Below are 563,751 nucleotides of genomic sequence, written 5' to 3' on the forward strand. Positions count from 1 at the left end.
TTTTTGTTTCGCCTTTATGGCCACCGACAGTTGAATCATGACATTCTTTAATTATTTCGCTTCGTTTTTCGATTTCCGGAATTTCTACTTCTCCCGTGCAAACCGTGATTTGAAAATTGTTTTTATTGAAATAAGATCGGAAAATTCGTTCAATTACTGACCAAGGTAATTTATCGAAACCGTTTCCTGTTTGAGAAACGCTGAAAGATGTTATCTTTGATAAGTCGAGAGCCTCTTTCAGCGTTTTCACAGCAGTTTCAATGTTTTTAGCAAACACTTTAGAGTCGAATTTCTCTTTGATGTATAAATTAAATACTAACCGACCCCCTTGATTATTTGATGTAACATAACCTGTAATCGCATCTGGAACTTTCAGACTTAAAGGGGTTATGATGGAATGATCTAACAATTCTCGACCCAGTGGAGTAGTGAGAATACCGTCACACGAAACAAAATTTAAAATATTATCTTCTCGCATCCATAATTTATCTTTACTTAATTGGAATAAAGGGGTGAGTATTGAATTTCGTGTCTCTAAATTATTGTATAGAATATTACCCGTATTTTCAGATTGGCTCTTATCTAATCTAAATTTTCTTTTTATAGGTATTTCGTCCTCGTCAGAATTTTCGTCACAGTCCCGTTTTCTCTTTAAATTTCGCAAGGTGTCTCCGAATATTCCGGTCAACCTTGCCATTTCACTTTCACTTATAACATCATCATCAGTCACGTCATTGAAGTCACACGGACTTCCAGAGGCCCTACGAGTTCTGTTGCACACTCGTCGCACTTGTAGCTCTTGATTTAAATCACATTCCGTTTTTCTTTGCTCCTTAGATTCTCCCTTAGAATCACCGCGTGACCAAATTGTTGGTCCACCGGTTTCCCCTTCGTCCACTATTGACAACCCTTCCGTTTCACTTGGGAATTCATCTCTATCAACAAGGGGAACCCGATCAATAGTGCGAGGTGAGTCTCGTGCAAAATTATTGCCGCAGGTGATTGGGTGCTCCTCTAGGCCTTTGAGTGACCCAACCACAACTGTAAATAGGCACAACTTTGCACACGGCTCTGAAACACATGCATCATTGTTTTCTATGACCTCGCAGTCTTGATAGCTCTCCCGTTCGATAAGATTAGGTTTGGGGTTTGAGCACGCTACCTTTGGCCTCTTTTTATCGTCAATTTCAGTCATGGTCACACACATTTCCTTCTTAGACAAATTTTTACAAGGAACTACACTCTTTTCGTCAATTAAATCGTCTTTACTGTTCAAGTTAGTCTCGTCTTTCTTTTCTTCTATTTTATGAATTATAGGATTGCGTGAAAGTGCGTCTGCGTTTGAATTTACTTTTCCCGGCTTGTATACAATTTTATAGTCACACTCGAGTAGTTTAATTTTCCATCTGGCTAATCTAGAACTAACAGTAGGATCCTTTAATTGATCGAGCCAAACTAAAGAACGGTGGTCCGTCACTAGGGTGAATTTTCGACCGAAAATATAGGGTCTAAAGATTTTTACAGCGAAAATTATTGCGAGGAGTTCCTTTTCGGTCGTGTTATAATTCAACTCGGCTTGATTTAATGTACGAGAAGCATATGCTATAGGCAAATCTTTACCGATCTCTCCTTGGCTGAGAATAGCGCCGAGGGCGAAATCAGATGCATCAGTAGTGACAACGAATGGCTTGGAGAAATCAGGATATTGTAATATGGGCTGAGAGCAAAGAATTGTTTTGAGTGTTTGAAAAGAATTTTCGGTTGTTTCCGTCCACTCGAAATTTGAGTCCTTTTTTAATAACATCGTCAATGGTTTTGCAATTTGAGCAAATTTGGGGATGAATCGTCTATAGTAATTTGCCAAGCCTAAGAATTGTTTTATATTTTTTCGGTTTTTGGGTTGAGGAAAATCTTTTACGGCTTCGAGTTTCTTTGGGTCGGGTTTTACGCCGTCTTCAGAGATAATGTGTCCGAGATATCCTATCTCTTTACATAAAAATCTACATTTATCGGGTTGTAAGGTTAGTCGCGCTGTTTTTAACCGACCTAACAATTTTTCTAACTTTTCGTTATGCTCTTTAATAGACCTCGCATAAATTACAATATCGTCCATGTAAACAAACATTTCGACGCCCTGTAAACCGGAGAGAACTCTGTCCATTAACCTTTGAAAAGTGGCAGGGGCAGTTTTTAACCCGAAAGGCATTCGGTTAAATTCGTATAATCCAAATAAAGTGGAGAATGCAGTTTTGTGTCTGTCAGCTGGGTCGATTTCAATCTGGTGGAAACCAGAGGCGAGATCCAACACACTGAAATATTTTGCACCGCCTAATTGATCGAGAATATCGGTAATGTTAGGTAAAGGATAGGCATCTCCAGTCGTTTTCTCATTAAGTGCTCTATAATCAATGACCATTCTCCATCTTTTGTTGCCCTGCGAGTCGGGTTTTTTCGGTACCACCCAAACGGGTGAATTGTAAGAAGAATTTGAGGGAGAAATTGCGTCATAAACCTTCAGAGTGTCGGTTTCCTTTTCTATTACTTCCTTGTGAATCGGTGGATATCTGTAGTTACCCCTGTTTACAGGGATATTGTCTGTCGTGTTAATTTTATGTTGTATAACGTTAGTGCAACTCAATTTATCCCCCTTTAAATGAAATTGATTTTGAAATTTAGCTATAGTTCTTAAGAGACTTTCTTTTTCCTCATCGTTCAAATTTTCTAAATGCAATTCATTTATTAAATTTTTTAACCGCTCGGAAGTAATATTCGACATTTCGGAAGAGACTTTTACAGTGGGTTTTGGACCTGAACTAATTGTTTCTATTTCTTCCAGGTGTACGGGTGGAATCGAGAGTTCAATGTCTCTAGTGGAGGAGTTAATGCAGTAAACAAGAGCCTTTCCGTTTTTTACGGATACTAGAGATTCGCCTAAAAAAACATCAGGACCTGTCTGTATTAAAGGTAAATATCCTTCCGTCAAACGGGAATTAAAAACGGGTAACGATACTAATTGTTTTGTTCTCGCTTTGAGCTTTAAAATAGTTCCTTTTGAAGGGATGCTGAGATTAAAACTACCTGCCTCATGTTGCATTTGTTTTGTTTGTAGATCGATTACGGAGTTGGCAAGGAAGGGCATACCAACCATACCGTGACCATTAATTGGAAAGTCGTTGGGCACTACCTGAAAAAAACAATTTATCCCGTTGACACGGATACGAATTTCACCCAGCGTTTGCACTCCTTCTGTTGTGATGCCGAATAAACTGTATTTATTTCTCGTATTTATTGACTCTAATTTTTGGACCATTCGATGTTTAATTAAATTTAGTTCCGCGCCCGTATCTATTATAAAGTTTCCGTTACCGTTTTTAAAATCATTGCTTTTCAGATTTACGTGAGGTGTGGTTACTGTTTCAGACGATTGGAAAGAAAGAATCGTTCGTCGGATTGGTGCTGTTTTACCCCGAAGCTCGCTATCGCACCAGTCAAAGGAGCTTACTTCTCGTTTAAATCGTCCGTTTTCTGTTCCCGGTTTTCTAAAGCGCGTCGCAAACGATGGTAGCACTTTTCTTCTACATGGCCCATTTTTTTACAGAATTTGCAAACTACTTCGCTTTTGCTTTTACCAGCGTTCTTGACGTGGGGACAATCTCGGGTAGTGTGGTCGGAACTTCTACAAACGAAACATTCGCGTTTTCTTCTCGATGGTTCTTTACAATCGCGAGCAAGATGACCCACCTTGTTACAATTATAACATGATTTTTGGTCATTCACAACACGAATGCAACCTCGTGCCAAGTGTCCCGGTTCCCCACATTTAAAACAAGAATTAGTCGCGGTCATTGAATCGTTTCCGTTCCTTGAATTAGGATTTTTGTGACGATTTCCCCCTTTTCCCCTTTCGCGATGTTCCCCGCGGTGTCCTTCGACTTTTCTTACATTAGCACCTTTGCCTTGCGGTTGAAATCTGTTTTGAGCGTTTTCGCGCCCTTTTCCCCTTTCGCTCCCTGTTGAATTGTTATTAGTTTCGGTTATGTTTTCAGTAGCTTTCCGATCCAATCCGTTCGCGAACTCTACTTCCCATTCGGCTTGTTTAGCAAGGATTATGGCATTCTGTAAAGAATCAGGTTGCCCTACTCTTACCCGCCACACAAGGTCGCTTTTCAACCCCATGACAAAATTTCCACAAGCTGTATTGCGAGCAGAATTTATCATATAGTGAGCAGCTTCGCTTGTATTTTGGTCCTCGATCAAACCAATCATATTACATAAAATCTTACTAACGCGTGAACCATATTCCATAACCCTTTCGTCCTGTTGTTGTGCTACTGTGGCAAGAGCGGAATTTAACTGACTCAAACTGCAATGTTCCGTGAAATTATGTTTGAGGTGTTGTAGAAGTTCCTCTAACGAATTAATATCGCGGTCTTGGAGAGAATTATACGCGTTTCCGGTTAGCCGTGATCGGATCATTAAAAATAAAAGATGTCTCTCGCTCGCAGAAATAGCATCCCTGGCACAAATGCAATCTGCAATGAATCTTTTGACAGGCATTGACTCGCCGTCAAAATTTTTAGGAAGAAATTCGAGAGCTGTTTTAAATGGAATTGGATTTTGGGGTTCGTTTCGCGGAGGCGCAAATATTCCGGAACTAGAAATACTTGTCCCTGAAACGCTGTTTCCACTTTGTTTGGTGGTGTAATTTTGTACGGGGGGAGATGCTTGAGGGGGAGGCAAATTATTTGTTAAAATTTCAGAATCATAATTTTCAATCTCTAAATCACTCAGAATGTCAGAATCGTTTTGATTAATTTCGCGTGCAATTTTTCTCCTTTTATTTTTATTTCCCTTTTCGGTTCCTCCGCGTTTATTAGTGGTTGTTAATTTACTCGTGTCTCTAATTGTTGATTTTCGTTTCCTTTTTGTATTTCTTACTTCGTCGTTCGAAGTGGTTTTTTCGGCCCTATTCGCATTAGTCAAATTACCGTCTCGTCGTCCTCCTCTACTTCTACCTACAGCACTACGAGTGTTCATTTTATAATATATAGAAAAACGGAATTTAGCAACTTAAGGAGAAATACAATAATAAGTTGATTGGCGAACAATTTTACAATAGAAAATTTTTTGGACAATTGACTTACTGCTTTTGAAGTTCTGGATGACAGCTGATTACAATTTCGACACTTTTAACACTAAGATTATCTCTTCCAGAGAAAACTGACTGTATGTAAATATAATAAAAATTTTCAACACAACACACGCGAATCAGCTCTTCGGTTAATTTCCTCTGCTCACAAGTTGTCGACTCGATAAGGGAATTTGCCTGCAGTGGTTAGAGGGATAACTGGCGGATCTCAAAACCACTGTCTGCGACACTGTAGTCCAATTCACCTCTAGGTTTAAAAACCGCCCAAAAACCTTGAGAAGTTATCGTGGCAATATTCCCGCTTCTGTTGTACCTCGTCTTCTTCTTCTGCTACCACTCGATGTCGTCTTCTTCTTCGCCTTTCGCTGGAACTCGTTTTTATTTTCTGCTATTACTCGATGTCGTCTTCTTCTTCGCCTTTCACTGGAACTCGTTTTTATTTTCTGCTATTACTCGATGTCGTCTTCTTCTTCGCCTTTCACTGGAACTCGTTTTATTTTCTGCTACCACTTGAACTTCTTTTCTTTGCTCTCGCGCACTTGATAACCTTTCGTTCTAAGCTACTAAATTCACTTTTACTAAAAAGGCGGCTCGAGAAGCAAAAATGTCTCTTTTCAACCTTATTTTACACTTAACGTTGAAGTTCACTTTTTTAAAAAATTATCTAATTTCAACTGACCGACGTTCTCTCTCGCACATAAGTTCACGATCCCGGATTTCACTTATAGGATTTCAAAAAACGGCGGGTTTGTGAGTATCCCACTTCTGACACCAAAATTTTCCTGTAACGCGCAACTCAGTCTTTAGGCGCGAAACTCTTGGTATTTTCAAATCTTTAAAAATATTGGATTCGTTACACAACAAAGGGTATAGAAACCCAACCCATCGATGAGATCCTCTCGCGTGCAAATCCGGCGGCAACTTTCAAATTAAATTATCTTCAAATTTGATATTTAAAATTTAGAAGAAAATATGAGAAAGGAGTAAAAAGGTCAGTAGAAATAAAATGTAATTAAAATAAAATTATTTTGACTTGTATGGAACAGTTTATTTTTCTGCTGGGAATTAAACTAGCGTTAAAATACAAAAGACTTCGTATGACCGTTCACGACAAGTCCCAAAATCGTACTACCTGTACCGGCTGCCCACGCGGGCCCCGACACTTCCACTTTTTCTACTCTAGGTATGCGCGCGCTGTTCAGGTTGGAAATTTGCCTGGTTCGAGTCGACTCAATGTTTTTGGAATCGTCTCCAATATAATAAGTATATTTATCAATAAGAATATTGAAAAAGAAATTAAGTTTAAACATATTACAATGATTAAAATTAGATTGTTCTTAATATTAATAATAGTAACATTAAATTTATAAAGATTTTTGAATTTGCATCTCTCTATCTATATCTCTATCTTTGTTTCTTCTTGAATTAATAAATGTAAGGAGACCTTCGTGTTTCTTTTAAGAAATCCCTCACTAGCAACAATCATACATCGCACTTGCAACAATCGTTCAATTAAACTCTCATTCTTAATCTAGAATTTCTAGAAGTTTATTATATTTAATTAATCTTGATTTATCTATAGAATTATATGAATTCAATTTATCGCTACGAAATTTTGATTTGATAGAATGATTAAATTTACCAAGTTTGTTTCATTAATGTTGAGTTACATATTAAAAGGTAATTAATTAATATTAAATTTAAGTTAATGAGAAAATGTTAAATGTTGATATTCAAAGGTTCAATTTAAGATTGATGTGATACTCATCGAGTTTCGATAATTAATTGGATAGGTTGCAATTCCCTTTTTTTTAACATTTTATAGTTTTTATTTCTTTTAAGTGACTCTTTAAGCGAAAAGGACTAAGTTCAAGTTTATGACCCAGATGTTTAGGCCTTTGTTCGTAAAAAGGGGCGATCCGAGATTGACCATTGCTGTTATTTTAAGTTTTACTACTTTTACTGCAGGGTTTGGGTTTTTACTCTATTTATTGCTTTCTAGTTCAATTTCAATTTCTATAAAGTTATAAAAAGGATTTGCAACCCGACGATTTCATACCATTCCTTCTAGCTAGCCTAAAATAACAAATTCAAGAGATGAGATAAAAACTGGTTTTCCCCATTTCTGCTTGCACATGTTCTCGCATTTTTCTCTGTTTTAGTTTCTATATAAAAAACGAAAGAGAGAAGGAACATATCTAATAATATTTTATTTTATATTCATTTCTATAGTCAAATTGTCCAACGCGTAATTGTTTGCCAATCAGAATATAAAGGATCATTTTATTATTATTTGTTTCTGTATTCTTTATTTAAACTTTTGCCGCGCTTTCATTCGCCTCGATAGTGCTGTTTTTAACGGCGAATCCGCGAATCTTATGCGCTCGTTACAAAATTAGTTCATTACTGCGCTCTGTTGCATGCTTCATGAACCAGTAAGTAAAGTGATACATACAGATTTCTATACCATTTGCGCTCAGTCGCTTGTGTAGAATTTCAAATTGTCACATTGAAGGGATAAATTACTTCAATCTTTAAATTTTCTTTTATAAAATAAGAAAAACAATTTTTTTATGTTTTCTTACATTTTTACTGTTTGTAATCAAATCGAATTTATTTTTATTTATTTATATTTATTTTTAAGAATTAAAAATACTTTTTCATCTTAAATATTCAAGTTTTTAATTAATAAGTAAATTTTTAGAAATTAATAAATATATTATTGTAAATTAATAAATAAAACAGTAAAATAAATGCACGCTAACGATCGCGTGAATTCTTCTTCATTTTATTAACTAATTATTTAATAAAAAAATAAACGGGGATAAATATCGAAATTTTTTTTTTTATAATTTGTTACCAATATATTTGTTTTAAAAAATTAGCAATTTTACAATCTTTTCAAAATTATTTTTTCATTTTAATTTTTTTATGATTTCATAAAAAAATTTTTAAAAATAATTTCAAAAAGATAAAAATTTGGTTTCTTTTTTCAAAAAGTGAAATTAATAACAATTTACAGCTATATTGAAATTGTTGTAAATTTTTAAGTGAGTTATATTATAAATTAATTATATTTGTTTATTGTAAAATATTTTTTTATTTAATAGGTAATTTAACAATTAGAAGTAATAATTAAATCAACAATTATATAATTATCGAGGTTCAGTTATAAATAATAAATTTAATTATTTGTTTAATTATAAATAATATTGTTATTGGTTTAATTCAGAATAATTATTGTTGCATTATTTATAATACACATAATAAATACATCAGTGCTTAATTAAAAATTTTTAATGACAATCAGACAGCAATAAATTATACTTAATTATAACATAACATTAATTACAGATATGTATGTGAGTAGATAATTAAGAAATAATTTATTGGAAAACTTTAAATTTAAATAATAAAATTTATTAATTAGAATATTCTATTAATCTATTAAGTATTAAAGTTATTGGATCGTTATGGTAATCGGGAGCAGAATCGATAATTGTCACACTTATCAAAAGCTATAAACTTTCGTCAAAAGCTATTAAATTTAAGATATTGTTATCACCAGGTGAACATATATAAGTAAAATTAGCGGAAAATTATATAATATTAATATTATTATCTCTATGATTATTATTTCTCAATAATTAATTTACTTTTTTCATTTTTGTTTCAGGTAAGAATTCAAAATATGTGCTTCCATGTTTGATCTTCTCGGTTAAATCTCACGAGTATTAATTAAAATATTAAATTTACTTGCTGCAATGTGAGTATTTTTCTTATTAATTAAAATAAGTATTAAGAATTTTATTATAATTAAATTTAAATTTAAATTTTTTCGAATCTTCGAATATGTGGTAAAATAAATCAAACATCTTTTTGGTATTTTAGTTTGCTTTTTTGCAATCATGAGAATTATTTATTTAACGAAAAAATTGTCATGAAATTAAATTATGTTATTATGTATAATTTTATTTCGACTTTCACATTTATTTTCACTTTAATAGATTTTTATTTTCCTATTCCCTTTTTAACTTTGACTGAATTTTATTTTAACTTTTATCTTCACTTTCACTTTGATAGATTTTATTTAAACTTTCATTTTCCCCTTCCATAGAATTTTATTTTTCATTTTATTTTCATTTTCACTTTGATAGATTTTATTTACACTTTCATTTCCCCTTTCATAGAAATTTATTTTGAATTTTATTTTTACTTTCATTTTCATGTTCAGAGAGTAAAAATAAAATCAAAAATAAAATTCTATTAAAGTTAAAATGAAAATGAAAGCAAAAATAGGTTTACCTTGAAAAATTTTTATTTTCTCTTTATACTAAAAAGAACATGAAAACGTAACTTAAAAGTGAAACTGAAAGCGAAAATAAAATACTGACAAAGTGAAAGTGAATATGGCTGTAAAAACGAAAGTGAAAATAAAAATCTATGGAAGTGGAAATGAAAGGGAAAATAAAAATTTGCTAAAATGAAAGTGAAAATAAAAAAAAAATTTTATTAAAGTAAAAAAGAAAATGAAAATAAAAATTTGCTAAAATGAAAGTGAAAATGAAAAGGGAAATTAAAATTTGTTAAAGTGAAAGTGAAAATAAAAGTAAAAAATTAAAATCTTTCAAACTGAAAATGACAATGAAAGTCGAAGTAGAAATTAAAGTTACATAATCGGAATCAATTTATTGCTACATTTTTATATTCATTTTGACTTTCACTTTGATAATTTTTTTTCCTTTTATTTTCACTTTCACTTTTACTTTTTTAGAGAGTGATAATAAAAATCTGTCAAAGTGAAAATGAAAGTGAAAATAAAAATGGTAGGTGGTCACTTTTTCTAAAAAATATTTTCTAATTATCCTTTTTGTCTAAAGAAAGCGATTTCTAATGAAATCTGTTTTCTAAAAATGTTTTACTTTCTAAAAATTTATGATTTCTAATATTTATTTTCCTAAAATTTATTAAAATTCAATAATTTTGAATTTTTAATAAAAGTTAGAAAATTCTGTTTGCAGAATTTTATAATTTCTTTATGAAAAAGAAAACAAATTTTTATAAAAATACTATTTCTTATCACAATTTGTTAACAAAATTCTGTTCTTCTCTGAAAAAAAAATAATTAGCAACATTTTTATAGCAAAATTTCCAGAATGAAATTGAAAGAAAGTCCAAGTGAAAGTAAAAATTTACTTTCGTTTCAGAAGTAAAATATGCCAAAGTAGAAATAAAATTGAATATGAAAATCCATCAAAGTGAGAGTGAAAGTGTAAATAGAAATCTGAAAAAGTCGAAAGTGAAAGTGAAAATTCGTCAAATGAAAATAAATTATAAATGAAAGAGAAAATATGAATCTAATCTAATGAAAATAAAAATCTGATAAAATGAAAGTTAATATGAAAGTGAAAATTCGTCAAAATGAAAGTAAAAGTAAAAATGAGAATTTAAAAATTTTAAAAATGAAAATTTACATTTTTACTTTTACTTTCATTTTGACGAATTTTCACTTTTATATATTATTTCATTTTATCAGATTCTTATTTTTATTTTTATTTTGTTAAAAAATTTACATAATTTTTATTTTTTATCATAATTTTTTAACTAAATCTCAAGCAATTTTTTAAAGAAATAAAAAATGTTTGCAAATTTTTTTTTTTTAATCTATTGATCGTTATTACAAAAATTGAATATTGTTAGAAAAAATAATTTTTGATAATTACCTTTATTAGAAAATGAAATTTTTAAAAAATGATCTTTATTAGAAGAAAGAAAATTAGAAAAACACCTACATTAGGAAAAAGTTTTTTAGAAATTCACTTTTATTAAAAGAAAATTTTTAGAAAATAAAAAATTAGAAGATATGTTTTAGAAAAACTGTATTGAAAATGAAAATTTTTCAATATGAGAGTGAAAGTGAAATTGAAAAAAAGTCAAAGTGAAAGTGAAAATTTACTTTCATTTTAGAAATAAAAATATCTCAAAATAAAACTAAAATTGAATATGAAAATCCATCAAAGTGAGAGTGAAAGTGTAAATAGAAATCTAAAGAAGTCGAAAGTGAAAGTGAAAATTCGTCAAATGAAAATAAATTATCAATGAAAGAGAAAATATGAAGCTAATCTAATCTATTATGAGAATGAAAATAAAAATCTGATAAAATGAAAGTGAATATGAAAGTGAAAATTCGTCAAAATGAAAGTTACTTTCATTTTAACGAATTTTCACTTTCGTATTCACTTTCATTTTATCAGCTTGTTTTTATTAAAATAAGTAAAAATTAATTTTCATTTTTACTTTTACTTTAATTTTGACGAATTTTCACTTTCACATTCACTTTCATTTTTATTTCACTATTCATTTCATTTAAAATGAAAGTGAAATTCTCTCTAAATGTAAATAAATATACAAATGAAAGTGAAACGAAAAGTGAGAATGAGAATAAAAAAAAGTGAAAGCAAAGTGAAAGTGAGAATAAATATCAAAATCTTCCAATTTTTTCCAAAATTTTTTTCAATTTCACTTTTGAAAGTGAAAATAAAAATGAAAATTCGTTAAATTAATTAATTAACATTATGGGGCATTCTCCGTCAGATTTTTACTCAAAATTTTTTTTGTATTAAAACAATTTTTTTCGAATTTTATATGAAAAATAAGTAATTACGTGTTTTTTTATTTTTTTATTTGATCAAAATTATAAAAGTTATGATTTTTTTAAATTTAACATCTTCGGAAGCAAAGGATTTTTGAAACACTTTTAACTCCGTTATACCAAAAGATAAAAAATAATGTAATATATATGAAAATGACTTGTTTTTTCTTGAATATTTCAAATATGTAATAAAAAATAACTTTAATAAAGCGAAAACATTAAATAAATTGAAATTTCGTCAAAAATGTGACTTTTCTCAAAAGCGAAGTAATTGATTTTCGATTTTTTTCGTCCATTACAACCACTGATAAATATAGAAATTTTTCCCACTTATGCCAAAGTGGTGTTCTTTAGGGTTCAAATTATATTTAAAATTATGTCAGTAGTTGCACAGAGTTTTATTCGATTTTTACACTTTTTAAAAATTTAACCTTCAAAAACAAAAGAAAACGAATGTTTAGTGGTTAATTTCTTTATTTCCTTCTGTAAAATCTGTGCAACGACTGATATAATTTTAAATATAATTTGATCCCTAAAGAACACCACTTTGGCATAAGTGGGAAAAATTTCTTTATTCATCAGTGGTTGTAATGAAAGAAAGAAATCGAAAATCGATTACTTCGCTTTTGAGAAAAGTCACATGTTAGACGAAATTTCAATTTATTTAATGTTTTCGCTTTATTAAAGTTATTTTTTATTACATATTTGAAATATTCAAGAAAAAACAAGTTATTTTCATATATTACATTATTTTTTATCTTTTGGTATAACGGAGTTAAAAGTGTTTCAAAAATCCTTTGCTTCCGAAGATGTTAAATTTAAAAAAATCATAACTTTTATAATTTTGATCAAATAAAAAAATAAAAAAACACGTAATTACTTATTTTTCATATAGAATTCGAAAAAAATTGTTTTAATACAAAAAAAATTTTGAGTGAAAATCTGACGGGGAACGCCCCTTATAAATTAACAGAGACGGTACTAATTCCAAATGAGAAATGACAAATGTCTATAACGACAAATAAAATAAAATCAACGGTTTAATTGAAAATGAAGGGAAAAATTTTTTATTGAGAGAGAAATGATGTGCGATGGGTAAAGAGGAGGCGATTGGCCACCTTCATACTTCCGACACTCGTGACTCTCCTGAGAAAAGCTGACGTTTTGCTTACGTGTAGAAACTGAAAAGCAGCAGCAGCCCCACCATCACCACTTCTGTATCTTATAATATAGATATAGATATAGATTTATCCCGAACCAACTCTCGCAAGAAATTACTAAAACTTGACCAAAAGTCTGACATGTTTCGCATTCGCAAAAGTTTATAAGAGACGGATTTCATATGTCCTTTTATATTTATGTAATATACGAATCCGTCGCAATTTCTATAGAAGATTCCTCATTATATTTTTGTATCCGGAACGAAAATAAATTTAGTGAGCAGTCCTAATTGAGAAAAAAAAAATTTTGCCGGCTGTCGTACTTTTTATATTTTGTCATGCTTGCCATCGCGGTCAGAAATGTGAAAATGGATTATTTTATTTTGTCTTTCACTTTCAATTTTAAATTCAACTTTGACTTCAACTTTGATTTTCACTTCCACTTAATAGTGAATTTTGATTTGAATTCTGATTTTGGGTTTGAATTTGACTTCCATTTTCACACTCATTTTCTTTTTTACTTACTGTCACTCACTGTCATTTAAATTTTGCAATTTATTTCCAATTTTATTTTCAGTTCGAGTTTAATTATTTTAAATTTCCGTTTTCACTTTCACTTTAATAGATTTTTATTTGCACTTCCATAAATTTTTATTTCCATTTTCACTTCAAAAGATTTTTATTTTTACTTTCATTTTAGCAATTTTTTATTTTCCTTTTCATTTTCACTTTCATAAAATTTTATTTTTATTTTCACTTTCATTTTAGCAAATTTTCATTTCATTTACACTTTCATTTTAGCAAATTTTTATTTTCCCTTTCATTTTCACTTTGATAATATTTTATTTTCATTTTCAGTTTCATTTTAGCAAATTTTTCTCTTCCTTTTTATTTTCACTTTGATAAAATTTTATTTACATTTTTACTTACATTTTCATTTTAGCAAATTTTTTTTCCCTTTCATTTTTACTTTGATAACATTTTATTAACATTTTCACTTTCATTTCATTTTAGCAAATTTTTTGTTCCTTTCATTTGATCTTTGATAAAATTTTATTTTCACTTTCACTTTCATTTTCATTGTAGCAAATTTTCATTTTCCCTTTCATTTTCACTTTAATAGATTCTTAGTTTCACTTTCTATCAAAGTGAAAGTGAAAATAGAAATTTACGAAGCGGAAAATGCAAATAAAATTGAAAGTTTATTAACTTTATTTTTTACTTTTATTTTCACTTTCTCTTTTATTCTCATTTTTAATATCTCTTTGATTTTGACTTTCACTTTCATTTTTACTTTTTTTTATTTTGACTTTGATTTTCATTTTGTTTTCTACTTTAAATTTGAGTTTCCTTTGCATTGTAAATTAAAAGTCGAAGTTAAAATCAAAATTTTTTAATTGCTAATTATTATACACTTTGTATAAAAATATTTGTTTCATTATGGGGTGCGTTCACGTAATTTTCAATTTCACTCAAAAAATTTTTACTTTCAACTTCAGCAAAAACATTTTCACGCAAAAAATTTTCAATTTCAATTACACCTAAAATACTTTTACTTTCAAGTAAAATTTTTTCACTTTTACACAAAAAAAGTTCAATTTAAATTACAACTAAAATACTTTCACTTTCAAACAAAAAATTTTCACCAAAAGACAATTCATTTTCAATCAAAAAATTTTTGGTTCAATTGTAAGTGGTTTCATAGAAATTGAAAGTTAAAATATTTTGTGTGAAAGTGAAAATATTTTTTGTGAAAGTGAAAATATTTTTTGTGAAATTAAAATAGTCAAAATATTTTAAGTGAAATTGTAAATGAAAATTTTTTAATTGACCGTAAAAGAAAACATTTTTTTGGTGAAAGTGAAAATATTTTGGGTGAAATAGAAAATTTTATAATTGAAAATAAGAATTTTTTGAGTGGAGGTGAAAATTTTGTTGAGACAAAATTTTTTTTTTGTTATAGTGGAAATTTTTTGAGTGAAAGTGAAAATTTTTGCATGTAAGTGGAAATTTTTTGTGTGAAATTGAAAATTTTATAATTGAAAGTAAGAATTTTTTGAGTGGAGGTGAAAATTTTGTGGATTAAATTGAAAATTTTATAATTGAATGTAATAATCTTTTAAGTTGAGATGAAAATCTTTTGAGTTAAAGTAAAAATTTTTGCATGAAAGAGAAAATATTTTGGGTGAAATTGAAAATTTTATAATTGAAAATAAAAATTTTTTGAGTGGAGGTGATAATTTTGTTGAAGCAAATATTTTTTTTTATAGTGGAAATTTTTTGAGTGTAAGTGAAAATTTTTGCATGAAAATGAAAATATTTTGGGTTAAACTAAAAATTTTAAAATTGAAAATAAGAATTTTTTGAGTAGAGGTGAAAATGTTGTTAAAATGAAATTTTTTTTTATAGTGGAAATTTTTTGAGTGAAAGTGAAAATTTGTGCATGAAAGTGAAATTTTTTTGTGTGAAATTGAAAATTTTGTAATTGAAAGTAAGAATTTTTTGAGTGGAGGTGAAAATTTTGTTAAAGCGAAAATTTTTTTTTGTTATAGTGGAAATTTTTTCATGAAAGTGAAAATATTTTGGGTTTAACTGAAAATTTTATAACTGAAAATAAGAATTTTTTGAGTCGAGGTGAAAATTTTGTTGAAGCGAAAATTTTTTCTTGTTATAGTGGAAATTTTTTGAGTGAAAATTTTTGCATGGAAGATAACATTTTTTGGGTGAAATTGAAAGTGAAAATTTGTTGAGTGAAGGTGAAAGTTACATGAAGTTTAATTTTTACTTTAAATTCAAAATTTGAATTCAAAACAAAAGTAAAAAAAAACCCTAAATTGTTTTTTATTTACTAATTAAATATAATTCTTTATTAAAGCTTTGTTTTAAAATTAATTTTTAAAATAAAAAAATACAACCTTAGCTATCAAAATAAATCATACCTTTCTTTAAATTTTTAAATCATTTATTAAAATCGATTAATTATTATTCATTTATTTTGAATAATTAAAAAGAACTTGTCAATTCTTCTCGCTATTGATTATTATCTAAGATTCGAGGAAAGACAAAAAAAATACATTTCCATGTCCTTGAAAAATCGCATCTTAAAAATTTAACCTACTCTCGTTGTGTTATTTTACTTCAATAAAGCGGAAGTCGTCAACTTCCCTCTTCTCCAAAAAACCGTTTAACTATAATACACACGCATAAATTTTCTATATCCATAAACTGAAAATTTAATATATCTATTATGTACTTAAAATAAAAATTACAATTTGGAAATAATTTGAGAATTAATCTACCAAAAGTGTATATTTAAGAGAAAGAGAACCCGAAAAAACAAAAAATAGCAAAACTTTCCATAAAGTTTATTTTCATCATTACAGGATTTACATGATATTAAAAGCTTTTAATGTCGCAGTTTTCTCGACTGCGGAGAATATTTTCCCGTGAAAGCATTTCAAGTAGGAAAACTTTCGTGATGACTTTTCCACCTTTAAAAGCATTTCAATTTTAACTTTTCTAATTTCAAAAATTCGTATTTAAATGTTGAAAATCGACATTTGAAAAATGTTAAAGGGAATGCGCGCACTAACAATTTCTAGTAATTATATAGGTACATATTTCACGCAAAATTTTATTTTCAAATTATTCATTCGTATAATTTAATTACAAATTTAATTTAAAAACTTTCAGTGTCAGTAATTAAAAATACAAAGATAGTTTTATTATTTATTTATTGTTCATTTATTAATTTCCCTTTTTTCATCACTATTGTATTTTTGAATACATTTTTGCTTACATAATATTATAATTTTTTCATTTTATAATAAATTCAAAATTTTTATTATTAATTACTTCAAATAAACGTTTATTAATTTAAAAAAATTTACTGTTTTTATTTGTTAATTATTATTTTATTTTATGAAGAAAAAAAAATTTAATTATTTCGAAATTTAATTATTTTCATTAACTTACTATCGTAAAAAAATTTCCCAAAAAAATTCAATTATTTAAAAAAAAATTTTGATAATATTTCTGGGAAACATTCAATAATTTTCAAAAATAATAAAAATTTTCAGGGAAATTCAATTATTTAAATAAATGTTAATAGAAATCTTTACAATAATCAAAATACTCTTAGAATTCAATTATTTTTTAGAAATTTTAATAAAATTCTTTGGAAGAATTAAATTATTTTCACAAATAATAAAACTCGTCAAAGATTTTTAATTATTTTTAATAGAAATTCTAATGAATTCCTCTGAATAATTCTATGTTTTACAAAATATTAATAAAATTCTTCTTGGAAATTCAATTATTTAAAAGAAATTGTCTCAAAAATTAAATTATTTTTATAATTGTAGTAAAATTCTTTGGTAGAATTCAATATTATTTTCACAGATAATAAAGTTTTTACGGAAATTCAATTATTTTAAAATGTTTGTTAAAAATTCTCAAAAAAACAATTATTTTCATATAACTAGTAAAATTCTTTGATGGAATTAAATTATTTTTTAGAAACAATAAAGTTTTTACGGAAATTCAATTATTTTAAAAGATTTTTTAAAAATTATTCTCAAAAAAACAATTATTTTCATATTAATAATCAAAATGCTCTCAGAATTCAATTATTTTTTAGAAACAATAAAGTTTGTACAGAAATTCAATTATTTTAAAAAACTTTTTTAAAATTCTTTACAAAAATTCAATTATTTTCATAACTAGTAAAATTCTTTGGTGGAATTCAATTATTTTCACAAATAATAAAGTTTGTACTGAAATTAAATTATTTAAAAAAATTTGTTTTTAAAAATTCTTCGCAAAAATACAATTATTTTCATAACTAGTAGAATTCTTTGATGGAATTCAATTATTTTCACAAATAATGAAATTTATACGGAAATTCAATTATTTTAAAAGATTTTTTAAACATTCTTCGCAAAAATTCAATTATTTTCATAACTGTAGTAAAATTCTTTGGTGGAATTAACTCAATTATTTCCACAAATAATAAAATTTGTACAGAAATTAAATTATCAAAAATTTTTTATTTTAAATTCTTTGCAAAAATTCAATTATTTTCGCAAATAATAAAATTTCTACTGAAATGTAATTATTTAAAAGAAATTTTTAACAAAATGCCTCGAAAATTGGAATTATTTATAAAAATTTTATTACAATTAGTCGAAAGAATTGAATTATTTTACAAAATTTGAATAAAATTCTTGATATGAATAGTTTCAAGAAATATTAAATTATTCAATAAATTTTTTATTTTTGTATTTTAATAATTGAATTCTCTTAGAACTTTCTAATGATGAATTTATTTAAAAAGGGATTTCAGTTAAAATTTCAGATAATTAAATATTCGAAACGTTATATTATGAATATTAAAAAAAAATTTTTAATTTTAGTTATTGTAATACTTTTTTTTTTATTAGTTGTTGTAAAATTTAATATAGTATTTTAATTTTTATTTTGAAAAATTATTACCTAGTTTATTATTTTTTCAAAAAAATGATTAAAGTTTTGAATAATTTTATTTACAAATTTCAACAAAAAAAACATTATTGAATTGAATATTAGAGTTGTATAATTTTTGGAAGTAATTAAATTTCAAAAAGACTTTACATTGAAATCATTTAAAATATTTTAATTTCTGTGAAAAATAAATAAGTAGGTAGGTATTTAAATATTTAACAAAAATTATTATTCAAGTTTTGAATATGTAATTTAATTTGAAAATTATGAGAAAAATTAGTCGATTAAAAAATTGGAAATTGTAATTTTTTCAAGATTAAAATAATTTTTAAAAGATTAAATTAAATTTCTAATTATTTGTAATTTTTGTCAAATTTAATTGAAATAGATTTAAAGAATTTTATTCAGAATTGAAGTTATTATTAGGATTTGGTTGGATAAGAAAGAGAATAAATGTAATTTTGATGAAAATTGGAACAAAGTCAGGGAAATAAAATAAAAACTCAAATTTTTGTGATTTTTATTTATCGTCTAAAACGAGTTTTTTGGTCGTGAAATTTTTACTTTTTCACTACTTTTTTCAGTCCTGAAGCTACTTTTTGTTACTTTTTTAAAATTGATTATCGAGTGCGAAGTCTGTAAAAATTCAATTTTTATGTTAAAAAATATAGTTCGATATAAAGTTTTTTTTTGTTTATAAGTTTTAAAATGAATTATTTTAATTCATTCGTTTTTTTAAATAATTCTTCGATATTTTATCTATAATTCAAATTTTTTCAAATAACAATAAATCTGTTGAGGTAACAAAAAATTGTGTAACAACAACAAAAATTTGTTAGTTCTATATTAACAATTCTTTTTCCTCTGTGTAATATTTCTACTGACATTTACTTAAAAATAACTGATGCTTCAATAGATTTTTTTAACTAATTCAATTAATTACTTTAAAAAAGTCAAGTTTAACTAATTTCTCAGTTATTTTTTTTTTACTGAAAATCAGTTATTTTTAATTTTAACTGATTCATAAGCAAAAAGTCAGTCACTGATTGTCAGTTTAAACTATGACTTTTAACTGATTCAAATTTAGAGAAAGTAGTTGAAATTTAATATTATTTTCATTGTCAAGAGAAGAAAAAATTTTGCAAACTTGTAAAAATGAAAATAAGGTAAATTTTGAAAATTGGATAAATCTAAAAAAGCTCTAGTGTTAAAATACCACTTCCTTTTTTCAGTGATAAGGCACCCAAAATAAAAATTAAAGTAATAATCACTTGACTGCAGTTTTTTTTCTACCTGATTTTTTTTTTTTTTTGACTGATCTGAATCTTTTCAGTATCAGCAAAATGAAGGTATATTCATGGACAGGTGCAATATACACCGAAGCAATTCAAATAGCACTAGCCCCTATTTCAATCGTCATATATTGTCATGGCGCTACGTGACTAAAGTACGAAATAGCCAATAGATGCCATTCGCGTCATCGAAACTTTTGCCCTGAGGAATTGGCAAGCACTATTTTCGAGAACGGGCAAAAAAAAGACCTCCTCTCGTTTTTACCTTCAAAATATATATTTTATCCAAAAATCGTGTATTTACACTAAACTATAAATTGTTGGTCAATATTTCTTCTCGCAAAAAAATTGAGAGAAAAAAATTTATTACTACTTTGGAACTCCAATTGTATACAAACAATTTTTATACTCAGTTTTTCTAAGTTTATCAAATTGAGACAAAAAACGAATCAAAATTTTTGCGAAGCAAAACTTTTGATTCGTTTTTTGTCTCAATTTGATAAACTTGGAAAAATTGTGACTGACAACTGCGGGGTAATTATGCAATAAATAATTCAGTATTACCTTCTTTTTCCAACTGATAAAAAACTGCAAATCGGATTGAAAATTTGATTCGACTTTTATATTAATGCAGTCAACCAAAAATTATTTTTTTAATTAAACATAATAATTTTGACTTAATACAAAATAAGTTTGATTTAATAAAAATTGCGTTTAATTCAATTATAAAATATGTATAATTCAAATATATTTTTTTCGTTGACTATATTTATTTTTGGATTAAAAAAATATTTTTCTCTCGGTGTTGTAAAATTATTAAAAAAGGGATTTCGAAACACTAACGTTTTTAGATATTAAAACAAAACAAATAAAGATTTATTATTCAAAATTGGTTCTAAATTAATATCAATTTTTGCAGTTTAACAATTTTCTTTTAGAATGAGAACAAAAGTTTGTTTTATGCGCTATAAAACTTGCAAAAGAAAATTAAGACTCTTTACTGGAAATTTCAATTATCTTTTGAAATAATTAAATTCTTCTCCGAAATTCAATTATTTTCAAAGATAATAATAAAGCTCTTGGCAAAATTTCAATAATTTAAACAAAATTTTCCTCAATTGAATAATTTTTAATATCTACTATTTTAATAAAATTTTCCAAAAGAATTCAATTATTTAAAAAAATTTTAATAAAATTCTTCAAACATTTAATTATTTTCAAGAAGAATAAAATTTTTAACAGGAATTCAATTATTTACAAATTTTTTTTAAATTTCGACGCAATAATTCAATTATTTTCATAAATAATAAAATTTTTACAAGGTTTCAATTATTTTCGTAAATAATAAAATTCTTTTTAGGAATTCAATCATTTTCATAAATAATAAAACTCATAGCAAAAGTTTAATTATTTTTAATGCAATTTTAATCAAATTCCTCGAAAAATGTAATTATTCTTAAAAATTTTATTAAAATTCGTCAAACGAATTCAATTATTTAAAAATTTATTGTTAAAATTCTTTATGGAAATTCAATTTTAAGAAACATTTAATTATTAAAGAATTATTTGTTTTTGTATTTAAATAATTGATTTCTAGTAGAATTTTTTAATAAAAATTGATTTAAAAATGAATTTCTGTTAAAATTTTAGATAATAATTGAATATTAAAAGCATTAGGTATGGTGTGGATTTTTAGAAATAATTGAATTTTGAAAAAGTTGCAAATTAAAATCTTTGAAAATCTTAATTTTTCATATTTTTGACAAACAATTTCCGAATAATTGAAATTTTCTAAAATAATTGAATTGTAAACGAATGAATTTGAAAATTCTCAAAGAACTTTTTTAAAAATTATTAAAAATAATAGCTTTATTGAAGAATTTTAGTTAAAAACACTAGAAAAAAATTTAATTTTAGAGAATTTAGAAATTATTGCAGAAATTTAATCATTTTCAAGAGTAATAAAATTCTTCTTAAGGATTAAATTATTTTTACTATATAATAATAAAACTCATGGCAGCGTTTCAATTATTTTTCATACAATTATAATTGAATTCCTTGAAAAAAGTAATTATGTTCAATGCAAGTTTTAATAAAATTCGACAAAAGAATTCAATAATTTAAAACTTTGTTAATAAAATTCTTTATGAGAATTGAATTTTGAGAAACATTCAATTATTCAATAAATTGTTCACTTTTGCATTTAAATAATTAAATTCTTGTAGAATTTTCAAATAAAAATTGATTTTCATTTTATAAAAATGAATTTCAGTTAAAATTTTAGATTATAATTGAATATTTAAAGCAATATAGCGTGAATTTTTAGAAATAATTGAATTTTGAAATTAATTTTTTAAAAATTATTTGAAGTTTTTATTCTTTAATATGCATTTAATTAAAGATTTAGGAATGATTGAAATTTCGTGAAATTGAATATTGTAAACAAATGGATTTGAAAATTACCAAACAACTTTTTCAAAAATTATTACAAATAATAGCTTTATTAAAGAATTTTAGTTAAAAACACGAAAAAAAATTTAGTTTTGGAAAAGTTACAAGTTTTTGCAGAAATTCAATTATTTTCAAGAGTAATATATATAATATTCTTCGCAAAAATTAAATATTGTTCAAAAATAATAAAATTTTTCTTAAGGATTCAATTATTTTCATAAATAATAAAACTAATCGTAGAATTTCAATTATTTTTAATACAATAATTTTAATCGAATTTCTCGAAAAATGTAAATTATTCTTGAAAATTTTATTAAAATTCGTTGAAAGAATTCAATTAATTAAAAAGTTCTTGATAAAATTCTTTATGAGAATTGAATTTTAAGAAGCATTCAATTATTTATTTTTGCATTTAAATAATTGAATTCTAGTAGAAATTTTTAATAAAAATTGATTTTCATTTTATAAAAATGAATTTCAGTTAAAATTTTAGATAATAATTGAATATTAAAAGTAATGTAGCGTGAATTTTTAGAAATATTTGCATTTTGAAATTAATTTTTATGAAAAAGTTTAATTGAATTTTTTTGACATTATTCTAAGTTTTTATTTAAAGAATAAAAGAATTGAAGAATTTACGAATAATTGAAATTTCGTAAAATTTAATATTGTACGTAAAGGAATGAATTTAAAAATTGTCAAAGAAGTTTTTCAAAAATTATTAAAAATAATTGATTTAAAGAAGAATTTTAGGAAAACATTCTTGAAAATAATAATTGAATTGATTTTATCATTCGGTTATCTTTAATGACTATAAAAAATTGAATTTATAGTTTTAAGTAAAATGTTCTTTTATTTGACTCGGACTTGTTATATTTTGGTCAGATTGGTTCGTAAATGGTTCCCAATTTTTCATTTTTGGTCCGTAAAGTCCGTATTTTTAAATACTTTCACTGGTTCGAGCCCTGCAATATGTGACAATAATGCAATTTAGAAATAAATTAAAATAAAAATTGTCATGAGAAAGAAAAGTATTTATGAAATAAACAAAAAAAAGTTTTCATATTTTTAACTTTACCGTGGTTTTGAAACTAAACTTTATTCTCAAAGTAACTTATTATCTGAAACTAAAAGAGAGACGTGTAAAAATTTGCAGATATTATATTTAGAAATGACATCTTTGAAAGGAAAATTGTACTTTACATAGGAGAGAAAAAAAAAAGAAGATGATGATGATTCTCGATCAATCTTTTTCTCTATTTGAAAACTCGCGGAACTAGGACATAAAACTTGGATTTTATAAATCGGACATTTCACCAAGATTCATGTGCCTTTCAACTTGGCTTTTGGAATATTCCTAGATTTTAGATTCGGGATATGCATTTCCTTTGCATTTTGAAGTGAGAGAGAGAAAGAGAGAGCTTGTCGTTGACGCAGGCACGGTCAGCAGCGAGAGTAGAGTGTTGAGAAGCGACCGGAAATAGACCCTGTAATCGGAGAACCTATATCTGGAAATATGGCAGTACACATACTGCCTTATTTTCGACTCGTCCAGGGGGCCAAGTTTCTACACTGTGACCCCCCCCCTTTCCCTACCTCTTTCTCTTTCTCTTCTTCTTCTTCTTCATTTTCTTCTTCGTTTGTAAGAACCACGCGGGAGAACGGCTTGCATACCACATGCTTCCTTTACGCCGGTCAGATCCTCGTCCCGGGGAGACGACGACGACGACGATTTGCAGTAATGGCAGATACAAACCAAGTGTGCATCTATCTATACTTACATTGGCTATTTCTAGCGTCCAGGGTTGCAAAATCTCCACTTTATTCTCTTTCAACATTATATTCGGTCCCCTAAAACAAACACCGTGCAGAATCTCTTTTATGGGATTGTAAACTGTGACTTTGATTTTCAACCTTGGGTTATTGTTTCGATAGAATGTGCAGGGTTGCCACAGGTCAGGTAAGTCAGGGAAATTAAAATTAATCAGTGAAAAGTCAGGAAAAAGTCAGGCATTTTTATTAAAGGTACTGGAAAAAATTTAATTCTTAGAATTTATAAGAAAATTCTCAATTTTTGTGTCTTTTTGGTTTGACTCATAAACTATAAAATTACCACGATTTCTAATACAAAACCTTTTTTTTTAATTTCTCAGCAGGCTTCACAGTCTGTCCCCTATTTCCCTAAAAGTCCCCGTTTTTCAATTTTAGCCCCTAAACGTACCCTATTTTGAAAATTTCCCCTATTTTTCTCGTCGCAGGAAATTTATTTTTTTTCAATAATTTTTAAGTAATTTTGCAAAAGAATTCAATTATCTTGATAACCAACAAAATTCTCCGCATAAAATCAATTATTCTAAGGATTTTAAATGAAATTCTTTACCAAAATTCAATTATTTTGATAAATATCAAAATTCTTCTAAAGAATTCAATTATTTTCAAAAATTTTAATTAAATTCTTAGAAAAATTTCAATTATTTTTATAAATTTTAATGAATATCTCGTCAAGAATTCAATTATTTTTATAAATAGAAAAAATTTTCGCCAAAAATTCAATTATTTTCAAACATTTTAATAAAATTCTTTGCAAAATTTCAATTATTTTCAAAAGTTTTTCGCAATTCAATGTTTTTAAATATTTACTATTTTCATAAAATTTATCAACAAATTTAATTATAAAAAAACTTGATGATACAATTCTACGAAAAGATTCAATTATTTTCATAAATAATAAAATTTCATTTACGAATTTAATTATTTTCATCGTATAATTTCAAATATTTTTAATACAATTTTAAATAAATTCCTTAAAAAATGCAATTATTATTACAAATTTTATTAAAACTTGAGGAAAGAATTCAATTTTAAAAAACATTCAATTATTTAATAAAACAATAAAATTCGTTGCAATAATTCAAATATTTTCATAAATAACATTTAATTCGCCGCAGAAAATCAATTATTTTTAAAAAATTTTAAATAATTTTGCAAAAGAATTCAAGTAGCTTGATAAGCAATAAAATTGCACAAATTCTTCCCATAAAATCAATTATTGTAAGGAATTTTAGTAAAATTCTTTTCCAAAATTCAATTATTTTGATAAATATCAATATTCATCGCAAGAATTTAATTCTTTTGAAAAGTAATAAAATACTTTGCAGAAATTAAATTATTTTCAAAATTTTTTGAAAATTCTCGTCAACAATTAAATTATCTTTATAAATAGATAGGGAAAATCTTCTCAAGAATTAAATTATTGTCAAAAATTTTAATAAAATTCTTTTTATGAATTCAATTATTTTCAAAAATTATTATATAATTCTTCTTAAGAATTCAATTAATTTTAAAAAATTTAATAAAATTCTTCAAAAAGTTTTTAATCATTTTCAAAAATTGTTATAAAATTCTTTAATATAATAAATTTTATTAAAATTTTAATTAAATTCCTGAAAAGAAATTAAATATTTTTAATAGTTATGTTAATACAATTCTTCGTAAACATTAAATTTTAAGAAACATTCAATATTATTTATTTTTGTATTTAAATAATTGATTTCTCGTAAAATTAAATTATTGTTTTTCGTACTTTTAACTAACAATTCTGAAGAATTAGTTTTTTTTTGAAAAAGTTTAATTGAATAATAATTGATATGTTATTGGTTTAAAGTAGAATTTTAGTTAAAAATTCTAGAAAATGTTAATTGAATTGAAATGATACAAATAATTTTGAAGAAATTTTAGTAACAATATATTCTTATAATAAAAAACTAATGACTTTGTCAGTCGGTCATCTTTAATTATTATATAAGTTGTTCAATTTGAAATTTTTGAACATCTTAATTCCAATGAAAAAAAAAAGTTATTATTAAATATTTATTTTAAATAAAACTATTGATGTTCTCGAATAATTTTACTTTTGAAGAAATTTGTAAATAAATTGAATACAAAATTATTTTGAGTATCTAATAATTTTGAGAGTGAATCAGAATATTCTTTAGGATGAGGGAAAAAGTTAAAGTTGTGCTTGGAAATCAGGGAACAGTCAAGGAAAAATAAAATAAAATTTTTGTGGCAACCCTGTATAAATAAATGATATTTTTATCTTTATTTAACCAATTTTTATGGTCCCCTAAAAAGTCCCCTATTTTTTAATTTTTAGTCCCCTATTTCCCCTAAAATACTTTTTAGGGGCACTGTGAAGCCTGTTTCTGACAAAAATTTCTTTTTTAATAACTTAAATCTTGAACAACTATCATAACATAAATAAATTATTTAATAATTTTACTTGAATATTTCAAAATTAATTCACTTTTAAAAGAGTTGCGTTTACAATTTTCATAAATAAATGAACTTCAAACGGTTTCAATTTGAAATTTTAGAAAATTTCAATGTTAAATGAATTTAATTAAAAATTTTAATGAACTTAGATTTTTGAAAAATTTTAATAATTCAAAATCTTCTAAATTTAGGTGAATTTGTTAATAGATATTTAATTAATTATTAAAAATAATGGATTTATAGAAAAATTTTAGTTAAAAACACTAAAAACAATTGAATTTTGAAGAAGTTACAAATAATTACAGAAATCCAATTATTTTCAAAAGTAATAAAATTCTCATTACAAAATTCAATTTTGTTCAAAATTTACCAAAATATCTCGACAAAATCCCAACTATTATCTTTATAAATAAAAAAAGATTCTAAAGTAAGTAATCTTGCTTAAAAATTTCAAAATTAATTTAATTTCAAAAGAGTTGCGTTTACAAATATTCATAAATAGATGAACTACATAGGTTTCAATTTAAAATTTTAGAAAATATCAATTTTTAATGAATTAAAATAGAAATTTTGAGAACAACTAGCGATTACGGAAATTAAATTATTTTCAAAAGTAAAAAACCTCTTCGCATAAATTCAATTATGTTGAAAATTTTTTAAAAATTCTCATTAAAATTTCAATTATTTTTATAATAATAAAATTCTTCTGCAAAATTCAATTATTTAAAAAAAAATGTAATAAAATTTTTGGCAAAATTTCAATCATTTTTAAAAATTCTCCTCATTTCAATGATTTTTAATAATATCTACTATTTTAATAAAATTTTCTAAAAGAATTCAATTATTTAAATAAAATTTTAATAAAAATTTCACAGGAATTCAATTACTTACCAATTTTTTATAAATTTCTTGGCACCAATTCAATTATTTTCAATTTTTTAATGAAGTTTCTCGAAAGAATTCAATTATAGTAAGAGAATTTAAGAAAATAGTTGCATTTTTTCCGAAGAATTTCTATTGAAATTTTTGAAAATAATTGAATTTCTCCGAAGAATTTTACTATTTTCAAAATAATTGAATTCTTTTAAAGAATTCAAAATTTTCAAAATTTTTCGTAAATAATTCAAATTCTGCTAAGAATTTTATTATTTTCAAAGAATTCAATTATTTTCAAAAATTGTGAAAAATTAAGACACATTTCTTTACAAGATTCTAGCATTTAAAAAAGTTTTTACAACAATTTTTACAAAATTTAGTCAATAAAATTGCAATTTTAATAAAATTTTCCGATACAATTCAAACATTTTCAAAACAATTCTTCTTAAGAATTCAATTATTTTCACAAATAATAAATTTTTTATAGGAATTCAATTTTTAAAAAATATTGGAATAAAATTTTTCGAAAGAAATCAATTATTTTAATAAATATATAAATAACATTTTTCTCGATAATTCAATTATTTTCAAAAATTTTGATAAAATGCTTTATAAATTTAAAAAATTATAATAATTTATAATAATAATTTAGAAATGATTGAATTTTGAAAAGGGTTTAAATTAAAATCTTTGAAAATTTGAATTTATATAGTTACAATATTCTTATGATATAAAATAATGATTCTATCACTCAGTCATCTAAAATTTATCATAAAACATGAGGAAATTATTGAATTTCAAAAGGTTTGAATTTGTAAATCTTAATTCCTAGAGAAAAATAATAATGATTAAATATTTATTTAGAAAAGAAGTTATTGATGTTTTCGAATAATTTTACAATTAAAGAACTTCGTAAATTAATGTAATAGAACATTTTTTTGGGTATCTAATAATTTTTGGAGTGAATCAGAATATTCTTCAGGGTCAGAGTGATGAAATTTACTAAAGTTAATAGTGCAACAAAATTTGTTAAATCAGCAGAGAAAAGTAATGTTTCCCATGGACCATTAGTGCTGTAAAATCTGCTAAAATCATCAAGAAGTTACAATACATTGCATTGCACTATTATGTTTACATACATTGAGATCTACTATAGTTTCATAAACATTGTGATCTACTACATAGATTCTCAGACATTATGATCTATATATGATTTTGTATATTATGATTACATGTTCCTAAATATTATGATCTACTATAGTTTCTTAACCCTCCGTCTAACACATGTTCCAATGTCCATCAGATGCTACATTTCTATGATTCATAAAATATTCTTGGAATAGACTTTTTCGACTAGTTGTTTTTTTGTAAATCATTAGTTGCGTAAAGTTTGTGAAATAACCTGACAGCGTGAATTTTTAGTTATTATATAAATATATTTTAATAAAGATGAAAAGCGTAGAGATCTAGCTTAGCTGGATCCTGGTGTCGTATGGAGGGTTAAACATTATGGTCTACTATAGGTTCTTAAACATTATGATCAACTATACATTATCATCAATTATTGTCTACTCTAAATTAATATTCAATATTATAACTTCTTCAGTTGCATGCAGTTTAGTATAGTATAGTTTAGTATAGTTTAGTTCATTACCAGTTTAGGAACAATGTCGATCAAAAAGCATTTGTAGATTTTTCTGTACCTGAAGCAGCAGTACCTCAAGAAGCATTATTTTTGAACCTAAAGCAACAGTACTTTATGCATATTTAAAAAATAACTTTATATACCTGAACAAGCAGTACTTTATGTACCTAAAGAATTAGTACTTTATGTACCTAAAGGAGCAGTACTTTGTGTACCTAAAGAAGCTGTACTTTTTATACCAAAAGGAGCAGTGATTTTTGCATCTAAAGGAGATGTGCTTTTTTACTTGAAGCAACAATTTTTTTGTACCTAAAGAATCATCACTTTTTGCATCTAAGGAAGTAGTTCTTTTTGTACCTACAGCAAAAGTTCTTTTTGTACTTAAAGCATAAATTCTTTTTGTACTTAAAGCAACAGCTTTTTTTGCACCTGAAGTAATAGTTATTTTTGTACCAAAAGCAACAGTTCTTTTTGAATCTACAGCATCAATTATTTTTGTACTTAAAGCATCAGTTCTTTATGTACCTAAAGCAACAGTTCTTTTTGTTCTTAAAGTAACATTTCTTTATGTACCAAAAGCAACAGTTCATTTTTAAATCTAAAGCGTCAATTATTTTTGTACTTAAAGCATCAGATCTTTTTGTGCCTAAAGCAACAGTTCTTTTTGTTCTTAAAGTAACAGTTCTTTATGTACCTAAAGCAACAGTTCTTTTTGTTCATAAAGTAACAGTTCTTTATGTACCTAAAGCAACAGTTCTTTTTGTTCTTAAAGTAACATTTCTTTATCTACCTAAAGACGCAACACTTTTTGTACCTAAAGAAGCAGTACTTTTTTAACCTGAAGGAGCAGTACTTTTTGTACCTAAACAAGCAGTGCTTTATGTGCCCCAAGAATCACTACTTTTTATACCCAAAGAATCATCACTTTTTGTACCTAAACTTTTTTTGTGTATTACTTTTTCTACCTCTAAAAGCAGTCAATGTAGCAACTTAAGAAACACATGACCCACTACTTGTACCGAAGTTTTTTGTACCGCAATTTTCACTAATCGTAAAAATTTTAGAACCATCGTATTCTACAAAATATTCTCAGTTGTAGTGTGAAATACTTTTACCAATTGTCCTTAATTTTCGTTGCTTAATAGAAATTTTATTATACTTTTATTACAAAATAGCATTAAATTCCTGGTATTCTTTTACAATTCTAATCACGTGAGAAATTATAAATTTAAGTTTTCTTGTGGAAGATTTCCGTTATTGTAAATGTTTGGATGATGCTAAATGATAGTAAATGATTGTATATAATCTTCTTATAGTTGGTAATTTTTGTTAAACATTGTTCTTCCTAAACTCTAGATTCTAGAATGATGGTGAAGAATAGAAATTGAAATATTTTTTCTACCGAATGATGTGCCACTTGTCACCAAAAGCGTAGTACCATTTTCTTGTACGACAAAAGCATAGTACCATCTTCTTATACCACAAAAGCATAGCACCATTTTCTTGTACCACAAGAGCATAGCACCATCTTCCTGCACTATAAAAGCGTAGCACCATCTTCTTGTAGCACAAAAACGTAGCACTATCCGCTTCCTTAGCAGACACATTTCTCTTTTCTCTCATCATTTATTCTTGCTGTGTACTTTATTTAAAATCCTAATCATTCAAATTTAATCTACTCTTAAGTCTTGCTTTTCAGTTTTGCTTTTTTTACTTTTAAATGTTTCTGTTAGGTGTTACTTTCAAGTTTTACTAGTACTTTTGAGTGTTACTATTAAATGTTGCCTTTAACTTGTACTTTTAAGTGTTTCTTTTAAGTTTTACTTTTGTGTTTTACTTTTTAGTGTAACTTTTAGGTTTTACTTTTTAGTGTAACTTTTAGGTTTTACTTTTGGGTTTTACTTTTAAGTGTAACTTTTAGTTTTACTTTTGAGTTTTACTTCTAAGTTTGATGTCTAATCACCGATTTATAAACTCTCAACAAAATTTGTATAGAATACGAATACTAAGAATGCAAATACAAGTAGCAAATTGATCTGATTATATTTGGAGGAGTATTGAGAACAGTTTTGCGAAAATTGTGTTTATTGAACAGAGTATGATTTCCAATCCTCTTTAGCGAATGCGCCTATCAAGCGGAGTACTGTTAATCCTCTTCAGCGGAAATATACATACCAATCTTGTTGATCACTCAACGTAAAGCAATAATCCATTCTCATTTGTTCGTGTACGATTTTTGATTTACTTTTTTTTTTTTTGTTGCAGTAGCAGTAGTAGTGGGAGGAGATTTTTTTATTAGCAGAAAAAAATGAACATTCCACTAATAGAGCAGTCGGTCGTAAATTCGAAGCACATTTTTAAATCGAGGATAATCACACTGTATAAAAATTCATGCTGCGTTGATGTGTTGATAAGCCTGAGCGCAGCTCCATACTTCTTTACATTCCATATGTCTCATGCACTATGGGAAGTAAGGAAGCACGGAACAGTCGCCCGGCGCTCCGGATAGTCAAGTTTTACTGGTGCAATACTCCTTTGATGTTTGAAGAAAACTTGAGGATTCTTGGAACTTTTTTTTCTCTTCTTAACTGATGATGATGATCTTCTTCTTCAGTCAAATACTCCTATCTGAACTTTAGGTAGGAGTGTTTGATATTTTCTTGAAGAGCTTTTTGAATCAGTATTATTACTTACATTAACTATCTTTTTTCGTCAAACTAAAATTAATCACCTGAAATAAAACAACAACGACAACAACCTACAGAACGAAAATTTAAACTGAGGTAAAGGACTTTAGGTCTGAGTTTAGGTTTAAGTTTAACTTTAGGTCTAGGTTCAGGTTTAAGTTTAGGTTTCAGTTTAGGTTGAGGCTCAAGTTGAAAATTAAGGCAATTTAAAAATTGGATAAATTGGTAGAAAAGCGAGGAGAAAAATAACAGATGTAGATGAAGGAAAAATAATCGGATGGGAATGAGATGAAACTGAAGAGTTCACACCGAACGAGTATATATATTATTTTTGAAACGGACAAACGGACTGACTGACTGACGGATTCTGAGAGAATTTAAGCTCCTGTTCGGATGATCGTTTAAAACTGAGTGCAAGTGAAGCTGGGTAGAGGTCCTATGACGAGCCCTCTAAAAATGGCCGCACACATCCCATTGGCCTCCTTGTGAGCCGTTCCCTCTGTGTTCCCCCTGCCCCCTCTCTTTTTTGCAGCATGTAAGCTTACACTTGACTAGCGGGAGCCGCGCTATGCTCCCTCATAGCGTCGTCTCGCGCCAAATTTGTCTTTATACGAAAATAGGCGTGCGTCCCACGGCCTGCCATCGTGCGGCAACTATTCCTGGCCCAGACTCACGGAGAGTGATAACTTGGTCGCAACGCGTGCCACCAAGAAGTGCCATACGCTATTAGACGTCGTCGACATTCTATACAAAAAAAAACCGAAAAAGATCAGCTTTTATGGAAGTTGTGATCTTTTTTTCTTCATCATCACACTGATGGCTTTTTTAGATATCAGTGGTACTTGATTTTAAATGCTACTGCTTGATGTCATTTTCAGAGGGAAGTTGAAATCATCAATGCTGTTTTTTTAAGCAATGAGTTTTTTAAGCTACTAAAAATGTTTTTGATTTCAGCTTTAAGAGTCAATTTAAGGTACAAAAGTCAGCCTCGCTAGCCAAGACTTGATTTTTGTACTGTATACTTACATCGAACCATTTTTGCACTACAAAAAGAAGTATCTTAAAAGTGACTGCAAAGTTACTTAAAACATCTTATCTTATATTAAGATTTTTCTGGCCTAAACACCTTAATACAAGATGTTATAAGTAATTTTTTATGTTTTGACTACAAGTTATTTAAAAAGACTTATATTAAGATGTTTAGGCCAGAAACGTCTTAATATAAGATCTGAATATAAGGTCTTAATATGAGTTATATACTTAAAACATCTTATATTAAGATGCTTCTGGCCTAAACATCTTAATAAAAGACGGTAGTAACTTTGTAGTTACTTTTAAAAATACTTCATTTTTACAATGTGACTGAACTTTAACCTTAAGAATATGATTTCAAGACTTAAAATTAACTTAATCTATAGCTTTCTAGCAAAAAAAGGATACTTTTCAATCATTCTGGTTTTTAGATATGTAAAGACTTTCAGACTTAGAATTTATACGTACCCCCATAAAAACATTTTAAAATGACAAATTTAATTATTAAATGAACTCCGATGAATTTAAAATATCTCTTAGCCTTATACCCCTGTTTATATAAACAAATTATATATTCAAAAATATTATTGATGTAGAACTTTGAAAAAATGTCAAAAGTATTAAAATTTGAACATTCAAAATTAATCTTCTCTTACAATTTTTAATATTTTTTAACGAAAATTTTTTTCTAAGTTTCTTTTATAATTTTAAACAACTTCTCGCATGGATTTGCAAAAATATGCAACGAGTTAAAAATAAAAATTCTAACCTTCTTCAAAAATTTAATTTTCAAATTTTTGACCATCCTTTATATTTTTGGGTTAAAAATGGTGCAAGAAAAAAAATATTTAACCTTCTTTGATAATTATAATTTAAAAGGGTCAAAGTTGGGGGGTGGTGCCTCCCCTTAATAAAAAAACTACTAAAATTTGTGCAAATTTACCAGCCCTCTAAATGTGAAATCAATTATTTTTAATAATTTTTGAAAAAGTTCTTTGAAAATTTTCAAATCCATTTGTTTATAATTCAATTTTACGAAATTTGAATTTTTCGGAAATTCTTTAATTAAATATGTATCAGAAAATTAAACCTTCAAAAACTTTAAACAAAAATTCCATTAAACTTTTTCAAAAAAAATTTATTCTACAGAATTGTCAGTTAAAAATACAAAATTCTAATTTCCAAAAAAATTTTAATTTGAAACCTTTTCAAAATTCAATAATTTCTAAAAAAAAAAATCACGATGTAATGCTTTTAATATTTAATTATTATCTAAAATAATATTAACTAAAATTCATTTTTACATAAATTTTTATGAGAAAATTCTATACGAGAATTCAGTTATTTAAATAGAGAAATAGATAATTTATTGAATAGTTAAATGTTTTTAAAAATTAAATTCTTATAAAGAATTTTATCATCAAATTTTTAAAAAATATTGAATTCTTTTGATGAATTTTAATAAAAATTTATAAAAACTTTATAAAAATTACTTTTGAAATTTATTGAATTATTGCGAAGAAATTTATAGAAAAATATGTAAATAATTGAATTCCTGTGAAAGTTTGATAATTTATGAAAATAATTAAATTTTTAGGTAGAATTTTATTTTTATTAAAATAGTAGATATTAAAAATCATTGAATTGAGGAGAATTTTTGAATATAATTGAAATTTTACTAAGAATTTTATTAAAATTTAAAGAAAAAAATTTATTATTTATGAAAATAATTGAATTTTTGCAATCATTTGTAACTTCTCAAAAATTAAATTTTTTTTAGTGTTTTTAACTAATATTCTTCTATAAATCTATTATTTTTAATAATTAATTAAATATACTTTCAAGCATTTAACTAATTTCAGTAGAATTTGAATTATTAAAATTTTTCAAAAATCTAAGTTCTTTAAAATAAAGAATTTTAGTTTTTAAAAAGTGAATTTTAAAGCATTTGTTGTGATCTCTTCAATGACAAAAATCTTTCTTCAAAAAAAAAAATTTTAATCCTTCTTCTTTCAAAAAGTAAATCTTACTTTTTTTCAATTTTTATCCAAAATATATCTTTCTTCACTTTTTATCATTTTTATTACAAAGCTGAGTTTTTTTTAATTAAATTATGTATAGTTTGAAAATAGAACAGCAACGAGTTTTCAAGAAAATAAAAAAAAAAGTTTTTAAAAAGTTGAATTTTTTATTTTCTCGAAAGTATATTGTTGTCCTACTTTCATTTTTAAATATTTTATACCCCAGAAAAACTCTGAGCTAATGAAAGTGATAAGGAAAAAGACAGAGGTAATTTTTGTAAAAGTAAAAAATAAGTTTTATTTTTGAAAAAAGAGCGAGGTTAAAATTTATTTTTTCGAAACAATATTATCTTTTAAAAACACTTGGAAATCACTTTATGGTAAAAAATTTAAATAAATCATTATTTAATTGTGTCACATTCTGTAAAATTTTTAAATTATTTATTATTTTTAATCCCGTAAATTCTCTTTTATTTTTAATGCATTCCGTGAAAATGGACATAATATTGAAATAAATTAATTGTTAAGCCATTGCTACGATGAAATGTGAAATTTTATTCAGGCATCATTGAATAATTTCAAAAGTTATTTTTCTAGAAATTAAAAGCGTCAGAAAAAGTAAATCCAAATAATGTTTTTTACCTCGAATGTTGTTACAACTTTAAAGATTTAATTTAAATTTTTTATTTTACTAAAAATATTTATATTTTTATCAAAAACAATTTGCTATTTAATTTTCTTTAGTTTTTATTTTTTAATTTAAAGTTTAAATACGTAGGTACCTATATAAAATATATTTCTTTTTTGAGAAAAATTGTGTCCTAATTTTTCCCAATTTTTTTTCTCATCTTTAAATTTATTTGATTTCAAACATATCTTTAACAAATTTTATTTGAGTTTTTATGAATAATTAAATTTTTTTGACGAGTTTCTTTAAATTTTTTTGAAAATAATGTTTTTTTTAATAATTTTAATTAAAAATTTGGAAAATAATTAAATTAATCAAAGAATTTTTCTAATTTTTACATTCTCATAAAAAATGAAAAAATCTTGTTTAAAATATAATCTTGTCTGTTAATAATTATAATTAAAAATTTCATTAATTCAATTTTATTAAAATGTATATTGATACTAACTGAATTTCTGCAAAGAATTTTACTATTTATAAAAGTAATTGAATCCTTCCAAAGAATGTTATTATTTATGAAAATAATTAAATATTTGCGTAGAATTTTATTATTAAAATTTTTGAAAATAATTGAATTCTTGTAAAGAATATTTTTTAATAATAACATTCAAAAGAATTTAGTAAATCTGAAGAATTCTACTATTTATGGGAATAATTGAATTCTTGAGAAGAATTCTTTTACAGTTTCTAGAAATAATTGAATTCTTTCGATGAATTTTAATAAAATTTTTAAGAATAAATAATATTCTTAAAATTATAATTACGATGACTAACTTCCCTTAATTATGTTCGAAAAATTTAACTAAAATCCTTTAAGAGAATTCAATTATTTTTAATAGAATGTAAAGAAATTTCAATTATTTCAAAAATTTTCAATTATTTATTTATAAAAATTCAATTACATATCTTGCAATAACAGAATTGAAAAATTTCATAAATCATATTTTTCGTAATTTTCTAAAAGACTGGGAAAATTCAATTTCATTAAGAAATTTTAAGTATTTATCTTTTTTCAAATTAACTATAATAAAAATTTTAATTAATAATCTTCGCACTAAGAAACATGAATACATTAGAATGTGACTCTTTATAAAATTCAATTATTTAGCAATTATTATAAATTAAAATACTTTGTAAATTCGATTTTTTAAAAAGTTTTTAATGAAATTCTTTAACAAATTTAATTAGTATTCCCACTTTTTTTAAAGTTTTAGTCTGAAAAATTACTACAAATAAGTAAAAATTTCTACTAACGTCAATTAGCGACTGAATTTGAACTAATTTAGATTTAGAGAGCAAGAATGATATATTATTTCGTCTGTATAGTATAGAGACAAGTATATATAGTGAAAAATATAATTAAATTTGTAACATGGAAAAAGTATCTGAAAATGGAGTATTTATAGAGTAAATGTTGTAAGGGGGGTTGAAAAACGGTTTGAAAAACAGTTAAAAAGACGAAAAGAAGTGATTCCCCTTCATGCCAGTCATAGCGATTGCTATTTTCGGTCCCACTAACTGTAGACTCTATACCCCACCTCAAGAACATCAACGCCGGAACACTAACGAACCCCATCGCATAGTTTCCTTTCCGTGAATTTTTCTATTAGTCTGTCTTTTTTTAGATCCGTCTTATATTTTAAAAGAAAATACTTTACGACATCAATCTTGAGACATTCTTTAATTTCATGGAAAAATTTGTTTTTAGTATTTTAATTTACAACACAGTAAAACGTGAGGTATTAAAAAGTGTTGCAGATTAAATTAACACCAAAAAAGATTAAAATAATCAATTTTTGTGTTTTTTTTACAATGAATGAAATTTTAGTTCATTAAATTTTTTTATAACTATAAAACATGAAGATATCGATAACACCGAGTCTTCGACTCGGAATCATCGATTTCCTCATATTTTATAATAATTAAAGATGACCAAGTAATAAAATCATTATTTTATATTATACTTCTTCAAAATTATTTTCATTATTTCAATTCAATTTTATTATTTTCAAAAATTTTTAACTGTAATTTTACTTTATATCAATTATTTTTAATAATTTTCCAAAAAGTTCTTTGGCAATTTTCAAATCCATTTGTTTACAATATTCAATTTCACGAAATTTCAATTATTCCTAAATTCTTTAATTAAATGCATATTAGAAAATAAAAACTTCAAATAATACCTATAAAAGAAAATTCAATTAAACTTTTTCAAAAAAATTAATTTCAAAATTCAATTATTTCTGAAAATTCACGCTTCATTGCTTTTAATATTCAATAATAATCTAAAATTTTAACTGAAATTTATTTTCATGAAATGAAAATAAATTTTTATTAGAAAATTCTACAAGAATTTAATTATTTAAATGCAAAAATTAATAATTTATTGAATAATTGAATGTTTCTCAAAATTTAATTCTCACAAAGAATTTTAGTAACAAATTTTTAAATAATTGAATTCTTTTGTCGTGGTTTATTAAAACTTGCATAAACATTACTTTTTTCAAGGAATTCAATTATAATTGTATGAAAAATAATTGAAACGCTGCGATGAGTTTTATTATTAGTACAAATAATTGAATCCTTAAGAAGAATTTTATTACTCTTAAAAATAATTGAATTTCTGCAATAAATTCTAACTTCTCTAAAATTAAATTTTTTCTAGTGTTTTTAACTAAAATTCTTCAATAAAACCATTATTTTTAATAATTTTTAAAAAAAGTTCTTTGAGAATTTTCAAATTCATTCGTTTACAATTCAATTTTACAAAATTTCAATTATTCGGAAATTCTGCAATTAAATATATATTGAAAAATAAAAACTTGAAATAATTTCAATAAAAATCTTATTAAACTTTTAAAAAGAATTAATTCTACAGAATTGTTTGTCAAAAATATTAAAAATTAGGAATTTCAATGATTTTAATTAGAAAATTTTTCAAAATTTAATTATTTCTAAAAATCTACGTTATAATGCTTTTAATATTTAATTATAATCTAAAATTTTAAGTGAAATTCATTTTTGAAACCATTTTTATTAGTAATTTCTACGAGAATTCAATTATTTAAATACAAAAATAAATAATTTATTAATTTCATGTTTCTTGAAATTAAATTGTCATAAAAAATGTTATCAACAAATTTTTTAAATCATTCAATTCTTTGGACGAATTTTAATAAAATTTTTAAGAATAATTACATTTTTCGAGAAATTCGATTAAAATTGCATTAAAAATAATTGAAATTATGCAATGAGTTTTATTATTTATGAAAATAATTGAATTACTAAGAGAATTTTATTATTTAGAAAAATAATTGAATCCCCTGTAAAAAAGTTATTATTTATGAAAACAATTGAATTATTGCGAAAAAATTTATAAAAAAATTTGTAAATAATTGAATTCCTGTAAAAAATTTTTTATTTGTAGAGAGAATTGAAATTTTGACGAGAATTTTTTTTAAATTTTCGAACACAATTGAATTTAGTAAATATTTTACTAAGATAGTATGTAAATTCTTTACAAAAATTCAATTATTTTTAAACATAAAAAAATTCTTCAGAATAATTCAATTATTTTCGTAAATAAAAAAATTTCTAAAATTTCAATTATTCTAGAAAATTTTTAAAAAAAATTATTCCAAGATATACAATTATTTTTAACATTTTTGATAAAATTTTTTACAAGAATTCAATTATTTTCATAAATAAAAAAATTTTTAGAAGAATTTTAATTATTCTAAAAATTTTTTTTTTTAAATTATTCCAAGAAATACAATTATTTTCAACAATTTTCATGAATTTCTTTACAAAAATTCAATTATTTTCAACAATTTTCATGAAATTTGTGACAAAAATTCAATTATTTTCAAAAATTAAAAAATTCATCACAAAAATTCAATTATTTTCATAAATAAAAAAATTTTTAGTAGAATTTCAATTATTCTAGAAAATTTTTAAAACAATTATTCCAAGAAATACAATTATTTTCAACAATTTTTATGAAATTCTTTACAAAAAATCAATTATTTTCAAAAATAAAAATATTTCTAGAAGAATTTTAATTATTCTAAAAAATTTTAAACACAATTATTCCAAGAAATATGTACAATTATTTTCAACAATTTTCATGAAATTCTCGACAAAAATTCAATTATTTTTAAACATAAAAAAATTCTTCACAATAATTCAATTATTTTCATAGATAAAAAAATTTCTAGAAGAATTTCAATTATTCTAGAAAATTTTTAAAACAATTATTCCAAAAAATATGTAAAATTATTTTCAACATTTTTGATAAAATTCTTTACAAGAATTCAATTATTTTCATAAATAAATAATTTTTAGAAGAATTTTAATTATTCTAAAAATTTTTTTTTTAATTATTCCCAGAAATACAATTATTTTCAACAATTTTCATGAATTTCTTTACAAAAATTCAATTATTTTCAACAATTTTCATGAATTCTTGACAAAAATTCAATTATTTTCAAAAATAAAAAAAATTATCACAAAAATTCAATTATTTTCATAAATAAAAAAATTTTTAGTAGAATTTCAATTACTTATTCTAGAAAATTTTGAAAACAATTATTCCAAGAAATACTTATGTAAAATTATTTTCAACGTTTTTTATAAAATTCTTTACAAAAATTTAATTATTTTGAAACATAAGAAGATTCTTCACAATAATTCAATTATTTTCAAAAATAAAAAAAAATTTCTAGAAGAATTTCAATTATTTTATAAAATGTTTTAAGAAAAGGACAATAATTTCATTCAAGGCAACCATTAAAATTTTTATATCTTAATTTTTTTCATTGGATTTATAATTTTTTTGTACTTTTTGACCAGGACAACAAATCCAAAAAAAAAAAAATTAAAGGTTGTTGAATTTCAAAAAGGTTTAAATTTATAATTCTTGAAAATTTTAATTCCTATCTAAAAATAATAATGATTAAATATATTTATATAAAAAGAAGTCATTGATGTTTTTGAATAATTTTACATTTAAAGAAATAAAAATTAGCAAATCAATGTACTAAAACATTTTTTTGATTATTATCTAACCAGTAACCACTTTGAGAGTGAATCATAATATTCTTTAGGAAAAAAAAATATTAAAGAAAAATATTCTTTATGGAAACTCTAAACTTTGTCTGGAAATCAGGGAAAAAATAAATTTTTGTGGCCACCCTAATTATCACGTAACATTACTGCAATGTTACAGTAAATATTAAGTGCTACTTGAGGGATACGAATAAAAAAAATAAACCGTGAATTTAAATTAATTCACTGCTTGAATTTTCGAATTGGTTCCCAAAGTTCATTAAACACTGAAAAGCGCAATCCCCAGAAAGATTCTAAAAATCCGACTGGAATTCGTAATCGCAGAATCTCATTGACTATGTAACACATATATAGAAGGTAATAAAAAATTGCAAGAGATCATTATATTGTAAAAGAACATGTCGCGAAAATGTGAGAAACTATTTTATATTTAACGACTATATCAAAATAAAGCGTCATTTTTTTCATCATTTTTTTTTAAGGGATTTGTACGGTCTGAGTATTTGATAGCTCTTGTTGGCGAGAACTTTTAAAAAATTCGAGAAAGAGGGAAGGGGAAATAAAAAGGAAAAGCTTGCGGTAGGGAAAAAGAGTTCGATCGTTCTCTGCTTTAGAGCGAAACGTGAAATTTATGCGTTCAATACCAACCGCAGCCCTTCTGCCATTTCCCCAAAGCTGAATGAACAAAAAAAATATATTCGCTCCGACGTCTTTTAAAGTTATTGCTCAAAGTCAAGGAAGTTTCAACGGAGATGGAAATGAGTTCAATAAAATATGGCGCGATGGCCGGCTGACTCTTGGTGGGCTTTCCACTCGATTTTCTTTTTTTTTTTTTTATTTTTTAGAGAGAAACTGAGACACTACTGCACTAGGGCGCACTAGGCTTTTCCCGAAAGGAGAAAATGTTTATCTTTCTTACACATTCGGTTGAAAATTGTTACTACTCTTCACTTTAAAGTTTAAATACAAAAAAATATTTTTATCAATGTGCAGGAATATTTCCTTTTTATTTTTTATCAAGTTTTCTTAAATCGATAAAATAAAATTGGATAGAATTTAATTTTGTTTTTCCCTAATTTCCAGACAAAATTTCGACTTTCTCCTTGACCCTAAAGAATATTCTGCGATTCACTCTAAAAATAATTAGCATTCTAGAATTTTTAACTAAAATTCTTCTTTAGATTAGATTAGATTATATTTCTTTATTTTGTTCCAGGAAACCATGAGAACAACCATAAAAATACAATAAATTCAAAAATATACAAATTCATGATACAATTTAATTAAGAGTTGTTTAACAATAATTAAATTGAAATATAAAGTATAATCAAAATAATAAACAAATAATTAAAAAAATATATCTATAAAATATCTTTAAAACAATTATTTTTAATAATTCTTGAAAAGCTTCTATGAAAAATATCAAATCCATTTGTTTACAACTCAATTTTATGTAATTTCGATTATTCGGAAATTCGTTAATTAAATATATATTAGAAATAAAAACTTCAAATAATTTCAAAAAAAAAAAAAAATTCAATTAAACTTTTTTAAAAAAATAATTATACAGTATTTTTAGTTAAAACTATGAAAAATTCAAATTTTCAAAGAAAATTTTGAAACTCAATTATTTATTTTTTTTGAAATTCAATTATTTCTAAAAATTCAAGCCATGTTTTCAATATTCAATTATTATCTAAAATTTTAACTAAACTTCATTTTTAAATCAATTTTTCTTGGAAAATTCCACGAGAATTCATTTATTTAAATACTAAAATAAATAAAATTATATTGAATAATTGAATTCTCATAAAGAATTTTATCAACAAATTTTGAAATAATTAAATTCTTTCGACGAATTTTTTTTCTCGAGGAATTTGATTTAAATTTAAAAAAAAAAATTTTTTTTAATTTTTTTAAATTTTTTTAAATTTTAAATTTTTTTAAATTCTGCGATAAGGATAAAACTCGAAAATTCCTAAAAAGAATTGTATTATTTATAAAAATAATTGAATCACTGCAAAAAATTTTTCTATTTTTAAAAATAATTGAATTATTGCAAAGAAATTTATAAATTTTGAATCTGAAATAATTGAATTCTTATAAAGAAATTTATCTAAATTGTTTAAAATTATTTTCATCATTTTCACAATATTTTTAATTAAAAGTGTATGAAAAAAAATTCTGATTTTTAAAGATTTTAGTTTGAAGCCTTTACAAAATTAAATTCTTTCTAAAAATTGCAATTATTAATAACTTCTCATAAATTTAATTATTGTCTAAAACTCAAATTAATTTTTAAATCAATTTTTATTAGAAAATTCTAAATGAATTCAATTATTTAAATACAAACATAGGTAATTTATTGAATAATTGAATGTTTCTTAAAATTAAATTCCCATACATAAGTTTATCAACAAATTTTTAAATAATTGATTTCTTTCGTCGAATTTTAATAAAATTTTTAAGAATAATTGCATTTTTCGAGGAATTCGATTAAAATAAAATTGTATTAAAAATAATTGAAATTCTGCAATGAGTTTTATTATTATTTATGAAAATAATTGAATTATTGCGAAGAATTTTATAAAAAAGTTGCAAACAATGGATTTTTTTCCAAAACATTTATATGAATTATATTTTTAAATATTGAATTCCATGTGGAATTTTCATTATTTTAGAAAATAATTGAATATTCGTATATATATAGAATTTTATCAAAATTGGTTTTGAATAATATAATTGAATTCATGAAAAAAAAATTTTATTTTTTTGAAAATAATTGAATGATTGTGTAGAATTTTATCAAAATTTTTTTTAAATATTTGAATTCTTTTGGAAAATTTTATTAAATAGTAAAATATTGAAAATCATTGAATTAAGAAAAAATTTCGAATATAATATTGCGAAATTTCAACCGTGAATTTTATTAAAATTTTTGAAAATAATTTAATTACTGCGAAGGATTTAATGCTAAATTTTTAAATATTTGATCTTCTGGAAAAAATTTATGCAAATTCTATTTTAAATAATTGAATTTTTGTGAAATTTTTATTTTTTTTGGAAAATAATTGAATGTTTGTGTAGAATTTTATCAAACTTTTTTTTTAAATAATTGAATTCTTTTGGGAAATTTTATTAAAATAGTCGAATATTAAAAAGCATTGAATTAAAAAAAAATGTAGAAAATAATTTAAATTTTGCCATGAATTTTATTAAAATTTTTAAAAATAATTGAATTCTTGTGATGAAAATAATTGAATTTTGCATTGAATTTTATTAAAATTCTTGAAAATAATTGAATTTTGTCAGAAAATTTTGCTATTCATTTATAAAGATAATTGAACTGTGGACAATTTTTTTTATATTTTTTTGAAAATAATTGAATGTCTGCGAAGAATATTATTAATTTTGAAAATAATTGAATTTTGTCAAAGAATTTTGCTATTCATTTATAAAAATAATTAGAATGATGACATTAAAAAAAAAATTTTCAAATAAGTGAATTTCTCAGAAGAATTTTATTACTTTTGAAAATATAATAGAATTCTTGTGATACATATTAATAATTAAATCTTTGAAATGAATTTTAATATTTTATGAAAATAATTGAATTACTGCGAAGATTTTTAATGCCAAATTTTAAAATATTTGATTTTTTCTAAAAAAAAATGTATGCAAATTCTGTTTTAAATAATTGAATTCTTTTGGGAAATTTTATTAAAGTAGCAGAATATTAAAAATCATTGAATTAAAAAAAAATTTGAAAATAATTTAAATTTTGCCATGAATTTTATTAAAATCCTTGAAAGTAATTGAATTTTGTCGAAGAATTTTGCTATTAGGCAATTTATAAAGATAATTGAAATGTTTAGAAATATTTTTAGATTTTTTGAAAGTAATTGAATTTCTACGAAGTAATTTATTAATTTTGAAAATAATTGAATTTCTGCGAAGAAATTTATTAATTTTGAAAATAATTGAATTTCTGTTGATATTTATTAAGAAAGTTGAAAACTTTCAAAGAATTGCGTTATTAAATTTTTAATTTTGAAATTAATTTCGACAGAGTTGGAATTAAAAATTTTCAAAAATAATACTTCATTAAATAATTTATAAGTAATTACTTTTTGGCAGTTCTTCAATAGAATTAAGTTTTTCAAAATAAATTATTGTGAGAAATAGAAAAAATTGAAACTTAAAAATTGTCTTCAACATTTTTTAAAGAAAAATTTGGATTCTTTGGCCTAAACTACAAAACAAGAATTTATAATTTATATTAAAATCCAAAAACTGACTTTTAACAAAATAAAAATTATATAATATTATAACAGTACTTGCTATACTTGACTAAAAAATATTTCTACAGTAATTATAATTTTCTATCACAGAGAAATGATGTTACTCTATAAATTTAAAGTTTCTTTAAATTTTTTTTTTAAGTACAAATAAATATAAAGAAATAGAGTTTGGCAATGGTCCACTGAGTTTTTCAATGTGTCTCTCATCCTGAATTGGTATTTTTTTCTCATTTACATTATACTGCCTCGTAATTGATATGTTGCCAATATAGATAAGAAAGCATATATCCAACACCAAGGGAAAAATGAATCCGCATTGGATCATTGCCTAAAAATGATATTTTCAAACTTATTTTCTCTTTATTTTTTTCCCCCTCTTTTACTCCTTCACTGTCATTAATAATTGAATATGCTTATCTGGTGAATATAAACTTTAGTTACGATTTTCCTTATCTGAATGAGAAATTTCCACAATGAAGATCGGATTTAATTCCGGATTGTTAATTATACTGCTTAGTCTGATGGCAAATATTTATTTCCTTCACTTTCACAAGGGATTTTAATCTTGACTACGATAATTGACTCTAATCTCTTTGCATTAATTAACCAACGCGCAAAATCAATTATAGTATATAGCTCGGGAATGCTCATTTAGGACAAGATAATTTTTTCTTTATAATGCTCATTAGATATAATATATTTTCAATTTGGGAAAAATAATACTTGAGAAAAGTTGAAAAAAAAATAATTTTGCAAATATCTCTCAAAATCTAAATTAGCTAAAAATAACTATAATAGGTAGTAAAATCTAATGGATGATATTTATGCTTTAGAAATTAGAAAAAATAACTAATTACTAGTAGAAAATAATTAATTATTAATGGAAAATAAATAATTACTTGTATAGAAAACGAAAAATTAATATTAGTAGGTAACTAATAGTATTGTAATTAAATACTAGTGAAAAACTCATTTGAATTAATAATTGAGTAATAGTTTAGTAACTATAAAGTAATTAGTTATTTTCTTCTAATAATTAGTTAGTTTCTACTAGTAACTGGTTATTTTCTATTAATTATTAGTCATTTCATTTCACTACTGATAATTAGTTATTTACTACTGGTATTTAGCTATTTTCTACTAATAACTATTACCTTTTTTTTAGTAAAAATTAGTTTTTAACTACTACTTATTAATTATTTTCTATTAATTATTAGTTATTTCCTACTAGTAATTAGTTATTTTCTACTAATTATTAGTCATTTTCTACTAATAATAAGTGTTTCCTACTAGTTATTAGTTAGTTATCCAGTTTTTCAAGTTGCCTGGCAACCCTGGGCGTAATAACAGTGTAATAGTTGTGTAATAATAACGTAATAACGGTAGTCCACTGAACACTTTCAAAAAATATAAATTCTCCCTCACACAGTAAAACGTGAAGTGTTAACATAACACCAGAATGTATAAAAATAATCTGCAACGCAGTTTAATCCCTCTAGAATTAAATTAACACCAGAAAGGATTAAAATAATCCATTATGGTCGAGATTTTGGAGCTATTTTTGACTAAGAATGAAATTTTACTTTAAATAAAACACCAAAGTCAACGATTTGTAAACATTCAACGAATTTAGCTTCTCCAGGGAGAATAGTAAGTTAGTAAGTTAGTTACTAACTTACTAACTAACTTAGTAACATAGTTACTAAATTCAATTGTGTTCAGAAATTTAAAAAACTTCTGGTAAAAATTTCAATTTTCTTTATAAATAATAAAATTCTTCTCTGATATTCAATTATTTTACAAAATTTTAATCAAATTCTTGTCAAAATTTCAATTATTCTCAAAAGTTTTCTAAAATTCAATGATTTTCAATATCTACCCTATTTCAATAAAATTATCCAAAAGAATTCCATTATTAAAAAAATTTGAATAAAATTCTACGCAAACATTCAATTATTTTCATAAATAACAGAAATCTTTAAGGGGACCCGCACCCGAAATTTCAACTATAATAGAATATAATTAGAAAAATTTTTTATATTTTTTTTCTGACACTATTTTGATTCAGAAATAAGGTTAAAAAATCAAAAAAAAAAATTCATGATTTTTTCGGAAATTAAAATTTTTTTTTTTTAATTTCCTTTTGTAACTTTTTACAAGATTAAAATTTCACAAAATCCATGCACTTAAATATAAAATGGAGTTAAGAAACTCATTAAAACAAAAACCATGAAAAAATAATAAAATTTGTGAAAGAAGAAGCATTTTTTTTGTAAATTTATGGTTTATAATGTTATACCATAAACTTATAAAAAATGCTTCTTCTTTCACAAATTTTATTATTTTTCCATGATTTTTGTTTTAATGAGTTTCTTACACTCCATTTTATAATTAAGGGCATGGATTTTGTGAAATTTTAATTTTGTCAAAAGTTACAAAAAAAAAATTTTTAAATTTTCGAAAAAATCATGAAAATTTTTTTTGTTTTTTTCACCTTATTTCTGAATCAAAATAGTGTCAGGAAAAATATATAAAAAATTTTTCCAATTATATTCTATTATATTTGAAATTTCGGGTGCGGGTACCCTTAAAGAAATTCAATTATTTACAATTTTTTTTTATAAATTTCCTGGCAATAATTCAATTATTTTCATAAATAATAACATTTTTGCAGGGATTTAATTATTTTTATAAATAATAAAATTCTTTTTGTAATTCAATTATTTTCATAAATAATAAAACTCATTGCAGAATTTCAATTATTTTTAATGAAATTTTAATCGAATTCCTCGAAAAATGTAATTATTCTTAAAAATTTTATTAAAATTCGTCCAAAGAATTTAATGATTTAAAAAATTTGTCGATAACATTTTTTATGAGAATTTAATTTCAAGAAACATGAAATTAATAAATTATTTATTTTTGTATAATTGAATTCTCGTAGAATTTACTAATAAAAATGGTTTTAAAAATGAATTTCAGTTAAATTTTCAGATTAAAATTAAATATTAAAAGCATTTATAATGTGGATTTTTAAAAATAATTAAATTTTAAAAAATTTTTATATTAAAATCATTGAAATTCTTAATTTTTCATATTTTTGACAAACAATTCTGTAGAATTAATTCTTTTTAAAAGTTTAGTAAGATTTTTGTTGAAATTATTTCAAGTTCTTATTTTTCAATATATATTTAATTGCAGAATTTCCGAATAATTGAAATTTTGTAAAATTGAATTGTAAACGAATGAATTTGAAAATTCTCAAAGAACTTTTTTAAAAATTATTGAAAATAATGGATTTATTGAAGAATTTTAGTTAAAAACAGTAGAAAAAAATGTAATTTTAGAGAAGTTAGAAATTATTGCAGAAATTCAATCATTTTCAAGAGTAATAAAATTCTTCTTAAGGATTCAATTATTTTTACTAATAATAAAACTCATCGCAGCGTTTCAATTATTTTTCATACAATTATAATTGAATTCCTTGAAAAAAGTAATGTTTATGCAAGTTTTAATAAACCACGACAAAAAAATTCAATTATTTAAAAATTTGTTACTAAAATTCTTTATGAGAATTGAATTTTGAGAAACATTCAATTATTTAATAAATTATTAACTTTTGCATTAAAATAATTAAATTCTTGTAGAATTTTCTAATAAAAATTGATTTTCATTTCATTAAAATAAATTTCAGTTAAAATTTTAGATTAATATTGAATATTAAAAGCAATAAAGCGTGAATTTTTAGAAATAATTGAATATTGAAATTAATTTTTTTGAAAAAGTTTAATTAAATTTTCTTTTATATTATTTGAAGTTTATATTTTCTAATATGCATTTAATTAAAGAATTTAGGAATAATTGAAATTTCTTGAAATTGAATATTGTAAACAAATGGATTTGAAAATTGCCAAAGAACTTTTTCGAAAATTATTAAAAATAATTGATATAAAGTAAAATTTTAGTTAAAGATTTTTGAAAATAATAATTGAATTGAAATAATGAAAATAATTTTGAAGAAGTATAATATTCTTATAATATAAAATAATGATTTTATTACTTGGTCATCTTTAATTATTATAAAACATAAAGAAATCGATCACTACGAGTCGAAGACACGGAGTTATCGATATCTTCATGTTTTATAGTTATAAAAAATTTAATGAACTAAAATTTCATTCATTGTAAAAAATAGAACCAAAATTAATTATTTAAATCTTTTTTGGTGTTAATTTAATCTGCAACACTTTTTAATACCTCACGATTTACTGTGGCAGTAGTAAAGTCAATTTGTAAATCACTTGTCGAAATACTTTCTACATTCTTAATTCTTAACGGAGAACGCTGAGACTAAACCGAGCAAAGAATGAGGAAAAAAAGTAAGTAAGGAAATTTTGAATTATTATAGAAAATTGGCGCGTCGCGAAAGAAGATAAAGAGTTAACTGGTAGTTGTTGGCCACATGGATCCATCAAAAGCCGGGACTTCGTTCCTCTGCCCTCTTGCCGAGCCTCTAAATCGCAGGGAAGGAGTGCCGATAATGCCGCCGGAAATAGCGTCACGTTGTCTACACATAAATGCTTACAACCATATCAACATTCTGAATTCACTGAAAAATTCTCATACGCCTGCCTTCTCTTTCAATAACACGCGCATTGATTCTTTCTCCATTTTTTTCGCGCCCCAACCAAGAACTCTCTATTGTTTCTGAAAAATTTACAGTTCACAGTGCGTATATATACAGAGTCTGTCTGAATGCAACTCGATTTTAAACAATTATTTTCGGCATTCGTCTATAACAATTTTCAGATTTGATCATTTTCAGATTGATAATAGGTACAAAATCGTCATATTGAATCGTACATTTCGAAGTTAGATAATCTAATTTCAGAATCGGTTTCAGCAACCTCAAAAACCCTAGAGTAACAGGTTTCAATCTGATTGGTTCAATTTTTAAAGAAATTGTCCTCCATATTGGATCCACCATTTTGAATTTTGGAAATTTGACATCAAATTTGTACTCCGCAATTCTGAAAACCGCTGAGTATGAAATATTAAGCAAATCCAATTGACTCTTAATTTTACTCCTCCATTTTGAATTTTGAAAATCAAACATCAAATTTGTAATGAACACCTAGTAACTTTAACCAGAGGTTTTATGCGTATTTCGTTTGGAAGTTAATTTTTGAAGAAGGTCAAGCCGGTACCGGTATGAGACCATCATTTTCACCGGCTTAGTGCAAGTGCATTACCGGATGATAATTTCGAACAATTTATTTTTATACTATTTATTATTATTTATCTACTTTTTTAAGAATTATTATCGATATTATTATTAATTTTCTAATTTTAATTTGAAATAGTAAATAAACAGAATGCTGAATCAGAGAAATATACTCTCTAAATTTGAATCAGTTAAAAATAACTGATTCAGAAGCAAAAAGTCAGTCACTAATTTAAATAGTAATATTTCTACTGACAATTAGTTAAAAATAACTGATTGTCAGTTAAAAATAACTGAAGTTTCAGTAAATTTTTTTTTGACTAATTCAATTAGTCAAGTTTAACTATTTTTTCAGTTATTTTTTACTGAAAATTAGTTATTTTTTCACTGATTCAGAAGCAAAAAGTCAGTCACTGATTGTCAGTTAAAACCACGATTTTTAACTGATTCAATTTAAGAGAGTAAACAATTAATAAAAAATCTGAAGACACGAGGAATTGAACTCTAGATACGGCAGCTACAAAGTCAATGCCCTATCCACTTACCTGAACCTGCTTATAAAAAGTAAATCAGGGTTGCTACAAAAATTTAATTGTTTTTCCTAACTTTTCATTTCAATACATTTATTTACGCGCGTTTCTTTAATTTTAAAATTATTCGAAAACATGATCAATAACTTCTTTTTTAAATAAATACTTTATCATTATTACTTACTTTTCATTATTATTTTAAATAATAAGAATGTTGTTACTGTAACTTCTTCAAAATTATTTTCATCACTTTAATTCAATTATTATTTTCTACAACTTTTCCTTAAATAAATTATTGATAATACCTAATTTTTGAAAAAGTTTTTTGAGAATTTTCAAATCCAGTTACTTACATAATTCAATTTTACGAAATTTCGATTATTCGGAAGTTCTTCAATTAAATATATATTCGAAAATAAAAACTTGAAATAATTAATTCTACAAAATTGTTTGTTAAAAGAAAGAAAAATTCAAATTTTCAAAGATTTTGGTTTGAGGCCTTTGAAAATTCAATTATTTTTAAAAATTCACGCTACAATGCTTTTAACATTCAATTCTAATCTAAAATTTTAATTGAAATTCATTTTTAAATCAATTTTTATTATTATAAAGTTTTACGAGAATTCAATTATTTAAATACAAAAAGTAAATAATTTATTGAATATTGAATGCTTCTCGGAATTGAATTTTCATGAAGAATTTTATCAACAAATTTTTAAATAATTGAATTTTTTTGACGAATTTTAATAAAAATTTTAAGAATAATTACATTTTTCGAGTAATATTAGATTAAAATAAATTGTATTAAAAATAATTGAAATTTTGCAATGAATTTTATTATTTATGAAAATAATTGAATTATTGCGAAGAATTTTATAAAAAAGTTTCAAATAATTGATTTTTTTTAAAAATATTTATACGAATTCTATTTTTAAAAATTGAATTCCTCTGACATTTTCATTATTTTAGAAAATAATTGAATATTTGTACAGAATTTTGTCAAAATTCGTTTTAAATAATTGAATTCATTAGGGAAATATATTAAAGTAGTACATACACAAATTATTAAATTAAGACCAATTTTTGAAAATATTTGACATCTTGCCATGAATTTTATTGAAAATTTTTTAAATAATTAAGTTTTATTACTTCTGAAAATAATAATTGAATTTTGTCAAAGAATTTTGCTATTTATTTATAAAGATAATTGAAATGTGGACAATTTTTTTTTATATTTTTTGAAAATAATTGAATGTCTGCGAAGAATTTTTTTAACTTTGAAAATAATTGAATTAATGCGAAAAATTTAATGTCAATTTTATAAATATTTGATTTTTTATAAAAAAGTTTATGCACTTTCTATGTTTTAAATAATTGAATTCCTGTGAAATTTTTATTTTTTCAGAAAATAATTGAATATTTGTGTAGAATTTTATCAAAATTTTGTTTAAATAATTGAATTTTTTCGGGAAATTTTATTAAAATAGTAGATATTGAAAATCATTGAATTGATAGAAATTTTTGAAAATAATTGAAATTTTGCCCAGAATTTTATTAATTTCGCAAAATAATTGAATTTCAAAGAAGAGTTTTATTATTTATAAAAAGATAATTGAAATTTTGACCAGAATTTTTAAAAAATGTTAACATAATTGAATTTCTGCGAAGAATTATTTTATTACTTTGAATTGTAACTTCTTAAAAATTCAATTTTAATAGTGATTTAAACTAAAATTCTTCTATAAATCCACTATTTTTTATAATTAATTAAATATATAATATTAAAAAATTTAACGAATGTCAGAAGAATTTGAATTACCTATTAGCATTTTTCAAAAATCGAAGTTCTTTAAATTTTCTAATTAAATTCTTTGAAAATTGAAATTTTCTAAAATTTCAAATTAAAACCTTTATAGAAATTCTTCTATTTATGCGAAAATTGTAAACGCAACTCTTGTAAAAATTCAAATAATTTTAAAATATTGAAGTAAAATTATTTATTAATTAATTTGTAAATAATAATTTTAGAATAGTTCTTGAAGAATTAAGTTATTTAAAAAGAGATTATTGTCGCAGAAATAGGAAAAATTAAAGGTTTTGTTTTAAAAATTCGTTGTAATTTCATAGTTTATCTGACAACCAAAAAGATATTCAGATATTCTAAAAATTGAGAATTTTCTCATAAATTCTAAAAATTTAATTTTTCCCAGTATATGTGACGCGATCTGAAGAAAGGGACCTTAGAAGCAAAAAATTATAGGTTATGTTTGCAATTTTTTAAATGAAAATACAATAAAAGGATCAACTGTCAATATAAATCATTAAAGTTTAAGTCTTCATTAAAACTAAAATATTTAATAAACACTGATTTTAATTCGAAATAAGTAAAAAGAAACTTTCAAACAAGAAAAAAGTAACTCTAACCCAACCTTAAAATGATTTGCTTCTAAGGTCCCTTTCTTCAGATCGCGTCACATATACTTTCAATAAAAATCCCTGACTTTTCCCTGACCTGTGGCAACCCTGTGAATACAAAGTGAGCTTATAAAGTATAAAGTCAAATTGCGAGGAGATTTTCAAATTTTATCAAACAGAATGAAAATAACTTTTCTAAACGTTTATTAAAATTATAGAATAATGATAATTATTAAATATTTTAGCACTTTTTGGCCGTAGGTATATTATAAGAAAGTTAATCCGTTTCATAGATATAACGAATCGGAATAAAAACAGAATTAAAATTTGGTACCAAATGACCGTTTATTGGTGAGGTATTAAAAAGCGTTGCAAATTAAATTAACACCAGAAAGGATTAAAATAATCCATTTTGATGTTATTTTTTACTATGAATGAAATTTTACTTCAGATCAAGACCAAGACAACGATTACTAACAACTAACTAACAAACTAACTAATTAACTTATAGTTGCGAACTACCTAACTTACTAACTACCTTACTGAATATCTTACTAACCAACATACAAACTTAATTACTAATTAACTTACTAACTAACTTACTTACATAACTTAGTTACTAATTAACTTACTTTATTTTTAAGAGGATTTTTTCCTATACTTATGAGAATATTTCTCTTAAATAGAAAGGAAAATACGTTCCAATAAAGAATTTCCAATTCAAGTATAAAATTTAAAGAGGATTTTGGAAGAGAAATTTTTTTTATAAAATTTAAAGAGAATTTTGGAAGAAGAATTTTTTTTCGGTGAGAATAAAATAAAATAAGCATCTATACCTGAGTTGAGAAGAGGAAATTTTTGAATGAAATACTCATCTCTCCCACGAAGTTATTTGAAGAGTGTTCCTTTTTACCTCCTTGGACATGAGAGTGAACTGTATTTTTTTTTATCTACTCAAAATACCACTGGCCGTGCATACATGTGTCGTTGAGTAAAACATAGAAGCAAATGACACGTGTCCCCCATCCTGTCGGTATCATCTCTCCCACATACATTTGTTCTCTCTCCATTTTCTGTATTCTGGTAAATGGTGCACTCATTTGCACCATATGTTTCGGTATTAGTGTGTCCGAGATTCACAGTATTTTCAACACTCTCTCTCTCTCTCTCTTCCTCACACTAAAATCTTCGACCTAACTCAAACTCACTCTATTACCCCCTCGATGCACACACTAAATTCCCATTAACTAAATTCCGACTTTCGTTCTCGAAATATAATTTACGACAAGGATTTTAATTGAAAATTTATTGCCGAGCCGAATTTCTCAAACTTTTCCGACTTGTTACTTCTTTTTTACTTAATGGAAAGGAAAATAAAATTTTTATTCGCTGTATTTTTAGCGAGGGGGAATTTACTGTTATTTAAAGTTTACAATGTAATTTCATTTCTTTATTGACATTCATTTTTACTTTCACTTTGAAAGATTTTTATTTTCACTTTTATCTTGTCAGACTTTTGACATAAAACAAAAAATTAATTTAAAAATCTAAAAAATTGAAACTAAAAGGGAAAAATTTTTCCCTTTTATTTTCAATTTTTTAATTTAATTTTAACTTTAATAGATTTTTAATTACATTTTCACGTCGATAGATTAAATTAAATTAAATTCCTCACAGAAATTTTGTTACATTGTTTTAAAATAAATTTAAAGTCTCTCGAGAAAATGAATTATGAAATCGTATTGAATGTAACTGAATTCCTTCCAGAAATTTCGTTAAAATTGAATTGAAAATAATTGAATTACTGCGAAAAATTGTATTATTTACTGTAAAAAATAAAAATAGTTAAACTCTTTTGCGAAGAATTTTATTTTCATTTTTTGAATTATTATTCATTATTTTGAATCATTATATATAGAAATTTTGGATATAAGAGTCAAAACGCGTCAACCGTGAATAGTGAATTTTTTGCATTATTTAAGAAAAAAATTAATAACTCATTACTGTTTTGCTAGAAATTAATGGCAATTTTTTTGGTAGTCATTGAATATCCACTCTTTTAAATAAACTTAATTGTGAAAAAAAATTTTGAAAAATTTTTAATTTTTAATAACAATTTTATAAACAATTAGTGTTTTTTATGCTTTCTAGAGCAAGGATTTTAATGAAATTCATAAGTAAGATACATTAAACCGACATCTTTATATTCCCGAAAAAAAAATTTGTATTTCCAATTACAACCGCCGTCATCGCGGCATCCATCGCTGTGATAAATGCCGCGGTAAACGAGCAGACGGCGCACGGCGCAACAAAAAATTCAAAATCACCGGTTGTAATTGGAAATACAAATTTTTTTTTCGGGAATATAAAGATGTCGGTTTAATGTATCTTACTTATAAATTTCATTAAAATCCTTGCTCTAGAAAGCATAAAAAACACTAATTGTTTATAAAATTGTTATTAAAAATTAAAAATTTTTCAAAATTTTTTTTTACAATTAAGTTTATTTAAAAGAGTGGATATTCAATGACTACCAAAAAAATTGACATTAATTTCTAGCAAAACAGTAATGAGTTATTAATTTTTTTCTTAAATAATGCAAAAATTTTTTATTATAAAAAAAGGTATAAATATTTAAAATTTTGAAAAACGGTTAAAAGTGTTTTTTTGGTTTGCTGTGAACTACAGATTTTCATAAATGTTTTGACTTTTCTAAAACTATAAAAAAAATGTATTCACGGTTGACGCGTTTTGACTCATATAATTGAATTATTTTGAAGAATTTCAAAAAAAATTTTAGAAAATAATTGAATTTCTGCACAAAGGATTTTATAAAAGTTTTTGAAAATATTTGACTTTTTTCTAGGAATTTAATTAAAATTCTATTGACAATAATTTAATTCTTATAAAGAGTTTTAGTAAATTTGAATTTCTGCAAAGAAGTTTATTAAAAATGTTAAAAATAATTGAATTCTTTCGAGAAATAGAATTGAATTTTGAAAAATTTTTAATAATTCAAATTTCTCTAAATTTTTAAGTATATATATTTAATAAATTATTAAAAATAAAGGATTTTAAGCAGATATTTAATTAAAATAATAAAAAATTGAATTTGGAAAATTTTAAAATGATTGAAAATTTTTTAAAAAATGTCAAAATTTCAATTATCTTTATAAATAATAAAATTCTTCTCCTAAATTCAATTATTTTCAAAAATTTTAATAAAATTTCTTGGCAAAATTTCAATTATTTTTAAAAATTTCCCTCAATTCAATATGATTTTCAGTATCTAACTATTTTAATAAAATTTTCTAAAAGAATTCAATTATTTAAAAGAAATTTTGATAAAATTCTACGCAAACATTTAATTATTTTCATAAATATTAAAAATTTCGCAGGAATTCAATTATTATTTATAAATTTTTTATAAATTTCTTTGCAATAATTCAATTATTTTCATAAATAATAAAATTCTTTTTAGAAATTCAATTATTTTCATAAGTTTTAAAAATCATCTCCGAAATTTAATTATTTTCAAAAATTTTAATAAAATTTTCCAAAAGAATTCGATTATTCAAAAAAAAAAATTCTACGCTAACATTTAATTATTTTTATAAATAATAAAAATTTTGAAAGGAATTCAATTATTTTCAAATTTTTTATAAATTTCTTCGCAGAAATTCAATTATTTTCATAAATAATAAAATTCTTTTTAAAAATTCAATTATTTTCATAAATTTTAAAATTCCTCTCCGAAATTCAATTATTTTCAAAAATTTTAATAAAATTTCTTATCAAAATTCCAATTATTTATAAAAAATTTCTTTAATTCAATATGATTTTCAATAACTACTATTTTAATAAAATTTTCCAAAAGAATCCAATTATTTAAAAAAAAATTTTGATAAAATTCTACGCAAACATTTAATTATTTTCATAAATAATAAAAATTTCTCAGAAATTCAATTATTTAAAAATTTTTCTAAATTTCTTTGCAATAATTCAATTATTTTCATAAATAATAAAATTCTTTTTAGAAATTCAATAATTATTTTCATAAATTTTAAAATTATTTTTAGGAATTAAATTATTTTTAAATTTTTATTTTCATTTTAATAGATTTTTATTTACACTTTCACTTTGATAAATTTTGATTCGCACTTTCTTCAGTCAAAGTTGAAAAAATTATTTTTTTAAGTTTTTAAAGTAAAAATAAAAGTGAAAGTAAAAACGAAAATGAAAATAAAAATCTATCAAAGTAAAAGGGTGGGTAGTCACTTTTTCCTTAAAAATATTTTCTAATCTTTTTTGTCTAAAATAAAAGCGATTATCAATGAAATCTGTTTTCTAAAAAAGGTTTCTAAAAGGTTTTTCTAACAAGTTTTGATTGCTAAAAAAAAATTTTCTAAAAAATTATGATTTCTAATATTTATTTTCCTAAAATTTGTAAAATTCCATAATTTCAATAAAAATTAAAAAATTGTTAAAAAATTAAGATTAAGAAATAGAAACTATTTTGCATATTTTCTGTTTCTCAATCACAATTCAGTTCACAAAATTATGAGTTTCTTTTTGAAAAAGAAGAAAAAAATTTATGAAATAACGTAAGAATATCACAATTTGTGAACAAAATTCTGTTTTTCTTTTAAGAAAAAATAATAATTTACATAATTTTTTTATCAAAATTTCCAAAATTAATTTATTTACTTGTTTATTTATAAAACGCACTTTTTTAGAAAATTTTAAATATCTTTAGGGAAAAAATCCCTATAATTTCTATTTATTAATAATTACGATTTTTAAATAGATTATTTTTAAATTTTGTTAAAAATTTTACATAATTTCAATTTTTTATTATAATTTTTTAACAAAATCTCAAGTATTTTTTTTTTTAATTAGAAAATTTTCGTAAATTTTATTTTTTAATTTTTAAAAATTTTCTTTACAAAAATTGAATATTGTTAGAAAAAATTTTTTTTGAAAATTACTTTTATAAGAAAAATAAATTTCTAGAAAATTACTTTTATTAGAAGAAATAAAATTAGAAAATCACCTTCATTAGACAAATTTTTTTAGAAATTCACCTTTATTAGAAAAAGAAATTTCTAGAAAATGACTTTTATTAGAAGAAAGAAAATTAGAAAATTTTTTTTTTAGAAATTTGCCTTTATTAGAAAAAAAATTTTTAGAAAATAAAAAATTAGAAAATACGTTTTAGAAAAATTGTACCCCAAACAAGTAAAAGTCTTGGGTCTTTATGAGAATCACTAATTTTATTTTAGTCAACAAAATTTAGTTTTAAGAAGTTGTTGGATATGATTTTTATTTTTATCACAGGATATACCGAAATGATGACGCATAATTAACGTACGAAATTATGTATTCTTGAAAACAAAGTAGATAATATTTTCCATTTTTAATTATTCTCTCTACACTTTACTAATTCCTGAAAAAGACTTTTTGTCAATAATATGAAAAAAATTTAAATATTTCACATTGAAGACATATTTTATAATTGATTTAGACTATATATAAATATCGTATATATTAATATTGACGCACGTGTAAAAGGAAAAAAAAATAATTCAACACAAAATGTTTGCATTGTACTGTAATAAATTTTCATGAAATTAAAAATTCCGATACTGAAAATTTATGAATCGTGCGAGTAAACATGAAAATGTACAGGGGAAGCAGACAAATTTGATGCTACAAATATTATGATAAATAACTTTTGAACGGATATGCACTTCCGGATGTCATTTAATTTATATTGCTGAAGGAAATCGGAGATTTCATTGGAAATCCAATCAAGTGTTATATATATCCATATTTTTAAATCATAAAAAATATTAATTTTCTCTATATTTTTTTTGAAAATTTTCATTTTAATTTTGAATTGATAAAACTTTTAATTAGCAATCTTCTTCTTCCAAAAGAAATCTAATCTAATCGAATTTATTATTAGAAATCTCATTTAACAGAATTTTAATTAGTCGAACTCTTAAATGTCAGAATTTTCATTTCATCGGATTTTTTTTTGTCCGAATTTTCATTTATACAAATTGTTATTTCATGGAATTCATAAAATGATGAAATTTTCATTTCATTTCTTTGTTTATTAAGAGAAATGAAAATTCTGTCAATATATTTCATATTCTTGCATAGAATTTTGTTGAATAGAATATAGAATATTTATAAAGAAATTTATCAAAATTTTCGAAACTATTATTCTTTCGAAGAATTTTATTAAAAATTTTTTTTAATAATTAAATTTCTACGAAGATTTTTGAAATAATTTTTATTGCAAAATTTTAAAAGTAATTGATATTTGCGAAAAATTTCTTTCAAATTTTCACAAAATTTTTATTAAAATTTTTTTGTAAATAATTAAATTCCTCACAGGAATTTTGTTACTACAATGTTTAAAATAAATTAAAGTCTTTCGAGAAATGTAATTCAAATTGAATTGAATGTAATTGAATTCTTTCAAAAAACTTAATCTTCCTGCGAAGAATAATTTTATTATTTATTGTAAAAATAATTGAATTCTTGCGAAGAATATTTTATTTCCATTATTTAAAAATAATTAAATTATTTTGAATAATTTTATTAAAATTTTGGATATATTTGATTTTTATTCTAAAAATTTTATTACAATTTTCGATTTTATACAAATTTTTAAAAAATATTTGACTTTTTTCTAGAAATTTAATTAAAATTCTATTGACAATAATATAATTCCGATAAAGAGTTTTAGCAATATTGAATTTCTGCAAAGAAGTTTATTAAAAATGTCAAAAATATCTAATTGAATTTTTTCGAGAAAAATTGAATTGAATTTTAAAAAATTTTAATAATTTAAATTCCTGTTAATTTTTTCATTGTATATTTAATTAATTATTAAAAATTCTAGATTTATGGATGAATTTTAGTTAAAACACTCAGAAATTGAATTTTGGTGAAACTACAAATGATTGCAGAAATGCAAATATTTTCAAAAGTAAAAAAATTCTTTTCCGAAATTCAATTATTTTAAAAAATTTTAATAAAATTCTTAGCAAAATTTCAATTATTTTCAAAACTTTTCCCCATGTCAATGATTTTCAATATCCAATATTTTAATAAAATTTTACAAAAGAATTCAATTAAATTAAAAAAAATTTTGATAAAATTCTACGCAATCATTTAATTATTTTCAAAAATAATAAAAACTTCACAGAAATTCAATTATTTGCAAACTTTTTATAAATTTCTTCGATATAATTCAATTATTTTCATAAGTACTAAAATTTTCACAGGAATTCAATTATATAAAATACAAAATTTCATAAAATTTTTCGAAAATTATCAATTATTTAAAAAGATTTTTGTAAAATTCGTCGCAAGAATTCAATTATTTTTATAAATAATAAAATTCTTCACCGAAATTCAATTATTTTTATAAACTTAAATAAAATTCTTTGTAAGAATTCAATTATTTTCATAAATAATAAAATTCATTGCAGAATTTCAATTATTTTTAATACAATAATTTTAATCAAATTTCTCGAAAAATGTCATTATTCTTAAAAATTTTATTAAAATTCGTCGAAAGTATTCAATTATTTAAAAATTTGTTGCTAAAATTCTTTATGAAATTTCAATTTTGAGAAATATTCAATTACTTAATAAATTATTATTTTTGTGTTTAAATAATTGAATTCCCTTAGAATTTTCTAAAAAAATTAATTTAAAAATTAATTTCAGCCGAAACTTTAGATAATAATTGAATATTCAAAGCATTATTGCTTGAATTTTTAGAAATAATGGAATTTTGAAAATTCAATTATTTTGAAAAGTAATAAAATTCTTCGCAGAAATTCAATTATGTTCCAAATTTTTTTAATTTCTCTTCAAAATTTCCAGTATTTTCATAAATAGTAAAATTTTTTATTAGGAATTCAATTATTTTCATAAATATAATAAAACTTAATGCAGAATTTCAATTATTTTTAATACAATTTTAATCGAATTCCTCGCAAAATGAAATTATTCTAAAAAATTTTAAATTATAATTTGTTAAAAGAATATTCAATTTTAAAAAATTGTTGATAAAATTCTTTATGAGAATTCAATTTTCAGAAACGTTCCATTGAATAAATTATTTATTTTTGTATTTAAATAATTGAATTAGCGCAGAAAATTCTAATAAAAATTGACTTTTAAAAATGAACTTCAGTCAAACATTTTAGATATAGTAATTGAATATTAAAAGCATTATAGTGTGAATTTTTAGAAATAATTGATTATTGAAAAAGTTGCTAATTTTAAACTTTGAAAGTTTGAATTTTTCACACTTTTAACAAACAATTTTGTAGAATTAATTTTTTTGAAAAAGTTCAGTTAAATTTTTTTTTTGAAATTATTTGAAGTTTTTTAATTTCTAATAGGTATAATATTTAATTGAAGAATTTCCGAATAATCGAAATTTCATAAAATTGAATTGTAACCAAATGGATTTGAAAATTCTCAAAGAAGTTTTTCAAAAATTCTATAGAAAATAATTGATTTAATGAAGAATTTTAGTTAAAAATTCTAGAAAATAATAATTGAATTGAAATGATGAAAATAATTTTGAAGTAGTTACAGTAATAATATTCTTTTAATATAAAATAATGATTAGTTTGTAATTTCTCAAATATCCGTTTTTGTATGATGAGTAATAATTTTTAAAATGTCTTTATACGATTTAAACAATTTATTATTAAATAGTCAGACGACGATTTCTCGATACATTGAATTTCAAACAAGTTTGAGTTTGAAATTTTTGAAAGTTTATTTTAAAAAAGTTATTGATGGTTTCGAATAATTTTACAATTAATGAAATTCATAAATAAAAATAATAAAAACGAAATTAAATTTTAGTCAATTAATAAATTAATTAATTTTTAATTTAAAAAAAATTTTTTTTATTAATTTTTTTTTTAATTTAATTTTTTAAACCTATAATAATTAATTAGCTTATTAGTTAATAAATTACGAATTATATTCTAATATTGAAGATGAAATTGTTCAAAAAATTGAAGTTGACATTTAAAAATAAAAAATATTGGCCAATTTGCATAATAAAGTGTGAAACTGAAAATAAAAGAAAATTGTTCCTTTGTTTCAGTGCAATGAGGGTTTTATTGTCGAAATTGCCCCGACCGTGGATAGTCGATGAGAAAAAGGACGACGGCTACACGGCTCTTCACTTGGCAGCACTCAATAATCACGTGGAGGTGGCTGAACAATTAGCTCGCGCTGGCAAAGCAGACTTGGACTTGCAAAACGTCAACTTGCAAACGGCCCTGCACTTGGCCGTGGAACGTCAACACACACAAATCGTCAAGGTACCATATTCGAACCTCCAATTTCCATATTTCACTAAAATCGCTTTTGACTCATCAGCAGAATTTCACCAATTTACCACTCTTGGCCAAAGCCAGACAATATCCAATGACCCGAATTCCTCTATTTCCAATTCAAGTCAAGTCGACTGGGCAAAATGCAGATTAAAGACTGGATTATTGAAATTTTATCCTTACACTATTTATCATCTATAAATTCGTTTCATTTTAAAAGGAAAATAAATTCCTTTCAACTTTTTTTTGGCTGGTGAATTTCTATTTTCTCATTTGCAATTTTTAAACACGAAAATTTTCAAGCTTCTTTTTGAAAGAATACAATTATTATTTTCTTAAATCGTTATGAAAAATTTCACGAAAGAATTCAATTATTTTCTAAAATTTTAATAATTTCTTCGAAAAAATTCAATTATATTTGTAATTAGTAAAATTCTTTGCAAAAAATTTCTCGGAAAAGACAATTAGTTTTAAAAATATTTATTAAATTCAATTATTTTTAAAAATAATAAAATTCTTCAAAAGAATTCAATGATTTTTCGTGAAATTTTTTTGAAAATAATTGAATTTTTGCAAAGAATTTTACTATATATTTTTATAAATAAGTAAAATAGGTATAGTAAAATAAATAAAGTAAAATTATTTTAAAAATCACATTTATAAATATATAGTAAAATTCTTTGCAAATTTCAATTATTTTCAAAAAAATTTCACGAAAAATAATTGAAAATAATTGAATTTAATAAATATTTTATTAAATAATTGTATTTTTTCGAAAAATTTTACTAAAATTGAATTAAAAATAATTGAATTCTTTTGAAGAATTTTATTATTAATGAAAATAATTGAATTGCTTTGAAGAATTTTATTATTTATGAAAATAATTGAATTGCTTTGAAGAATTTTATTATTTATGAAAATAATTGAATTTTGGTGAAAAATTTTATTAAAATATTAAAATTAAAATTTTTAAAAATCCTAATTAAATTCTTTTGAAGAATTTCTATGAATTTCTATTAAAAAATTTTAATATAAATCTTCGCAAGAATTCAATTATTTTCATAAATAATATAACGAATGGAAGAATTCAATTATTTTCATAAATAATATAACGAATGGAAGAATTCAATTATTTTTATAAATAATAAAATTCTTCGCATGAATTGAATTATTTTCAATACAATTTTAATAAAATTCCGTGCATGAATTCAATTATTTTCTAAAATTGGAATATATCCATTGAAACAATTCAATTATTTTTTTAAATTGTAAAGTCTTTGGAAATATTCAACTATTTTCAATTGTTTTAATTTTTTTCCTTCTCGTTCCCTATTCTGCATATTTAAAATCTTTTTTTTTCTATAAAATTCCTTAATTTTCTTTCAAAAATTCAATTTTGTCGACAATTGTCAGTAAAATTTATTTTAAAAATTCAACTATTTTTAAAGTTTGAAAGAAATTTCTTCTAAAATATTAAATTATATTCTATAAAAATTATAAAATGATACAATTTGTTTATAAAAATTTAATTATGACAATTTTTTAATAAAATTCTTGAGAAATTAAATTTTATTTTATAGAATTTAAAAACTAATTTTTCAGAGTATTATAAATATAATTTCTTTAAGGGCATTTGAACCTTGATGACGTTTCAGTTTGTGCAAAGCATGTGTGACGTCATCAAGGTTCAAATGCCCTTAAAGAATTGAACCAGGTCAATAAATTTGATTAAATTCTTCGCAAAATTTCAATTATTTTCATAAATAATAACATTTTTCGGAAAAATTCAATTCTTTTGAATACAATTATAATAAAATTTCAGGAAAGAATTTAATTAAATTTTTTCCAATTTTTAATACAATTTTTCTAAAGAATTCAATTATTTTCTAAACTTCTAATAAATTCTTAGAATCAATTCAATTCTTTTTAAAAATAGTAAAATTTTTTGCAAGAATTAAATTATTTTTACAAATAACAAAATTATTCATAGGAATTCAATTATTTTCAATTACAAGTGGAATAAACTTCAATAATGAAATATGTAATAATAATTTTTAACAGACACGATTATTTAAAAAAATTTTAATAAAATTCTTCGCAAGAATTCAATTATTTTCATAAATAATAACATTCTCCGTAATAATTCAATTAATTTTATAAATAATAAACTTCTTCAAAGGAATTCAATTATTTTTCTTAATAATAAAATTCTTTGGAGGAATTAAATTATTTTTAATGTCATAAAAATTATATTGAATTCTTGCGAAGAATTTTACAATTTATAAAAATAATTCAATTCTCTTGAAGAATTTTATCACAATTTTAGAAATAATATTGAATTCTCGTGAAGAATTATGTTAAAATTTTTGATAATTCTAATTAAAGTCTTTTTTCAGAATTTCTTTGAATTTTTTTTTAAATAACGGAGTTTTTTTAAAAATTAAAAAAAAATTTAAATAATTAAATTTTATGAACAATTTCTTTAAGTTTTTAAAATAATCGTGTTTGTTTGTAATTGAAATTTCATATTTAATTTTTGACTTTTATTGAAATTTTAGAAAAAATTTGAATTCTTTTAAAAATTTTATATGACGAATTAAGAAAAAAATTGAATTCTTTTGTGCATATTATTTGAAAATAATTTGATTATTATTATTTTTTTTTAAACAATTTTTGCAACGAATTTTACTATTTACCAAATATAATTGAATTTTTTTGAAGAATTGATTAAAATTTTAGAAAATAATTGAATTCTTTCGTGAAATTGTTTTTTAAATAATTGAATTTTTGCAAAAAATTTTACTATTTACAGAAAATAATTGAATTGTTTCAAAGAATTTATTAAAATTTTAGAAATAAATTGTATTAGTTCGTGAAATCTTATTAAAAATAATTAAATTTTTGTAAAATATTTTATTATGTTTATAAAATTAATTGAATTCTTACGAAGAATGTTATTATTTATAAAAATAATTGAATTCTTGCGAAGAAGTATATAAAAATTTTTGAAATTAATTAACAAGAATAATTAATTAGTAAATTAGTTAATAATTAAATTTTTTTTTTAAGTTTGAGTCTGAAATTATTCAAAAATTCATATTTGAAAATAAAAAATTTTGTAATTTGCATAATAATAATAAAATTTTAATAAAATTCTTTTTAAACATTTAATTATTTTTAAAAAATTTTCCTAACATTCTTTGAAAAATATTAATTATTTTCAGAAATAATTGTCCTCAATTCAATGATTATCAATAACTGCTATTTTAATGAAATTTTCTAAGAGAATTCAATTAGAATTAAAAAAAAAATTTCTTTAGCAATAATTCTAATATTTTCAAAAATAATAAATTTTTCTCCAAGAAGTCAATTGTTTTCATAACGAATAAAATTCTTCTCCGAAATTCATTTATTTTCAAAAATTCTAATAAAATTCTTGGCAGAATTTCAATTATTTTCAAAAATAAATTGTTCTCAATTCAATGGTTTCCAATATCTCTTTTTTTTAAACATTTTCCAAAAGAATTAGATTATTTAAGACAAATTTGAATAAAATTCTATGCAAAAATTTAATTATTTCCATAAATAGTAAAAATTTTACAGGAATTCAATTATTTTCAGAAATAATAAAATTCTTTTTAGGAATTCAATTATTTTTATAAACAATAAAACTCATTTCAGAATTTCAATTATTTTTAATGCAATTTTAATCGAATTTCGGGAAAAATATAATTATTCTTACAAATTTTATTAAAATTCTTCAAAAGAATTCAATTATTTTTAAAATTATGATAAAATTCTTCAAAACAATTAAATTATTTTTATAAATTTGCAAACTTCTTCTCATGAATTGAATATGATTTTCATGACATTAATATTTTAAAATTGAAAATATTTAAAAAGAAAAATTATTTAAAAAGTTAGAAAACAAAAAATTACTATTAATATAGTTTAATTATTATAGATTTTCCCCGTGGAAAAAATGGATCCAAAAATAAATTATTTTAATTTTTTTTTTGTTGGTGTAAAATCCTCGTAAAGTTGAGAGGCTGAAGTCCGCAACGTTTTTAAAAACGAAAACGAAAAAATAATGCGACGATTTTTTATTTTTGATTCTAAATCATGTTTTTTTAAACAATTAACAAGCACAGAAATTAGAGATAAATTTAATTTGAAAAAAAATTCTTTTTGGATTTTTCGTTTTTAAAAACGTTGCGGGGACTACAGCTTCATGTAAAGTTTACTGCGCGTAGATACCTAATAATTCAAGTAGATAATTGAAGTAGATAATTGAGTGAAAATTAATAATTTTTCAGCTCCTTGTACGAGAGGGTGCAAATCTGAACGTGGCCGACAAGGATGGCGACACTCCGCTGCACGAGGCCCTGCGCCACCACACGCTCTCGCAACTGCGTCAGCTCCAGGATGTTCAGGATGTTGGTCGACTCTTAATGGGCCTGGGCGCTCAGGGTCAGGACAAGAAAAGCAGTTCCTTTATTGCCTGCTTCCTTGCAGCCCACGGCGCAGATTTGGAGCTCAAGAACAAGAAGGGACAGACTCCCCTCGACCTCTGTCCGGATCCAAATCTTTGTAAAACACTCACCACGTGTTACAAGGATACCGAATCGTTAGTTTCATATTCGTATTCGTTTTTATTTATTTTTCCCATTCTTCTTTGCCCCTAAATCCCTATCAATTTCCGAGATTTTCATTTTAAACTTAAAAGCGAAAGAGGAAATTGGAATAACATAGAATTAGAATCTGTTATTCTTTATTACATTTGCAGGCCTCGGATGGACTTTTTTCGACTATTTTCAAAGCAGAAAACATTTTAGAAAATTTCAATTTTTACTGAATTAATTAAATAATAAAAATTTCACAGCATTTCTATTATTTAGAAATTTTTTATAAATTTCTTCCCGCAATAGTTCAATTATTTTCATAAATGATAAAATTTTTACAAGGATTCAATTATTTCCACGAATTCTTTATCGGTTTTCAATTATTTTCATAAATTACAGAGACTCAATTATTTTTAATACAATTTTAAACTAATTTCTCGAAAAATGAAATTATTCTAAAAAATTTTATTAAAATTCGAATTTTAATTATTTAAAAATTTGTTGATAAAATTCTTAATGAGAGTTCAATTATTTTAAGAAACATTCAATTATTCAATGAATTTTTCTTGTATTTAAATAATGGAATTCTCGCAGAATTTTCTAATAAAAATTGATTTAAATGTGAATTTCAGTTAAAATTTTAGATAATAATTGAATATTAAACTCTCTAAATTTGAATGAGTAAAAATGGTTTGTAATTTGAATTAGTGACTGATTTTTTGCTTTTGAATTAGCAGATTTTACTAATATATATTCGTTTTTACTAATTTAATAGCAAAATTGACTAATTCAAAAGCAAAAATTCAGTCACTAATTCCAATTAGTAAACAATTTTATTAATTCTAATTAAAAGAAAAAGTATTATAGCGTGAATTTTTAGAAATAATTCAATTTTGAAAAGGTCTCAAATTATATAGTTTTTGAAAGTTTGAATTTTTAATACTTTTAACTCAAAATTATGTAGATTTAATTTTTTTTTAAAAAGTTTAATGAAACTTTTTTGAAATTATTTCAAGTTTTTATTTTCTAATATATATTTGATTGAAGAATTTCCAAATAGTCGAAGAAATTTTTTAAAATTGAATTGTAAACAAAAAAATTTGAAAATTTCCAAAGAAATTTTTCAAAAATTATTAAAATTAATTAATTTAATGAAGAATTTTAGTTAAAAATTTTAAAAACTAATTAAATTGAAATGATAAAAATAATTTTTATGAAGTTACAGTAACAATATTCTTATAATATAAAATAATTATTTTATTAGTCGGTCATCTTTAATAATTAATTAATTATTATAAAACATGAAGATATTGATTGCTCCGAGTCGAAGACTCGGAGTGATCGATTTCTTCATGTTTTATAACAATTTTTTTTAAATTGTTTAATTTAAAATTTTTTTTTTTATATTTAAGAAGAAAAATATTCATTATTCTGAGTAATAATTTTTAAACTGAATCAGAATATTCTTTAGAGTGAAGGAAGAGTAATAATTTTGTCTGAAATTCAAGGGAATGTCAGGGAAAAACAAAATTAAATTTTTCTTAGCAACAAATGTAGTTTTTAAAAACCTGAAAAACCCTGAGTAATTTTTTGAGAGGAAATTAATGGTCAGAAAATATTCTGACCATTTTTGGATTTCTATTTTTCTTAAAAATTGATAGATTTTAAAATACAACCGTAATTTTGTAGAATTTTTTTTTTGGTTGAAAATGCTAAAATATACCATTTTTATTTAACTTTTTTATATGGAAATTCACTTGTTTATTTTTTCAACTAATTTCAACTAATAATTTTTTAAAATAACAAATATAGGTAATTATATAGAAAAATTATGATAAAATATAATATTTGAAATCAGTTAGAAAAATAAGCAAGTGAATTTCCATGTAAATAAAATTGACTAACAATGGTATATTTTACCATTTTCAATCTAAAAACAATATTTATTTTTTTCAAAAAAATGCTTCAAAAATAATTTAAAAATAATTTTTTTCATTCTGCAATTTTTTTTTTTTTTGAATAAAAAAACATATTTTCTACAAAATTACAGATGAACTTTAAAATCTATCAATTTTTAAGAAAAATAAAATTGAAAAAAGGTCAGAATATTTTCTGATATTGATTTCCTCTCAAAAAATTACTAAAAAAATAATTTTATGGAAGATTTAAGTCGGTAGGCGGTCACTTTTTCTAAAAAATATTTTCTAATCCTTTTTCTCTGAAAAAAGGCGATTTCTAATGAAATCTTTTTTCCAAAAAAAAGTTTTTTTAACAAGTTTTGATTTCTAAAAAAGGTTTTTCTAAAAACTTATGATTTCTAATATTTACTTCCCTAATATTTGTGAAACTCCGTAATTTTGATAAAAATTAGAAAATGTTGAAAAATTAAGATTAGAAAATAGAAACTATTTTGCATATTTTCTGCTTCTCAATCAGAAATTTTAATTTCACAAAATTATGAGTTTCTTTTTGAAAAAGAAGAAAAATTTTAATAAAATTCCTATTTCTTATCACAATTTTTTAACAAAATTCCGTTCTTCATTGAAAAAAAAAAATAATAATCTGCATCATTTTTATTACCAAAATTTCCAAAATTAATATATTTATAAAACATTTTCTTAGAAAATGTTAAAAATCTTTAGGAAAAAAATCCCTGTAACTTCTATTTAATAATTACGATTTTTAACTAGATTATTTAAAAATTTTGTTCAAAAATTTGTATAATTTCTATTTTTTACAATTTTTTAATGAAATCTCAAATATTTTTTTTTAAGAATTAAAAAAATTTTTTAAATTACAAAAATTAAATATTGGTAGAAAAAAATAAGTTTGAAAATTACCTTTATTAGAAGAAAGAAAATTAGAAAATCACCTTCATTAGAAAAAAGTTTTTTAGATACTCAAAAGAAATTCAAAAAAACATTAAAATATTTTGGAATAATATTGAATTTCATAAAATTAAATTGAAAGGAATTGATTTTTAAATTAAGTAAAATTTTATTAAAATTAATTGAATTCTTAAGAAGAATGTTATTATTTATAAAAATAAAAGAATTCTTGCAAAGAATTTTATAAAAGATTTTGAAATTAATAAACAAGAATAAATAATTAGTAAATTAGTTAATAATAATTGAATTTTTTTTAAAGTTTGAGTCTGAAATATTATTCAAAAATTCATATTTGAAAATAAAAAATTTTGTAATTTGCATAATAATAAGAAAATTTTAATAAAACTCTTTCCAAATATTCAATTATTTTTATAAATTTGTAAGATTCTTCCCAATATGTTTTTCTCGACATTCATTTTAAAATTAAAAATATTTAAAAAGAAAATTAAAAAAAAAAATTAAAAAAGTTAGATAACAAAAAAAATTTTATTAATATAGTTTAATTATTTTAGATATTAATAATATTAATTTTTCCCGTGGAAAAAATGAATCCAAAAATAAATTATTTTAATTTGAGAAACTAAAATTAAAAATTCTAAAAAAACTTAGTTTTTTTTGAAAAATTTTCCTATTATTGAATTGAAAATAAATAATTTAAATGTTGACGAATTTTACGTAAACTTTTCTTTTTTTTATATAATAATGAATTTTCGAACGACTTTTTTAAAAATATTAAAAATAATATTGTTTTAGTGAAGAAAAAATGGAAATTTTTAGAAAATACATTTTAGTTAAAAGTTTTGGAAAATAATTGAATTTTAGAAGAATTACCTACAGTTGAAATGTTTAGAAATAATAAAATTTTTATTACTGAATTAAATTTTATGTTTTACAAAATGTTACAAATTTTTAAAAATAATCTTATTTTTAGAAGAAAAATTTTTAAAAAATATCAAAAAAATGATTTGAAAATAATTGAATATTTCCAAATCTCAGAATTCAAGTTATTATTGTGAGAAGAAAAAAAAGGAAATATTTTTCTAGAAACCAGGAAAAATTTACAGAACTAAAAAATTAAATTTTTGTTACAAATCTGAATGAAGTAAATGCCTTTTTCTATACTTTTTTTGTATTTTTAATTTTGAATGAACTAAAACGACTATTTTCGTCCCTTTAAAGTCAGTCCGTGCGACCTGCACTTGTGATGAAGATTTGTATTTTGCTTTCATCTCGTTGAATTACGAGAAAAGTTGGGAAAATAAAATCTCTAATTCCGAAATTAGAAGTGAAAGATAAAATTTCGAATTTTGTGCGTAAAATATATAGAAATAGATATAAATCTACTTTATTTTCTAATTTAATGGTTTTTCTTTGGTGCTTTTTTTTAAAGAAATTTTTTTGTTGCAGACATGACATCGAACCTGTAAGTACATCAGCAACGATTGACGAGTGTCTGGTGTGTTCGGATGGAAAGCGAGAAGTTCTTTTTGGTCCATGTGGACACGTCGCCTGCTGTAACGCATGTGCTCCTAGAGTGAAGAAGTGTTTGATCTGCCGAGAGAACGTCATGTCCAGAGGAAAAGTAATTAACAGATTTTCTCACTTTCAAGTTTCTAATGATCGAATTCCAATCACGTATCCCATCTATTTGAATTAATTAATCGAACAAGGAAATTCATTATCACCACGCATTCAAATGTTAAATTTACTTCTTCGCTTATTTGTTAATAATATCGCAGGCATTTTATTGTATCACTTTTTCACAAATTTCTTTTCCAAATTTTTTTTTTTTATTTTCCCTTCCAATAAAATATAACTTTTTTTCAACTATTTTATCAAACTAAGACTTTTTTCAAAGTATCTAGATTTTTATTCTCTGAAAAATAATTGCAGCCAAATCTTTCAAAAATTATTGTTTAATAATTTTTTTAACATAATAATTAATCCGTCAGCTCAATTAAATTCTTATAATTAGGTAGAATGATATTAAAAACTTTTACGATTAATTGAAATTTTGCTTAAAGAAATTTTAATTGCAAATTTTGGAAATAATTTGAATAATTGTAAAAAAAATTTTAATGGAAATTTTAACGTTTACGTATTTCGGAAAATTCAAAGATCTACAAAAATGACTTTAAATTGTTAAAAAATCTAATTTTTTAAAATAATTATAAAAAAAATTTTGGAAAAATCTCCCATTTTCAAAATTTTTAATTAAAAGTTTTCAAAAAGTTTTTAAATTGTTCAAAAATTCGACTTTTTTGTAAAATTTTTAAAAAATTCTTTCTCATTTTCAATTTTCTAGAAAAATTAATTCATTTATTTGTGAATTTCTTTAATTGTAAATATCAGTCGAAAATATAAACAGATTTATTTAAAATTAAAATAAATATTTAATAATTATTATTTTTCTATATAGGAATTAAGACTTTCAAAAATTTTGAAATTTAAACCTTTTGAAATTCAATATAAACTTATAACTTTATTATGTAACTTCTTCAAAATTATTTTCATCATTCAATTCAATAAAATTAATATTTTCTAGAATTTTCAAATTAATTTTTGATAAAGTTTGAAACCTTTTTAAAATTCAATTACTTCTAAGAATTGCAAGTATATTTGCAACTACTGAAAAAATCTTTTTTTTTTAGTTTTTTATTAAATTTTTTTTCGAAATCAATTACTTTTAATAATATTTCCTTAAATCAATTATTTTTCACAAATAAATAATTAATAATTAAATATATATTACCTACAAAAATCAATTATGTTCAAAAATTTGTTTAAACTCTCTGAAATTCAATTTATTTTCAAAAATTTTTCTCAATTTAATGATTTTTCAATATCTACTATTTTAATAAAATTTTGGGAAATAATTGAATTATTTGAAAAAAAAATTTAGCAAAATTCTACGAAAACATTTAATTATTTTCATAAAATAATAAAAATTTCATAGAAGTTCTATTATTTTCATAAATAATAAAATTTTTTACTATAAGATTCAATTATTTTCATGGGAAATAAAACTCATTATAAAATTTCAATTAATTTTAATACAATTTTAATCAAATTCATCGAAAAAATTCGTCAAAAGAATTCAATTATTTAAAAATTTATTGATGAAATTCTTCATGAGAATTCAATTTTGAGAAACATTCAATTATTCAATAAATTATTTATTTTTGTATTTTAAATTTTTGAATTCTCGTAGAATTTTCTAATAAAAATTGATTGAAATTTTTTTCCTAAATATTTTAATAATATTTCTTTTTAAATATTTTCAATATTCTAAAATTAATGTAGAATTGAAAAGCATTCAATTCTTGCAAAGAATTTTATCAAAAATTTGTGAATAATTAAAATCTTTCGAAGAATTTTATTATTTATGAAAATAATTGAATTCTTGCGAAGAATTTTATTAAAATTTTTTAAAATCCTAATAAAATTCTTTTGAAGAATTTTTTTGAATTGAAAAAAAATTTAATCTCTTTAATAATTTTAATTGAAAATTTTTAAAGTAAATGAATTTTATGAACAATTTCTTTCAAGTTTTTAAAATAAATGTGTTTCTTAATGATTGAAATTAAACTTTTAATTATTGAATTTTTAAAAAATTTTTAGAAAATAATTGAATTCTTAGCAGAATTTCATTACAATTTTCCAAAATAATGTAATTCATTCAAGGAATTAATTGTAATTATTGATTTTACCTACTTTTAAAATTTTATTTAAATTATTTATAGAAAATAGAATTATTTTAAATAATTTTGATTACAGTTTTAGTAAATAATTAAATTGTTTCGAAGAATTTAAAAAATTTTTTTGAAAATAATGTAGTTTTTTGAATAATTTTAATTGAAAGTTTTGAAAATAATTTAATTCTTTGGAAACATTTCATATAACGAATTAAGAGAATAATTTAATTCTTTCATGGAATTTTTGTTGAAAATAATTGAATTTTTGCAAATATTTTATACTATATTTAAAAAAATAATTGAATTGTTTCGAAGGATTTATTAAAATTTAGTTGAAAATAATTGAATTATTTCGTGAAATTTCAATAAAATTTAGTTGAAAATAATTGAATTTTTTGAAATATATTTACTATTTACAAATATAATTGAATTTTTTTTTGAAGAATTTATTAAAATTTAAGAAAATATTTTAATTCTTTTGAAATTTTTTTTAAAGAATTAGAAAAAAATTGAGTTCTTTCGTGAAATGGTTTTGAAATTTTGAATATAATTGAATTGTTGCAAAGAATTTTACTATCTATAAAAATAAATATAAATGAATGGTTGCATACAATTTAAAAAATTTTTTAAAATAATTAAATTCTTTTGAAATATTTTATATCGAATTAAGAAAATAATTGAGTTCTTTCGTGAAATTTTTTTGAAAATAAATGAATTTTTTCAAAGATTTTATAACGAATTAAGAAAAAATTCAATTCTTGCGTGAAACTTTTTTGAAAATAATTGAATATTTGGATAGGATAAATATAATTGATTTGTTACGAAGGATTTATGAAAATTTTAGAAAATAATTGTATTCTTTCGAAAAATTTTATTCAAAATTGGAAAAAATTTAATTGAATCCTTTCGTGAAATTTTATTACAAATGTATTAAAAATAATTGAATTTTGACAAAAAATTTTACTATTTATGAAAATAATTGAATTCTTTCGAAGAATGTTATTATTTATGAAAATATTTGAATTTTTACGAAGAGTAATATTAACATTTTTGAAAATACAAACAATAATAATTCATTATGTACCTAATAAGTGGATTTTTTAAATTTTGATTAAGAAATTATTCAAAAATTTATATTTGAAAATGAAAAATTTTGTAATTTGCAAGTTATTGAATTTTTCAAAAGGTTTGAATTTGAAATTTTTGAAAATCTGAATTCCTATGAAAAAAAATAATGATTAAATATTTATTTTAAAATGAAGTTATTTGATATTTTCAAATTTCACAATTAAATAAATTCGTAAATAAATATAATAAAACATTTTTCTGAGTGAAATTTTTAATTTTTAAAGTGAATCAGAATATTCTTTAGGGTCAGGGAAAAAATCAAAATTTTTTCTGGAAATTTGGGAAAAGCAAAATTAAATTTTTTTTGGCATGTTGATTTCCTCGACCCTTGACAACCCTGAGGATGAAAAAAATTCTGTAATTTTGATATAACTAATTAAAATTTTTAATTTGAATTATTAAAATTCTGAATATACATCAAGTGAATAAATAGAAAATATAAATGAAAATAATGATTATTCTCGTTTCTTTAGATTGAAGAATGTGTAGTTTGCTCGGATCGTAAAGCTGGTGTCCTATTTCGTCCTTGCGGTCACATGTGTGCCTGTGATGCTTGCGCTGCCTTAATGAAGAAATGCGTTCAATGCCGAGCTCATATTCAACATATGGTACCGATGTCAGTGTGCTGTGGTGGTGGAGGTGACGTCACGTACGTGAAAGGGTGCAATACTACTGCAGGTAAAAATAATAAGAATCCCTCAATATCATTGCCCTACTGAATAATACATATCGAAACTCTCTCAATTTATGTTAAAAAAGAAAAACATCTCTCTTCGATATTTACCTTTTCCATTTTCTACTCCGGGCACTTTATATACTTTCAAAAAGAAAAAAACAGTAAAATAGAAAAAAAGAAGAAACGTCAAGAAATAGATTTTATAACAATTTCAAATTCTTTTTTTATACACTTTTTTGTATCTGTAAAAAAATTTCAAGTATAATTAAATTTAACGTAACTATAAATTTCAAATTCAAAATTTTCATTTTCAAATGAAACTGAAAATTTAAAATTCCAAATTTTCATTTTGAAATGAAAATTTCAAATTTTTATTTTCATTTAAAATGAAAATTTTTATTTCAAACTTTCATATTCATTTAAAATGGAAATTTTTATTTCAAATTTTCACTTTCATTTTCTTTTCGAAATGAAAATATTGAAATTAGAATTTTCATTTCAAAAAACAAAATTTTGAATTTGAAATTTTCATTTCTAAATGGAAATTATGAATATGTAATTTTCATTTCAAATTTTTATTATCAATTTAAAATAAAAAATTTCATTTTGAAATAAAAATTAATATTTCAAATTCAAAATTTTTATTTCGAAAAAAAATGAAAATTTCAAATTTTCATTTTCATTTAAAATGAATTTTTTTTCCAAATCTTCACATTCATTTTCTTTTCGAAATAAAAATTTTGAATTTAAAATATTCATTTTTATTTCAAAATGAAAATTTTGAATTTAAAATTTTCATTTTGAATTTAAAATTTTTATTTCAAATTTTCATTTTCATTTTGAAATGAAAATGAATATTTCAAATTGCAAATTTTCATTTCCAAATGAAAATTTCAAATTCAAAATATTCATTTTTAAATAAAAATGGAAAAAAATATTAAATAATATTTATATTATATATTTATTAATATTTATTATATTAAAAAATTTCAAAATAAAAATTTTCATTTTGAAATAAAAATAAAAATTTCAAATTCAAAATTTTCAGTTTGAAATAAAAATGAAAATTTCAAATTCAAAATTTTCAATACAAATAATGAAAATGAAAATTTCAAATTCAAAATTTTCATTTCAAATTCAAAATGAAAATTTTAAATTTTAAATTTTCATTTAAAAATGAAAATGTAAAGTTGAAAAAAAAAATTTTCATTTTGAAATGAAATTAAAAATTGCAAATTAAAAATTTTTATTTTGAAATGAAAATGAAAATTTCAAATTCAAAATGTTTATTTTGAGATGAAAATGAAAATTTGAAATATAAATTTTCACTTTGAAATGAAAATGAAAATTTGAAATAAAAATTGAAATGGAAAAGTTCATTTAAATTTTATTATTGGATAAGCAGCATTTATTTACTCTTTTATTTATTTGTATATTTAATTAATTTGTTTATCCATTTCCAAATATGTGTACAAAAATGATAAAAAGGAATTTCAGACTTGGAGAGTTGAGAGTAATTTATGTGGAATATTTAATTTTTTTTTGCAGCGGGTTCTTTGACTGACGATAAAGTTGACGAGGAAGAAGAACCAGCTCCAACAAATACTAGTGCTGGTGAAACTATCTTAATGAATAACGGAAGTCGAGATACTTCACACAGTGATATACAAAAACTGCAACAACAGCTGCAAGATATCAAAGAACAGGTAAAAACTTTAATTACTATTTATCAAGAAATATATTTTTGCCATTTACGAAATTTCACTCTTTTTTATTTTATTTTTTTCTCACAGTGTATTAATAATAAATTATGTTATTCTTATTATTATTGTCACCTACTACTATATCTATTATTACTATTATTAATTAAATTAATTTAGTAGTATTCAATTTTATACCATTTTTATTCTATTATAAATAATTTATAAATATTTTAGTAATTTAAAAAAAAAAAAAAAAAAATTTTTTTTTTATTTGAACCAAAAAATACAGCCAGACAAAAAGTTGATCATTATAGGCATTAAAAATTAATTAAATAAATCGAAGTACGTAAAAATAAAAAGAAGAAAGAAAAAATATTTGAAGAAAGAAAACAAATAAATATGGAAAAATTTTATTATCTTTAAAAATGTTTTATAATCTAAATTTGATTAATTTTTAATTTCCGCAAATAAATTTTTATTTTATGTAATTGATTTTATTTTTAAAAATTTTAGTAAAACTTCTTGTAAGAATTCAATTTTTTTTAGAAATTTCAATAAAATTCCTTGAAAGAGTTCAATTATTATTTCATTGATAAAATTCTTCGGAGGGATTCAGTTATTTTGAATACAATTTCAATTAAATTTTTCAAGAGACTTCAATTATTTAAAAAAATTTTAATACAATTCCTTAAAAGAATTCAATTATTTTTAACTAATTTGATAAAATTCTCTGAAGGGATTCAATTATTTTAATACAATTTGTACAAATAAAGGCCACGAAATAAATAAATAAAAAAAATACTTTGAAGGAATTAAAATTAAAATTTTTCGAAACTTTTCAATTGCTGTGAAGAAATGAATAATAATTAAATATTTCCAAAAATTATTTTAAAGAATTCAATTTTCGACATTTTTTAATAGAAATTCTAAAAAATTATTTTTTAAAAATATATTTCAGTTCTATTTTTTAAATATAATTATATTTTTATAAAGAATGAACATAAACTTTTGGAAACAATGTAAATCTTCTAAAATTCAAGGCTTTAAAAATGTTTTAAATTTTACACTTTTAGAAATAATATTGAAAGCAAAAGGTTTAAAATTTAAATAATTAAAAATTTTAGTTTCTGCAAAAAAATAAATATCAATAAATATTTTTCATTTTTTATAAAAATATAATTATATTTAAAAAAAATAAAACTGAAATATTTTAAAAACTAATTTTTCAGAATTTTTATTAAAAATTTTCGAAAAATATTGGAATCTTATTTAAAAAAATGTTTAATTTAATTAATTCTTAGTAAAATTAACTAATTAAGAAAAAATTTATTTTTGTAACTTTTTAAATTTAATAAAATTATTAAAGTTTCAAATAATTTAATTCAGAAATTCTGATTTTTGAAAAATTTTGATTCCATGTTTTTAGGATTATTAAATTTTTTTTTTTTTTTTTTGAAAAACATTAATAAAGATTTTTAAATTAATTGAAATTTATTGAAATTAAATTGAAAAATTAAATTTTATTAAAGGATTTCATTAAAGATTTTTAAGGAATCGAATTTTCAAACTATTTTTATTGAATAATAATTGATAAAAAAATTGAATTTTCAAAAAATCTTCGTTTAAATTATTAAAAATTTGTCTTTTGATAATTATTTTGATAAAATTCTTTGGAGCAATTCAATTATTTTAATACAATTTTAATTATAAATTTCGTCAGAGACTCTAAACATATTTTAAAAATTGTGACAAAATTTCTGTAAAAAAATCAATTCTGAAAAATAAATTATAATTCTATTTTATTAACAATCACAATTGTTTAATATTTTAATAAAATTTCTTGATAGAATTCAATTATTTTCGAAAATTTTAATAAAATTCCTTGAAAGAATATTCAATTATTTTTAACTATTTTCATAAAATTTTTCGGAGAGATTCAATTATTTTTAATACAATTTTAATTAAATTTTTTGAAAGAGTTTATTTATTTTTAAAAAATGTAACAAAATTACTGTGACGAATTCAATTATTTAAAAAATAAATTTAATCACAATTTATATTAACAACTACGATTATTTAATATTTTAATAAAATTTCTTGGTAGAATTCAATTATTTTTAAAAATTTTAATAAAATTCCTTGAAAAAATGCATTTTAAATATTTAAATTTAATTTCAATTCTTTTTTCAAGGATAATTGAATTTTTACAAATAACAAGTAATTTACTATTTTCAATATATTTGAAATTTCCAAAAATTTGATTAATAATACACAATTGAATTTTTTTTCAAAGGTTTCAAGGGGAAAAGATAAAATTCTGTCTGAAATTTAGGAAAAAATATCAGTTTTGTGGCAAACCTTAAATTTATGTTATATTTTATTATATTTTATTATTTATTTTTATTTCTTATTTTATATTTTATACTTTACATTTGGATATAACAAAAGGTTTTATTGTATTAATATTTTCCTAATTTTATTTTTATTAGAAAAATGATTTGTGGCCATAAGAATTAAATTTTTTATTAATTGCTTAATTTAAAAAGAAATTTACATTTTTATTGTTTAAATATTGAATTTTCGAAAAACCTTCTTTTAAATTATTAAAAATTTGTCTTTAAGGGCATTTGAACCTTGATGACGTTTCAGTTTGTGCAAAGCATGTGTGACGTCATCAAGTTTCAAATGCCCTTAAAAATATTTCAATTTAATTTAAAAATAAATATATAGAGAAATATTTATTTTCATTAATTTTATTTTCATTAATACAACAATAGTTAAATAATATTTTTCGAAAAATGTTTATTAAAATTAAAAATTATTTTTTGTTTCAGACAATGTGCCCAGTTTGCTTAGATCGTCTAAAGAATATGATATTCCTTTGTGGACATGGAACGTGTCAAATGTGCGGAGATCGCATGTCCGAATGTCCCATTTGCCGCAAAGCAGTTGACAAGCGAATATTACTCTATTAAATTAATAACTTTCTCTAAGAATTTAATAAATTAACATTAAGCAGTCAATTTTTGTAGAGTGGGGGAAGAGTTTCCAAACTCCCTCCTCTCTTACACTATAAACGAAAGATATTAAATATTAAACAATACCATTGTTTAGAGGAGAAAAATACAATTCAAAATCCTTTATAAGAAGGTGATGCTCGTTTCCGTTCAAACGTTCAAATTTTACTCAATTTTTACAAGAAATTAACAATTCAAAGCAAATATTATGTTTTGAAAATAAAACGTTTTTCTTGAAGAAAAATTTTCTTTCTTCAAAAAAAAAAAAAAATCTCTTCTAAATAATTAAAATATCCCCCCCCCCCACTGCCAGAAACACTGCTGAAGATAAAAAAAAACAAGACTGCCGAATTTAAATTTAATTTTTTTCGAAGAAAATTGAATAAGTGAGATTATCCGTAAGTTAATTAAATTCGAGAATGAAACGATCAAGTGCGTCTTGTTTTATTATATGAAAAAAAAATAATTGAGAGTTTTACTTCTCGCTTTGCAAAAAAACAATGTCCGTTATTCATTTATGTAATTTGTACATTAGTTATTTAATTATTATTAATTAAGCTATATAATTATTGACTAGATTATTGAAATTAAATACCATCTGCGATGGAATTGATCTAAGAATCTCTTCCGTGTTAAACGGAAGTCAGAGATCTCTATTATTAACTCTTTTTATATTTAATCTTCCAAATGAAAAATGGAAACAATTTTTTAAATCCAATTGTTATCGACTGCAAATTAGTGAATACGAAAAAAAAATCTTTTCTTGTCATTAACTGTATGACAAAAGTTTATAGTTTTTAATTTTTTTTGTTGTTGTTAGAGCATTTCGTTTTGTTAACGTAATGAAGATTGTTTAGCTGAAAAATATAGATCTAGAGTCGTTCAATTTTAAATTCTCTAAAGACAATAAATTTTATTGTCTATATTAATTTTCTTCATGATATTAAAATTAAGAAACAATTTTTTAAATCTACTTTTAATTATAATAGAGAAATTCTCAGCAATTTTTAAAATAATTTTAAAAATCAAAATGCAATATTGTAAACATTTAAAAAAAGACATGCGTCAATTTTTTTAAATTGTTAATTATTTTTAATAATATTCGTAATTTTCCAAGTGAATTTGATATAATTGAAAAAAACTTGTTTTTATAAAAATGATATTTTCGCAAGAATAATTTTAGTTTTTCGTAAAATTGATATAATGTTTTTTTTCGACTTTGTAATGTAGGAAAAAAATGATAAATGTAAAACCCTTTCTCAATTTTATAACCGCAAATTTACAAGCAAGCCGTTAGAACATCGTTACCTTTTTAAATATGTATTTACAACGACAAAATATGTATAAATAGTGAACTTTTTAACGCACAAATATTAAATGCAAATTTCTATAGCCATTTTCACTGAGATTGTTGACAAATATTTTCAAATTTAAATACTTAATGTGTATTTAAATTTCCCCTTCTTTGCAACTTTTAGATTTATCTGTTACTTAGGAATACGTTTCATTAATTTTTTGTGTAAATGTAATTGTTATTTTTTATTTTCCTCCTAAATACGAATTTGTAAATCAAACTTACATTGTAAATATTAGCAGGAATTGACGATTCTATTTTGTATATTTTCTTGACGTTCTTCCATTTACTTTAAAACGAAAAAAAACCTTTTTTAGAAACTTTTTCGAAAAATCAGTGAGAATAGCTATTTTTTTCTTATTCTATATTTAAGTGAAAATTATCTTAAATTCAGAAAAAATAAATCCTACAATGAAATAATTAAATAATTTTTATTCCAATGTGATTAAATATATTTTACATATCGACTATGATTTATTTTTGTGATTGAAAATTTATTATTTCGAATCAAATTGCAGGGTGTCTACTAAATGTGAAATCCGGGAATTAAATTTGACAGGGAAATACTGGGAATAAATTAGGAATTTTATGCCAAATCGGGAATTTTTTCACCAAATTAAAAAAATTTTTATTATTTTCATTTGTTTTTAAAAAATCGCTTTATATTTCAATTTTTATGGATATTTATACTCTTCTCTAAATTTGAATTTGTTAAAAATAATTAAATTGATAGTAAAAAATTAGTCACTGACTCAAATATACTATGTAAATAAATTAAAAGAAAATTATCCATAATTAATAAAAATTTTGTGAAAATTAGCTGAAAAAAAATTAAATTTGTTAAAGAATTTCATTAAAAACTTTTTCACTAATCGAATTTTCAAAGTATTTTAATTTAATAATTGACAAATAATTGGATTTTATAAAGAATCACATAAAAAATTTTTTAATTGTGTATATTTTTAAATTAACTAATAGAAATTATTTAAAAAAAACATTATTTTCAAAAAATTTAAAGAAACTCGTTAAAAGAATTTAATTTAATTATTCATAAAAACTCTAATTAAAATTTTTGAAGTCATTTGTAGATTTATTTATAAAAATTTTAATTTAATGAGAAAAAAAACTGGGAAAAATTAGGACAAAGCCGGGAATTTTGTTGAACGAAAATAATAGACACCCTGAATTGACTTGATTATTTTTCGAAAGAAAAGAAAAAATATTTATTTTGAATTTAGGAATTTTTTCACGTCACAGCTTATTCTAAGCTGAAATTTATTTGATATTTAGTAAAATTGTAGGGATAAACAATTTTGCGAGTAGTTATTATTGTAAAAAAAAGACGCAGGCCGATATCCGAAGTTTTCTTTATTCTATTTGACAATTTTTCGGAACTTCAGATACTTGCGCAGGCGCTATTTAAAAAAACAAGTGGTACATGTGGGTTCCACAATCTTTTTTTAATATGATTTATTTAACAAAAATAAAATTCCCATAAAAAAGATTTATGTGTTGTGAAAATTATTGCTTAATATAATTTCTTCCAATGTCCACTTCACTTTCTTATTCCACAATAATTCCAGAACGATAGGCTGAAAGAAGTTTTATAAAAAAAATTGTATTCCTTTTTTTTTTACTTTTTCCTGATTTCTAGACAGAATTTGAACTTTTTTAGAAACAAAAATTCAATTTAAAACTTTAACAATGTCTACCTATATTTTAAAAATATTTAATTAAAAATTAAAATTAAAAATAAAAGTAAATTAAAAAAAAATTTTTTAATTAATTATGTTGAGTTGAACTTCTTTTCATTATTTTCAAAACTTTCTATAAATTACTTTTAAAAAGATTCAATTACTTTTAATCGAATTTTTTGAAATTTCAATTATTTTTAAAATTATTAATTACTTGTTTGTGAAAATTCAATTATTTTTAATAAAAGAATAGAAATATTTTAAAACCCAAATTTTTCAAGATTTTAAATAAAATTTTTCGAAAATTCAATTTTTAAACAAAAATTTAAAATGTATAAATTTTTTTTTAATTATCTAATTGTAACTCCTTCAGAATTACATTATTCACAAACAGATGAATATATTCGATTGGAGACTCTTTGTAAAATTCAATTATTTATCAATTATTTAATTAAAATTTTTTTGAAATTCGTTTTTATTTATTTAATTTTATTCAATTTTTTAAAGATTCCTAAAGTTTGCTAACAATTTTTTAATTAAATTAAAATTTAGTGAAATTGAATTGAAAAAATTAAATATGTTGAAAAATTTCATAAATGATTTTTAAAGTAATTTAATTGAATTAAAATTTAGTGAAATTGAATTGCAAAAATTAAATTTGTTAAAAAAATTCGTAAATTATTTTTAAAGAGATTTAATTTTTTTTTCAATTCAATTTTAGTAAATTTTAATTCAATAATAAAATTTTTAAGAAAATTTAAGAATTTTAAAGAAATTAAATTAAAATTCTTCAAAAACCAGAATATCTAAAATAAATTATTCAAAACTTTAATAAATTTGCTAAATAAATTAATATTTAAACACTTATTAATATTTACTTCTCTACAGAAACTAAAGTTTTTCAAAATTTCAAATCGTTGATTTTTAATTATTTCTAAATGTTTAAAAATTCAATTAGTTTTAAAACCTAGAAATTCGGGAAATTTTCATTATTTCAAAAATTTTCAAATACTTCTTCTTAAGAATTCAACTATATTTATAAAAAAAAAGAATAGAATATTTTAAAAAATTAATTTTTCAGAATTTTTGTTAAATTTTTTCGAAAAATCATTTCTTTAAGTATTTTCAAATAGTGTAATTGAAATTTCTCAGAAAGAGAATTTTTTTATTGACTTTTTCCTGATTTCCAGACAACATTTTTTACTTTTTCCCTGACCCTAAAGAATATTGTGATTCAGTCAAAAAATAATTAAATACTCAAAAAAATGTTCTATTACATTTATTTACTAATTTCTTTAATTATAAAATTATTTTAAAACATAAATCTTCTTTTTAAATAAATATTTAATCATTATTATTATTTTTTCATAGTAATTAAGATTTTCAAAAATTTTAAATTCAAACATTTTGAAATTTAACAACTTATAAGAATATTATTATAGAAAACAAGAAGATATCGACCACACCGAGTCGAAGATTCGGAAGATAAGATCCGTTTCTTCATGTTTAATAATTTAAATTTCGGTAAAATTTTTCCAAAAAAATTAAATTATTTACAAAAATTTTAATAAAATACTTCGCAAGAATTCAATTATTTTTACGAGTAATAACATTTTTCACATGAATTCAATTATTTCAAAAATTGTAATAAAATTTGTTGTAAGAAGTCAATTATTTTCATAATTTACACAATTTTTCATAGTAATTCAATAATTTTTAATACAATTTTAATTCTTCAAAAAATGTAACTGTTTTCAAAAATATTATCAAAATTCTTCGAAAGAATTCAATTATCAATTATTTTTAATAATTTTTTGCAAAAGTAAATAAAAATTCAATTAAACTTTTTTAACAAAATTAATTCTACAGAATTTTCAGTTAAAAGTATGAAAAATTCAATTTTTCAAACATTTTAATTTTTTCAATATTTTTTTTACAGTGAGAACAAAAACCTGTTTTATTCGCTAAAAGGCTTGCAAGTTGCATCAGTTACTCTTTACTTTTTTGTCTTTAGTTATTTTTCACTCTAAAATCGAAATAAGTTGCATTTTATACTAGAAAACTGGTATTTTGTTGTAATTTGTGAAAGAATAGTCGAGAAAGTCGCATTTTATCAAATTAAATAGTAAAAGATCGAAAAAATCTGTAGTCTATCCAAATTCTATTTAATGTCTATATTATAGACCTAATCCACGAAGTAAAAAGAAAAAATTAAAAAACTTATTTTTTATAAATGTTGAAAAGAAAACGTGATTAACGCTTTCTTTATTCGGTTTTAGTTTGTGATTAATAATATTTCTAAAAAAGGTTCCCTTAAAATATACGGTATACATTGACAGTTATGTAAAAAAATGACTTTATTCAAGAAATTATTGTATAATGTTATTTACTATTTTGTATATACAGCCGATTTTTTGTCGAAGTAAACGAACGTGAGAGGCATTAATGTAAAGTTTGATATTGAGCCTCATATCACTTCAATTGCATTACTAATAATTAATCGCAAGAATCAATGCTATCAATATTGCAAAGCATTTGCAACATCGCAAAACATTTCCTTTACAAAAAGCAAAGACGTATTTTATTTGTATTGCAATTGTAGAAAAAATGCTCCAAGTTTAAGATGATATATAAAAGACCAAACTCCAAGCACTGTACTTTATATCGTTACAAAATTCAGCCAAGAGATATGAATTAGCATAATATTTTTACGTCAAATCCATCGTTATTTTAATTCCTCAATAACAATGTTTTGTTCTTCTTTTTTTTTCTCATCATATCATCAAAAACATGTATTAAAATAGATTATACAGCGAGTTACATTTTTCTTTAAAAACTTTTCTTAATATTTTTCATTTATATATATTTTTGTTTCTCCACTTTCGTTTACATTTAATACTAGTTCGTGCCGGTAAGTGAAAAATCATGCCACGACGCTAACAACACAACCTTATTGCAAAACAAATGTATCAAAAACAAGCGATATAAATATTCATATTATTCTATATAAATCAAATGCAAAAATCTCGGGGATATTTTCTTCGTTGCTAAATAAATTATTATCAGCGTACACTTTCAATGTAAAGAAGACATTTTTTTAAAAAAGAAAAAAATCACCATCTTGTCGTCTTTTATCGAAATTCCAATTATAAACAATCGGAGATCGTAATTATCAAAGGTATAAATAATTTAATATTTAAATAATTAAATTATTAAATATAAGGATCGAACAATTGAATTTTGTTAACAACTGACTATATTCAAATGTTTAAATAATTTTAAATAATCTCAATATTTTGATAAATGAACGAGAGTGAATAGAATGAAATAGTAAGGAGCAATCTAAGTTTTAAAAATCATAAAATTGTTTGAAAAAATATCGCTTTATTTCATGAGCCGGTAAAATAATGAAAAATAGTTAGTAAAGTGGTGCAACAAAAGGAGTTATTATTGTCCACTGCGGTTTAACACTGAAAACGATAAATAAATAATTTGTTTTGGATTTAAGTACCACACTAATCTGTAAATCCTTTCATAAAATTGAATTAAAAAAAAAAATTAAAAAAAAAACCTAGGCTTTCTAACTTTTTTTGTCGAGACGTGGTACGTTGATCATCTTTTTTGCACTGACCCTCAATTAATAATTTAAAGAGCGACACGACGATAAATTCGGTCTAGTTAGACTATTAAATTATGCTCAACTTTTCACGGGATTTGAAATCCGCGTGAAGATGATTCGATATACAGCTGTGACACAAAAATTAAGTTGTGCTAGTTCAACACTCAGACGATGAATTTAAATCGGCCGGTGGTATTTTTTTGGTTCTGGTAATGCGATCCAATTCTGCAGCTGCATCGTTTCGCATTGCTGTTTTGTCCACTCCAATTCCATCTGAAAATTTAAAAAAAAAAAGGATCAATTTTTATTTTCGGATGATTGGAGGATGAACTTCTATACCAATAATAGGAAAGTCAATAAAACTGGTGAAATTTTGTCAACAAGGAGAATAAACCGTTGACACGGTTGTCATAAAAATTTGACTTTGTTTTTCCCTGAATTTTTTCTGATTTTTCAAAAAAGCACTTTAACTTATTCTCTGATCCCGATATAATAAATTCAATTTTTACTCTTCGTGAAACTCAATTATTTTTAAATTTTTCAATCAAAATTTACGAAATTAGAATTATTTGAATATTCTTCAAAATAATTATTTTTGAGAATTTAGATATCCAGACTTTGCACTCGATAATTAATTTTAAAAAAGTAGGCTTCAACCTAAAAAAAGTAGTAAAAAAGTAGCTATCGAAAAATTAAACTTGACTTCACAAAACTAACAAAAATTCCATTCCATATTTTTTATTTTCCTAACTTTTTCCTAATTTTCATCAAAAATATTTACTTCTTTCTTATCCTGCTAATAAATTGAATTTCTGCAACGACTTTTATTATTCATCAAAGAATTAAAATATTTATAATATTTGTAATTTAAATAATTGAATTCCTGAGAAATTTTTATTATTCATGAAAATAATTGAATTCTTTAGAAGATTTTTACAAAAAATTTTTTTAATAATTGAATTCTGTTTGGAAATTTTATGAAAATAGTAGATATTGAAAATCATTGAATTGCGAAAAGTTTTAAAAAATAATTAAATTTTACAAAGAAGTCTATTAAAATTTTTGACAATAATTGAATGTATGTGTGGTATTTTATCAATTTTTTTTTAATATAATTGAATTTCTAAAAAGCATTTTATTATTTATGAAAATAATTGAATTCTTGTGACGAATATTGTTGTTTATGAAAATAATTGAATTTTGCAAAGAGTTTTATTAAATTGCCTCAAAATAATTGAATTTTTGGGAATAATTTGGTCATTTATCAACATAATTGAATTCTTTTGAATAATTATTTATGTAAATAATTGAATTCTTGGAAAAAAATTGTATTAAATTCCAAAAGAATAATTGAATTATTTCAAAAAAATTTAATTAAAATTGTATTTAATTTAAAATAATTGTTTTCTTTCGAACAATTTTATTAAAATATTTGAAAATAAATTAATTCCTACGAAAAATTTTAATATTTTTGTAAATTATAGAATTCTTCCAATGAATTGAAAAAAAAATATTTTTTAAATAATTGATATTCTCAAGGAATTGAAATTAAATTTTTAAGAATAATTAAATTTTTCAAGCAATTTTTGTAAAATTGTATTAAAAATAATTGAAATCCTGCGATGAATTTTATCATTTATGAAAATAATAATTATAAATAGTTGCTAAAATTTTTAAAAAATTTTCCAAAATTATTAATTTCCTTAAAAGAATTTTATTATTTATGAAAATAATTAAATTGTAGCGAAAAATTTTATTAAAATGTTTAAAAAGAATTGAATTTCTTGTGAAAATTTTGTTATTTTTTAAAATAATTGAATTCTTCTTCAGGATTTTCTAAACATTGCTTTGAATAATTAATTTTTTCGAATATAATAAATGTTATGGAAATTTTATTTAAAATAATTAAATTCTTGTGGAAATTTTTAATTGTGAAAAAAATTCAATTTTTCTTTTATAAAAATAATTGAATTTTGCAAATAATTTTATTAAAATGCCTCAAATAGAATTTTCGTAATAATTTTGTTATTTATCTTTAATAATTGAATTCTTGGGAAGCATTATTTATGTAAATAATTGAATTCTTGGGAAGAATTATATTAAAATATTTGAAAATAATTGAATTCCTGTGAAAAATTCTAATATTTTTGTAAATAATTGAATTCTTCCAAAAAGCAATTTCTGTAAAATTGTATTAAAAATAATTGAAAGCCTGAGAAGAATTTTATTATTTACGAAAATAATTGAATTATTGCGAAAAATTTTATTAAAGTGTTTAAAAAGAATTGAATTTCTGTGAAAAGTTTTGTTAATTTTGATAGTAATTGTAATTCTTTCTACATAAGAATTTTATAAACATTGTTTTAAATAATTAATTTTTTCGAAATATAGGTATTATTTATTAAAATGATTGAATTCTAGCAAAGAATTTTATTATTTGTGGAAATAATTGGATAAAAAATAACAGAGTTTATTGTCATTTTAAAGAAAATAAATATTTGTATTGACCGAATGTTTTCGTTTTATTTACCTTGTTTTATCAAAAATCTCGGAAGTTAAAGATTAAGTAACTATTAGCGGATTTAAGGTAGTGTAAATTTTCAAGAAGTAGAGAAAGTAAAAGCTAAAAAGTAAAAGTAAAAAGTAAAAAAAAAAAAAAAGTAAAAGTAAAAGTAAAAGCTTTTTAGTGACTCAAATCTTAAAAAAAAGTATCAAAATTTTAAATCCAATGAAAATAATTACAAATATGAAAAGGGGGTGGTTTTTAAAAAATATTTATTATTACCTACATAATTTTTTAATTTTTTATCTATTGTTAAGTAATTTATTGGAAAAAACTCAACTTTTCCAATAAAAAGGATGGAAAAAATGAATTCTCAATTACATTTTTTTACTCCAATATTAAATTCATTTCATATACAATTATGTAAATGTAAAAGAAATATAAGAATTGTATGTCTAATATTGAGAGCAATCAGCTGTAAACACGCAACACACTTTTAATAATAATTGTCCATGATTAAAGGCCAATAACAAAAAATCTATAAGCAATACAATATTGTGCACTTAAGGTACCCTTCGAGTTTTTCGAGTAAATTGTTGGAAATCGTATTAACAAACACTTATCATGAAAGACACTTTAGAAATGAAGAGTTAATCATTTTGAACATGAATTTAATTTAATTCAATCTAATTTCATTTAATTCAATAAAAATAATCCACTAAAAACAGTATTTTCATTTTTTGTTTGGCACTCAAGCAGTCACTTTTTGTCAGTCATAGAAAGTGGTTGTCAAGAATGAAGTTAAGTGAAATATACTTTTTTATTTGTATTTTGTGGAAGGAAATTCTTGCAGAACGTCCAACAATCAGTTTAGAAAAACCTGCAACAACAGATTACTTCGATGGATTGGTAAATTATCTGATCAACGAATCTAAATTGTACCGGGTTGTGTTTATTCTTGAAGATCAATTTGAAAATACAGATCCAATGATGAATTCGCTACTAAAAAATGTCAATCAACATTTTCCATCTTTCATCAGCAACTACGATAAAATTTTAATTTGGCAAAAAAGGTATATAAGTTAAATAATTATCTTGTTAATTTTGAGATAAAAAACATTATGATAAAATTTGCAAAAGACTCTCCTTTTACGTCAAAAATCATAAGATCAAATTTTTCTAAGTAATTAATGATTTTTTACTTCTTTCCTTTGTAGACTCTATGAAGAAATAAATCATTATGGAATGCATTACAGAAGATCGACTCTATTTGTTTTCCAAGTAAACAACAATAACACAATGTATTCAATTGAAAAATACATCAAAAGGATAAAGATTTGGGAAGGTTTGGCACTACCAAGATGTTTAATTATGAATTCTTTTAATTCAACTCATGAATATCTTAACAGTACTTTGTATATCTTCTGGAAATGGAGTTATTTGGACACGACAATCATGACGTACAATGAAAAACACCAAGTTGAACCTTTTTTGAGTTATATAAATCCTTTTATGGAAACTTTCACTGTTCAGGAGATAACACCTAACACTCAATGGTTTCCGAATAAATTAAACGATCTAAAAGGTCAGGAAATTGATTTTAATTTCGTAGCTTATAATCATAATCAAGATCCTGAAAAAGTACTGTGGATGGAAAAAAGGACTATAGAAATTTTTTCTCGAGCAATGAATTCTAAACTTACACAAAAACAAGCATCTTACAATCCACCAGTTTTAAGAGCCGATTTGCAAATCACCTATATAGTCCCTTTTTATGCTCAGGTGTTACGATTGCAAGAAATTGGTACCCTAAAAGCTGTAATTCCAAGAATGGAAAAGATTACAAAAGACGTAGTTGTTTCAACAGAATTTTTACACATGACAATAGTAACACTTTGTACGATTGTCATCATTCTGCTGGTAGCTTTTTTCTTGAATTTTGATAGGACTACATGGCAATTTTTAAACATCAGTCAAATTATAATTGGAATGCCTGCAAATCAAGAACCAAATAACGGGTTAGAAAGAATTGTATTCGGTTCTTTATTGATTGCATGCATTGTTTACACAGGTTTCATCTATTCAGTAATTTTGGACATTAATCTACAGACGGCACCTGAAATTTCGACTTTGGAAGAATTAGCTGAATCGTCTTTAATACTGCCAATGGATCTGTTTACTTGCATTCAAATAAACAAATTAAATAACGATTCTGTTGTTAAAAAGCTATTACCTAAAGCTTCAAGATTCAAAAGAAAGGAATATCTGATGAGTGGGAAACACTGCTTAGAATATTTGTCAAGATTTAAAAACATAAGCTGTATTATTCCTGATGCTGAAAATCAAGTTAATGCATATGCATCATCGAGAGGAGAAGAGTTTAATGTTAAAATATTGTCAGAAATTGTTGCCTATCATTTTTACCTCTGGAAATCGATGACAAATGAACCTTTCACAGATTTTTACAATAAAATAATTCAAAGAGCCACAGATTTTGGATTGTTTAATTCAGCTTATTCTGTAAATAGCGCACTGCCTGGAAAAATATCACCGCCAGAAGAGATTAAAAAGGAAAAACTATTTTTCATAATATCTTATGTATTAGGCATTGGATACTCCATTTCAATAATCAGCTTTCTATTTGAAATATTGACAGGAAATTTTAGTAACAGAGTGTATAACTTATATGCTAGATTCAGATTAGAAAATTGAAGAAACACATTTTTTGTGATTTTTGTGATTAGTGTTTTAGTGAAATTAATTTCTGTAGTATTTTTACAATAACAGAATTTTCACAGGATAGTAAAGTAAGAAAATTTTATCCAAAGTATTAAAAAAGTATCAAATTATTGAAAATTATGTAAGAGAATGATTAGCGTGAGGACTATTTAGAATAGGAAAGGGTCTCAATTACGAACGTCCCGAGTCGAAATTTAAAGTAGATTTAAGACCTAATAAGGAGTATTTAGTTTTGCTTTACTACTATTAAAACCTATAAATTCGACTTAAAGGCTTTTAAGTTGTTCTAAGATCGATTTTAGTAATCTTAGGCACTATGACAAAATTCTTTAAAAATCTGTAGGTTCGTCTTAGTACTTATTACATGGATTTTAATACTCTTAGACACCATGACTCCAAATTACAGTTGCTATAGTCCTAGTTAGGGCCTGCCAAGACCGATCTATTTAATGCCACATATACCAAAAATTGAAAGAAGTTCCCATTAACACCTGATAAGACCTTCTTGTTCAACTTTGAAATATTTGTTTGCTTCATGTCGAACTTAGAAATATTTTCTATTTTTTTGTATTTTTAAAGTAGATGGCCAACACTTCAAATAATTTTAAGAACAAATTTTGTAATACATAAATGTTTTATTTATTAATTTAATTTTATTAATCTAATGTGTCCATAAGAACATATTTAGTTTTATGAATTAAAATGTGATATATTGTATCATTTAATGACTAAAATTTAATATTAAAAAAAAATTTAGCTTTGACATTAAATTAATGAAAGAATAAATTTCATGTATAAAAAATTCTTTGTTAGTAATATAATAATATTTTATTATTATATTTTGAATTTTCAATTGTAACTTATTGTATAAAAGGAATTACTTTTTGTTTAAATAAATTTATAATATTTGACCTGAAGAATTTCCATTGTTATCATTATATTCCTGACCATCCATTTTAATTATGAATTTTCTTTCTGAAATTAAAAAACTCTATAAGTGTATACTTACAGATACAATTTTTAGAAATAATAAATTATTTTTTACCTATTTTTGTATTTAAATAATTGAATTCTCGCACAACTTTTTGATAAGAATTAATTTGAAAAAGAATTTTAATTCAAATTTTAGAAAATATTTCAAGAATTGAACGAATTGCAGTTTTAATCTTCTATATATTAATAATCATTGTATTCCGGAAATCTGTTTGTAGCTCTTGAAGTTAGTTGTTGTTTATCTTTTTTTGTTTCCTAACTTTTTAAATAATTTTTCTTTTCAAAAATTTTCAACTAGCAAAACTATACGCGCGCGTGAAATTTTCATTACCATCGTTACTTTACAATATTTTCTTTTTGAAATTTAATAAAAATTCTTCATTTTTTAAAGAAATATAACTTTTCTAACAGTTTTTCTGTTAAATTTTTATTAAAAAATTGTTTAATTTAATTATTCGAACTACTCTTTTTATAGAAATAGCCAAGATATTTCTAACAACTTACACGTAAGATATTTTTGATTAAAAAATTGAACTTTCAAGTTCCACTGGAACAATCCTGATTAGAAGTTTATTTCTAAATTTTTTTAAAATTCAATTATATTTTCCGAATTTTTAATGAGAATTTTAAAATAATTTTTAAAAGGAAACAAATAAAATTCATTAAAATACAAAATTTATTTAAATGAAATTTAACAAAATTTTCAAATGTTTCAATTATTTTACAATTATTTTTGAGAATTCAAGTATATCTTCAAAAGGTTGTAATTACTATTTTTCAAAAACCTAATTTACTATTCAGAATAATTATTTATAATTTAAATTCTTTTTTAAATTAACTCTTATTATTAGAATTCAAGTATCGAGAATTCAATTATTGAAATAAAAAAATTAATAATTCATAAAATAATTATTTATTTCTAAAAATTGCAACAATAATTCTTTCAAAATTCAATTTGTTTTTTTAAAATTTTTAAATAAAATTATTCAAAACTTGAAAATTTTTTATAGAAAAATAACGTAATTAATAATTTTTTTAAACAAAAATTTTAATATTTTTATTCTCTTCGGTAATTGAATTCTAGTAGAATTTTTTTAATAAAAATTGATTATAAAATGGATTTCAGTTAAAATTTTAGATTATAATTGAATATTAAAAGCGTTAGAGCATTTTAGTTAAAAACACCAAAAAAAAAATTTTAATTAGAAATGAAAAGTTACAAATTTTTGCAGAAATTCAATTATTTTCAAGAGTGGTAATAATATTATTCGCAAAAATTAAATATTGTTTAAAAATAATAAAATTCGTCTTAGGGATTAAATTATTTTCACAAATAATAAAACTCATCGCTGAATTTCAATATCATTTTTAATACAATTTTAATCAAATTTTTCGAAAATTGTAATTATTCTTAAAAATTTTATTAAAATTCGTCGAAAGAATTAAATTATTTAAAAATTTGTTTATAAAATACTTTATGGGAATTGAATTTTAAGAAACATTCAATTATTTAGTTTTACATTTAAATAATTGAATTCTAGTAGAATTTTTTAATAAAAATGATTTTAAAATTGAATTTTAGTTAAAATTTTAGATAATAATTGAATATTAAAAGCAAGTAGCGTGAATTTTTAGAAATAATTGAATTTTGAAATTAATTTTTTTTTAAAATTTTAATTGAATTTTCTATATTATTTTAAATTTTTATTTGAAGAATTTACGAATAATTTAAATTTCGTAAAATTGAATATTGTAAACAAATAGATTTGAAAATTCGCAAAATATTTTTTCGAAAATTATTAAAATTAATCGATTTAATGAAGAATTTTTGTTAAAAATTCTTGAAAATAATAATTGAATTGATTTTAACACTCTGTCTTGTTTTATAGTTATGAAAAATTTAATTTGTTTTAAGTAAAATGTTCTCTTATTTGACTCGGACTGGTTATATTTTTGTCAGTAGTTGGTCCGTAATTTTTCATTTTTGGTCCATAAAGTTCGTATTTTTAAATACTGTCACTGTTTCGAGCCCTGTTCATGTTTTATTAAAATAAATCGTAAAAAATGTATTTTTTGAAAATAAATCTTTCTGCTTGAGGTGCAAGGTTCACTTGATCAAAATGATTTTATCAACATTATCTGAAGAATATTTATGTAAATAAAATGATGAACTTACCGACTTTAATGGGACTGGTACCAGCGTTTCCTGGAGAGCCTGGTGGTGGACCGGGTGAGGAGCCAGTTTTCTTATATAATAAAGAATTAAAGAAACTTGCTAAGACTCCTTCACCCGATGGAGTATTTCCGGCTCCTTTCGAATCCAACTTTTTATTGGGAGAAGCCACCTATATTATTAATACCGAATATATGTAAGATCACGATTTTTTTTAATTTTGGCCATTCCACATAAAATAAAGCATGCTTTCGAATGATGATGAGGATGCTTTCATCTAAAACATTCATCTTTTTTATCTTCATCAAAATTTATCCTTTGTATTATCATTTTTCATTTTTAATCATTTCAAAATAACTCGATTTTCCCGTTTGCCAATGAATCATATATTTTGAATCTAAAGAAATTTGAATTTATTTTTTATTTTAAATAAAAAGTTAAGTTTTCGCTAAATTATTATTATTATATTATTATTATTTTTATTCTTATTATTCTTATTTTTATTCTTATAATTCTTATTATTATTTTATTATTTAGTAATTTCCATAAAATTATTTTTTACAATTTTCTAAGTTTTATATATTTTTTTATCAAAGTTTTTTTGCCATTAAAAACTTTTGAAAATCCATTCGATGGATTATTTGGAATCATGAAAGAAATGTTTAAAAAAATCGACAATGAAAAATAATCAAAATTACAAGGGAAGTTCAAATTATCATTTTTTCAAAAATTCACGTTTTGTTTAAAAAAAGTGTGAAGTGATTAATTGTTTTATAATTTAAATACTTAAAATTGTTAGAAAAGAAATTGATCGCCTAAAATTGATTACTAAAATTTTAAATTGGTTAAAATTTCATTGGTTTCTCTTCTCAAATAATAATAGTAATATTATAAAAATATAAATAATATTAACAAATAATAATAATATTAACAAACAAAATATTAATGAAAATAATATTAAAAAATAAATAACCAGAATCTAATTACATTCTATTTGTAATGTCTTTTTGGTAATTAATCATTTTAACAGTTTTAGAAGAGATTTTCCATTTTCCAGAAAGTATCTGCACCAAAAATTAAATTTTGGTAATAAAACTTTGTATTGTTAGTGGTTAAAAACGTTAAATGTAAATTTTTTTTACATTTGATTAACATTAGTTAATTTTAAATTTATTTTCAGAGATTTTTAACTCCAGTAATTATTCTATTTCAATGCAATTTTATAACTTCAATTTGATTATAAAAGTAAACAAAAATCTGAATGTAAATTAAAAATTTTATTTTCATTTCAGGGTTGCCACAAATATTTAATTTTATTTTTCCCAGACTTTTCCCTGATTTCCAGACAAAATTCTCACTTTTCCCTGACCCTAAAAAATATTCTGATTCACTCTAAAAATTATTAGATACTCAAAAAAATGTTCTATTACATTTATTTACAAATTTCATAAATTGTAAAATTATTCAAAAACATCAATAACTTCTTTTTTAAATAAAATTAATATTTAATCATTATTATTTTTCCGTAGAAATTAAAATTCTTCAAAACATTTAAATTCAAGTCTTTTTAAAATTCAACAATTTATAAGAATGTTATTACAAAATATAAAGAAGGCGATCACTCCCAGTCGAAGACTCGGAGATCACCTTCTTCATGTTTTGTTATAATTTCAATTACCACGAAATTTAAAAAAAAAAATATTTAATTATTTACAAAAATCCTAATAAAATCCTTCGCAAGAATTCAATTATTTTTAAAAGTAGTAAATTTTCTCAAAAAAATTCAATTATTTGAAAAAATTGTAATAAAATTCATTGCAATAATTCAATTATTTTCATAAATAATAAATCGATTATTCGGTAATTCATTTTTTAATTGAATTCTCATAATGAATTTTATCAACAAATTTTTAAATAATTGAATTCTTTTGGCAAATTTTAATAAAATTTTTAAGAATAATTACATTTTTCGAGGAATTGTATCAAAAATTAATTAAAATCCTGCGATAAGTTTTATTATTTATGAAAATAATTAAAAATTTTTACAAAAATGTTATTAAAATTTTTCTAAAATAATTGAATTTCGGTGAAGAATTTTATTATTTATAAAAATAATTGAATACTTGAAAAGAACTTTGTTAAATTTTTTTTAAATAATTGAATTCATGCGACGAATTTTATAAAAATCTTTTTATAAAATTGATATTTTTCGAAAAATTGTATGAAATTTTGTATATTAAATAATTGAACTCATATGTGAAAATTTTATTATTTATGAAAATAATTGAATTATTTCAAAAGAAATTTATTAAAAATTTTTATAAATTATTGAATTTCTGTAAAATTTTAACAAGAATTTTATTCAAGTTTTTAAAAATAATTGAATTTTGAAGAAGAATTTTATTATTTATAAAGATAATTGAAATGCTGACGAGAATTTTTTTTAATTTTTGAATATAATTGAATTTCTGCGAAAAATTTTATGACTTTTGAAAATAATTGAATTTCTGGGATTATTTGTAACTTTTCCAAAATTCAATTTTTTTAGCATTTTTAACTAAAATTCTTTTATTAATCTAGTATTTATGAAAATTGTAAAAATGATTCATTAAATAATTTATAAGTAATAATTTAATGATAGTTCTTGTAAAATTAAGTTATTTAAAAAGAAATTATTGTCTGAAATAGAAAAAATTCAAGGTTTTGTATTAAAATTCGTGGTAATTTAATAGTGTACGAGGCAAACAAAAAAAAACATCAAAATTCAGAGTTTTGTTATGAATTTTTAAAATTCCATTTTTTACAGTACTTTTACTAAAAATCCCTGACCAATTTTACTTTCCCTGACCTGTGACAACTCAGAATTTTAAAAACTTGAATTTCAACTTCAGTTTAGTTATGATTTTATGAGTTTAGAAATGAGACAAAAGTCTTTAAAAAAAACAAACTACCAGGAAATATTGTAAATATGAAACAATTGTTAAACTTGCATTTGCAGAAGGTACTTAAATAATTCTTAATTAAAAAAGCCTTTGAAATTCTCGACAGATAATTAAATTGTAAATAAAAAATGAGCTATTATACGAATGAAGTTAATCTTGCATAAGAACTTGCCATTAGAAACATTAAGGATTTTACAAACATATATATACAAAACACTGAATGAAAACACAATAATGAAGACACATTTTCAGCGGGGGCGGGGGTTTTATAGAGGGGGCTGGAGATTTAATTAAAATTGTAATTAAGGTACCAGACGTTTAAAAGGAGTTTTAGTTACGATTAAAAGGTCGTTAAATATATCACAAGCGGGCTATGGAAAAATGGATATACACGTCATTAGCTTGCCGTACGAGCACAAAAAAACAATTAGACAGCGCCAAATCAAAAACGATGATATTCGTTAGGCACAAATGTCGAAAACATGCTTTAATTATAATGGATATGACCTGAACGATTGGTCCTATGCTTGCCTGGTTCCTCGTCGTTGGCGATCGTGTTGGATCTTTCATTCCAGACAAAGCTGCTTGTTGCTTCGCCAAAAACACTTGTTCATCTTCGGCTTGAATTTCCACCTCTCGCGTTACGCACTGAAAATTAAATTTCACCTTTTTATTAATCTATTTTTATTTTTATTCATGTTTGACACAAAAATTTAATTTTCTTTTCCCCTGATTTTTAGATAAAATTTTCACTTTCTTTAAATCAATTATCTTCTCTATATTAATAAATTAGTTGTTTGCTACTTTGTTTTCTAACTGTTTTTAATAATTCTTCTTTTTAAATCTTTTCAATTTTAAAATTATTGCATTGAAAATCATCAAATTGTTGCAAAGAATTTTATCAAAAAATTTAACAATAATAGAATTCCATCGAAGAATTTTATTATTTAGGAAAATAATTCAATTCTCTTGAAGAATTTTATTAAAGTTTTTTAAATAATTGAATTTTGCAAAGAATTTTATCAAAAAATTTGATAACAATAGAATTTCTTCAAAGAATTTTATTATTTAGGAAAATAATTGAATTCACTTGAAGAATTTTATTAAAGTTTTCGAAAATAATTGAATTGTTTCGTGAAATTTTATTAAAATTGTATTAAAAATAATTGAATTTCTGCAAAGAATTTTACTATTTATAAATAAAATTGAATTGTTTCGAAGGGTTTATTAAAATTTTAGAAAATAATTGAATTTTTTCGAAAAATGTTATTAAAATTTTTTTAAAATATTGAATTCTTCCATGAAATTTTATTAAAATTGTATTAAAAATAATTGAATTTTTTCAAAAAATTTTACTGTTTATAAATATAATTGAATTGTTTCGAAGGATTTATTGAAATTTTAGAAAATAATTGAACTCTACTGAAATATTTTATAACGAATTAAGAAAATAATTGAATTCTTTCCTAAAATGTTTTCAAAAATAATTGAATTTTTGCAAAGAATTTTACTATTTATAAAATTAATTGAATTTTTCGAAAAATATTATTAAAAATTTTTTTTAAATTAAATTTTTTCATGAAATCTTATTAAAATTGTATTTATTAAAAATCATTGAGTTTTTGCAAAGAATTTTTACTAATAAAATTTTTGAAATTAATAAACAAGAATAATTAATTAGTAAATTAGATAATAATTGAATTTAAAGTTCAATTATTTCTAAAAATTCGACACTTTTAATATTCAATTATTATTTAAAATTTTAGCTGAAATTAATTTTTAAATCAATTTTTAATAGAAAATTCTACGAGAATTCAATTATTTAAATACAAAAATAAATAATATTTTATTGAATAATTGAAAGTTTTTTAAAATTGAATTCTGCAATGAGTATAAAACTCGAAAAATTCCTAAAAAGAATTTTATAATTTAGTAAAATGATTGAATCCTTGCAAAAAATTTTTTTATGTATAAAAATAATTGAATTATTGCAAAGAAATTTTTAAAAAATTTGTAAATTTCTTTTATAATTTTGAATCTGAAAGAATTGAATTCTTATAAAGAAATTTATCCAAATTTTTAAAAATAATTCAATTTCTTGCGAAAAATGAAATTTTTTGTAAGTTTATTTAATTACATTCTTTTTAAAGAGATATACTGAAATTTTTCAAAATAAAAAAACTTTTGTAAAGAATTTTCTAAAAATTCTTAAAAATAATTAAATTCCTGTTAAAAATTATATAAATTAAAAAGATAATTTGATTTATGCGAAGAATTTGAATAAAATTTTCGAAAATATTTGAATTTTTCTGTAGGAATTTATTGAAAATTGTATTGAAAATATTTCAATTCTCATAAAGAATTTAATCAAAATTTTTAAAAATAATCTAATTAATGCAAAGAAAATAAAAGAAATTTGTAAATAATTATATTTCTGTGAAATTTTATTTAAAATGGTAGATATTGAAAATTATTGAATTGAGGAAGATTTTTGGAAATATTTGTATATTCTCCAAAATTCAATAATTATCTTTAGTGTATTTAATTAAAAATTCTTCTATAATTCTATTACTTTTAATAATTAATTAAATATATATATTAAAAAATTTAACCAATTTCAGAAAAGTTTGTATTATTAAATTTTTTTAAAAACCTAAGTACTTTAAAATTTTTAATTAAATTCATTGAAAATTGAATTAATTTTTAAATTAAAGCCTTTTGAAGTTGATTTATTTATGGAAATTGTAAACGAAACTCTTTTAAAATTCAATTAATTTTGAAATATTTAAGTATAATTATTCATTAAATAGTTTATAAGTAATAATTTTATGATAGTTTCTCAAGAATTAAGTTATTTTCCTGACCTGTGGTATCCCTGTTATTCTGTATATAATTTTTTAAAAATATATTTAAAAAAGTACAGACTAAACTGAAAATAATTTGTAATGAAATAGAAAAATATACCAAAATTTTTCCCTTTTTCACTTCCTTCAAAACGAAGAATTTTCATTACTAAAAACAACTCTGTACCTCAACATATTAACATATTGAGAAAATATGTAAAGTATTGAAAAGTTTGTCGTACTTTTCTATTTGTAGGTGGTTGTACGATAACATTTCGATAATAATCTTCCGGCTTCATAGACTGCAGATTTTCATGAAGAATACTGATTTTCTTCAAGTTATCCCAACCCGCAGGTCTGCGAAAAGAACAAAATAAATTTGTGTCAGAATTTTTCAAACGGGCAAAAAAAAATTTAATTTTCAACATTCAATAATTTTGCTTGTAGTTTCTAAAAATTAAATTCATTTTAATTTAGATTAAATAATTATTCTACTCTTAATGTGATCAAAATAAATTTCTAAAATTTTTGAATCAAACAAAACTTTTTGTCAAAGTTATTAACATTTAAAAGTTTTTAGTTGGTTAAAAAACAAATTTCTCGAGATCCTGTTGACCAATTTAAAAATAAAAAAGGATTATTTTGTTCTGAAATATATTATAAAAATAATTTTAGTTTTAAAGAATTCTTAATTATTCAGATCAATTTATTTTTGAATATTTTTTAAATATCAACTCTAGTGATTGTAGGTTAGAAAAGAAATTATTTAACATGAAAAATCTTACATAAGCACGGCATCTTTTTCAACGACCAATGCAGGCGTTCTAAATGGTAAGGAGTAGATTCTGTGCGTAAGATATTTGTAAAGTAAATCACAATTTTTGTCTTCCTTCGCTGATGTATAAAATAAACCAGCACCGTATTGCAGACAAAATCTTCTAATCCACTGTTGCATAAAATCAAAATGTTCGTCCCTAGAAAAAGAAGAAAATATTTATTTGTATATTTTGCTAAAATTTTATTAGATTATTATATTTACAGTCATCCGCCTCGGCTTCTAGTCGACAAAAATTATAAAAAATGGCGAAAAAGTCGTTTGATTTATTCAGTGTTGTCACAAAAAAATTAGGTTTGTATTTCCCTGACCTTTCACTAATTTCTAAATTCAATTATTCAAAACTTCAATAATTTTTGTTACATCAATATTTAAATATTTATTATTTATTTTTCCACAGGAATTAAAATTTAATTTATTTGCAAATATTAACAACTCTAACTCTTCCAGAAATTAAATTGTTTTCTAAAATTCTTCCCTGAATCAATCAATCTCTCAATCAATTTTTAATAATTTTTCGAAAGTTCTTCAATAATTAAATTATTTAATGAAAAAGATTAAAATTTTTATAATAATTTTGTTCATGGTTTTTTAAAAAGTTTTTAAGGTAAATTATTGAAAATATGAAACCAATAATATTTAAAATAATAGATTTGTAACAATTTCTTTAAACCAATTTTTTAGAAACATTTCCAAAAAATGAAAATTATTTTAATTTAGTAACTTTTTTAAAAAATAATTGAATTTTTGAAAAATACCTACTAAAAAGTTAATTTTTTGAAGAATTTTAATAAATATTTTAAAAATGATTGATTATTCTCAAAACTTTAATGATAATAATTTTAAAGAATTAGATGTATTGGAAAAATTTTAATTTAAAATTTCTAGCATTTATTTAAATGTTCAAAAATATACAATTGAATATAATTGAATTATAAAAATTATAATGAACAATTTGTAAGAATTTATTTAAAAAAAATTAATGTAATTTTTAAACCTACTTTTCATTAATTTTCAAAACTCCATTTTAACATTTTTAATTAAATTCTTTGAGAACTGAATCGTTTTCAAAATTTGTAATTTAAATTCTTCTAAATTTAGTTTGTGTAAATTTTAATATTATATATATATATATATTTTAAAAAATAAAATATTTATTAATAAAAGTTTACACAATTTCAATTATTTAAAAACTTGTTAATAGTATATTTGAAAAATTTAATTTTTTTAAAAATATTATTCAAAAATAATTTTTGAAAGATTTGATTATAGTTATTATTCTCACTATAAGAAATGGATTAAGTTGCATTTCATATTAAAAAAATTGCATTGTGAAGAAATATATTTAATAAAATATATTTGGAAGAAAAGTCGTATTTTTATAAATAAGTCAATTAAGGTCATATTTTTTGAAAACAGTTGAAAAAGGTCCAAAAAGTCATACTTTCCGATGACTGTATTTAATATTATATTTATTACGTATAGAAAATATTTTGAAGTGAAATCAAATAGCTTTAATTCAAATAACTTAATTTTAAAATTTTTTCTTCCATACGTAGGTATAATAATATGAATAAATTCAATCAATTTTAAAAGATAGTAAAGTAAATAAGACGCTCGCATTTATTTTCTTTTTTTGACATTTTAGAGGCTTCATTCGTCACCACCACCACCATCATCATCATCATCATATCAAAAGACAAAAATGATAAAAATTAATATATTTAAACTGATATTCACCTAATTAAAAATTAGTTACGTAATCATTTACGTACATACTCAGTCTGCAAATATAATAAAATGAACGAATCAAAAATTGAAATTTTTAAATTAAAAGTCGCGAACATGATAATTGTAATTGATTAGACAAAGTGAGTTAGTAGGTGATAATTTTCACATTATATGAACGTAAAGCAGAGTAATTTAAAAAAAATTCAATTAAACTTTTTCAAAAAAAAATTAATTTTACAGAATTGTCAGTTAAAAGTAGGAAAAAATCAAATTTTCAAAGATTTTACAGGGTGTCCAGCGATTCTTTAAAAAAAAAATTCAAGGACTTTTCAAGGTTTTCAAGGTCTATTTTTAGGGTACTAATTTTCAAAATATTTTTTATTTATAATCTAGTATAATAGTGTATTTCAAGTAAATTTTTACTTACTGTCTAAATTTGAATTATTAAAAATGATTACTAATTTGAATTAGCGATTGACTTTTTACTTCTTAATTAGTAATAAATAATCATTTCTATTAATGTTTTTCGTAAAATTTACTAATTAAAAAGTAAAAAGTCAATCACTAATTCAAATTAGTAAACATTTTTACTAATTCAAATTTAGAGAGTACTTATAAACAATTTTATAATTTCTACATACAACAGTTATTCATAAATAACTTTAAATACAATTATTTATTGATAAAATATTAAAAACATAAAGAACATCGTTTTAAGAAACATCAATCAAAATTTTTTTTAAATAATTAAATTCTTTTGAGAATTTCTATTAAAATAATTGATATACAAATTATTGAATTAAGAAAAATTTTTGAAAATAATTGAAATTTTGCAATGAATTTTATTAAAATTTTTGAAAATAATTGAATTTTATTACTATTGAAAATAATTGAATTACAGCGAAGAATTTAATGGCAAATTTTAAAATAATTGATTGATTAAAATCTGATTAAAACAATTTTTGGAAATAATTGAAATTTTGCAATGAATTTTATTAAAATTTTTGAAAATATTTGAATTCTTGTGGTGAATATTGTTATTTATGAAAATAATAAATTGTATTTTGCAAAGAATTTTATTAAAGTTCCTGAATATAATTGAATTTCGGCTAAGAATTTTTATATTTATAAAGATAATTGAAATATTAAAGAGATTTCAACTTAAAACATCAAGGAAATTAATCTCATTTTTAAGAATTTTAATTTTTCAAGGTTTTGTCATAAAATTCAAGGTGTTTTCGAGGTTTTCAAGAAGAAAAAAAAATTCAAGTACTTTTCATGGTTTTTAAGGTTTTCAAGGTAGCTGGACACCCTGTTTTAATTTGAAACCTTTTTAAATTTTAATTATTTCTAAAAATGCATGCAATAATGCTTCTAATATTCAATTATTTATAAATGATCTTAAAATTTAACTAAATTTCATTTTCAAATCAATTTGTTAAGAAAATTCTATACGAGAATTCAATTATTTAAATAAAAAATAATTTATTGAATAATTGAATGTTTCTTAAAATTGAATTCTCATACAGAATTTTATTAACAAATTTTTAAATAATTCAATTCTTTCAACGAATTTTTATAAAAATTTTATAAAATTTCGAGGAATTATTTTTTATTTAAATAATTGAATTCTCGTAGAATTTTCAAAAAAAATTTGATTTAAAAATGAAATTTAGTTAAATTTTAAGATCATTTATAAATAATTGAATATTACAAGCATTATTGTATGCATTTTTAGAAATAATTGAAATTTAAAAAGGTTTTAAAGGTTCAATTGAAATTGAAAAAATTCAATTATTTTCAAAAGTAATAAAATTCTTCGCAGAAATTCAATTATGTTTACAAATTTTTTTAAATTCACGTAAAAATTTCTATTATTTTCAAAAGTAATATTATTCTTCTATGCAATTCAATTATTTTCAAAAATATTAATAAAATTATTTTGTCATATTTTATTAAAATAGTAGATATATTGAAAATCATTGAATTGAGGAAAATTTTTGAAAATAATTAAAATTTTGCCAAGAATTTTATTAAAATTTTTGAAAATAATTGAATTTCATAGAAGAATAATATTACTTTTGAAAATAATTGAAATTTTTACGTGAATTTAAAAAAATTTGTAAACATAATTGAATTTCTGCGAAAAATTTTATTACTTTTGAAAATAATTGAATTTTTTCAATCATTTGTAACTTCTCCAAAATTCAATTTTTTTTAGTGTTTTCAATTAAAATTTTTTTGTAAATCCATTATTTTTAATAATTAATTAAATATTTATTAAAAAAAATGTAACTAATTTCAGAAGAATTTGAATTATTAACAATTTCCAAAACGCCAAATTCTTTAAAATTTCTAATTATAAATTCATTCAAAATTGAAACTTTATTAAATTTAAATTGAAACCGTTGAAGTTGATCTATTTATAAATATTGTAAACGCAATTCTTTTAAAATTCGATTAATTTTGAAATATTTAAGTAAAATTACTCATTAATTTATTTTATGATAGTTGTTCAAGATTTAAGTTATTTAAAATGAAATTATTGTCAGAAATATAAAAAATTGAAGACTTCGTATTAGAATTCGTGGTAATTTCTTAATTACTTTATGAGGCAAACGAAAAAGACGAAAATTCAGAATTTTCTTATAAATTCTAAAAATTTAATTTTTTCCAGTACTTTTAATAAAAACTGACTTTTCTCTGACCAGTTATATTTTCCCTGACTTCATTGACCTGTGTCAATCCTGGTAAGACCGAAAGTAGAATTTTATGAGTGCAACAGATTTTATGTTTATTTACAATAATTTAGTTATTTTTGTAATTATTTCTCAATTCTTTTTTTAAAATAATTTCCGATTCACGAATGAATTACGTTTTTACTTTGAACAGCAGATCAGCTGGAGAATCACTGCAATTGAACTTACAAGCAATGCCAGTTGAATTCCAAATAACGTTTAAAACAACAAACCTGAAGTCATGTTCTTTCTCCAACGTAGACATGTAATCAGTCTTTGTAATGACAACAACAATGTCCAGTCCCAAATTAGTTGTGAGTACTCCTTCGGTAAGAGGTAAATTATCCGCACTTTCGTCGTCTAAATTTCGACTTGTGCGCCTCAGTGGACTTCCAGGATCAAGTTCATCGCCTGGTTCTGTGTATTCCTGCCAGTTTTTAACACCTGGAAGCAAGGAAAAAGAAATAATTAAAATATGTGGAAATGGAAAAGAAAAAATTAACATTAGCATATATTTACTTTGTTGTCTACAATGTTGCCAGACGTCATTCTCCAAATTTAGTTTATCAACATGATCGCCTAATAATTCAGCCCAAGCCTGTAATTGATCTAAAATGGCCCAAGGTGTTGTCATGGCAGCAACTAATATGACAAGAGTATTTGGAAATCGCTCTGCATTTAAAGCAAACCTCAAAAGATTTGCGTGTCCGGGATCTCCGTCCAAAACCCACACGGATAGTCGAGTTTGATCTGGAAAAGAGAACCATTTTATTACAACAGAGTCTCTCAGTTTAATAACAGTTGGGAAGTTAAATTGAATTCTATTCAATTTTCATTTGTTGAACGAAAATTAGAAATATTAGGAATTAAAATCCATCTTACCATCTCTGTAATCATCTCGAACGTCAATATACGCAAATTCTAGGCCTGAACCCTTTTTAGGATCTTCAACTCCTTGAAGTTTAGCGATAAGGGTAGTCTTCCCACTTTCATTGTCACCTGAAAATAAAAAAATTTTCTATTAGATTGTGTTTAAAGGTAGACAAAACTTCTTTTTTTAACTTTATAGCTTGTAGACTCAAATTAATTCAGAAAGTACTGACACAAACATATGTAACATATTTAAGGCACGAATGTCAAGTGTTTTTCTGTGATTGAAGGTAAGATTTTTAAACTCAAATTAGACTATTGAATATTACAGCAACAGAATTGAAATTTCTTTAATTGGAAAATTATTCGAAAACATCAATAACTTCTTTTTTAAATAAATTATTATTATTATCATCATTATTATTATTTTTCCGTAAGAATTAAAATTCTTTAAAACATTCAAATTTAATCCTTTTTGAAATTCAAAAACTTTTAATAATTAAAGATGCCAACTGATAAAATCATTATTCTATTTGAATTTTTCCAGAATTTCATAGTTTTAAATTTATTTTTCAATCATTATTCTACATTATAAGAATATTATTATTATTAATATTATTATTAAGAATATTATTCTTACTGTAACTTCTTCAAAATTATTTTCATCATTTTATTTCGATTATTATTTTCTGGAATTTGTTAACTAAAATTTCTCTTTAAATCAATTATTTTTAATAATTTTTGAAAACTTTCCTTGAAAATTTCCAAATCCGTTTGTTTACAACTCAGTTAATTATGAAATTTTGATTATTCGGAAATTCTTTATTCATCAAATAAAAACTTAAAATAATATAAAAAAATTCAATTAAACTTTTTCAAAAAAATTAATTCTACAGTATTGTTATAGTGAAAACTATGAACAATTAAAAAATTTTCAAAATTCAATTAATTCTAAAAATTTACTCTATAATACTTTTAATATTCAAATTATTATCAAAAATTTTAACTGAAATTCATTTTTAAATCAATTTCTATAAGAAAATTCTACGAGAATTTAATTATTTAAATACAAAAATAAATAATATTATGTTGAATAATTGAATATTTTTAAAATTTAATTTTCATAAAGAATATTATCAACAAATTTTGAAATGATTGACTTCCTTCGACGAATTTAAATAAAAAATTTTGAGAATAATTACATTTTTCGAGAAATTTGATTCAAATTTTATTAAAAATAATTGATATTCTGCAATGAGTATCAAATTCAAAAATTCCTAAAAAGAATTTTATTATTTATGAAAATAATTGAATCCCGGCAAAAAATTTTCTTACTTATAAAAATAATTGAAGTATTGCAAAGAAATTAATAAAAAATTTGTAAAATGTCAGGAAAAAAATTTTTGTCAGGGAAATTAAGAAAATTGAGGATTTTTTCTACTTTTTTTTTTTAAATTGCGACTTTTTCGACTTTTCTTCCAAACATTGCAACAAAATACAAGAACTTTTAGTACTTAAAAAAGTGCAACTTGTTTTGATTTTTATAATTCGAAAAATAACTATAAACAAATCTTTCAAAAATTGTTTGTGCATCATTTTTTAATATAATGAAATTTTTTAATTATTTCAATAATAAAACCTTTTTGAGTAGTTAAACTTTTGTAAAATTTAATTGCAAATATTTTATTTATTTCCAGTACTTATTTAAAATTTTTAAAAATTAATTTTTGAAGAATTTTAATTGCAAATTTTAAAAATAATTGAAATATCAAAAATTCTAATGAAAAATCTTTAAAGATAAATTTAAAAATGAAAATTAATGAAAATTAGCCTCTAATTTTTTAAAATTCAATATTTTGAATATTTTCAATTACATATTTTCGAAAATTCAAATACACACAAAAATAATAAAATTTTGAAAAAAACAAACAAATTCAAAATTTTTAATTAAAATTAAAAAAAAATTAGTTAGTTTTTTTTAAATTATACAATTTTTTTTAAGAAATTCAATTATTTTCGAAAAATTACATTAAAATATTTTTAAAAACTAATTATTAGAATTGTTTTATATAATAACTTTTTAAGATTCAATTATCTTCGAACAATATAAATAAAAATGTATGAAAATTTACTTTTTGGACTTATTAAAATTTTTGAGAAATCATGGTCCTGTTTGTAATTAAAATTCTTCAAAAATTTGATCATTTTTAGTTATATTTTTCAAAAATTCAATTATTTTTAAAAGATTTTATCAAATTTTAATTGTTCGGAATTTTTTCAAAATTGAAAAACTATTATATTTATATAATTACAATTATTATCAAAAATTGAGTTTTTGTATTAAAATAATTGAATTCTAGAAGAACTTTTGGGAAATTATTTAAATTAATTGATTCAGAGGTGAAGTTTAGTTGAAAATTGTAAAATATAGTTGGATTCAGGAAGGGTTATAAAATATTGTAACTTTTAGAAATTATTAAAATTTATAAATTTTACTCATTTTCCGTAATCATTCATATTTTCCTATAAAAAGAATTTTGTCAAGGCAACTAATTTTAATGTTAGTAAATTGTCAGGGAAATGTCAGGGAAATTGATAAACTGAAACTTGTGGCCACCCTGATTGAACTCCTGTGATTCCAATAAAGTTTAATTATAAACCAAATTGTTTTAAAAGTATTTAATTAAATTTTTTTAAAAAGAATTTTATTAAAATTTTTCAAAATAATAATATTTTTGTAAAGAATTTTATTTAAATTTTCGAAAATAATTGAATTTTTTTCTATAAAATTTAATTAAAATTGTAATGAAAATATTTTAATTCTCATAAAGAATTTAATCAAAATTTTCAAAAATAATTTAATTATTATGCAAAGAAATTTATAAAAAATTAGCAAATAATTTCAATTTCTGTGAAATTTTTATTATTTTGGAAAAGAATTAAATATTTGCGTAGAATTTTATTAAAAATTTTTTAAATAATTGTAATCTTTGGTAAAATTTTTTAAAAAATAGATATTAAAAATTATTGAATTGAGGAAAATTTTTTAAAATAATTTAAATTTTGCCAAGAATTTTATTAAAATTTTTGTAAATCATTGAATTTTAGAGAGAAATTTTATTATTTACAAAGATAATTGAAATTTTGACAAGAATTTAAAAAACTTTTTGAACATAATTGAATATTTGCGAAGAATTTTATTATATTTGAAAATAATTGATTTTCTTCAATCATTTCTCCAAAATTCAATTATTTTTAGTGTTTTTAACTAAAAATTCTTCTATAATTCCATTATTTTATTATTATAATTCACCCTTTTTCAGGGTGAATTTTCAGAAACATAACATACGGAATTAGTTGTATACTTATTGCTTTTTCAGATATAGAAAGAAAAGAAATACTTCTCAAACAAAATTATTTAACATAATTAATAAAACTAAAAATTAATCATATTTTTCTTTTGCACTCTGTATTCTAAAAATTTTTGAAATTCTAAAATTATCTAAATTCTAGAAAGTTTCAGTCGAAATGCAAAATAAACAAAGGTGAATGGCATCTCTTTCAGACGGTTCAAAATATTACACTGAAAACTAATTGTATTTTGAGTAGGAAAGCTCAATAAAACGAAAGAGTATTTGTTCGAAATCGAAAAGTGAAAGATTAGTTCGTCTGAGATTGCACTACAGGTAAAACGATACATATCCCTTTTCCGTCCCTTGCACTGAATCATCAATAGTCAGTTCTCTTATGACTTACGAAGAAGGAGGAAGTATTTTATAGTGCTTCAAAAAGCTGTTCACTCACTTTACAGAAAATTACTCAAAAAAAGTCAAAATTCTCGAAGAATTAAACTTTAGTAAAAGAGAAATTACACCTAAAACACATAGTAATTAAAAATGTAAGTAAATTTTAATTTTTAATTATTTTATTTACCTTTATTATAACTGAGGTAATTGTGGCCGAACACGATATTTATATATTTATATCAATATCACAACAGGTTCATTTTACATATACCCCACTCTAATTTTGCAATAGAAGCATTCTATTTCAAACAGTACCATACTAGCAAGAACCTATCATGTGTGAAGCACTTTTTAAATACCATTCATTTGCATAAAACTAATATCGCGTATAAAATGTCATTAACCCTTTGAGGACCAGTGTTGCTTTCAGGCAACATGAACATTTTTTTATTAACTCGGGCATAAATTTCTTAATTTTCAAAACTGAATATTGAAACAATAATTTTTACATAGTCTGGAAAATTTCGTATCACAAACACTGGTCTTTAAGTAAAAAACTTGAATAACTTTCCCTGAAAAGTTTGCTTAAAAATGAAAAATCGCGACTTTTTAAGAAAAAATTTGGTCCTCAAAGGGTTAATACTTTTAAAACACAAGTTCCTCGACTGTGAACTGATAATAAACTACAAAAAAATAAATTTTCCGATATATTCTCTTTTTGAAAACCTGGTTCAAAAACTAGTAATTTCAAATTTAAAAAAAAAATTCAATTTTCCATATTAATTTTACATAATTTGAGGGATTCTCTTTAACTAGAGAAAGTGATTAAAGTTGACGAACTGATGTCGCATATTTATACAATCGTTTTATTGATAGTGGAGAATTAAACTTGACGTATACCAAAAGCAAAAGTAGTGGACAAACAACTTTTCAAAACTCGTTTCTTAAGTTGTAACTCATCTGCACTAATTTTCTTTTTCTTTCAATTGTTGACTAATGTTATTTATTATAAAATTTAAACTGAAAAAAAGTGTTTTAAATAATGGTTTACTTGATTATTAGTGAATATTTATTTGTTTGTCATGTCATTTTTTACCATTTTTCTTAAAAAAAACATTTCGATTATTCGAAAATATTTCAATTACTTTTAAATTTTTAAATTCAACTAATTTCAAAAAAAAAAATTTATTTGGAATTTTCCGAAAAAATTAATTATTTAGAAATTTTTAAATTTCACTGTTTCTATACGTTTCTACTTAAACTCATCAAAAATTCAATATTATTTCCCAGAAGTTTTAAATAGAATTTTCCTCTAAATTCTAATTAACTATTTTTAATAATTTTCAGAATATTTCAAGAATTTAATTATTTTAAAACTTTTAAAGTATTTAGTTCTTTTTTTGGAAGTTTTTATGAGGAAAATAAACATCAAGGAAAATTTAAAAAGAAGTTCACTTAAAATTCGTTCAAATTTTCCATTATTTTTTCAATTCAATATTACGAATTTCAATTATTCGAAAGTTTTTTAATTAAATTATACATATTCAAAAATTCAACTAACTTTAATGAAATTTGAAGTAAAATTTTTCAAAAACCAAATTTTATTTTATTCTTCAAAATTCAATTATTTTTCAGAATTTTTAACTAAAATCATTCAATTTTCAAAACATTTTAAAATAAATATTTAAAATTTAAATATAATTGAACTTTACTATTCATTGAAATTTTGAAAAATTTTCAAAATTCAAACCTTCTTCTTCTGAAATTTAATTATTTCTAAAAAAAAACTTTTACAGTAACTTCTTCAAAATTTAATTATTTTCTAAAATTTTTAACTAAAATTTAATTGTAAATTTTATTTTAGATAAACTTTCTTTTTTTTTTTTGAGTACCTAATTCAATTCCCAAGGAACTTTCTGAAACTCATAAAAAATAATTTTGAACAATTTTAATTAAGTTGTTCAGAATTTTTAATTAAAATTGTTCAAAATTATTTTTAATGATTTTCAGAAAGTTTTTTGGGAATTGAATTAGGTACTCAAAAAAGAAAGAAAAGTTCACCTAAAATAAAATTTTAATTTCAATTTTAAATTCAAATTTAAATTTAAATTTCGATTATTCGAAAATATTTCAATATTACTTTTAAATTTAATGATTCAACTAATTTCAAAAAAAAAATTCCAATTGGAAATTTTCGTAAAAATTAATTTTTTAGAAATTTTTAAATCTCACTGTTTTTATAAATTTCTACTTAAACTCTTCCCAAAATTCAATTATTCTCCAGTATCTTTAAATAGAATTTTTCTCTAAATCAATTATTTTTAATAATTTTCAGAATATTTCAAGAATTTAATTATTTTAATCAGGAAATTAAATTTTTTTTTATAACAATGTTTTGTTTTTAAACAAAACTGGTTTTCTTTAAAATTTGTTATGGGGAAAATAAACAAGGAAAATATAAAAAGAAGTTCACTCAAAAATTTGTCCAAATTTTAATTTAATTTTTTAATTCAATATTACGAAATTTCAATTATTCGCAAGTTTTTAAATTAAATTGTACCTATATTCAAAAATTCAACTAACTTTAATGAAATTTGAAGTAAAATTTTTCAAAAAACTAAATTCTTTAGAATTTTTAATTAAAGTTACTAAAAAATTCAATTTTTCAAAAATTTCATTTTAAAATTTCTTGAAAGTTAATTATTTCTAATAATTTTTACTATAAGTCTTTTAATATTCAATTATTTTTAATAATTTCGAGAAAAAAAATTAAGACACTTTAGAGGTAAAAATTTGTCAATGGTTATTTTTCAAACTTTGAAAATCAAAATATGTAACATTTTCTGTACCAAAAAAAATGATACTTTGTTGAAATATGTTGAAAAAAAAGTCGAAAGAGTCGCATTTTAAAATTATATTAAAATAAGTCGAAAAAGTTCATTTTTTGAGAGTAGTCGAAGAAAGTTCTGACAAAAGAATATTATCTTCGAAGAATTTTTATCATTTTCAAAAAATATTTCTAAAAAGAAAACTAGTTAAATATTTTAATGTCAATAGTAGGCTAATATATATAACGTGGGTTTAAAACAATTTGAATAATAATTCTTACGAAAGAAACGATCGTTAATTTAATCCTTGAATTTACGTAATTTTTTTCTAAATGCGCAAAAATAAAATGTTCATTATAATTTATATATTAATTATTATATATAAATTATTAGATGTATAATATTGTCTATTAATTATTAATTTGTCATTTCAAATAAATAAATAAATTATATTAATTATTTATATATTATTAGTTTTCATATTATTATTATTTACAAATTTTTTCATTATTTACAATTTTGTAATATTTTCGAAGTCAAACATAATATTTGGAGCGAATTGACAAAATCAAAAAGAAGAAAAAAAAGTAAAAAAAAAGAAACTACGAAAAGAGAAATAAGAAAGTCGAGATAAGTGCATCTTATAACTGATAAGAATTCATGGGAGGAATGAAAAAGTCAGGCACAAAATCAATTGAGATTATTCTTCAGCGTGACCTTTAGATACGTTCGTCTCGCATGATTATAACTATTTATTTTTTATCAAGCTTATTACATGACAAATAAAATGAACTATATTTGCCTGTATAAAATCAAAATGTTTCCTAAGTGAAAATGAAACAAAAAAATACAAATTTTACTATTTAAAAAAAAAATGTCTAATATTTGAGAAAGATTTATTTTTTTTCATGGGTTCCAGTAATCTAGTCACGTCATTGCCTTTTAATATCATATAATATATAAGACTTCAAAGTGTTGTTTCATTGAAAATGTAAGTCATTTAGTAGTGACCAGTCAAGCTGAAAAGTTCCAAGTGATCTGTTACAAAACGTCAGATATCACTAAATAAATCATTGTGAAATATAATTTTAAAAACATGTTTACTGTCAGAGAGTTCATGTCACCAGTGAAAATCAGCAATCAAAGTGGAATAATTTAATTAGACAATTAAATTTTCAAAAAATTCGCGAAACAGATTGAAATATTGTCGATCATTGTTCAGTGAGTGTTTGTGCATTATTTTAAAAGACTATTATTTTTTTCTTAATTTCCTTATTTCTTTATACAGAACTGCATTAACTTTGAAACATTGTAATAATTTCGTTCTTATTATTTCAAGGACTTTTTTTTTGTAATTTAATTTTTTCTAAGTTCATTCCCTTTTAACCAAATTCTTATAATGTCTTGAAAAAATCTTTCGATCTTGAAATTTTTACTCTACATTTCTCAAATATTGACTTTATGAAAAATTAAAACAATTATTAATTTAAATAACATTCCAAAACATTTAAATTAATAATTAAATTTAATTAAAATCACTTAAAATTTTTGACAAACAGTCTAATGATCCACATGTTCTGAACGTTCAAAAGAACTTAATTTTTTGTTGATATAAATATTTTCAAAAATTTGTCTATAAAAGCAAAAACGAAATTAAATATTTAAAAAGTTTATAATTTATTCTTTCTACACGTGACAAAATATTATTGCAAATTCAAATTTTGCAAAATGAACTAAAGTTCATTTTATTACACAAAATATTATAAATAAATTATTTTAAATTCAACCGAACAAAAATTATTATCTGAGATCAATATAATTTTATATTTAATTCAAATAATTAATAACCACATTATTTGATTTAAATAAAATTTGTCAGAAATACTAAAAAAATAAATACTAATACTACTGCTACTAATAAAATTTTCATTTAAATTAAAAAAACATATTTGGAAAAAATAAATAAGTTAATAGACTTTGAAACAAATATATCTGTCTTCCAGATGTGGAACATAATTTTTTAATAGTAAAAGATTAGCTATTATTAAAGTTCGTTTACTTTGTTCTAGTAGTTCGCTAGTGAACCAATATATTTGTGACATAAAGTGGGACAAAAATAACTTTTGGTTACAAATCTTAAGTATGGAAAAGAAGTATAAATTGAAAATAAAATAAAAATTGAAAAATTTCTTCTCATGTATCAAAATATACTAAAAATCTTGCGCTCATTTCAGAATATTATTATGCGCTTATATACAACCAGTTGCCAATTATTCTTGTGAATAAAGATGATTAAATTGCTTATATTATTCAAAATGAAAGTTAAAGGCAAAAAATTGCTTTGCATGTTGTACTTGAATTAAACGTCACATGTTACTTTATTCTCATAACTATCCGTATGTTCTGTCTTGTTTTCTCAAGTGTTAAAATTATTAACGTGATCAGAAAAGTGATTTTCGCTCTACAACTAAAAGTAATCGTTATCTGTACGTTTTATCAAATTGTCTAAAAACAATTGAGTGATAAATTCATAATTTTTATTAATTACTAAAATGCTAAATCATCTAACAATAGTTCATGAATCTCAACTTTTCTCCATGTAACAATTTTTTTTCAAAAGTACATTCATTCTATTAATACTTTATTTTAATTTTTACCTTCTTTTCCACATGTGAAATTATTTTAAATTTATTTGCTTCTTACATTGTTTAAATAAATATTAAAGAAATAATTAATATTAATTGTGTGAACTACTTCTGTTGCACATGTTTTTAAGAATTTTAAAATCATTTATTGCTTACAATCTATAGTAATGTAGATAATATTATACTACTTATTCATTCACTTCAATAAACAAATAACTATGAAACACATGACACAATTAAATAAAATTAAAACCGAGTTAAAATAATAATAATAATAAAAATAATAATATATATTGATGTTCATATTTTATCAGCTTATCACTTGGTTGTAGAAATCCTACAAAACAAAAATTGTAAGCCATAAAATTATTATTTTCATTTATTTTTTAATTTTGTTAATTAATTTGCGACGCGCTCCTAAGAAAGGTATCTAAGAAGCAAACGAATTGTTTTGTTTTCTGTTTTGTTGTGTTTGTGTTATATTTGTCGTGATTAAAAGTTTATTTTTAATTATGTATTTAGTTAGTTATTAACATTAAGTTAAATTTATTTATAATAATATAATGATAATTTATTTATTTATTTATAAAAAGCCTCTAAAGGAAAAAAACATACTAATTTTCCTACTAACATATTCCTTCCGTTAAAATTGCCACTGAAGGGCCAAAATCTTACTAAATTTAGTGACAAAACTACTAACTCTTAAATAAATTTTGAGATTATTTATTTAGTCAGGGAAAGTAGCCCATGTAGAAATTTCCCTACTTGTCCCTACCAAATGTTGGATTCTGATTAGAACCATCCTAGAAAATCTAGTCTAGAAAAATCTGACTATAGAACCTGTTTAGATTCTTGTGAGGAAATTCGGACTAGAAATGTCTAGCTAGATTCCGCATAAAATCTAGAGAGATAATTCAGATTAGAAATCACTGGTTAGACCCTCAAAGATGCCCGGAGTCGGACTTAGACTATTTTTTAGTGTTTTTGATTATGTTATTTTTCTAAATATGAGAATAATGTCTAAAAAGACGCAAATATTGTTAAAATGTTTGTATAACAAAATAATCCATTTTGGTGTTATTTTTGACTATGAATAACATTTTACTTCAAATCAAAACCAAGTCAACGAATTTCCCCATTTGTCCCTATCTCTAGTAGGGCTCTCGCTAGATTCTGACTAGAATCTCTAGTCTACAAAAACTAATCGGTTTCCAATCAAATTCTAGTTAAAGAATTATTATTAATTGATATTATTATTTATTATTTTAATAATTTAAATAATTTTATAATTTTATAATTTAAATTATTATTAGATTATAAAGAATTATTATTAATTGAAATTATTAGATAATTCAGACTAGAAAAACTCACTAGGACCTTATTGATTTCCAACTAGACAAACTAGTGTACAAGTAATATACATAAATTGTCTTTCTATAAATAAATATTTTTATGAATTATTGTCAAAAACATTTTAAAGTATAATTGCACTTACATATATTTTCAAATAATTATTTTTACGGATAATATTACAATATTTAGGTAATAAAAATTAATTATACTCACATAATTAATATTTATTTGTGTCTTATTCTTTTAATTTACTTATTAAATAAAAGATTTTTATTTAATAAAATTGTTTTATTGGAATTTTATGTAAGAATGTTCTACAATATTAAAAATTGGGTTTCAAATATGTTAAAAAATGAAATAATTAAATAATATGCAAAATTTTTTAAAAAGTAATGCTGGTAAGAATTATCTAACTAGAATTTGATTGGAACCCGACTAGTTTTTCTAGACTAGAGATTCTAGTTAGAATCTAGCGAGAGCCCTACTAGAGATAGGGGCAAATGGTGAATTGCTGTACGGGATGTAATTTAAGCGGAGGTGCTTCCAAGCTATCACGGCCGGGAGGTATGTGTATCCGACTGGAGTCCCCAAGGTCCAAAGTTTCGATCCCCCATGGGCACGAGATTTTTCAACTCAAGTTTCAGGTTTTTCGTGTACAACATTCATTAATAATGTTAATATGAATGAAGAATTCAATTATAAATAGGTTAAGTTGAAAAATAATAATTTTTAAAAGTCAACTAGAAAATTCTAGTCGGGGCCCTATCAACACACAGCTAGTTTTACTAACTAGTTCCCGACTAGATATATTCTAGTCTGTACCCCATCTGCCGACCGTTATGAAAGTAGTTGGGTTCTAACGATTTTCTCTAATCAGTTCCCCACTACAAATAGGGAATTCTGGCTAGGACACCCCATAAAATTCCAATCTCAATTTCTGCATGGGAGTAGTCTTCGTCAGAAAAAATAGGTAAACAATTTAATGAATAATTTCACTTAAGGTATTTGTCGCGCGACTGGTCACTGTCAAAAGTTTGTATCCGTTGACTGTACTTATGAAACGATTATGAATGCGAGTTTCCGAAAAACTTTTGCGGACGTACAGTTTGACATACAGATGTTCTCAATGTTCTCAATGTATATTCATAACCTCTCGCATGAAAAACGATCGTGGCAACGTCGCAAGTTTGGCGTATGGCCGTCTTTAAAATTTCGCGCCAAAAGTAGCAGACAAGCTGTAGTATTTAACAAGCGCTATTCCCACGTTTACGAATTCACCTGTCATTTACAGTAATTGTTAAAATAATTTTTCAAGTTTGACGTTAAATATCTTTTAAACAAGACGGTGAAAAATTTTAATTTTTTTTATAAAAGTTCATTTTGGTTCAATAAATGAAACTTTAGTTTTTCTAAAAAATCTGACGATTAGTATAAGTGCAAAAATTAAAAATCTGTGGCAGCCCCCTATTGCTTACATATAAACTGTGGTTGCTTAGTGATTATAGTTTGCGTAGTTCCCGCGAACAGCAACAGATGGCGCCGCTCGCGTCCTGCTCTATGAATACATTCAATTCAAATGGGATATTGTTCAAAATCAAATGAATTAATACTTTTAAATATATTAAAAATATAGTATTATTGTTAATATATAACATTTATTTATTTATCTTTTTTTTTAATATTTCCTTTTGTTTCATTTTACCAACCCAACATAACCTTGGAGTGCGGAATTCTAGGTAGGCAGATTTCCCAAAAGTCCCTAAGCAAAAAAAAAATATATATATATTCTTAAATACATTATTATTAATATATTATTATTTAAAATATATTATGTGAAATATATTTATTAATGTATGCAACTACATATTCTGCAATGCAGGATTAAAGAAAATTCAATTTTTAATGTTTAAAATGAAATAATTTATTATTATTATCTTTATTTAGTTAAGCTTACAAAGAAAAGACAGATTTCATTAAATTATTATTAAGCATTAATTTAATTACTTTAAAAAATAAAATCCTCAGTATTGCAATTTCTTTCAATATAATTTTAGTAAAATATCCTAAAAGAATTGAATTCTTTTATTTTAATAAAATCCTCTTCAGAAATTAAATTATTTTTAATACCATTTCAATAAAATTTCTCAAAAAAACTAAATTACTTTCATAAATTAGAAAATTTTTTTATTTTTAATAGGTACCTATTCTGTATTTGAATTAAATTATTTTTGAAAATTTTAATATAAAATTCTTCAAAAAAATTCAATTATTTTAAATACTCTCAAAAAAATTCAATTATTCTTGAAAATTTTTATCAAATATGTATCAGAATTTAATTATTTCCAGAATTACAGAATTTTTGGAAGTTTTTTTGGAAAACTTTTAACTAAAATTCAATTATTTTAAATTTTTCGAAAGAATTCAATTACTTTCGAAAATAAAATTGTTTGTAAAAATTAAATTATTTTCAATACATTTTTTAATAAATTTCTTAAAAGAATTCAATTACTTTCGAAAATAAAATTTAAACAGTTATTCGATTTTTTCAATACAATTTTAATAAAATTTTTAAAAAAATGTATTGTTTTTATATTGTTAATAACATTTTTCCAAAGAATTCAATTATTTTCAAAAATATATCATTTTTGAGTGAGTTTTTCACAAATTACTTGTAAACTTTTGACAACCAAATTGGCACGATAAATGGCTTTTGACATTCCTTCTTTCCCAGTCGGGACTGAAAACATGTGGAATTTTTCCTGTTTTCATGTAATGTTCACAAAAAGATTATACCTAAATCACAATTAAAGAATTAATTTCTTCTCTAATACTACATTGCATAATATGTAGTTGCATACATTAATAAATATATTGTAAATAATTCAGGAATAATGTACTACTCTACTATATTACGCGATTTCTATTTTTTGGACAATATTTCATGTAATAATATATTTTAAATAATAATATATTAATAATAATGTATTTAAGAATATATTAATAATAATACTATATTTTTAATATATTTAAAAGTATTAATTCATTTGATTTTAAACAATATCCCATTTGAATTAAATGTATTCATAGAGCAGGACGCGAGCCGCGCCATCTGTTGCTGTTCGCGGGAACTACGCAAACTATAATCACTAAGCATACCTGAGTCTCTAATGCTAAATCCTGGAAGTACTATAGGGGTGATCTGTGGTTTTCATATGGTTTTCCTATACCTTACATGTTAAAAATCGAAACTTTGATTTCATTTTTTGAGACTTACAGACGGTCAATTTTATTTTAATAGGCCTTATTTTGTAGATAAATATCCAAAGAATAATTATGTGAAATTTAAAAAAAATCTGACGAAAACGAATTTACGCGACAAATACCTTAAATATTTAAAAATTAATTGAATTTAAAAAAAAATTGCGTTTGCAATTCATAAATAGATGAACTTCAAAAGGTTTCAATTTGAAATTTTATAAAGTTTCATAATTTTAAATGAATTTTATTAAAAATTTTAAAGAACTTAGATTGTTGAACAATTTTAATTTTTAATAATACAAATTCTTCTTAAAATCGTAAAATGTTTTAATATATTATATTTAATTAATTATTAAAAATAATGAATTCATAAAAGCATTTTAAATAAAATCACTAAAAAAAAATTGAATTTTGGAGAACTTTTAAATTTTAGTAATTCAATTATTTTCAAAAGTAATAAAATTCTTCGCAAAAATTAAATTATGTTCAAAACTTTTTTTAAATTCTTGTAAAAATGTCAATTATCTTTAAAAATAATAAAATTCATCTCCGAAATTCAATTATTTTCAAAAATTGGAATAAAATTCTCGGCAAAAGAATTCAATTATTTTTCAAAGTTTTTATTAAAATTAAAGTCCAGTAGTAAATCAGATTATTTTCAAAAATGTTATTAAAATTCTTGTCAAGAAAAATCAATTATTTTTCAAATTTTTTATTAAACTTCTTGTTAAAAATTCAATTATTGTAATAAATAACAAAATTCTTCGTCGCTGAAATTCAATTATTTTCATAATTTTGAATAAAATTCTTTGCAAAGATTCAATTATTTTCAATACAATTTTTCAAAAATTTTTTCATAAATAATAAAACTCATTACAGAATTTTAATTATTTTTATTACAATTTTAATGAAATTCCCCAAAAAATGCGATTATTTTTAAAAATTTTATTCAAATTCGTAAAAAGAATAAATTCATTTATTTAAAAATTTGTTGATCATTTCCCTTATGCCGCTCGCCATTTAAAATAGTTGCCTATTGTAATCAAAATAAATATTTAAATATATAAATTTGGTAATTTTATTAATTACAGACTTCGCACTCGATAATTAATTTTAAAAAAGTAGAAAAAATTAGCTTTCAAACTAAATAAAATAGTAAAAAAGTAACTATCGAAAAATAAAACTTGACCAAAGAAACTCGCTTTAAACATTTCACAAAACTGACAAAAATTCTTCTTGCGAAGAATTTAAAAAAAAACTTTTTTTAAATAATTGAATTCTGTTTAGAAATTTTATGAAAATAGTAAATATTGAAAATTATTGAATTAAGAAAAGTTTTTAAAAATAATTCAATTTTACACAGAATTTTATTAAAATTTTCGTCAATAATTGAATGTATGTGTGGTATTTTATTAAATTTTTTTGAAAATAATTGAATTCCTAAAAAGCATTTTATTAGTTATAAAAAAAATTGAATTTTATTCTTGAGAACAATTTTATTAGAAATTTGTAAAATAACTGAGTTTCCAAGAAGAAATTTATTACTTTTAAAAATAATTGAATTCTTGTGATGAATATTTGTTATTTAAGAAAATAATTGAATTTGCAAACAATTTTATTAAAATGCCTCAAAATAATTAAATTTTCGAGAATAATTTTGTTATTTATCTACATAATTGAATACTTTTGAAGAATTATTTATGTAAATAATTGAATTCTGGGGAAAAATTTAATTAAAATCTAAAAGAATAATTGAATTATTTCAAAAAAATTTAATTAAAATTGTATTTAAAATAATTAATTTCATTTCGAAGAATTTTATTAAAATATTTAAAAATAATTGAATTCCTATGAAAAATTCAAATATTTTTGTAAATGATTGAATTCTTCCAAAGAATTAAAAAAAAACATTTTTTAAATAATTGTTTTTTTTCGAGAAATTGAACTTAAATTTTTAAGAATAATTACATTTTTTGAGAAATCCCTGTAAAATTGTATTAAAAATAATTGAAATTCTTCAATGCGTTTTATTATTTATGAAAATAATTGAATAGTTGCAAAGAAATTTATTAAAATTTTCAATAATAATTGAATTCCTGAGAAGAATTTTATTATTTATGAAAATAGTTGAATTATTGCGAAAAATTTTATGAAAATTTCGAAAAATAATTGAATTTCTGTGAAAAATTTTTGTTATTTTTGAAAATAATGCAATTCTTCATAAGAATCTTATAAACATTGTTTTAAATAAATAATTTTTTCGAAATATCATAAATATTATAAAAATTTTATTTGAAATATAATTGAATTCTTGTGGAAAATTTTATTTGTGAAAATAATTGAATTTTTCGATTAATTAAATTGAAATAGTATTAAAAAAATAATTGAAATTCTTCAATGAGTTTTATTATTTATGAAAATAATTGAATAGTTGCAAATAAATTTATTAAAATTTTCAAAAATAATTGAATTTACATGAATAATGTTTTTATTAGTGAAAATAATTGAATTATTGTGAAGAATTGTATTCAAATTTAATAAAATAATTGATTTTTTTGAAAATGCTTTTCTAAATTAATTGAATTTCTGTGAAAATTTTATTATTTATGAAAAGTAATTGAATTTCCGATGATTTTTATCGATTTTTCTTAAATAATAAAATTCTTTTGCGAAATTTTATGAAAATAATTAAATTTTGAATATTTTTTGAAAATAACTGAATTTCGATTATTTTTGAAAATAATTGAATCGTTTTAAAGAATTTGATTATAATTTTTGAGAATAGTTTTTTGATTTCTAGTGTTAGCGAATTTGAAGTAGTGGAAATTGTAAAAAAAAACAGAAATAGTAGCTTTTAGTAGCTGAAATCTGAAAAAAGTACCCAAATAGTAGCATAACGTAAAAAAAGTAGTAAATAGTAGGTTTTAGTAGAGGAGTGCGAAGCCTGTAAATTAAAATCTAATATAATTCAAAATGAAAAAGAATTATTATCTTTTGTTTCAGATCCACAACACTGAGTCGATAATCAAAGATGGAGAATCATTTAAAGAGATCCCGAAGTGACGCGGAGAAAAATGGATTTCAGAATGGAACGCACGAATCCACTACAGACACTGATGACACAAATTATCCGAAATTGAGCAATATACTCGTATTTTACGTGAATGGAGTCGAAGTAAGAGAAACTGCAGTTGAGCCAGAATGGACACTTCTTTATTATTTGCGCAACAAACTTGGATTGTGTGGTACAAAATTAGGATGTGCCGAAGGAGGTTGCGGAGCTTGTACCGTAATGATCTCAAAATTTAATCGTCAAACAGAAAAGCCAATACACTACGCAGCAAATGCTTGCCTGACTCCAGTTTGCGCCGTTCATGGAATGTCAGTCACAACAGTCGAAGGAATCGGAAGTACAAAGACGAGACTTCATCCCGTACAGGAGAGAATTGCAAAAGCTCATGGTTCACAATGCGGATTCTGTACACCAGGAATCGTCATGTCCATGTACGCCCTTCTGAGATCAATGCCAAAGCCACAGATAACGGACTTGGAAATTGCATTCCAGGGCAATTTGTGCAGATGCACTGGTTACAGAGCAATAATTGAAGGTTACAAAACATTCACCGAGGAGTGGGAAAAAGTCCAACGTCTCCCTCAACAGAATGGCCACGTTAAGGGAACCGTTTGCGCAATGGGAGAGAATTGCTGTAAACGAGTCTTCACATCGGAGCCAAATGAACTCTTCGATCCGAAGGCTTTTCGACCCTACGATCCAACGCAAGAACCAATTTTCCCGCCGAAATTGCAAATCTCCGCGAAATACGACGAGGAGTATTTGATTCTCAAGGGGAGGAACATCACCTGGTACCGTCCGCTCGACCTCAAAGAAATTCTATCACTAAAGAAGACTTATCCGAATGCGAAGATAATCGTGGGAAACACGGAAGTTGGCGTGGAAATGAAATTCCGAAATATTCTGTATCCCGTCTTGATTCAACCGACGAAAGTCAAGGAAATGTGTGAAATAACGGAGAGTAAAGAATATCTACAAGTGGGAGCGAGTGTAACTTTAGTTGAAATGGAGGAAAAGTTGAGAGAACAAATAAAAATTAAACCTGAATGCAAAACAAGAATTTTTGCCGGAATCGTAGAGATGTTACACTGGTTTGCTGGAAAACAGATCCGAAATGTAGCAGCGGTAGGAGGGAATATAATGACCGGAAGTCCTATATCAGATCTAAATCCTGTTTTCATGGCCGCTGGTATCAAACTAAATCTATGTAGTCTAAATAACGGTTTCCGATCAGTAACAATGGATCATACTTTCTTTACCGGCTATCGACGAAATATTGTCACTCCTGACGAACTTCTAGTTTCGATCAGCATTCCCTTCTCCCTCGAGAATCAATTCTTTGTTGCCTACAAACAAGCGAAGCGACGCGACGATGATATTGCTATCGTCAACATGGCCCTGAATGTCATCCTCGAGTCCGATGTTTCCGTAAAGAAACTCAACGTAGCTTTCGGAGGTCTCGCGCCAACTACAGTTTTAGCAACAAAAACGAGTGAGAAATTAGTTGGAAAAAAGTGGAACTTTCAAAATCTAGAAATGATTTACGACAGTCTTAATGAAGAATTTCCTTTGGCAGGCAACGCCCCTGGGGGAATGATTCTCTATCGGCGTTCTTTAACCCTAAGTCTCTTCTTCAAAGGTTTTATCAGTGTCGTAAAGTCGATAAGTAATAATTCAATGTTTGAGAGAAATCCACATTTGCAAATTCCGAAAGAATGGGACTCGATTCCAGAAGGTTTTCACTACAAGATGCCTTGCAGTTCGCAGTATTATCAAGTGGCACCAGAAGACCAAAGACCGACGGATCTGATAGGCAGACCTGTCGTTCATGTCAGTGCGATGAAACAAGCAACCGGGGAGGCTATCTATTGCGACGATGTTCCTAAAGTCAGTGGGGAATTGTACGCGGGATTTGTCATCTCAACTCAAGCTCACGCGAACATTTTGAAAGTGGATCCAACAAAGGCTCTTGAAATGGAAGGCGTAATCGCGTTCTTTGACGCCAAAGATGCGCCGAACAATAAAACAGGACCAATCTTCCACGATGAGGAAGTATTCTACTCTACAAAAGTTACGAGTCAAGGACAAGTGATCGGAATCGTGGTAGCCGTCGATCAACTGATCGCTCAACGAGCCGCAAAGAACGTTAAAGTCGACTACGAAATACTGACCCCCATAGTGAGTATCGAGGACGCGATTCTCAAGAAATCGTACTTCGCAGGTTTTCCAATCAGCATAACCAGTGGCGACGCAGATAAAGGTTTAGCAGAATCGGACTATATTCTGACCGGTGAGGCAAGAATGGGAGGTCAGGAGCATTTCTACCTGGAAACGAATGCGTGTGTAGCGATTCCGAGGGAGGAGGACGAAATTGAATTAATTTGCTCCACGCAACATCCGGCGGAAATTCAGAAAGTAGTCGCTGAACTGATGCACCTGACAATGAACAAAGTCGTCATTCGGGCAAAAAGATTAGGCGGCGGATTCGGAGGTAAGGAATCAAGGGCCGCGGTGGTAGCCCTTCCGGTTTCTCTAGCAGCTCATAAATTGCGAAAACCGGTCAGATGCATGTTGGACAGGGACGAAGATATGATGATGAGTGGTACGCGTCATCCGTTCTTACACAAATACAAAGTTGGCTTCAACAAAGACGGTAAAATCCAGGCTCTTGAAATAGTGATCTACGCCAATGCCGGTTACTCCATGGATCTATCGCGAGGTGTCATTGAACGAGCCATGTTCCACTGCGAAAATGCCTACCATATACCAAATACGAAAATTATCGGCTATGTCTGTAAAACAAATCTACCAACCAACACTGCTTTTCGCGGTTTCGGTGGACCGCAAGGTATGTTCGCCGCCGAGAATTTCATCCGTGAAATTGCCGATTTTCTCCATCGCGACCCGGTTGAAATTGCTGGAATTAATCTCTACAGGGAAGGAGACGTAACCCCTTACAAACAAGTACTCACTTACTGCACAATGGAAAGATGTTGGCAGCAGTGTCTGGAAAAATCGAATTTCCATAAACGTCTGGCGGACATTCGGCGATATAATAAAGAGCACAGATTTAAGAAGCGGGGGATTTCGATTCTTCCCACAAAGTTTGGAATCGCTTTCACTGTTTTGTTCCTCAATCAAGGCGGTTCTCTCGTGCATATTTATCAGGATGGGTCCGTTATGATTGCACACGGAGGGGTAGAAATGGGCCAAGGACTGCATACAAAAATGATTCAGGTCGCGAGTAGAACTCTCAAAGTTGATCCAAGCAGGATTCACATTCCAGACACAGCGACCGATAAAGTGCCGAATTCATCGCCAACTGCTGCGAGTGCTAGTTCCGATTTATACGGAATGGCTGTTTTGAAAGCTTGCACCGAAATTATGAATCGCATACAGCCTATCATTGACAAACGACCAGAAGCCACATGGGAAGAATGGATAAGAGAAGCTTATTTAGAGAGAATTAGTCTCTCGTCAACGGGCTTCTATAAAACACCAGACATTGGATATTGTTTTGATACAAATTCGGGTGTTGCGTTCGATTATTTCACCTATGGAGTCGCATGCTCTGAAGTCGAAATTGATTGTCTAACGGGTGATCATCAATTATTGAGAACTGACATTGTTATGGATTTGGGAGAGAGTTTAAATCCTGCTATTGACATTGGTCAAGTGGAAGGAGGATTTGTTCAGGGTTATGGATTATACACTATGGAGGAATTGATGTATTCGCCGACTGGAACACTCTTGAGTCGAGGTCCTGGAGCGTATAAAATTCCTGGATTTGCAGACATTCCACAAGAATTTAATGTTTCGTTATTGAAGGGTGCACCTAATCCAAGAGCAGTTTACTCATCAAAAGCTGTTGGTGAACCACCACTCTTCCTTGCATGTTCAGCGTTTTTTGCCATTAAGGAAGCAATAAGAGCCGCAAGGGAGGATATGAATATTAAAGGGCCATTTAATTTAGAATCACCTGCAACGTCAGCCAGAATTCGCATGGCATGTGTCGATGAATTAACTCTTAAAGTTGGAGAAGGTGACGGTAAACCAGCTTGGAATTTGGTTCCTTAAATCCTTTAGATTTAACTTTTAGAACAAAAAAATTAGGGACAAATGTTTCTATCAGTCTGTAACTGAAAAATATTCAATTTTGTAATTATAATATAGAGAAAAAGTGCGACTAAATTGGTAAATGTTATTTTTTGAACAAATCGGTTTAATTTAAATTCTCCTTAGAATCAAAAATTTTGAAAAACATGACTTTTCTGAAATTTTGTCTTTAAAAGCGTTTGTTTAAATTTCAAACTATCATAACCAATAATAGTTTATCTTTCTAAATCTGAATTAGTTTCACTAATTCTAATTAGTTAAAATTTTCACCAATTTTTAGTAGAATTGAACTTGATTAACTAGTTAAAATTTTTTTTACTAAAACTCAAGTGAAAAAATTATTAAAATAAGTAGAAATTTTTACAAATTTAATTTTTTTGCAAAGTTTTAAGTTTGAAGTGAAAAGTTTTATCTCTGTACAAGAAAGCAAAGTGTTACTCCTTCTATTATAATTCATTATTAATATTAATATAAGGAATTAAATTCATTTCTTTTAATTAAATAAAAAAGTATGGTTCAATATTATGAAGTAATCATATTTTCTTATAGTTTTTCGGCACAAATACATTTCCATAACGAAAGAATCTAACAGAAGAAAAATTATTTTTCTTATAATATTTTTCTTGTAATCAAGCGTCAATTACTGTTAATGCTTCATTTACTGCGACTTTGTAAAAAGTATTATTATCTACTATTTAAGAATATATAACTGTTTCAAAATGTTTTAAAAAATTATTTTCAACTTTAACAAATTATTTATAAATAATGCACAGACCTCAAACCGAATTTAGAAATAAAAAATAATATAAATAAGTTTTTGAGGGATAAAATGGTGATTTAATTTCCTCACCTGCGAACGCCAAGGTCGCCACAAGATGGCAAGGAATTTGATTTTGTCAACTGAACTGCCATCTAGCGGTGACCTTGGCGTTCGCAGGTGGAGCGTAACATCTCCATATTGAATCTCAAAAGTAAAAATGTTCGTCAATATTCATAATTCTATCATTTTTTATAGAATTAATTTCTTTACGCAATAAATTGATATTTAAAACTTCGGTTTATGAAATAGTACTATTAGAGACTTTTTTAAATTCAGGCCTCGGATCGACTTTAAGAAGCAAAAACAGTCACTTTAGTCGATTAAAAATACAAAAAGAGTCGAAAAAGTCGTATATTTAATTCATAAGCATAATGTCAAAAGAATTTTATTTTGTACCTATTCTCCTGATTTTCCCCTTTCACTGATTTCTAAATTCAATTTTTCAAAACTTAAATAATTTTCTTTAATAAATATTTAAATAATTATTATTTGTTTTTCCATGGGAAATAAAATTAGAAAAGTTTCAAATTAAAACTTTCCGAAATTTAATAATTTCTTAAAACTATAATTAATAACCCTTTCAAAATTAAATTATTTTCTACAATTATTAACTGAACTTCATTTCCAAATCAATTATTTTTAATTTTTCTTCCAATTATTTAAATACAAAAATTCAATTTTTCATAATTATTGTAACTGTCAATTTTCAAAATCTTGGCGTTTTCGGTTAAGAATCTATTATACGTTGGGATTAAATTAAAAAAATTTAATAAAGAATAAATTTAATGCACTAATTAAGAAACAGTTGAGTTAATAAATTTGAATTCTCTTAACTAATCTTAATAATTAGAGTATTAACTATGAATAATAAAATATGAGTTTGACTCTATCACTCGGTCGTATTTATAGTTAAAGATTGTTAAAATGAACTATCACTCCGAGACAATGTTAATTAAGAATTTATCTTTTACTTTTCAACAGCACAGCTGCTCTCTTCAGAAACTGCAATAAAATTTTTGAAAATAAATTAACAAAATACATATTTTTTTAAAAATAAATCGAATACTTTTAACAAATGAATTACCGAAAATTAACAAAGTTGGAAACGTTGAAACATAAAAATAAATTCTAATTTACATTGACTCGAAGTGATTGTTCATTTTATCAATTTTCTAACTATAAAAATAATAAAGTAAACAAAAATACTGAAAAAATTTCTTTAATGAAATTTAGATATTTGTAGTTGAATGAACTAATATGTAGAGAAATAATTATGCTCATAAGATATAAATAATATTTTCAAATAAATAAAATTTGATTATAATACATTATTATAATTACATGCCTCGGATCGACTGTAAGGCGCAAAAAAGTCGTTTTACTCGATTAAAAATAAAAAAAAAAAGTCTTTTAATTAATTCAGTGTTGTAACAAAAATTTTATTTTGTATTTTACTGATTTTATCAATTCACTGACATCTAAATTAAATTATTCAAAACTTCAATAATTTTGTTAATTAAATACTTCTTATTTGTTTTTTTACGGGAAATAGAATTAAATAAGTTTCAATAAACCTTCAGAAATCTAACAATTCTAAGAATTAATATTTTAAAATATTGTAATGTAATTTTACGAAAATAATTGAAATTTCTAAAAGAGTTTTTGTATAATTAAAAAAAATTAATATCTTTGAAGAATTTTAATTAAACATTTTGAACATGATTGTTTTCTTCAAAATGTTAAAAATAATTCTAAATTCAAATTTTATAATTTTATAGGTATTTTTAAAAATTTTATTATCTTAAAAAGTTATTTAAAAATAATTTTTAAAAAATGTGCTATAGTTATTTTTTACACTATGAAAATGGAAATAATTTGCATTTTATACTAAAAATGTGGAATTGTTGCAATATTTAAAAAAAGTCATAATATTCGAGGCTTGAACATTTTTCCTAAATATTTTGCAAGCTATTTGCAATTAAACAATTCTGTAACTTTTTTACAATAACATTTATCTCGTAAACTATTGATTAAAGAAAAAGTTTCGTAATTCAAATTTCTAGAAGAAAGAAAATTAAATATTACTCAGAAAAATATAATTTTCAATAATCTGTTTAATTCTTTCTTTTTCTTTACTTAAAATTGTCATAAGATTTTTTTTTGTTTTCTTAATGAAGTCTATTATGTCCTTAATAGATTTTCTAAATAAAAAACTAGTGTTTTTCTATTTTGTTAAAAATTTTCTTTCTTATTTCAGTGTTGCCACAAAAATTTAATGTTTTCCCTGACTTTTTCCTATAATTTCCAAACAAAATTTTGACCGAGTGAAAAAATAATTATTTTTTATTATATAAGAATATTGTTAAGACTGTAACTTTTTCAAAATTATTTCCATCATTTCAATTCAATTATTATTTTCTAGAATTTTGAATGAAAATTTTTCTTTAAATCAATTATTTTCAATCATTTTTGAAAAAGTTCTTTGAGAATTTTTAAATCTATTTGTTTACAATTTAATTTTACCAAAAATATTAAACATATAATATTATTATTTAAATAATTAAAAATTATTATTAAAATAATATTAAACATATTAGATAATAAAAACTTCAAATAATGTCAAAAAAATTCAGTTTACATTTTTCCATAAAATTGATTCTACAGAATTGATAGTTAAAAGTATAAAAAATTCAGATTTTCAAAGATTTTAGTTTGAAACCTTTTCAAAATTTAATTATTTCTAAAAATTCATGCTGTAATGATTCTAATGTTCAATTATTATCTAAAATTTTAACTAAGATTCATTTTTAAATCAATTTTTATTAGAAAATTCTACGAGAATTCAATTATTTAAATACAAAAGTAAATAATTTACTTAATAATTAAATTTTTCTTAAAATTGAATTTTCACGAGGAATTTTATTTACAAATTTTTAAATAATTGAATTCTTTCAAAAAATATTTTATTAAAATTTGTAAGAATAGTTGCATTTTTCACGGAATTCATTTAAAATTGTATTAAAAATAATTGAAATCCTACGATGAGTTTTATTATTTATAAAAATAATTGAATTCTTGCAACAATTATTATTAAAATTTTAAGAAATAATTGAATTCCTGAGAAGAATTTTATTATTTATGAAAATAATTTAATTCTTGCGAAGAATTTTATAAAAATCTATTTAAATAATTGATTTTTTTTTCTAAAAATATTAGGAAAATTCTGTTTTAAATAATTGAATTCATGTGAAATTTTTATAATTTATAAAAATAATTAAATGTTTGCGTAGAATTTTATTAAAATTTTTTTTTAAATTATTTAATTCTTTTCAAAAATTTTATTAAAATAGTAGGTAGATATTGAAAATCATTTAATTGAGGAAACTTTTTGAGAATAATTGAAATTTTGTTAAGAATTTCAGTAAAATTTTGGAAAATAATTGGATTTTGGAGAAGAATTTTATTATTTATAAAGATAATAAAATTTTGAAAATAATTGAATTTCTCCAATCATTTGTAACTTCTCTAAAATTCAATTTTTTTAGTGTTTGTAACTTAAATAAATTGTTCTATAAATCCATTACTTTAATAATAAAATTAAATGTATATTGAAAAATTTAACTAATTTAAGAAGAATTTTAATTATTATTTTATAAAATATTTCAAAACTTTAAGTTTTTAAAATTTCTAATTAAATTCATTAAAAATTGAAATTTTATAAAATTTGAAATTGAAACCTTTTGAAGTTCAAATTGTAATCGCAACTCTTTTAAAATTTAATTAAATTTGAAATATTTAAGTAAATAATTTATTTGTAATAATTTTATGATAGTTCTTCAAGAATTAGGTTATTTGAAAAGAAATTACTGTCAGAAGACGGAAAAATTGAAGGTTTTGTATTAGAATTCGTGGTAATTTCATTGTTTATGTGGCAAACAAAAAAGACACAAAAATCCAGAATTTTCTCATGAATTCTAAAAATTAAATTTTTCCCGTACTTTTAATAAAAATCCCTGACTTTTCCCTGACCTGTGGCAAAGCTGTATTTTTACTGCATTATCCCACCCGCATTATTTTCTTGGCAGCGCAATCAGATTATTCGAACCACCAATACAAATCAATTGTAAATCGAAAATAATAAATCTAGGTCAATAATTTCGTCTTATTCTTATGTAATATTCAAAACAAACAATATTTACCCCGTTAATTTTAATAAACATGCCTCAATATTATTATCTATTTAAATTTGTTCTAGTACTTAAATAAATTTATTTAAAAATAATTGTTTTTAATTAGGAAATTTATATTTCTTTGAGTGAAACTCCTTTTCTATCCCATATTACCACTATATGAAAGAATAAGAATAAAAAGAAATAACATTTAAATATAATAATAAATATTAAAAAAATTAAGAAAACTGTCAATTTCATGAAAATATTTAGTATTAAAGATTATTTACCAGATAAAGTTTTCATTTATATGTCAATGTCGGTATAAATTAACAAAAAAAAAGAATTAGAAATGCGTAATATACAAAGCCACAGCGTAGAAACATAACCTAAAATTTTGCACTTGTTCTAACCTCGCCCACAATTAATAAAGAAATAATACACTTGACACTCGTATCATATTCTCATTATGTATGCAAAAAACATACCTGCCTACACAATGCCATATTAAGCAAAGTGACTAAAAGATAAATGTTATATATATGTATATTGTTTTTATCATTCAAGAAACTTACCTAAAACGAGAACATTCTTGTTCGATGGTAATTTATTGTTCCCACTATTTTGTACTTCTGCTAAAATAGAGGACCTATAGATAACAAATTAGAAAAAAAAGTTATTAATTATTATAACACTTCTCATTTTATATAGTGATTGTTTCACACGAGTTCATTATATATATATAGTACAATGGTTCAATATTTTCCAATTAAAAAATCATATGTTAATGTTCTGATGGAAAAAATGTTTGAAATTATTTTCAATCTTTACCATAAATTGTCTTTATTTTCTGTGTCTTCTTTCTTTTTCATCTGAAATCCATTATTTTGTAACATCGTGTCAATAACCACTGTCGATGCCATTACACATTTGACAGGCTGTGAGCAAAGTGAAGTTTGTCACTATTGGTCATTATCGGAAGCAGGTTCGCCAACCATAAGAAACTAGAAATCCTTTATCCTAGTAACAATTTTTCTACTATGTAAAAATTATGTTCATTTTAATTTTATAATTTAGATTATTTAATCAAAATGCGCTCAGCGCTGTGAAATAAAATCAATTTTACAAGAATAGAAAATATTGTTCTATTGAAAAAACCCTTTTTATAAAATAACGTATAAATATTTTTATTTTGACCAAGAAGACTAGAGACAGGAGGTAAAACTTCGGTAGTGGGGGTATGGCAATGCTGAGTCGCTCAGCTGATGTATGGTCAGGCGTTTACTTTCAAAAAAAGTTTTCGCCGCAATAGACCACACGGACTTCTGCGCAGCTACACACGTAAACACAGGAAAATATATTCTATACAAATACAATATGAAATATAAGTGTTTATATTTTCAAACATCTTTTAGTTATTAAAAAAACGTTTTAAAAACAAAAAAATGTGTAAACTGTAGCATGAAGTGTATTAAAAGTTAACAAAAAGTAATAGTCATAGTGTTGGGTAGGTTTATCTTGCTTCTTGTTACAACTTTTCACACAGCACGTTTTCGGAATTTTTAACTATTTGAATAACACTTAATTTAATAATCACTCACATTATTTCTATATATCCGTTATGACACACATTGTCAATTGTGTCTCGATTGCACTGATTGCACTTTAAAGTTAACCTCAAATTAAAATCATATCATACACATATGTAAAACATATGGTATACAAGAATTTGAATGTGTGAGTGATGTGCAGAAGCACCGCGCCGGCGACTTTTCGAAACGAAAAACGCCTGGTTAATAAAAGGGTTTTGACTCATCCCCACTACCGAAGTTTCGCCTCCTGTCTCTAGCCTTCTTGATTTTGACATTCAAAAAATTTTAAATAGAGAATTTTTTATGGAAATTGTGAATTTGACATAATTTTCATAAGGCTCTTAAAGCTTTTTTCATTTTTTCTATTGAAAATGCATGCGTTCTTTGTGTTTTATCTTCCCCGCCCTGGTTCGTCTGCTATAACGATACAACCCTGGAGTTTGTATTTTGATCACGTGATCTGTCAGTGATTTAGAAACACAGAGAGAAATTGAGACGACTCTGCCTCAGGGATTTTAAATTTGTTAATTGCGTTTTAAATACTACATATTTAGTTAAAATGACAACTCAGCGAGCTTATCCACAAAGTAAAGAAGCTTTGTTAAAGTCTTACATGACAAGGCTTAAAGATGATGTGAAATCTATACTTGTGAATTACGAAGGTAAATTCTAACCTTTATTTTTAAGAAGATTTAATTTATTATTATTAATAAAATCCTGCTATTTTTCCTTCTAAAGTGTATTTTTTATAACTTTTTTCTTAAATAACAATTTCTATAACAATCCTTGTCGCAGTTTTTTAAAAGAGAGTTTTTCTATACAATACAGAAATTATTCTAATTTTTCTCTGTACGATTTTCTTTTTTTAACTTTTTTTGTTTATCAAAAAATTGTTTAATTGTAAATTCTTAGCTAACAAATTCAATTGAAAATGTTTGTTTTATATTTTTATCAATGTGTATAATGAACGCAAACATAACCTCAATGTTTCGGAGTTTTTAACAATTTTCTAAAACTTGCAGAAAACTTTTGTTAAAAAATATTAGTTGTAAATAATTATAAATAAATTTTGTTGTAGAAGAATTTTTGACTTTTTTTCCTAATCTGATAAGAAAATTTCGTTTATTTAAACGTTCAGAACTTGTGAATCAACTTTTGAAGAATTTTAATTGCAAACTTTCAAAATAATTGAATTATTAAAAATTTTAATGAAAAATCTGTAAATGTAAAGTTAAAAATGAAAATTAATAAAAATTAGTTTCTAATATTTTTCGAAAAAATTCAATTATTTAAAATGGTTTTTAAAAACTTTTTCGCAAGAATTCGATTATTTTTATTAATAATAAAATTCTTCTCAGGAATTTAATTATTTCTTAAAATTTTAATAATAATTATTGCAAGAATTAAATAACTTATATAAATTTAAAACTCATCGCAGGATTTCCATTATTTTTAATACAACTTTAAATAAATTCCGCGAAAAATGTAACTATTCTTAAAAATTTTAATAAAAGTTTTTAAAAGAATTCAATTATTTTCATAAAAATAATATACAATTTTCAAAGAAATCCAATTATTTAAAACACAATTTTCATAAAATTTTTCAAAAAAAATAATTTCTTTAAAAAGATTTTTTTTAATTTTTTTCAAGAATGCAATTATTTTAATAAATTTAATAATGTTCGGTGACAAAAATTTTGATTATTTTCATAAATAATAAAACTCATCGCAGGATTTCAATTATTTTTAATATAATTTTAAATTAATTCCGCTAAAAACCCAATTATTCTTAAAAATTTGAATAACATTCTTGGAAAAAATTCAATTATTTAAAAAAATTTGTTATAATTTGTTTCTTAAAGTGTAATAATTATTGTTGATTCATTTTTAATTACATTTCTTGAATGAATTTAATTATTATTAAAAATGTTAATGAAATTCTTCGTAAAAATTTAATTATTTTAAAAAATGTTGATAAAGTTCATTAAATAAGAATTCAAATTTCAGAAATATTCAATTATTTAATAAATTATTTATTTTTGTATTTGAATAATTGAATTCTGCTATAGAAATTTCTAATAAAAATTGATTTAGAATTGAATAAAATAAAATGATTAAAGTTTTGAATAATTTTATTTATAAATTTCAAGAAGAAAAAATGATTGAATTTTGAAAGAATTACTATTTTAATGTAATTAAGAAATTATAAAAAAAAATTGAGTCGTCAAGTTTAATTTTTCGATAGCTACTTTTTTACTACTTTTTTCTGTCTTTATGCTACTTTTTTAAAATTAATTATCGAGTACGAAGCCTGATAGAAGAATTTTTGTCTTCTTTTTTTGAAATTTGCGCTTCATTTAATAATGAAGCGCAAATAAATTTCACAGGAAATGATTAAAATATGATCCACAAGTTCAAAATATTGAAATAAACGAATTTTTTTATTGTATTTAAAATAAAATTTTAATTTGTGAAGAAATAAATAAATTTCGTTGATAACTTTAAGAACTAATTAAAATATTTTTGGAATATCGCATCAATTTTAATGAAACTTTTTGAATATAAATATTCGTTTCAAATGTTTAAACATAAAATAAAAAATTCAAATTAAGTACACATATTTTTGTTAATCTAAAAATCTTTTTATTAAATGTTATTTATTAAAACGAAATATTTTTAATTTTTTTTTAGAAATTCACGTAATGTGAAAATTATGAATATTATTGTTGAGAATATTAAATAATAGACCCACGCTTTTTTTTTATAATGCTAAATAAAAAACAAATAATGTTTATATCTTTATTTACAGAAATTGTAAAACTCGCCAAAACAGATAATGAAACACAATTGTCACGAATGACGCAATGCGAACAGGACACATTTGAAATGCACGTGAGAGCGGCAAATATTGTCAGAGCCGGTGAATCCTTGATGAAATTAGTATCGGACATAAAGCAATATTTAATTCTCAATGATTTTCCTTCAGTGAATGAAGCAATAACACAAAACAGTAAACTCTTTAGAACAAAGCAACAGGAATGTGATCAAAAATTGGCTTCTCTGAGAGACGATATGGCTGCTGATTTATATGATTTAGAAGAAGAGTATTATACCTCTATATATAAATAATAATTTAGGAAGTTAAAGAAAAAACATTAAGATTTATTTAAAAAACTACAAGTAATTTCTTACTCAATTGTACATTGTCTAGTATTATAAGGATTAAAAATAAGATATTGTTATAAGAATAAATATATAGTCATTTTTCCAAGGTATTCAGTATTTATCTTAAATATATTTCTAAAAAAAAGAAATAATTGTCAATTTTTTCAAATTTAGACTTTCCATCTTATAAATATAAATATTTTAATCTTTGAATTTTTCAACTTTGGCAAAGCAGACAAAAATAACTTATTTTATTTAAATAATATTTTCCCTGAATTTTATTATCTAATATTATAATTATTCTTGAATATAATTGATACAATAGTGTCTATAAATAACATTTTAATGCATTTTTTTGCTACAAAGAAAATTCTAATTGGTACAAAAAAATTTAATATATTTTTAAGATTGAATAAAACAAAATTGTTTCGAATTAAAAATCGTAATTTAAATTGTAAATTTAATTTTGCATTCAAAAAAATAAAAATAGTTTACCTTAAAATTATTGTAGAAAAACTATTTTTTATTAATGCAAAATACATTTAATGTTATTTATTTTACAAAATAATTGGATTTTATTTTTTTTCTAATTCTTCATAGAACACTATGTAAAATTAGAAAAATAATTTATTTTAGAAATTTTTGAACACTTGTTCTAATTAGATAAAATTTTTACTAATTTAAATTTAGAGAATAAGTAAAAGATTTAAATTTTTTAAAAATGTTATGATTTGCATCTAAAAACATTAAATTAATTGGAAGAATTCTATTAAATTTTTGGAAAATAATTGAATATTGGTTCGGAAAATTTTAATAATTGAAAATAATTTACATTATTTTGAGGAATGCAATTCAAATTTTATTGAAATAATTGAATTCTTATAAAGAATATATTTTGTTATCTTTGTATTAAAAATAATTCAATTTCTGCGAATAATAGGATTATTTTAATAATTGGATTATTACAAAGAGTATTATTCAAATTTTTGAAAATTGATTTCTTTCGAAAATTTTTATTGGATTTAGTGAAAATAATAATTGAATTTTTTTGAAGAGTTTTATTAAATTTTTGTAAATAATTGAACTATTTCGAGAAATTTAATTAAAATTATATTGAAATAATTGGATTATTAAAAAGAATTTTAATAAAATTTTTAAAAATAATCGAATTCTTTAAAGAAATTTTATTAAAATTATGGAAAATAATTGAATTTTTCGAAGAATTCTATTAAATTTTTAGAAATTGAATGAATTCATTTGAGAAGTTTTATTAAAATTATTGAAAATAATTGAATTTTTCGAAGAATTTGTTTAAAATTTTATTGAAATAATTAAATTCTTAGAAAGAATTTTTTTTAATATTGTATTAAAAATAATTCAATTTCTGCGAAAAATTTTATTATCTAAGAAAAGAATAAAAATTTAATTCTTGCGATGAATTTTATTGAAATTTTTGAAAATAATTTAATATCTGTAAATAATTTTTCAAAATAATTGAATTCCTCACAAAAATTTTATTACTTATGAATATAATTGAATTGTTGCTAAAAGCTTTATTAAAATTTTTAAAAATTGAATTCTTTTAAAAAGTTTTATTGAAATTATTGAACATAATTGAATTCTTCTGAAGAATTTTATTAAAATTTTTAAAAATTGAATGCATTTGAATTTTATTAAATTTTTGAAAATATTTGAATTCTTTCGAAGAATTTTATTATTTGAAATTTATTTAATTCTGTTCAATTACAATTACATTGAAATAATTGAATTACTATAAAGAATTTTTTAAAAAATTTTTAAAACTAATGGAAAATTTTCGTTCTTTTGTAAAATTTTATTAAAATAATTGAATTCCTTTGAAGAATTTTATTATTTAAATAAAAATAATTTAATTCTTCGATGACCTTTATTAAAATTTTTGAAAAAATAATAGAATTTCTGAGAATAATTAAAACTTTCGAAAAAATTTAATAAAAACTGAATTGAAAATAATTAAATTATTTAATTTATAAAATAAATATAAGCAAAAAAAAATTTGTTTATGAAAAAAAATTTTTAAATAATTGATTTCTTTTGAATAATAATTTTCATAAAAATTGTATTTTAAATAATTAAAATCCTGCGAAAAGTTTATTATTTATGAAAATAATAGAATTTCTGCGAGTAATTTTATTAAAATTGTATTGAAAATAAAAACAAAATTAAAGAATTTTGTTTTTTATAAAAATTTAATTTTTGCTTGAATTTTATTAAAAAATTTTTTTAAATAATTGAATTCTTTCAAGAAATTTATTAAAATTATATTTAAAATGGTTGAACTCCTGCGTGTGAATTTTATTATTTATGAATAAAATTGTCAAATTTTTAATCTGAAATTATTCAAAATTTGAATTTGATATTTAAAAATAAAAAATTTTATTTTCAGGATAATGAGAAATCGAATAAAGCGTTTGGCGTGTAATATTTACTAGTAAAAATAATAATAATGATTAATTATTAGATATTATAAAAATAATTTTCAAAAAATTAATTAAATTAATTAAATTATTAATTTAATTTATTTGGAATTTTTAAAAAAAAATTCTACTTACTAAACTCTACTTAAAATAAACTAAAATTAAAATGTCTGGAGAAATTTAAAATTTAATCAAACTGATGAATTTCATTACTTAAATATCCTAACATATTTTATAAAATTGTTGTTTAGCAAAAAATTTATGCTACAGGTGCCTAAGTAGGATAAAATAAAAATATAAACTACAGAAAATTGTATGGAAATTTTCAAATCAAAAATAGAAAGTCAAGAATATGTTGTACGTAGTGATTTTTTTTATTTATTCAGTATTTCATAACACACAGACGATACAACATTCAATATTTCTAACTGGTAAGAATATTTAATATGATATTATGATTCCAAGCTTTGAATATTAACCCTTTATTATAGATTAATATTATATTTCTTTTCAAATCTATCGTTTATTTGGATTGTGGTTCACCAGTTTTCGCGAAAAAAAAATACACAGTCAAGTCTCCTTGACACTGGACAATAATAATTTATACAAAAGAAAAATTAATCACTCCTTGCGATAAAAAGCAAAGAGATCGTAGAAGAAATTACAACGAAACAAGTAAAAAAAATAACTTCAAAATCCAATTTATCCAATTGCTTACAAAAAAAACAAAAAAATAATTAATATTTACTCAGCAATTTTCAGGATTTTTTTCAAACTACTTTTTCGAGGAATGTTTCGCTTCACATTGCGTTATATTTGAAAAATTATTTTAAAAAAAAAAATATCACAATTAAGATGCTAACGCTGTGAGTCTGATTTACTGACTACATATCGAACAAAGAAAAAAAAGAAAAAAAAATAGAAACTGGTTTCAACGAAAACAGTACATCACAATGACTAAGACCCGTCGAACCGATTATACGTGGAAATACATTTTTTTTTCAAAGAATCCAATTAAATACACACGAAGAAAAAATACAAAAAAACGAATCTTCACACTCGTTGGTCCCGGTTCGGGATCTTTCAATAAATTACAAATACGTTTATTATTATATAGATTGATTCAATCACACTTTAAATACTAATTTATGAATACATTTTGTTTCGTCTTCCGACCAAAACCCAGACGTACAGAGTGAAAAATAAAAATACACACACAAGTCCCTTTTTTCTTTTTAAAACCTCGCTAAATTAAGCAAAGCACTGTTTTAGTTTTCGACTTTGTAAATAATAATAATAATAATCATAATAATAGCAATAATAATTTAATATATACAAATTAGATTCACTTAAAATTAATCAATTTAATACGCGATGAACTTTAAAAGCTCATTTTTCTCATTATTTTCAAATGTATATAAATATATATAATTCATGGATAATAATTTTAACACAATTAGTAAACCGGTTTTGGAGTAATTAAAGAGCTGGGCAATACTCTGGCAACGAGTAATTAATTTCTCATCATTTTATTCTTAATTTCTTTTTTTTTCAAATAATATTTTCAATTTATTTGAATATTATTTATTTGAAAGTGATTTTCAAAAAATTTTCTCAATACTATAACAATTGATAATTTAAAGATTTTTTATATTTTTTTATTTCTTTTTTTTCTTAAATTTAAACTTTCTAATAGTTTAACTTGTCTATCGTTTTTTCTCTCATTCATTAATTTTATTCTTGTTTACATTAGTTAACAAATTTTTTCGACATGGGTACCATTTTGGAAATGTTTATTTTTTAACTAAAAAATTTTTCACTTTCACTTTCATTCAAAATCTTTACTTTTCACTTTTGAGTTCACCCACAAATTCTCACTGTCATTCAAAAAAATTTCACTTTCACTTCAAAATTCCAAAATTTTTCAAGTAAAAGTGAAAATAATTTGGGTCAAAGTGAACATTATTTGAGTGAAAGTGAGAAGTTTTTATGTAAAAATAACAATATTTGAATAAAAGTGAAAATTTTGTGAGTGAATGTGACAATTTTTTAGGGAATGTAGAATCTTTTTATTAATAAATATGAAAATTTTTTAAGTGAAAATGAAAATGGTAAATTATTGAATGAAAGTAAAATTTTTTTAGTGAAAGTGATAATTTTTTGAGTAAAACAGAATTTTTTTTAATGAAAGTAAAAATTTTTTCATCAAAATTGAGAATATTTTAGGGAAAATAAATTTTTTTGTGTGAAAGTGAGAACTTTTTTTAATAAATTTAAACATTATTTTAAGTGAATGTGAAAGTGGAATGTTTTTGAATAAAAGTAAAAGAAAGAATTTTTCAAAGAAAGTTATAATTTTTGAGTGAAACTAAACTTTTTTTGAGTAAAATTCAACATTTTTCTAGTGAAGGTCAAAATTTTTTTTTTAGTAAAAGTGAGAACTTTTTTAATATATGTGACAATTTTTTGAGTGAAAGTGAAAATAAGAATTTTTTGATTAAAAGTCAAAATTTTTTTAATGAAAGTGACAATTTTTTTAATAAAAGCGAAAAAACTTGTCACTTTTAATAAAAAAATTTTGACTTTATCCAAAAAAGTTCGTTTTCACTCAAAAAGTTGTCTCCCAAATTTTCTCAAAAAATGTTCACATTCCTTAAAAAAATTCCCACTTTCACTAAAAACAATTTGGCATCACTCAAAAAATATTTACAAACACTCAAAAAATGTTATTTTACATAAAAAATTTTCAATTTTATTTAAAAAATTCTCATTTTTTCTAAAATTCTTCACTTTCACTCAGAAAATTTTCACATTCATTAAAAACCCAAATTCTCACTTTCACTAAAACATTTTTGACCTACACTAAAAAAATTTCGACTTCACTTAAACAATTTTTACTTTCCCTAAAAAATATTCACCTTCACTCAACAAATTTTTACTTTTACTCACAAAATTTTCACTTTCACTTCAAAATTCAAAATTTTTCAAGTGGAAGTGAACATATTTTTTTAAGTGACAGTCTTTTTGGGTTCAATTGAAAGTAAAAATATTTTTTAATGAACTTAAAAAATTTTAAAGAAAATTAAAAGTGAAAATTTTTTAGTGAAAGTGAAAGTTACGTGAACGCATCCCAGATTATTAAAAATTTTTCCAAAGAAGCAATTTTTGAGAAAATTGACCAAAAAAACGTTTTTCGGTTCGTTTCTCAGTTATTGCTGAAGAAATATTGCAAATCGTTAGTGTAACGAATATAAAATTATTGGAATTTGAAAAGAACGTTATTTTCATTAAGACGATGTATTATTGGTATTTTTTTGGTTTTTGGTTTAAACTAAAAGTTTTTCTGAAATTAACGCGCATTTATTTCTTCTAATAAGTCATATAAAAAATTTTTCTAAATACTTTTATAATTGTATGTAAAAAATAATTTCAAAAAATAGGTTTTTTATTTATTTTTTATTTATTATTCTATTTGTTCAATTTCCTTTACACGGAAATCAGGAAGTTAAGAAAAAATAATATTTTTTAAAATTATTTTTCACGTATAAAAATATTTTTTAAAAATTCTGAAATTTACGCGCAATTTTTGCTTCTTTATTAAAAGCAAAAAATGCGCGTAAATTTTAGAAAAACTTTTAAAAATCCCTTTCTTTATTTTCAGCAATGATAAACCAAAAATATTCATATAAGCAAGTCATCAAGAAAAATAACGTTCTTTTCAAATCCTAACAATTTTACATTCGTTCCACTTGCCATTTTCGATATTTCCTGAAAAAAGAACCAAAAAACGGGTTTTCTTTTGTCAATCAAAAATATTTCTTTGAAAAAATTCTTGGTGCATTTTCGTTTTCACCGAATTAGTTTAGAAAAAAATTAGCCTAAAAATACATTTCGACGATTGTCCCCAACATGAAGAAAACATTTGTAAACTAATGTCATTAATGTTTTCATTAAAGTTTTATTAATGCCCAGCTCCAACGATTCTTCTTCTTTTTTTTCATTTTTGTTCACCGTGAATGGGAGACACTTTGGCATAACGCGCTTGGAATAAAATTTTCAATTTTCGCATTTACAATTCTTATATAATTTTCAATGTGGTCAAAAAGATTTTATTCTTTTTATACTGTCGTTAAATTGTGTATATTTTATAAATACTAGTCTTACGCCCTATTTTGGCAAAAAATTTTACAAATTCCTTTACTATTATGTTTCTGTTTTAATCCTTTTTTTAAATGTTTAATTTGAAAATTACCTATTATAGAAAATTGTTTTAATTTGTCTAAAAAAGTTTTCATTATTTTTTTATGCATAAAACTGCAGTTTTGGTTTATATATATATAGAGTAATCTCAAAAAGTTTTTCTAAATTACTAAGATGATCCGCTTGGTCCGGAAAATTCGCCAAATGAAAATGAAATGATATGCGTTCCCTTTTTTTTCATTTTGGAAGATTAATTAGTGGCTTTTTCGTGTGATAATTTATCCTACAGTATACATTATAAAGTCTTAATTACTGGCAGTTTTTTTTTCTCTTCCTTTTATCGCATTACGTAAAAAGGATTTACGTGTTTCGCAATATAAAAAAAAAACGAAATTAAGTAAATGCAGATTTGGAATGATATCGTTTTTCCTTATCTATCTAATAAACTTTTGCGTATAACATTACGTCAAAGCCTCTAATTTAAACGCATTTTCAAAGTGAGTCCTCTGGAAAATTAAATGTATTTCCTAAAACACTGAGATTATGGAATAATTTTGTTGTATTTGAAATTTTGAAAAACTTCTTTTCTTTAAAAAAGAAAGAAATATTTTTTTATATTCTCTAATGAAAATAAATACAAAAATAGAATATTTTTTGCACAAAAAAATATTTTTTCAATTGTTTTTTTCTGGTTGAATCGAATTTTCTTTTTGAGAATTTAAATTAAATTTATTTATTTTTACTGTTTAATTTTTTAATTAACAAATTTTTTTTTTATTCAAAATTTTACCTTTTAGAAAATTTTAAATAGACGAATAAATATTTAAATATGTAACAAATAAAAAAAATATATAATAAACTATTAAATTATTTAAAAATAATATATTTACACTGAAAAAATATTTATTTGATTCAAATGAATTTTTGCTCGTCTATTATCAAATAAATATTTACTTGTATCAGATAATTTTTATTTGAGTCAATTAAATTGTACCTATTTGCTTCAAATACCAAAATTATTGGTTCAAATATGTTTAATTTTAATTAAATAAAAATCATTGGAATCGAGTAAATATTTATTTGATTACAGACAAATGAACGGTTATTTGAATCAGATAAATTTTGTTTTCGCTGTAAATTCGAATTTACGTTTGAATGAAAAGTTAAATTAAAAAGAAAAATGGAATCTTATTTGTGAGAATTTTTCTCATTGGCTTTTCCGTTAATTTTCCAAAGAACCCATTCCAGTCGTTGTTTCACGATGAATTTTGTCGCCTCCCTGTGGAATTTCTTTACTTTAATATGTATGATGTGACTCTCTAAATGTTACTATATCGACATTCGTTTTATGTATATGCTTTAAAGGCATTAACTTAAAGAAGTTTAGTGAGCAAGAAGTAAGGCTTCTTTATTCAGAAGTAATATTTTTTTTTTTTCTCTCAAACAATATCCTTAGAATGCCTTTTTAGTTCATGAAAGAGGAGCCTGATTGGAATTGTCAGAATAACATATCCGCAGTTGTTTCAGAGCCCCAGGCTCCAGCATCTTGAGCTGGCTTCAGATAATCCTCTTCGGTGAGACTATCGGGTTGCACCGTCGTAGCCATCGAAGGAAGTGTTGAAACAGTCGCTCTAGTCACTCCTAATTCAAATCCTTCGGAAGTTAAATCAACCTTGCTCGGTGTATAGGTTGCAAGTCCTCCCACTCCACCCACGCCTGCTCCTGTGAAATAAAAAATTTCCTTTTAGACAAATTGGATTGGGAAAATCATTCATTGAAAAAAAAAAATAATTCGAAAATATTTTTTCTATATTTGTAAAATATATATATGCGGACCTTGGATATTAACAGGCTTTGGACTTATTTCGACTATTTTCAAAAAAAGACGACTTTTTTGGATTATTTTCAAAAAAAGACGACTTTGCCGGATTATTTTCAAAAACTGCGACTTTTTCGACTCTTCTTCCATATATTGCAAAAAAATACCACTTTTTTGGTATGCAACTTATTTCCAATATTTCTGTGTGTGAAAATAACTAATCAAATTTTACAAAAATTATTTTTGAAGATTTTAAAAATGATAAAATTTTTGAAATATATAGATAATAATAATATATAGATTAATATTTTTGACAAACATTCACTTTTTTAGAATTATTATTAAAATTTTGTAAAAATCAATAATTTATAAAAATTTTAATATAAAATCTTCAAAAAAAAAAAAAAAAAAAAAAACTGATTATTTTTTTAAATTGACAAAAATTCTTTTAAGAAATTCAATTATTTTCGAAAAATAACAATATAACAATATAAAAAAATTGATTATTTTTGGAATATTACGAAAATTCTTTCAAGAAATTAAATTATTTACTGAAATTTTTTATAAAATTTCTTTAAAAAAATTGATTAATTTTTTAAATTGACAAAAGTTCTTTTAACAAATTCAATTATTTTCGAAAAATAGCAAAATTTTATAAAATCTAATTTTTAGAAATTTTTATAACAGAATTGTCTTAAAATACAGTAAATTAATATTTTTGAAAAATCCACTTTTTTAGAGTTATTATTAAAGTTTTGGAAAAATCAATAATTTATGAAAATTTTCATATAAATTCTTCAAAAAAAATTGATTATTTTTTTTAATTGACAAAAGTTCATTAAAGAAATTTAGTTATTTTCGAAAAGTAACAATATTTTTTAAAATCTAATTTTTAGAAATTTTCAAAACACAATTATCTTAAAATATAGAAAATTATTTTTGAAAAATTCACATTTTTAGAATTATTAGTAAAATTTTGGAAAAATCAATCATTTTTGAAATTTTTAATAAAAGTTTTAAAGAAATTGATTATTTTTTGAAAATGACGAAAATTCTTCAAGAAATTTAATTATTTTCGAAAAATGACAATATGCTTTTTTATAATGATTATTCAAATTTTAAAAAATCAATTATTTTCGAAAAATGACAGTATTTTTAAAAAATTTAATTTTTAGAATTAATTTATTATAATTTTTTTAAAATAGAATTATATCTTCAAATAAAGTAGATTATTATTTATAAAAATCAACTTTTTTTTAGAATCATTATTAAAATTTTGGAAAAATCAATAATTTATGAAAATTGTAATATAAATTCTTCAAAAAAATTCTTTAGTTTTTTAAATTGACAAAAGTTCTTTTAAGAAATTCAATTATTTTCGAAAAATAACAATATTTTTTAAAATCTAATTTTCAGAAATTTTTAAAACAGAATTACCGTAAAATTTAGTAAATTAATATTGGGGAAAAATACACATTTTTAGAATCATTATTAAAATTTTATAGAAATCAATAATTTACGAAAATATTAATATAAATTCTTGAAAAGAATTGAATCAGTTTTTTAAATTGATAAAAGTTCTTTTAAGAAATTCGATTTTTTTTTAAAATAACAATATTTTTTAAAATCTAATTTTTACAATTATTTTTTATAATTTTTTTAAAATAGAATTTTATATCTTCAAATTAGATTATTATTTTTAAAAATGTACTTTTTTAGAATTATTATTATAATTTTGAAAAAATCAATAATTTCTGAAATTTTTTATAACAATTCTTGAAAAAAATTGATTAATTTTGTAAATTGACAAAAGCTCTTTTAAGAAATGTAATTATTTTCGAAAAATAACAATATTTTTTCAAATCTAAATTTTAGAATTGTTTTATTATAGTCTTTTAGAAAATAATTATCTTCAAATAAAGTAGGCACCTAATTAAAAATTCAAGACCTCATTTTTTTTTTATGAAAAATATAGAAAGTTTTTGAATAATTTAATTACTGCGGAATTTTAATGAAAATAATTGATTTTTTCATGTGATTCATTAAAATTTTTGCAAAAATAAAATTTTGAAGAATTTTAATGGCAAATATTGAAAATAATATTAAATTCTCAAAATTTAAAAAAAAATCTACAAAATGAAAAATTAAAATTAATGAAAATTAGCTTCAAAAAATTATATTAAAAATAAAAATATTTTTTTAAAAAGTAAGAGGCCAGTTTAAAGGCAATTTGAAGAAAATAAATCGGTGAGTAAATTTTTAGCAAAAATTAACCAAATAATCCCGTTTAACAATAATTCTTAAAACTTTTTTATTGTAATTTTTAAAAAATTTGATTATTTTCAATTATTTTTCAAAAAATTATATTACAATAAATTGTTAAAAAACTATCTTAGAATTTTAAAAAATTTTTTTCTATAAACTACTTTAAGAGTTTTTGTACGAATGGGCATCTGAAGTCCGTGTATTTTTAACTAAAAAAATTAAATTTTTAAAATTCAATTCGAAAAAACTAATTAACAATTCAATTATTTTTATTACAATTTCAATAAAATTTCTTTTTACAGAATTCATTTATCTTAAACAATTTTAAAAAAATTCCTTTGAATTATTTTTGAAAGTTTTTAATAAAATTCTTTAAAACTATTCAATTATTTTCAAAAATGTTAATAAAATTTGTTGCAAGAATTGAATATGTATTTTGATAAGTTACAAAATTCTTTAGAAGAATTCAACTGTTTTCAATGAAATTTTAATAAAATTTCTTTTTACAGACTTCAATTAATTAATTAAACTTTTTTTAGCCTTAAAGTCGATCCAAAGTCTGTATATATATTTCGAAAGGTTGACAATTATTCTTTAATATTTTACACACATCATAAATATTTAATTTTAAGTTTTTCAATATATTTTTTCAAAAATATTTCAAAAATATAAATTTTTTCAAAAAATACCTTCTAAACAACATTTCTAAACACTCATTTTTAAGGGTCAGACGACAAAATTTAACGATACCTATAATATAAACACTAATACATTTAGTACAGAATTGAATCGACAAAATAATGTTTAAAAAATGTAGTTTCATAAAAGAAATCAAATTACTTTGAAAAAATGATTATTTCAACCATTTTATAATTGTTATACATATATTTTTTGAAAAATTTTTTTTAATTGCAAAAATTGAGGGTTGATTCACTGAAAAAAATTCATTTGAGTCCAGCTTCAAATACTGAAGTTATTGGTTCAAATACCATTTAACTGCGATTTAAACAAAAATTATTAAAAATCGACTTAGACACAACTGTCGCAAATACGAATATTCGCTGAATTCACGGACATTACATAAATTTACATAAAGCAAAAAAGAAACGACAAGAAATTAATCATAAATATTATGCATCAATTTAAAGACAAAACTCTAATTTAAGATCGATTTCACCATTACATAAATTCAGTATCAACCTTTCTTTTCGAAGATTATTACCCAACTCCCGATCATAAAGGAAACGTACTATTCTATATTATTTATTTTTAATATAGGTAATATTTTTTTTTACTATTGAAAATTATTGTCAAGAACTCTAGAGTGCATTTTTTTCTTCTTGGAAAATTCCTTTAATTATTGTTAAGTGCTGTCGATATAAAAGTTAATTAAGGAGTGAGTTTGAAAACTAGTTAAAAAGAAAATTAGTGAGAGTCCAAGAAACAAGCTTGTGACTAAGGATATAAAGCAAATGCAATAAAAAGAAGAAAAAAAAATACTAGAATTGCTATATAGTTTTCTAGCTAGAAATTTTAGAAATCTTGCGAAATTACAGAAAGTCGAGAGATGTGACCAAGCAGTTAGACCAATGATTCCTTTACAGGATCAAACTCAACGAAAGCTCGAGGTATTTTGGCACTTTTTAGAGAGCGATATTTTAGAGACACTTCTGTAAAAAATTTCAATATTGAGAAAGAAAAGAATTATAATTTATTATTGTGGAAAAATAAAAATAGTGATGCGGTGAAAAAGAATCATAAAAACAAAATTTGTCTATACTTAAATGTAGCTTAATAGTCACTTGATCAATGCAATGGTTAATTTGTCGAATACTCTTAGTAACTTGTAAATTATTTTCACAATAGTAAATAAAGTCTAAAAAAACGATTAAAAAAGGGAGTGACGGACAAAAATGTAATATTTTTTAAATTCAATATTGTAAAATACTTGAAAATTATGAGAAAACCCGAACAGTGAAGTTACATTTAACCCAATTTAACCTCATTTTCTAAAATCAATTCTCAAGTGTTTTCTAAAAAATAATATAAAAACAGGTTTGCCACAGAAATTTAATTTTGTTTTTCCCTGATTTTTTCCTAATTTCCAAACAAAATTTTGACTTTTTCCCTGACCCTAAAGAATATTCTGATTCACTCTAAAAATAATTAGATATACTCAAAAAATGTTCTATTACATTTATTTACGAATTTCTTTAATTCAATTTTATTTAACTAGTAAACTGGTTTACAAAAAAATAAATTTCTTCAATTAATTTTAAATTCAAATTTTAAACCCCTCGAAATTAAATAATTTATAATAATTAAAGACGGCCGAGTGATGAAATCATTATTTTATATTATAAGAATATCGTTACTGTTACTTCAACGAAATTATTTTCATCAATTCAATTCAATTATTATTTTCTACAATTTTTAACTAAAATTCTCCTCTAAATCAATTATTTTTAATAATTTTTTAAAAAGTTCTTTTTAAGAATTTTCAAATCCATTTGTTTACAATTATTCAATTTTACGTGTTTCGACTATTTGAAAGTTCTTCAATATTAAATTTATTTTAGAAAATAAGAACTTCAAATAATTTAAAAAAAATTCAGTTAAAGTTTTTGAAAAAAATTAATTCTACAGAATTGTTAGTTAAAAGTATGAAAAATTCTGATTTTCAAAGATTTGAATTTGAAACTTTTTCAAAATTCAATTATTTCTAAAAATTCACGCTATGTTTTTAATATTCAATTATTATCTAAAATTTTAACTGTAATTCATTTTAAAATCAATTTTTATTGGAAAATTCTACGAGAATCCAATTATTTAAATATAAAAATAAATAATTTATTGAACAATGTTGAATGTTTCTTAAAATTCAATTCTCATAAAAGTAAAAATCATAATTTATTATAATTTAATTGGTAAAATTTTGAACTGAAAATAATTGAATTCCTGGGAAGAGTTTTGTTATGTATGAAGATAACTGAATTATTTTTGCGACAAAGTTTGTTAAAATTTTTGAAAAATAATTGAATTTTTCAGAAGAATTTAATTAAGATTTTTGATAATAATTGAATTTCTGCGTTGAATTATATTAAAATTTTTGAATAAATTCAATTCTTTAAATAAATTTGGTTAAAATTGAAAATGATTTAATTCGTTTTAAACAAATTTTTATTAAAGTCTTTTTAAAGTATAATTGAATTGTTTTTAAGAATTTCATAAAAAAATTTTAAAATATTTGAATCTTGTTGAGAAATTTTATGAAAATTATATTGAAAATAATTGACTTTTTGCAAAGAATTTTACTAAAAATTATGATAATAATTGAATTCCAGCGAAGAATTTTGTTATTTATTAAAATAATTGAATTTTTGACAAGAATTTTAATAAAAATTTTTGAAAATAATTGAATTTCTGCGCTGAATTATATTAAAATTTTAGAAAATAATTCAATTAATTACTGGAATTTAGTGAAAATTATTCTGAAACTATTTGCATTATTCATAAAGAATTTTATAAAAGTTTTTGAAAATAATACATTATTGAATTATTCTATTGGAGAATTTTATTAAATTTCTTTTAAATAATTGAATCTTGGCGAGAAATTTTATTATAGTTGAATATTGAAAAAATTTAATTCCCTAGAAGAATTTGTTATTTATAAAAATAATTGAATTTTTGTAAAGAATTTGATTGAAATTTCTGGAAATAATTGAAATTTTGTCCAGAATTTTATTAAATTTTTTGAAAATACTTTTTTTGGGAAAAATTTTATTATTTATAAAAATAATTCAAGTTTTGACGAGAATGTTTTCTCGTCAAATTTTGGAACATAATTGAATTTCTGCGAAGAATTTTATTACTTTTGAAAATAATTTAATTTCTGCAATTATTTGTACTTCTCAAAAATTATTTAAATTTTTCAGAAATCTAAGTTCTTTAAAATTTCTAATTAAATTTATTCAAAATTGGAATTTTCTAAAATTTCAAATTAAAACCTTTTCATCTATTTATGATAATAATTATGAACGCAACTCTTTTAAAATTGAATTAATTTTGAAATATTTTAGTAAAATTATTCATTAAATAATTTATTTATTTTATTATAGTTGTTCAAGATTTAAGTTATTTAAAAAGAAATTATTGTCAGAAATAGAAAAAATTGAAGGTTTTGTATTAGAATTCGTGGTAATTTTATAGTTTATGAGGCAAACAAAAAAGACACAAAAATTCAGAATTTTCTTATAAATTTTAAATATTTAATTTTTTCCAGTACTTTTAATAAAAATCTTTAACTTTTCCCTGATTTCCCTGATCAACTTTAACATTTTTTTTTCGTAAAATGACAACTTAATTTATTTTATATTTTACGAAAATACTCGATTAATTACATTGCAGCAATCATGTACATGACTTTTTTGACCACATACTCTTATCGTTTAGTTTAGACAATTTATAATTAACATTACATCTGATAAATTATTTTTTACTAAAAAGGGCGATTTTCTGAAACTTTATACCAATAAATAGAATAATACCAAGTTTCATTAATAGTCAGGATGCTTCGAAAGAATATAAATTTATCGTGTAATAAAAATAAAATAAATAATAAAAAATAAAATAAAAAAAAAACAAGAATATTGTTCTTTTAACCAAAATTTAAAAAATTTAGTTTAAATTAAAAAAAAATATATGTGGAGTTTTAAAATTATTACCCCAGTAAGAAGCGAAGAATTGGAAAAGAGTTTACGATTTGAATTATTTTGAATGAGGGAATTTACCTCGTGATTCTATTGCACGATGAGGTGAAAAAAAATTTTTAAATCTATATTCTTTTCAAATGACCTGGTAGAAATTTCAAACACGCATTCAAAAGAATGAGTAGTAAAACAAATTAGTTAAATTTCTATTCTCCCGAATTGATTTACCACCAAATAACGATTTTGACGAATTAGAAATAATAACATTTTCAATGTAATTTAATTTTTGAAATCTATCTGCACTGTCATTCAATAAATTAAGATAAGTAACGCCTTAAAACGTTTACTGAAGTTAAAGGTTAAAGCTTGAGAAGTAGACATTATGGATTCGTTTTCGTCATCGTCATCATTTTCAGGTTCCTTTTCTATTAAAAAAAAAGAAAAAAAATATCGTCGCTTTTAAGCAAATTTTCTAGTAATTTAATTATTCTCTATTCCTCGCTTCTTACCGGGATACGAAAAAATATAAAAGTAACTTTAACCACCTCCAAAGTAAAACCTAACTCATCTGTAATTTTTGTCAGCTTTTCTCTAAAATGTTTATTAATTTGAATTAGTGATTGACTTTTGGCCTTTTAAATTAGAAAATTTTATTAATAAATAATAATGTCTACTAATTTATTAGTAAAAGTTACTAATTCAAAAGCAAAAAGTCAGTCACTAATTCAAATTAGTAAACATTTTTTACTAATTCAAATTAGTTACTATTATTAGTTACTATATCTGAAGTAAATTTCAGTAATAATTATTTAAATTTATTGTAGACATAGTAAAATTTAATAGTCCAATAGAAAATAGTAAAATTTAGCAGAAAATTAAAAAACTAGGTTTTACTATAAAAGTATAGGAAGAAACAAGTTTTTAGTGAATACTTTTAAAGTATATAAATTATAGAAATGAAGTAATAATAGAATGTGTGAGAATAATCTGGAAATGGTAACTTGCCTAGTAATGAAGGTAAACTAGTTGATGGTCTAGTGTTGTTGCTCGAAAACTGTTCACCGGAACCGGAAGTTTCACCATCTACACTGGACCCATCGCCCTCAAGCTCAAGCATTGAAACTTCACTTGGATATTCGAAGGTCCTAGTGGCCTCGTCATTAAACTGAATTCGATGCTGAAACAAAAAAAGAACCATAATTAACATTACAGAAATCGTCCGGAGTCAAGAAATGAGTGGAGCAATTCTAGGTCAAATTATCAAAAAATATTAATATAATTAAATAATAATAATAAATAATATAATAATAATAATAATATATAATAATATATAATTATATAATAATATAATAATAATTATATAATTAATATTTAATATTATTTTTTACAAATAATAATAATAATAAGTGCCACAAAAATTTAATTTTCTTTTTCTCTGATTTTTCCCTGATTTCCAGACCAAATTTTGACTTTTTCCCTGATCCTAATAAAGAATATTCTAATTCATTCTAAAAATTATTAGATGCTTAAAAAATGTTCTATTACATTTATTTACGAATTTTTTTAATTGTAAAATTATTCGAAAATATCAATAACTTCTTTGTTTAAATAAATATTTAATTATTATTATTTTTCAATAGAAATTCAGATTTTCAAAAATTTCAAATTCAAACCTCTTTGAAATTCAACAACCTATAATAATTAAAAATGACCGATGAGTAGGAATAAAATCATTATTAATTATGGGAAAATTCAAATTCATATTATTTTATTTTATAAGAATATTGTTACTGTAACTTCTTCAAAATTATTTATCATTTCAATTTAATTATTATTTTCTACAATTTTTAACTAACTTTTTTTTTTCTTTAAATTAAATTAAAATTTAAATTATTTTTAATATAATTTTTTAAAAAGTTCTTTGAGAATTTTTATATCCTGCTTCTTTAGAATTCAATTTTAAGAAATTTCAATTATTCCGAAATTCTTCAATTAAATATAAATTAAAAAATAATAACTTGAAATAATTATACAAAAAAAAATCAATAAAACTTTCGCAAAAAAATTATTTCTACACAATTGTTACTTAAAAAGTATGAAAAATTCAAATTTTCAAAGATTTTAATTTGAAATCTTTTCTAAATTAAATTATTTCTAAAAATTCACGCTATAATGCTTTTAAATATTCAATTACAATTCAAATGTTAACTGATATTCATTTTTGAATCAACTTTTGTTATGGAAATTCTACGAAAATTCAATTATTTAAATCCAAAAATAAATAATTTATTGAATAATTGAATGTTTCTTGAAATTGAATTCTCATACAGAATTTTATCAAAAAATTTTTAAATAATTGAATTTCTTTGACGGATTTTATTACTTTTGAAAATAACTAAATATCTGCAATTATTTCTAATTTCTCAAAAATTCAATTTTTTTTTAGTGTTTTTAACAAAAATTATTGTTTGCATTCATTATTTTTAATACTTTTTGATAAAGTTCTTTGAGAATTTTCAAATCCATTATTGTTTACAATTCAATTTTACAAAGTTTCGATTATTCGGAAATTCTTATTAAATATATATAATTATATATATATTTGAAAATAAAAACTTGAAATAATTTTTAAAAAAAATTCAAGTAAACTTTTTCAAAAAAAATTCGATCTGCAAAATTGTTAGTTAAAAGTATAAAAAAATTCAAATTTTCAAAGATTTATTTAATAATTGAATGTTTCTCAAAATTTAATTCTCAGAAAGAATTTTATCAACAAATTTTTAAATAATTACATCCTTTCAAAGAATTTTAATAGAATTTTGAAGAATAATTGAATTCTTTTGAAGAATTCAATTTAAATTGTACTGAAAATAATTGTAATTCTATGGTGCGTTTTAATATTTATGAAAATAATTGAAATCCTTAGAATAATTGTATTATTTATGAAAATAATTAAATCTTTGAAAAGAATTTTTCTGTATCCCTTTGCCGAAAGTACTGTCTTCCCGGTCTGATTTGGCTCCGGGAATAGCGACTTTTGTGGCCGGCTCGACAGACCCAACGAGCGCTCTGATTGGTTACAAGAATTTCAACACACGTACATGTTAGCATAGCAACCACACAAACACGTTACTTACAGAGCTCACGTTTTGAAAACAACTGACAGTCATCAAAATAATGCATGAAATTTCTTATTTTCTTTTATTTATTATTATTATATTTTGTATATTATTAAATATTTATTTGTAAAAGAAAATTTCTTGTTTACTATTTTTTAAATTTTACTTCCAATTATTTTTTACTTATAATTTTTTTTCATGCCCGCCCCGACCAGCTAAGTCTTGGCTTCGCCTCGACTTTGCAAAAGTCGGGCGGGCAACTTATTCAGCTATTTTATTATTCAAACAATAATTATTTAACGTACTTTCGGCTGGGGATACAGAAAAATTGTATACGACACACGGCCAGAAATTTGGATAACCTAGCGAGCGTGATATATAAAGCCTCGGCTTCGCCTCGGCCTTATATATCACGCCGGCCAGGAAATCCAACTTTCTGGCCTAGTATCGTAATATACTATTAATAGAGATGTGCAAAAAGCTCGAAAAGTCGAGCCGAGCCGAGCCGAAATTTTTTCGGGCCGAGCCGAGCCGAGCCCGAGCCGGCTCGATGTATCGAGTACTCGAAATTTTCGAGTACTCGAGTGACTTCGAGTACTCGAAAAATTCGAGTACTCGGGTAAATTCGAGTACTCGATTAAATTCGAGCACTCGAGTGAATTCGAGTACTCGAATTTTTCGAGTACTCGAATGGATTCGAGCTTTTGACTTACTAAAAAAACTATTAATAAGTAAAAAATTTCGAATTTTTTTGAATTACTGAATCAATATTTCTATTTGCTAAATATAATAAATGCGAAAATTCTATGAATTTTCTCTAGAACTCGAATTTACTCAGAGCTCGAAAAAATTCGAGTACTCGAATTCCCTCGAGTGCTCGAAAAATTCGAGTACTCGAATTAACTCGAGTACTCGAAACTATTCGAGCTTTTTACACAGCTCGGCTCGGCTCGAACTCGGCTCGAGCTCGAACTGATTAGGCTCGGCTCGGCTCGGCCCGAAAAATGAAAAGCTCGAAAAAGCTCGCTCGAGCCTCGAGCCTCGAGCTTTTTGCACAACTCTAACTATTAATATTTATCAAAATAATTGAATTATAGCGGGAAGAATTTAAAAAAAAAAAATTTTAAACAATATTTTTTTCAAAAAAAATGTATGCAAATTCTATTTTTAACAATACCTAATTGAATTCCAGTGAAATTTTTTTTATTTTAGAAAATAATTGAATGTTCGTACAGAATTTTATCAAAAATTTTTTTAAATAATTATTACTTTGGGAAATTTGATTAAAATAGTAGATATTTATAATTTATAATCATTGAACTGAGAAAAAGTTTTGAAAATAATTGAACTTTTCCAATGAATTTGATTATAATTTTTGAAAATACTTCAATTTCGGCGAAGAATTTTTCAATTTATATATAAAGATAATTGAAATCTAGATGAAAATTTAAAAAATTTTTTTTTGAAAATAATTGAATTTCTGCAAACAATTTTATTACTTTTGAAAATAATAGAATTCTTGTAATGAATACACGGAGAGAGAATATATATATTAAATTTTGTAAAAATATTTTCAAATTGGGGAAAAAGTGCGACAAAGCGAAATTTTGATATCAAAAAATACTAAACTTTAAAAAAACTTATATGAAATTTAGTAAAGTTATATTAGAATTTAATTAATATTCTTGATATTTGATATAATTATACTAAATTTCACATAAGTTTTTTTAAAGTTTAGTATTTTTTGATATCAAAATTTCGCTTTGTCGCACTTTTTCCCCAATTTGAAAATATTTTTACAAAATTTAATATATATTCTCTCTCCGTGTATTATTATTTATGAAAATAATTGAATTATTGCGAAGATATTTTTAAAAATTTTTTAAATAAATTGAATTCCTTTGGAATTTTTATTATTTATGGAAATAATTAAATCTTTGCGTAGAATTTCATCAAAAAATTTTATTAAATAATTGAATTCTTTTGGAAAATTCTATTTAGATAATTGAAATGTTGCCAAGAATTTTATTAAAATTCGTGAAAATAATTAAATTTCAGAGAAGAATTTCATTAGTTATAACAATAATTTAAATTTTGACGAAAATTTAAAAAAAAAATTTGAAAATAATAGAATTTCTGCGAAGAATTTTATTACTTCTGAAAATAATTGAATTCTTGTAATGAATATTATTATTTATGAAAATAATTGAATTCTTGTAATGAATATTATTATTTATGAAAATAATTTAATTATTGCGGAGAAATTAATAAAAAATTTATAAATAAATTGAATTCCTTTGAAATTTGTATTATTTATGAAAATAATTGAATGTTTGCTTTGCATTTTATCAAACAAATTTTTAAATAATCGAATTCTTTTGTAAAATTTTATTAAAATATAGTAGATATTATAAATCATTGAATTAAAAAATTTTTTAAATATAATCGAAATTTTTGCCAAGAATTTTACTAAAATTTTTGAAAATAATTGAATTTCAGAGAAGAATTTTATTATTTATAACAATAATTTAAATTTTGACGAAAATTAAAAAAAAATTTGAATATAATTGAATTTCTGCGAACAATTTTATTACTTTTGAAAATAATTCAATTCTTGTAATAATTGAAATTTGGACGAAAATTTTTAAAACTTTTTGAATATAATTGAATTTTTGCGAAGAATTTTATTGTTTTTGAAAATAATTGAATTTCTGCAATCATTTGTAACTTCTCCAAAATTCAATTTTCTTTTAGTATTTTTAACTAAAATTCTTCTATAAATCTATTATTTTTAATAATTATAGTTTAAATATTAAGAAATTTATTTTAATATATTAAAGAATTTAACTAATTTCAGAAGAATTTGAATTACTAAAATAAAATTTTTCAAAGTTCTTTAAAATTTTTAATTAAATTCATTCAAAATTGAAAGTTTCTAAGTTTTCAAATTAAAACATTTTGAAGTTCATCTATTTATGAAAATTGTAAACGCAACTCTTTGAAAATTGAATTAATTTTGAAATATTTAAGAAAAATTATTCATTAAATAATTTCTAAGTAATAATGTTTTCTTAATTCTTCAAGAATTAAGTTACTATTTAAAAAGAAATTATTGTCAGAAATAGCAAAAATTGAAGGTTTTGTATTGGAATTCGTGGTAATTTCATAGTTTACAAAGCAAATAAAAAAGACACAAAAATTCAGAATTTTCTTACGAATTCTAAAAATTTAATTAATTTTAATAAAAATCCCTGACTTTTCCTATTTTTTGCCTTAACACTGGTTGAAATACCAAAATTGACACATATGTAACAAAAATGTAAAAAAAATGAAAATAAAGAAATTTATTGTATTCCCCTTAACAGATTATGAATAAGCGCGAAAATGCGATGAAAATGGGAGTGAGAGAGGAAACAACTGTACGGTATGTAACCCCGAATAACAGTAACTGGTCACACTCGATGATTTTTTGGCTATGCTACGTCATTATACAATATACACTTCGCACAAATTAAAAGGAAGTTCAACACTTATTTCGCATATACTTATAACCACACTACACTTTTTTTTACCAGAAAACAATAAAAATTAAACAATCTTCTTTTATTACCTACGCACGTATTTTGAAACTTCTAATCACTCTCCATGCCTTTCCCTCGTGATAATGTGCTCTCGAAAGAACTAAATTTTCAAGGAACAAGTCATTATAAAAAAACCTCCATTTAATTATAATTATATAATTTTTCTAAATTGTTTCCTAACATGTAAGAACAATGCCCAGAGTTATTTGTTTCCTCCCCTCAAAAAAAAAAAAAAAAAGATTAGTGGTATTTAAAATTGCTTTATTATTGATGTTATACGCGGAGAAAAAAATTACTTTCTTTATAGTTAACTTTAAACTAACCTACACTGTGAAAAAAAAGTCTTGAAGTACTTAACGCGATTTTTCTTCACTTCAACTCATTTTTGAGTTTAAAATAAAAGAAAGACAATTCTACGTCTTAAAATCAGATTCCTAATCTAAAATTTAGTCAATATTTGGAATAGGCTCATGATCGAAAAAATTACATAAATATAGCTCAATTTTGGTAATAATTTCACTTTGAAGATCCGTAAGATAAAAATCAACACTTTTTTCTTTCTTTGTTGATAGAAATAAAACCTGTCTAATTTAATAATCATGTCGCACAGAGAAAATGTACGTTTTTATGACAAAACGCTCATAAAAATAAAAACGCTAAAAATAAATGATTGTTAGTTAGATTAACAGTTTCTGAAAGACAATGATGATTAGACTAATAATATAACAGTACAAACAATTATTTCAAGTAGGGGTTGACTGCACTCGTTCATTCACTGAAAAATTGTCTAGCATTCTTTTTTTTTTCTTCTGCTACAGTGTTTATTTGTTCACAATGTTGGTAATATTTTTAAGGCAGAAAAAACAACTCAAATATTAAGAGAAAATAACCGAGTTCTCAAGTTCTAGATTCTTTAATAGTTTCCTAATTACAGAAGTATGAGTTTCTGTTTTAAGAGTAAATTTTCGGTTGCACGAAATGACTAAAATTTTAAAACACCCTTACACCTCGTCGCTTTTTGTGTTTTATTAATTAAAGCTCACTATAATAAATTTTTAGATGTTAAAATATATCAGTAGCAAAAAGGAGCTTCCAAACTAAAAAAAGTAGTAAAAAAGTAGCTATCGAAAAATTAAACTTGACGAACAAAAAAACACGTTTTAGACATTTCACAAAACTGACAAAAATTCCATTCCATATTTTTTATTTTCATAACTTTTTCTTAATTTTCATCAAAAATATTTACTTCTTTCTTATCCTGCTAATAAATTGAATTCCTTCAATGAATTTTATTATTCGTGAAAGAATTTAAATATTTATGAAAATAATTTAATTCTTGCGAAGAATTTTATGAAAATTTTTAAATAATTCATTTCTTTCGACTAATTTTACGCAAATTCGAATTTAAATAATTGAATTTCTGAGTAATTTTTATTATTAAAAAAAAAATAATTAAATTCTTACCAAGATTGTTACAAAAACTTTTTTAAATAATTGAATTCTGTTTGGAAATTTTATGAAAATAGTAGATATTAAAAATCATTGAATTGCGAAAAGTTTTTTAAAATATTTTACATTTTACAAAGGATTCTATTAAAATTTTTGAAAATAATTGAATGTCTATGTGGTATTTAATTAAATTTTTTTGAAAATATTGAAATTCCATAAAAAGAATTTTATTATTTTTGAAAATAATTGAATTTCCATGAAGACATTTATTAACTTTTAAAAATAATTGAATTTTTGTGATGAATATTGTTATTTTTGAAAATAATTTAATTTTGCAAAGAATTTTACTAAAATGCCTCAAAATAATTGAATTTTCGGAAACAATTTTGTTATTTATCAACATAATTGAATTCTTTCGAAGAATTATTTATGTAAATAATTAAATTCTTGAGAAGAATTTTATAAACATTGTTTTAAATAATTAATTTTTTCGAAATATAATAAATATTATGAAAATTTTATTTTAAATAATTGAATTCTTGGGGAAAACTATATTTATGAAAATAATTGAATTTTGCAAAGAATTTAATTAAAAAAAATTGAAATCCTGTGATGAATTTTATTATTTATGAAAATAATTAAGTAATTGCTAAGAATTTTATTTAAATTTTCAAATATAATTGAATTCTTCCTGAGAAGAAGTTTATTATTTATGAAAATAATTGAATTATTGCGAAAAATGTTATTAAAATGTTTTAAAAAAATTGAATTCTTTCAAAGAATTGATTTTTTCGAAGCATTAAAATTAAATTTTTAAGAATCATTACATCTTTTGAGCAATTCCTGTAAAACTGTATTAAAAATGATTGAAATCCTGCGATTTTATTATTTATGATAATAATTGAATAGTTACTAAGAATTTTATTAAAATTTTCAAAAATAATTGAATTCCTGAGAAGAATTTTATTATTTATGAAAATAATTTAATTTTATTAAATTGTTTAAAAAGAATTGAATTTCTGTGAAAAAAATTTGTTATTTTTGAAAATAATTGAATTTTTCATATGAATTTCATAAACATTGTTTTAAATAATTAATTTTTTCGAAATATAATAAATATTATGAAAATTTTATTTTAAATAATTGAATTCTCGTGGAAAACTTTTTTTGTGAAAATAATTGAATTTTTCGATTAATTAATTGAGGATCTAGATGCTATAAGGTGTAACGTGAACGTGTAATTATTGAACTCCTAGGGAAATTTTATCATTTATGATAATAATTGAATTTTGGATGAATTTTATTAATTTTTTTTTAAATAATTGGAATTCTTTTGCGAAGTTTTATGAAAATACTGGATATTGAAAATAATTGAATTTCGATTATTTTTTAAAAGAATTGAATCGTTTTAAAGAATTTGATTATAATTTTTGAGAACAGTTGTTTGATTTCTAGTATTAGAGAATTTAAATTAGTGGAAATTTAAAAAAAAAACAGAAATAGTAGCTTTTAGTGGCTAAAATCTAAAAAAATTACGCAAATAGTAGCATAACTTAAAAAAAGTATAGTAAATAGTAGATTTTAGTAGATGAGTGCGAAGCCTGATATATTCTTTATCATGAAGCTGACAACTGTTTGTTGTCAGCACCCACTTACTTTTAGAAATTAAGTTTTAAAAGAAAATATTTTTTGTTTAAAACCAACACAGTAAAAATCTTACTTTCAACCCACTTTTGACTAAAACCGTTTACAAGAACAACGTTTAATCATTTTTAAGCCTAAAAATTAAAATACTCTGTACTTTTCAACCAATTTGTTTTTAAGGTATAATCTGTTTCAAACTTTGTTTATTCTGTTGTAAACATACAATTTCGAAAAATTAAGTGGGTGCCAGTTCCAGCCTAATTTTTTCAATTATTAAGAATACAAGAAGATGACATGTAATTGCCCTGTATTTAATTATAATTCTTTTTTGTAAATACAGTAATATATTTTCAAGCACGCTACAAATTCCCTCAAAAATAACGGTACATGGAATGAAAAAAGTTTGTGACGTTATTAAAAGAGTTGAGAAGCTGGTTGACACGACTTGTGGTAAACTAGAGTTTAGAAGAAGTTTCATTATATAAGTACAGGGACATAGGAGGTGGCGAGTAGTCTGACAACTATACTATACGGGATTGGTTATGGGAGTGTTTTCTTTTTCCCTTTTTCTGTCTTTTTCTCTTCCGTCATGTCACATGGAGAAACCGCGACATTCTACATCTACTGAATAGTGCGGTCGGGTGAATTTTACTTTGCAACGTTCATGGAATTAAGGGGATGTCATCAGCCTAGAATGACATTTTTCTATCCTTCACATTATAAAAGCCTCTCTCAACGATGATGATCAACAGACCTTAGCAGAAAGAAGATTCTATTACACTCTTTGGGGCTTATATCCCTGGGAATTTGTTTTTAAATTACATTTTTTATCACAGAGTTTCAAAACTTTCAAACTCAAACCTTTTTGAAATTCAACAATTTATAAAAATATTAATATTAGGGTAAGGCACTCCAAGGTGGGCACCCATATTTTGAACGACTGTAATTCCTAAAAGGTACTATATAACATAATTCATAATATATGCCCTGAAACTGTAACTTTTTAGCAAAATAATTTTTTTATTTTACTAAGGAAAATATAACTTAGGCGACTTTGGAAAAAACAGCTGAAATTTTGCTTTAAAAAAAAGGCCCCAAGGTGGCCCCATTCAAAAATTGACTGAAAAATTTAAAAAATAGTTGCAAAAATCAATTATTTTATTATTCATTATAAAATTTTCCAAATCGATAAAATTTACATTTTCCATAATATATTTTGATAAATATTATATCGTAAAAAAATTCAAAAGCGATTTTTTTTACCGGAATTTAACGATGTCTCTGTTAGAAACAATTTTCAAAAATTTCAAATTTAAACCTTTTCTAAATTTAACAACTTAAAAAAGAATATTAATATTATACTACATAAAAATATACTATTATAAGAACATTATTATAAAACATGAAGATATCGATCACTCCGAGTCTTCGACGCGGAGCAATCGATATCTTCATGTTTTATATAATAATTTAAAGTGGAGTGATAAAATCATTATTTTACATTATAACAATATTGTTACTGCAACTTATTAAAAATTATTTTCATCATTTCACTTCAATTATTATTTTCTATATGATTCTTAAATAAAATTTTTCTTTATCAATTATTTTTAATAATTTTTGACAGAGGTAAAGTTTTTTTTTTGAGAATTTTTAAATTCATTTGTTTAGAATTCACTTTTACGAAATTTCAATTATTCGGAAATTCTTCAATTATTAAATATACATTAGAAAATAGAAACTTGAAATAATTTTAAAAAATTGCGATTAAGCTTTTTTGAAAAAATTAGTTCCATATAATTTTTAATCAAAAGTATGAAAAATTCACATATTTTCAAAGATTTTAATTTAAAACCTTTACAAAATTCAATTAGTTCTAAAAAAAATTCAAGCTACATTACTTTTAATATTCAATTACTATCTAACATTTTAACTGAAATTCACTTTTAAATCACTTTTTATTAGGAAATTTTACGATAATTCAATTATTTAAATACAAAAACAAAATATTAAATAATTGAATGTTTCTTAAAATTCAATTTCCATAAAGAATTTTATCAACAAAATTTTAAATAATTGAATTCCCGCGAAATTTTTATTATTTATGAAAATAATTAAAAGTTTGCGTAGAATTTTATCAAACATTTTTTAAATAATTGATTTCTTTTGGGAAATTTTATTAAAGTAGTAGATATTGAAAATCATTGAATTAAAAAAAAAATTTTTAAATAATTCAATTTTGGCGAAGAATTTTATTATTTATAAAGAAAATCGAAATTTAGACGTGAATTTTTTAAAAAAAATTTTTAACATAATTGAATTTCTGCAAAGAATTTTTTTATTCTTGAAAATGATTGACTTTCTGTGAAGTTTTTATTATTTATAAAAATAATTAAATGTTTGCGTAGAATTTTTAAAAATTTCGTTTTTAAATAATTGAATTTTTTTGAAAAATTTTATGAAAATAGTAGATATAAAAAATTATTGAATTGCGGACAATTTTTGAAAATAATTGGAATTTTTATAAGAATTTTATCAAAATTCTTGAAAATAATTGAATTTCAGTGAAGAATTTTATTATTTATAAAGATATAATTGAAATTTTTACGAGAATTGTTTAAAATTTTTGAATATAATTAAATTTCTGCGAAGAATTTTACCACTATTGAAAATAATTGAATTTCTGCAATCGGTCATTAAGAATTTTATCAACAAGTTTGTAAATAATTGAATTCTTTTGACGAATTTTAATGTAATTTTTAAGAATAATTACATTTTTCGATTTTGATAAAAATTTTATTAAAAATAATTGAAATTCTGCAATGACATTAATAATATTTAAGAAAATAATTGAATTATTGCAAAGAATTTTATAACAAAATTACAAACAATTGATTTTTTTTCTAAAAAATTATGCGAATTCTGTTTTTAAAAATTGAATTCCTGTGAAATTTTCATTATTTTAGAAAATAATTGAATATACGAGTAGAATTTTGTCAAAATTGTTTTTAAATAATTGAATTCTTTGAGGAAAATTAAAATAGTAGATATACAAATTATTAAATTAAGAACAATTTTGGAGAATAATTGGAATTTAATTTTAATTTAATTTAATTTAATTTAATTTTTAATTTAATTTAATTTTTTAATTTTATTAAAATTTTTGAAAATAATTAAATTTTTTTACATCTGAAAATAATTGAATTCTTGTAATGAATATTGTTATTTATGGAAATAATTGAACTATTCCAATGAATTTAATTAAAATTCCTGAAAATTATTGAATTTTCTTAAAAAGTTTGCTATTCATTTATAAAGATAATTTATATATAATAATAATAAAAAAAAATAATTATAAATAATAATAATTATAATTTATAATTATCATTATAAATTATAAAGATAATTTATAAAGATAATTGAAATGTTGAAAATTTAAAAAAAAAAAATTTTTTTATTATTATTATGATAATTTATTATTATTATTATGATTATTTATTATCTTTATAATTATTTATATATAATTTGACAGTGTAAATAAATCAACAGTATAAATTTAACAAAAAATAAAAACTCTTTCCAAGTGCGTAGTGACATGTGTTATTACTAGATATCGATATTTGATTTTTACTATAGTAAAAATCAAACGATATCTTTATATCTATCAGATCTTACAAGTTTCGAACAAAGTGTTATAGATAAGTATAAATACATAATTATATAATTATCTCTTTCAACTGCGACAAAAATTTAAAGCAGATTTTTTTTTTTTTATTTTTATTTTATCGAGAATTTTTGATACCTATGAATAAATATCTCAAGTTCAAATTATTTAGTTTAGAAAATATAAATTTCTTAATTAATTTATTCAAATGTTTTTTTTAACTCAATAACAGATTCAAAAGAAAAGAGAGTTTTATTGTTAAACAGTGAAGGTTATATCAGTCACGCTCTATGAATTAGGAAATTAAAATTTGCTTCAAGATATATACAATCTACAACTTTTTTTTCGAAATTTGTAGTCTTTCGTTATGTTTATCAATTAAGAGATAAATAAGATTAAAATTGCAATACTAAAACTTGTATCATAAAGTACATTTAATTTTATCTTTAGTATCATTTTAAAAGGCAATATGTACTATTTGAAAAGATTCAATCTCTGCTGATTGCTTCCATCTTCAATCTTAAGTTGTAAATTACACACAAAAGCCTGACAATAATTATATATATTTAATTTTTATTTTTTTTCTCGATAATTTTTAATTTAATTTCAAAGTAATCATTTTGTACAATGTCATCGAATTCAAAATTACATTATTAATTTAAAACTTTTTTGGGTTTTATTCTTTTTGGGTCCCTTTTTTTGCAACCAAAAATTGAACTATAAATTAATAGATAAAAATCAAATAATTTGCCAAGTAGTATAAATTTTGCGAAATAAAAATTCTTCAGTATAAAGTGAATCGTGAACGACATTATTTGAGTATTTGTAAATAGATTAGAGTCAAACACACATAAGGGTTTCAATTTATTGCGAAGCTTCAATCTTGGCCACGTTCTTGTGAAGGTTTAGTTTACGACGTCATTTTTACAACGGGAATCATCATCATGAAGATCCTTAGCTATAACGGTACTAGAAATTCTGCTTTTTTTTAAGTGCATTCTATGGTTGTTTTAAATATGAAGCAAAGTCTTTAATTTTATTTATTAACAGGAAATATAATTTACCTGAATGTATACTTAATAAAAAAATTCCGAGAACGAAAAGAATAGGAAAATTCTTTCCAAACAGCAATCAATGAAAACACCTATTCGTTTATTTTATACACAAAAATAACGAATCACTAACATCCAAATAATAATAAATCTACACTTTTTCTCATAAAACGTGAAATATTACCTTCTGTTAATATGATAATAATTCAATTTCTTTCACTATGATAATGATGTTACTTCGTCTCATATAATTAATTAAAAATTTATAATAGGATGTACAGTTTAAATCATGCTAAACAAAATTTAACACATCAATTACTTTTCGTAAAAATATTTTCTTCTTGTGATTAAAATTAGTATTATTTATGTATATTGGTTATTTTAGCAATTTTCTAAATATTTAAAAAGTTTTAAATTATTAAAAACAATTTTCAATAATTTTCAATAATTTTTAAAAACTTTTAAATTATTAAAAACAATTTTCAATCATTTAAAATAATTTCTAAAAAGTTTTAAATTATTAAAAACAATTTTCAATAATTTTTAAAAAGTTTTAAATTATTAAAAACAATTTTCAATAGTTTTCAATAATTTTAAAAAGTTTTAAATAATTTTCTTATCTGAAGAGGCCTAACGTTGTCGGGCGAAAGCTAATGTATTTTTAAACAATTATTTTAACAATTATTTTAACAATTTATTTTAAAATGTAATGTATTTTTTTCTAAATTTTAATAAAAATTTAGAAAGGAAATGTTTTTTAGCCATTTTTTTATAACAATGCACTGTTCAAATCAATTTGTGCCATTATCGCTTTTTATTTTAAGTTCATAAATATTATTGTCGATATTTATACACTGCAAACATTTCACTTGCTACCGATATCAATCCCAGGCTTATTACGATAATTTTTTCCATTCATCGTATCTCGAATCATATCATTTCAGAGAAAAGTATGTAGAAAATTGTATTTATAATTATATTAATCGAAACAATAAAAACCGATTTTTAAAATTACTTTGAAAAATCACAAATCGGACTCTTTTTAATAAAATAATTTTTTTGTTCATTTCATAATAAAGCTTTTTTCTTGTTTCTCCTTTTTTATTTATGATTTAATAATTTATAATAAATAATAAATAATAAATAATAAAATTCTTCTCCGAAATTCAATTATTTTCAAAAATTTTTCTTCAATTCAATGATTTTAAATATCTACTATTTTAATAAAATTTTACAAAAGAATTTAATTATTTAAAAAAAAAATTTAATAAAATTCTACGCAAACCTTTAATTATTTTCATAAAATAATAAAAATTTCACAGAAATTCAATATTATTTACAAATTTTTTTTATAAATTTCTTCGCAATCATTCAATTATTTTCATAAATGATAAAATTTCTACAGGGATTCAATTATTGTTGAAAAATAATAAAATTCTTCTTAGAGATTCAATTATTTTCACAAATAAATAAAACTCAACGCAGAATTTCAATTATATTTAATACAATTTTAATCAAATATCTCGAAAAATGTAATTATTCTTAAAATTTTTATTAAAATTCATCAAAAGAATTCAATTATTTTAAAAAAATTTGCATACAATTTGTTTGAATTTAACAATTATTTTCAATACATTTTTAATTAAATTTTTTGAAAGAATTTAATTGTTTTCAAAAATTTTAATGAAATTCGTCGCAAAAATTAAATTATTTTATAAGTGACAAAATCCTTCGGAAAAATTCAATTATTTTCAATACAAATTAAATCTTGATGGAAATTAATTTTTTTTAAAGTTTAACAAAATTTGTTGATAGAATTAATTTAATTTCAATTATTTTTATTACAATGTTTAATGAATAATTCTTCAAAAAATGAAATTATTTTTGAAAATTTTATTCAAATTCACGGAAAGAATTTAATTATTTTTGAAAATTTTAACTGAATTCTTGATGAGAATTCAATTTTAAGAAATATTCAATTACTCTATAAATTATTTGTTTTTTGTGTTCATATAATTATTGAATTCTCGTAGAACTTTCTAATAAGAATTGATTTAAAATTGAATTTTAGTTAGAATTTTATATAAAAATTGAATATTGGATGCGTTATAGTGTGAATTTTTTAGAAATAATTAAGGAGGAATGGTATAGAAATTCAAAACATTCAGAATCTTTTGATATTTTGGGAAATGATTTGCTTTTATATAATAAAGTTACCCACCAAATTTCAGAATTTTTCACTAAATAGTTTACAAGTTAAAAATTATTTAATTTAACATTACCTCTTATGGGGAAAGCACGAATTTGCATGTTTATCATTAAAAATTTAATACTTAAAACATTCAGAATTTTTTGTAAAAATTGTATCTTGAAGGTCAAGATTTAAGCTTCATTAATCACGAAGGTTCTTTTTTATTCACTAATTAGTTTAAAAGTAATTAACTAGTTTCTGGAAGAAAACTAATTTTATGACAGACAAACAGAGAAAACGTGGCAACACTGTATATAAAGTCTCACATGTGACAGCTGTTTAGTGGTACATAGAACCAAGAGATGGCGCCAAAGGTACCAAAAATGACAAATTTTCATTATTTTTAACCACACAAATGCAAATCATAACACTTGACACTGTTACCAACGATCAAAAAACAAACTATTTGCATTGCGAGGTTGTCACGATTAAACGCTCATTACAAATTGTTATTTGACAATGTTTATAATTAATAACATTAATATTACAGCATAATAAGACACATATATACGTAATAATAGCATTTTTTCAAAGTTTGCAATGGAATACTCGATAAATCCGAAAATAATTTTTAGAAAATTTCAGTAACTTTTATTTTCTTAGGTTTTAAATTCGTACAGACAGTAACAAAAATTATTTTCTGCTTTTATAAAAAAAATTAATTTCATTAATTTATTATCTTTTCCTTATTTAATATATACTTTTTAATATTCATTGATGTCTACTTTTATGATTTCAATAAGAAAAACTGCTATATGTAGCTTAAATAACAAAATTACAAATTCCCCTAAGTGTCACAAACTTTTGGCCCGATTAGGTATACCATTCCTCCTTAAATTTCAAAAAGTTTTTAAATTGAACTGTTTGAAAATTTTAATTGTTGTAAAATAGTAATAATATGTATTTTTATTTTTAAATAAAATGATGAAAGTTGTAAATAATTTCTTTTAAAAATTTTAACAAAAAAAAAATGATTGAATTTTGGAAGAATTACAGTTGTATTTTTAAAGAATAGTTCAATTTAAAAAAGGCTTTGCATTGAAATCATTTAAAATATTAAAATCTTTGCAAATCTGAATTTTTCATATTTTTACTTAACAATTCTGTGGATTTAATTTTTTTTAAGAAAGTTTAATTGCTGATTTTTTTAAAAAATTATTTAAAGTTTTTATTTTCTAATATATATTTAATATTGAAGAATTTACGAATAATTGAAATTTTGTAAAATTGAATTGTAAACAAATGAATTTGAAAATTTTCAAAGACCTTTTTTATAAATTATTAAAAATAATGCATTTATAGAAGAATTTTAGTTAAAAACACGAAAAATAAATTTAATTTTGGAAAAGTTACAAATTATTGCAGAAATTCAATTATTTTTCAGGGGTAATAATATTCTTCGCAAAAATTAAATATTGTTCAAAAATAATAAAATTCTTCTTAGGGATTCAAATATTTTGACAAATAATAAAACTCATCGCAGAATTTCAATTATTTTTAATACAATTTTAATCGAATTTCTCGAGAAATGTAATTATTCTTAAAAATTACATTAAAATTCGTCAAAAGAATTCAATTATTTACAAACTTGTTGATAAAATTCTTTAGGGGAATTGAATTTTAAGAAACATTCAATTATTCAATAAATTATTTATTTTTGTATTTAAAGAATTGAATTCTAGTAGAATTTTCTAATAAAAATTGGTTTCAAAATGAATTTCAGTTAAAATTTTAGATAATAAATTAATTTTTATGAAAAAGTTTAATTGAATTTTTTTGATATTATTTTAAGTTTTTATTTGAAGAATAAAAGAATTGAAGAATTTACGAATAATTGAAATTTCCTAAAATTGAATATTGTAAAGAAATGGATTTGAAAATTCTCAAAAAACTTTTTCGAAAATTATTAATTTTTTTTTTTTTTTTATTAAAGTTGCGGTTCTAACCTAGGAGGCAAAAATTTTTAGTTTTTATGTTTGTAATATTTTCAAATTGAAAATACGCAGAAAAAAATCAAGATTCTTAGGCTTCTTCGAACAGAACAGAAAGACCTGACACTTAATAAATGCACGACTGATATAAGTATTTAGAACAAAATTTCGCAAAAAAAAAAAAAAAAAAAAAATTGGTGTAAATTATCAGTCGAATGATTCAATTACAATGAAAACATGTGATTATTATCATGAAAGTAGCAGCTCAAATTGAACAAAGACAATGGGTGAGCAGTGGAGTCATCGACACAATAGTCGTATAATTTAATTTCTCAAAAGTCTGGAAAAATAATGCATTTAATTTTATTACGTAGTCTTTGAAATTATGTAAGGCTCACAATCAGTGCTACGACCTCGATCTCTCACCATTCTGTCAACATTTTTCAAGAAGATACTTTCATTTACTTCGCTTATTCTTTGTTATTTCATTGTTTTCAATATCATCATTGTTTTCAAGATACATGATTATGTTAAAAACAATACAAAATTTTATTTGAAAATATCGAAATGGCAAATGACAGGTTTCAAACTTGTCGCATTTGAAAATCTAATTTTTTATATTCCAAATAGCAGAACTATTATGGTGGACAATTTAAAAAAGTTTATCAAAACTTTTTTATTCCCTTAAAATTTGTTACTCAGGGCTTTTATAGAAATTCAGCAAATTTTTCTAATGACAAAGGAATATTAACTCAAAATTTAAATAAAAGAATATTTTATCAAAATCGATTTTTTCAAGTATAAAAGTAAGAGAAATACCATAAAGAATTCTGAAATTAATTTAGATTTTTTTTTGGGGAAACAATAAATTTCAGGGTTGCAATAAAAATTTAATTTTTCTCCCTGACTTTTCCATGATTTCCAGAGAAAATTTTGACTTTTTCCCTGACCCTAAAGAATATTCTGATTCACTCTCAAAAGGATCATCAGATACTAAAAACAATGTTCTATTACAATTTTTTTACAAATTTCTTTAATTGTAAAATTATTCGAAAACATCAATAACTTTTTTTTAAATAATTATTTAATCATTATTATTTTTCCATAGAAATTGAGATTTTTAAAAATTTTAAATTCAAAGCTTTTTGAAATTCAACTTATAATATTGTTACTGAAATTTCTTCAAAATTATTTTTTCATTTCAATTCAATTATAACTTTCTAGAATTTTTAATAATTCTAGAAAAAGTTCTTTGAGAATTTTCAAATCTATTTGTTTACAATTCAATTATTTGAAATTTCATAGATTTTTCGGAAATTCTTTAATAAAATATTTATTAAAAAGTATAAACTTCAAATAAGGATAATTGTTAGTTAAAAATATGAAAAATTCAGATTTTCAAAGATTTTAATTTGAAACCTTTTCAAAATTCAATTATTTATAAAAATTCATGTTGTAATGCTTTTAATATTCAATTTTTATATAAAATTTGAACTAAAATTCATTTTTAAATCCATTTTTATTAGAAAATTCTACGAGAATTCAATTATTAAAATACAAAAATAAATAATTTATTGAATAATTGAATTTTTCTTGAAATTGAATTCTTATAAAGAATTTTATCAACAAATTTTTAAATAATAGAATTCTTTTGATGAATTTTAATAACAGTTTTAAGAATATAATTACATTTTTTGAGAAATTTAATTAAAATCATATTAAAAATAATTAAAATTTTGCAATGAGTTTTATTATTTATGAAAATAATTGAATTCCTATGAAATTTTTATTATTTAAGAAAATAGTTAATTGCATAGAATTTTATTAAATTTCTTTTAAATGATTGAATTCTATTGGAAAATTTAATTACAATAATAGATATTTAAAATCATTTAATTGAAAATTTTTGAAAATAATTGAATTCAAGAGAAGAATTTTTTTATTTTTATCAAGGTAATTGAAATGTTGACGAGAATTTTATTAAAATATTTTAAAGTAATTGAATTCAGGAGAAGAATTTCATTATTTTTATTAAGATAATTAAAATTTTTGAAAATAATTGAATTTCTGCGCGAAGAATTTTATTACTTTTGATAATATTTGAATTTCTACAATTATTTGTAACTTCTCCAAAGTTCAATTTTTTAAAAATGTTTTTAAGGACTTTTGAACCGTTATGACGTCACAGTTTAATTTATTATTTATGAAAATAATTGAATTCCTAAAAAGAGTATAATTACTTATGAAAATAATTAAATCCCTGTGAAAAATGTTATTATTTATGAAAATAAATGAATTATTGCGAAGAATTTGAAAAAAATTTTGTAAATAATTGAATTTCTTCGAAATTCTTATTATTTATGAAAATAATTGAATTTCTTTGAAATTTTTAATATTTATGAAAATAATTGAATTTCTTTGAAATTCTTATTATTTATGAAAATAATTGAATTTTTTTGGAAATTCTCATTATTTATGAAAATAATTCAATTTTCTTGGAAAACTTTATTAAAATAGTAGATATATAACACATCATTAAATTGAGGAAAATTTTTGAGAATAATTGAAATTTTGCCAAGAATTTTATTTACATTTTTGAAAAAAATTGAATTTCTGCGAAGAATTTTATTTTTTTTTTGAAAATAATTAAATTTCTAAAAAGAATTTGATTGTTTATGAAAATAATTGAATTTTTGAAAAAATTTTATTATATTTAGAAAAATTATTAAATTTTTGCGAAGAAATTTAGAAAAAAATTTTTAAATAATTAAAGTCTTTTGAAATCTTTATTATTTACGAAAATAATAGCGAATGTTTGCGTGGAATTCTTTTCAAGAATTCAATTAAAATTGTAGGTACTGAAAATAATTGAAATTCTATTATGCGTTTTATTATTTATGAAAATAATTGAATTCCTTAGAATAATTGTATTATTTATGAAAATAATTGAATTTTTTTGGAAATTCTCATTATTTATGAAAATAATTCAATTTTCTTGGAAAACTTTATTAAAATAGTAGATATATAACACATCATTAAATTGAGGAAAATTTTTGAGAATAATTGAAATTTTGCCAAGAATTTTATTTACATTTTTGAAAAAAATTGAATTTCTTCGAAGAATTTTATTTTTTTTTTTGAAAATTATTAAATTTCTAAAAAGAATTTGATTGTTTATGAAAATAATTAAATTTTTGAAAAAATGTTATTATATTTAGAAAAATTATTAAATTTTTGCGAAGAAATTTAGAAAAAAAATTTTAAATAATTAAAGTCTTTTGAAATCTTTATTATTTACGAAAATAATAGCGAATGTTTGCGTAGAATTCTTTTCAATAGAATTCAATTAAAATTGTAGGTACTGAAAATAATTGAAATTCTATTATGCGTTTTATTATTTATGAAAATAATTGAATTCCTTAGAATAATTGTATTATTTATGAAAATAATTAAATCTTTGAAAAGAATTTTAATATTTATCAAAATAATTGAATTATAGCGAAGAATTTTATAAAAAGAAGTTTTAAACAATATTTTTTTTAAAAAAATTTATGCAAATTCTATTTTTAATAATACCCAATTGAATTCCAGTGAAATTTTTATTATTTTAGAAAATAATTGAATTTTCGTGTAGAATTTTATCAAAATTTTTTTTAATATTAGAAATCTTTTAAAAAATTTTATTAAAATAGTAGATATTGATAATCATTGAAATTAAGAAAAAGTTTTGAAAATAATTGAAATTTTCCAATGAATTTTATTATAATTTTTGAAAATACTTGAATTTCGGCGAGGAATTCTTCTTTTTATAAAGAGAATTTATTAAAATCTAGATGAAAATTAAAAAATAAATTTGAAAATAATAGAATTTTTGCGAAGAATTTTATTACTTTTGAAAATAATTAAATTCTTGTAATGAATATTATTAATTTATGAAAATAATTGAATTATTGCGAAGAAATTTATAAAAAATTTATAAATAAATTGAATTTCTCTGAAATTTTTATTATTTATGAAAATAATTAAATGTTTGCTTTGAATTTTATTAAAGTTTTAAATAATTGAATTCATTTGAAAAATTTTATTAACTAATCTTCAAAGGCAGCTAGCCGACAGCAGCTTCTAATAACCGGTCTCTTAATTAGATGTTAAACTATTGTTAGGTGTAAAAATATTTCTGACAGTCGAGCATCGACAAAACACTTGTATGGCACCGGAATAGATGACTTAGCGTAATCAATCAAAAACTCACAATTGGAAATTTTTTCCCTGAAACAAAACTTCCTTCGAGGAAACAATATTTAAAAATATCCTCTTGAAGTGTTATTCACATGTAGGTTTACTTCAGAAAGATACAATGCAACGCAACAACGGTAAATTGTTACCTCTTATTTGTGCAACGAAACGTGAAAAGTAGCTGGAAAAATAAAGTACATAATACACTCTAAAAGAAAAATAATGATGCGTTGAACTGAAACATATATCGAGTATTATGTCGTGTTGAGAAAGAAACCTCAAAGAAAGACGAACATTATATTAGCATTTTAGTACTAAAATAATTTTAGTACCACTGTCAAACTTAATATTAAATTTTTCCAGCTATTTATAGTGTCTAAAGTTTTTTTGTTCAAAAACTTTTTTTACATTCAGATTCTCCTCACATGAGAATTGATATTTTAAGTATAAAATTGATATATTAAATAAGTTTACACATTGTGTAAATTAAATTAGTTCAATTAAAAATCGTGCGTAAAACACGAAAACAAATTAATAAAGTTAATGATGATAAGTTACAACTACTTAGCGAATGAAAGAAATGAAAATTCTAGTTCAAAGATTGATTTCACTGTCTGGTCGATTACAGGAAGGCAAAGCCTCCCACGTGTCGTTATGAGATTTTCTGCTAATGAGCATCTTGTTCACCGGTGCTAATTTAATTGAAAGAGAAAAAAAAATTCACTCAGTCCACAATGAACGATGTTAGTCGGTCGTGTCTCCTGCGTCACGAAGTATGGAGAGTTCACGCTCGGGAACTATTTTCTCTATACAAAATTCGAACCTTATTACTTTTAAAATTTATTTTTCTTTACCTAAAGAATCATTGCAATGTTTTTTGTTTTAACTTCAATTTCAGATTATTTATGGGTCCTAAAAAATTCCAGACAATAAAAATTAAAATACGAGATTTTTGATAAAAATCAAAGTAACATTGTATAGATGTTTTTTTTTGAAGAAGATTAACAACTCTAAATTTTTGGGTGTAAGGTGTACTAAATTATCCCTGACTGGAGTTTCGACAAGTGGGAGAAACTATCCTATTCGATTTCTATCTAGAATCATTAACTCACAAGGTACATTCATATGCGGCACGTGCTTCAAGAATTAACATATACAATAGGAGGGTTGCACCTAAAACAATGTACGATCATTTAGAGAAAATAACGTATTTTTGAAGACAGGTGGAAACAAAATTGAAAGTATTTGCGTTACAGACGAATATATAACTAATATTAAAGATATTGTGACATGCTATTAGGGTTTCTTTTTTGTTTTTAACCATAGAATCGTACTTTTGAAATTAATTCCAAAAGTACGATTATTCTTTTGGGCTCAAAAGAATCTTTTGGGTCTTTTTTTGGGCTCTTTCCATTTTAAAAGAGTGACTTTTTCCAAAAAATTGGTACTGAATGTTTCTTATCAATTTCTTTGTTCTCTTTCAGAATCTCCAAAAAAATTTAAATTTCAACTGCACGGAAAAAAAAAGTACGTGAATCCTTCCTTGAAAGTGCTTGACTTTTGGATAGAACACAAAGTACAAGGCTGTATCATATACTTTTTATTAGAAAATATAGAAAAGTCCTAGAGTTATTTTAGTACTAGTATGGGCAACAGTGTTTTTTAAATTTTAACGAAAAGTCATTTGTTCAGTTTTATAAAGTACGTGAAAGATTAGTTGACTGCGCTTGAAAATTCTGTAGAGCATGCGCAGTGTGCGTTGCGCGTTTCTACCCAAGGTAAATGCCAGCTGATCGTCTGTTTCCATTTGTGTTAATTTCAGATGTGAATATACTATTATTTTATGAAAAACAAATAGTGTTAATATATATTTGTCTTCAAGAATTGACTTTCAAAAAAATATTTTTTGTTTTGTGTTTCTCACAAAACAGAATGTTATGTAAGTCTCAGTTTTCAGTGAAATAGCATGTCTCAGAAGTCGTGAAAAATTTCACCATGTGGTATATAAGAACAATTCGATACGTACTTTTAAGTGTTAAGTGTGTGTTTATATTTAAGTTATACGCGAATATATGTGTGTGTTATAGGTTAGTTCATAAGTGTTGACGAACGTCGAAAAGTGATACAATAATTGTTCTTTGTTTGTGTGATTAATTATCCAAATATGTGAATGAATGAGTGAATTTCAGAAAAACGGTGTGAACAAGTGGAAATTATTTTTTTTATTTTACAGTTTTTTTGAAAGTCAATGAAATTCTCAAGCAAGGTACTAGAAATTTTCATTGACTGCTTTTGAAACTCTCATGCAAAAGTACTAGACTGTTTTTAGTATTTTGTGTCGTATCCAAAAGTCAAGTACCGAGTCAATGAAAAATTCACGTACTTTTTTTTTCCGTGTGAGAGAAAAAATGTTATGATTGCGTTTCACCGAAATAAAGCCATAATTTTTCGTGTTTTTATTGTTTTGAATTAGATTTTCGAATCGAAATTAGAATAAATCCATAACAACAAAATATTGCTAGGATTTTTAGATAGACATGATGAGAGATAATAATTTTTACAAAATTCAAAATGGCGCAATAAAAAAATGTCATAATTTTAATTCTTAAAAATAGCATAATACAGATTTTAAGTTACTTTTTCGAACATCAAATCAGACTTCGTACTCGATAATTAATTTTAAAAAAAGTAGCAAAAAGTAGCTTTCAAACTAAAGAAAGTAGTAAAAAAGTAGCTATCGAAAAATCAAACTTGACGACCAAAAAAACTCGTTTCTAGAAACTTCACAAAGTTGACAAAAATTCCATTCTATATTTTATTTTCCTGACTTTTCCTAATTTTCATTAAAAAAAAAATTACTTCTTTCTTATCTTGCTAATAAATTGAATTCCTGCAATAAATTTTATTATTTATGAAAAAAATTTAAATATTTATAAAAATAATTTAATTTTTTCGAAGAATTTTATAAAAATTTTTAAATAATTCATTTCTTTCGACTAATTTTATGCAAATTCTAATTTAAATCATTAAATTTCTGATAAATTTTTACCATTCATGAAAAGAATTGAATTCTTACAGAGATTTTTCCAAAAAATGTTTCAAATAATTTAATTCTGTTTGGAAATTTTATGAAAATAGTCGATATTGAAAATCATTAAATTGCGAAAAGATTTTAAAAATAAATATATTTTACAAAGAATTACTATTAAAATTTTTGAGAATAATTGAATTCTTGCGAACGATTTTGTAAGAATTTTTTAAAATAATTGAATTCCTAAAAAGCATTTTCTTATTTATGATTATTATTTTTTAAAAAAATTGAATTTCATTGGAGAAGAATTTTATTACATTTAAAAATAATTGAATTTTGCAAAGAATTTTATTAAAATCTAAAAAAAAATTTAATTAACATTTTATTTAAAATAATTCATTTCTTTCGAACAATTTTATTTAAATATTTGAAAATAATTATTGAATTGAAATTCTTGAGAAAAATTTAATTATTCATGAAAATAATTGAATTATAGCGAAAAATGTTATTAAAATGTTTACAAAAATTGAATTTCTGTGGAAAATTTTGTTATTTTTAAAAATAATTGAAGTCTTTATATGGATTTTATAAACATTGTTTTAAATAATTAATTTTTTCGAAAAATAGGTAATAAATAGTACGAAAATTTTATTTTAAATAATTGAATTCTTGTTAAAACATTATTTTTGAAAATAATTGAATTCTTGAGAACGATTTTATTAGAATTTTTTAAAATAACTGAATTTCTAAAAAAAAAATTGATTACTCTTAAAAATAATTGAATTTTTGTCATGAATATTGTTATTTATGAAAATATTATTGAATTTTGCAGGAATTTTATTAAAATACATCAAAATAATTGAATTTTTGAAATAATTTTGTTATTTATCGACATAATTGAATTCTGTCGTAGAATTTTATTTAAATATTTGCAAATAATTGAATTCTTAAATGAATTTAAAAAATAACCTATTTTTAAATAATTGAATTTTTTGAGGAATTGAAATTAAATTTTTAAGAATAATCACATTTTTTGAGCAAATTTCTGTAAAATTGTATTAAAAATAATTGAAATCCTACGATGAATTTTATTATTTATGAAAATAATTGAATCCCTAAGAAGAATTTCATTAAAATTTTCAAAAATAATTGAATTCCTGAGAAGAATTTTATTATTTATGAAAATAATTAATTTCCTCGAAATATAATAAATATTATGAAAATTTTATTTTAAATAATTGAATTCTTGTGGAAAACTTTTTTTGTGAAAATAATTGAATTTTTCGATTAATTAATTAAAAATATTATTAAAAATAATTGAAATTCTTTGATGAGCTTTATTATTTAAGGAAATCATTAAATTCTTGCTTAGAATTTTTTGAAAAATTTTTTTAAAAAAGTTGAATTCTTTCAAGACAATTAATTAGAAATGAATAGAAAAATAATATTAAAATCTAATAAAAAATTACACGTAAAATTTTTTTAAATAATTGAATTCCTATAGAAATTTTATTATTTATGAAAATAATTGCATTTTAGATGAATTTCATCAATTCTTTTTAATAATTGAATTCTTTTGCGAAATTTTGTAAAAATACTAGATATTGATAATAATTGAATTTCGATTATTTTTTGAAAATAATTGAATTGTTTTAAAGAATTTGATTATAATTTTTGAGAATATTTTTTTGATTTCTAGTATTAGGGAATTTAAACTAGTGTAAATGCTAAAAAAAACAGAAATAGTAGCTTTTAGTGGCTGAAATCTAAAAAAATACCCAAATAGTAGCATAACGTAGAAAAGTAGTAAATATTAGGTTTTAGTAGATGAGTTCTATGGGCTTTAAAGCGTTACAACTGAATTCGCATATAATTTTTATCCGAAAAGGCATTTTGTAAAATATAAACGTATTTGAATTTTTCACAAAAGATCAAGCGGGAAAATAATTTTAGTCTCGAAAAATCAAGTTATTTTGTTTATTTGCAAATTTGTTTAAAATTTCTTACTGTTACTGCTGTAAGTTCGTACACATGAATAGTAAACATTTTTTCCTTGAAATACTCATACCCCTATAATTAACCACTTCAAAGTATATATCATTTGTGTCAACTAATACACAACGTGTCAACCGCACCTATTTTCTCCTAAACGAAGAAAATTTAAATTGTACCTTCAATATTCCTATAAAATCAGTTGAAAACTTAATGAGCCACGAGAATGTGATAATGATGAAACAGTCTAACGTCAAACTTGACATACATAATACTAAAGTCTCTGTCATTTTGTCTGGTTTCCGTTGTATGCACTATATAGTAGGTGATTATTTTGTTCACTGCACTTTAGAGTTTCTTCACACACAATGAACGGATGTCTTTGCCTGAGGGTTACAGAAAAAAAAATAAAATAAAACAAGTCGCGTTGGTATTTGAAAAAGATTCCTTTTTTTTCCCTTAAATTTCAAGACAAATCACTGTCTTCTAAAAGTTCTTTGCTTTCACAAGAAATCTTTTTTTACAACCCAAAGCGCTGTCAGCTGCTGCGTAACACACAATTTGTATTTTACGATCCACTTTTGTAAATGTGCATTTGTAAAGTTTCACCTCTCACAAAACAATCGAACAATCAAACAATCGCTAATTTTCTATTCTGTGAAAATAATCATGCGAAATAAGCAACAAATCAATTCTTTTCACGCATTTCATTCAATGTACTTATATAGAAGATAGATTGTGAAGAACAGCGAAAAATTGTCGATGACAAGCACTTTATAACAATTTTATCATTTCATCGGACATTGTTTTATGGTTGAAATGTCTGTAAGGATAGTTTGACCGTTTTTCTGCCATTTTTCACGGCTCTTTATGAAATTGGTTTAAATTTTAATATAGATGGTAGATAAATTTAACAACCGCAAATGTTTATTAATTTCCTTCCTGTGGTAAATTTTTACACAAGGAAGAAAGCTATTCTTTTAATTAATTAATACTATTCTTTTAATTTTTATTGTTGTTTAACAATATATTTTAACAAATTAGTTAAAATTTAAAACAAAAAACCAAAAACTAAACTATTTAACTGAATTTATGCAATAGCTAAAATAATTATGGATTTTTTTTAAACTCTTACAAATTTTTAAAAATTAGTTTCAGAAAGTACAATGTTTTTTCAAACATTATATGCATTTTAAAACATTTTTAAACCTCAATTTTATACATGACAAAATGTTTAAACTTTATCTTCAGTTTTAGGTAAAAAAATTAGTTCACGATGATTAATGATATTTTAATCAATTGAAAACATATCCTAAACAACATTTTAATGAAAATTAAAATAATCATATTTCATTTATTGGCTCGAGTAACATTTCGATTTCATCTTCAATTAAATATGCAAGTAAACTTAATAAAATATTTTCATGATAATATAAATTTTGAATTTTTTTTATTATAAAGTGGTTTTTTTAATAAAAAAAAACTGGTTATTTTTTTTGTTTAAAAAAAAAATTCAATTCAATTTCAAATTCTTTCTATTTTTAACATTAATTGAACTTTACAGATTTGAAATTGAATTTGTTTTAAACAATTTTGCGAATAATTTTATTTAAAAACTCAAAAAATAGTTGAATTTTATAAAAGTTGCGCTTTTAATATTTATAAATAATATATGAATAACTAGAAAAACTTGCTATATTTAATTTATTATAATTTATGTAAATTATAAAATTTTTCATTTTCAAAAATCATCTTTAATTTTTAATTAATTTCAGATAAAACATTTTAAAAAATTCAACTTTAATAAAATTTTTTAAAAGAATTGAATTATTTTTAAAAAATTTAATAAAATTCTTCGCACGAGATACAATTATTATTTTCAATACAATTTTAATTGAATTCATCCAAAAGAATTTAAACTATTTTCACAAAATTGACATAAGTTTCCTTCAAATTAAATTATTTTCAAAAGTTTCAATAAAATTCTAAGCGAAAAATAAATGTCAGATATTTCAGATTCAAAATAATAAAAAGTTACAAAAATTACAAAAAGTAATATAAAAATTAATCATAAATGTTATTAAAAATGTTAAATTTTAAAATAGAAACAATTTTACATTCAAAATAGTAAAAAATAAATTGGTTGATAAATTTTTTTGTAATAATATTATCACAAAACTTATTCTCTAAATTTAAATTAGTAAACATTTGAAATTTTGAACTAATTAGAATAAAAGTGATACGAAATTTCGAAAAATTAATTTTTTAATTCTGAATAGAACAAGACATTAAAATAAATAAAATTTTATTTTTCTTACAAAATAAATTTTTGAAAAATTTTTTTCTACAATAATTTATAAGTAACTATTTTTATATTTTAGAATGTTAAATTACTTAAATTATACTATTAATATAGATTGAATTTAACAAAATTTTAAATTAAAGTTTTAGAAAAGTTGGATTTTAAAAAATTGTAATTAAAAATTCTGAATTAGTTTTTTGAAACATTTTTATTCCCTTTTTTTGGAAATAAAGTTAATATTTAATTGGAAATTTTTTAAATTATTCTAAATTTCATGAAATTGTCTTGTAAATAAGTGGATTTTAGAAATATTTTATTTTGAGGTGAACTTTTTTTGAAATTTCTAGAAAATAATTGAATTGAAATTTTGAATCAAATAAAAATTAATAAAATGGAGCAATAAAATCAATCTTCTTCAAAGAAGAAAAAGCTCTAATATTTTTAACAATTAATTTTGCGTAACTTAAATTCTTACTCTCAAGTATGAAATAAAATAGTTTCAATAGAAAAAATCCTATAATTTAAAAAAAAAATTTTAATCGAAATTCAAAAATAACATTTTTAGAAAATCACCCATACATATTTGTTTATTAATGGGACATATTTAAATTATTTTTATTACTTTATCATTAAGCAAAATAGGGAAAACACTAAAATAATTATAATTGTATACAATATTTTAATTTGAATGAAAAATAATAAAATGTCAAGCTCAGAAGACACAATTAGCAGGAAATGAATATGTAATAATATTGTTAACGCCTCATCACGCGATGTTAATCGATTTCTAGAATAAAGCATATAATTATATTTATCTTTTAGAGAATTGAATATTAAAAATTTAATTTAAAAGAGTGAGAAAGAAATCTGTGTTCCCGATTAAGAACAGATTGATGGGACTTTTGTTTACATCGATTTTATTAAACCGTTATTCCATTAATGACAAAGTGATTTATTTTTTCTATTTCGTGAGATTAGAAATTTGTTTCTTTTTATTAAATCTACAAATGATTAAATACATTTCAAATTTTTTGACTAGATTGACCCTCTTTTTTTTAGAATAATATTTTTAAAATATTGAGAAATATTATAAGTACTTAATAATGTGGTTTTTGAGAATTTTTAGTCACTGCTTTTTTCTCGTTTGTGAAATTTTAAATAACCAAATACTACGAATTAGAATTTTTTATTTTTATTAATATGATGATTTCTTACATAGTAAGATACAAGTTGTTGAAGTTGTTCCACTACTATAGAAATATTCACAAATTTAAAGACTATACTACTAAAGTTGAAAATAGAATTTGAAAAAATTTTAAAATAAACATTTTTCAATATAAGTATTTTTTATGCCATTTCTATAAAACCAATCTGTTAGTTTTAAAATTCGCGACAATATTTTTATGTCAAATAAAATTTTTGTCAATTTGACTTTTATGTAAAATGAAATTTAATCATTTCTAAAAAATAACAACTATAATTCTTCCAAAATTGAAACCATTTTTGTTGAAATTTTGAAATACAACTTTTGAAAACTTTGATCATTTTTTAAGAAAATAATAAATTAATAATTTTTCAAAATAAAAATTTAAATATTATTTCAGTTTTACAGCTACTAATTAAAATTTTCAAAAAATTAAATTTAAAAATCTTTTGATATTTAAAAATTATTTTTAAAAATTTTAACCTACTGTAACGCCTGTAATATTTAACTACATATTTTCAAAAAATTTTAATAAAATACCACACAGACATTAAATTATTGTAAAAAAATTTAATTGAATTATTTATAAAATTTTATTATTTTTAAAAACTTTTCGTAATTCAATGATTTTCAATATCTACTATTTTCATAAAATTTCCAAACAGAGTTCAATTGTTTAAAAAAATTTTTTGTAAAAATCTTCGTAAAAATTCAATTCTTTTGATGAATAATAAAAATTTCTCAGGAATTCAATTATTTTGAGGCATTTTAATAAAATTGTTTGCAAATTCAATTATTTTCTTAAATAACATATATTCATCACAAGAATTTAATTATTTTTAAAAGTAATAAATTTCTTCTTGCAAATTCAATTATTTAAAAAAATTTAATAAAATCGTTCGCAAGAATTTAATTACTTTTAAAAATAATAAAATTCTTCTCAGGAATTGAATTGAACGGAAAATTTTTTTAAAATCAATTCATATTAAAAAGTTTTGCGAAAATTGAATTATTTGAATACAAAAATAAATAATTTGTTAAATAATAAAATATTTTTTAAAATTAAATTCTGGCGCTGAAAAAAATTTATTTTATTCAAATATGAAATTACTTGTCTATTATTAATACAATATTTACTTGAATCAAATAAATAAAATAAATTTGATATAATAGACAAGTAATCGGTTTTTTGAACTAAATCAATTTTTTTAGTGTTGAAAGAACTTTATTAACATTTTTTTCAAATAATTGAATTCCTACAACAAATTTTGTAAAATTTTTTCAAAAATAATTAAATTTTAAGAAAAATATTATTTTTTTAAATAATAAAAATTTTGAGAAAAATATTATTTTTCTTGAAAATAATTAAATTTTTGCAACTAATTTAACAATAAAATTCATTGCAGGATTTCAATTATTTTTAGTACAATTATACAGGAATTGCTCAAAGCATGTAATTATTCTTAAAAAATTTATTTTAAATCCACGAAAAAATCAATTGTTTAAAAATATGTTTTTTTAAATTCTTTGGAAGAATTTAATTATTTTCAAAAATATTAGAATTTTTCACACGAATTCAATTATTTTCAAATATTTTAAGAAAATTCTTCGAAAGAAATCAATTATTTTAAATACAATTTTAATTAAATTTTTTTAAAATAATTCAATTATTCTTTTAGATTTTAATAAAATTATTTCCAAGAATTACCGATAACTCAATTATTTTGACGCATTTTAATAAAATTCTTTGCAAAATTCAATTATTTTCATAAATACCTAACAATATTCATCACAAAAATTCAATTATTTTAAAAACTAATAAATTTCTTCTTGGAAATTCAATTATTTTTAAAAATTCTAATAAAATCGTTCGCAATAATTTAATTATTGTCACAAATTTTAATTGAATTCTTTGTAAAATTTAATTATTTTTAATAACTTTTCGCAATTCAATGATTTTCAATTTCTACTATTTTCATAAAATTTCCAAACAGAATTCAATTATTTATAACATTTTTTCTACAAATCTCTGTAAAAATTCAATTCTTTTCATAAATAATAAAAATTTCTCAGGAATTCAATTATTTAAATTAGAATTTGCATAAAATTAATAGAAAGAAATGAATTATTTAAAAATTTTTTAAAAAATTCTCCGCAAGAATTAAATTATTTTTGTAAATATTTAAATTCTTTCATGAATAACAAAATTCATTGCTGGAATTCAATTTATTAGCAGGATAAGAAAGAAGTAAATATTTTTGATGAAAATTAGGAAAAAGTCAAGAAAATAAAATATAGAATGGAATTTTTGTCAGTTTTGTGTCTAAAACGTGTTTTTTTGTCGTCAAGTTTAATTTTTCGATAGCTACTTTTTTACTATACTTTTTTTAGTTTGAAAGCTACTTTTTGCTACTGTTTTAAAATTAATTGTCGAGTGCGAAGTTTGAATATTGTTTTAAAAGGGGTTCTTAACATTTTTTGAACTTTCTCCTTGTTTGAAATCGGAAACAGTTTGATATTTGAAATCTTTCTTAAAGTTTCGCTAAATTTATTTTTGAAATAGTACTGATTTGACCTTTTTATATAGTTTCTAGTTCATTCCCCCCTCTTTTCCGTAATTATTTTGCTACACCATTTTAATGCATTATTTGCGCTTCTCAATGTGGCCTTTTTTTCTCACAATTGCCTTTCTCACGTTTTGATGAATTCTCTTTGCAATTGAGAAGAGAGAATTCAGAAACATCTCTACTCGTGGCTGATCATGCGTTTCTCGTGTCCGAGTTCTGGGTAAATCTCTCTCCCTCTCTCTCTCTATATATATAAGTATTGGCTCAACAATTTTCACTCATCATTAACTCCATTACAAGTCATTGCAGATGCTCAACATTTGCAAGTAAAAGTTGCATGGTCCAACACAACACAATCATCGATTCTTGAACTTTTGAAACAGAGATAAGTCTGTCGATCAATATTCCACTTGATGGAAAATCTATTAGCATTTTATATTTTTCCTGCAAATTTTATAAGAGAGATCAATCGCCAATTTTCTCAATTTTCACACGGAATATTTGTGTATATACCAGAATTTCAATTTATCGTTTATGTTAAATTCAGAATAGATTTGTTATGCATCAGTCATTATTATCGTTTTATGATATTTTCAAGATGAAATTCCTATTGTTGTGTGTTTCTTATTTTTGTTCAAATGATTCGTTTAGCACAAAAACCAGGGTGTCTACTGAAAATATGACTTAAAATTCCAGGACATTTTCAGGACATTCCAGAACAGATTTTTTATATTTCCAGGAAATTTATATGTGCAACAGGGTTGCCACAAGTCAAGGAATTCAGGGAAAAGTCAGGGATTTTTACTAAAAGTACGAGAAAAATTTTAATTTTTAGAATTTATAGGAAAATTCTGAATTTTTGTTTATTTTTTGTTTGCCTTATAAACTATTAAATTGCCAACAACTCTAATACAAACCCTTCAATTTTTTCTATTTTTCACAATAATTTCTTTTTAAATAACTTTTAATTAACTTCGCATAAATTCAATTATGTTCAAAATTTTTTTTAAATTCTCGTCAAAATTTCAATTATCTTTATAAATAATAAAATTCTTCTCCAAAATTCAATTATTTCCAAAAAATTTAATAAAATTCTTGGCAAAATTTCAATTATTTTCAAAAATTTTCCTCATTTCGATTATTTTTGATATCTACTATTTTAATAAAATTTTCCAAAATAATTCTATTATTTAAACAAAATTCTAATAAAAATTTAACAGGAATTCAATTACTTACCAATTTCTTTTATAAATTTCTTCGCATCAATTCAGTTATTTTAAATTTTTTAATGAAGTTTCTCAAAAGAATTCAAATATATAAGGAAAATTGAAAAAAATAGTCTGAGAAATTCAATTATTTCGAAAAATTTAAATAAAATTCTTTTAATAATTATATTATTTAAAAAAATGTTGACAAAATTCTTTGCAAGATTTAGTTCATTAAATTGCTGCAATTTTAATAAAATTTTCGTATACAATTAAATTGTTTTTAATATATTTCTTCTTAAGAATTCAATTATTTTCACAAATAATACATTTTTTATGGGAATTCAATTATTTAAAGGAATTTGAATAAAATTCTTCCCTAGAAATCAATTATTTTCTTTCTTGAGAATTCAATTATTTAAAAAAATTTTGATAAAATGCTTTATAAATTTGAAAAATTATAATAAAATCGGTCATAGAATACAATTTATTATTTTCGTAAAATACATTTTTCTACAAATACAATTATTGTCAAAAATGTTTGTAAAACTCTTCGAAACAATTCAATTATTTTCGTAAAAAATAAAATTCTTCTAAGCAATTCAATTATTTAGGAAATTTTTAATAAAATTCTTCCCAAGAATTCAATTTTTTTCAAAAATAAACATTTTCACAGGAATTAAATTATTTAAAAAAGTTTTTTTAATTCTTTGTCAGATTTTAATTATTTTCAATTTTTTAATGAAATTTAATTATTTTTAAAAAGTTTTTAAAAATTCTGAAAAATTCAATTATTTAAAAAAATTTGAATAAAATTCTTCACAAGAAATTAATTATTTTCATAAATAATAATATTTTTCTCTGGAATTCAATTATTTTTACAAATAAAATTCTTCACAGGAATTCAATTCTTTAAAAAGATTTTTAATAAAATTCGTTGCAAAAATTCAATTATTTTTATAAATATCAAAACTTATCGCAGAATTTCAATTATTCTTATAAAATTTTAAATAAAATGATAGAAACTTGCATTTATTCTTAAAATTTTTTTTAAATTCGCCGAAAGAATTCAATTGTTATTAAAAATTTTGATACAATTCTTCATAAAAATTCAATTTTAAAAAACATGCAATTACTGAATAAATTATTTATTTTTGTATTTAAATAACTGAATTCTCGGGAAAGTTTCTAATAAAAATTGATTTAAAAATGAATTTCACTTAAAATTTGAAATTATAATTGAATATTAAAAACATTATAGCGTGAATTGTTAGAAATAATTGAATTTTGAAAAGGGTTCAATTTAAAATCTTTGAAAATTTGAATTTTTAATTACAACTTATGAAATAAAATAATGATTTTATTACTTTGTCATTTTAAATTTATTTTTTAGATGTGTGACACTAAGAACTCCTTTTTTCTTGAAAAATAAATTAAAACAGTTTTAATTTATTTTTTTACAGTGACTGTGAAAAATGTGGGACTAAATTTGCTGAGGATCAAAACCCTCATTGTTTTTTTTTTGACTTTTTTCTTTTTAAATTTGCACTATACTTTAAATTTTGTAATTTTTTGCTAAAATAAAATAATTATTCCAAAAAAATTGTAATAAAATTTTTAGAAACAATTCAAAGAATAGGTGTATTGTTTTAAATATTTTTGAATTTTTAAACGATTTAATTATTTTCAAAAATTTTTCGAAATTCAATTATTTTTAGTGTCTACTATTTTAATAAAATTTCTTTAAAAAATCAATTATTGAAAGAAAATTTAATAAAATTTTTTGCAAGAATTCAATTAGGTATTTCCATGCATAATATTTAATTATTTATGGAAATAATTAAATAGTTGCTAAGAATTTTATTAAAATTTTCAAAAATAGGTATTAAATAATTGAATTTCTGAGAAGAATTTTATTATTTATGAAAATCATTAAATTATTGGGAAGAATTTTATTAAAATGTTTAAAAAGAATTGAATTTCTGTGAAAAATTTTGTTACTTTTAAAAATAATTGAATTTTTATAATAATTAATATATGTATTAAAAATAATTGAAATTCTAAGATAAGTTTTATTATTTCGGAAAATATTGACAATTGAATTCTTGATTAGAATTTTTACGAAAATTTTTTTAGAAAATGGAATTTCCATGAAAAATTTTATTATATTAGTGAAAGTAATTGAATTATTGTGAAGAATTGTATAAAAATTTTGTTAAATAATTGATTTTTTGAAATTTATTTGAAGATGCTTTTCTAAATTAATTGAATTTATGTGGAAATTTTATTATTTATGAAAGTAATTGAATTTTGGATGAATTTTATCAATTTTTTTTTAAATAATTGAATTCTTTTGCGAAATTTTATGAAAATGCTAAATATTGAAAATAATTGAATAGTTTTAAAGAATTTGATTATAATTTTTGAGAATAGTTTTTTTATTTCTAATATTAGCGAATTTAAAGTAGTGGAAATTGTTAAAAAAACAGAAATACCAGCTTTTATTGGCTGAAATCTAAAAAAATTACCCAAATAATAATTCAATTATTTAATAAAAAACAAAATTCTGGAGATGAAATCGAATTAATAAAAATATCGAAAATTTCACTTTCAGAAGAATCACCCATCAATAAAATCTTTTATAAATATATAATTGTGTATGTAAATATACTCATGAAATTAATTTCATAATTCATAAAAACCAGTAATTTTCACCTAACTAAACATGTAATAAATTAAAAAGAAAAAACTTTTACCCGATTCCGAGTTAGAAAAAAGAGGTTTTAATCACAAACTAAAAACTGTTTTTATTGTGAGAAATGTAAATTATCTCTAAGGAAATAATTACTATACTCGAAAGCACTTCTAGAGAGGAAATATTCACCTTTAAAAAAGAACTTCTTAAAAAAATATTATAATTAATTCTTTAGAAAAGTAGTATGACTACTGAACTTACCCAATTAAATGCGTAATTGTATACTTTATAAGTTTACGATATATATTTATAGATGCAACGTCTACTTGAGTAAATTAATTAATTATGTAGGAATTAATCAATATATTTCCAAATATTGAATATACCATAAATGATTTTACTTATTTTTTATTTGTAAATCAGAGAAAATTGTCTTCGAAATTCTTCCTTGTTTATTTAGGTTATTATTGTACGTTTTATATTCTTGTTTCTTGAAAATAAATCGAAAGAAAAGGTTTAATGACATTTAATGATCCAACCCACTTTCTTTAGTAGCATACAATGAATATCTTTTTTAATACAAACAACCTGCATCAATGAAAGTAAGACTGACATCGCGCGGTGTTGTTCTCGATTTAGTGGCTATGAATTAAAATCTGTTACTACTCACTCTGTTCACTAATTTGAATCAGTTGAAAATAACTGATTTTTAATCAGGGTTGCCACAAAAATTTAATTTTCTTTTTCCCTGATTTCCAAATAAACTTTTGACTATTTTACTGACCCTAAAGTATATTCTGATTCACTCTAAAAATGATTAGATACTCAAAAAAAAAATTTCTATTATAAATTTATTTACGAATTTCTTTAGATGTAAAATTATTCGAGAACATTAATAATTTTATTTCAAATTTTAAATCCAAACCTTTATGAAATTCAACAATTTATAAGAATATTATTAATATACTTTAACATTCTTCGATTTAACGTCCTTTTGTGGTCCTCTTATTTTCAATTATAAGAATAAAAGAAAATAATTATGAAACTTATAAAAAATGTAATTTATTCAAAATTATTTTCATTATTTCAATTCAATTAATATTTTCTAGAATTTTTTTAAACTGAAATTCTTCTAAATCAATTATTCTTAATAATTTTTGATAAAGTTCTTTTGAGAATTTCCAAATTCAATTGTTTATAATTCAATTTTATGAAATCTCGATTCTTCAATTAAATATACATTAGAAAAAAAAAACTTTAAATAATTTTAAAAAATTTCGATTAAGCTTTTTGAAAAAAATTAGTTCCATATAATTTTTAATTCAAAGTATGGAAAATTCACATATTTTGAGAGATTTTAATTTGAAACCTTTACAAAATTCAATTATTTTAAAAATAATTCACACTATAATGCTTTAAATATTCAATTGTTATCAAAAATTTTAACTGAAATTCATTTTTAAACAAATTTTTATCAGAAAATACTATGATAATTCAAATATTTGAATAAAAAAATGAATAATTTAATGTTTCTTAAAATTCAATTCCCATAAAGAATTTTATCAACAAATTTTTAAATAATTGAATTATTTTGACAAATTTTAATAAAATTTTTAAGAATAATTATATTTTTCGAATAAAATTGTATTAAAAACAATTGAAATTCTGCTATGAGTTTTATTATTTATGAAAATAATTGAATAGTTGCTAAAAAAATTAATTAAATTTTTTTTTAATAGGTAATTAAATTATTTGGAAAACTTTATTAAAATAGTAGATATTGAAAATCATAGAATTGAGAAAAATTTTTTGAAAATAATTGAATTTTGCAATGAATTTTATTAAAATTGGTGAAAATAATTGAATTTCGACGAAGAATTTTGCTATTTCTAAGATAACTGAAATCTTGACAATATTTTTTTTTTAATTTTTGAAAATAATTGAATTCTTGTGATGAATATTGTTATTTACGCAAATAACTGAATTATTGAGAAGAAATTTATAAATAATCTAATTCTCTGTAAACAATTATATTATTTATGAAAATAATTGGAATTTTTCCGAGAGTTTAGTTTAAATTGTTGAAAATAATTGAATTAGGAAGAAGAAATTTAATTTTTATTAAAATAATTAAAATTTTGTAGAGAATTTAAAAAAAATTTTTAACTTAATTGAATTTTTGTGGAGAATTTATTTATTTATTATTTACGAAAATAATTGAATCCTTGTAAAAAAATGTTATTATTTATATCAAAATAATTGATTTATTGTGAAGAAATTTATAAACAATTTATAAATATAATTGAATTTCTCTCAGATTTTTATTATTTATGAAAATAATTAAATTTTAGTGTAAAATTTTATTAAAATTTTTTTAAATAATTGAATTCTTTTGAAAAGTTTTATTAAAAAAGTAGATATTGAAAATCATGGAATTGAAGAAAATTTTTGAAAATAATTGAATTTTGTCAAAAATTTTTATTAAATTTTTTGAAAATAATTGAATTATGGAGAAGAATTTTATTATTTATAAAGATAATTGAAATTTTGAAGTGAGTTTTTAAAAATTTTTCAACATAATTGAATTTTGCAATGAATTTTATTAAAATTCCTGAAAATAATTCAATTTCCACGAAGAATTTTGCTATTTATAAAGTTAATTGAAATCTTGACAATAATTTTTTTTTAATTTTTGAAAATAATTGAATTTTGTTATGAATTTTATTAAAATTCCTGAAAATAATTGAATTAGAAAGAAGAATTTTATTATTTATTAAGATAATTGAAATTTTGAAGAGAATTTTTAAAAATTTTGGAACATAATTGAATTTTTGTGAAGAATTTATTTATTTGTAAATAATTGATATAATGCAAAGAAATTTATACACCCAAAATTTTGTAAATATAATTGAATTTCTGTAAAATTTTTATTATTTATCAAAATAATTAAATTTTTATAAATAATTGAATTCTTTTGGGTAATTTTTTTGAAATAGTACATATTGAAAATCATTTGAGAAAACTTTTTGAAAATAATTGAAATTTTGCGAAGAGTTTTATTAAAATTTTTGAAAATAATTGAATTTTTGAAAAAATTCAAAGTAAATAATGTCAAGAAATCAAATTTAAAAAATTTTGGTATTACAATACTTTCTCTATAAGGAAGCAAAATTGATTGGATTGACTTGAAATTCGAAAAAAAGTTTGTAATAATTAAAATTCAATTATTTTTTAGTTCTTCGGTTTTAAATTTACCATCAATTAATTATAATTCCAACAAATATAATAATAAATCAGATAAATTGTTATTTGTCTATATAAATATTCATAAAAATTCTAATTCCATGTGATGAACATTCGAATAAATTATAATTCAAAATAAATCTTTTCTGTTAAATATTCAATCAATTTTTTAAAAATTCGCCATATTGGATCCGCCATTTTAAATTTTAAAACTCTGACTTCAGATTTGCAATCAAGGACCTCCTCAGTTATCTATAAGGTCAAGTTTGAATAAAAAGTGATTTTGTTTTGTTGATTATAATGCACTTAAAATTATCTGCATTTATTTAATACCGATTTAATGAATGTAAAAAGTGATATATAGAAAATTAAGTATAAACTTTATGTAAATAAAAAATTTCTTTCTCCTTTTTTGCGAGACTTTTTGATTTAATATAAATTGTTAGTTAATGAATATTCTGCACGTGAGCATACCAGAGATTATCTGTCAGCTTTTAGCGGTTCGAATATCTCTGGTTAATGAATATTCTGTACTGTACTATATACATATATATCTGTATAAGAAAATGTAAACAAGCGTTTTACGAATTTATTAGTCTTCGAAACAATTATTTAAGTTTAACGGGTAGAACTTGCAAAAATAATATTTTACTACACCGCAAAGTGTACAATTATGAACTAGTTTTACTGGCTCAATAAAACTTTCTTTGAACAAGAAATTAAGTATCCTATGTTTACTAAAAACCGTTTTTCTTTGTCAACAAAAACATAATTTTCGTGACAGTAAAAGTTGTGTAACATTTTATACTCTCAAAATATATTAAGTCACTATTTTGTATGACAATTAAACAATGTTTCTCTTGAATATAAAAATAAAAATAATACCAGAAATCACAGTGATTTTTTCATATGATATAAATAAAGGGATTTACCTAATAATTTTCAATGCCACAAAAATTTAATTTTGTTTTTCCCTAATTTTCAGACAAAATTTTGTCGCTTTCCCTGACCCTAAAGAATATTCTGATTCACTAAATAAAATAAATATTTAATCATTATTATTTTTCCATGGGAACTAAGATTTTTAAAATTTCTAATTCTAATAATTAAAAGTGACAGAGTGATAAAATCATTATTTTATATTATAAGAATATCGTTATTGCAACTTCTTCAAAATTATATCCATCATTTCAATTCAATTACCTATTATTTTCTTTTTTTTCTTTTTTTAAACAATTATTTTTAATAATTTTTGACGGGTTTCTTTGAGAATTTTTAAATTCATTTGAAAATGAAAACTAGAAATAATTTCAAAAAATTTCGATTAAGCTTTTTTAAAAAAAATTAGTTCCATAAAATTTTTAATTAAAAGCATAAAAAATTCAAATTTTCAAAGATTTTGATTTGAAACATTTACAAAATTCAATTATTTCTAGAAACTGTAATTATTAGTAACTTTTCTAAAATTCAATTATTATCAAAAATTTTAATTGAAATTCATTTTTAAATAAATTTTTATTAGAAAATTCTACGAGAATTCAATTATTTAAATACAAACATAGATAATAATTTATTGAATAATTAAATGTTTCTTAATATTGAATTCTTATACATAATTTTATCCAGAAATTTTTAAATAATTGAATTTTTTTGAGGAATCCTAATAAAATTTTTAAGAATAATTACATTTTTCGAGGAATTTGAGTTTTATTGTTTATAAAAATAATTGAATTATTGCAAAGAAATTTATAAAAAAAATTTGTAAATAATTGAATTTCTGTGAAATTTTAATTATTTTATAAAAATAATTAAATGTTTGCGTAGAAATTTATTTAAATTTTTTGTAAATAATTGAAATCTTTTGGAAAGTTTTATTAAAATAGTAGATATTTAAAATCATGGAATTGAGGAAATTTTTTGAAAATAATTGAATTATGTAAAAAAATTGAATTATGGAGAAGAATATTTTATAATTTATAAAGATAATTGAAATTTTGAAGCGAGTTTTTAAAAATTTGTCAACATATTTGAATTTCTGCGATGAATTATATTATACTTTTGAAAATAATTGCATTTTGTAATTAATTTTATTAAAATTCCTAAACATAATTCAATTTCGACGAAGAATTATTTATTATTTATTGTACTTTTAAAAATAATTTAATTATTGAGAAGAAATTTATAAATAATTGAATCCCCTGTAAACCATTATATTATTTATGAAAATAATTGAATTGAGGAAAATTTTTGAAAATAATTGGAATTTTTCAGGGAATTTTGTTAAAATTGTTGAAAATAATTGAATTAGAAAGAAGAATTTATATATTTATTAGGTATTTATTTATTGTTAATTCGATAAAAATTGTATTAAAAATAATTGAAATTCTGCAATGAGTTTTATTATTTATGAAAATAATTGAATTATTGCGAATATTTTTATAAAAAAGTATCAAACAATTGAATTTCTTCGAAAAAATTTATGCAAATTCTATTTTGAATAATTGAATTCCAGGGAAATTTTCCTTATTTTTGAGAAAATAATTGAATATTTACGTAGAACTTTGTCAAAATTGTTTTTAAATAATTGAATTCTTTTGGGAAATACTACTAAAATGATAAATATACAAATTATTGAAACAAGAAATTTTTTTGAAAATAATTGAAATTTTGCAATGAATTTTAATAAAATTTTTGAAAATATGTAATTGAATTTGATTATCTTTTAAAAATAATTGAATTCTTCTGATGAATATTGTTATTTATGAAAATAATTGACTTCCTCCGAATAATTTTATTATTTATGTAAATAATTAAATCCCTAAAATGACTTTTAAAATTTACGAAAATAATTAAATTACTGCAAAGAATTTAATGCCAAATTTTAAAACATTTTGCTTTTTTGAAATAATTTATGCAATTTCTAATTTCAACAATTGAATTCCTGTGAAATTTTTATTTTTTTGGAAAAATAATTGAAAGTTCGAGTAGAATATTATCAAAATTTTTGTTTAATAATTGAATTCTTTCGGGAAATTTTATTAAAATAGTAGAATATTGAAAATCATTGAATTAAGAAATTTTTTTGAAAATAATTAAATTTCTGAGAAGAATTTTATTAATTTTGAAAATAATTGAATTTTTCAGATGAATATTGTTATCTATGAAAATAATTGAATTTTACAATGAATTTTATAAAAATTTCTGAATATAATTGAATTTTGGAGAAGAATTTTGCTATTTTTAAAGATAATTAAAATGCTGACGAATATTTTGTTTTAATTTTTGAAAATAATTTATTTTCTGGAAAAAATTTAAATATTTTTTAAGATAGTTGAATTTTTTCAAAGAATTATGTTAAAATTTTTTAAAATTAAAACTAATTTCAAGAGAATTGAAATTAAAATTTTTCAAAAAAAATTATCCTGACCTGTGGCAACTCTGATAAAAGGGATTTTTATTTTTTAAAAAGGGGATTTAGTTTAACAGCCTTAATTTTGCAACGGTTTTATTATTGATATTTTTATTATTATTATTATTAAAGCAGAAATAGTAATAAATATAATAAAAAGCAGCAATAAAGATAATAATAGTAATAAAAAATAATAAAAGTAATAATAGTAATAATAGTAAACCAGATAATTAATCAAAAGCTGAGGTGATAAATGCAATAAACCAGTTGAACTCAGATTTTTGTTTTAAACAGAATTAATTACCATTTATAATTAAATATAGTGTGTATATTATAATTAACAATTTATTAATTAATTAAGTGACAGAAATGTAATTATAACTTAGTTATAACGGAGAATATATATTCTCAATAAATAATAATTTTTTTTTCCCGCCTGAATATTAAAAGAAAAAAAACAAAAACTACAATTTGACAATAATTTAGACACTAATCGTTATTAGTGTCTTAATTATTAATGATATGTCTCTTAAAGCAAATAGTTAGCGAAGTTAATAACATTTTCAATGAAGTTATTGAGAATATAAAAAACTGTGTTAATGATTCAATAACACGGAAAAAATCGATAAAAATTAACGAAGTGTGTCTAAAGAGTTACGAATTGTGGCTAATGAACTATAAGAGGTGTTCATGAGTCTCTTCAAAGGAATTGTCAGTTCCGCTCCCAAAAGCATGTAATTCATATTTTTTTCAAAAATATACACTTGCTTTTCATAATTTTATTATTATTCAATTAAAACAATAATTTTTTTATAGTTCACAAAAAAAATGGTAAAAGTTTCTTAAATATATTGTAATAAATAAACAGATAAAGATTGTCGGTTTCTTTATAAATTCGATTGGGATTTATGTAAATTTTTCAAATAACAAATTTCATTATACGTGAGTTCTCTTATCAAAAAATCTGAATTTTGCAAAAAAAAAAGAAATTTCAACTTCTCTCATTGCGCCGATTACAATATAAGAAAAGTTTCGTACAGACATGTGAGATTTATTTTCTGTGCTATGTTCCAAGAGTCGTCTTTCCGTTCTCACGGACTTTAAAGACCTTGGAGAATTTTTTTTTCCTTTTAATTTATAATAGTTGCTGGTCTTAAATTCTCGATATTAAAAATACAATTCTGATAAGATTAGAATTTAGAAGTGAGAATTTTGTCGCAAAAAAAGCAATTCCCCCCACAATGGTAATAATTGCTAATAAATTATTATATTACTATCAGGTTTACTGCATTTTAAAATTATTAAAATTTTATGCTCATTTTGTTTATTTAGGCCTCAAATTGGCTGGAAAGAGCAAAAAAAGTTGATTTGGTCGATTTAAAATTTTAAAGTACAGAATTATCGAAAAAGTCTTTATATTCAGAGTTGGCATAAAAATTTCATTTAACTTATCCCTGATTTTCAGAAAATTATGTAACTACTTTTCATATTCAGATAATAACTTCAATTTTTAATTTTTGTGAATTTCAATTTTCAAATGAATTAGTTTTCATATTTTTCATATTTTTCTTTAAAAACAGGCGATTATATTCAAAAGCTGTAAAAATATTCTTTAAAATATAAAATTTATTTTAATAAAATTTGACGAAATTTCCAGTTGTTTGAAAATTCTTTCTTTAAATTATAAATTCAATTAAATATAATTTTAAATTCTATTAGGTATTAAAATATTATTAAAATAATAGACAAATTATTTTTGGGAATTTAATTACTTTCAAAAAATTCTTGACTACAATTTTTTAAAAATCTAATTTTCTCAGAACTTCTAAATTAAATTATTCAAAACTTAAACAATTTTTGTTAAACAAATATTTAAACATTTAAGTACCTAATTATTATTTGTTTTTTCACAGAAGTTTAAATTTAAACAAAAAATTTGATTTTCAACCTTCTGCAAAATTCAATTATTTCTAAAAATCCAATTATTTTTCTAACATTTCTAATTGAAATTATTTAAAATTTTAATAATCTTTTTAAAATAAGAATGAAATATTAGGTTCTCAATTTTCATAACAATTTAAATTTTCAAAAATTTTTTTATGTAATACCTTCATAAATTTAATAAATCTAATTATATCTAAAAATTGCTATTGTAACTACTCAAAAATTTAGTATTTTCTAAACTTTGTAAAAAAATTCGTCTCTAAATCAAATGTTTTTGTTAAATTTAAGAAAGTTCTTAGAGAGTTTAACTATTCAAAAAAAGTTCACTTAAAAATCGTCTAAAATTCATTTGTTATTAATTAAATTTTACGAAATTTTGATTATTAGAAAGTTTTTCAATTAAATAGTTATATACAAAAGTTCCACTAATTTTGTAAAGAATTTGAATTTAAATTTTTAAAAAAAATAAGGTTCTTCAGAATTTTTAATTAAAATGATTCAAAATTAAAATTTTCAATAATTTCAATTTTTAAACCTTGAGAAATTAAACTATTTCTAAAAATTACTACTACAATTTTTTCAAAATTCAATTATTTTCTTGAATTTTTAACTAAAATTCTTCTCTAAATTAATTATTTTAAACAATTTCTTCGAGAATTCAGTTATTTAATTATAAAAATATAATTTTTAATAAAAATTGCAACTGTAAATTTTCAAGGTTATTTAAAAAGTTTTTAAGAAAAAGTGATAAAGAAATTCAAGAACAATATTTAAGTTTTCTAAAGGACAACAAAAATTATAATTTTTATAAAATTTCTAATGTGTTTTTAATACTTTTTGTCCGCTAAACACGATTTCGGAAGCTCAAAATTGCCTGACACACCAGGATTTTGAAAAAAGTGTGGATTATGGAGAAAAAATATTAAAAACCCCAAAAAATAATTTTTTTTCGACTTTATCCCCACTTTTCTCAAAATCCTGACGTGCTAGGCAATTTTGAAATCCAGGATCGGGTTCAGCGGATCAAAATACATTGGAAACCACTCCCATATCAAAAATTTAAAAAAAAATTTTTTTTGGTTGTTTACCCCCACTTTTTTCAAAATTTTATATTATTTTTTCGTCATGTTCATATGGGTTTTGAAGTGTACCTTTCAAGCTTTAATTGCAAACCTCATGAAAGTCTCTATCACGTCTATAGTTAAAGAGAACAAATATCTTGAAAAACCCCAAAAACGCGTTTTTTTGGGGGTCTTTACCCCCACTTACTCAATTTGTCACTTTTGCGAAAAGTCATTTTTGCAAATGGTCATTTTTACGAAATGACAATTCGCAACAGTGACATTTCGTAAAAATGACAATTCGTAAAAATGAATTTTCGCAAAAGTGACAATTCGTAAAAATGACAATTCGCAACAGTGACATTTCGTAAAAATCACAATTCGAAAAAATGACACTTCGCATAAATGACATTTCGGAACAAAAACGATTCGCATAAATGACAATTCGTAAAAATGACAATTCGTAAAAATGATATTTCGCAAAAGTGGCAATTCGTAAAAATGTCGATTCGCAAAAGTGACATTTCGTTAAAATAAGAGTTCGGATAAATGCAATTCGGTAAAATGACAGTTCAGTCAAATGACATTTGGGGAATAATCATGCGCCTCTTAGTTGCAATATATGGAAGAAAAATCGGAAAAGTTAAATCTTGTTTTAAAAGTAGAAAAAAGAGGAAAATTGTGTTACTTAATATCCGAGGCCTGTATATTAATTCATACAAAAGAAATTAGAAAAAAGTAAATTAATGTATTTTGAAAAATGTATTTACCTTATGATTTCGAGGCTGTCTCGATAAATTACTACGACCGTTGATGAGAATGTTGTCATTTAAGAAGGACACATCACAAGGAGATGGTGGACCTCCAGAAATTTCCCAATCGGATTCATCAGTTGTCGAAGCATCCAAAGTGGCATCTAATACTATAATTCCTCCCTCAGTAACCTTGAAAGAAACAAATTTTTCATTAATTTTTAAACCCAAAAAGTAGGTTTTAATAAAAATTAAATACTTCGTCTTTATGAGGAAGCAAAATTTTGACTAAAACTACAAATTTTAACCGAAAATAATTTTAACTATTTTTATTTTACATTTTTCACTATGAAGCTAAAAGTGTCACCCCACTTAATTTTGGAGATTAAATTTCGAAGCTAAATATTTTTTCTCTTTAAAACCAACAAAATTAAAAAAAAAATGAAGTAGGTCCTGATAAGTTACAGCTTCATAGAAAAATATTTAACTTTAAAATTTATTTACCAAAATTAAGCGGGTGCTAAGTTTCAGCTTCATTTTTCAATTACATGTTAAATCGTTTTTTGCTTTCCGAACAATTTTCATTTTATTACCGAAAAATAATCTTTTCGGGTTAAATGATACATGGACATCAAGTTATCATTCAAGATTATTTTTCGGTTCTAAAATGAATCATCAAATTCGATCACTAGGCACAATTTGAAAAAAAAAACTAAAAAAATGTTTTTTGATTGATACAGAAAAAAAGTGTGATTCCTTTGAAAATTCTTCTCGAGAGTGTTTTGTTAATTCCAAAGAGAAATTTTATGAACTCAACACCGAGCGCTTTGGCTATGTATATAGTACATAAAGTATTTTATACACAGACAACGTTCCCAACTACAGTTATTATAAAGACCTACATATTCATTAAATTTCAATGATCAGATCTCAAGACTTTTCCTCAAGGTCGTCGTCGAAAGAATTCGCGCACATATAATAATACGACATCGAGCTTTCTTCAACAACGTAAATAGAAATAGCAATAATGTTTCTGAGACTGACTATCATCGCTTAAAACATGTATAAAGTACTTGATTTATCATCATGTACATTGTGCACTCAATGAATGCCTACACTTCTACATATATGCATTTGTAAAAAAAGAAAAGTAAATACGACGAATTTATAAGCGAGTAAATTTCTTTGTTCTGTTTATGATCAACCAAATGGTAGATTAACTATTTTTTAATGCAATAAAAGTAGACAATTAAAAAACAAATGAAAAATTCGTATTTGGTGCTTTATACCAAAATTAATTTTTTTTAAACAAGACATAAAATTGTTGTAATAAAATTCTGCTAGTGCTTTGAAGAAGAAATAAATAAATTTCGTTGAGAATTTTATGGATATAACTTTAAAGAGCTGTATTAAAAATCATGATTTAAAAAAAAATCAAATTTTTTTTATTTAAATCAAAATTTATCTGCAGCTTGGATTTTTAGTAATGATAATAAAAAATTAATTTTATAATAGAAGCTATAAAAAACAGGGTTGCCACAAAAGTTTAATTTTGTTTTTCCCTGAATCTAAAGAATATTCTGATTCACTCTAAAAATTATTAGATACTAAAGAAAAAGGATCTATTACATTTATTTACGAGTTTCATTAATTGTATAATTATTCGAAAACATCAATAACTTTCTTTTTAAATAAAAATATTCAATCATCATTATTTTTCTATAGAAATTAAAATTTTCAGAAATTTAAAATTCAAACCTTTTTTAAATTGAACAACTTATAAGAATATTATTGTAAAACTTTTCAAAATTCAATTATTTCTAAAAATTTATGCTACAATGCTTTTAATAGTTAATTATAATCTACAATTTTTACTTAAAATTCATTTTTAAATAAATTTTCATTAGAAAATTCTACGAGAATTCAATTATATACCTAAATACAAAAATAAATCATATATTAAATAATTGAATGTTTCTTGAATTATTGAATTCTCCTAAAGAAATTATATTTTAAAAAATTGAAATTCTGCGATGAGTTTCATTATTTATGAAAATATAATTGAATTCCTTAAAAGAATTTTATTAATTAGGAAAATAATTAAATACCTTTAAAAAATTTTATTATTTATGAAAATAATTGAATTTTATTGGACAGAAATTTATAGAAAAAATTGTAAATAATTGAATTCCTCGAAAATTTTTATCAATTTATGAAAATAATTAAATGTTTGTGTAAAATTTTATTAAATTTTTTTTAAATAATTGAAGTCTTTTGGAAAATTTTATTAAAATATTAGATATTAAAAATCATTGAATTAAGGGAAATTTTTCAAAATAATTGAAATTTTGCCAAAAATTTTATTAAAATTTTGAGAAATAATTGAATTATGGAGAACAATTTGATTATTTATAAAAATAATTGATATTTTGGCGAGAATTTGTTTAAATTTTTTAACATAATTGAATTTCTGCGAAAAATTTTATTACTTTTGAAAATAATTGAAATTCTACGATGAGTTTTATTACTTATAACTGAATATTTCGTAAAATTAAATTCGGATAAAGAATTTAATTAACAAATTTTCAAATAATTGAATTCTTTTGACGAATTTTAATAAAATTTTCAAGAATAATTACATTTTTCGAGGAATTCGGTTAAAATTGTATTAAAAATAATTGAAATTCTGCAGTAAGTTTTATTATTTATGAAAATAATTGAATTCCTAAAAAGAATTTTATTATTTAGAAAAATAATTGAATCCCTGTTAAAAAATTTATTATCTATAAAAATAATTGCATTATTGTGCTGACATTTATAAAAAAAAATTGTAAATAATTGAATTTCTGTGAAAATTTAATTATTTATCAAAATAAATTAAATTTAGTCAAAAATTTGATTAATTTTTGAAAATAATTGAATTTCGGAGAAATTTATTATTTATAAAGATAATTGAAATTTTGATGAGAAATTAAAAAAAGTTTTGAACATAATTTAATTTCTGCGAAGAATTTTATTATTTTTTGAAAATAATTGAATTTTTGCAATTATTCGCAACTTCACCAAAATTTAATTTTTTTTGTGTTTGCAAATAAAATACTTCTATACTATACATCCATTATTTTTAATAATTATTTGAAGACCTATTAAAAAATGTAACTAATTTCAAAAAAAGTTGAATTATTAAAATTTTTCAAAAATCTAAGTTCTTTAAAATTTCTAATTTAATTCATTCAAAATTGAAATTTTATAAAATTATTAATGAAAATCTTTTAAAGTTCATCTATTCATGAAAATTATAAGAGCAACTCTTTTAAAATTTAATGAATTTTGGAAATATTTAAGTAAAATTATTCATTAAATAAATATTTTCTAAGTAATAATTTTACTATATAGTTGTTCAAGAATTAAGTTATTTAAAATGAAATTATTGTCAGAAATATAGAAAAAAAATCGAAGGTTTTGTTATGTTGTCTTAATAATTGAAAAAAGAATGAGAATATGATACTTTTGGAATGTAGCAGAAAGATACTATTATAGTGTTATATATTTAGATACTTTATTTTAAAAGTAACTACTAAAGCATTTTATAAGTTACTGCCGAGGCATTTTAAAAGTTAGTACCGCAGCATTTTAGAAGTTGATACCAAAACATCTTAAATTAAGATGTTTCTTTTTGCACTGTAATGGAGTTTTAGTTTTTAGAATACATTTTCCAGAAATTCTGAGGACATTCTTATGGAACACTCTTAAGAAATTTAAAGAACAGTTACATTTTCAAAGCATACAAATTTAATACTTCAAAAGGATCTTCCACCGAACAATGTTTTCTTTCCCGTGTGGAAAAATATTGTGGCAGTCTAGAGTCCAATGATTTCCCGATTAGCAATCATCAAGTCCGTCTAATTCTAGACGGTCCATCAAGTCCCGAATCAGTGACTTAACAGATGGGCTTATTAGAAAAAATCTAAGTCAAATATGTCCGTCTAATACGGTATTATTAAGACCGTCTAGATTTGGTCTATGATGTTATATGCGCATGCGTCGATGTATGCCCAGCTGTTAAGTAACATGGCGCCTAATGGCGTCGCGTCGTTTGGCGTCATTAGATCAGTCAGCGTATGGTACATTTTCTTTGTGAATTTTAGAATTCGTTGTGGTTTCTGTTTTATGTGAATGTTGAATTTTATGTGCTATGTTGTTGCTGTTTTCTGTATAATTTAATTTTAAATGTGCACTGAAAAAATAGATTTTGATGTGTATCTATGTGTTTTGATTAGTCGGCTGAAGCTAGCAGTCGTACTCAGCATCAATGTTTAGGCGTCATCTACAAATATGCCTCTCCTTCAAATTTTGTAATACTTAATGATTTAAAAAACCATCGAGTATTGTTATTTGTGAATCAATATCCACTAAATAGCAAATTTAGTAAGTTTTTATTTATTAATTTCATTAATTAGTGGTTGACGCCTAAAGATTGGTGCTAAGTACGACTGCTAGTTTCATCCGGCTGTTTTGATTAGCAGTAAATTTTATTTTACAAAAAGACTACTATCTCCAATGCCAAAGATTGGGAGGGACACAAAGCCTTACGCTTAAAGAAAGTTGAAGTGAAAAATACAGAAAGTTAAAATATTTTTTTATACTTTTTATGTAAAAAAAAGTCATTAAAATTATTTCAAATATAATTAAGTCTTATCATTCTAAGAATAGTTGTCGTAACATATAAAGGGAAATTTGGAATAGACGTATATTAGAATTTACTAGCACTGCTGATCAGACCAGAAACGCTGGTCTATTCTAGACGATAGCGTGGAAGTTTCGTTTCAGTTCTGAACAGCCGCTCGACAAGACCGTCTGCCCTGGGTCTAGAAAGACGTTAGACAGTCTATTAAGCGCTTGGTCAGCGCCCTAAAATTTTTCCACACGGGTTATTTTAAGAAAATATTATCTTATCAAACAAACCCAGAAGCATTTTTTTAATACATCTTATAATTTAGCTCCTCTATTTTTCAAATTTAGAAAAGATTTATAAATTTTTTGCCATTTTTTTACAATATAAATTTTTATATAGTTCATTGAACTATATATAAAAATTTGTAGGCACCTATTGTAAAAAAATGGCAAAAAATTTATAAATCTTTTCCAACTTTGAAAAATCAACGATCATTCATATCTCAAAAATATTTTACTGAAAATTTTAAGTTTAAAAAAAGGAATTTTCCATCTTCTTTTTATTCGAAAAAAAATTTATCAATATGTTACTGACTTGAAAACGAATTGTAGTGCTTTCGAAAGATAAGAATTTTTTTAAACTATAACAGAAATTATGTAACGACTTACATGTGACGATGATATCTATATTCATAGATAAATAATTCCATACGAAATTGAAAATTGACATTTTTCTGAGAAATAAATTTCTATTTAATTGTAAGAGCAAACATTTTTCTAATAATAAAAAATTGGAATTGTTTTTCTCTTATAGAAAGAATGAAATAAAACAATACATTTTGCTCCATTGCAGTGTAAACCAGACCAATATAATGAAACTAATCTAATACGAACAAGAAAGAATGGAAATAAACTTTGCTTTTGATTGAGAAATAATATTACAGCAATATTTTTATTATTACCGTTTCCTAACATAACAATAGAAAAGATTGTATACGTAGCTTACCTACTAATAAGCAGTTTACTTATCATATCTAAACGAAGGATAAAAATGGTTTAATAAATAAAATTTTTATTGGATAAGAGGAACTTGGTTCTGTATCTAAATAGTAATTCGAGTAGTAATTATCGGTTACAGTAATAACAAGTAAAATTTAATACGATTTCAGGCTTTGCACTCATCTACTAAAACCTACTATTACCACTTTTTTTAAGTTATGTTACTATTTGAGTATTTTTTAGATTTCAGCCACTGAAAGCTACTATTTCTGTATTTTTTACAATTTCCACTACTTTAAATTCGCTAATACTAGAAATGAAAAAAAATATTTTCAAAAATTATAATCAAATTCTTTAAAACGATTCAATTATTTTCCAAAAATATTCGAAATTCAATTATTTTCAATATCGAGTATTTTCATAAAAACTCGCAAAAGAATTCAATTATTTTTTTAAAAAATTGATAAAATTCATTCAAAATTCAATTATTTTCATAAATAATAAAATTTTCACAAGAATTCAATTTATTAATTTAGAATAGCATTTTCAAAAAATTTTTGAAAAATCAATTATTTAACAAAATTTTTATACAATTCTTCACAATAATTCAATTACTTTGACTAACAATGTTCTTCATGCAAATTCAATTATTTTCATAAATAATAAAATTTTTTTTTAGGAATTCAATTATTTTCATAAATAATGAAACTCATCAAAAGAATTTCAATTATTTTAAATACAATTGTTTTTAATTGATTTAAAATATTAAATCAATTAATCGAATAATTCAATTATTTTCACAAGTAAAAAGTTTTCCACAAAAATTCAATTATTTAAAATAAAATTTTCATAATATATTATTTATTACATTTCGAAAAAATTAATTATTTAAAACAATGTTTATATAATTCTTATGAAGAATTCAATTATTTTCAAAAATAACAAAATTTTTCACAGAAATTCAATTCTTTTTAAAACATTTTAATACAATTTTTCGCATTAATTCAATTATTTTCATAAATAATAAAATTCATCGCAGGATTTCAATTATGTTTAATACAATTTTGCAGAAATTGGCTTGAAAGATGTAATTATTCTTAAAAATTTAATTTCAATTCCTCGAAAAAATCAATTATTTAAAAAAATAACTGTTTTTACTTTCTTTAGATTTCAGCCAATAAAAGCTCCTATTTATATTTCTTTTAGAATTTCCACTACTTTTAATTTGCAAATACTGGAAATCAAAAAATTATTCTCAAAAATTATAATGAAATTATATTTTTCTTCAATTTTTTATTTCAATAAAATTATTTTCAAAAAATATTAAAAAATTTCCATTTTCTTCATGGAAACTCAATTATTTAAAAAAATGTTTGATATAAAATTCAAAGCAAGAATTCAATTATTTTCGTATTAAACAATAAAACTCATCGAAGAATTTCAATTATTTTTTGTAATTTTTTTTAATTAATTAATAGAAAGATTCAATTATTTTCAAAAATAACAAATTTTTTCACAGAAATCCAATTCTTTTTAAAACATTTTAATACAATTTTTCGCATATAAGTAATTGAATTATTTTCATAAATAATCAAATTCTCCTCATGAAAATTTCGGTTTTTGAAAATAATTGAATTTACGAGAAGAATATTATTATTTATAAAGATAATTGAATTGAATTAATTCATTGAATTGAGGAAAATTTTTGGAAATAATTGAAATTTTGCCGAGAATTTTATTAAAATTTTTGAAAACAATTGGAATTTTGCCAAGAATTTTAATAAAATTTTTGAAAATAATTGAATTTTAGAGAAGAATTTTATTATTTATAAAGATAATTGAATTGAATCATTGATTTAAGGAGAATTTTTGAAAATAATTGTCGAGAAAATTTTATTATTTATAAAGATAATTGAATTTATTGAATAATGATTCAAGAATGATTTAAGAAAAAAATAAAATAATAAAATAATAATAATAATAAAATAATGATTTAAGAAGAATTTTTTAAAATAATTTTGGAGAAAATTTTATTTTTTATAAAGATAATTGAAACTTGGATAAGAATTTTTTTCAATTCTTTTTAAACATTTTAATAACATTTTTCGCAATAATTTAATTATTATCATAAATAATTAAATTCTTTTCAGGAATTTTATTATTTTTGAAAATTTGAATGAAATTCTTAGCAAAAATTCAATTATTTTCATTAATAATAAAGTTCATCACAGGATTTCAATTATTTTTAATACAATTTTACAGGAATTGATCAAAAAATGTAATTATTCTTAAAAATTTAATTTTAATTCCTCGAAAAAATCAATTATTTAAAAATATGTTTTTTTTAAATTGTTTGGAAGAATTCAATTATTTACAAAAATATTAAAATTTTTCACAGGAATTCAATTATTTTCAAATATTTCAATAAAATTTTGCTCAAAAAAGATCAATTTTTTTAAATACAATTTTAATGAATTTTTTTTAAATAATTCAATTATTGCTTTCGATTCTTATAACATTCTTCCCAAGAATTCAATTATTTTTTACATAAATAATTCTTCGAATGAATTCAATCATGTCGATAAATAACAAAATTATTCCTGAAAATTCAATTATTTTGAGGCATTTTAATAAAATTCTTTGCAAAATTCAATTGTTTTCATAAATAAACAATATTCATCACAAGAATTCAATTATTTTTAAAAGTAATAAATTTCTTCTTGGAAATTCAATTATTTTAGAAAATTCTAATAAAATTGTTCGCAAGAAATCAAATATTTTCATAAATAATAAAATTCTTCTCAGGAATTCAATTATTTTCGAAAATTTGGATAAAATTCTCAGCAACCATTCAATTATTTTTAAATATTTTATTAAAATTGTTCGAAAGAAATCAATTTGACAATTATTTTAAATACAATTTTAATTACATTTTTTTGAAATATTTCAATTAGAAATCTAAATCTTTTAGATTTAAAAAAAAATTAAAATTCTTCCGAAAAATTCTATTATTTACATAAATAATTCTTCGAATAAATTCAATTATTAAAGATAAATAACAAATTTATTCCCGAAAATTCAATTATTTTGAGACATTTTAATAAAATTCTTTGCAAAATCAATTATTTTCATAAATAACAATATTCATTACAAGAATTCAATTATTTTTAAAAGTAATTAATTTCTGCTTGGAAATTTAATTGTTTTAAAAAATTCTAATAAAATCGTTCACAAGAATTCAATTATTTTCATAAATAATAAAATATTTTTAGGAATTTCATTATTTTGAAAAAAATTTAATAAAATACCACATAAACATTCAATTATTGTCAAAATTTTAATAGAATTCTTTGTAAAATTTAATTATTTCTAAAAACTTTTCGCAATTCAATGACTTTCAATATCTACTATTTTCATAAAATTTCCAAACAGAATTTGATTATTTAAAAAATTTTTGTAAAAATCTTCGTATGAATTCAATTCTTTTCATGAATAATACAAATTTCTCAGGAATTCAATATTTAAATTAGAATTTTCATAAAATTAGTCAATAGAAATGAATTATTTAAAAGCTTTTATAAAATTCTTCGCAAGAATTAAATTATTTTTCTAATTATTTAAATTCTTTCACGAATAATAAAATTGGTTGCAGGAATTCAATTTATTAGCAGAAGATAAGAAATAATAAAAAGTAAATATTTTTTTATGGAAATTAGGAAAAAGTCAGGAAAATAAAATATAGAATGGAATTTTTGTCAGTTTTGTGAAGTTTCTAAAACGTGTTTTTTTTTTGTCGTCAAGTTTAATTTTTCGATAGCTATTTTTTTTACTACTTTCTTTAGTTTGAAAGCTACTTTTTACTACTTTTTTAAAATTAATTATCTAGTGCAAAGTCTGCGATCTTAATTTCTCATTCGACTCCTAAAATATCTTGGAATATTTCCAATATTACAGGACATTAAATTTTGCAGCACGTATATTGTATTGTATTTGCACCAACTATATTGTAAAATAAAAATAAAAATGAGAGACATTGAAAAGAATGCGCAATGAACCCGAGAAACTTTTGCAAAGCATATGTATATAATTATATCAAAGAGAATGTGAAATAGCATCGTAAACGAACGGAAAAGGGAAACGAGCCTTGACTTTTACACGTGGAAAACGATAGACACCACTACTCATCAGAATTTTTTCAGCTTCAAATTGCATGGAGAATATATTATACATTTAACGACCATTGCCGATAATATTTCTTAAAACATAAATGCTAAAAGTGTAACGAAAAGTATAAGTGAGTGCGCGCGTTACCTTTCTTCATTTACTTTTAAATTCTATATAATAACTACAATAATTTTATAATTTCATTTCTAAACAAATTTATAATTTTACAAGTGAAAACAGGAAACGATTTTATATATAATCGATAATTTTTTTTTAATATTTGCCGTGTAACTAGAAAAATTATAAATTTCACTTAATACAACTCTCTAAATTTGAATTATTAAAAATGTTTATTAATTTAAATTAGTGACTTACTTTCTGCTTTTAAATAAGTAAATTTTACTAAAAAATTATTTATTACTAAAATTTACTAATTTATAAGCAAAAAGTCATTGACTAATTGAAAATTGAAAATTTTTACTAATTTAAATTTAGAGTATACAGGGTTGTTACAAAAAATTATTTTTGTCTTTCCCTGACTTTTCCCAGAATTACAGAAAGAATTTGAACTTTTTTCCGGTCTTTAACAAATATTCTGATTCACTCTAAAAATTATTAGATATTAAAAAAAATGCGCTAATAATTTTATTAACGAATTTCATTAATTGTAAAATTATTCGAAAACATTAATAACTTATTTTTTAAATAAACATTTAATTATTATTATTTTTCCACATGAATTAAGATTTACAAAAATTTTTAATTTCAAACCATTAAAAATTTGATAATTTCCAAAAATTACTAAGTACTTCTTCAAAATCATTTTTATGATTCAATTATTAGTTAAAAGTATGAAAAATTACAATTTTCAAAGATTCAAATTTAATACGTTTTCAAATTTAATTATTTCTAAAAATTCACTTTGTAAAGAATGTAAATACTACATTATTCTCTAAAATTTTAACTAACATTCATTTTTGAATCAATTTTTATTAAAAAATTCTACGAGAATTCAATTCATGAAATGTTTGCGAACCATTTTATTAACATTTTTTTCAGAATTGAATTCTTTTGGAAAATTTTATTAAAATAGTATCAAGATATTGAAAATCATTGAATTGAGAAAAATTTTTGAAAATAATTGAAATTTAGCAAAGAATTTTATTGCGATTTTTGAAAATAATTGAATTTAAGAAAAGAATTCTATTATATTTAGAAAGATTGAATTAATTCATTGAACTGAGGAAAAATTTTGAAAATAATTGAAATTTTGCCTAGAATTTTATTAAAATTTTTGAAAATAATTGGAATTTTGCCAATAATTTTAATAAAATTTTTGAAAATTGAATTTTAGAGAAGAATTTTATTATTTATAAAGATAATTGAATTGAATCAATGAATTGAGGAGAATTCTTTTCAATTTTTGAAGATAATTGAATTTCTGCGAAGAATTTTATTACCTTTGAAAATAATTGAATTTCTGGAATCATTTGTAACTTCTCCAAAATTAAATATTTTTTAGTGTTTTTAACTAAAATAAATTCTTTTATAAAACCATTATTTATAATTAATGAAAAATATATTATAAACTTTTAACTAATTTCAGAAGAATTTAAATTATTAAAATTTTTCAAAAATAGAAGTTATATAAAATTTCTAATTAAATTCTTAAAAAATTTTAAATTTTATAAAATTTAAAATTAAAATTGAATATAATATTGAAAATAATTAAAATCTGACGAAGAATTTTATTATATATTTTTCTTTAAATAATTGAATTGCTGTGAAAAAATTTATTTTTGAAAAGAATTGAATTCTCGGAAAGAATTTTATTAAAATTTCTTAAATAATTGAATTGCTTCGAAGAATTTTATTTTTTGCGAAAATAATTGAATTGTTTTTAAGTTTTCTACAAACATTTTTGACAATAATTATATTCCTAGGAAGAATGATAATATTCTTACAAAAATAATTATATTATTCTATAATCAATTTTATTATAATTTTTCAAATTTATAAAACATTTTATCAAATTTTTTAAAAATAATTGAATTCTCGAAAAAAATTTTATTATTTATGAAAATAATTGATTATTTTTAAATAAATTTATTCAAATTTTTTTTAAATAATTCAAATCCCATAAAAAATGTATTATTTGTGAAAAGAATGGAAATCTTCAGAAGAATTGTACTGAAAATAATTAAATTGTATAGGAAACTTTTATTAAAATTGCAATTTTATTAAATAAATCCTGTAAAGGATTTTGACAAAAATTTTTTAAATAATAGAATTTTTAAAAGAATTTTATTTAAATTTTGCAAAATAATTGAATTTCTCAGAAATATTTTTTTCAATTCTCTGAATATACTTGAATTCTTTCGAGAAATCTCATTAATAAATCAAAAATAATTCAATTGGTACGAACAAATTTATAAAAAATTTGTTAAGTAATTGAATTCCTGGGAAATTTTTATTAAAATTTTGTTTAAAAATAATTAAATTCTTTTGGAAAATTTTATTAAAAAGACATTAAAAATAATTGAAATGAGAAAAATTTTTGAAAATAATTGAAATTTACCAAGAATTTTATTAAATTTTTTGAAAATAATAGAATTTCGGAGAAGAATTTTATTATTTATAAAGAGAATTAAAATTTTGACGAGAATTTTTTTAAATTTTTTAACATAATTTTTGCGATGAATTTCATTAAAATTTTTTTCTTTAAATAATTAAATTCTATTGGAAAATTTCATTGAAATAGTAGATATTGAAAATAATTGAATTTGAATAAATTTTCGAAATTAATATATTTATTAATAATAAATTTTTCTTTCCAAGAAGAATTTTATTAAAATTTTTTGAAAATAATTGAATAATTTTTGCGAAGAATTTCATTAAAATTTTTTTAAATAATTGAATTCTTTCAAGAAATTTAATTTAAAAAGTATTGAAATTATTATTAAATTCTAATAAACAAATTGTATCAAAATTTTTTTTAAATAATTAAATTCTTTTGAAGAATATTAATACAATTTTTTTAAATAATCGCATTTTTTGAGGAATTTATTTAAAATTGCATTAAAAATAATTGAAATCTTGCAATGAGTTTTATTAGTTATGAAAATAATTTAATGTTTGTAACGTATTTTATTAAATTTTTTTTTGAATAATTGAATTCCTGAGGAGAGTTTTATTATTTATAAAAAAAATTTAAATAATTTAATTCTTGTGAAAAAATGTTTTTAAATAATTAATTTTTTCGAAAAATATTGTGAACATTATTGTGTTTCAAATAATTGAATTCCTGTAAAAATTTTATTATTTATTAAAATAATTGAATGAATACTAGAGATTACGAATGTAATAAAAAATTAGATTTCAGGTTAGTATGTTGTATTAACAATAAGGTATTATCTATATTATTTAATACGATAAATAAACAAAATGAGAGCTAACATATTACGAACCTAAAAATGAAAATTGAAGATAACAACCATAGCAGTAAGATCACCATGAAGTACAGACACCAATAAATCAATTTTATATCTTTCAAAGTAATTTATCCTTTCTTTCTGTCCGGTCGTAAAAATAAAGTGGAAAAATCGTAACTACAATTTTCCACCAATAGAAATTTATTATTAACTTTCTTTCTATTATTGATACTCGAGAATTTTATTGTGCAAAAAAATTTATTGAAACTAAAGTTTATCGACTTGAAGAATGACTGTATACTCTATATATAAAGCACTAAAGCATAAAATAATAAACAATATCAAAAATAATAGAAAACTAACAGTTACGAACGAATAAAAATGTAATAATAATAATAAAATGAACTTATATTCATTACGCTTTAAATTTTATTCAATAAACAACGGGTATAGAAATTATATAGTTACGATACAGATTTATGTGCTTCCTGTGAATTCACCATCTTCTTTTTATTTTAACCATTGATTAAAGACAAAAGTATATATGAGTTAAAAAAAATTGATATATGGCTGAAGAAGGATATAATAAACCCCTTTTGAATTCTTCTTCGCAATAATCAATTCTTACAACATATGTTTATTACGTTGGTTATTTGTTTCACGGTAGTAATAGTGGTAGTAGTATTAGCAGCACTATTTTTAGTAGTTACTTAAATATATAGAGGTTTAAAGAAGAAATCAAAATTGTTGTACTTTCTTTTTATCAAATTGACTAATGACAATGTATTATTGCTGAAGGAAGTAAAACTAAGACGTAACAGAACACAGTTCTATTAACAGAAAACATTTCATTTTTTGTGATCTAATATATTATAACAATCGACGATTTGTTTTGGTAAAAAAATAGTGAGTCTACTTTAGTAAATAAAATGGTGAATCTATTATTAGTAAATAAAGCAGAAAAATCTATTTTTAGTAAATAAAATAGTAAATTTAATTTAACATAGGTATTAAATGAACGGTAAAATATTTTAAATAAAAATATACTTGTGAAAATTATTGGTTCAAATACCATTTAATTGACTTCAATAAATATTATTTGATTCAAGTAAATATTTAATTGATAATAGTCAATTAATCGGTTATTTGAATCAATTAAATTTTTTTTTCAGTGTAAAGTAATTTTTTCAAAATTATTTTCAAGATTTCAATTAAATTATTTTCTGGAATTTTTAACTAAACAACTTGTTCATAATTTAATTTTACCGAATTTCAATTATTCGAAAATTTTTCAATCAAATATATATTTTTATAATTTTACTAATTTCAACAAAATTTAAAGAAAAATTTTTTTAAATTAAACTAAATTCTTTAAAAAATTATAATTGAAATTATTTAAAATATAAAATTCAAATTTCTAAAAATTAAATTTGAATTTTTTTGAAATTCAATTGTTTATAAAAATTGTAATTTTTAAGAAAATTATTCCCATATAAAATATAAATTTTCTAAAATTTCCTTTAAAACATTTTGAAGCTTAATTATTTATAAAAATTGTAAACGCAACTCTTAAAAAATCCAATCAATTATATAAATTGTAAACGACACTCTTGTGAAATTCAATTATTTTTGGAATTTTTAAGAAAATTATGCATAAAATACAAACTTTCTAAAATTTCAATTGAAACACTTTCAAAATTAAATTATTTGAAAAAATTGTAAATGCAACTCTAGTAAAATTCAATTATTTTTGAAATTTTTAAGAAAATTTTACATGAAATAAAAATTTTCTAAAATTTCAATTGAAACATTTTCAAAATTCAATTATTTAAAAATAATTATAAACGCAACTCTTGTAAAATTCAATTATTTTTAAAATTTTTAAGAAAATTTTACATAAAATACAAAGTTTTTAAAATTTCAATTGAAACATTTTGAAAATCAATTATTATTTATAAAAATTGTGAACGCAACTCTTCAAAAATTCAATTATTTTTCTAATTTTTAAGTATTGTAATTTTTTCTAAAATTTCCACTAAAACATTTTAAAGTTCAATTATTTAAAAAATTGTGAACGAAACTCTTAAAAAATCCATTAATTCATAAAAATTGTAAATGTAACTCTTGTAAAATTTAATTATTTTTGGAATTTTTAAGTGAAATCGTATAAAATACAAAGTTTATAAAAATCAAATTTGAATTCTTTTGAAATTTAATTGTTTATAAAAATTGTAAACGCAACTCTTGTAAAATTCAATTATTCTTGAAATTTTTAACTGAAATCGTATAAAATACAAAGTTTTAAAAATTGTAATTTGAATTTTCTTGGAATTCAATGATTTATAAATATTATAAACACAACCCTATAAAAATTTTCAAGTACTTTTCGACTTTTTAAGTAAAATTATTCGCTAATTAATTTTTAAGTTTAATAATTTTATGTTCGTTCTTCAAGAATTAAATTATTTAAAATAAATTGAATTTCGTATTCTGCACATGTTTAATAAATTATTGACAGAAACAGATAAAATATTAGACTTTGTATTAAAATTTGTAGTAATTTGAATGTTTATAAGGCAAAAAAAAAAATTAAACAAGAAACATATTTTCAAATATTTTTAACATTAAAGTCCATAATTTTTTATGAATTCTAGAAATTTGAGAAAGAATCTGACGGACAGTCAAATCAAAAATTAGTCCAATGTCATAATTTCGTAATTTAAAAGAAAAACACAAAATAAATTTTAAATCCATCTTGGTGGAAAGGCAAAGAATTTACTTTAGAATATTTAAAACGATTAAAAGTTACATTTGGATAAAAATTACAATTTTCTGTCAATAAGAAGCAGTTGTTAAATTTTAGGTTATGTAACTTAAATCATTTATTATTGACAAAAAAATATAATTTTTATTCAAATATAACTTTAAAATGTTTAAAATGTAGAAAATTAAATCCCTTACACTTCTACCAAAAGGAATTTAAAATTTAATTTGACTTTTTTTTTAAAAATACGAAATTATGACATTGGACTAACTTCACAGGTTTACAAATTACAAACTTTTTTTTGACAATCGAACAAAACATTTTTTTCTCGAATAGTAGGTGTTTTTTGAGTAAGAAAATCATAGTTTCAATTTTTTTCCCTCGTGCAGTTTTTCTGTAGCTTCAAATTTTGCATTTTCGAGGTGCGACGCCACTTAAACTTACCTGTAGGAAAATTAGCTTGTCAAAATATAATAAATGAGGTATCATTGGAAAGGTTATTAAATTACCTTTCGATCCATAGGTCACAGAATAAAATTCAACAAAAATTGAGAGAGTTACAGTCGATTAAAGATGAAATTTCATGCCAATTTTGATGATTTTTAGACCTTTGAGTAACTTCTACTATTTTTTTCTACATCAAACAGGAAAGAATGTTTAGGTTTTAATTTTTTTATTGATAGACTATATCATTACACAAATTTTGAGTCCTTGTGGACCTTGATTGAATTAAAAATGACAATTCTACACTAAATTTAGTGAACGAAACTACATTCTTCATTTTTAGTATCCCTTAAACATTTGCAGCAAAAATTTAAGTAATAAAATTTAGTTAAGCTCTAAAGTTACTAAAATCACTAATCAAGGATTTCTAAAATCGTAGATTTCGAATGCAATGTTAGTTTTGCAAATTTCAAAATGGCGGATCCAATATGGCGGACAAGTTTTTAAAAATCGGTTAAATTCGTCTTAAATTCGTGACTCGGGGGTTTTCGGGGTCGCTGATTATGAATCCGATGTCGGATTTCGAAAATTAAAAATGATTGATTCATAATGGTGAACGAGTTTTTTAAAATCTATCGAATTTTGCACCTATTGGATTCGCCATTTTTAATTTTTGAAATCTGACTCGTAATCAGCGACCCCGAAAACCCCCGAGTAACGAATTTGAGACGAATTTCATCGACTTTTAAAAATCTGTCCGCCATATTGGATCCGCCATTTTGAAATTTGCAAAACTAACATTGCATTCGAAATCTACGACTTCAGAAATCCTTGATTAGTGATTTTAGTTACTTTAGAGCTTAACTAAATTTTATTACTTCAATTTTTGCTGCAAATGTTTAAGGGATACTAAAAATGAAGAATGTAGTTTCGTTCACTAATTTTAGATTTTTCATTAAAATTTTTGAGAAATCAATTATTTTCAAAATTAGCAATTAAAATTCTTTTAAAGTTTATTTTCAAAAATTTTTATCAAACACTTTGAAAAAAATCAATTATTTTCAATTAAATTTTACAAAATTTCAATTATTGAATCCCTTTTTTATTGTAAATTTTGAAAATTTATTTAGTAATTTATAAAAATAGTTGAATTGTTTCGAAGAAATTATGAAAAATTTTAGGAAATAATTGAATTTTATGGAAATATTTGAATTCTTCTGAGAAATTCAATTAAATATGTTTTGAAAATAATTTAATTCCTGCAAAGAATTTTACTATTTATAAAAATAATTGAATTCTTGCGAAGAATTTTACCATTTATAGAAATAATTGAATTGTTTCGAAGGATTTATTAAGATTTTAGAAAATAATTAAATTTATTCGAAATATATTAAAAATTGTTTTAAAAATTAAATTCTTCAGAGGAATTTAATTTCAATTATTTTCAAAATTTGCAATTAAAATTCTTCAAATGTTGATTTTCAAAAATTTAAAAAAAAAACACTTAAAAAAACAATTATTTTCAATTAAATTTTACAAAATTTCAATATTTATTTAAACTCTTTTCAATTGTAAATTTCGAAAATAAGTTGCATTTTATACTAAAAATTATTGTAATATTCGGAAGAAAAGTCGAAAAAGTCGTAATTTTTGAAAATAAGTCGCAAAAAAGTCGAAAATGTTATAGTATCCGAGGGCTGCTTCAACCAAATAAAATTTATTTGAAACAAATAAAAAGCCTAGTTGGCTCTGAGTCAAATATATCTTTTTTCTGGGTGTATTAATTGGGTCATTCATTTCAGTGACAGCTTGAACAGAATCCTCAACCACAGGTTAGTTATTAAGCAGAAAATAATATTAGTAATTAATAAACAAGTATTGTTAATTGAATGGTGTGCATGATGCCTGAAAGCCAAAGGGATTAAAAGACGTATTGATAAATTCAGCAAGGATACGAAGGTTCTTATATTTGTTAAATGGAAGAAAGACGCTATAAGCACTTCCGTTGCCATGACAGTTGGGCATGGGCTCACAGCCAGTCATTATAAAAAATACCGCCTTTCAATTCCGTCCTCCGGAATGAAACATCCTGCCATGCCGGTTAAAATGTAACCATACTACCGACTCAAAAAGTATAAGCCTCTCATTGTAAAAGCTTATAACTCAGGTAATGTCAAAAAAATATATTTTACGACTCGAAATTACGAAAGCAAAACAGAAATACATTCTTTGAGTCAGCTTCTTTTAAGACTTTCTGCAAGGTACAACTCTGCGGATTTTTAGCAGAAGAGAAACGGAGAATCTGTCTTTAAGTTTCTAGTCTTTAAGTATTTAACACTGAAAAAGTGCATTTTACTTTCAGCCCACTTTTGACTAAAACCGTTTACATTAGAACCATTTTTCATTGAATTAAAATACAGCCTTAAGAGTATGATTTTAAGTCCTAAAATTGATTTAATCTAGTTTTAAGCATAAAAATTATACTACAATCAATTACAACAAAAATGAGTTTTTTTTGTGAGCTCCAATTTTGTAAATTGTAATGCGTTGAAACTTATTACGAACATTTTTAAGTTTAACAAGAATATTTTGCAGAATATGAGCAAAAAGTATGGAAAAATTACCTCATTACGACGAGAAGTTTAAAAAAAGAGTATTAAAATTAATATCAAAAATACTTGATCAGATTCAAGACACTTTTATTCGTCAACTTCAATATAATAAGTGATTTTGCGACTTTGAGGATAAAAAACAAACCAGTCTTAAAATACTTTTCAATTAGTCAACTTCTTCCTTATTAAAGAAGATGACTGGTCTTTACCGTTAAATACCGCAAGATATGTCATAATTATCAGAAATTTTTAGCGATCCATTGGGGGTTTCAGGAGCGTTGATAAAGAATCTGTAACCTGATTTTAAAAATTAAAAATAAAACTTGTAAGACTTCAAATAAAATTATTATCAAAAAATTGGATAAAAATAAATATTATTAACCGATAAATGCCATACTTGCAAGGCTCGAACCAGTGAAAGTATTTAAAAATACGGACTTTACGGAACAAAAATGAAAAATTACGGACTAATTACTAACAAAAATATAATCCGAGTCAAATAAAAGAACATTTTACATACTTAAAACTATAAATTAGATTATTATAACTTTAAAACATGAAGATAACCGAATGAAAAATCTAAAAATCGTTATCAATTCAATTATTATTTTCAAGAATGTTTAACTAAAATTCTTCTTTAAATCAATTATTTTTAATAATTTTCGAAAAAGTTCTTTGACAATTTTCAAATTCATTTCTTTACAATATTCAATTTTACGAAATTTCAGTTATTCGTAAATTCTTCAATTCTTTTATTTTTCAAATAACAACTTAAAATAATATTAAAAAAATTCAATTAAACTTCTTCAAAAAAATTAATTTCAAAATTCAATTATTTCAAAAAAATTCACGCTACTTGCTTTTAATATTCAATAAAATTATTATCTAAAATTTTAACTGAAATTCAATTTTAAATAAATTTTTATTAGAAAATTCTATACTAGAATTCAAATTATTGAAAAACAAAAATAAATAAATTTATTGAATATAATTAAATGTTTCTTAAATTAAATTCAATTATCATAAAGAATTTTTTATTCATAAATTTTAAAAAAATTGAATTCTTTCGACGAATTTTAATAAAATTTTTAAAAATAATTACATTTTTCGAGAAATTTGATTAAAATTGTATTAAAAATCAATGAAATTCTGCGATAAGTTTTATTATTTGTCAAAATAATTGAATCCTTAAGAAGAATTTTATTATTTTTCAACAATATTTAATTTTTGCGAAGAATATTATTACTCTTGAAAATAATTGAATTTCTGCAATAATTTCTAATTTTTCCAAAATTAAATTTTTTTACGTGTATTTATCTAAAATTCTTCTATAAATGCATAATTTTTTATAATTTATGAAAAAGGCCTTTGAAAATTTTCAAATTCATTTGTTTACAATTCAATTTTACAAAATTACAATTATTCATAAATTCTTCAATATTAAATATATATTAGAAAATAAAAACTTTAAATAATTTGAAAAAAATCAGTAATAATTAAAGTATCTCAAAAAAATTAATTCCACAGAATTGTTAGATAAAAATATGGAAAATTCAGATTAACAAAGATTTTAATTTGAAACATTTTCAAAATATTCAATAATTATAATCTAAAATTTTTAAATTTTAACTGAAATCCATTTTGAAATCAATTGTCATTACAAAATTCGACAAGAATTTAATTATTTAAATATACAAAAAAACAATTTATTGAATAATTGAAGGTTTACGTAGATTTTTTTAAATAATTGAATTCTTTTGAATATTTTTATGAAAACTAGGGGAGAGTGGGGCAAAATGGGGTACCTTTTTGAAATTGGCTGTTTACAGAGAACCAAACGAATAAATCGATTCAGCTAAACTTCAGAATTCTTCTTTGTACACTTAGCTTTGAGGAAATTATGATAATAGCGGAGAAAAAAATTTTTGAAAGAACTTATATCGTATTTTCTAAGAAAGTGCTAAAATCCCATTTTGCCCCACCCGTGGGGCAAAATGGGGTGGCATCAAATAACTATACAAAACATTGAGTATTTTTTCAAAATTTATTAAATTCTTGTTGTATGAGATTATAAATACAAACAAAAAGTAGGATTCTTTATTACTATGAAAAAACAAGTAATATTTATTAGAATTTAACAAAAAAAACATGGATATTGCAAAATATCGATATATCGATAATGAAACATCGATAGTATAAATGCCTCGAAGCAAAAATATCGATTCTTCTGCAGGAAACCTTTAAATATGCATAATATAATGTTTTTAAATAGTTTTAATGAAACGGCGTAGCTTCCTGCATGCCCCACACTTAGGTACCCCATTCTGCCCCACACTGCATATTAAAACAAAATGCAATGTTTACAAGTTATTGTAAACAATTAAACAATCTATTCTATTGGAAATTACTCTAGAATAAGTACTGAAAAAGATCCCACACTTGCCAAATTAAATGCATTATCCCAAAAAGTTTGGAGAGCACTTTAATTTTGAAAAAAATTCATATTTTTTTTGCTTAAAACTTAAAAGTTGTATAACTTTCAAAAAAAAATTTTCTTTGGAGTGTCTTCATAATTAATAACAGTTTCTTATCAACATGAATGATATATGTCGAGGGAAAAAAAATTAAAAGTACCTATCATGGAAAAACAGAGGTACCCCATTTGACCCGCCTACCCCATTTTGCCCCACTCTCCCCTATATAGATATTAAAAATCATTGAATTGATGAAAATGTGTTTGAAAATAATTGAAATTTTGCCAAGAATTTTAATAAAATTTTCGAAAATAATTGAATTCTGAAGAAAAATTTGTATTATTCATGAAAATAATTGAATTATTGCGAAGAAATTTATTGAATTTTCTGAAAATAATTCAATTTCGAATAAAAAATGTCATTTTTTATGAAAATAATTGAATTATTGACAAGAATTTATTATTCATGAAAACAATTGAATTATCGCGAAGAAATTTATAAAAAAAATTGTAAATAATTGAATTTCTGTAAAACTGTTATTATTTATGAAAATAATTAAATGTTAGTTTAGAATTTTATTAAATTTTTTTTTAAATAAATGAATTCTCTTTTTTAAATTTTCTATTAATATAGTATAGATATTGAAAATATTTGAATTATTGGAAGAAATTTATTAAAATTTTCGAAAATAATTGAATTTTGAAGAAAAAATGTTTTTTTTTTATGAAAATAATTGAATTATTGCGAAAAAATTTCTTAAAATTTTCGAAAATAATTGAATTTTGAAGACAAAAATGTCATTATTTTTAAAAATAATTGAATTATTGCGAAGAAATTGATAGAAAAACAAACAAACAATTATTCAATTATTTAAATACAAAAAACAATTTATTTAATAATTGAGGCCTTGGATCCAATAACTCGCCCGACGCTTGGAGGAACGCGCAACTGCCAGTCAGTGAGCAGTGAGCGCCTCTGGGCCACTCACTGCTACCCGACTGGTATTAGCGCGTGCCTTCGAGCGTCGGGCGAGTTATTGGATCCAAGGCCTCAATTGCATGTTTCTTAAAATTGAATTTTCATAATGAATTCTATTAATAAATTAAAGAAAATTATTTCTTTTGACGAAGAAATCTATAAAAATTTTATAAATAATTGAATTTCGGAGAAGAATTTTATTATTTATAAAAATAATTGAAATTTTGATGAGAATTTTCAAAAATTTTTGAACGTAATTGAATTTCTGCGAAGAGCTTTATAATTTTTGAAAATAATTGAATTTCTGCAATGATTTATAATTTCTATAAAATTCTCCAAATTATATCGTACAATTTAAGAACTTTTCGCCTTTTCTCAATCAAGTTACGGACTTTACGGACCTTTTTTTAAAAAAATATGACTTTTACCGACTTCAAGCAAAGTTACGAAGTTGAAGTCCACAACGTTTATCAACGAAAAAAATTTATTTAATACATTCAAGTATTATTTTTAATTTAAAATTTAATTGTAAAATAATTATTATCAAAATATAAACATCAATATTGTCAATATTGCTGCGTATTTTTAATTAATTTAGGAAGTAAACAATTTTTTTTCGTTGATCAACGTTGTGGACTTCGACTTGGTGCAAAGTTGCGGACTTTTACGGGATTTACGGACCTAGTTCGAGCCCTGCACTTGAGAAATTCTGTGTATAAATTTTTCGAAAACAGGTCTCGTTTGGCTGGATATCAACTGACACCAAAATACAGGACATGATTTTTGGAGATGGAGAATATAATTGACAATATAATTGACGCAACTCAACGTCAGAAAGCAAGAATACTTGAAATACAAAAGTTAAAGCCATGCTGGCTTTAACGAATATGTAAGTCGGGTGGCAATGACCTTGCCAATGGGGTTTCTGACTTCATGAGAAGTTCTCATGCTATTTTTTACCACTATCCATCCACCTAGTAGTATCACTAGCTATATGGACCTTGAACTCCAGTGTGAGTCGACAGTTGTACAATAATTGCACATGCACGCGACCAGAACCTCTCCACGTGTGAATACGAAAGAATATAGAGAAGAACAACCTCACCTTCAACAGTACAATCACCATTCAATTTCTCTGTTCTCTCTCACACACAATGTTGCATTTATGTACATGCGAGTGTAAGTGTATGTTTCCTTTCAGGTTTTGCCATGGTCGAGTGACCGGATGCTACTTTTTCCTAAATTAGACCTCAACAATGTCTTCTTATAAGAGAGATGATTATTGTCTTTGAATAAAGAAGTGAATCGAAGTTAAAAGGAAGTTTTTCTTTTTGTTCGCAATCGAGAGAAAAGAAAGGAACCTACACACAAAGTATCATTTCGATTTTCTCTAAAAAGATTGAAACGATTTTTTGTTAGTTAGTCATCTCTCGCACTTTGTATAAAAAGAGGACAACTACTTGTTGTATAAGATATTACATATATATTGTAACTTTTCTGTTGTTTCCATATAAGGTATAATCTTAAAAATGTTGCAATCGAGAATCTTTCCTTTCATAAAAGAAAAAAGGCGCAGAACCTTGCATATTTATTTGTTCTCCATGTATTTTTTACGAGATTCTCATTTCTTCCGAACCTTTCCGAGCGATTTCTCGCTCGAATGCATTTAAAATAAATTAGTCTTTAAAATGTAAATAAAAGAAAGAAGTTTTAGACGTCTCAAAAGTGACTGTTGTTTCTTTTTGCAAGTGAGAAAATGAAGCTCAACTCCACAACGTTTTCAAAAACGAAAGCGAAAATTTACATATATACATTTATTTATTTATATATTAATTATTAATATATTTTATCTTGACAACAAAAAAATATTCAAGGGCATAAAGGAAAAGTTGCCTGAAGAAAGAGTTAATTTCTTAAAAATTTGTGACCATAAAAAATTAGAGATGAATTTGAAGAACTTAAAAACTATTGTGACCTTAAAAATTCTAGAACAAGTCTCGCATCGACTTTAAGGCGCGAAGAAAGTTATTCTTGTCGTTCAAATTAAATAAATGTTTATCTAATTCAGTGTTGTCACAAAAATTCCATTTAGTATTTCCCTGACCTTTCACTATAATTTCTAAATTTATTTATTCAAAACTTCAATAAAATTTTGGTACATTTAAATAAGTTATTATTTATTTTTCCACATAACAGAAATTAAAATTTAAAATTCTAATTTTCACAATCTAATTTCACCTTTTTATTAAATTAAAAATTTAATTATTCCTAAAAATTATAGCTGTAAGCTTTCCAACAATTCAAATTATTTTCTAAAATTGTTTACTAAACTTTTTCCTTGAATTAAGTAATAAATTATTTTTAATCAAAAGTTTATCCAGAATTCAAATTTTTAAAATATTTAATTATTTTTTCGTAATAATTGCAACTATCACTCTTCATGGTTTTTTTTATTAAAAGTTATTAAGGTGAACTCTTAAAAATATGGAACCAAAAATATTGAAAATAATTTACTTTTAAAAAATTATAAAAAAATTCTTTAAATGGGGCCATTCACATATTACGTGATACATTTAGGGGTGGGAGGGGGGTCAGCTAAGTATCACGCTTTAACAAATTTTCTATACTAAACTCACATAAAAAAAGTATCACGCAGGGGGGGAGGGGGTCTAAAATACCTAAAATATTTATCACGTAATATGTGAATGACCCCAAATGATGTTTTTTCAAAATATTTAAAAATAATAGATTTTTAAATTATTATTATTATAATTAAAAAACTCCCAAAAAAATAAAAATTTAGTAACATTTTAGAAAAAAATTCTGTAAAACTAAAATTAGTTTTTATTAATTGTTCTAAACGAAAAAAGTCTTAAATATGAGTGATCTATATTGAGAGTTGATTCCTCTTGTATATTTTCATCTCAAAAATTGCAAACATAACCTAAAATTTTTTGCTTCTTAAGTGCCTTTCTTTGCAGCGTGTCACAATTAAATTTTTGTATAAAATAGTAAAAAATAATTATGTTTTTAAAGGATATTTAACAAATATGATGATTTTTTCAAAAGTTTAATAACTCAAAAAAAAAAAAAAAAGATTTTAAAAAAATGTTAAATTACATTTTTTGATGAAAATTGAATTTTAAAAAGAGACGATAAAAAATATCTGTGAATCAGTATTTTACTAATATTTAAATGTAATTTTTCGAAAGTAAATTAATTTCGTCAAAGAATTTTTTTGACAATTCAAAAAATTAATCAACTTTTGAAGATTCTTAATTAAAATTTTTGAAAAAGATTAATTACTCCAAATTTTTAATTATAATCTTAAAAAAGTAGATTTTATATAAGAATTTTATGTAATTATTTTTTATAGTTTTATTTTAATTTTTAGATATACGTTATTAATAATTGAATTTCGTTTTATTTTAATGAAAATAATGAATTGTAAAAGAATATAATAAAAAAAAATCTAATAATGACTTTTTTAAAAATATTTTAATATAATTTTTTTGAAGTTAATTTTCATTAATTTTCATTTGAAAATAAATATTTTATTAAAATTTTTGAGATTTATGTTCTAAATATTTTTCAAAAATCAATTATTTTCAATAAAATTTTATGAAATTTTAATTATTTCATAGTATATTTCGTAACGAGTGCGAGCAGTTGTCAATTTTTGAATGAGCACTTTTTTTTTTTTTTTTTTTTTTGCTTCGCTTCGCCTACAGTTTGTTCCAAAAAAAGTGCTCGTTCAAAAATTGGCAACTGCTAGCACTAGTTACGAACGATATTTTTCATAACAAGGTGCAAAAAAGTGCCCTTTTTTGCACCGCGTTATGAAAAAATTTTTTAATTACTTCAACAATTTCCTTCTAAATATTGGAAACGAAATACCACTTCTTTGGTATATAATTCAAGTTATTAAGGTTTTTATTAGTGCAAAAAATAACTGCAGTTAAATCTTTAGAAAATGATACAAAATAAGTTTTGATAAAATAAGATAATTATTTTTAAAAATTATTTTAAAAAAATTTTTGAAAGATTTAACTATTATTCTATTTTTTGCACTATAAACATCAAAAGAAGTTGCATTTGATTTTATACTCAAAAAGTATAGTTGCAAAATTTTTTTAAAAATCCCTAGTAAGCCATATTGAATTTTAAAAATTGTGACCGAATTCGTAATCGGCGAATCCTAAACCCTTCAAGTAACCTATTTCATAAGAATCCCATATATTTTTTTTTATTCATGGAATTATTTTGTATTAAATGAACAATTTGTTCATACATATATTTTTAACAATTTTGTTAATTTTAACAATTGGTTTTTTATTTTTTTAACTTCTGACACAAAATTTTTATGATTTTAAAAACAATCTTTAATTTTAAAAAAAGTTTTTTTCTAAGAAATATATGCAGAAAATTTTAGAAAATTGATTTGTTTAAAGATTCTAAATGTTGACAAAATTTTTTTTAAAATTCAGCTACAAAGATCTCTTATAAATTTTTATACAGATTTAACAGAAAAATTTATCAAAATTAGTCGAAAATTGTAGTTTGTAGGGGGGTTTTGAGATAACTAATGTCATTTGACCCCATTATGAGGAGTCAACAAAATTATTGTTTTTTCCAAATTAAATTATTTCTCTATTTTTAATAGCATTTTCCTACAATGATTTTAAGTTTTCTATCTTGTTGCGTACGTCCAGTATGAAAAATAGTTACATAAATGAGTATGTACAAGCTATATGTGACAGAAATAATTGAGTTGATAATAATTTATGAGAATTCTTGAATTCCTTTGCGGAAAAAACGAAAACTGGAAATTTAGCATAAATACCTAGATGTTAACACTTAACATATTTCCTTTTTAACATAAAAACAGATATTCAATTTTGATATCGCAAGTGTTAACATCTGGAACTTAATTTTTAATATTTAAATACAATTAAATAATAATTATAATAATTAATTGCTAATATCTAGATTTTAAGTCGTTAATTATAAAAAATGTAATTTTTAATATTTAACTTATTATTTTTTTTACTATTTTAATGGTAATCATTAATATCCAGCATTTTCCAAGTAACTTTTATACTATTTATAGAAAGTACAAACTGAAAGGCCTCTAAAAATTAGTGTTGACGCTCAGCATCAACAATTTATTTGCGGGGGTTTTTAGTGTAAAAAATATAACCTATTTCACAGCTTCAGGACCGTTAAAAAATACATACTTAACTTTAGGAACCTAATTTACATTATCTGCACTTTCTGTATATTTTCTTTAGTGATAATTTTAACTATTTTCTCTCTAAATTTAAGCAAAAAGTAGTAAAATTTTAGCAAGAATACATAGTAAAATTTACTCATTATCTAATATAGTAAAAATTAACAGAGATTTGCATAGATTCTACAGAATTAATTTAGATTTTACGATAAATATTTAGTAAAATTCACTCTATTCGTTGTTTTCCGTGTTGACAAAAAAAAATTTATTTTCAAAGCATTTTGAAGAAAGTGTATTTAGATAATGGTCAAATTGTACTTGGTATAGACTATAGAGAATGCATAATCTTTTTTTTGTGCAATATAACCATAAAAAAGCCTTATGCATCTGAAGAAGATCGTGTGATAAAAGAAAACATCTGCAAACAATGTGCGAGAAAATATTTTTTATGGCAAATCTTTGTCGAGTTATGACAGAGTTTGTAAAGTTCCGGACTTTGTGTTATAATTGTAATACGTATAGATGCGCAGTACTTTTAACACATTGTTTTAGAAATTGTTGTATTTTTCCCAAAACAAAGAATAAAACTGGATTTAAAATGAGTATAGGTGTGTGAAGTAAAAAAAATGATATATTACAATATTATAACTTTAACTCAATTTCAGTTTTAGGCAACAAACTTGAAAAAAATCAAAATGAGTCTCATCATTTAAATCATTACATTCATAGAAAAAACCAGAACTCATTTTTGCTGTTTATCGTTTTGAGTTCTGTATCAAAATGAATTAACAGTAAACTTCAAGTTGTTCAAAATGAACCTGTTTTGTATGAAATGTCAACACAGAAAAAACAAAGTCTCAAACCGTTTACATCTTAAAATCAAAATTTCTTAAAAGTAGCCTAATTTTTATGCTTAAAAAATAGTGATGCATGACGAGACTCTGTCCTTTAATAAAAGAACAGAGAAAAATATAAAATTTAATTTTCATACAAAATATTTACTTGTTTTTTATCCTGCTAATAAATTGAATTCTTGCGAACGATTTTCTTAGAATTTTTTAAAATAATTGAATTTCCAAGAAGAAATTTATGTAAATAATAGAATTCTTCGGAAGAATTTTAATTTTTTTTAAATCTAAAAGATTAATTGAAATATTTCAAAAAAATTTAACTAAAATTGTATTTAAAATAATTGTCAAATTGATTTATTTCGAACAATTTTAATAAAATATTTAAAAATAATTGAATGGTTGCTAAGAATTTTATCCAAATTTTCGAAAATAATTGAATTCCTGAGAAGAATTTTATTATTTGTGAAAATATTTTATTTCTTGCGAACAATTTTATTAGAATTTTCTAAAATAATTGAATTTCCAAGAAGAAATTTATTACTTTTCAAAATAATTGAATTCTTGTGATGAATATTGTTATTTATAAAAATAATTGAACTTTGCGAAGAATTTTATTTAAATACCTCAAAATAATTGAATTTTCGGGAATAAATTTGTTATTCATCGACATAATTGAATTCAATCGAAGAATTATTTATGAAAATAATAAAATTCTTCGGAAGAATTTTATTAAAATCTGGAAGAGTAATTGAATTATTTCCAAAAAATTTAATTAAAATTGTATTTAAAATAATTGACTTCTTTCGAACAATTTTATTAAAATATTTAAAAATAATTGAATTCCTGTGAAAAATTCAAATATTTTTGTAAATAATTGAATTCTTCCAAAGAATTAAAAAAAAAACATTTTTTAAAATAATTTATTTTTTCGAGAAATCGAAATTAAAATCTTAAAAAATAATTACATTTCTTGAACAATTTCTGTAAAATTTAATTAAAAATAATTGAAATCCTGCGATGAATTTTATTATTTATGAAAATAATTGAATAGTTGCTAAGAATTTTATTCAAATATTCAAAAATAATTGAATTCCTGAGAAGAATTTGATTGTTTATGAAAATAATTGAATTATTGCGGAAAATTTTATTAAAATGTTTAAAAAGAATTGAATTTCGGTGGAAAATTTTGTTATTTTTGAAAATAATTGAATTCTTCATAAGAATTTTATAAACATTGTTTTAAATAATTAATGTCTTCGAAATATAATAAATATTATGAAAATTTTACTTTAAATAATTGAATTCTTGTGGAAAACTTTCTTTGCGAAAATAATTGAATTTTTCAATTAATGAATTAATTTAAAACAGTATTAAAAATAATTAAAATTCTTCGATGAGTTTTATTTTTTATTATGGAAATAATTAAATTTTTGCTATGAATTCTATCAAAAATTTTTTAAAAAAATTAAATTTTCATGAAAAATGTTATAGTATTAGTGAGAGTAATTGAATTATTGTGAAGAATTGTATAAAAATTTGGTTAAATAATTGATTTTTTATCCCACATGCACAAAAACGGCGCTTTCTGATAGCAGCCGACAGGGAGGAAAGTCATTCATTTCTTCGACCGTATGAAAATGGCGGCCGTGTTCTCCCAAGGGCAAGAAAATTAGCTGTTCACATGCATTTTTCTTGCCCAAGGGAGAAATCGGCCGCCATTTTCATACAAATCGAACAAGTGAATGACTTTTACTCCCTGTCGTCTGCTAACTGAAATCGCCGCTTTTGTGCATTAGGAATAAAAAATATCGTAAGTAACACGAGAATAAAGGCAGCCAATTTCTTTACGATGATTTTTGTGACACGAGTTCCGGTCTCGGGGCGCCTACGGCGCCCTCGACCTCCACTCGTGTCACAAAAATCACCGAAAAGAAATGGCTGCCTTTCTCCTCTTGTTGCTTAATATACTATTTTCGAAATTTGTTTGAAAATGCTATTCTAAATTAATTGAATTCCTGTGCAAATTTTATTATTTATGAAAATAATTGAATTTTTGATGAATTTTATCAATTTTTTTTTTAAATAATTGAACTGTTTTGCGAAATTTCATGCAAATACTAGATATTGAAAATAATTGAATTTCGAATATTTTTTTAAAATAATTGAATCATTTTAAAGAGTTTGATGGGGCCGTCCATAAACTACGTTACGCCTTAGAGGGGGGGGTGGAATTCATTTTTTGTGACGTTCTGTAGAAAAAATGGCGCTAAAGAATGTAAAATTTGTGACGTGGGTAGGGGGGGGGGGTGGAAAAATTAGGCAAAATAGTGTGACGTAGTTTATGAACGGCCCCTGATTATAATTTTAAAAAAATAGTTTTTTGATTTCTATTATTATCGAATTTAAAGTACTGCAAATATTTTTAAAAATATTTTAAAGTTAATTTTAAACTTGAATTATAATTATCGTGACAATTTCTGATTGGACAAATTTAAAATTCGCGCGAAAACATTTTAGTCGATTGCTTGTTTGGACAAATGTAAATTCGACCTTTTAGAGACTTTATCAAATAACAATTTTTTCAAACAAAAATTCAGGCAAATCAAAATTTCTCCAAATAGAAATTCAGGCATTTACAAATACTATTCTAAATTTTGTTTAGTGAGAATTTTGCAAAAATTAATTCTGCGATAATATTAAAATTGTGTTGAATAAAAAATGAGTTAAATACACATTTAATATTTAAAAATAATATTTTTTAATCTATATATGGATTAAAAAATACAATTCTTATTTTTAACTATATAGTTAAAAATAAGAATTGTATAATTTTACTGAATGTTAAAAAAAATTGGTTTCTACCTTAAAATTTTGTTAAACTTTTTTTGCAATAAATTATTTCGTTTAACACTTCTCTTATAATTTTACAAAATCTTTTTTTTGTATTTAACAAAGAACGCAGAATTATACGGCCCTGAAACATGTTGGTATAGTGTGGTATATAGAAACCCTTCGAGAAGACAGGTTTTTTGAAGCCTTTAATTTAAGTGAAGGGGAATCGGTAGAAGACAGAATTTATACAGCGATTTTTTGTTCTTCAAAACTCAAGTTAAACTAATACTATACCAATATTTTTACGTATTTTTTCGTGCAGACAAATTAATTAAATTTTATCCAAATTATATTTTTTCCGAATTTATTGAATTCTAATTATAATAAGAATTAGTTTAAAAATTTTTTTTTTATTATTCACCGATAAATTTCTACTAAATTTAACAATATTCTTAATAATAAATAACTAACTAATTGTTAATATAAATTAAATATAGTAAATAACTTTATTTACTATATAATAATAATTATATAATAATAATTATATAATAATAATAATAATTGTTAAATTAAAAATATTCTTAATTTAAAAAAAATTCTTAATTTAAAAAATTAAATAATTTAATTAATTTTCTTTAAAAAAAATTCTTAATTTAAAAAAATGTTTTTTTCTCTCGCTACAAAAACTTATGTTCTGGAGTAAATGACAATTTATTGTACGTAAACAGAGTATTCTTTTAGCTGACTCATTTCATTCAAGGAAAAATGTTCCCCACTTTACAGTTTTTAACGTTCTAGATAAAAAAAATATTTATTTTATAGTTTAAACAAATATTGGAAATTGAAACGTTTTCTAGTCTTATCAAAAATTACATGTAGTCTAGAATTTTAATATAACTGTAAAATTATTTATTATTTTCAATTCTTTTAGAAAATATTTCAAAATTAATTTTTTTACTTTTAATATTTTCGTTTATTTTTGTATTATTTGTATATTTTATTTTCAAAATTCACAAATCACAAATTAGTAATAAAGTCTGAAAAAAGAAGATATAAAAATATTTTTAAAAAATTGTTATAATTATATAGAGTTTTAAATTTAGAATTCAAATTTACTTCTCTCATTATTACACACTGAAAAAAAATTTATTTGTTTCCGGTAAACGGCTACTTGTCTTATATTTAAATAAATATTTATTTTTACCAAATAATTTTTATTTAAACGAAATAAATTCTATTTTCTTCAAATAATTATAATAAATTATTAATTATTATAAAATAATTGGTTCAAATACATTTTGTTGAAATAAAATAAATTTAATAAAAATTATTTCTTTCAACTAAATATTTATTTGATAATAGATAAATAATCAATTACTTGAATCAAATGAAATTTTTTTCAGTATTTTTTTTTGTTTTAGTTTCTTTTTTCGTTTTTAATTAAAAAAGTATGTAATTTTTTGACAATTTTATAAATTTTTTTTCGTTTTTAATTTAAAAAGTACATAATTTTGCCAATTTTATAATTTTTGAAAAGCAATTGAAAATAAAAGTAAATCTCAGTGAAATTATATGAAAAGGCATATATACCTATCTAATCAAAAAAGGCTATTTAGTTGGTGAGAATTTATCTTATGAGGCCATCTATTTTATTGATTAAAAATAACTTTCACGCCTTGTGAATAAGATTTTATTTCTGTGATTATGAAACATTTTTTTTTTACAAAGAAACGCGATGTATAGAGAAGAGAAAAAAAGAATAAACGAGAAGAACTGCTCCATATACTGAAAATTCAAAAATCAGGGACAAAGAGATGCTATAAGTAAACGTATAATTAACTCGGCCGTCGAAGACTAAAAAAAGGACTGTAAATTTACCGCTTCATTGCAAAATATTTTAGAGTTGAAGGTATAATTCTCCTTAAATGGTAGAAAAAAAAATCTCCTTCGAAATTGGTATAAAACTTGAATGGCCTCTTCTAAAATCTTACGCAAAATCCAATTATCATTAAATGTCGATAAATTTCAAAATAAATATATAAGATTTTTTTTTTACAAAATATTCGAATCTAAATATAAAATTTACAACAAAAATTACATAGGTCAATAGTAGACTTTATCAAAATACTAAAAATTGTGCACTAAAATTTTTTTTAACAATAAAAAATTTAAATAAATTCAAATTTTCAACGATTTTAATTTGCACCCGTTTCAAAATTCAATTATTTCTAAACATTCAATCTATAATGCTTTTAATATTCAATTATAATCTAAAATTTTAACTGAAATACATTTTTAAATCAATTTTTATGAGAAAATTCTACCAGAATTCAATTATTTAAATACAAAAACAAAAATAAATAATTTATTAAATAATTAAATATTTCTTAAAATTGAATTTTAATGGAGAATTTTATCAAAATTTTTAAAAATAATGAATTCTTTCGGCGAATTTAAAAAAAAAATTTAAGAATAAATGCAATTTTCTATCATTGTATTTAAAATTGTATAAAAAATAATTGAAATTCTGCAATAAGTTTTGTTATTTATGAAAATAATTAAATATTCTTGCAACGAATTTTATTCAAAACTTTTGTAAAGAATTGAATTCCTGTGAAGAATTTTATTTGTAAAAATAAATGAATTCAGGAGAAAAATATTATTATTTATGAAAATAATTTCTTGTGAAGAATTTTATTCAATTTTTTTCAAATAATTGAATTTCTCAGAATTTTTTAGAACTTTTTGAAAATAATTAAATTTTATGGAGAAATTTCATTAAAAAATTGAAAATAATTGAAATTTGATGAAGAATTTTATTAATTTTTTTTTAAATAATTGAATGTTATATTTTTTACGAAAATAATTATATGCTATGATAAATTTTATTATAATTTTTCAAATTTATAAAGCATTTTATCAAAATTTTTTTAAATAATTGAATTTTCGAGAAAAATTTTATTATTTATGTAAATAATTGATTTTTTGCGAAGAAATTTATTAAAATTTATTTAAATAATTCAATTCCCATAAAAAATGTATTATTTGTGAAAATAATTAAATTCTTAAGAATTGTATTGAAAATAATTGGATTGTATAGAAAAATTTTATTAAAGTTGAAATTTTATGAACTAAATCCTGTAAAGAATTTTGTCAACATTTTTTTAAATAATAGAATTTAAAAATTTTTCAAAATAATTAAATTTCTCAGAATTATTTTTTTCAATTCTCTGAATATACTTAAATTCTTTCGAAAAACTTCATTAAAAAATTAAAAGTAATTGAATTGGTTCGAAGAAATTTATAAAAAATTGGTAAGTAATTGAATTGATGTGAAATTTTTATTATAATTTTGTTTAAATAATTGAATTCTTTTGGAAAATTTTATTAAAATAGTAGATAATTGAAATGAGGAAAATTTTTGAAAATAATTGAAATTCAAATTTTTAAAGATTTTAACTTGAAACCTTTTCAAAATTCAATTATTTCTATAAATTCAAGCTATAATACTTTTAATATTCAATAATTATTATCTATCATTTGAACTGAATTTCATTTTCAAAACAATTTTTATTAGAAAATTCTACTAGAATTCAATTATTTAAATGCAAAAAAACAATTAATTGAATAATTGCATGTTTCTTAAAATTCAATTCCCATAAAGAATTTTATCAACAGATTTTTTAATAATTGAATTCTTTCGACGAATTTTTATTTAATAAAATTTTTAAGAATAATTAGGTACATTTCTGGTGAAATTCGATTAAAATTGTATTAAAAATAATTGAAATTCGTCAATGAGTTTCATTATTTATGAAAATAATTGAATTTCTTAAAAGAATTTGATTATTTACGAAAATAATTGAATTATTGTAAAGAAAAATTTATTAAAATTTTCGAAAATAATTGAAATTTGAAGAAAAATGTTATTATTTATGAAAACAATTAAATTATTGCGAAGAAATTTATAAAAAATTTGTAAATAATTAAATTTCTGGAAAGTTTTTATTATTTATGAAAGTAATTAAATGTTTGTGTAAAATTTTATTAAACATTTTTTTAAATAATTGAATTCTTTTGGAAAATTATTGCAAATAATTGAAATTTTGACAAGAATTTTATTAGAATTTTTACAAAGTAATTGAATTTCGGAGAAGAATTTTTTATTATTTATATAAGGAAGATTTAAATTTTGAAAAGGATTTTTTAAAAATTTTGAACAGATTCTAAAATTTTAACTGAAGTTAATTTTGAAATCAATTTTTATTAGAAAATTCTACGAGAATTTAATTATTTTAATATACAAAAATGAATAATTTGTTGAATTTATGAAAAATAATGGAATCATTGCGAAGAAATTTATAAAAAATTTGTAAATAATTGAATTTCTGTGAAATTTTTATTATTTATGAAAATAATTAAATGTTTCCGCAGAATTTTCTTCAAATTCTATTTAGATAATTGAAATGTTGCCAAGAGTTTTATTAAAATTTTTGAAAATAATTGAATTTTGGAGAATAATTTTATTACTTTTCAAAATAATTGAAATTTTTCCGAGAATTTATAAAAATTTGGAACATAATTGAATTTCTGCATAGAATTTTATTACTTTTCAGAATAATTGAATTTCTGCAATCATATATAATTTCTCCAAAATTCAATTTTTTTAGCTATTTAAAAAGAAATTATTGACAGAAATATAGAAAAATTTGAAGGTTTCTTATTAGATTTCAAAAATAAACACAATAACTTTAAAAAAACAACAATTTTCTATGATTCCGATCAAAATTCCCTGACTTTTCTAGGTTTTTTCAAGGTTTATAAAATTCCTTGACATTTCCAGGTTTTTCAATTTTCCAGTTTTCCAGATTGCGTGGCAACTCTGTATCGTGATAAATAAACAATTTATTCTTTTACTGGTGCAAAACTACTCTATTTATTGAAAAATTTGAAAATAGAAAAAAAGCTTGAAATGTGTGATATATAAAGCTCATTTACTTGTTTGCTATACACGCGCTTGACCTTTTGAAATTGACCTATTGCTCAAGTTTATAAACATATAAGAAATCTCAAGAAAAGGTGCAGCGCTGTCCAATTCATTTGTGTAAATTAAAACGGATACGCAGCATCCACATTACGGCTCTTTATAAGTGCACTTGTAACAAGCAAGATATATGCATGTTATTCTAGCAGCAATAAAGAGCGTCCTCGTGTATGCCACCACTCATCTTCTTGGAAAGGGAACAACAATAATAATCCTCATCATCAGCTCTACGAAAAAAAATTCTAGCAAGCATTTAGAAAATAGCAAATTGAAAATATTTCTATATGCTGAAGAAAAGATTAAAACCTTAACATTCATGTATACTTATCGGTTTTATTCGTCAATGCAAATTTTGAACAAGAATTTAAGATTATGTTCTCATTGACCCAAACTTCGAAGTTTTGTTTGTCTTTGCGCTAAAATTAAACAAATAGAATTAAAAGTTTTTAAACTATATCCTACAATTGACCTCAAGTTCAAATTTTGAACACATGTTGACTTCATTTTTATGGTTATTATAATTTAGTATAAAAGCGAATGCTGATCATTTCGAAGTGATGTTTCTTTCTTGACCTAAAATTTGAAATTTTACCCTACCATTGATTTGAATTTTTAAATTTTGGTTCTTTAAATACATTTTATGATTATGTTAACCATGAATTAGTGGCCTAAATTTAAGGTTATGTTCGATTTGACTTCTGATTTTTAAACTATTTAAGGGCCAGCACCAAATCCGATTAAAAGTTAATCAATGATTAAAGTAATTTTAACCGCCCATGATTGGTCGGTTAAGGATTTAATCCTTGACTAACTCTTAATCGGAGTTGGTGAAACTGGCCCTAAGTTTAACATTATTTTTGTTTATTTATTTATTCATTTATTTATATAGATTTATATAAATATGTGCAATTACAATTTTAAGACACTTTGTTCTCTCAACTAAAAATTTGATAAAACATTGTTATGCAGCATCGCACTTATAATAAAGAATAGTATTTCGACTTGAATAAATAGCCAAGAATGTGAAAAGTTATGCAAACATTCATAAAGCTACTTTGAAGTTATAAAAATATTTATACTAAAGAATTTATATATAATCAGCATATATTTCTATGTGGAAATATGGTTTTTATCTAATTTTCAAAATATGGTAATGGTCACATAAAATCTATATTAGATATGAAAAAAAGACGAACTTTCACGAAAGAAAATGTATACATGTTACGAGTGTGCAAGATCGCCAACGTCAATATTTTCCCACACAAAAAATGTTTATATATATGAATTCTTGAAAAAATTGTTCATTCTGTGCTTTATGTAAAAAAAATTATATTTTTTTTTTGATTTATATAAACTTATTTACATCGAATGATATAATATTTGCAAGGCTCGAACTAGTGAAAGTATTAAAAAACACGGACTTTACGAACCAAAAGTGAAAAATTAGGCACCATTTACAGACCAATCTGACAAAAATATAACCAGTCCAAGTAAAATAAGAGAACATTTTACTTAAAATTATAAATTAAATTATTTCTTAACTATAAAACATAAAGAAAACGATAACTCCGAGTCTTCGACTCGGAGTTATCGATTTCTTCATGTTTTATAATAATTAAAGATGACCGAGTGATAAAATCATCAATTCAATTATTATTTTCAAGATTTAACTAAAATTCTTCTTCAAATCAATTATTTTTAATAATTTTCGAAAAAGTTCTTTGAGAATTTTCAAATCCATTTCTTTACAATATTCAATTTCAAGAAATTTCAATTATTCGTAAATTCGTCTATTAAATATATTTTAGAAAATAGAAACTTCAAATAATATAAAAAATTCAATTTAACTTTTTCAATAAAATTAATTTCAAAATTCAATTATTTCTAAAAATTCAAGCTACATTGCTTTTAATATTCAATTATTATCTAAAATTTTAACTAAAATTCAATTTTAAATAATTTTTATTAGAAAATTCAACTAGAATTCAATTATTTAAATATAAAAATAAATAATTATTAAATAATTGAATGTTTCTTAAAATTCAATTCCTGTAAAGAATTTTATGAACAAATTTTTAAATAATTGAATTCTTTCGACGAATTTTAATAAAATTTTTAAGAATAATTACATTTTTCGAGAAATTCGATTAAAATTGTATAAAAAATAATTGAAATGCTGCGATAATTTCTATTATTTGTAAAAATAATTGAAATTCTACGATAATTTCTATTATTTGTAAAAATAATTGAATCCTTAATGAAGAATTTGATTATTTTTTACCAATATTTAATTTTTGCGAAAAATATTATTACTCTTGAAAATAATTGAATTTCTGCAATATTTTGTAACTTTTTTCAAAAATTAAATTTTTTTTCGTCTTTTTAACTAAAATTCTTCTAATGCATTATTCTTAATAATTTATGAAAAAGGTCTTTGATATTTTTCAAATTCATTTGTTTACAATTCAATTTCAAGAAATTTCAATTATTCGTAAATTCTTCAATTCTTTTATTCTTCAAATAAAAACTTAAAATAATAATTAAAAAATTCAATTAAACTTTTTCAAAAAAATTAATTTCAAAATTCAATTATTTCTAAAAAAATCGCGTTACACTGTTTTTAATATTCAATTACTATCTAAAATTTTAACTGGAATTCATTTTTAAATCAATTCTCATTAGAAAATTCAACTAGAATTTAATTATTTAAAATACAAAAATAAATCATTTATTGAATAATTGAATGTTTATCAAAATTCAATTTCCATAAAGAATTTTATCATCAAATTTTTAAATACGAAAGGGCACTGCCCGTAAATTTGTAAAATAAATAAATAATTAATTGAATACTTTCGACGAATTTTAATAAAAGTTTTAAGAATAATTACATTTTTCGAGAAATTCGATTAAAATTGTATTAAAAATAATTGAAATTCTGCTATGAGTTTTATTATTTATGAAAATAATTGAATGATTGCGAAGAAATTTATAAAAATTTTTTTTTTTATTATTTTATGAAAATAATTAAAGGTTTGCGTAGAATTTTATTAAATTTGTTTTAAATAATTGAATTCATTTGGAAAATCTTATTAAAATAGTAGATATTTAAAATCATTGAATTGAAGAAAATTTTTTGAAAATAATTGAAATTTTGCCAAGAATTTTATTAATTTTTGAAAATAATGGAATTTCAGAGAAGAATTTTATTATTTATAAAGATAATTGAAATTTTCATGATAATTTAAAAATTTTTTTTGAACGTTACGGGATTTACAAACCTAGTTCGAGCCCTGCATTTGGTGCAAAATCAAAATTTTCTGATTGTAATAATCAAGCCTAAATTCTCTAGAATTTCTGCGTCATTTTTGAAAAAAAATTTTTTTATATTTTGGAGTAAAGTTTGTTATATCCGAACTAACTTTATTATTGAAATTTATTTCAAAAATAGTTAAATTTACTCTGCAAATGGTAAAAATGATCAAAAATACGCATAAACTCTAGTTAAGATTTTACTTTAAGCATTTAATCAAACCGGAACTGTCTATTTGCATGTAAATAGTGAAGTTTTTATTCTCTTCTCCCGCATGTGTGCGGTAAAACCGGTAAAACTTTGACGGATGAAAGTTGCATTTAAAAATGCAGAGTTCAAGGAAAGGAATACTTTTCCAAGAGAATGATAAGAGGTTTTGAAAAATAGGATGCTTTGATATCAGTGATGAGTTTATTGAAACAGGATGTGACAGTGTTCCATCCGGATGTGAATGTTACTCGACTTCCACCGACCAGCCAATCGGACATTTAAATTTCTTTAACTTCCTAATTATGTTTTACTTCCCGGCTGTAAAACAGAAATTGACGTCAATGATTTAGAAACTAGGCCGATAATCCACTCAAAGATTAAATTCTCTACAGAATGTAGAATTCTTTTTTTTGTAGGTTCTTATTATAACATATTAGCTTTGTAATAAAGTAAAATAAACGAATGAAACTAACTGGAAAGATATAAAAAAAAGTTAATAACTATGTCGTTGTTAATATCGCTATCTATCCTGACCAGCGAAAAATTTAAAAATTGTTATTTTCGAATATTAAAATACTAAAAAATTCTTCGCAAACATTCAATTATTTCCATAAATAAAAAAATTTTCACAGGAATTAAATTATTTGAAACAGAATTTTCCTAATATTTTTCGAAAAAAATTAATTATTTAAATAGATTTTTATAAAATTCTTCGCAAGAATTCAATTATTTTTATAAATAATAAAATCTTCTCAGGAATTCAATTATTTTTTAAAATCTTAATAATAATCGTTGTAAGAAGTCAATTATTTTTATAAATATTAAAACTCATCGCAGGATTTCAATTATTTTTAATATAATAATTTTATATTAATTCCGCGAAGAATGCAACTATTTTTTAAAATTTTAATAAAATTCTTGGAAACAATTCAATTAATTAAAAAAATTTTAATAAAATTCTTTATAATAATTGAATTTCAATAATAATAATAATTTGAATTTCAATTATTTTCAAAAATAATAAACAATTTTCAAAGAAATTCAATTATTCATAACATTTTTGAAAAACATCACTTCTTTAAAAAGATTTTTCTAAAATTCTTCTTAAGAATGCAATTATTTTAAAAACTTTATTAAAGTTCGGTGACAATAATTCAACTACATATTTTCATAAAATAAAACTCATCGTAGAATTTCAATTATTTTTAATATAATTTTAAATTAATTCAGCTAAAAACGCAAATATTCTTAAAAATTTGATTAAAATTCTTGGAAAAAATTCAGTTATTTTCAAAAATTTTAATAATTATTATCAAAAATTTTCATCAATTCAATGATTTTCAATATCTACTATTTTAATAAAATTTTCCAAAAGAATTCAATTATTTAAAAAAAAATTTAATAAAATTCTAAACAAACGTTTAATTATTTTCATAAATAATAAAAATTTTACAGGAATTCAATTAATTTTGAAAATTTTAATAAATTTCTTTACAATAATTCAATTATTTTCATAAATAATGAAATTCTTTCTTTAAAATGCAATTACTTTCAAAAATTTGAATAAAATTCTTGGCAAAATTTCAATTATTTTCATCAATTTAATTATTTTCAAAATCTATAAAACTTTTCGAAAGAATTCAATTATTTAAAAAAAATTTTAATAAAATTTTGCGAAAACATTTAATTATTTTCATAAATAATAACAATTTTACAGGAATTCAATTAATTTCGAAAATTTAAATAAATTTCATCGAAAAAATTTAATTATTTTCGCAAAGTTTATTAAATTTCTTCGCAATAATTCAATTATTTTCATAAATGATAAAAATTTTTCTTCAAAATTAAATTATTTTGGAAAATTTTAATAAAATTCTTGGCAAAAATTCAATTAATCAATTTTCATCAATTTAATCATTTTCAATATCTAGGGGAGAGCCTCCAGTTGTGAGACAGTAAATTTTTTTTAACATGCAATATTAAAAGGCCGATTGGTTTATATAAAAACATTTCTTTTTATATGAGCCAACTTTTTCGTGTACGCCGAAGCGGATATATAAACTGTTTTTGTTAAATACCAACACTGTGTGTGATAATCGACTAAAAAGTGTTTTTTCAATAAATGCAAAGTACTTTTTTTCCAAGTTAATTAATTGGAAAAGGTAAATGTAATGCATTTTCTTTCAGTGTTTTCCTTATATTTCGTGATGCAATATTGCATTGTTCCAATCTACGGTTGAAAATAATTTAATTTTCCTTTTTCAAAATAGCGCCAATTTCTGGGTGTGAGACACAGCATATCACCAGTTGTGAGACGGTGTCAACACCCATCTGGGCAGCATAAAAAATACTACTTTGCAGGCATACTATTTAAATGTTGTTTTGATTCTTTTTTCTAGTATTTTTGGGCATGTCAAGTGGAAAAAAGTCAATTGATTCAGAAGACATCAATTTTAATGCTCTTGTTGAAGCTATTAAATTGTGTTTATTTGATAGTCATATTTTGGCGAATAAATATTATTATTTAGTATATAATAATATATATTATTAATATATTTAATTATTTCTACTAAACATAACGTTTTATGTCAAACTTATTAAATTTTAGCAATTTTTAATGAGTGTCTCACAACTGGAGACATTTTTTTTTTTTTGAAAAAAGCGATGTGCTCGGAAAATGTATCGTAAAATTTTTTGTGTTCATCGAAGCACTATACTTTCTTTTAATAAAAGTTGCGTATTTCTGTTACCTTTCGAACGGTGTATTTTATTTACAATTTCGTTTACCCGTTTACAATTTACGGGTCAAAAATAAAACCCGTCTCACAACTGGAGACTCTTCCCTACTATTTTAATAAAATTTTCCAAAAGAATTCAATAATTTAAAAAAAAAATTAATAAATTTCTAAACAAACATTTAATTATTTTCATTAATAATAAAAATTTCCCAGGAATTCAATTATTTATAATTTTTTTTTATAAATTTCTTCGCAATAATTCAATTATTTTCATAAATAATAAATTTTTTATGAGAATTGAATTTTAAGAAAAATTTAATTATTCAATAAATTATTTATTTTTGTATTTAAATAATTGTATTCTCGTAGAATTTTCTAATAAGAATTGATTAAGAATTGAATAAAACAAATTGATTAAAGTTTTGAATAATTTTATTTATAAATTTAAAAAAAATGATTGAATTTTGAATGAATGACTTTCGTAATTTTTAGAAATAGTTAAATCCTAAAAATTGCGTTACATTGAATTCATTTGAAATATTTTTATTGCTGCAGACAAAATAAATATGTATTTAAATATTTATTTAAAAAAATTATTCTATTTTTGAATGTAGGTAATTAAGAAATTATAAAAAATTGAGTAAAGTTTGTTTTTTTCTGTGTCATATCACTTATAAGGGAAGAAATTAAAGTTTAATTATATAAAACAATATAAATATAAAACGTGGTTAATTTCTAACATTCTTGAGTTACTAATATGATATACTTACATATTACGTACAAATGCATATAAGCAGTTATTTGCAAATTCTATAGTTTCTTATGATACTTTTTGTTTTAATATTTCTTCAAGGTGATGGAACTTAATACTGTACTTTTAAATCTCAACCCTTAAACGCTGTTAAGTCTGAAATTTCGTTTCAAAAAATCATCCACAACAATTAATTTACAAAATTTGAATCATAATTTTGCCATTTTCTAAAAACTAACATTAAATTTGAATTCCGCAATGATGCTAAAATTTGAATAATTTCGGAACTTTGAAAACATTCAACAAATTTTGCCGAAACATTTATTTCCCTCATAATTTTCATTTAATTGTTACACTGACAAAGTGATATGTAAATAAATTAAATTGAGAAGAATATAAATAAAAGGAGATCTAATTATATAATGCAATATTGATATGTCAATTAATTGCCTCTTTCTGCAGTTATAACGATCAAAGAATGTATCGAATTTCATCAGAGATTTCAAAAGCGAAAGTGATTTCTATTTCTAGAGTTTGCCTTTATCATTTATTAATATAATCTGTTGCTCTTTTTATAACTTTGATTATACAGATAATAATTTATTCAATAAATAATTCATCTTAATTCACATTTGAATAATTTAAGAAAGAGATAGAGAGAGAGGAAAAATTTTCAGAAAAAGATCAAGATCATCTGTACCTAGTGATTTAAGAGAAGACTATTGACCCACATGTTGAGAAAATTGTTTACAGTGTTAAATTAAAATGACTTGGTAAAATAAAAAATAGATACAAATTTATTTAATGTCCGTGAATGTTAAACACATCAATGTGATTTGAATATTAATTAGCAATAAATATTCGAGTCATGTCTATAGTAATCTCAAACACTTCGGTCCCGTATACACATATTATATCGTTCTATTAAAATAATTGAAAGTAGAGTGAGAACAAAAGAAAGCGAAGAGTCATGAACAATTTTTACGCTACCAGATCTATTTCAGATTTATTCAGCCATCTATACACAATAAGATCTCCCACGAGCTCTTGTAACTCTTCTACAAACAATAACCTCGTACTTTTGTTTATCATTATAACTATCATTATTATTAATATTATCATTATTTTTATTATTATTACTACTATCAATGCTATTTTTACTATTAATTTTGTTAGCATTTCTTCAAATAATATTTTGTATATTAAAAAATAGCAATTAATAACAGGTAATAAGAAAATTTGAAACTTAAAAGGCAAACATTTTCGTCAAGAATCACAACGCTCAATCTATAATTTAAATTCAATAATTCAATAGACGAATGTACTATCAAAATTTAGGACAAATTAAAAAAATTATTATAAAAGTTATTGAAAAAATTGAATTGAAATTTAGGTTAACGTACTTCATGTTTAGGTTGGGATGAGAAATTATTTCAAATAATTAGCAAACCTAACTTCAAAATTTAGGCCAAAACAATTCAGATAACAAGATAATTATTCTCAAAATAATCTCATAAATCATATATTAAAATTATTAAAATAAGTAAAAAAAATAGGGTCATTTGGGGTAAATGTAAACAGTAGATGTTTCAGATAAATTTACCAATTTAAAAATAAGTACGACGTCAATATTTTTACCTCAGCTCACCTACAAGATGTTCTGAGTATTGCCAATATTTTATTTTGACAATTGGCAACGCCATAGTGTAAGTTATCTTTTAATGCAAAAAAGATTGAAAATCAAAGTTTTACTGTTTCAGTATTTTGTCTCGCGCATTTGCATAAAAATAAATTAAAAAATCAAACAAAAATATGTATAATTCTTCCTTATTAATGCCCTAACAAAAATTGACTTTGATTTTTGATTTTCGTCAATTTACTTAATAAATAATTAAGTGTTTACATTTACCCCGAGAATTCTAAAACTCTGTTTAAATGTAAACAGAACTTGAACTACATTTTAAAAGAAAATAATTGAATAAATTTGCTTTTATTTCACAATTTCATTAATTTGGCAATGTAAAATTACATAGAAAAGGAAATTAGGTCCTCTTTAAAAAAAAAATTTGATAAAAAAAAAATTTTTTTTTTGAAAATTTGATCAATTTTTAAAAATATTTTTAGGTTTATCCGCCATTTTGAAAATTTAAAATTTGACTTCAAATTCGTATTCAGCGACCTCAAAAACCCCCGAGTAGCCAGATTCAAGCAAATTTGATCAATTTTTAAAAATATTATTTTTAGGTTCATCCGCCATATTGGATCCACCATTTTGAAATTTAAAAATTCGATTTTAGATTCTTATTGAGCAACCTTAAAAACTTCTTTTTACCAAGTTGAATGAAAATCTATTGAAATTTGTTCAAGATATTCAAGTTTTTACATTACTAATTTTGTAATGGTTGATATTGTTTATTTATATGATACATTATCAGTCAACTGGTTGATTTACTACACATCTACGAAGAATTTTTTTTCAGTTTTTCCATCCCTTAAAACAGTAGTATACTTGAAGTAACTTGTTTCTTAAACCTCGCTTAACTACAGTGGTGTTTACATTTACCCCGAATTTTAGGAAAATTTCAAAATCTCGGGGTAAATGTAAACAGTCAGTTTTAGGCGATTCAGGTGCATCAATATTTTTTTGTACCTCATAAAATTTTTATAGGGAACTCTAGTAACAAGTTCATGCAAAAGAAATCCGTCCGTTTTACCTTTTAACAAAAAAAAACTAATGTTTTTCGTGAAAAATAGATATTCCGTTTACATTTACCCCAATTGACCCTATAACAAATTTTCTTTGTCTGTATATTAAGAAAACTTTATTTAGTACTTTAGAGTAAAATAATAATAGATAATAATAGTAAACTAAATGCGAATTTAATTCGAAGAAATTAGTAGATTTTTACACTTTTGTGAAATAACCTTTCCACTTTTTCGATGTTTAATAATTATTTTCTCGTTGCCAATGACAATAAAAATAAAAACATCTGAATAACTTTGTAGGCAATATATTAAACTATTATTTACAACAAGAACCAAATTAAAATAATTTACCACAAAAATTTTACATAAAAAAGAATTACGCGTTCCATATTTACCTCTGATGTTCCATAATTACCCCTGTTGACGGTAATTGAATATCTCAGAATTTTTTAGAACTTTTTGAAAATAATTCAATTTCATGAAGAAATTTCATTAAAAAATTGAAAATAATTGAAATTTAACGAAGAATTTCATTAAAATATCTTAAATGATTGAATGGCTTCGAAGAATTTTATTTTTTACGAAAATAATTGAATTGTTTCGAATATTTTTAAAAACATTTTTAACAATAATTGTATTCCTAGGCAGAATGTTATATTTTACTAAAATAATTATATTCTATGATAAATTTTATTATAATTTTTCAAATTTATAAATCATTTTATCAAAATTTTTTTAAATAATTGAATTTTCGAGAAAAATTTTATTATTTATGTTTAAATAATTAATTTGGGAGCGTTCACAAATGATGTCACGCTTTTTGGGGTAGGGGGGGGGTCCTTACTAAACGTGACACAATGTATTTTTCTCATATGAAATTGCAAAAATTGCGTGACAGGGGGGAAGGGGCGGGGGGGGGGGTTGAAAATTTCCAAAAATTGCCTGACATCATTTGTGAACGCTCCCTTTTTGCGAAGAAATGTATATAAAATGTACATAAAAAAATGTATTATTTGTGAAAATAATTGAATTTCTCAGAACTATTTTTTTCAATTTTCTGAATTGTACTTGTATTCTTTCGAGAAACTTCATTAAAAAAATTTAAAATAATCCAATTGGTTTGAACAAATTTATAAAAAATTGGTAAATAATTAAATTCCTGTGAAATTTTTATTAAAATTTTGTTTAAATAATTGAATACTTTTGGAAAATCTTATTAAAATGGTAGATATTAAAAATAATTGAAATAAGGAAAATTTTTGAATTAATTGAAATTCAAATTTTCAAAGATTTTAATTTTAAACCTTTTTAAAATTCAATTATTTCTATAAATTCACGCTATAATACTTTTAACATTCAATTATTATCTAACATTTTAACTGAAATTCATTTTTAAAACAATTTTTATTAGAAAATATTCTACTAGAATTCAATTATTTAAATGCAAAAAAAACCAGAACGAATCCCAGTTGATGGTAATAATAATTATTGTTTCCCAAAGTTATCTCTCTTAACATGAAGATAATAAAAAATAAAATAAAACTACTTACTATTGGTTTATCACGTTTCCTTTTGATATTCATGCCATCGTTCTCAATGTAGTCTGGAACATCCTTTCTGCCACTGAAGTTGAACACCATTGTATTATTTTGCTGATTCCAAGGCTTCGTATCCCAAAGACCACCTCCAGAATCTGCTTTTTTCGCCTGTATTTCCTCAGCACTTTTTAAACTAACAACAACCTTTGTCGGTTGCTCTATACTTTTAACTCGATTTATCAGATTTTTTTCAAGTTCCCTATTACTTAAATTCTGCTGTGGCAATTGTGTTTTCGTTGAGACCAAAGGTCGAATGATTCCAATTTGTTTTTGCGGCGGTGAAATTGTCTCAGATTTATGATACCTTATCGTCTTTGATTCATTACATTGTGGATAAGTTGTCATTGTCACTGTTCTTATTAATCCCAAACTTGAAATTGCTCCCACCGAACCTCGATTTTCCATATTCGCTTCTTCAATCAGGGATTTCTCACTCTTTTCCGGACTGAGTCTCTCTTGAATTCGCGCTCTATTTATTAGATCATCACTACTTGCCGTTAAAAGTGTTTTATTCTCAAATTCAATATTTTCTGTTTGTCCGTTTAATTTTGGTAAATGACTCTTATCAGTGAGACTTTTATTGTTGAAATTAAACTGCAAGGTTGTTCCGGCTTTACTTATGTTATCTAGAGCCAACCTTGATACCGTCCTTGGTCCATCTACGCACTCGGATTCTTCCAATTTCTCTTCATCGGGGGTCTTAGGATCGATTTCTTGTTCCACTGGTTCGGGTTCTTCTAATTTCTTATTATCTCTTAGTTCTATTTGATCTTCTTTCCAATGTTCTTTTAGTTCTTTGTAATCGATGTTTGGTTCACTTTCTCCGGGAGGTTTCTTGGTATCGACGATGGGCTTGACGTTTTCCTTTTCCATTTGATGCCAAAATTTCGGAGGATCTGGTGAGGAGATTTGTTTGACGAATTCTCGACTAGGACTGGTGGGTAGTTTGTGAACTGGACTGGAATTTTGGCGGATAAGATCCTTTTTGGGCGATGATGGTGAGGTTATTCTTGGGGACAGAATGGGAGTTAAAGGTGGAGACTTGATTTCGAGGGAGGATTTTAATTTATTGAGCGAGGGTTCAGGACTCGGGACGGGTGAGAATTTGATTTTGAATGAGGGTTCAGGAGATGGCGAGGGGGAGAGGGATTTTTCGATTTGCTGGAATTTGGAGACGACTGAGGATACGGATTGTATGATGGGTTCGGTGATGACGCCCTCATTTCGATGTTCGTCAAGTGGGTCTTGTTTTTCGGTCGGTAGTTTTTGGGAGAGGATAATTTTCTTCGGCGATGAGGAAGTTCGGTTGTTGCCATTGAGGAAGGGTTTGGGTTGAAGCGGTGGTTTGGGAATAATTTTCTTCTGATTTTTTGCTTTGTAGGTGTCGTTAATTGTCTTGAAGGTAGCGACTTTAGCAGCGACATCGCCCTTTGGCTTGAGCTTCTTTGCGGAACCCTCGAAGATTCTCATGGTGGTCTTGACTAGATCCGGTGGTGGTCTCTCAGTTTCCGCCAGGACAGGTTTGATCCTCAGGGGTTTGTTGACAGCCTTCGGTCTCTCCTCAACGAGGCGACTCTCGATCTTCACGGACGATCTGTCGATAAGGATAATATGATCGTTGACGGGTTCTTGTTTAAAAATGGAGCCAAACCGGTTTGAGGTTGGTTCCTCTGGTGCTGAATTGTACCTCATGAGAGTCTCCACGCTCCTTGCTCTTTTCATCGAGTCATTACCCCTCGCAGAGTTTCTGTAACGTTCCGCCTTTGTGACAACATTTTTCTTGGTGAATCTTTTGATTGTCTTCTCTGGAGGATCGTCCTCGCAATCGAGGAGGTCCTCGAGACTTGCCGCGCGTCTGAATCTTTGCACTGAGCCTCGATTTTTATTCGTCTCCCTCAGTGTTAGATTGAGGTACTTGCTCTTCAATTTGTTGACAATTCCTGGTCCGTACTGTAATTCCTCGGAACTGTCACTTTCACACTCTTCCGACACTTTATTTATCTCGCGAGTCATGTCAAGTCGTTGCGTTGTTTTCGAGAGTTCCATTAATTGAAAAATGTCACTCTTCCTCTCAACTTTTCTCGCTCGATACAAGTCACAATTTTCCGATTTGCTTTTATCAAGATTAATTTCCGGTGTTCGTCCGGCGGGCGCTGAATTGAGAACGTCCTCCGAGTCGGAACAAAGCGAGACATCCGCTTCGAGACGCATGTTGCCCGCGACTGGCGAACTTTCGAAAGAAGCGGTCACGACTGCAGCGCCACAGGTTGTTTCCCTCGAGGAAGATGCGGAACCTCCACCACCGTTGCTGGTGATCACCTTGCCTTGTCTGCGTCGAATGAGATCCCGCTTCCACTGCGGCACATTGTTGTCACTGTCAAAGCTGCTGGAAGCCATGTTCCAATGGCAAACGCTGTCACAACACAAACAACAAAATTTCCTTTTTCTTCACCCTTTCTTTTGTTGTAAAAACCCATTCAAATTATCACTCACTCCAAACGAATTCCGCTTTTCTCCAGACAACAACAAAAAAAATTTCAAATAAAATACCATTGTAGGATCAAATGTTTCAATTATTCCCTTTCTTGTTGTATTGTAAACAAAAAAATAAATAACAAACAAAAAAATCGATTAAACTGTCACTAAAAATTGAAAAATTAAACATATGCAAAAAATTAAAATTCAATCCCAAACAAAATTGATTCTTTACCAAGATTATTAAATGAGTTGAAACAAAACAAAATAATTATATCAGGGTTGCCACAAAAATTTAATTTTTGTTTCTTTCTGACTTTTTCCTGGATTTTCATATAAACTTTTGACTTTTTCCTTGATCCTAAAGAATTACTCTAAAAATTTAATTTAAATTCCTAAAGATTTACTCTAAAAATTATTAGATACTCAAAAAAATGTGCTATTACATTTATTTACAAATTTCTTCAAAAGTAAAATTTTCAAAAATCAACTTGGTTTATAAACTTCTTTGAGAATTTTCAAATCCATTTTTGTTCACAATTGAATTTTACGAAAATTGGATTATTTGGAAATTTTTCAGTTAAATATAATATTAGAAAATAAAAACTTCAAATAATTTCAAAGAAAAATTAAATTTAACTTTTTCAAAAAAAATTAATTCTACAGAATTATTAGCTGAAAATACGAAAAATTAAATTATTTCTTAAAATTAATGCTATAAAGCCTTTAATATTCAATTTATTATCTACAACTTTAACGAAAATTCATTTTTAAATCAACTTTTATTAAAAAATTATACGAGAATTTAATTATTTAAATACAAAAATAAATAATTTGTTGAATAATTGAATCTTTCTTAAAATTGAATTCTCATACAAAATTTTATAAACGAAGTTTTAAATAATTTAATTCTTTTGACGATTTTTAATTTTATTAAAATTTTCGAAATTAATTGAATTTTAAAGAAAAAATTAATTATTTATGAAAATAATTGAATTATTGCGAAGAAATTTATAAAAAAAATTGTAAATAATTCAATTCCTGTGAAATTTTTATTTATGAAAATAATTAAATGCTTGTTTAGAATTTTCTTAAAATTTTTCTTAAATAATAATTGAATTCTTATTGAAAGTTTTATTAAAATATAGTATTGATATGGAAAATCATTGAATTGACGAAAATATTTGAAAAAAATTGGATTTTTGCCAAGAATTTTATTAAAATATACAAAAATAATTAAATTTTGAAGAAAAAAATGTATTAATTATGAAAATAATTTAAATTTTGTCAAGAATTTTATTAAAATTTTCGAAGAAAATGGAATTTTGAAGAAAAAAATTATTACTTATGAAAATAATTGAATTATTACGAAGAAATTTATTAAAATTTTCAAAAATAATTGAATTACTGCGAAGAAATTTATAAAAAAAAATTGTAAATAATTGAATTCCTCTAAAATTTTTATTATTTATGAAAATAATTAAATGTTTGTATAAAATTTTATTAAAATATTTTTTGTTAAATAAATTGTATTCTTTCGGGAAATTTTTTGAAAATAGTAGTTGAAAATCGTTAAATTGATGAAAATTTTTGAAAAGAATTGAAATTTTGCCAAAAATTTTTGAAAATAATTGAATTATAAAGAAATAAATTGTATTATTTATGAAAATAATTGAATTTCGAAGAAAAAATATTATTTTTTATGAAAATAATTGAATTATTGTGAAGAAATTTATTAAAATTTTCGAAAATAATTGAATTTTGAAGAAAAAATGTTATTATTTATAAAAATAATTGAATTATTACGATGAAATTTATGGAAAAACTGTAAATAATTGAATTTCTGAGAAATTTTTATTGTTTATGAAAATAATTGAATTCTTTTGGAAATTTTTGAAAATAATTGAAATTTTGCAAAGATTTTTATTAAAATTTTCGAAAATATTTTAATTTCAAAGAAGAATTTTATTATTTACAAAGATAATTGAAATTTTGACAAGAATATTTAAAAATTTTCTTCTGAATTTCCTGACCTGTGGCAACCCTAAAAATGTTTAATTTTCATTTTTTGCAACTTGTCAAATTAAGTCATTATTACTTTTTCATAATTATTTTACCAATACTACATTCCTTTTTAGTCATTTATACTCATATTTATAATACCAAACGTAGAATAGAATGTTTAAAAAATTTCAAAGAAAATAAGAAAAATTATTTTATTTAAGGTTATGTTTTGGAAAAATTGTCACATTTTTCAAAATTTTAAGAAGGTATCGTAAAATTTACACGCAAATTGTACTTTCAAATGATTAAAAAATTATAATTAAAAAACGGAATGTGAGTTCAACTTCTTTATAACCAAAAATGATAAAATGATTTTTAAATATTTCCAAAATTGTTAATTTATGAATGAACTAACCTGCATTTTCTTTGTTTAACTCAAATTCTGATTAAAACTAAAAAATAAAATTTTTAATTTTCTAAATACACATATATTTCACAGCACTTTGAGGTTATAAACGTTTGTTTATACGGTTTCTATATACATACATTATTTGTACGATACAATAACATGGATTCCAACATCCCACAATAATATAGAAAAGGAAAATTTCAAAAACATAACTTGCACAACTGTATAAAAATTCAATAATTTAATCTTATTCCCAGAGGAATGTAGAGAATTTCTATACACATATGCACAATTCACTGCACTCCTGCACTTTAAGAATGTAGAAACAAAATCAAATCTTCCAAGAAAAACGGAATTCACTTTTGGAGTTTGAAATTGACATTAAAAAAATCAACCCAATTTCTTACCGGGTTTAACACTCGTGCCGGTCCTAAATCTTCTGCTTCTTAACACTGTCGCCGCCACGTTTTTGTTTTTCTTTCTCCTTGTCAGAAAATTCCAATGATTTTTTTTCTTTACAGACGAAAAATTAAAGTGGCATTACCTTGAAAAGGGTTAGGTTTAGAAGCACCCTGGTGCCACTATTCGACTGGTGTGCTTTCATTTTCATATCTACTACTCCGACTCTATTGTTTCACTTTGACTATTGTATGTCAGTATGTATTTAACTTATTGTATATGTTGTTGAATTAAAACGAAAAAAAAGCGAAACTGACCGTTCACTACCGGCAACTGGAATTATTCGAGTTGACTGGCCTGGGTTCTGGACGTTAAATTTAAGGGGGGGGGGATTAGATTATTTAATGCATTCTAGATCAGAAAGAAGAGCGAATAGAAAAGACACACACACACATACTCGAAGATAAAAAAGAAAATAGTATAAAGGAAGAGAATTAATCTTCTGCACTTATAATTTTATTTGATTATAGTCGCGAAATGTTTTTTTGTAATAAAAAAACCCTGAAAGTCAAACCCTCGAGAAGTGGGTAATGTTTGTCTCTTTTGTTGAGGCTCGGAATTCTCAAACGACTCGATACGCTCCTGACGAAGCCCCTCCTTTGTCCGAGCAACCGAGTTTCAAACACATATATACACATGCACGCGACGCCGGGAAATCGAAACTTGGCGGGTTGCTTCTTGCCTTTTGGTATGAGAGTCTGATTCGCGGAATAATCTCAACTCTCAAAAAGGGAAGAAAATCAATCGTTATACTGGAACGTCTCTCTCTTTCTTTTTCTCTCTCTGTCTCTACAAGTTCCCCACATGAAAGCGTGTCTTTTAAACTATAAAAACCCCAAGTATAAGGACTGTTTAGCAAGGGTCGGAACTAATTGTGCTCTAAATATTCTAAGAAATTGCGATAAATTTATTGCATCTTGTTGATTGCGATCAACAAAGAAAACTGTTTTTTTAAAAACAGTGAAAGAAAATGTTTTTAAAAACTACTGAAATAAAGGCAAAATGCATTTTTTAAATTCCTGAGGGCTAATCTACATATTTTGCTAAAACGTAAATAGGGATTTTAAAGATTAGACTGATTTTGCGAAAGTTATTTATTATGAAACAGCTTAAATATTTTTTAGTAAAAAAATTCTTTACGATTTTAAAAAACATTGAATTTCTAGTAGATCAATTAAGTAAAATAGAAATTAGGAATAAAATTTCGCAGTGTTTTTTAAAAAAGCGATATATAAGAAAACAGTTTGTAAATAATAAACTTTGACAGATCGCCATTATTCATGACAAAAGTAAACATAACCTTGCTTAGTAACTTTTATCGTTTCTTCTCAAACGATAATTTTATTTTCATAAAAAGCTTTTATTTAAAAAAAAATACGATTCTTTATTTGAGAAAAAGAACTAAACAGTAAATCAGTAAATAGAAAAAAAATTCAATAAAATAAAAAATTTTAAAAGACGGGATAAAGGTGAAGTCACACCTCTAGCCTCTTGCATTCCTATAGTTAGTGTTACGTGCGGAGTTACGTTATTTACGCGCAGGCGTAAAATCCGCGATTTGATTCGATGTTCAATCTTGGTTTAATCCTTTGAAAAGGAAGGCGGAAATATTCAAATAAAACAAGTTAATTTCCGTTAAAACGGAGGGAAAAACCTCACGAATAAGAAGGATCAATTAATAATTAATAATATTAATTAATCATTAATCCAACTAAATTCGCGAGTAAACCCAATACATTTATTAAAGTCAAAACATTACACAAGTCGAAGTTATTCTAAAAGCTATTTTGGGACTACTCTGAAGTACATTACGAAAGAACTCCAAAGTAGAACTGAATTCGTGAGGGAGCATTTAGCCCTTGGTCCATGGCAAAATCTTTGCGCATGCCCTGTTATAGAGTTTGTAAAGTCTATGGAGTGTTCAGAATCACAACACCAACACTGCACTGCACTAATACACGTATAAACATACTCTACGTATTGAAAACATGTATCACAACAAGTGAACATAACCCTTTTTCATTCACACTAATTACACAATTATTAATTATTTACATCATATCTAGTAACAATAAATCTCTTATACTGCACTCATCATATTTAAATATAAATAACAATTATAACGATAACCAATTTGATAATATATCATAATATAATATTATTATCATATTAATACGTTACAAATATATATTTATATTCAATACCATAATATTACAACACTCAATTAGATGAAGTTTACTAATAATATCATTTTCAAATAATACATTCATATTGCATAATTAGCAACAATATAATATTGTTGTCAATTGTTCATAATGTTCATATTATACAATTGATAATTAAAGTTCGTCGCATAATGAAAGTCTATGTGTACGTGACTTTTCGAAGCCATTTCTGTGGTCACAAGTATGGTAAACACATGTTGCATTGTCCTATGGAAAAGGACACTTGAGATATTTTTTATATTCTTTCGAGGGTTTCTCGGTTTTATGACTCTAAAGAAACTAGAGATTACATTTTCTTTCGCTATTCTACTTGATTTATGGCAATTCTAAGAAATGTTGATTTTCAAATACATATTCAGAATTTGGAAACTATTAAACCGTGAAGTATTATATTTTACAATAGTCAAACTTTCTTGTTTAGTCTCGTCAATAATTGTCTAAAGTCGTGAGAAAATACTAAAAATAATTAAGTTTATTAACGAAATGTTATAATTCGCGCTTCGATAACTCGTAAATCGATATATCGAAAGTTAACGAGCGAGATGGTAGTCGCTCGTAACATTAGGTTGCCAATGCAACTTATATGAGCGAGAGAGACAGCAAATTGAAACAAAATTCATTTTCTTTCTTCCTCTTGCTGTTACCATGACAACGAGTCAGTCGAGAATGATTCAGTTTTTGCCCACGTCCCAATATTCGTCCACTTTTATATGATTTTGAGTAAATGAACGAAAATATATTGTTTTACTTGATTTAACTATTTTTATCATAATCTACAATATCTGGAATTATTTTTCAGCAGTTTTATTTTTTAATTTTATTATTAAAATCTTAACGAAAGAAATTTAAAAAGTTTGCCAAGAAATTTATAAAAATAATTATAAATAATTGAATTCCTGTGAAATTTTTATAATATTTATGAAAATAATTAAATGTTTGTTTAGAATTTTATTAAAATTTTTTTTAAATACTTGCATTCTTTTGGCAAGTTTTTTTTAAAATATAATAAAAATCATTGAATTGATGAAAATTTTAGAAAATAATTGAAATTTTTTTGAAAATAATTGAGTTTTAAAGAAGAAATTTTATTATTTATAAAAATAATTGAATTATTGCGAAGAAATTTATTAAAATTTTCGAAAATAATTGGATAAAAATTGTCCAGAATGGAGAATCTATATTGGAGTAAGAGAGACAGGCTATCTATCTATCTATCTATCTCTCTTACTCCAATGTGGATTTTCCGTTCTGGACAATTTTTACCGTCTAACGGTGTGCAAGCGCCTTTATTATGCTCCTTTCATTTCAAAGTGAACGCATATTTTTCCCCCTCCCATGTGTCGCATTTCCGATGCTGCACTATTAAAAATAATTTCTCAACCCTCCTGCTTCCAATGTCCCCAAAAATTCGATAGGACTGTTGGCAGCATTGTTTAAAATGGCTTCGTATTAATTCGAGACGCGTACAGACCGTACAGACGCGTACGAACCTGTTATAAGTATAACCTATGTAAATTTTTTTTAACAAAGTTTAGATCATACTTTAATTATACTTTGTTAACAAGTTATACATTAGAAAAAATCGAATAAGAAGTAAAACACGAAGAAATGGAGGCAATTAGTCAAGGAGGTCAAATAATTGGTCTTCTGCAAGCAGGTGGGATACATTTTTATTTTAATATTTAAATGCCATACTTTCTGTTTCAAACAAATATTTGCAAATTTCAAAATAAATAGCATTCTTATTATATTTTTAAAAACGTTAATAATATTTTTTAATTATTTCGAAAGGATATTTAATTTTCTATTTTTTTGAGTCTGTTTCGTATTTTATTCCAAATCTAAATATTTCCTAACCTATTTTAAGTATATACTGCATTGCGTATAATACTTGTTTACTTTATTTTTTTTTAATTTTGTAAAAATTATTGGTTTAATTAAATGTTTGAAGGAAAAAGCAATATGTTGATTGCTACTTTAGACAGAATCTGATTATAAATACAGAATTGGAGATTTTTTAAATTATCACATGTGAAGAATTAAACCAACTGTAAGAGAATCTAAATAATATAATGGGAATTGGAAATTAAAAATTAAAAATCGTTTTTAAATATTAAAATAAATAGGAAAAGTTAGAATAAAAATGTCTTATTTGTAAAAAAAGTTATTAATTTTATCTTGTAGAGATTAGCAATAAATTTGGTCAGTAAATTGCCTATATCAAAAAATGCAAATAATTCTTTAAAATGTCTAAAAAACTTTTACTTACACTAATTTCTTTATACGTTTGAAAATTTAGTTAATTTTTTGTTTTTGGTTAATTTTTTTTACAGGATTGCCACAGGTCAGGGAACTCAGGGAAAAGTCAAAGATTTTTATTAAAAGTATTGGAAAAAAATTCAGTTTTTTTAATTTAGAAAAAAATTCTAAATTTTTGTGTCATTTTTGGTTTGTCTCATAAGCTATGAAATTACCACGAATTCTAATACAAAACCTTCCATTTTTTTTATTTCTGACAATAATTTCTTTTTAAATGACTTAATTCTTGAAAAACTATTATAAAATTATTACTTATATAAATATTAATTATTAAATAAATAATTTATTTTTGTATTTAAATAATTGAATTCTCGTAGAAAAGGTTTCAAACAAAAATCTTTGAAAGTTGGAAGTTTTCATACTTTTAATTAACAGTTCTGTAGAATTAATTTTTTTGGAAGAATTTTAGTTAAAAATTTGTCAAATTTTCAATTATCTTTATAAATAATAAAATTCTTCTCCGAACTTCAATTATTTTCAAAAATTTTAATAAAAATCTTGGTAAAATTTCAATTATTTTCGAAAATTTTCCAAAATAATTCAATTATTTATTTAGAAAAATTTTAATAATATTCTACACAAACATTCAATTATTTTCATAAACAATAAACATTTCTCTGAAATTCAATTATTTACAGTTTTTTAATCGCAATAATTTAATTATTTTCATAAATAATGACATTATTTCTTCGAAATTCAATTATTTTCGAAAATTTTAATACAAATCTTGTAAAAATTTCAATTAATTTAATAAAAAATAACATTTTTCCTTTGAAACTCAATTATTTTCGAAAATTTTAATAAATTTCTTCCTAATAATTCAAATATTTTCATAAATAATAAAATTTTTTCTTCAAAATTTAATTATTTTCGAAAATTTTAATAAAATTCTTGGCAAAATTTCAATTATTTTCAAGAAATTTCATCAATTCAATGATTTTTCAATACCTACTATTTTCATAAAACTTTCCAAAAAAATTCGATTGTCTAAAAAAAATTTTAATTAAATTCTAAACAAACTTTCATTATTTTCATAAATAATACAAATTTTAGAGAAATTCAATTAATTTCGAAAATTTTAATAAATTTCTTCGCAGAAATTCAATTATTTTTATAAATAATAAAATTTTTTCTTCAAAATTCAATTACTTTCGAAAATTTTTATAAAATTCTTGGCAAAGATTTAATTAATCAATTGTCATCAATTTAATCATTTTCAATATCTACTATTTTAAAAAAAAATTTCAAAAGAATTCAATTATTTAAAAAAAATTTAATAACATTTTAAACAAACATTTAATTATTTTCATTAATAATAAAAATTTCACAGAAATTCAATTATTTATAATTTTTTTAAGTAAATTTCATCGCAATAATTCAATTATTTTCTTAAATAATAAAATGTTTCTTCAAAATCCAAGTAATTTCGAAAATTTTAATAAAATTAAAAATCACTAAAAGAATTCAATTATTTAAAAAATTTGTTTATAAGATTTTTTATGAGAATTAAATTTTTAGAAAAATTTAATTTTTCAAAAATTATTTATTTCTGTATTTAAATAATTAAATTCTCCAAGAAGTTTCTAATAAAAGATGATTTAAAAATTAATTTTCGTTTAAATGATCGATAATAATTGAATATTAAAGGTTTTATAGCATGAATTTTTAGAAATAATTGAATTTTAAAAGCTTTTAAGTTAAAATCTTTGACAATTTGAAATTTTCATATTTTCAACTAATAATTTTTTTAGAATTAATTTTTTTTTTGAAAAAGTTAAATTTAATTTTTCTTTGAAATTATTTGAAATTTTTATTTTCTAATATTATATTTAACTAAAGAATTTCCAAATAATTCAATTTTCGTAAAATTCAATTGTGGACAAAAATGGATATGAAAATTGTCAAAGAAATTTTGCAAATATTATTATAAAAATAATTGATTTAAAGAAGAATTTTAGTTAAAAATTGTAGAAAATAATAATTGAATTGAAAGGATGAAAATAATTATGAAGAAGTTTTTGTAACAATATTCTTATAATAGAAAATGATGATTTTATCACTCAGTCATTTTGAATTATGATAAAACATGAAGATATCAATATTATAAGTTGTTACATTTCAAAAGGGTTTTGAATTTAAAATTTTTTAAAATCTTGACTCCTTTTTCAAAAGGGTTTTGAGATCAAAATTTTTGAAAATCTTAATTCCTATGGAAAAATAATAATGATTAATTATTGGTTTAAAGAAGAAGTTATTGATGTTTTCGAATAATTTTACAATTAAAGAAATTCGTAAATAAATATAATAGAACATTTTTTTAAGTATCTAATAATTTTTAGAGTGAATCATAATATTCTTTAGAGTCAGGAAAATAATGAAAATTTTGTCTAGAAATCAGGGGAAAAAATTAATTTTGATGGCAACCCTGTTATTACTAAATAAGGTTACAATTAAAGAAAAATAATTATTTAATTTTTACATTATTTTTATTGTATAATATGTATATATAAACTAAAAGTGTGATTCTTTTTTTAGTGGAAATTGTTCCTGACTTGGAAATAAAACTCGAACAAGATGCATACGAGCAGGTGGCTGAAAATGGATTCCCCGATTACGATCCAACAAAGAGAATTCCCTCAACAAATGATGTTGGTGCTTTAAATTTATGGACCAGAGAAGCAACGTCTTGCCTTATTTCACAATACAAAAAATACCGACAGTCCGTTGGTCAAACGACAAAAATTCGCAGTCTACGTGAAATGTTTGAAATGATATCATTCGAAATGCAAAAATTTGGATTTTACTTTAGCGCGCAAAAATGTGAAAACAAATGGCGCGTCTTGGAGCGGAAGTACAATAATTTAGTATTTCGTGAGCGACTAAAGAAACCCGGTAAAATGAGGCATTATGGTTATTGGGAACATAGACGGGCATTAGATGAGATATTTAATGAAAAAAAGAGGCACATGTATCTTGATGAGAGTGATTTTCCACCGCCGAGTGGTTCGGCTAAAATAGCAATGTTGGCAAAAGCGGCGGAGGAAAAGAATGCGAGTAATTCTGGCAAGGCAACGAATAACGATTCAACTGGAAATGCTCAGAAAAATTCTGATAATTCAGATAATCAAGTAGGTGCAGTGAAATCATTACTCGAACAATTTCTAGCTGATATGAAGCAACAATTTATCATGATTGAGAAAAATAATGAAAGGAGACACAAAGAGGAGATGATGATTCGTCAAACTGAATTAGAAGTGCAGAAAAGAATTCTTAAATTAAAGGAGCAAAAACTAGAATTAAAAAAGTCACAGATAATTGCAGCGGTACAAAAACTGGGTATTGACATGAAACAACTCGAATGATTTTTTTTTACCTTTTTTATTTTTTCCCCTCTAAATATTAATTTTCCATGTCATTTTTTGTTTGCAAGATATGTTAATTTTCCATTTTACATATTTGTCACTTTGTAATTTTTTACATTTATAAACCATTTTTTTACGTTATTAGAATGGACTATAACAAAAATTTTGTATTAGGCATTTATTTGCTGTATAATTATAACTTTTCCTATACCTACGTTGACTTGTTAACATTGCAGTAAAAATAGTGAAAAAAAACAATTTATACTTAAATATTAAAGTATTAGTTTAAAGGCATATTTAATGTAAATTTTTGTATAAAAATAAGTTTAAAATGTAGTATTAGTGAAACTGTCCTAATTGTTCCATGAAACATTAAACTTGATTTAATTTTTTCTTAATAAATTCAGTTTTATTTTTTTGAAAGTCTTTTTGTTTATATAATTAGAAAGCATTTTTAAAAAGTTAATTTTCTTTTAAAAACTTTCCAAATTCCTTAATTTATTTTTGTGAGGCAAAATATTTTTCTTTCTAAATATTTAATACTTTTGTCATAGACCAAAAGGAAATTATAAAAAAAACACAAGCAGTACATTCCAGTTAAACTGGAATTAATTTCTATATAATATGTATAAAATAGAATATACTTGTAAATATTTAATTTTAATATTAAAATATTTATATAGTTTACGTGTGTCCGCTCTGTAGATTTATACATACTGTAAAAAAAAATGTGTTGCTGAAATGTATATTTTTTTCAAGAAACTGTAATTACTATAGTGTTGTTGAAAAAGAAATTTTTCTTCTCATCTTTGAAAAGAAAATCGAGAAGTTGGTAAGTCGAATTGTAGTTTTCAGGCGATTTGAAAATAAATTTTATGAACACTGAACAAATTTTAAGTATTATTAAAAAATTATAATTTGGGAAAGTTTTATATTTTAATTTCTTTACTTTTTTTAAAAATCCAACCTTCACAAAAAAATTTTATGTTATTATGTTTATGATCGTTTTACATACATTAGCGAAGGTATTTTTAATTTTATAAAATGAAAAATAATTTGTAATGAATATTCTGGATGTAATCGGGATTAAAATATATCATTTTAGAGAAATTACAAATGATTGACGAAATTCAATTATTTTCAAAAGTTAAAATTCTTCGCAAAGATTCAATTACGTTCAAAAATTAGAAAAAAATTCTGATTAAAATTTCAATTATCTTTATAAATAATAAAATCCTTTTCCGAAATTCAATTATTTTCAAAAATTAATAAAATTCTTGTCCAAATTTCAGTTATTTTCAAAAATTTCCTTAATTCACTGATTTTTAATAACTACTATTTTAATAAAATTTTCCAAAAGAATTCAATTATTTAAAGAAAATTTTAATAAAATTCTACGCAAACCTTTAATTATTTCCATGAAATAATAAAAATTTCACATAAATTCAATTATTTACAAATATTTTCATAAATAATAAAATTTTTACAGGGATTCAATTATTTTCGTAACTAATAAAATTCTTTTTAGGAATTTAATTATTTTCATAAATAATGAAACTCATTGCAGAATTTCAATTATTTTCAATACAAATTCTAATTAAATTCCTCGAAAAATGTAATTATTCTTAAAAATTTTATTGAAATTCGTCAAAAGAATTCAATTTTTTTAAATTTATTAACAAAATTCTTTGTATGAATTCATCTTTAAGAAACATGCAATTATTCAATAAGTTGTTTTTTTTTATTTAAATAATTGAATTCTAGTAGAATTTTCTCACAAACATTGATTTAAAAATGGATTTTAGTTAAAACTTTAGATTATAATTGAATATTATAAAAGCATTAGAGTGTGAATTTTTAGAAATAATTGAATTTTGAAAATGTTTCAAATTAAAATCTTTGCAAATATGAATTTTCCATATATTTTTAACTAATAATTCTGTGAAATTAATTTTGTTGAGAAAGTTTAATTGCCGATTTTTTTTAAAAATTATTTGAAGGTTCTATTTTCTAATATATATTTAAATTTGAAGAATTTACGAATAATAATTGAAATTTTTTAAAATTGAATTGTAAAGAAATGAATTGGAAAATTCTCAAAGACCTTTTTCATAAATTATTAAAAATAATGCACCTATAGAAAAATTTTAGTTAAAAACACGAAAAAAAAATTTAATTTTGGAAAAGTTACAAATTATTGCAGAAATTCAATTATTTTCAAGTGTAATAATATTCTTCGCAAAAATTAAATATTGTTCAAAAATAATAAAATTCTTCATAGGGATTCAATTATTTTCACGAACAATAAAACTTATTGCAGAATTTCAATTATTTTGAATACAATTTTAATCGAATTCTTCAAACGAATTCAATTATTCTTAAAAATGTTATTAAAATTTGTTAAAAGAATTCAATTATTTAAAAATTTATTGATACTATTCTTTATGGGATTTAAATTTTAAGAAACATTCAATTATTGAATAAATTATTTATTTTTGTATTTAAATAATTCAATTCTAGTAGAATTTGCTAATGAAAATTGATTTAAAAATGAATTTCAGTTAAAATTTTAGATTATAATTGAATATTAAAAGTATTGGAGCATGAATCTTTAGAAATAATTAAATTTTGAAAAAGTTACAAATGTTTGCAAAAATTCAAATACATACAAAAAATAACGCTACAATTTTTTAGAATCATTTTTCACATTTTGGAGAAAATAATCATATTCAAAATTTTTAATTAAAATTTAAAATTCTTCGAAAAATTAATTAGTTTTTTTAAATTATACAAAAATTCTTTTTAGAAATTCAATTAATTTTCCAAAAATTACATTACAATATTTTTAAAAAACTAATTCTTCGAATTGTTTTATCATAATTCTTTATAAGATTTAATTACCTTCGAACAAAAGAAATCAAAATTATTTAAAATTTACTTTTTTAGACTTATTAAAATTTCGAAGAAATCATTTATAATTGAGGCCTTGGATCCAATAACTCGCCCGACGCTCGAAGGCACGCGCTAATACCAGTCGGGTAGCAGTGAGTGGCCCAGAGGCGCTCACTGCTCACTTGAAATTCTTCAAAAAATTGATTATTTTTTTATATTTTTTAAAAAATTAATTATTTTGAAAAAAATTTATCAAATTTCAATTATTTTTTAAATATTTGAACAAATTTCAATTTTTTGGACTTATTTTAATTGCATGTAATTGTAAAAATGGTCTTTCAAAAATTATTTAGAAATATTTAAAAAAAATTAATTTTAAGAATTTTTTTATTAAAATTTTTAAAAATATTCTACCTTAATAATCTTTAAAAAGAAAAATGGACAGTCTCAATTATTACAAAAAATTAAATATTTTTGTATTAAAATAATTGCATTCTCGAAGAATCAAGGAAATTCAAAATAAAATTTTTTGTGACAACGCTGAATTAAAGAAACAACTTCTTTGACTTTTTTTTCTATTTTTAATCGAATAAAGCGACTTTTTTTGGCTCGTCAAGGAAATGTTTATTATATTTCAATTAAATACATTTTTTTCATTGCAGACTAAAAAAACACTTTTAAAAATGGTCAAAAGTAACAGATTTTGCATCTTCTTAATTTTAATTTTATTCATTTCATTAAATTGTAATTTCGCATTTATTTACAATATAACTGAAGGTGAAAAAAAATCTTTTTTTTATTGAGAACTATCATGTTTGTCACTAACTAATAGAAACAGATATTTTTTCACCTTCAGTTATTTTAAATAAATGATTTGTTTACAAGAATTGTTTAAACTTTATCGAAAACTGTTAAGAATAAAATTGGAGTTTCAAGATATATTAACTCTATAGAAAAAAGGATATTGAAAGAAAAAGGATTTTTTTATATTATTACTGTTTATATTGTTTATCACAACAATTGTTAATAATTTATTATTATTTCTTAAGTCAAAAGTTAAATTATCTTGCTGATTCTGAAAGAGGTTTAAAAAATACATAAGAAACACCATGTGTAAATTTGTTTAGCCCATCATCTTTGAAAGTGGTAAGTACAAATGTAATGGGAAAATCAAGATTAATCTACATAACATTAAGTAACACATTTCTTTAAGAAATCATATGATTAAATATAAACTTAAAGTGCAGTTGTATTACTTTAGAGATAACCGAGTTGACGATGTGATCAGTAAACAGATTAGAAATCAGTGCGATAATTTGTTTAAAAATTCAATACTGCATAATGCGTCACAACGAAGTCTTATTTTTCCACTATACTCAGCAGTTAATTTCGATTTTTATTGTGTACACATTTTTTCTAAGGATATCAAATTGAGACAAAAATCGTATCAAAACGTTGAATCGTAACAATTTTGATACGTTTTTTGTCTCAATTTTATATCTTTAAAAAAAACTGTGTAAATTAATTTGATATATAATTTTCATTACTAAATTAATATTGTTGTAACATATTATTATTAGTGGAACTAAGAATATTAAGAAATTATTAGATTATAGTTTAAATTCAAAATGAATCGGAATGGTATCAAATTGAGTAGCACAAACTACTAATTTTGATATCAGATTTTTAATGTTCAGAAATCATCATGTGGGAGGAGAAGGAGAGAAGTATTGAGAAGAGAAAGTACTTCGAATGCAAGCAATTGCAACATCGCGTTTAGCGACGTTTCTGCAAAAAGAAACATTACCTACTCCAATAAAATTCGAGAAAATATTGTTCTATATAATACGAAACGAAGAGGTGGCATTATAGTCAAGATAGAAGATAAGATTTCCATATAAGATGTTAAAGTTTTGTGAGGTCCAAAAGGAACGTTGATATAAGTATAGCCATTAAGTACAAGATGCTAAGACAAAGCATATAATGAAGAAGAAGAAGAAGAAGAAGATTTTGTAGAATAATCCCTCGTAGAAATTTATACGAGGGATTATGTTTGGATGGAAGAAGCTTGCCAGGATCGACGAGTTGGGAGAAACAGGTTCCATGCGCAAAAGTTATCATGAACGTTACTCTAGAGTCTCAGAAAAGAAGTAGAAGCCCTAGTAGTTCAGAGGTGACGAAGGTGAGTGGAAAAAAAGGAGGAAGAGCATCAAAAGAAGCCTGGAAGCAAGGCACCGCAGAAACCGAAGCCAGATCAAACCAGTATATGGAGAAAAGGGAAACGTCAAAGATAAGATGTACTTCAACGTCTTGTGGGAACTGCATAAGGAAGCGAAGTCAAAGGATTCGCCAAAAATCAAGAGTCTTACCTTTGCGGCGTATTTTACTGTAGCTTACCTCTTTTAATATTTATTTAAGAACATAACATTGAAAATAATTACTAAACTTTTTGGGATAGAAAACTGAAATTTAATATTTCTTCCTACGATAATAAAAATTATTCAAATTGTTTTATACTCAGTCTGAAATCTTAATTTTTCTCCATGATCAATTCATCGTTTACTTTAATCAGTCACTGTATTAATCATCAAAGTTTTACCTTGGGTTCGAGTAATTGATCAACGATTAAACAGCAATTTCAATCATATAAACTTTCAACCGTTAGTCTGTCAATTTTTTACCAATTAGTAGACAGCTTCCGAATCTGATTTACTGGTATCAACTCTTCAAATATTTCGAAAAAACTAAGCTACTAAGTGAAACCCTTTTTTATTCATATCTAGCATTTGTTCGAAGCCTTGCGCTTTGCAAATAAATCAAGCAAATAATTAAAATACCAGAACTGGTCTCCTTCTGAAACGAAACACTTCCCTTAAAAAGAGGAAGTCTAAAGTAGAACTATAATAATTTGTTTAAATAATCAATATTTCACTTCAAAATTAAAGAGAACTCTAATTGTTTATCTAGGAAGTGAAGTTAAATAAAAAATTACTTACATTACATTACATTTTTAAAGACAAACAGTTTTTCGATGTTTTTTCGGTTTCACCAAAATGTGACTTAACCAAGTTTTATGCGGGCTTTTAGTTTTAGTTTAGTAGAAACCCCCCCCCCATGCCAGCACAAATGTGACATTAAATGTTCCCGTAAATAATTAAAGAAATTTTCAGATTTGAATTATTTATTGAAATTTTGAATATTTTATCTGCAAAAATGTATTAAAAAGGAAAAAAATTGATGTGTTGTGTAAATTCTAGCAAGCTTATAAGCTTGACTCGAACCTATTCGTTAAATTAATGAAATTATTAAAGGACCTTGATAGGTGTTTGTGTAAAATGTATAATAATTTTTCAATTTTTATTTCTAATGAGAGGAAAAAGAAAGTATAATACTCACAAAATACTCTCGTCGACACTTTTACATAATAAAGTAATAAATAGATTCTGCCCGCCAATGGTTGTCCACTACCGAACATCATCGGTGTCTTCGATGTGCTGGGAATAGTGGATACTTAGGGTGCAGTCCCATGGTGAGCAGAAAAGAGAATGCAAAGCAGAATTTCGTGAGTGCAAGAGAGATAGTCAGATATCACTATCCTTTCCACTCTCACGAAATTCTGCTTTGCATTGTGTTTTCTGCTCAACATGGGACTGTACCCTTATTTACTGCCAGACATGATTGATATCATGGATATGTTCGGTAGACCTTGGGGTCCGTTCATAAACTACGTCACACTATTTTGCATAATTTTTTCACCCCCCCCCTACCCACGTCACGAATTTTACATGCTTTAGCGCCATTTTTTCTACAGAACGTCACAAAAAATGAATTCCACCCTCCCCCTCTAAGGCGTGACGTAGTTTATGGACGGCCCCTTGCCGTGGTGGCGGTGACCAGTGGCCCAAGGATGCAGGAGGGCAACAACGCTTTGGTAGTACCAAGAATTGTCTTGGACTGAGTAGATAGACGAGGAAGTGCGAGCAGTGTGGCGAGTCAAGCAAGCTGCGTTTCTGTCTTTAGCAACGCGTCTGCTCTTGACATCGCAAGCTGCAACGAGGATAGAGACAGATGTATTCAGCGTGCATTGATGTAATTGCTTAGGAGGTCAGCAAGATGCTTAAGACCTGCAAGATCCAGAAGAATGTTAGCATAACAATTAATGAGTGACTAGAATGTCTAAAATCGCTCATTCAGGAGGTGAGAGAAAGGCACGACAAAGCGAAGAGGACGGATGAACGTCTCTATCAAGGATTGGTCTGGTCAGAGGAGGCTCGACAGGACCGTAGACTCAGAAGAGATAGATTTAATGCAATTGCATTAAAAAACGTTGCTATGGTTTTCCAAAAAAGAAGATTAAGCAGAAGAAGAAGATGGAGATGAAACCTCCCAAACTATCTGCACGTAAGGTTGACAGACATTCTAACGAAAACCAAGACAGTAAAGTACCTAGGTAGATGGCGGATCGAAAGGTCACACTAGAGATCCTTGACCTGGACTGCCTTACTGACAACGCCAAAGTTCAGGAAGCCTTGGTGCAGATTTTGGGAGCACCATCATCCTGTAGAAAGGTGACGGTCCCTGAGCCCAACAACCGTGGCTTAAAGCTTACTGTTGTGGACACAAGCTTAGAAGAAGCTGCAAGGCTTAAAAAGTAAAGACTAAAGAAAGGTGCGCTTTATGTCGTGTCCAATCAGAAAAAGATGTATGGTCGTCAGGTGCAATAGGAGCCTGAGATACGGCCACATAGGAAGAGGTTGTAAGGCAGTAGACAGATCGGAAGAAAAACGGCACGGAAGGGTTGCGTGAGCGACATAATGGGACCTTCACCCCACGAAGTTCGAAGCGAATAGGTAGTTCCGTGGGTTGAAGAGTAGTCCAGATTAAGACGGGAGTGGTTTTTAGTGGGTCGACCAGAACAAGAGCGGTCATCCCCACATAACCAAGGATCCTTTACATAGGTATCTGAATTCACAGATTTTCCACTTCCGACTACAAAAAAAAATAAATAGATTCACTAATTTACCATTGTTTTCGGATGTAGTGTGACTGATGGTTTAGAAGCTATTTATGATTTTATTTGGAATTTCTCATTATTTTTAACAAAATTTTAGAAAATGATTGAGTTTTTCGGTAAACTACGTCATAAAAAACGTGTTTACTTCGGGTTTTTTGTTTTGAACGTCAAAGTACAATTTCTTGGGAAGAAAATAAGCCGGTGCCAATCAAAATTGAACTGAAAATATCTGGATTAGCTGTAGTGACTTTAAAAGTTTTTGATTTTTTAACGTTGTATCCAGAACAAAGTTGTGTGGAGTTTCGAAATAATATTGTTTTACATTTGTTTGGGTTGATCCTAAGATTCCAAATTATATAATAGTTATTAATTTTATCCGTTAGAGATTGAACATTTTTTTGAAAGTGTGTTACAGTATTGCCAGCTACGTAGGCAATTTGGTTATCAGCATATATAATTGAATAAGTACCGTTGTTCTTGTTCAGATCAAACAACATATGGATATCACTAGTTTTTTTATTAGGGTGCAGTCCCATGCTGAGCAGAAAACAGAATGCAAAGCAGAATTTTATCTTATCTTATCTTTCCACTCTCACGAAATTCTGCTTTGCATTGTGTTTTCTGCTCATCATGGGACCGTACCCTGAAGTGTAATTTTTTTTGGAAGAGTTTATAAATCAATCCGTTCAATCAAACAGAGTCGAAGGCGTTGCAAGCGGGTATCGTAGAATGTTTTCTTTGAAATAACCAAACTGGTTATCTGGTATAATGTTATTTGTGTTGCAAAAATTTGTGATGGAATTATTAACTACAATCATAAGCCTTGCTTATACTTGGTATAAGGCTAATTGGACGATAGTCTGTAGGGTCAATCAAATTTTTTTCCTTCTTTGGTATCTTTGGTATCGGTACAATTTTAGCCGTTTTCCAAAGTTCTGGGTAGTATTTATGATTTAGTGCGTTTTGAAGAGTATAGTATATTGTTGTTATTCCTCATAATATTTCGTTCGATATGTATTTTTCAACTGTATTGTCGACCAATTTTTTTAATCTTGTGTTTTCGTTAAGAAATCTCAGGTAATTAATTGTTTCATAATGAGCACCTATGATGTTAAGTTTGTTTTGACTGTCAGAAATGATAACTTTATTATTGTACAGGATATGTTTCAGCGTGTCCAAATTTGTTTTCTCAAGAAGTTAAGTATCTGGGTCAATATGTAGTTCTTTGATTTGTATCGGATTACGTTCCCTAAAATCTTTATTTATAATTGGAAAAATTCTTCGGAGTCGTGAATGTTTATTTTCTTCATAAGATTCTCCCATAAGGTGTTTGTTGATTTAAAATATTGATATTTTAATTTAGTATTTAGATTTTTTATTTCATTTTTTAGTTGATTAAGTACTAAATGGTCGACAAATGTATTACTTTTCTTTAAATTTCGAAGTTTAGTTAATAACAGTTATTATCTGTTATCAGTCGCGTGTACATGTTTTGATTCCGAAAGCTGATTTTATTCTGACAATTTGCGAAAATGGAAGATATTTCAAAGTAAGAAGTTAAGTTTTTTAGGTGGGAGAATTTTGGAAACGCCCAAGAAATACACCCTAAACATGTGGGGTTGCAAGTGGAGAAAACACTTAAGATGCGAAATAATTACATGTCTAATGACTCGAGTACCTCTATAAACCGTAGAATCTCGGTAATCCTGTCCCTCAATAAACGTAACAATAGTCTATTATGGTTAGGTTTCATATTCATTTTGCACGACTTGACAATTTTATATTTTTGCTTCTTAAGTTTATAAGTGTATGTTTTCCCCCTTTTTTATTACGGTAAAACCCCACGAAGAAATTTGTCGAATTCAAAAGATCTTAAATTACAAACTGAAATTTGTATTTATTTCCTATTTTATGAATTTAATTCTAGAAAGAAATTTGCTTGTGTATTTTAAGCCTTACACTATTAATAATTTGAAATATTAACTGTTCACTTAACAAAGACTGACAGTTTTTCGTTTAGTAGAGACCCCCCGCCACCAAAAGCGTGAAATCATTCGTGAACTTTCAAAAAAAAAAATTTCAGATTTAATTTGTTTATTGAAATTTTGAACATTTTATCTGCAAAAATGTATCAAAAAGGAAAAAAATTGGCTCGTGGGGGGATCGAACCCGCGACCTTCGCGTTATTAGCACGACGCTCTAACCAACTGAGCTAACGAGCCTTGCAGAATCGAAAAAGATATCAATTTCTTGAAGAAAAAATAAATTTCTCTGAAATAACAAAATAATGCTTAGTGACATTTTAAAAAAATTTATTTATTTCACATTAAATCTTATTGTCACATTTATTAAAGTTTATTTGCAACATAATTAACATTGGTTAAGTTGGAATTAAGAGAGTTTGATTGTAATTCTGGCACGTCCCTATCATGTGGCTATACAATCAATCGTGGGGTCAACTATTCTTATCATAATGCAATACTCTAAATGGTCACCTATATGAATTTTCGATTCGTTCTTTCACGAAATTTAATCTTTTTCTTGAAATAATGGGGATGTCGCTCGAAAAATAGAATTTTTTTGCTTCTATAAATCACACTGTTCTACGGGAAAAGTCAGTCTTGTTCTAGTCTCGTGCAGTCCATCAGTCTGAAATTCGTCGACAACCTTTAAAGTCGGTCGTCAGTTCGTGTCAGTTCTTTCGTTATCAGTGCTAGGACCAGTCTCAGTCAAAATCTACAAGAGAATTTGCCCTGCTAACTATCGACGCCAAATTCTAGTCTATTTGAAGCAAGCTTCAATCTAGTACCAGTCTAGTCTGAATAATGTTCCAATCTAGCACCAGTCTAGTCTAAAGGAAGTACCAGTCTAGTCTGAAACAAGTTCCAATCTAGTACCAGTCTAGTCTAGTCTGAATAAAGTTCCAATCTAGCACCAGTCTAGTCTGAAACAAGTTCCAATCTAGTACCAGTCTAGTCTGAATAAAGTTCTAATCTAGCACCAGTCTAGTCTGAATAAAATTCCAATCTAGCACCAGTCTAGTCTAGTCTTAATAAAGTTCCAATCTAGCACCAGTCTAGTCTAGTCTGAATAAAGTTCCAATCTAGCACCAGTCTAGTCTGAAACAAGTTCCAATCTAGTACCAGTCTAGTCTGAATAAAGTTCTAATCTAGCACCAGTCTAGTCTGAATAAAATTCCAATCTAGCACCAGTCTAGTCTAGTCTGAATAAAGTTCCAATCTAGCACCAGTCTAGTCTGAAACAAGTTCCAATCTAGTACCAGTCTAGTCTGAATAAAGTTCTAATCTAGCACCAGTCTAGTCTGAAACAAGTTCCAATCTAGTACCAGTCTAGTCTGAATAAAGTTCTAATCTAGCACCAGTCTAGTCTGAATAAAATTCCAATCTAGCACCAGTCTAGTCTAGTCTGAATAAAGTTCCAATCTAGCACCAGTCTAGTCTAGTCTGAATAAAGTTCCAATCTAGCACCAGTCTATTCTGAATAAAGTTCTAATCTAGCACCAGTCTAGTCTGAATAAAGTTCCAATCTAGCACCAGTCTAGTCTAGTCTGAATAAAGTTCCAATCTAGCACCAGTCTAGTCTGAAACAAGTTCCAATCTAGTACCAGTCTAGTCTGAATAAAGTTCTAATCTAGCACCAGTCTAGTCTGAAACAAGTTCCAATCTAGTACCAGTCTAGTCTGAATAAAGTTCTAATCTAGCACCAGTCTAGTCTGAAACAAGTTCCAATCTAGTACCAGTCTAGTCTAGTCTGAATAAAGTTCCAATCTAGCACCAGTCTAGTCTGAAACAAGTTCTAATCTAGTACCAGTCTAGTCTAGTCTGAATAAAGTTCCAAACTAGCACCAGTCTAGTCTGAAACAAGTTCCAATCTAGTACCAGTCTAGTCTAGTCTGAATAAAGTTCCAATCTAGTACCAGTCTAGTCTGAAAAAAGTTCTAATCTAGCACCAGTCTAGTCTAGTCTGAATAAAGTTCCAATCTAGCATCAGTCTAGTCTGAACAAGTTCCAATGTAGCACTAGTCTAGTTTGAAGAAAGTTCCAATCTAGTACCAGTCTAGTCTGAATAAAGTTCCAATCTAGCACCAGTCTAGTCTTAAAATTTATTAATGGCTTGTTTCTACTTACAGTGAAAAAAACAGATCAATTCACGAAAGAAGACCTGCTAATTTTCAAGAAAAGAGGGTTGCCCTTTCATTGTGACAAATAATCAATAAAAGAATTCTTGACCCAAGACCTGTTCATTGATTTTCTTTACCTGTTCTCTTAGTTAGAAGTCTTCCGCTCTGTAAATAAAACAAGAAATGGATCATTCAAGCAGTAATTAATTATTTTTTAGCACAATTTAACAAAAATTGTTAATTTAAATAAAAATAACAAACATAACCTTAGAAGAATTTGCTTCTAAGGTACCTTTCTCCAGAGTGTGTTGCATTTATTAAAATAAAGTAAATATATTATTTCGATTATAAATTATATTAAATTTTTAAATTTATACCAAACTTTTTCACTAATAAAGTAGTATAATTTAGTTGTTTTAACAATATACATTAAACTTTTTCATTTAGTGAATTAATTCGATTTTCCCAAAATGAATTAATTCACTATTTCATTGATTAAATGAAGGCCTCATTGATTAAATCAGGATTCCATTATAGAAAAGAAATCATTCTTCTAATTAAATAAATGAAAGTCAAAGAAAAAGTTTTTTAAAACAACAGAATCTTTTTTCTCAGCGTATATGAGACAATAAGAAAACTGTAAAAACCAGGTCTTAAGAAAGAATCCAACAAACAATCAATCGGAATTAACAAAAGTTAGTTCAATTACATTTTGCATTTTAAATGAATAAAAGAAACTTCATTTCAAATTTGTTTTAGTTGAAAATTAAAAAATTTAATTTTCATCATTTTAAAGAATTAAATATTGTATTTTAATGAAAACTATAATTATAACATTTTTATAATACAAAATGGTTTAGGTTAACATTAACGATATTATAAGGACATGTTACTTAGTGGTCACGTGTTTCCATAGTAATAATGGTATATATGGGGTACGTGACCACTAAATAACATGACCTTAAAATCAGTTTTCTCTTCTATAATGGAACCGACATGTGGACTACCGTCTGTAATCTTAATGAAAGGAAATTTTGAACTATTTTATTAGAAAATACTTTTTATCTAAATAAATTTATTATTGTTTCCTAACGTCTGATTAAAAATAATAGTAAGAGTTAAAACTTAAGGAAATTCGACCAGTAAATTTAAAATTAATTAAATATGTACATAATTACTTTTGCAACCAACCGTAGCAAAGGGGCAAGTTGTAACAGCTGCTTTTATTAGCAAAACATCTTTTATGGGCAAATGACTTTCTTTTTAATATTTTTGTTATTCTCATTTATTTATAAAAAAAGGATTGATTTATCAATATAACTTTGTTTTATGTGCGAAGAAATTGATGTCTAATACAGGGGTTGCAGCCGAAGAGGTAGTTTCAGGTTTGAATGATCATGAGGTAATTATGTACTTATTTAAAATAATATTATCGTATGGGTTTTCGAGGAAAGTCTTTTTTTATTTTAATCTACCTCTACAAAAAGTAATCCAATGAAATTGCATGTAATACCAGAGGGTCAAATTTTCTCAAAAAAATCAAAGTTGGTCATGGGTCTTTCAATTTTTGTGAAACTTGGTATAAAGGTAGTGTTTTATGACAGAAAAATTTAATAAAAAAAGATTTGTAAAAATTTTCAAAATTGTGGATTTTACCGGGCATTAAACATTAAAGTACATTTTTTTGAGAAACAAATAACTTTTATCCATTTAGTTAGATTTTGTTTATATTTTAGGTAAATAATAGTTGATTATCTAACAATTTAAAGTGCAATATTAAAAAAAAATGCAAAATTTGCCCGGGAAAAATGTCAAAAAAAATTTTAATTTCATTTTTTCGGGCATAAGCACCCCTTTGATTTTTTTGGAACTATAATATTTGGATTCGTTATTTACTCTAGAATTTTTAGCAAAAAAATCCCTGGAGACTTTAAAACTAGCCGAAAAATCGAATTTTTTGTCTTGAGGTGCACAGATATTGATCTCGCGTAAAAATTTTAATATCAATATCAAGCGTGATACACGAATAAGGTGTTGAATATTTTATTTAAACAATCGTTGCAAATAACAGGAATACATATTTTTTTAAAAGTAGAATTGTATAAACATTTGTTTAAAAAAAGAACTAACACTTTATCTTTATTTTTATAAATGATATTCATTTGTTAATTAATTTTTATAAATATTTATTTATAAGGCGTCAATTTATCCAAAATACTTCATATTGGGCTCGTTGGATGCGGATTTTGTAATGCTTTACAGTAGTTACTTCAGAATTGCGTTAACTTTATTTTGTTGTAAAAAATTTCAATTTTTATTAATTAATTAATTAATAATTCAAAAACAAGAAAAACAGCATTTTTTCGTTTCACATATTGAAAGTACACATCTTAAGCTTTCTTTTGGTACAAAAAAAGAAAAAAAGAGACCTTTTTTAAAAAAAATCAATATACACTTTTTGAGATTGAAAATTGTTTAAAAACAAATTTATAATTGCAAAACTTGATTTTTAAACCTTCCTTTTTTACTAAAAATTAACAATAAAAAATTAGAATGCGAAAATTCATGCTTAAGAACGTTTGGTGCATATCTCAGGCGTGTTTACGCGAGATCGATATCTGTGCACCTCGAGACAAAAAATTCGATATTTCGGTTAGTTTTAAAGTCTCCAGGGATTTTTTTTGCTGAAAATTCTAGAGAAGATAACGAATCAAAATATTATAGTTATAAAAAAATCAAAGGGGTGCTCATGCCCGAAAAAATAAAATAAAAATTTTTTTTGACTTTTTTTCCGAGCAAATTTTGCATTTTTTTTTTAATATTTCACTTTAAATTCTTAGATAATCAACTATTATTTACCTAAGATATAAACAAAATCTAACTAAATGTATAAAAGTTATTCGTTTTTTAAAAAAATGTACTTTAATGTTTAATGCCCGGTAAAATCCACAATTTTGAAAATTTTTAAAATAATTTTTTTCCTAAAATCTTCTGTCATAAAACACTACATTTATACCAAGTTTTACAAAAATTGAAAGACCCATGACCAACTTTGATTTTTTTGAGAAAATTTGACCCCACAGTAAATCTTGAGGTGTTAAAATAACACCGGAATGGATTAAAATAATCTGCAACAGTTTAATCCCTCTATTAAATTAACACTAGAAATCTTCGACTCGGAGCAATCGATGTCTTCATGTTTTATAATAATTAAAGATAACCGAGTGATAAAATCATTAATTAATATTATAAGACTTTATCAAAAAAAAAATTTTTATCCAAATAATTGAATTATTAGGAAGAAATTTATAAAACATTAATAAGTAATTGAATTTTGTAGAAGAATGTTGATATTTTCAAAGATAATTGAAATTTTAAAGAGAATTTAAAAAAAAAAAAATTTGAAAATAATTGAATTTCTGCGAAGAATTTTATTACTTTTGAAAATAATTGAATTTTTGTGGAAAATTTTATTAAAAATTATGAAAATAATTGAATTCTTACAAAAATTTTTATTAATAATTAAAAAAAAAATTTATTTCCCGTCAAAAATTGAATTAAATTTTTACGAAGAATTTTATTAAAATTCCTTAAAATAATTAAACTTCGGCGAAGAAAATTTTGTTAATTATAAAAATAATTGAAATCTTGTAGAGAATTGATTTAAAATTTTTGAAAGTAATTCAATTTTTTCAATGAAATTTAATTAAAATTTTGTATTAAAAATAATTCAATTCTTATCATTAATTTAATCAAAATTTTTCAAAATAATTGAATTTCTTGAGAAGAATTTTAGTAATAATTGAAAATAATTGAATTTCTACGATGAATTTTATTATTTGTAAAGATAATTGAAATTTTGACAAGAATTTTATTAAAATTCTTTGCAAATAATTGAATTTCAGAGAAGAATTTTCTTATTCACAAATAGATAATTGAAATCTTTAACAGATTTTTTTTTAAATGTTTAAAAGTAATTGAATTTTGATATTTATAAACATAATTGAAATTTTGAGGAGAATTTAAAAAAAAAATTTTGAAAATAATTGAATTTCTGTAAAGAATTTTCTTAGTTTTGAAGATAATTGAATTTTGCAAAGAATTTTATCAGAACTTTTGAAAACAATTACATTTTTATGATGAATTTTATTATTTATAAAATTTTGAGGAAAAATTTAAAAAAGTTTTTGAAAATAATTGAATTTCTGCGAAGAATTTTAGTAAATTTTTTTTTTAAATAATTGAATTTCAAAGAAGAATTTCATTATTTTTAAAAATTATTGACATTTTAAAGAGAATTTAAAAAAAAATGTTAAAAAAACTAATTAAAATTTTGCTATATGAATTTTATTTAATTTTTTTAAATTTTATATCGGATTGTTTGATATTAATGTATCTGTTGTTGAGAAATGTGATTTTTTTTACAATGTTGACAATTTCGTGTTTCCTTTTTGTCGTTTTTTCTAAAATTTCATGCGACTTTTTTTTGGAAATTTTATGCAACTCTTTTTGTGACTTTTGTTGTAAATTTATGCGACTAAAGCGACTTTTTTCAGTCTTAAAGACGATCCTAGCCCTGAAAATATCATTTTTCCAATGTTTATTTTGAAAAGAAAATTACTTTTAAAAAATTTTATATATTCGTTTAAATTTGCAATTTATAAAAAAATCTTGACCTGATAGAGCACTCCTGTATAAAACTCACTTTCGGAGTAGACTTATTAACTATGAAAAATCTTACACCCAATGCTATTTTAACCCCTAAATTTTTTACCCTCTTTTAATTTTAAACCCAAAAATTCACCTTTTTTTTACCATCGCAAAATAAAGCTCACCTTTGGTCTTAATTTAAGATTTTCCTCATTTCAATGATTCTCTCTCGACAAGCATAAACTAACACACTGGGACCCTGAATCGGCTGACACGGCAATGAGCAAGACAGCTCCGCCGTGTGGAGGTGGGCTGTCTATCCAGTCGAGCCGCGAACATTGAACGGAGTGCACATACATTTTGTCTCGAGCTTTGCTTTCATTTTTATTTTGTAAAAAAAAATGGATTTTCAACTCATAAAAAAAGTCAATATTCAAATCCGATCCCGGACCGTTTTGTCAATATTAATAAAAAATAAATAAAAAAAGAAACATTAAAAATCCCTTGGAAATAAAATTTCTATTTTTCTAAAAAGCACGTGTTGTCACATATATATTTAAATTGTTGAATTTATCATTGAAAAAAGAATATTTTGGAATTATTTTCTATTTGTGTGAAAATTATACAGTGAGTTGTCACTCATGTGTTTTTGAAAATAATGAAAAAATAGAAGAGGGGGGGGGGATAAATATGTAAATAGAAAGAAAATTAGATTTTTTTGGAATGGAAAATAATTTTTTTTTTTTTAAATTGAAAATATTGTTGATTGAAAGTGTATGGGGGATTCGTTGGACCAATTTGCGTTTCCGCTACCGGGACCAGTTGCCCGTGAAGCCAGGTTCGAGGGAAACAGAGTGGATGATTTTCGCTAGCTATATATGCAACTCCATTCTCTAAGGTCTGTCTGCATCCACAAGTCGGTGGGCCCCCGAAGGCTTCGTCAAGTAACAGTACATTGCGTTTGCTAGTGTATAATCCCGTCTCTACTCTCTTTTTCTCTCTCTCTCTTTCTCATTTTCTCTCTTTCTCTCTCACTTCCTCCCACCTTCGTCTGTCCGTCCGACTGTCCGAAGAACGGGACCAATACTCCACGAGTCTATATATTTCTTCCATCTCTGTCTTTCTCACACCAACATTTTAAAGTCTTCTTCGAAACCAGTTCAATTCCCTGGACCTCAAACACTTTACATCCTGTCTCTAATGCCGGCAGGATTCAGGACTACCAATTTGTTTTTTTTTACTTGAAAAAAGCAAAAATATTTCATCAGTTGAATTCTGTTCATTTTTCCTCATTTCAATAATAATTCTATTTTGGACCATTTTTCTTTTTGGTGCAAACAATTGTCCTGGAACCGGAATGAAAAGCACGTGTTGAGCGAGAACCGCGGGAAGAATGATGATGCGCGCATGTGTATTATATGAGATAAAATCTCATAATTTGATTTTCTATTTCAAAATATTCCTAATATATATATGAAATCTAAATTTCAAGAAATTAAGCTTGATTCAATCTTGATAAAGATTTTATTCCTAATAGAAAAAAATCCTATGCGGAAAGTGTGAATAATTTTTGAATATATTTTTTCTTGCTAATACTGAACATTATAGTGAGAAATATTCTAAACAAGAAAACAGCATGTCGATGCTATATTTTTCGATATATTGTCAAATGAGACAATTCCTTTGCTACTGATGTCTATATCTTGTTATAACTGAAAGTATTGTATATTGTAATAAATATCAAGATAATGAAAAGTGATGACTAATCAAGTGTTTATCGGCTGGCAAAAGATTTTGTGAGCAAGGAGAGCGATTTCAGTTTCTGTTGTACAGTTGAATAGGGACGAGTTCTCTATTTAATTTTTGACTTTATATTATTAAAATTATTTGCAAAATTGTGTTTTTGTGTTTAGTGAAGAGTGCTTTTACTTTTTTTTAAATATCAAATGGATAAATTATAGCGGAAAATTTCTTTCAAGATCGACGAAATGAAGACCACACTACGAGCTTTAAGGTAAATTTTCTATTTTGAAGAAATTAATTTATATTCTAAAGTTTAGCGTCGACAAAATACAAAAATACAAAATACAAAATCCAAAAATAAATACAAAAAATTAAAAAATACAAAATAAATCAAATTGAGGCAAAAAAAAAGGAACAAAATGCTGCTTCGCAACCCTTTTGATATGTTTCATGTCTCAATTTGATGTCCTTAGAAAAACTGTGATCAAAAAACAAAATTCTTTTTCAAAGATCATTAGTGGAAAATTTTAGAATTCCACGTGAATGAAAATAGAAAAATAAGAGTCATTTTTATCACTAACAACTCCAAAAAGTTCAATTTAAAAAACGAATCTTTCTTTAGTCCCCTTTTGATTAAATATAATCGTTTACATTTGAAATATTTTTTACTGAATCTTAGCCTTGAATGGTTTCAGGGAATTTTGATCGAAATCCTGGAAAATTGTTGTTTTCTAAAGTTATTGTGCGTTTATTTTTGAAATCTAATTTTATTTTACTTTTTAAATATTTCAAAATTAATTCAATTTTAAAATTAAATTATAATTAATTTAATATTTAATTAATTATGAAATATAATGAATTTATAGAAGGATTTTGGTTAAAAACACTAAAAGAAATTGGATTTTGAAGCAATTATATATGATTGCAAAAATGCAATTATTTTCAAAAGTAATAAAATTCTTCTAAAAAATTCAATTATTTTCAAAAATTTTAATAAAATTCTTGTCAAAATTTTAATTATTTTCAAAAACTTTCCTCAATTCAATAATTTTTAATATCTACTACTTTAATAAAAAAAATTTTTTTTTTTAATTTTACGCAAACATTTAATTAGTTTCGTATGTAAATAATGAAAATTTTACGAGAATTCAATTATTTACAAATTTTTTATAAAATTCTTCTCAAGAATTCAATTATTTTCATAAATAATAAAATTCTTCTCGAAAATTCAATTATTTTTTAAAAAATTGAGAAATTCTTTTTTTAATTCTTCACAAGAATAATTGAATTTTTTTCCCAAATAATAAAATTTCTTACGAGAATTCAATTATTTAAAAAAAATTAAATAAAATTCTTCTCAGAAATTCAATTACTTTTTAAAAAATTTATAAATTTTTTCTTTAATTCTTCAAAATTATTCAATTATTTTCCCAAATATTAAAATTTTTTACGAGAATTCAATTTATTATTCAAAAAGAATTGAATTAGATTCTACGCAATCATTTAATTAGTTTCATAAATAATACAATTCTTCGCGGAAATTCAATTAGTTTGAAAAAAATTGATAAATTCTTTCTTTAATTATTCACAAGAATTCAATTATTTTCACAAATAATAAAATTTTTCACAAGAATTTAATTATTTAAAAAAAAATTAAATAAAGTTTTTCTCAAAAATACAATTATTTTTTTAAAAATTTAAAAATTTTTGAATTCTTTCTTTAATTCTTCACAATTATTCAATTATTTTTCGAAATAATAAAATTTCTCACGAAAATTCAATTATTCAAAAAGAATTGAATAAAATTCTACGCAATTATTTAATTAGTTTCATCAATAATAACAATTTTACAGGAATTTAATTGTTTACAAATTTTTTTATAAAATTCTTCGCAAGTATTCAATTATTTTCATAAATAATAAAATTCTTCTCGAAAATTCAATTATTTTTTAAAAAATTGATAAATTCTTTCTTTAATTATTCACAAGAATTCAATTATTTTCCTTATTGGGCATTTTGAACCATGATGACGTCACACTTTAGAACACATGCTTTGCAAAACTTTGACGTCATAATGGTCCAAATGCCCTTAACGAGAATTCAATTATTTAAAAAAAGCTAAATATAATTCTTTTCAGAAATTTAATAAAAATTTAACTGAAATATAATTATTTACAAATTATTTTCATAAATTATTATTGAATCATTTTCATAAAGAATAACATTTTTTATATAGGGATTCAATTATTATTTTCATAAATACATAATAAAACTTATCGCAGACTTTCAATTATTTTAAAACCCTTTGTTCCAATTTATTTATTACAATTTAAGTATTATTTTAAAAACATTTTTAATTGAATTTCTTCAAAGAATTAAATTATTTTCAAAAATTTTAATGAAATTCTTTGTAACAATTCAATTTTCTTTAAAATAATTTTAATACATATTTCTTCGTAGAAATTAATTTCAAAAATTTGTCTAAATTCAATTATTTTCAATGTCTACTATTTCAATAAAATATCACAGAAGAATTCAATTGTTTAAAAATTTTTTGATAAAATTCTTTATGAAAATTCAATTTTAAGGAACATTCAATTATTTAATAAAATATTTATTTTTATAGTTAAATAATTAAATTCTTCTAGAATTTTCTAATTAATATTTATAACGTGGATTTTTAGAAATAATTGATTTTTCAAAAGATTTCAAATTCAAATCTTTAAAAATTTGAACTTTTCATACTTTTAATTAAGAATTCTATAGAATTAAGTTTTTGCAAAAAGTTTAATAGAATTTTTTTTAATTCTTTGTAGTTTTGAATTTCTAATATATTTAATTGAAAAATGTCAGAATAATCGAAATTTCGTAAAATTAAATTGTAAACCAAAGGATTTTGAAAATTCTCAATTAACTTTTTAAAAAATTGACTTAAAAAAGAGTTTTATTTGGAAATTCTAGAAATGAATAATCATAATGATGAAAATAATTTTTGAAGACGTTTTAGTAACAAAGTACCAAGTTTTAATTATTATATATAAATCGATATCTTCATGTTTTATAAATTAAAATTTAAATCTCTCTAAATTGAAATCTGTTAAAATAAATATTTTCTAATTATTTTTTCGTTTTCTTTTTTAAAACTGCGAAAACGTTGCGGATTTTAAACATATAAATTTATTTTAAAAAAAGTTTTCATTATAGGCATCAATCTTAATCAGAGCTGTTAAAAATCATGATTCTTTTTATTTAAATTGGATTTTGTTTTGATTTAAATAAAATTTTTTCTGGAACTTGGTTTTTTAGTAATGATAATAAAATTTTAATTTTAAAATAGAAGCAGCAAAGAATAGCTACTTTTACTTTTCTTGAGAAACTATTTAACCGAACATGTTGAAAAAATAGATGACTCTTCTGTTTAATTACCTAAGTCTTTATATTTAATGAAGCGATAAATTTGTTTTTCTTAAAAATATTTTATTTTTTTTAATTTAAAACTTTAAATAAGAGTACCTACTAATTAGAAGGATAAAGAATTTAATTTCTAAAATTTGAAGAATTAAAAGTTGCATATAAATCAAAATTACAATTTTTTATTTTTTTGTGAATAAGTAATATTTGTTAAATATTAGTTTAAAGTCTTATTTTTAAAAATTTTGTTAAAAAATGTAAGAATTATTTTTAAAGTCGTATAACTAATTTGCAGAGTCTTGAAAATCGCTTCGAATGACCTATTTTTCTACCTAATACGACCAGAAATTATACGAAATTATTGATGATCTAAAGGCGAAAAATTGTAAAAAATATTCTCTTATCTTTTTGTTTAAAAACTTTTATATAAATTATTTGTATTATTATTAACAAAAGCAAAAATTCCGCCAAGTTCAACAATATATTCTCTATAATAAATATTTGTTATAAGTAATAAAATTTTAAAGATTATAAACGAGTACAAATTATATCAAAGAAATAGAAAAAATTAAAAAATTTTATTGGTACCCGTGTAGAAATCACCATGCTATGCCTAAAATGATTATTGGCCCTAGCTTGGACCTAACTTGGCAACCCCTTTTTATATATCCTGGGCTGGTCCTAACTTGGTACTAGCTAGGAGATCCAGTTATGACTTAGAAAAATTTTTAGGAAAATAAAGTGTCAAAATTAATACATGAAAAACATGTAAAAATTGATAAATATTCTCAATTAATATTTATAAAATTAATTGATAATCATATTTGTTTAAACAATTTATTGTTTGACATAAATCAGAAAATTATACAAATACTATAAAATAAAGTTAATTTATTAATTTATTAATTCAGCAATTTTTTAAACAAATAATTGTTATTTACTAAATTTTTACACAATCAACCTAGAAACTAGCAGTTTTTTCTAATTTTGCAATAAGTAAATACTCAGATTAGTTAATTGCAAAATTTTAAAAGACTACAAGTGTCTAGACGCTTTATTGTCTTAAGAATTAATAAATAACAACAATTTTTTGTTTAAACAAATGCTGAATTGTTAAAATTATAAATTATCTTCATATTTCACTACTCAAGTGTAATAATCGCGAAGTTAGATAAAAAACTGCAAATTTTTAAGTAATTTGTTACAAAAGTTAATAAAACAGCAAAATTTATTTATTTATTTAAACAGATACAGACTGCAATATAATTATCATTAGTAAAATATATTTCTAATTTCGTTCGCTGATTTTAAGTTTCGTTTAAGTTGGTGCTAAACACTAAGAGATATTGCAATTCGAATGTGGGCTGACCCACCCAGGTCCAACCCAGGACCTACCTGGGCTTCCTAGTTTCATTAGCAAAAATTTCTAAGTCCAAGTCTAAAAAATTTTTTGCAACAAAAAATTAATGCCTAAAATGATTTAGAACAATGAAAAACGTGTTTTTAACATAAATTTTTTTGACATTTTTTTAAAAAGTGGATCACCCGCTTAATTAATTAGGAAAAATTTCCAAGTCCAAAAGACGAAAATTTTTTTTAGACCAAGAAATTAATGTTAAAAATGATTGAGAACAATGAAAAACCTGTTTTTAACGAAAATGTATAGATATTTTTTTTCTTGATATAATATAAAAATATTAATTTTTGAATTTTTATATTTGTATATTATTTTATTATTATTGTTGTTGTTAAACTATTTTTTTTATTTATTATCGTGTAGTAGTGTCAATAATTACTATATTGAATCATCAAAAGCAAGTCCACAAGTCACTGACAATAAAAATTTTCATCTCAACTAGTTTCATTAGCATAGTGGTTAGGGCGTTAGTCTCGTAGTCCGTAGGTCGTAGGTTCGATTCCCGCGTGCGTTAGATTTTATTTACTTCTTAGGTTTGCGTTTATTCCGATTTTTCTGCATTGTATTCGTATAAGTATGCAATTTAATGATTATATAGACTGTAAAATAATTTAATTAACAAATTTCTAATTTTTTTTTAATTTTTAATGTATATATTAGAGGAATATATATTAATCTCTACATATACTAACATTATTTATGAATTCGCTTTTGGTCATCATTTAATTGAAAAAAATAATAATTAATTAAAACTAATACTTATTATTAATAATTTAGGTTATTTCTTTAGCAAATATTATAAACTAATCAAAATTATAATAAAGTATATAAATAAACTGGTCATAACTAGGCTCCCAAGTTAGGACCAGGCTAGAATCGCATCACCAGCCATTGTTGGTCCAACCTACACTGCCAACCTAGGACCAAGCTATTAACAGGGCAAAATAGGTAGGACCTGGCTAGGACCAATTTTCATTTTCCACACGGGTAAGAACTATAAATTCATATTTTGTAATTCTTAGCTTATTAGTTTTTTATTCAAGTTTATAAAAAGATGGTTTACCTTCTCCGTAATCTTTAATTAATATACAAATATAAGAAATGGACACTTGGGCAAATATATTAAAATTACTTTATTAAATGATAAAAATAACAAGAATCCAGGAGGGGTGGGGGGGAATTTTTTGCTGCCCAAAATAAATAAATTATTTTAATAGGGATTTTAAAGTGTATGGTACCTTAATAATAAAACAATAATAATAATGATAATGATAATAATTTTTTGTTTCCTAACTTTTTTTAATAATTTTTCTTTTCAAATATATTTTTAATTTTAAAATTAATGTATTGAAAATAATTGAATTCTTGCAAAGAATTTTGTCAAAAAATTTGAGAATAATTGTATTTTTTCGAAGAATTTTATTATTATTATGAAAGTAATTGAATTTTATTAAAATTTTTCAAAATCATAATATTAAATTCTTTTGAAGAGTTTCTTTGAATTTTTTTTTAAATAATAGAGTTTTTGTAAATAATTTTAATTGAAAAATTTGAAAATAATTCAATAATTTTGTGAACAATTTCAATTTCAATGTTATTAGAAGTTTGGAAAATAATTAAATTCTTTTGAAGAATTTCTTTGTGTTCTTTTTAAATAATGTAGTTTTTTTGATTAATTTTAATTAGAAATTTTGAAAATATATAAATTAGACAAAGAATTTTCTTTAATTCTTTCGATTAATTTCACTACTTCTAAAAAAATTGAATTGTTTCTTATAGGATTTATTAAAATGTTAGAAACAATTGAATTTTTTTTATAAAATTTTAGAACAAATTAAGAAAAAAATTGAATTCTTTCGTGAAATTTTATTCAAAATAATAGAATTTTTGCATACACTTTACTATTTTAAAAAATAATTGAATTGTTAGAATGAATTTATTAAAATTTTAGATATAATAATTGAATTCTTTCGTAAAATTATATAAAAATTTTGTTGAAAATAATAGAATTTTTTTAAAAAAAATCTTATAACGAATTAAGATTAATTCTTAATAATTATTAATTCTTAATTATTCAATTAATTAAATTGAATTCTTTCGTGAAATTCCATTCAAAATAATTTAATTTTTGTATTGACTTTACTATCTTAAAAAATAATTGAATTGTTACAATGGATTTATTAAAATTTTAGATTTAATAATTGAATTTTTTCGTGAAATAATATCCAAATGTTGTTGAAAATAATTGAATTTTTTTTTCAATTTTATAACGAATTGAGAAAAAAAAATGAATTCTTTCGTGAAATTATATCAAAATTTTGTTGAAAATAATTGAATTCTTCTGTAGAATGTATTTTTTTCTTCTGTAGAATTATTTATGAAAATAATTGAATTCTTGCGAAGGATTATATTAAAATTTTTAAAAATATAAACAATAACAATTAATTTCATACTTAAAAATAAATTTTTTAATTTTTCAAATTAAAAAAATTTTTTTTTTTAAATTGAAATATTTGTAAATGAAAAATTTTGTAATTTGTATGATAATAATAATAATAATAAATTAAATGTCACGTTCCGCGCGCGTAACATTTGCTTGTAATAATAATAAAAAAAATAATAATAAATAGTAATAAATATTGATAGTGAATAATAATGATAATAATAATAAATGTCGTAATAATATAAAACGGAAAGAATTGAAATGTTTCGTGTCTGAAAAATGCTTTTATAAACAACACGAAACAATAATTTATACGCACGGTTATATAGATTATCGAACATCTGCTGCTGCAGAAGGTATATTTAAAATGACTCATCACACTGCCTTATACAAACTTCGGTGAATGAACTACATTTTAGTAAAAAGGTATATATAGTGGAATAAAATGTATTCGTAAATTATTTTCATTATCGAAAGTCCTCCAGAGCGAGTAATTATTACATGTCCAATAGAAATTCCAGCTTCTAATAAATCTATAGTTCTATATACATCATCTAGAAAGGAATTCGCGTGACTTTCAATAATCGCCACTTTGTTAATAATTAAAAAAGAAATTATACACTATAGGTATATTTATACTCTTTCTCTATTGAGTTATCATAAAAATAAATTTTTGTTTATTTCCATACTCTCTATACCTATTTTAAACCGCTGTGAGGTCACTATGTATAGTAGAAATCTAATGAACCTCTTAGTGTGACCGTTATGAAACTATTTCCAAGTATGACCGAAACGGTGAGAATATGAATCAATATTTACATTTTTATAGCTTGTGTTATGCATTTTTAGAGCAATAGTGTATAAGACTGTGGTCTATAAAAAAAATAGGATGGAAATAAAGGGTTTTATATTATTATATTGACCATAATATTTGCATAGTATTATAATAGTATTTTAATATTTACGCGAAATAGTATTTTTCACAATATTGAAGAAACGTTGCGTTATTATGTTAACTATATATTGAAGCAATATTTAGGCAATATATTTTTGATTTGTAAAATATTTATAAATATACAAATTAATGTATGCAGTATTGCCACAACATTGTATGAGCATTGATGGACAATATTAATTATATAGGTAATACTTTAATTACAACTGTCTAATATTTTAATTATAAATGTATATTTTAACTATATAATGTATACTCTTTAATTATATAATGTACTCTTTAAATTTGAATTATGTTCCAAATAACTAAGTTGATTACTGCAAAGTTATTGATTAAAATGGGTAATACACGGAGAAATTGAATAAACGTACATTTTTTGTAAAAATTAGTAAAATGTACTTCGACGGTATATAGCAAAATTTACTTTATAATAAAGCTCATATGGCACCCACTTTTTTAGCAAATTAAATTGTAAAGTTTAATATTTTTTTAAATTGTATAAAACAAACATAAAATTCTTAAAAATTAAGTGATTACTGATAACTGCGAATGCAACTTTCAGCTACATAAAAAATATTTAACTTTAAAATTAAATTTCCTGGGTGCTGATAACTGGATGCCAATTTAACATATTTAACAATTGTTTAATATGGACGAGAATTTTTATACAAATCATCAAAATATTTTCAAATTTCATTAAAATTGCTTCAAAATTGTTACTCGGAAGTTTTTGGGGTCGTTGATTACGAAACCTGTTCTTAGTTTTTCAAAATTCAAAATGGCGGATCCAATATGGCAGACAATATTTTCAAAAATTGCTTCAATTTTCTTCAAAATTGCTACTCGGGGGTTTTCGGGATCGCTAATTACGAATCCGATGTCAAATTTTAAAAATTCAAAATGGCCACATCGGATTCGCTATTTTAAATTTTATAAATTTTGATAATCTGACATATAGCAATTTTGAAGGAAATTATAAAAAAAATTATAAAATTCTTCGCAGAAATGCAATTATGCAATTATCTTCAAAAATTAATAAATTTCTTGGCAAAATTACAAATATTTTTCAAAAATTTTCTTCAATTCAATGATTTTTAACATTTACTATTTTAAAAAAATTTTCCAAAAGAATTCAATTACTTAAAAAATATTTTTGATAAAATTCTACGCAAAGATTTAATTATTTTCTTAAATAATAAAAATTTCACAGAAATTCAATTATTTACGAATTTTATTAAAAATTTTTGCAGGGATTCAATTATTTTCATAAATAATAAAACTTATTGCAGATTTTCAATTATTTTTAGTACAATTTTAATCGAATTCCTCGAAAAATGTATTATAATAAATGTATTTATTCTTAAAATTTTTATTTAAATTCGTCAAAGGAATTTCATTATTTAAAAATTTATTAACAAAATTCTATACGAGAATTGAATTTTAAGAATCATTCAATTATTCAATAAATTACTTATTTTTATATTTAAATAATTGAATTCTAGTAAAATTTTCTAATCAAAATTGATGTGAAAATGAATTTCAGTTAAAATTTTAGATAATAATTGAATATTAAAAGCAATGTAGCGTGAATTTTTAGAAACAATTGAATTTTGAAATTAATTTTTTTGAAAAAGTTTAATGAAAATTTTTTATATTTTTTTAAGTTTTTATTTAAACAATAAAAGAGTTAAAGAATTTACGAATAATTGAAATTTCGTAAAATTGAATATAATGTAATCAAATGGATTTAAAAAATTTTAAAGAACTTTTTCAAAATATGATTAAAAATAATTGATTAAAAGAAGAATTTTAGTCATAAATACTAAAACAAATTGAAATTTGGAGATGTTACAAATGATTGCAAAAATTCAATTGTATTCAAAAATTAAAACAAATTCTCGTCAAAATTCTAATTAGCTTTATAAATAATAGAATTCTTCTCCAAAGTTCAATTATTTTTGAAATATTGAATAAAATTCTTGTCAAAAATTAAATTACTTTCAAAGATTTTCATCAATTTAATGATTTTGATTATGTATACGATTTTAACAGAATTTTCTAATAAAAATTAATTTAAAAATTATTATAAAATATGAAGAAATCGATGACTCCGAGTCGAAGACTCGGAGTTATCGCGATATCTTCATGTTTTATAGTTATGCAAAATTTAATTTATAGTTTTAAGTATAAAATGTTCTTTTATTTCACTCCGACTGGTTATATTTTTGTCGCAGATTGGTCCATAAATGGTCCGTAATTTTTTATTTTTGGTTCGTAAAGTCAGTGTTTTTTAATACTTTCACTGGTTCGAGCCCTGGCTTCAAGCGATTATAATTAATTTCTAAACCTTTTAGTAGACATATTATATCCACCATTTTGAATTTTGAAAATCTGATATCAGATTCTTAATCAGCGACCCAAAAACTCTCCAATTAACGATTTTTATGCAAATTCATTATTTTTTAATTTTGACGTCAAATACGTAATTATTGAATGTGACAAAAAATTTTAAATTCTGTTTTTAATAACAAGAAACTATTTTAATTTATTTATTTTCTATTTTATTTTTTTATTTTTAAAATTATTTGATTTGTTTTTTTTTTGTTATATAGAATTTTTACTCCAAATTCATGTTGAAAGCGTATGTATTTTTTCTTGTATGAAAGTTATTCTCTGAGTAATACAAATATTTCACTAAAATGATGATGATAATATCGCACTAACTCCAATTAGCGTTAATGCTCATACACACAGTGGTCAGTGAAATGTTGCTAATTTTACGCAGATATTTAGAGAGTATCAGCGATTTTAAAAGGGATGAAATGCATTGTCTGCATTTTACTAAAGAAAGTTTTTCCAGGCTCACACCACGTGTGCAATTGAGTTTAGTTTCACAATGTTAAAACGGGTTCACACATTAATTAGGTCTTCTGGTTCGTAATTGAATGTTGCCATCTTCGTCAAGTGCAACTTGTACATACGAAGAATAACCGTTGCAGTTTCCTTTTCTTTCAACTATCGTAAAATATAATAATACAATAGCATTCTTATTGATTGAAAAGAAAAAACAATTTTAAGCAGAAATTATCCTCATCTGCATTTATTTCTATTCTTATTAGTCCAAAAGTACTTTTTAGAATCAATTTAGTCTCAATTTTATTTCATCGTAATTACACTGATGAACTGAAATATTATTAACTAACATTTTTCCCCCACTTTTCCATACGATATACGATATATTTATTAAATGATTATAATCATTTAATAAATATTAAATAATAATAATAATAATAATAATAATAATAATAATAAAAAAAATAAAAAAATTATAATAATAATAATAATTAAAACACAGATAAAAGAAACTAAATGTTTTTATTTGCAACACAATAAAATAATGAATGTTACAGATAATTTTTTAAATCTATAAATTTAGAAAATAATTTTTAAAAAACCATTGGAAGGAAAATATTATTCTTCGCGGCATGGCACTATTATAAAACAGAGGACAGAATATATCCAGATCCCGGTGTATTTTGTATTTAAGTTTATACTGTTAGCAGAAAGTGAAAGGGGGATACTTAAAGTAGAATTCGTCTGACAACGATTCTACCTAAAGTGGGAGCAAATCAGTGTTGTAAATATTATGTATACTATATTAGTTTATGGTTGGCAAAAAATATTATTGAAAATTGAGGAAGCAGAATTTTCACTTTTTTATAGGATTCGCATAAAACAGTATTTCTTTTTTTAATAATAGTAGTGTTATGTGTCTCGATTTGCAAATTAAATTTTATACCCAAAAGAAGATTAAAATAATTCATTTTTGGAATATAATTTTTCCTATTATTAAGTAAAAAATTTTTTTTTTATTTCTGAAAAGAATGGAAGCGAAGAATTTTTATAGAAAATTTTTGTAAATAATTAAAGTTCTGTGAAATTTTTATTATTTATAAAAATAACTGATAATTTTTCCGTAGAATTTTATCAAAATTTTGTTCAAATAATTGAATTCTTTTGACAAATTTTATCAAAATAGTAGATATTGAAAATCATTGAATTGGGGGGAAATTTTTGAAAATAATTGAAATTTTGATAAGGATTTTTATTAAATTTTTTCAAAATAATTGAACTTTGGAGAAGAATTGTATTATTTATAAAGCTAATTAAAATTTTGACGAAAATTTTAAAAAAATTTTCAAAATAATATTGAATTTCTCTGCAATCATTTGTAACTTCTCCGAAATTAAATTTTTTTTTAGTATTTTCAACTAAAATTCTTCTTTTAATCGATTATTTTTAATAATTTTTAAAAAAGTTCTTTAAAAATTTTCAAATCCATTTTTTTACAATTCAATTTTACGAAATTTCAATTATTCGGTAATTTTTCAATTAAAAATTGAAAATAGAAAATTGAAAATTAGAAAATAAAAACTTCAAATAATTTTTAAAAAATTCAATTATACTTGCTTTTTCAAATAAATTAATTCTACAAAATTTTCAGTTAAAAGTATAAAAAATTCAGATTTTCAAATATTTAACTTGAAACCTTTTAAAAATTCAATTATTTCTAAAAATTCATGCTATACCTAAATAATAATGTTTTTAATATTCAATTATTATTATCAAAAATTTTAACTGAAATTCATTTTTAAATTAATTTTTATTAGAAAATTCTACGAGGATTCAATTATTTAAATAAAAAAATAAATAATTTTTATCAATTGAGTAAGTAAATGTTTCTTAAAATTGAATTCTCATAAAAAATTTTATCAACAAATTTTTAAATAATTAAATTCTTTTGACGAATTTTTAATGAAATTTTTAAGCATAAATTCATTTTTCGAGGATTTATGAAAATAATTGAATAAAAACAATTTTATTATTTATGAAAATAATTTTATTGAATTATTGCAAAGAAATTTTTAAGAAAAATTGTAAATAATTGAATTTCTGTAAAATTTCTATTATTTAAGAAAATAATTAAATTTTTGCGTAGAATTTTATCAAAAATTTTTTTTAAAAAATTGAATTTTTTTTTTAGAAAATTCTGTTAAAATTGTAGATAATTGTAAAATTAATTTTACCTTTTCTACGAGAATTCAATTATTTAAATAGGTACAAAAATGAATTATTTATTGAATAATTGAATGGTTCTTAAAATTGAATTTTTGTTATTAATTTCTACGATAATTCAATTATTGAAATAAAAAAATAAATAATTTATTGAATAATTGCATGTTTCTTAAAATTGAATTCTCATAAAGAATTTTATTAATAAATTTTTAAAAAATTGAATTCTTTTGGCGAATTTTAATAAAATTTTTAAGAATAATTACTTTTTTCAAGAAATTCGATTAAAATTGTATTAAAATAAATTTAAATTCTGCGATGAGTTTTATAATATTTATGATAATAATTGAATCTCTGTAAAATTTTTGACAAGAATCTTATTAATCAAAATCATTGAATTGAGAAAAATTTTTGAAAATAATTTAATTTTTAGCCAAGAATTTTATATTCTATTATTTTTCTACTTTTCTACTTCAGAAATTGCTTTCTTTGTACTTTTCCAAATTTTATTTCTTATTTTACGATATTTTTCTACTTTTGCAAAATAATATTTTAAAATCTGCTTACTTATTTTTTTTACTTTTGCAAATTTTATTTTATTTTTTCTATTATTTTTCTACTTTGGCAAATTTTATTTTAAAATATGCTTTCTATTTATTTTATACTTTTGCAAATTTTATTTTATATTTTCTATTATTTTTCAACTTTAGCAAATTTCATTTTAAAATCTGATTATTTTTTCTACTTTGAAATTTTTTTTTGAAAATCTGCTTATTTTTTTTACTTTTGCAAATTTTATTTTAAAATCTGTTTATTTCTTTTATTATTTTTCTAATTTTGCAAATTTTATTTCACAATCTGCTAATTTTTTATTTTTTATTTATTTTCTTATTTATCAAAAATGTTTTTTAAATAATTGAATTTTTTTGGAAAATTCTGTTAAAATTGTAGATAATCAAAATCATTGAATTGAGAAAAATTTTTAAAAATAATTTAATTTTTGCCAAGAATTTTATTCAAATTTTTGAAAATAATTGAAATTTGGAGAAGAATTGTATTATTTATAAAGATAATTAAAATTTTAATAATTTTAATTCAAAATTTAAAGAGGGAAGAATATTTGGGTGGCATTATTTATTTCTAATTTTTATTGTTATCAAAATTCGTCACTTCTATCAATTTTCTAAACATTTCAATTTTTATAATTAAGAAAAAAAAAATCAAAATCTCAATAAACGCAAATTAATTATTTTGCACATAATTTTATTTTATATAATTTTTTTTTCTCTCGCACCTATTTTTAGAAAATAATTCACCTTTTTATCTATTCCAAAAAGGTAGGTACTGTGAGTCCTAATTTCTCAATATTATAATTATGAGGAATATTTGAGTTTTGCGAAAACTTTTAATGAGCTATAGCATTGAAAATTAATTGCAAATTTACGTGTGCTACCAATATCAAAAGTTTATGGTAAATTTAAAGTTTCATTTGAAAGTTAACAAAATGATTTCATAAAATTTTCCTTTCTTTCACTCGAGACAACTTTTACTGCAGCAGAAAACGACTCCACTAATTAGTCGCTTATTTTTAATATTGTTCTAATTGTATTGAAGAAATGGTTATTCTCGTCCTCATATATACAAAATTAATTAATGGCACGATTGAAATGCAAATTTGTTTCTGTAAAGGAGGTCAATTGCGTGAATTTATTCCATGGAAAAATTCACTGAGTGAATGAGAATCAGGAAGACTTTCTTCATCTGTTAAACAATATAAATATGATATGAGACTCACATAACAATATAGATGCTCAATTAACACAATTTCTGCATATATGCATATAAGTTTTTCTAGTTTAAACTTCATACATATATAATGAACTTCTTCTTCTTCTTCCTATTTTAAAAGATTGCACATTTTATTTAATAAAAATTGCTTATTTTTTCAATTTTTTTTTATTTTTCCATTTTTGCGCATTTCATTTCAAAATCTGCTTAATTCTTCTATTTTCATTTAATAATTTTTCCACCTTTGCAATTTTAATTTTAATTTTATATTATTTTTCTACTTTTGCAAATTTTATTTCAAAATTTGTTAGTAGAGAAATCTCTACTTTTAAAAATTTTATTTTTTATTTTCTGATCATTTTCTAGGAGAAGACGAGAAGATTTTAAAATCTACTTACTTATTTTTCCTCCTTTTGCAAATTTTATTTTTTTCTATTTTTCTATTTTTGCAAAGTTTATTTTTTATTTTCTCTTATTTTTCTACTTTTGCAAATTTTATTTCAAAATTTGTTAGTAAAGAAATCTCTACTTTTAAAAATTTTATTTTTTATTTTCTGATCATTTTCTAGGAGAAGACGAGAAGATTTTAAAATCTACTTACTTATTTTTCCTCCTTTTGCAAATTTTATTTTTTTCTATTTTTCTATTTTTGCAAAGTTTATTTTTTATTTTCTCTTATTTTTCTACATCTGCAAAATTTTATTTCAAAATCTGCTTGTTTTTTCTATTTTTGCAAAGTTTATTTTAAAATCTGCTTATTTTTTCTATTTCCTATTATTTTTCTACTTTTTCAAATTTTATTTCAAAATCTGCCTTTTTTCTACTTTTTCAAATTTTATTTCAAAATCTGCCTTTTTTCTACTTTTTCAAATTTTATTTTAAAATTTGCATGTTTTTTCTATTTTCTATTATTTTCTACTTTTTTCAAATTATATATCAAAATGCGATTATTTTTTTCTACTTTTGCTAATTTTATTTTAAATATTGCTTTTTTATTTTTTATTATTCTTCTATTTTAACAAATTTTATTTCAAAATCTGCTTGTTTTTTATATTCTCTATTATTTATCCTACTTTTGCAAATTTTTTTTAATTTTCTATTGTTTTTCTACAGATGCAAATTTATTTATATATCAAAATGTAATTATTTTTTCTACTTTTCATTATTTTTTTACTTTTGTAAATTAATTTTGTTTTAAAATCTGCTTATTTTTTCTATTTCCTACTATTTTTTTACTTTTACAAATTTCATTTAAAAATCTGCTTGTTTTTTCTATTTTTGCAAATTTTATTTATTATTTTCTTTTATTTTTCTACTTTTTCCGAAGTTTATTTTTTATTTTCTCTTATTTTTTTAATTCTGCAAATTTTATTCAAAAATCAGCTGGTTTTTTGTTATTTTTTACTAATTTTCATATAAAATCTACTTATTTTTTCTATTTTCTGTTATTTTTCTACTTTTACAAATTTTATTTCAAAATCTTAGTTATTTTTTCTAATTTTGGCAATTTTGTTTTTAAAACTGCTTATTTTTTATTTTATATTATTTTTTCTACTTTTGCAAATTTTGTTCTTTATTTTCTATTGTTTTTCAACTTTTGCAATTTTTATTTAAAAATTTGCTTATTTTTCTACTTTATTTTTCTTTATTTTTTTATTTAAAATGGTTTACTTTTTCTATTTCCTATTATTTTTTTTCTTTTACAAATTTTATTTAAAAATTTGCTTGTTTTTTCTACTTTTGCAATTTTTTTTTTTTTAATTTGATAATTTTTTCTATTTTCTATTATTTTTCTACTTTTGCAAATTATATTTCAAAATCTGCTTACTTATTTTTTCTACTTTTGCAAATTTTTTTTATTTATGTTCTATTACTTTTCTACTATTGCAAACTTTATTTTGTCTTATTTTTCTACTTTTTTTGCAAATTTTATTTCAAAATTACTTGTTTTCTCTATTTTTGCAATTTTTATTTTTTCTATTTTACACTTTTTTTCTATTATCTATTATTACTATTTTTCATTATTTTTCCACTTTTGCAAATTTTGTTTTAAACAGCTTACTTCTTCTTTTTTCTATTATTTTTCTACTTTTGCTGATTTTATTTTAAAAACTCTTTCTACTATTTTCTCCTATTTTTCTACTTTCGTAAATTTTATTTTAAAATATACTTATTTTCTCCATTTTCTATTACATATTTTTCTACTTTTACAAATTCTATTTCAAAATCTGCTTTTTTTCTACTTTTTCAATTTTTATTTAAAAATTTGCATGTTTTTTCTATTTTCTACTATTTTTCTATTTTTTCAAATTTTATTTCAAAATGTGAATATTTTTTCTACTTTTCATTATTCTTCTACTTTTGCAAATTTTATTTTAAAAATTGCTTATTTTTCTATTTTTTATTATTTTTCTACTTTTGCAAATTTTATTTCAAAATGTTCTTTTTTTCTTTTTCATTATTCTTCTACTTTTGCAATTTTTTTGTTTTAAAAGCAGTTTATTTTTATTTTATTTTAGATAATTTTTTTAATTTTGCAAATTTTTTTTTTAAACTGCTTATTTTTGCTATTTTCTATTATTTTTCTATACTTTATTTGGACATTTTATTTAAAAATTTGCTTATTTTTTCAATTTTCTTTCATTTTTCTATACTTTTGAAAATTTTGTTTCAAATACTGTCTTATGTTTCATATTTTCTATTAGGTACTTTTCTACTTTTGCAAATTTTATTTATAAATCTGATTATTTTTCCTCTTTGGAATATTTTATTTCAAAATCTACTTATTTTTTCTAATTTTTCTAATTTTATTTTAAATACTGCTTATTTTTTTTTTTTATATATTCTATTATTTTTCAACTTTTGCAAAGTTTATTTTAAAATCTGCATGATTATTATTTCTATTTTCTACTATTTTTCTACTTTTTGAAATTTTATTTAAAAATCTGCTTATTTTTTGTATTTTCCATTATTTTTCTACGTTTGCAAATTTTATTTTATAAACTGCTTATTTTTTAAAAATATTTTCAATATACATAAAATTGCAGCAAGCTTTTGTGCTACTTGGAGTAATAAAAAATTTTTTTTCTTTTAAAAATTTTAATATGAAACTAAAAACGATTTATGTTGTTGAAATTAGTCATGCATTGCCAAAGAACTCATATACCTTCAGTTGTGATAATAATTTATTTATGTACACAACCTTGAATTTAAGTGATTAAACCGATATAATCGATTGGAACATTTTCGTTAGAACGTTACAAATATGAAAAGTTAATTTATGAAAAAAATAATAGGAATAATTTTTTATTTTCATAATAATAGAGAAATAGAAAAAAAGAGTTAATTCCCGTATAGTAGTTTTATAAGGAGAGTCGAAATAGATGATTTCAGACGATAACGGTCATTTTGAGTAGATAGCGGGTTAAATTTGTAGGAAGTACAATGCGCAGGTGAAGCATAGTCTTTGTAACAAGCAAGTATAGAACAGCTTTCTTATTACTCCACGAAAGCATTCAGCAAGCAAATTTCAAATCATAGGGCGAGTAGCGTCAGCGTCTACGTATATTGTTGTTGTCTGAAAGCTGTTGAAAATTTCATAACGGTTACTTGTAACGCTCCGTGGAAGCGTAGGATTTTCGACTGGGAACGTTTAATATTCCCACCTGCCAAATATTACACACCTTACTTATTTTTAGTTTTGCACTGTATAACATTTATCGTTTAAAGGATACAACTAGCAACAAATCGCGCGGCTAACTTCTTACTACCTTTTTTAAATAAAATTAGCAATTTTAAAAATAATAAAATTTGAAAATTTGAAAATTTAAATTCTTGTTGAAAATACTAAAAAAGTTCAATTTTGTAGAATTTAAAAATAATTGCAAAAATTGTTAAAAAAAAAATAAAATTCTTCTTATTAAATTCAACTATGTTCAAATCTTGAAAAAAATTCTCGTCAAAATCCCAATTATTTTTATAAATAACAAAATTCTTCTCCAAAGTTCAATTATTTTCAGAATTTTTTCTAATTTTAATGATTTTCAATATCTATGATTTTAATAAAATATTTCCCAAAACGAATTCAATTATTTAAAAGAAATTTTAATTTGAAATTTTAGAAAATGACAATTTTGAATGAATGAATTAAATAATAAAAATTTCAGAGGAATTCTATTATTTACAAATTTTTTATAAATTTCTTCGCAATAATTCAATTATTTTCATGAAGAATAACATTTTTTTAACCAGGAATTCAATTATTTTCATAAAAAATAAAATTCTATAGGTATGTAGGTTTTCAATTATTTTCATAAATAATAAAAATCATCGCAGAATTTCAATTATTTTTGGTACAATGTTAATGGAATTTCTCGAAAAATGTAATTATTCTTAAAATTTTTCTTTAAAATTAATTTTCAAAGATTTTAATGAAATAATTTTTAACAATTCGATTTTTTTTCAAAATAATTTGAATTAAATTTTTCGTAGAATTAAATTAATTTCAATAATATCAAAATTTAATTATTTTTAATATCTACTATTTCAATAAAAAATAAATCACAAAAGAATTCAATTATTTAAAAAGAAATATATTATTTAAATTCATCGCAAGAATTAAAGAATTTTCATAAATAATAAAATTCTTCTCAGATATTCAATTATTTTCAATACAATTATTAAAAAATTCGATTTTATTCAATAAATTAAAGAAATTTTTCAAAAAAATTCAATTATTTTCCAAAAATTTTTAATAAAATTCAAGAATTAAATGCTTAATTTCAATTATTAAGAAAGAGGATTACCTATTATAAAAACTTGAAAGAAATTATTCATATAGAATTCAATTACTTTGAAAACTTGTAATTAAAATGATTAAAAAAGTCCATTATTTTAAAGAAACTCAAAGAAATTTTTCAAAAGAATTTAATTAAGATTATGTAAAATTTTAATAAAATTCTTCCTAAATTCAATTATTTTCATAAACAATAAAATTCTTCGAAGAAATTGAATTATTATTTATTTATTTATTTATTTGGTAGATAAACGGGTGAAAAATACCCTTTACATAATATAATATACATATGTATAAGTAAAATCTAGAAACTAAAAATTAAACATCGGCCAGAACAGAAAATTGTAATTAAAAATTTTCATTATAAAATTTTTTGATAAAATTCTTTGCAAGAATTCAATCATTTGAAAATGTTTTATATTTTTCTTCGCAATAATTCAATTATTTAACAAAAAAATTAATAAAAGTTCTTCATAAGAATTCAATTATTTTTGAAAATTTTAATAAAATTCGTTGCAAAAATTCAATTATTTTAAAAGAGTTTGATAAAATTCTTCGAATCAATTCAATTATTTTAAAAAATTTTGAAAAAATTCTCGGCAAAAATTTCAATTATTTTTAAAAATTTTCTTCAATTCAATGATTTTTATAATATCTACTAAAATTTTTCAAAAGAATTGAATTAGAAAAAATTTTATTGAAATTCTGCGCAAACATTTAATTATATTCATAAAATAATTAAAATTTCACAAGGAATTCAATTATTTTCATAAATAATAAAATTTTTTAAGAAATTCAATTATTATTTTCATAAAAAATAATTTAAAATTCTAGAAAATAATCTTCACGTTTTATAAACAATACTTTTATAAGTTATTTAATTTAAAAAAGGTTTGAATTTTGAATTTTTGAATGTCTTAATTCCTGTGGAAAATCCTGTTCCAAAAATAAGATTAAAATAGGAATATTGTGCAAATATTTTTCTTCTTTTTCTAAAACAAAATAATAATTCTATTTTGATAAATAATATGAACCACAGACATATAATTAATAGGAAAAGATTGACCACTTAAAATTCTGAAAGATAAAAAAAAAAGAGTCATATTGACGAAACTTCCAAAGAATCTGCACGAATAGAAATAATAGCATAGAAAAAATTCATTTCTTAACGTAAGTCGATTTGTTTTTAAAATACATAGTTTTTTTTTTAATTTTCATTTTATATTCATCATTTCTAACGTTGGTGACGTTTACAACAATTTAGTAGAAAAAATAATTTTTTATTAAAACTTTTGTCTAAAAGGGAACCCGCACCTGAATTTTCAACTATATCAGAATATAATTAAAAACACTATAACTTTTGATAAAATTAAAATTTCATAAAACAAATGCCCTTAAATATATAAAAGAGAGTGTAAGAAACTCAATGAAACAAGAACCATAAAAAAATATTTAAATTTGTGAAAGAAGAAGCATTTTTTGTAAATAATTAGTAAAACATCGTACACTTAATATACATAAAGCTTCAATATAATTAAGTAACCTTTCATTTCTTATAATTATAATTTTAATGCTTTACATACATATTTTAATTTTATCAAAAGTAACAGTTTCAAAATTAAAGAAAAAATCTTAAAATTTTTTTTCCTTTTGACTGAAAATAGTTTCATAAATAATAAAATTTTGTCTTCAAAATTCAATTATTTTTGAAAATTTTAATAAAATTCTTGACAAAATTTCAATTATTTTCAAAAATTGTCATCAATTCAATTATTTCCAATATCTATAGGTACTATTTTAATAAAACTTTCCAAAAGAATTCAATTATTGTTTGAACAAAATTTTGATAAAATTCTATACAAACAGAAATTCAATTATTTACAATTTTTTTTCGCTATAATTCAATTATATTCATAAAAAATTACATTTTTTCTTCAAAATTCAATAAATTTCGAAAATTTTTATAAATTTCTTCGAAATACTTCAATTATTTTCATAAATTAAATATAATAAAATTTTTTTTTCAAAATTCAATTATTTTCGAAAAATTTAATAAAATTTTTTGCAAAATTTCAATTATTTTCAAAAATTTCCCAGGATTTCAATTATTTACAAAATTTTTTATAAATTTCTTCACAATAATTCCATTCTTTTTATAAATTACAAAATTTTTTACAGGGATTCAATTATTTTCATAAATAATAATAAAATTATTTTTAGGAATTCAATTATTTTCATAAATAATAAAACGTTTCGGAGGAATTCAATTATTTTCAATACAATTTTAATAAAATTTCTCGAAATAATACAAATATTTCTAAAAATATTATTTAAATTCAATTATTTTCAACAATTCTGATAAAATTCTCCGAAACAATAATTCAATTATTTTTATAAATTATAAAATTCTTGGCAAAAATTCAACTATTTTTGTAAATAATAAAATTCTTCTGAGAAATTAAATTATTTACAAAAACTCTAATAAAGTTGTTTAAAAAAATTAAACTTTCTAGGAATAATTTTAATATAATTTAATAGGAAAATTATTTAATTACAATTAATAGTAAACACAATTATGTTTAAAACTTAAAGAAAAATCATCATAAAATTCAATTACTTTCAATATTTTCAGTAAAAATTATTTTAAAAAATTCGATTATTTTCAAGAAAATTGAAATAAATTCAAAAAATTCAAAAAAAAAAAAACAATTCAATTATTTTAAAGAATTTTAATAAAAATCTTGCCAAGAATTAAATTATTTTCAATACAATAATTTTAATCACATTTTCTCGAAAGAATTCAATTATTTGAAAAAATGTTGAAAATTTCTTGAAATGAATTCAATTATATTCAATTCTTTTATAAATGCTTTACGAGAATTCAATAATTTTCAGTACATCGTAAATTTCATTATTTCTGAAAATAATTGAATTCTTAAATATAATGTTATTATAAAACTTTTTTAAATATTTGAATCCCTGCGAAAAAATTTATTATTTCTACTAATAAATGAAGTTTTGCAAAATTTTAAAAAAGTAAGTGAAATTTTGAAAAAAATTTTATGAGAATTGTATTCAAAATAATTGAATATTTGGGAAAAATGTACTATTTATTGATATAATAAATTGAATTCTCACGAAGAATTTAAAAATAATGTAATTTTCTTGGAATTGAATTAAAATTGTATTTAAAATAATAATTGAATCACAGCGAAAATTTACTATTTATTGATATAATTGAATTCTTACGATAAATTTAAAAATAATATAATTTTCTTGGAATTCAATTAAAATTGCATTTAAAATAATAATTGAATCAAAGCGAAAATTTTATTATTTATGAAAATAATAATTGAATTTTTGAATTGAATTTTATTAAAAGTTTTTTTAAATAATTAAACTTTTGTAAAAAATTAAATTATTTTTTAAAATAATTTGAATTTTCTCGAAGAATTTTTACAAGATTTTTAAAAATAATTCAAATTTTCGAAGAAATCAATTAAAATTGTATTGAAATTTGAAAATAAATAAAATTCTGAAAAAATAATTGAATTCTAATAGAATTCTCTAATAAAAATTGATTTAAAAATGAATTTCTGTTAAAATTTTAGATAGGTAATAATTGAACATTATAAAGGCAAAATAGCGTGAATTTTTAGAAATATCTAATTAAATTTTGAAATTAATTTTTTTGAAAAAGTTTAATTGCGATTTTTTTTTAAATTATTTAAAGTTTTTATTTTCTTATATATATTTAATTGAAGAATTTAAGAATAATTGAAATTTCGTAAAATCGTATATTGTAAACAAATGGATTTGAAAATTCAGCCAAAGAACTTTTTCGAAAATTATTAAAAATATTTGATAAAAGAAGAATAAATTATAGTGAAAAATTATTAAAAATAATAATTGAATTGAAATGATGAAAATAATTTTGAAGAAGTACAATATTCTTATAATTTAAAATAATGATTTTATCACTGGGCCATCTTTAATTATTATAAAACATGAAGAAATTGATCACTCCAAGTCGAAGACTCGGAGTGATCCACTTCTTCATGTTTCATAGTTATGAAAGATTTAATTTATAGTTTTAAGTAAAACAATTGTAAATTTTTCTTTTATTAAATTTTTAAATTTTTTAAAAATTTTAAAAAATTGTTTAAAAAAATTTTTCTTTTTTAATTTTTTTAGTAAATTGTTCTTTTCTTTGATTCGGACTCGTTATATTTTTGTCCGATTGATCCGTAAATGGTCCGCAATTTTTCATTTTTGGTCCGTAAAGTCCGTATTTTTAAATACTTTCATTTTGGTTTGAGCCTTGTTATCTAAAAATAACCTTTAATTTTTTCATTTTTAGTAAAAGTCTCATATTTTTTTACCTCCTTCGCCTTCTTAATTTTTTTAATGACTTGAAAAAGAATTTAATAGTTCGAACAATTATTTTTTTTAATAATATTAAAAATATAATTTACTTTACTATTGAAAACGCTGCATGTAGATTTGCTGGTGCAGAAACTAGGTTTGAACAAGGAGGTAACATGCCAGTAAGATTCGTTGCTTCGTTGAGCGGAAAATTCGTGAAAAATTACAGCTCGTTAAAAAAGAACAGTAGATGTAAAAAAAACAACTGATTCGTGAGTTCGTCTAACGGCTCGAAGCTAAACTCGAGTTTGAGATCAAGTTTCGAGATAGTTCGTGGGGAAAATCTTTCCTTGATCAAGTCAATAAAGAGGTTTTATTAAGACTATAGACAAAATTCAGTTGATGATATTCTGTTTCTTCTCACTCAATGACCATTTAAAAAAAAGAAAATATCGCAGAAACCTTACAATTTTTAAAAATTGAACTCATTATTAAATTTTTTAATAGAATAACAACTCTAAGTCTTCTTTGTTTAGAAATTTGTCTCTAAGGAAAATTTCTAAACCAATTAGAAGAAATATTTGAAAATTTAATTGTCCAACAACATGCAGAACAAATTTAAACGTAATGTACTTTATTTTAATTTTTAAATAAGTTAACTAAATGGAAAACAATAGTTAAATTGCTGACGTGAATGCAGTTCGTGTTTTCTTATCACCAACCAAACAAAAATGAGGAAACAATAAAGTCTCAGCGATAAAATTTGTTTTCTGAAAGAGTAGTATTTCTGCAAATTTTTCACTTTTATTTCCTCATTCTCGTCAATATTTTCCATAGTATTATAAAAAATTAAAACATAAATTTTAAGGGTATGTAATGAGATTTAACATATAAAATTATTTTTTGCAATGATGTGAGGAAAATTTTGCATATTTTTAATTTCAAATATTTTTAAAAAATTATTAAAAATCTTTACACTAGAGCAAGCTATAGTTGTTTATAAAATTTTAATTTTAAGTATTTAACGAGAAAACGTAAGGTCGTAAGCTTAATATTGTTGATGTAATCTATCAGTTACACAATTATTTGTTTTTTTGTTAAATAATATACCTATACGAAGAAAAAAACACTATGATAATCGCTGTTATGGAAAATTATCCTAAAATTCTCATTATTATTATTTTCAAATATTTTTAATACAATTTTAAAAAAATTCCTTGAAAAATGCAATTATTATTAAAAATTTTATTAAAACTTGAGGAAAGAATTCAATATTTTAAGAAACATTCAATTATTATTCAATAAAACAATAAAATTCGATGCAATTCTTCCCATAAAATCAATTATTCTAAGGAATTTTAATAAAATTCTTGTCCAAAATTCAATCATTTTGATAAATATCAATATTCATCACAAGAATTCAATTATTTTAATAATTAATCAAATTCTTCGCAGAAATTCAATTATTTTTAAAATATCTAAAAAAAAAATTTTTGGCAACATTTCAATTATCTTTATAAATAAATAGCAAAATTCTTCGACAAAATTCAATTATTTTGAGAAATTTTAATAAAATTCATTGCAAAATTCAATTATTTTCGTAAATAACAATATTCATCACAAGAATTCAATTATTTTAAAAAAATAAAAAAAAAAATTGTTGTCAACATTTTAATTATTCTTTATAAATAAATAGCAAAATTCTTTTTAAAAAATTCAATTATTTTGAGGAATTTTAATAAAATTCATTGCAAAAATTCAATTATTTTCATAAATAATAGTATTCATCATAAGAATTCAATTATTTTCAAAAATTTTAATAAAAATCATGGCAAAATTTCAATTATTTTCAAAAAATTTTCTTACTTCAATGGTTTTCAATATTCTACTATGTATTTTAATAAAATTTCCTAAAAGAATTTAATTATTAAACAAAAGAAACATTCAGTTATTCAATAGATCAATAAAATTCGTTGCAATAATTTAAATATTTTCATAAAGAACATTTAATTCGTTGCAGAAAATCAATTATTTAAAAAAATTTTTAAGTAATTTTGCAAAAGAATTCAATTATCTTGAAAAACAACAAAATCGCATAAATTCTTCCCATAAAATCAATTATTTTAAGGAATTTTAATAAAATTCTTTTCCAAAATTAAATTATTTTGATAAATATCAAAATTCATCACAAGAATTCAATTCTTTTGAAAAATAATAAAATACTTTGTAGAAATTAACTTATTTTCAAATTTTTTTTTAAATTCTTGTCAAGAATTAAATTATCTTTATAAATAGATAGGGAAATTCTTCTCAAAAATTAAATTATTGTCAACAATTTTTTTTAAATTCTTCTGAAGAAGTCAATTATTTTCAAAAATTTTATTAAAATTCTTCTCATGAATTCAATTGTTTACAAAAATTATTATTTAAATTCTTCTTAGGAATTCAATTATTTTTAAAAAATTTAATAAAATTCTTCAAAAAGTTTTTAATTATGTATTTTCAAAAGTTGTTATTACAATTCTTCGTAAAAATTAAATTTTAAGAAACATTCAATATTATTTATTTTTGTATTTAAATAATTGATTTCTCGTAGAATTAAATTATTGTTTTTCGTACTTTTAACTAACAATTCTGTAGAATTAATTTTTTTGAAAAAGTTTGGAAATCAGGGAAAAGTCAGGGAAAAATAAAGTTAAATTTTTGTGGCAACCCTGTATAAATAAATTATATTTTTATCTTTATTTAACCAATTCCTATGGTCCCCTAAGAGTCCCCTATTTCCCCTAAAATACTTTTTAGGGGCACTGTGAAGCCTGTAATTAATACTACGCTTCAAGGTCAATGCCTCAACTTAATAATACAAGAAAAAAGGTAAAATCTAAAGAAAGTGGTTGAACTTCAAAACAACTTAAGTTAGGAAAGTAAACTAGTTTTTAGTGAAAGTGAAAACAAACTCGATACGAAAAATTAAACTTGATGTTTAATTTATAGTATCAAAATGCTATTTTTACTTCAATATTATTTATAGTATAGTTATTTGAATGCTAATTATAAATTATCGATTATTTACTTGAATATACCAAATCGCATTTTATGAAATATTCAATATGCTGACCTAATATTACTATGCGTCTTTTTGAAAATTCGTTGAATTTGAAATTTCTTGCTCAGGGATTTTTGGGATTATGATGATGAAGAATCTATAAATCTTAACTTGGATTTATATTATTTTCTATACGTATATAGTAAAATTAATTATTCATTGATATTTTTGTTTTAGGTAAGATTTCGCTGAACGTGCTTCTACATCAGTTTTCTTATATTAAACTTTACAACTATTTATCAAATCTTCATTTGAGCACATATCTGTACGTGAGTATATTTCTTATATGTATGTGTGGTTTAGCGTTATTATTATTATTTTAAATTGTTACAATACAGTTAAAATCTTAAAATAAATATTATCTACACTCAAGTTATAAATTTTCTTATAATACTAAAAACAGTTTTGTTAACTTCCTTTGTTTGATACAATATATGACAATATAATTAACAACAAAAATAATAATAATAAACAGCGATATTCATTTAAATTAATATAAAATCCACTGAAACACCTCTAATATCATAAATTTCTTCCTCTTTAAAAATTTTTTTTTAAATTCTTCGTAAGATGGCCCAGTGATAAAATCATTATTTTATATTATAAGAATATTGTACTTCTTCAAAATTATTTTCATAATTTCAATTAAATTATTATTTTCAAGAATTTTTAACTAAAATTTATATTCTTCTTTCATCAAATATTTTTAATAATTTTCGAAAAAGTTCTTTGGCAATTTTCAAATCTATTTGTTTACAATATACGATTTTACGAAATTTCAATTATTCTTAAATTCTTCAATTAAATATATATAAGAAAATAAAAACTTTAAATAATTTCAAAAAACATCAGCAATTAAACTTTTACAAAAAAATTAATTTCAAAATTTAATTATTTAATTTTAATTTAATTTAATTTTTATTTCTAAAAATTCACTCTATATTGCCTTTAATATTCAATTATTATCTAAAATTTTAAATGAAATTCATTTTTATGAAATGAAAAACAAATTTTTATTAGAAAATTCTACTATTAGAATTCAATTATTTTTTCAGGATTTTATTTATTTTCAATACAATTTTAATTGATTTCTTCGAAAATTTGAATTATTTTTAAAAATCTTGTAAAAATTCTCCGAGAAAATTCAACTTATTTTAAAAAATAATTTAATTTTTCACAAAAGTTTAAATTATTAAAAAAAAATTTTAATAAAATTCAATTTAAGAATTCAATTATTTTCATAAGTAATAAAATTTTCGCTGTGATTCAATTATTTTAAATACAATTTTAATTGAATTCCAGGAAAATTCGAGGGAAAATTACATTATTTTTAAATTCTTCGTAAGAATTCAATAATATATATAAATAAATAGTAAATTTTTCCCAAATATTCAATTATTTTAAATACAATTTTCATAAAATTCTTTTCAAAATTTCACTTACTTTTTAAATTTTTACAAAAATAATACATTTTTTCGCAGGGATTCAATTATTTAAAAAAGTTTTAATAAAATTATATTTAAGAATTGCAATTATTTTCAGAAATAATTAAATTTACGATGTACTGAAAATCATTGAATTCTCGTAAAGCTTTTATAATAAAAATTGAATATAATTCAATTCATTTTAAGAAATTTTTAACATTTTTTCAAATAATTGAATTCTTTCGAGAAAATGTGATTAAAATTGTATTGAAAGTAATATTTGATTCTTGGCAAGATTTTTATTAAAATTCTTTAAAATAATTGAATTGTTTTGAAGAATTTATTTCAATTTTCTTGAAAATAATCGAGTTTTTTTTTAAAATAATTTTTACTGAAAATTTTGAAAGTAAATTAATTTTGTGTTGATTTTCTTTAAAGTTTTTAAAATAATCGTGTTTATTATTAATTGTAATTATTAATAATTTTCCTATTAAATTATATTAAAATTATTTATAGAAAATTAAATTCTTTTAAACAATTTTATTAGAGTTTTTGTAAATAATTACAATTTTAAAGAACTTCATTAAATCTCGTAAAAATAATGTAATTTTTTTAAAATTATTTTAATTAAAAATTTATAAAATAATTGAAATTTACAAAGAATTTTATTAAAAACTTTTGAGAACAATTATTCAATTGTTTAGAAAAATTTTATTACAATTTTTTTAAAATAATTGAACCTGTTAGAGAAATTTTATTAAAATTATCTCAAATATGATTGAATTTTTTCCTAGAAATTTTATTACAACTGTGTTGAAATTAATTGAATTCTTGACAACAATTTTGTAATTTATAAAAATAATTGAATTTTTATTAAAACTGTTGAAAATAATTGAATTTAATAATATATTTAAATATAATTGTATTCTTTTGAGAAATTTTATTAAAAATTGTATTGAAAATAATTGGATTTTTTTGTGACGAACTTTATTATTTATGTGCGAAAATAATTGGATTTTTTTGACGAATTTTATTATTTATGAAAATATTTTAATTCTTGCAAAGAATTTTTCTTATTTATAAAAATTATTGAATTCTTACTGAGGATTTCACAATTCATAAAAATAATTGAATATTGTTTCGAAGAATTTTATCTGAATTTTTGAAGAAATTTTATTAAAAATTTTTAAAATAATGTTTTTTTTTTAAATCATCAAAATTGTCGAAGTAATTGAAATTTACAAAGAATTTTATTAAAAACTTTTGAGAAAAATAATTTAATTGTTTAGAAAAATTTTATTACAATTTTTAAAAAATAATTGAACATGTAAGAGGAATCTCATTAAAATTATCTTGAATGTAATTGAATTTTTACCTTATAAAAATTTTATAAAAATTGTATGGAAAATAATTGAATTTCTCACAAGAATTTTATTATTTTCAAAAATAATTAAATTCTTGCCAAGAATTTTACAATTTATAAATAAAATTAAATTGTTTCAAAGAATTTCATCAGAATTGTTGAAAATAATTGAATTTTTCTTTTTATATTATTTTCTCAGAATTTTTAAATTTAGAAATTTTTTATACAATGTAAACCCTTTTTAAAAATGTAATTATTGAAACAACTAAAAATTTTGCTAAAATAATGAAATACGCAGACGTTTTAGGAAAAAGTTTTTTTTCATGAATTATATTAATTATATAACTTTAAAATATATTTATAATAAATAAATAAATAACTTCAGTTATTATCCTAAATATATTTGAAATAATTAATATTATTAATAATTAACAATTCCAATAATAATTAGCTATATTAATTAACATAATAAATTACAGTTTTGTCAGAAATGAAGATTTGATAAACAGAATTTCCATCATTTAAAAGTTCCCTTCAAATATTCATCGAAATTCACTTATTAAACAAGAATAATAATTGCTAAATGAAAATAACTGTTAATTGAAAATTCGCAGTTCAATTAGAATCCGTATAAATGAAAATTAGGTTAAAATGTAAAAAAATTCCCTTCGACGAAAATTTAATTTATTTAAATGTAATTAATTAGTTAATTACGATAAATATCGACAAAGAAATAATACGAAAGAATGCATTAATTTATTGCTTTTCAAGTTAGTTGAATGTAAAAAGTTTCAAAGAGAGTATTATATAGGAGCAGATGGTAAAAATGGAAAAGAGCAGAGAGGAAGTCGTACAACTGACGTAAATCAATTAATTGAGTAAAGTGAGGTCGTAACAATTTTTTAACAAGTGTGCAAGGAAAAGTATATATGAAAAATTTGCCATTTTTTAAAAAAACTTCTCTCCTTTATCATATTCTTGTTATTAATTTTAAATTATAATTTATTATCAAGAAAAAATGACTAAAAAAATTATTTCATTACTATTGTAAAGTATATGTTCAAGACTATCAAGAGTTAAATTATTGTTCAGGGTTGCCACGTTTTTGCTCTCTTCAAATTTCCTGACTTTTCCAGGTTAAAAAACGAAATTTTTCCAGGTTTTTAAAATTACATTTATATTTTACAAAAATTAAATAATTTCAATAAATTTTTACAAATACATGGAACTTTCATATAATACTGTATTCCGCATTTATTTATCTTTTTTAAATATAAATATTTATTTATTATTTTTTCATAGGAATTAAAATTCTTCAAAAGATTCAAATTCAAACCTTTTTGAAATTAAACAACTTATAAAAAATTTTTATAAAACATGAAGAAATCGATCACTCCGAGTCTTCGACTCGGAGCAATCAAAAAAAAAAAAAAATAAAAATAACACAGTGATAAAATTATTATTTTATGAAAAAAATATTGTTACTCTAACTTCTTTGAAAGAATTTTCATCACTTCAATTTAATTATTGTTTTCCAAAATATTTAACTAAAATTCTTCTTGAAATTAATTATTTTAAATAACTTTTGAAACATTTCTTTGAAAATTTTTAATTAACTTAACAAAAATTTAATTCAACTTTTTAAAAAAAATTAAATCTACACAATTTTTAGATGAAAGTATGAAAAATTCAAACATTCAAAGATTATGATTTAAAATCTTTTCAAAATTCTATTAGTAGAAACGACTATTTATTAGTAAAATCTGCTAATTCAAAAGCAAAAATTCAGTCACTAATTCAAATTAGAAAACATTTTTACTAATTCAAATTTAGAAAGTTTAATATTAAATTATTATCTAAAATTTGAACTGAAATTCATATTTAAATAAATTTTTATTAGAAAATTCTACTAGAATTCAATTATTTAAATACAAAAGTAAATAATTTATTGAACAAATGAATGTATCTTAAAATTCAATTTCCATAAATAATTTTATCAACAAATTTTTAAATAATTTAATTCTTTTGACAATTTTCAAATTCATTTCTTTACAATTCAATTTTACAAAATTTCAATTATTCAAAAATTCTTCAATTAAATATATTACAAGAAAATAAAAACTTTAAATATTTTTAAAATAATCCGCAATTAAACTCAAAAAAAATTAATTCCACGGAATTGTTAGTAAAAATGTAAAAAATTCAAATTCTTAAGAATTTTAAATTGAAAACTTTTCAAAATTCAATTATTTCTAAAAATTTACTCTCTAATGCTTTTATTATTCAATTTTAATCTAAAATGTTGAGTGAACTAAATTTTGAAATTAATTTTTATTAGAAAATTCTACTAGAATTAAATTATTTAAATACAAAAATAAAATACAAAAATAACAATTTATTGATTAATTGCATGTTTCTTAAAATTGAATACTCATCAAGAATTTTATCTATAAACTTTCAGATAACTGAATTCTTTTGGCGAATTTTAATAAAATTTTTAAAAAATTTTCCGAGGAATTGGATTAAAATTGTATTAAAAATAATTGAAATTCTACAATAAGTTTTATTATTTATGAAAATAATTGAAATTCCTAAAAAGAATTTTATTATTTACGAAAATAATTGAATCCCTGTAAAAATTTTATTATTTATGAAAATAATTGAATGATTGCGTTGAAATTTATAAAAAAAAATGGTAAATAATGAAATTCCTGTGAAATTTTTTTTTTAATAATTAAACGTTTGTGTAGAATTGTATTAAATTATTTTTAAATAATTGAATTCTTTTGGAAAATTTAATTAAAATTGTAGATATTGAAAATCATTAAATAAATTGAGGAAAACTTTTTAAAAATAATTGAAATTTTGCAAAGAATTTTACTAAAATTTTTGAAAATAATTTAATTTTAGAGAAGAATTTTATTATTTTTAAAGATAGTTGAAATTTTCACGAGAATTCTATTATTTTGAACAATATTTAATTTTTGCAAAGAATATTACTACTCTTGAAAATAATTGAATTTCTGCAATAATTTGTAACTTTTCCAAATAAATTTTTTTTTTCGTGTTTTTAACTAAAATTCTTTCGTAAATGCATTCGACGCCTCCCGTTCATATAATGCTTATTGAAAAACAAACGCAAGATCATTCTTATTCAGTTTTTAGTGCAAGACAATTCTTATTCGATTTTCCGTGCAATAAAATGCTTATTCAAAATTCTATGCTAAAAAGTACAATCTGAAATTAGCTTACACTATGAGTTTTATAAAAATTTCAATTGAATATAATTTTTAATTACAATTGCTTAAACAATATTTCTTAATACGTAAGAGATAATCAAGTATTAAATTTTCTAATAACAATAGATACGCACTGAAATTCTCAGATATTTAATTGCAATTTAATATTAAAAAGATTATTTAGGGTTACATTTATTGTTCTGTCAGTGGCAATTGTTTTGCACACAATTTTGAATAAGCATTTTATTGCACGGAAAATCGAATAAGAATTGTCTTGCACTAAAAACTGAATAAGAATGATCTTGCATTTGTTCTTCAATAAGCATTATATGAACGGGAGGCGTCGCATTATTTTTAATAAATTTTGAAAAAGTTCTATGAAAATTTTCAAATTCATTTGTTTACAATTAAATTTTACAAAATTCCAATTATTTGTTAATTCTTCAACTAAATAATATATTATATTAGGAAATAAAAACTTGACAAAATTTTAAAATAAAATCCGCAATTAAACTTTCTCAAAAAAATTAATTCCACAGAATTGTTAGTTTAAAATATGGAAAATTCAGATTTTCAAAGATTTTAATTTGGAACCTTTTCAAAATGCAATTATTTCTAAAAATTCGCGCCCTGATACTTTTAATATTCAATTATAATCTACAATTTTAAATCAATTTTTATTAAAAAATTCTACTAGAATTCAATCATTTAAATACAAAACAAATATTTATTGAATAATTGCATATTTTTGAAATTGAATTCTCATAAAGAATTTTATAAATATATTTTTAAATAATTGAATTCTTTTGACGAATTTTAATAAAATTTTTAATAATTACATTTTTTGAGGAATGCGATTAAAATTGTATTAAAAAATAATTGAAATTCTGCAATGAGTTTTATTTTTATTATTTATGAAAATTATTGAATTCCTAAAATGAATTTGATTATTTACGAAAATAATTGAATCCCTGTAAAAATTTTATTATTTATATAAAAATAATTGAATTTCAGAGAAGAGTTTAATTATTTCTAAAGATATAATTGAAATTTTGACAAGAACATTAGAATTCAAATTATTCAAATAGAAAAATAAATAATTTATTGAACAATTAAATGTTTTTTAAAATTGAACTCTCATTTAGAGAATTTTATCAACATATTTTTAAATAATTGAATTCTTTTGACGAATTTAAATAAAATTTTTAAGAATATTTTACATTTTTCGAGAAATTCGATTAAAATTGTAGGTATTAAATATAATTGAATCTCTGTAAAAAAAATTTGATTGAGTTGAGAAAAGTTTTTGAAAATAATTGAAATTTTGGCAAGAATTTTATATAATTTTTGAAAATAATTGAATTTTGAAGAATAATTACATTTTTCGAGAAATTCCATCAAAATTTGTATTAAAAAAAAATTGAGATTTCCTCGATGAGTTTTATTATTTATGAAAATAATTGAAAACCTATAAAGTTCATTATTATTTATGAAAATAATTGAAAACCTATAAAGTTTTTTATTATTTATGAAAATAATTGAATCTCTGTAAAAATTTTGATTATTTATGAAAATAATTGAATTATTGCGATAAGAAATTTGTAAATAATAGAAAGAATTCCTGGGAAAATTTTTATTATTTATGAAAATAATTTAATGTTTGCGTAGAATTTTATTCAAATTTTTTTTTTTAATAATAAATGTAATTCTTTTGGAAAATTAAATTATTGCGAAGAAAAATTGTAAACGCAACTCTTTTAAAATTTAATTAATTTTGAGATATTTATAAGAAAAATTAGATTTCAAAAATAAGCACAATAATTTTAGAAAACAATAATTTTCCAGGATTCTGATCAAAATTCCCTGACATTTCCAGGTTGTCCAGGTTTCCAGGCTGCGTGGCAACCCTGTTGTTTAAATTTTGCTGCAGATTATAAATTATACTATGAAACTTTATCTGTTATTATATTAATTTTTATTAAAACTATGCATCTACTATGTTTGCATACTTAATGATACAGTTTTATACGCTTCGGGATATTTCCAAGATTTAATTTTCTTTAATTCGAGTTGCTGTTCTCTCTGTATTCTTTTTACTTATATTTGTAGTAAAAAGTATTAGAGGAAAGTACTTTGTAATGGTCGTGGTAACTTGGTATCGAAAATGAGGCTAGTTTCTCTTATATACCCTTTTTAAAATATAGAGTAGGTAATAAAGAGAGGTTTTCACTAGAAACAAAAATTGTACTATTTTTACATGGATTAACTTCTTTCTCGTCTCCTTAACTTCTCCTTTTCTCGGCTAATGCAGCATTGCCATTAGTCAGAACTCAGAACAGAACACGTTCTGGCAGTGCTTGGCATTTGCTGAGGAAAAGGTGAACGTATGGCGATGTTAGTATGTTTAAATTGGTATCATCAGAGAAGGGACAGGAAATACATAAGAAATAAGTGTGGAGGGAGAGAGTGAGAGAGAGAGAGAGAGAGAGACAAAAAAACTTATATATACAGAGTAGGTGCAATTTAATGCAATCGAAAGGAGAGACGTTTAATCCAAGTCTGACTTGATTATTTCGTAAAGCGAAGGACGATAAAGGTCGTTTTAGATATAGATACCATTGTGGGTATGATAAACATTTCAAGAAACTATTACATATTAAATCACCTAGAAGCTGAGAAAGCAAATAGTTTTATAGTTAAAAAGCAAATATTCTGTACTGATATAAATTTACTACACAAAAAAAATTTAAAGAAACTATTTTTTAAGCACTAAATTTAAAAATACATATCTGTAGGCAAAAAAACATTTTCGTTCCAAAAATTTTTTCAGAACACGAAAAAAAATTTTATTCCAAAATTTAAAAGATTACAGGGCTCGAACTAGATTCGTAAATCCTATAAAAGTCCATAAAAGTCCGTTTTTTTGAAAAAAAAACCGTAAAAGGAAAAAGGAAAAGGATAAAAAGTTCGTAAATTGTACGATACAATTTGGAGCATTTTAGAGAAATTACAAATGATTGCAGAAATTCAATTATTTTCGAAAGTAATAAAAGTCTTCACAGAAATTCAATTATTTTCAAAAATTGATTACAAATTCTCGTCAAAATTTCAATTATAAATCTTCAATTAATTCTTTAAAAATAATAAAATTCTTCTCTAAAATTAAATTATTTTCAAAAATTTTATTAAAATTCTTTGCAAAATTTCAATTATTTTCAATAAGTTTTCCTCACTTCAATGATTTTCAATATCTACAATTTTAATTAAATTTCCCAAAAGAATTCAATTATTTAAAAATAATTTAATACAATTCTACACAAACGTTTAATTATTAAAAAAAAAAATTTCACAGGAATTTCATTATTTACAATTTTTTTTTATAAATTTCAACGCAATCATTCAATTATTTTCATAAATAATAAAATTTTTACAGGGATTCAATTATTTTCGTAAATAATAAAATTCTTTTTAGGAATTTCAATTATTTTCATAAATAGGTGGATTCCACGTCAATTCAACACACTTATTTTCATGACTCCACCAAATATTTTTTCAAAATTTTAAAAATTACCAAAAATATAGCATTTTCAAAATTTTTGTCTTTTTTTTTAAAGTGCTATAACTTTGGTTCTAATTAACCGATTTTGGATTTTAAAAAAAGGATTTCTTTGGTTTTAAGTATATTTTAAGTTAAAATTAAAATAAAAAAAAAAAAATTCAAAAAAATTTTTTTTTTGAAATTTTGAAAGATTAAAAATCCGTTTTTGAAAAAACATCATCTTCGATTTTTTTCAAAATTTAACTAAATGTTAGGGCAAATGTGCTTTACATGTCCTGTAAGTTTCATCTTGGGATCTCAAAGGGATTCGGAGTAAAAAAATAAAACGTAACCACAAATTACGAACATATGGGGCAAAATTCCGCAACTGCCCAGGTAAAAAAATGAATTTTCTCTAAACTTTTCTAAAATGTTACTATTATTAGTAGAAGTGTAAATATTAATTTTTTTTGAATTTGATAAAATATTTTTTGAATTATGGAGTTTCAAAATTTTGATTTTTTTGGAAATATCTTTTTTTCGATTTAATATATTGATAAGTAAATTAATCAAATTTAAAGTATGAATAGTGATTTTTAAAGGGGTTTTCACGGGCTATAAGCTGGTGATGAAAAAAAAAGTTGTTTTCTGTAAATTTGACCTTGAAATTCAAGGTCAAATTCTTAATTTCAATATACAGTAGAACCCGGTTAATACGATCCCGTTTAATACGATTTCCCGCTTAAGACGCTCATTTATGGTGGTCCCTGCAATTAAAGACATACATTTTATATCCCACCTAATACGTTTTCCCGCATAAGACGCATTCTTAGTGCGGTCCCTACAGAATCGTATTAACCAAGTTCTACTGTATATCAAAATCGGTGTTTTTTATTTTTTCGTAACCTATTCCAATCGAAAGCTTACCTTTTTCCATATGAGCCATTTAAAAATCAGAGTGGGACATTCGGAAAAAAATGACATTCGGTAAATTAGATTCAGTAATTATAATGCATTCGGTAAATTGGATTCGGTAAAAGTGCATTAGATAAAACGGCAAATTAAAATCTTTGAAAATCTGAATTTTTCATATTTTTAATTAACAATTCTGTGGAGTTAATTTTTTTGAGAAAGTTTAATTGATCATTTTTTTAAAAATTATTTCAAGTTTTTATTTTTTAATATATATTTAATACTGAAAAATTTACGAATAATTGAAATTTTGTAAAATTGAATTGTAAACAAATGAATTTGAAAATTTTTAAATATTTTTTTCATAAATTATTAAAAATAATGCATTTTTTATAGAAGAATTTTAGTTAAAAACACAAAAAAAAAATTTAATTTTGGAGAAGTTACAAATTATTGCAGAAATTCAATTATTTTCAAAGTAATAATATTCTTCGCAAAAATTAAATATTGTTCAAAAATAATAAAATTCTTCTTATAGAGATTCAATTATTTTCACAAATAATAAAACTCATCGCAGAATTTCAATTATTTTTAATACAATTTTAATCGAATTTCTCGAAAAATGTAATTATTCTTAAAAATTTTATTACAATTCGTCAAAAGAATTCAATTATTTAAAAATTTGTTGATAAGATTCTTTATGGCAATCGAATTTTAAGAAATATTCAATTATTCAATAAATTATTTATTTTTGTATTTAAATAAATAAATTCTGGTAGAATTTCCTAATAAAAATTGATTTAAAAATGAATTTCAGTTAAAATTTTAGATAATAATTGAATATTAAAAGCAATATAGCGAGAATTTTTAGAAATAATTGAATTTTGAAATTGATTTTTTTGAAAAAGTTTAATTGAATTTTTTTATATTAAGTTTTTATTTTTTAATATATTTAATTGAAGAATTTATGAATAATTAAAATTTCGTAAAATTGCATATTTTAAAGAAATGGATTTAAAAATATTGTCAACTTATAAATAAGAAAGTAGAACAGTATTAGTTAGTAGTATCTACAGATGTAGTCAACCGATTTAAAATATTATTTTTTAAAAAGAAATTTTTTTTAAATTATTAAATTTCCTATAAACCGTGTAAACAACAATTTCCAATCAAATTGACGAATTAGAATCTTTTTACAAATTTCCTTGAATTTTTGCCTAGTTTTTAACCTCGTTTTTATTAAAATTAAAAACATGATGGACGTTTGTTTCAAATTGCATGACGTAAAACATGTTTACTTACGGTTTTTTTCTGGTACAAGGATGGCAACCGAAATCGATATAACCGAAAAAATAGAAATTTAAATAAAAAACGAAAACCAGTAATCGATACCAAAAAAAAAATTATCTGAAACCGTAACCCGTATTATAAAAATTTAAAACCCTTTATTTCAAAACCTAAATTTCGTTTTTTCGGTTTTTAATATAAAAGTAAAACTGAGTAGAACTAAAAATTGGCTATTATTACATAGCAAATTCTCTCAAAATAAATTATGAGTAATTAATATACACATATTTTTTCGTTCTAAATAATTAAAATGCACACAAATATTTTCATTTATATATTGTACTGGAAAAACAAAAGAAAAAACCGAAACCTATAACTCAAGAAACCGAAATTTTTAGAAACCAAAAACAAGAAACCATAACCGAAATTTTTCACATTGAAAACCAAAATCCAAATACAGGAACCCTAAGACTTCGAAAAAGAACCGTAACAGAAATTTCGAAACCGAATTTTTTTTTTAGAAGAATACAGAAAAGTGGAAACCGAAACAATTTCGCTTGCCATCCCTGCTATTAAAAAAATTATTTAAAATGATCATTATTTCATGCCACTGACGACCTCTAACTTATTCTTTAAAAAAATGAATGTCATTGAAAAAATCAAAGACAACAAATCTCAGAGAATTGCTATATAAATATTATTAACTTGAAAGCTTGGAAATTTGAAAAGAAATGGTCTGCGTAAATTAAAGAACAAGATGGGACAAAACAGGACAGGATAAGAGGGCTTCGAACCAGATGGAGTCCAACTATATAAGTCCTGAACGGCCTTGCAGCTTTTTCAATGCAAGGACGACATTCACTTGATCGCACTGATATTGATATATATGCATTTACATGTGTGCAACTTGACTTTTAACCAAGTTTTCTATAAAAAAAAGAAAGAACATCATATATAAATTTTATTTCATTTAAATTCAATCAGCAAAAAATTACGGTTACAATTTTTTAAAAAACCGTACATAGTTATCAATTGCTAGATGCGAAAATTATTCATATATTGGGTAAAAGAGGAATAATTTTATTTTTCTTATAACGGATTCTTTGTTTTAAATGTAAATTTGAACAAAATTGCACAATGTTGACATATGGGATTTGAAATATAAGCACACGTTAAACTTCGTTATGTTATGTAAACTAGAATTTCAAATTAGTATCTTTGTTTATATATGTAGGGGAGATTCAAAGCTGTTGTTCTGAATTAAAAGGGATTTTTAGTGCTTGTGTGTGTATATGTGACATCAATACAGAAACATGTAATGCCACACATGAAGGAAAATACATTGGCGATCGAATACACGGGAGACTATGAAACCGAATAGCTAAGCCAGAGAGATAGAATCAGATTTCTTGCATAATTAATCGTATGTTGAGGTAGAGGGTGAGAGCTAAAAAAAGACTAACTTTTCCATTTTTTCTCTCCGTCGTCCTATACTTTTTTTATTCAACTTTCCTTTCTTTTATGTATCCTTTATCTTGAATTTCAATTTTATTTTAAAACACAAGAAGCTCAAGTTTTAATTAGATATCGGAGAGATGTAATAATTATACCTAAAGTTAAATATTTGCTTCAAAAGATAGCTGATAGAACATTGTATTAAAAAATGAGAGAATCAGGGAAAAATGCGCGTTTCCGATACTTTGATAATTTAAACTTTTTCTTATGCCAAACAGTTATCCAATAATCCTTGCAAAGTTTTAAGATGGGCATATGCCCCAATTAAAAAATATGAAAGGTCGTAAGTTAATCATGTCCAATCAAAAAAATGTAACAAGCTTACAATTATATGCAACTGTTTTGGTTGACTTTTTGGATAATTTTGCAGAAATTGTTGGGAAATCAAAAGTAACCATTTGACATAAAAAATTTTTGGTAAGATTTTATAAGGATGTCCCAAAAACACCCTAAAGACAATCCATCTCCCGTACCTACTAAGAATAATCGAATTTTGAAATTTAGGCTACAATCAGGTGACTAGAACTTTTGTTTCGGATTGACAAAGCAGCTTCTACAGAGTTGCCACAAGTCAGGGAATTCAGGGAAAAGTCAGGAAAATTAGAATTGGTCAGGAAAATCAGGGAAAAATCAAGAATTTTTATTAAAAGTGGTGGAAAAAATTAAATTTTCAGAGTTTATAAGAAAATTAATGTGGTTTTTTTTTGTTTGCCTCACAAACTATAAAATTGTCAAGAATTGATCACAAACCCTTCAAACCCTTCAATTTTTTCTATTTCTGACAATAATTTCTCTCTAAATAACTTAATTCTTGAAGAACTATCATAAAATTATTATTTAAAAATTACTTCATGAATAATTTTACTTAAAAATTTCAAAATTAATTAGATTTTAAAAGAGTTGCGTTTACAATCTTCATAAATAGACAAACTTCAAAGGTTTCAATTAAAAATTTTAGAAAATATCAATTTTTAATGAAATTAAATAGAAATTTTAAAAACGACTGATTACAGAAATTCAATTATTTTCAAAAGTGATAAACTTTTTCGCATAAATTATGTTCAAAAATTTTTCAAAATTCTCGTCAAAATTTCAATTATTTTTATAAATAATAAAATTCTTCTCCAAAATTCAATTATTTTCAAAAAATTTAATAAAATTCTTGGCAAAATTTCAATTATTTTCAAAAATTTTCCTCATTTCAATTATTTTTCATATCTACTATTTCAATAACATTTTCTAAAAGAATTCTATTCTTTAAACAAAATTTTAATAAAAATTTCACAGGATTTCAATTACTTACCAATTTTTTATAAATTTCTTCACACCAATTCAATTATTTTCAATTTTTTAATAAAGTTTCTCGAAAGAATTCAAATATATTCAGAGAATTGAATAAAAATAGTTCTAAGAAATTCAATTATTTCGAAAAATTAGAAGAAAATTCTTTTAAAAATTATATTATTTAAAAAAAAGTTGACAAAATTCTTTTTAAAATTTAGTCAATAAAAATGCAATTTTAATAAAATTTTCCTATACAATTTAATTATTTTCAATAAAATTCTTCTTAAGAATTCAATTATTTTCACAAATAATACATTTTTTATGAGAATTCAATTATTTAAAAAAATTTGAATAAAATTCTTCCCAAGAATTCAATTCTTTTCAGAAATAAACATTTTCACAGGAATGCAATTATTAAAAAAAAAATTTTTAATTCTTTGTCAGATTTCAATTATTTTCAATTTTGTAATGAAATTTTTCGATAGAATTTAATTATTTTTAAAAAGTTTTAAAAAAATTCTAAAAAATTGAATTATTTTTAATTTTTTAATAAAGTTTCTACGAAGAATTTAAATATATTCAGAAAATTGAAAAAAATAGTTCTAAGAAATTCAATTATTTCGTAAAATTAGTAGAAAATTCTTTTAAATATTATATTATTAAAAAAAAAAAAAGAAAGAAGAATAAAAAAGAAAAGAAAAGAAGAATTAAGAATTTAATTATTTAAGAAATTTTAATAAAATTCTTCCCGAGAATTCAATTCCTTTCAATAATAAACATTTTCTCAGGAATTCGATTATTAAAAAAAAAATTTTGTAATTCTTTGTCACATTTCAATTATTTTTCATTTTTTAATGAAATTTCTTGATGGACTTTAATTGTTTTCAAAAAGTTTTAGAAAATTCTGTAAAATTCAATTATTTAAAAAAATTTGAATAAAATTCTTCCCAAGAATTCAATTCTTTTCAGAAATAAACATTTTCACAGGAATGCAATTATTAAAAAAAAAAAATTTTAATTCTTTGTCAGATTTCAATTAGTTTTAATTTTGTAATGAAATTTTTCAATAGAATTTCATTATTTTCAAAAAGTTTTAAAAAATTTTTTAAAAAATTGAATTATTTTTAATTTTTTAATAAAGTTTCTCCGAAGAATTTAAATATATTCAGAGAATTGAAAAAAAATAGTTCTAAGAAATTCAATTATTTCGTAAAATTAGTAGAAAATTCTTTTAAAAATATTATATTATTTAAAAAAATTTTAACAAAATTTTTTACAAGATTTAGTTAATAAAATTGCAATTTTAATAAAATTTTCCTATATACAATTCAATGATTTTCAATATAATTCTTCTTAAAAATTCAATTATTTAAGAAATTTTTTTAAAATTCGCCGAAAGAATTCAATTCTTTTCAAAAAATAAACATTATCACAGTAATTCAATTATTAAAAAAAAATTTTTTTAATTCTTTGTCAGATTCCAATTATTTTCCATTTTTTTAAATGAAAACTTGAATTATTTTCAAAAAGTTTTAAAAAATTCTGAAAAATTCAATTATTTATTTATTTATTTATTTAATGAGATCAAGTTCCTAGGGCTTGAAGCCCACTAAGAAACTACATACAAGAATTTACAATTATATGTATTAATAGTATAATTCTTAAAATTAAACAACATATTTTATAACTTATAACTAATATAATATAACAAAAAAAAAATAATCCAAAAACAATTCTAACTTCTGATAAACATATTTAAAAAAATTTGAATGAAATTTTTCACAAGAAATTAATTATTTTCAGAAATAATAATATTTTTCTCCACATTCAATTCTTTAAAAAAATTTCTAATAAAATTTGTTGCAAGAATTCAATTATTTTAATTATTCAATTATTATTAATTATTCAATTATATCAATTATTTTTATAAATAACAAAAATTATCTCAGCATTTCAATTATTTTTTTATAGAATTTTAAATAATATGATAGAAAATTGCATTAATTTAAGAAATTTTTTTAAAATTCGCCGAAAGAATTTCAATTATTTTTTTAAATTTTGATAAAATTCTTCATAAAAATTCAATTTTAGGAAATATTTAATTATTTAATAAATTATTTATTTCTGTATTTAAATAATTGAATTGTCGAAAAATTTTCTAAAAAAAAATTGATTAAAAAATGAATTTCATTTAAAAATTTTAAATTATAATTGAATATTAAAAGCATTATAAAGTGAATTTTTTGAAAATAATTGAATTTTGGAAAAGGGTTCAAATTAAAATCTTTGGAAATTTGAAATTTTTGGTACATTATTCTTATGATGTAAAATAATTATTTTATCACTCTGGCATCTTAAATTTTTTATAAAACATGAGGAAAGCAATAACTCCGAGTCGAAGACTCCTCATGTTTTATAATAATATTCTCATAAGTTATTGAATTTGAGAATCTCAATTCCTATAGAAAAATAATAATGATTAGGTAAATATTTATTTAAAAAAAGAGTTATTAATGTTCCTTCAGGGTCAGGGAAAAAGTGAAATTTTTGTCTGGAAATCGGGGAAAAGTCAAGGAAAGACAAAATTAAAGTTTTGTTTTTGTAGAACCCTGTTCTAGTAAGAAATCATTTCATTCTTTTCTAAAAAGAACCATTAATAATGATAGTGAAACCAGGTCGTTTGAATTTCACACTCCTACCAATATTCTATTTTGCCATATTCTAATTTCCTGGATATTATCTAATAACAATTCTCATATATTCTTTCTCTTCGTAATTCTGCTCACTCGGACACCTGCTGTGAAAAAAGTATAGAAAGATACACTTCGCTATTGGTTTAAATTTTTTAAATAAGATACCCTCATTTTTCAAAATCTTCGTATGTCTTCATATTCTTTTCATTCAACCTCCTGCTGAGATATTATGGAGATTGAGGAGAGTGGGAACGACTGAGTCAGTACTATTCGCTATTGGGTCATATTTTTAATCAGATATATATATTTTGCAAAATTTTCTTTTCAACCCGAGAAAGATACACTTAAGTGCTAACGGTTTTTTTTGCAACCTATTTAGCCTGAGGGAAGATAGTTATTTTAGATAGGAGTTTCTTTATCTCTATTATGAGTATACGGATTCATTATTATAGTCTTGATTGTTTTCACTTTCAGTTTATAAGAACTGCGAGGTAATATTTTTTTTATAACTTTAGGTATCGACACTGTGATGTATCCTTTTAGTTTAGATACGTAGACGACACTATTCTTTGTATAGGATAAAAATTTTGATAATCTAGTAGTCAAAGTTTTTAACACTCGCTATAAAAAGTGACATTTTACATATGAAATTGAAATCGATAAAGAAATAAATTTTCTAGACCTAACACTTATAAGAAAAAGCAACTCTTAATCACTGATTGGTATAAAGAACCTATACAGCTTCGGGTAGACTACTTAACTTTTGTCTAATCATCCTATTAATCGAAAACAAAATATTGTTCTCAATTTAGTGGACAGAGCTATCTCTGTCCTTTCTCTCTCTTTCACATAAGAGTTTTCACAAAAAAAATATTGAACTTACTATCAATTTACTTACTAATAAATATCCAACTATCGAAATCATTTAGATTTTGAAATGTTGGAGTAAGAATATAGAAATTTGTGGGTTTAAAATATTTTTGTCATTAGCCATATGGTACTGGCAAATTTTGATCACAGTTTAAATTGGTATATAATTTTTCAGGTTTTACAATAATATGTATCATATATTTTTACAATGTGCAGGCTTCTCATTCATTTATTAAAATCTACTATTTACTACCTTTTTTACGTTATGCTACTATTTGGCTACTTTTTTTAGATTTCAGCCACTAAAAGCTACTATTTCTGTTTTTTTTAGAATTTCCACTACTTTAAATTCGCTAATACTGGAAATCAAAAAAATATTCTCAAAAATTATAATCAAATTCTTTAAAACGATTCAATTATTTTCAAAAAATACACAAAATTCAATTATTTTCAATGTCTAATATTTTCATCAAATTTCGCAAAAGAATTCCAATTATTCAAAAAAAAAAAATTGATGAAATTCATCCAAAATTCAATAATTTTCATAAATAATAAAATTTCCACAGGAATTCAATTAATTTAGAATATCATTTTCAAAAAAATTTCGAAAATATCAATTATTTAACAATATTTTTATACAATTCTTCACAATAATTCAATTAATTTCACTAATAATAACATTTTTCATGGAAATTTAATTTTTAAAAACAAATTTTGATAAAATTCTAAGCAAGAATTCAATTATTTTCATAAATAATAAAATTCATCAAAGAATTTCAATTATTTTGAATACTATTTTAAAACAATTAATCGAAAAATTCAATTATTTTCCCAAAAAAAATTTTCCAAAATAATTCAATTATATTTATAATAAAATTTTTATAATATTTATTATATTTCGAAACAATTAATTATTTAAAACAATTTTTATAAAATTCTTATAAATAATTTAACTAGTTTTAAAAATATAACAACATTTTTCACAGAAATTCAATTCTTTTTAAACATTTTAATAACATTTTTCGCAATAATTCAACTATTTTCAAACATACATAGTAAAATTTTTCTCAGGAATTCAATTATTTTTGAAAATTTTAATAAAATTCTTTGCAGCTATTCAATTACTTTCATAATTAATAAAATTTATCGCAGGATTTCGATTATTCTTTATACAATTTTACAGGAATTGAAGGGAAATGTAATTATTCTTAAAAATTGTTAATTCTTTGGAAGTATTGAATTATTTTCAAAAATATTATAATCTTCCACAGGAATTCAATTATTTTTAAATATTTTAATAAAATTGTTCGAAAGAAATCAATTATTTTAAATAGAATTTAAATTAAATTTTTTTGATATAATTCAATAAATTATTCTTTTAGATTTTAATAAAATTCTTCACAAAAATTCAATTATTTACATAAATAATTCTTTGAAAGAATTCAATTATTAAAGATAAATAAGAAAATTATTCCCGAAAATTTAATTATTTTGAGGCGATTTAATAAAATTCTTTGCAAAATGTAATGATTTTCATAAATAACAATATTCAACATAAGAATTCAATTATTTTCAAAAGTAATAAAATTCTTCGAAAAAATTCAATTATTTAAAAAAATTCTAATAAAATGGTTCACAATAATTAAATTATTTTCATAAATAATAAAATTCTTCTCGGGAATTCAATTATTTTTGAAAAAGTAAATAAAATTCGTGGCAACTATTCAATTATTTTCATAAATCATAAAATTCATCGCAGGATTTCAATTATTTTTAATACAATTTTACAGGAATTGCTCAAAAATGTAATTATTCTTAAAAATTTAATTTCAATTCCTCAAATAAATCAATTATTTAAAAAAAATGTTTTTTTTAAATTCTTTGAATGAAATCACTTATTTACAAAAATATTAGAATTTTTCACAAGAATTCAATTATTTTCAAATACTTTCATAAAATTGTTCGAAAAAAATCAATTATTTTAAATACAATTTTAATTAAACTTTTTTGAAATAATTCAATTATTCTTTTAGATTTTAATAAAATTCGTTCCAAGAATTCAATTATTTACATAATTAATTCTTTGAAAGAATTCAATTATTAAAGATAAATAACAAAATTATTCCCGAAAATTCAATTATTTTGATGCATTTTAATCAACTTCTTTGCCAAATTCAATTATTTTTATAAATAACAATATTTATCACAAGAATTTAATTTTTTTTAAAAGTAATAAATTTCTTCTTGGAAATTCAATTATTTAAAAAAATTCTAATAAAATCGTTCGCAAGAATTCAATTATTTTCATAAATAATAAAATGCTTTTTAAGAATTCAATTATTTATAAAAAATGTAATAAAATACCACACAGACATTTAGGGTGTCTACTGGTCCTTGAAGTCCTGGAATTTATGTAAATGTCCTGGAATTTGAAAAAATCTCCTGAAATGTTCTTAAATGTCCTTGATTTTTCCATATTTTGCTTTTAAATATTCAATAATTTAAAAATTTTACTCTAATTTAAACTGGTATCTACAATTTAGATTTTTAACTCTTTTTATAATAAAATAAATATTTTTGTTCAAGAATCGAATGGTCCTGGAATGTCCTGAAAATGTCCTGGAATTTTTAGTCATATTTTTAGTAGTCACCCTGACATTCAATTATTGTCAAATATTCGATCAAAAATTTTAATAGAATTCTTTGTAAAATTTTATTATTTTTAAAAACTTTTCGCATTTCAATGATTTTTAATATCTACTATTTTCTTAAAATTTTCAAACCGAATTCAATTATTTAAACATTTTTTGTAAAAATATTCGTAAGAATTCAATTCTTTCCATGAATAATAAAAATTTTTTAAGACATCAATTATTTCAAATTATAGAATTTGCATGAAATTAGTCGAAAAAAATCAATTATTTAAAAATTTTTTATAAAATTGACTATGGTCACAATTGAACCAATTGATGCAATAACCAAACAAAGATCATTGAAATTAAATGGGCTGCGTCTGGTTCTTGCATTAAGGGGTTCAATTTAAGATACCATGGCGAACGACAAAAATATTTAAAAACCTGAAAATTGAAATATTTTGATGGTTAAAATCTAGCGAACCATATGGATAACGACAAAAATATTTTGTAGTATGGGAAACGAGTTGTATAAATTTCCTTTAAATCTTTCGGATTTTATTTTAATTATAGTGGTCACCGACCTTGAAAACAGTTTCAAGAAAAAGGGTTTCAAAGTTTTACAAAGTTTATATACACTCGATTTATGTGGAGAAATACTAATTATTTAATTACTCACACTGGGTCATCTATTCCTGAGACATATGATAAGGCTTATACCGAGGTTCGACTGTCACAAACAAAGTGACGCCTAACAATGGTCTAGCGTCTATAATTATGAGACGGGTTATTAGAAGCTGATGTTGGCTAGCTGCCTTCGAGGGTCAGAGAGTTCTTCACTAATTGTAGTTTATATCGCAAACTATTCATTACATTATCTTGAAATTTTCAGGAAACATTTTCGAGGCATACTACTTTCAGAAAATGCAACAAAAATTATCGATTTTTGAAAAATTCTGACTGCCCCCAATTCCTTTAACAAAAGGGGTATCCCTAAAATCAAAAGTTTTTCCTTCCGCAACAATACAGATAGATATAAAACAGAATAAAGAATAAACTCAATAAAGAAGAAAAGTATTTGAGAAATTATATAATTGATAGAAAGACTATAGAGTGAATCTTCATCCTATACGAATTTTAAAACGAATAACCAGTTTTGAAGTGATACGAATAGGAAGTTTCTTACAGACTTTCGTTATGCATAGTCTTTACCATATATGCGCATAAATTAAAGGTTCAAATTAAGTAAAATGGATAACTATCGAGATTGTAAATTTTCATATGCTTTTTCTGCACTATAAGGTGGTTCATCCTCTTTTTTTTACTCCTCCATGGAGTCTGGTCGTCTAGAAAGCTAGAGTCAAGGGCGCCAGACGAGAAGGCGCCGGGGGTTGGCTCCTCGGTGCACACATAATCAATATAGCCACTAAAGTTCATGGCGCACAGCCACATTGCTACTATCGCAACTCTACCCGTACAACACACAACCTTTATCCGCTAGCTCTGGTCTCCTTCTTCCAAGTCTTTTCAAATCATTGTATTTCCACTCGTGCCAGTCTAAATGCATTGTTTATTCATGAGCCAGGCACCGGAAAACCGCAATAAAATCATATACGTTTTCTTAAGCTTTCCTTCAATTTCCTTTTTACTTTATTTTATTTTCTTCGCTTTTCTTACACAAACAACATTTATGGATAATCAAATTTCACGAAGGTCGCTTCTTTTTTTAAATTTTATATTATTATCATTTCATGTTTACTCTTTAGGTATTTTTATAAATTTTTAGTCTGCAGTTGAACAATGTAAATATTTCCCGCATACTTTGAAAAATAAAAGACATTTTTATAAAAAAGTTGAAACATTTCCGAAAAATTGATTCTAGCCTTTTCCCATACTTCTCATACTTTCTCTTTCCATTTACTTTAAAAAATGAAAAAAATTTGAGAAAAAGAAAAATTGTTCTAAAATTGATTCTATCATTTTCCCATACTTTGAAAAATGAAAAAAACTGAAAAAATGGGTTCTATCCGTTGCACCTACTTTTCTAGACTCTTCCCATATTACTTTGGAAAATGAAAAAAAAATTTGAATAAAAGAGACTGAAAAAGTTGAGAAAAATTAATTGTAGTTTTTTTCCCCATACTTTTCCAGACGCTTCCCATACTCTTAAAAAAATGAAGAAAAGAAAAATTTTCCCAAAAGTGATTCTAGCCTTTTTCCATACGTTTCTAGATTCTTACCATACTTTGAAAAATTTCAGAAAAATGATAAAAAAAATGAAAAATTTCAGGAAAATTGTACGATATTATTTGGAGAATTTTAGAGAAATTACAAATGATATTGCAGAAATTCAATTATATTTCCAACAGATATAAAATTCTTCGCAGAAATTCCAATTACGTCCAAAATTTTTTTAAAAATTCTCATCAAAATTTCAATTCTCTTTATAAATTTAATGAAATTCTTCTCTGAAATTCAATTATTTTCAAAAATTAATAAAAACTCTTGGCAAAATTTGAATTATGTTCAAAAATTTGCATCAATTCAATGATTTTCACTATATCTACTATTTTAATAAAACTTTTCGAAAGAATTCAATAATTTAAAAGAAAATTTAATAAAATTCTAAACAAACATTTAATTATTTTCATAAATAATAACAATTTTACAGGAATTCAATTAATTTCGAAAATTTTAATAAAATTAAAAATCGCCAAAAGAATTCAATTATTTCAAAATTTGTTTATAAAATTTTTTATGAGAATTGAATTTTATGAAAAATTCAATTATTCAATAAATGATTTATTTTGTATTTAAATAATATTGTATTCTCGTAGAACTAATTTAAATTATTTTCAAAAATTTTCTTCAATTCAATGATTTCTAATATTTGCTATTTTAATAAAATTGGCCAAAAGAATTCAATTAGAAAAAAAAGAATTAATAATTTTAAAAAATTTCACAGAAATTCAATTATTTACAAATTTTTTATATATTTCTTCGCAATCATTCAATTATTTTCATAAAATAATAAAATTTTTGCAGAGATTTAATTATTTTCGTAAATAATAACATTCTTTTTAGAAATTCAATTATTTTTGCAAATAATAAAACTCATCCAGAATTTCAATTATTTTTAATACAATTTAAATCGAATTTCTCGATAAATGTAATTATTCTTAAAAATTTTATTAAAATTTGTTGCAAGAATTCAATTATTTAAAAATTTGTCGATAAAATTTTTTATGGGAATTGAATTTAAAAAAAAAATTTAATTATTCAATAAATTATTTATTTTTGTATTTAAATAATTGAATTCTAGTAGAACTTTTCTAATAAAAATTGATTTCAAAATGGACTACAGTTGAAATTTTAGATTATAATTGAATATTAAAAGCATTAGAGCGTGAATTTTTAGAAATTATTGAATTTTGAAAATATTTCAAATTAAAATCTTTGCAAATCTGAATTTTTCAAATTTTTAACTAACAATTCTGTGGAGTTAATTTTTTTGAGAAAGTTTAATTGATGATTTTTTAAAAAATTATTTCAAGTTTTTATTTTTTAATATATATTTAATATTGAAAAATTTACGAATAATTGAAATTTTGTAAAAATGAATTGTAAACAAATGAATTTGAAAATTCTCAAAGACCTTTTTCATAAATTATTAAAAATAATTGATTTAATGAAGAATTTTAGTTAAAAACACGAAAAAAAATTTAATTTTGGAAAAGTTACAAATTATTGCAGAAATTCAATTATTTTCAAGAGTAAGTAATATTCTTCGCAAATATTAAATATTAATAAAAAAATAAAATTCTTCTTAAAGATTCAATTATTTTCACAAATAATAAAACTCATCGCAGAATTTCAATTATTTTTAATACAATTTGAATAGAATTTCACGAAAAATTTAATTATTCTTAAAAATATTATGAATATTCGTCAAAAAATTATATATTTTTGTATTTAAATAATTGAATTTTATTAGAATTTTCTAATAAAAATTGATTTAAAAATGAATATTGTAGTTAAAATTTTAGATAATAATTGAATATTAAAAGCAATATAGCGTGGATTTTTAGAAATAATTGAATTTTGAAATTAAATTTTTTAGAAAAAGTTTAATTCAATTTTTTTTACATTATTTTAAGTTATTTTATTTGAAGAATAAAAGAGTTGAAGAATTTACGAATAATTGAAATTTCGTAAAATTTAATATTATTGTAAAGAAAAAATGTATTTGAAAAAATTGTCAAAGAACTTTTTCGAAAATTATTTTTAAAAATTGATTTAAAGAAGAATTTTAGTGTAAAAATTCTTGTAAAGAATAATTGTATTGTAAATGATTTTATCACTCGGTCATCATTCATTATCATAAAACATGAAGAAATCGATCACTCCGAGTTTTCGACTCGGAGTTATCGATATCTTCATGTTTTATAGTTATGCAAAATTTTAATTTATATAGTTTTAAGTAAAACGTTTTTTTATTTCACTCGGGCTGATTATATTTTTTTATTAATTAGTCCATAAAGTTCATATTTTTAAATACTTTCACTGATTCGAGCCCTGCTCTTCCCATATCCTTTGGCAAATGAAAAAAAAAATTGAAATAGAGATTGAAAAAGTTGAGAAAAATTGATTCTATCCTTTCCTCGCCTCATATATATACTTTTTGAGACTCTTCCCATATTTTGTAAAATGGAAAAAAAAAAAATTTTTCACAAAATCGATTCTATTTTTTTCTTATACTTTTCTAGACTCTTTCCGCATACTTTTAGAAATGAAAAAAAATATAAAAAATTTCAGAAAATTTGGTTCCATCCTTTGCCTATACTTTGTCCGACTCTTACAATACTTTGGAAAATGAAGACAATTTGATAAACAAAGTTAAAAATTTTCGTAAAATTGATGCCTGCTTTTGCAGACAGTTAGTTTACTAGTTAATTAATAAGTTAGTAAGTTACTTAGTAATATTAAGTTTGTTTAGAACCAATGAATGTGCGTGGCTAATTATAGCTATAGTCAAACTTTATATTTTAAGTTTTAAACTATTTTTGTCGTTTGCTAAATTTTGTTTATGGTAACAAAAATAAAAATTTTTAGGGTTTTAAATATTTTTGTCACTGACCATGGTTCGCTAGTTTTTGACGACAGTCAAATTATAGAAATTTTATGAGTTTAAAATATTTTTGTCATTAGCCATATGTGACTGTCCACGAGAAAACAGGGCTTAGCTTTCACAGGACTAGTGATTGAAAGAAGCAGAACGAAGGAATGCATACAATATAACATCTTTAAAACGTTGTATTGTCAAAAGTAATTGACAATTTACAACTTTTGATTTTTGCATTTGAAAAAGCAATATAAAATCTATCGATTAGCATAAAAAACTCAAAATGATTTTTTAGAGCTAAGCCCTGTTTTCTCGTGGACAGTCACATATGATATTAACAGATTTTAACCATAGTCAAAACACAAAAATTTTCATATTTAAACTACTTTTCCCGTTGGCCATGGTTTGCCAGACTGTCGCACATTATCAAAATATGTGTACTTTTAGGGCACATGGTTGGCTATATTTTGGACTTAGCTAAAAATTTAAAGAATTTTGTGTTTAAAAATATTTTTGTTTTTGCCTATACGATTTTCTATATATTTTGTTCATAGTTGAAAATTGTAAATTTTGAATATTTAAAAGTATTTATATGTCTTCGGTCATATATATATGTTTTGCCAGATTGATACATTAAAATTTTTAAATTCTCTCGCCATATTGAATTCTCCATTTTGATTTTTTAAATTCCCACCGCATTGATTTATATATAATACGCACTATATTCGCTATACTCCTTTTTTTCTATTTAAATAGAGAACATTTTATTTAATTTTTAAATTTAATAGCTCTTGGCGAGGTGAAAAAAAAAGGTTATACATTGTTTCGAGGATTGTGTGTATATAGTTTAACTGTGTGAATCTCTTTGTTGAGAAAGACCACCATGCATGAATATCTGGCTAAAATATGAATAGAAGCAGGCTGCTACTCGTGGAACTAGCCATTAATTTAACGCTCGAACGACAATTCGAATCCTCTGTTGAAGTCGCTAAGCTGTCGAATACAATGGCGAACCATGTACGAGTATGAGATTGGCGTGTAAAAATTTCAACCACAATAAGCCTTGTTCCACTATATATATGTATATAAAACAGCAATGCAAAAAAACATTTATGTTTACTAAAAAGAAAAAATAATTTTGATTTTTCAGATTTATAATCAGTTCGCCATCTTTAATTTAATATTCTCTACTATGAGACAATTGTCAAATCTAGAGAAAATTAAAAGCTTTGCGGGGATTTTGAATAGTGAGAAATTGATTTTTTTATTTCCATTACGGGACACGTGAAATTTTAATGGAAAATTTTTTGTTGAGTGTTAATTTAGTCATTATCGTTATTTTTAACTCAATCGACAAGGCAAAATATAGTTTAAATTTAAATTTAAAGTTGTTACTTGACATGCAATGGCTTTCACTTTTATAACTCTTCACCCACTCGCGGTAGTTGCAGCAGCAAGCAGCAACTGCTTTCAGGACCACGAACACCACCAGCTGCCGTTGTGGCTTCTATTTTTTTTTTCTTCTTCTTCTTAACTCATATTTTTTTACTGTTGCTTTACTCGTTTTACTCGATACTCACTCGCCACAATAAGGTTACCGCAGGCTTTGTCCTTCGACTTCTCGCCTCGTCTTTTAAAAGTCTCTTCATGTTACCTGAAGTCAATTTAATATTTCCGTTTTCAACCTTTTTGGAATCGATTTACTTTCTACAGTCCAGATATATTTTGTATCATGAATTTTAATTTTTATATTCAAAGTTTTTCAGGAATCATTATTATTCATCATAATTATATTGTTTTGTTTATAATTCTTAGTCATGTCTTACAACAGGGTTGCCACAGGTCAGGAAAGTCAGGGAAAAGTCAGGGATTTTTAGTAAAAGTACTGGAAAAAATTAAATTTTTAAAATTCACGAGAAAACTCTGAATTTTCATGTTTTTTTGTTTGCCTCGTAAACTATCAAATTACTACGAATTTTAGCACAAAAAACTTTCAATTTCTTCTATAAATTACAATAATTTCTTTTCAAAATAACTTAATTTTTCAAGAACTATCATAAAATTATGACTTATAAATTATTTAATAAATAATTTTGTACAATTTTCATAAATACTAAATTGATAGAAGAATTTTAGTTACAAATAGGTACTTAAAAAAATTGAATTTTGAAAATGTTACAAATGATTCCAGAAATTCAATTATTTTCAAAAGTTATAAAAATTCTTTGCAGAATTTCACTTATGTTCAAAAATTTAATAAAATCTCTGGTCAAAATTTCAAATATCTTTATAAATATAATAAAATTCTTCTTAGAAATTCAATTATTTCAAAATTTTTTAATAAAATTCTTGGCAAAATTTCACAGGAATTCAATTATTTATAAAATTTTTAACAAATTTCTTCGAAATAATTCAATTATTTTCATAAATAATAAAATTTTCACAGAAATTCAATTATTTAAAATACAAAGTTTCATAAAATTTTTCGTCAAATATCAATTAATTAAAAAAATTTAAAAAGTTTTTTTATAAAATTTGTCGCAAGAATTCAATTATTTAAAAAAAATGTAACAAAGTTCTTTTGAAGAATTCAATTATTTTTATAAATCGTCGGCTTAGTGGAAAACTGTACCATTTCAGGTATTCGTTATAAACTGTACCATTTCGGTAAATTATTTTAAAACATACCATTTCGAGAAAAAAAGTTTTTTGATTTTTTTCCAAGTTTGTCAACTCTGCTGCTAGACATAAAATAAGGTTATGCTTTTTTAAAAAACGGTATCTTAAATATACTCTTGTTCATCTTTTCAATGTATTAATTCAAAATTTCTAATATAATTTAAATTAATTGCTTGTTAATCATTAGAAATTCTTTAGTGCATCGCTTTTATAGATCTTCATCGAAATGGTATGTTTTATAACAAACTTTTGAAATGGTATAGTTTATAACGAATACCTGAAATGGTTCAGTTTTCCACTAAGCCGACGAAATAATAAAATTCATCGCCGAAATTAAATTATTTTTATAAACTTGAATAAAATTCGTTGCAATTATTTAAAATACAAAGTTTCATAAAATTTTTCGTCAAATATCAATTAATTAAAAAGATTTAAAAAGATTTTTATAAAATTTGTCGCAAGATTCAATTATTTTTATTCAATTATTTTTATAAATAATAATATTCTTTAACGAAATTAAATTATTTTTATAAACTTGAATAAAATTCGTTGCAAGAATTCAATTATTTATATAAATTATAAAATTCTTCATCGAAATTCAATTATTTTTAAAAATTTTAATAAAATTCTTGGCAAAATTTCACAGAAATTCAATTATTTTCATAAGTAATAAAATTTGCACAATTTTTTTCAATTATTTAAAATACAAAATTCATAAAAATTTTCGAAAAATACCGATTATTTAAAAAGATTTTTATAAAATTCGTCGAAAGGATTCAATTATTTAAAAAAATTTCATAATGTTCTTTAAGAATATGTAAATCCTATGTAAATAATAGAATTCTTCACCGAAATTCAATTATTTTTATAAACTTGAATAAAATTCGTTGTGAGAATTCAATTATTTTGAAAAGTAATAAAATTCTTCGCAGAAATTTAATTATGTCCAAAAATTAAAAAAAAATTTCGTCAAAATTTCAAATATCATTATAAATAATAAAATTCTTCTTCAAAATTCAATTATTTTTAAAAATTTTACTAAAATTCTTGGCAAAAATTTACAGGAATTCAATTATTTACAAAATTTTTAATAAATTTCTTTGAAATAATTCAATTATTATTTTCATTAGTAATAAAAGTTTTACAGGAATTCAATTATTTAAACACAACATTTCATAAAATTTTTCGAAAAATATCAATTATTTAAAAAGATTTTTACAAAATGCGTCGCAAGGATTCAAAAATTTAAAAAAATCCTCATCACAATTATCAAATTCGAAAAATGTAATTATTTTTAAAAATTTTATTAAAATTTGTCAAAATTCAATAAATTATTCATTTTTTAATTTAAATAATTGAATTCTTCTAGAATTTTCTAATAAAAATTGATTTAAAAATGAATTAACGAATAATCTAATTATTATTTATGAAGATAATTAAATTCTCGCCACAAAGTTTATTTCATTTTTTTTAAATAATTGAATTTATTTAAGAAATTTTACTACTTGAAAAAATAATTGAATTCTTGCGAAGAATTTTATTAGGATTTTTGTAAATAATTGATTTTTTTTTTGAAAAATTTTATGGTAATTTAAATTATTACAAAACATGAAGAAGGTGATCACTCCGAGTCTTCGACTCGGATAATAATATTCTTATAAGTTGTTGAATTTCAAAAAGGTTTGAATTCGAATGTTTTGAAGAATTCTAATTCCTATGGAAAAATCGTATTGATTAAATATTTATTTCAAAAAGAAGTTATTATCATGTTTTCGAATAAATTTATTTTTGAAGAGATTTGTAAATAAATGTAATAGAACTTTTTTTTGAAAAAAAATTATTATATCTAATAATTTTTAAAGTGAATTAGAATATTCTTTAGGGTAAGGAAAAAAGTGAATTAATTTTTTCTGGAAATCAGGGAAGAGTGAGGGAAAAAGAAAATGATTTTTTTGCGGCAACCCTGTACGACATCTGAAGGAATATTATAAATAGACCGAAGATCTTCTAATCTTCATATATCGGGGAATTAGAACCAAAGCTGGATAATAAATCAGTCACAGATTCGGTAATTATTTTACATTAGGCGGAAGAAAACATCAAAGAAGCTGTCAAACGATGAGAAGAAGCTCCCCGGTAATCCAGAGAATGCTGACAAAGTTGAAGCAAAAAAAAGACACTTCTACTCGGAGAGACTATAATAATTTTTTGACAGTCACGCACCAAAAGTTTTATAGCAGCATCAGAGGTATAGTTTCGTAGCTTACCGCCAGAATGGACAGCATATCGAAAGTATTCTACAGACCAAAACACGTCTTGTCTCTCGCAGTGTAGGAAAGAGGGAAACGCTTCTGAAAAAGATGAAAACAATGATAGGACCAACAATAGTGATCAGAGTCGCTGCATGGAATTCAATCCAAGAAAGTCAATCCAGACGTCAGGAGAAGATGTCGTGTATAGAAGCTAGACCTACAAAAAAAAGAAAGATCTGATTAAAATCGGAAACGAATTGAACAAGAAGGCTTTCACCGTAGAAGTTACCACAGCAGTCGAAAGTATCGATAATATGCAGTATGCAGTCACTCTTCATATCCGTGACTTAGATTTCCTTAAAGAGGTTCATCAAGTGCTCGTCGAAAAACCAAGAAACAAGTTGAATGATGTTCCTAAAACCAGAATGTTCCTTGAACCTAACCAAGAACCTAACCAAGAACCTTACCAAGAGAAAAACCACAAATGACCAATTTTTCAACATTATGAAGATATTTCCATTAGAACGAAAGAAATCTGCTCTCTAGGGCAACAAATGAGTATTTGTTCCCCTATTTTAGCAAACAAAAATGAGTCCAAGTTCTCCCTATGAACATAAAGTGGCACATCCCTAAACAAGTATACTTTTTCCTTTGTTAAAAGCCTCTCTACTTAAATATATCTGTATGGGATCTAACTGCGAACTTGAGGCACGAATGCAATGAGAAAAATGTATGTAATAAATTTCCCCGGGTTGTCATTCGTTGTGGTGTGAGACATTATTTTGCAAGGTTACCACCACCTCGTGACTTCCGCCAACATTTATTTCGACGTGACAAAAAAAATACGTCCTTCTCGTGGGTGAAGTGAAAGCAGCGTCATTCCAATTACGATACACGATCGCTTACTTACAAACTTCTTTTACTAACTCAACATTTTTGTCGTGTCAATTTATTTTTAGCTACACATTAGTGTATATAGAAAAAGTTCGTGTATAAAAATAAATATATATTCATTTGTGCAAAAGAAATGCAACAACTTAAGGTGATTTTAAGTTATGAAACATAAATCCAATTTGGGGTGGTAAAGGTATAAAGTGTGGGCTATGATCATCGAATCCCGTGCTTTGCAAAAGCATTGACATCAAACAATATGGGTAAAGACTCACGGTAAATCGTGAGGTGTTAAAATAACAGCAGAATTGATTAAAATAATCTGAAACAGTTTAATCCCTATGGGATTAAATTAACACCAAAAAAGGATTAAAATAATCCATTTTGGTGTTACATATGACTATGCATGAAATTTTGCTTTAAATCAAAAACATTAAATCAACGGTTTGCCAAAATTCGACGAATCTAGCTTCATCAGGGACTTTCCAACTGACTTATTAACTAACTAACTAACTTACTTACTAACTAACTTACTTAACTTAGTTACTAACTAACTAACTTTCTAACAAACTTACAAACTTAATTACTAATTAACTTACTAATTAATTTACTAACTAACTTAGTAAGGTAGTAAATAACTAAGTTAACTAGTTTGTTAGTTAGCAACTAAGTTCAGTAAATAAATAAGTAAGTTATTAAGTTAATTACTAATTAAGTTTGTAAGTTAGTAAGTTAGTTAATTAATTAGTCAATTAATTAATTAGTAAATTAAATAGTAAGTTAGTTAGTAAATTAGTTAGTAAGTTAGTTAGTTAGTCAGTACGTTAGTTAGTATGGTAGTTAGTTATTCAATACGTTAGTCAGTATGGAAGTTAGTAAGTTAGTTAGTTAGTTCGTAACTAAGTTAATTAGTTAGTTTGCTAATAGTTAGTTAGTAATCGTTGACTTGGTTTTGATTTGAAGTAAAATTTCAGTCATAGTAAAAAATAACACCAAAATGAATTATTTTAATCCTTTTTGGTGTTAATTTAATTTGGAACGCTTTTTAATACCTCACAATTTACTGTGAGATTTTGGAAATGGTCAAAATTAAAAAAATGTTTTTTTTTTAAATATTCTTGGTTTTTACCACGGTTTTCAAGATTTTTAACTTAGTTCAAAATTTTTTTATTTGAAAATTTTTGTTTTCTTTGGCTATAAGCAAAATGGCTGCTCATATATGCGAAAGACCCAAAAAATAGAGGAATTTGAGAAAAATGGAGATAAATTATCCCAAAATAAAATACTGGGGTTAAAGACCCCAAAAAAAGGGTTTTTACTTTTTACGAATCCTTAACTCAATTTTAATCAAAATCCTCTAATTTTTTTTATTTTACGCATATATTGATTATAAATTACATGTGTATATATTATGTATGTAAAAAGTGCCCAAAATAATAGGTAAAAATTGATTTTAAAACTTTAAAATTTTAAACCTATATGAAATATCAAAAATCACTATATTTTAATTACATTTTTTTAAAAAGTTTGTAAATATTTAATAATAATTTATAACTATTTACTATTAAAAACTCACGTTATTCAGATTTAAAAAATCGTATTCTAAAAACTTTTTAAATTATTGCATATTAATTTGATTTATATTTTAAAATAAGTTAAAATCTTTTAAATTTGTTTTAGACATGAAAATGACACTGATTTTACTTCTTTCATTCATTAATTTTCATTAATTTTTTCAATTTTTGCAAAAAGAAATTGTTTTCGATGCTAACTTTAGGGACCTATATAATATTCTCAGTATATTATTCTCTTTGTAATGCATCCAATTTAAAACACTACATTCAATATAAGAAGAGAAAATTTTTCAAAATTTCCTATTAAAAATTCTCTTTTAATCGGAATAATTGAATGTTTTTGGGTTATGAATAATGAATTAAAAATAGTGGAATATTTCTGAAAAAAGAGATCATAAATTTTTATATTCAGAACACGAAATCCAAGTAACGAGTTTCAAAAAAATTCTTAACAACTTTTGAAGTTTCAAGTAAATTGTAGAATATTTTCAAAATTCTCCGACCATATTGAAGCCGACATTAAAAATTTTTAAATTCTGAGCATGAAAAAATTGTTTTAAGTGACTCTAAAAACTCTCAAGTAATTCCAAATAGCACTGTCAAATTCTTAGTAAAATTTTAATTCTTAGTCAAATTCTTAGTAAAATTCTAATTCTTAGTCCAAGTCTTAGTCAAAGTCAAATTCTTAGTAAAATTCTAATTCTTAGTCAAATTCTTAGTAAAATTCTAATTCTTAGTCCAAGTCTTAGTCAAAGTCAAATTCTTAGTAAAATTCTAATTCATAGTCAAATTCTTAGTAAAATTCTAATTCATAGTCAAATTCTTAGTAAAAGTTCTAGTCTTAGTCTAATTTTTAGTCAAAGTCCAAGTCTTGGCCAAAGTCCAAATCAAAGTCTGAGCCATAGTCTGAGTCAAAGTCTTAGTCACAGTCTAATTCTTAGTCAAAGTCCAAGCCTTGGTCAAACTCCTAGTCTGAGTTAAAGTCTGAGTCAAAGTCTGAGTCAAATTCTAATTCTTAGTCCAAATCAAAGTCTTAGTCAAAGTCTAATTCTTAGTCAAAGTCCAAGCCTTGGTCAAACTCCTAGTCTAAGTCAAAGTCTGAGTCAAAGTCTGAGTCAAATTCTAATTCTTAGTCCAAATCAAAGTCTTAGTCAAAGTTCTAGTCTTAGTCTAATTTTTAGTCAAAGTCCAAGTCTTGGCCAAAGTCCAAATCAAAGTCTGAGCCATAGTCTGAGTCAAAGTCTTAGTCTAAGTCTAATTCTTAGTCAAAGTCTAATTCTTAGTCGAAGTCTTTGTCGAAGTCTTTGTCAAAGTCAAAGTCATAATTTCAGTCTTAGTCAAAGACTAAGACTTTGGCTTAGACTTTGACTATAACTTAGACTTAGACTTAGGTTGACCGTAGCTAATGTTAAACTTAGATTCACTTTGATTTTCTTTGACAAATCGTTGACTTGGTTTTGAATTGAAATAAAATTTTATTCATAGTAAAAAATAACACCAAAATGGATTATTTTAATCCTTTCTGATGTTAATTTTATCCTAGAGGGATGAAACTGCTGCAGATTATTTTAATCCGTTCTGATGTTATTTTAACACCTCACGATTTACTGTGTGTTTTTTAATGTTTAAAGTAAAATACTGAAATACTGAAAAACAGTGAACATTTAAAGAATTACTTCAAGTTTCATGGACGTTGCTACTAAAGATTCCGAAGGTGTCAATCAAGTTAATTTTAACGATTTAGACTTTTAGAAAAGATTTTAAAAATTCGAGTTTAAAAAAAAATTCGCATATTTTTCAAGAAAGAGGTGAATTTGAGCGAATTTTCATAAATCTTCGGTCATATTTGGAACCGCAATTTCGAATTTTTTACTTTTGATCATGAATTTGTTTATACATTAAAAACAATAGAGTGGTATGTTTAGTTTTCAAAATTAATGCATTACTTTCAATTTTCTTATAAAAAGAAAATACTAAAATTTGCGATTTATTCAAACTACTAGTTATTTGCCTTTTCGCATGGAATGACCCATAAATAATGTTAAATTTTGTAGAAATAAAATTTATTGTTTTTAAATAAAAATAAAATATCGAGAGAGGAGGATTTATGAAAAACTTATCAATCAAATTGATATTTTATCAGTGCATTTAATTAAAGGAATACCTATAAATTGTAGCCTCTTGTCTCAAGTTCGTGGGAAAGAGATGCAGTTTCATATTGTATATAGCAAGAGAGTTTCATCTTTCAAGCAGGTAAGGGGGAAAAATCACCCACGCGCACTTGTATGGTTGCTAGTTATTATCATATCTTTTAAAAGCAGCAGCAACTTTTTAGCCAAAGTAGCATCTTTTTATGTCCGTCACAATTTTTACTGTATTTCCCAACAAGTTTAGTTATTCTTTTTTTTATCTTTAATTTTCGAACAGACAAATTTTCAATTTAAAAATAGATTCAATTTTTTACAATTTATTTTATGAGTTGAAGCTTATTAGAAGCTTATTAGCAGTCATCAGAAAAGAAGACATCTATTTTTAGAATTTCCCTACAAATAAGAATTTTTAATAATATTCTCGCGAACCTAAAGTTTTAGAGCATTGATAAAAAAAACCTTGTTGTCAATCGATGGAAAATTCTCTTTGTCGTAATCAAATGCGTGTTAATTCCCCTAACAGGTAGACAATAAAATTTTTTATTTTCATTATTGGCACTCCTATACTTTAACAAAAGAGAAAAATAATTTCCTCCTCCAGATTATTTTATTCACTTGCGTACAATTCTCGATGTAAATAATCGCGACTTAATGTATGTTTGAAGACATTGTTTTTTTTCGAGTGGGTTGATAAAAAAAAAAAAAAAATGTTTGAAAAAATTATATAATTTTCTTTTAAAATTGTTGTTAAAAGGATCGAAAATTGATGAAAGAGAAATAAAAAAAAGAAATTTTTCGAAGGTAATTGTGGTAATAAGGCTTTTACATGACAAGTAGTTCTTGTTATTGAGGACTCGTCTCGGCGAATATAATGAATATAATGCTTGTTGTTGGGCGGAAAGTGTTGACATTTTTTGCTCGAGTGCCCTTATACTTTCTTGTACAGCAAATGTATTCGTAAAACAGACAGGAGTCATGAATCACGATCGAACTTACAATCGATCAAGATTGTTGACGCAATATACGCGCGTGCGGACTCACTATGCGAATTCTACGCACGTTCTTGTCGGAGTATATAAAAAAAAATGTTAGCCCACATCAACGTAAACAGGACGTTCACATCTCTCATGAAAACTTTCGCGTGGAACCAACAAAGCAATAATAATAACAACAACATTCGTCACTATAACAAGAAATCAATATTTACAATTGTCGATTATGATAAACTTATTGTCATTTTTTATTTTAAATGAATCATCATTTTTTTTTACAATATGTGCAACAAGTGTTTAATTCGAAAAATCTTTTTTAACCTAATTCTCTTTTATTCCTCAAACGGAGTCTAAGTCTTAGTCAAAGTCTTATTCAAAGTCTTAGTTAAAGACTAAGTCCAAGTATTAGTCAAAGTCATAGTCAGACTTAGTATTAGACTAAGACTAAGACTTGGACTTTGACTAATACTTTGACTAAGACTTAGACCCAGGCTAAGACTTAGTATTTGACTGAGACTTAGACTAAGACTTTGACTAAGGCTTAGACTAAGACTTTGACTAAGGCTTAGACTTTGATTATGACTTGGACCCAGACTAAGACCATGACAATGACTTTGACTAAAGCTTAGACTTTGACACAGACTAAGACCATGACTAAGACTTTGACTAAGACTATGACTTTGACCCGGACTAAGACTAAGACTTTGACTACAGCTTAGACTTTGACTAAAACTTAGACCCTGACTATCCCTAGTAGAAATTTGTCGTGGCATGACTAGATTTATTCAAGTTACTGTACAGTTTTAGTCATGGAAGTTTAATCTAGCTTAACTGGCGAATTACTAGACAGCTACTGCATAACACTGTTAAAGAAAATATAAAGTTGAACTTGATTATTACTGCATAGAAGTCCTGTACAGTTATTTTCATGGCACTGTCGAGGCGTTCCGAGAAATGATGTTCCAAAGTTTGTCGTGGCGTTAGCGCTACCGCCAGTTTCAGTAACTAAACAGTTGTGTATTGACATTTTCGAAATATTTTCTATAAAATAAATCTTTTGGTTTTACAGTTTATAGTTTTTATAATTTTAATTTTGTTCTTTTATTTTACTGTTGACAACTAAATAACAAATTTTTTAAATTATTTAATATTAAAATTTTGATTTAATAATAAAAATTTCTTTTCAATCAAAATTTATTTTTAATGAAAATTCCTTTAGAAAAAAAATTTTTTTTTAAAATTCGCTTCAATTAATTGAGTTAATTAAAATAACTAATTTTTTAAATTCAGAAGACAATTTCTTTTCAAGATTATATACTCTTATTATATGTACCTATAAATATTAATTTAACAAACCTGTTACATACAAAAAGTTAGAATTGGTCCAATAAAGTGAGGTTATGTTTTACATTGATGAATTGACGTTGACATATGTATAGCTCTCCGATCTGAATAACAGAACTGTCTATAATTAATGACAGTAGACAGTAACAATTTATTACTAATTCCTTACGGAAAAAATAGACATAATTCTAGTTACACCCGCGAATTATTTCTTTCAGTGTATACTCTGATGTATTTATGGAAAATGTCTACACAACACTGTTCAGTTGCTGGACTGACGGTAGCGCTAACGCCACGACAAACTTTGAAACATAATTTCACGGAACGCCTAGACAGTACCATGAGAATAACTGGACAGACAGAACTTCTATACAGTAATAATCAATAAGTTCAACTTTAGAGTGTTATGCAGTAGCTGTCCAGTAATTCGCCAGTTGAGCTAGAAAAGATGAAAAAGGGAACTGCTTTACCTGCCGGTAGAGTATGGTTCTTATTTTTCCGGAATCGTCCATCGACTAGAACGGCCGTGATGCGTAAAGCGTGCGTTTAGGTATTTCGTCCCAGTGTGACCCGAGTTCGCTCCCCGAAACCGCTAGATATTTTTCGTTTGAACTGAATTAATTCTTCATATTAGGGTTTACTTATAAGTTTGTAGTGTGATAAAATAATAATATTTATATTTCAGTGTTGTGCTTAATTAAAGGAAAAAGTGAATGTTGTTTAATGTAAAAAAATGACATGTGTTCAAGAATCAGTAATTTTTATATTTTTTTTTAATTATGTAGTTATTTAAAAATAATTTTACAGATAATTTATTATAAATCATTTATTATACGGAACAATAGATACACCAACAGTAAAAATATAGTTTCGTAAAATTTTAATTTATTTAATTTGTTGACAAAAAAATTTAACGTTATATTTTCAAATTTGTACGTGTTTAATACGTAACGTCAATATAAAGAAAGTTTTGACATTTCCAAGTGAATTATTTTGTATAGTTTTTCTACAGGACTGATGATCAGAAACTGTAAAATTTGACTGGACAATAACTTGAAGAAATTAGCGTGACATCACTTTATAGTTTTTAGCCAGTTTAACTGTAAAGTGCCTCGAAATTTTCCAGTGGAACTGTCCAGTGCCCTTAAAGATACTATGACAAATTTCTACTAGGGTAAGACTTTGATCCAGACTAAGACCATGATTATTACTTTGACTAAGACTTTGACCCAGGCTAAGACTTAGTATTTAACTAAGACTTAGACTAAGGCTTAGACTTTCATTATGACTTGGACCCAGACTAAGACCATGACAATGACTTTTACTAAGGCTCATACTTTGACCAAGATTTTAACCCAGACTAAGACCATGACTAAGACTTGGACCCAGACTAAGATCATGACTATGACTTTGACTAAGGCTTAGACTTTGACACAGACTAAGACCATGCCTTAGACTTTGACCCAGACTAAGACTATGACTTTGACCCGGACTAAGACTAAGACTTTGACTACAGCTTAGACTTTGACTAAGACTTTGACCCAGACTAAGACCATGACTAAGACTTTGACCCAGACTAAGACCATGACTAAGACTTGGACCCAGACTAAGACTATGACTTAGACTAAGGCTTAGACTTTGACACAGACTAAGACCATGACTAAGACTTTGACCCAGACTAAGACCATGACTATAACTTTGCCCGGACTAAGACTAAGACTTTGACTACAGCTTAGGCTTTGACTAAGACTTAGACCCTGACTAAGACTTTGACCCAGACTAAGACCATGACTAAGACTAAGACTTTGACTACAGCTTAGACTTTGACTAAGACTTTGACCCAGACTAAGACTTGGACCCAGACTAAGACTATGACTTTGACTAAGGCTTAGACTTTGACACAGACTAAGACCATGACTATAACTTTGCCCGGACTAAGACTAAGACTTTGACTACAGCTTAGGCTTTGACTAAGACTTAGACCCTGACTAAGACTTTGACCCAGACTAAGACCATGACTATGACTTTTACTAAGACTAAGACTATGACTTACTTTGACTTTTTTTGTCTTTCTTTGACAAATCGTTAGCTTGGTTTTGATTTGAAGTCAAATTATTAGGGATTTAATTTAATTAGAGATTCTAATTTTCCATTTTTTCAGAACTGACAAAATCATGTAAAATTATTTTGGTAATTGAATTAAGTATAATGTATTATCTCAGTGTGCTACTTACAAAGTAAAACCCAAACTGCGTTGGGAATTTCTCTCAACTTGAACTATTTCTAGATTAAACTTTACTATATAAGTTGAAAGTATATTTTGCTAATTTTTATTAAAGTTTATTTTGTACATTATAAAGTTTAGTCTAAAAATATAGATTTTTAGTAGAAAATTAAACTATTTCCACAGTTAATTTTTGTATTAAAATTTCTTTAATTTTCTTCGAAAATTCGCAATTTGTCACTAAATTGTAAAAGAAATTTTATAAAAATTATTATTTTCAAAGTAAATTTACTAATTTTAAAGTAAATTTATTTACTCTTTCTAAAGAGATTCTCTTCAAAAATTCTTGTAAAAGTTATTCTAAAAATAACAACATTTATTATTAAACTTTCCTATTTTTGGACTAAATTCTATCCTAGTCCAAAGTAAATTTTAATATTTTTGACTAAAATTTACTTCAAATATAGTAAAATTCACGAAATTTTAAACCAAAAGTCTAATAAAAAGTTTGATTCAAAATTTTCAAAACAGCCCTAGGAACTTTTATATTTTAACTGTAAATAAACAAATGAATTAATGACAGAAAAAATTGAACAAAAAAGTGATGTAAAATAGCTACAATTAGGAGATGAAGCATATAGCACAACTTAACACTTAACATTAGAAATATTTCAAAATTCTTTAATCATAGGTAACTTTGCGTATGAATATAAAAATTTGATAATAGAGATAAGATTAATAACAATCATAAAAGAAGCAGATTAACAATTAAAAAAATTGGAAATTCAATCTAAAGATAAAATTGTAGTTGGCAAAGACAATTAAAAGCTCACGGTTATTACCCACACTGGGTGAGAAATATTCTATTGATTGTAAAGCGTCTGCAATTTTAAAACCGTTCCTTTAATATAAAGATTCATTTTTATCACAAAGTAATTGATTTTTATAATTACAAGATGAGTATAGTCTATTATTAAAAATTGCTCTACTTCGTTACTAGTTTTAAAAAATTTACATATTTAACAATGCGCTATTCTTTTTCTTTTTTTTTGTGTTTTGGCTACCTGCTATGCAACAGGCCATGTACAAAAAAAATTCTTTTATGTTTGACGTAATTGATTATTGGACAAAAGTTTTGTATTTAAAATAAAATTAGTTGACTTTGAAATAAAAGTATCTAATGACAAGAGGATTTCTTTGAAAATATATATTGTCACCTTAATCTGTAAATCTCGTAATTCCATTTGGGTAACTGAATCTCTCAAAATTGTGTCAACTTGCACCTCAATTAGGTCCTAATTGATGACAGATGATCACAGTACTCTTCGGAAAAAAATTACTCGAGTTAACTAGATACAGGAATTCTTTAATTCCAAAGAAGTTAATTACAGACGAACATGTACTGTTCTTGAAAATTTTAAATAGTAACAGTTCCAGGTACATCATTTGTTCGACTTTATCTGAAACAGCGATAAAAAGAAGATTCAGTTGTAATAATTGAATAGATGATAGAAACTTTTTCAGATTTACTGTAATTTGAATACTTTATGAATGAAATTTGACTTCAAATCAAAACCAAGACAACGAATTGTCAAAGAAAGTCAAAGCGAGTCTAAGTGAAAATCTTAGCCAAAGTCTAGATCTAAGTCTTAGTCTAAGTTTGAGTCCAAATATTAGCCTTATCCAAAGTCAAAGTCTGAGTCCAAATCTTAGTCTTACACTAAGTCAATGTCTATGTCAACGTCTATGTCTAAGTATTAGTACAAGTCTTAGTCTGAGTCTTGGTCCAAGTCTGAGTTTAAAGCTTAGTCCAAATCTAAGTCTTAGTCTAAGGCTTAGTCTATGTCCTACTCCTAGTCTGAGTTCAAGTCTTAGTCTCAGGCCAAGTCAGAGTCTTAGTCTAAGGCTTTTTTTTTTTTTTGCTTAGGGACTTTTGGGAAATCTGCCTACAGATACCTTGGATTCCGCACTCCAAGGTTATGTGGGGTTGGTATGATAAAAAAAACAAAAAGAAATATAAAAAAAAGAAAAATAAATAAATGTTATAATAAATTTAACAAACTGGCGACCTACTACCAGCCCGACCCACTAAAACCCACTAACCCGGCCAAGTCAGAGTCTTAGTCTAAGGCTTAGTTTTAGTCCAAATCTTAGTCTTAGTCGAAAGCTTCCCGAATAAAATTTAAAGTCGCCTGTACATAGATTGTACCTGAAGTGGCCTATCTGGCGACATAGGCTTTTGACTCAAAACTGACATACTGAAGACATACGAATGTAACGCTTGGCTATGTAAACTGTACGTAAAATCAACGTTGTAGGACCTATGCAGAAGTTGTACTGTAAGTTGCATATAGGCCAACCTATGTATATTCTACATACAAATGTAACGGTCGGCTACATACATTTTACGTAAAACGAAGGTGATAGGACTTATATAGGAGTTATGCTTTACGTTTTACGTAGGCCAACAAGCTAGAACCTACATATCAGTATTACTGTAGGTCGTACATAGGCCACATTTTGTAGGATCTACAAACGTTTGGTTACATCTACTCTATGTATGGCAGAATATGTAGAGCCCACGTAGCAGAAGTGCATATGTTCTACGTAGGCCACGCTATATAGAATCTACGTAGTATTTTTCTGTAATATTTACATAGGCCTGACTATGTAGAATGTAAATAGAAATTTTGAATGTAGTCTATGTAGGCCAATTGTTATAAGATCTATGTAGTGCTTATAAGTACTTTCTACATAGATTTATAATCACACAAGATATATATAAATAAATTTGAAATTCTATAATTTTATTAGATAGTAATTGTTGACAAAAAATTCTAAACTGCAATGTTTTCTTTGCAAAAAGTAGGAAATTATATTCTTATGAATTTATCACTTGGTAAAAATTACACAATTTAAATTAAAAGGAAATGAATTAGGGATTTATATTTAATCTAGTTTTGGTTTTCACATTACATGTGGGAATTTAATTAATGTAGTTCTAATAAACAAACAAACTACGGAATAAAATTAAGACATGATATTCAATTATATAAGTATATTTAGATTTATTCAGTTTCAGTTATTCAGTTTACTATTCCTTTACAATTGTAATTATAAATTAAATAAGTAGTTATTATATTCAATTCAATTATAATTATTTCATACACATAAATTTTCTTAATTTATTGAATAAAAGAAATTAATAATTTCCACAAAATATAATTAAAATATATATCAGTCCTTTAAAACTTTTTATCACACAAGAACACTTAAATAATTCACTTTACTATTCACTTTACAATTCACTTTTCACATATCCATTTTAATGCGAAAAAAATTCACTTCACAAAAAAATATTAACTTCAAAATAATATTGTCACACACGGTTTTAGACTCTTTGTGACGAATGCTAAAGAGCAACTGACGCTCGAAAGACCTTCGGAAAAAGATTTTACAGAAAATATTCGAAGTTCCTGAACATTTGCCCTGTATATTTCTATCTGAAAAATTTCTAAGTTTTTGTCTAAATAAATCTATAAGAAAAAAAGAGAAGTAGAAAAGCTATAAAAAGACCCTCTTACAATGAGGAACCTTTAGAGATGGTCAACCAAAACAAACCAGATGTGACAAACACTTGAAAATAAGAAAATACTTTAAATATTTTGCGTTTAGAGAAGAAATATTTACCATTTACAATAAAATTAACAAATGTAATTTTTTAATTGTTTACAATATAATTGTTATTATTCAGGATTACGGGTATAAAATAAAATAAGAAACAATATTATATTTTAACTTCTGCTTTTATTAAATACGCACTTGGAAGATGCATGTAATCTTTACTCTTTGCCTGATCGATTAAGACTAAAATGGAAATCACAGAACCAGAGAAAACTGACTCACATAAGCCTAATACTTCTGCAATAGTCTTTGTTCAAAAATGGTTTACAAAATTTGATAGCCGTCCGCCATCCTGTCGTCTCAATATATAAACAGTTTAAAAGAAAAACTTATACGATCTTATATTACATTTCTAAGAAAGAATGGTTTTTGATAAATAATTATTTTATAAAAACTAACAGTTATTTTTAAATAAATTGAAATTTTTAGAATAAAACTGCTGATCTAGTTATAAAAAAATTTCTAACTTTTTGACAGTCAAAATTTTGTAATAAAATGTAAGATAAAAATATTTTTCATTAACAGACAAATAGCTTGTTTTATTTTATTTTCAATCATTATTTTCATTAAATTGTCTTTGTATATCCTATATAAACATTACATCTGTAGACCTATATAGAAAGGCATGCTCATAACTTATCTCGATATTACGTCGACTGTCCTGTATATTTCCTACATATGAATGCAGATGAAGATCCTACCTAGATTTAAAAATTAAATGCCTACATAGAAAAGCCTATTCGAAACTTACCTCGCCATTACGTTAGATGGCCTATATCTTTCCTATGTACAAATACTAATGTAGATCCTACATAAATTTCATGTATATGGACCTACATAGAAAGACCTACCAATAACTTACCTCAATACTACGTTGGGTAGCCTATATCTTTCCTATGTACAAATTCTAATGTAGATCCTACATAAATTTCATGTTATGGGCCTACATAGAAAGACCTACCAATAACTTACCTCAATACTACGTTGGGTAGCCTATATCTTTCCTATGTACAAATTCTAATGTAGATCCTACATAAATTTCATGTTATGGGCCTACATAGAAAGTCCTACCAAAAACTTACGTCAATACTACGTTGGGTGGCCTATATCTGTCAGACATAAGAATACCGATGTAGATCCTACATAAATACAACAATTATAGGCCTACATAGAAAGACCTACCCAAATATCACCTCAATACTACGTTGGGCGACCTATATCTGTTAGACATAGAAATGTCGATGTAGATCCTACCTAGATTCAGAAACTGCAGGCCTACATAGATATGTCTACACAAAACCTATGTCGACACTACATTGTGAGTCCTACATCAATTGACTATAGAAAGGCCTACGTATATCCTACATAGATACTACATCTTATAGGCCTTCATAGGAAAATCTACGTACACTCTACATAGAATGTACATAACTTGGCCTACATAGAAGGCCTATTTTAATCCTACACAAACACTACGTAGTAAATACATAGGCCGTACTATTTTTTTACTCGGGTTCGTCTTAGCTAACTTCCAAGTCTAAGTCTTAGTACAAGCCTGAGTCCAAATCTTAGTCTTAGTCCAAGTTCTACTTTAAGTCTGAATCCAAACCTTAGTCTAAGTCTGAATCCAAGTCTTAGTCGAAGTCTTAGTCTCAGACCAAGTCTGAGTCTTAGGCTTAGTTTTAGTCCAAGTCTGAGTCCAAAGCTTAGTCTTAGTCTAAAGCTTAGTCTTAGTCAACGTCCAAGTCTCAGTCTAAGTCTTGGTTAAAGTCTAGGTCTTAGTCCAAGTCTGAGTCCAAATCTTAGCCTTAGTCCAAGTTCTACTCTAAGTCCGAATCCAAGTCTTAGTCTTAGTCTCAGGCCAAGTCTGAGTCTTAGTTCTAGTCAAAGTCTAAGTCTTAGTCTCAATCTTAGTCTTAGTCAGAGTCCAACTCTTAGTCATAGTCTAAGTCTAAGTCCAAATCTTAGTCTTAGTATTAGTATTAGGCTTTCACTATGGCTTTGAATTTATATTTGGATAAGACTGTGACTAAGACTTTGAATATGACTTAGACTGTGACTTACACTCACTTTGACCATAGTTAACCTTAAACTTAGATTCACTTTCACTTTCTTTGACAAATCGTTGACTTGGTTTTGATTTGAAGTAAAATTTTATTCATAGTCAAATTAAAAGAAAAACATAGCAAATCCAATTCAAATTGATTGAAACATAATATTTCTCGAAAAATGAAAAATTTCAAAGGAAGTGGTCACCAGTTCAATTTTAGAAATTGGCAATTACGAATTGTGATTTAAGGAGTATTTTTACTAGTAAATATTGAGAAAAATACAGCAAACCGGATTCAGATTGATTAAAATGCAATTTTTTTCGAAAAATGAAGAATTTTGAATAAAGTGGTCACTGGCATTAAATTTTTTAATTTTAAAAATTGACAATTGCGAATTGTGGTTTTTGGTGTATTTTTACGAGTGGATTTTGAAAAAAACACAGCAGTCTGCGATATTTGAAGAATTTGAAAAAATATCGTAAAAACTTGAAGATTTTTTGAAATTTAAAAAAATTTTAAATTCAAATCATTTGAAATTCAATAACTTATAAGAATATTATTATAAAAACATGAAGAAATCGATCACTCCGAGTCTTTAACCTAGTTAACACAGTGAATTAATAATAAAATAAAATTAATTCCTTCTCAGAATTGTCAGTTAAAAGTACGAAAAATTCTAATTTTCAAAAATTTGAATTCGAAACCTTTTCAAAATTGAAGATTTTCGCTATCTATTTATAAAAAAAGAAATAAATTTTTTAAAAAATTTGAAAATAATTTAATTTTTGGAAAGTATTTTATTAATTTTCAAAAGAATTGAATTTTTTATGATGAATTTTGATATTTATCGAAATAATTGAATTTTTAAAAAGAATTTTATTAAAATTCCTTAAAATAATTGGATTTTATGGGGAATTCTTTGTTGTTTATCAAGATAATTGAATTCTTTTGCAGAATTACTTAAAAATTTTGAAAAATAATTAATTTCTCGCGTCGAATGAAAAGTTATTTTTGAAAATAATTGAATTATTGCAACTAATTTTATTATTTTATTGAATAATGTAATGTTTCTTAAATTTGAATTTATTTAAAATTGTATGAAAAATATTGGAAAAGTCTGCAATGAAAATAATTGAATTTCTAAAATGAAAATTGAATTTCTAAAATGAAATTTTATCATTTATGAAAATAATAATTGAATGTTTACATAGAATTTTGTATTAACAATTTTTTTCAATAATTAAATTATTTGATAAATTTTTTGAAAATAGTAAATATTGAAAATAATTGAATTGCGAAAAACTTTTGAAAATAATTGAAATTTTGCAAAGAATTTTATTTACATTTTTTGAAAATAATTGAATTTTTGGCGAAAAATTTTGCTATTCATAAAGATAATTAAATTCTTGACGAGATATTAGTTCAAATTTTTAAAAATAATTGAATTTCTTCGAAGAATTTTATTACCTTTGAAAAGAATTGAATTCTTGTGATGAATATTGTTATTTATGAAAATAATTGAATTTGGTAAAGAATTTTTTTTAAATTCCTAAAAATAATTGAATTTTTGTAAAGAATTTTGTTATTTATCAAGATAATTGCATTAAAACTTTTGAAAAACCGCTGCCAAGTTGTATATTTTTTTAATAATTTTGGTGCTCATTTCATGAACACTTTACTTCCACATAGAGATAATAATAATAATAGGAAAATATATGAATAACTTTTTATAAATATGGTAAAAGTGATTGAATCTTGGGTCAATCAATGTATTTTTAAATACTCTACAATATAGTTATAATAGTTTAATAGTTAAACAAAAATTTTCAAACAAAAAAGTTGAGAAAATGTCATTTCCACAATTTTTGGTTTTTAAAATACCAATAATTTCGAAATTTATTATCGAATTAGGTTCAAAAATAGGTCAATCGAAGCGTTTTTTAATGCTCTACAAGTCGGTAACGATAATTTTACGATTACTTCTACATTTTTCAACAAAATTTTCAAAAAAGTCTTATTTTCCAAAATTTTTAATTTTTAAAAGTTTAATATCTCCGGTTAATATGGACGAAAAATGTTCAATTAGGGCTCAAAAGATGCGTCTAAGAAAACTCTACAAAATTATGGAAAAACATTTATAGGTGTCCTAACATTTTTTTAAAGTTACCCAATGGGAAATTTACAACTGGCGTAGTACTGCGCCAGCACTGGCAGCACTGGCGGCAAGGCTGAGAGCCAGCACTGGCATGGCACTGGGATGATAACGCCGTCTGGCGCTGCCGAAGTACTGTCTGTCAGTGCTGCCAGACAGCGCTGGCGCAGCACTGGACCAGTGCTGGCTGAGAATATTGCCGCAATGAATGCCGTATTGTTATTAATTAGTCGTAAATTCATAATTATAAATAATTTAACAACAAAATGGTAAATAATATTATTAATTAGTTATTATTCATAAAATATTTCTCTTCTTAAAGATATTGTATTAAAGATGGAGACTAACAATAAATATAGTAAATGAAGTAGAAAAAAATTGTTTATAACATTTAAAAATTAAATAATAAACAATTACAGTAAGTGTGCATTAGATTTTCATATTTTAGTACCTAACGATTGGAATCTAGAAATATCGCAAACCTATGAAAATAAACAAAACTGCTGACGAGGGGAATCGAACCTACAACCTACGGACTAACAGACTAACGCTCTAACCACTATGCTAACGACACATGTGTACAGTAAAGTATTAATATCTCAGTATCATTCATACATAAAATTATTGAGTCAAAGATGAGATAAAATAGGGATACGTTAGAAATAATATATTAAAATAAAACAAATTAAACTAAATTTTTAATAATAAGAAGTATAATAGTATTTTAATAGGAACCAAATTATTATTGAGATTAAAGTTTAAATTTTGTTTATAATTTTAATTTGTTTAAATAATTTATTATTTACAAAATTAGACAATTGTGTTAAATTGTTATTATTAAATTTAATAAGAATAAAAAATGAACAACCAAAAAGTAAAATATTAATTTTTTGAATAAATTTATATTTATAAACATTCATAAACTTTTTTTATAATTTTTTTCAAGTTTATGTCAAAAAAGCAATGTTGGCAAAGAGCGTTGTGAACAATTTTTCTATACTCAGCCAGCACTTGCCGCCGTGGCTTGTCCAAGCTTTGGCGAAACAAAAATTCTGTACTGCGCCAGCACTAATTGTCGAGGCTCGGCTATAATACGCCGAACAATCGTCTGAGTACTAAACCAGTGGTGAACATCGGCACTACACTGGCATTTCCCATTGGGTATGGGCAAAAAACGTTTTTTTGCAAAATTAAAAATCGAAAAAAAATTTAGTTCAACTTTATTAATATATCAGAAAGTACTCTCACTTTATGTCCGCAGGTGAGATCTACAATTTAAAAAAAAATCAACCCAAAAGCTCTTCATGATTTCGAGATATTTATGAAAATGTGATGTTTACACACACACACACACACATACGGAATGACATTTTTTAAAAATGTCATTTTTGAACTCCTGAGGTCAAATAACATAAAGATATGTCAAAAAATCGAACTCGAAAAATTTCGGTATTACAATACTTCCTCTATGAGGAAGTAATAATTAAATAATATTAAAAAATTCGTTCTTGTTAGAATATGAAAAAAATTTTGTTATCACAATTCGTGGTAGTTTCATAGTTCATGAGGCAAAGAAAAAAGACACAAAAATTCAGAGTTTTGTTATGAATTCTACAAATTTAATTTTTTTCAGTACTTTTAATAAAATTCCTTGACTTTTCCCTGTCTGAATTCACTGATTTCCCTGACCTGTGGCAACCCTGATAAATAATAATATTTTTTGAGAGAATCAAATAATTTTCAATACAAATTTTAATTTTCGGATAAAAACTTTGCAAGAATTTAGTAATTTTCAGTGGATTAATTTTAAAATTCAAAACATTGAAAATTGTTTGTGAAATTTAATTTAATTCATCATACTTTGGAAAAAATTATAACCAAAATCTGAAGAAATTTTTTTCACTAAAGATTTCTGAAGATAAATAAGAAAAATTTGAAGACTAAACGTTGAATGAATTCTGTAGTCATCTTAAAAATAACTATACCTGAGAATGAGCATAAAATAAGAATTAGAATTAATTAATTACGTATTTAATTATTATTCATATTACTCTCCCTTTTTTCGAATAAATAAATGCGTGGATTAACTTTACAATCAAACGAATATCTTATCACTACAAAATGAGAACATAATGAATAGAAGATTTTCTCATTACGAGGACAACGAACAAATGAAGCGAGCTTTTAGCAAGCGAATAAAAGGAAGTTGTCCCGGAACCAATTGAGGAACTGGTTTGACGACAACAAGGATGGTTCTTCAAAAAGAAATTCCTATAAATAGTTAATTCCTTATTAATGAGTACTTTGAACAACTTCTCTTACTTACTTACCCTTCTTCTTTTGATGGTGACAAAAAAGAATGCGATCGCATACTTGCAATGAAAATATTGTTTTATTTAAGTGATCGTTATTTTCATGCTTTATTTTTTTTTTAATATTTATGTTCTTAAGACTGCAAACTGTTGATTTTATTCGATCATTGAACCTTCGAAAAAATGTATATTGGATAAAAAAAGTCACTATATTGCAACTTGTTGCTTTTATATACGTGAGCAGTTGACCCTTCAAGAAAATGTATCGATCCAAAAATTCACGGTCATCTTGATGCATGAAATATATACTTACCCCAGTTTCTAACATCTTAGAATTTCTATTTCACACTCAGAAGAAAATTATGTGTTCGAATCAAATACTTTATTTTGTTGTAGAAATTTTATTTTTCGTTGTTCTAAATAAAGTTTGTTTTGACTGTCAAACCAACTATCAACTTGTATAAAAGTGATTTATTTTTGATAAAAATGACTCTAAAAGGGTTTTCGGGGTCGCTGATTACGAATATGAACTCAAATTGACAATTTGACAATTGACAACTGTCAAAAAAATTGTCAACACTTGTAAAAGTGATTTATTTTTTAAAAAATGACCCAAAAGGGTTTTTTGAGTCGCAGAATACGAATTTAAACTCAAATTAACAATTTAACAGTTGACAGCTGTCAAAGTAACTGTCAACTGTCATAAAGTGATTTATTTTTTATTAAAGCGATTTGTATTTAAGAAAGGCACTCAGCCGCGCGCTGAATGACCCTTAAAAGCTTTTTACAGCAATTTTAATCAAAAGTAAAATTGACAGACGGTTTGACAACTGTCAAATTGTCAATTGGACATGAAATTCAAAATCAGCAACTGTAGAAACCTTTTTATGAATACTTTTGCATAAACGAAATCACTTCTTATAAAAGTTGACAGTTGGCTTGACAGCTCTCAACTGTCAAATTGACAATTGGACACCACATTCGAAATCAGCAACTATAAAAACCCTTTTAGTCAAACCAACTGTCAACTTTTATAAGAATTTATGTTTCATAAAAGTGTCCATAAAAGGATTTTCGGGGTCGCTGATTACGAATTTAGTGTTACAAACACAATTTGACAGTTGACAGCAGTCAAAATGACTGTCCACTTTTATAAGAAGTGATTTTGTTTTTGATTACAATTACCGTGAAAGGCTTTTTTTGGATGCTGATTATGGATTTAGTGTCATGAAGACAATTTGACAATTGACAGCTATCAACTGTCAAATTGTGATTCTGACACTAGATTTGTAATCAGAGATCCCAAAATCCCTTTCACGGTCACTTTTAATAAAAAATAAATTACTTTTATAAAAGTTGACATTTTCTTTGACAGCTGTCAACTGTCAAATTGTGTTTATAACAATAAATTCGTAATCAGTGACCCCAAAAACCCTTTTATGGACAATTTTATCAAAAATAAATCCTCATTAAAGTTGACAGTTGGTTTGACAGCTGTCAACAGTCAAATTGTGTTTATAACACTAAATTCGTAATCAGTGACCCCAAAAACCCTTTTTTGAACACTTTTATAGAAACAAAATTAATTTTATAAAAGTTGACAGTTTCTTTCACAGCTGTCAACTGCCAAATTTCGTTTATAACACTAAATTCGTAATCAGCGAACCTGAAACTCCTTTTATGGACAGTTTTATCAAAAATAAATCACATTTATAAAAGTTGACAGTTGGTTTGACAGCTGTCAACTTTCAAATTGTAAATTGGACACTAAATTCGAAATCAGAAACTATAAAAACCCTTTTTTGAACACTTTTATACAAACAAAATTACTTTTATACAAGTTGACAGTTGCTTTGACAGATGTCAACTGTCGAATTGTCAATTTGAGTTCAAATTCGTAATCACTGACCCCAAAAACCTTTCTAGAGTCATTTTTATCAAAAATAAATCACATTTATAAAAGTTGACAGTTGGTTTGACAGCTGTCAACTGTCAAATTGTAAATTGGACACCAAATTCAAAATCAGAAACTGTAAAAACCTTTTTTTGAACACTTTTATATAAACAACATTACTTTTATAAAACTTGACAGTTTCTTTGACAGTTGTCAACTGTCAAATTGTTAATTTGAGTTCAAATTCTTAACCAGCGACCCCGAAACCCAGGGAATGGTGTCTAATTGGTTTATACTTCTTCTATGCTTCGCTCGGGTGTTAAATAGTTAAAAATAAATTAAAGATAGTTTTTAGTATTTCCAGGTTTTTGATATTTTGGTTTTTTTTTACTTTTTTCGATTATTGCAGTTATTTAAAAAAAATTTTTGACTTTTTCAGCTATTCTTCCAAATATTGCAACAAAATATTTCTTTTTTGGTATAAATTGACAATTTTCTTTGATTTTTATAGTGTAAAAATAACTTATCTGGACAAATATTTCAAAATTTATTTTTTAAGAATTTTTCCATAAGATAATTAAATTTTCGAAATATATAATTAAAATTTTATTAAATCATTGATTTTTTGTGAAATTTTATTGAAAATATTTTATCCTTTTTAAATGTTATTTCATTACAAATTTTTTGTAAATCAAATTTTGAAAAATTTTAATCGTAAACTTTTAAAATAATTGAATTCTTAGAAATTGTGATGAAAAAATCAAAAATGGAAATTGGTTTTAAAATATAAGGAATATTAGGAAATTATTTCAAAAAAATAAATCTTAGAATTTTTTATATCATAATTTTTTAAAGTCCAAGTACTTTAATTATTCTTAAATATGTCAAGCCATGTATTTTTTGAAAACCATTGTTGTGGGACCATCTGTTTGAGTCATCTTTCTGTACTCATTAAATCGTCTAGAGATCCTGTTCTATTTTACAATATTTGTTCAATGTTGACGTGCTACTTGTTTACAATTTAATTTGTTGAAAATTATACAATTTGTTAAACTATTCAATTTAATTTGTTGAAAAATTACAATTTGTTAAATTATACAATTTAATTTGTTGAAAAATTTACAATTCAATTACAACTTGTTAAACTATAATTCAATTTGTTGAAATATTAATCTAAACAATTATTATTGTAATTATAATTACTTTGATTGTTGTTATTAAAAATACGTCACGATAACAGAACAAAAACATATTTCCGAAAATTCAAAATATCTACAAAAAATAATTAGGTAAATTAAAATTTTTTGTTCATATTTGCAATTAAAATTCTTTAAAAACTTCATTATTTTTAATGTTTTCAAAAAGTTTTAAAAAATTAAATTATTGTCAAAATATTTTATTAAATTTCAATTGCTTGGAAATCTTTTAATTAAACGTAATTAAAAAATCTATTATCATTCAAATTCCCTTAAAAACTGATTAAATATTAAATATTTTTGGTTACATATTTTTAATAATTCACCTTTATAACTTTAAAGAGAAATCATGAGGTTTTGCAGTTGCACTTATTTAAAAATTTGAACTTTTGTTTATTTAACTTTTATTTAAATTATTTATTTAACTTTTTATTTAAAAATAATTGATTTTTCGAAAAACTTGCTGAAACTTATTAAAAATAATGGATTCAGAAAAGAAGGTTAGTTAAAAGTTCTTGTAAATAAATTAATTTTAGAAAAATTTCACAGTTTTCATTTTTTTAAAATTTTTTTTTTAACTTTCAGAATGTTTAAGATTGAAATTTTTAAAATTATTTAAATTTCCAGTAAAGAAATTAGGAAATGATTATTTAAATTATTTATATAGCAAAACTAGGTATTAATTTTTGAATAACTGAATTTAGAAATGATCGGAAGGCCAAGGAAATGCATAAAATGAAATTTTTTTAACAATGCTGAATAAAATAAACGATTTTTTTCTAACTTTTTTGAATCTTCAATCGACTAAAGCAACTTTTTTTGCACCTTAAAGTCGATTCAAGGCCTGAAATAAATTCTACATACAATATTCACTAAAAGTTATTTAGAATAGAATAGAATTAGAATAGAATTTTTCTAGTAAAATTCTATGGAATTTTTTCCACTGCGGGCCTTTTCTAAATTTTTTATTGAATAGTCGATTATTAATATTGACTAGTGAATGTAGTTATCTCTTATAGTGATGTCACAAAATGAATGCGATTTTGAACCGATAGTTTCTAAATAATTCGTATAATTGTATCATACTATTATTCTAGCATATCGCCTTTGCGTTCTGGAAACGGGATTATTGAGTCGTAAATATTAATTTTAAAGTTGGCAGTGTGCACACAAAGACACTTTAAATATTATACATCTACGAGCATCAAAAAAAAAAAAATAGTGGAAGAAACGAGTATAAGAGAATTTAATCTAAGAGATGAATATTTATAGCAGTTAAATTTCTTGGCAAATAGTATAAATTACGAATGGTAGAACGTAATCCTGTCGTAAGCTAACAAAAAGCTTGCCACAAGCTTTTGAAATGCCGCACCGTAAAGCATATTGTAAGCTTATGCTAATAGTTTATTGTAAGCTATTTTTGCAAGCTTTCGCGCCAAAAGTTTACAGGAGTAAGCAAAACCTTTTTTTTAAAAGGAAAATCTTAATTTAAGATCAGTCTTAAATTCAACACTATCTGCTTACAGGTAAAAATTTATTAAAATCCATTGCATAAATTCATCATTGACTGCTTTAAAAATGTTATATCTTAATTTAAGATTTCTTTTCTGTTTAAAATAAGATTTATTTTTACTGCATGTTCAGAAATTGTTGTCCCAGTTTGTTTTGCTTAAAGTAGGGCTTCGGTCGGGGTGTTCAATAGATTTTAAAGCCAGAAGGGTTGGGCTTCACTAATTTTCCTCGTTGAAAAGTAGAAGGACTGCTGTATAGGTGACATTGTAGTTTTAGCTGATTCCTATGTATGTTTACAAAACAGTAACTGCGACTTAAGAGACAATGTCACTAGTTTTTAAATTGTAGCTAGCAAATTATATAAATAAATTTTTAAAAGTTATTATTTGTAAAAAAGTCATCAATAATAATAGATGTAAAGGTTTTTTTTTGGATTTTCTTAAAGTATATGTTTTTAATCTTTGGTTCTGGATTTTACTGTTTGAATATTAATAACTTAAGGAATGTGTAATCTTCTCGTATGTGCAGTCTTTTGAAGAACGTTTAAGTATAGTGTAATGACAATGTTGGTCCGTAAGCCTAATATACTTTAGCGTTAGTTCAAGTACCATGTGTAAGTAGGTTAAGGTCACTAGACCACAACCGCGTAGGCGTCATCTCGATCTTCTTAAATATTTATGAAATTATTAATGATCTTTGAATTCAGAGTGCTAAAGTAAAATTAGACCTTACGACGTGTACAAATATTTTTGACATCACAGTAAGATCACCGTAACATTTATTTTATAATATTCCGTATAATCATATTTTTTATAATCCATTTTTTGTGTGATTTTTTCCCTAACAGCAATGGATATTCTATGATATCCCTATATCCCTAGGATGTCCGTGGGATATAAAAAAATATTCTGATGTTATTAGAGTCCTCATTTTCTTTCTTGTCATTGTCATCTTATGTTTATATTGTAAATTTACTTTTGTTTTTATAGATTAAATAAATTTAATATTGATAATGTATAACATTCGTCTATTCACACGTGTATTCAAAACGACTTGTTACAAGTACATTTCTCGGTACTTTTAACATTTTTTTACATTTGCTTTTTTATTCTATATTCAACAACTTTTTTGAATATTATACTGGATTCGTTATTTTCTATTGTGACTTCTGATTTTTAATGAGCGACTCCCTTATTCCTTTAGGCTTTAATGCCCATAGTGGTACATACGCTGTATACCACAAACGCATTAAAGTCCATCATAACTTTGAAACTAATGCACATTACTCAAATATTCAAATTCCCAGCTCTGGTCAAACTCTTCCCACAGCTAATAAAAGAGAAACAAAAATAGAAAAAAATAATAAACAAATAAAATAATAATAAATAATAAAAGTGTCAAGATACATTTTCTCCTATGGCGGACGAAAGAATTAAAAAAACATAAGATATTTACCTGTAACTTGTTACTCGGGAGTTTTTGGGTCTCTGAATTCAAACTTGAAGTCAAAATTCAAAATGGTTTTTTAATAATTTAGAAGAAATTGTGACATTAAGGGGTGATTATTTGATACCCAGCTGAAAAAGTTCTATAGAATCATTCTATATGAATTCTAGTAAATATTCTATAGAATTTCACTAGAACGATTCTATAAAATTTCTACATTAGTTCTACTAAATTTTATGGATTTTTAATTCGAAAGAATATAAATTTCGTGAAAAAATTTTTTTAACATTATATTAGTGTATGGTTACTACAGGGCTCGAACTAGATCCGTAAATACCGTAAAGGCCCGTAAAGTCCGTAATTTGATTAAAAAAGGACGAAAAGTTCGTAAATTGTACGATATAATTTGGAAAATTTTAGAGAAATTACAAATTATTGCAGAAATTCAATTATTTTCAAAAGTAATAAAATTCTTGTCAGAAATTCAATTATTAGAGGTGTGCAAAAAGCTCGAATAGCATGGTCGAGCTCGAGCCGGGCTCGATACTCGAGCCAGGCTCGAGTTTTAGTTACTCAAAAATATTTGAGTGCTCGAAAAATTCAAGTGCTCAAAATTATTTTAGGTTTAATACTGCACGTGTCGGATGGAATTTGGTTCAAGTTCGGATTGATTCTGCTCAGCTCTGCTAGAAAAACGAAAAGCTTGAAATACTCGATCGAGCTTTTTGCACAACTCTACCCAGTAAAAAAAAACTAATTCAAATGAATTGAAACGAATTAACATTTTTGGTAGGCTCCAATTCGTATTTGTCACAAAGCGGGATTCACTCAAGCTCTTTGTATATTCAATTGAATTTAATTCAATATGTACCAATTTGTCCAAACGAATTCGCATTCGAAAGAAATGGCCAAGGAATGCATTGAATTCGTGCTAACGAATTGAAAAAAATTAAAGGCTCAAAACTTGTCCAGTGAATTGGTACGGATAGAAGGTTCGGAAGTTCAATACAGTTTCACGAATTCAGGAAAATTGCATCATGGCTCCAATTCGTATTTGTCACAAAGCGGGATTCACGAAAGCTCTTTGTGAATTCTTTTTAATTCATTTCAATTAGTTTTCGTTTACTGGGTATCAATTATATTTAAAAATTTTTTAAATTCTTGTCAAAATTTCAATAATCTTTATAAGTAATAAATTTCTTTTCCGAAATTCAATTATTTTAAAAACTTTTAATAAAATTCTTTGCAAAATTTCAATTATTTTCAAAAATTTAATGATTTTCAATATATCTATTATTTTAATAAAATTTTCCAAAAGAATTCAATTATTTAAAAAATTTTTAATAACATTCTACACAAATAATTAATTATTTTTATAAAATAATAAAAATTTTACAAAAATTCAATTATTTAAAAATTTTCTATAAGTTTCTTCGCAATATAATTCAATTATTTTTTAAAAAAATAAAATTATTACAGGAATTCAATTATTTTTATAAAAAATAAAATTATTACAGGAATTCAATTATTTTTCTAAATAATAAAATTCTTTTTAAAAATTCAATTATTTTCATAAATAATAAAACTCATCGCAGAATTTCAATTATTTTTTATAAAATTTTAATCGAATTCCTCGATAAATGTAATTGTTATTAAAAATTTTATTAAAATTCGTCAACCAAATTCAATTATTTAAAAGTTTGATGATAAAATTCTTTATGAGAATACAAATTTTAAGAAACATTCAAATATTCAATAAATTATTTTTTTGTATTTAAATAATTGAATTCTAGTAGAATTTTCTAATAATAATTTATGTAAAAATGAATTTCAGTTAAAAACAAATGAATTTGAAAATTCTCAAAAAACTTTTTTAAAAATTCTTAAAAATAATGGATTTATATAGAAAAATTTTAGTTTACACTAAAAAAAAATTTTATTTTGGAGAAGTTACAAATAATTGCAGAAATTCAATTGTTTTCAAGAGAAATATAATCCTTCGCAAAAATTTAATTATGTTAAAAAATAGTAAAATTCTTCTTAGGAATTCAATTATTTTCAGAAATAATAAAATTTTGTTACCTTGAATTCAATTATTTAAATAATAAAATTTTAATAAAATTCTTGGAGAGAATTGAATTATTTTTCATAAATATTACAATTCTTTTCAAGGATTCAATTATGTTCATAAGAAATAAAATTCTTCTAATAGGAATTCAATTTTTTTCATAGATAATGAAATTCGTGGCTGAATTTCAATTATTTTTAATACAATTTTAAATAAATTCCTCAAAATATGCAATTATTCTTATAAATTTTATTCAAATTCTTCGAACAAATTCAATTATTTTTAAAAATTTGTTGATAAAATTTGTTTAAAAAATATAATTTTTTAAGAAATATTTAGATAAATTCAAATTTACTCAAATAAGTAAATTTAATCAAATTTTGCAAAAGAATTCAATTATTTAAAAAGAAGCTTAATAAAATTCTACGCAAACAAATTATTTTCATAAATAATAACATTTTTTACAAGAATTCAATTATTTGCATAAATAATAAAACTCTATAGGTTTTCAATTATTTTCATAAATATTAAAATTAATTGTAGAATTTTAATTATTTTTAATACAATTTTAATCAAATTTCTCGGAAAATGTAATTATTCTTAAAAAATTTATTAAAAATCGTCGAAAAAATTCAATTATTTAAAAATATAATGATAAAAATCTTTGTGAGAATTGCATTTTAAGAAAAATTCAATAAATTATTTATTTTTGTATTTAAATAATTAAATATTCTAGTAGAATTTTCTAATAAAAAATGATTTGAAAATGAATCTCAGTTAAAATTTTAGATAATAATTGAATATTAAAAGCAATATAGCGTAAATTTTTAGAAATAATTGGATTTTGAAATTAATTTTTTTAAAAAAGTTTAACTGAATTTTCTTTTATATTATTTGAAGTTTTTATTTTCTAATATGCATTGAATTAAAGAATTTACGAATAATTGAAATTTGTAAAATATAATGTTGTAAATAAATTGATTTTGACAATTTTCGAAGAACTTTTTCAAAAATTAATTCATTTAAAGAAACTTTATAAAAATTTTTTTTTAAATTATAGTGAAAAATTATTAAAAATAATAATTAAATTGAAATGATGAAAATAATTTTGAAGAAGTACAATATTCTTATAATAATATAAAATAATGATTTTATCAATTTTCCATCTTTAATTATTATAAAACATGAAGAAATCGATCACTCCGAGTCGAAGACTCGGAGTGATCGTTATCTTCATGTTTTATAGTTATGAAAAAAAAGTTCTATAGAATTTCACTAGAATTATTCTATAGAATCATTCTATATGAATTCTAGTGAATATTCAATAGAATTTCACTAGAACGATTCTATAAAATTTCTACATAAATTCTACTAAATTTTAAGAATTTTTAATTAGAATATAAATTTCGTGAAAATTTTTTTTTCAACTTTATATTATTGTGTAATCAAATGTAAAATTTAATTACACAATAATATAAAGTTGAAAAAAAATTTTCACGAAATTTATATTCTAATTAAAAATTCTTAAAATTTAGTAGAATTTATGTAGAAATTTTATAGAATCGTTCTAGTTAAATTCTATTGAATATTCACTAGAATTCATATAGAATGATTCTATAGAATAATTTTAGTGAAATTCTATAGAACTTTTTCAGCTGGGTATTAAGGGTACTTTTCTAGGGATTGTTGATCATCGCTTTTAATTTTCAAACCATCTAGCAGGGCATTTAATAAACATTTACAAAATATGCATAAATCTGTAAAATAATAGCATTTAGTAATTAATTTAATAATCAATTTACACTGTAAAAGGAAAGGTACTAATTTAGTACCAATTTTGGTACTAAATCGTAATTTGGTTCTATTTTAATACCGAAATCAGCTCTAATTTAGAACCTTTTTTTTATAGTGTAGATCTAGTAGTAATCTTCGTTAGGGGTATTTTTAAGGGAAAGAATGAATTTTTTCACCTATATAATTCTCGACCGAGTGATAAATTCATTAATAAATTGTATTATCATTTATCTGATTATGATGTCTCGTATATGAATTGAACCAATTTTTATAAAGAAAAACACTCGTCAAATCATAGTTCTAAACACTCTGTCAATGAAGAACAGAACATGCTATTCAACCTTTGTTTACATTTTAATTTCTGCAAATTTGATTATAGAACAAAAAATATTTACGGCATTATCATTACTGTCTTTTAAAGCAACAGTGCTGTATACCCATTTATATAAATAACCAGATCTCGATACAATAGCAACTTTCTACTCCTACACTGGATGGGGAGGAAGGGGGTTTTCCTCTTTATATATATATATATATTATCTACTCGTGACATATTTGTTCGATATAGTATATTGTGTGGATAGAATTCATATTCAGCATAACGACGTGAATGCTTTCCTCCTACAATTGGACACGTGAATAACGTGTACATTGTAAGTTAATAAACAAAAACTTACTCGGACAGGTAATGTAACCTCGTCATTGAGTTTGCTTATTATTTTAACTTTGAATATTACAATACATTATTACAATAGATTGTCAATATTTACACGTTAACATATTGACTTAGTTCTTTAAAAAAATTATTCTTGACATTATTATTTATTATAAATTATTATTTACTGTAAAAATTTGAATATCAATTACGTCATTTTATTTCTTTATATTTATTTTCCCTTTGACGTCAAAATTCTGATAATTCATTTCGTTTTTATTTAACATTGAATTATTATCTTTAAACGTAAATTATTATCTGAAATACAGATTTTTGTTAAGAATATCAAGAAAAAGCAAAAGAATCCCGAGGGAAAATTCCACTAAAAATTTTTTAGGATCCTCGAAAATTTCAATCAAGATTCTAATCGAGTTCTTCTAACAATTGCGCTGAAAATTTCAGTTAAGGTGAACATTACAAACTAAAATAAAAGTTTTCTTCACAGAGCTTTACGGATTTTTTCAAGAAATAAAACGTGCTTTTTAATTAAAGATGTTGCGATAATAAGAATATAACGATAACTTAATTAAAGTTTTGAATAAAAATTTATCTTGTTCTCTGTTTGGGAAAGTATTTTGTTGTTTGAACCAATTTCCAGAATGGATGAAATGAACGTTCGTAGAATACATAATGACGAAGGAAAGTTTCTATATGGAAAACCATTTTCTCCAAGTTGTCTTCCGGTCAAGTTTCGCTTGATATATGTATAGAAATGTACTGTAGGATTGAAAAATAAGAGCAATAAAATAGAAGAAAAAAAGTTGTCATTTAGGGAGAGAGAAATAAGTAAAAAAAAAAGAACGTCTTCGCATTTAAGGAATCTTACTTGGCAAGGTCGAGAAATGGCCTAGCCTCGGGAATTATTGTGATATTAATACACGAAAGCTGTATACACAGTACGAGGATTCTATTTATATGTAAAACATACTAAACCTCTAGCAATGTAAATCAATTAATTATTTATCTATTGTTTGCATCGAAGGTAATTTAGGATTCGAGCAAAAATTTACCATAAATAAATAAACCATATCATTAACGAACGTGAAAAATTAAATATTTTCGATTTGATAAAAAGAATATGATAATTTTTAACCTTCTGTCATTTTTGACTTATTTTAAAAACGCTAGATACTTAAATGTTTTTAAATGCAATTCCCCTATCGAATTGTCGTTTTTTTTCTGAGCAAGCAGAGGGCTAAGTAATAAAAGTCTTTCGTTTTAATTCTAATTTAGTGTATTTTTGTTTTTAGTTTTGATGATTCGTCAGTGGAAAGCTGTTCTCCCGTCACGACTGATGTTGAAATCACATCCCTTGAAGAGGCAAGAACGGTTATAGCTGCTCTTAAGGCAAGGCAGAAGGAGCAAGCATCAGCGCAAGCATACCAGACATTTCATTGGCGAAAGTCTTTAAAATTGCAAGTGAGTATTAACAGTAATTCATATACTTATTTATTTGGAATTAGTGTGGTAAAATCCTATTCCAAAACAAATACGAAACAATCCGAAATATGTATGCTAAGAATCCGAAAATAGTCGGTCACCCGATGACCCGAATCACATTATATCCCTGGTAAAAATTTCAGACTAATCCGAATTAAATCCAGACATATTAGTGTGGATTAGTCCGATAATTATACGAAAAATGGACGAAAATGATCCGCGTTAGTCTAACATCAATCCGAGAGAAATTATGAATCCTAAATCAGTCTGGACTAATCTTGAATGTCTATGAATAAAGTTCGTAATTATTTCGAAACAATCCGAAATTATGTCCGTTAAAAAATTTATCTAAAATAAAGACAGAATAATCCTAAATCAATATATGTAAAGAATACGAAATCAGTCGTCAATAATCCGAATTTAATGCAGTTAAAAGATTTAATCCGAAACAAGTATGGAACATTCCAAAACCTGTATGCAAAGATTTCGGTAATAGTCAGCTGCAATCCGAATAATATCCGATCAAAACATCTCCGAATCTTAAAAGGGAATTTAGAAATCAATGCTGAAAGTGCCCTTTCAAGATCCGGAGCCTTAATTACTTAGACGACTATTAAGAACATTTATAAATGTAGCTTTTCATTTCAGGAGGAGAAGGTGGCCCGATTAAGGAGAGAAAAAGGGGACTTATTGCGATATATTTCCTCTCAACTTCTTCTGTTCGAGTCACGTCTTTGTCGAAAGCAGAAAGAAATTGAAGCAAATTTGGCGCAAAGGGAAGCGATTATTTTGAAGCAGCAAAGAGTCATTCGGCAATTGCAGAGTAGATTATCTGAAAGAACTACTGACATCAGAGATTCTCCACCATGTGATGCTCTAGACCGTTTAGACAGTTTAGGAGACAGCGATAGTGCTGTTGTTTTAGAAGAAACGACTGATGACTTTTCAACACCTAGGTCAGTTTTCTAAACATACCTTTTTAAATAATATATAGTAATGATGTTACCACTCGGTCGGTAAATTAATAAAAACGATGAAATAGTCGATCACTCCGAGTCAGGATCCTGACTCGGAGTGATCGACTATTTCATCGTTTTTATTAATTTCTTTTTAAACTAAACGCCTAATTTCTTCTTTCAAACCAGAGAATCAAAACATTAATTAAAAAAAACTTAAAATTTAGTTATCAATAATATTTGTTTGTTTTTTAGATTTCGATCGAATATAACTGACGTGACAGTTATTCGATCAGTATCCGATGCAGTTGAACCATCCAGTAAGTACTTGTCAATGAGACGAGTCAATGGTTACCTTAGAAGGCCAGAAATTTTAGAGACGGTTTATTCTGTGGAAGAAGATGGGGATCAGGATCCAGGGGAAACCTCTGAAAACACGGAGTGCGTTGAAAGAAGGACAAAAGGCCTTGGATCTGTGAAAGGTCGTCTTCAAGACTTATATGGTAGTTTTGAGCGTCTTGCTCAAGAAACAGAATCCCCACCACGTGAAAAACCAAGGGATGAAATTCAACAAGCTCAGGTGTGTAATGCTTTTAATAATTTTAATTTTTGAACTCTATTTAGATCTGCAATAGATCGAATTTCTCATTAATCACACAACACTTGAACCTGCATCTGTACTGATTATTGTGGAGACATTCGAATCTGTGGTAAATTAAACATTTGGAAGTTTAATTACAGTTACTGGCATAAATTATTTTTCTTCAGTTTAGTAACAGGTGGGGAAGTTAGAGCCATAGTAGCCTTAAAATTTTTATTTGACACTGAAAAGCTGTTGGCAGAACTGTTCGCCTATTGCACTTGAGTTCTATTAGCTTTGCCAGTAAAGATATGTGAGCGATAAGAAACCTTGCTAGTAGTAGCTTTTTACCACAAATATTGAGTTTTGCCAATTGTATCAAAGCACAGTCAACATGCGGGATTGCCGTTATCATGTGGTTTTGAGGTTTCCACCTCACATAAAATAACCGTTAACTAAACGGTTTAAGCATATCGGGCTAATTGTCACCAGACGACAATAATTCAAAAGAGATTGTCTAATGTAGACACTGCGTTACATCATACGTTAGCGAATTGTTTATTCAAATTCTATTCACTGCCTGGAGTACTTTATCATAAGTCATAATTGTTCAGAAAACACTCTCGATTTCGAGAGAAATTTAGGTAATACGATTTGCGATATTTCGTAAGTTTAGTGCAATGAAATAATAGCTGATTTTACCATATTTCTAACAATACTGATCGCGATGAATAATACTTTTTTGGTCCGCAATCGTAATGAAGTCCTTTACTATTGTTAAGTTGTTCATTTCTATCCAATTCAATTCTCTGTAATCACGTGTCCAAAATATGAATTCTCTTTAATGCCGTTTAAGAGAATCATTAGTTGCGGAGTTATTACTCTTTAATTAACTTGATTCCCTTAACGTCTGTACGGAGAGAAAAAATCAGTTCCCCTTACTAGAGACTCTCAAGTAAATATACGTGACGCACTCAACTGACTAACTTAAAATAACCACTTCTGGGTACAAAATTTCGATAGATTCAGGGTTATTTAGATAGCGGATGAACTAGCTAAAACAGGAGCTGGGGAACAATTTATTGGGCCTGAGCCTTCAATTGACAAATATTTGACCCTGGAGTTTAAACAGTGGCTGACTGCAGAGCAGTAGAAGCTGTGATGGGCAACTGAAGGCTGTATCCAAGCTATAAAAATAAGAATTACGCTACTCCTCTAGAGATTCAATGATTCATATGTTATGTCTATAATAGCGTAAATCACCACGACCAGTTATCACTTTCGCCTCCTTTCTAGAAAATTTGCGGAATTCCTCTTTTCTCCTGCAATTTATATTAGTTCCCATGAGTATTTTAACATGGGTTCAGGCGGGCTCAGGCCCAATAAGTTACTCCCTAGCACCTATCTTGGTTAGTTCATCCGCTCTATCATTTCCAAGGAATCCACTGTGAATCAAGACTCATCTATTGGATAAGTTGGGTTCAGTAAATAAGCTTTCATTGATCTAGGTATACCTCAATCGGGTATTAAGGAAAATGAAAGAGCTGACATTTTGGCAAGAACAGGATCCAAGTCGGTACTGATAGGTCCAGAACCAGCAGTGGCAATAATGTCGTATTTGATTAAAGGAGCCATAGAAAGATGGTTCAAAAGGAACATGGAACATATTCAGCATGAAATGGGGTAGGAAGGCAAGTGAAGTCTCTATTGAGGCCTCTAATAAGATTAGAGTTAAAACCGTGATTCGTCTGCTTACGGGAGAGTGTGGATTATATAAGATATGTAATGAAACATCAGTTCTGGAAAGCAACCTTTTGATAGAAGAAATACTGGACTTCTAGAGGACAACAGGAATCTAATCCATTAAAATGATTAATTTGGCTCTTCCCGTAATATTTCCCATTTTGTTGCACGTATATCTAATTATCCCCTTTAATCTGGAATTTTTTCTGACATATAGAAAATGAGTTCTGTTCGTCCAATACCAAAAATACAAAATCCAAAGACACCTGATAACTATTAGACCCATCTCCTTAGTTTGCTCTATGGCTAAGCGCTTGGAAAAAATAGTCTGTAAACAGTTATCATCTTTCTTATCTTCTAATGATTTTTTAGAACCTTTGCAATCAGGTTTTCGCGCTAAACACAGCACTTGTACTGCTTCTTTAAAATTTATAACCGACATTAAACTTGCTATGAATTTGAAATATGTTACTGTTGTGGTATTTTTTTATTTCTCAAAAGCATTTCCTTCAGTCAATCATAATTTATTAACAAATAAATTGCATTCATTTATGTTATCTAAATCTGTGTGCAATTGCTTTGGGTCTTATCTTGCTTTGAGATTTCAAAGGATAGTTGATGGAGGTGGTAATTGCTCAGACTGGGATAATGTTAAATGTGGCGTTCCGCAAGGTGCTTCACTTTCATCTTTACTTTTTAATTTATTTATCTCAGACCTAGGGAATCAGCTTAAGAACTGTAAATTTCATAAATATGTTGACGACTTTAAATTTTATCTATCGGGTCCGTTATTATCGCTACCTGAGTTGTTAAAAAAATACAAATTGATATTGATTATGTTGCGCAGTGGGCTAATGATAATGGACTCGATCTCTGCTGTCCAAAGTAAAAACCTAGTAACTGCTTTTTTCATATGGTCAAAGTTCACCTAGATTATTAACAAAACACGACCTTATGGAAAATGTGGTTACTAGGTTTTAACTTTGTTTAGCAGATCTTAACTCGGATAAGTCTCAAGCCATGCTAATTACATCAACGAATAAACCTTCTACCGCAATATCCCCCCCCCCTTTTGGCAATTAATTTTTAAAAAATTGTTTTATAAAAGCATTAATAAATGAATAATAAAAATTATACCCGGTGAGCAAAAGTAACAAGGGGGTAAAATTGGATTTACAGTCAACAATCCCAATTCTTTTGTAACATTCAAACCAACAATAATTTCCTGTTACAGTTTTAAAACAGTTGTCTCCGTATATATTCAGTAAGATGCAGGGTGTTGTAGAATTTGTAGAATTTAATGAACTGTTCCCCAGGGAACAGTACTGGGTTCTCTATTATTTTTACTCTCTACTAATGACTTAAACAGTGTTCTCAAATATTCTAAACATACGTTCTTTTTGGTTCACTTTTACAGATTTATATGCATTCTAGTCTCGATGGCTTAAAGAAAAATCTACTCTTAAAGAATGAAGATACTAAGTCGGCATTAAATTGGGCGGAGGTAAATGTTCTTACAATAAATTTTAATGAAACTTACTCTATGGTGACTACTCTGTCGTACTCTGTACTCCACTCCTATATAGCTAATAATATTAAATGTCAAAAAGCTTTCATCTTAAAATATAAAAACATTTATTTTCCCTTACTGATGCGTAGTCTTTTTAAATTGAATGTTTTACGATTGTTACTATTTATGATTATATGATTGTGCTTTCGTTCTTTATCATTATTGCTCGAGTTCAGATAAGGATTACTTTTATGTATTTTTCTCTTGCTTATATTTTTTTCTGATATCTTGTATTATAAAATATTTTCCTCAAGATCTTTTCTAAATCTTTTCTACATTTTTATTTCGTCCCTGAATTTTTATTCGGTGGTTCTGTTGCTTATTAAGAAAAAGAATTCTAATACTTATTTTTAAATTGTTACAGGTAACGTACAATAGAGTGATGAGTAACCACAGGTCGGTTACAAAACCTAAGGACGTTAAATACAAAAGAATTAATAAAGCAAAATCCAAAAGTTTAGAAGAACTTCGAGGAAGATTAAGAAATTGGGTAGAAAAAGGAAATAAAATTGCGATATCATTGGATCAGTCTTATGCTTAAATTGAATTGAATTTATATTCAATTTAATGTACGTACAAGATTGATATCAATTATTTTTCTAAGCAATTGTGATATATAGGTACCTTGTTTAGTGCATCAAAAAAAAAAATTGTAAATACACTTTTTAAAGTTTAATGTCAGCGACTTTGTCATCTTTTGATATTCTAATTAAAAAAGAAAACAATTTCAAGATGTGATTTCATCACATCTTCAGCTCATTTCTAATTAAGCAGACGTAACTCGTGCTGCCATTTGTAAAATTAGTCTCTAATCTTCAACATTCTCGATTTTCCAAAAAAAAAAACGAAAATTATCTTGATAATGTCGAAATTGGGATTAATTGTAAACCATTGACGAGGATTTTCGTCGATTTTCCGACGAACAAAGTAATTTTCAATGAAAACCGATTTGTTAATTATAAATTTCATCGTGACGATATAATTTCACCAAAAACTATTATCGTCCCTCTCGCAGAATAGTTCGAGAAATTTTGTCATTACAAAATTTTAAAAAGATATAAACTATATATTTTTCTAAAAACTATATTGTTAAACAGTAAAGATTAAATCTTCTAAAATCATTAAAATATTCAAACATTTGTTTATTTGTTTAATTTAGTATAAAATTATTTGTTTCTATAATATTTATTTAATTTTGCAATATAAAGGAATTAGAAAATCTTCCGTTTATGGCTGTCAAACAGTATGATTAGAGATTTCTTCCTTTCTACACTTCTAGACGCGGTGATTTTCGAAGAAATGGATCAAAATTTGTCCTCCAATTTTTTATAGAGAAAATTATAAATATAAAATATTTAATATATTTGATTCAAATAATTTATGCGATCAAATGTTGAGTTGATTTTTTTGGTTTCAATACCTGATTTTATTTTACTTAAACATTTCTGATATTTTAAACTGTCTTCGACTTTGGAATGTATAATTGCAAATTGGATAAAATTGTAAGCAGAATTTTATTCTCCTCGTTGGAAGTGCCTTGTTTTCTTATGATTTTGCATTTAAGCGCACGACTGTATCGAAAATATTTTTTTTCTCGCCTTTAAAAGGTGTAAATTTGTAAACAATTAATATGTTTGTTTTCAACAAGAAAAAATGTACTCAGTGTACCTTTCAAAGAGAGTCCATTTTTTCTCTATGTAAATGTATACTAAGTATATTTTTACAATGCTGTGAAAAAAAAGTTAAATAATTCGACAAATTTTTGTTTTAAAAAAACAAATTAATTCTTATCACATCATGTCATGAGTCTACCTCAACATTTTCATTAAATATCGAAGACCATGATTTTAAGCTTTCTTGTCAAATCTACGCTTATTGTTAAAAAAAAGTATATTCAAGCTTGTCAAACTAGAATCATATTAAGAGTAAGTAGTTCAAAACTACCGACAATCCGTAGTAAAATTGTTATTTACGTTTTATTTTCCTCTATTTATTTAATGACATGAAATTGATTTTGAAATGTGTTTTTAAAAATGCAGAGGTGTTATTATCAAAATTCACAATCGAAATCAAATTTTATGTTTCTATTGTCTAGTTGAAGCCATCGATCTCTTGCATAATAATCGCGTCCTCCGGCGTCACTGATAAATAATATATATAAAAAAAATTAGAGATAAAATAAAAAAAAGTATAGATTTATAAAAAAAACACTCAGATTTCGATCGCAGGAAGAGAATAAAGACATTGTTTGAGTGAAGAAAAAAGATGATAGAACATTTACGATACTTGTAAACTTGTTAAAAAACAACTGAAATGAATTTCTTTCTTATTTATGTGAAACTCTGAATCGCGCATGGTGTTGCTTTAATAGCAGATTTATAAACTGCTATGGATATTTATTAAGATTATAAGATTACATTAATTACATCTAAGTCTTAAATAAAGTATTACATTAGAATAAAATCTGTTTAACTGAGTCTACTTATTTTCACTTTTCTATACATCAGGTTTGACTTTGGATTTTTTTAATACACTTGAATTTCATTGGAACTAGGAATTTTTTTCATTTCTACAATTTTTCCCATATAAACATTAGCATTTCGTCGGAAGCTGTAAAAAATAAGAAGTCTTTATTATTGTTTAATAATGAACAAGCAATAATTCACGCGGTTAACTTTTTATTTGGTACTAACGACGTATACCTCAGTCGCTAATTCCTATGACAAAATAATAATTAAATATTTATTTAAAAAAGAAGTTATTGATGTTTTTGAATAATAATAAAAAAAATTTTCATTCATTTTTTAAATTTAAAATTTGTTATTTTCTAAAAATTCAAAAATTTTTAACTAAACTTTGTAATTGGCAGATAGAATTTATTAACATTTTTTTCTGTTATTTTACTTTAAATTTTATTAATAAATCATTGTACATTAAGAAATAGAAATAATGAAAGTTATTTCAATATGAAAATTTTCTACAAAAATATTAAGAAACGGGAATAAGTACCTAATGTTTTTTCCCCCAAGTGAAAAATATGAGTTTGTGAACAATACTGCGTTATTGAGAAATAAAAATTATGTATATAAAATGAGTATAATATTTCCTATTTCTTAATCATAATTTTTTAACAATGAACAATTTTCAAATATTTTTTATAAATAAAAAGGAGAAAAATTTTGTAATTTTTACAAAAAAAAGGCAAAAACAATATTTTTTCTTTATTCGCATAAAAGGTCAAAACAGATGATTAGAAAAAAAGTTATAGCAATTTAAAAATGGCGATGTGTCAAAAAAAGGCTTTGAAACAATCAAAAATTTTACGATTGAAAAAACGCCAATTTTTAGCATGTTTTGCAAAAAAACACCCTTAAAAAATTTGTTTACAGAATTTTCAACAAAAGAGATTTTTTGTAGAAAGTCCTAACAAGTCAGAAAAATGTAGGCTCAGCCGAATCGGATAATTAGAAAAAAGTTATAGCAATTTAAAGATTGGTGAACGTCAAGTGCATTTTTGAATTTCAAAAATGGCCTGATCTAGGACCCATTTCTGGGCTATTTTAACCGTTGTGACGTCATTTTTCGAAATTTTTTTTTTCTTACCTAAATGATATTTTTTAAAATCCTTTGAACTGGAGCATCTCTGGGACTTACCAAAAGTGATTTAGTATCAAAAAAAATTTTTTTAGAATTTTTTTCAAAGTTGAAAAAAATTGCGAAAAAAATTTTTTTTCACGTTGCCGAAAAAAATTTGGCTTTCTAAACAAACCAGAAGTGTACATGCAAAAAATGAGCTGCATGGCATAATTAGGGACAAAGTTAGAGCAAAAATTTTAAAAAAGTTAGTAAAAAAAAGAAATATGTGTGCAAATCTAGCATGAAAAGAAATACAAAAAAATTTTTTTTGTGTTGCTCTTATAGGTCTGAGTTTATATACTCTCCAGGAGTGTAAATCCAAAAAATGGGCCAAATGGGATAATTAGGGACAACGTTAGAGCAACTAGTTAGTTAGTTAAGAAGTTAGATTGTAATTACGTTAACTATTTAGTTAGTTACTAAGTTAGTAAATTATTTAATTAAGTTTGTAAGTTTCCTAGTTAGTAAGTCAGTTAGTAAATTAGTTAGTAAGGTAGATAGTAAGTTAGTTAGTACGTTAGTAAGCAACTAAGTTAAGTAACTTAATTAGTAACTAAGTTTGTAAGTTAATTAGTCAATTGGTTAGTAAGTTAGAAAGTAAGTTATTTACTAAGTTAAATAGTTAGTTCTTAACTAATTTAACTAGTTAGTTAAGTAAGTAAGTTAGCTAAACAGTAAGTTAATTAGTAACTGAGTTTAGTAAGTTTGCTAATTATCAAGTTAGTTAATAAGTTAATTAGTAATTAAGTTTGTAAGTTATTTAGAAAGTTAGTTAGTAATTAATTGTGTAAGATAGTTTGCTAGTTAGTAATTTTCTATCTTACTAACTAAGTATCTTACTAAGTTAATAACTAACTATCTTACTAACTTACTAACTACTTTACCAAGTAACTCATTAACTAACTTAATTATTATCTTACTAACTTATTAAATTACTAGTTAGTTTGTTAATAAGTTAGATACTAATTAAATTATCTAGTTAGTTAGTAACTAAGTTAATTTGTAAGTTTGTTAGTAATCGTTAGTAAGTTACATAGTTAGTAAGTTAGTTCATTAGTAAGATAGTGAGTTTGTAAGTTAGTTAGAATGTTAGTAAGTTAGTTAGTTAGTTAGGAAGTTAGTAAGCTACTTAGTTCGTAAGTTAGAAAGTTAGTTAGCTCGTTAAGTTAGTAAGTTAGTTGCTAACTAACTATTGTCCCTGATGAAGCTGAATTCGTCAAATTTTGACAAATCGTTGACTTGATGTTTGATTTATAGTAAAATTTCATTTTTAGTCAAAAATAACACCAAAATGGAATATTTAAATCCTTTCTGGTGTTAATTTAATCCTAGAGGGATTAAACTGTTGCAGATTATTTTAATCTATTCTTGTGTTATTTTAACACCTCGCGATTTACTGTGAGGAGTTTCAATCTTATTTTTATTGGCCAAAAGCCCTTATGTTTTTTAGGGGTTGATACTAAGTGATATATTTTTAAAAATTAAATATTCTCGACATTTTTCAATAGAGAAACAAATAAGGAAATAGCATTCTTGAAATAGGACTAGGAGGAGTGTCAATCTAATTTTTATTGGCCAAAAGTCCTTATGTTTTTTTAGGGGTTGAGACTATTAAGTGATATATTTTTAAAAATTAAATATTCTTGCCATTTTTCAATGGAGAAACAAATAAGAAAATAGCATTCTGTTTACTAAAAGTTGTTAGTACAAAAATTGTTTACTGGTCCTAAATGCCATACCTTTTTCAGGATTTCTAGGCTCTGTGGCAACCATGCAATATTAGATTATTCTTTTTTTTTGTACTCTTTTTAAGTCTGTTCTAATGAGAAATTAAAGCTTATTATAAAATTTTTTGTAATTATTAAAGTTGCAATACTTATTGTGTTTGGTTTTTAAATAAGGGGACATTCCAGTTCAAAATGTCAAAAAAATCGATTTTTTTTTGTTTTTATTTTCGGATTTCTTATAGTGTCAAGAATACTCTCCTAAAATATTATTGCAAAATTCGAAGTAAAACAAAAGTTATACATCCTTATTCTTCGCCATGTCAAAGATGTTCTTGTACGCGGATAAGCAATCGAATGATTTAAATGTTTTCTCATTTGCATTTTTTAAAAAAGACAAACAAAAATGTATTTGGTGTTGCTGATCACAAATTAGATATCAAATTTTCAAAATTCAAAATGGCGGATCCAATATGGCGGAAAAGACAATTTTTTAATTTTAATTTTTTCTTTCGTCTACTATATTGCATCCGACATTTTTAATTTTAAAAAAATGATGTCATATTCGTAATCAGCGACCCTAAAAACCCCCCCGTAACGATTTTCAAGCAAATTTAATGATTTTGAAAAAAAATGTCCGCCATATTGGATCCGCCATTTTGAATTTTAAAAATCTGATTCCATATTCGTAATTAGCGACCTCAAAAAACCCCCGAGTAAAGATTTTCAAGCAAATCCGATGATTTTTAAAAAAAAATTTCGAAACTTATGAACAAATCTTTAAATGCGTTTTTCTCAAAATGTCTTTTTTTGATCTGGCAAGAGTGATATCTCGAGTTCTTCTGAAGCGATTTTAAAAAATCAAACGGCTTTTGATTCAGCGACATCATGCCTATAAGTGGAACCTCAAAAACTGGAAATTTTCCAACTCCCCTTCTTTTTATAAGAGAAATTCTGAATAAAACCTTAAAAAATTCATAAAATATTATTTGTTATAATTTTAATTAATCAATTATTTTTAAAAATCTATAATTTTACTGGAAAATTGATAATTATCTTATAAATATTATCTTATAATGAAAAAAAATTTATTCACCTTTTAATAACTCTCTTATTCTATTTAATTTAAAATGCAATTAACTTAAAGTGAGTTTCAATTTTTTTAAATTAACTAGACGTTAATTATTATCAATTTTTAATTAAAAATAAAATTGTATAAATTAACTAAAAAATGAAGTCAACTTTTCTATGAAACATCAACAAACTTCTAATCAAAAAACTATTATTTATTTGAATGTATTTGATCAAGCATTTTGTTTTTATTGTTTTTAAAATAATGTCCAAATAAAAAATTCCGAGAATCTCGGTACTTTTGCTCGAATAACGATAATATCATTCGAAAAACAAAAGACTTATTCTCATATCGTTTTTTTTTACATAATATAAGAACAAATATGAATCGTTTTTTATATCGTTTCGATCGAATGCATCATTATCCATGTACTAATGTGAAACTTTTACAACACTTGAGTATATAGGCAACGGCCACACCACGATGAAAAAACCAGTTCTCGTCCGATCACTGAAGTTAAGCATCTTTGGGCGCGGTTAGTACTTGGATGGGTGACCGCTTGGGAATACCGCGTGCTGTTGGCTTTTTTTTTTAATAAAATAATTGAATCGTGAATTTTGACAAAGGCTTAGTGTTGTAAAATTTTACAGGAGACACAAAAAACTGTTTATTTTACACAGCTTTATTAAAAGACTCCAGCTTTCTTTCATAGTAACTAGATGCTATTTTGTATAAGAAAATAATAAAAGAGTTTTTCTTAATAACAATGAGAAACAATTTATTTAATTTTAAAATGTATTAGATTTTTTTTAACTCAAAAATAATTTAGCATTAGGTTAAAAAACGAACAATCTTAGGTTAAAAGACAAAGGAAAACACACATTAATACACTATTATCTGCTAAAAGTTCCTTTAGATGAAATTTTCCTTTCAAGAAAACTCCTTTCATAATCCATTGGGATTATGTAATAATGCAAAAAAAGTGAAATTTGGAAAAATCTGCGTTGAGCCCTTTTCGATAATAATGAATAATAATAATAATAATAATAATAATAATAATAATAATAATAATAATAATAATAATAATGTTAATGCTGATAATGTATATGATCTTGGGAAGGTAAGATTTGAATAAAAATTCAAAAGTGTGTCGTTAAAAGAGCGACGTTTCGTTGGCTAGGGTTTGCCAACCTCATCAGGCTAAAATTTATTAAATAGATAGGTTACACTTCAGTATTTTTTTTTGTAAAGGTCTAAAAGCACTATTTCTATAAATTAACAATAATTATACTTGTATACCTAAATTTTGTTATAACATCGAACACATGCAAACACGTCAAAGATTAAAATTTCGTCAAAATATAATAAACAATTATTCCACACTTATAAGAATAAAATTTAAAATAGAGAGAAGACATTCTCATACAGCGAATCACTGTCAATTGAAAAGAAATTTATTCATTTTACAAAGTCAAACCAGCAAACACGTGAGAGAAGTCAATGAACCAAAACATAAACACATTCTTAAATGAGGTACAAGTTATATTGATTTTATTATTTTCTTTATGGACACGAGTCCATAAAGATCCCATTTTTTAGTTGTATCCTTTCCCAATTTTACAATAGAATTAGAGTTTTTGTTTACGATGGGAATAGAAGTACAATTAAATTCCCTAAGAACATTTGACAACTTAAAGAAATATTTTTCGTTAAAGGGCAAAGCGACCTTGGGGATTTGACTATATATATTAACTCTATTTTTGTTGATATTATTCTCATTCGAATATTTTAATTTGTTCATTCTAATACCAATATGTTTTTCGATAAAATCTAAAGGATACCTATTGTTTTTTAGAATTTTTTTAATTTTCTTCAAGTTGTCAAAATGGAATTTTTTATTGGACAATGAAATAGCTCTATCAACTAAGTTGTACACAATATTCTTTTTTTTGCTGAATTGGATGATTTGAAAAATAATTAATTAGTCTGTCGGAAGAAGTAGGTTTTTGATACCAGTCAGTGATTATATGATTATTTTCTCTAATGAGTGTAAAGTCTAAAAAGTTAATGGAATTGCTTCTTTCTATTTCCATAGTATTTTTTAATTGACCTTACTTTTGTCACTCGGTGGTTTTTAGGGTCCCAAGTAACCTGAAAAATTTATTAGTTCATTCGATACCTATAGAAAAAATAGAAGTAAATTTGATCAAAAATGAATAAAATTAAAATAAAGTTTATCTTTTATTATTCTTTTTAAAAACATATGATATACTTTTTTATTTTTGTGTAAGTCAAAGAATCGGTTATGTATTTGAATCAAATAAATTTTTTCATTCTAGAAACGTAGATTATTTATTAAATTATTTTTTCGACTTTTGGAAGATGTTTTAAAGGTGAAAGAAATATTTTGCGATTTGCTGATTAAAAGATGCGTCTAAAAAAACTACAAAATTATGGAAAAACATTTATAGGTGTCCTAACATTTTTTTCAAGTTATGGGCAAAAAACGTTTTTTGCAATATTAAAAGAAAAATATAGTTAAACTTTATTAATCTATCCCAAAGTACTCTCATTTTATGTCCGCACGTGAGATCTACAATTTAAAAAAAATTCATCCCTAAGCTATCCAGGATCTTGAGATATTTATGAAAATGTGATGTTTACACACACACACACACACACACACACACACACATACGGAATGACATTTTTGAACTAATGAGGTCAAATAACATTAAGATATGTTAAAAAATCCAGCATTCTATTCTCAAACAATGGTGATATTGGTGAACTCATCGGTGTGCCATAAATTTGTTGATAAATCTTTTCATCCAAAACAAATCGAAAAAATAATTTATTAAATAATAATAATTGTGTAAGAATTCACAAAATATTGATGTAGATTATTTATAAATATTTATATACTTTTTTTTAACAAGTTTTAACATTCGGATCCGTTTCTCAATATTTTGAATCTTTGTATACGTACGAGAGGAAAAAATTAAAGATCTAACAAAACAAAAGTCTCAAGATGCAGGCAAAATTATAATTATCATTTGTTATTATTTAAAAGAATTGAATCATCTTTATGAAATAAATTTTACAAGTTTAAAACTCACCTAGTGTTTGCATTTCAACGACTATGCCCAACATTGAATTGGCTATGTAAGTGTTTAACTTTGTTCACTTGCTGTTTCAATGAATTACTAAAATCACACGAAAATGTCTTGTTAATAAAGAACGTAAAAATATAAAATTTTTTACAATTAATTATGATTATCAGAAAATATAATGGCTTCATTATTATATCAGCCGGCAATTCCTATCAAGAAGTAGGCTCATCATTTATGAATTTAAACGAAATTTAAGTTTGTTTCAATTCCTTGAAATAAAATTTTTTAGTTTAAATCTCACCTTCATAAAGTTTTCATTTTAATGACTGTGGTCAATTGAATAAGTTCAACGAATTCTTGATTTTATTCTGCTACATGAGTGCTTCAACGAATTACTGAAACCATATAAAAAGTATTTTATATTATTCAAAAGAGTACAGCAAATTATTAAAATTAATTGCAATTGATATGATCATCAGAAAATATATTGGCTTCATTATTATATCAGCCGGCAATTCCTATCAAGAATTGGGATCATCATTTATGACTTAAGAGACTTCGACCACATTTTTAACTATATCAAGAAAATGATTTAAATTTTCCATAAAATTATTTTTATAGTAATTTAAAAAATAAATAAAAAAAGTAAATGGTAAAAACTATATTTTTTTAAATAAGAAAATGCTTCAAAAATTTTAAAAATAAATTTTTCATTCTGTAATTTTTTGTAGAAACAAAAATATATTTTCTACAAAATTAGTAATGGATTTTAAAATCTATTAATTTGAGCTTCCGGAAAGTATAACCACACATAAAATTCTGACGCCCATTGAATTAGTATGGCGGTCAGAATTTTATGTGTGGTTATACTTTCCGGAGGCTCATTTAAAAAAAAATTAAAAATCCCAAAAGGGTCAGAATATTTTTTGACCATTGATTTCTTCTCAAAAAATGACTATAAAAATAATTCAGGGTGGCCGCTGGACCGGGAAACCGGGAAAACCGGGAAATGACAGTGAATTTTTTTGGACAGGGAAAAACCGGGAAATGACAGTGAATTTTGATCTTGACCGGGATTTTGGAATTTTTTTTTAAAAACACACATTACTTTGTGAGAAAAAATAGAAATATTTATATTAAGACTTAGGTATTAACTATATTTCATTAAAAAAGATTGAATGATCTTCTATAAAATCTATTTATATTTTGTCAGAGAATTTTATAAAAAGTACTATAAAAATATTCAATTTATAGAATTTATAAGAAAATTATGAATTTTGTTGTCCAACATAACAGACTTAGAAAAAGAAAATATTAAATTTAATTTTAAATTCTTTCTATTTCTAACAATAATTAAACAAAATATAATTTTAATTAAATTTGTCAAAAAAATTTCAAAGAGAAAAAATTTCACATCCTATAAAATAATGAAAAATAAATCAATTTAAAAATTTTTTTGCAATTATTATTATAACAAAACAAATAAGAATTATTAAAAATTTGAACTAATTAGAACAAAAGTGATACGAAATTTATAAAAATGAATTTTTGAATAATAAATAAAGTAAATAAAAATAAATAAAATTTCTTTTCTTAGAAAATAAATTTTAAAAAACCGTATTTTTCATTAATATCAATTAGTTTTTTTACAATTATTCATAAGCAAATTTTTCGATTTTTTAGAATGTTAAATTAATATTACTAATATTATTATAGATTGAATTTTAAAAAATTTCAAATTGAAGTTTTAGAAAAGTTGAATTTTAAAAGATTTTAATTAAAAATTCTGAATAATTTAGTCTTTAAAAATATTTTTATTCACATTTTTTCAAATTAGTTATGTTTTTAAATATGTAATATTTAATTGAAAAATTTTCAAATTATTCAAAATTTCATGAAATTGTCTTGTAAACAAGTGGATTTTAGAAATATTTTAGTTATTTCTAGAATATAATTGAATTGAAATTTTGAAAATAATTTTTAATAAGTTGCAGTAGCAATTCTTAAAAATTATTCAAATTTAAAGGATTTGAAATTTGAATTTTTTTTGAAATTTGAGTACCTACTATATGAAAAAATAATGGATAATAATTAAATATTTATTTCAAAAAATCTATTTAAGTTAAAAATTATTTTTAGAGTAAACTAAAATATTTTTAGGGTTTGGGAAAAAGTCAAAGTTTTGTCTAAAAATCAGGAAATTCTTTCAATCTTTCATTGAATAATTTATTTTCAGAGTTATTATTTATGACCGGGAAAAATAATTTATGACCGGGAATGGACCGGGAAATGACCGTGAATTTTTTTTTACAAAAAAAGTGGCCACCCTGTAATTTTATGGAAAATGTAGTCGAAGTCTCTCCTTAAAATAAAAATTAAACTGAAGTTACCAACGTTTACGTCGAAGAAATTAAATAAAAAAAATTTTCAGTAACTATATTGTCTTTTCCGCCCTGATTCGATTGAAAATCTGTTTCCTAATCAAAGAACCGGTTATAATTTTTTAAGAAAATTTTTAAAACCAAATCTTTTTGGTGTTGATGAAAACGTTAGTAACTTCAGTTTCATCAATTAAAATCATTTTTATAAAATAAAACTTCGAAAATTTTAAACTCACCTGCATATAACGATAAAAAATTGTAGCCAATTAAGAAGGTTTTGCAGATGTTTGATTCAAGTTTGTTCGCAGTTGCTTGAACGAAGTACTAAAACAAGAAAGAAAAAGACTATTTTGTGAAATTTAGAAAAGAATAATAACTTTAAAATTTATTTTAATCAATATATTCAGAAAAATTATTGGCTTCATTATTGAATCAGTCGGCAATTCCTATCAAGAATTGGGTTCATCATTCAAAATATTATATAATTATGATAATAAATAATTTATATCAACTTTTGTTCAGAACTTATTGATCATGCAGGCCTCGGATCGCCTCGAAAAATTCGTCTATTTAATTCAGTGTTGTCACAAATATTTTATTTTTCGGATTTTCACCCTTTCACTGATTTCTAATTTCAATTATTCAAAACTTGAATAATAAAATATAAATATTAAAATACTTGTTAGTATTTGTTTTTCCACGGTAAATAAAATTTAAAAAATTTCAATTTAAAACCTCCTGAAATTTAATAATTTCTAAAAATTACAACTAAAAACCTTCCAAAATTGAATTATTTTCTACAATTTTTAACTAAACTTCATCTCTAAATCAATTATTATGTATTTTTTTTTTAATTTTCTAAAAGTTCTTCAAGAATCATTTAAATACAAAAGTTCAATTTTTTATAATAATTGTAACTGTAATTGTCGAATTTTTTTTAAAGTTATATTTTCAAAAAATTATAATAAAGAAATTTTTAAATTAATTTTTCAAAAAAATTTTTAAATACTTTTTGAGAGATAATAGTTTTTTAATGATATACAATTGAAATTTGATAAAATCTTTTAAGAATAATTGAATTTTTAAAAAATATAAAAAAATTAATCACATTTCTGAAGAATTTTAATTATAAATATGAAGATAATTTCTCCAAAACTTTATTAAGTCTAAAAAAGTAAATTTAAAAAAATTTTAATTTGCCATGTTTGAGGATAATCGAATCTTAAAAAAATATGATTTAAAAATTATTTACCTAAATTATGATTAAAAACAATTTTTAGAATTAGTTTTTTAAAAATATTGTAATGTAATTTTTCGAAAATAATTGAATTTCTTAAAGGAATTTTTGTATTAATTTTTTGAAAAATTTTAATTACATATTTTCTCCAAAATGTTGAAAATAATTCATAAAAATTGTAATGATATATTATTTTTTGAATGTATTTGAATTTTCGGAAATGTGTAATTGAAAATACTGAAAATACCTAATTGAATTTTGAAAACTTAGAATGAAAAAACTGTAAGAATTACTTTTTTCAAAAATAATTTTCATATAATTTTTAGAAGTTAATTATCATTTATATTCACTTTTTAAATATTTACACTTGAGGATTTTTCTTTAAAATATTTTGAGAATTCAATTATTTTCAAAATTTGCTATTAAAATACTTTAAAAATTGATTTTTTAAAATTGTAATAAAATACTTGAAAAAAATCAATTATTTTCAATTAGGTTTTACAAAACTCCAATTATTAAAAAAATTTTTTAATTGAGTATATTTTGAAAATTTAATTAAAAAAAATTTAAAAATAATTTTTTGATAGATTTGTCTATATTTATTTTTTTCAATATTATGTACTTATGTAAAAATCGAAATAAGTTCCATTTTGTACTAAAAAATATGGTATTTTGTTGCAATTTTTTTGAAAAAAAGTAGAAAAACTTGCAATTTTTGAAAATAAGTCGAAAGAGTTGCATTTTTTGAAAAAGTCGATAAAATTTAAAAATCCGAGCTAGATCACGTTAAATTAAATTTTGAAGTTTAAAACTCACCTGGAAAACAAGAAAATTCTTCATTTTGCTGTATTCACTGAGCGTTTCGAATTTCTGAAATAAAACAAAATACTTTTTATGCTATTACAAAAAATAGCTCTAAATTTAATAACAGTCAATAATCATCAGAAAATAAAATGGCTTCATTATTATATCAGCCGGCAATTCCTATCAAGAATTAGGCTCATCATTCATAATTTTTAAAAAATTAAATTAAAATGATTCATGTTAAATTAAATTTAAAATTTTCAAACTTACCAAATTAAAGCTTCGTGAACGGAGTTTCAATTGATGTTAGCACGAAATACTAAAAAACCTAAAACAAAAAAAAAATTGTAATAATTCAAGTACATAAACTGTTAAATTGATTATAATTAATTATAATCATCAGAAAATATAATAGCTTCATTACTGTATCAGTCGGCAATTCCTATCAAGAAGTAGGCTCATCATTTATTTTATTGGGAATTTTCTGAATTGAATAACAATGTAAAAAATGTTCTGTTGGTTTATTGCAGTTTTGATTTGTAATTTTATATAAAAATCTGTAAAATTACGATTTTTCAAGTTTCGAATTTAAAATTAAAAGTTGACACTAAAATTTTATTTTATTTTTCCCTGATTTCCAGACAAAATTTTAACTTTATCCATGATCCTGAAGAATATTCTGATTCACTCGAAAAATGTTCCATTACATTTATTTATAATTTCTTTAATTGTAAAATTATTCGAAAGCATCAATAACTTTTTTTCTAAATAAATATTTAATCATTATTATTTTTCAACAATTAGGATTTTCAAAAATTTCAAATTCAAACCTTTTGAAATTCAATATAAGAATTATCAATTCAATTATAATTTTCTGCAATTTTTAAATAAAATTCTTCTTTAAATCAATTTTTATTAATATTTTTTGAAAAAGTTCTTTGACAATTCTCAAATTCATTTGTTTACAATTTTAATTTTACAAAATTTCGATTATTCGGAAATTCTTCAATTAATAATATGTATTAGAAAATAAAAACTTCAAATAATATAAAAAAAATTCCATTAAACTTTTTTAAAAAAAATTAATTCTATACAGAATATAGTTAAAAGTATGAAAAATTCAAATTTTCAGAAACCCTTTCAAAATTCAATGTTGTATTTCCAAAAATTCACACTATATAATGTTTCTAATATTCAATTATTATCTAAAATTTTAACTAAAATTCATTTTCAAATCAATTTTTATTATAAAAGTCTACAAGATTTCAATGAATTATTTAAATAGAAATTATTTATTGAATAATTGATTTTTTTAAAATTGAATTCTTACAAAGATTCAAATTTTTAAATAATTTAATTATTTCGAGGTATTATATTAAAATTGTTTTGAAAAGAATTGAATTTCTGCAAAGAATTTTACTATTTATAAAAATAATTGACTTACATATTAAAAAGAATTTTACTATTTTATAAAAATAATTGAAATGCATAGAAGAATTTATTAAAATTTTAGGAAATAATTGAATTGTTTTAAAGTATTTTATAGAAATATTTGAAAATAATTAAATTCTTTCATAAAATTCAATTAAAATTGTTTCGAAAATAATTGAATTTCTGTAAAGAATTTATAGAATTTATAAAAATAGTTTAATTGTTTTGAAGAATTTATTAAAATTTTAGGAAATAATTGAATAAAATTTTAGAAAATTTATTAAATTCTTTTCAAAAATTTTATAACGAATTAAGAAAAAAAATTAAATGTTTTCGTGAAATTTTATTGAAAATAATTGAATTATTGATAAAAGAATTTTATAAAAGATTTGTAAATAATTTAATTCCTGTGAAATTTTTATTTATTTATAAAAATAATTAAATGTTTGAGTAGAATTTTATTAAAATTGTTTTTAAATAATTGATTTGGTTTATTAAATAATTAAATTTGTTAATAGTTAAGTTTTTCGATCTCAATAAATATATATTATCGTTTCATAGTTTAGGCCAAAAAATCCAAATAGTTTTTTTTAATTATTAAAATAATTAAATGTTTCTTAAAATTTAATTAACATAAAGACTTTTATTAATACATTTTTAAATAATTGAATTCTTTTGACGAATTTTAATAAAATCTTTAAGAATAATTACATTTTTCGAGGAATTCGATTAAAATTGTATTAAAAATATTTCCTCTATGAGGAAGTAATAATTGAAATTATACGATGATTTTTATTATTTATCAAAATAATTGAAAAAAATTTATAAAAAAAACTTGTAAATATAATTGAATTCTTGTAAAATTTTTATTATTTATGAAAATAATTTAAATTTTACGTAGAATTTTATCAAAAAATTTTTTTAAATAATTGAATTCTTTTAGAAAATTTTATTAAAATAGTAGATATTGAAAATAAAAAAAACGTTGCTCATGGAATAATTTAATTACATTATTAAGCTTTCAAATATTAGTAATTATACCATAAAAAGATGAAAATTAATTTTCAAAATTCTTTTAGGTTAAGTTGACGTGTTTAACGACCATCCGACCACGTTGTCAACGTGATCCACAAAATTCTTATATTAGTTTATTCTTGCTTTTTGATAATAAAAAAGACCTTAATTTGAATGTTTGATAGATAAAATCTTTATAATTTTATATAAATAATTAATGCATACCTTTTTATTATTCTCGTGCATCCTAATTTTTAATATTTTAAAAATACTAAAATTGTTAACGAGTGCAGGAAACGCAAATCTGCCAGCAGCCTTTTTCCCATGATCCAAGTAACAAGGTCTCGCCACGCGCAGGCAAAAAAAACGTGGAACCAAGCACCAATCAGAATGCGGACGAAGTGACGACCATATTGAAAGTCTAGCCGCGTATTTTTAAATGTGTTTCAAATCCAGAAAATAAGATTGTTATTGTTATTAATATATTTTTATTTTTAATAATAAATATTATTAATTGTTATTATTAATATTAATACGTATAAAATTATTGATAATAATAATAATAAATATTACAATAAATAGTAATTAATATTAATAAATTATTATGAATGTTATTTTATTTTTAATAATAATTATTATTTTTAATTATTGTTAATATTAATAAATATAAAGTTATTAATAATAATAATAATAAATATTGCAATAAATAGTAATTTGATTTTCAAGATTCCAAGCAACCAATATATGTGAATGTTATGTATCAAGTTAATAATAAGTATTTAATAAAAAATATTAATATTTAATAAAGAATTATTTTACTTTTAATTTATTATTCTTTATGTTCTTTAAATTTGTTTCTGTATTTGATTCAAAATTTAGCGCTTCAATATGGTCGTCGCTTCAGGTAATCGCTATGATTGGTCGGCTTTTTTATGGTGCGCGAACCGAGTTAAAATTGAGCCCGACTTTGGCGAGACCTTGTTACTTGGATCATGCTTTTTCCTGTTTGATGCATTCAGGATCAGGGTTTAGTCACTCGTGTTTAAAACGTTTAGTGGTGCGCTATTATTGTCATGATGTGACTGCACCCTAACCCTAAAGCTGAATTCACATGGCTGCGTGTTGCGTTGCGTTTTTGTAACTAGGCCATAAGTGTGAGAGAGATGGAGATGTTCGCTGAATTCCGTGTTTTACGTAAGATACGTATTCCTACCAAACCCTGCTTCCGATAGTTCCTTTCACCATCGAATGAGGCGCTACAATCGCCACTTACACATGAAAAATATGTGTCGCGATAAGTTGTTGCCAATGTAGTTGTATGTAAACTTAATTCTCGAGGGTTATCTCCTACATTCTTTAACGTAGGCGGGAAAAGTGCAAGTGTGGTTTTTCGTTAATTATTGTGTCATAATAAATATAAAAAATGTCATTTGGTGGAGGATTTGGTACTTCCACGCCGGCTTCAGCGCCTTCGTTTACTTTCGGGCAAACCGCTACTGCCACACCGACTGTAAAACCAGGTAAATATCAAGTACCATCAATTTTTAGGTTATAACAACATTGTTCGCTTTTACCTACTTTCGTAAACAATTATCACTTTATTCCCTATGTCCATTCATCAAGTAAATTAACATTAGAATAACATTTCATTATTCTTTTTTTCAAATTTACTATTTAGATACCCAGATATTCATATATTTACTTTTTTTAAAACACTACGTAAAATTTCAAAGATTTCAAATAAATCTTGGATTACTGATAGAATAATAAATACTTACGATGTAAATTCAAACAAATTTTCATTTTTTACATTCTCATAATTCATAAAAAATGAGAAGGTCTTGGATTCGATTTTAAAATTAGAATTTGTAGTTGTCTCTATGTAAATTTAACACGTGTATGTTACTATTTTAACGATTGTAAATAAATGGCTCCAATTGCTTTTCTAAATATGTACTTTTTATTGCTTATTCGATTGACTGTAAATTAGCACTTTTAATTCTATGGATTCTTTAATTTTGACAACAGGCAGAACTAGAAGAACCTTTTTCCTCACACATACTCAGTAGAGGACGATTTACTGTACAACATTCAACATCTTTTTTGCTCAGTGTCTTATAATTTTTCTTTTTCACTTTTGCAATTATACACGTAATCATACAAATTAAGATTATTAAGCTTCCAGTGGTAATTAATATAATTAAAAGTAGAGATGGCTGTGTTGATACATTATTAATTTGAATGCCTCTCGATGACAAACGTTCCTTTCCTGAAGGCAAACTTTCATCTAATTCTATTATTTTTCCAGAAGGTGTATTTTCTATTTCGTACATTACGTTTGGTATTTTACCAGCAGTTGTTATCATTTCTTCAATTGAAACGTCCTGGAAGGAATTTTCACAAAAATTAATCATATCAGGATTGCCACAGTGGAATTCATAAGAAAATTTTGAATTTTTGTGTCTTTTTTGTTGGCCTCACAAACTATGAAATTACCACGAATTTTAATACAAAACCTTCAATTTTTTCAATTTCTGGCAAAAATTTCTTTTTAATGAACTTAATTCTTGAAGAACTATCATAAAATTATTATTTATAAATTGTTTAATGGATTATTTTACCAAGATATTTCCAACTTAATTGAATTTTAAGTGTTACGTTTACAATTTTCATAAATAGATGAACTTCAAACGGTTTCAATTTGAAATTTTAGAAAATTTCAATTTTGAGTGAATTTTATTAGAAATTATAAAGAATTTAGATTTTTAAAAAATTTGAATAATTCCAATTGTTCTAAATGTAGTTAAATTCTTTAATATAATATATTTAATTAATTATTAAAAATAATGGATTTATAGAAGAATTTTAGTTAAAAACAAATTAAAAATTGAATTTTGGAGAAGATATAAATTATTACAAAAATTCAATTATGTTAAAAAATTTTTTTTAATTCTGTTCAAAATTGCAATTATCTTTAAAAATAATAAAATTCTTCTCCAAAATTTAATTATTTTCAAAAATTTTAATAAAATTTTTGGCAAAATTTCGATTATTTTCAAAAATTTTCCTCAAATTCAATCAATTTTAATGTCTTCTATTTTAATAAAATTTTCCAAAAGAATTCAATTGTATAAAACAAATTTGAATGAAACTATAAGAATTTTTTGTGAATTATTTCCATTTAAATAATAAAAATTTCACAGGAATTCAATTATTTACAAATTTTTTTATGAATTTCTTCGCAATAATTCAATTATTTTCATAAATAGTAAATTCCTCGAAAACTGTAATTATTCTTCAAATTTTGTAGTAAAATTCATCAAAAGAATTCAAGTATTTAAAAATTTATTGATACAATTCTTTATGAGAATTCAATTTTAATAAACATTAAAGTATTAAATAAATTATTTATTTTTGTATTTAAATAATTCAATTCTGGTAGAATTTCCTAATGAAAATTGATTTAAAAATGAATTTTAGTTAAAATTTTAGATTATAATTGAATATTGAAAGAAATAGAACTTGAATTTTTAAAAATAATTGAATTTTGAAAGGTTTTCAAGTTAAAATCTTTGAAAATTTGAATTTTTCATATTTGTAACTGAAAATTCTGTAGAATTAATTTTTTTGAAAAATTTTAATGGAATTTGTTTTTATATTATATGAATTTTTTATTTTCTAATATACATATATTTAATTGAAGAATTCCAGAATAATCGAAATTTCGTAAAATTGAATTGTAAACAAATGGATTTGAATATTCTTAAAGAACTTTTTCAAAAATTATTAAAAAATAATTGATTTAAAGAAGAATTTGACTTCAAAATTCATCAAGATTTCAATTATCTTTATAAATATTAAAATTCTTCTCCAAACTTCAATTATTTAAAAATTTGTTGATAAAATTCTAATTCTTAATGAGAATTCAATTTTAAGAAACATTCAATTACTCAATGAATTATTTATTTTTGTATTTAATATTGTAGGTATTTTATTAATAAATAATTGAATTTTCATAAAATTTTATAATAAAAATTGATTTAAAAATTAATTACAATCGAAGTTTTAGATATTAATTGAATTTTTGGAGAGGTTTCTAATAATTGCAATTTTTAGAAATAATTGAATTTTGAAAAGGTTTTAAATTAAAATCTTTGAAAATCGGAATATTTCATACTTTTAACTAACAATTCTGTAGAATAAATTTTTTTTAAAATTATTTGAAATTTTTATTTTCTAATATATATTTAATATTGAAAAATTTCTGAATAATTGAAATTTTGTAAAATTGAATTGTAAAGAAATGGATTTAAAAATTCTCAAAGACCTATTAGAACTAATAAAACATTTTTTTGAGTATCTAATCATTTTGAGAGTGTATCAGAATATTCATTAGGGTCAGGAATAAAGTCAAAATTTTGTCTGAAAATCAGGGAAAAGTCAGAAAAAAACAAAATTGAATTTCTGTGACAACCCTTCATTATCCTTAACTTCAGTTCTTTTTTAATAGTAAAAATTTTAATTTTACCTCTATAACTCGTTCCGTAGTTCCAATATCGTTTGATAATTCTGTTCCAACTTGTTCTTCTAAATCTCCTCGACGATGAATTAGTCTTTTTTTATTTAATATTTTAACTTTTTGTCGATGTTTTCTATTCTTTCCATAATGTCGAAACTAAAATGTACTAGATTTGTAATTTATTTTATTAAAGAAGTGAAATAAAAATTGGAATATTTCATAAGTTTGATAATATATCAATGTTAAGTTTGCCAGTAACCTTGTGGTTTGTATTTTCACTTAAAATGGGCATTCTTACATTTTTTCGGTTCAGTTAGAAATATAAAAGATACAAACTCTTCATGTTTGAAATTTTCTTCAATACAATAAAATATGGATCGAAATTATTTTTAAATAATCGGAAAGGTGGTTAAAAAAAGTTTATCAAAAGAAAATTCAATAGGACTTAAAAAACTTTTAGGTTAAATATATTATTGACATATAAAAAGTTTTTTTTACAAATGACAAAAAACTGTCAATTCATGTAAATTCGCTCCTTTTTTTATTGTTATGAACTTTATTATTTTTTTATCAATTGAATATTTTTTTCCTTCTACAAATATTTATGAAATTATATTTTTTTATTTTTGAAAGATATATATTTTTTGTATCAAAATTTTGCTTTGTCAAATTTTTCCCGTAAGAGTCAGAATTTTTCAAAAAAGGTTCGTAAAATCCGTAATTTGATTCAGAAAAGACGAAAAGTTCGTAAATTGTACGATATAAATTAGAGAATTTTAGAGAAATTACAAATAATTATAAAATTAAATTATTTTCAAATATTATAAAATTCTTCGCAGAAATTCAATTACGTTCAAAATTTTTTAAAAAGTCTCGTCGAAATTTCAATTATCTTTAGAAATAATAAAAATCTTCTCCAAAATTCAATTATTTTCAAAAATTATTTTCAATTCAATGATTTTTAATATCTACTATTTTAATAAAATTGTCCATAAGGATTCAATTATTTAAAAAAAAAAATTTAATAAAATTCTACGCAAACTTTTAATTATTTTCATAAAATAATAAAAATTTCACAGAAATTCAAATATTTACAAATTTTTTTATAAATTTCTTCGCAATCATTCAATTATTTTCATAAATAATAAAACTCATCGCAGAATTATCTTTATAAATAATAAAATTCTTCTCTAAATTTCAATTATTTTCAAAAATTTTAATAAAATTCTTGTCAAAATTTCAAGTATTTTCAAAAATTTTTTAAAACTCGTCAAAATTTCAATTATTTTACAAGATTTTAAAAATTTTAGTCTAAATTACAACTGTCTGTAAAAATAATTAAATTCTTCCTCGAATTTCAATTATTTTCAAAAATTTTAATAAAATTCTTATCAAAATGTCAATTATGTACAAAAATTTTTAAAAATTCTCATCAAAATTTCAATTATTTTTATAAATAATAAAATTTTACTCCGAAATTAAATTATTTTCAAAATTTAATAAAATTCTTGTCAAAATTTCAATTATTTTCAAAAATTTTAATAAAATTCTTTTCTAAATTTCAAGTATTTTCAAAAAAATTTTTAAAACTCGTCAAAATTTTAATTATTTTAAAAGATTTTTAAAATTTTAGTCTAAATTACAACTGTCTTTAAAAATAATAAAATTCTTCCTCGAATTTCAATTATTTTCAAAAATTTTAATAAAATTCTTATCAAAATGTCAATTATGTACAAAAATTTTTCAAAATTCTCATAAAGATTTCAATTATCTTTATAAATAATGAAATTCTTCTCCGAAATTCAATTATTTTCATAAAATAATAAAAATTTCACAGAAATTCAATTATTATACAATTTTTTTTTTAAATTTCTTCGCAATCATTCAATTATTTTCATAAATAATAAAATTTTTACAGGGATTCAATTATTTTCGAAAATAATAAAATTCCTCTCAGAAATTTAATTATTTTCGTAAATAATAAAATAAAAGAATTTAATTTTTTAAAAATTTATTAATAAAATTCTTTATGAGAATTTAATTTTAAGAAACACGCAATTATTCAATAAATTGTTTTTTTATAGGTATTTAAAGAATTGAATTCTATTAGAATTTTCTAATAAAAATAGATTTCAAAATGGATGTTTCAGATTAAAATCTTTGCAAATCTGAATTTTTCAGATTTTTAACTAACAATTCTGTGGAATTAATTTTTTTGAAGAAAAATTTACGAATAATTGAAATTTTGTAAAGTTGAATTATAAACAAATGAAAATTCTCAAAGATCGTTTTTATAAATTATTAAAAATAATGCATTTATAGAAGCATTTTAGTTACAAACAAAAGAAAAAAATTTAATTTTGGAAAAGTTACAAATTATGTATTGCAGAAATTCAATTATTTTTTTTCAATTATTTCGCAAAAATTAAATATTGTTCAAAAATAAAATTCTTCATAGGGATTCAATTATTTTCACAAATAATAATAAAACTCATCGCAGAATTTCAATTATTTTTTATTCAATTTTAATCGAATTCTTTAAATGAATTCAATTATTCTTAAAAATTTTATTAAAACGACGAATTTTAATAAAATTTGAAAGAATTGAAAGAATTCAATTATTTAAAAATATGTTGATAAAATTCTTTATGGGAATTGAATTTTAAAAAACATTCAATTATTCAACAACTTATTTATTTTTGTATTTAAATAATTGAATTCAAATAGAATTTTCTATTAAAAATTGATTTAAAATTGAATTTCATGTTAAATTTTTAGATAATAATTGAATATTAAAAGCAATGTAGCGTAAATTTTTAGAAATAATTGAATTTTGAAATTAATGTTTTTGAAAAAGTTTAATTGAATTTTTTAAATATTATTTTAAATTTTTATTTGAAGAATAAAAGAATTGAAAAATTTACGAATAATTGAAATTTTGCAAAATTGAATATTGTAATCAAATGGATTTGAAAATTGTCAAAGAACTTTTTCGAAAATTATTAAAAATAATTGATTTAAAGAGGAATTTTAGTTAAACATTCTTGAAAATAATAATTGAATTGATGATTTTATCACTCGGTCATCTTCATGTTTCATAGTAATATGAAAAATTGAATTTATAGTTTGAAATAAAATATTCTTTTATTTGACTCGAACTGATAATATTTTTGTCCGATTGGTTTATAAATGGTCCGTAGTGTCCGTATTTTTAAATACTTTCACTGGTTCGAGACCTGCAGTGAAAGATAATTAAGTCGCTAATTTGAATTGATTTTGTTTTCCAATTACAGCCGGCTTTGGAACGCCGTCCTTTGGATTCGGCACCAGCACCCCGGCGGCAGCTAATCCCTCATTATTTGGAACACCAGCTCCTCAGCCTACGGGTTTTGGAACTGCAGCTGGTTTCGGAACTCCTGCGGCAACTGCTTTTGGATCAACGACAACGACCACCAACACATTTAGCACACCGTTGACGAGTTTTGGATTTGGAGCACCAGCACCAGCAGCGGCGGCAACACCATTTGGAGCAACGCCAGCCACATCAACGGGTTTCGCTGCTCTTTCTACTCCAGCCACGACGAGCACCATCGGCGGTTTTGGAAGTTTTGGAGGTTTCGGAACAACAGCCACAACAACAGCAGCAGCACCAAGTTTATTTGGAGGTTTTGGTGCAACGAACACAGCCGCCACTGGTTTTGGAACTTCCACTGGATTCGGTGGATTTGGCGCTAAACCCGCGACCACCACTGCTACAGGATTTGGTGGTTTTGGTACCGGTGAGAATGTTTCTCCTCCTACCAATTACAGGCCTTGGATATTATAACTTTTTCGACTTTTTCAGACTATTTTCAAAAAATGCGACTTTTTTCGACTTATTTAAAAAAATTACCACTTTTTCGACTTTTCTTCCAAATATTGCAATAATTTTTAGTATAAAATGCAACTTATTATTTACTAATAATTTTTCGAATTAAATTTTCGAAATTTACAATTAAAAAAAGTTCCAATAATTGAAATTTTGTAAAATTTAATTGAAAATAATTAATTTTTTTCAAAGTGTTAGTTATAAAAATTTTTGAAACTCAACTTTTGAAGAATTTTAATTGCAAATTTTGAAAATAATTGAAATTGAATTAAATTTTAATTGAATTCCTCGAAAGAATTCAATTTCTAAAAAAAAATTTAATATATTTCGAATAAATTCAATTATTTTCTAAATTCTTAATAAATCCTTCGAAATAATTCAATTATTTTTATAAATAGTAAAATTCTTTGCAGGAATTCAATTATTTTCAAAACATCTTTAATTGAATTTTTTGGAAGAAGTCAAATATTTCCATAAAATTCAATTATTTCCTAAAATTATAATAATTTCTTCGAATCAATTCAACTATTTTTATAAATTTTCAAAATTTAATTAAAAATAATTAATTTTTTTCAAAGTCTTTTATAAAAATTTTTGAAAATCAACTTTTAAAGAATGTTAATTGCAAATTTTTAAAAATTTGCAATTCTAAAAATTATATTAAAAAATATTTTTGAAGAAAATAATTCTTCGAATTTTTGCATTCTACTTTTTTTAAAATTAAATTATTTTCAATATTTTTAAATACAAATTTCCAAAAATTCAAATACATACAAAAAATAATAACATCAAAATTTTTTAGAACTATTTTTAACATTTTGGAGAAAAAAGAATATTTGAAAATAAATAAAATGTTTTTAAAAAAATCAATTATTTTTCAAAGGTTTTATCAAATTTCAATTATTTTTCAAAGATTTGACCATATTTCAATTATTTTTCAAAGATTTTACCAAATTCCAACTATTCATAAAAGATTTTACCAAGTTTTAATTATATTTCAAAGATTTTACCAAATTTCAATTATTTTAAAAAGATTTTATCAAATTTCAATTATTTTTCAAAGATTTTACCAAATTTCAATTACTTTTAAAAAATTTTATCAAATTTCAATTATTTTTCAAACATTTTACCAAATTTTAATTATTTTTCAAAGATTTTATCAAATTTTAATTATTTTTCAAAGATTTTACCAAATTTCAATTGTTTTTCAAGGATTTTATTAAATTTCAATTATTTTTTAAAGATTTTACCAAAATTCAATTATTTTTCAAAGATTTTATCAAATTTCAATTATTTTTCAAAGATTTAACCAAATTTCAATTATTTTTTAAAGATTTTACCAAATTTCTATTATTTTTCAAAGATTTTATCAAATTTCAATTATATTTCAAAGATTTTACCAAGTTTTAATTACTTGTCAAAGTTTTTACCAAATTTCAATTATTTTGAAAAGATTTTATCAAATATCAATTTTTTAAACATTTTTTAAAATTGTAATTGTAATTGTAATTGTAATTGTCTTTCAAAAATTATTTTAAAATATTTTTAATAATAAATTAACTTTAAGAATTTCTTTATTGAAATCTTTGAAAATATTCTTCCTTTATAAATTTAAAAGGAAAAATGTACATTTTCAATTATTATAAAAAATTGAATTCTTGTATTTAAATAATTGAATTCTCGAAGAACTTTCGAAATATTATTAAAAATTAATATATATATATAGATAATTGATTGAGAGGTGAAGTTTAGTTAAAAATTGTAGAAAGTAATTAAAGTTTGGAAGAGTTAAAGTTGTAATTTTTAGAAATTATTAAACTTCAGAAGTTGAAATTTTTTGAATTTTATTTCCCGTGATGAAATTTAATTATTTATTTATATTTAGAATTTTAATTATTTATTTCTTCCCGTGACTTAAATACGAAGTATTTAAATATTTATTTAGCAAAATTATTCAAGTTTTGATTAAGTGAATTTAGAAATCAGTGAAGAATCAGGGAAATACAAAATAAAATTTTTGTGACAACACTAAATTAAATAAACGACTTTTTTTCTATTTTTAATCGACTAAAGCGACTTTTTTTGCTCGTTAAAGTCGATCCGAGGCCTTTAACAGAGTAATTTGTAAATTGTGAACATAACATTTTATTGTTTTTGTCATGAAAAATATCTTTTTTTTTTCAATCGTTGATCCTAAACGTTGTGAACTTGACGGACAAATTTAACAAATTTAACAAGTTTAACAAATTTAAAAAAAATTTCTAGGTACAAGTTTTATGGGCTTTGGCGGAAGTCTGGCTCAACCACAACAACAAACACAACTGCAGCAGCAGCAACTACAACAACAACAACAACAACAGCAAAGTGCAAATACAATTTCAGAAGCACTTTACAATGCAGTCTTTAATTGTCAATTATTTAATGATGAACGTGATAGTACAATCGCAAGGTGGAATTTAATACAAGCATTGTGGGGAACGGGAAAAGCTTATTATTCCGTAAATGCAGCACCAATAGAACTGAATCAAGAGAATCCATTGTGCAGATTCAAAGCAATTGGCTACAGTCGAATGCCAGATGCAGATAATAATGAGGGCCTCGTTGTTCTCTGCTTCAACAAAAAGGAACAAGAAATAAAAGAGGGAAAACAAAATTTGATTGCCTCTTTAAATACAATATTAGGCAACAAACCAAATCTCACTGTCACCATTGATTCAATAAAATCAACCGGTGAGAATAAATGTCAATCAACAGTTTTCGTCTCCGAAAAGGGAGTCACTGGTACGTCGAGAAAAATTCCCGCCAATGAATTGTTTACTTATTTCACTCAGACAATGCAAAAACAACAGCTCGTTCAAAAGGGGGTAGAAAATATTTATCCTTTCGTGAAACTTGATCCTACGCAGTTAAAGGAATATCTCGAAAATCCACCGTGCTCGATAGATCCGCGCTTGTGGAAACAGGCACAGTTGGATAATCCTAATCCAGATTTATACATACCCGTGCCAATGATAGGATTTCATCAAGTGAAACACAGGTTAAAGTGTCAAGAAGAGGAAACCGCTAGGCATAGGGCTTTTCTTGATATGGCAGCGGAGAGAATACAGGAATTGCAGAGGCAACACACAGCGACGCAGGCAAAACTAAAAGACCATCGACGAACACTTTTGGAACTTCAGCACAGAGTATTACAGGTATTTTCAAAAAGAATTCTATCTTAATTCGTTAAAGGCTCAAAATTTCTGAAGCGTGCCACTAATTTTTCGATGGAGATATTTTTATATTTCATATCAATAATTTTATTGTATTTTCGTACAAAAATATAACCCCAAAATTAATTTTCAGAGTGGCCTCATGTCAGTAGAGTCAGTAAAGTCAGGGAAATGTCAGTAAAACAAATTTTTGTCAGGGAAATTAAGAAAATTGAGAATTTTTTTGACTTATTTTTAAATATTGCGACTTTTTCGACTTTTCTTCCAAACATTGCAACAAAATACAACAAGTTTTAATACAATTTTTGAAAATCAATTTTTGAAGAATTTGAATTGCAAATTTTGAAAATAATTGAAATATCAAAAATTTTAATGAAAAATCTTTAAAGGTAAATTTAAAAATGAAAATTAATGAAAATTAGCTTCTAATTTTTTAAAATACAATATTTTCAGTATTTTCAATTACATATTTACAAAAATTCAAATACATACAAAAATAATAACATTTTAGAATTCTTTTTAACATTTTGAAGAAAACAATGAAGTTCAAAATTTTTAATTAAAATTCAAAAAAAAAATAATTTTTTTTAAATTATACAAAATTTTTTTTAAGAAATTCAATTATTTTCTAAAAATTACATTAAAATATTTTTAAAAACTAATTATTAGATTTGTTTTATAATAATTTTTTAAGATTCAATTATCTTCGAACAATGTAAATAAAAATTTATGAAAATTTACTTTTTGGACTTACTTATGTATATTTTTCAAAAATTCAATTATTTTTAAAAGATTTTGCCAAATTGTAATTGTTTGGAAATTTTTCAAAATTGAAAAATTATATTTATATACCAAATTACAATTATTATAAAAAATTGAGTTTTTGTATTTAAATAATTGAATTCCAGAAGAACTTTTGGGAAATTATTTAAATTAATTGATTCAGAGATGAAGTTTCGTTTAAAATTGTAAAAAATAATTTAATTCAGGAAGGGTTATAATTGTAATTTTTAGAAATTATTTTAAAATTATTTTAAAATTCATAAATTTTACCCATTTTTCATAAACATTCATATTTTCCTGTAAAAAGAATTTTGTCAGGGAAAGTAAATTTAATGTCAGTAAATTGTCAGGGAAATGTCGGGGAAATTGTTAAACTGCAACTTGTGGCCACCCTGATTTTGCAAAATTAAAATTTTTTTAAACGATTTTTACGCATCAAATAATTTGATGTCAGGGTTGCCACAAAATTTTAATTTTGTTTTTCCCTGACTTTTCCCTGATTTCCAGAAAAAATTTTCACTTTTTCCCTGACCCTGAAGAACATTAATAACTTCTTTTTTGAATAAATATTTAATAATTATTTTCCTATAGGAATTAAGATTCTCAAATTCAATAACTTATGAGAATATATTATAATAAAACATAAAGAAATCGATCACTCCGAGTCTTCGACTCGATTTCCTCCTGTTTTATAATAAATTTAAGATGACAAAGTAATAAAATCATTATTTTATTTCATAAGAATATTGTAACTAAAAATTCAAATTTTCAAAGATTTTAATTTTAACCCTTTTCAAAATTCAATTATTTCTAAAAATTCACGCTATAATGTTTTTAATATTCAATTATAATTTAAAATTCTAAGTGAAATTCATTTTTAAATCAATTTTTATTAGAAACTTCAAACCTTCCCGAGAATTCAATCTGGTTTTAGTTAAAAATTGTAGAAAATAGTAGGTAATTGAATTGAAATGATATAAATAATTTTGAAGAAGTTACAGTAACAATATTTTTATAATATAAAATAATTTTATCACTCTGTCATCTTTAATTATTATAATTTGTTGAATTTTAAAAACGTTTGAATTTGAAATTTTTTAAAATCTTAATTCCTATGAAAAAATAAGAATGATTAAATTTTTGTTGCAATTTTTTTTTAACATTATTTAGGATCAAAATTCATTCTTTATTATTAAATTATTCTTTATTATTAAATTATAAACAAAATTATTGTTAACCATTTTCGAAATTTTATTTTTTTTTTAATTTAATTTTTAAAAATCTATACGACTGATAGGTATTATTAAAAAATGTATTTTACAAAATTTTATTTTGAAAATTTTTCTTTTGAATTGTGCAAAAATTACATCAATATCTTTTTTCATTGTTTATAAATTAAGAGATAAATTATTTTTTGAAGAAGGTGCTAAAAATACTAGAATAAACAAATTAAGTTAAAAAATAATTAATGTACATATTGTAATTTTTTATCAACAGATAAAGCCTTAATTTTAAAATTTGGTTCGAGGGAAATTTAAATCTATACGGAAATTTGATTAGATTAGATTAATTTAAATTGACAAAGTTAAATTTAGTAATAAAATTTTTATACATTAATAAAACAACGTGAATATGTAATTCCAAAATTTATGGTTATTGTGAAGAAAATAAAAATTAAAGTTTTGATTTCAATGATTAACAGTAGTTTAAAGTAGGGTGTAAATTTTCAAAAAAGAAAGAAATAACTATCTTTCAGTGACACAAAAATACAAATATTAACAAATTATATTGTTTAAAACATTTAATAGTTTAAACTTTAAATTTTGTTTCAATACCAGTCTCGGTTTAAAAAAATAAAAAATAAATTTTTTCTAATGAAAATAAACACTTAGAAATTTCTTGACAAACGTAAATTGAAGCTGTAGTGTAACAAAATAATAATAAATATAGTCTGTATTAATTCCGGGTTGACACAGGTCAGAGAAATCAGAGATAAGTGAGGGAATTTTATCAAAAGTGCTGAAAGAAAAATCGAATTTCTATAGTTGGCAAGAAAATACTGGTTTTTAGTGTCCACTTATGTTTACTTAAAATTATTAATAAAGCATTTCATTTTTTTCACTTTTTTTTAAATATAAAAACTTTGCAATCACCATGAATTTTAAGACGAAATCTTGAATTTTTAAGAGTATGCAATTCAATTTATTCTTTAGTTCAAATCATTTAATTCTCGAAGAACTTTGTAATTTCTAAAAATAATTGAATCTGGGAACAGTTATTGCAATTTTTATATACAATTAAATTTCGGAAGATTTTAAATTTTAAGTTGAAATTTTTGGGTATTTGAATTCCTGTAGAAAAATATTAATGATTAAATATTTTAGATACTTACATAATTATTACTAACAAAATTATGTTTTGAATAACTTTTCAATTTAAGATATATTCTCAATTAAATATTTTATAAGTATTTTTTTGTGTATCTATATATATATAATCATTTTTAGAGGCGTAAGTCCAAGTATTTAATTTTATGTATATTATAAGGATTATTAGCTAAATTGTTGTATTTTTGTTTTTTAAGGTGTTGGTGCGACAAGAAATAACTAGAAAAGTTGGTCTCTCCTTGCAACCTGAAGAAGAAGTTTTAACCAACAGATTTGAATCAATGCACTCTCAAATTAGTGCTCCTACGCAATTTAAAGGAAGAATCAGTGAAATGTTATCACAATTGAGAATGAGAAGGCATGTTGACTCTCAAACGCAGGAACGATACGCTATGGATCCTATTGCTCAAGATGATATTAAAACTGTAAGTCTTATAAATCATTTAACTTTTCAAATTTTAAACTTGAAAATTTTAAACTTCTAAAACTTATCTACAATACAGGACTCGAACCAGTGAAAGTATTTAAAAATACAGACATTACGAACCAAAAATAAAAAATTACGGACCAATTACTGACTGAAAATATAACCAGTCTGAGTCAAATAAGAGAACATTTTACTTAAAACAAATTAAATTTTTCATAACTATAAAACATGAAAAAATTGATAACTCCGAGTCTTCGACTCGGAGTGATCGATTTCTTCATGTTTTTATAGTAATTAAAGATAATCGAAAAATAAAATCATTATCAATTCAATTATTATTTTCAAGAATGTTTAACTAAAATTCCTCTTTAAATCAATTATTTTTAATAATTTTCTCGTAATTTTCGAAAAAGTTCTTTGACAATTTTCAAATCCATTTCTTTACAATATTCAATTTTACGAAATTTCAATTATTCGTAAATTCTTCAATTCTTTTATTCTTCAAATAAAAACTTCAAATACTATAAAAAAAATTCAATTAAACTTTTTCGAAAAAATTAATTTCAAAATTCAATTATTTCCAAAAATTCACGCTTCATTGCTTTTAATATTCAATTAATATCTAAAATTTTAACTGAAATTCATTTTTAAATCAATTTCTATTAGAAAATTCTACTAGAATTAAATAATTTAAATACAAAAATAAATAATTTGTTCAATAATTGAATGTTTCTTAAAATTGAATTCTGATAAAGAATGTTATCAACATATTTTTAAATAATTGAATTCTATCGACGAATTTTAATAAAATTTTTAAGAATAATTGAATTCATTTGAAGAATTCAATTAAGATTGTATTAAAAATAATTTAAATTCTGAGTTAAGTTTTATTATTTCTGAAAATAATTGAATCCCTAAAAAGAATTTTATTATTTTTGAACAATATTTAATTTTTGCAAAGAATATTATTCTTGAAAATAATTGAATTTCTGCAATAATTTGCAACTTTTCCAGGCCTCGGATATTATGACTTTTTCGACTTTTTTCGACTATTTTCAAATAATGCGACTTTCATCGACTTTTATTAAAAAATTGCAACTTTTTCGACTTTTCTTTCAAATTTTGCGACAAAATACCATATTTTTAGTATAAAATGCAACTTTTTTCGATTTTTACCAGTGAAAAAAGCAGAACTATAGAAAAATCTTTGAAAATTTATTTTTGAGTAATTTTTCTAATTAAATTTTGGAAATATACAATTAAATAAATTTTAAATAATTGAAATTTTGTAAAATTTAATTGCAAATAAATCATTTTTTCAAGTATTTTATTATAATTTTTAAAAATTAACTTTTATAGAATTTTAATTGAAAATTTTGGAATTAATTGAATTTTCAAAAAATTTTAATGAATAATCTTCAAGTGTAAATTCAATAAAAATGAAAATTAATGAAAATTAGGTTCTTAAAATAATATTAAAATAGTTTTGAAAAAAATAATTCTCTGAATTGTTTTGTTCTAATTTTTTAAAATTCAATTATTTTCAATATTTTTGATATTCAATATTTTCAATATTTCCAAAAATTCAAATATCTACTATACAAAATAATAACATTAAAATTTTTTATAATTATTTTTAACATTTTGGAGAAAATAATCATATTCAAAATTTTTAATTAAGATTCTTCAAAAAATTAGTTTTTTTTAAATTATACAAAAATTCTTCATTTGTTTTCCAAAAATTACATTACAATATTTATAAAAAACTAATTCTTAGAATTGTTTTATCATAATTTTTTAAGATTCAATTACCTTCGGACAAAGTAAAATAAAATTTTTAAAAATTTACTATTTTAGAGTTTTTGAGAAATTATTTATAATTAAAATTCTTTAAAAATTTGATTATTTTTTTATATTTTTTAAAAACTCAATTATTTTATAAAATTTTTATAAAATTTCAATTATTTTTCAAAGACTTTACTAAATTTAAATTATTTTTTAAAAGATTTTATCAAATTTCAATTTTTGGCCATTTTTTTAATTGTATGGAATTGTAAAACACTATTGTCCTTCAAAAATTATTTAGAAATATTTTTAAAAAGTTAATTTTACGAATTTGTTTATTTAAATTTTTGAAAATATTCTACCTTAATATCTTTACAAAAAAAAATGAACGGTGTCAATTATTATAAAAAATTCAATTTTTGTATTTAAATAATTAAATTCTCGAAGATATTTCGGAAAATTATTAAAAAGTAACAAGATAATTGATTTAGAAATGAAGTTTAGTTAAAAATTGTAGAAAATAATTGAATTTTTGGTAGGGTTTTAATTTTTAGAAATTATTAAATTTCAGAAGTTGAAATTTTAAAAATTTTATTTCCTGCGTGAAAAGAAATAAGAAGTATTTAAATATATATTTAGGAAAATTATACAAGTTTTGATTAATTGAATTTATAAATCAGTGAAGAATCAGGGAAATACAAAATTAAATTTTTTGTGACAACACTAAATTAAATAAACAACTTTTTTTTCTATTTTCAATCGACTAAAGCGACTTTTTTTGTTCGTTAAAGTCGATTCGGGTCCTGTTTTTCCAAAATTAAATTTTTTTCCTGTTTTTAAGTAAAATTCTTCTTTAAATGCATTGTTTTAAAAATTTTTTGAAAAAGTTCTTTGAGAATTTTCAAATTCATTTGTTTAGAATTCAATTTTACAAAATTTCAATTATTCGTAAATTCTTCAATATTAAATATATATTATATATAGAAAATTGAAGACTTAATTTCCAGCTGGAATTCAATTATTTAAATACAAAAATAAATAATTTATTGAATAATTGAATGTTTCTTAAAAATTCATTTTCCATAAAGAACTTTATCAACAAACTTTTTAAGAATAATTACATTTTTCGAGAAATTTAATTAAAATTGTATTCAAAATAATTGAAATTCTGGGATGAGTTTTATTATTTATGAAAATAATTGAATTCCTAAGAAGGATTTATTTATTTTCAAAATAAATATTTATTTATTTACAAACATAATTGAATCCCTGTAAAAATTATAGTATTTATGAAAATAATTAAATGATTGCGAAGAAATATATATAAAAAATTTGTAAATAATTGAATTCCTGTGAAATTTTTTTTATTTTATGAAAACAATTAAAGGTTTGCGTAGAATTTTATTAAATTTTGTTTAAATAATTGAATTCTTTTGGAAAATTTTATTAAAATAGTAGATATTAAAAATCATTAAATTGAGGAAAATTTTTGAAAATAATTGCAATTTTAACAAGAATTTGATTAATTATTGAAAATAATTGAATTTCGGAGAAGAATTTTATTATTGCTAAAGATAATTGAAATTTCGACGAGACTTTTTTAAAATTTTTGAACGTAATTGAATTTCTGCGAGGAATTTTATAACTTTTGAAAATAATTGAATTTCTGCAATCATTTGTAATTTCTCTAAAATTCTCCAAATTATATCGTACACTTTACAAACTTTTCGTATTTTCTCAATCAAATTACGTACTTTGCGGACCTTTTTTAAAAAAATCTTACTTTTACGGCCTTCAAGCAAATTTACGAACCCAGTTCGAGCCCTGACAATATGAAAAAAGTTGATTTACTTTATTTAAATAATTAATAAATAAATTTATTTTTCAGTATCTAAGTATGGAACAACAAGGCATGGAACAGTTGATAGCTACGATAAATACTGATGTGGAGTGTTTGAAAATTATTAAAGACGGTATGTCCGAACTCGTTGGAACTCCTGGCACTTCCTGAAATAAAATTATTTTACGAACAAACCTTATGTAAGGCAAAAGGTATGTTTTGTTAAATAGAATATTTTTTTCATCATTTTCACACAATGATGATGAAATAATGATAATCCAACGAGTGAACTTCACCTGCTCAAAGACATGTGAATTTTTCCTTTTTGGATCATTACTAAGTACCTAGTAGTTAACTAATAATTAAATTTTCTAATTGCGAAAAACTCTTTTTTCATATAAATGTGATACGATTTAGTTGAAAATTAGATAGACAAGTGAAATAAAATAATTTTCTCTTTTTTCGCTATTTGAAAAAAAAACAATAATTCTCTGTATAGACTATCTGAAGATGAGTAAATTTGTCATCGTAGCTGAAATAATATTTCTGAAAAAAAGTATCTCCGTATGAATTTAATTTATTATTGAAAAATAAAGAATTAAGGTATTTTTGTTACGACATAAAAAATTAATAAAAACTCCTTTCGTATAAATATTTTTTTTTATTGGGTAATCTGACATTTCTTTGAGAATAGGCACTTATTTACTTATTTAATTTTTCGATAATTTATAATTTTCCACATATACAGATATACATATACACTCTTGTATAAAGCAATTTTTTTTTTCGAAGCAAGACATATTTGAAATTCTTATGCATTTGTTTTTTAATGACAAAATTTTTACATGCGGGACGCCTTCGAGACGAGTTTGTTTTTTAGTTCTTTGATTTTTCGAGACTTATCAAATTATTAACCACAATTTCAGGCTATACTTTTTTTTCTTTGCTGAAATTAATATTACGAATTAAATCTATAATAAGTCTCTGGTTGAATTTAAAAATAAACTCTTTGGTTGTTACTCGGAAAGCTTTTGAAATTTCAAGGAGAATTTGTCTGAGATTAAACGAGCGGTGAGCGGATAAACCTGCGAAGAGGTTTTTTCTTGTTAAAATTTGTAAAAAAAAATGGAAGTACCTAAAACTTATTTAGAATTTATATTTCAAATAAGCATAAGAATAAATGAGAAGATTAGTAACGTTTTCATTTATTCTTATGGAAAATAAGATTCTTTAAATATAAACTGATAGAATTTGTGACGCTCTTCCAAAAAAGTGACCCAAGAAGCAAACGAATAACGAAAAACTGTTTTTATTGAATATTTTGGATTTAACGAAGACTTGAATATCAATAATTTGTATTATTAATGATTCTCTTTTTGTTTTTTACTCAAAAAATGATAAACATAACCTAAGATTTTCTTGCTGTTTAGGTACCTTTCTTGGGAGCGCCTCACATTTGGTTCATTAAACTATGAAGAGTTGGTTACTTTTTGACCTTTAATCCCAGTAGGTAAAATCGACATGTTCACAAATTCACGTGTGGTTTTCGATTTACATTTTACTGATTTGAATGTATTTAGACCTAAAGATTAACTTATGTTGAACTTTTAAGGCTACTTCTGCAATAACTATGTTGAAACAAAACTATATTGAACAGTGGAAAATTACTGCAAGATGTAAACTTTACATGAAATGGAAAAGATAATTTTTTCCTTCTCTTTCTCAAGTAAAGTTGACGATTGTATTATGATTTTCAATGTGCTTAGGCCTATGAAAAGAAATTTTTTGTAGAAGTACCATAATGATAAAGCTCAGTAGATAAAAAAAATAATTAAAGTTATTTCTATTCTTTTCATTCTCAATTTCTCATTTTTATTTCTTATGCTGCATTTAAACGACTGTCGGTAGGAAAAGAAAATTTGCCAAAAGTGTCAAAATCGCCTTCAAACGCGTTTGTAAAGGTGTTTCTACAATAGTTTGAATTTGTTTTGTCTAATTCAAAGTAATTGCATATTCTGCATGTAAATTTACGATAATTTGCTTTAAATTTAATTATTTAAAGTGCATTTGTTAATTTATTATTTTATTAATTTATTCTGCATATTAAGGCCAACGCAGAATAGATCTGTAACCGGAACCGCAATCGTAAGCGTAACCGTAAGAATGAGTTAAAGAAGGATAGGTATATTGTTTATCCTTCTCTAACTCATTCTTACGCTTACGGTTACGATTGCGGTTCCGGTTACAGATCTATTCTGCGTTGGCCTTTATGCAAAATGTGCAATTACTTTGAAGCAGACAAAACATGAATTTTCAAGCTATTGCAGAAACACCTTTACAGCTTGATGCGAAAGCGATTTTGACATTTTTTGGTAAGTTTTTTTTCTACCGACAGTCGTATGAATGCACCTTTACGATTCATTTTTATTAATAGGATTTGTAGTGAAAAAGAATCGCTACTTTTAAGCACAGGGGAAAAAAGGAATAATTAAAAATGTTCGATAGTCTCTTCAATTTCTAGGTTATGTGCGATCTGTGTCGCCCTCTACAAAAACGGCACTGAACGGTTTATATGACATGAAATTGGTAAACAATCATTTTCGAGTAAGTTTTTCTCTCCTTTTTACAAAAATAAAGAAAACTTTTTACAAAATCTGTCAACGAACCATAAAAACGTATCTTTTTAATTAATTTAATTTAATTAAATTACGATTAACGATTAATTAAAGTGTTCGCGAACGCAAAGCAAGGGTTAGAAAAGGACAGAGCTATATTTGTGTCCTTTTCTATCTCATGCGTCTAGTTCGCGAATAGTCGCCAATAGAGGGCAGAATTATTTTTTCCTATTTGTGAAACCGTGTTTCTGCATGGATTAAAAAAATCTTTTGGATTTAGTTAATTAAGAAGATAAGTTTTGATTGTTCGTTGGCAGATTTTGTAAAAATTTTCCTTTTGGAGAGAAAAACTTGCTCGAAAATAATTGTTTACCAATTTCACGAAATTTAAGCCGTTTAGTGACGTTTTTGTTGGGCGATAAGTGTAGATCGCACATAACCTAGAAATTTAAGAAACCATCGAACACTCTTACATCCGATTTTTAGTAAATAATTTTCTTTAACGAAAATTTAATGATTTTATATTTTATTATAAAAGAAACTGTTTTTAAATACATTTTTCAATTTTGGAACTACTCTCTCTTTAGCTTATAATTTCTCCATTATTTCGTAAAAATAAATTTGATTTTGAGATTTATTTTAATTTACTTTGACTATTAGTATTTTCATAGAATATAATTTTTGTTTCCGAATTTATGTTTTTTACGATCCTTCTCAAATAATTAACATTAACATTAACTTTAGGCCTAATTGTAATACTTTTAAACCGGACATTCAACATCTCCATTTAATTTTCAATAAAATTGGTGACACGCTCCGAAGAAAGATACCCTTATATGCAAATCATTTTGAGGTTATATTTGTATTATTTCCGCCTGAATTAAAAATCGTGTTTACAAAAAACTGATTCGTTTCAGTTTTTATTATTACAAGACTTAAGTAATACAAGTTATTGTATTACTTGACTTAAGTAATTACAAGTACAAGACTTAAACACCAATGGAAAATTGGTCCCCTTTGTGTATACTTTCATTTCGAGAAATGCAAACATAACCTAACATTTTTAGCTCCCTGAAGTTGGCAACTTTTTTCCCCTCAAGTTGGCATTGACGCTGAGGGTCGAAAAATGTTCTTCCAAAAATGGAAAATATAAAGATTTTATATTACAAAAAGTTTATATTACAAAAAATAATTTACCTCTGTAGGCGAATTAGTGAAATCTCTAAAAACATCATTTTCGACGCCAACTTCAGAGACCTACATTCTTTTATGCTTTTGTGATAGGGATTAAGGAAGAAAATGTAGGTCTAAATGTATTTTTTTCTTCGGAGTGCGTCACATTTATAAATCTTCCAGAAAGAAGGAAATTTTTTACGAATAAACTCCAGACAAATTCTCTTGAAGTGCACAACAATGTAGTCAGAGTACTTAAGTATTGAGCAAGTCATGTTTGATTTTATTTTGATTTGAATTGACTCGATAAAATGCATTCTAAAAAATATATTTGGCTTGAAAGTTTGACCAGAACATGAGATGGTACTCTGACCTCCTAAGTATCGAGCAAATTATACCTTCTATTTTCAGTGACACCTAATTTTTTTTTTCTTTTTCATCATTGTTTTCGAATTCTGGATCATCAGTCCAGTAATTTCCATTCTCGAAGGCTTAGACCAGCTAGACTTCGGATATAACGCGTATGATACATGAGATTTTGTTTTTTGGTTCTGAATTTGACAAAAAAAAAGATTACTTGTTAATTGTCAGGTCTAATGGCAGATCCTGCTCCATTTCAGTGACCTCACTACTCTTAACTCTAAGATCTTGTCCGCACGTGTTGTTACCATCAGCCATATTGCTCCACATATTCTGCAAACCGTATTGAAGATCAACTGAACTTAAAAGATGTCTGAATAGTGGATTTTGTGCCTTGAGAATCAGATCGGAGAGAATTCTTGTTTTTTCAATGATTGTTTCGTTGTTCTGATGGCAGCATTTGTGACGACAGCAGCATTCGGATTCGGCTCTTGGCTCTTCCTTTGCAATCGGCTCCTCCATTATTTCCATTTTCAAGTGCTCGGCTCGCTTTATCACAGAATTTCGGACAGTCTCGCAGTTTATTGTGTTCTCTCGTTTGCAGGGAGTGCTCACGATTGACTCAATATTTCTGTAATCGACGATCGCACTTCTGCCGAGGGGATCGGTGGAAGAGTCTTCCAGTTTGATGGGCGTGGATTGCATTCCTATTCGATGGAGCATGTCGGGAACGTCTTTTGGACTAGTGGTTGGCGATGATGATATTGAACGCTCGTTCATGAGTGGAGTCTGAGGGTATAGAGAATTTGTCTGCATTCGTTCTGGTAGTATGTAACTCTCTTCGTAAATCATTGGATAGATTTTCACTTCTGAGTCGTAATTTTTCGGTGGGGTCATGAGATGGTCCTTTCGTTCTTGCGCATTGTAGATGTTGTTCCACTCGACGAATTTTCTTTGCTCCTCAAAACTGTTGCTCGCTTTTGGACTAGAACTGGTGTTGCTCTCGATACTGGAATCTTTTTTGTTGGAATTGTAATGTGTGCTAGTGAGTTTCTCGGGCGTTGAATCGAATCTTGTTTTGTCAGTGTTGCTACTGCTGCTCTCGTCGAAGCTCTTTTCTTGAATTTTGTCGTTGTTGTTGACGTAGTGGCGGTAGGTCTTGACGTGCTTTCGTAACGAGGATGGGTCCGTGTACCTTTTTGGACAGCCGGGGACTTTGCAGCAATAGGGCTTATCGACTGCATGAGTCCTTGTGTGTTTGAATCGATCGGAGGAATTCGAGTAGGCCTTGTTGCAACCTTCCACTGGACAGACGTAGGGTCGTTCGCCAGTGTGAGATCTTGCGTGGATTTTCAGATTTTCGGCTCTACTGAAACTCTTGTCGCATTGGAAGCAGTGGTGGGGCTTCTCATTCGTGTGTGTTCGTACATGGACCAGCATTTTATACCTGAAGAAGAAAAAGACTCATAAGATTTCAATTTTTGTAAAAGAACCGACGAAATTAGGGGATTATTAAAAATAATGGATTTATAGAAGAATTTTAGTTAAAAACACTAAAAAAATTGAATTTTGAAGCAATTACAAATGATTGCAGAAATTCAAGTATTTTCAAAAAATAGTAAAATTCTTATCACAAAATTCAATTATTTTCAAACATAGTAAAATTCTTATCACAAAATTCAATTATTTTCAAACATAGTAAAATTCTTATTACAAAATTCAATTATTTTCAAACATAGTAAAATTCTTATCACAAAATTCAATTATTTTCAAAATTAGTAAAATTCTTATCACAAAATTCAATTATTTTCTAAAATTTTAATAAAATTCTTGGTAAAATTCAATTATTTTCAAAATTAGTAAAATTCTTATCACAAAATTCAATTATTTTCAAAAATAGTAAATTTCTTATCACAAAATTAAATTATTTTTTAAAATTTTAATAAAATTCTTGTCAAAATTCAATTATTTTCTAAAATATTAAAATTTTTATCACAAAATTCAATTATTTTCAAAAATAGTAAAATTCTTATCAAAAAATTCAATTATTTTCAAAAAATTTCTTCAATTCAATGATTTTTAATAACTACTATTTTAATAGCATTTTCCAAAAGAATTCAATTATTTAAGAAAAATTTAATAAAATTCTACCCAAACATTTCATTATTTTCATAAAATATTAAAACTCATCGCAGATTTTCAATTATTTTTATTACAATTTTAATGAAATTCCTCGAAAAATGTAATTATTCTTAAAAATTATATTAAAATTTATCAAAGAAATTCAATTATTTTAAAAATAAATTTAAAAAAAATTCGTCTCAAGAATTCAATTATGTTTAAAAATAATATAATTCTTCGCAGAAATTCAATTATGTTCAAAAATAATATAATTCTTCGCAGAAATTCAATTATGTTCAAAAATTTACAAAAATTCTCGTCAAAATTTCAATTATCTTTATAAATAATAACATTTTTCTCCAAAATTCAATTATTTTCAAAACTTTTAATAAATTTCTTGGTAGAATTTCAATTATTTTTAATACCATTTTCATCAAATTTCTCGAAAAATTGAAATTATTCTTAAAAATTTTATTAAAATTCGTCGAAAGAATTGAATTATTTAAAAATTTGTTGATAAAATTCTTTACGGGAATTGATTTTTAAGAAACATTCAATTATTCAATAAATTATTTATTTTTGTATTGAAATAATTGAATTCGAGTAGAATTTTCTAATAAAAATTGATTTAAAAATTGAATTTCAGTTAAAATTTTAGATAATAATTGAATATTAAAAGCGAGGATTTTTAGAAATAATTGAATTTTTAAAAAGTTTCAGATTAAAATCTTTGAAAATTTGAACTTTTCATAGGTACTTTCAATTAAGAATTCTGTAGAACTAATTTTTTTCAAAAAGTTTAGTGGAATTTTTTTTGATTAGGTATTAGAAGTTTTTAATTTCTAATATATTTAATTGAAGAATATCATAGAATATGTATAAAACATCAAGAAAGCGATGACTCCGAGTCGAAGACTCAGAGTGATCGTTATCTTCATGTTTTATAATTATTATAATATAATAAAACAATAAATATAATTAATATAACAAATATAATTAATATAATATAATATAATATATAATAATAAAATAATAAAATATAATAATTATTTTTAATAATAATTATTAAAATATAATAATATAATAATTTTATTAAAATAATAAAATATAATATTATTATTATTATTTTATCAAATTTCAATTATTTGGAAATTATTTTTTAAAATAAACAATTATTATAAAAAATTGATTTTTTTTAAATAGATCATTGATTTACAGATGAAATTTAATTAAAAATTATAGAAAATAATTGAATTTTATAAGGACTATAGTTGTAATTTTTAGAAAGTATTAAGAAGAATTTTTTTATTTCTAAATCGTAATTGAAATTTTGACGAGAATTTTTTTAAATTTTTGAACAGAATTGAATTTCTACGAAGAATTTTATTACTTTTGAAAATAATTGAATTCTTGTGATGAATGCTATTGTTTATATGAAAATAATTGAATTTTGTCGAAGAATTTTTTCTATTCATTTATAAAGATAATTGAAATGTTGACAACCATTTTTTTTTTTTTTGATTTTTTGAAAATAATTGAATTTCTGCAAAAAATTTCATTACTTTTGAAAATAATTGAATTTTTGTTTTTTAATAATTGAATTTTGGAAGGACTATATAGTTTTAATTTTTAGAAGGTATTCAAAAGGTTTTAAATTGAAGTTTTTAAAATTTTATTTCCTGTAGAAAATGAAATAAAGTACTAAATTAAATTTACTTGGCGTATTCTATAAAAATAAAAAAAAGAAACTTTACCTCGCATTAAAACCACGTTCACCTCTGGCACATCCTTCCCAGCCGCAGTAAAACAGTCCTCGAGGACCTGGTGCTGCATGCAATCGGGCAACATGTCCTGCTAATTGTTCCAAAGATGTAAACCATCGTCCACAATTCAGCCATCTGAAACAAGGAAAAACTATTTTTTAACAACAAAGAAACAACAGAGATATTTTAACTATTTACTAAAATTCAAATACTATAATTATAAATTTAGAAAAAAAATATTTTTATATGTAATTGATAACCGCCTCTTTTGATACACTTGATAAACTAATTTGTATATAAAATATGAAAATTAAAAGAAAAGGAAATGAAAAATGTGATTAAAGTAATACAAGTACTTTCAATCACATTTGTTGTCGTTTATTTTCAATCATTTTGCTTTATCAGTGAATACAAAAGTCAATTCATGTTAATATATATAGACGACGATTTAGAGATTATTTCTAGGAATCAATGACGTAAATGAAAAGTTCAGGTTTACGAAATCAGAGACAAATGGTGAACCTTAAAAAGAACATTTTTAAAGTCATTCTGGAAGTTTTATGGAAAAAGAAAGTTAGTTAGTAATTAAGTTTGTAAGTAAGTAAATTAGTAAGTTAGTTAGTAAGTTTGTGAGCTACTTAGTTCGTAAGTTAGTTACTAACTAACTATTGTCCCTGGTGAAGCTAAATTCATCGAATTTTGACAAATCGTTGACTTGGTGTTTGATTTAAAGTAAAAAATAACACCAAAATGGATTATTTTAATCCTTTCTGGTGTTAATTTAATCCTAGAGGGATTAAGCTGTTGCAAATTATTTTAATCCATTCTGATGTTATTTTAACACCTCACGATTTACGAAAGTGAATTAATGAATTTGTGACGCTCTCCCAAGAAAGGTATACCTAAGAAGCAAATTAATTATAGGTTAGGTTCGTGTTAGATTTATCTTGATTAAAAGTTTATTTTTAATTATTTGAATTTGAAACCAATTTTCATTGAATATTTTAGATATAATGAAGACTTGAAGATCAATAATTTTTTATTAATAATTGATTCTCTTTCTGTATTTTTTTAACTAAAAAAATTAAAAACATAACCTCAAATTTTTTTGCTTCATTTAGATTTGAATAATAGTTATTTTTCCTTTCATTATAATATTTGTAAAGAAATTTTTTCAATTTTTAAAAGCTGATGGAAAAAATTATTTTTTTTTTAACTTTTATTTAATAGTAAATGCATTTACTTATTCTATGTATATAGGTAAAATTCTAAATAAGAGGGAATTTTCCGATTTAAATGGCTCTATTCTATATTTAAGCCTCGTCAGATTGGAACACGTGACCCAACAGTCACATGTCCTTAATAATCTATTTCTTATGAATATATCAAGACAATATAATATATTTGTGACTAGAGAAAATTGACATTTTAACTGACTTTATTTTTTAAATTGCAGTTTTATTAAAACAAGATCAAAGGTATTGAATATTAAACTTTTATAAGAATTATAAATTATAATACTGTGAATAGAAAAATGACGTCGCGATGAACAATTTGCGTCATTTGAACATTTTGAATGAATGCTAATTCTGAGTCAATTGGCATCAGTTAACTTCACTTTACTACGAATTTCATTTTAAATGCAAAAAGGTAATATTTATTGATTGTTTAGTGTGCGTTCTCTTTAAGAGTTCTAATAAACTTGTTTTTATAGAGTCGAAAATTCTGCGCAATATATTTATGATAGTTCATTCTGAGATAATTTCGGATAATTTTTAGTGTTTTAAAAATAAATTCTAGTGAAATTCTAGTCAAGTTTGACGAATTATTTCTTAAAATATTTGATAGACAATTTTTTTTCACTTAACGTAACCTAAAATTTCTATGTTCTTTTATTGGAAAATATCACTGCGGTTCTTCCCCTTTCTTTTGACCTCTATGACTTTGTGTTTTAAGGCAATTCTCCAATAACAATTTTTATGTCGACTGTCGATAGGGTCGATGAAAAAAAAATTTACCAAAAAATGTCAAAATCGCATTCACATCAAGGTGTATTAAAGGTGTTTCTGCAATAGCTTGAAAATTAATTTTTTTGTCCGATTCAAAGTATAATTGCACATTTTGCATTTAAATTCACTTTAAATCATTAAATTCAAAGCAAATTATCGTAAATTTACATGCAGAATATACAATTACTTTGGAATCAGATAAAATAAATGTATATCTTCAAGCTGTTGGAGAAATACCTTTACAGCTTTACAATAATTAAATTAATTAATAATAATTAACTATAAATCAATTAATTATTAATAATTAATTACTTTTATAATTAATTATTAATAATTGATTCATGTTATATGTAATTGTAATAAATTTACTAGTTAGAGTTGTCAACATTTGCCATCAGGTCGAAGTCAGTGTGGACGTGAAAATTGGTATTGGAGAATCGCCTTATTATGTCTCAAAGCTCATATGCGTGATTTAAGGCCTAAGCACAATAGGTTCGCGAAAGTCGTTTGCGAACGCAAAGCATGAGTTAGAAAATGACAGAGATATATTTGTGTCCTTGTCTGTCTCATGCGTCTCGTTCGCGAACGACTTTCGCGAACCTATTGTGCGTTGGACTTTACTTGTATTGTGTTTCAAGCAGTTTCCAGTATTGTTTATTTTTTTTAATTTAAACATTTTTATTAATAATCGATAATTGTGCATAAAGAAAAAACACAGAACGTGTGTGTCTAATAATGAGTAAGTCAGCTGCATTGTGTGTCAAAAGCGTAAAAAGTGAGTACAATAAAAGTTTATTATTTTAGGTTATGTTTAATTACGTCCTTCTTGCCAATCGGTTTTTTTTTGTTTGAAAATAAGTTTTGCAACAGTAAAATATGGTATAACTTTATTTGTTACTTTGCGTTTTTCTTTTACATGAATGTAGAAATTAAAATTATGAAAGATCCCCGAACTTTGAAAAAACAAGAAAAAAATGGTAATTCTTTGTTTACATCTGGTAAGAAGCAAAACTTTCTGTAATTGTAGTGAAAGATCTTTACTTAAATTCCTTTGTATTATACATTTATCGTTAAAATAAGCTCGGCTGTAATCTTAATTCAAAATTTTTTTTCGTTTTGCACAACTTATAGCCGCAACTTTATAATTTATATCTTTGAATATCACACGCTTGAGAGATAAAATTGAATATGTCAAGAGGTAGTTGTTACATTGTTGTTATCAACAGTATAAGGGACTTACACAGACGATAATTGTTTGCACAGGTGATAAGATCAATGCACGTGACATTTCATGTTTTTCTCTTCTTTAAGTCCCAATCGTGCAGAAAATAATTTATCAAATTTTTTTTGCTCCGAACATTTATCTAAAGGCAATCTATTTATATCGATTAATTAAACATTTTAATTATGAGTTTAACAATTATTATTTTACATAAACCAAAATTTACATTATTTATTTATTTAGGTCCTTGAACTTAGTTTTTATTGCAAAAATGAAACAATTCTTTTAAGGTTTTTTTGTTTAAAAAAAAGTATTTTTAATTTATTTTCACCTATCAAGGTGAATGAAAGAAGTTGTGGCAAAAACACCAAAAAATATTAGTTTTCGACGCTAACTTCAGGGGACGTATTTAATTATTTATTTGTTTAACATTACTTATCCTTCGTAAATATTTTGAAAATTTACTTCCATAACGAGAAAATCTTAATTGAAACCCAACAGTGAAGTTTTTAAAAAATGAATAATAGTGAAGTTTTCAATATTGATCTAAAAAGAAATTCTTTTCTCCAATAATTAATATCATTTCCTTAAATATTAAATGATAAAGAGATAGAATGTTGGAAGAGATAAGAAATATTTCTTGAATTAAAATTGTTTACATGGTGCACGTGAATGCCATGTGCATGATACGAGAAACATTACATATAAACAAAGAAACCAAATAAGACAACAATATTTATATTAGTTTATTTATTAATAATAAATAACTTGAGAATTTTGCAAATATAGCAAAAAGAAGAAGATAAAATAATTAACACTAAAATTTATAGTAGCGAATAAAAAATGTATACACAATTAGAAGTTGTATCAAAGGCCGCGATTCGCATCTTATCAGTTTGGATCCCTGTAATAATTGAGGAGAAGTTAGAAATAAACCGAGAGTTCTCATTATACATATCTATATTCTTAATACTTTTGTAGAAAATTTTATGATACAAGAATAATAAATTACACACATGTCTGTGTAAATACACGCGCGCAGAAGAAATATAAGTTATTTGATATCGTGGAACGCGTCGACAAATATCTGCGACCCTTCCGCAGTCAAATGATTGACTTTACACCCTGATTTATATTTTATAATGAAAAGTGTTTAAAATACGCAAACGAAGAAAATTTTCTTCTAGAAAGAGAGAGAGAGAAGGAGAAATGTTTCTGCACGCTTTTCATTACGTTGTAAATCCACTCATCAATCGTATATTAAAAAGTAATGAAATGTTATTGTGAATATCTCAATAAGAGAGAAAAAGAGAGTAAGTCACTGGATATTTCTGGATTTCTCAACGTCTGTTGACTTAGTATTAAAACTTATAAGTGCGATTAGAAATAGATAAGGTAATAGGTGCTTTGAGTTAATTTCTTTATTATTACTATTGACTTGCATGTAAGAGATAATTATTTATTACACACATCAGAAATAATATAGAAGCATTTCGTTTTCAAATTATAAATATTCTTTTTTTGAGACGCAAAAAAATTTTTATATTTTTATTTTCTTTTTAAATCTATACGTATATTAGGTATATTTATAAAGGAATATTTTTTTTTTAATCACGAAATTTGTAACTTTGTGATAAAATACGATAAAGACCATTTTTTTTTATCTTCTGGTAATTATTGCTACACAAATTAAAAATTATGTTTCAACCTTGCAACTTGGGTCTATTTATTATAAAATATATTCTATTTTAATGCGTACAGACCCAAGTTGCAAGGTTATTTTAAATAAAGTTTATTTAACCTACATAAATAATTATTTCATTTAAGTGAATATTTGTTTCAGTTTAAATTTTTTCATCTCAGTAAGAGATTTGGTCGTTTCCACTGAACCAAACTTCTTTAAATTTAAATATTAGTGAAATTCGCCCACTAATTCAAATTAGTAAACATTTTCACTAATTTTTGGAAAAATTTTACTTTCTTCAAGTGATTTTTAAATTTTTTACTTTTAAGGATACTTTCATGCTAAACATTTATTCAATCGAGACACAATTTTCACTAAACTTTGCATTTGAATATTTCAAATATTACAAGCAAATATTTAATAAACTTTTAGGAAAGTTTCCCTGTTGTGTGGGGATTTGATAATTTGAACCAAAAACTATGCGTAAATATAAATAAAAGTTAATTTTTTTAGCTCTGTACTGAATTATCAGTTTTTTGAAATTTGTTATTTCGAATTAATATTTAACAGAAAATATTTACTTCGAATTATAATTTATTCGAATTTTCATCACATTGAAGTAGAATTTTTATCAATATTTAGCTATAGACGATTATTAAATGATTTATTATTTGTTTGTATTATAATTGATGATAACTCCAAAACCAAATATAACTTAAAAATAATTGAATTTTAATTATTATGAATTTCTATTGAACAGAAATCTGTCAGTAAAGAAAATTAATTTCTAAAAGTTTTTGTTATATAGCACTTCTATTTAATATAATTTAAAATTGACACAAAATTTTATAATCAAATTTATATTGGACAAATGTCTATTCAAAGAACTCTCGTTCGATATGTTTTATTTGTACGAATTGATCTTTGATAGAATTTTTAAAATACCGAATTATTAATTGACCGAAATTGGAAATATGGCCAAACAAACACTGGCAAAAATATTTCAACGGAAATTTAATATAACTTTACTAAATTTCACATAAGTTTTTTTAAAAATTAGTATTTTTTATATCAAAATTTTGTTGTGTCGCACTTTTTCCCCAATTTGTAAAATACTTTTACAAAAATTAATATATATTCTCTCTCCATGTATAATCCTAAAAGTAATCAATAGTATACCATTCATATAGTAAAATGATTTCTAATTGTCATCTCTAATAAAAAAATCCACTTGAGCAAACTTTTATATAGTTTATCATATATTTTCATATATTATATTGCATAAAATTAACATTTAAATTGAATTAATAAACTGATCTTAAATGACGAAATTTTCAAAACGTTTTCTCTAAAAACTTTCCATTAAAAAAGTAAAATTAATTAGAATTTCAATAGAATTTTTACATATGAAAAGTTTTTTCCAAATTATATATGTTAAAGTTGATGAAAAGAATAAGCTAAGAAGCAGACAAATCGCATAATTTGCTTACTTGCTCAAGTTTTTCTTTTTTTTTCTCTTTGATATATAAATTCAAAAGTTTTCAGATTTACATTTTTTGAAATTTAAAACATTTTTAGTACAGTCTTTTAAATTTTATGCAAAAACATAAAATCTCATTTTCGTCGCACTATTGCATTATAAATTTGTAATTAATATTTAAATAAATTAAAAATTACATTTAAAAGGATTCAGCAGGAAATTTATTTTTTTTCGTTTCCAGTCGTTTTTATTATAAATTTTGAATTTTAAGTTTTTAATTCTGGAGTTTTTATAAACCAAGGAAAGTGCATTTTTTATGGTAATTTTGAATTTTTTAACTCATATAAAAGAAATAATTTTGCTTTTTGGATGTATTTTGATAAATATCAGGATAAAAGAGTAACTATAAAGTTTCATAACTTTTTGAATAATAATTTTAAATTTGTAAAATACAGAAGTAAAAGTGACCCTTTTTCTGGAGAATCATCCAAACTGCCAACTCAAAAATAACAAATTGCAACGATTTGATACCAAAAATGTGTTTGAAGAAAACTATAGGTATTAAATTCAAAAACTTATAGGAAAATCAACTGGGATCCAAAACTAACGTATATTTCCTATTTCTTGTTTTGGTATCAATTTGATACTTTCAAGAAAATTGTACTGAAGAAAATTGATATTTCTTGCATAGCATTTTTGGTAATTGAACCAATAAGAAAACTGTTGACTCTGTCAGATAAGTTTCAAATTTGCATAACAGAAAAATAATAATTTTATAGGTTGTTAGCACTACGTAAGAGGTACAAGAAGAGTTCATTGAACTTTTGTTTTTACTTACTTTTGTTTTTTAATACCAAGAAGTAAATGACTTTTAACAAAAAGAACTTAATTAATATCACCATTACTTTCTTAACAGCTAAATGTTTTTTGTAGGTATAGTATACATTAAAAAGGTTCAAATTAAGACAAAAATTAAAAATTTTAAAAAACCGTTTTTTTTTTATAAAATTGATTCTTAAGTGGATCAAATTGATACAAAAAATTTAGATCAATTCTTCATTTGATCCACATTTTTAGTATCAATTCATTACAATTTGATATTTTTAAGTTAAAAGTGAATTTACTATCGTAGGATTTTAGATTCAAAGAGCTTTTTCGGAAAAATTTAAAACTGTTGTTGCAATCAACAGTTTTTCTAAGGATTTCAAATTGAGACAAAAAACGAAGCAAAAGTGTTGCGAAGCAACATTTTTGCTTCGTTTTTTGTCTCAATTTGAAATCTTTAGAAAAACTGTGATTTGATGCTTTTAAGTTAACAGTATGAACTTATAACTTTGATTTAGATTCGAACTTTGTTTAGATTCGAAGAGCTTTGTGTAAACTTTCAGAAACTGATTAACTCAAAAACTAAGTAACATTCTCAATTTAAGAGAAAAAAAACAGTTTTGCCATGTTCAGGAACCTAAAATTCAGAGTACATAGAGAAAAGTGTTTAAAAAATTTACCTGCACTTGAGTTGGGCATTGTCTCCCCTCTTATCGGAGCCAATTTCTAAACTCGAATTGGAAGCATCGGAATCGCTGTGCACGGGACTGGGAGGACCACCAAGTGTACCAGGCGAAACCCCCAGGCTCGCTAATCCTGCAGAGGGCGACGTCACTAGTTCTTCTTCTGCCGGCATCCTCCGTGGCCACACCGGAAGATCCAGCGACGGCTGGTGAACACCCAAATTTCCGTAGTAGTTGGAGTTTTGCCCAATTGAATATTCGGAAATTGGATTATAATAACCCGGTACTGCACCTAGCAGGCTGCCCGGATAGCGAGCGACACCGTACGGATGACCAACGTGACTTGGCATTCTGCCCGGAACATAAACAATCATGGTTTCAATTTTTCAACAAATTTTATTTTACTTCAATTCAACAAACTTATTCGTTGTTCTCGCTTTTTCAAAACAAACTCAACGCTCTTATTGACAATTTTATTACTTCAATTCAACAAACTTTGTGCAGATCTCGCAAACCCAACGCTTCTTTATGACAATTTTATTTCATCAGACTCTAAAAAGTTGTAATTAATTTTGATATGTAGTGTATTTGATGTTTAGATCCTTACTCTCAATAATGGGAGTCGATCTGATCATTTGTTGGTCGTTGTTAAAAACTTCCTTAGAATTAAATTGATCCGAATGAATCGGTTAGTGAAATTTTGCTTCAAAGTGAAATAAATTTTCATAAAAGTGGTAAGACTTTCCAGGTCTTACCAAAGGGAGTGTGCTTCCTGAGCTTGAACGCTAGCACAAACACTCACGCACACTTGCGCACCTTTTTTTAGCACTTGGTCCGAGTCCGTATCGTCAGATATATTTGAACCGGTTGGACTTGAGTATGCGGTAGCTCAGGAATTGCTTGCTGTACTCGATCGAAAACATAACTAGGCTGGGACGCACAAAACAAATCATAAGACAGAGCTGCAAAAACAGCAAAGTTTTTTAAAATTATTAAAGTGTTTCGCCAAAAAAAAAAAAAAAACAAAGTCAATATTTCTTCACTTCCTTCTTAACACAACCGAACTAAATAGGATATAATTTGTAGAAGAACTTATTTGTTATGCTAGGAGAAGTTCTCCATAATTGTCAAATAATCCACATGAAGAATTTTCCTGTAGATTAATTTGCAGAGAAATGTTTTTTTTTATTTGTTTCAACTTTCTTTGAAGGCACGAGAATTTATTTTGAAATCACTGAATTTTTGAATGATGATGATGACGACACGTTTGGGTATTTCGCTTGAAAGGAGCTAAATGGGGGAAAAAGGAGAGAAATTTACGAGCTACTGTAAGCGGAAGAGACGAATGTCAAACTAATATTGTAGATGGTTGAAACCTCTTATAAATAGGCCCGCTATCAGTTTGCTTTGCACCGTTCCCCCTGATCCTCTTCGCCGTCCCATTGGTGCGACATCAACTCGCGCCAACTGATAATGCAATGCAATCCACACAAAGCCACACTTAACTCTAGGCAGACAGCATAAGTTTTCATCTTCGGCTTCAATTTAATTCTCTTTTACCAGTCCACGTGAATTGTAAATTAAAAAGACAATAGTGGTAATTAAATTCAAAAATTTACATTCTATCAACTATTTTTGAGATTTATTATTTATATTTATTTACTATTCACTTTTTACTATACTTATTTACCATTTATAATTTATTTTACTATTTTGTTAATTATCATTAAAATATCAACAAAAAATTCTGAACAGTCAAATAAACGAAATATTTTAATAAAAGATATAAGAATACCTATCTATTAATTTATTTATTTTTACTGTTTTTTTAACTTATTTCTGAAAAAACTGTTTTAGGTTCAAAATTCTAAAAACAAATTGTTTATTTAATGATCATTTAACTTCCTCAATATAATATATACCACTCGCTTAATTTTTTATTATAGAATAATTATTTTAAAGTATTAAGATAAAATTTCAAAATAAATACAAAATTTAAATTTTTTGTTAAAAATAAAAATATTGATTAATTTTATAAATATTGATAAAACATATACTTTATATACATGAATCTATTCGTTTTCATGGCAGGAATACAATTTTGATAGGAATTAATGAAAATTTTCATAAAGAAAAAAGTTATTTTAAAAAATAGAAAATTGGATTTTTTTGTTAAAAATAAAAAAATCGATTATTTTACGAATAGTGATGAAATATATACTTTATATACATGAATCAATTCGTTTTCATGTCAGGAATACAATTTTGACCAAAATTAATGAAAATTTTAATAAAGAAAAAAGTTATTTCAAAAAATACAAAATTTGATTTTTTTGTTAAAAATAAAAATATCGATTATTTTACAAATAGTGATGAAATATATACTTTATATACATAAATCGATTCGATTTTATGTCAGGAATACAATTTTGATAAGAATGAATGAAAATTTTAATAAAGAAAAAAGTTATTTAAAAAAATACAAAATTTGATTTTCTTGTTAAAAATAAAAATATCGATTATTTTACAAATATTTATGAAATATATACTTTATAAACATGAATCAATTCCTTTTCATGTCAGGAATACTATTTTGATAAAAATGAATGAAAATTTTAATAAAGAAAAAAGTTATTCAAAAAATACGAAATTTGAATTTTTTGTAAAAAATAAAAATATCGATTATTTTACGAATAGTGATGAAATATATACTTTATATACATGAATCGATTCGATTTTATGTCAGGAATGCAATTTTGATAAGAATGAATGAAAATTTTAATAAAGAAAAAAGTTATTTAAAAAAATACAAAATTTGATTTTCTTGTTAAAAATAAAAATATCGATTATTTTACAAATATTTATGAAATATATACTTTATAAACATGAATCAATTCCTTTTCATGTCAGGAATACTATTTTGATAAAAATGAATGAAAATTTTAATAAAGAAAAAAGTTATTCAAAAAATACGAAATTTGAATTTTTTGTAAAAAATAAAAATATCGATTATTTTACGAATAGTGATGAAATATATACTTTATATACATGAATCGATTCGATTTTATGTCAGGAATGCAATTTTGATAAGAATGAATGAAAATTTTAATAAAGAAAAAAGTTATTTAAAAAAATACAAAATTTGATTTTCTTGTTAAAAATAAAAATATCGATTATTTTACAAATATTTATGAAATATATACTTTATAAACATGAATCAATTCCTTTTGATGTCAGGAATACTATTTTGATAAAAATGAATGAAAATTTTAATAAAGAAAAAAGTTATTCAAAAAATACGAAATTTGAATTTTTTGTAAAAAATAAAAATATCGATTATTTTACAAATATTGATGAAATATATATACTTTAAATACATGAATCGATTCGTTTTTATGTCAGAAATACAATTTTGATAAAAATCAATGAAAATTTTAATAAAGAAAAAAGTTATTTCAAAAAATACAAAATTTGATTTTCTTGTTAAAAATAAAAATATCGATTATTTTACAAATATTTATGAAATATATACTTTATAAACATGAATCAATTCCTTTTGATGTCAGGAATACTATTTTGATAAAAATGAATGAAAATTTTAATAAAGAAAAAAGTTATTCAAAAAATACGAAATTTGAATTTTTTGTAAAAAATAAAAATATCGATTATTTTACAAATATTGATGAAATATATATACTTTAAATACATGAATCGATTCGTTTTTATGTCAGAAATACAATTTTGATAAAAATCAATGAAAATTTTAATAAAGAAAAAAGTTATTTCAAAAAATACAAAATTTGATTTTTTTGTTAAAAATAAAAATATCAATTATTTTACGAATAGTGATGAAATATATACTTTATATACATGAATCGATTCGATTTTATGTCAAGAATGCAATTTTGATAAAAATCAATAAAAATTTTAATAAAGAAGAATGTTATTTCAAAAAATACAAAAATCAATTTTTTTAAAATATTAAAAAATTGCTAAAAAATTTTTATTTTTAGATATTTTTGAAAATCCTTCTGTCTGATTTTAGATATTCGTGACCGTAATACACCTACCAAATTTTATCAAAATCCATCAAAACGTGTAAGAGAAAATTTGTCCACAAGAATCGAGTGACATACATACACACACATACATACATCTCCCTGTTTACTTCTTATCCCTTTAAATTAATAAAATCACCTAAAACATCTAAAATCATAAATTTTCTCCCTTTTCCCCCTTATTTTTATGAAAATCTTTTTAAAAAAATTGTCATCTTTTTATATTATTTCTCAGAGTTTTTGAAACTGAGAAATTCATATAGTTATTATAGTTTGGAATTTTTGACAAATTTTATTATTTATAGAATAAATTGTACGAAAAATCGCAATTGCAACTATTAATTCTTTTAAAATACAATTATTTTCTAGTATTTTTTTTAACTATTATGAAATTCTTGAATAAACCAATTAAATCAATTATTATTTTCAATAAAATGAAAGTTTTTTCATTATTCAAATAAAATAATGTTTAAAATTGAAATTTTTTATAAGTATAGAAAATCTAAAATGTAAAGAATTTTTAATAATTTTAACAATAAAAAGTTGTACAATTTTTTTGAGATTTTCATATAAAAAATATTGAATTCAATATTTAATGCGTGAGTTTTTTGACATTATTTGAAAGGTATAATAATGCATTAGATTTAATTATTTGAATAGTCAATATAAAAAGAAATTTTTTAACATGTTTCACTTAAACAAATCTTTAAGGTAAAGTTACTATTCATAAAATCTAATATTTAATCTATTGTAAGTGATCAATCTAATATTTTTCAGCTCTTATAATTTTAATGTTCCCTGGTTCTTTAAAAATTGAAACCTGTGATCAATATCCCCTTGAAAATGTTTTTGTAAACGTAACATCATATTTATAATCAGATACCCCAAAAACTTCCCAGTATTATAGCCACTTTCAGGCGAATCTGATAATTTAAAAAAAAAATTTCGGTCGCCATCTTAGAGCCGCCATTTTGATTTTTTTAAAACTAATGATATCATAGTCGTAATTAGCGATTTCAGAAATCTCTGAGTAATTAACGGTGAAGTCCGGTAGAGCGTCGTGTTTCAACCAAATCGGAGCCTGGTCGGGGATTTTCCTACACGGATATTAATAAAGTGACGGTAGCTTTAATGTTAAAATTTGTATATGTGTGATATATACTAAATATTATCAGGCACAGTTTTTCTGATGACTCGACGATGAAGAATGACGTCGTGTGATTAAGAATTAATAGGCGACTGACACTGTAGTTGAACTCTTAAAGAACGAAGGATGCCAGCAATAAACCGATAAGACTCATTTTGCCCCCTGGGGAGACCGTGACCTACCGAATTCGTAGAGGTCTTCCCTTATGTATTTTACTTCAATAATATACGCAGAGCAGCTAAAATTTCTTAAAATCGAATTAGATTTTTTTCATTTCGAAGTAAAAATTTCGAACTTGCCACCTAATCAACCATAGCAGAATGAATCGAGATGAATTTTCTACTTTTTTACCAAAGAGTATCCATCCGATTAAAGCCTATATCTAGCCGAAGACAATTCTCAATTAAACTTTATGTTCAAGTGTTCTTGCAAAATTCGAAAAATTTTCCCAGAAAAAAAAACTTATTTTAGCCCTTTCGCTCGGGATGGGGGATAAAAAGTTTTAAAAAAGAATAAAATAATTTCACTGCAAATAAAAGGTTCTAAATTATATAGTGCTGATTTTCGGTATTAAAATAGAACCAAATGACGATTTAGTACTAAAATTGGTACTAAATTAGTACCTTTCTTTTTACAGTGCTGTAGAAAAAAAAATTCCACTCATTGAATTGTCTTCTTATATCATTATTATTTTTAAAATATAAGAACTTTGTAAATGTCATAAAAGACAAGTGTTATTGTGTTTATTAACAAATTCTAATATTCGGATTCGTATACTTAGTTTCTTTTCTGTATACTTATTTTTTTATGACCCTCGTTTTTCCTGGTCGAATTTATTATATACGCGATTGAGTAAGAAAAATTTGAAGACATACTATGAAGTATACGTAAATAATAATTGATAAAAAGTTGATTGTTCTTTAAGACATAAACAACACGTTTAATTGCGTTACTCGTGTGTGAACTATATCCTATCCTATATATATGAATGTTTGTGTTATCTTGACGAGTTCACTTTGTCTGTGCGAAGTTTAACGAAGGAGAAGACGTCGTGTAAGAGCAGAGGGATAGAGAGAGAGAGAGAGAGAGAGAGAGAGAGAGAGAGAGAGAGAGAGAGAGAGAGAGAGAGAGAGAGAGAGAGTGCTGTAGTGACTTTTCGGATGTGATGAATCAGCTGAAAATCAGTCATAGTGGGTTTAGTGAGAGGAACTTTCCTGTCATTTCAAAATTATCTTTTTAATTCCTCATATACTTTGTAACATGTATGGTATTTTGTTGAGGCCCAATTGTAATTGAGTTGTAATTGGTCTTTGTTGGAAATTCTGACCTACTTTAGCCCGATTAAAAACGAGATGTATGATTGTATGCGATTGAAAACCGAAAATTTGACATGAATCTTATTTGACATAAAATTTTCTAAAGTAAATTTTCAAACTTCATTTCACATAAAAATCATTTAACGTAATCACCATTAGATTAAAAAACCACTTGACCTAAACTTTCATTTGACATAAACTTCATTTGATATACATTTCATTTGAGGGAAAATCATTTAACATAATTCTCATTTAATACAAAAAGAACTTGGTATTGTATAAACTTCATTTAACATAAAAATCATTTAGCATAATTCCTATTTGATATAAGGCTCTATATGTCAACAATAGGTTCTTTTTATGTCCTTATGTTGAACATTGCATAATGATTGTTATGTCAAATGAAGTTTAAATCATAAGTGATTTTAATAATAATCAATTTTTTACGTCTGAGAAGTTAAATAAGTTTAATGTTAAATGAAATTTAATACATTTATGATTTTATGCTAAATGATTTTTATGTCAAATGAAATGAATGCCAAATGTTTTTTTTATGTCAAATATGAAGTTAATATCAAGTGATTTAAAAAAAATCCAAATTTTGTTAACTAAGTTTAATGTTACATGAAATTCATACTAAATGATTTTTATGTCAAATAAAATGAATGACAAATGATTGCAGAAATTCGATTATTTTCAAAAGTAAAAATTTTGCGCAGAAATTCAATTGTGTTCAAAATTTTTTAAAAATTCTCATCAAAATTTCAATTATCTTTATAAATAATAAAATTCTTCTTTAAAATTTAATTATTTTTCAAAATTTTAATAAAATTGTTGCTGCAAAATTTAAACTATTTTCAAAAATTTTCTTCAATTCAATGATTTTCAATATCTACTATTTTAATAACATTTTCCTAAACAATTTCATTATTAAAATTACAAGAAATTTGAATAAAATTCTACACACACATTCAATTATTTTCATAAATAATAAAATTGTTTACAGGAATTAAATTATTTACAAATTTTTTATAAATTTCTTCGCAATAATTCAATTATTTTCATAAATAATAAAATTTTCATTTAATTATTTTCATAAATAATAAAATTTTCATTAATTTATTTTCATAAATAATAATATTTTTATTCAATTATTTTCATAAATAATACAATTCTTTGTAGGAAAAATTTGATAAAAATTGTTTTAAAAATGAATTTCAGTTAAAGTTTTAGATTATATTTAAATATTAAAAGCATTAGAGCGTAAATTTTTATAAATAATTGAATGTTGAAAAGGTTTCAAATTAAAATCTTTGAAAGTCTGAATTTTTCATATTTTTAACTAAAGTAGAATTAATTTTTTTGAAAAAGTTCAATTGAATTTTTTTGGAAATTATATTTCAAGTTTTTATATTCTAATATAATATATTTAATCGAAGAATTTTCAAATAATTGAAATTTTATACAATTGAATTGTAAAATTTAAATTATTTTGCAATTTGTTTATTTTTTTCGCAATAATTCCATTATTTTTATAAATATTAACATTTTTAAAGGGATTCAATTATTTTTATACATAATAAAATTCATCATGGAATTTCAATTATGTTCAAAAATTTTTAAAAATTCTAGTCAAAATTTGATTATCATTATAAAAAAATTAAAATTCTTCTCTAAATTTAAATTATTTTCAAAAATTTTTTAAAAATTCTTGGCAGAATTTTAATTATTCTTATAAATAATAAAATTCTTCTCCGCACATCAATTATCTTCAAAATTTTTTTAAAAATTCGTGTCAAAATTTTAATAATTATTTTCAAAAATTTTACTGAATTTAATGATTTTCAATATCTATGTACTATTTTAATAGTTTAAAAAAATTTTTTAATAAAATTTTACTCAAGCATATAATTATTTTCATAAATAACAATAATTTCATAGGAATTCAATTATTTACAAATTTTTTATTTTCTTCGCAATAATTCAATTATTTTTACTAATGATAAAACTTATCTCAGAATTACAATTATTTTTAATAAAATTCTTAATCGAATTTCTCAAAAGAATTCAATTATTCTTAAAAATTATATTAAAAAAAAGAATATAATAATAATATAAGAATATAATTATTTAAAAACTTGTTTATAAAATTATATATGAGAGTTGAATTTTAAGAAATATTCAGTTATTCAATAAATTATTTACTTTTGTATTTAAATAATTGAATTCTTGTAGAATTTTTAATAAAAATTGATTTTCATTTCATAAAAATGAATTTCAGTTCAAATTTTAGATATAATAATTGAATATTAAAAGCAAACATATAACGTGAATTTTTAGAAATAATTGAATTTTGATATTAATTGTTTTGAAAAAGTTTAATTGAATTTTTTAAAATATTATTTGAAGTTTTTATTTTCTATTTTCTAATATGCATTTAATTAAAGAATTTAGGAATAATTAAAATTTCGTAAATTTGAATATATTGTAAACAAATAGATTTGAAAAATGCCAAAAAACTTTTTTGAAAATTATTAATAATAATTGATCTAAAGTAGAATTTTAGTTAAAATTTCTTTGAAAATAATAATTGAATTGAAATGATGAAAAAAATTCGGAAGAAGCAAAATATTCTTATAATATAATAAAATAATGATTTTATCACTGGGCCATCTTTAATTATTATAAAAAAATTTAATTTAGTTTTAGGTAAATTATTCTTTTATTTGAGTCGGACTCGTTATATTTTTGTCTTTAGTCCGTAAATGGTCCGTAATTTTTCATTTTTGGTCCGTAAAGTCCGTATTTGTAAATACTTTCACTGCAGTTCGAGCCCTGATTTTAAATGATAACGATCTCGTTAGGAAGTAGAAGGTTAAATAATATTTATGTTAAAGAATTTTATGCCAAATACGATTTATGTCAAATTCTTCTTCATCTTTAATGATTTTATGCTTTGCCAAACTATCAGAACAACATTCAAATAAATTGTGGGTTTTAATCAAACATCTCTTAAAAACGAGCCATATCAGTAAATTTTGGTTGATTTTGATTGTTGGCCAGTTGCTAAGGTTATAGTTTCTATAGCCACGGTTGCTATGGTTACAGTTTCCATAGAAACAGTTGCTAATGGCTACAGAATCCATAGATACAGTTCCTATTGCTACAGAATCCATAGTAACAGTTGTTATGGTTACAGTTTCCATAGAAACAGTTGCTATGGCTACAGAATCCATAAAAATAGTTGCTATATGGTTTCAGAATCCATAGAAACAGTTGCTTTGGCTACAGAATCCATAAAAACAGTTGCTATGGTTACAGTTTCCATAGCAACAGTTTTTAACCGCACGAATCCCTAATAAGCACGAAAAATGAGATGAGAATTCAAGAATAGAATTTTTCTCCAAATGAAAATAAATGAGAGACATTAAGTATTCCTATATAGGGAATACAAGATCCTCGTTTAGAAGTTTGTTTTATTAAAGAAAAAAGAAAAAAAAGAAGCTAATATCTGATCTGTCTTCACGGCCGTGTCATATAACTCGTGAATGATTGCGTAGTGGTTCTGAAATATAAAAAACAGAATTCGCTGATTGTGAGATTCGTGAACAGGCCACTTTTGTATATAAGTGGTGCGTACAATCTAAATGAAGAATCTTAGAATGACGCTCTGCTCGGCTCGACTCGACTCGGGGAAGGGGGTAAAACGCAAGGTCCCTTTCGGCGTTTTTCAAACACTCGAATGAGTATATAGAGAGCGAGTATAGAGTGAAGAAAGGGTGTGTGTGATGGGTGAGGTGGAGAGGGAGTGATAGAAGGGAGAATCAGTGCTTCGCTATCTCAGGGATCTCAATATCTAAAGACTTTCGGAACATATTTTCTCGAGTTTAGAGTCGCGGCATGACTGTGATTGGAGAAGTCTCTCTGGCGCTCTACCTGTTTGTGCTCGCCGCATTCCAGATCAAAGGACGCCGACACTGCGTGCCTGGTTCGTGGGGTGTCATGTAGAATGGTGGGTGAGAGAGACCCACAATACTCATTAATACAGTGCTGTGCAAAAGATGCTGGGGGTATTCTATAATGATAAATAAGAGCTCTTTGCTAAAAGCCTTTCAAGGTTAAGAGAGGCGCAGGAATTCCGGTATATACCCGGGGCCTGGCCCATGAGGAGCTCAAATAGAATTTTCGTTCTGTATTATTAAAATTCTTTTCTTCTTCATCTTCTTCTTCTTCTTCTTCTACTATACTACACTTTTTCTTCTTCTAATATTACACTTTTTTTTCTTCCACTTCTTTCGGGGACTGTATAATAAAAATTGTAATTCAGGGGCTGTTCACTCCGAAGATTCGCAACACCCAAGTGACTCCTTTTTGACTCTTTTTGACCCCTCATGGACTATTTGATATCACAGGCCGACAAGATTTTTTTCTAACCAAGAATCAGAGAACTTTTTCCAAGTTTTATTTTGAAGCACCGAATCCGAATCTGGCCTCAAAATTTATGCACATCAGGTTTTCAAGATACTTCGGAATTGACACAGTTCAAGAAAATCAGTAAATTCAGGAACAAGTCAGGAAAATGGAATTGGTCAAGGAAATCAGCTCTCTAAATATGAATCAGTTAAAAATAAGTTAGAATAAGCATAAGGTTAGAATAACTCGAAAAATTGACCTACATGATGAATTTTAAGATCTTCAGATTCATTTTCTAATTAGAACCCTCATTCAAAGGGTGAAGATACAATTTTGAAAATTGAGTCGTCAGATATACTCCGAATCTTAAAAAGAGCACTTTCAGCATTGATTTTAAATGGTAAAAGTGCTCTTTTAAGATTCGGAGCCAGCCTCATATGTCAAACTGCATGTACCGATTAGACGGTAAAATATATTAAGGCTTCTTATATAAAAAACAATGTATGTATGCATATTGTCTTCTTGACTTCTAAGATCAACTTTTTTTAAGGTATCATGTTTATACCCGCGCCCAAAAATTATCGTATCTCATCACTGATCTTAACGACCTTCTTGAGGTTTCGTTTGACCACTGATCGGGATATTTTCAAGTACGATGCATTTCATTTTTCAGACAGCCGTGAGAAACAGAAGAAATTATTATTGAGCTTCGAATTACTCATTCCCATTGAGAAGAAAAAGTACATAAAAAAAATGAAGATGCAATTTTTAAATTTCCCATCTCTTCTTGATCCCAGCAGGGGGTGAACGTCTTTTGATAATTCCATCACCAAAACGTAACGGTATTTTAGTTTTGCTCTCTAGGGGATCTTGTCTGTTCTTTCTAAAATTTTCCCCAACGAAAGAATTTCTTCCTTCACGCAGAGCTCGAACCGCAGTGAAAGTATTTAAAAATACGAACTTTATAGGAAAAAAAAAGAAAAATTACGGACCATACGGACCAATTTACTGACAAAAATATAATGAGTCCGAAAAAGTTCTTTGACAATTTTCAAATTCAATTTCTTTTTTATTCAATTTTACGAAATTTCCATTATTCGTAAATTCTTCAATTCTTTTATTCATCAAATAAGAACTTCAAATAATATCAAAAAAATTCAATTATAACTTTTTCAAAAAAATTAATATCAAAATTCAATTATTTCTAAAAATTCACGCTATATTGCTTTTAATATTCAATTATAATCTAAAATTTTAACTGAAATTCATTTTTATGAAATGAAAATCAATTTTTATTAGAAAATTCTATACGAGAATTCAATTATTTAAATACAAATAAAATGCAAATAAATAATTTATTGAATAATTGAATGATTTTTTGGCACGGATTTTTCGAAAATTCCCCGACCTGGTTGCACTTGAAAATAATTTCTAATATGGTTTCTAACATTAATGTTTATAATATATGTGAAAAAAAATTGGATCTGAGGCGGGGAAATTGTTACGTATTATATTTTTTGTCGAACAACCGTTGGTGTAGAGCAAAATTTTATTATTTATAAATATAATTCTTCGATGAGTTATATTATTTATGAAAATAATTGAATCCCTTTAAAAATTTCATTATTTATCAAAATAAAGGACAGATTGCGAAGAAATTTATAAAAAAATGTGTAAATTTATGAATTTTTATTATTTTATAAAAATAATTAAATCTTTGCATAAAATTTTATTAATTTTTTTTTAAATAATTGAATGCTTTTGAAAAATTTTATTAAAATAGTATAGATATTAAAAATCATTGAATTAAAGAAAATTTTTGAAAATAATTCAATTCCGATAAGAAGAATTAAGAGGACTTGATTTTAATGATGGCATATATAATATAATTACGTAGAGGAGGTAAATTTTCATAAAATCTGGAGAATAATTTTTTTCCGGACAATATTAATGACGGGTTGAAATGAGGGGTTTCTGACTCGTGCACGTATATAGGTATATGCTTGTGTAATATGTATTACAAACGGGACAGAGGATGGCTACTGGTCGCAGCGGGAGAACACGACGGGAGTCCTACCATCTCTGGCTACTATACCAAGAAGCTACCAACACAGCGCTTCGTTCCTATTTGTCTTCTCATTCTCCACCTTCTTTTCAACCTCACTATATAAAATAATTTCTTGACGGAAATATACCATCTCGCCAAGAAAGGTAGTAAAATGTCATTCACCACATGTGGAATTTTAAAACACATTATTTTTCAACCATATAACTTCTATTTCAACACGGAAAAGAGTATATAAAGTATCTTTTACTATTTGTACAAAGTAGAAACTATAAATTGTCTGGAATTTCCGCGCATTTCTGCTGTGTTGCAACTTGTACTATTTTCAGGGTCAATTTTACTTATTATACATTTTACCAATTTTAATAAAATTTTAAAGAAATAGTAAAAATTAGAGATATTAAAACCGAATTAGAGATATTTTGTTTTCTTGCACGACAAAACAAAAATTTGTTAAGTTGCTAAGCCTGAATTTTTATATACATTTACGTCCACTTAAATGTCCTCTCTAAATAAAAACAGTTCTTCGCGGAGATTATTTTTATTTATTCATGTAACTAAAAATAAAAGACGAAGAACATTACTCTTCATTCCAAAGAGTTTCTACTTTCTAGGTTTTACTGCGCGACTGCGGATGGTCTGTAATTTTATTGCGAAGCGAACAAAGTCTAAAGTAATGCCCCTTCTTTCCTTAATTTTCATAATTCGTCCTTAGGGATCATTTTTAATAGGCCCCTGGCGCCGATCCCCAGATATAATATAGGTTACATCCTAAGTCGGCTGAGGTCCACATTGGACCTCCAATGATCTCAACTGTTCTCTATACCTGATTCACACACTGGGATAAAAATAAAATTTTTAATTTTCAAAAAATTATTGTTATTCCCAGCTGAGAAAGATCTATATAGAATTTCACTAGAATCATTCTATATGAATTCTAGTGAATATTGTATATAGAATTTTAGTAGAACGATTGTATAGAATTTCTCTATATACATGAATTCTACTAAATTTTAATGATTTTTAATTAGAAAGAATATAAATTTCGTGACATAATTTTTTTAACATTATATTATTATATGGTTACTGCAGGACTCGAACTGGGTCCGTAAATCCCGTAAAAGTCCGTAAATTTGATTAAAGTCCGTAAATGTCAGTTTTTTTTAAAAAAGGGTCCGTAATTTAATTAAAAAAGAACAAAAAGTTCGTAAATTTTATAAGATATAATTTGGAAAATTTTAGAGAAATTACAAATGATTGCATAAATTCAATTATTTTCAAAAATAATAAAATTCTTGGCCAAAATTCAATTCTGTTAAAAAATTTATAAAAATTATTGTCAAAATTTCAATTATCTTTATAAATAATATAAAATTCTTACCTCCGAAATTCAATTATTTTCAAAAATTTTAATAAAATTCTTGCTGCAAAATTTCAATAATTTTAAAAAATTTTCCTTAATTCAATGATTTTTAATATGTCTACTATTTTAATATAAAATTTTCCAAAAGAATTCAATTATTTAAAAAAAATTTAATAAAATTCTACGCAAATCCTTTAATTATTTTCATAAAATAATAAAAATTTCAAAAAAATTCAATTATTTACAAATTTTTTATAAATTTCTTTGCAATCATTCAATTATTTTCATAAATAATAAAAATTTAAAGGGATTCAATTATTTTCATATAAGTAATAAAACTCATCGCAGAATTATCTTCATAAATAATAAAATTCTTCTTTAAATTTCAATTATTTTCAAAAATTTTAATAAAATTCTTAGCAGAAATTCAATTTTGTTCAAAAAATTTAAAGAATTCTTATCAAAATTTCAATTATCTTTATAAATAATCAAATTTTTCTCCGAAATTCAATTATTTTCAAAAATTTTAATGAAATTCTTGGTAAAATTTCAATTATTTTTAAAAGTAAATAAATATTCTTCTCCAAAATTCAATTATTTTGAAAATTTTAATAAAATTCTTGGCAAAATTTCAATTATCTTTATAAATAATAAAATTCTTCGAAATTCAATTATTTTCAAAAATTAATAAAATTCTTGCTGCAAACTTTCAATTATTTTCAAAAATTTTCTTCAATTCAATTATTTAAACAAAATTTAATAAAATTCTATGCAATGATTTAATTATTTTCATAAAACAATACAAATTTCACAGAAATTCAATTATTTACAAAAATTTTTTATAAATTTCTTCGCAATCCATTCCATTATTTTGATAAATAATAAAATTTTTTGATGGGATTCAATTATTTTCATAAATAATAAAACTCATAGCAGAATTATTTTTATAAATAACAAAATTCTTCTCGAAATTTCAATTATTTTCAAAAACTTTAAGAAAATTCTTGAGAAAATTTCAATTAATTCTCAAAAATTTTAATAAAATTGTTGTCAAAATTTCAATTATTTTCAAAAACTCATAGCAAAATTTCAATTATGTTCAAAATTTTTTTAAAAATTCTATTCAAAATTTTATTATCTTTATAAATAATAAAATTCCTCTCCAAAGGTCTATTATTTTCAAAAATTTGAATATTCTTGGCAAAATTTGAATTATTTCCAAAAATGTTTAAAAACTCTCGTCGAAATTTCAATTATTTTCATAGATTTTTAAATTGTAGTCAAAATTACAATTATCTTTATAAATAATAAAATTCTTCTCTTAATTTCAATTATTTTCAAAAATTTGAATAAAATTCTTGTCAAAATTTAAATTATGTAAAAAATTTTTTTTAAATTCTCGTCAAAATTCCAATTATTTCCAAAAATTTGAATAACATTCTTGTCAAAATTTCAATTATTTTCAAAATATTATTTTCAATATCTACTATTTTATAAAGTATTCTACTCAAAAATTCAATTATTTTCATAAATATAATAAAATTTTTACAGGGATTCAATTATTTTCTTAAAATTATAAAATTGTTTTTAGGAATTCAGTTATTCTCATAAATTCAAATTAATATCTTTTTAAATCTGAATTTCTCTTATACTATTAACTAACAATTCTGTCGAATTAATTTTTTTGAGAATGTTTAATTTGCTGATTTTTTTTAAGTTTGGAAAATTTTTCAAAATTGTAGGCGAACTTTTTTGAAAATTAATTGATTTAAAGAAAAATTTGAGTGAAAAATTCTTAAAAATAATAATTGAATTGAAATGATGAAAATAATTTTGAAGAAGTACAATATTCTTATAAATATAAAATAATGATTTTATTACTTGGTCATCTTTAATTATTATAAAGCATGAAGAATACGATCACTCCGAGTCGAAGACTCGAAATGATCGATATCTTCATGTTTTATAGTTAATGAAAAATTTAATTTATACTTTTAAGTAAAATGTTTTCTTATTTGACTCAAACTATATATTTTTGTCACTAATTGGTCCGTAATGTTTCATTTTTGTCCCGTAAAATCAAATATGTAAAATTTAAATACACAAGAATATAAGTTGAAAAATATTATTTCACGAATTTAAATTCTGTTTAATTAAAAATCACTAAAGTTTAGTAGAATTCATGTAGAAATTTTATAGAATCGATTCTATCGATCGTTCTAGTGAAATTCTATAGAATATCAGTGAAATTTTATAGAATTTCACTAGAATTTCTATAGAATGATTCTAGTGAAATTCTATAGAACTTTTTCATCTGGGTTTTATAGCTTTTCTATAATTATTATTATTAAGTACTCCTACACTCTAAATCTGAATTTTAGTATTAAGCGCATATGCGGATTGAATTTTTCTGTATATATAATAAAAATAGAGAATTTCCTTTTTTTTATGCTCTTGAAAAATTAGTTCTAATTTTTTAGATTATGGATTTAATGCGGACTTAATTTAGATTTAGGGAACTAAGGTTGAATTTAGCTGGGAAAAAATTAAATTTTCTCATATCTGAGATTTTGATTTCTATCACGCCTACCATACACTGGATATAATGAATTACAAATTTTACACTCGTAGCCGCTTTCGTCACGAGAAGGAATCTTTATTGAACATGATGCTGGTGTACCCCACAAGGACTTTGAATAAATAAAACGAGCTCCGCCAAAGAAAGAAACACTGTGAACCAGTATATGGTCGACGGTGTCAGTGGAACGAATCATTAATCTGGACCCGCATTGACAAATGATTCCATAGTTTGTGAATGAAGGGGAAGAGAGAGAGAGAGAGAGACCTCCCACATTAGTTAAACCCGCCATCTTCGTATATGATTTTTTTACCATTTTTCAATTTTTGACCCATATCGTCTAACAGTAGCTAATGCTTCTATAACCGGATTCAAGGTATCAATTTCATACATATATTCATACAGATGTTTTAAAGTATTTAGATCGTATTTTTACAGTTGAGAAGAAATTTTAGAAAAACTTTTATAGTAAAGAAAAACTTCTTTCCTCTTGAGAAGTAATTATTTATACATAAAGAATGTAAATTTGAATACGTTTTCAATTGTTACCCCTACAAGAGGGGTAAAAATAGTGAAATACACTACAAGAGCTACCAACAACATTGGAAGAAAAGAATAAATTTCCTTTCATAACGTTTTCATGTTTTCGGTAATTTGTGGTTAAAAATTCGTCACGCTCTTATTTGGAGTGAAAAGAGGGATTTAAATATACATATGATGCTCTCTTTTTTCTGCGGATGAAAGAAAATGAAAATTTTAGCACCCTTATGGTGAAATCAACAGCAAAACTATAGGGGGTCGGTTGATATGTTCTGACCACCAAAGACTCCGTACTCATACAGAGAGGAGTGTTTCATTCTTCAGGTGGTCCTCCATCCGGAGGCTGGACTATCTTAAGACAGTTTAGTATACCACACACAACGCGACACCTCTCATAGGGACCACACACGAAGGATCTCTCCCACCGCAGCCAGGTTCCTCCTTTTATCCTTCTTCATTTTTATTTTCGTTTTTCCTTGTTCTTCTCTTAAAGCCAAAGCTTAAAATATAGAGAAAGACAGAAACTTATATATGCTGCCGGTTATACGTTTGTCGATTAACCACGCTTTTAAAAATAAATTTTCTACCACATATATATTATTCTATACAATCTTGATCTCTATATCTTTCAAATCTTCGATTTTATCTGATTTTTACGGAAATGTTTGATTTTTGAATTGCTTTTGCCGAATGATTATAATTAAATACACACAAATTAGAAACTAAATGATATTTTATATGGTAAAATGTTGGGAATACTTTTTTGTGCTTTTGCATCAGCAGAAGTTGTTAAAGGCTCAAACTAGGTCTGTAAATCCAGTAAAAGTCAGATTTTTTTTAAAAAAAGGTCCGTAAAGTCCGTAATTTGATTGAGAAAAGACGAAAAGTTCGTAAATTCTATAAGATTATAATTTGGAGAATTTTAGAGAAATTACAAATGATTGCAGAAATCCAACTATTTTCAAATATAAACAAATTATCCGCAGAAATTCAATTATGTTTAAAAATTTAAAAAAATTCTCATTAAAATTTCAATTATCTTTATAAATAATAAAATTCTTCTCCGAAATTCAATTATTTTCAAAAATTAATAAAATTCTTGCTGCAAAATTTCAATTATTTTCAAAAATTTTTTTCAATTCAATAACTTTTAATATCTACTATTTTAATGAAATTTTCCAAAAAATTCAATTTATTATTCAGAAAAAATTTAATAAAATTCTACGCAAAGTTTTAATTATTTTCATAAAATAATAAAATTTTCCAAAAGAATTCAATTATTTAAAAAAAAATTCAATAAAATTCTACGCAAATATTTAATTATTATTTTCATAAAATAATTTAAATTTCAAAGAAATTCAATTATTTACAAAATTTTTATAAATTCCTTTGCAATCTTTCCATTATTTTGATAAATAATAAAATTTTTAGAGGGATTCAATTATTTTCATAAATAATTAATAAACTCATCGCAGAATTATCTTTATATAAATAATAAAATTATTTTCAAAAAATTTAATAAAATTCTAGTCAAAATTTCAATTATTTTAATAAAATTCTTGGCAAAATTTCAATTTTTTTAAAATATTATAATTAAATTCTTGTTAAAATTTAAATTACTTTCAAAAAATTTAATACAATTCTTTTGGCAAAATTTCAATTCTTTTCAAAAACTCATCGGAGAATTTCAATTATTTTCACAAATTTTTAAACTCTCATCGAAATTTCAATTATTTTTAAAGATTTTAAAAATTTTAATCAAAATGACAATTATTTTTACAGATAAAAAAATTCTTCTCCAAATATCAATTTATTGTTTTCAAAAATTTTAATAAAATTCTTGTCAAAATTTCAATTATTTTCAAAAATTTTTCTTAATTCATTGATTTACATTATCTACTATATTTTAATAGTTTAAAAAAAAATTTAATAAAATTCTATGCAAGCATTCAATTATTTTCATATAGATAATAAAGTTTTTACAGGAATTCAATTATTTTCGTAAATATAAAATTCTTTTTAGGAATTAAATTATTTTCATAAATAATAAAACTCATTGCAGAATTTCAATTATTTTTAATACAATTTTAATCGAATTTCTCGAAAAATGTAATTATTTTTAACAATTTTTTTCAAATTCGTCAAAAGAATTCAATTTTTCAAAAATTTATTAATAAAATTCTTTATGAGAATTGAATTTTAAGAAACATGCAATTATTTAATAAATTGTTTTTTTTTTGTATTTAAATAATTGAATTCTAGTAGAATTTCCTATAATAAAAATGAATTTCAAAATGAATTTCACTTAAAATTTTAGATTATAATGGAATATTAAAAGTATATTACAGCAACGTGAATTTTTAAAAATAATTGAATTTTAAAAATGTTTCAAATTAAAATCTTTGAAAATCTGAATTTTTCTTATTTTTAACAAACGATATTGTGGAATTAATTTTTTGAGAAAGTTTATTTGCTAATTTTTTTAAAATTATTTGAAGTTTTTATTTTCTAATATATATTTAATATTGAAGAATTGACGAATAATTGAAATTTTGTAAAATTGAATATTGTAAACAAATGAATTTGAAAATCCACAAGGACCTATTTCATAAAATATTAAAAATAATGCATTTATAGAAGAAATTTATAGTTAAAAACACGAAAAAAATTTAATTTTGGAAAAGTTACAAATTATTGTAGAAATTCAATTATTTTCAAGAGTTATAATAATCTTCGCAAAAATGAAATATTGTTCAAAAATAATAAAATTCTTCTTATAGAGATTCAATTATTTTCACAAATAATAAAACTCATCGCAGAATTTCAATTATTTTTAATACAATTTTAATCGAATTTCTCAAAAGAATTCAATTATGCTTAAAAATTATATTAAAATTCGTGGAAAGAATTCAATTATTTAAAAAATTGTTGATAAAATCCTTTATGGGACTTGAATTTTAAGAAACATTCAATTATTCAATAAATTATTTTTTTTTATTTAAATAATTGAATTCTAGTAGAATTTTCTAATAAGAATTGATTTTAAAATTGTCAAAGAACTTTTTCGAAAATTATTAAAAATAATTGATTTAGAGAAGAAGTTTCGTTAAACATTCTTGAAAATAATAATTGAATTGATAATGATTTTATCACTCGGGCATCTTTAATTATTATAAAACATGAAGAAACCGATCACTCCGAGTCGAAGACTCGGAGTTATCGGTATTTTCATGTTTTATAGTTATGAAAAATTGAATTTATAGTTTTAAGTAAAATGTTCTTTTATTTGACTCGGGTTATATTTTTGTCAGTAATTGGTCCGTATATGGTCCGTATATGGTCCGTAATTTTTCATTGTTGGTCCGTTAAAGTCCGTATTTTGAAATACTTTCACTGGTTCAAAATTTGTTTAATGCTTCGGAAATATTTATAACAGATATGTTGATTGTGCGGTCAAAGAAAATATTGCGAAAATTTTATTAATATTCAGTAGGACGGTGTTTATTTGTTACCGCATGTACCAGGTACGGAAAAAATCGCAAAAGAAGCTATTAATGACTAAAAAGAATTCATTTTGTGGGCGACTTGTCATGGGATGACAGTTCTTTAAACCACAAGGCACGTCGCAACCTTGAGCATTTGTCATGTATAGGTAAAATGTAAGATGATGGTAATTTCATACATGCGACGAACCGGGGGTTAAAATTTAGAAAACTTTCTTTTAGAATTTACTGCTTTGTTGCGGAATAATAGAAATTATAATGAAGCTGTTTTTTCTCGACGCAGCATCCTCTGAAGTTGCAGTAGCATAACACTTATTCTGTTGTCGATTTTATATACTTTTATAAGTCTTTAACTAACGTAGTCTTTTTAACGCTTTTAGGTCGTTTTTCCCTTAATTGGTCAAGAAAATCTAGTTTACTACGAGAACTCGAATTTTGAATGTCCCGAATAGTTATCTAATTTTGCATATAATGAATGTCGTTACTATACTTGGTTTCTTCAACGGGCCATCAGTGGAGGGTGAATCGTTGGGGTGAAATCTTTGAATGACCTTTAAAGAAGGGGGAAAGGTTGTTGGGAAGGGGAAGTATGGCACGAGCTTCCACTTCGGGAATAGAAGTAGTGTCATACATATTCCCACGTGGGACCACGCTGGCTAGAATGCGGGCCAAAAATATGCAAATATCGTGTGGCTATTTCTCATTCTTGGGGGCCTGTCTTTTAAAAAAACCAACTTGCACAGCAGAATCCCCCCAGCGCATAGATTCGGAAGGATCATTATATTAGCATACACGTCGTAAATGAAACCTGTCTCCCGTACCACCCCTTTAAATACAATACACATAGTCACACCCCATAGTATTCGAATCTCTCTTTCTTTCTCTCATTCTCAATCTCTTCTTCTATTTCAGAAGAAGCGTCTTGTTTTGTCCCGCGAGAAGTTTGGAATTCTGCCAACGGTCCTGCTTCCGGATACCGGTTTTTCTTATATCCTGGTGCGGGACGTTCCTCAGAGCTTTTGTCTACTTGAGATTAGAAGCGTTCAAATGACTCGGGAACCGATCTAACGGTTCTCGCAAAGTTCATAGGTGATCACCTTCCTTTTTTTACGTTTTTAGCCTTTCCAACGGACACTCTCTGATGGGAATCTGTTCTCAAGTATATTTAACAATTTTTAGAAATTTCCGCATTAAACTATATTTGAGGTAGAAAAAAAGTTTCCAAACTCAGTTTGAATCGGTTGATTTGTATTAAGTTTAGAAAAATGTTAGCATAAGTATTTAGAGTACTTCAATGATTTCGAATCATTATACCTTACAGCATCTGTAAGGATATCAAATTGTGACAAAAAAACGTACATCAAAACTTATCGTAACAATTTTGATAGATTTTTTTGTAATATCTTTAGAAAAAGTACTGAAAAGTGGTCGAAACAGTTCTCAAGAATTTCAAGATGATAGTACACGAGATTTATGATATACCTTCTCAGGAGTATTTGGACCTATAAATAATTTTTGATTTTAATAAACCTGAACTGATCCATCACTTAATACTCGAAACTTCTGTTAAATTTTTAAACTATTCTTTTGAAAATTAATCCAAAGTGTTTGAATGAATTTTTAAACAGTTCCTAAATATGACTAAAACTGTTTCTATTAGGACAGTTACTTATAAATAATTTAAATTTGAAGCCAAATTAATAAATATCGTCTCGAATTATTTTTGGTTTTCGTTTTCAAATATTCATTCATTTTGGTTTTAAAATTTAAACGTTTTCAGACTTTGTTTTCTATGTGTATACTTTTTCTTAATTTTTACCAAAATTTACTCCATAAATGATACAAATAAATAAAAATTCGAATAACACTTTTTCTTAATTTTTACCAAAATTTATTGCATAAATGATACAAATAAATAAAAATTCGAACAACTTAATATAGATAATTTAGGTTCTTCTAAAATTAAAACAGTAAATTTTTTAAAATTCTCGTCAAAAATTTCAATTATATCTTCAGAAATAATTAAATTCTTCTCCAAAATTCAATTATTTTCAAAAATTTTAACATAAATTCTTGGCAAAATTTCAATTATTATCAAAAATTTTCCTCAATCAATGATTTTCAATATTATTTACTATTTTAATAAAATTGTCCAAAAGAATTCAATTATTCTAAAAAAATTTAATAAAATTTCTTAATAGAATTCAATTATTTTCATAAAATAATAAAAATTGCACGTAAATTCAATTATTTGCAAATTTTTTTATAAATTTCTTGGCAATAATTTAATTATTATTATAAATAATAAAAATTTACACGGATTCAATTATTTTCATAAATTATAAAATTCTTTTTAGGAATTCAATTATTTTCATAAATAATAAAACTAATTGCAAAATTTCAATTATTTTTAATACAATTTTAATCGAATTCCTCGAAAAATGTAATTATTGTTAAAATTTTTATTAAAATTCGTTGAAAGAATTGAATTTTTTTTTAAATTTATTATTAAATTCTTTATAAGAATTAAATTTTAAGAAACATGCATTTTAAGAAATAATTGAATTTTAAAAAGGTTTCAAATTAAATTCTTTGAAAATAATCTGAATTTTTTATACTTTTAACTAACAATTTTGTGGAATTAATTTTTTTGAAAAAGTTTCATTGCGAATTTAAAAAAAAAATATTTCAAGTTTTTATTTTCTAATTATTAAATATTGAAGAATTTACAAATAATTGAAATTTTGTAAAATTGAATTGTAAAAAGAAATGAATTTGAAAGTTCTCAAAGAACTTTTTCAAAAATATTATTAAAAATAATGGATTTATAGAAGAATTTTAATTAAAAACACGAAAAAAAATTTTATTTTTGAAATGTTACAAGCTATTGCAGAAATTCAATTATTTTCAATAATATTCTTCTCAAAAATTAAATATTGGTCAAAAATAATAAAACTCATATCGCAGAATTTCAATTATTTTTAATACAATTTTAATCGAATGCTTCAAATGAATTCAATTATTTTTAAAAACTTTATTAAAATTCGTCGAAAGAATTCAATTATTTAAAAAATTGTTGATAACATTCTTTATGAAAATTGAATTTTAAAAAACATTCAATTATTCCATAAATTATTTATTTTTGTATTTAAATAATTGAATTCTAGTAGAATTTTCTAATAAAAATTATTTAAAAATGAATTTCAGTTAAAATTTTAGATATAATAATTGAATATTAAAAGCATGTAGCGTGAATGTTTAGAATTTATTGAATTTAAAAATTAAATTGTTTTGAAAAAGTTAAATTGAATTTTTTTTATATTATTTGAAGTTTTTATTTGCAGAATGAAAGAATTGATGAATTTACAAATAATGGAAATTCGATAAAATTGAATATTGTAAACAAATGGATTTGAAAATTGTCAAAGAACTTTTTCGAAAATTATTAAAAAATAATTTATTTAATGAAGAATTTAATAAAATTCTACGCAAACCTTTAATTATTGATTTCATAAAATAATAAAAATTGCACGTGAATTCAATTATTTTGCAAATTTTTCATTCATTTTTTCGCAATCATTTAAATTATTTTCATAAATAATAAAAATTTTAATTGAATTGTTTTTATATTACTTGAAGTTTATTTATTTGAAGAATAAAAGAATTGAAGAATTTACGAATAATTGAAATTTCGTAAAATTGAATAAAAAAGAAAGAACTTTTTCGAAAATTATTAAAAATAATTGATTTAATGAAGAATTTTAGTTAAACATTCTTGAAAATAATAATTGAATTGATAATGATTTTATCATTCGAGCCCTAAATATGGCGAAAGTTCTTATAAAAATCGATTAAGTTCTTCTTATATCTTCTAAATTTTTTTTGTTAAAAGTTAAAACAAAAGTATTCCACTTGATTGTAGAATATTTTAATTCTTTGGTGGTAAATAATAAACAAATAAATTTTTTAAGATTCTGATGTCAAAAACATTGAATTCAATATTTAAGTAAATAAACAAAAACGCACTGCAAAAATTAAGAATCTTAAAATTTACTACAAAGTTAGTTAAAACATCTTATATTAAGATATGTTTAGTTCAGAAAATTCTTAATATTAGATGTTTTAAGTAACTTTGTAGGAACTTTTAAGATACTTTTTTTGCAGTGTAAATTCATTAATTAATGTAAGCAATTAATGATTAATAATGAATTATATTTATTTTATTAAAAACATTTAAATGAAGACTTGGTACAATATATAAGAGGAAAATATGCATTCAGTTTGGAGGAATCCGCATCAGATAAAGATTCCTTTTTTGTGGTGTATTATCAACTATTATTAATTATTTCTTAACATAGTTAAGTTTTTGGATCTGAATATATATTATTATTCACTTACTGCTTGGGGATTTTTTGCAATAGCTGATTCAGAATTTGATATAAGATTTTAAAAATTCAAAAATGTCAAATAATGTAAACACTGCGATTGTATCTAAACTTAAAATAGAGAAAGAGAGAAACCAGAAACAACAACCTAATATGGAATTGAAAACAGGAAACGTGGAACAAGTAGTCGAGTATAGATGTTAAAAAAGAAATCTGGTTAATAAAGCATGTTTACGCCTAGTAACCTTAGACCCCTTATATTCGTCCCTTTGTCAAATACTCCCACACTATGAAATACTTGTTCGACTTTTGCGCTAGCTAGACCATCAAAAATTCCTGCTGTCAATTTGTTGCAAGAGACGACCCACCAGAAAATACAATTGAGAATGTATGCTGGTACCTGGACTATATGCGGAGATAATCCCATCCTTGGAACATTATTCTTTTGCTCCCCCATGGACTGCCTACCATAAAGACCTATATATATGTGTGTGTGTTCATTGTCAATACATAACTCCAGACCAAATTCTAAATTTCTTCAGCGCCATCTTTACGATCTGTTATGCTATATAGAAGAAGAATCTCTCCACACTCGGATTTCAAACTGAAAATCGGTGAAAATAGGGGAGAAGAGAGACCTTTGAATGAAAAGAAAAACGACGAAAAAAAAACTGTATTGATATTATCCGTGGGGGGAAGTCCCTGTGGGGCGCTTTGTGTCCAAGTGTGAAGGTAAACATTACTGGTTGGAGATTCTAAGTCTTATTCGTATATTTCTAAACGACAAAGACATTGTACAGTCGGATGAGTATAGAGAAGGTCGGCGAAAAAAAAAGGGAATGAGGGATGAGAAATGAGACATTGATGTCGTTCCCCCCAAAGGAGCGCATACATATCCTAAGTAAAGACGTATTCAATTATTATTTTTCCAAATCTTGGCGATGAATTCTTTTTTTGAAAGAGCCCTTCAAAAATAAGTTCAAAAAAATCTTCAGTTGTAGTTTCTACATATATTTTTATTATTATTAATACATTTATGAATATTTGTATAATAAATACGTGACAAATATTTATAAGTGTATTAATATGTGCTAAATATTTATATTGTATATAAAGAAAAGATGTTTAAATCCATTTGTTAGGCCTAATGGTCGTTAGACCATTAGGCCTAACAAATGAATTTAAACATCTTTTCTTTATATGATTTACAGCTTTCGAAAAATATTGATTTATATAAACTTATCCAACCTATAGTTTAAAAAATTATAATATAATTATTTAGTTTTGCATTATACAAATTTTATAATACTATATGTAGTGTACGATATTATAAATTCTGAGCTCTTTCTTTGTTATCTTGTTACTTCTGTTTTGGGACGAGATAAAACGATTCTTATCCTTTTCTCCCTGTTGGGTGCTGTTGACATTTTCTCGTCAATCTTAGTTAATTAATTCAAGGACAATTTTTGAGAACTGCCGGCTATACCTTTAACAGTATAAAATTACATACCGTACATTCCAAGAATTCTACAGAGAAAACAAATTATTTCAGTCATAAAAATTGTCTTGCACTGTAATCCAATCGTGTTGTATTATTGTATAAGAATTTTAAAAATTTATAATTCAAGCGAGATCTGCACGTTTCGTTTCTTTTTTTCCAAAACGAAAAATCACATTATTTGTATGTACAGTGGGACCTCGATTATCAAAATTAATTTGGTTCCTATAACGCATTTTGATTACATTTACATTTGCACTACATTTGCATTAAAAATCCGAAGATGGTCAATAAAATTCTATGATTTTTGGATACCAACCTAAAAAGTAAAGATTTGGGTTTGAAGCAACAAAGTAAAGTTTGGATAACAAGGTTCGGTTAGAAGATTCGGATAATCGAGGTTCCACTGCTGATGAATAAAGAAACTATTAAAATGCGAAAATAAAACTAAAAATCAGAAATCAAGTCCGCACTTTAAAGACATAATAGAATTTTTGTTTTGAAAAACATTTTCGGATCATATTTCGTTTTTGTAATTTTCGTAAAAGAAATTTTGTTTTCTAGTTTCATTATTCGCATTTTGAATTGTTCGTTGCAAAAGAAGTAAATCTTAAAGAATTGATCTTAATAATGACTACAAAGTTACTTAAAGCATCTTTTACTTTAAGATGTTTCAAGACCTCAACATCTTAATATAAGACGTTCTAAGTAACTTTGTAGTCACTTTTTAAGATACTTAGTTTTTTGCAGTGTTATTGAGTTAATTAATTTATATTCATAATTATAAACCTGGACATAAATACCCATTTAAAAGATTGTGAAAAGTTTGTTAAACGATTCTTAAAAGATTGTTGAACGTTTGTTGAAAGTTTGTTAAAAGATTCTGAATAGTTTGTTGAAAGTTTGTTAAAAGATTCGGAAAAGTTTGTTAAAAGATTTGGAAAAGTTTGTTAATGATTCTAAATAGTTTGTTAAAAGATTCTGAATAGTTTGTTGAAAGTTTGTTAAAAGATTCGCAAAAGTTTGTTAAAAGATTCGGAAAAGTTTGTTGAAAGTTTGTTAAAAGATTCGGAAAAGTTTGTTAAAGATTCTGAATAGTTTGTTGAAAGTTTGTTAAAAGATTAGGAAAAGTTTGTTGAAAGATTCTGAATAGTTTGTTGAAAGTTGTTAAAAGATTCCTAAAAGTTTATCGAAAGTTTGTTAAAAGTTGCCTAGTGAAAAGCTTGGTTCGAGTCAATTTTACGTTTTGTTGTGAGAAATACAAAAACAATGTGTGAGTAATCTTTTGTTTCGAAAGTGAAGAAAACTAATAAGGTACTTACCAACGGCCGAGAAGCCGATATAGAATCTTTATATTGTCCAAGTTTTCGTATTTCAATACACACTTTGAGCACAATTTATTTTCAAAAACCAAATATTCAGATATAATTGTATCCTTAGAGAATTATCTTCTTGTTGATAAGACGGTAAACAATGAACCACGTGGCTAATGGTCGTGGCGAGCTAATGAGATATTCTTATATTTCCTAGCAAAGAGAACATTTAAAACACGGAAATTAGTACGTTTTATTATTTTTAATTTCGATAAATTATTAAAGAACAAAAAAGAACACGTGTTTCTTCACTTATTGTCTTCGTGTGTGGGTATCATACACATGCACTTCCTCACATTCATAAGTAAATACCCGAATGGGAGTGAATCGAACCGCCGGTTTCCAAGGATGGGTTCGAACTGAGGCCTCGCCTTGAGAGTCCCGTCTTTAGCATGAGTTTTCGGTGTATTTTTCTTCTTTTTTTCAGGGTCGACGGTGTGGCGTTTGCAGCCATGGGTCCCTGGGCCCCGGGAGGCGATCTTCACATTCACGGAGTGGGGGCCCCTAACCTCACTTAACTCCCCACTCTGTACACGACACCCCTTATTCTTCATCTTCTCTTCTTGTCGCTTCCCAAACGAAAGGAGGATATCCTTTTGTGTCTACGCCTATGTCTGTATCAGTGTCTGGGCTCTATAGTGCACAACCACAATTGTATGTAAAACTACGAGTCTGTGTGTATTGGTACCTATACCGTAAGAGTAAGAGCACCATCATGTCAGTCATAAACAGTTCAGCTTCTCTTTCTTACTCGCACAAACTCTCTGAGTGACGTAATTACTACTCTATGGCACTTATAATACCCGAACCACCAGATTCTTGAAACTCTTTACCGAAAATAGCAAAAATCTTGAAGGTCTTAGAAAAGGGGCAAAAAAAAATTGTTTTCAAAGTCAAATGACATAACAAAAGACCTTCCGGAGGGTAATGACTGATGCGCATCAAACGGAAAAAAAATTCTATACCAAAAATTGTGTGGCTGTATAAGTCGATTTTGGTGACATGAAAAGATTCTTTGTTTAGTTAGCAGGAGATGTAAATTTAACCCGCAAATATAACGTTAATTTGCTAGAAACAATTAGTTCCCATTCACAGCATAAAAACTTTCATAATAATTTATTAAAGATTTAATTGCAAACTTCGGAGTATTTACTTGCAAAGTTTAGTGAAAATTGTGACCCACTTCAATAAATGTTAACCAAAGTTTCACGCTATAAACATTTATTGAAGTGGGACATTTAAATCTTTACCAGGGCACGAACCAGTGAAAGTATTTAAAAATACGGACTTTAAAGGACCAACAATGAAAAATTGCGGACCATTTACGAACCAATTACTGACAAAAATATAACCCGAGTCAAATAAAAGAACATTTTACTTAAAAACTATAAATTCAATTTTTCATAACTATAAAACATGAAGAAATCGATAACTCAGCGAGTCTTCGATTCGAAGTAATCGGTTTCATCATGTTTTTATAGTAATTGAAGATAACCGAATGATAACATTATCAATTCAATTATTATTTTCAACAATGTTTAACTAAATTCTTCTTTAAATCAATTATTTTTAATAATTTTGGAAAAAGTTCTTTGACAATTTTCAAATTCATTTCTTTACAATATTCAATTTTACGTAATTTCCATTATTCGTAAATTCTTCAATTCTTTTATTCTTCAAATAAAAACTTTAAATAATATAAAAAAATTCACGGTACATTGTTTTTAATATTCAATTATTATCTAAAATTTTCCAACTAAAATTAATTTTTAAATTAATTTTTATTAGAAAATTCTACTAGAATCCAATTATTTAAATACAAATAAAATGTAAATAAATAATTTATTGAATAATGTAATGTTTCTTAAACTTCAAATACCATAAAGAATTTCATCAGCAAATTTTGAAATAATTGAATATTCTTTAGACGAATTTTAATAAAAATTTTGAGAATAATTGAATTGATTTGAAAATTTGATTAAAATTGTATTAAAATTAATTGAAATTCTGAGATGAGTTTTATTATTTTTTTATTAATTTTTGCAAAAAATATTATTACTCTTGAAAATAATTGAATTTCTGCAATAATTTGTAATTTTTCCAAAATTAAATTTTTTTTTCGTGTTTTTAACTATAATTTTTCTATAAATGCATTATTTTTAAGAATTTATGAAAAATGTCTTTGAGAATTTTCAAATTCATTTGTTTGCAATTCAATTTTACAAAATTTCAATTATTCGTAAATTCTTCAATATTAAATATATATATTAGAAAATAAAAACTACAAATAATAATTTTTAAAAAAATCAGTAATTAAATTTTCTCAAAAAAATTAACTTCACAGAATTGTTAGTTAAAAATATGAAAAATTCAGATTTGCAAAGATATTAATTTGAAACATTTTTAAAATTAAATTATTTCTAAAAATTGACGCTGTATAATACTTTTAATATTCCATTATAATCTAAAATTTTAACAGAAACACATTTTTAAATCAATTTTTGTTAGAAAATTCTCATAGAATTCAATTATTTAAATACAAAAATAAATAATTTATTAAATAATTGAATGATTCTTAATATTCAATTCCCATAAAGAATTTTATCAACAAATTTTTAAATAATTGAATTCTTTCAACAAATTTTTATATAATTTTTAAGAAAAATTACATTTTTCGAGAAATTGGATTAAAATATTCTATTAAAAATATTTGAAATTCTAAAATGCGATTTATTATTTATAAAAATAATTGAATTCCTAATGAGAATTTTATTATTTATGAAAATAATTAAATCTTTGCGTGGAATTTTATTAAAATTATCTTTAAATAATTGAATTCTTTTGGAAAATTTTATTAAAATAGTAGATATTGAAAATAATTAAATTCATCAAGAAAAATTTTGAAAATAATTGAAATTTTGCAAAGAATTTTATTAAAGTTTTTGAAAATAATTATAATTTTATATGAATTTTTGAAAATAATTGAAATTTTGTTAAGAATTTTATTAAAGTTTTTGAAAATAATTGAAATTTAGAAAAGAATTTTATTATTTATAAAGATAATTCAAAATTTTCACAAGAATTTTTTAAAATTTTTGTAATAATTGAAATTTTGACAAGAATTTTATTTAAATTTTTGAAAATAATTGAAATTTAGAGAAGAATTTTATTATTTATGAAAATAATAATTGAATCCCTTTAAAGATGTTATTATTTATGAAAATAATTGAATGATTGCAAAGAAATTTATAAAAAATTTATAAATAATTGAATTTCTGTGAAATTTTTATTATTTTATGAAAATAATTAAAAGTTTGCGTAGAATTTTATTAAATTTTTTCTAAATAATTGAATTTTTTTGATTAATTTATAATTAAAATAGTAGATATTAAAAATCATTGAATTGGAAAAAATTTTTGAAAATAATTGAAATTTTGACAAGAATGTTATTAATTTTTAAAAATAATTGAATTTCGGAAAAGTATTTTATTATTTATAAGGATAATTGAAATTTTTTGAGAATGTTTAAAAATTTTTGATCGTAATTGAATTTCTGCGAAGAATAAATTTTATAACTTTTGAAAATAATTGAATTTCTGCAGTCATTCACTGCAGTCTTAATTTAAGACCGTTTTTGGTGTCTAAGACACTAAAAACGTCTCAAAAAAACTAACTTTTCGTCTCTTCTCAATCAAATTCTCAAGTGCGAAAACCAACCCGCGGTTTTGAATGTAAATGTACTTTGAAGTCTGCTTAGTAAATCTTTAATAAATTTTTAGAACAGTTTCGGTGCTGTCATAAATATACTTCATGAACGTCAAACTTGGAGATGAATTAACTTAAAAAAATTTTTTTTTAATTTTTTGCTTTTAAAAACGTTGCGGACTTCAGCCTCATACTTTATCAGTTTCTGATTTGGTATATAAAATAGTAAATGTTTTTTTATTTTTATAAATTTTAGAAATAAGTTATTCTTTTTTATGCGACTGAAAAATATATTATTTGAATATTAACATTATTATATTGAAGATTCGTAATATTTTTTTTAATTTTACAGCAAAACTTTGAAATATCATTGACAAAATATATTTTACCTGAAATGATGCAAATTCGCACATATAAAAGTGTTTCAAAAAATAAAACGCAATTTAATTTAATCATAAGTGATAACAATCTAGGCTTATAAATCTATTTGAATTGAGATTACAAATTTTGTTATCTATTCTGTATATATACATATTACGTAGTATTATTTCAAAGCAATGAATATTGGATTATATATCATAAATGGTATAATCCGCAAAATATGTTCATATTATAACTTTTTTCTTGTATTTTATAAATTGCGGTCTTTAAATAATATTACGTTTTCTTTATTATTTTAATAACGTCTTTATATGGATTTACTTTGTTGTTTAAACAAATTCTTTGGATTTTTCTTTAATTTTGACATTCTTTTGTACTTTGGACCTTTCGTGAAAAGCTTTCGCCTCGGCTTTCGGTACTATTCCCAGGGATCTATTAACTCAATAGGAATTCGCAGTGACGTTCAAGTGACTATTTTACTCCTGAGTGGCTTACTATGACTTTTAAGTGACTCTTGGTGACTTGTTGTTCACTTTTGCAGGTGTTACTTAAGAGTCAAAACAAGACACTTGGAAGCTTGCTTGGAAGTCACGAACCAATGTTAACAACACTATTTTTATTTACTTCTTCATTTCCATTTTTATCATAGAAAAAAGGAAAATTTCTTTTTTCTTCCTTTTAATTAAAAAAAAATTGCAGATTTTGTCAACTACTTTCCTTGATGAGTAAAATATAATATTGTTGCTAACTTTAATTTACAGTAATACTTGAAGCATGGCGTTAGATTTTAAGGGTACTAATATTAGGGTTCATCCTAATAAGCCTTGTGAATATTGAGACCGACTTGCCTCCTGCCTCGAAGAGATATTTTACCGCAGTACGTGTGTGTGTGCAGTCATGTGTGCGTTTATGTGTTTGTACCTTAAATACTTCACATACAATTATAATATACATGTATATTCTTGTATGGTCTCTCTAGTATGCTGCGCTCACCAAAAGATCAACTTTCAATTGGTCACAGTAGCCACTAAGAAGCGCCTCGATTTTTAATTCTTTTGTAATTTCTTCACTATTATGAATTACACCAAAAATCCTATTTATTGACTAAAGAACAAACTTTTTCTCTAAATAGGGTCTCTAATGTATACCTATTCTCTATTTTAAAATGACTTCAATCAGGGTGTCTACTGAAAATATGACTTAAAATTCCAGGGCACTTTCAGGACATTCCAGGACAGATTTCTTATATTTCCAGGACATTTATATGTGTAACAGGGTTGCCGCAAGTCAGGGAAGTCAAGGAATTCAGGGAAAAGTCAGGGATTTTTACTAAAAGTACTAGAAAAATTAAATTTTTAGAATTTATAGGAAAATTCTGAATTTTGGTGTCTTTTTTGTTTGCTGCATAAACTATATGAAATTGCCAAGAATTCTTATACAAACCCTTCAATTTTTTCTATTTTTCACAATAATTTCTTTTTAACTAACTTTTAAATAACTTCGCATAAATTCAATTATGTTCAAAAGTTTTTCAAAATTCTCGTCCAAATTTCAATTATCTTTATAAATAATAAATTTCTTCTTCAAAATTCAATTATTTTCAAAAAATTTAATAAAATTCTTGGCAAAATTTCAATTATTTTCAAAAATTTTCCTCATTTCGATTATTTTTGATATCTACTATTTTAATAAAATTTTCCAAAATAATTCTATTATTTAAACAAAATTTTAATAAAAATTTAACAGGAATTCAATTACTTACCAATTTCTTTTATAAATTTCTTCGCATCAATTCAATTATTTTAAATTTTTTAATGAAGTTTTGTCGAAAGAATTCAAATATATAAGGAAAATTGAAAAAAATAGTCTGAGAAATTCAATTATTTCAAAAAATTTAAATAAAATTCTTTTAATTATTCTATTATTTAAAAAAATGTTGACAAAATTCTTTACAAGATTTAGTTCATTAAATTGCTGTTTTAATAAAATTTTCCTATACAATTCAATTGTTTTCAATACATTTCTTCTTAAGAATTCAATTATTTTCACAAATAATACATTTTTTATGGGAATTCAATATTATTTTCGAAAAAATAAAATTCTTCTAAGCAATTGAATTATTTAAGAAATTTTAATAAATAATTTTTAAGAACTTTAAATTTTTAATAATTTTAATATTTCAAATTCTTCTGAAATTAATTAAATATTTTAATATACATTTAATTAATTATTAATTAAAAATAATAAAATTATAGAAGAATTCTAACTAAAAAAATTGAATTTTGGAGAAGTTACAAATGATTGCAGAAATTCAATTATTTTCAAACGTAATAAAATTCGTCGCAGAAATTCAATTATGTGTTCAAGAATTTTTTTAAATCCTCATCAAAATTTTAAGTATCTTTATTAATAATAAAATTCCACTCAAATATTTAATTATTTTTATAAATATAATAAAAATTTCACATAAAATTTCAATTATTACACCAAAATTCGAAATATTCTCGTGAAAATTTTGAATTATCTTTATAAATAATAAAATTCTTTTCTAAATTTCATTTATTTTCAAAAATTTTAATAAAATTCTTGACAAAATTTCAATTATTTTCAAAAACTTTAATAAAATTCTTGGCAAAATTTTAATTGTTTTCAAAAATGTTTAAAAACTCTTGTCGAAATTTCAATTATTTTCAAAGATTTTAAAAATTCTAGTCATAATTACAATTATCTTTATAAATAATAAAATTCTTCTCAAGAAATTCATTATTTTCAAAAATTAATAAAATTTTTGGTATTAATTATTTTCAAAAATTTTCTTCAATTCAATTATTTTTAATATCTACTATTTTAATAAAGTTTTTCAAAAGAAATAAATTATTTAAAGACAATTTTAATAAAATTCCACGCAAAGATTTAATTATTTTCATAAATAATAAAAATTTCACTTCTTTACAAATTTTTAAAAAGTTTTTTCGCAATAATTCAATTATTTTCATAAATAATAAAATTCTCATTAGGAATTCAATTATTTTCATAAATAATAAATCGCATTTCAGAATTTCAAATATTTTTAATAGAATTTTAATCAAATTTCTCGAAAAATGTAATTGTTCTAAAAATTTTTATAAAAATTCGTTTTTATTACATAATATTCCTATAAGTATTGTCGAATTACAAAAAGCTTTGAATTTGGAATTTTTGAAAATCCTAATTCCGCAATGGAAAAATAATAATGATTAAATATTTATTAAAAAATAAATTTATTGATGTTCTGGTAGCCTGGTTTATTTATATAGTATTTCTGTCATTTATGTTGTCAAATTTCTGATCATATACAATAAATTTTGTTCAAAATTGAAGAGACCTAAAAATAATAGGCAAAAGTGTTAGAGAACACTGTAAAAAATTTAGGAAGTAAATAGCAACTAAGGTATATGTTAAAATTTTATATATACATATTTGATGGTTCATATTAACTCTCAGTGGATTTAAATTTTAACTCCCAAATATTTTACTCCTTTTTGTTTTTTACTCCAAAAAGGTACGACTTTTAGAAGAATAAATAAAAATCCCGTTGGGAGTTAAATTTTAACTCCATTTTTTTAAAGTGAACCAAAAGGTTTCAGTAAAAACTCGATTTCTGAAGATGGTTATTAAAAGTAGGCGAAATGAAGATACAAATGAAATAGCGCATATTTAATTTATTTATTAGCAATTTTTTGAAATAAAAATATGACTCAACTTGTGGAGAAGCGCCTAATTCTGGAATTAGTGAAATAAAATAAATCTAAGCATGGCACAACTGAAATGTAATGATCAGAAAGCGACACTCGAGTGCGATAAGAAGCGCATCGTACCCATCAAAAATAAGAGTAAGACAAAAAGCGCTTTAGTCATTTCTACTGGCCTCAATACATTATTATACTCCCAACTCTAGACTCTTCGGTCAATCACCCAACTCTATTACTCGACATATTCAGATATCAGCAGCAACGGAATTTACAATTATCTAACCAATTAAATATTTAACAATTGTTCTCAACGTCTAACAAATTATGAATATTATGAAATCTGTTCTGTTGTATGGGTATACATTTTTATTCTTTATTTCTATTATGCTACAAAGATTTTTACAAACAGATTTTTACTGCATTGTAAGTTCGAAAATTTTTATATAGTTCTATACTTTTACTTTATTAATAATTTTCTAGTTGCGTAATAATTTCATGCAATTATTGAGATGTAGAATCTTCTTATCAATTAACACAGCACCGAAAGTTTCACAGTTTTTTTAAGATTCTCAAACTAAGAATTTAAAGCATCAAAAAGTTATACAACGCGGATCAACAATTTTGTTACGTTTTTTGTCTTAATTTAACAAAACCTTAGAAAAACTGTGTTCCTAAAAGTTGAAATCAGTCTTCGGAATCTTTAATTATGAAACTCATAGAACTTTGAGTAATTCTTTAAATGCCCGCACTCTTTTTCGATGTTTGACGCTGAACATTCCATGAAAGTTTAAAATTTCTCAAACTTCATGCAGTATGTTTAGTCAACTTTTACGTCTAAGATTACAAAATAGAGGACATTTAAAATTCTCATCAAAATTTCAATTATCTTTATAAATAATAAAATTCTTCTCTGAAATTCAATTATTTTCAAAAATTAATAAAATTCTTGTCAAAATTTCAATTATTTTCAAAAATTTTCTTCAATTCAATAATCTTTAATATCTACTATTTGAATAAAATTTTCCAAAAGATCTCAATTATTTAAAAAAAAATTTAATAAAATTCTACGAAAAACTTTTAATTAGTTTCATAAAATAATAAAAATTTCAAATAAATTTAATTATTTACAAATTTTTTATAAATATTTCTTCGCAATCATTCCATTATTTTCATAAATAATAAAATTTTTAAAGGGATTCAATTATTATTTTCATAAATAATAAAAATTCTTCTCTAAATTTCAATTATTTTCAAAGATTTTAATAAAATTCTTGGCAAAATTTCAATTATTTTCAAAATTGTTTTGAAACTCTTGTTGAAATTTCAATTATTTTCAGAGATTTTAAAAATTCTAGTCAAAATTACAATTATCTTTATAAATAATAAAGTATGCTTCTCAAGAATTTCATTATTTTCAAAAATTAATAAAATTCTTGTCAAAATTTCAATTATTTTCAAAAATTTTCTTCAATTCAATTATTTTTAATATCTACTATTTTAAAAATTTAAAAAAAATGTTAATAAAATTCCGCACGCAAACATTCAATTATTTTCATAAATAATAAAATTTGTATTGGGATTCAATTATTTTCGTATAATTAATAAAATTCTTTTTAGGAATTCAATTATTTTCATAAATGATAAAACTCTTTGCAGAATTTCAATTTTTTTTAATACAATTTTAATCGAATTCCTCGAAAAATGTAATAATTATTCTTAAAAATTTGATACAAATTCGTCAAAAGAATTCAATTTTTCAAAAATTTATTAATAAAATTCTTTATAAGAATTCAATTTTAAAAAACATGCTATTAGTCAATAAATTGTTCTTTTTGTATTTAAATAATTGAATTCTAGTAGAATTTTTTAATAAAAATTGGTTTCAAAATGGATTTTAGGTTAAAATTTTAGATTATATTTGAATATTATAAATATTCAATTAATATTAATTGAGTATCATAAATAAACAAATAAATATTTAAAGCATTAGAGCGTGAATTTTTAGAAATAATTGAATTTTAAAAATGTTTTATATTAATATCTTTGCAAATCTGAATTTTTCGTGTATTTAACTATAAATATTCTGTAGGATTAATTTTTTTGAGAAAGTTTAATTTGCTGATTTTTTTGAAATTATTTGAAGTTTTTATAAAATATATATATATATATATATATATATATATGTTACCGGCAAAACCCGAATTGCCTAGGCAATTCGGGTTTTGCCAATGCCGTTTTAGGCAAATTGAAAATCAAACTAAATTGAATTAAATTAAATTAAATTTACTGCAAAAAATATTACTATGACGCAATTGATCATAAGAAAATAGTCTTAGTTGAAAGAATTTCTTTTTCAATTTACCAAATGGCTTGTATTGAGTCATGCATTGATGTAAACAAATAGTAAACGAACTGTTCTTCATAGCTCACTATTAATTAGTGTCTCTTCTGACTTTAAAATTGTACATACCATTCGAAATGAGTCACGAAAATTTTATTCAAAAATGGAAAAGCGATTTTTATGCGGCGGTTAATTTTTTTTTTTTAAATCAATTGTGTAACTCCGCAACTTCTAAAATGTCATATCTTTTCAACCTTCTGTACTGAAGGCTACTTTCGGGTTTTGCTTAGGCAATTCGGGTTTAGCCTATGAATCTCTAGGAAATTCGGGTATTTCCTAAAATCATAAGCAAAACCCGAATTGCCTAGACAATTCGGGATTTGCCTGGACTTCGGGTTTTGCCGGTAACATATATAGGGTAAGTGTGTCAATTGTGGCGGGTGCTCCAATTATGGCGACTTTGTAAAAAATAGAATTATTTACTATTTTAGAATAATATAGTTATTTGAAAATGATAGAAAAAGTTATTTTCGACCTTACTCGATATAATTGTACAAAAAAAACACATTTGAACTATTATTGGTTTAATTATTTAAGTACAAAAATTGTGCCCCGCCATAATTGGCACATTTTCATTGAATGTGCGTGCTCCAGTTATGGCGCGCAACACAACCTCTAAATACACGTTATTTTCCCCGCCGTAATTGGCGCGCCGAAATTGACTCAACCGCGCCATAATTGACGTTTTTAATCCTAATTCTTATTGCTTTAATTTTGTTTAAATATAATTAATTTTTATAAAGTTTTTATAAAAGTTTTATTATCTATATGACACGGGCTTTTAGTTTAATAAGCCATAAATTTACTTCTTTCATTATAATTTTTGAATTTTCTATTTCAAAGACTATTCTATTCTATTCTATCTCAAAGACATGTTTCATAAATTATTAAAAATAATGCATTTATATAAAAATTATAGTTAAAGACACGAAAAAAAATATAATTTTGGATAAGTTACAAATTATTGCAGAAATTCAATTGTTTTCAAGATTTTTTTATTATTCAAGAGAATATTATTATATTCATCGCAAAAATTAAATATTTGTTCAAAAATAATAAAATTCTTCTTAGGGTTCAAATTATTTTCACATAAAAAAACTCATCGCAGAATTTCAAATATTTTTAATAGAATTTTAATCAAATTTCTCGAAAAATGTAATTGTTCTTAAAAATTTTATAAAAATTCGTTGAAAGAATTTAATTATTTAAAAATTTGTTGATAAAATTCTTTATGGGAATTGAATATTACGAAAGATTCAATTATTCAATAAATTATTTATTTTTGTATTTCAATAATATTGAATTCTCGTAGAATTTTCAAATAAAAATTGATTTGAAAATGTATTTCAATTAAAAAGATAATAATTGAATACTAAAAGCAATATGGCTTGAATTTTTAGAAATAATTATTGAATTTTGAAATTAATTTTTTTGAAAGAGTTTAATTGAATTTTTTTATATTATTTTCAGTTTTTATTTGAAGATTAAAAGAATTGAAGAATTTACGAATAATTAAAATTTCGTAAAATTGAATATTGTAAAGAAATGGATTTGAAAATTGTCAAAGAACTTTTTTGAAAATTATTAAAAATAATTGATTTAAAGAAGAATTTTAGTTAAACATTCTTGAAAATAATAATTGAATTGATGATTTTAACATTCGCCGGTTATCTTTAATTACTATAAAAACATGAAGAAATCGATAACTCCGAGTCTTCGACTCGAAGTTTAGTTATCGATATCTTCATGTTTTATAGTTATGAAAAATTTAATTTATAGTTTTAAGTAAAATGTTCTCTTATTTGACTCGTACTGTTTATATTTTTGTCAGTAATTGGTCCGTATGGTCCGTAATATTTTTCCTTTTTTTCCCGTAAAGTCCGTATTTTTAAATACTTTCACTGGTTCGAACCCTGCTAATGATATCAAATTCAAATAAAAAACGAACCAAAACATCACTTCGCAACATTTTTGATTTGTTTTATCTCGATTTAAGAAGCACCAATTTTAATATCAATTTAATTTAATAATATTAAAATTTGATATATCAAATTGATACCAAACAGTGCTTGATATAAACAGATATAATGATACTAAAATATTACTAAAGAAATCAGCCGAAGATTCTTTATGGAACCACATAGAATCATATATATAACATTCAGAATGAAGTTATGAAATCGAGAATATTGGTGGAAACGGGATTTACGGGGGGTAACCTCCGGGATTAACCTAACATATTGTGAGGTCCTGACGACCTCCATGGCTAATTTTCCTACCTGCTACAAAACTGAAGAGGAACTAAAATATGATATATCTAGGAACTCCCAAACTAGAGCTTGCAGCTGCGGGTACCTGCTATATTCAATTGCTCCTTCGTTTGAGAGAAACTGTAAAGCCAAAAAGCTGCAAACAGGGAGAAAAATGTATTATTGGATACAATAATGATAGTACCGCTAACCATTTTTTGGGCTAAAAATACAGAAAGTAATCTAGATTGTTAATCTGACACTTGCAGAACACTTACAGATCAAACATACAGAGTAGCATCTCACGCTTAAGTTTCACTATTAAGTTCATGACTTCATGAAGTCCAAACTTCATGATCCTTTCCAGACTCTTTTGGCGATGAGTTTGGTGATAATTCTTGAATTGTAAGCAATTTTAAAATTTTTTTCTTTATAGGTTCTTGAACATGTTTTCTTTAGGGTAACATTTAGAAAAATATTTATTGCTTCAAAGGTTATATTTTGACACACGGAAAAAGAGACGGTTAGTTTCGTTAACTGTCACGAAAAATTCGTTAACCGTACTATGTTTCTTCATGAAATTTTGACGAACAGTGTTTGTTGATTTTGAAGAACTTTTGTGTCCTATCCAAAAGTGCAAATAGAGTCATTTGAAGTTCGAATTCAAAGAAAAATTATTAAACATTTGACATTATGTCCAGATTATTCAGTAATAGGGTAGAGTGGGGTAAAAAAGCCACATTTTTACTTTTGATGCTGTAAAATCTGTATTTAAAATTTTTTTCTCAAATTTCCAATTGTTATTGAAAGTTTAGTTATTAAGCTTGAAAATTCTTGACGGAAATATTTTTTATCTCATGAAAGGACTAAGTTATAAGAGTTTTACGAAAGCACTGCAAGTGGCTTTTTTGCACCACCTGGTGGGGTGAAAAAGCCACCCTACGATTTTAGCAAAACATGTTATCAATTTAGGTATTTTTATAGTTTTCCTTTATTTATATGACAAATAGTCTTATTTGAAAAATATTTTAATAATTATGAAAGAGTTTTTAGCAAGCAAAATTGAAAATTATATTAAGTTTACCTCTTTTCGATTTGCACTGCCAATTTTTCGTACCTTTTTTAGAAGTTCTCTTTAAGTTTCACCACAGATAACATACTTCGTTGCAACCGTTTATTCATTGTTTATTTTTTTAATGCACTTTGAACTACTTTTTCGTCGTGTTTAATTTATTTTATTAAATAAACACGAGAAATTTCGTAAAATAAGAAGGTTAGTTTAAATAGAAAACAAGTGAATTTCACAAAATATTCAATGGATTTTTTGCCCTGGCTTTTTTACACCCAAGACCAGTTATTAAAAAGCAAAAATAAATTGTTAATTCAGTTCAATTTCCAAAAATTAACATTGTATACGTTTTCGGTATACTTTTCTCCTTATGTACATAAACATTTACTTTTATTATTTGTTCACTTAATCAGATTGTAATATGTTTGAAAAGTTCACCAAAATGTTTTCAAAAAAGCAACAAAAAATTAAAATTACAATAAAAACAATATTAATCTAGGTACAACATTCAAACTAGATTCAAAAGTTGCGTATTACCTAATAGTATTTATATTCTAAACAGCTGATAAATCGGCTTAATAGTTTTTAAATAAAACTCAAATGGCTTTTTTACACCATGGCTTTTTCACCCCACTCTACCCTATGTATATTTTTTTTGCATAGATGCGACAAAGATGTGGTAGAAGTTTCGTAAGAATCAGTCCAGTAGTTTTCGAGAAAAACATATTACACGTTATGAAAAAAATGTGGTTTCGAGAAAAACGAGTTTGAAGTTTTTGTTGTTCACTCACAGCGCCCACGTACGCGCTCAAATAACATCGAAAAAAATTTATTAATGATAGAAAGTCCAAGGGGGCTATGGTTGGGCCAACTTGGCTTTCCGGAAGCCTCTATTTCATGACATAAAATTAATATGGATTTTGTTAAAAACAAAAGTTAAGTGTAAAGTTGAATGGGTATAGAATCAAACAAGCTTTTCAGCAGTAAAGATTTTCTTGATTTTCTTCGGTCTACTAAAATATCCTTTGAGGGTCCCGATCAAAGAACTTTTAAGAAGTATCTTAAAAGTGACTGCAAAGTTACTTAAAACATCTTAATATCAGATGTTTTAAGTAACTTTGTAGTCACTTTTAAGATACTTCTTTTTGGAGTGTGTTATCTGGATATATGTATATCTTTTTACTTTGTACGGCAGATTTAACGAACTTGATTTAAAAGAACATTTAAATGTTGAGTGAACTTAAATATTTTCTCGCATACGGACATTCTTATAATCTACAAAATCTTTAGTCAGCTTTGGCAACTCTATTTTGAAGTTTGCACTTTAGCCTTTAATAAAAACTTTCAATAAATTCACGGTGATATGTGGGAAGTATTTAAAGTTGTACATAAATTTAAAGAATAAAATGTGAAGAAGAAGAACTTCAGAAGAGTCGACTGTGACTGAGCGTGGGACCGGACGAACTTCAGAGGCTGCGAACTCTGCTGGGGGCGAATCATTCATTTTTTCTTCATGGGTCTCTCTCTCTCTCTCTCTCTCTCTTTCTCTCTTCTTTTCCCTCTCTCCGACTCTCAGTCCTCTTGTGTTTTCTATTCTCACTGTACATTAGGAGATACATTTGGAGCCATTATGCATATAGCTGATGATAGTCATAAGAAATAAGAAGCGTTTGACACGTGAGGACAGATGTGTATGATGCAGAAACTGGGAACAGGTGGATTTAACGCAACGGGTTTTTTCAAATATTTTTCATATGTGCAGGGCTCGAACTTGGTCTGTAAATTCCGTGAAAAACCGTAACTTTACTTGAAGTCTGTAAAAGTACATTTTTTTAAAAAAAAGATCCTTAAATCCAAAATTTGAATGAGAAAAGACGAAAAGTTCGTAAATTGTGCGATATACTTTCGAAAATTTTAGAAAAATTACAAATGATTGCAGAAATTCAATTATTTTCAAAAGTTATAAAATTCTTCGCAGAAATTCAATTATGATCAAAATTTTTTTTAATTTCTCATCAAAATTTTAAATTATCTTTATAAATAATAAATTTCTTCTCCGAAATTCAATTATTTTCAAAAATTAATAAAAATCTTGACAAAATTTCAATTATTTTCAAAAATTTTCTTCAATTCAATGATTTTTAAAATCTACTATTTTAATAAACTTGTCCAAAAGAACTCAATTATTTAAAAAAAAATTTAATAAAATTCAACGCAAACCTTTAATTATTTTTATAAAATAATAAAGATCTCACAGAAATTCAATTATTTATTTTATAAATTTCTTCGCAATCATTCCATTATTTTCATAAATAATAAAATTCTTTTGAATTATTTTCAAAAATTTTAATAAAATTATTGTCAAAAATTCAAAAAATTTAATAAAATTCTTAGCAAAATTTCCAAAAAAACTCTCATCGAAATTTCAATTATTTTTAAAGATTTTAAAACTTCTACAAAATTACAATTATCTTTATAAACAATAAAATTCTTCTCCGAATTTCAATTATTTTCAAAAATTTTAATAAAATTCTTGTCAAAATTTCAATTATGTACAAAAATTTAAAAAAAATTCTCGTCACAATGTCAATTATTTTTATAAATAAAAAATTTTTCTCCGAATTTTCAATAATTTTAATAAATTCTTGTCAACATTTCAATTATTTTCAAAATTTTTAATAAAATTCTTGTCAAAATTTGAATTATGTATAAAAATTAAAAAAAAATTCTCGTCAAAGTTTCAATTATTTTTATAGGTAGGTAATAAAATTCTTATCCAAATGTCAATTATTTTCAAAAATTTTAATAAAATTCTTGTCAAAATTTCAATTATGTACAAAAATTTGAAAAAAATTCTCGTCAAAATTCTAATTATTTTTATAAATAATAAAATTCTTCCTCGAATTTCAATTATATTCAAAAATTTTAATAAATTCTTGTCAAAATTTCGATTATTTTCAAAAATTTTAATAAAATTTCAATTATTCTCGAAAATTTTAATAAAATTCTTGTCAAAATTTCAATTATGTACAAAAATTTGAAAAAAATTCTCGTCAAAATTCCAATTATTTTTATAAATAATAAAATTCTTCTCCGAATTTCAATTATTTTCAAAAATTAAATATTTCAATTATGTACAAAAATTAAAAAAAATTTTCGTCAAATTTTCAATTATTGTTATAAATAATAAAATTCTTCTCTAAATTTCAATTATTTTCAAAAATTTTAATAAAATTCTTAGCAAAATTTCAATTACTTTCAAAATTTCTAAAAAACTTTCATCGAAATTTCAATTATTTTTAAAATTTCTTTTGTATTTAAATAATTGAATTTTAGTAGAATTTTCTAATAAAAATTGATTTTAAAATGAATTTCAGTTAAAATTTTAGATAATAATTGAATATTAAAAGCAAGTAGCGTGAATTTTTAGGAATAATTGAATTTTGAAATTAATGTTTTTGAAAAAGTTTAATTGAATGTTTTTATATTTGTTTTTAGTTTTTATTTGAAGACTAAAAGAATTGAAGAATTTACGAATAATTGAAATTTCGTAAAATTGAATATTGTAAAGAAATGGATTTGAAAATTGTCAAAGAACTGTTTCGAAAATTATTAAAAATAATTGATTTAGAGAGGAAGTTTCGTTAAACATTCTTGAAAATAATAATTGAATTGATAATGATTTTATCACTCGGGCATCTTTAATTATTATAAAACATGAAGAAATCGATGACTCCGAGTCGAAGGTTTGGAGTTATCGATATTTTCATGTTTTACAGTTATGAAAAATTTAATTTGTAGTTTTAAGTAAAATGTTCTTTTATTTGACTCGGATTGGTTATATTTTTGTCAGTAATTGGTCCGTGTGGTCCGTAATTTTTTATGTTTGGTCCGTAAAGTCCGTATTTTTAAATACTTTCACTGGTTCGAGCCATGTATGTGCAAACACTTTCACATTATGAATTATTTCGCATACAATCTATGAATTAAAAAAATCAGACCTGTTAATCCATTATACATTGAGAATTAAATTATTTGTCATTTTTAATAACAGGAAATTGATAACAAAATTGTTGTCTATCCGTAATTAATGCACACTGCGCAGGAAGAACTGTCGTGTAAGATTTTTTTTTCTCTTGCTACGGAGACATTTTTTAATTTCTATTTCGGACAAAAAGTGTGGTATAGACGTGTGTTTTGCAGAGAAAAGATTAACTAAAAAGATAAAACTGGATTAGCAAGTTTTTCTTTTACGTCTAGTCGTTCTTTGAGTCAACTGTATAGGTTCTGCTCTATCAGACTCATCAAAAGACTGAAACCTTGAAATCTTCTGGTGATGTGGCGCCGGGAAAATTGGTACCTACGAGGACCTACATACCTGCCTCTGCTTCTAAAATTCATACGCGAATCGAATTCTAAGATTTACGGGTCCAAACCAGGTCAGTCGGTGTGGCTTTATGTGCGTTGTTCGGCTTTATTTTCCTTTGACCGCATCCGATTTGCTGGGGGTCACAATTTTAAAATCCATGCTGAAACGCATTTTTCACATTTCAAGTAAAAAAAAAAGACTTGCTTCATTTTTTTTTGTAGGGCAGACTCTTAAAATAAGAGGACATTTTTTGAGCCATATTCAAGAGGAAAATGTGCATTAATTTTAAAATAAGAGGAATCTGCTTAAAAGAAGAATATTTTGTTGTTCGGTGTATATACCTTTATGCTTTTCTGTATTATACTTGGTGTATACAGTAAGTTTGTTCCAAGGTTCTTTATTATTCATTCATTTGTGTGCAAATTTATAATGAAAATATTTTCAGTCGATCGAAAATCTCTCCATTGCAGAAAGGAAAGATGAGCTGCGCGGTGTATGTAAAAATCGGTTTTTCATTGCAAGGCATGCATTTATGTAATCAAGTGTAAACATTTCAGGGAAGACCATAAAGTTCAAACAAGGTTTCTCGAGATTCCAGAAGGGATCGTTGAAAATAAGGTGTGGGAATAGCATATACCAATTTTTGTGAAACCGATATCAAGAGAGGGTGGTTTTGAGAAATTAACTGCCATATAATACGCTTCATTTACTTTTCAATCAAAGTTTTAATATTTTAATAAAAATTTTCAGTGCTGTGCTGCTCATATTCGCACATAATAGAATTTAACTTAAATATTATAATGAATATTAATATCTGACATGATTTTTATTTTTAATCAAAATTATTCACGTCACGAAATAATTTAATTAAAATTAAGACATTTATTAAATATATATTAACTCAAGAAGAAGGAACATGTCAAAATTTTTTATTTCAAAATTTAATTAATTAATTAACTATATATATATTAATCTCCGTATTCTTTCATTCAATTCTATCCGCAGTTATTAAAGTTTGTTTTTGTGTATATGCTTTTGTTCTTTTTTCTTTAAAAAATATTGTTTGACAAATCGAAAATATTCCGGTATTTTTTCATGATTTATAATAAAATAATATTAGAAATTAGAAAATTTTCAAAAAATTATGATTAACAAATAAAAAATATACCCACTTTGTTTGTTATGGGTATGCTTTTCTCTGTAACAAATTTCGTTTAAAAAATTAAAATGCAAATTAAATAAATTATTATGCAAATTATTCTCCTTCTTATTTATAAAAAATACTAGAAAATTGTTAATTATTAAAAAATTTTTATTAAGAAGTAGAAAATATACCCATTTTATGCATAATTTTTACTTCTCAATAACAATATTGTTTACAAACTCATTTTTTTCTTTTGGGAAGAAAAACATTATATATTCCCAGTAAAAGTAATTTTTGTTTGTTTGACCGTATTAATTAATTTGGATAATGTATTTGTAAAATTGTTCATCCCCTGAAGAGGAACCATATATGGTTCGAAACTATTAGTTGGGATTTTAATAAACAACATTTAAACAACCATATTTAGGCCTTGTCTCATTACTCTACAAATTATATATTCCCGTTTCTTAATATTTTTCTACAAAATTCTCAATTTTCATAAAGAAATAATTTGCATCAATTCTATTTCTTAATTTCAATTGTTTTAATAAAATTCAAAGTTTTTTAAAAATAAAAGAAAAAAATGTTTATAAACTATATTTATCAATTAGAAAATGTAATTGAGAATGAAACTGAAAATTTTCGAATTTTTAGAAAATAAAGAGAAAAAATTTATTGAAAAAAATGTTCTGTTAAATTTATTTACGAACATCTTTATAATTGTAAAATTATTCGAAAACAATATTTTTTTTTTTAAAGATTTTAAATATTAAGTTATTATTATTTTTCCATAGGAATTAAAATTCTTCGAAACATAATTCAAATTCAAACATTTTTTAAATTAATTAACTTGAAAAATATTGTTATAAAAAATAAAGATAACGATTACTCCGAGTGATCGATTTCTTCATGTTTTATAATAATTAAAGAGGATCGAGTGTTTAAATCATTATTTTATATTATAAAAATAATTGAAATAATAATAACGTAACAATTGAAATAATTGAAAATAATTGAAATTTTTAGATTGAGGAAAATTTTTGCAAATAATTGAAATTTTGCCAAGAATTTTATTAAAATTTTTGATAATAATTGAATTTCTGGAATCATTAGTAACTTATTCTTCAAAATTCAATTTTTTTTTGTTTTTTAACTAAAATTTTTCTATAAATCCATTATTTTTAATAATTAATTAAATATTGACAAATTTAACTAATTTTAGAAGATTTTGAAATTATTAAAATTTTTCAAAAATCTAAATTCGTTAAAATTTCTAGTTAAATTCATTCAACATTGAAATTTAATAAAATTTAAAATAGAAACCGTTTGAAGTTAATTTATTTATGAAAATTGTAAACGCAACTCTTTTAAAATTGAATTAATTTGGAAATATTTAAGTAAAATTATATTCATTAAATAATTTATTTATTTTATGATAGTTGTTCAATATTTAATTTATTTAAAAAGATATTTTTGTCAGAATATGCGCGCCCATGGTTTCTAATAAGTTAAAAACATTGGTAGCAGTAAATTTAAAGGATTTTCTGATACTTAAGTTCATGGGCCTTTACTTATAAGTAAAGGCGGAACTTAAGTTAAATAGTTGAGTGTAAATACAGTAATTGTAAACTTCCCCCGATGCGGAAGAAAGATTTTCGTATTATTCGAATATCCTGTTCGTGGGAACATTGCACTGGAACATCAAAGGAACCCTCCACTAAGAAATTAAGGGAAACCTTTTATGGAAGATTAGGGGAAGGTAATATCTTGCATAATATCTTTGTGATATTTGGGGATTTTTTTTATTAAATATAGTGTTGTCAAGTTAGATCCATAATTAAGACCTTGGGAAAAAGAACAAGTCAACCAAAACAACGTAAATATATCCTAATTTTTATATATGAATTACCTTTTTCAATATTTCAATATTTTCTAATTTGTTAATATTAACGCAACATTAGCATAATCAATAGAAAAAATGTGGCAACATTGGCTTCACTCAAGAATCATGTCCATACGTGGGATAAGCTGAAAAGATTAAAAGTAATTTAAATAAAAGTTCAAAACATTGAAACTGCTTTACTGTTCGAATAAACTTAATTTCAAATTCTATTTGCCAAATAATAAAAACATATTAACTTTTTTTTTAAATAAATATTTAAATATCATTATTTTTCCCTAGGAATTATGATTTTCAAAAATTTCAAATTCAAACATTTTGAAATCCAATAACTGATAAAAATATTATTGTAAAACATGAAGAAATAGATAACTCCGAGTCTTCGACTCGGAGTGATCGATTTCTTCATATTTTATAATAATTAAAGATGGACCGAGTGATAAAATCATTATTTTATATTATAAGAATATTGTTACTGCAACTTCTTCAAAAATTATTTCCATCATTTCAATTCAATTATTATTTTCTACAATTTTTAAATAAAATTCTTCTTTAAATCAATTATCTTTATAAAGTTCTAAATTTAAAATTTTCAAATTCATTTTTGTTTACAATTCAATTTTACGAAATTTCAATTTATCGGAAATTCTTCAATTAAATATACATTTGAAAATATAAACTTGAAATAATTTTTAAAAATTTCGATTAAGCTTTTTGAAAAAAAAATTAGTTCTATATAGAATTTCTATATGAGATGTATGAAATGTATGAAAAATTCAAATTTTCAAAGATTTTAATTTGAAACTTTTACAAAATTAAATTATTTCTAAAAATTCAAGCCACATTGCTTTTAGTATTCAATTATTATCTTTTTAACTGAAATTCAATTTTAAATCAATTTTTATTAGAAAATTCTACGAGAATTCAAATATTTAAATAAAAACAGATAATTTATTGAATAATTGAATATTTCTTAAAATTAAAATCTTACACATTTTTTTATCAACAAATTTTGAAAACATTGAATTCTTTCGACGAATTTTAATAAAATTTTTAAGAATAATTACATTTTTCGAGGAATTCGATTAAAGTATTAAAAAGTAATTGAAATTCTATCAAAATTGCTTTTAAATAATTGAATTCTTATTGGGAATATTTTATTAAAATAATAGATATACAAATTATTAAATTAAAAACAATTATTGAGAATAATTATTGCAATAAATTTTATTAAAATTTTTGAACATTATCGAATTTTTTGTAATGAACATTTGTTATTTATGATAAATAAATCCCTGACAGAATTTTAAAATCTTATTAAAATAATAGAATACCTATTAAAAATCATTGAATGAAGAAAAGGTTTTGAAATTAATTGAATTTTAAAATAAATTTTATTAGAAGTCCTAAAAAATAATTGAATTTTGTCGAAAAATTTTGTTATTCATTTAAAAAGATAATTTAAATATTGACGACAATTTTTTTATGATTTTTTGAAAGTAATTGAAATTCTGAGAAGAATTTTATTAATTTTGAAAATAATTGAATTCTTGTGATGAATATTGTTATTTATGAAAATAATTGAATTTTATTAAAATTCCTGAATAAAATTAAAGTTTGTCGAAGAATTTTGATATTTATAAAGATAATTGAAATGTTGACGAGAAATAAAAAAAAATTTTTAAATAATTGAATTTTATTATACTTTTGAAAGTAATCGAATTTTTTGTGATGAATATTGTTATTTATGATAAATAAATCCCAGAAAAGAGTTTTAAAATTTTATTAAAATAGTGGAATATTGAAAATCATTGAATTAAGAAAAGTTTTTGAAATTAAATGAATTTTGCAATGAATTTTATTAAAAATCCTAAAAAACAATTGAATTTTGTCGAAAAATTTTGTTATTCATTTAAAAAGAGAATTGAAATGCTGACGAGAAATAAAAAAAAAATTTTTTTTAAATAATTGAATTTTATTACTTTTGAAAGTAATCGATTTTTTGTGATGAATATTGTTATTAATGATAAATAAATCCCAGAAAAGAGTTTTAAAATTTTATTAAAATAGTGGAATATTGAAAATCATTGAATTAAGAAAAGTTTTTGACATTAATTGAATTTTGCAATGAATTTTATTAAAAGTTCTATAAAAAATAATTGAATTTTGTCGAAAAGCTTTGCTGTTTATTTACAAAAGTAATTGAAATATTGACGACAATTTTTTTATGATTTTTTGAAAGTAATTGAATTTCTGCGAAGAATTTTTAAATTTTATTAAATTAGTAGAATATTGAAAATCATTGAATTAAGAAAAGTTTTTTTTTTTTTTGATTGAATTTGATTAAAATTCCTGAATAAAATTGAAGTTTGTCGAAGAATTTTGATATTTATAAAGATAATTGAAATTGTTGACGAGAAATTTAAAAAAAGTTTTTTAATGTTAATGTACGTAACATTAAGCATTGTGTTGCGTGGTGGGAGCAGGGGTCAAAATTTTCAAAAATTACAAATTAGCGTTACGTAATATATGGGCGGCTCCTCAAAGTGCGAGGGGGATTCTTCTATTTATAATGCTACTTAATGTGACAAGTGAAAAATGGGGTTAAAAATCGGCTAAAAATGTGTAAAGTAATTTATGACCAAACCCATTTGAGTCAACATTAAAAATATTGCCAAAAAAAACAGTTTTTTTCAAAATTTTTTCACCCTTTCGCAAAAAAAAGAGTACAACTGCGCGAAAAATATGAATTCGACATAAAAATTGGTTTTGAATAAAAATTTTGCCATAGAACAAGATCAATAAATCTAAAGACTTAAGGCTTGCTTAGTAACAATAACGGAACACCTTTTATGCACGCGTGGATTCTTCTTCTCCATGAGTATATGCCGTCTTCACCGTCTTCACATTCACCTGCTGCTATTCGAAGATCAGCTGCCTTAACCGCCACCTTGGCAGCACCTTGCCCACCAATGTCCTCCTACTTCTTCTTAACATTTTCTGCCTTCTCTGCCACCGACTGCTCTTCTTCTACTCCTTCTTCTTCTTCGTCTTCTTATTTTCTTTTTCTCTTTTGTTGTATACCCTATCGAACTATCACGTGCCACGAATCCCTGCATGAATTTTTTTTTCCTTTTTCTTTCTTCAAACTTAGATCACGAGAAAAGAAAAGAAGATAAATTTTCTTAAATTGAGAGAGGCATATGTTTTCCGCTTTAACATGTTGAATATATGTGATGTCGTTGGTCACATAATTAATTGAATTAAATAAACACAAAGAAATGGGTTTTATAAGGATTGTGGTGGGTATATTCATTTTATGCGGGAATTCGTTTGGATCTCATTATATAAATGATTATCAAAATATGTTATAAATTTCACTTGATATTTGGATATTGATACTTTATAATTATTATTTATTTAACATTTTAATTTATTTATTTAGTGTTTATTTTTATTTATTTATTTTATTGTTTATTTAGTTAATTTATTTATTTTATTGTTTATTTAGTTTATTTAGTTTATTTATTTATTTATTTATTTATTTATAGTGTCCTAATTATTATCTAATTAATATTCTAATATCTCCCGCAGATATATATATATATATCTGATGAGAACAATATTTGTATATTTTTGCTATTTGTCGAAAAAGTATGCAAAATCATATTAGCCAGAAAATCAATTTAAAATGAAACTTGAGAGATTGACATAACCTCAAATTGAAACTAGTTTTTTAACACAAATTAACAAAAATTTCAGAGTTGCCACAAAAATTTAACTTTATTTTTCCCTAACCATTCTCTGATTTCCAGAGAGAATTTTGAATTTTTTTCCTAAATCTAAAGAATATATTCTGATTCACTCTAAACATTATTAGATGCTGAGAAAAACATGTTCTAATACATTAATTTAAGAATTTTTTTAATTGTAAAGTTATTCAAAAACATCAAGTTTTATTTAAAATAAATATTTAATTATTATTTTTTTTTCATTGGAATTAAGATGTTCAAAAACTTCAAATTCAAACCTTTTCAAATTGAACAACTCATATAAGAGTATTATTGTAAAACATGAAGAAATCGATCACTCCGATTCAAAGACTCAGAGTGATCGATTTTTTTATGTTTTATAATTTAATTAAAGACGATCGCGTGACAAACTTATTATTTTATTATTAAAAAAATATTGTTACTGTAATTTCTTCAAAATTTTTTTCATCATTTCAATTCAATTATAATTTTCTACAATTTTCAAATAAAATTCTTCTTTAAATCAATTTACTTCAATTATTATTCAATTAAACTTTTTCAAAAAAATTAATTTTACAGAATTGTTAAGTTAAAAATACGAAAAATAATAATTGAATTCTACGAGAATTCAATTATTTAAAGTGGCCGTCCATAAATTACGTAAGACATTTAGGGGGGAGGGGCGGGGGTCAGCAAGATCTTACGAACAATAGAAAATAAATAATTGATTTATTTATTGAATGGTTCTTAAAATTTAATTTTTATGAAGAATTGTATTAACAACTTTTGAAAATATTTAATTTGTTTTATGGAAGTTAATTAAAATTTTAATAAAATTTATTATATTAAAGAATTTTCTAACAATTTTTGAGAATAATTGAAAACTTTTTGAAGAATTTTATTAAATTTTTTAAAAATAATTGAATTCCTGAGAAGAATTTAATTAAATTACACGGGTTTTTGGGGTCGCTGATTATACAAATATGAAGTCAGATTTTTAAAATTCTAAATGACGGATCCAATATGGCGGAAATTTTTTTAAATAATCAAAATCCACAGCTACCAAAATTCATATAAATCAAATAAATTTTGAAGAATTTGTCGCCTAGAATGCATCAGACATTTTGAATGTTTAAAATCTGAATTAGTAATTTAAAAAAATTCTTCCTCTATATTGGATCCGCTATTTTGAATTTTGTAAATTTGATTCCAGACTTGTATTCAGCGATCCCAAAAAACCACGAGTAACAATAGGATTTAAGCAAAACTGTTCGATTTTTAAAAAATCAGTCCGCCATATTGGATCCGCCATTTTGAATTTTTGAAAACTAACGCCAGATTCGTAATCAGCGACACCAAAAACGGTTTAGACATGTTCCTCAAAGTATTTTATATTGTTGGTTAGACACAATTACATTTATTGTAAAAGAACGCTTTTTTAAGTTTATTTATTTATAACATTTACTTTATCAACAAAAAATATTTTTTTCTTCTTTCTTATTGAAAGAATTTTTCTCTAATACATGTAGTATGCTTTTTGTCATTGAAACAAATGAAATAGTACTTGAAAAATGCAAAAAAGTAGAGAAAATTTTCTCACCTATTGCATATTATAGCAAATCTATGCAAGAAGTTGTTTAAAATTCTAAAATATGTTTGGAAAAAATTGACGTTGAAAAATATTAAAAACTGTAACAGAAGATTGATTTTTAATATTCAAATCTTCAAATTTTGACAAAATTTCGAAAGCCCTGAACATTCAATTTTTTCTATTTTGTTGCGCTGATCCTAAAAAGCAAAATTGAAATTGACGTTTATACCAAAATAGCTTTAAACCATGATTTTTATCATGAAAATGAGCTAAACGTGAATTTTAACAATGTTTTTTGATGGAATCAGCGCGTATCAAATTACGTAAATACACAGTTTGGAAAAAAAATTAAATGTTCAAGGTTCTCATAGACAGTGGCGCCCTCACTTAGGGGAAAATTTGTTGCAGGGAATTTTTACCTCAAAATTAGGTTAAAATTTATACTTTTTTTTTCTTGTGAAATTAAATATTTTTGACATCATCTTATTCAGGTTAAAAAAGAAGCAAGAAAAAAATATTACCTCGTTTAATAATAATTTAATTTTAAAGGGATCAAAATAAAGTTGGTAATTTAAATCAAAATTTCAAGGAGGAACAATGTATAGCTAAGTAGGGGCCCTCCTCGTTTGATGTCAGATTTACAAAATTCAAAATAGTGGATTCAATATGGTGAATAAAAAAAATTAAATTACACGAATTTGCTTGAAACTTTTATATTGTTACTCGGGAGTTTTCGAGGACGCTGTTAACGAATATGATGTTAGATTTAAAAAAAAATCAAAATCACAGTTTTTTAAAGGATATTAAATTAAAACAAAAACTTATCAAAACGTTGCAACAAATTTCGTTACGTTTTTGCAGCAAGCTTATGCAAAAATATATTTATATATTGCTTATGCAATCTTTTAAATCTTTAAATTAGTACCATTTTTGACTTGATTCTTGAGAGTACATGATTGTAAGACGTCAAATTGATTTTATTTAGTATTTTTTTACCTTAAGAATAGGCTACTTTTCAATAATTTTAGTTTTAAAAGATGCGTAAACGGTTTTAGACTCTGTATATATGTATATGCGTATACTGATCACGAGTCTGCAGTTGGCGCTAAAAAATTGAAAATTGTGAAATGGAATTCCGAACGATTTACATCAATCACATTGCATCGGGTTTCCTTGGCAAAAAAGGGCGGAGAAAACAATATGCGAAGGACTCATCGCGCATCGGTTTCCTTAAAGTCGTTCCCATGTCTCTTCCTATGGGGTTTTTCGTTGTCACTGCTTCCCATGGTCTTTCTAAACATTGACTTCCTTAAGGAGAACAGATGGTCTATTAATTCGATGGTGCATCGGCACTATACTACGCACCGACTTCCCCACGCATGCACAATCACTTGTTGCCCTCTTCTTTATCGTTATATATACACACTTCGAATAACACTTGTTCCTCAGTCTGTTGCGCTCTAATAACGAATCAAGAGGTTTAAATGCACGCACATTAAACACTACAAGACATGGTCAGATTTAAAAATATCTCGGCGAAATCGGAAATATTTACCATTATGCTCATATTATGTTCAATAATCTCAGATTCATTGTCAATTACAAAAAAATTATCAAGATGGTTACATTTCTTAAATATTCCCAACAGAGAAGAGGAAATGTTTCTTTTCGAATGCGATATATAACAGTATAGTACAATTTTAATACCTGGATGTATCTGTCAATTTGTTCTGTTTTTCCGGAAAATCTCTTAAGTATACGCATCCTTTATTTAATTCGTCTTTTCATGGTTATTTTGGTTGAAATTATCCCCCAGCGTGGTTGAAAGTTAACAACGATCCTTTTTCTAAAAAGGTAGGAAGAGAAAAAAAAATGAAAACTATGATCAAAGACCGGAGGGTGCAGCCGAGAGGTGCAAGAGAGGGAATTAGCAAGAGAACGAGAAGAACCAGTAAGAATCACCTGCGATGCACCTGCTGTGCAGGGGGCTTCTCTGATCTCGTGTATATTGGAAATGTATTGAAAAAATTTATTTGTTAATCATGTGAACGAAAATTATTTGCAAAATAATTTCGTAAGAATCTTTATATATATAGTAATGATTTTTGATGATTATTTGGACTTGAATGTTATATTGCTTCAATTGTTATGAATAGCTGCGACGTAGTCATAATTTTTACTACGGCTATAACATTTTTAGCATCCAAAGCATATACAGCATCGAAAATTTCCTAAATGTTGAAATTAGCATAAGTGCGCAACCTTTGGAATCTTTAGTTGTAAATCTTATTAAATTTGATGTACTTATCCTTAAATGTCTTCCAAACGAAGATTGGGAAGATTACACTGGATGCTTTTACAGGCTTCACAGTGCCCCTAAAAAGTATTTTAGGGGAAATAGGGGACTAAAAATTAAAAAATAGGGGACTTTTTAGGAGACCATAAAAATTGGTTAAATAAAGATAAAAATATACCCACATAGCACAATAGTATGAGGTAAGGTTATGTTGAGTACTAATCGTAAGGCACATAAGGTTACACAATATTGCTGCGGTAGACCTGAGGTGAACTAAAAACTTCCGCCATGGAGGTAAGGTTACATGTTAGGGTGTGGTGAGTATATATGATAAGGCCATGGTAACCTTACACGTTAAGGTTAAGGTAACCTTACACGTTAATGTTGATGTAACCTTACACGTTAAGGTTGAGGTAACGTTACATGTTAAGGTTGAGGTAAGGTTACATGTCAAGGTTGAGGTAAGGTAATTATTAAGTTGTAAGGTTGAGGTAAGGCTAAGGTAAGGTTGTGATAAATTTACCAGTTATGGAAAATATTGAAAAAATAATTAATAAATAAATATTCAATTAAAAAGTTAGTTTGTTGCTCCTCTCTATTTTGGAAACCTGACATGAAGCAGAAAATTTTGAAAACAAATTTGGGGGGACTGGGATTTGAACCCGGGATCGACGCGCATAAACCTATCATTCTAACTAACTGAGCTAAGTAGAGAACTGGTAGAAGGAAAATTAATATTGCCTTTAAGGAGTTAATCATCTTCTTGGTTCACCTTAAAGGCAACATTAATTTTCCTTCTGCCAGTTCTCTACTTAGCTCAGTTAGTTAGAATGATAGGTTTATGCGCGTCGATCCCGGGTTCGAATCCCAGTCCCCCCAAATTTGTTTTCAAAATTTTCTGCTTCATGTCAGGTTTCCAAAATAGAGAAGAGCAACAAACTAACTTTTTAATTGAATATTTATTTATTAATTATTTTTTTAATATTTTCCATAACTGGTAAATTTATCACAACCTTACCTTAACCTTACCTCAACCTTACAACTTAATAATTACCTTACCTCAACCTTAACATGTAACGTTACCTCAACCTTAACGTGTAAGGTTACATCAACCTTAACGTGTAAGGTTACCTTAACCTTAACGTGTAAGGTTACCATGGCCTTATCATATATACTCACCACACCCTAACATGTAACCTTACCTCCATGGCGGAAGTTTTTAGTTCACCTCAGGTCTACCGCAGCAATATTGTGTAACCTTATGTGCCTTACGATTAGTACTCAACATAACCTTACCTCATACTATGGTGCTATGTGGGTAATTTATTTATACAACAAAAATTTTATTTTATTTTTCCTTGACTGTTCCCTGATTTCCAAGCACAACTTTAACTTTTTCCCTGATCCTAAAGAATATTCTGATTCACTCTCAAAATTATTAGATACTCAAAATAATTTTGTATTAAATTTATCTACAAATTTCTTCAAAAGTAAAATACTAAAATTATTTGTACCATTTCAATTCAATTAACATGTTCTAGAATTTTTAACTAAAATTCTACTTTAAATCAATAACATCAATTATTATTCAATTAAACTTTTTCAAAAAAATTAATTCTACAGACTTGTTAGTTAACAATACGAAAAACAATAATTTAATTCTACGAGAAATCAATTATTTTAATACAAAAATAAATAATATTCAATGATTCTTAAAATTTAATTTTTACGAAGAATTGTATTAACAACTACCTATTTAAAATATTTAATTTCTTTTCATGAATTTAATTAAAATTTGAATGGAATTTATTATATTAAAGAATTTTATAACAATTTTTGAAAATAATTAAAAACTTTTTGAAGAATTTTATTAAATTTTTTAAAATTAATTGAATTGCTAAGAAGAATTTAAATAATAATTTTTGAAAATAATTGAATTCATAAAAAGAATTTTATTAAAATTTTTGACAATAATTTAATTCTTGAGAAGATTTTCCCTATCTATTTATATAAATAATTTAATTCTTGACGAGAATTTTCAAAAAATTTTGAAAATAATTTAATTTGTGCAATGTATTTTATTACTTTTCAAAAGAATTGAAATTCTTGCGATGAATATTGATATTTATCAAATTAATTGAATTTTGTAATAGAATTTTATTAAAATTCCTTAGAATAATTGATTTTATGGGAAGGATTTGTGCAATTTTATTGTTTATCAAGCTATTTGAATTCTTTTGCAAAATTATTTAAAAATTTTTGAAAATAATTGATTTTCTGCGGCGAATTAAATGTTATTTATGAAAATATTTGAATTATTGCAACGAATTTTATTATTTTATTGAATAATTGAATGTTCCTTAAAATTGAATTCTTTCCTGAAGTTTTAATAACATTTTTAAAATAATTGCACTTTTCATGAAATTTATTTAAAATTGTATTAAAAATATTTGAAATTCTGCGATGATTCAATTAAAAATAATTGAATTCGTAAATGAAATTTTATTATTTATGAAAATAATTGAATCTTTTCGTATAATTGTATCAACAAATTTTTGTCTATAATTAAATTTGTTGACAAATTTTATGAAAATAGTAAATATTTAAAAACATTGAATTGCGAAAAACTTTTGAAAATAATTGAAATTTTGCAAAGAATTTTAGTAAAATTTTTGAAAATAATTGAATTTTTGGCGAAAAATTTTTCTATTTATAAAAATAATTGAATTCTTGACGAGATATTCATTAAAATTTATAAAAATAATTGAATTCGTGCAAAGTATTTTATTAAATTTTGTTTAAGTAATTGAAATTTTTCTATAAGAATTTAATTAAAATTTTTGAAAATAATTGAAATTCTTTTCTTTTTTGAAAATAATTGAATTCTTGAGAAAAATTTTGATATTTAACAAAATAATTGAATTTTGGAAAAGAATTTCATTAAAAATCCTTAAAATAATTGATTTTATGCGGAGAATTTTGTTGGTTATCAAGATAATTGAATTCTTTTGCAGAATTACTTAAAAATTATTGAAAAAAAAATTAATTTCCTGCGACGAGAAAAATAAGGGAAATTTAGGGGAAATTTTGAAAATAGGGTACGTTTAGGGGCCAAAATTGAAAAAAGGGGACTTTTAGGGAAATAGGAGACAGACTGTGAAGCCTGCTTTTAGGAAGATCTTGTGCTATATGGGTAATTATATCTTGCTTTTATTTTACAACAATGTTAGTTACAATGTTGTTGCAATATTAAAATATCAAGGAGTTTTGCCATATTCCTGATGGTGTCGTGAAGCAATAATAAACGGTTTAGAGAAACAAAAAGTAGAAGGCATTTAAATTCCTTCTAAGCCTAACATGCGTATATAAAGGAAGATGAGCACAAGAAGAAAGAAGGATATTTAAGGAAACGTTAGAGTACAAGGCACCTGCAGTTCATTATGGGTGGTCGATCAATTCGACCCTCTTTTCAGAAACTATGGAATCGCATAAAGATGTATGTGTGTATGTTTCGACCGTTGAAAATCCACCCTGTCAGGGAAGCGAACGGTCGCCGTCAGGTGCTTCTTCCTGAACAAGTGCAGACGGCACAAGTACCTTCGATTTAATGACATGTTTCGGGCTCACTCACACACATGCGCAAATCTTACACGAAAAAAAAATGTTTCATTTTTCTTACGCGAATCTGCAGGTGGCATAATAGATCGATAAGAATTTCGAAAAGTCGATTATTATATTGAAAATAAACGTAATTATTGAGCAGCCATTAACGTGCTTTCAGTGGTTGGGGTGCTGGATCGGTGTGTATTTAATTTAAAACAAGTTATGGTGCGACACTTATTTGAATTATCATCTGTTTATACTAACTTTTTTACAACTTGGGGGTTACAACTCGGGGGTTTTTGGAATATATATAGCTGAACATACGATTCCAGCGTTATTTTTTTCAAATTCAAAATGATCGATTCAATATAGAGGACATAAAATTTAAACACTTTTAAATTATATTTTACAGTTCCATATTATTTCATATTGTCATTATGTTTCGAATTTGAATTTAACATCTTCTATATTATTATACAATTAGAAGTTTCTGCATATGTGACGCTCCACGAGAAAAGAGACCTTATGACAAGAGTAAATAAGGTCCCTTTTCTCGTGGAGCGTCACATATACTGTATCTGTTACTTTTAATTTTTTAAATCTGACATAAAAGGGCCTAAGTATGCAAAAATGCCCCCACATGTATTAAGCTAATATTGGTGCCTTATGTTGCTACCAATATGAGTATAAATTTCTGTAAGTTTCAACCCCTCATTCGACTTCCTTTGGGAGTTATGGAGGGGGAAAGAGAAATCAAAAAACTTGATTTTCTCGAAAACCACTGGACCGATTTTAATAAAATTTAAATATGTTATAAATGCTAGTACCTAAGACCTTTAAAAAAAAATATCAAAATTTTTTTTTAAAAAAGGCAAAGGAATTAATTTTGAAATTTTCAAAATTTGTTTTGAAAGTGAAGTTTTGAAGTGACCGCTCTAAAGTTTTCTTGAAAGAATACCTTATAATGTTCTGTTCAACATATATTTTTTACAGATTTTAAAAAATATTGTTTTTTAAAAAAACGACTTTTTTGAAAAAAAGATTTAAAAAAACTCATTTTTCTCAAGAATTTCTTCACCGATTTTACTGAAACTTGAATATGTTATAAAAATAAACAAAATAATCAAGAAAAAATGCTCAAAAATTTGGGGCCGTTCAAAAAATACGTAACGCTATTTTTCGGAAATTTAGACCCCCCCCCTCCCCCCATGTAACGCAATGTTGTATACATTAGCGCCATTTTTTCTGCTGACCGTAACTAATAGCTTGACCCCCCCTCCCCCCAAAAAGCGTTACGTATTTTTTGAACGGCTCCTTTTTAAAAAAAATTTTTTTTAATACATAATTTTGAAATTTAAAAAAAAACAATTTTTAATTTCTTTTAAATTGCACTTCTAATTTTCAGTTTTAAAAAATATTCTTAAATTTTATATTATATTAATTAATAATCTTGTAACGCCAAGTTTTCGGTAAATAAAGTGAATTTAAATACGGAATTTTTATTATTATATAGTATTATATAGATTTTTTAAAACAGAAAATTAAAAATTCTATTTAAAGAAATCAAAAAAATGTTTTTTTTAAATTTCAAAATTATTTTTAAAAAAATTTTTTTATTTTTAAACTTTTCTTTTGAAAAGTGCACGCTTTTGAAATATTTTGTATATACATATATATATATATATATAATTCAATTCGCTTTCTTTTACCGAAAATTGCGTTAAAAAAAATTTTTTTTTATTGGAAAAAAACTCTTGAACTTTTTTTTCTTGATTATTTTGTTTATTTTTATAACATATTTAAGTTTCAGTAAAATCGGTTAAGAAATTTTTGAGATAAATGATTTAAAAAAAATTTTTTTTCAAAAAAGTCGTTTTTCGAAAAAACTATTTTTTAAAAATCTGTAAGAAATATATATAATAGCTGTTAAAGAGAATATTATAAGGTATTTTTTTAAGAAAAATTAGAGCTGTCACTTCAAAACTTCACCTTCAAAACAAATTTTAAAAATTTCAAAATTAATTTTTTTTTTTTACTTTTTTTGAAAAAAAATTTTGATATTTTTTTTTTCTTAACCACTTCACTGGCGGGGCGTTCCAAATGGCGTTCCACGCGCCGAGGCCCAGACTGGCAAAAACACCGAAATGGCGTTCCTAATAAAACTTTATTTTTAAAGAGTGTACACTACTTTTTACTACTACAAAGCAATATTTCTATAGTTTAGACATCAGGGAACAAGATTATCACAATGAAAATTTCAGTTTTTGAGATTTTCAATGTTTCTTTGAACGTTGAAATAGTCGATTTTTAACACTTTTTAACAAATGGCGTTCCACTTTTGTTATTATTAATAATTATTAAATTTTATTTATTAATTATTTATATTTATTTTTTACTTATTACATTATTATATTATAATGTTTTGTATGTAAATATATTTTTTAAATAAAAAATATGAGTTTTACTGTGTAAAAATTGAAAAAAAGTGGAACGCCATTTGGTGAAAAGTGGTAAAAATTGACTATTTCATTGTTTGAAAAAACATTGAAAATCCCAAAAACTGAAATTTTTATTGTGATAATCTTGTTCCATGATGTCTAAACTATAGAAATATTGCTTTGTATAAGTTAAAAGTAGTGTACACTCTTTAAAAATAATGTTTTATTAGGAACGCCATTTCGGTGTTTTTGCCAGTCTGGGCCTCGGCGCGTGGAACGCCATTTGGAACGCCCCGCCAGTGAAGTGGTTAAAGTTCTTACTAGCATTTATAACATATTTAAAATTAATTAATCCTATTCAACGACTCTAAAACTCTCCAAGTAACTAATTTCAAGCCAATCCGATTGATTTTTAATTTTTTTTTCATCAGCCATATTGGATCCGACATTTTGAATATTTGAAAACTGACATCGGATTTGAAATTGACGACCCCAAAAATCCCCGAGTAACAAATGTCAAGAGATTTTCAAGAGATTTTTAGAGTCGGTGATTACGAATTTGATGTTAGTTTTTGAAATTCAAAATGGCGGATCCAATATGGCTGACGAATTATTAAAAAATCGTCGAATGAACTTGAAACTCGTTACTCGGGGATTTTCAGGGTCGCTGAGTACGAATATAACACCAAATTTTTAAGATTTTAATATTTGTTTAACCCGTTGACTGTCGCTGACGCATATATGCGCAAAACAAAACTGGCCAAAAGTGTTTCATGACGCATATATGCGCAACTTAAAAAAAAGTGATTAAAAACTTCTTAAATGTTCCTGAAACCGGTTACTCGGGGGTTTTCGAGGTCGCTGATTACGAATATGACGTTCGTTTTCCAAAATTCAAAATGGCGGATCCAATATGGCGGACAACAAAATAAAAAATTGATCAGATTGACTTGAAACGTAGTACTCGTGGGTTTTTAGGGTCGCTGATTTCGAATCTGACATCAGTTTTTCGAAATTCAAAATGGCGGATCCAAGATGGCGGAATTTTTCCAAAATTCGTCGAATTTGCTGGAAACTTGTTACTCGGGGGTTTTAAGGGTCGCTGATTACGAATCTAACATTAGTTTTCCAAAATTCAAAATGGCGGATCCAATATGGCGGACAACGAAATAAAAAATTGATCACATTGGCTTGAAACTGAATACTCGGGGGTTATTAGGGTCGCTGATTACGAATCTGTCATTATTTTTCTAGGGTATTTATCGAAATTCGATTTCACCAAAAATTATCATACTGATGTCATATTAACCAGTTTCAAACAAATTCAATAAATTTTAAAAAATTTTCCGCCATATTGAACCAGATATTTTGAATTTTGAAAAACTGATTTCAGATTCGTAATCAGCGATCCTAAAAACCCCCGAATATTCAGTTTCAAGCTATTATAAATAATTTTTTATTTTGTCGTCCGCCATATTGGATCCGCCATTTTGAATTTTAGAAAACTAATATTAGATTCGTAATCAGCGACCCTTAAAACCCCCGAGTAACAAGTTTCAAGCAAATTCGACGAATTTTGAAAAAATTTCCGCCATCTTGGATCCGCCATTTTGAATTTCTAAAAACTGATGTCAGATTCGTGATCAGCGACCCCAGAAACCTTAGGGTACCAAGTTTCATAAAAATCCATTAAAATTTTTTTCAACACACTTTTGGCCCAAACAGTGGAAATCTCGTTGACAGCCAAGGGGTTAAAAATAATTTATATTTGATCCAATACAATTGCTAAAATTTTCTGAATCTTCAATTATTTTAATATCACTCCAATAATTTTTGTCAGGTAGCCGCCGATCGATTTGACGTTGTCCGAACTTTATTTCTAAAAAAAAGTAAATAAAATCTAAATAAATATAATATAAATAAATATGAAAGTATAAGATTAAATTTTTAAGTATTAAAATAGTGTTCAAAAGACATTGGTTTAGAAAATAACTAACAATTATTTAAAGAATTCTAGTACGCAGGGACTACCCAATACCACAAAGTTGATCGAGTTTGATGAATTTTAAAAGAACAGAAAATTGCTGAAGGACAAAAATTATTGGAGTAATATAAAAATAATTGAAGATTCAGAAAATATTGTCACAGTTATATTAGATCTAGTTTAAATTATTCAAATATTAAATTTTTTTTAATTTGTCGTTATATTCGTAATCAGTGACTTCAAGAACCCCCGAGTAAGAATAAGTTTCAAGTGAATTCGATGATTTTTTAAAAATATCATCAACCATATTGGATCCACCATTTTGAATTTTCAAAAACTTACATCTAATTCGTAATCAGCGATCCCGAAAACCATCGAGTAACAAGTTTGCAGTTCATTCGAAGTTTTTTAAAAATTCGTCCGCCATATTGGATCCGCCATTTTGAATTTTCCAAAACTGACATCAAATTCGTAATCAATGTGCTGAATTTTCATACTGTCGAACAAATGAATGACTTTCACTCCATATCGTTTTTTAATTTTTTAAAATTGGTTCGGTAGTTTTCGAAAAAATGTAAATTTTATAACAATAAGTCGACGTCATGCTCGTATAGATAATAAGTCCAAAAATAATAAAAATTTATACTCTCATTTTATGTATATATTTCGGAGAAGATTTTAAAAGAAAAAAAAGCTCCTTTTAAACAAAGAGATTTTTTTCGTTAATCCTCATATCTTCTCTTTTGCAAGTGAGAGAGATTAAAAAGTTTCGTTCCCTCCAATACCAATGAGGGCGAAGAGAGCGTTATGTGGGTATAGTCTATTAACAACTGGAAAAATACGTTTCTTGGGAAAGCGATGGTAATCAAGTAAGCGCCTCACGTTTTTTCGCAAGTTCGTTCTTATGTATTTGTATATATTTATGGGGTGTGAGTGTAGACGAAGGGTAGCTCCTTGGAAGTGACGGTTGAAAGTCGTTCTTCGGTTTGCGTGGGACCTTCAGGTGGATGTGAAACTTTTTAGTCAAAACTTTGTGTTGCGCTGTTGCTGGGGTGCACCTGCTACACACCTGTTATATGGCCATAGCTAACTTATTCTTGAGACCTCAACGTCTTGGGAAAACAACTTCAGCCATATTCGTTGTCGTTCAAGGCTTTTTCAAAATTTCATATTTCAATGAGCATCTTGAATGCAATTTTTCATTTTTGGTATCGAAAGTACAACAAAGTGTTATCTTTATGTAATTCATTATATTTGTATATCTTTATCTAATTGCCCCTCTTGTAGGGCTCGAACTAGGTCCGTAAATCACGTAAAAGTCCTTAACTTTGCTTCAAGTCCGAAAAAGTCAGATTTTTTTAAAAATGGTCCATAATTTGATTGAGAAAAGACGAAAGGTTTGTAAATTGTACGATATAATTTTGAGAATTTTAGAGAAATTACAAATGATTGCAGAAATTCAATTATTTTCAAAAGTTAGAAAATTCCTCGCAGTAATTCAATTATACGTTCAAAAATTTTTTAAATTCTAGTCCATGTTTCAATTATCTTCATAAATAATAAAATATTCTTCTCCGAAATTCAATTATTTTCAAAAATTAATAAGATTCTTGCTGCAAAATTTCAATTATTTTCAAAAATTTTCCAAAATTCAATTATGATTTTCAATATCTACTATTTTAATAAAATGTTCAAAAGAATTCAATTGTTTAAAAAATTATGTTTATAAATAATAAAATTCTTCTCTAAATTTCAATTATTTTCAAAAATTTTTAATAAAATTCTTGGAAAAATTTCAATTATTTTCAAAAATTTTAATAAAATTCTTTTGGCAAAATCCCAATTAATTTCAAAAATTTTACTCAATTTAATAATTTTTAATATCTACTATTTTAATACATAGTTTAAAAAAAATGTTATTTTAATTTTTTTAATTTAATTTTTTTTTTAAATTTATTAATAAAATTCTTTATGAGAATTCAATTTTAAAAAACATGCAATTATTTAATAAATTGTTTTTTTTGTATTTAAATAATTGAATTCTATAGTAGAATTTTCTAATAAAAATTGGTTACAAAATTATTTTATAAAATAATAAAAATTTCACAGAAATTCAATTATTTACAATTTTTTTTATAAATTTCTTACTTCGCAATCATTCAATTATTTTGATAAATAATAAAATTTTTAAAGGGATTTTATTATTTTTATGAATAATAAAACTCATCGCAGAATTATCTTTACAAATTTGAATTATTCTTCTCTAAATTTCAATTATTTTCAAAAATTTTAATAAAATTCTTGGCAAAATTTCAATTATTTTGAAAATTTTTTTGAAAATCTCGTCAAAATTTCAATTTTTTTTAAAGATTTTTAAAATTCTAGTCAAAATTTCAAATATCTTTATAAATAATAAAATTCTTCCCCGAATTTCAATTATTTTCAAAAATTTTTATAAACTCATCCAAATTTCAGTAATACTATCAAATATTTTAAAAATTTTAGTCAAAATTACAATTATTCTTATAAATAATAAAATATATTACCTAATATTGAACAATTTATGAATAATATTGAAATTTTGTAAAATTGAATTGTAAACAAATGAATTTGAAAATTCTCAAAAACCTTTTTCATCGCAGAATTTCCATTATTTTTATAAATAATAAAATTCTTTTTATGAATTCAATTATATTTTCAAATGTATAATAAAATTCTTCGCAGAAATTCAATTATGTTAAAAAATTTCTTAAAAATCCCGCGTCAAAATTTCAATTATCTTTAAAAATAATAAAATTCTTCTCCAAAATTTAATTATTTTCAAAAATTTTGATAAAATTCTTCTCCAAAATTTAATTATTTTCAAAAATTTGGATAAAATTCTTTGCAAAATTTCAATTACTTATTCCAAAATTTTCCTCAATTCAATGATTTTCAATATCTATACTATTTTAATAAAAATTTTCAAAAGATTTCAATTATTTAAAAAAAGTGTTGATAAAATTCTAAACAAACACTAAATTCTTTTCATAAATAATGAAAATTTCCCAGGAATTCAACTATTTACTAATATTTTTATAAATTTCTTGACAATAATTCAATTATTTGCAAAAATAATAAAATTTTTACCGAGATTCAATTATTTTCACAAATAATAAAACTCATCGCAGAATTTCAATTATTTTTAATACAATTTTAATCAAATTACTCGAAAAATATAATTGAAAATTTTATTAAAATTTATATAGAAAAAATTCGATTATTTAAAAATTTGTTGATAAAATTCTTTATGTTAATTGAATTTTAAGAAACATTCAATTATTCAATAAATTCTTGGCAAACTTTCAATTATTTTCAAAAATTTTACTCAATTCAAAGATTTTCAATATCTACTATTTTAATAGTTTTAAAAAATTTTTTAATAAAATTCTACTCAAACATTCAATAATTACACAGGACTACAAAATTTTTTTTAAGAAAGTATTGACCGGACTATGTTTTTTATATATTTTTTGGGTCGCTGAATTCGAATCCGAACTCAGTTTTCCGCCATTACGTCAAGTTTCTTCAAAAATTAATAAAATTCGAAAAAAAACTGACAGTAAACAAGATTTAAATAAAAATAAGCAGAAGATTCTATTAAAAAAAAGCTTTAAAACACTGCAAAAATATTATATAATGTTAAACAATCAAAGAAACTCGTAAATATTCAAAATTTAAGATGGCCGATCCAATATGGTGTCGATTTTTTTAAAATTCACCCAATTCGCCTGAAACTTGTTACTCGGGGGTTTTTGGGGTTGCTAAATACGAATTTCACCTTAGTTTTCAAAAATTCAAAATGGCGGATCTAATATGGCTGACCAATTTTCAAAAAAATTATTGGATTTACCTGAAACGTTATACTCGGGGGTTTTCGGGGTCGCTGAATACGAATTTCACCTTAACTTTCAAAAATTCAAAATCTGAGAAATTTTTAAATAATTCGTTAGCCATATTGGATCCGCCATTTTGAATTTTTTAAAACTAAGGTGAAATTCGTATTCAGCGACCCCAAAAACCCCCAAGTAACAAGTTTCGAATAAATCTGATAATTTTTTTAAAAATACGTCAGCCATATTGGATCCGCCATTTTGAATTTTTTAAAAACTTAGGTGAAATTCGTAAAATTAAATATCGTAATGAAATGGATTTGAAAATTGTCAAAGAACTTTTTTGAAAATTATTAAAAATAATTCATTTAAAGAAGAATTTTAGTTAAACATTATTTCGTTTTAGTTTTTTAAAAATTAATTAATTATTTTATATTATTTAATGAAAGTATACTTTCACTGGTTCGAGGCATCTATACTTTAACTAACCCCTGGTCAATAAAGCTACCATTATTGCCCTAGGGCAATAATGGTCACTTTATTGATCAGCTGAGTTGCGTATGAAATAAATATAATCTAGTTTTAAGCTTAAAGGTAGGATATACTTTTTTAACCATATTTTAGTTTTAAAATGCGTAAGTACGGTTTCAGACAGTTTTTCTTTGTGTACATGCAACATGCTGCAATTTTGAAAGTTTAACCAAGTTTTGCGTTTGTCTGGTCACTTTAATAAGTTGACTAATGCAAAATGAGCATTTGGCAGCTTGTGCGCCTGTATATAGAGTCTAAATAATTTGAAAAATGGTCGAGAGCACCTTGCAGTGTGCTCCACGCCGCATCACACGCCGAAGGTTCGCCTGTTGCTGTTGGATGTTATAACGCACTTATCCTATCTGCCTTTTACGTCCCTTTCTCTCCACCGGCATTCGGTGGCTATTCGAGCAGCTGTACGGAGCAATACAACTTACCAATACTCATATAAGTGTACCCACAGGTGAAAGGTATATCATCTTTGTTTTATTTCTTCTCCTTTTTTTCTCATTCTCTCATTCTCTCGTTTTCAATTTCTTATTTCATTTTCCTCGTCTTTATTTCCCGCCGCAAAAGTTGCTCATCGTGACACGCGCCCTTTTCTTAACGTATAAGGAACGCACGATAATCGATCATTTAGCTCGATACCCAACGAAAGGGTCTTAAGAGAGTAATTGCGATAACATCAGGTGATCGAATACATTTCAGAACCAGACAGACTAAAAGTTGCAAATTATACAGTTCCTGCGTCAAAAATTTTTATTTTATTCTTCAAAGAATAAAATATAATAGTTATAATAAAAGTTTGTCCATGTTCAAAAATTTTCTTGAACTTTCTTCATTTGTTATACAATCTCAGACTTTGCACTAGATAATTAATTTTAAAAAAGTAGCTTTCAAACTAATATAAAAAAGTATAGCTATCGAAAAATTAAACTTGACGATCAAAAAAACTCGTTTTCGTAACTTCACAATACTGACAAAAATTCCATTCTATATTTTATTTTTCTGACTTTTTCCTAATTTTCATCAAAAATATTTACATTTTTCTTATCCTATATTACTAATTTCTTTCGACTATTTATATGTAAATTCTAATTTCAACAATTGAATTTGTGAGAAATTTTTATTATTCATGAAAAGATTTTAATTCTCACGAAGATTTAAAAAAAAAATTTTTTAATAATTGAATTCTGTTTGGGAATTTTATGAAAATATTAAATATTGAAAATCGTTGAATTGCGAAAAGTTTTTAAAAAATAATTAAATTTTACAAAGAATTCTATTAAAATTTTTACAATAATTCAATATCTGTGTGGTATTTTATTAAAATTTTTTTGATAATAATTAAATTCCTAAAAAGCATTTTATTATCTATACAGCTATACTATGAAAATAATTGAATTCTAGTGAACGATTTTATTAGAATTTTTTAAAATAATTGAATTTCCAAGAAGAAATTTATTACCTACATTGTAAAAATAATTGAATTCTTGTGATGAATATTGTTATTTATGACAATAATTGAATGATTGAAATCTTAAGAAGATTTCAATTTTATATTTTCATAAATGATAAAATGTTTCGGAGGAATTCAATTAATTTTCAATACAAATTTACTAAAATTTCTCGAAAGAATAGAATAATGTTTAAAAATATTATTTACATTCAATTATTTTCAAGAGTTTTAATAAAAATTCAATTATTTTCAAAAATTTTCAATTAAAATTATTTTTAAAAATTACATTATTTTTACGAAATTTAATAAAATTCTTTAAAAAAATATGTAATTATTTACAAAAATTAATAAAATTGTTCAAAAGAATTTAATTTTCTATAAATAATTTTAATATAATTTAATAAGAAAACTGTTAATTACAGTTAATAATAAACACGTTTATAATTAAAAATTTCAAAAAAATTCTTCATAAAATTCAATTATTTAAAAAATTTTCAGTAAAAATTATTTTTAAAAAATTCATTATTTTCAAGAATAGGGTAGAGTGGGGTAAAAAAGCCATGGTGTAAAAAAGCCATTTGAGTTTTATTTAAAAACTATTAAGCCGATTTATCAGCTGTTTAGAATATAAATACTATTAGGTAATACGCAACTTTTGAATCTAGTTTGAATGTTGTACCTAGATTAATATTGTTTTTATTGTAATTTTAATTTTTTGTTGCTTTTTTGAAAACATTTTAGTGAACTTTTCAAACATATTACAACCTGATTAAGTGAACGAATAATAAAAGTAAATGTTTGTACATAAGGAGAAAAGTATACCGAAAACGTATACAATGTTAATTTTTGGAAATTGAACTGAATTAACAATTTATTTTTGCTTTTTTAATAACTGGTCTTGGGTGTAAAAAAGCCAGGGCAAAAAATCCATTGAATATTTTGTGAAATTCACTTGTTTTCTATTTAAACTAACCTTCTTATTTTACAAAATTTCTCGTGTTTATTTAATAAAATAATTAAACACGACGAAAAAGTAGTTAAAAGTGCATTAAAAAAATAAACAATGAATAAACGGTTGCAACGAAATATGATATCTGTGGTGAAACTTAAAGAGAACTTCTAAAAAAGGTACGAAAAATTGGCAGTGCAAATCGAAAACAGGTAAACTCAATATAATTTTCAATTTTGCTTGCTAAAAACTCTTTCATAATTATTAAAATATTTTTCAAATAAGACTATTTGTCATATAAATAAAGGAAAACTATAAAAATACCTAAATTGATAACATTTTTTGCTAAAATCGTAGGGTGGCTTTTTCACCCCACCAGGTGGTGCAAAAAAGCCACTTACAGTGCTTCCGTAAATAGAAAAAAAATTTAAATACAGATTTTACAGCATCAAAAGTAAAAATGTGGCTTTTTTACCCCACTCTACCCTATAGAAATAAATTCTTCAAAACAATTTAATTATTTTAAAGAATTTTAATAAAAATCTTATTCCAAGAATTAAATTATTTTCAATACAATTTTAATTACATTATCTCGAAAGAATTCAATTATTTGAAAAAAATGTTGATAAATTTCTTGAAATTAATTCAATTATATTCAAATATTTTTTTATAAATTATCTTTACAAGAATTCAATGATATTTAGTACATCATAAATTTAATTATTTCTGAAAATAATCGAATTCTTAAATAGAAGTTTTTTATATCTTTTATAAATAATTGAATTCTTGCGAAAAAATGTATTATTTCTGCAAATAATTGAATTTTTGCAAAATTGAAAGAAATAAATGAAATTTTGATAAGAATTTTTTTAAAAGTTACATTAATAATAATTGAAATCTTGCGATGAATTTTATCATTTATGAAAATAATTAAATAGTTGCTTAGAATTTCATTATAATTTTCAAAAATAATTGAATTCCTGAGAAGAATTTTGTTATTCTTGAAAATAATTGAATTATTACGAAAAATTTTATTAAAATGTTTAAAAAGAATTGAATTTTAGTTAAAAAAAAGTTTGTTACTTTTGTTAATTAATTTAAAATACTATTAAAAATAATTGAATTTCTTAGATGAGATTTATTATTTATGAAAGTAATTGAATTCTTGCTTAGAATTTTTTCAAAATTTTTTTTAAAAATTGAATTTCCATGAAAAATGTTATTAGTGGAAATTTTTGAATTATTGTGAAGTCCTGCGAAGAATTTTATTATTTATGAAAATATTTCAATTATTGAGAAAAATTGTATTAAAATGTTTAAAAAGAATTGAATTTCTGTGAAAAATTTTGTTTTTTTTTAAATAATTGAATATTTTTCATAAGAATTTTATAAGCACTGTTTTAAATAATTTATTTCTTCGAAATATAATAAATATTATAAAAATTTTATTTTGAATATATTTGAATTTTTGTAGAAAATTTTATTTGTGAAAAGAATTGAATTTTTGCTATTAATTAATTTAAAATAGTATTAAAAATAATTGAAATTCTTCGTTGAGTTTTATTATTTATGAAAATAATTGAATTCTTGCTTAGAATGTTATCAAAACTTTTTTTTAAAATTGAATTTCCATGAAAAATGTTATTATTAATGAAAGTAATTGAATTATTTGTGAAGAATTGTATAAAAATTTAATAAATAATTTATTTTTTCGTAATTTTTTTGAAAATGCAATTCTAAATTAATTGAATTCCTGTAGAAATTTTATTATTTTATAATTAAATTTTGGATGAATTTTATCAATTTTTTTTTAAATAATTGAATTCTTTTGCGAATTTTTATGAAAATACTCGATATTGAAGATAATTGAATTTTGAATATTTTTGGAAAATAATAATTGAATCGTTTTAAAGAATTTGATTATAATTATTAAGAATATTTTTTTGATTTTTAGTATTAGCGAATTTAACCTTTAAACTGCTATGCCGGTCTGACAGACCGTTACAAAAATTTTCTTTGCTTGTAACTCTTTTTCAAAGTATAATAAGAACTTGAGCTTTTCAGTAGCTTCATATTTTATAAAAATCTGTTAGGTGACAACTTTTTCAAAAATTTTTTCATTAAATTTTGTATTGTAACATATGTAAAAATAAAAAAAATTGAATCAAAGTAATATAGAAATGACTTTTTTATGTTAAAAAGTAAAAAATATTTACAATATTGTTGTCTTTAGAAAATTAATAATGCTAAAAAAACCGTAAAAAAGGGAATAGCGGTCTAACAGACCGGGGGTAGCTCTGATCATGATTTTTCAGCACTTATAGCAGTTTAAAGGTTAAAGTATAGTTGAAATTGTAAAATAGAACAGAAATAGTAGCTTTCAGTGGCTGAAATCTAAAAGAGTACCCAAATAGTAGCATAACCTAAAAAAATTATAATAAATACGGTAATAAATAATACTAAATAGTAGGTTATAGTAGATGAATGCGAAGCCTGCAATCTTGTAGAAAGCTTTCCTCGCAAACTTGAGGAAATTTTGTCTGGCAAGCCTGCTGTGATCTGAAAATTTATGTACATCCTGTATTGACAGAGAAACATTTTCCAACTGTTGCACTAGAAGAATAACAGATTCATCTTCACGACAAGAATTTAAAATTCACCCTCATCATTAGATTTTTATATTCAAGAAAGTGGCTCTTCATTATCTTTTATGATCTGACTTTGCTATCGTCAAGTTTTCATCGGAAGCCATCAGAATTTAAGAGTATTAATGCCAGTATTGTCCGACAAAAGGAAATAAATGTCCGGCGTGATATTATTTTGATTTGTCCAGAATTGTGGGCAGGTGACTGCCGACAGACGGAGAGCGAACATGAATCGTACGGGTCCTTCCTCTTGATCATCTCTCCTACAGCTATAAGTTTATAGCACATACCTGTTTGAATATAATTTCGAATGCTGGTACTTTTTGTCCTGTGTGCTGACTATTACTGAGGTTGCAACATATGCCCAGCATATAAAGAACAGATGGCAAAAGTGTTAAAATTTTCGACTTCAAACGCAAAAGCTATAATAATAATATTTTTAATAACTGTCAAAGTTTATACTTCATACTAATCGATCTTCTTGATGTTATTAATAGGTTATCTTGAAATGATTTTTGACTCTTCAAATGATGCCGAAAGGAAGTCAACTTCCGTTTTTAAATTGACTATGATTAATATTTTTTATCCTTCTTTTTTATATTGATTCACTAATGAAGGCAAATGTATATCGCATTTGATTAAATGAATGGATTAAAATAATCTGCAACAGTTTAATCCCTCTAGGATTAAATTAACACCAGAAAGGATTAAAATAATCTATTTTGGTGTTATTTTAAACTATGAATGAAATTTTACTTTAAGTCAACGATTATTGTAAAAATTCAACGAATTTAGCTTCTCCAGGGAAAATAGTAAGTTAGTAAGTTAGTTACTAACTTAAAGTCGGATTCAAAAGTACTGGCCCGTCACTTTCAATGCTTATAACTTGTCGAAAAAAAATCTTAGAATAAAGCAATAAAAAATTTCTGACAAATAAAGTATTCCCCATTTGTGTAATGTAAAATCTATTTTGCAAAAAAATTTTTTACAGACTCAGCAGTCGAAAATGTTGCGAAAAACACGTATTTTCAAGTCGTTTTTCACAAGGTCAACTTTGGTGGGCTACCACATGAAATGTAACTTTTTGAAAAATTTGAAAAAATTCAAGTGAATACATTGAATCTTCGAGAATGCAATGGGTTTTACCGAGTTAAAAAATTTTATTAATTAACAATTATATTGCACTTTTCCATAATAATGTTATCTCTACACCTAATTAAGCTAGAGCTTTCGTTTATGTCAGAAAATAATCCGTTTAATTACATGATTAATATACATATGAAACAAATCAATTTATGTACAAATTAAAAGAGAAAAATTAGTATGAATAATAACTCTTTTAATCAGTTTTATGAACCTGTCGGTAGGTACGAAAAAAATGTCGAAAAAAAATGGTCACTGAGATGACAATAGTAAATCGGAAGGCTATAACCGATGCAGACTAGAGATGTAGGGTCGGTACATGTCCATGACTATTGTCATCTCAGTGACCATTTTTTTTCGACATTTTTTTCGTACCTACCGACAGGTTCATAAAACTGATTAAAAGAGTTATTATTCATACTAATTTTTCTCTTTTAATTTGTACATAAATTGATTTGTTTCATATGTATATTAATCATGTAATTAAACGGATTATTTTCTGACATAAACGAAAGCTCTAGCTTAATTAGGTGTAGAGATAACATTATTATGGAAAAGTGCAATATAATTGTTAATTAATAAAATTTTTTAACTCGGTAAAACCCATTGCATTCTCGAAGATTCAATGTATTCACTTGAATTTTTTCAAATTTTTCAAAAAGTTACATTTCATGTGGTAGCCCACCAAAGTTGACCTTGTGAAAAACGACTTGAAAATACGTGTTTTTCGCAACATTTTCGACTGCTGAGTCTGTAAAAAATTTTTTTGCAAAATAGATTTTACATTACACAAATGGGGAATACTTTATTTGTCAGAAATTTTTTATTGCTTTATTCTAAGATTTTTTTTCGACAAGTTATAAGCATTGAAAGTGACGGGCCAGTACTTTTGAATCCGACTTTAGTTATTAGCTTACTAACTAACTTAGTTATTAGCTTACTAACTAACTTAGTAACATAGTTACTAAATTCAATTGTGTTAAAAATTTTTTAAAAATTCTCGTCAAAATTTCAATTTTCTTTATAAATAATAAAATTCTTCTCTGATATTCAATTATTTTCAAAAATTTTAATCAAATTCTTCTCAAAATTTCAATTATTTTCAAGTTTTCTCAAATTCAATGATTTTCAATGTCTACTATTTCAATAAAATTTTCCAAAAGAATTCCATTATTAAAAAAATTTGAATAAAATTCTACGCAAACATTCAATTATTTTCATAAATAATAAAAATTTTTACAAAAATTTAATTAATTACAAATTTTTTTTATAAATTTCTTCGCAATAATTCAATTTTTTTCATAAATATAATAACATTTTTACAGGGATTCAATATTATTTTTATAAATAATAAAATTCTCTTAGGAATTCAATTATTTTCATAAATAATAAAACTCATTGCAGAATTTCAATTATTTTTAATGCAATTTTAATCGAATTCCTCGAAAAATGTAATTATTCTTAAAAATTTTATTAAAATTCCTCCAAAGAATTAAATAATTTAAAAAATTTGTTGATAACATTTTTTATGAGAATTTAATTTCAAGAAACATGGAATTAATAAATTACTTATTTTTCTATTTAAATAATTTAATTCTCGTAGAATTTACTAATAAAAATGGTTTTTCATTTCATAAAAATGAATTTCAGTTAAAATTTTAAATTATAATTAAATATTAAAAGCATTATAACGTGAATTTTAGAAATAATTAAATTTTAAAAAAGTTTCAAATTAAATTCATTAAAATTCTTAATTTTTCATATTTTTGAGAAACAATTATGTCGAATTAATTCTTTTTAATAGTTTAATAGTAGAGGATTTTTATTGAAATTATTTCAAGTTTTTATTTTTCAGTATATATTTAATGGCAGAATTTCCGAAATAATTGAAATTTTGTAAAATTGAATTGTAAACGAATGAATTTGAAAATTCTCAAAGAACTTTTTTAAAAATTATTAAAAATCATGGATTTATTGAAGAATTTTAGTTAAAAACAATAGAAAAAAATGTAATTTTAGAGAAGTTAGAAATTATTGCAGAAATTCAATTATTTTCAAGAGTAATAAAATTCTTCTTAAGTATTCAATTATTTTTACTAATAATAAAATTCATCGCAGCGTTTCAATTATTTTTTATACAATTATAATTGAATTCCTTGAAAAAGTAATTAATGTTCATGCAAGTTTTAATAAAATTCCACAAAAGAATTCAATTATTTAAAAATTTATTAATAAAATTCTTTATGAGAATTGAATTTTCAGAAACATTCAATTATTCAATAAATTATTTACTTTTGCATTTAAATAATTAAATTCTTGTAGAATTTTCTAATAAAAATTGATTTTTATTTCATAAAAATAAATTTCAGTTAAAATTTTAGAGTATAATTGAATATTAAAAGCAATATAGCGTGAATTTTTAGATGTAATTGAATTTTGAAATTAATTTTTTTGAAAAAGTTTAATTGAATTTTCTTTTATATTATTTGAAGGTTTTATTTTCTAATATGCATTCAATTAAAGAATTTAAGAATAATTGAAATTTCGTAAAATTGAATATTGTAAACAAATGGATTTGAAAATTGCCATAGAACTTTTTCGAAAATTATTGAAAATAATTGATATAATGTAAAATTGTAGTTAAAAATTTTTGAAAATAATAATTGAATTGAAATAATGAAACTAATTTTGAAAAAGTATAATATTCTTATAATATAAAATAATGATTTTATTACTTGGTCATCCTGGGACGCATGATTATTCCCCAAATGTCATTTTTCCGAAATGTCATTTTACCGAACTGCACTTTTGCGAATAGTCATTTTTGCGAGAAGCCAATTTTGCGAAAACTCATTTTTGCGAATTGTCATTTTTACGAATAGACATTTTTACGAATTGTCATTTTTGCGAATAGTCATTTTTGCGAAAAGTCATTTTTACGAATTGTCATTTTTGCGAATTGTCATTTTTGCAAATCGACATTTTTACGAATTGTCAATTTTCCGAAAAGTCATTTTTGCGAATCGCCATTTTTACGAATTGTCAATTTTCCGAAAAGTCATTTTTGCGAATTGTCATTTTTGCGAAAAATACAATAGTGGATTTATAGACCTACAAGTTTTCTATTGTATTTTTCGCAAAAATGACAATTCGCAAAAATGACTTTTCGGAAATTTGACAATTCGTAAATATGTCGATTCGCAAAAATGACTTTTCGGAAAATTGACAATTCGTAAAAATGGCGATTCGCAAAAGTGACAATTCGCAAAAATGACATTTCTCAAAAATGACAATTCGCAAAAATGTCAATTCGCAAATATGATTTTTCGCAAAAATGGCAATTCGTAAAAATGGTGATTCGCAAAAGTGACAATTCGCAAAAATTACATTTCTCAAAAATGACAATTCGCAAAAATGACTTTTCGAAAAAATTACAATTCGTAAAAATGGCGATTCGCAAAAATAACTTTTCGGAAAATTGACAATTCGTAAAAATGGCGATTCGCAAAAATGACAATTCGCAAAAATAGCTTTTCGAAAAAATGACAATTCGCAAAAGTGGCATTTCGCAAAATTGGCTTCGCCAAAATGACTATTCGCAAAAGTGCAGTTCGGTAAAATGACATTTCGGAAAAATGACATTTGTGAATAATCATGCGCCCCGGTCATCCTTAATTATTTTAAAATATGAAGAAATCGATCACTCCGAGTCGAAGACTCAGAGTTATCGATTTCTTCATGTTTTATAGTTGTAAAAAAATGTAATGAACTAAAATTTCATTCATTGTAAAAAATAACACCAAAGTTGATTATTTTAATCTTTTTTGGTGTTCATTTAATCTGCAACACTTTTTAATACCTCATGATTGTTAGAGCAAGTAGTTTCAATAAAATTTTTAAAAAAATATAGAGGTTTTTTCATTGTTCCTTATATTTTGAAAAGGTTTTTGGTACCCAGTTGTATTTTTTATATACAAAAATTTTGCTTTATTGTCGCATTTTCCCCCCAAATTGTAAAATACTTTTATAAGATTTAAAATTTTTATCTTCATGTCCGTTTCTTATCATATAGAGAATGAATTTTGTTTAAATTTTTAAACTTATATCCAAATTATATCTATAGATTTTTTATTGTTATATATAGCAAATTGCACTACAAATTGATTAAGATTTATTTAGAAAAAATTTGTTTTTTTATTTATTTTGTAATTATTTATAAATCATCTTTTCATAAATAGATCGAAGCATATATACAGATTTCTAAGGATCTCAAATTGAGACTACATAAACTGTGTCGAATTGTTGCGATGCAACGTTTTGATGCTGTTAATATGGTCTCAATTTGAGAACCTTATTTAGTAGAAAAACTGTGAAAATATTCAAAGTAAGATAAATTGATTGTGATAAATTATCTTATAGGTTAGTTAATGAATAATTAAATGCTGTATAAATTGTTTATGATCATTTAAAAGTTACGCAAAGATTTTTAAACTGAAATTCGAAAAAAGTCGTATTTTTTAAATCGAGCTGAAAATAATCTCATTCTATATATATGTCCCCCGAGGAGACCAAAAACTAAAAAAAAATTGAAATCTATAGCTATCTTTGGCTCTGAGATATTGGGGCTAATGTAATGTAAGTACACACACACATCCACATTTATTTTAAAACACGTTTTTTTTGGATTCCTGAGGTCAAATTACATCGAAATATGTCAAAAAATCACAATCGAAAATTTCCACCAATATTATAGTCAAAGTCTAACTCATTGTCAAAGTCTAACTCATAGTCAAAGTCTAAGTCTTAGACAAAGTCTAACTCTTAGTCAAAGTCTAAGTCTCAGACAAAGTCTAAGTCTTAGCCAAAGTCTTAGTCATCAAAGCCTTAGTCTTAGTCAAAGCCTTAGTCTTAGTCAAAGTCTAAGTCTTAGTATTAGTCAAAGTCTAACTCTTAGTCAAAGTCAAAGTCTTAGTCAAAGTCTTAGTCAAAGTCTAAGTCTTAGACAAAGTCTAACTCTTAGTCAAAGTCTAACTCATATTCAAAGTCTAAGTCTCAGACATAGTCTAAGTCTTAATCAAAGCCTTAGTCAAAGTCTAAGTCTTAGACAAAGTCTAACTCTTAGTCAATGTCTAAGTCTTAGTCAAAGTCTAAGTCTCAGACATAGTCTAAGTCTTAATCAAAATTTAAGTCTTAGTCATCAAAGCCTTAGTCTTAGTCAAAGTCTAAGTCTTAGTATTAGTCAAAGTCTAACTCTTAGTCAAAGTCTTAGTCAAAGTCTTAGTCAAAGTCTTAGTCAAAGTCTTAGTCAAAGTCTAAGTCTTAGTCAAAGTCAATTATTATTTATAATAAACTGGTTTTTTTGTATTTAAATAATTATACAATACAATAACAATATCTACTAATGTAATAAAATTTTGCACAAGAATTAAATTATTTAACAAAAATTTTGATAAAATTCTACTTAAGGTATTTGTCGCGCGACTGGTCACTGTCAAAAGTTTGTATCCGTTGACTGTACTTATGAAACGATTATGAATGCGAGTTTCCGAAAAACTTTTGCCGACGTACAGTTTGACACACAGATGTTCTCAAAGTATATTCATAACCTCTCGCATGCAAAAACGATCGTGGCAACGTCGCAAGTTTGGCGTATGGCCGTCTTTAAAATTTCGCGCCAAAAGTAGCAGACAAGCTGTAGTATTTAACAAGCGCTATTGCCACGTTTACAAATTCACCTGTCATTTACAGTAAATGTTAAAATAATTTTTCAAGTTTGATGTTAAATATCTTTTAAACAAGACGGTGAAAAATTTTCATTTTTTTTATAAAAGTTCATTTTGGTTCAATAAATAAAACTTTAGTTTTTCTAAAAAATCTGTCGATTAGTATAAGTGCAAAAATTAAAAATCTGTGGTTTTCATATGGTTTTCCTATACCGTACATGTTAAAAATCGAAACTTTGATTTCATTTTTTGAGACTTACAGACGGTCAATTTTATTTTAATAGGCCTTATTTTGTAGATAAATATCCAAAGAATAATTATGTGAAATTTAAAAAAATTCTGTCGAAAACGAATTTACGCGACAAATACCTTAAACATTTAATTGTTTTCAAAAATAATAAAAACTTCACAGAAATTCAATTATTTACAAATTTTTGTTATTAATTTCCTCGCAATAATTCAATTATTTTCATAAATAACAATATTCGTCACGAGAATTCAATTATTTTCAAAAGTGAAAAAATTTTTAGCAAAAATTGAAGGGCTACATAAAATAAGGGGACGAACGCGAGGCTTGGAAGGGATAGTACCAGTCGGGTAGCAGTGACAAGCCTTGAGCCGCTCGCTGCTACCTGACTGATATTATCCCTTTCAACCACGCGTTCGTCCCCTTATTTTATGTAGCCCTTCAATTCTATTATTTTCAAAAGTTTTTTTTTAAATTCTCGTCAAAATAATTATCTTTAAAAATAATAAACATTTCTGAAATTTAATTATTTTTACAAAATTTAACAATATTCTTGGTAAAATTTCAATTACTTTCAAAAATTCAATTATTTAAAATAGAATTTGCATAAATTATTTCGAAAAAAATCAATTGTTTACAAAATTGATTACAAAAATCTTTCGTAATAATAATTAAATTTTTTTTTTATAAATTTTTAATATTAAAATTCTTTTCAGGGATTTATTTTTGTATTTAAAAAATTGAATTCTCGTGATATTTACTAATAAAAATTGATTTAAAAAAGAATTATTTTAGTTAAAATTTTAGATAATAATTGAATATTAAAAGCAATGTAGCGTGAATTTTTAGAAATAATTGAATTTTGAAAATGTTTCAAATTAAAATCTTTGCAAATCTGAATTTTTCATATTTTTAACTAACAATTCTGTGCGGAATTAATTTTTTTGAGAGAAAGTTTAATTGCTGATTTTTTAAAAATTATTTGAAGTTTTTATTTTCTAATATATTAATATTGAAGAATTTACAAATAATTGAAATTTTGTAAAATTGAATTGTAAACAAATGAATTTGAAAATTCTCAAAGACCTTTTTCATAAATTATTAAAAATAATGCATTTATAGAAAAATTATATATAGTTAATAAAAACACGAAAAAAAGAATTTAATTTTGGAAACGTTGCAATGTATTGCAGAAATTCAATTATTTTCAAGAGTAAATAATAGTCTTCGCAAAAAATAAATATTGTTCAAAAATAATAAAATTCTTCTTAGGGACTCAATTATTTTCATAAATAATAAAACTTATCGCAGAATTTCAATTATTTTTAATACAATTTTAATCGAATACTTCAAATGAATTCAATTATTTTTAAAAATTATATAAAAATTTGTTGGAAGAATTCAATTATTTAAAAATTTGTTGATAAAATTCTTTATGGAAATTGAATTTTAAAAAACATTCTATTATTTAATAAATTATTTATTTTTGTATTTAAATAATTGAATTCAAGTAGAATTTTCTAATAAAAATTGATTTAAAAATGAATTTCAATTAAAATTTTAGATTATAATTGAATATTTAAAGCAATGAAGCGTGAATTTTTAGAAATAATTGAATTTTGAAATTAATTTTTTTGAAAAAGCTTAATTGAATTTTTTTGGTATTATTTTTAGTTTCTATTTGAAGAATAAAAGAATTGAAGAATTTACGAATAATTGAAATTTACGTAAAATTGAATATTGTAAATAGAAATGGATTTAAAAATTGTCAAAGAACTTTTTTGAAAATTATTAAAAATAATTGATTTAAAGAATAATTTAAGTTAAACATTCTTGAAAATAATTATTGAATTGATAATGATTTTATCATTTAGCACATTTAGTAGAATTTTATTTTCATTCTCAAATTTTTTTTTAATTCCAACTGTTTTCAACGGTTGTGAATACAGGGATTTTTCTTTTATTCCACTGGTGGTAAGTCGGTATTTTTAAATTTATCGTAGGTCCCTTATTTACCTACAATAGATGTAGCGACTTAACCTAAAACTGAAAAACACTTAAATTCTTGTCTATATATCGTCTATGTTCACTGCAGTTCACTGTGATTTTAGACGACAGTCTAAATTAATAAATAAATAAAAAACATTAAATGTTATCTTTTACAGAATAATTTCTAATTTTTAGTGAAATTTTACAAAAACTTTTTTTTACAGTGTATTAGCCGCATCATCGCATTTTATTCTGTAATAGAAAATTTCAAAATAATGTGTAACTGAATTTACAAAATAGTGTAGTGAATAATTTATTGAAAAGTAGAAACCGTAGAAACATAATTAATATGATGCAATTTTAATGTCTCTTTTTGGCATTCATTATTTCAAGGTCACGGTCACTGGTTAAACAGGTTTTTCATCTTACACGTATATTTTTTTAACATTTTCATTTCTGACAGAGAATATTCCCGAATCGCACTCATATTTTAGTGTTTTATCAGAACAGAAGTTTGTGGAAGTTGTCTTAAGAAAAAGAAAATTTTTGCTCATTCGTCAAGATGATGGCTTTGGCGAAAATTGGAAATTATCAAAATGTATCCATCTCTCATCCGATGAGTTGGGGAAATTTCGTGAAACACGCAACTGTCAAATGTGACTATAAATTATTAATCTAATGAGTTGCATTTTTCTTTCTAAATTGTTTTTAAATTTAATATTCATGGATAAGTAAATTTATTTCTGTTTATGACATTTTTTATCATTTTCGTCTTATGGACTTTGTTTAAAATTATTACTCAAGAAACAAATTTTTTTTCGTCTTTTAAAAGCAATTTTTTTTGGTAATATTTCACTTTCTTCACTTTAGTGTAATCAAAACATTAAATTTCAGTATTTCCGCATGGAGAAAATAATAAGAATGAAATAATGTTGAAAAGATTTCATATTTCGAAAGTACGTGATTATCCAGAGGCTCCAACTTTACGTTTACCGACGAATGTCTCGGAAATTTTCGGCAATGAAACATGTCGCTTTACTCAAGAGAGAATTCGTGATATTTACAGTTCAACTGACGTTGTTGAGCAATTTTCCAATTCATCGAAAACAATAAATCTCGATTCACATGTGGCTTCATACGATTGTTTTGGAACTGTTAGTTTGAACAGTTCAATGCAGACGAATGTGCCGAAACCCTTTAATTCCAGTGGCAAGTCAAATTATCTAAATATGCCAGGAGGACAATGGGCTCAAGATGGGAAATACATTGCTGAGGATATGCAAAAGTCGCATTACAAGTTTCAACTTTTAAAACAGTATAATAAGAATGGTTTGTTACGAAACAATTAATTTCATTGTATTTTTCCGAATTTTTTCTAAAGTATATTTTGCTACTGAATTTTTTCTATACATTTAAATTCAGAATCTAAAATTATATTTTTTATATTCTCAGGGTTGCCAAAAAAATTTATATTTGTTTTTCCCTGATTTCTTAAGCAAAATTTTGACTTTTCCCCTAAAAACATTAATAGTTTTCGAGAGTTTTATTTAAAATAAATATTAAATCATTATTTTTTCAATTGATTTTCGAAAATTTCAAATTCAACAACTTATAATAATTAAAGATGACTGAGTGGTAAAATCATAATTTTATATTATAAGAATATTGTTACTGTAACTTCTTCAAATCCCTTTGTTTTCAATTTAATTTTACGAAATTTCGATTATTCGGAAATTTTTTAATTAAAATATGTTAGAAAATTGAAATTTCAAATAATTTCAAAAGAAATTCAATTAAATTTTTCAAAAATAAATTAATTCTACAGAATCGTTAGATAAAAATATAAAAAAAAAATTCAGATTTTCTCGAAGATTTTAATTTGAAACCTTTTTAAAATTCAATTATATTTCTAAAAATTCACGTTATAATGCTTTTAATATTAAATTCTTATCTAAAGTTTTAACTGAAATTCATTTTTGAATACATTTTTATTGGAAAATTCTACGAGAATTCAATTTTTTAAATATATACAAAAATAAATCCCTGAAAAGAATTTTAATATTTATAAAAATAATTGAATTATTGCGAAGGATTCTTATAATCAATTTTTAAACAATTTATTTTTTTCGAAAAAAATTATGCAAATTCTATTTTAAATAATTGAATTTCTGTGAAATTTATATTATTTTAGAAAATAATTGAATGTTTGTGTAGAATTTTATAAAAAAATTTGTTTTTAAATAATTGAAATCTTTTGTAAATTTTATTAAAATAGTAGATATTGAATATCATTGAAAGTATTTGAAATTTTGACAATAATTCCATTAAATTTTGTGAAAAAATTGAATTCCGGAAATGTTTATTATTTTTAAAGATAATTATCTTGACGAGTATTCTTGACAAGAATTTAAAAAAAAACACTTTTGAAAATAATTGAATTTTTGCAAAGAATTTTTTTAATTTTGAAAATAATTGAATTCTTGTGATAAATATTTTTATTTACGAAAATAATTGAATCCTTAAAAAAAATGTTATTATTCATGAAAATAATTGAATCCTTAAAAAAATGTTATTATTCATGAAAATAATTGAATTATTGCGAGGAGATTCATAAAAAAACTTGTAAATAATTGAATTTCTGTGAAGTTTTTATTATTTTTTAAAATAATTAAATGTTTAAGTAGAATTTTATCAAAATTTTTGTTAAATAATTGAATTCTTGTGTAAAATTTTATTAAAATATTAGATTTAGAAAATCATTGAATTGAGGAAAATTTTTGAAAATAATTGAAATTCTGCAATGAGTTTTATTATTTTTAAAAATAATTGAATTTCGGCAAAGAATGTTGTTATTAATAAAGATAATTGAAATCTTGACAAGTATTTTTTTCATTTTTAAAATAATATTAAATTTCTGCTAAGAATTTTATAACTTTTTGAAAATTATTAAATTCTTGTTATAAAGATTGTTTTGTTAGTTATGAAAAAAATTGAATTTTGCAATGAATTTTATTTAAATTCCTGAAAATAATTGAATTTCTGGGAAGAATTTTGATATTTATCAAGATGATTGAATTTTCAAATAATTCAATTCTTTCAACGAATTTTAATAAAATTTTTAAAAATAATTACATTTTTCGAGGAAATTCATTAAAATTGTATCAAAAATAATTGAAATTCTGTGATGGGTTTTATTATTTATGAAAATAATTGAATAATTAAATTCGATTGGTGTTAAAAAACGTAATTATTAATTACTTTTGTCAGAACAATTTTATTTCGAAATTATTTATGGGTCTCTTTTTATTATACTTATTTTAATGAAAAGAAGATTTTTAAAAAAGAGTTGAATAAAATTGTAGCAGCTTTTAAAAAATTTGGAAAAAATTGAAATTATACAAAATATGCAAAATATAATAAAAGTTTTTTAAAATTTACACAGCTACTCAAGGTACATATTATTTTTTATTCGATTTTGAACAAAAAATTGTATTTTGATATTGTGCTTTAATAAAAAAAAGGTTGATGCCTCATATATTTTTTCAATTTATAAATAATGTTTCCTATTTAACATAATTACCTTCTTATCTCAATTTTCCATTCACTTAAAAACTTCATTAAAGTTTCTTTTTGAAATTTTCTTAAAAAGATTCTTATTATTTTACTATTTTAAAAAAATATTAAAAACTCATTCTGAACTTTCTAAATTTGAATTATCATTGACTAATTTTTTACTTTTTAATTAGTAAATTTTACTAATAAATAGTGATTTCTACTAATTTATTAGTAAAATTCACTAGGTAAAAAGTAAAAAGTTGGTCAGTAATAATTCAAATTAATAAACATTTTTATTAATTTAAATTTAGAGAGAAATCAATTTATAGTAAATTAATCCTACTATTATTGTAATTAAATATAATTTATATTTGTTATATTAATGAAATTATTAAATTAATTTTATTACTTTACAAATTATGTAATAATTTAAAAAATGAATTAATCAGAAGATTATTTTCTTTTTGAATTAGGCTTATTTAGAAATTCGAATGCTTTCACATCAGAATCAAGAAATTATTCTACACAATCAAAAACGATAAATAACTTGAATGAAAAATCAGAGAAAACTGCAAAAATTCCTTTAAGATTTACAACGAAAGAAAAATTACAGATGTTGATAAAAGATTATGGGAAAACAATCATCGTCTTTCACGTTTCAATATCGTTAATGTCACTTGGTGGTTTTTACTACGCTATTTCTAGGTTCTTTTTTATTTATTTTATTACAAATATTATATTAATTGGAAAATTTTCGTCAATATTCAAATAAATTCAATTAATTTATACAAAGTTTAAATTTATTATAAATATTTTACATGCGACGAATTTTTTTATTTTATCCGAAAAGTTAAAGAAAAAATTAGAAAACCTAGATTAGAGGCAAACTTTTTAAAATTTAAAATTTATATATTTGTCACATTATTAAAATTTATAATTACAACATTTATTTGAATATTTTCAAAATTTAAAAAAAAAAAACTAAATAAAAATTATTTTTTTTCTATACATTACAGTGGAATTGATATGAGTGAAATTGTATCGAAATATACTGGAAACAATGAAGCAATGACTAAAATATTGTCTGAAACATCAACATTTACAATTGCTTATACTATTCATAAATTATTTGCACCAGTCAGAATAATGATGACATTATCATGTGCTCCAATTTTGGTATTATTTTTGAGAAGAAAAGGAGTTTTGAGACATCCGGATATTGTCAAGAGACTTAAGGAGACTAATTTAAAAAATGAACTTAAAACGTAGTCAAATATTTTGTATAAAATGTAAATTTTCTCAATAAAATTTTGTTATTATTATTAAAAAATTTGTCGTTCATTTCAAATTTAAAAAATGGGATTTTTATAAGAATGGTAATTCTTACATACCAAATGAGAAGATTTTATTATTTGTTCTCATGAACACGACAGTGTCGTTGAAACGTATAAATAATTTTTATGTATTTTTTTCTCTAACTGTACTGAAATAAAAATTTATTTAATTCAAATAAAGAATTACTTGCCTATTATTAAACAAACAATTATTTCAATCAAATAATTTTTGCTTCAATTAATTAAATAGTATTTGCTTCAAATACTTCATAATTTTGATTTATGAATCACATTTTTTTTTACAAAACTTTTATTTTCGTTTTTGGAAAAAAATTTGCAAAATTACTATTTCTTCATGAGAATTCTTTAACATAATCTCAATATTATTTTCTATTATTAATATTTATTAATATTTCAGGCCTCGGATCGTCTTTAAGACGCAAAAAAGTCGCTTTAGTCGCTTTAGAAATATTTAAATATTTCTTAAATTTGTGTTTTCCACGAGAACTAAAATTAAAAAAATATCAATATTTTAAACTTTCTAAAATTTAATAATTTCCAAAAATTACAACTATAACCCTTCCAAAATTCAATTATTTTCTACAACTTTTTAATAAACTTAATCTCTAAATCAATTACTTTTTAATAATTTTTTGAAAGTTCTTTGAAATGTTAATTATTTAAATAGAAAAATTGAATTTATTTTTTATAATAATTATAACTGTTACTGTCGAATTTTTTTTAAGTTATTAAGGTATAATATTTTTAAAAAATTATAATATAAAGAAATTTTTAAAAACATTTTTAATAAAATAGTTTTTCAATTATACACAATTAAAAAATTTTTCCAAATAATTGAAATTTAGTAAAATCATTCAAAACTAATTATAATAATAATATAATATAATAAAATTAGTAATATAGTCTTAAATAAATAAATTTTTCAAAAATAAAAAATTGATCAAATTTTTGAACAATTGTATAATATTTGAATAAATATGAACATAATTTCATCAAATTTTAATAAGTCTAAAAAAGTAAATTAAAAAGACTTTTCATTTACTTTGTTCGAAGAAGAATATTATTACTCTTGAAAATAATTGAACTTCTGCAATAATTTGTAAATTTTTCAAAATACCTAAAATTTTTTTTTCGTGTTTTTAAGTGAAATTTATGAAAAAGGTCTTTGAGAATTTTCAAATTCATTTGCTTACAATTCAATTTTATGAAATTTTAATTATTCGTAAATTCTTTGTGAAAAAAATTAATTCCACAGAATTGTTAGGTATTTAATTTTTTTTTTGCGAAAATAATTGAATTCTTGTGATGAATATTGTTATTAATGAAAATAATTGAATTTATGGGAAGAACTTTGATATTTATCAAGATGACTATATTCTTAAATGATTGAATATTCAAATACCTAAAAAAAATGTTATTCATGAAAATAATTGAATTATTGCTAGGAAATTCATAAAAAAACTTGTAAATAATTGAATTTCTGTGAAGTTTTTATTATTTTTTAAAATAATTAAATGTTTAAGTAGAATTTTATCAAAATTTTTGTTAAATAATTGAATTCTTGTGGAAAATTTTATTAAAATAGTAGATATTGAAAATCATTGAATTGAGGAAAAATTTTGAAAATAATTGGAATTTTGCCAAGAATTTTATTAAAATTTTTGAAAATAATTAAATTTCTGCAATTATTTGTAAAATTCTCAAAAATTCAATTTTTTTAGGATTTTTAACTAAAATCCTTCTATAAATCCATTATTTTTAATAATTAATTAAACATATATATTAAAAAATTTGAATTATTACAATTTTTCAGAATTTCTGCAATGAATTTTATTATTTTTAAAAATAATTGAATTTCTACAAAGAATTTTATTATTTATAAAGATAATTGAAATCTTCACAAGTATTTTTTTCTTTTTTTGAAAATAATTGAATTTCTGCCAAGAATTTTATAACTTTTTGAAAATCATTAAATTCTTGTGATGAATATTGTTAGATGTGAAAAAAATTGAATTTTGCAATGAATTTTATTTAAATTCCTGAAAATAATTGAATTTCTGGGAAGCATTTTGATGTTTATCAAGATGATTGAATTTTCAAATAATTCAATTCCTTCAACGAATTTTAACAGAATTTTAAGGAATAATTACTTTTTTCGAGGAATTCGATTAAAATTGTATTAAAAATAATTGAAATTCTGCAATGAGTTTTAATTTTAATGAAAATAATTGAATTCCTAAAAAGAATTAATTATTATTTACGAAAATTATTGAATCCATGTAAAAATTTTATTATTTTTGGAAATAATTGAATGATTGCGAAGAAATTTATAAAAAATTTGTAAATAATTGAATTTCTGTGAAATTTTTATTATCTTATGAAAATAATTAATGGTTTGCGTAGAATTTTTTTAAATTATTTTAAAATAATTTGAATTCTTTTGGAAAATTTTATTAAAATAGTAGATATTAAAAATCATTGAATTGAAGAAAATTTTTGAAAATAATTGAAATTTTACCAAGAATTTTATTAGTTCTGGAAAATAATTGAATTTCGGAGAAGAATTTTATTATTTATTGAGATAATTCAAATTTTTATGAGAATTTTTAAAAATTTTTGAACGTAATTGAATTTCTGCGAAGAATTTTGACTTTTGAAAATAATTGATTTTCTGCAATCATTTGTAATTTCTCTAAAATTCTCCAAATTATATCGTAGAATTTACGAACTTTTCGTCTTTTCTCAATCAAATTACGGACTTTACGGACCTTTTTTTTAAAAAAATCTGACTTTTACAGACTTGAAGCAAAGTTACGGACTTATAAGGGATTTACGGACCAAGTTCGTGCCCTGGAGGTGTAAAATTGAATCCAAAGACATTGAATAAAATTTTATGCGAATATCTTGTTTATTATATATATAATATAAAGAATATAATGCATAATTGTAGTTTTACACAACATTACGTGCAGGCACGTAGAATATTTTAAGTTTCGCGTATGCAGTAACATAAACATGCATACTTTCATCGAATAATATTTGAATTAAGCACTAAAAACTCTTGCCTGACATACACAAAAGCTCGACAGGTTTCAATGGACGAATTTATTAATTCTAAAAACGACAATGAAATTTATTATTTTCAAAAATTTACGTACAGACTAATAATAGTCCTTTTTTCGTTTCATTTTTCCTTTTGTTCACTATTTTTAATCATCAAAACAAATATGACGACTTAGACATTTATGTACATTATTATTAAAAAATATCTTATGATACACAATCGATAGTAGGAATTAAAACTTATGTACAAGATTAGTTTTAGTCTTATCGGCTTCTTAATATTAACTATTCATTACATCTATTGACAATCTTTTGATCTCTTGCGATTTATAAATATTACACATAGCCGCATATGCATAATGCCAATGTAGTTTTGTCAAACGTTATATTAAAATGAAATTATATATATATATATTTATATATAAAAATGATACTATCAACAGGTGCAAAAGTCTTATATTGAGTATTAGGTATATTTGTGATTTCTACGTCATAAAAAATTGTTGTATCAAAATTTTAATTATTTACTCGAGATTCTTAAGCGTAAAAGAAAGTCAAAAAATGGGCGAAAAAAAAGTAATGAAATTAACGACACAATAAAATTTGACAATTTGAGCAAGGGTGTCGAAAACAACATCAAATAGTTATCAAAAATTCTTCAAAATAAAGAATTTTAAAGATAAAAAATAATTAGAAATTTAATAAAATAAGTTTTGTAAAAATTAATTAATTAAAAAACATTTTTCGTCATTTTTGCAATAAAATCTAAAAATTTCGCGTTAGATAAAATATTTAAATGCAAACCATGATTTCTTAGCATTGGCACAATTTTTCTTCTTCTTTTTTTTCTATAAAAGAATAATTATTTAACTATCTCAGTTTAGCAGTAACATTTTTTTTTTTTTTAGGAACAAGTCAAGTAATTAAATACTTAAAGGCGAATCAACGGCAGTGAAATTGCATAGCGATTCGAAAATACAATTTACGTGATTACCTCAAAAATAGTTGAACGCTCTCGTAATCTCGAAATTTACCTACTTAATTTGAAATAAACTTCAATAAAAACAAGTAAAATTAATCTCCCTGGTAGTTAGTCTCGATAAAATTGTAATTAAAATGAAAATAATACTCGATAATAATATGTAAATGTAAAAAAAAAAAATTATGCAGAAATTATCAGTCTTAAAAATGTACGATAAACAATTATGAGCTAAAAATCATCTCAACGAGAGCATCCCTTCTTAAGTGTAAATCGATGTAGAAAAATGTTTTCTTTTTTCCCTTTTCATTTAAACGTAGGCAGTGGTGCGACGTCCGCGTAAGTGATTGAAAAATAATCGCCAAGTAGTGAGTGTTTTACTTGACCAAACCCAAAAACTGCTGGTAATGCCGACAATCATAGCCATTAGATATTTGATCATAAAAACCTCAAACTCAGGACGACTCGTCTCTTCTCCCAATGGACATGGAATGGCGTAAGAATTCTGATTGCACATGTCTCTATTCCAGGTTAGCATCCAATTGTCAAAATTTGCCTGCTCATAAAAAAGACAAGCAATAACTATTAAAGCTGGAACAGTGTAGAGCACCGAGAATGTTCCTATTCGAATCATCAGTTTCTCCAATTTGTCCGTTTTCGTTCCGTCATGCTTCATTACGGTTCGAATTCGAAATAGAGAAACAAATCCAGCGAGTAGAAAAACAGTGCCAAGAACCAGGTAAATGCAAAGTGGTGTCAAGACAAATCCACGAAGTGCCTCGACATTCCAGAGACCGACATAACAAACACCCGAAAGAACGTCACCTGAAAATTAAATCAAAATTAGTTTTATATTCTTGGATATTAAATCAGAGCTGTTAAAAAATAAGATTTTTGAAAAAATTAAAAATACAGGCCTCGGATCGACTTTAACGAGCAAAAAAAAAGTCGCTTTTGTCGATTAAAAATAGAAAAGCAAGTCGAAAAAATAGTTTATTTAATTTAGTGTTGTCACAAAAATTTTATTTTGTATTTCCCTGACTCTTCACTGATTTCTAAATTTAATTAAGCACAGGGTTGTCACAAAAATTTTTTTTAAATAATTAAATTCTTTTGAGAATTTCTATTAAAATAATAATTGATATACAAATTATTGAATTAAGAAAAAATTTTAAAAGTAATTGAAGTTTTGCAATGAATTTTATTAAAATTTTTGAAAATAATTGAATTTTATTACTTTTGAAAAAAATTGAATTACTGCGAAGAATTTAATGCTAAATTTTAAAACAACTGATTTTTGCGAAAAAATTTATGCAAATTCATTTTAAATAATTGAATTAATGTAAAAGTTTTTTTTTGAAAATAATTGAAAGTTTGTGTAGAATTTTTTTAAAAATTTTTGTTTAATAATTAAATTCTTTCGGTTTAATTATTTCGGCGAAGAATTTTTATAGTTATAAAGATAATTAAACGATAATTTTGATAATTGATGAAAATTCAACTTAAAACATTAAGGAAATAAATCTCATTTTTAAGAATTTTAATTTTTCAAGGTTTTGTCATAATATTCAAGGTGTTTTCAAGGTTTTCAAGGTTTTCAAGGTACCTGGACACCCTGTTAAATTTTAAGAAGAATTTTATTAACAACTTTTGTAAGTATTTAATTTCTTTTAAGGAATTTAATTAAAATTTTAATGAAATTTATTATATTAAAGAATTTTAAAACAAGTTTTAAAAATAATTCAAAACTTTTTAAAGAATTTTATTAAAATTTTTAAAAATAATTGAATTCTTGAGAAGCATTTAAATAATAATTTATGCAAATAATTGAATTCATGCGAAGAATTTTATTAAATTTTGTTTAAATAATTGAAATTTTGCCAAGAATTTTATTAACATTTTTATCAATAATTTAATTCTTGAGAAGAATTCTTTTGCAGAATTACTTAAAAATGTTGAAAATAATTGATTTTCTGCGACGAATTAAATGTTATTTATGAAAATAGTTGAATTATTGCAACAAATTTTATTATTTTATTGAATAATTGAATGTTTTTTAAAATTGAATTCATTCGTCAAGTTTTAGTAAAATTTTTAAGAATAATTGCATTTTCGAGGAATTTATTTAAAAATGTATTAAAAATATTTGGAATTCTGCGATGAAAATAGTTGAATTCCTAAATGAAATTTTATTATTTATGAAAATAATTGAATGTTTTCGTAGAATTGTATCAAAAACTTTTTTCAATAATTAAATCATTTGATAAATTTTATGAAAATAGTAAATATTAAAAATTATTGAATTCCAAAAAACTTTTGAAAATAATTGAAATTTTGTAAAAAATTTTATTTAAATGTTTGAAAATAATTTAATTTTTGGCGTAAAATTTTGATATTTGTAAAGATAATTGAATTTTTGACAAGATATTAGTTAATTTTTTTTCAAATAATTGAATTTTTGAAAGTAATTGAATTTTGCAAAGAATTTTATTAAAATTCCTAAAAATAATTGAAGTTCTTTAAAGAATTTTCTTATTCTTATAATTATCAAGATAATTGCGTTGAAACTTTTGAAATAATTAAATAATATTTAGGTTTTGTATAAAAATTCATAATTTTCTTATACATTCTAGAAATTGAATATTTTTATAGTACTTTTGATAAAATTCCCTGACAAAATAAAAAGGTTTTATAGAAGATCATTCAATCTTTTTTTATGAAATATAATTATATTAATAAGTCTTAAAATAAGTATTTCTATTTTTGTTCACAAAATGATCAGTGTTTTTTTTAAATTTTTCTTAAAAAAAAAATATTTAAAGAGTGCCGAAAAAGTAAAATAAAAAAATACAAAAAATTTAATTTGTATTTTCCTGCCCTTCCAATGATTTCTAAATTCAATTACTCAAAAATTGAATAATTTTGTTAAAGAAATATTTAAATTCTTATTTGTTTTCCCACGGGAAATAAAATTGAAAAAATTTCAATTAAAAACTTCTGCAATTTCATAATTTCTAATAATTTCAACTTTCAAAATTCAATTATTTTCTACAATTTTTATATAAACTTCACCTTTTAATTAATTATTTTTAATAATTTTCCGAAAGTTCTTCAATAATTCAATTGTAATGTAATTTTTCGAAAATAATTGAATTTCTGAAAATAATTTTTTTTATGTTAAACATCATTGTTTTCTCCAAAATTTTAAAAATATTTCTAAAAAATTTTTATTTTAACAATTCTAAGACTTAGTTTATTAAAAAAATTGTAATGTTATTTTTCATAAATAATTGTATTTATTAAAACAATTTTTGTATAAGTAATTTAAAAAAAACTAATTAATTATTTGATAAATTTTAATTAAAATATTTGAATATGATTTTTTTCTCAAAAATGTTAGAAATAATTCACAAATGTTATTTTTTTTTGTATGCATTTGAATTTTCAGAAACATGTAATTGAAAATACTGAAAGTATTTATTTAAATTTTACAGAATTTTAATTATTCAAAATGATTTTTATTATATAGATATATTTGTAAAATTTAATTATCTTAAACAATGATTCAAAAATAATTTTTAAAAGATGTGTTTGTAGTTATTTTTGACACTATTAACATCGAAACAAGTTGCATTTTATATTAAAAAATGTGATATTTTGTTGGAATTTTTGGGAAGAAAAGTCGAAAAATTTTTTCCAAACAACAAATTTTTTTTCCTGTCATTTCCCTGACTTTGCTGACAAAAATTTTGTTTTCCTGACATTTCCTTAATTTTACTGACATGTGGCCACCCTGATAGTTACTGAAAAATTTAAGCATTTTTTATTATATTTTAACGACGTAAACGTTGGTAATTTTAGTTTCATTTTTCGTTCCGATTTTTTCAGATTCTTTGTTGGATTCTTCCTTATGTTAAAGTTGACTAAAAAACCTATTTTTAAGTAAAAATTTGATTAAAATGGAAACATGTCTTTGATTTAAATCATGATCTGAAGCATAACAATCCCTGGAATAAATGAAAAAAAAAATGTTATTTTTACTCAATTTACCTTCAACTTTTCTCATGGCGAGAATGGTGACGGTTTTGATAGCCGGAGCACCCCAGGCAGCCAAATGAAAATATTGTGAATTCGCTTCTATTGCCTCGTGTCCCCATTTGAGTCCAGCGGCTAGGAACCATGTTAATGTGAGAATAACCCACCAGATACTCGAAGCCATTCCAAAGAAGTAAAGCAGCATGAATAAAAGAGTGCAAAGTTCGTGTTTTGTCCCCTGAACTATTGGCGATATCATGTTCACTCTCATGTTCGCGGTGTATGTTTCAAAAGGCTCTCGGCACGAAATGGAATTGCCTGCCGCCCATCCAATAACGTAGGCGAATGCCACCATCAAATAGCACACTGACAAAAATATAATTGGCCTCTCCGGATATCTGCAAAATCAAAATTATTCATTACTTTATTGTTTAAATATTAACACTTCCAACGTTCACAAAAAACAAAGAAATATATTTCAATACAGAATTGCTAGTTAAAAGTATGAAAAATTCAAATTTTCAAAGATAATTTGAAACCTTTTCAAAATTCAATTATTTCTAAAACAGGGTTGCCACAAATATTTAATTATTTTATTTTTCCCCGACTTTTTCCCTGATTTCCAGAAAGAAATTCCACTTTTTCCCTGACCCTAAAGAATATTCTGATTCACTCTAAAAATTAATAGATACTCAAAAAAAATGTTCTATTACATTTACTTACAAACTTCTTTAATTGTAAAATTATTTAAAAACATCAATAACTTCTTTCTTAAATAAATATTTAATCATTATTATTTTTCTGTAGGAATTAAAATTCTTCAAAATATTCAAATTTAAACCATTTTGAAATTGCCATAAAAATTTTTAAAATAAGTTAATTTTTTTTACAAAAATCCTAAAAAAATCCTTCGCAAGAATTCAATTATTTTTACAAGAAGTACAATTTCACAAAAAAATTCTATTATCGATTCAAATATTCGTTTATTCATTTTTAAATCAACTTTTATTAGAAAATTCTAAAACAATTCAATTATTTAAATTAAAAAATAAATAATTTATTGAATAATTGAATGTTTGTTAAAATTGAATTCTCATAAAGAATTTTATCAATAAAATTTCAAATAATTGAATTCGTTTGACAAATTTTAATAAAATTCTTAAGAAGGAATATTTATTTATCGAGGAATTTGATTAAAATATTGTATATAAAAAATAATTCATAAAAATAATAATTAAATAAATAATTAAAATTTTCATAAAATAATTGAATGTCAGAGAAAAATTTTATTATTTATATAAATAATTGAATTCTTACAATGAATTTTATTCAAGTTTATAAAAGTAATTGAATTTCCGTGAAGAATTTTATTATTTATAAAAATAATTGAATTCATGAAAATATTTTATGAAAATCTTTTTATGTAATTGATATTTTTCGAAAAATTTTATGAAATTTTGTATTTTAAATAATTGAATTCCTGTGAAAATTTTATTACTTATGAAAATAATTGAATTATTTCAAAGAAATTTATTAAATATTGAATAATTGAATTATTCCTGTGGAATTTTGACAAGAATTTTATTAAAAATTTTAAAAATAATTGAATTTCGATGAATCCAATTTTTTTTAGTATTTTTAACTGAAATTCTTCTATCAATGTAGTATTTATGAAAATTGTAAAAATTATTTATAAAATAATTTGTAAGTTATAATTTTATGATAGTTTTTGAAAAATTAAGTTATTTAAAAAGAAATTATTGTCAGAAATTGGAAAAATTGAAGGTTTTGTATTAAAATTCGAGGTAATTTCATAATTTACGAGGCAAAAAGGAAAAAAATTCAGAGTTTTCTCATGAATTTTAAAAATTCAATTTTTGCCAGTACTTTTAGTAAAAATCCTTGACTTTTCCCTGACCTGTGGCCACCCTGTAAAAATTCACGCAATAATGCTTTTAATATTCAATTATTATCTCAAATTTTAACTGTAATTAATTTTAAAATCAATTGTTATTATAAAATTCTACGAGAATTCAATTTTTTTAATACAAAAATAAATCCCCCAAAAGAATTTTAATATTTATGAAAAATAATTGAATTATTGCGAAGAATTCTATTACTTTTTGAAAATCATTAAATTCTTGTGATAAATATTGTTAGTTATGAAAAAAATTTAATTTTGCAATTAATTTTATTAAATTGAAATTCTGCAATGTTTTATTATTTATGAAAATAATGGAATATTACGAGGATATTCATAAAAAATTTGAAAATAATTTAATTCCTGTAAAATTTTTATTATTTATGTAAATAATGAAATATTTGCGTTGAATTTTATGAATTTTTTTAAAACAATTGAATCCTTTTGTAAAATGTAAAAATCTTTTGTAAAATTTTTGAAAATAATTGAATTTCGGAGACAAATTTTATTATTTTGAAAGATAATTGAAATTCTGACGAGAATTTTTGTAAATTTTTGAACGTAATTGAATTTCTGAAAAGAATTATATTATTTTTAAAAATAATTGAATTCTTGAGACGAATTTTATTAAAATTTCTTTTTAAATAATTTAAATTTTTTATGAAGATTCTATTGAACTAGTAGACATTGAAAATAATTGAATTTTGACAAATTTTTGAAATTTATAAAATTTCTATAAAGAAATTCGACGCTGAACGTCGAAGCCAACTTCATGGAAATTTCAAAAATTTAAATAAAAAAATTCTTAAGGGGTAACACTACCCTAGAGTCAGAAAAAGAGACCTATATCTTTGATGATTTGTTTTGAGAAAATGGAAACTAGAATAGGATTTCTTTTTGGAGGGTTTATTAAATACATATTGAAGAGTAGGGCTTCCGTTTCCGGTACCGTTTCGGTGTACACGCGTTTGGAAAGAGTTAAGAGTTTTTTTGAGAAATATAAAGGTTTTAAAAAAGGGTGGGTAATGTAGAGTGCTGAGTGTGTAGTGTAATTTGCGGTAGTGTAAAGGAAAGGTATGTTGGTATAGAGTAGTGAATGTGTGAGTGATAAAAAAGGTAAAAAAGAGAAGTGTGTTTTGTGAGGTTAGGTTGCTTGAAGTGAGAGAGAGGAGAGAGAGACAGTGGAAAAATTTTGAGCATTTGAGTGATAAGGTAGATTTCTGGAATGGCTGAGTTTGACTCAAGTAGTGTTAGCGAGAATGAGAAAAAGGCGCGGGTATTTGAAAGGGGAATAGGAAAGAATGGAAAAAAGATGACGTGTGAGGATTGCATGGATTTGTTAGAATTAGTATGGATGATGAAGGACGCGATGGATGAAGGAGCGAAGAGAGTAAGGGAAAATTTGATGGATATATGTGAGGATGGGGAATCAAGGGACAAAGAGATAGTGGAAATTGAAGAGAGGTTGGAGAAATTGCAGGAAATGTGGAATGAATGGGATAGTAAGTGGAAAAAGGATAAGGAAAGCATGTGGAGAAGAATGAATGGATTAGAAAAATTTATAAAGGAAGTGAATGAGGGGACTGAGAAAGTTGAGGGAAGTGAATATGAGAGGTTAAAGTGGAAAATGGGAGATTTGTCAAGACGAGTGGATGTAGTAGAAAATGAAAAAAGGAAAAAGAATGTAGTGATCAGAGGTATGAATGTAGGTGTGTTGGAGGGTAAAAGAGCAGTGGAAAAAGTGTTGGCGTGGGTGGGGGTTAATGTCTCAGTGAAAATGGTACAAGCGTTAGGAAAGGGTGAATATGGGGTACCAAAGTTATGGTTGGTGGAGTTGGGTAGTGAGGAAGAGAAAATGGATGTAATGAGGGTGAAAGGAAGACTGAAAGGAAGTGTAATAAGAATAGATGAGGATAGATGTTGGAGAGAGAGAAGAATGCTATGGCTATTGAGAGAAAGAGCGTGGACGGAGAGAGTGAAAGGAAAACAGGTAAGAATGGGTAAGGATTGTATTTGGGTGGATGGGGTAAAGTATGTTGTGGGGGAGGATATGGGTGGAGTGATGGAAGTGTGTAAAGTGTGATAGATAGGTATAGGCTGAGAATGAGGTGAGAAGATTTTGCTTGGATGGATGGATGGATGGATAAAAGTGGATGACTGGAGCGTGTAAGGGAGGTGAGAAAGCAGGTTTTTGAAAAAAGGGTGGGCGAATTGGGTTGAAGCCAGCATGGGCATAGAAGGAACTGGAAACGGAAGCCCGGCACTGGCGATAGGTTAAGAGCGTAAGGTAGAGAGCGTGGAGAGAGTTGCGTTTTTTAGGTTAAGTTGTATGAAGAGAATGTTTAGTTGTAAGGATTTTTGTAAATATAGGTTAAGATTGTTATGTATGTACTTGGGAGTCTCGAACCCTACCTATTGTAGGGAGAGTAAATAAACTATATACATATTGAAGAGTAGAAAAAGAATTTTTATTAAAAATTTTATAACAAAATGGCGGCGGTAAATTGCATAGGAAAAATCGACTATTTTTTTTTTACCAAAACGGCCGGAAAGGTTTCTTGAAAAGTTTAAGTCCTGGAACAGAAAACAAAGAAATTTTATAATCTATATAATATAAACTTGAAAAGTACATAGGAGTTTCTTTTATATCAATTTTTGTAGAAATGGTGCTCTTTTTTAGTAAAATAATCAATTTCTCGACAAAAAATAAAAAGTAAATTGTTTATAAAAATTAAAGTTTACATCCAATTAAAAAAATCCTATGTACTTTTCAAGTTTATATTATATAGATTATAAAATTTCTTTGTTTTGTGTTTCAGGACTTATACTGTTCAAGAAACCTTTCCGGCAGTAAAAAAATAGTCGATTTTTACTATGAAATTTACCGCCACCATTTTGTTATAAAATTTTTAATAAAAATTTTTTTTCTACTCTTCAATATGTATTTAATAAACCCTCCAGAAAGAAATCCTATTCTAGTTTCCATTTTCTCAAAACAAATCATCAAAGATATAGGTCTCTTTTTCTGACTCTAGGGTAGTGTTACCCCTTAATATTCATTTTTTAAAAATAATTTTTAAATACCTAATTTTTTAAATACAAAAGTTTTTTATAATTATATACAATTAAAAAATGTCCAAAAAATAAAATTTTATGAAATCTTTGACAAATAATTGAAATTTGGTAAAATTTTTGAAAAGTAATTGAAATTTGATAAGATCTTTTTAAAATAATTGAAATTTAATAAACTCTTTTAAAAATAATTGAGTTTTTAAAAAAATATTTAAAAATCCAATTTTTGAAGAATTTTAATTATAAATGATTTCTCTGAAATTTTAATAAGTCTAAAAAGTAAATTTTAAATAATTTTAATTTACTTTCTTCGAAGCTAATTGAATCTTAAAAAATGATGATAGAAAAATTCTAAGAATCAGTTTTTTATAAATATTGTTATGTAATTTCTCGAGAATAATTGAATTTATAATAAAAGTTTTGTATAATTAAAAAAAACCTAATTAATTTTTTGAAGAATTATAATTAAAAATTTTGAATACGATTATTTTCTGCAAAATGTTAAAAATAATTCTAAAAAATTTTGATGTTATTATTTTTTGTAGGTTTTTGAATTTTCGGAAATATGTAATCAAAAATATTGAAAATAACTGAATTTTAAAAATTAGAATGAAAAAATTTTGAGAAACACTTTTTTCAAAAATATGTTAATGTGCGATTCCATGGGAGATTTTAGTTTTTTCGGAGTAAGTAAACCAATTGCAATGAAACTTAGGAATTTCAATCTACACATAAAAAGAAACATTTTCACCAAATATTACGTCAAAATATTCAGTAGTTTTTGAGATGTCAAAATTTTGGAAAAATTTTGAAATCGTTATATCTTCTTTCCATCTTAACCAAATCACTTAATTCTTTTTGGAAAAAATTCAGCATAAAAAAACGAAAACATTTTTTATATTATGTTTATAAAAAATTTTTATAAACAAAAAAGTTATTAAATAATAATTGAATAACTTTTGCACGACTAAACGAAATTGAATGAGGCAAACACTAAACAAATCTTCACTGTGGTTTTTTTAAGGTTCCGAAAAAAACATGGTACATCACGAAACATTTCTATACAATATTTTAATATTTTTGTTCACTTTTAAGCGTAAACATTAGAAGTTTCTGCTACTTTACGTGCAAATTCAGATGCGCGCGCAGACCTCTCTTTCTAATTATCTACGAATTTCCGGTTTCAGAGAGAGAGGTCTGCGCGCGCATCTGAATTTGCACGTAAAGTAGCAGAAACTTCTAATGTTTACGCTTAAAAGTGAACAAAAATATTAAAATATTGTATAGAAATGTTTCGTGATGTACCATGTTTTTTTCGGAACCTTAAAAAAACCACAGTGAAGATTTGTTTAGTGTTTGCCTCATTCAATTTCGTTTAGTCGTGCAAAAGTTATTCAATTATTATTTAATAACTTTTTTGTTTATAAAAATTTTTTATAAACATAATATAAAAAATGTTTTCGTTTTTTTATGCTGAATTTTTTCCAAAAAGAATTAAGTGATTTGGTTAAGATGGAAAGAAGATATAACGATTTCAAAATTTTTCCAAAATTTTGACATCTCAAAAACTACTGAATATTTTGACGTAATATTTGGTGAAAATGTTTCTTTTTATGTGTAGATTGAAATTCCTAAGTTTCATTGCAATTGGTTTACTTACTCCGAAAAAACTAAAATCTCCCATGGAATCGCACTAATATAAATTTTAGAAGCAAATTGTCATCAATTTTCTTTTTTAAATTTACACTTAAAGATTTTTCATTAAAATTTTTGTGAATTAAATTTTTTTCTAAATTTTGCCAATTGAAATTATTTAAAAGTTGATTTTCAAAATTTATAAAAAATTACTTGAAAAAAATCAATTATTTTCAATTAAATTTGACAAAATTTCAATTATTTAAAAGCTTTTTAATTGTATATTTCGAAAATTTAATTAGAAAAATTATTCAAAAATAACTTTTCAAAGATTTGTGTATTATACTTTGCATACTAAGAAAAATCGAAATAAGTTGCAGTTTTAATAAAAGTGTGATATATTTTGTAGCAATGTAAAAAAAAGTAGAAAAAGTCGCAATTTTTTAATATAAGTCGATAAAAGTCGCATTATTTGAAAATAGTCGAAAAAAGTCGAAAAAGTCTGAATACGTGATTTTTTACACATTTCTACAAAATTTCATAACAAAACTGTAAACCTACAGAAAATTTTCTTAGAATGCTTAAAAAATAATTCTATCTTTAAAGGGAAATTTACTAACATCTATGAACATAGTCGATGAACTAGACTCCTTACAATAGTAAAGAACTAAAACTAAAGAATTTGCTAATGTTTTCTAGTTGTTAAACAGAATTTATCATTAAATTATGATAACAGGTCTTGTATGATAATTTCAACAACAGGTTGTTGCAAACAAAAGAGAGCAAGTTGAATAAAAGAATAAACAAAGAATCAAAAGGTTAGGTACAATAATACAATGATATCCAACAGTTAAAAACTGAACAGGATTATTTTCCTTATTTTCACACTTTTTCAGGGCTGTAACTCGAAACAGAGTTGAGCACAAATTAAGTTAAGCAAATTTATCGGATCAATGCAGAAATGCGCAGAAACTAAAGAGTAAAACAATTCAAATGTATTTATAATAAATTTTTAAAAAATGTATTGTGCTTTTAAAAATTTCATAAAATTATTTTAATAAAAAATTTAGAAAAATAGATTCTAGAAAATCGAAAATAAATTCCTTGAAAGAATCATCAATTTTTTTATAATTTTCATTACTCTGATGATTCACATTTATTATTTTTCCTAATAACCTCTTATAATTATTTTTTCTGTATTAACCATATGATTTAAAATTTATTAAAAAAAAGGAAAATTCAATTATTTCTAAGAATTAACGCTATAATGCTTTTAATATTCAATTATTACCTAAAATATCTAAAATTTTAACTAAAATTAATTTTTCAATGAATTTTTATTAAAAAATTCTACTAGAATTCAATTAATTAAATACAAATAAAACAATTTGTTGAATAATAATTGCATGTTTCTTAAAATTGAATTATCATAAATAACTTTATCAACAAATTTTTAAATAATTGAATTCTTTTGACGAATTTTAATAAAATTTTTAAAAATCTTTACATTTTTCGGGGAATTTCATGAAAAATTGAATTCAAAATAATTGAAATCTTCCAAAGAATTTTATTTTTTATAAAAATAATTGGATTCTTGCGAAGAATTTTTTTAAATTTTTGCAAATAATTGTAATCCTCCAAAGAATTTTATTATTTATATAAAAAATAATTTAATTTTTGCGATTAATTTTACTTTGAAAGGATTTCTTGACAAGAATTTGTTTAAATTTTTTGAAAATATTTGAAATTCTATAAAGAATTCAAATGTTTATGAAAAAAAATTGAATTCTTGCGAAGAATTTTATTAAAATTTTTGGAAATAATTAAAATACTCTGAAGAATTTTATTATTAATGAAAATAATTGAAATCTTCCAAAGAATTTTATGAAGATAATTGAATTATTGATAAAAATTTTATTAATTATGAAAATAATTGAAATCTTCCAAAGAATTTAATTTTTTATGAAGATAATTGAATTCTTGCGAAGAATTTTATTAAAATTTTTGCAAATAATTGAAATCTTCCAATGAATTTTATTTTTTATGAAAATAATTGAATTTTTAGAAAGAATTTTATTAAAATTTTTAAAAAAATAATATAATTATTTCAATGAAAATTTCAATTCTTTAGAGAAGTTTAATTAAGATTGTATTGAAAATAATTGAATTTTTAGGAAGAATTTTATTAAAACTTTGGAAAATAATTTAATTCTTTTGGAAAATTTTATTGATAATAATTGAATTTTTGCAAAGATTTTACTATTTTGAAAAATAATTGAATTGTTTATTTTTTAAAATTTTTTTGAAAATAATTGAATTTTTGCAAAAAAATTTATTATTTGTAAAAATAACTGAATTCTTCCCAAGAATGTTATTATTTATTGAAAATAATTGAATTACAATTTTTTTTAACATAATTATTATTTTCTTTTAGAAAAAGAAGAAAAATATTTGCAAAATTCCTATTTTTAATCTTATTTTTGGAACAGGATTTTCCACAGAAATTAAGACATTCAAAAATTTCAAATTCAAACCATTTTAAAATTAAACAATTTATAAAAGTATTTATTTATTTTTGTTATAAAACATGAAGATATCGATTGCTCCGATTTTTTTAACTTTGGAGAAGAATTTTGTTATTTATAAAGAATATAAAGATAATTGGGATTTTTACGAGAATTTTTAAAAATTTTGAACATAGTTGAATTTTATAAGAATTTAATTTTTTTTTTTGGAAAATAATTGAATTTCTGCAATTATTTGTAATTTCTCCAAAATAAAAAATATACAAAAATTCAGAATTTGCTTATGAATTCTAAAGATTAATTTTTTTCCAGTACTTTTAAGAAAAATTCCTGACATTTTTCCTGACGTGTGACAACCCTGAATAAAAATGGAAAAAACTTTGAAAAAAAGCAACATACCTGAAACGTTTTGTATCGATTAAAAACGTGAGAAATGTAAAAAAGCAGGAAACAGCACAGAGAGTTGCCCAGGTACCAATCCAAGCTCTTGCAAATCTCCTCTCCTTGTCACTGAAAAACATTTTATCGCACGGAGCACCACAATTGTATTCCACTTTATCGCCAACTTTTAAAGAATAACCAAATTCATGTGGAACTTTAAATTGCACTGGACACACGAATCCATGTACTTTTCCGCCCGGCATCGGTGCAAATCCATGTCCAAAATTTCTCTGTCCATTCTGCCACAGTGACGAGGGATGAAATTCCTTAAACTCCGAAACAGGTATCCTGGGTGGAACTTCAACAGGTAACGACGATTCCGATGGTGTTATATTTGGTCCAACACAAATTGTTTCACCACCATGCACTGGAAAACGCGAGCACTCAAAATACTCTGGCCATTCAAATCCAAATGCCTTGAGAAGATGTTCACAACCCTTTCTTGCATTGTCGCACAACGATCGACACGGCGGAAGTACTCTGCCCAAAATTGTACACACCGGACCGTATAATGAGCAAAGGAAAAATCTCAAATCAGAGCTACACTTCATTTTCACGAGTGGAGCAAAATCATGAATTCGAGCGCCCGCCTCCTCTTGTTCCTGATGTCCCAAAATATTCGGCATTATCGTATAATTGTACGGTAAATTCAGACAAAGATTTATTTTCAATGGTTCACATTTTTCATGTGGCTGAACTGGAATTACTGTGTCTTCTTCGATTTCAATTTCCTCCGAATGCACGGCATCAAGTCCACGAATCGTGAGACAATAAATGCAAATAAATTGGAATAATAAATTTCTCGTCATTTTGGCTTGGTAAGAAGAGGAGCGAGCGATCCAAATCACAGATTAGTTTACACATCACCAAACAACACGAATTCGCGACATTATTCCGTTGAAGTGATGTTCAAGGCAATAAGTGGAGGTTAGATGATAAATTCAACACAATTTATTTATAAACAAAGTGATTAAATAATGAATACACAAAGTAATTTACTAATAGAACGCTGCACTGTAAACAGATCATAAACTAATTTTAACATAGAGTGTGGCGTTCGTGGTTGGTTTCGGACGAAATAATCTGAGGAGGTGTTTGGCGATTCTCGACACAGATGGCGCCAAAGAGCGGGAAGTTTAAATTTTTAAATCGTTACCTTGGTGGTAAACTGTACCATTTCAAGAATATTCGTTATAAACAATACCAATTCAAAAGTTTTTTTATAAAAAACATTTATTGATATTCTATCAAGTTTACATTTTTTGAAAAATCTATATTAATAATTGTATTTCGGTAATCTGTTCGCAGTTTGAAGTTAGTTGCTGTTTTGCTTTTTTGTTTTCTAACTTTTTAAATAATTTTTCTTTTCCAATGTTTTCAATTTTAAAATTAATATATATACTGAAAATCATTGAATTCTTGTAAAGTATTTATAAAAAAATTTGAAAATAATTGGATTATATGAAGAATTCAATTATTTTCAATAATTGAACGCCTTGATGCAATTCTTTATAAATAATGAAAATTCTTCATCGAAATTCAATTATTTTAAAAATTTTGATTTCTTCTTGGAAATTCAAATATTTTTATAAAATTCTAAGAAAATCGTTCGCAAGAATCCTCCGAAGAATTTTATTATTTATAAAAAAATTGAATTCTTGATAAGAATTTGTTTCAAATTTTTGAAAATAATTTAAATCCTCCGAAGAATTTTATTATTTATAAAAAATAATTCAATTGTTTACGAAAAAAAAATTGAATTCTTGATAAGAATTTGTTTCAAATTTTTGAAAATAATTGAATTCCTCCGAAGAATTTTATTATTAATGAAAATAATTGAAATTTTCTAAAGAATTTTATGAAGATAATCGAATTCTTACGAAGACATTATTTATTAAAATTTTTGAAAATAATTGTAATCTTCAAAAGAATTTTATTTTTTATGAAGAATTTTATTAAAATTTTTGAAAAATAATATACTTGTTTCAATGGAAATTTAAATTCTTTAGAGAAGTTTAATTAAGATTGTATCGAAAATAATTGAATTTTTAGGAAGAATTTTATAAATTTTATAAAGAATTCAATTATTTTCAATAATTGAACGCCTTGATGCAATTCTTTATAAATAATTAAAATTCTTAATCGAAATTCAATTATTTTAAAAATTTTAATAAAATTCTTTGCAAAATTCAATTATTTCCAAAATATAACAATATTCATCACAAGAATTCAATTATTTTTAAAAGTAATAAATTTCTTTAATTGAAAATTCAAATATTTTTAAAAAATCTAAGAAAATCGTTCGCAAGAATTCAATTATTTTCATAAATAATAAAATGCTTTTTAGGAATTCAATTATTTAAAAAAAAAATTTAATAAAATTACACACAGACATTCAATTATTATTCTCAAAAATTTAAAGAGAATTCTTTGTAAAATTTAATTATTTTTAAAAACTTTTCGCAATTCAATGAATTTCAATATCTACTATATTTTCAGAAAATTCAATTATTTATAAAATTTTTACATGATTTTCGTGAGAAGTTTGAAAGCTACTTTTTTTAAAATTAATTATCGAGTGCGAAGTCTGAAATTATCAGGAATTTTAATACAATTCAATTTTTTTGTTTAAATCTTTAAAACTTATACAATTATTACTTACAAATTTTATTTAATGAATAATTTTACCTAAATATTTCAAAATCATAATAAATAATATAATAATCATGTAGATGATCTTCAAAAGGTTTAAATTTGAAATTTTATCAAATTTGAATTTTTAATGAATTTAAATAGAAATTTTTAAGAACTTAGATTTTTGAAAAATTTTAATACCTATATACATTTGTTTTCTATTTATTATTTTGAATATTGTAAAATTTTGTGTACTAATTATTGTACACAAAATAATTTAAATTGTAAAAGAAAAATTCAAAAAAAGAAAGAATAAACTTACAAATTGAAAATTAAATATTGCAGATAAAAATTTTTTCTTTAGAATTCGAAAATTTCCGATATTTTTTAAACACCTAGAATCATTTTTGACCTTGCTCTTATCAATAAATAATAATGCATATTTATTTTTTCTCTTAATATGTTTAAATGAATAAATAAATACAAAAAATAATAAAATAATGAAAATAATAAATAAATAAATAAAAGAAACAAATAAATAGTGTAAAACAGCAAACGAAAAAATACAATGAGAAGTCAAACCTGATGTGGTAAAGTTGAAATAATAGTGAAACGAGTGAAACAATAAGGTGAGTACGATACATTGAAAATATATTTTCGATTCTCATTTAAATTTTAAATTTAAAGAAAAAAACAAAAATCAAATAATTTTTTATATTTTTTATCCATCAGCCTAAATTTTATGTAATAATTAATTTAATGTATTTTTATTAATTATTTTATTGATAATTAATTTTACGTAATGATAATAATAATAACAATAATAATTTTTATAGAGATTAAAAATAAAGAAGAATGAAGTTGCAAATTAGTCTAATTTTCATTGGAATCGTAATTTTGGAAATAATTAAAAAAAATTATGTAAATTGTTCACAAAATCTCCTGATGAAAAAACAAAGAAAATGGTCGTCGCAGAGAATAATTAAAAAATTAAAGAGAAATTCAAAAATCCATCAAATCGTATTGATAAAAAATTTGCAAAAATCCAATCAACTCGAAAATGAATTAATTCAAGAAATAGAAAAAAATTTACCAACATTACTATTCAATTGCTCCCATTGGAAAGGAGAATTTAAAAAAATTGAGAAAATGCCTTCCATCATCAGTAATCCACGCTCAACGACATTATTCTTAATTTTTGATTCTTCAAACAAAACTGATATTCATTCTGTAGAAAATATAATGGGATCGATTAAAAAATTATCAAGAGCACGTATTCGACCAAAATGTCTAATTATTCAATTCTCAAAAAATTTCAATTACTCCCAATTTTTGGAAAAAATGTGGCTGGATTTATTTCTCGATCTATCAATTCTTGAGGTTACTGAAGAAAAAGTGATGATTCATTATTTGAATCCATTTTTGTATTTGTATGAAAAAAAATTATTTGGAAAAAAAACTGAATTATTTGTGGAGAAATTGAGAAATTTAAAAAAATATCCATTGAAAGTGGGAGTTTATGATCGACCACCGTTTGCAAAGTTGATAGTTAATTCAACGAATTATCCCATTGAATTGTCTGGTTCCGATATTGAAATAGGAAAAATTTTCTCTCAATTATTGAATTTTAAATTGAACTTTGAAGCAAATGTGGACGATCTCATTGGTGTACTTTCTTGCGATGCTAATAATTTAACAGGATTTTATTCAATGGCTCATAATAATAAAATTCAATTTATCAGCGTAACGACCACAAATCATTTTAGTGTTTGCGGCAATAAATATTTTGAAAATTTAATATTCACCACCGATTACTATATTGCAGTTGTACCAAAATTGAAAGTAGAAAATTCATCGGTTATTATTGGAAAAGCATTGTACTATTCACTATTATTGAGTATTTCAATAATAATAATCGTTATCATTGTTGTTGAAAAATTGAAATTTGATGAAAACTTTTGGAATTGGACAGTGATTTTTGAAATTTTATTCGGAGTGGCAATTGGTAGTTTGCCAAAAAAATTGTTTGAGAGAATTATCTTTGGATGTTTGTTAATTATTAATTTTTACTTCTCATTCAATATGTACGGATCGTTGACTGCTTTAAATTTTCAAATTAAAGAAGAGAGGGAAATAAATACAATGAATGATTTAATTGAAAGTGGTCTTCAACTTAATTCTGAAATTAATAAAGTAAAAATAATTCCAACAATGATTGACGATGAGAATTTTACAATTTGGGCAAAAAAAGGACAGGGAAATACAAATGAAAAATGTTTGGAAACACTTCTCAATTATAAGAATGTAACTTGTGTAATGAGATTGACGCAAGCTGATTGGTACGCTGATTTTTATCGTGAACAAAATTTACTGAAATATGTACCAGAAAGTATTGTTGCAGTAAAAATTGGATTTATTCTCGAATCCGGTTCACCATACGTTGAGAAAATGGAGAAAATTTATAGAAAAATTATGGAATTTGGATTAGTGGAGAAATTTAAAGTAAAAAATTTACCGAATTCGACTGAAATTGAGAAAATAAGAAAACATGTAGAATTAATGGATGATAATGAAGAATGGAAATTACTGACATTACTACATGGAATAATGATTACTGGTTATATTGTATCGTTTATTTCGTATATTATTGAACTACTCGTCAACAGATGGAAAAGGTTGACTAAACTAAAATTCATAATTTGTAGTTAAATTTTATTTTTACGTTCAGTTTGAATTCTATATTTTCACTTTGACTTTCTTTAATTTTCAATCTTATTTTTTATTAATAACATGTTTTATTCAATTATTAATTGTTATTTATATATATTTTCCTTATCTAGTGCCATGTAAACAAAGAGGGAAAAAAAATTCTATTACGAAAAATAAAATTATATAATGGAAATTGGAAAAGAAAAGTTCGAAAAAAAGGAAACGAAATTGAGAAATAATTCTGGACGAAAAGAAATTATTTCCTAGAAATGAAAATATTTTAATTCTTGTGAAGAATTTTATTAAAATTTTTAAAAATAATAAGCAGCAATAATTAATTATTTACTCAATAAGTAATAAACATTTAATTTGCTCAAGAAATAAATAAATATCATTTATTTGAACATTCGCAGAAATTTGAAATTATAAAAATTTAAGAGAAGTTCAATAATTATAATTATTGAATAATAATAGAATATATTATCCCGTGTGGAAATCTGCCCAAGTTAGCCCAGTTAAAAAGTAGGGACCAGCTGGGCCCCACCTGGGCTTCCCATTTTTTTAAAAATATTAACATTATAATAAAAAAAGTCTTAAAATTAAATATAACTATTGATCAAAAATCATTCTACAATTTATTCATTAAAATAATAATCATTATTTGTTTAAACAATTTATTATTGTTAATAATTATAAACTTTCATTGTAGTACATTAATAGACATTTATAGGTTTACTGAAATTTTAAAGTTTATCCAGCTGAATTTATTTATTTAATAATTAACTCATCAAGGTGTAACGGTTTTTAATACATTTTGGTAATTATTTAAACAAATAATTGTTGTTAATTATGATTTTAACAATTCATCAAATGTTTAAACAAATAATTGTTGTTATTTACTAACTCTTGACACATAGCATCTAGAAAGATGCAGTTTTTTCTTATTTTGCAAGTAGATAATCAGAGTAGTAGTAGTAATTGTAAAATTAGAAAAAAATTGCAAGTTTCTAGGTTGTTTGTATCAAAAATTAATAAACAATAACAATTATTTGTACAAACAATTTCTGAACTGTTTAAATCATAAAATATTTTAATTTCATACTAACCCAGTAAAAAAAGAAGTATTGAGTGGAGCGTTTAGGAATTGAGTGAAGCTCTGAGCCAATACGGATTCGAGTAAAAACCGTATTGGGACGTTTGACTCAATCTTTTTTTCATCCGCCGAATACGGTCTTATTTTAGCATTAAAATTAAAATCACATGAGCAGAGTACACATTATAAATTGAAAGCACAATTGTCATGGAATGTAAAAATGCCGATTTAGATAAGAAACAGTGAATATTTTTTATTTTTTATTAAAAATTGGTAAAAGCAAAGTTTGATAAGCGCAACTGAATTTACCATGTGAATAAATGAAGTGGTAAGTTTAAATGGACTAAAAGAAATCTACTTTTACCGACAGAAAGTTCCTAGAGATTGTAAAACAATGACGAAATTTAATTGTTTGTTAATTTACCACAATCTCTAGGAACTTTTTGTCGGTAAAAGTAGATTTCTTTTAGTCCATTTCGTCCATTTAAACTTACCACTTCATTTATTCACATGGTAAATTCAGTCGCGCTTGTCAAACTTTGCTTTTACCAATTTTTAACAAATATTCACTGTTTCTTATTGAAATCGGCATTTTTACATTCCAGGACAATTGTGCTTTCAATTTATAATGTGTACTCTGCTCATGTGATTTTAATTTTAATGCTAAAATAAGACCGTATTCGGCGGATGAAAAAAAGATTGAGTCAAACGTCCCAATACGGTTTTTACTCGAATCCGTATTGGCTCAGAGCTTCACTCAATTCCTAAACGCTCCACTCAATACTTCTTTTTTTACTGGGCAAGAAAACAAAACACTTCCATTACGCGAAACGAAATTAGGAACTGGAGTTTACAGGAACTGGAGTTTACAAATCAAAGAAAAAAATTCATTGAAACCGTAAAAATTCATAAAAATAAACAATTTTTGCAGATTATTAAAGAGATTTGCTTACTCTAAATCACTATTATTTTTATTTTTTTTATACATTTAGAATTCGGCAATTTTGTCGGGTATGGAGTTACATACCATTAAAATACGCTATAAAATAATAGTAACTTTTGTAGTTTTAAATCTAAAAATTATATTTCTTTTTGCAAATTTAACATAAATACAACTTATTAACTTAATAATATTAATGGCAAATAAAATCGCACTAAAAAAGGGAATAAAATTAATGAAAATCAATGAAATTGTAAACTCCAGTTCTAAATAAAAAAAGATTGGGGAAAATATTAAAAAAATATTTTTACACAGATTTTTTAATGGAAATTAGAAAACGACACACTAAAACTTAGTTTTTGAGATGAACTTTCGAATAGAATAAATAAAAAAACGTTTAAAATAAAGTTTGTGCAAAATAAAACATATTAAACTTCATGATTCATGTGTGGAGAAACGACAAATGTGCATTTTTTGAACATTTGCAATTGAATTACAACTTTTGTTTTAATTAAAAAAATTTTTTCGATTATGATATTACTAAAAAACATATTGAAGATTAATTATGCAAAAGTTTGAAGTAGATTAGATAACAATTTTTCAAGTTATTAAATAGGAAACAGAGGGGAAGCAAAAGTGACCACTTAATGAAGAATCACCCATATAGGTATTTTTTATAAATTATTACGAATTATATTATATTATATTAAAAATAATATGAACTACACCAAATTTGTTAGAAGAGTTTAACATTGTTCGGACAATGTTAAACTGTATATAATGGAGAGTCCACAATATGTGCAAATATGTAGGTAGCAAGTCCAAGTGCAAGTGCGATTCCTATACATTTAGCATTGGTTCGCACTTGCACTTCTTGCCTTTTGCACCTATTGTGGACTCTCCATTACAGAACTGCATTGCAACAGATGTTTAGACCAATTACACAACAATGTTCATACACAGTTATAGAACAAGGTTGGAACAACAGTTACAGAAAATTTGCGACATTAAAGTTATGTAACTCTTACATCACATTGTGATAGAACTGTGACATAAGCATAATACAGAACTATTCTGTAACTAACTTGTAACTATGTTCTAGAACTCTGTTACAATCAGGTTCTATCACAGATCTATAACTAGTTAGGAACAAATGTTCTATAACACTGTAACCTCACTATTATAGAATACTTATATAACGTGTTTGCTGGGAGAGGACATTAAAATCAAAGTAAGAATTTATCTTGATGTAGCGCGTGGAGTTTACTATTTGACTCGCTTGCGATGGTGGAGATGGTGTAGTTTCCTTAGTTCAAGTCGCGGCTACTCCCGAGAATTGGCGCCACCTCCTTGACCACTGACACATAGATCCACTTGTCTGTGGGCTTGCCAACATATTGTCCGAAACTTTTACCAAAAATTCAACTTTTCAACGTTCTTTTTCAATACTTTTTTCGAAAATTACTTGCAAATTTCGAGAATACTCTTCATCAGCACGAATTCCTTTAATTATCCTGATAAATCCGAACGAGATATAAAAACTTTGGTACACATTAACAAATTTCGATCATTCTTTTTTTAAACTGGGCTAACTTTTTCTCAGGATTTCAAATCTTTTATTATTTTCCTTAAAAAAATTATTTTCTATTACAATGTAAAATATTATAAGTAACTAACATAATTATTTTTTCAAAAAAAGTTTCAAAAATATATACGATTTTCTTTTGTTAAATTAATTTCTAAATTGAATTTAATGAATTTGAAAGGTTTAGGAAAGAATTATTTTATTTTACAATAAATTATTAGAGAAAATAAAAATTTTGAAAAAATGAATATTAATTTAGAGATAGAAATTTTATTTTTTTTGAAAAAAGAATATTAAATTTGAATAGCTGAGTAAAAAACACCCTAGTTTAAAAAAAGAAAGATCAAAATCGGTCAATTTGTTCCAAAGTTACAGCAACTTTTGCGAATTTAAATGCTGCCCGAATTCAATATTCTGATGTGAGCGACTGCAACGCGCCGCTGGACTCCATCCCCCACTCCACGCGCTACATCAAGATAAATTCTTACTTTGATTTTAATGTCCTCTTTTAATTATTAATAATGAATGGATAAATTTCACGATTTTTTATATTAAACTGCAGGTTGTAATCTTCAAATCTGTACGAAAAAAATTAAAAAATATTAATAAACAAATTGTCTGGATTTTTTTGAAAAAAAAAATTATTTCTAATACCGTTCGAGCTAGATTAATCACTTTGGTCTTAAAAGTTGCAGGAAGATACCACCCACACAGCACCGAAACTTTCCTAAAAATTTATTAAAGATTTACTTGCAAACTTCGAAGTATTTACTTGAAAAGTTTAGTGAAAATTGTGTAAAGATTTAAATGTCCCACTTCAATAAATGTTTAGCGTGAAACTTTCCTGAAAATTTAAAAAAAAATTTCGCCTACTGTATATAGGCGAAAATTTAATTTAAATTTTCAGGAAAGTTTTGAGTTACATTTTCGCTTATAAGAGAGAAGTCGAAAATTTAATTTAAATGTTCAGGAAAGTTTTAAGTTAAATTTTTAGGAAAATTTGACTATAAACATTTATTTAAGTGGGACATTTAAATCTTTACACAATTTTCACTAAACTTTGCAAGTAAATTTTTCGAAGTTTGCAAGTAAATCTTTAATAAATTTTCAGGAAAGTTTTGGTGCTGTGTGGGCAGGAATAAAGATGTTTTCATCCCGATTTTCTAAAATGAAATTTGACCGAGATATGCTTCATTGTTTATAGTGAAAAAATTGACCATTTTTAAAAATTAATTTTTTAGCAATAAAAATTTCTTTTTTTATTCCGCAATACATGTTTTTAAAAATATAGACCCTTAAGAGTAAAATGCAACTTGGAAAAAATTTCTTTTTAACGATTCACAAATTTGACATTCAATGCAAAAAAAAAAGTTTGTTAATTAACAATCAGATTATGGAAAAACTATTAATCCGATTGGGTCAAAATTTTTTATGCTTATTAAGGGCCTCAAAAGCAATAATTTTGCCAAGGGAAAGATTGATTAAATAAGAATTAAATGAATTATAAAATATTTAAAAATCGTTTGACTTTTATGGTTTTAATTCTGTAACTCGTAAACAAATTAGTGAAAAATATCGTGCGACCTCTCATTTTTTAGGTATTTTTAAGCTCTACAACTTTTAATAACAACTTATTTCTCTAAAATTTCACTGAGAAGAACAATCCTCAAAAAACTACAGAAAAACTGATTTTGTCATCTTAAAAGTTTTTTAACAATAAACGCGCTTAGTGTAGGTTGGTGCAAACTGTTGGCCTTTGTTTCTATGCTACTAATCTATCAAAAAGCATTTTTGCCTATTGGATAGGATTTATGTCACAAAATCGACCTTTTTTTGACAGGGCGCCTGGACTAGTACCATGGTCGCCCGATTTGAAAAATGCAGTTTCGAGAAAAAGTTGTTTAATAAAATGGAATTAATCAAATTTTCAATTATAGTTATGAGCAGACAAAATTATTATAAAAAATTTTTAAAATTCTTTGTTTAATTCAACTATTTTCCAAATTTTTAATTACAATTACTTAAAAAAAATATTATTTTCAACAAATTTAAAGAAACTCGTAAAAAGAATTTAATTATTTATAAAATCTATAATAACAATTTTGGAAACCATTTGTAGATTTATTTATGTTCGAAATAAAATGCATTTAAATTTGATGAGAAAAACCGGGAAAAATTAAGACAAAGCCGGAAAATAACCGGGAATTTTGTTGAACAAAAATAGTAGACACCCTGGATATACATACATAACAAGTAAATTTAACAAAAATTAGTCATTAAAATTCTAATTGAATGGAACTTTAAAAAATTAACTGTTTGAAACTATTGTCTCATTTGTAGAGACACCATTTTGTGTCAATGAAAATTTTGAAATAATGCAATGAAAAACCTAAATATTAGGGGAGAGTGGGTCAAACCGGCCAGGTGTCAATATCTCCGAAATGGCGAAATTGGCAAAAGTGCTATTTAGAAATTTGAAACAACCATGTGTAGTATACCTTATTTCTTCAATTTGACATTTTTTACTTTTGTTCGTGCAACGCTGGGAGCAAAAGTTTTTTTTAAAATTTTTTTCTACACTTTTACGAATTTTTTCTTAAATAATTTTTGAGGAAATCGTGTAATGTTTTCAAATATTAGGTCTTGGGTTTTGAAGGTACACACCTCAGGAATATTTACCACCAAAAACTTTGATGAATTTGCAAAGCGGTTTTTTTCAACAAATATTAATTCTTAAAATGAGCATGTGGGGCAAACCGGACATAGGATATTTGCATTGTATCAGAGTTTCACGAAAATTATTATTAATTAGAATGTTTTTTCATTAAAATATTTACTTTCAATGAAAAATAATTATCTTTCAATGAGAATTAGACCCTTTAATATTGTTTCTCTGATATTTTCAAAAAATTTTTTTTGTTATTTAAAAAAATTATCCCAAGTAGCACGTAATATTGGGAACATTCCAGCAATATGCCACAACATTGAGGCAATATGGGTAATGTTAAGGCAATGTTCCCAATATCGCTGTAATATTACGTGCTACTGGGGTATTTATTTAATTAAAATCCAATCCTGTATTATTATTTACATTATTACAACCATTGTTCACATGACTATTTATGTTTGTTATTATTGTAGATTATACAAATATGCAATATTATATATGAAAAACCCAACTGGCCGGTTTACCCCAGGGGGTGGGGCAAACCGGTCCGTTTGCAAATTTTTTTTAAAGTTAACACAGCAACTAAACAATAAAAGATAAAGTATAGGTGCCTCTGGGAAAAAGTTGCGCAATTAAATGATCTTTCAAATAAGCTATCGAAAAATGAAATCGGTTGATTCGTTTAGTCACAAGAGTAAAAAAAACCGTAGGTATGGCCGGTTTGCCCCACTTTCCCCTATGCAAAAATTGTGCGATGAAAATTAAATTATGCAATGACGCATGGTTAGGTTTCATTTGTATATAATAATTTTTTAATGGTTTTAATATAATTAATAAATAATTTTTTAACCTAAAAACAATTAAATGAACAATAATAGAAGTTTAACTTTGGCATCAATCGTGTATTTTGGAAAATTGTTACATTCTTAGTTATTAAAATTTCATTTGGAACAGCAATAAGTTCCTTTAGAATAGCGAAAGTTTTAACTGAAATGAATAAAAAATTCACTAATATAATGAAAATTGTAGTTGCTCCAAGTAAAATTTTTTTCCCGTGCATAAAGCTATTTTTATAATTAAGTAAAATGTAACATTCTTTTTTAACGCATTTTATATATTATTGTCAGGGACCGATTCTGAAACGAAACTAAATTCAAAATTTACGTTCAATTTAATTTAGTTTCGTGTCAACTCAAAACTAAAGTCCGATAAACTTAAATATTTAGTGTCAGTAAAAAAATTACTAAAAAAAACGAAATATTTCAATATTTAATATTCATGAAAGTTAGATTTACTTTTTCCACTTTATTTTCTATTAAAGTCTCTTTATACTGCTTTATATCTAATATTAAAGTTATAATAATATTATTACTTTAAATATTTTGTTTTTTGCTGTGATTTTTTAATTGAAACTAAATAATTGAGTTTCTCAAACACTTGTTTTCGATCTGCACTGAAATAAATTTAATTTTTTTAGATTATGAAAATAATTGAATTCCATTGAAGGCTTTTATTAAATTTACAAAAATATTTTAATTCTTGTGAAGAATTTTCTCATTTATAAAAATAATAATTGAATTCTTGCGAAGACTTTTTTAATTTATAAAAATTATAATTAAATTGTTTCAAAGAATTTTATCTGAATGTTTGAAGGTATTTTATTAAAAATCTTGAAAATAATGATTTTTTTAAACAGAATTTCATCAGAATATTGTTGAAAATAATTGAATTTATATTAAAATTTAAAAAAAAAATAATCGATTTTTATTAATAATTTTTTAGAAATAATTGAATGAATCTGATGAGGCCTTTGAATTATAAAATTTTTAGAAATGGTTTAAAAAAAACTTTTTCTCATAAAAATGATTATTATAAAATATAAATTATTAATTTCAAGAGGGAAATTTTTTTTTAAATAAACGCAACACATTATTTTTTTGATTTAAATTCAATCTCACCCAATTTATTATTTTACATTTCATTTTTTGACATTTTTGAATGATTGTAGATATAGATATAAATAACTTATACACTATATTTCTTTGATTTAGATTTTATTTGTAGTTCTAGGAGGCGTTTCAACTTTCTTCTCTTCTACAATATCTTGTTTTTAATATGGAAATTTTGCAAATATGTATCCAATAAATGACTATATATATATAATAAATTAAGAAAAAAATAAGTCTTGAAAAATATTAGATTATGTATTTTTTGAGGCAAAAAGAATTTCTAGATAAATTGATTTTTATTACTTGACTTTTTATTATTCTTTTTCATCAATAATATTTATATTTTACATTGAGTAACATCAAGTTTTTGAAACACCTTGAACTCACTCTGAAATGTATTTATCACTCACGCTTTTATTTCACTTAATCATTATTGCAAAATTAGGAATTATATTTATAGGAACAATTTTCTTTTTTTTGTCTTTTATACCTTTTTTTTATTTCATACTGTAGGTACATCAGTAATTTTTATTCTTACACTTATCAATATTTATATACTAATTAATAAGAAATCATTTTATTTAATAATATTAATAATAATAATTTAGACAGTGCATAAATAATATTTCGACAAACATTTAAACAAACTAAAATATAATAAACAACTAATGTTTTTATCATTTTTTTAAAAATGAAAGTAACAAAATTAAGGTCGATTTTATTTATACATTTTTATTTTAATAAAAAAGAATAAAAATAAATTTTAATAATAGAGTTGAAGTTATCGATCACCCCGAGTCAGGGGTGATCGATCGAAAAAAATAAATAAATAAATAAATTTTGTTATTATAGAAAACTTTTACTTAAAATTATGTCAAAGAAAATTTTGTTTTAAATTTATCATAATTTTGCAATAATGAGATACAGAAATTATTATTATAACTCTATTTATGTTATAATTGAAATAAAAAATTTATATTTTTGTAAAGCTCTCAATGTGAATGCATTTTAACGTTCTAAGAAGAGCATTATCAGCCTTAAGTTCTTAACATTAGTAAATATAGGTATTAACACTGAAAATGTTAAATAGCGGAAGAATGAATTGTATTTTATAGAAGTATGAATCCAGCTAAACATTTTTCCTGAAATTCGCAGTTTCACTCAGTCTCAGACATTATTTTTTCTTCAATTTCATTCGCTTTATTTTTTTATAATACAATATATTCTCTCTTTCTATACATTTATTATTATATTTATAAAGTACTTACAGAAGTCGAGTTTCAAGGAATTTATTTATTTTATTAACAAAAGGAGATTATAGTAAATATAATATATAAGTTAACAAAAATTGATATTTCAATTATAAGAATTAAATATTTCTTAATTATATTTTTATAAGTTTCGACATTTTATGAAAAAAAAAATTTCACTATGCTCTCTAAATTTTAATTCTTTGAAAGTAACTATGATTAATAGTTAAACTCACTTTTATTATGTTAAAATAAATAAAATTTTTTGTAACTAATTTTGTTAATCAAATATTACACTCAGAAATATGTAGAGTAACTTTTACTATTTACAAAGTAAAAGTATAACTGCCTGGAACTTTTGTGCATTTCTGTCAACTTTTACTATTTTTAAAATAAATTTTGCTACGCTCAAAGTATATACATTTTACTAATTTTTACAAAAATGTACTTCGAACTTTTTTATACTACAAAAATAGTAAAAATTGACAAAAATGAGCAGAAGTTTCTGTCAGTTTAAATTTTACTTTGAAAATATAGTGAAAGTTACTTTATTCCGTTTTTCCGTAAATTTTCACTTATTTTCCTTTTTTTAAGAAATTGTACCTTCTACTAGATATTACTTTTACCAATTGAGGGGCTGGATGCTATAAAGTGTTACTCGCCATGTTGAGTAAATGGCGCGTAACACCTTATAGGCATCCAGGCCCTCAATTATTATTATTAATTGAATAAAATAATAATTGCAGGGCTCGAACCAGTGAAAGCATTTAAAAATACGGTCTTTACGAAATTTCAATTATTCGTAAATTCTTCAATATTAAGTTTATATTAAAAAATAAAAACTTCAAACTATTTTTTTAAAAAATCAGCAAATGAGTTTTATTATTAATTTATGAAAATAATTAAATTCCTAAAAAAATTTTTATTATTTACGAAAATAATTGAATCTCTGCATAAATTTTATTATTTATAAAAATAATTGAATGATTGAGAAGATAATTTATGAAAAATTTGTTAATAATTGAATTACTGTAGAATTTTTATTATTTTATGAAAATAATTAAAGATTTGCGTAGAATTTTATTAAATTTTTTTTGAATAATTGAATTCTTTTGGAAAATTTCATTAAAATAGAAGATATTAAAAATCATTGAATTGAAGAAACTTTTTGAAGATAATTGAAATTTTGCCAAGAATTTTATTATTTTTTAAAAATAATTGAATTTTGGAGATTTACTTTTGCGGGATTTACGGGCCAAGTTCGAGCCCTGTAATTGTTTTTAATAATTATAATTTATAATTGACATATTTTAAATCTTATAAGAATGTAATTTTTTGTAATAAACTTATATTTTTTATTTTAAGGTTTAAGGTTGTAAGCGAATTAAAGAAAAAAAAAATTCTATTCTACACCAAGAGAAAATTTTTATTTAAAGTATATAATTTATTTGAGTTGAATAAACTTATATTGCTCTTAGAGCCTACTTAATTATTAGTCGAGTTTTTACTAATAATTAGTTATTTTTAACGAATTCAGATTTAGAGAGTGTGAATTTGTGACAATAATTTTTATCCCTTCGAGGACAAAAAATATAAATTTGTTTTCTTCTAATACTGCATTACGGATTGGATTTTCATTTAAGACACAGTTGTATGTAAATCTTAACTAAAATTTTACTTTATTCACAAATAATTTTTTCTTAAATAAAAATAGTAAGTATACATATTTTTTTTGAAATTACATTTTTAACAACTTATTTTATAAGAGTAAAAAAAGATTGTAATATGTTTTTTTCTTTGATTGATTACAGCATTACACATTAAATGATATTGAAATATACACAATATTCCCACATAGTATACAACAAAATTTTTTACTAATATTTTCAGTAATTTTCTAAATATTTTACTAGCGATTGCTTATAGAAAATTTTTTTTATTTAGAAGGAAAATTAGTTTTATTTTGTAGTTGATATTTCTACAGTTGTTAATTTATTTATTCATAAATATTGCGACGATTTTTGGTGAAAGAGACCTTACGTGGCAAAAAATTATAGGTTATGTTTAGGAATGTTTTTGCTTGTTTTAAGATTAATTTTTAATTATTAGGTGTCGAAGACCATAATATTAATTATTTTATGTTCTACATAGTTAATAAATATTGTTTTTGACTTTTGGTAATTAAAATTTAATTTTTAATCAAGTAAGAACTTTTCTAAATATAACCTATAATTTTTAGTCACGTAAGGTCCCTTTTACCGGAAAGCGTCACATATAAAAATTAGTGCAAAATTCACACTAAAAAAAAAGTTTTACTTTTAGCCTGTTTTCGAGGCTGAATTTAAGGTGTAAACGGAGTCAGCCCCATTAAACAAGGACAGACTTATGTGAAATACATGGACTGAATTTAAGGTGTAAACGGAGTCAGACTTTTTTTTTCCTGTGTTATATTCATCAGCAATTAATAGAAACTGAACTTTAAGGTTATTTTGGTCAACGTACATTGAAAATATTGTAATATTTATATGATAGAGAAAAGGATAGATAGATCTCTTGTCCTTTTCTAACTCGTGTAAAGTTCACGATTTACGTCCTACGATTTTGAATGTACGTTGACTCGATGAAGAAAAGATTATTGTAGAAATACCCAAATATAGTAATCAGCAGGAAATGATTATAGGAAATTATGAACTTGAACTCAACCTAAAAAAATTTTTCTTTGCAGACAGTTCAATATTTCTTCGCATGAGATTTTAAGTCAATTTCTATATGAATTTTGCCGGGTACATGTTTCAAAGTTTGCTAATTAAATAACTGCAATTATAGGAAATATTGAGAAAATTTCTTGTATACTCTGTGGAATAAGCGATTTAAGGAAGAGTTGGCCATAGTTCCATTTGCAATGAGGAGGTAGGTAAAACACTTTTTTTAATCTTATTATATGTACACTTAATATAGTATATATATAATTATTTACAGTCATGCGAATTGAAGATAAATATATAATAGTAACGATATTTTATAATGGAAGAATCGCACATCAGTTTTGCTTTTATGAGCAAAAACAGTAACGTATTATTCCAATTAAAAAGTTTTTCTTTGGTATTCCAGCTGTTGATTAATCGCAAAAATATTATTATATTTATATTTTAATTAAATTATATTTCGATATTACAATAATCCGCCCGCAAATAAAAATACAGTAACTTTAACTATATGTGTCGCGCTCTGAAGAAAGGTACCTTAGAAGCAGGGCATTTTAGAGTTATGTTTGTGTTATTTTTACCTTTATACCTTAATTAAAAATTTCTGTTTAATTATGCAAAACTATAATCAGTATTTAGTAATTAAAAAAATTTTTTTTTAATTATTGTAAATATAATGTCACGTCATCGCGACGTATTCGTTTTGATATTTGTAAAGTTAGAATCTGAATCCTCCCTTTTCCTTGTAACCCAAACACATCAATTCAAATGTGTGTCATCTTGGACAGACTTTTCTATATATGGTCACCCTCGCCGAATTTGTCAGTCCAGAAATCGCCACCAAGTTAAAAAGTCGTGTATTACCCCGAAATATATTTGTCCAGAAGTCACTCTCGAATCAGAAACACGCGTTCTTTGTTAGTCCATGAAGAGCCTTCAACTTAACTATAGACACAAGTCACCACTTTGCGTCTTCTTTGTATCAGTCCGGAAACCGCGACCAAGTTAACAGTTGTGTATATTGTCATCGAGTTTATTCTACGACTCCAGTTCCAAAAAACTCTTCAAGTACCAAGTGCATTCTTCAAGTCTCAGTCAAGTTCATTCAAGAAGAATTTAATCAAGGAGATAATTTCTAATACGAGGCACATTTCTATTTGCTAAGGACTGCATTATTTCGACTTCAATATCAAATCAATAATTCGACACCTGAACTCCGGCCCTTCCACTTTGGCTGGCCCGAAAACAATTCGAAGGAGTCTACTTCATATTCAGTTTCCGCTAGACAACGTCATTGCTTCGACCTCGCACTGAAGGAGGTATCGCCTGTTGGGTCTACGACTCTAATAATAATTATTATTTAACCCTCGGAGAACACACCTCTTTTTTAGACTATTTTTCAAAGCTCAACCAATTTTAAATTGCTCATCTAATCAAGCTAAAGAATTTTTTTAATTATAGTTTAAACTCTGTAGAATAAGTCTGTATACTTGAAAGTCCTTATTAAAAATATTAAAAAAAGATAAAAAGCTTTTCGTAAAAAAGCGTGGGGTCAAAAAGACCCCATGTGTTCTCCGAAGGTTAAAAGTAAGTAACTAATACTTTTAAAATTAGTCCCCATTTAAATTCTAAATAATCAATCAGTCTTTTTGATTAAAATGCCCAATCGAGTCAATAAACGTGAAATCGAAAGATTCAAGAGGACAGAATTGACGGTAAAAAAGCAGGTTTGCCAGAATGCTCATAATACGGTTTTCACGCGAAAACGTATTGGCAGAAACTTACTGCCAATACTATTCGCTCTCTTCCAATACTGCTTTTTTACTAGGAATTTGACTTCAATTGAACAGTTACTCTTTCTTAAAACCTGTCCCTTGAAATCAGATTATTCTACTCTGAATAAATCAGTTATGAATCACCGATGCCGGACAAATTAAATATATAAATTATGATTATGTTTAGTTTCATTTCTGAGACATAACATAAACATTAGTTTTTAGTGCATCGTCCGGTTTGAACGATAAGATTGAGTAACTGTGATATTAATTTTTAGTGCATCGTCCGGTTTGAACGATAAGATTGAGTAACTGTGATATTAATTTTTAGTGCATCGTCCGGTTTGAACGATAAGATTCAGTAACTGTAATCTTAATTTTTTGTACATCGTCCGGTTTGAAAAATAAGATTGAGTAAGGCCGCAGTCCCATGGCAGCGTTTTGCGTTGCGTTGTAATGAGAGAGAATGCAGCAAACGTATATTTGCGTCTTTTTCTCTCCCATTACGACGCAACGCAAAACGCTGTCATGGGACTCCAGCCTAACTGTAATATTAATTTTTAGTGCATCGTCCGGTTTGAACGATAAGATTGAGTAACTGTAATCTTAATTTTTGGTACATCGTCCGGTTTGAAAAATAAGATTGAGTAACTGTAATATTAATTTTTAGTGCATCGTCCGGTTTGAACGATAAGATTGAGTAACTGTAATCTTCATTTTTGGTACATCGTCCGGTTTGAACGATAAGATTGAGTAACTGTGATATTAGTTTTTAGTGCATCGTCCGGTTTGAACGATAAGATTGAGTAACTGTGATATTAATTTTTAGTGCATCGTCCGGTTTGAACGATAAGATTGAGTAACTGTAATCTTAATTTTTGGTACATCGTCCGGTTTGAAAAATAAGATTGAGTAACTGTGATATTAATTTTTAGTGCATCGTCCGGTTTGAACGATAAGATTGAGTAACTGTAATCTTAATTTTTGGTACATCGTCCGGTTTGAAAAATAAGATTGAGTAACTGTAATATTAATTTTTAGTGCATCGTCCGGTTTGAACGATAAGATTGAGTAACTGTAATATTAATTTTTAGTGCATCGTCCGGTTTGAACGATAAGATTCAGTAACTGTAATCTTCATTTTTGGTACATCGTCCGGTTTGAAAAATAAGATTGAGTAACTGTAATATTAATTTTTAGTGCATCGTCCGGTTTGAACGATAAGATTCAGTAACTGTGATATTAATTTTTAGTGCATCGTCCGGTTTGAACGATAAGATTCAGTAACTGTGATATTTATTTTTAGTGCATCGTCCGGTTTGAACGATAAGATTGAATAACTGTGATATTAATTTTTAGTGCATCCTCCGGTTTGAACGATAAGATTGAGTAACTGTGATATTAATTTTTAGTGCATTCTCCGGTTTGAACGATAAGATTGAGTAACTGTAATCTCAATTTTTGGTACATCGTCCGGTTTGAACGATAAGATTGAGTAACTGTAATATTAATTTTTAGTACATCGTCTGGTTTGAACGATAAGATTGCGTAACTGTGATATTAGTTTTTAGTGCATCGTCCGGTTTGAACGATAAGATTGAGTAACTGTAATCTTAATTTTTGGTACATCGTCTGTTGTGAACAATGAGATAGAGTAACTTTAGTATTAATTTTTGGTGCATTATCCGCGGTGAACGATAAGATAAAGTAACATTTATTTAATCGGGACATTAAAATCTTTACACAATTTTCACTAAACTTTTCAGGTTAATATGTCGAGTATTGCAAGTAGATATTTAATAAATTTTTAGGAAAGTTTCGGTGCTGTGGGGGATATTAGATATTTATGTCAAAAAAAATATACAATTCACAAAATACACTTTTTACATGAACTCCAAATAAATAAAAATTAGCCTCTTTTCCAAATTTTCAAAAATCAAACATATCTTTAATAAATAAACGGCAAGTATCCCTTCGCGATGCACTCGAATTAGTGCCAATTTTTGATGGATCAAATATTCCATTATCAGTTTTTATAGATGGTTGTAAAGAAGCGAGACAAATATTACCCCCATTATCTCAAGTAGAGGAAAATCCAATGAAATTAATTCGGTCAAAATTAATAGGCGAAGCAAGAAAATCAATGTCAGGTAATAGTTATACTACAATCACAGATCAATTAAATAAATCTATTTACCAAACAAAATTATTTATCAACTACAAAGTGAATTAGGAAATGTATTTGTGGAAAAATAAATCGGTGTTATCTTATGCTAATAGAATGAAAGATTTAGCAGATCAAATTTATGATGCGTATAGATTAAAAAATAACGGTACATTAGACGAAGAATTAACAAAAAGTTTAGAACAAGATGTATTTTCATGTTTTCGTCGTGCCCTGCTGGAAGTAAAGAGATACAAAGAGATTAAAAAAAGGGGATAAAAAAAGATTAGAAAATATAATAGTTTGGAGATGCAAAATGGATACTTAAAAGAGATACAATTTTTTTATCTCTTTCTATAACTTTATATTTATATATCTTTTTATCCCTTCTAATCTCTTTATATACAGTTTTAGATATAGAAATATATAGAAAAAAATATATAGAAAGAGATAAAAAATTGGGGATGCAAAGTGGTGAATTAAAGAAGATAGAACTTTTTAATCTCTTTCTATTCATACATTTCTGTCTTCCTCTATCCATTTTCACATCCTTTCTAATCCAAAGGAAAGTAAAAAAGGAGATACCCCTTATAGAAGAAATCGATTAATTTCAATTAAAAACTTTCTCTATTGTTGTTAATTGAGTTTCTTAATCGTGTTGTTTTAATTCATTACGATTAACTATAAAAAATTTGCAAGTAAATCTTTAATACATTTTTAGAAAAGTTTCGATGCTTTGTGAGTTTAAAACTAATTTTGGTTGTCTATTACTGATAAACATTTATTGGTTAAATATATTTACAATAAACTATAAAAATATGGAAGTTATAAACTCAAACAAAAACGTACAATCGCACAGTGCATAACACACGCTTTCTGATCTACGGATCTACTGACCCGACGCCATGACACATAACAGCTGGGAAGATCGACGCATGCGCGTATAAGTTTATGAGTATGTATATAGAAAGGGATATACTATAGTAGATTAGAAGAGATAATCTTATTATATCTCCTCAAATCCCCATATTCTTAACTATCCCTATCTCTTCTAAATGAAGTAAGGAGATAGAATATGGGATTGAAAGAAGATTAAAAGAATAACATTCGGAAAAGAAGAATGATAAAAAGGAATAAAAAAGGTTTATAGTTTTGCAGTCTCGCATTTCTATCTTTTTCTATCTCAATAATGGGAATAATGGTAATAAATAAGTGTTAATAAGATCCTACATAAAAAGCGATGGAAAGGTATAAATAGGATATCAATAGTTATTAAGAAAAGGTTATAAATGTGGAGAAAGAAGAGTATCGAGAACTTCTGTCATAAAAAGAGATAGAAGTTTATAGACAGGTTATTAAAAGGTATTGAGAATAGGTTATTAATAGGTATAAAGAATAGTGTCTATAAGGTCTAACATTGAAAGAGATACAAGGAAATAGACAGGATTTTAAAAGTAATAGAGAAAAGGTGATTGAAAGGGATAACAAAAAGTTGTAATAAGATTGTATATAAAAAGAGATAGAAGGGTTTAAAATGGCTATTAAAAGTTATTCAAAAAAGGTGATTAAAAGAAATAGCGAACAAGTTGATAAAGGTAGGAATAGAAAGGCATAAAGAAGTATAGGTAGGAGATTAAAAGTTATACATTATTCATATCTCTTTCTATATTAGCAATAGAAAGGGATTAAAAGAGAAAAGGTTTCTATCTATTTACTTCCAGCAGGGTGGTTTACGACCAGAATTAGAGATTAGCGTTGGAGATTGTTTAATTTTAAAAGAAGCAACAAATAAAGCTCTTGAAGCTGAAAGAAAATTAAATGCGGTAGCAGATCTTAGAAAAACAAATTCTTGTAGACAAAATCAAAGTAGAGTCACTTTTGCTAAAGAAGAAGTTATAATATGTGAAAATTGTGGAATTAGAGGACACACTAAACACACTTGTCGTAGGTCAAAACAAAATCAATACCAAACGCAGTATAAAATTCAACGCTCCGTATCTCCTCAAGGTTGGAGAGAACCAATCAATATTACAAGAAGAGGGAACTCCCTTTCGCACAGGCGACCATGGGAATCCGCACAACACATGCGTTTTTCTAGATCATTTCAAAATGACTTAAAAAATCAACAGTTTCAAAGCCAAAATAATTTTCAACAATTTCAAAATCGAAACAATTTTCAAGATCAAAATAATTTTTAACAATTTCAAAATCGAAACAATTTTCAACAATTTCGAAATCAAAACTTTTGTAATTATTATAAAAGAACAGGACACATTAATAATGAATGTAGACGCAGAGAATATAATAATCAGTATAAACAGAATCAGAAAAAGGAGTAAAGCCTTCCCAAAACAGGTACTAAAGGTACTAAAGGAAGTGTTATACCATCAATTTTTATTTAAAATTCTTCAAAACCACTTCATTTAATGATTGATACTGGTGCAGGATTAAATCTTTTAAAAGAAAAAATGCTTGATTCTTTAATGTCTGTTAATTCACGTAAAAAATTGCAACTGACAGGAATTAACCAACATCTAGTTTATAGAATTGGACAAATAAAATTAAAAATTTTCGATTACCCAAATGTTTTCAATATCATACCTAACGAAGTTCCTATAAAAGAAGATGGAGTTTTAGGCTCAGAATTATGGAATTATGAAGAAAAATTATTAGAAGTTAAAAATAAAATGTACCCTTTAGCATCAAAAGATTTTATAATTTTACCACCTCGATCAATATCAGACATATTTTTATTTGTTGAGAATACTAATTTACAAGGTTATATGCCTCTTTTAGACACCAAGCCAGGAATTTATATTGGAAACGCTTTAGTCACAAATAATAATGGTAAAGCATATGTCAAAGCAGCAAACACATTATCTAATTCTGTAAAGTTACAAATCCCTAAAGTAATTTTAGAAGAATGTCAAATATCGAAAAATCTTGATGAATCAAATAAAATGAGCAAAATAAATTAAACATTGAAAATAGTACAGCAGAAAAATTATTAGATAATTTCGTGTACCCACAAACATCAAAAATCGGATTTTATACACTAACGGGTAAAGAAAGAATTGAACAAATATTAGATTCACTTCGTTTAGAACATTTAAAAGCAGAAGAATTAAAACACGTAAAAACATTAATAACAGAATACGCTGAAATATTTCATCTACCTGGTGAATATCTTACAGCTAACGTTCTCCAACATAACATTCCTACTAAAGACGAAGAACCAGTATTCACACGTCAATATCGATTTCCACCTGTGCATAAAGAAGAACTTTAAAACAAGCAAGTGATCTTTTAAAAAATAAAATCATTAAACCCTCTCAATCGCCATATAATACCCTAGTTTGGAGTGTGCCAAAGAAAGCTGACTCCTTAGGAAATAAAAAATGGCAGATGGTACTCGATTTTCGCAAATTAAATGAAAAAACAATGACTGACTTCTTTCCATTGCCGAATATTAATGAAGTACTTGAAACCCTTAGAAATGCCCAATATTTCTGTCTTTGACTTAGCTTCGGGTTTTCATCAAATAAAAATGAATCCAAAAGATTCACACAAAACGGCTTTTTCAACACCATATGGTCACTATGGATTTGACCGTATGCCATTTGGATTGAAAAATGCCCCGAGTTGTTTTTAAAGGTAAATGAATTCTTGTCTATATGGTCTCATTGGTACCGAATTATTTGTTTATTTAGACGATGTAGTTATTTTTGCAAATTCTTTAGAAGAACATCAAGAAAAATTTCAAAACTTTATGAATCGACTAAAAGTAGCTAATTTAAAATTGCAACTGGGTAAATGAATTTCTCAAACCTGAAGTAGTTTATTTGGGACACATTATTGACAAGGATGGAGTTAGACCAGATCCAAAGAAAATTAGTGCGGTTAAAAATTTTCCAACTCCCAAAAACGTTAAAAACATTAAACAATTTTTAGGCTTAGTATAGGATATTACAGACGTTTCATTGAAAATTTTTCTAAAAAATCAGGACCTTTAAACCAATTGTTAAAAAGAATGTGATTTTTAAATGGAGTGAAAAACAATTGCTATTGGTGGAATTTTATCGCAAGGCGAAATTGGAAAAGATAAACCTATTGCTTACGCATCAAGATCTCTAAACGAACATGAAGTCATATACGATGCTTATAATAGAGAAGCTATGGCGATTGTGTATTGTGTTCTACATTTTAGTCACTTTCTTTACGGAAGAAAATTAAAAATTTTGACTACTGACCATAAGGCCGCAGTCCCATGGCAGCGTTTTGCGTTGCGTTGTAATGAGAGAGAATGCAGCAAACGTATATTTGCATCTTTTTCTCTCCCATTACGACGCAACGCAAAACGCTGTCATGGGACTCCACCCTAAACCTCTATTATGGTTCCAAAATTCAAGTTATCCTTGCTCTCGTGTAACAATATGGAAACTTAAATTAGCAGAATACGATTTTGAAATGGTATATTAAGCAGAAAAAATGAACGTTAATGCGGAAGCACTATCTCGAAACCCAGTAAAAATTGTCAAAAGTTTCCAAAATGACATTCAAATATACGAAGAATAAGAGGAGGAAGAAGATTATTATGATAATGAAGAAGATGACGATGAAGATAAAAAAAAAAGATAGTGATTATAATAGTGAAAATAATAATGATAATTTCTTTAGTAACGAAGAAATTAACTATGATGAAATTGAAGAAAAATCAAATGATATAATAAATGTGGAAACAGTGTTGCGATTATAACTAAAGAATTAATCCAGATTATGTCTCAAATATATACTAATCAAAATCTTGTTCTACGCCAAAATCAATTGTGAATCTAAATATGACACTTCCCTTTCAGTAATAAGATTGATTGTACTACGAATTCAGAAATTGTTTAATTTCATTTTCCAAATTTTAAAGGGGGAGGTGTCACGTCATCGCGACGTATTTGTTTTGATATTTGTAAAGCTAGAATCTGAATTCTCCCTTTTTCTTGTAACCCAAACACATCAATTCAAATATGTGTCATCTTGGGCAGACTTTTCTATATATGGTCATCCACGATTGTCACCCTTCTATAAGGTTACTGAACTGTCTAAAACAGTGACCAATCGACGCAGTATTGATCCGAAGAAGTCTTTCTCTGATTAGCGAATGCCAAATATGATCATGTCTATCTTGTGATTTTCTTCTATTGGTTCTACACTTACATGTGATACAATTTTTATCACTTTAAACCAAAGGTAATAAAAGTGGGTGGTAAGATATAAAATTCCCTTTGTGGAAGGAAACTATATAAGGGGCCACCCTCGACGAATTTGTCAGTCCAGAAATTGACACCAAGTTAAGAAGTCGTGTTACCCCCAAGTATATTCGTCCAGAAGTCACCCTCAAATCAGAAACATGCATTCGCCGTGTTAGTCGAGAAACCGCGACCAAGTTAACAAGTCGTGTACTACCTCTAAGCGTATTCTTCGTGTCAGTTCAAAATCTCTTCAAGTACCAAGTGCATTCTTCAAGTCTCAGTCAAGTTGATTCGAGAAGAATTTAATCAAGGAGATAATTCCTAATACGAGGCACATTTCTATTTGCTAAGGACTGCATTATTTCGACTTCAATATCAAATCAATAATTCAACTCCTAGACTTCGGACCTTCTACTTTGGCTGGCCCGAAAACAATTCGAAAGAATCTACTTCATATTCAGTTTTCGCTAGACAACGTCATTACATCGACCTTACACTGAAGGAGGTATCGCCTGTTGGGTCTACGACTCTAATAATAATATTTAAAAGTAAGTAACTAATACTTTTAAAATTAGTCCCCATCTATAAATTTTCGATTGATTATAGAAAGTCCGTATTTGTTTCAGTATCCCTGAAGACATGACAGTTGGATCTACTCTTTCTCTCTCATTCTAATTGTAAAGAATTCAAATAAAAACTTTAGTAATTTAACTTCAATTAAACAGTTACTCTTTCTTAAAACCTGTCCCTTGAAATCAGAGTGTTCGACTCTGTGAATAAATCAGGTATGAATCACCGATGCCGGACAAATTATATATATATATATAAATTATGATTATGTACAGTTTCATTTCTGAGTCATAACAATAATGAAGATTTAAATAGCTGTTATTTATATTGAAAATAGACCTTTTTGTAACCATTTTAAAAAATTACAACCGTAACCTCAAATTTCTGCTTCTTAGCTTCTAAGACACCTTTCTTCGGAGCGCCTCACTTTGTTTAGGATGAAAAATCTGAACTTTCTAAAATTTCTGACGGAATTATTTATATTTAAACCTAAAGTAAATTTTATTAATTCTTTTACGCAAATTTACTATATGTGAAACTAATAAAATTCACTCAGGATACAGTAAAAGTTGATGGAAGTGTTCAAAAGGTCAAGCATTGTAGGTTTTACAAGTATAATAATATAATTACATTACTTATTTTTTCGTAATATTAAGAGGTTACTTAATTAATTAAGATATTATTAATTAATTAAGTGATTGAGATAATAAATTATCACTTGATAAATAACAATTATCAATTATAATAAAATAATTATCAATTGATAATGAAGTTAATTAATTACTTGATAAATTAATCAATAAACTAATATGCGACCATACTCGATTAATAGAATTTAATAAAAATCGATTTTCTCAATTTTTATTTTTTTCAATAATTATCAACATGCGCTACAAAAATATTTATTTTTAAAAAACTAAAATTTTTGTTAATAATTGAAAGCGTTGGTTATACTTTTAATTTTAAAACCAATTTTTAGAACCAAAAATTTACATTTTTTTTGTATCTAAAAATTGTTTATATTTTTCTCAACGATTTTTTTAATAATAATAACTTAATAAAATTATTTCATTTATTTTTGTTGATCTTATTTTTTATTGGGAGAAAATAAAAATAAATTTTCAAGTTTACGATAATTTTCTTGTACTTTTGGAAGACATTTTATGAAATTTATCATTTTCAGTAATTATTGATACAGAATTTTTCAATAATATACACACTGCAAAAATAAGTGTCTTATTTGATATCTTAAAATAAGATGTAAGATGGAAAAATGGTATCTTACATCTTAAAATAAGATGTTTTCTAAAGTATCTTACTGATTTTTAAGATGTTTTATACGTCTTATATATTTCTTCTATCTTAAAAAAGTAAGATACTTCTGTAAGTTTTTTAAAGTATCTTAAATTAAGATGTTTCTGTCTCAATAAGATGTTTAGCGATAAGATACTTGTGAATTGTAAGATGCGAAAAAAATTTAAGTTACTAAAAACTAAGATACATAAAATGTCTTACATATAAGCCCATAGTTAACCTCAAAACTTTTTTCCCGAAAAATATGCTGAAAATATGTACGAAGATGCTTTTAGTATCTTAAATTAAGATATTTTAAATGACTAAAAAGTGACTACAATAACATCTTAGAAATGACTACCAAAACATCTTAAATAAGATACTTCTTTTTGCAGTGCAGAAATTTTTTTTCATATTTTTAATGTAAAGCAAGTGGTAAAAAAAAATTGACAAATAAAAAAAATGGACAGAATTCAGCTTATCATTTCTTATGCAAAAAAATAAATATGACATTTATATAATAATTGTCTTGATTGTATATTATATTTTAAAATCTTTTGTACGATAATTAAATCTGTACGTTTATAAATATTAAATCCTATCTATTTATATGAGCTAGTTACTTAATTTTATCTGGTTTTGTCCTTTTTTTATATTTTCTACCTATTCAGCATTTTTTTGTGAATTTTTGATACACTAGTCCTTTTGGAAGTCGCATTGAATGAAAATGATTCATTCGTATTATATATATAAAAAAATGTTCACGATTTCTGAAAATCTTATTTTATACTTTACTTTCTTCGATCACAAGCTTTATTTTGTTTAAGGAGAAAAAACAAAATTTTACAAACGAATAAAACTAATTTAAGGCTAGGTATGTGTTAAACTGTTACTGTCAGAAATTTCTTATTTTCTAAATTATAAATAAAATAATTTATGAACTGTCATTTGATATTTTCAAACTATTTTTGAAGATGTAGGGGAAGTGCGCCGGTTGTGGGCACCCTCCGGTTGTGGGCACCCCTACGTAAACTTCGACGGCAAGCAGACTTTACTGAACTAAGTATTGCAAGTCGTGTTCGTTGACAATACGGACTTTTCGTATTGATAACGAAACAAATATATGCATTTGTGTAATAGCTGTGAGCATAATAAAGAAAATTTGCATTAAATAAATAAAAAAGTAATTTTGTATTGTTTTCGAAGAGCAACATATGGGTGTAGATTCGTTCAGAAAAAAAGGGTTTAATTTTTTTTTTGCAGTGTTGTCATTATATTTTGTGATTTACCTTCGTGTTTAACCAAAATCCTGCATCACAAAATGTGTTGGTCTTTTTAAAAAATGACTGTCATTCCCGGTTGTGGGCACCTTTATGTTAAGGAGGCTCTACCATCTGACAATGATGAGGACTACTGTCTCATCTATCTAAACTTTCTGCCAAGGAAAGTGACAGCCGCAAACTCCATTAAATGCGATGAATATAGTCGTTCAGTGCATTAGAAGTGCGTTATGGTATGCGTACTAGCTACTTCACATGCAAGCATTATGCTTTTGTTAGCGATGAGCATAGTGTGAAAACGTGTCATCATTTTTGTTCTTTATCCCGGCAAATTCTCTTAAAATAAAGAAACTTTCATTTCTTCTTTATTTGTGTTGGTTTCCTTTAATATTTTTCCATTTTTAGCGGATTTTTCAAGGGTGCCCACAACCGGGTACAAAATTTTTTTTGTCAAAAAATTCCCATTTCACTAAATTTCTAATAAAACTTTTTTATTTAAAGGAATCAATTTAATTCCTTCACTGACAGTCACCTTAGACCTCTAGCTTTAAATTCGTACACATATATTTGAATAATATGCACATGGACAAATGTTATGAGGCAAAAACAAAAGGGTGCCCACAACCGGAACACTTCCCTTATAAATAAAGGGTTCCGAAAAAAGTCAAAATTTTGCGTGGAAATCAGGAGAAAAATCAAATTGTTGTCACAATTCTGAAAATTCAAATTAGTAACAAGAAAATCGTTATTCATATAAATTTTAATCTAAAGTTATTTAAAAAAAATGTTTTTTTCCATTTTATTAATTTTCAAGAAAATAGAAAATATAGAATTTAAAATTTTTAACGAACAATTTATGAATAACATTATTTGTTTATTTAACTTGAAAGCAAAAATACATATTTATATATATAAAATATTAAATAGAATTATCTGAATATTAAAAAAGTAATAATATTTTAGTATTTAAAAATATTTAATTTAAAACACTTTTTATAAAGAAAGAGAAAAAACTAAAAATCTGTGTCTAACACAAGGCAAAATTGTTTGATAATCAGAAAAATTAGTTTTAATTACACACATATTTTAGTAAAAATAAAATGAAATTTTTAAATAAGTATATATCCCATAAAGGAGA

The 563,751-nt window shown here is 23.7% G+C and overlaps 11 protein-coding genes, 1 long non-coding RNA gene and 2 other non-coding genes across 23 annotated transcripts; 8 read left to right on the forward strand and 6 right to left on the reverse strand.

Moving 5' to 3' along the window:
• The first annotated feature begins 8,841 nt into the window (after positions 1-8,841).
• On the forward strand, positions 8,842-80,975 carry LOC122503378 (E3 ubiquitin-protein ligase MIB1-like). Its single transcript, XM_043613886.1, has 7 exons — positions 8,842-8,915; positions 62,101-62,320; positions 66,649-66,959; positions 71,250-71,424; positions 75,139-75,343; positions 76,890-77,047; positions 79,879-80,975. The coding sequence occupies exons 2-7, from the start codon at positions 62,105-62,107 to the stop codon at positions 80,017-80,019; spliced, it is 1,206 nt and encodes a 401-aa protein (XP_043469821.1). The 5' UTR covers positions 8,842-8,915; positions 62,101-62,104; the 3' UTR covers positions 80,020-80,975.
• A 4,473-nt stretch (positions 80,976-85,448) lies between these two features.
• On the reverse strand, positions 85,449-134,084 carry LOC122503316 (cytoplasmic dynein 1 light intermediate chain 2). 3 transcript variants are annotated; one of them, XM_043613808.1, is made up of 10 exons: positions 133,935-134,084; positions 133,679-133,752; positions 107,108-107,224; positions 106,745-106,975; positions 106,459-106,669; positions 101,707-101,895; positions 101,164-101,278; positions 98,610-98,726; positions 95,140-95,287; positions 85,449-87,001 (listed from the first exon to the last, which is right to left on the reverse strand). In XM_043613808.1, exons 1-10 carry the CDS (start codon positions 134,024-134,026, stop codon positions 86,886-86,888), a joined length of 1,410 nt encoding a protein of 469 aa, XP_043469743.1. In that variant the 5' UTR covers positions 134,027-134,084; the 3' UTR covers positions 85,449-86,885. The 3 variants fall into 3 exon arrangements, with proteins under 3 accessions (XP_043469743.1, XP_043469742.1, XP_043469741.1); XM_043613807.1 differs by having other exon boundaries at positions 95,140-95,308; XM_043613806.1 differs by having other exon boundaries at positions 95,140-95,308; positions 98,586-98,726.
• Positions 110,741-128,189, forward strand: LOC122503315 (xanthine dehydrogenase). 3 transcript variants are annotated; one of them, XM_043613804.1, is made up of 2 exons: positions 110,741-110,993; positions 123,929-128,189. In XM_043613804.1, exon 2 carries the CDS (start codon positions 123,957-123,959, stop codon positions 128,073-128,075), a length of 4,119 nt encoding a protein of 1,372 aa, XP_043469739.1. In that variant the 5' UTR covers positions 110,741-110,993; positions 123,929-123,956; the 3' UTR covers positions 128,076-128,189. The 3 variants fall into 3 exon arrangements, with proteins under 3 accessions (XP_043469739.1, XP_043469738.1, XP_043469740.1); XM_043613803.1 differs by lacking the exon at positions 110,741-110,993 and adding an exon at positions 114,646-114,890; XM_043613805.1 differs by lacking the exon at positions 110,741-110,993 and adding an exon at positions 116,135-116,155.
• A 1,056-nt stretch (positions 134,085-135,140) lies between the features above and the next one.
• On the forward strand, positions 135,141-137,862 carry LOC122503317 (mediator of RNA polymerase II transcription subunit 22). The gene is made up of 2 exons (XM_043613810.1): positions 135,141-135,357; positions 137,505-137,862. The coding sequence occupies exons 1-2, from the start codon at positions 135,255-135,257 to the stop codon at positions 137,822-137,824; spliced, it is 423 nt and encodes a 140-aa protein (XP_043469745.1). The 5' UTR covers positions 135,141-135,254; the 3' UTR covers positions 137,825-137,862.
• A 7,627-nt stretch (positions 137,863-145,489) lies between these two features.
• LOC122503345 lies at positions 145,490-255,369 on the reverse strand. 3 transcript variants are annotated; one of them, XM_043613847.1, is made up of 5 exons: positions 254,747-255,369; positions 249,404-251,864; positions 201,660-201,833; positions 154,315-154,486; positions 145,490-146,238 (listed from the first exon to the last, which is right to left on the reverse strand). In XM_043613847.1, exons 2-5 carry the CDS (start codon positions 251,846-251,848, stop codon positions 146,015-146,017), a joined length of 3,015 nt encoding a protein of 1,004 aa, XP_043469782.1. In that variant the 5' UTR covers positions 251,849-251,864; positions 254,747-255,369; the 3' UTR covers positions 145,490-146,014. The 3 variants fall into 3 exon arrangements, with proteins under 3 accessions (XP_043469782.1, XP_043469783.1, XP_043469784.1); XM_043613848.1 differs by lacking the exon at positions 254,747-255,369 and adding an exon at positions 254,346-254,608; XM_043613849.1 differs by lacking the exon at positions 254,747-255,369 and having other exon boundaries at positions 249,404-251,882.
• Positions 255,370-258,458: 3,089 nt separating this feature from the next.
• On the forward strand, positions 258,459-263,591 carry LOC122503389. Its single transcript, XM_043613901.1, has 2 exons — positions 258,459-258,680; positions 261,878-263,591. Exons 1-2 carry the CDS (start codon positions 258,632-258,634, stop codon positions 262,702-262,704), a joined length of 876 nt encoding a protein of 291 aa, XP_043469836.1. The 5' UTR covers positions 258,459-258,631; the 3' UTR covers positions 262,705-263,591.
• A 9,167-nt stretch (positions 263,592-272,758) lies between these two features.
• On the reverse strand, positions 272,759-272,832 carry Trnai-aau. Its single transcript has one exon. It is a non-coding gene; the product is annotated as a tRNA-Ile (tRNA).
• Positions 272,833-279,735: 6,903 nt separating this feature from the next.
• Positions 279,736-378,059, forward strand: LOC122503336. The gene is made up of 6 exons (XM_043613838.1): positions 279,736-281,415; positions 370,558-370,726; positions 371,396-371,703; positions 371,959-372,283; positions 375,444-375,530; positions 375,961-378,059. The coding sequence occupies exons 1-6, from the start codon at positions 281,390-281,392 to the stop codon at positions 376,135-376,137; spliced, it is 1,092 nt and encodes a 363-aa protein (XP_043469773.1). The 5' UTR covers positions 279,736-281,389; the 3' UTR covers positions 376,138-378,059.
• A 4,434-nt stretch (positions 378,060-382,493) lies between these two features.
• Positions 382,494-382,612, forward strand: LOC122503407. Its single transcript, XR_006301742.1, has one exon. It is a non-coding gene; the product is annotated as a 5S ribosomal RNA (ribosomal RNA).
• Positions 382,613-383,215: 603 nt separating this feature from the next.
• Positions 383,216-392,346, reverse strand: LOC122503310. 3 transcript variants are annotated; one of them, XR_006301727.1, is made up of 7 exons: positions 392,234-392,346; positions 389,834-389,891; positions 389,576-389,629; positions 387,759-387,846; positions 385,443-385,536; positions 385,148-385,234; positions 383,216-384,179 (listed from the first exon to the last, which is right to left on the reverse strand). It is a non-coding gene; the product is annotated as an uncharacterized LOC122503310 (long non-coding RNA). The 3 variants fall into 3 exon arrangements; XR_006301729.1 differs by having other exon boundaries at positions 383,216-384,207; XR_006301728.1 differs by lacking the exon at positions 383,216-384,179 and adding an exon at positions 384,638-384,851.
• Positions 392,347-393,298: 952 nt separating this feature from the next.
• On the forward strand, positions 393,299-411,810 carry LOC122503311 (nuclear pore complex protein Nup54-like). The gene is made up of 5 exons (XM_043613797.1): positions 393,299-393,528; positions 399,821-400,306; positions 402,661-403,589; positions 406,975-407,202; positions 410,878-411,810. Exons 1-5 carry the CDS (start codon positions 393,432-393,434, stop codon positions 410,998-411,000), a joined length of 1,863 nt encoding a protein of 620 aa, XP_043469732.1. The 5' UTR covers positions 393,299-393,431; the 3' UTR covers positions 411,001-411,810.
• Positions 411,811-414,714: 2,904 nt separating this feature from the next.
• Positions 414,715-455,513, reverse strand: LOC122503312 (sex-determining transformer protein 1-like). 2 transcript variants are annotated; one of them, XM_043613799.1, is made up of 4 exons: positions 454,953-455,513; positions 426,762-427,115; positions 418,853-418,996; positions 414,715-416,424 (listed from the first exon to the last, which is right to left on the reverse strand). In XM_043613799.1, exons 2-4 carry the CDS (start codon positions 427,112-427,114, stop codon positions 415,191-415,193), a joined length of 1,731 nt encoding a protein of 576 aa, XP_043469734.1. In that variant the 5' UTR covers position 427,115; positions 454,953-455,513; the 3' UTR covers positions 414,715-415,190. The 2 variants fall into 2 exon arrangements, with proteins under 2 accessions (XP_043469734.1, XP_043469733.1); XM_043613798.1 differs by lacking the exon at positions 454,953-455,513 and having other exon boundaries at positions 426,762-428,111.
• Positions 455,514-510,246: 54,733 nt separating this feature from the next.
• LOC122503333 lies at positions 510,247-515,059 on the forward strand. Its single transcript, XM_043613833.1, has 4 exons — positions 510,247-510,830; positions 511,069-511,503; positions 514,203-514,434; positions 514,746-515,059. The coding sequence occupies exons 1-4, from the start codon at positions 510,737-510,739 to the stop codon at positions 514,996-514,998; spliced, it is 1,014 nt and encodes a 337-aa protein (XP_043469768.1). The 5' UTR covers positions 510,247-510,736; the 3' UTR covers positions 514,999-515,059.
• A 2,914-nt stretch (positions 515,060-517,973) lies between these two features.
• Positions 517,974-533,811, reverse strand: LOC122503373 (frizzled-7). The gene is made up of 3 exons (XM_043613880.1): positions 532,714-533,811; positions 523,177-523,559; positions 517,974-519,951 (listed from the first exon to the last, which is right to left on the reverse strand). Exons 1-3 carry the CDS (start codon positions 533,562-533,564, stop codon positions 519,437-519,439), a joined length of 1,749 nt encoding a protein of 582 aa, XP_043469815.1. The 5' UTR covers positions 533,565-533,811; the 3' UTR covers positions 517,974-519,436.
• Between the last annotated feature and the right edge of the window lie 29,940 nt (positions 533,812-563,751).

Source organism: Leptopilina heterotoma, unplaced genomic scaffold, assembly GCF_015476425.1.
Source record: "Leptopilina heterotoma isolate Lh14 unplaced genomic scaffold, ASM1547642v1 Lhet_26, whole genome shotgun sequence".
In the NCBI taxonomy this organism is placed as follows: Eukaryota; Metazoa; Arthropoda; class Insecta; order Hymenoptera; family Figitidae; genus Leptopilina; species Leptopilina heterotoma.

Coding starts and splice junctions, on each gene's coding strand:
- LOC122503378 (XM_043613886.1), top strand. CDS start 62,105: ATGAGGGTTTTATTGTCGAAATTGCCCCGACCGTGGATAGTCGATGAG. Junction 62,321..66,648: donor AACACACACAAATCGTCAAG/GTACCATATTCG, acceptor ATAATTTTTCAG/CTCCTTGTACGAGAGGGTGC. Junction 66,960..71,249: donor TGTTACAAGGATACCGAATC/GTTAGTTTCATA, acceptor TTTTTGTTGCAG/ACATGACATCGAACCTGTAA.
- LOC122503315 (XM_043613804.1), top strand. CDS start 123,957: ATGGAGAATCATTTAAAGAGATCCCGAAGTGACGCGGAGAAAAATGGA.
- LOC122503316 (XM_043613806.1), bottom strand. CDS start 134,026: ATGGCATCGACAGTGGTTATTGACACGATGTTACAAAATAATGGATTT. Junction 106,670..106,744: donor GCAACATTGTAGACAACAAA/GTAAATATATGC, acceptor CCTTGCTTCCAG/GTGTTAAAAACTGGCAGGAA. Junction 95,309..98,585: donor GCATAGGACCAATCGTTCAG/GTCATATCCATT, acceptor TTAATAATATAG/GTGGCTTCTCCCAATAAAAA.
- LOC122503317 (XM_043613810.1), top strand. CDS start 135,255: ATGACAACTCAGCGAGCTTATCCACAAAGTAAAGAAGCTTTGTTAAAG. Junction 135,358..137,504: donor TATACTTGTGAATTACGAAG/GTAAATTCTAAC, acceptor CTTTATTTACAG/AAATTGTAAAACTCGCCAAA.
- LOC122503345 (XM_043613847.1), bottom strand. CDS start 251,848: ATGGCTTCCAGCAGCTTTGACAGTGACAACAATGTGCCGCAGTGGAAG. Junction 201,834..249,403: donor GGAAACGTGATAAACCAATA/GTAAGTAGTTTT, acceptor GTTTCTTTCAAG/GTTACTGAGGGAGGAATTAT. Junction 154,487..201,659: donor GACAGCCTCGAAATCATAAG/GTAAATACATTT, acceptor TTTTTGTTTCAG/CATCGAATTCAGTTTAATGA.
- LOC122503389 (XM_043613901.1), top strand. CDS start 258,632: ATGGAGGCAATTAGTCAAGGAGGTCAAATAATTGGTCTTCTGCAAGCA. Junction 258,681..261,877: donor AATTGGTCTTCTGCAAGCAG/GTGGGATACATT, acceptor TTCTTTTTTTAG/TGGAAATTGTTCCTGACTTG.
- LOC122503336 (XM_043613838.1), top strand. CDS start 281,390: ATGAAGACCACACTACGAGCTTTAAG. Junction 371,704..371,958: donor GATGACTTTTCAACACCTAG/GTCAGTTTTCTA, acceptor TTTGTTTTTTAG/ATTTCGATCGAATATAACTG. Junction 375,531..375,960: donor CGGCATTAAATTGGGCGGAG/GTAAATGTTCTT, acceptor AAATTGTTACAG/GTAACGTACAATAGAGTGAT.
- LOC122503311 (XM_043613797.1), top strand. CDS start 393,432: ATGTCATTTGGTGGAGGATTTGGTACTTCCACGCCGGCTTCAGCGCCT. Junction 400,307..402,660: donor ATTTGGTGGTTTTGGTACCG/GTGAGAATGTTT, acceptor AAAAATTTCTAG/GTACAAGTTTTATGGGCTTT. Junction 407,203..410,877: donor CTCAAGATGATATTAAAACT/GTAAGTCTTATA, acceptor TTTATTTTTCAG/TATCTAAGTATGGAACAACA.
- LOC122503312 (XM_043613798.1), bottom strand. CDS start 427,138: ATGATTGTTTATGTTCCGGGCAGAATGCCAAGTCACGTTGGTCATCCG. Junction 418,997..426,761: donor AATGCCCAACTCAAGTGCAG/GTAAATTTTTTA, acceptor TCCTTGTTTCAG/ATGGCTGAATTGTGGACGAT. Junction 416,425..418,852: donor GAACGTGGTTTTAATGCGAG/GTAAAGTTTCTT, acceptor TTTCTTCTTCAG/GTATAAAATGCTGGTCCATG.
- LOC122503333 (XM_043613833.1), top strand. CDS start 510,737: ATGATGGCTTTGGCGAAAATTGGAAATTATCAAAATGTATCCATCTCT. Junction 510,831..511,068: donor GAAACACGCAACTGTCAAAT/GTGACTATAAAT, acceptor ATTAAATTTCAG/TATTTCCGCATGGAGAAAAT. Junction 511,504..514,202: donor AAAACAGTATAATAAGAATG/GTTTGTTACGAA, acceptor TTTTTGAATTAG/GCTTATTTAGAAATTCGAAT.
- LOC122503373 (XM_043613880.1), bottom strand. CDS start 533,564: ATGACGAGAAATTTATTATTCCAATTTATTTGCATTTATTGTCTCACG. Junction 523,560..532,713: donor ATCGATACAAAACGTTTCAG/GTATGTTGCTTT, acceptor TTGATTTTGCAG/ATATCCGGAGAGGCCAATTA. Junction 519,952..523,176: donor CGCCATGAGAAAAGTTGAAG/GTAAATTGAGTA, acceptor TTTAATTTTCAG/GTGACGTTCTTTCGGGTGTT.